This window comes from Chlorocebus sabaeus, chromosome 2 (assembly GCF_047675955.1).
Source record: "Chlorocebus sabaeus isolate Y175 chromosome 2, mChlSab1.0.hap1, whole genome shotgun sequence".
Lineage (NCBI taxonomy): Eukaryota > Metazoa > Chordata > Mammalia > Primates > Cercopithecidae > Chlorocebus > Chlorocebus sabaeus.
The window spans coordinates 4147795-4724510 of NC_132905.1; the positions used below are offsets into that span (position 1 = coordinate 4147795).

Here is a 576716-nt window from a genome sequence, read left to right on the forward strand (position 1 = left end):
ATTATCACACTATGCAAAGCAATCTACAGATTCAATGCAATCCCTATCAAAACACCAATGATATTCTTCACAGAAATAAAAAATATATATATTAAAATTTGCATGGAACCATAGAAGGCCCTGAAGAGCCAAAACAATTCTGAGCACAAAAGACAAAGCTACAAGCATCACACTATCAGACTTCAAAATATACTATATAACTATAATAACTGAAACTGCATGGTACTATAAAAACAGACATATCAATAAATGAAACAGAATACAGACTCAAGCAATTAATACATATATCTTTAGCCAACTGATTTTTTACAAAAAGACCAGGAACATTCATTGAGGAAAAGACAGCCTTTCCAACAAATGGTGCTGGGGAAAGTAGGTATCTATATGCAGAAGAATGAAACTAGACTCCCCTCTCTCACCCTATACAAAAATCAACTCAAAATGGATCAAAGACCTAAATGTGAGACCCAAAACTATAAGACTATTGGAAGAAAACTTGGGGAAAATGCTTCAGGAAATTGGTCTTAGAAAAAAAATTTATGAATAAGACCTCAAAAGCATAGGCAACAAAAGCAAAAATAAACAAATAGGATTATATCAAATGAAAAAAGTTTCTGCACAGCAAAGGAAACTACAGAGTGAAAAGTCAACTTACAGAATGGGAGAAAATATCTACAAACTATTTATCCAACAAGGGGTTATTATCTGGAATACACGAGGAGCTCAAATATCTCAAAAGCAAAATTAAAATAATCCAATTTTAAAATGGGTAAATGATCTGAACAGATGTTTCTCAAAAGACATAAAATAGCCAAAAAATATATGAAAAAATGCTTAACATCATGAATGGTCAGGGAAAGGCACATCGAACCCACAATGAGGTATTATCTCATCCCAGTTAGGATGGCTACTATCAAAGAGTCAAAAATAGCAAATGCTGGGCCAGATGCAGTGGCTTACACCTGTAATCCCAGCACTTTGGTAGGCTGAGGTGGGCAGATCACCCGAGGTCAGTAGTTCGAGACCAGCCTGGCCAACATGGCAAAACCCCATCTCTACTAAAAATACAAAAAATTAGCTGGGCGTGGTGACTCGTGCCTGTAGTCCCAGCTACTTGGGAGGCTGAGACAGGAGAATTGCTTGAACCCAGAAAGTGGAAAGGTTGCAGTGAGCTGAGATTGCACTACTGCACTCCAGCCTGGGCAACAAAGTGAGACTGTCTCAAAAAAAAAAAAATTAAATTAAATAAAGAAAGCAAATGCTGGTGAGGATGCTGAGTAAAGGGAACCCATACACTGTTGGTAGGAATGTAAATTACTACAGACACTTTGGAGAAGCGTGTGGAGGTTCCTGAAAAACTCTACAAATAGAACTACAATATAATTCAAAAATCCCACTACTGGGCATTTGTCCAGAGGAAAAGAAATCTGTATTTTGAAGACACATCTGCATCTCATGTTTATTACACCACTATTCACAATAGCCAAGATGTGGAATCAACCTAGCTGTCCAACAGCAGATGAATTCATGAAGAAAGTATGGTATACATACACAATGAAATATTATTCAGCCACTAAAATAAAAAAATTCTGTCATTTATGGCAACATGGATGAAGTGGGAAGACATTATGTTAAGAGAAATAAGCCAGCAGCAGAAAGTTGAAAACCACATGTCCTCACGCATATGTGGAAGCTAAAAACAAGTTTATCTCAGAAGTAGAAGGTAGAACAGAGGATACAGCAGCTGGGAAGGGTAGGGGTAAAGAGGGATAGGGAGAGATTTATTAAAGGATACAAAATTACAGCAAATTATTCCTAGGAAGAATACGTTCTAGCACTCTATAGTATTATGGGATGACTATAGTTAACAATAATACATAGTTTTAGATAGCTAGAAGGGGGATGAATACTGAATGCCACATCCTAATACAAAGAAATGAAAAACGTTTGAGCCAATGATTATGCTAATTACCCTGATTTGATCCCTGTAAATGTATTGAAACATGATTATGTACCCCATGAATATGTACAATTATTATATGTCAATTATTTAAAATAAAATAATAAAGTTTTAAAACCTGAGAGAATTTTTTAAAAATCTACAGGGAACAGAATGAAAGAGGTAAGTATAAGAAGGCAATTGAATAATGTGTTTATTTTGTTTCGTTGTCCAAACACATATATTTTTCTTAAAAAAAAAATGACTTTTATCCTGAATTACTCAGAAAATGTCCTGGACTGTCCTCTGAGTCATGCTAGGATCAATATAGCTGTTCTACACATTCAAGCGTCCCATTCAGACATTCCAGCGCTTTAAATGTGGTTTTTCTTCTTTTTCAGCTTTCCAAAGCAGAGAAAGAGCGAGGTAACCAGGTAAGAAAGTCCAGATCTCTTTAAAAGAATTATTTGCACAGCTTCTTCAAAAAGAAGGAGAACGTTTTAACTGTGAGCTGGAACTCACTGTTTAACATAATACTTCGTTGATTCAACAGCAAACATGTTTCTACTGATTTATTTCAGGGCGTGAGAGAGAACATTTGCTCATTAATCACATAAAAATTTTATATGGCTGTAGACTTTTAGATATTCAATATGTGCATTAAAGTGGCCTAATAGCATTTTAAACTTTGCTTAGTCAGTCTCTTATCTATTACTCAGACTAGAAAACTGACTATTTTAGGGCATACGTCTCCCTATTAAGATTTTTAAAAGAAACCATTTCCTCCCCTGAAACTGACATTAGCAGTAAGTGGACAAGTAAAAACCAATTAAATTTTGTGCTTTTGTTTAAAGATAAAATCTAATCAGAACTTTTTCATTCAAAGGCTCCTAAACTCTTTTACTTATGTAACACATACAAGTTAAATTATGTCAGCTCTTCATTTTTTAAAGAGTATACTGTTTATAAATCTTTCAGCATACTCATTTCTCTCAAGATACCATATTTTATCTATTTATCTAATCAAAAAGTGAATAGGGATCAATGCTTTTTTAAAAAAAATCACTTCAAATACTGATTACAAATGTTATAGAAAACATTTCTCTATTTACCTAAGTTTTCCCTTACAAGGAAGCAGAATCATAATCATAGAAATGTAAATAATGTTTTAAAATCTATTTTTATTTTTCTTCAGTATTACCTGCTGTTCCCAAGTGGCTGGGTAATCGATGGGTTATATTTTCATTTACCCTCAAAGTTAGGCTGCCAGTGGTAGCTAAGAATAACACAATTAAATTCAAGTTTCTCTAGAAAATATGACAAATCAAGTTTTAAAAAAGCACAACTTGTGGTTTTGCTTTGGTTCAAGATGGCTGGTCTCAGAATATCAAAGCATTTAATTCAAACTAATAGTGTGTCCTCATCTAGGACTAGAAGGTGATTTTTTTTTTAAGGAGGGAAAAGAAGAGCAGAGGGGAAAAATCCATGAATAGTGATTCCCCTCCATGAATTATTTCAATTCTCCAAAATACACATTTTTTTAGGAAGGACCACCTGACTCTGAATATATTTCCTCCAACAGAGTCGCTTTTGAACCCAGAGAGTCCAGCAAATCAGGCGGCAGTTCGTGTTCCAAGCTGGCCAGAGAGCTGAGGGATGAGGCCCCTCCACACTCCCCCTCCTGGCTGTAGACGTGAGGTAGGTAGCCGGGGTCATCTTCCAGCACGTCGGCAACATGGAGTTTCTGGGGAAAAGTTGGGGAAAGAGAAGGTAAATGCCATGTGCTTCCATACCCAGCTCATTTCTCTAGGTTTGATTCGAGGAACACCTCAGTGCAGTAGGAACGGCACTCAGGCCCCATGTCCTCAGCTGACACAGGAGTTCGTACAGTCCCAGAAGTGGCAGTCAGGCTAAGGGGAGACATCACACTTTAGAGTCTGAGAGGGAACTGTGACACACTGGTGGCCGCCCCAGGACTATGACAGGAGCCCTCAGGAGGACCTCCCACCCACTCCCACCCTCTTGCAGATTCATTTCTTCAGGCTAGCCCCTCCCTGTCCTGTGCTCCGGACACCTCCCCTTCCGTGACCCCCCAGACCTTCGTTTGGACAAGTGTCCCCTCTCTCTTCATCTTTTCCTGGCCTCTTGCTGTGGGTTCCTTTCTTCCAACCCACAGATGTGCTCAGGTCTGTCCTTCAATCCGCTCATACCTCACAGCCTCCCTCCAAAAAAGGGCAGCCACTGCTTCCTGCCACCCCTGTCTCACCCACATGGCTCCTCAAACCACTGCCCTCCAGTCTCCCCGTTCACGCTCAGGCCATGGCTTCATCCATCCCTAACCAATGGTGATGTCCCAATCACCATCTCTGTCTGTGACACTCCCTGTGGTCACATCCAGAGCCAGAATTCCAACCAAACAGCTCCACGAGGACGTCCACAGAGACCTCAGACTCAACACCCTGGAAACCACTGTGGTTCTGCCCACAACCTGCATCTCCTCCTCCCTCAGCCCCTCCCTCAATGCTTGCCAAGTGCAGTGTGCACCCCCTGTTACAGGGGCTAGCTGGCTAAAACCCAGGGGATAATGCCCCACACTACCTATTGTTGTAAATTAAGTTCTACTGGAGCACAGCCAAGGCCTTTTATTTGTGTATCATCTGTGGCTGCTTTCACAGAACAGCAGGGCTGAGCTGTGGGAACTGGCCTTCAAATCCTACAAGATTTACTCTCTGGCCCTTTATAAGAAGTTCACTGACCCCTGCAGCATTAGATGATTTCAGCGGTATCAGAACACATATTTATTTGAGTCAATGGCCATTTTATCGTATATTTCAAAACATAATAACAAGCACACCAACTCCATGATTTCACAAATACCATTACATAGCTGATTGTAAAGCCAAAAGCTAATTAACATGTGAGCTGCTTTACAGAAATGCATTAAATACATAATAGTGAGTGGGTTAAACACAAGTGTGACAGTCGTGTGAGAATAACCAAAGTTCATGAAACTCTAGCCTGGCTTAAGTCAGGACATCCCCAACAGCCCAGCTGCTCAACTTTGAAACCTAGAGTCATCGCCACCTCTCCCCTGCCCCATCCTCTCAAATGCTCGGCCATATTCCTAGTTCTGTCCCCTCTCCTCCAGCCCCATGACCAACGCCTGAGGATAGGTCCCTGTCTCCATTCACTGGGGCAAGAGTGGCAAGGAGTTCACTAAACTCATTTCTTGTTCTTCTGGTCACCCAGCAAGATCACATTTCCTGCCTCTCTGCTAGATGTGGCTACGTGACTGATGAAATAGGGATGTCAGGAACACATACCTGGCTGTGAAAACTTCCCCAAGAGCCTCCATTCTCGCTCTTTCTGTCCTCTAGCCTCATTTCCAGTTCTGAGTGGTGGCAAAGCCACAGGGTGGGAGGACCCTGGGCAGGCTCCGGCTCGACACCCACCCTGATCTCTGACGTGGGCCAGAGGTACCTGCTCTGCGCATGAAGTCGCCCTGCTGTAGGGTTGTCATGGCTTTCTCCCTCCCAACAGCCGTCTTCTCACCATCTCTTCCTCTCTCCAGCCTCTCCTGCCTCAGGTCCACCCTCTGCACAAACCCCAGAAACATTTCCTAGGCTTCGTATCTGCTCATTCCTCTCTGCCTAGAACCCTAGACAGTCCTCCTCTGCCAATCTGCACCCAGCAAATTCCAGCTCAGCATTCAGGACCCAAGTCATCTCTCTGTGAAGACTTTCCTGGCCTGAGTGATACAATAAATAGGGGACAGGAAGGGAGGGGAGAGGAGGGGAGGAGGGTTTTAGCTTGTTTCCCTTCTAATACCTGTAGAGAGTGCTATCTGAACCCAGAGCCAGTTCCACAGACCTTGGCAGGAATGGGTTTAGTGGGAGCCTGTCTAACCCGTCACTACTGATAGCAATTCTGAGAGGGTAAGCTCACGTAGAGCATGAAAACAGTCGGAGTCCTAGGGCTCAAGCCAAAGGTGGGAGGTGGGGAGGGCCTGGAAAGGGCAGCTCTGGGACCCCAGGGACCCCATGCATGTCCCCATTCTGATGGGACCCCTGGGCTTCCAAGCTCTTAACTATGCCCCCCGCCCTGGCCCGCCCAGTGACTGTAACAAGCTGTCTCCAGCTTCCTCTGATTCTCAAGAGCCCTGCCTGGGCCCTTGTTCAGTGGGAAATGCTGTCTCCCCACCCCAGTCTACTGCTATGTCAGGCTTGGTGCCCACCGGAAGCATGGGAACGCTCACCTGCACATCTGGTCCATTAACTGGGTCTGCTTATTCAGGGACTGTGGTCGCTGTCTGACCATATGGCATGGGGGAGCTGGGGGCAGCGGGAGGAAAGAAAGTTTTTACAGCAAAACCAGCAGATACACAAGCTCCAGCCTAGGTGTTAGGAGTCTGTTCACGTCCTTGCAGTGAAGCTGAATAGACAATTAGCGACGGACATGGTGTGTGCAGAGCAAGACAGAATCTGCAGTGGGGGCTGCACTGGGTGGATTCAACTTCAAAACCCCCAGGCTGACAGCAGAACAGCGGGTGTCTGCACCCTGATTCAGCAATTTTGGAAGCCTCATCAGATCAATAATTCATCATACACCACCATCCAAGTTAGAGGGCTCACGAGGAAAGAACAGGGCCCTCTAATCTGGTGTTCCCTCCTCTCACACCACCAAGCAGAGCTTTGAGCTTCTATTGAATTAAGCTGCCTCCCTCCCTGCAGAGGAGGAGGGGGGCCCGCAGCTGGAACACATCCCCCTCCTGCTCAGCCAGGCAGGACCTGCGATACTGTCCACATGGTCCACTTGGCATGAGCGGTACGTGTGCATGGACACGCATTCACGTGTGTGTGCACAAATGTGAAAATGGGTAAGCTGGATACTATGTCATGATCACCACAACCTACGTTTTATGTAGAGACATGATCTCGTCTGCACAAAGCTTCACCCGAGAGTGTAGCAGAGCCGCCCCAACTCTACTTTGTAGATGAGAAATTAAGGCTCAGAGAGGAGACTTCCCTGACGCTGCTCAATGATCAGGTGGGCCTGTCTGTAGTCGGCCACTCTGCGCCCCATTTCTGGCTCTGTCCTTCATGCCTTTACCATTGGAGCAACTTGTCTGAGCCTCCGTTTTTGGATTCATCTACCACACCGGGTTATAGTGAAAATGGTTCTTTCATTGGTTCTTCAGTGACCCCTGTGTCATCACCAGTAATGACACAGCCTGGCCCTCAGGGAGGTTACAGTCAGCTCGGGAGAGACACACGGAAATTTCCCCGCAGCTTATCCTTCATCTTCCTCACCAGCAGTCAGGGCCTGGGGAAGTGCCCTGCAGCCCTGACTCTGTGGGTACACAGCCCCCTTCTGCAGGGGCCTGGTTTGCCTGGCTTTAGACAAAGCTTCTAGGCTCAGAGAAGATGTCTGTGTTCTCTTGAAGCAGGTGCCAGACAGCACCCACTGTGCAGGGCTAAGGAGTGGGAGTGAGAAGGGGCCAAGCCTATAGCATCTTTGGGGCTGTCACTGGGTCACAGAGCTGGAGCTCCCACCTGTGGACTGTGACAGGAACCAGAGGAAGCTGACACTGGGGAGACCCCAGGCAGTGACTCTACATCCAGACACAGTCTGGGCTCACTTCCTCAGGCCACAGTGTTCACAGCCCTGTCTGTCATCCACTCTGACAAGCACAGCAGGAGATGTCCAGGCTCACCAATGTGTTTCACAAAACAGGATCCCAGGACCTCAAGTCAGAGGCTCAGATGTGCACCCCAGACCCACTACAGCAGGGTCCACTGAGTTGGTGCTGGGGACTGCTGCCTTTTAATGAGCCCCCCCAGTGGCTAGACCCTGGAGCCCAGTTGCCTGTATCTGAGCTTTCTATGGCTGTGACCTTGGACACATCACCCAACTTCTTTGTTCCTGGGTTTCTTCATGTTATAAAAAGGTGTATGACAGCACCTCCCCCAATAGGCTGATGTGCAGACTGAGAGTTAACATCTTTCAAGTCCTCAGAACAGAGTCTAGAACAAAGTGAGTATCATACATGTGTTTGTCAAAAAAATAAGTCTAGCCTGACGGAGACTGTCTACATTTATGTCTTCCTTTGTGCTGATGATTCCACAGGCCTGAGTTCCCACTGCCCTACAACAGGAGGAGCTGCTTAGAGTCAGAACAGCCCGGGCAGCTTCTCGGTACATCCTTCCCCAAGCAGGGGTCATGCAGAGCCTCCATGACATGAGCATGTGGGCTGGCTCTGCCCTATCTGTGTAAACCTGCCCATGGGTTTGCCCAGCTCCCAAGCTGCTTTCCAATCTTCCCAGGACTACACAGTGGCTGTGCTGAGGGACCTTCCAGGATATGCCTAAAATCAGAATCTCACCCAATAGACCCCTTCAGAGCAGTCAAACTACTTCTTTCACAATTTTGCAGGAAAAGACCCTTCATTCTGAGGTAGGAGGCCAGCAGGCCTTGTTTTCTGGTCACAACCCTGCTGACCAAAACAGGATCTGGTCCAGATGGGATGAAGTTAAAAAAACAAAAACAAACAAACAAACACACAAAAAAACAAAAAACAGCAGAAACCAGCAGATGAGACGAAAGTGATCCCTGGTTGCCCTCATTGCTCATTGGTGCAAGACACTCACACCAGTGCCAAGACAGCTTACCAATGCCATGGCAGTGACCCAGAAGTTACCACCCCTTTCCTAGAAAGTTCTAAATAACCAGCCCCTCAGTTTGTATCAACCTGCCACTTAATTTGCATGTAATTGAAAGTGGGTTTTAGTGAGTATAAATACAGTTGCCAACATCCCATACATTTCCGACTCTGAGTATACTGCCTACGAGTTAGCCCTGCCTTGCAAGGAGCAGTAATGTTCAATAAAAGACTGCTATCTAACACCACCACCTCACCTTTGAACTCTTTCCAAAAACCTTCCTGGGCTAATCCCCAGTTTGGGGGCTTGCCTGTCCTGTGTCAATTCTGTCTTCAGTTGGGTTCTGCAAAGCAGCACTGGATGGAGGATTCCCATGAAAGTGATTGCTATGGACTTAAATGTGTTCCCTCTCCAAATTCTTATGTTCAGGCCCTAACCCCAGTGTGATGACATTTGAAGATGGAGCCTTTGGGAGACAATTAGGTTTAGATGAGCTCATGAGGGTAGAGTCCTCATGATGGAACTGGTTCCCTAATAAGAAGAGATGCCAGGGAGCTTGGTATCTCTCTCTCCATCCCATGTGAGAACACGGCTGGAAGGTGGCCGCCTGCAAGCTAGCAAGAGAGCCCTCACCAGAACCCAACCATGCTAGAACCCTGACCTTAGACTTCTAGCCTGCAGAAACATGAGGCAATACATTTCTGTTATTTAAGCCACCAGGCAGACTATGGTATTTTATTATGGCAGCCTTAGCTGACTAACACAGTGATTTAGGAGGAAGTGTCCCCAAATCAAGCCTGGAGCACAGTGGGGATGCAGAACCCATAGCCAGTGCACAGGACAAGGGGAGCCCTCCCTACCTGATTCAATGTCTCTGCCATCCTTCCTTCCACCAGAGCCAGGAGTTGTCTGTGCACTGTGGCATCTGGGTAAGCCTGCAAGCAAACCAGTAGAGTTTCACACCACAGCAGAGCCCTTGTCCTACCCTGCAACCTCTGTGTGTCAGTGGCCCCAGCACAGATGGGGCATACTCAGCACAGTTCTTTTGGAGGTAAAGAGCCAGGCCCAGGGCAGTTTGCTCACGTTTCCTCTCTTTGTGTTGGGGCAGAGAGGGAGGCCCCGCAATCTCTCATGGCTAGACCTTCCAGTGCCTGGGCTGAAACACAGTTTCAGTGAGGAAGGAACCTGAGTGAGCCCAGCCAGGAGGGTTTGCTCCTGCTGACAGCCTCATTCATGCTTTTCTCCCCCTCAATTACACTGTCCCTCCTTGCTCATTTTAGTTTCTCTTCCTCTGAACCTTGCCCACTGTTCCCCATGATGGGCTACTGGCAGTCACCTGCTCATCTGGTCCATGTCTGTGGATCTGGGTCTCTGTGCTATCTAAGGGCAGAGGGTACAGTGGTAGGAAACAGGCTTGGCATCTATCAGGAGGAGTGGCTACCTGGGGACTCGCAAATCCCACCACGAAATCATGTGAGTCAGGCTGGCCTGGAGGCAAGCAAAGCACCCGGGGCCTCACTGCCGGGCTCACGCAGGTGCAAGGCCAGCACCCAAGAGTGGCGGTAAATGTAAGACTGATCACCAAGGGAAGATCAAAATTTTCTTGATACTTTAAAAACCAATTTATAATAATGTGAGGCAATGAATTAAGTGCTAAGTTAACATAATTTTGCAAACTATATATACAACATTCAACCTCCTTTTGTTTACATCAGAATCATTATTTTATTGGTAATAGGTATCTGTTATTAATGTCAATGCATACAAAATTAGTACTTAGATGTTTTATTTACAATGGAGTTATTTGTAGGATCTCATTTGAAAAGAAGAATTCTGCTGCAAAACATGTTTAGAAAAAAAAAAATTGATTAGATGATTTCTAAGACCCCCTTAGCTTAAAATTTCTATAGGTCTGTGACAAAGCACAGCAGAAAACTCAGCCTATGATTGAGATCTTAGCAACTCAACAGCAAAAGAAATTTGCCAGGGACTGAAAAGCTCTTATGCTCTCAAGTCACGGGATAAATGCGCTTTAACTACTTCCAACCTCTCTTCACATTCGCTTCTCCTTCAGTTTGTTTAGATGTTGGGCATATTTTTTTTTATCACCTCTTTCCTTCCAAATTTCCAACTTTCAGGGCTTTCCACAGCTTTTAGACAGAACAATAAGGTAAATTTTTTCACAGTAACACCTACATCTGTACTTACAGGAGTAGAGTATAGGTTTTTCGCACCTCTTGACTCAAAGAGCTCGCCATAACCCTTAAATTAAAGAAAGATGAAAGAAATATTTTCTGATTTCAAATAAATCACCAAAGGATGCAAATACATAACTAGAAATTCTTGCAGTCATATTGCCTTTCATTTTTGTACTAAAGATATAGTAATTCTAAAGACTATAGATATTCATAGCAGAAATTCATGAATAAGTTTCATAGTTGCTTTGTGAAGAAGGAACATGAGAATATTAGATTTGCAAGCTCTGTCTTGGGTCCATGAACACCCAGTAAGATTTCCTGCGTGCCATGGCCATGCCCTGAATACAAACAAATGACACACATCCACTCCTAGGACCCAGACCCAGCTGCACAACTCTCAGGGCTCAGTGCAAGATGAAAGTTGGGGGCCCTTTGTTTAAAATTAAGAATTTCAAGATGGTGACAGTAGAATATTAAACCAAGGAGGGGTTCTTTAGAGTGGGAGGCCCTGTGCCATGGTGTGGGTTCCACGTCCATGCAGCTGGACACACCAGGACCAAAAGGGTCAGCTGCATGGACATGGAACTCAACATTCATCAATGCAGGAGCCCTTCAGTGACGGATTTGTGGCACCATCTTTGTGCAAAGAAGAACAGCATGTTTTCATCTTTGCTCAGATACTGCCTGTGCAAAGATATGAAATTATAGAGATCTTGAATTTATTTTAGAAGCTCTCTCTCATAAAAATTGGATATGATTCTATGGCTCTTTAGACCCTGAATACCTCTTTTAAATTCGATATTGGAAAAGTAAATTTCTGTTAAATAATGGCTAGTTAAACTGGTGAGGTCCAAATAAGGTCTGTGATTGAGAACTGTATTCATAGTGTTGTGCCAAAGTCCATTTTCTGATTTGATCACGGAGTAGGGTTACATAAGATGGTATCTTTGGGGGACCCCCAAGAGCTCTCTGTACTACTTTTGCAACTTCTAGTTAGTCGAAAATTATTTCAGAAAACGTCATTTCACAAAGCAATAGTCCTAGAATTTGTATGTAGCATACATGAAGACACAACACACAGGGGAAGTCAGACCTCCCTTTCGCTGGAAGCATGCAGTCACTGGGCTGGAATTTAGTCAGAGTCAAAGTCCTGTGCTCTTAATATTATACATTATCTCCGGTGCCCTTAGAAGGACATAAGAAAATGTATCTATTTGCGGATGTTTTAAAAAGTGTCATATTTGATCAGGATTATCAAACAACTCTAAAAACAACAGCCGCCACCAATGATCGTAATACCTAGTTCTGTAGATGGAAATAGAGTTGCGTGGGAAAAGCCCAACTTCTCAGATTTTCATTGACTATGTGTTTTTTTCTGAAAGTATCACAAAATCTTCTACAAGGGCCCCCTCTCAGGGGAACCAACTGTTAGTCACTAGTGAGATGGCCGCAGCAGGGAGCAACCTTCTGGAACTCACCCAACTCCCCAGAGCAGAGCGTGCTTGGGCTGCCCTGCTCGCTGCAGATGGAGGCACTTCCTTGAGATCCTAGGGGGAAAATGCTGATTTACTCAAAGGAGAATGGATTTCTCTCCAGCTGGAAACAAAGTGGGCATGTGTGACCTCCCACCACTTCCCCTTGCTCATGTACTCATAGGCAAACACGAATTAACACGATAAGAGGGAGGGCGCAGTGGGGGGGAAAGGAAAAGGAAGAGAGGCAGGGAATAAAAGGGCAGGTGCAATGGAACCACGTGGCAGGAGGAGGCTTGAACCTGAAGACGCTAATGTGCTTTCCATGACACAGACACCTGCAAACTGCATAGACACACAGACGAGATCTAGAAGGTGACACTCACAGGTGAAACTGTTTAGATTTAGGGATGGGATTGTGGGCATTTTCTGCTTTGGGTTTCTATTATTTTAATAGCGACGCTTCAATAATGAAGTTAAATTTCAAAGAAAATAAAGCAGGCAATGGACCTTGACAATGGTCTCATTGACGTTATTTCATGCTATATGCAGCAGATTTTAAAATATCAGGTTACCCATCAATCATAAGTGATGGCTTCACTTCGAGAAAGTCTGTGAATGGCAGTTCATTTAAGCAGTCACCACAGATGTACTTACTAGAATATTCCCAGGACACTGAAGGGAACCCAGAGATACACCAAAACCTAGATGGTGGAGGCTTTGGTTTCCTCCCCTGTACAAAGGGAAGCAAGATTGCCCCCACCACACACACACCCCTATGGGTTCTGGTGAAAATTCAATGAGATGGGGCATGCAAAGTGCATAGGGTGCCCTTCAGGGCAACACGTAGGCCTCTAGAAGTTTGCAGACTGGCTCAGAGGAAGGAAAGAGAAGGCTCCTGCCAGCCCAGGAGGCAAGTTTGTAGGAACTAGAAAAGGGAAGCCCTTCCCCCAGGAGCACGGGTTAATGGTCAGAATGCACAGCGAACCCAGCCCTGTTCACTGCCCTGGCCAGGCACGCACTCATTTATGGCAATCCTGGGTCAACTCTGTTTTCAAAGTAGGGGACACCTACTACTTATGGAATGGAAGATTTAGCTACTTGGGAAACAATTTTAAATAACACTGATTTGCATGGTGAGAAAATTATTCCCTTTCTAATTCTGTTTCCACACCCTAATGACATCCAGGAGGAAGTGTCACTCTGGTGCTAGCCTGGCTTCCATGCTCTGCCTTCCTTGTAGAGGGGCCCCGGGCCTTTGGCAGTGACATCGTCCACCCAGTCATTGTGCCCTACTTCTTTCATGGCTATTTTCACACTTGCCTGCTCTTTATACAAGTAAAACTGTGTTTTCATTTACAGTTGAAATATAAAGTTTCCTACTTAAATAAATGTACTTAATGTGGACACAAGCCCATTTTAAGAAAAAAGTGTCTTAAGAAATAAATAGTCCAAGTGCCATATGCATATGGCAAAAAATCACCATATGGCACTGGACACAGTGATATCTGGAAGCACTGGGTCATCTGACACCATAGCAAAGATGAAGGAACTTGGCCACAGAAAGGCAAGGGTGTGTTAGGCTAAGGGAACCATGGGGCTTTGCAAGTGGGGGCTGGGGTTGCTGACTTGCAGAAGGACCTCCCTGGATGTGGCAGTGGGAGGAGCATCCCAGGTGTTCCTTGTGAGGGAAACCGTCAGGAAAGTCACTTCTTTGCAATCCAGAAGCAAGTAAGGAGCACGTTACCTTAGCTCCCTGCTTGGGTCCTGCTGCAGCTATGCAGACGAGCAGAGCCGGCCTCTGGCCTTCAACATCTGACCATGTCTGTAGAACACAGAGAAAGAAATATGACAAGGGCTGAAATCACAGATAGCAGAAATAAAAACAGAAGGAAAAGAATGACATTTTCTCCAAAACACGTTGTATCTATGCCATCACAGAAGTCCAGACTGTAAAAAATACACCTCTCCTATAAATCTGGATGACTTATATGGGAAAAGAATGTTATTTCTGTTTGCCTTTTGTAATTGCTCGCTGGGAGGTTGAGCTTCTCGTGGTTCAGTGCTCCATGTAAACTGATGGTAAAAGGCTCGTTTCAGGAGCCCTCAGAATTGAAAAGCTTGTCTTTTTCTAGGGCTCATAGTGATGGCTCTTGCGGTCACCACTGTTGCATGGTATTCTGTGCATTGTCCTATTCATTTACCAACCAACATATATGTTCACTGAGGGACTCAGGTTGATGGACGCTGCATTTCTGTTGGCCAAGGGCTCTTAGCTTCCCCACACGCAGGGAAGGCATCTATGCAGTTCCACAGATCATCACCATCAGACAGCATCCCTATAGTTTAGCAGCAGAATGTGACAACATGTGTGCACCTAGTGATGATGTCTTGCATGGAGTTTTCCCAAGAGCACACAATGTTCCTGGTGAGTGGATGTGCAATGTAGGCTGGTATCTTTGTGTAAGATGGATAGAGGGATAAGTGCACCTAGAGATGGCCTTATTTACCAAGGTTACAAAGACATAATCAGTAATTACTGCTAATAACGCTAATATTGGCAGCCACCCTTTATTGCATGACTGTTAGTGCTGAAAATTTGACATGTGTTATTTGATTAAAGTGTCCAACAAACTTAGGAGACAGAAGACTATCAAGTTCACTTTGTATATGAAAGTCAGAATCAGTTAGATTACGTAACTGATCAATCACAGATTTGGAATCTACACTCAGGTCTGTTGAATCCCACTTCTCAGAGCCCTAAGATACTGAAGCAGGAATGGAGATGCGCCTTTAGTTGTGAATGGGAAACAAGAGGAAGATTTGTTGGTACAAGAAGAGAACAGAGCCCCTTGCCCAGCATGAGGTTCTCCTGTCCCTCTGGCATAGCTGGTCTTTGACCAGTGCCACCATGTCATTAAGCCCCCTCCAACCCTCCCGGTCTTAGCATCACAAGGGCCAAGGTTCCTTTCCACCCACACTGCTTCTACAGCTGCTTCCCCTTTTCCAAGACACAATCACAAAGCTGCTGGGAAAGAAGGGTAACCAGGGCATCCTCACTGTCCCTTCCATCTCAGCTACAACCTGAACCAATGCTCAGGAAGTGCGACATTCCTGCCAGTCTCCTCCAAGCTCAGCAGCTTTCACTCTTTCCTGCCAAGCAGGAGACTGAGGCACAGCCCCTGGGCCTGGGAACCATTTCTGTTTCCCTTCATGGTTGAGCCTCTGAGCCACTGGAACTGTCCAAGGCAAGAAATTCTACTGTTACACAAAGACTGCTGTTTGCCCAGATGGTTTTCTTCTTAAAATTACACAACAAATCAAGTTTGCTGCTGCTCTCACATTTGGGATGGGGAGATTCCTTCCAGGGGACTTCACAATCTGGAGAGTTTGGACCTTGCTCCTGTTTCCTTACCCAGGAAGGGCTCACAGGAGGGTGCACAGGCACGTACCTGCCAGAGGAGCCTAACCTCCCTTCCCTCCCTCACACCGCAGGGAAGACAAAATGCAAAGAACCCTGGGAGCCTCAGGCAAACACCAGCTTCTTCAATCACATATTTTTGAGAAACTCTCTAATTACATGAGCATCACATCAAAGTTCATTGGAATATCTTTTCCCTAAAGTGTCTCACTTCATTCAACAAGTCTCTCCCTTCCAGGAAAAAAACCACTAGTGGAGGTGTAAGATGGGGTGACCGAATCCTCTGTGTGTGTTTCCTTTTGACATTTGTGTTCATTTTCTAAATCAACCACTTAATTCTAGATGAAGACAAACAGGAGAGCTCACAATGCTTTCATCTCTTTGTCTGTCTAATCCCAGCCCAGAGTTGCTGCAAGGGTGACTAAGATAACGTAGGGCCCATTTCAGAAGCAGCCGGTTTGAAAAACCAGTGGCCATTGGCCAGTTACTTTATATGGTTCTGCCTTGTGTTAGTTGCCTTCATGTGTTAGGTGCCTTCAAAGAGGATGTGTTAGACATCCTCTTTGATCCACAACCTATCTGAGAATTTGACTTTATCATCCCAGTTCACAGATGAGGATGTAGGGTTAAATGATGAAGCTAATGAGATGCGAAGGCAGAAACAGAGCCCAGGCCTTGTACCTCCAAGGGCAGTGAGCTTTCTGGTTGGCCTCTGCCGGACAATGGTAGAAGAGGAGGTTCTGCCATGATCTACGGAAAGCCATGGCCAAGAAGCCAGCTCAGACTCATTTAACCAGTGAGCCTAACACAATCCCATTTAGGGAACGTCTACCTAATAAAAATTACTTTTTCCCTAAGCACAGTTTCTCAAACTTAGCACTTAGGGGACTGGGGCAGATAATTCTCTGTGGTAGAGACTGTCTTGTGTGTTGTAGGATATTTAGCAGCATCTCTGACCTCAACCCACCAGACACCAGTAGCACTCCTAACTGTGACCATCAAAACTGTCTCCAGGCATTGACGAATATCCCCTGTGGGGCAAAATTGCTCATGGTTGAGAACCATTGATCTAAAACAATAAATTCATTTATCTGAGTTAGTTTTTGCAAGAATTTTTTCCCACTTGCTACTGAAACATGGGTAAGAGTGAAGAATTAAGAGGTGGTACAGTGGGTGAAAAAACACATGCTATATGTCTGTGTATTATTGAATTCCTTGCCATAAGACACAAAGCATGACATTCCACTACCTGGGCTGAAGTGGCTTTGCTCTCCTCATTATACATGACCAGTGTTTGGTGGCCTTCATCATTGGATATAGAGCATCCATGCCTCTTAGGTTCAAGCACAAAATAGCGTCGCAACAGGAAAAGCAGAGCCACTGTGATAAGACAAAGGGGAAAAACAGATTAGACAAGCTCACCCATATCAGAGGTTTCATGAGGATCTTGTTCTGTTCATTTATAACTCAGTCATGAACTGGCAAGGTCAAACTGCATCTTCGTCATCTGTGTAGCTCTAAAGTTTAGCACAGTTCCGGGATATAACTAGATGCTACGTACTGTTTGTTGAATTAATCAATAATACTATCTGGCCAGTAATATTGTATCATTTCTTGGAAAAGCTGCTTTCTCATTAGCCTTGCCAAGTCCAGAAGCCTGGACATCTGTACATTACTGTCTCCATGGTTACTACAAAGGACCACTCCTTGACTATGTTTACCAATGGATTCCATTGTGAGTACAGGCTGCTTTTGCTGGCCAGGGATCTTGCCTGGCCAACATGGCAACCTCTGATCTGCATCTAGGAGCGTGAGTACACCCAGAAGTCATTCTCAAAGCCATTCCACCAATCCTGCCATCGGCTGTCCCCTACCCCAGCAAACCCCATACCCTTGGCCTATTGCCTGGGGAGAGGAGCCATAGTCCCAGGACACCCCTACAGACCACTGACCTGCCAGAGCCACGAATGCTGCACAGACAGGGGACAGGGTCCCCACAAGAAGCCCCACTCCTGCATCTGCATGCTCCACACACGTGAACCCACTGGCACAGGGGCAGATCCTTACACGGACAGTTTGCTTCTGGGAAAGTCCCTGTTTGTCTCCAATGAAGAGTGGCACCAAGTAATTACCACGTGGCAGGCTTCTCAAGGTTAAAAGTTCAACTGACTGACCTGCAAAGGGAAAAAGAACATGGTATGCATTGACTCACTCATCTGCTCATCTGCTCAATGCACGCTTACTAAATGCCCTGCACAGGCCAAGCTCTGTATGAATGTAAGCCAACTGCAGAGTTAGAGGGAGGGGTCCCCAAGGGCACCCTCACTTCTGACACCAACTGCAAGTTCATGGATTCCCAAGACTACCCTCAGGTTCAACAATTCTCTAGAAAGACTCACAGAACACACTGAAAGTTGTTACAGCGATGGTGCCGTTTTTTACAAGGAAAAGATACAGATGAAAATCAGACAAGGAAAGAGGCACCTAGGGCAGAGTCCAGAAAAGCACCAATGTCAGAGCTTCTCATCATCCTCTCCTGAGAAGCCAGGTCAGCATCAGTGAGGGACAGCACACATGGGATGCTGCAGTCAGGGACGTTCACCTGAGCCTCAGGCTCCAGTGTCCTCCTGGGGCTTGGTCAGGCAACCTGGTGGGCCTCCCAGGTGGGCGGCCTCAGTCTCCAACTTCTCTGGTAGTCGACTGACACTATGTGACTTGAAGTCCCCAATCTAAATCACATTGCTCCTGTCTGGCTCAGCTCAAGACACCCAGGTAAAGAGACACTGGTATCAGACATGATATCCCAATAGAGATCACCCAGACCCCAAGGACAAAGACCAGACCTCTCTTTGGGCAAGGCGAAGTTCTTTACCATACACTCCAGGTCTGAGAACTACCAACATGAGCACACAGTTTCAGCTGAAACCGTGCCACAGTCTACAGATGCCATGGCTAGAGGCACAGAGGAGAGTGTTGACAGAGGGTGCCAGTTGCTTTTAACCTGCTCAGCAGGTTCATCTTCTGATAACAGTGCCCCAGTGTTTCTTTAGGGAAGCCCACACTTCCCGAATTCTCCATATGAATCAGGAGAGGCTGAGCCCAGATCCCAACAAGGTCCAGGTGTGGGCTGGGAACCAGTCAATCAGCACATCTGCCCTCCTAAGTCCCACCTACAGTGATTGACAGGGCAGCTGACCCAGGTCAAACTGTGACATCAATCCTGGAGCTTCCTGGGAAACACCCTTCTTGCCAGATGTTAGGATATGTCTCAGGTACTCCCAGCAGCCTCCTACCCCCTGATGAGGAGAGGTTCCTAAAAATGAAGGAACCCAGAGAAAAGCAGACCGTGCGTGGAAGGTGGCTTCCAGGGATATCCTTTGAGCACCTAGAGCCAGCTCTGCCAGAACACAGACTTCTCTGGCTTTTTAAGCTAATGAAGTCCTTTTTTGCCTAAAACTGTTTGAAGTGCATGTCTGTCATTTTCCACTCTTTGCCCGTGACCAGTACAAAAACTCACCCCAATTTTTCCCCAACTTCCATGTGTCCTCTGCGTTTCCCAGGGTGTTGTCCAATTCAAATGTAAATGGATCAGAGAAGGGCTCCAGGTCCGGATCCTCTGCCTCAATGTGGAGGGGCTGATGCACGGCAGACTCACAGACCTCCACATAGCGGGAATGTGGCCGGAGAGCCGGGGCGTTGTCATTGATGTCAGACAGGAAGAGCATTAGGGTCCCTGTAGCAGTCTGCGGGGGGAAGCCTTGTACGGGGAGGAAGTTTCAGGAGTTGGTTATCTCGTGCACACAGAGCCCTGGAGAATGAGCACTCTCCGTCTCTCAGAAAACAAATATTCCTGAAATACTAGAACTGTTTCCCTTTCAAATCATAACTCTCCTGGCATGCATGTGATGATCTGTTTTCCTGCTTTTATGAACATTCAGAATATCTGGGTAAGGTAAGCTAATAAAGCACTTACCACCTCAAATCATTTGTAGAACAAGGTAGAATGTGGCATCATTAAACAAACAAAAGGTCGATCAATGGTGCCAGGCGTTAAGGATGGGTGGGATGGAGGAAAATGGGTGTGACTAAAGAAGGGCCCCATGGGAATCCCTGAGGAGAGGCAAATGCGCTGCATCTCCGCGTTGATGTCCTGGTTACGAGATTACACTGTAGTCCTGCAAGGTGTTGCCCCTGGGGGAGACTGGCAAAGGATACGCAGGATCCACTAGATTATTTCTTAAAACTGCAAGTGAATCTACAATTATCTAAAAGGACTTTTTCTAATTAAAAATGTGGCAATCATCAATTAACAACTGCAAATATATGGAGCCAACCTAAGTGCCCATTGACCAATGAGTGGATAAAGACAATGTGGCATATGTATACTATGGAATACTACTCAGCCATAAAAAAGAATGAAATAATGTTTTTTTGCAGCAACTTGGATAGAGCTGGAGGCCATTCTTCTAAGTGAATGACTCAGGAATAGAAAACCAAATACTGTATGTTCTCACTTGTAAGTGGGAGCTAAGTGAGTGATATAAGGAACTCTGGAGACTCAGAAGCAGGGGAGGAGGGAGCCAAGGGATAAGAAACCTCACACTGGATACAAAGTACACTACTCAGGTGACCAGTGCACTAAAATCTTAGACTTCACCACTGCATAATTCATCTACGTAACCAAAAACCACTTGTACCCCAAAAGCTTTTGAAATACGAAAAGCAAAAAATAAACAGAAAAAAAAAAGAGTACCTATCATAAAATCATCCATAACAGAATGAGGGAGCCCTGAAACACTGGCCCCACTTTTTCTCCTCCCTTAATACTGATTAGGAACCCCTATTTCCTATCTCCATTGCCCCCCAACCCCCAACATTCCGCTAGTTAATTACAGAGTGGAACGTACAGCGACATATCACTTGGAGCTTGGGTTTTAGTTCACAGACTTTCTTAAATACAATGTTAAAGTTATCGGAACATTTTTATTTCTTCAACTTTGTTTTGGTGTGTTTAAAGATTCAGCCGTAGGAGAGCGTAGAGAAAAGTGCTGAAACATATGCTCATAAACCCGCCCATCCTGGTTTATGGCAGATGTGTCCCTTACAGTCCCATTTACCTGAGTTCGTACGCCATCCCAAGCACAGGGAGGCTGTGCTAAATATTTATCACACACCATCGGCTCTGACAAAGCGCTAAAGAGTTAGCTCATGAACAGATGAAAAAGATGTTGGGTTTGATTGCAGCCTCCTTGCTGGTTTAATTGTCTCTTCTGAATGAATACTGCCCTCTTTCGATGGTATTGGTCCCTTGTTTACCATTTCAAGAATTACTACAAAAAATAATCACCAGCATGGATGCAGAGTGATAACAAGGTTTATTTTATCCTTTTCTCAGCTGTGCTGAAAGACTCTCACCAGGATTATTTTCCCGCAGGAAGCAAGAATGAGCATTTTATTTTTCCAATTTTGGGTAAACACTCACCATCATCAACAGCGTGAACGATGATTATATAAAAACTGTCATTGACATGAGGGGATTCTCGGTCAATTGGCTCCACGGTGGTGACCACTCCGGAGTTTTCATCTACGCTGACCCAGTTTGCTGGGTCATGAACCCGTTTATATCTTGTAGAAGGAAAATGGACAGCAATTTTTAAAATTAAAAACTTACATCAAAAGATGTAAAAAGTTACATGAAAAAAACAAAATATGTCATAGAAACACTATTTCTACCACAAGTAATTTGAGAAATTCTAAGAGAAATTAAACTATGAGAGTGTTAAATCCACAAACGGAATGGAGGCGCAGGGAGGACAGCCTAAAGACGCTCCTAAGTCTGTGGAATCGACATTCACCGGAACACCAACTGTCCCCCTCCTTGTTGGACTGAACATAGTTTTGTCTGCCTTGGGGAAATGTTTCATCCTGGAAAGGAACCCATCTTCAGTTGCCTGTAGATGATGGTAGCTTAGTGTGAAAAACCAAACTGCCCTTGCAACAGAAGCCTAGGACTTTACCCCCGGTGTGTTCCCTTTGCAGAAGAGCCCCAGCGGTTCACAGGTGGGTAACCCTGTTCCTCAAAGTGGTCTTCTACATCCCCGTCACCTATGTGAACCTGACACCGCTTTAAGGGGTGGGCCATGCCAAACCCTCCAGGATTCCTAAGAGCTGTCAGCCATCGTATGGCATCCCTTGCAACCTTGCCAGGTTGCCAACCACAGCTACCTGCTGCAGTCCCACAGCAGGAACATCCTGGGCTCAGGCAAACAACAACAACAAGTGCAGGTCCCAGAAAGGTGCGGAGAGGGGCAGTTTCTCCTTACGCTTTTCCTTCATCCTCTGGGCAAATGCTTTTCAAAGGGGCAGCAAGGATGCCTCTCTCATGTTGGGTGGGTCACAGTTTTTAAAGGGATTGAAGCTTTTTGTGCACTGCTTCACCTCTTAGGAAAAGTTCCAGAAGTTCCTTAGAAGCACTGTGATTTTGCAATGTTTACAAACGAGGGGAAGAAACTCAGTTCCTCTGTGGATTATCTCAGGCCAAAAGGCAGCTCCCTCAGCTAATGCAGATGAAGTAGAACTAGAGGAAACCAGAGCTACCCCACCCAGATCATGCCTCCGCCCTGTCACAAAAGACACTCGCCCTGCCTCCTGGACAAAGCCATATTGAGGCTATAACGATGGACTGTTTAGTTCTTGATTTCAGCACAACCCAAACATTTACTGAGACCTACATATGAGCCAACCATCCCCAAGAGACAGGAAGACAGCAGCGAATTAGGAAAGGCTCCTATCGGTGGTACCAAAGGGAGCCCCAACCAGCATCATGGGCATCCCTGGGAGCTTCTTAGAAATGTAAATCTCAGTCCTGGCCCCAGATCTCTCAATCAAATTCTAGGGGTGGGTTGGAAACCAGCCTGGCCAACATGGTGAAACCCCGTCTCTATTAAAAATTCAAAAATTAGCCAGACATGGCAGCACATGCCTGTAGTCCCAGCTACTCAGGAGACTGAGGCAGGAGAATCACGAGAACCTGGAAGGTGGAGGTTGAAGTGAGTCGAGATTATGCCACTGCACTCTAGCCTGGGTGACAGAGAAAGACACTGTCTCAAAAAAAAGAAAAGAAATTCTAGGGGTGGGGCCAGCAATCTGCATTTTAACAAATTCCCCCAGAGATTGATACACACTATAGTTTGACAGCTACTTCTTAAGAGCCATGCTAACTCAAAGTGCACCATTGAGCACCAGAAGGGGTCTGTGAGCTGTTGGTTGGCTGCTCATAATGAGATAACTGCAAAAATGAAGGGCAAGTGTTGAGAAGCTCTTAGAGTTGTCAGCATTGCTGTGCCCCCCTAGTGCATGATAATTTTTCTAGTAATTCAATTTCATTATATTTTGCAAACTGATCAATCCATAATGAATTGTAAATTTAAAAAAAAAAAAAAAAACTAGCCTTTCCCAACAGATAATTTGAGAAGGGTTGCTGTAAGGGGAGGAATCTCACACTGAAGTGTGGACAGGGGCCACGCAAGCATGAGAAATGAGTGAAGCTGGTGGAATGGAGTCTGGGGTCAACTGCTGAGCTGGACCTGGAGAGAGAAGGGGCATGACTCATGATCCCATTCTGCCCCCATGATCATGCTCTCATGGAACACAGACCCAAAAATGCCAAATTATTTCATTCCTTCAAGAACATCAGGAGATTCAGGCCATAGGCTGCCCAAGTGCCCGTTGATGGATGAGCGGATAAGCAAAAATGTGTCAATACCACACATGCTTACTCAGCATCAAAAAGGAAGGCCATTCCAATACACACTAAACATGCATGAACTTTGAGGACATTATACAGAGTGAAATAAGTCAGTCACCTAAAGACAAATATCGTATGATTCTACTTTGACGACCTGGAGTCGTCAAATTCAGAGAGACAAAAAGTCGAATGGTGGGGGCCAGGGCTGGAGAAGGGGGATGAGGAATGAGTGGTTAATGGAGACAGAGCTTCTGCTTTGCCTGATGAGAAGAGTTCTGGAGATGGATGGAGGCGATGACTACACAACGTTGTGAACGCACTTAATGCCAAGACCCGTACCTTACAAATGGATAAAATGGTAAGTTTGATGTACATTTTACCACAATTTACAAAACAAAACAAAACAAACAAACAAACAAAAATCTTACTTTTGTTGCCCAGAAGCAAGAGAGGTGCTGGTTTATAACTTCTGGTACAGAGCAGGGAGATAGAAAAAGATAACGAATTATTCTAACACAAAGGAAGGAATACAAAAGGAACACATGGAAAATGCAAAGGAAAACCAACAAGTGAGTTCTCCTGGTGGGGTCAGAGAAAGCTATGGATGGAAGACGACCTTTAACCCAGGCCAGTGGTCATGCACTGTGGCTTCTTGTATTTTCATCACCGAGACTGAGGCAACCTCGTGAACACGTCCAAGGAGTTGGTTTTCTAACAGGAGCCCTCTTGGTTATGTGGCTATTTCTACTTAACCGCCCTTCTTGGCCCTCTCTTCTCACCTTATCTGGCTGTCTGGATCCGTGGCATTAAAAGTTCCCAACAGGGTCCCAGGCCCGGCACCCTCCTTTTTACTGACAATGAAGCTCTGGGGGTGAAAGGTTGGTGGGTCGTTGGCGTCTGTCACCTGCACACTCACAGTGGCGCTTGCTGCTGCCTTCCTTGGTGGCTGAAGTTTTCCTCTCTCGCAGAAGAAGAGCCTCTCCTCATTCTCCACGGCAATGACGAGGCTTCGCGCTGGGCGAGTCTCATAATCCAAAGGCTGGAACCCCAGAGAGAGGATATCATTAGCACCTGCTGCTCCTCTGGCCAGAGGAAGCCCAGCGCCAAGTCATCATTGCGAACTCAGAGCTTGTGGCTTTTGCACTTCATTTATTATTTACGTTGTCTTTGATAATGATCAAAAGACAGTCTTCAGCTCATTTTCAAATCATTTATGGAGTTCTTTTCTCTTTTATTTTCCCCTCCTCCTCTGCTGGTTGAAAAGAGCCACCATCCTTCAGAGGGTAATGAAAAATGCAACAAAAACCATAGCCTAATGAAACATTAATGAGACAACCATGCTGCAAAAAAAAAAAAAAAAAAAAAAAAAAAAAAATCAGGGGAACTTAGGGAAATATAGATATTAATGATCATAGTTATTCAGGGTACAAAGTGGTCAGTTGACTTAAAAGGATTAAAAGGCTGGGAATGTTTTGAAAATTCAACCCCAGGCATCTGGTGCAACGTCTACAGAGCCTTGCTATTCATAGCATGGTCCGCAGGCCATCAGCACCCCCTGGGAGTTGGTCAAATGGGCAGGTGAATCTTGGGCCCTGCGCCAGACCTGCTGACTCAGGTCTGCCTTGTGCCCAGGTGACTCACCTGCACTGCACTGCACTAGAGGCCCTGGTCACTCTAGGTCTGGTTGTGAGCAATGAAGACTAGAGGCACTGGGGTCAGACTATGCCAGTGGGATCCTCCACTCCACCACTCAAGCTGTGTGGCTTTGTGTAAAGGACCTAACCCCTCTGGGCTTTGGTTTCCTAATCAGTAAATGAGATGGTAATATTAATACTTTCTTCTAGGCCAGCTTCTTCATTAGACACAGTGCTAGAGGCTCTCCATACTCTTAGGGGCCACATAGATGCACTCCCATTTGTTTTAAGCTTTAAAAGTCTTAAACATTGAAAATTCAGATGAAAAGAAAGAACTTTTAGTGTCAAAGAAAATAGTTTCATTTTTTAAATCACATCTGAAAAAGAATAATCATTTTAAGGCCTATGTAAATCTATTATGTTACACCTACAACAACAAAAAATTAAATGGTGAAGTATTAAGTCATATCAGAATAAGTTTTATTATTGATATTATTTTGGTAGGAGGAGTCCTCAGCCCATACACAGAAGTGGCACTGAAACCCCACCTTCCTTGCCTGGTGACACATGGTACGTAATGGTCTCAGCACCCAGCATCCACGGGTGTTAGCTCCTAGTTCATTCTGAGTGATCCTACAGCAGAGGCCTCAGCATCTGCCACCACCTGGTTGGTACATCACTAGTATGGTGTTACCTTGATAACATTTAATATCCCTTCATTGGTCTCAGGGTCAGTCGAAATGTCAAAATGTCCTTCTTCGTTGCCATGCAATATGTTGAATTTTGCTCTCCAAGCTGATGTAAATGGAGAATCTCGATCTTGAACCAGGAGACGCACCACGCCCTTGCTGACTCGGCCTTCAGGAATCTGAATCTTATACTGAAAGAGGCAATCACCATGTGCATGTCATGGAGACAAAAACACGATTGAAAAGGCAAGCAGAGAGGAAGAAGGGAGAGACGCAGAGAGCGAGCGAGAGAGAGAAGGAGAAAGAAAATTTCCTCATCACAATGTCCTGGATATTCCTCATGCTGCTGAACCTGCACAATACCCTGGATATTCCTCATGCTGCTAAACCTGCCCTAAGGGATTTGCAACCTGCCTGTTACAGCAGAAGGTGCATCCGTTGGAATATCTGCCCCTCCTACCTGTGACTTGCTAAATAATTTTTAAAGTACTCTTAAATCCAACTCAATGCCCTATTTTTTTTCTAAGAATTTTAAAAATAACAATACGCAATCCTAGTTTATGCTCTCTAAAAATCCTAGCTCTTCCCCTAAAATAGGACACTTGCAGTTATTCAGATTAATATAATCGTTTTTCTAACACATGTAGATCTTCGAAATAGCTTGTTATTCAATATTTTTGGAGACAATGTTTCTAGACAAGCACTTCAAAATAACAGGGTATATTTTTTCCCAGCGTATTTTTAGAGCATTGGTTTTTACCAAGCCAGGAAAAGATTTTGAAACAAGGTTCAAGCATAATATTATTTTGTAGTTATTATATACTTCTGGTGAGGTGCTTTGGTTTGCAAACATTTCACTTTGGTTTATACAGGTTTTTTTTTTTTCTAATTAAATGACACCTTTTAAAAAATAATTGTTTGCATCATTTATTCAACAACAGCTTCTGTGTGCCACATTCCATTTCAGATGCTGTGAATAAGACGGGCAAAAATTCCATCCTTGATGGAGCTGAGAGCTGAGTGTCTGTGTGTGTGTGTGTGTGTGTGTGTGTGTGTGTGTGTAGGAGGACTTATAAAATAAATAAAGCTAATTGATTAAGTAGAACACTACTAAGCAGAAGAAAGCACAAAAGGGCTAGAGTGTGTCCCAGGAAAGAAGTGGAAGGGTTTTAACTCAGTAGTCAAGAAAGGGCTCACTGAGAGAGTCAGGAGAAAAAAGGAAATATGGTGGATATTTACTTTTTTAAAAATACATATGGAATAGTAAAGAATAAAATATTGGAAATAGATCTTGAGTGATTCTTATTTTATCTCTTAGCCATCTCACATGCCTTAGGTGGAGCATCTATCCCAAATCATCTTACACAATGGGTTTCAACACTTTCTTAGAGGCTGGGAGGCTTGCAGCCTGGGAAATCCCACGTGGACCCTGACATACAACGTTTTTAAAGGGTCACTGCAGTTACTTCTGTACTTGGATAAGGTAAGATGAGGAGGGTGAGGCCAAAGCCTACCTGCTCACCTTCTCTCTAGAATCCTGAACGTGGTGTGAAAACCTTGGGTGCAGACTTCTTACCCAAAGGTGATTCTTCTCCCGAGGGACATTTGGCAATGTCTGGTGACACTTTTGGTTGTCACAGCTGAGGGGCGCTACTGACATCTACTGGGCAGAGGCCAGGGATGCTGGTGAATATCCCGCAGCATACAGAGTAGCCCCCACTCCAAATAATCATCTGGCCCAGTGTCAATTGGGCTGAGCATAGGAACCCCTGACTCCAAGTAAACAGGAATGCCCTGTCTTCCCCTAGACCTCAGTTTTCCCATCTGTAAAACAGAAATCATGTCGTAGTTTCAATAATCAAAAATGAAAAAAATGCATGTAAAAGTTCTTAGCACAGTTTCTGGCATACAGCAGTCAAAAATGTAAGCTCATGTGACCATTATGAAGTGCTTCTATGTCAATATGATTTGACTTCTTGATTCCAGCTTAAGTCACTTTGGAGAACTGCACATGTCTTGGGTGACTCCCCGATATAGTTTGGAGATTTGTCCCCACCCAAATCTCATGTTGAAATGTGATCCCCAGTGTTGGAGGTGGGGCCTGGTGGGAAGTGTTTGGATCATGCGGGCAGATCCTTCATAAATAGCTCTGGCCATCCCCTTGGTGATAAGGAAGCTCTGGCCCTGAGTTCACATGGGATCTGGTCATTTAAAAGCATGCAGGCCCTCTTACCTCTCTCGTTCCTCATTCTCCCCCACCCACGCCCCGTATCTTGCATGCTCTTGCTGTCACCAAGCGACATGCCTGCTCCCCCTTGTCCTTCCGCCATGATCATAGACTTCCTGAGGCCTCCCTAGAAGCTTCCTGTAAAGCCTATAGAACCATGAGCCAATTAAACCTCTTTTCTTTTTAAATTACCCAGTCTCAGGTATGTCTTCACAGCAATATAATAACAGCCTAACACCCTCCCCAAGAAAAACTGAGCCTAGGACCCAGGGGCTACTTGTTTTGGGGCTTAGACGTCGGGGCGGCCCCGGTGGCTCACGTTCTCCTGGGTAAATATGGGCCTGTGGTTGTTGCCTTCTTGCACATCCATGTGTACGGTGGCCGTGGATGACAGTGACGGTTCTCCACAGTCCCTGGCTCTGATTAGCAGTGTAAACTGAGGAGCAGTCTATGTGGGGAGGAAAAGGAAAGTTAAGCCCCTCAAATATGGGAAAGGAAAACATTAATAAAGACATATTCTGTTTTAGCAATTTCAATAGCAAATCTAGCCACAGAGGGTTCCCCACTACAAATGTAGAATCTAAGCCTGGGGCTCAAGGATGGGCCACACATTTCATTTTAAAAAATAATAAAATCCACATAACCTCATAATCTAAGCACCCGGAGAGTCGTATTTCTCCACTAATGCGATCAACCTGGAAACCACTTTCTTTCAGTAATGGTGTTTGAGAAATGAGGAAGTAAAGGACTTGAGAATTTGGAGTGTTTTCTTCGTCCAAATCGACTGCTAACATCTGAAAAATAGGTTGACCTAGAAAGAATTTTTAAAAACTGTTACTATCGGATAAAGGTAGCCTATCAAACCAGTAAGAGGATGAATTATTTGCTAAATGGCATTGGGGCATACACCAAAATGAGTGAAATGTTTAAATATAAAATAAACTGTGGACATACTAGAAAAGATAAGGATGAATATTTAATCAGCTATAAGATCAAGAACTTTCTAATCATGACTGCCAATGCAGAAGACTTACAAGACAAAACTGGCAGATCAGATTACATTTTTAAATTTCTGGCAAAAAACTATGGACAAAATTTAAAAGAAAATGATAAAGCAGGAAAATATATTTGAAACATACATGGCAAGCAGATATTCTTAATATAGACTGCAGAGGTTAAAATCAAGAAAAATGACAAACACACTAACAGAAAAATGAAGAAAAGAAAGGAACTGATAGAACACGGAAATGGCCAAGAAATGGAGCAAAATGTTCAAGCACATGGTTATCAAAGACCAACAACACACCAGGCACCTTCACGGATTGCAGGCAGGTGAGCAAATGAGGACGCTTACGTTGTATGTGCAGGGCGAAGCAGCAAGTCTGCATCTCTGAATTCATGCTAAGTAAACAATGCTTGATTGGGACACATATTTAGCTTAAATTTTATCATTGAAATATATTTTATAAAAATAACAGAAAGTGGCAAAAAAACATAAATGTTCAACAATAGGAGATTGGTCAAATACTTTAAGGCATATCCATAAAATATTACACAACAGGGTATTTTAGAAAAATATGAGGTTACAAACAGTAAAATTGCACCTTTAGAGAGGAAATTTATAAATATGCACATGTGAAAAAGCACACCAAATAGGTGTAAATATTTACTATATACACATATACAATGCGTACTATGATAAAGATGAAAAAATGTATGTATATACAAATACACATTTGTAATCATATATAAAAATGTGTGAATGTATACACATATATAATTTTAACATACAGCATGTGTACACACAGACAGAAAATGCAAAGAAAAATGCTGAAAGAATACAAACTAAAACCTTAATGGTTGTTATTTCTCATGGATAGCATTAAAGATGCTTTCTTTTTCAGTCTTTTCATTTCTCGGAATTTTTCAGAGAGATGATTATACAAAAGAAATGGTTTTTGTTATTAAAATAAATCCACATTCTAGTAAGAATAGGTTGGGTTTAAGAATGCACAGTGTCTGTAACTAGGAGGCTTTAGATGTGATCGTGTTGCCATTTTACAGACAAAAAATTTGCAGAGATATGCAGAAGCTCATCATCCAGCTCTTTTCCCCTCACTGCATGTGGCTTTCTTTTTAGAATGGCATTTACATATCAGCCCTTCCCACTGATGTAATTCCCACATCATTTTATTGCCGATACAAAACGAGGCTTACAGACCTCAAAGCATTTCGCTCAGATCCAAGTCCTGCGACCTTTGAGATGTGAACAGTAAAAACTCTCCCTGAAGATGACTAGGATCAAGCTCCTCATCAATATTAATGAAAAGGAACAGAGCAGAGACAGAAGGAAGCACAGCAGCCCCCCAACCGCACAAACCTGCAGTTTGGTTTTCTTGCACAGTGATGTTAAATTCTTTCTCTGGAAACTGGGGTGCATGATCATTCACATCACTGATCCTAATATTGAAAAGCAAGGATTTATCCACAATTTTTCCTGTTGAGCGCTCCACAACATCAAAATAAACCTAGGAAGCAGAGAGCTGTAAAAATCCTGCAGAACAATTTATTTGATAACACTCTAATAAAATAACTGTTATCCTAATTATAGGTTTACATCTATCTCCTCCTCTAGACTGAGAGTTCCAAAGGGCAGGAAACAGACTGCCCTCATTCACCATGTACCCCAGAGACCAAACACAGTACTGGCACAGACTAGGTGCTCAGCAAATGTGTAGAACAAGCCAATGCTCTGGCTTGGAAAAAAATGATGAGTTATTATCAAGTTCAAATCTCAGTCTCTCTACTGGGTAAACACAGGCAGGTTGCCAGTGAGCCTCCGTTTCTACAACCTATCAGTATTGTCATGAGAAATAAATATATTAATTGAATATTACTGAAACATCACAGAGGGCAGACACTTAAAAATTTGGGGAAAGTGAACATTTATAGTAACTAGCACAGCTACTGACATGCTATGTTTTTAAATGGCCACTGTACTTCTGCACTTCTGTACTTAGATAAGAAAAGTCAGTCCGTGTCAAATGTGCATATGTGTAGTCTTTCACTTCAAAAGGTCTCAAATCAATTGTTTAAGCTTCTGCCTTAAGAAGTTTTAAAAAGAAATCATAATAAACCCAAACAGAAAGCGACAGTAAAGGTAAGAGCATATATCAATAAAATGGAAAACAACAAACCAATAGAGAAAGTCATGTAACCAAAAGCGATTCTTGGAAATGATCCATAAAATGAACAAACCTCTAAGAGGACTGATGAGGGAAAACAAGGAAGTGGGGAGAATTATCAATAACAAGAATGAAACAAAGGATATCACTAGAGATTCTATATATATTAGAAGAATAATAAGGACTAGTATGACTAAGTTTATGCCAACGAATACAGCAACTTAAATGAAAAGGACCAAATTCTTAATAAAGAAAAACTACCAAAACTTTCTCAAGAAGAAACAGAAAACCTGAATAGTCCTATATATTTTTTTAAAGTGAAATCTGTAGTTTAAAATCTTTCAAGAAGTAAAAACAAAAAATCCCAGGCCCAGATGACTTCAATGGTAAATTCTAGCAAAACGTGAAAGAAGAAAGACCAATTCAACAGTCTCTTCAAAAAATATAAAAGGTAGAAAAACTTCTCAACTGATTATATTTTGTAAATTTTGTAAATTACAGGGAAAACTACAGAACAATATCCCTCATGAATCTAGAGTTAAAAGTTCTCAACAAAATACTAACAACTAGTACCCAGAAATATATTAAGAGGATAGTACATTATGACCAAATGAGGTTTATCCAGAGAATTTTAGGCTGATTCAACTTTTGAAAATTAATTGCAGCAATGTCACAAGATGTAAAGTTAATCTACAAAAATCAACTACATTTCTATAAACTAGCAATGAATACTTAGAAATAAATATTTAAAAATAGCCCCATTTATGAATCTAAAATATGTACAGGATCTATTTAGTGAAAATGTTATAACACTGATAAAAGAAATCAAAGAAGACCTAATTGAATGAAAAGATATACTGTGTTTACAGACTGAAAGACTCAGTATTGCCAAGATGACAGTTCTTTCCAAATTGACCTATAAAGTCAGCATGATCTCAATCAAAAGACTAGCAGAATATTTTAGAGATTATCAACAAGCTGATCTGAAAATTATATGGAAAGGCAAAGAAATTTGAATACCCAAAATCATTTTGAAAAAGAAACACAAGGTTAGCAGACTCACACTATATAATTTCAAGATTTATTATAAAAATACAGTAATCCAGAGAGTACAGTATTGATGAAAAGATAAATATATACATCATTGAAACAGACTAGAGTTTAGAAATAGGCCCACACAAGTATGGTTGATTGATTTTTGAGAATAGTACAAAGGCTAGCCTTTTCAGCACATAATTCTGAAACAATTAGATGTCCATATGCAAAAAAAAAAATGAACCTGGGTCTATATCTCACACTTTAGACAAAAATTAACTCAAAATGGATCACAGACCTACACGTAAAAAATAAAACTATAAAACTTTTAGTTAAAAAAAAAAAAGAGGAGGAAATCTTGATGACAATGTGTTAGATACAACACCAAAAACATGATCCAGAAGAGAAAATATTGATGAATTGGATTTTATCAAAATGTAATAACTTTTGCTCGGTAAGAAACGTTGTTAAAAGAATGAAAAGACAAAGGAAAAGAATGAGAAGACAAAAATGAAAAGACAATTGCCTGAGAGAAAATACTTGCATTTCATATGCTGACAAAGGATTTGTATTCAAAACTCAATAAGAAAACAAACAATACATGGCAGGTGGCTCAGGCCTGTAAACCCAGCACTTTGGGAGGCCAAGCCGGGTGGATCACCTGAGGTCAGGAGTTTAAGACCAGCCTGGCCAATATGGCAAAAGCCAGTCTTTACTAAAAAAGTACAAAAATTAGCCAGGCATGGTGGCAGGCACCTGTAATCCCAGCTACTCGGGAGACTGAGGCAGGATAATTACTTGAACCCAGGAGGTGGAGGTTGCAGTGAGCTGAGATTGCACCATTGCACTCCAGCCCAGGAGACAAGAAGGAAACTCGTCTCAAAAAAAAAAAAAAAAAAAAAAAAGACAACAAACAATACAATTTTTAAATGGGCAAAGGGTTTGAACACACTTCTCCAAAAAAAGAGATGCGGATGTTAAATAAGTCATCATTTTTCACTAGGGAAATCCACATTAAAACTGCAATGAGCTATCACTACACACCTTTTAGAACAGTTAAACTGAAAAAAACCTGACAATACCAAGTTCAGCCAAAGATTCAGAGCAATCAGAATTCTTATACATTTCTAATGAGAATACAAAATTATTCAGTTATTCTGAGAAATCATTCGGGAATTGCTTATCAAATTAAACATACACTTACGCAATCCATCTAAGCCACTCCTAGGTATCTACCTACAATAAATGAAAACTGACATTCACATAAAAACCACATGTGGGCTGGGTACGGTGGCTCACACCTGTAATCCCAGCACTTTGAGAGGCTGAGGCAGGTGCATCACCTGAGGTCAGGAGTTCAAGACCAGCCTGGCCAACACGGTGAAACCCAGTCTCTACTAAAAACATAAAAATTAGCCAGGTGTGGTGGTGGGTGCCTGTAATCCCAGCTACTTGGGAGACTAAGGTAAGAGAATCACTTGAACCCAGGAGGCCGAGGGTGCAGTGAGCAGAGATCACACCATTGCACTCCAGCCTGGGCAACAAGAGTGAAACTCCATCTCAAAAAAAAAAAAAGTGCATAGCAGCTTTAATCATCACTAAAATCAAAAAGAATCCAAGCATCCCTTAGTTTTATAAAGTGAGAAGCGAGATACTACTCAGCAATAAAACAGAACAAACTCAGCCAGTGTGGGGGCTCATACCTGTAATCCCAGCACTTTGGGAGGCCCAGGTGAGCAGATCACAAGGTCAGGAGATCGAGGCCATTCTGACCAACATGGTGAAACCCCATCTCTACTAAAACACAAAAAATTAGCCTTGTGTGGTGGCGGGTGCCTGTAGTACCAGTTACTCAGGAGGCTGAGGCAGGAGAATTGCTTGAACCTGGGAGGCAGAGGTTGCAGTGAGCCAAGATCACACCACTGCATTCCAGCCTGGTGACAGAAAGAACAATACTCCATCTCAAAAAAAAAAAAAAAAAAAAAAAGAACAAACTCTTGATGCACACAACATGGATGAATATAAGATTCATTACGCAAAGTGAAAAAACTCTAGACTTAAAAAGCCTTGTATTGTGTGATTCTGTCTCTATGATGTTCGAAACAAGGTAAATTTATTGGGAGGGAAAAGAAATGAGTGGTTTCCAGGGGTTAAGGGTTGAAGGAGGGTTTGTCAAAACTCTTAGAACTATACATCAAGAGATACAAATTTTACTGTACATAAGTTTTTAAAATAAATTTTTAAAAGGAAAATACATACACATTTGGAAGGAATAAAGGCAGTTAAGGGTTCTCAGGTCATTATATTGTCAAAGAAGTTATTAAGAACTTTATATCAAATCTAATAAGTGAAGAATGAATGTTGTAATTCCTCTGTAATTATTTTTTCCTTCTGTGGAATTAGACCAGAGGGGAAAGTTGTGGGTGGGATGAGATTTTTCATATATTGTATAAAATTTCATAAGAAGCCCTTATTAATTTTATATGTAAAAAGTAAATATGAGGTTGAGCGTGGTGGCTCACACTATAATCCCAGTACTTTGGGAGGCCAAGGTGGGGGGACCACCTGAGGTCAGGAGTTCAAGATCAGCCTGGCCAACATGGTGAAACCCCATCTCTACAAAAATACAAAAATTAGCCGGGCATGATGGTGGGTGCCTGTGATCCCACTACTCGGGCGGCTGAGGTGGGAGAATCACTTGAACCCCGGGGGCAGAGGTTGCAGTGAGCTGAGATCATGCCATTGCACTCCAGCCTGGGCGACAGAGCAAGACTTCATCTCAAAACAAACAAACAAGTAAAAAGTGAGTATAAAGAACAGGAACTCTCATTTATTGCTGGTGAGAATGCAAAATGGTGCAGCCGCTTTGGGAGACAGTTTGGCAGTTTCTTACAAAACTAAATGTACTCTTGCTACACAATCCAGCAGTCACCCTTCCAAATGTGTTGAACATGTATGTGCACCCGACAACCTGCACACACGCGTTTACAGCAGCTTTGTTCATGATTGTCAAACTCTGGAAGCTACCAAGACGTTTCTCAGTAGGTGAATAGGTAAATAAGCTGTGTCTATCCATGCAATAGAATATTATACAATGAGAAAAAGGCATAGAGGAACTTTAAATGGATGTTGCCAAGTGAAAGAAGCCAGTCTGAAAAGGGTACATAGTGTATGATTCCAACTGTATAACCTTCTGGAAAAGGCCAAAGTGAGGAGACAGTAAAAAGACCAGTGGTTGCCAGGGGTTCTGGGGGTCGGGAGGAGCGAATGGGCAGAGCCCAGAGAATGTTTAGAGCAGTGGAACTATTCCCTATGACCCTGTCATGATGGACACATTTGTCGAAACCCATAAAAGGTAAGATGCCAAGAATGAACCCTAATGTAAACTCTGGGTTTTGGTTAACAGTAATGTAAAATACTGGCTCAACAATTATAGCAAATGTAGCACATAAATTATAGCAAATGCAGCGCACTACTGCAAAATGTTCATAATAGGGGAATCTGAAGGGAGGGGGTAAGGGGAGGGTAGGATGGGAACTGTGTGCTTTCTATTCTGTGCTTCTGTCAATCTAAAACTGCTCTAAAAAATGAAGTCCATTAATTTGAAAAACATGATGTCCCTACTTACAAAATAAATATATATATCTTAATAAAATATAATAAATATGAACTATAATAAAATACAAACTGGTGTATTTTAAATAAATGTACATATTTTTTACTCCTGAATCTCTCATTGCTCTAGTATAAACGGTGCTTTTGTTTGTTGAAGGCTGAAAAGGCTGTGAGGAAAGGCAGGAGTTCAGAGTCGCAGAAAAGAGAGCAGGAAAGGGCATGAATCGTGGCACGAGGGTGGTCCAGGCAGGTGCCTGTTCTGCATCGAGACCACTGGATTCTCAAGGACCAACTGGTCGCCAGGTACAGTATCCTGCTTGGGGTAAAAAGGTTTATTGCAGAAGCGTGGCCGCCAGCTTCAGCCAGGCCCAGGGCGGACTCACCAGCACCAGTCCTTCACGTAGATGGTCTCCCTTCATCCTCGCGGAAGCCCTCCTTGCTGTCTAGCTCTGCACCGTGGAGAGACTAAGTGACTATTTCACCTTCTGCTTGGAAGCAGAGCAGCCCAGATCCAAGTCCAGTCAGGGATCAAGACTGCACCTTCCGCCGATTCTTCCCCATTTCACTCTACAGGCTACTCAGTGCCCAGAGTCAGTGGCCCTCCCAGAGGGCCTCTCAGGGCCTTGAAAGCTTTAGGCAATGCTGTCTCCATATCCTTCCTCAGGGGCCTAAAGGTCTTTCCCTCTGTTTTGTTTCGCGTGGCTGCTTGAGCCCGCTTTCCCTGCAGACTTGCGGCTCACTCCTCAGCTCCATCACCGCGGTCCCACCAGGTATCCTAGATCAGCAGCCCCCACGTCTAGCGCAGGTCAGCGCTCCTCCTCCTCCACAGTAGGACTGAGGGAGCCTTCAGGGCCTCTACTACTGAGCTAGTCCGCTTCAGGGACTTCAGGGACTCTAGCATACATTTTTAAATTTTTGTGCAAATAAATTGGCTTTCTCACACACCATCTCTACATTCTCCTCCATAATTTATGACTGTGCTGGCAACTCTTTGCTCCTTAATCACCCTGACTTCTGGCTGTAAAACCGTGCCAACCGTACTCCTTCCATTTAAAAAAAGAACCACTTGTGTGTTTCATGTTTATTATTTTATATTTCATTTATTATCCTAAAGCTACATATGAGACCTTTAGTTCCATAAGACGCCTGAGAAACACGAGTGCTGTTTATTCTTTGGCAAGATGCTAAGAATTTCTAGGATTTCGGATTACAATGGTGAAAAGAAATGTCATGGACATTTTCTGCACTTGGAAAGTGTTTCCAGCCTTTTGTTACAGCCTCAAGATTTATACCTTTGGATAAACAAACCATAGTGCGTTAACTGGATGCATCACCATATGCCTATTTGAAATTACAGGCACAAGATCTATGGCCTTACACACAAATGAGCACATGGAAACACCTTCAGGACCAAATGCAGAATACCAAATTGCGAATGCATAGGTTAGACTGTGTGGTGATAAAAATTAACACATAATTATTCTGAGAAATATAAAAGGATGGCTTTGGGGGTAGCTTTGTATTCTACAAAAATGAGCATATTTTGGTATAAATAGATAAGGTCCATACACAGAAAAAAATTAAAACTTTTCCTGTTGCTGTCTCTGTCTTAAATCTTACAGTAATTCTCAACTAGTGTTACTGCTTTCTTGTAGACGCATGGAGTTAATAAAAAGTTAGCCTCCCCTACACACTCCCTGAGCACAATTTTGCTTTTGGTTGGTTTTAGAGACCCTATCAGGATGCTCAAGAGTAAAGAAGTGCTACTAGAATGTCTTTTTGCTGCTACATTAGGCTTACTTGATTTTTAATAATGTACTATGTTGATGGACTGCCAAAGCCAATAATAATTGTTCTCTTACAGGAGCAGATGGTTAAGCTAGGATGCTCAATTTGTGTAGTGTTTAGGACATGTCCTCATTTATAGGACATGGCTTATGCCACCCTTCCTGGTTGGTAATCCTTCTCATTGGACCATTTCATATGCTCCTAAATAGTGTGTAAGCCCCTGGCTGTTAGTTTCCTGTGGCTGTTGTAACAAAATACCACAGACTCCATGGCTTACACTAGAAACTTATTCTCTTACAGTTCTGGAGGCTAGAGCTGAAATGGAGGAGTCAGCAGGGTTGGTTCTTCTGGAAGCTCTGAGGGAGAGACTATTCCCTGCCTCTCCTGGCTTCAGGTGGTTGCTAGCAAGCCTCGATATTCCTTGGCATCACTCTAATCTCTGCCTCCACCTTCACCTGGCATTCTCCTCTGCATCTGTCTCTGTGTCAAAGATTCCCTCTTGTTCTAAAGATACTGGTCACTGGGTTATGGCCCACCCTAATCCATTATGGCCTCATTTTAACTTGATGGCACCTATAAAGACCCTATATCCAAATAAGGTCACAGGCGTGGGTACCATGAGTTAGGACTTGAACATCTCTTTTTGGGAGGCACAGTTCAACTCACAACACCCAGCAAGGCTGAGGCTACATTTTACTGTGCTCACTCATTCATTTACTCCTTCATCTAACATGATTAAGGGAGAATCTACTACGTGAGGAGCCCTGATCTTGACCCTGGGGCAATGGCAGACTTTCCCCAAAGTCAAGAATAAGGCAGAGTCTCTCTGCATTCTAATGGACCAGCATTCTAATGGAGGAGATCAACTATCAACAGAGAATTAAACACAAAGTTCACATTTCAGGTGATGAGTGGTGCTGAGGAGAAAATTTAAAACAGGGTCATGAGATGGAGAGTGACAGGCAAGGTTGGGACATGCCTCAGAATCTCCACCTTGTATCTTTCCCTGTGGAAGTTCGTAGTTAAATGAGAGGGCCACGGATCAAATAAGTACATAAATCAATATTAAAAGACAACTGTGGTCAATGTTTGGGGAATCAGAACAGGGATTTGGCCTAGCCAGGGAGCTCCAAGCATAGGGCCCTGAAGACCTGACATAACAGAACTCGGGGATGCCATGTGTTTCCCCCAACCCCACACTGTCACTCTTTGCTCTAAATGGTCCCTGGGATCTATCTGTGATGTGCCAAGCATTTCCAACTCAACTTTGAGTTTCAGGAAATGCTCTTAGATATTTGGCTTTAGCATTATCAGCTTTTAGACACAAAGTCCCATATTAGACATTATGAATGCCAACCCTTAATACATCATTTAAAATGTTAAAAGCATCATTCGCAAAAATGTTCTCCCATTCTGTAGGTTGTCTGTTTACTCTGTTGATAGTTTCTTTTGCATCTGAAAAAGATCAAATATCTAGCATCTATAAGGAACTTAAACAAAATTACAAGAAAAAAAACCATTAAAAAGTGGACAAAAGACATAAACAGACACTTTTCAAAAGAAGATATACTTGTGGCCAGTAAGCTTATGAAAAAAAGCTCAACATCACTGATTATTAGAGAAATGAAAATTAAAACCACAAAACCACAATGGGATACCATCTCACACCAGTCAGAATGGCCATTATTAAAAAGTCAAAAAACAACAGATGCTGGTGAGGTTGCAGACAAAAAAAACCAAAAGGAGCATGTATATACTCTTGGTGGGAGTGTAAATTACTTCAACCATTGTGGAAGACAGTGTGGTGATTCCTCAAAGAGCTAAAAACAGAAATATTATTCAACCCAGCAATCCTATTACTGGGTATATACCCAAAGGAATATAAATCATTCTACCATAAAGACATATGCATGAGTATGTTCACTGCAGCAGGATTCACAGTAGCGAAGACATGAAATCAACCCAAATGCCTATCAATGGTAGAATGGATAAAGAAAATATGGTACATATATGCCATGGAATACTATGCAGCCATAAAAAAGAATGAGACTGTGTCCTTTGCAGGAACATGGATGGAGCTGGAGGCCATTATCCTTAGCAAACTAACACAGGAACAGAAAACCAATACTGCATGTTCTCACTTATAAATAGGAGCTAAATGATGAGAACACATGGAGGGACACTGGGAACGGACACTGGAATCTCTCAGAGGGTGAAGGGTGGGAAGAGGGAGAGGATCAGGAAAACTAACTAGTGGGTACTAGGCTTAATACCTGGATGATGAAATAATCTGTACACCAAACCCTCATTATACCCGTTTACCTATATAACAAACCTGTACATGAACTTAAAATGAAAATTAAAAATAATAATAATAATAAAATGAAAGGAAAAAATAAAATATTAAAAGCAAACAAGCAACAACAACAAGTGAGCACTGAATGTGTGGCTCCATCCTTGCACAGATCATGACCATCACTACGTCCTCCCTACTCAATGTATGGAAGCCTGAGGACAGCAGCATGAGCATCACCTGGAGCTTGCTAGACATGCAGGCTCTCAGGCTTCACCCTGACCTCCTAAAACAGAATCTGCATTTCTACCAAGATCCCTAAGTGATCTGTTTGCTCATTAAAGATTGAGAAGTGCTATCTCAGTGTCTCCTTGTGACTACTCTCTACTCCTTTTTAACAGACACTGCGAAGTCTGCACAGAAGGGAGGCATGCATTCATATGGATAAGGAAGACCTAGAGAGTCATCTTTGCATGTTCATTGGAGTTTTAGGAGAATTTTCACCTATTTAAAAATTAGAGAGTCAGAGCCTATTAGTGAGTTAAGGGTTTATCTTTCATTGTGTATATCCGTACATTGAGATCACTAGAGAAAAGCTTCATATATTACTTTTCTTGAATGTTAATCAACATCTTTCCACCCTGAAAAAGTTAATGAACAAATATACAGCCAAGCAGGCCTGAGAACCAAGCCCAGTTCCCAACAGCTCCAGTCCGCTGAAGTCAAAATGGAACACATTTTGACTACCTAAGGACTCCCTATTATGTTAGAAGGGTAACGTGATACATGGTTTAGGGCTTTTTTCTTTATGATTTCTTTTCCTAGTTTAGAACCTGAATTTCAGCTTCATAGTAAACCACAGTGTTGCAGTGATGAAATCGTAAAGAAAACCTGCACTCACAATAAGACATCGTCAACAGGTATGCAATTGCTCATGCACCAGTTATTGGGCCACCCACTGGGTCTGTTATGGCTTGTCTCCATATTTCAGAAGTCACTCATAAAAAAATAAATTAGGCCAGGCGCGGTGGCTCACACATGTAATCCCAGCACTTTGAGAGGCCAAGGTGGGGGGATCACAAGGTCAGGAGATTGAGACCATCCTGGCTAACATAGTGAAATCCCGTCTCTACTAAAAATACAAATTAGCTGGGCGTGGTGGCGGGCGCCAGTAGTCCCAACTACTCCGGAGGCTGAGGCAGGAAGATGGCATGAACCGAGGAGAAGGCAGAGCTTGCAGTGAGCCAAGATCGCACCACTGCACTCCAGCCTGGGTGACAGGGCAAGACTCCATCTCAAAAATAAATAAATAAATAAATAAATAAATAAATAAATAAAGCCCATTGTATAAACATTCTGTGACCCTATCCCCAAGTGCTTTCAGATATCCCAATCATGCTAGGACACTGGTCATTAGAATAAAGACTTACAGCAGCTCACATCGATTGCAGAAATCATTACAAAGCCAAAGCCCACAACTCTAAAAGAAGATTACAAAAGTCTCAGGCATACTCGTAAAGCTTGTCACAAGGCATAATTTCTCAGTCTCCCGGAACCTCGCACATAGTCAGCTTAAATAATGCTTACCAAATACAACAGTCTTGCAAGAGCTTTTAAATCCAAGCTTAGAATATATCAAATTTTAGATACCGTGAAAGACGGTGTCATTTCTCGATCAACAGGGCGGTGAACATATATCCTTCCGTTCTCATGATCTTCAAGAGAAAACAAACCAATCTCTGGATATTCATCCACACCAGGTCCACTGAGTAGATACATTAGCGACATGTTATCAGACATATTATTGAACAGCTAGAAGGAGGAAAAATGAAAAGGAGGATGAGAATAAGCCACTATGATAATCAAGTATCAAGGCTAAGAATCAATGGCATCTTTAAGAAATTATACCCAGCAATGGCACATCTGCCAAAGAAATAAACAGATGGGCAGAGATGCAGGAGCAATGGTGTTGAACTGTTGGCTGCAGTTTGGTCTGTAATAGTGACAATTTGGAAATAGCATAAATGTTCATCAACCTGAAAAAAATAATATAGTGATACTTCCTTCACATAGCATGGGATACTCTGTAGCCTTCAAAGATGTATTTACACTGCCATGGAAAGACGGAAAGATGAGCAGGACACATCGCTCAACAAGAAAGGCAAGCAGAACAACACACCAAGTGTGATCTTATTTCTTTGACGCAGATTCACATCAGAAAATCTGTAAAGAAATATCTGGAACCACACATACCAATTTATTTAATATTGATTATCCCTTGAAGGAAAGAGAAGTAGTGATCACACAACTAACATTTAGAAAGAGTTTAGAATGAGTGGGCCTACAATATGCCTTGCTTGCCTTAACCTATTCAATCTTTAAAACATCTCTGAAATGTAGGCAATATCATCGACTCCATTGTACAGACACATTAAGAATCTCTAACTTACCCAGCAAGGACGTGGTGCAGTAGGAATATGAACCCACTCACTCCCCCTGACTCTTAGGAGTATATACTTTTAACCACTGAGACTTGAAAACTTTCTGTACTCTTTATATTTGTTTTTTAACAGTAGGCATGTACTGTTTCCTTTTTCTAAGAATCACAGAATGTCACAGAATGTCAGAGCTTAATCAGTACATAATTCAAAGGGCCATTGGTACCAGGAAGGTAGTGGAAATAAACAACATGAGCCTGGTGGAAAGATTCTACCATTCCAATACCATGTGACTTTTTCAAGGCGGTGCTTGCCCTTCAAATAGGGAGTGGTGGAAACTGTGGTATTCGGAGTAACTCAAGCCCCACCTAACTGTTGTCATGTGGGAATGTGGGTTCCATGTGGCCAGAACTTTCCACTTTTAAAAAGTCTCTAGAAGGGCAAAAATTTTAAGACAGTGTCCCTATTTATTATTTATTTATTATTTATTATTATTATTATTATTTTTGAGATGGAGTCTCACTCTGTCACCCAGGCTGGAGTGCAGTGGTGCAATCTTGGCTCACTGCAAGCTCTGCCTCCCGGGTTCATGCCATTCTCCTGCCTCAGCCTCCGGAGCAGCTGGGATCACAGGCGCCTGCCACCATGCCCGGCTAATTTTTTGTATTTTTAATAGAGATGGGATTTCACCATGTTGGCCAGGATGGTCTCGGTGTCCTGATCTCATGATCCGCCCTCCTCTGCCTCCCAAAGTGCTGGGATTACAGGTATGAGCCACTGCGCCCAGTCGACAATCTCCCTATTTTTAAATAATATTAAAAACAAACAAACAAAAACAAAACAAAACAAAACCTCTGCATGGGCCAAATAAAGCAGACCTGTCAGTTGGAATTAACCACCCTGTTGCTGTATGAGATTCTCATCAGACACTCACACGGAGAAGTGACTCACTCAAAGTCACATACCCAGGTAGAAGTAGAGTGAGTTCTAGAACGCAGGCATCCTGAACCCCAGGCCAGTGCTCTTTATGCTCTACTTCACTCCCTGGCCTCACTAGCACAAAACCTTTCAAGACTTCATCTTCCTGGCCAAAGGGGCATGCTGACTCAGAGGCCATGATGGGGTCATTCCTTAAGAGTAGGCACCTCACCTCACCAATCAGTTTGGGAAAGGGTCCCGGGTCTTCCTCCTCCAGCTCCAAGGTGGTGATAACCCATCTTCTCTTGGATCGCCGTAGAGGCTGGTAGCTCTTTCCCTGGAAATTATAGTGACAATGATGACAATAAGGATGGCAGTGATGCTCACAGCCAGGATTTATCACACCCTTGCTTCATGTAAAGGCCCTGTGCTGACACTTGGCCTGCATTCTCTCATCCCCACAACAGTCACCTAAGCTTGGAAAATCCAAGTGCCTGTCTTCTTAAGAAGCTTAAGAGTCATATTCAGCTAGTACCAATGGCCCTTTGAATTATGTACTGATTAAGCTCTGGTATAGCTGTGACACTCTGTGATTCTTAGAAAAAAGAAACAGTACACGCCTATTGTTAAAAACAAACATAAAAAGTACAAGAAGCTTAAGAGTCAAGCTTCTTAAGAAGCTGTAGAGTCATCTCTAACCATGGGGCAGATGCCACCCAATGATTTTGACATGGTTCTTGAGATAATTTTAGGAGCTATCCAGACATAGCATTAAAGATGACTGCTTGCTGTGTGCCAATGGCTGTCCTACAGCAGACATACAAACCGTTGTTGAGAAAGTTTTCCCACTTCCATTTATCTCTCAATCTTCCTGAAATTATTGATGATTAGGTGCTGATAGAGCTTTCATGCCTCTCTGTCTACGAATACCCCTTTTAACAAATGTGCAGACATGTACACAAACAGAAAGAGAGTGACTTCGACTCAGATCTTGGGCTCAGATATTTGTCAGGTAAGGGAATACACGAAATTTAAAGCATTGTTTTGTTTGCATTATATATTTTCACAGTTGCCATCTATTATAAGTGAAGCTGGTTTCTAGCCACATTAATTTGATCAACAAAAATGCAAGTCCTTTTTTAAAAAAAATTGCTTAATGATAAAGTGAATTGACCAAGAGAACAATACCAAGTAAATAATCACAACGTGGCACGAGGAGGATATGGCAACACCTCACAGTGGTAGGTGCATGACTGGTGCAATGGAAAATACTAAGTCCAATATATTCTAATTCCATAAAGAAGAAAGTGATGTGAACAACCCTCTAAGCTTGTGGTGTACAGTTGAATTTTGATGTTCGCAGGCTGCTCATATTCTAATTAGACATAAAAGCATCATCTGCGACTCTCTGGAAGTCCCTCAAGATTCTAAAAGGCCACACATGGTTACTATTTTCTTTTCTGCAAACCAAACATTGGTAGGCACTAAAGCCCTCCAAACTGCAATTCTGTCTCTAAGTCAGGTGTAGAGACTGATTTTATCTATTAAGAAACTGATTTCCAAACCTCACCTTTGTTTGCTTAGTAAGATCATCTGTTTCCTGTTGGACACTGTCAACGATACTGACCTTAAAAATAAATATAATGTTAATTAGTAGAGAATATACTTATCAGAATCACATGGAAACTGCCTGGAGTTGCACAAATCTAGAATTAGAAATGACAGAAAAAGAACTTCTGTATTTAGTTTTGGTAAATAGAATTTCTTACCTCTACATCTTAATTCATGATTACCACTTCTCTAACTACGGGAGAAATAACGAAAAGAATTCTGATTTATTATTACCAATGGTGGGGAGACATTTAAAATCATAAAATACTACAGTTAATTAACAAAGCAGGCAGCAGAACTTGTTTATTCAGGATGAGCATAGAAGTATTTATATGTACACATGTAAAATAACACCAAATATTAATTGGTGATGAGCTTTAAGTGGGTTTTTCTTTTCTTTTTTTTTTGCCCCTTTTTTTCTAGACATTATTTACAATAATTAATAATATAACAGACATGGCACTTTACATTTACATAATAACTTAGAGTGATAATACTTATTTATAATTTATATCTCAACAATCCTTTCCCTTCCTCCAAAAAATACATGTGCAATACTGTTGAAATAGAAAGAGATAAGTTGGCCAGGCATGGTGGCTCACACTTGTAATCCCAGCATTTTGGGAGGCCAAGGCAGGTGGATCACCTGAGGTCAGGAGTTCGAGACCAACCTGACCAATATGAAACCCCGTCTCTACTGAAAATACAAAAATTAGCCAGCCGTGGTGGCACGCGCCTGTAATCCCAAGTACTCGGGAGGCTGAGACAGGAGAATCGCCTGAACCTGGGAGGCGGAGGTTGCAGTGAGATTTGATCGCACCACTGCACTGCAGCCTGGGCAACAGAGCGAGACTTCATCTGAAAAGACAGAGAGAAGGAGGGAAGGAAGGAAGGAGGGAGGGAGGGATGTAGGATGGGGAAAGGCCCTGCAATGTATGGTTAGAACCAGCAGCAGACGAAAGTGTGAGAGTGGGGAGGGAGAGAGACAGTGTGCAAGCAGGATGACTAGAATAAAGCAAATGGGGCAAAAAGTATAAACAACTGGTGAATTTTCACACAGGGTATTTTGAAATTCTTGGTATTTTCCTTAAATCTTACAAGTTTTATACCAAAACAAAAAGTTATCAAAAAAGACAATTTCATGAACTAAGATTGGGTATTCAATTTAGCACTAAGATTCTTGCCAATTATAATAAAAAGGGAAAGTCTGTCTTTAAAAAAATGAAACATTTCTAATAAAACTTTTTCTTGTTATACAGTCTTCCTATTTAAAAGAAAATTTGATAGCAAAATGCTTTAAACATACAGAAAGAAATAGAGAATGGCATAATGATGCCCATCACCTAGTTCTATTAAACCTTAATACTTTTACCCTATTTGCTTCGAAGTGTTGAGATGTAAATTGTTACAGATAAAATGGAAACTTCCTGTGTAACCCTCCCTCATCTCACTTTTTCCTCAGAAGTAACTCTCACCCTAAATTATATTTAGCATTTCAATGCATGTTTTTAAACCTTCATTATATGTATCTGTGTGCATAGATATAGCTATATATTCATAACAGTGTGTAATTTTTATGGTTTTGGATTGGACTTTTAAATAATGGTTCACAGTAAGCATCATCCCATAACTTATTTTGTTTTTTTACTTATCATGGATTTTTCATTTTGGGGGAGGATATGTGTGTTAACACCTACAGTTCTAGTTCATTCATTTTCATTGCTGTAGAGCATTTCACCATATGAATAGGCAATAATCTATTTATCTATTCTCCTAGTGATGGTCATTTAGGTTGGTTCCAGTTCATTATCAAAAATGCTATGGTAATAAACATGCATGTATATGTGAAAAGTTTCTCTGTAGCAGTAATTTTCAAAGTATGGTTTCCACATCCCTGCAAGAGAGTCCACAAGGCCTAACGCTTTCCTAAGAACACTAAGGCATTGTTTGCCTATTTCGCTGACTGACATTTGCACTGATGGTGCAAAACAATAACATTGGTGGGTAAAATTGCTGATGCCTCAACACAAATGAAGGCAGTGGTACCAAACTCCCAGTAATTTACTCAATTACTATAATTGCTTGAGAACTGATGAAGTAGTAAAAACAATATTAATTGTTCTAGGCCTGGCGCGCTGGCTCACACCTGTAATCCCAGCACCTTGGGAGGCCGAGCGGGTGCATCATGAGATCAGGAGATCAAGACCATCCTGGCTAACACGGTGAAACCCCATCTCTACTAAAAGATGCAAAAAATTAGCTGGGCAAGGTGGCGGGCGCCTGTAGACCCAGCTACTCGGGAGGCTGAGGCAGGAGAATGGCCTGAATCCGGTAGGCAGAGTTTACAGTGAGCCCAGATCATGCCACTGCACTCCAGCCTGGGTGACAGAGTGAGACTCCATCTCAGAAAATAATAAATAACTAAATAAATTGTTTTAAATTGCAACACTTGAGTGTACATCTTTTAAATACTCTTTGTGAGTGGATGGGAAGTATGTACAAAGCACTGCTGCTGCACATCAAGGCAGAAGGTTTATCTCAAAGAAAAGTACTTGCGTGGTTGCTTGAGTTTCCAGCTGAACAGGCCACTTTTTTTTTTTTTTTTTAAATGGAACACCATTTTACTTGAAAGAACAACCAATAAACTGATGATTCATGCCAGAGTATTTGATACATGGCTCCTTGATGATGAGCAACGTGAGGCTTTCACTTCAAGAAAATCAATCAATGCACAGTATCTGCTCCCACTGACAAATGTAAGCTTTCAAGCAAAAATCAGAATTTTAGAGAACTTGTGTCTGCCAATATGAGCATGAAAGTTTCCTAATATTAAAGATTTTTATTATAATAGCAATTTTTTTTTAATTTTATAGGCTGAAATATGTCCACATAGGAAATATCTGCATAACTCAATAGCCACTAGCTTCCTAATGATCAACACATCATGTTCTAAAATCACACACAGGTAAAAGAGTCATCCAGAGTGCAAGAGAGACCAGTGGATTTTAATGGAACAGAGTAGGGAAAATTCATTGATATGGTTTCAGATTCTACACAGTAAATAACTGTTAAGACATTACAGTGTATTGAGTTTTGGTGCAATATCAAAGAATAATATCCACAATTATCTGTTCCAGGTTATTAAAATATTCCTCTCTTTTCAAATATCTGCGTGAGGCCAGAATTTCTTCATATACTCCAACCAAACAAATTCACAACAGACTGAATGCAGAAGCAGAGAGGAGACTCCTGCTGTCTTCTTTAAAGCTGGACATTCAAAATATTTGCAAAAATATATAGATAGTGCCACTTTTTCCACTAAATGGAATTTATGGAAAAATATGGATATTTTCCAAAATATTTATTACCATAGAATGAGTTTATTATGGTTATGTCCAATGAATTGAGAAATATGTTTAAAATTTCCCTGTTTTAATATCTACCATGGTATCAGGAAATATAACCTACATAAGCTAAATCTCTAGGACTGATACCTAAATCACCAGGGACAGAGCCTCCACCCTGGTTGCCTCGTCCACATCAGAATCTATCCTTATTTATCCCTATTCACATTACAATACAAGAGGCCATGGTGGGTGGTGGGCAGGTGATGTTATTGGGCTGTATTGTTAGCATCAGGGCTAGTGATAATATTTGTTTCCTGGCCAGGTTATATTTCTATGTATTTACCTGAAGGAAAAGAATGTTTAAACTCTTTGAGTTCTGAAATCTCAAACTGATTTTTTAGACAATGAATGCTTCTTGATTAATGTCAGCAGTTTTAAATTAAGGGCCTACCCAGGTGTATAATTTTTAAATGGAGAAAACTGTAGTTCTTGCAAAAGATAAAGAAATTAATTCTGTTTCTGAAACAGGTGTATTTCCAGGTGGCCAAAGTTATTAACAAGGAATGTATTGAGGTTTCTTGTTCCCTCTGGGCCTCAGTTTCCCCTTCTGTAAATTGAGGGTATGAGACAAGGTGTCTTTAAGGGCTCTCTCAACACTAAAGTTCTGTAAATTCATTTTATTGTGATAACACATAAACGGCACAGTTGACAGTCATGTAAGAGCTGGCTGAAGTGTTCAAAAAGAGGTTTGAAATGGTGGATGCTTATACTTTGCCAGAGATGCCTTAAATTTCACATCGTTGTGTGTGTTTCATTTCTCCTCTCTTTATGCAAGCCTTAGAAATTAACCTGAGATCTCTCATCTGGGTGATGCAGGAAGATGGAAATTGTTATATTTTCTGTAATGATTTTGTAAGTGCTCTTATTATATTTCTCATCCGTGCCAATTTTAGGCAGTCTGTCCACAGAGAAAATCTTTCAGAAGATTTGCATAATGCTTGCTAGAATGCGGTGCGGTGGGCCTGGGGTGGGGTGGGGGGCGGTTCTTTCTAGATGCTTGTTCCCTCAGCTACCATGTCCACCAAACCATGTTATCAGAGGCGGCCAGGCAGACATACGATTGCATGGTCCACCCTGCACGTAATTTGACAGATGGCTCTGGACCAGGGGCATGTAACCAACATCATTCAGGCTGGCCTGGCTGAGCAGCCATGGCATCTTTTGGGAGAAAATTCTCTGAATGAATGAAGATGTAATCTGTAACTATACAGGATACTAAAGAGCTAAGAGGTCTAGATAGAAATCATTCTTTCCCAAAATGCTTGGAAATATTTCATTTTTAAATGCAAGCTTTTATTTAAGCAGAATTCGGGTCCTAAAAATCAGCAGAATTTGGATCCAGGACTCTGTTCTGCAGGTTTATGTCTTTGTCCCAGATTCAGTGACAAGTAATGAGAAGCCATAGGAAAGGAGTCTTTCTTCCCTCTTTGGTCATTTCCAGTCCTGACAGCTGATGAGTCCTCAGCTTGGGGCTGGGGCAGGCTTGAAAGACCAGAGAGGAGAGAGGTTTTAAAAGAATGAAATTGGACAGTTAGGAAAGTCTCTTTTTTGTTTGTTTGTTTTTGGACAATGAGGAAAGCCTCTAAAGCTTTCATTCAGGGAGAATTTGGATCCTAGAAATCACAGAATTTCCTATGAGAGATTCCTCTAGAGATTCTTTTAATCCGTACCCAATATCTCTATTCTGGGCTCTAGAGCAGAGCAGTCCTGGGAAAATCTCTGTGAATATGAGAATGTCCCTGCTGTACTGGCCAGTGTGGTAGATGCTAGCCACATGTGGCTATTTGGGCCCCTAAAATGTGGCTAGTGCTAGTGTAGAACTGAATTTTAAATTTTGCTTAATTTTAATTAACTTAAATTGCCATATGTGACTAGAGGCCAATGCAGATAGTATAAAGTATTGGTTAAGCACGTGGATTTGTGAGTTTAGAAGACCTGAGTTTAAATCCTGTTCTATGGGCAACATGGCAAAACACTGTCTCTACAAAATATATAAAAATTAGCCGGGCATGGTGGCCCGTGATGTAGTTCCAGCTACTTGGGAGGCTGAGGTGGAAGGATCGCATGAGTCCAGGAGGTAGCGGTTGCAGTGAGTGGAGATCATGCCACTGCACTCCAGCCTGGGTGGCAGAGTGAGACCCTCCCCCCGCCAAAAAAAAATCCTATCTACCCCTCACCAGCTATGTGGTTTTGGGCAGGTAATTTATCCTCTGGAGTCTGCATTTCCTCATCTGTGCACATACATGCACACCCCCTACATATGTAAATGTATAAGTGAATGTATGTATTTGATCCTCACAACAGCCCAATCATGAAGGTACTATTATTATTCCTTTTAACGTACAACACTCACATGCAAAGTGCTCAGGATGGCAAGGGCTACGTAACTATCTCCTCTTTTTCCTATTCAAGTCTCTAGGCAACATTTCCACTGGCATCTCCCACAAACAACTCAAATCCTACATGTTCCAGACTGATAGCATACTTGTATTCTCACAAACCTGCCCATCTTAGGGGCTCTCTAACCACAAAAGACACTTACCTACTCATTCCAAAGATCATCCTTGATGCCTCTGCTTCTTTCATCCCCACCTCCAAGTTCTGTCAAGTTCACTTCCTAAGGCCAGCTCTTCTCTGTCTCCACCCCAAACAGCTAAAGTTTCCACCACCTTGAGAACCCACAGGACTGGTCTCTCCCGTTCATTCCATCCTTCTGTGGTGGGTTGAATTGTGTCCCTAAAAGCATATATTGAAGACCTAATCCCCAGTACCTGTGAACGGGACCTTATTTGGAAACGGGCTATTTGCAGATGTAATTCTTAACTGAATTACAGTTAAGATGAAGTCACACTGGGTTAGAGTGGGCCCTAATCTAGTGGGCAGTGTCTTGATAGGAAAACACAGACACAAAAAGAGGATGCCATGTCATGACAGGGGCAGAGACTAGAGTGAAGTAGCTGCAAGCCAAGAAATGGCTGGGATTGCCAGCAGCCCACCAGAAGCTGGGGAGAGGCCAGGGAGTGTCCTCCCAGTTTCAAACAGAGTTTGGCCCTGCTCACACCTTGATTTCAGACTTCCGGCCTCCAGAACGGCAAAAGAGTACATTTATCCTATTTTAAGCCAATGTACCAGTTTGTGGTTCATTGTTTCAGCAGTCTGAGGACACTAATGCACGTTCCTAACACATTCTCTGCACAGAGGCTTGAGTGATCTTTAAAAGCACAGATCTCACACCCCTTTTCCCCCAAGGTTTTTACTTCTCTTAGGACAGAATCCAACCTGCTCTGTCCCCTGCTGACCCTCTCAGCTTCACCTCTGACCACACTATCCTCACCTTCTGCAACCCCTCACTCTGTTGGCCTTAAATGAAGGGCCAAAAGAATAACTCAGTAAAAGCATAAATGCTAACAATTTATTAAAATGTAACTCAATTCAGAATTTCCCAGATTGGTAACAATGCCACCACCACCACCAACAAAAAATTGCAAGTGGCTTTTCTCATTGTACAGTTTCATTCTCTTAAAACTTCCCTCCTCTCTGGTCTTTGAAGCCTGCCACAGCCCAAAAGTGAGGACATATGAGCTCTCAGGCCTGGAAATGACGAAAGAGGAATAAACTCCTCTTCCTTGGCTTGCCATTACTTGTCACTGAACCTGGAACAAAGACATAAGCCAGCAGAACAGAATCCTGACTTGGTGATTTGGCTTCATGTCCAAATGACAAAGAAAGGGTGTGGGGATTTCAGAGGAAAACTGCCGTGGACACAATAGCGCTCCAGCAGAAATGGTATCAGCTTGTAAACATGGAGAGCTGAACAGGGGGACGTAGGTATCTCTTATCGATGTCACAGATGGCAATAAGCCAATTCGAGGGGCAGGGATGTAAAGGAATGGAATGGAATGTTACTTATAGCCAATTGGACAGTTATTGAGCCCCTGCCAGGTGTAAAGCTCTTTGCGAGTTAAAGGTCCAGCATTTGGATTGCTAAAAACTTCTTATATCTATTGAATCATGTTCTCTTTATCTGCCTTGATTCCCGGGAATCCACATAAAGCCGCTGCCATCAGTAACTGAAGTACAGTCCACAGTCCCATCACACTGCCCACCCCACCTGACAACCCTCAGAAGGCAATTCATTTGCTTTGGCGCTGCACTCATATGCCAGAGGGAAGAGAATTCAGGTCTGTTTCCTGATCAGACTCATTGTGGGTAGGAGCAGGAGCGAGGGAAGGATGGGGACAGGATTTGATTTGGACAATATTCCAATCCATGCAAACATGGGCTATTAAAAAGGACTTCTACAAAGTATTGGAGATCAAATTAATGTGCTGTCTGACTAAGGAAACTCTTAGCTCTTGACATGGCAAAATGTGACCAAGAAAATTCTCCAAACCTCAAGCAACTGGTATCAAACAAGTTATCCACTTTCAGACAGGGTTTTCCCCCTATTTTGTTTATTGGTGTATTCCCAGTGCCTGGCCCGAAGCAGGTATCCAGTAAATAGTTTTAGCATGAGCTCTCAGTGAATATAGCCAACCATTTTCACTGTGATGAGAAAAACAGAAAGACATAGACATAAGAGCATATTGACTGGGCCCTTACTGAACTGTGAACCTAATAGTAGAGAGAGATTCTCTAAGAGAAGATGACGTTTATCTGGGAAAGGACATTGCCATGGGAATATGTGTGCCATGGGAAACGATGTGCAGAGTCAGGGAGGTAAAGGAAGATAAAGGTTTTCAAAGGAAAAAATTAAAAGGATTATATCATTGTTTTGAAATAATTGTCATTGGCTACAAAGATCAATAGCAAGGGTGACACCGGTCTGAGTTTGCACAAAAAAGTTGCCGAGAATATTTCTTCAAAAAAGTGTTTTTTGTGTAAGGTTTTAATGGCCTTTGCGCAAAGTTGTTATTTTTGCAGTTTTTGTGATAGTTTTAGTTATTAAGCCTACAAACGTGAGAACCCCCTTTGCATAACCTTCTTTGTGTCTATATATCAGGCTTTGTGCCTGTGTGTGTGTGTGTGTTTTAATATAAGGAACTCCATTTTAATTCTGACAACTTTCGCAGTACCAAGGGCTTTTACGCATTTCCTCATTCATTGTCACAACCACTGGCTCAGATAAATTCAATTATTAGCTCTATTTTCAGGTGAAGAGAAATAGACTTAACAAGGTTATGTTAAAAATCCTGACACCCAGCGCACTCCCAGATCAGCTCAACCTGAACCTTTGGGGACAAAACCCAGGCACTGAGATCCCTTGAAGCTCCATAGGTGAGTTGAACTTGATCCAAGGTAAGGACCAAAGTGAAGTTGGCCTAGGTCCCCAGCTGGCTGGGAAGGAGCCTAGGTCAGGACGCCAAGCAGCCCCGTCCAGAGCTCACAGTTACCAACCACTGTGCTGCTTCCCGCCCTCGGCTGATATTCAAAGGAAGAAATGATTCCCTCTCCCTAGCTGCAGAAAGCCAATGAAGCAGATCCTAACCAGCAAGCACATGTCCACTCTAAGTACAAACAGAGCAAGCCCATAGGTTTCGAATCCTGACTCCAGTAGCTTGTATTCCCATTAAACAGTGGCAACTGGGGGCAGTGGATTTAGCCCTCCCATCCCCGTGGGTTTGCTCAAATTGCCTTGGATCCAGACAACTGAGATTTCCACAATCTTATGTAAAGTGTGAACAGACGTATCATTATAAAAATTGGCAGGGCACAGTGTCTCACTCCTGTCATCCTAGCACTTTGGGAGGCTGAGGTGGGCAGATCACCTGAGGTCAGGAGTTTAAGACCAGCCTGGTCAACATGGTGAAACCCTGTCTCTAATAAAAATACAAAAACTAGCCGGGCATGGTGGCGTGCGCCTGTAGTCCCAGCTACTTGGGAGGCTGAGCCAGGAGGATTGCTTGAACCTGGCAGGAAGAGGTTGCAGTGCACTGAGATGTCACCACGCACTGTAGCCTGGATGACGAGACTCTGTCTCAAAAAAAAAAAAAAAAAAAAAAAAATTGTGTGTTGAGTGGGTGAGGTGGCTCATGCCTATAATCCTAGTACTTTGGAAGGCCAAGGCGAATGAATCATTTGAGCTTAGGAGTTCAAGACCAGCCTAGGCAACATGGTGAAAATCCATCTCTATAAAAAATATAGAAATTAGCCAGGCATGGTGGTGAGTGACTGTAGTCCCAGCTACTCGTGAGGCTGAGGTGGAAGGACCACCTGAGCCTGGGAGGTTAAGGCTGCAGTGAGCCTTGATTATGCCACCGCACTCCAGCCTGTATGATGAAGCCAGACCCTGTGTCAACAAAAGGAGAAAGAAACAAAGAAAGAACTTGTGTGTGTTGATGTAATATCTCACTAAAAATAGTGTGAGCTATATAAATTAGTTTTAAACAAGTCCCTTCTCCTGCTCCCACTGTTGCCCCAAACAGCCTAGGACCCTTAACTTCCCTTTATATAAATCCAGAGCCCCTGCTACATAAGCCATTCTCAAGACAGCCAGCCCTGGGTCCCAGCAGGTCACACTCAGTCCCTCTCACCTCCCTTCTAGAAGGGGCAGGGCCAGCTTGCACTTCGCTTTCAGTTCCCTGCACCTGAGCACTAGGCTCCAGGCTCAGCTCACCAGTTTACCTGCAGCAGCCACAGCAGCAGCGCTAGAAGCAGCAGCAGCGAGGGGTGCCTCCCGGATCTCATGGCCATATGGGAATACCCAAGACAGACTCAGAACATGCAGCTGCTAACCAGTCCTCCAAGCTGGGGATCCTGCCGGAGCCACACACCTCCTTCTCAGTCAGCAGCTTCTTCTTCAGTGGTTTCCAGGTCACTTTGGCCCAGACACTTTCATCCCAACTTGCTCCTCCCTTCTCAGCTTTTCTTGCATTTATCAGAGTGGGGAGGGTGGACTTGTAAGCTTGAACATCCGTTTGCCACAAGTAGAGTTCCTAGGAAGGGTGGGGTAGGAACTGAAGCCACCATGGTCCTGCACGTACACAAAAGACTGCCTGGGGTCTGACCTCAGGAACAGCCAGGGGAAGTGAAACCAGCACCTATTGGAAGGTAGAATTATTTATTTCTTTGTTTCCTTGTTTGTTCTAGTTTCTAAGTAGAAGGCCCAATCATCTCTTTCTATAGGAGGATATGTTAGTGACTCTTTTCTATAACCCCCATCCTCTTGAAACAAACAAACAAAAAAACTAGAAAATGACTGCAAGAATGATAACTTTATTAAGGGGAAGGGATGGGGAAGAATGAAAGAAAAGAAAAAAACAACTTTTACTTTCCAAAGCACTAAAAATCGTTATTCCAACAATATCCCAGGGCTCTGGGGTTTGCAAATTATTTCTACTAAAACCTCTTTTAAGCTTAGATTAATCTGCCTTTTTGAGTTTGGAATTAAAGTGGGAGGGAGGAGAGATGGGAAAGAGCCTCCCTGTGGGCAGGGATCTCTGTGGCAACCTGGGAGTCTTTGCATTAGAATTCTGAAAAAGACAATTTGAGATTCTATTATACCAATACTTAAGGTTGCAATAAGCAAGTTTTAAAACACAATCTGTGATACATTAACCCTGATTACCTTAACATGACCTTTCTATCACATTACCTTGTTTAAAGTAGTAAACAGATAAAATAAAAGGTAAACTTTCTTTGCTTATTCTAGATATTGGCTTAGGCAAGGATTTCATGACTAAGAACCAAAAAACAAATGCAATAAAAACAAAGATAAATAGCTGGGACCTAATTAAACTAAAGAGCTTTTGCACTGCAAAAGGAATAGTCAGCAGAGTAAACAGACAATCCACAGAGCAGGAGAAAATCTTCACAAGGCGGGGTGCAGTGGCTCACGCCTGTAATCCCAGCACTTTGGGAGGCCGAGGCGGATGGATCACAAGGTTAGGAGATCAAGACCATCCTGGCTAACAAGGTGAAACCCCGTCTCTACTAAAAATACAAAAAAAATTAGCCGGACCTGGTGGCAGGTGCCTGTAGTCCCAGCTACTCGGGAGGCTGAGGCAGGAGAATGGCGTGAACCCGGGAGGCGGAGGTTGCAGTGAGCGGAGATCGCGCCACTGCACTCCAGCCTGGGCGATGGTGCGAGACTCTATCTCAAAAAAAAAAAAAAAAGAAAATCTTCACAATCTATACATCTGATAAAGGATGAATATCCAGAATCTACAATGAACTCAAATAAATCAGTAAGAAAAAAACAGTCCCATCAAAAAGTGGGCCAAGGACATGCATAGACAATTCTCAAAAGAAGATATACAAATGGCCAAGAAACATATGAAAAAATGCTCACCATCACTAATGATCCGCGAAATGCAAATCAAAACCACAATGCGATACCACCGTACTCCTGCAAGAATGACCATAATTAAAAAAACAGCAGTTGTTGGTGTGGATGTGACAATCAGGGAACACTTCTACATTGCTGGTGGGAATGTAAACTAGTACAGCTGCTATGGAAAACAGTGTGGAGATTCCTTAAAGAACTAAAAGTAGATCTACCATTTGATCCAGCAATCCCACTACTGGGTATCTTCCCAGAGGAAAAGAAGTCATTATTCAAAAAAGATACTTGCACACACATGTTTATAGCAGCAAAATTCACAATTGCAAAATTGTGGAACCAACCCAAATGCCCATCAATCAACTAGTGGATAAAGAAAATGTGTATATACATATATATACGATGGAATACTACTTAGCCATAAAAAGGAATGAATTAACAGCATTTGCAGTGACCTGGATGAGATTGGAGACTATTATTCTAAATGAAGTAACTCAGGAATGGAAAACCAAACATCATATATTCTCACTGATTTGTGGGAGCTAAGCTATGAGGACATGAAGGCGTAAGAATAATACAATGGACTTTGGGGACTTGGGGGGAAGAATGGGAGGAGGATGAGCGATAAAAGACAACAAACATGGTGCAGTGTATACTGCTTGGGTGATGGGTGCCCCAGGATCTCACAAATCACCACTAAAGAACTTACTCATGTAACCAAATGCCACCTGTACCCCAATAACTTATGGAAAAATAAAATTAAAAATTAAAAAATTAAAAAACACATCAAAAATAAAATATAAAATAAAAATCTCCCAATTAAAAAAAAAAACTTTCTTTGCTTAACTGAACATTCATATCTCTGAGATGCTGCTGAGTATTTTAATTTGAATAGTTTATTTTCATTGACATTAATAGCTTATTATTGAAAAGAGTAATAAATATAACTTTAAAGTCTATAGATATTTCCTATACATAAAGAGAAACTGAATACCTTGTGCCTATTTTCAAAGTGGATATTTCTATAATGATAGCTTATTTTTAAAAAACTGATTAGGTCAGAATCACTAATTTAGAATATATAAGTCAGGTTACCTAAACCATGTTAAATATTTGGGAAAAAACCACGCCAGTTGAGCACCCCCTGCTGCTAGAATAGCTCTGGGGACTGAAACATTCTTTCTAGAAAGGCGTTAGCCTCACAAAGGTCTAGTCTGGGAGGAGCTGGCGGACAACAGTGAAGGATTCCACTTTCACATTCATTTTAACTTCAAAAATAATTGGTATTTTAAAATTAGCCGGGCGTGGTGACAGGCACCTGTAATCCCAGCTACTCGGGAGTCTGAGGCAGGGGAATCCCTTGAACCCGAGAGGCGGAAGTTGCAGTGAGCCAAGATCACATCACTGCACTCCAGCCTAGGCAACAAGAGTGAAACTCCATCTCAAAAAAAAAAAAACAAAAAAACAAAAAAAACACCATAGCAATTGGTATTTTAATATATTAGAAACAACCAAGTTTTCAACATTCTCAAGCATTTAAAATAACTGAGCAGAATGCCAGTTTCCCACACGGCAACCCTTCTTGGGTAGGCCATGGGGCCTGGAACTCAGCTGGTGATTCTGGGCATCACCTGCCACACGTCTTGGGTGAGCCTGAGCTAGAAGATGTCCCCGTTCCCTTTCTATTCTGAGCATGTGATCGTAGTGACAATAGTCTAGCGCTCCTTTCTGTGTACTTGGAAGTACAGTAATATTTTATGGCCACATGGTGGCAGCTCCCAGCTCCCTGTAAGCTGACAGGTGAAGAATTGAGATTGCTCATGAGATAAAAGTTACTTATGATTGCAAGGGAGGTGTGAGCTACAATTACCTACCCAGGGTCAACCTTCTTATCTTTTTGAGGGGTGCCTCCAGCCACCTCCAGTTCTCACTGTTCTTTTTTTAACAATGATGATTACATCATGAGGACATCTCCACCCGGCTTGGATTTCTGTGTGGACAGTGGTCTGGCTGGCCAGGCCGTATGCCCAGCTGAAAGGAAGGGAACTGAGGTGGACAAGTGGGACTGAGGGAAGATAGCAAATGCACCTGACTCTGCCTACGTTTGGCATTTTCCATATGGATCAAGTAAACACCAGAGAAGTAAAGCGCTGGGCTTGAGCCTTCTTTCCTGGCTGGGGAGGCGAGAAGGCTGGCATTCGATCCCACCTCCGCAGAGGTGAGCCAGCCGCAGCGAAAGGCCGCGAGAGTGGCCTGTTACAGAGGACAGGCCTTAGGCTCTCCCTTTAGTCTGTCTTTCTGTCACCAACGCTGGGGGAGGCAGAGCCTGGAAGAGGGAGGGAGCAGAGGTGTCCTGATGGCAAAGCACCACCATGCTCTAGCATCTCAGTGCTGGGTTGGAAGGTTAGGAGGGGCTGCCCAAGCCTCCCCTGCCAACACACCCACCCGGGAGTCCAGCCCACCCAGGGCAGACGGAAAAGATTAGATTTCCATCAAGGCTGACACTGAAGTTTTAAGCTGGACTGGTTTTACTGACTGACGTGACTGGGTAATGATGAACCCCAGTTGTAACTGAGGGATTGAAATGGTTTGGGTGAAGGCTCAGATTAAGGAAGAATAAAACGGTTCATGCTTATATGTCCCCTGAGTCAAGACCTTTCTACGTTCACTAACACAAAAATCATTTTCCAGCCAAATACTTCTGAATTCAAGGTCGTGTTTCTTCATAGTCACAAGAAAAGTTTAATTTCTCAGAACACTCTTGAGAAGGGTTTTTTAAATAATCAGGGAAGAGTTCTGCTTCCAGTAGTGGTGAAGTAGCTTCAACTCTGCTGTACACGTAACAGCTATTAACAAAATATAAAACAGGGCCGGGCGTGGTGGCTCATGCCTGTAATCCCAGCACTTTGGGAGGCCGAGGCAGGTGGATCACCTGAATTCAGGAGTTCGAGACCAGCCTGGCCAACATGGTGAACCCCTGCCACTACTAAAAATACAAAAAAATTAGCCAGGTGTGGTGACACATGGCCAGCTATGTGGGAGGCTGAGGTAGGAGAATCGCTTGAACCCAGGAGGTGGTGGTTGCAGTGAGCTGAGATCAAGCCATTGCACTCCATCCTGGGCAACAAGAGCAAAACTGTCTCAAATAATAATAATAATAATAATAAAATATAAAACAGCTACCCAGAGTGGAGGCCCTGGAGGGTGAGCACGGCAGGCAGAAGCTGGAGGGATTCCGATGCCTGGAATAGGCCATAGCTGGGACTGCTAGGTGGCTAGAGGGATGGATGGAGCAGACAGAGCTAGGTGGCAACTGTCTGGTTGTGAGAGTAGGCATGTGAAGCTGTGAAGCTCTCTCCACTTTCCTGTATGCTTGAATTTTTTTTTTTTTTTTTTTTTTTTGAGACAGAATCTCACTCTGCACCCAGGCTGGAGTGCAATGGCGTAATCTCGGCTCACTGTAACCTTTGCCTTCCGGGTTCAAGCGATTCTCCTGCCTCAACCTCCTGAGTCGCTGGGATTACAGGCGTGTGCTGTCAGGCCCTGCTGATTTTTGTATTTTTAGTAGAGACGGGGTTTCACCGTGTTGGCTTGGCTGGTCTCAAACTCTTGACCTCAGGTGATCCACCTGTCTCGGCCTCCTAAAGTGCTGGGATTATAGGTGTAAGCCACTCCGCCTGGCCTGAAAAATTTTATAATGCCATATTGGGAAAAAACCAGAAAGGTGAATTTGACTCCATCAAGGAAAACTCCACCAGCACTTTACTTCTCTGGGGTTTACTTGAACCATACGGGAAATGCCAAATGCAGGTAGAGTTGGGTGTGTTTGTCATCTTCCCTGAGTCCTGCTGTCCACCTCGGTTCCCTTCCTTTCAGCTGGGCATGGGGCCTGACCAGCCAGACCACTGTCCAATAGAAGCCCAAGCCAGGTAGGGATGCCCTTATGAAGCATTCATCATTATCAAGCGAGCTACACTACACTTATTTTTAAGTGCAGTTATTTTAAGTAAGCAAAACTACACTTATTTTTAAGTGTAGTTTTACCCAATACCTGATAGTGTATCTCTAGTTGTACCCCAATAGCTTGTCACATATATTAAGAGCTGAAGTTCATTAGACTTCACATTAGAATAAAATAATCTATCATTTGTGTTTCTGGGTTTTTTTTTTTTCAAGGACTAAGAATTTTGTTTTTCAATTCTGATTACTAATCACATGGGTTGATTTGAGAGTGCAGTTTCTTAGGTTTTAGTATGTTGTCAGTCACTGAGAGCTGGCCAGAAAATTACCTTGGAGAGATTTTAATCTCTTACCCCAATTTTTTCAACTAATATGTAGTTGCAGATATGCAATTAGAAAAACAAACAAAAACACTGCCAGATATAACATATTGAAGGCGTTTTCACTTTTTGCAAGTATATTCCAGGGCTAATCATACCAATGGTATGAATCGCAGGCTCTTTCTTCTATCATTTATGTTTGTAAATCAAGCTTGTTCAACCTGTGGCCCAGGATAGCTTTAAAAGTGGCCCAACACAAATTCATAAAATGTCTTAATACACTATAAATTTTTTTTGCATTTTTTTTTAGCTCAATAGCTATTGTTAGTGTTAGTGTACTTTATGTGTGGCCCAGAACAATTATTCTTCCAGTATGGCCTAGAGAAGTCAAAAGAATAGACACCCCTGACATAAATTGTTTATGCTTCTTTAGGAAAGGAGAAAAAGAAGGGAAGGAAAAAAAAGGGGAAGATTTAAACAGCTGTTTTTATCTTCCTGCATCAAAAACTGTTCTGTTAAGGTGAAAATACATACTTTAAAAAATCAGAACATCTTCAATTAAACTTGTTAAGCTATTTCAATATTACATAAATTCTACAAATAAAAAGCACTTCATTCCAGCATTTAGAAAACCGAAAACACCACACGAGAAAAGCAAAGCCTTCTTTTTCTTTCTCCTTACTTTATTTAGGCAGAGTATCTCAAGAGATAGGTTTAGAGGAAAAGCTTGCCGACAAATGGTGAACACTCTTCTAATCCTGGACAAAATGACCAAGTGAGTGAAAGGAAGGGGACAAGGGAAGGTAGAGTGAATGTTCCACAGCTGGAGTTCAAAAATCTAAGAGTCTGAATATAAGGAAAATGGAATGAGGTGGTTAGGTGACCTAAGAAGCCCGAACGCTTATATTTTAAGTCTTTGATCCATCCTGAGTTGGTTTTTGTATAAGGTAACAGATAGGGATCCAGTTTCGTTCCTCTACATGTGGCTTGCCAGTTTCCTGAAACAATGAAAATTCTAGAAGACAACACTGGAAAAATTCTTCTAGATGTTGGCCTAGGCAAAGAATTCATGACTGAGACCCAAAAAGCAAATGCAACAAAAATAAAAATAAATAAATGGAACCTAATTGAACTAAAAAGCTTATGCACGGCAAAATAATCAGCAGAGTAAACAGACAACCCCAGAATGGGAGGAAATATTTGCAAACTACACATCTGACAAAAGGAATAGTATGTAGAATCTACCAGTAACGCAAACAAATCAGCAAGAAAAAACTAAATAATCTCATTAAGAAGTAGGCAAAGGACATGAGTAGACAGTTCTCAAAAGAAGATATACAAATGGCCAACAAAAATGTGCAAAAAGTGCTGAAGATCACCAATCATCAGGGAAATGCAAATTAAAACCACAGTGAGATACCACCTTACTCCTGTAAAACTGGCCATTATTAAAAACTCAAGAAACAATAGATATTGGCATGGATGTGGGGAAAAAAGAATGCTTGTACACTGCAGATGGGAATGTAAATTAGTACAACCTGTATGGAAAACATATGGAGATTCCTTAAGGAGCTAAAAGTGGATCTACTATTTGATCCAGCAATCCCAGTACTGGGTATCTACCCTGATACAGTTTGGCTGTGCCCCCACCCAAATCTCATCTTGAATTATAGTCCCCATAATCCCCACGTCATGGGAGGGACCTCTTGGGATGTGATTAGATTATGGGTGTGGTTCGCATGCTGTTCTCCTGATAGTGAGTGAGTTCTCATGAGATCTGATGGTTTTATAAGGGGCTTCCCCCTTCACTCAGCTCTCATTCTCCCTCCTGCCTCCCTGTGAAGAGGTGCCTTCCGCCATAATTGTAAGATCCCTGAGGCCTCCTCAGCCATGTGGAACTGTGAGTCAGTTAAACCTCCTTTCTTTATAAATTACCCAGTCTTGGGTATTTATTCATAGTAGCATGAGAACAGACTAACACATACTGAAAGGAAAAAGAAGTCATTATATGAAAAAGACAATTGCACACGTATATTTATAGCAGCACAATTCACAATTGTAAAGATGTGGAATCAACCAAAGTGCCCATCAATTGAGTGGATAAAGAAAAAGTGATATATATGTACACACACTCACACACACATATATATATAAAGTATACCATGGAATACTACTCAGCCATTAAAGGGAGCTAAACATTGTCTTTTGCAAAACCTTGGATGGAGCTGGAGGTCATTATTGTTTTTTTTTTTTTTTTTGAGACAGAGTCTTGCTCTGTCACCCAGGCTGGAGTGCAGTGGCATGATCTTGGCTCACTGCAGCCTCTGCGTCCCGGGTTCCCGGATTCTCCTGCCTCAGCCTCCTGGGTAGCTGGGATTACAGGCACATGCTACCACGCCTGGCTAATTATTGCATTTTTAGTAGAGACAGGGTTTCACCATGTTGGCCAGGCTTGTCTGGAACTCCTGACCTCATAATTCTAGCTGAAGTAACATAGGAGTGGTAAACCCAAATCTTTATGTTTTCACTTAGAAGTTGGAGCTAAGCTATGAATATGCAAGGGCATATAGAGTGACATATGGACTTTAGAGACTCAAGAGGGGAAAGTTGGGAGGGAGGTTAGCAATAAAAAACTGCACATTAGGTACAATGTACACTACTCGGATGACAGGTGCACTAAAATCTCTAATTCATCTCTATATAATTTATCCATGTAACAAAAAACCACTTGTACCCCAAAAGCTATTGAAATTTAAAAAAAAAGAAAAAAGAAACTTTAACTCCTTAATTTTCACTCGTGGAGCAGATTTTATCAGAGGCCGTAAATCACTCATTCAGGCAACCTCTTAGGTAAACAGCCGGCCCAGTGCCTTTAAACTATGGAGAAAATAGGGCTAGATAAGCAAATGGCTTGCTTGAGGGGAGACAGGGCCTGCCAACTACTCACGTACCATAAAGGCAGTCACTCAAACTTGCAGACTTAAGTACCAGGAAAGCAGGTTTCTCAAACTTTAATGTGCCAAGGATTTTGTTAAAATGCAGACTTTGACTCAGTAGGTCTAGGGAGGAGCTCGCAATTTGAGTAGCAAGGCATGAAATTGTCCTCGCTTAATGTAATCTAAAGTTAAATATGTGTTGTTCGCTTTAAAATCTCATTTAAGCTAGGGCAATTAGATTTATGACTATCCCATTTTTAATTCTATATATATTTTTCCAGTATTATTACAGTAATTCCTTATATATTAAATTGGTGAAGACAAAAATATTCAAATTGTATTTTATGAAACACGGATCTCTGTACAGATTTTTATTAATTGATGATTTATGTTACTTCATTGAGCACAATTCTTTGCTGGATACAGTGTTGTATGATGTGAGAATGTTCAATGAATCAAAGAGAATCCTTCACAGCACGTAACTGCACATAATAAACCACTGTATTCTCTGATGGCAGAGTGAAGTTAAATAAAGAACATGCTTTGGGCCTGAAGTCATATAGTCTTTTTCTCTACATTTCTTTTTGATTCCAGTGAAAACCTTTTTATTTGACTAGAAGGCACTCAGGCCAAATTCTCTGCTATCTGAAAGGGTTTAGTCGCCACCTTGTGGATAATAAAACAACAACATCCCCAAATAATACATTTCCTGTACAAAAAAAAAAAAAATTTTTTTTTAAACCTCCAGCATGGTTAATTTTCCAAACAAATCCAAAAACTTACTTTTTGAGCCACTGAACATTACTGTTACAATTTGGTAGACTCAAAAGAATGCACCCTATTGTCAGAGTGAAGTTAGAAGAGCAACGGGCCTTTCAGAATGTTTGCAGCTGGAGCTGCTCAAAACTGCCATCTCCTAACCAGGCCACTTCCTTGAAAGAGACCTTACTCATTTCCGGATATGTACATAAAGATGCAAGTTCATTACATCACAGGTTACCTTAATTTATGCTTACTGTATTTGCATCCTGCTCCCCTAATTAATCCTCAACACTTTTTGTGGGGTAATAAGTGGAAGAGCGACTCAAGAAATGTACTGCAATGCCTCTCAAATATATCCGGTAATGTTAACCTGTGCTTTGGCCACCCATGTTGCTTAGTGTTAAGACAGGAGTGGGAACAGCATTTCATCCTGGGCAATTCTTTTAAATAACCAGGGAGAAAATAAAGGCAAGCTTCATAAGAGAACTGCATGAAAAGCAAAACAAAACAATACCAGAAAAATCCAGACAACATTTTTCTGCTGTTTAATTGATCTCAAGGAAGGAGAAATTCAAGTCCACAAAAACTTACATGAATTCTGTTTATCACATACAAAACTAAATATACAATATAACAGCAAATAACAAACATGCTGAATATTTTCAGGCCATTTTGAATGGTGTCCTGTACATGTACACACATAAATAATAAATACTGCTTCTGAATTACCTTAAAATACAGTACCACCAAGAGTTTTACATTTCTATGTGACTACTCCGTAAATGAGCATAAAGGAATGAGGAAGTAGACAATATCCATATCAGATAAAGTAGAAAGTCTTATGTCCTTCTGAAAAGCAACACAATAGGCCCAAGAACAACTACATACCATTTTCCTTTTAGCTAGTAGGTATATGGCAAGACCAATGATATTCTCTTCCCCATCCTTTTTGTCACAGGGTATGAAGTCTACCCTATTCAAGTTAGTTACAAGTCTTCAGCCCATTTAGTTATTTAAGTTGAGAAAGTCTAAACCTAAATAATCATAGCAAATACTGCAAGTACTGATATCTTTTTAGTCCGTTTTTGTACTTTTTTACATTTTTTCCATTAGATAATTCTAAGCCTGAATTTTTTTTTTTTTTCCGGTTCTTTAAAAAAAAAAACAAACTTGGCTTGTTTTAATTAGTTTAAATGCAGGGTATATGTAAACAACTCCCCAGAAATGAGAGGCACTTCTTGGAAATACAATGACCCATGTCACTAGACTAGCAAAACACTCAGTGCTTTTGATTTGATGAACTGAATGAGTTCATGATTCAACTTTCCAATGTTGTCTACTTGAAAAATAGCAAGATTCTTATCTGCAACATTTAGTGCATTAAGATGTATTAGATAGGTGTATCAGATATCATAAAATTAAAATTGTGCTTATGTTAATTCTGTAATAGACCTAACTTTAAAACACTTCATGTTATTTACTAGGAGCTATGATCTAGTCGTGATAATATTGGTTAAAAGAGTCAATCTGAGGCAGAAAGTAAACAAGCAAAGTCACTTTTGCAGGCTTTTAAAACTGTTTAACACATGAAATTCTGACTATTCCCCAGATTACGCAACCAGCTTAATTTAAAAAGTTGAGAAATTTAGAAGTATGAGGCATTACTTCTAAATTTCTTTTTTTTGAAATGGAGTTTCACTCTTTTTGCCCAGGCTGGAGTGCAATGGCGCGATCTTAGCTCACCACAACGTCCGCCACCCGGGGTCAAGTGATTCTCCTGCCTCAGCCTCCCGAGTAGCTGGGATTACAGGCAAGTGCCACCATGCCTGGCTAATTTTGTATTTTTAGTAGAGATGGGGTTTCTCCATGTTGGTCAGGCTGGTCTCGAACTCCCAACCTCAGGTGATCCACCCGCCTCGGCCTCCCAAAGTGCTGGGATTACAGGCATGAGCCACCATGCCCAGCCACCTCTAAATTTCTTAATCATGATTGTCTTCAGCTCAGACATACACAAGGCAAGTAGAATTACTAATAAATCACTTTACCCTCAACCATTCAAGGTCTCTAAGAGCATGCACATGGATACATTACAGAGAAAGGCAGCAACTCAGCATAAACCCTTTAGTGTTAATATAAGGAGTATATATACATATACACTTATGTATAGAATATCATGCTTTTCAATATCTATTGGCCATGAAACTTCATAGAGAGCTGCATAAACATCTAGCAGAGAAAGGATCGTAAGTGAAATGCCAGCCATGGATAACTGAATAATCTGTGCTCACAAAATAGGGCAGGCAAGGAACACACAGTCATCACTCAGGAACTACACAAAAACTAAGAGTAGTGATGTTTTCCAAATATAAAACACATACTAAGTACAAAAGTTATAGTATATTTGAGGACTACGGAAGTAATGCTTACCATATGTACATCTTTTGTTCACATAAAAAGCTTAAAGTAAGATCTGAGTGTAAAAGTAAGCTTTCTCTAGTAGGATGGTGTGAGAGGGAAAGAATGTAAGAAGGAACTTGTACAAGTCTGAAAATTAAGTCCTAAAAGAAAAGGCCTCCCATAAAAAATTTTATGTCATTTGGTATGATTAAAATCAGATTTTGAAAGACCTTAAAACGTAACCTTTGCACATTGCTTTTTATAATTATATACATATAATTATAGCTACATAATCTTGTCTTTATGCTGTTTTTGATATTTTTTCAGACATTTACTGCTGTCTGAAAAGTTTACAAGCTATTATATATTCCCAAATGAAAAATGCCAAGTTTTTCATTTGCCCCAAAGGTGAAAAAATTGAAACTTCTATGTCAAAAACAAATAATTGTTTAAAGGGATAAAATCAACTATAACGACATGGGCAGTATTAAAATACACTGCACAAATATAAACGGAAAGCTCACAGCACAACTATAGGAACAAGAAGATGTTATTCAACTGCAGTTAAATAAGAAGGGTTGGAGAGAGTCGGGAAGCCTGAAGACCAGATAAGGGAGTTTAGAATTCATTCAGCAACCTTATTCATATTCTACTCTCCGCCCCTCACCCCAAGCAAAATAATAAAATCCTGCTCTTGCAAAATGAAACAGATCATTATTTTTGACTAAGGACCACAGGGTGTGGAACCCAAATCAGTAACTTTGTAACTATTACATTGAATGTAGTTCCATATGTTTTGATCCTTTTATGGCCCTTCCTTTACAAATTGTTAAGAGTCATTTCCCTGTGGTGCCTCTCTGGAGAAGCCTTACATGCCAGCAATTCCAGAGTGTCAAATATTTCATTCTCAGCCCCACCAAACAGCAGTAATCATGCTAAGCCCATTGACTTTGGAAAATTCTGCAAATTATTTTAACTTCAGTTCGGAGAACTCAAAAGTGGGTTTTACTACCACCTCTAAGTTTAAAATGCCACCCTCACCAAAACAAACAAACAAACAAAAACAGAGAAAATGTATTAAAGTACTAGATTCCACTGTCTCTAAAGAGCAACCAGCTTAGTGATAAATTACTACTCAAAATACAAACTCACTACTCCCTGACTTGAGGAAGAACTAAAGTTTCTCCTAAGGGTAAAATGAACAGAAATTTTGCTTGAGGAGTTTATAAAAAAAGTAAGAGAGGGAGTGGGCAAGAAGGGCCTTATTTTAAACATTTAGGATTCTACACCATTTGAAACAGTCTGCACTCTTTTATATACTTATGTGCGTGTGAAAATGGAGAGAGAACACCACTATCTGCTCTACACAGGCCGGCTACTGTAGCCCAGGTTTCACCGATACTTTCCCTGGAGAGGTGCCATTTTATTCCTTTATATGGCACATGTTTTAGGTAATTTTTATCTAAAGGGCTCTCATTTGCCTAAGACTGACAACACAAAGAAAGGCTTATTGAAAGACACCTCTCTTTGAAAATATCCCCACTAGGGGTAGAAATAAAGGTGGACAAAAGTGCCAATCAACTACTTAAATGTCAGTAATTGTAAAATTCCTTAAAATTCACAGTATTTTTACTTTTGGAAGAACTCGAATATTGAGGTACCTGCAGGTCTTGGCAATTCATCATTGTAGGTATTTATTTTAGTTTATATGTGTTTTGCTTTACTCCATTTGTTTTCAGTTTTTTCTCACTCGATACAGTGGCATGACCACAGCTCTCTGCCTTTCCCTTTTTCCTAGGATGTGCATGTGCTTGTGTTTTGGAGGCTTTACAGGAGTCTGCTGAGTCCAGAATCACAGCTGCCTGTTTGGGAATTCGAATGTTACCGTTGGTTTCCACCTTAGAGCCGCTTTCACTGCAGGACAGATCCCAACGTTGCAGCTTCGTACTCTTACTGGATTTCTTTTTCTTTTCTTCTGTCCTCATTTCAAGGGTTTGCCTCTGAGAACAAAACCTGGTACCACCAAGCACATCAATGGGTCTGGGGGCAGTCTCAAATGCATAATGTGATGGGTGGATTTCTTCATGGTGAAAAGCTTTCTTTCGGGAAGGGCCTGACTTTGAAGCCCCTTCCTGGTGAGGTAGTGGCTTGGACAGAGCACTAGCAATTAGCTTACTTCTCCCAGGGCTTTTCAGTGCTCCTGAGGTCCCAGGGGCAGTGAGGGGCCTTGCTTTGGCCCCCTTTGCTTTTTCACACTGTACAGTCTGGACCTGCAGCCACTCAAGCTGAATAAGTCTATCAATATACTTCCCAAGAAGTCCTCCCACTCGGGGCACAGCTTCCATTTTGTTCTCTGCGTTCAGAAGCAGGGCCATATCTCGTAAGTCCCAGGAGCTGAAAGGGGGTGGAAGGAAATCAGGATAATAGTACTCAGGCTTTGTATGGCCCTGACCAGGGTGAAGATCAAAGTAAACGGGATCAATTTCTTCAGCTCGAAGATTGAGATCTGGAGGTGTGAGGGGAGAAGGAGGAATGGGAATTCTTTCCGAATCAGAGAGATCACTTGCACTGTCCTCATCAGCATCCTCTTTAATAATTTTCATTGACTGAAAATCAAGAAACAATTTATTCCCTGAGGCCCCCTGACACCTGGAACCGAGTGGATTCCTTTTGCGTCTTGCTTCCGGGGCAATGCTTTCTTTAAGTTTTTCTTCGGTTGGCTGGGTGACAGCTGTGAGGCTGCTTCTCAGCTGAGAAGAAGCGTGGGGTACTTGGGATTTACTCTGCCTTTTTCCTGAAGAATTCTTTGAATGTTGCACTTTATTCCAAGATGGGCCAGCATTCATATTGCTATGAGAAAACAAAACTGCACTTCTTACCACATATGAAAAAAATGGTCTGGCTATAATTAAACAAACAAAAATAATCTTCTAGTTGTACTTTTTTGTCTCAGCTATTACTAGGCATTAGAAAATGTCAGCTTCCAAACTCCTTACAGCATAATTTTACAGAACATTTTTCCATATAATACTCTATTTGAGATACATTATATAATGCATGTGACAAAAGAGAACGCACAGTTTCCATTTTATATCAAATATTAGCATTTAGGAAAAACATTTCTCAAAGTGCTTGTTTCATACTTTGAGTGCAATCGTGTGTACTTTAAAAAAAAACCTTAGTTCGGAAAAAAATCAGTCGTAGACTCTGGAATTGTTACAATCAAAAGCATTTAATAACATTCAGAAGTAAAAACAGTTTTATTTTATATACCTATTTTAAATTAAGTATAAATATGATATAACATGCAAGTTTTGCAGTTTAATCACTCCTGATTAGTGGTGATTCTGAGCTGAGGGAAATTTTAATATATAAAAGTATTGCACATACAAACCTGTACCTGAAATCAAAAGCTTGTTAAAATGTTTTCAAACAGAAAACACATTTGGGAAAATTGTGTTTAAAGAACAGAAATAAAATCATATGGTGCCTTGTAACACATATTAATGAAAACACAGGGTCTTAGTGCTACCTTGTGAATAGCAGGTAAAGGGAATAATGAATACTGTGTGCATTATGAGTATAGCAACTAATTCTCTCTGGCATAATTTATTCTGAGGCCGAATCTCACATCGGGGTTGAAGATATCCTCTTTTCAATTTATTTACCAAGAATGTGTCATTTAAGATTAATAATACTTCTCTGTAATATAAGTCAGATAGAATGAACAGAAATGGGTGGTAAACATGCTTTCTGGAAACCTCAGAGGTTCATTTGCCCAATGGTTTCAGATAAACTAAGCAACTATTTGAATACGTGCTACATTTTAATTAATAAATATGGAGGATATTAAATCATTGCCAATAGTACAATGTGTGCTCAATAAATGTTGAATAAATGAAAAAATGAAGGAATCTCCATTATTCAGAATTCATAACACTGTTAAAACATTGTTTCTGCTTGTCAGTATGCATCCATAAAAATTAATTATTGTCTGTATCCTTTTATATAAAAGGAAACTAACATAGAAAAGCATTAAAGGATTTATTCAAAATTATAATTCTGCTAACAACTGCCAGAATTATGACCACTGGAATCCTTATCCACTATTATGCTTAAACCACTTTTCCACTTATTTCTGCTAGAAAAAAATATATAAATGTATATTTCTTATCTATAGACTTACTTTTATTCCCCACTCCACATATTCAATCTGGACAAGAGAGATAATGAGCCTTTTGCAAGATAAAACAATTATACTAAAACTATTTACCTGCTTTTCTGATGAGATTCATTCACCCTATTCCTCTTCTTGAAAAAATCACATGGCTGATCATCATATAGGGTTTGATGGACTGTCTAAAAAACAGGGATGCAGTAATAAATACTGTGAACATGTACACAAGAAACAAGCAAGCAAACAAACAAAAATCCCAGAATAAATCTAAGTAAGATTTTTCTTCTAAATTTACATTACCTTTCCTGTAGTGCTCAAAATATTCTTGCTCAATCTGCTGGAAGATGATGACAGCTGGGGAGGTGACTTCTTTATTCCTCTTATATTTGGAAAGGTCTCCTCACCATCGGAACTAGAAGCAACAGAATATTGTCAGTAACTACTGATTGCAAATGGTCCTAACACCAGTATTGGTTGGTTTTTCACTTGTTTGTTTGTTAATACTTGTATAATATTGAAATATTAGGGCTGTGATCATATAGCGGTTGAGTTGTTAAATACTGGGGAAGGGAGACATTGTCTTATGCTTACAGCTTTGTCTTTTCTGTTTATTACAGTAGATATCAGAGACAGGATCACAGGATCACACTACTATAAATACTGTGAGTGGATTCCATCTCTCTCTCTCTCCCTATTCACACACAGGTATAATCTTCCCTGGAAATAACATGTTGAAGAAATTTGGAAGGCCAATAAGGTCAGGTCTTATTCCAGTGTTCAATCATTGTATTGCCCAATCATTCATTCATTCAACAAATAATTACAGGAGTACCCAGAAAAATGGTAGTGATTATGCATGTCCCTGTTCTGAAAGAGCTTAAACTCTAGGAGGAATGTTCCCATTCAATTTTTCGGCCTTCTCTATCACATCAATCCATTATAAGATTTTCCATATATTCATATATATTACATATTATATCTCTTTGTGAAACACTGTTGACCCATACCACATATTGCTGTTATTCCCCTCTCATTTTGAGTGGCCTATTAAAAGTGCACTGAATGGAAACTGGATACTTCTCTTTTCCATGTCACCTGTCTCTGTAAAATAAGAGATGTGATTACAGAAAATTTTTATTTTCTTCCTGAAACTTTCCTGTATTTTTTCCACAATAATCATGTAAGCCTTTTTAGTTAGCTTACATCCAATGATAAATAAAATCACTATCTCACATTTAATGAATTATACCACAATCAACAGCCTTGACTCATTTTAGACGTAGAAAATGTTCTTCAATCAACCCCCTTTCATTAGTCTGGTTTTTTTCTGCTTTGTCCCTCTGGACAGTAAAAAGGAACCTTCTTAATGGAATGCCTTGCCCCAAACTGCTCTCTGGAAAGTGCACTTGCATCTTTTCCACTTCATTTCACCTGGTAAGCTTTACACCAAAGGCTGTGGGGTTTTGTGCTCAAAGCTACCGGGTGAGAGACACGAATGCTTGCAGGGTTCTAAAGAGGCAGAAAACAAGCTCCAGGCCTTGTTGGTGTTTCTGGCTTGCTTGGAAACAAAGCTAAAAGATTTGTTTCGGAGATTCTGGCTACAAATATGCTTCCCAAGCGCCAGAGGCTGATTAGGGGCAGCTGCAGAAGTCATCACCGGGTAATAACTCTTGTTCCCCGTCTTCCTCTCTGGCGCTGAGTCCAGGAAGACAACAGCAGCACCTCCCCACCCCACCCTCAGGGGAATCTGCTGGCCATTTGGTGCGGCAAAGCATTCTGGGTGATGTGGACATGACGCTGCTCCTCTACGCAGCGAGGCTCCCTCGGTTTGGCCAAGGGTCCAGGGTGCAGTGAACCTGTCCAAAGTGTGGGCTGGCCTCGATGTTTAAAATTAGCCTGCGACCATATCCCGGCAAGGCCGGTTTTTGCACCACCACTCCTCCCATCCATAACCCAGAAATCTAAGGACACGCAGCATGCATTTTCCTTGTCCTCCGTTTGTGCAAAGTCTATAATCGATAGGCGCGCAGTCCAGGCAGACGTAAACAGAAATTGATCAGACCTGTTTCGCGACTGCAGCGGACACGTGACGAGGCTGCCAGCCTTCCTTCCTCTCCGGCGCCCGCGCGGGGAGGCCCGGCTGCGGCGCGCTGCGGCAGGGCAGCTGGAGGCGGCGGCGCGCAGCTCAGCGGAGCTCCCGGGCTGAGCTGGGGCAGGCGGGGGCCCGCCTGCAGGCGGCGTCACGAGGGGCGGGGCGGAGGCTCGCTAGGAAGTTGCACCCGGTCAAGTTGCAGCCTTGTAAGTAACGCTGCGGACCGGGAAAGTGGGAGGGGCCGCTCCCGGAACGCAGCCTTCTTGTAAGAACCTCCAAGAAAGCAAGAAAAAAAAAAAAAACAGAGACGCTACCCTGCGCTCCCGGGAGGCCTCTGAAAGCTTCAACTAAAGCAGCACCCCCTCTCTTACAATTTCTTTAACTGCAAGAAGCGGAGGACCTGGACAAGGACTCGAGGGGCAAGGTGGCGAACCAAGGGTAGGGCGTACCGGGCCCGAGAGGTCTCCCGCAGGTTGCAGATACGGAGAACTCTCAGCGGCTTCTGAGCACGGAGGGAGCTGTCGCGGGGTCGGGAGGCCGTCCCTCATCCCTGTCTTCCCATCTTCCGACGGCCGGCGGGACCATGTCCAGAGGCCCGAGCTCCGCGGTCCTGCCCAGCGCCCTGGGATCCCGGAAGCTCACCCCCCGGAGCCTCAGCTGCTTGTCGGACCTGGACGGCGGCGCGGCCCTGGAGCCGCGGCCCTGTAGGCCCCCGGGGAGCCCGGGCCGCGCGCCGCCGCCAGCGCCAGCGCCGTCCGGCTGCGACCCCCGCCTGCGGCCCATCATCCTGCGGCGGGCGCGATCACTGCCCAGCTCCCCCGAGCGCCGCCAGAAGGCCGCGGGCGCGCCGGGCGCTGCATGTCGGCCGGGCTGCAACCGGCAGCTCCGCGTGCGCTTCGCCGACGCCCTGGGCTTGGAGCTGGCGCAAGTCAAGGTGTTCAACGCAGGAGACGACCCGTCGGTGCCGCTGCACGTGCTGTCGCGGCTCGCCATCAACTCTGACCTGTGCTGCAGCAGCCAGGACGTGGAGTTCACCCTGCAGTGCCTGGTGCCCGATTTCCCGCCGCCCGTCGAGGCCACCGACTTTGGCGAGCGCCTGCAGCGCCAGCTCGTGTGCCTGGAGCGTGTCACTTGCTCGGACCTTGGCATCAGCGGTACGGTGCGCGTGTGCAACGTGGCCTTCGAGAAGCAGGTGGCTGTGCGCTACACTTTCTCGGGCTGGCGCAGTACCCACGAGGCGGTGGCGCGGTGGCGCGGGCCCGCAGGCCCCGAGGGCAAGGAGGACGTCTTCACCTTCGGCTTCCCAGTGCCACCCTTCCTGCTGGAGCTCGGCTCCTGCGTGCACTTCGCGGTGCGCTACCGAGTGGCGGGTGCCGAGTACTGGGACAACAACGACCGCCGAGACTACAGCCTCACGTGTCGCAACCACGCGCTGCACATGCCTCGCGGGGAGTGCGAAGAGAGCTGGATCCACTTCATCTGAGTCACGCGGGGACAGGCCACGTGGAGCCTCCACACCTAAGCTGCGCCTCCTGTCATTTCCCTGCTGGGCTCTCACATCTATCCGGTTGTTCTTCGCCACCCTGCAAGTCCTCTGACCTAATTTTCTGTAGCAAGGTCCCCTGGCAGCAGCCCATCCTGTCTTCTACTTGAAACGTCTGAGACACCTGTCTAAAAAGTAGCCTCAGGTGGCCAGAAGGCCGAGTTGTGTAATGAGTTGGGTGTGGGTGGTGGGGTAGGTGCATGGGAGGGTGGGCCCTCTGGGGAGGCCCAAGCAGCGTGTTTTGCAAAGGCCCAAGTCCTCCTGCTAGGAGAAGCTTTTGCATGTGCCCTGAATGTGTCTCTGTAAACACAGCTGTTATTTATTATTGTGATGTTGGGACCGTTAGCCCATAGCGGATGCCTCCTCAGGAATATTCTCGATTTAATAAGCTAAAAAAAAAGTTCTGTTGTGTGTTTGTGCCCACAGTAAACAGAATGTACAGTGTGACCACATCGTAGTCCCTCCAGGCATTCCTGCCCCAGGACAAGGAAAACCTGAGACTGCATCTGATTGCCAATGGCTGTCGCCTTCTAACGGTGGGAAACTATTAATAGGCAAGAAATTTCTGCTTTATCAGTCATCACACAACCATTCCTGGGCATTGAGACTGTCCTGGTTAGGCTGTGTGTCTCCTACATTAACAGCTAGGGAGGAGGGAAAAGCTTCAAACTTTTAAACTAGCAAAACAGTTATTTCTCTGCATTCACAATTCTGATTTCATGTATTTCTCTGTACATGTTTGATCATTATCAGGCCATTCTGTTTAAGTTTTAACCTTCCTAAATATTTTAAGAAATCTTGCCTCAGTTGTTTCAGTTTTCAGGTAACTAGAGAATTTCAGGCAACAGTGCCCTTTGCAATTACCTTTTTGATGGTTAAGGTGACTTTTTATTTCTTGTTAAGCATCAGAAGATGTCAGCATTCATCTTTTGGGAGTCCAGTTACAAGGTGGAACTAGAAGGTGTTTTCAGCAATAGCCAGAGCACTGGAGGAAAAATAATTGACAAATACTTATACTTTTAAATTGTTTTGAGTTGTATTTACATACATCATGTTTTATCAGGTACCCACCAACTTTATACTTTGTGCCTTCAGATAGAGTTTCTAACATTTTCTAGTTTGTCAGTTTTAAAATATTAAATTCTTTTATGTTTTTAAACCATCAACCAGTAAGTCAAGACCACTGTCCCCTGCTGAGTTAGGCAATCGCTTAAAACTCCAGAGAACTCCGGGCTGAGGAGTTCTTTTGGTGCTCAACAGTGGTCCGACAACAGGTGCTAGAATTAAGGTGTAGGGAAAAAAAAGCCAAGAAGGACAAGATTTCCAATTTGTGAAGTTTGTTTATGATACAGTTGAAACAAGTCTGATCAGTTTTATCCCTGTCACCAGGAAATTAACTAAATTTTTGAATGCTTGTTGGCATCTGTCAAATCAATACTGAAAGGATGCATTTCGGCTTTTAACCAGTTGGTTCTGATCATTGCAACCTCTGTGCTCTTATAATTCAAAGAACAGGGATGGCTTTCTTTGGTATCTTTTGATCTAAGAACACTGAATTTTGACTTAAAATATTGTGACTAAATTGCACAATCTCTGGCTATTAGCACTGCTCACTACATTGACATGCAAGAGAGAGAGAAGCCTGGTTACATTTCCTGCTATTTAACAAACGGTCCAATTAGGTCAGCAAGCCTGTTAGGGCCTTGGCTGCTATGCCCCGGTCCCCCAACTGAGAGCAAGACAATTGTCCGGAGAATGTAGGTATGAGTTAAGAGCTGCCAGATTTATTTTATTTAAAGGCATGTAGAGAATCTCATAATCTATGTGAAAGTCACTTGCCAAAAAGGTTCTGGTCATGAAATATAAAGTAAATGTTACATATTTAATATTAAGTGAACCTCCTTGTGCCTTTTAAAAACTATCAACATTGTGAAATTTAAAAGCTTAAATGTATTTGCCTAGTTGATAAAGAAGCTGTGGAACAGCTGAAGGAGAACTTTCAGACCCTAAAACAGTTATACTGCTTAGATGGTAAAATTTTCTAGTGGACTGTGCAATTGCTGGGTTGTCTCCCCAAACATATTTTAATATGTTATTTAAAATGATTTTACCCAAGCCTAAATATTAAAGTATATATGCAAAAGTAGCTGTGAGCCATTCTATTATGCTGGAGTACGTTTTTCTTGTGGCCTAATTACAGAAAACCAAGCTTTAGAAACTTCTTGTTTAAATCATTTCACATGCAAGTCTTATCCTTTCTACAACACTGATAAATGTAGAGCCTTGGCAAAAATTAAATAAATTTTGTCATTGTGCCTCAGCTTCAGTAGCAGAGTTGTTGCATATGTCTTTTAGAAAAGGAAATACAATTTTATATGCCAGGTCAGCATGAGATATGAAGAAAGCTCTAGAGGAATGCAGGGAGTGATCACTAATGTACTTCTATTGCAACAGTTAATGACACGCTGTAGGCAGTAATGAGTGTGTGTCTGCCTTCCTTCCGGATGATGACCCTCACCTAAGTACAAAGTCTTGCACATGGAGGAAGAAAACTTACTTTTATTTTGTCTTGCCTTATTTCCTTGGCCACAATGCTAAGTGCTTTAAATATGTGATTTCATTTAATTCTGAATGTTATGCTACCTGGGAGACAATGTCCCCTTTTTCTTAGCTGAAAAGAATAAGGCTCAGAGAGGTTTAAGTACAGTCATAGGCCACATAACATTTCACTCATCAGGGGACTGTATATATGACAGTGGGTCCATGGAATTATACCAGTGTTTTCCTGTATCTTTTCTGTATATACACAAATACCTTTGTGTTACAGTTATCTACAGTATTCATTACAGTAACATACTGTACAAGTTTGCAGCCTTGAAGCAATAGACTACTATATATACCTGAGGTGTGTAGTACACTACACCACGTAGGTTTTTGTAAGTAAATGCTAAGATATTCACACAATAACAAAATTGCTTGAGGAGGACACCTTTCCCAGAACTTACCCCTATCATTAAGCAATGCATAACTGTAATTCACCTAAAGTCCCATAGCTGGTAAGCAACAAATTGAGCATTCAAATTTATTTCAAAGTCAGTGCTCTCTCTACCTGTTATATGACATGTAGAATATTCCAAATAAATGCTTGTTGATTCAGAAAGCTGAATTAATTGAAAGCCAAATTTTGATATTTCTCTTGAGATAAGGTCTTGTCCTGTCACCAACGTTGGAGTGCAATGGTGCAATCATAGCTCACTGCAGCCTCCAGCTCCCGGGCTCAAGTAAAATTCTCCCACCTCAGCCTCCGGCGTAGAGTAGCTAGGTGCACAGGCGCATGCCACCACGCCTGGCTAATTTTGTTTTTTGTAGAGATAGGCCCTAGCTATGTTGCCCAGGCTAGTCTCAAATTCCTGGCCTCAAGCAATCCCATCAACTCAGCTTCCCAAAGTGAAGGGATTATAGGTGTGAACCACTGCACATAGTTTCCAAATTTTGATTGTAATTGATACGGTTTTTCATGAAACGCCAGTCTAAAACCTAAAAAAAAAAATTAACAGTAAAATTAGCGATATCCTTTTTTTCTTCCATGTTGTGGTTTACTGATGTTTACTAAATAATCTGCAGGCTTCCTGAACACATGAAGCAATAAAAAAGGCTCTAACACTTTTCTTCAACTAAAAAGCAGCAAGGTAAAAAATCGTCACTATTAATTTTTGAAGTGTATTGGGAAAATTCCTGTGTGCAACTCCATCATGAAGGAACTTAAATCTATTGGCGGAAAACAAGGTGTGAAAATAATTATGCACAATTGTTGGGTCACAATTTTGAAACACTCTACCATCTTCTTACATTTTGTGTTATACATTATTAATACTTAAACATATGAAGAATTCAAAAGCATTGAAAGCTTTGAACATAAAAAATCCCCTCAAATCCCTGCGTACACCTGTGTACCTTAGATTGCATATGTAATCTATCAGCTCTGAATTAAAAAACTAAGACATCAAAATTAAGTTCAACAGGGGTAGTTACAAAGTTGTCAAGAAGTTGGTAATTCTAACTAAGCAGAATATTTAAAACACCTCTGAGAGCTTATTTAATGTGATTTGATCTGCTCTGGTCCACAGCTGAGTTTTGATTCTATTGCCTTGTGTTTATTTTTTTCAGGTGCTTTCCACCTCACATTTAAATCCTAATCACATATTTTTAAACAATTAGTGCCTTTTAGATAGAAAATTAAAATGTTATTAAAATATAATTTTAAATTTTTGAGGATACCTATAAAAAGTTTAACTACACATACAATTCAACTTTTAAAAATGTATCCGACACAAATGTTGATTAATCCAAAGGTGGTTTGCTGCCGTATTATTTGTAATACAAGTGTAGGCTCATCAGTGGAGGATTGAATTCCTCGGATGAAGTTAATCCACATGATTAAATCATTACGAAGCTGTTAAAAAGACCGAGCTGCATCTCAGTGCACGTGGAACAGTTTCCATCTCAGAACGGGAGCACGGGGAAAACACCCAGAAGACTGAGCACCGAACACCGACGCCCTCTGCGAGCCAAGGGGCAAGGGGCCCCTTTCCCGGCTGTGCCTGTCTCCAAAGGGCTTGCGTTTTTTTTACAGAAGCACCCGCTGGCTGCGTAAGTTAAACGGGTAGCTTAAATGGAAACGTCTGAAAGAGCCTAGGAATGCGCAGTTGGGTACCCAGCTCAGCACTGCGTCCTGGGACCTGCGGTCCCTCCCGCCCTCCGGCACCCGCCCCCAGGCGACCCTGCAGGCGACCCTGCGTCCCCTGCCGGCAGGAGCCAGGCCTCGCCCAGGAGTCGTCTGCCCGGCGTCCCGGTCCCCGGAGCCCTGGTCCCCGGTCTGGCTCGCCTCCGCAGGGCTGGCTGGAGCCCCGGGTCCCAGTGGCTCTGGGGACGCATAGCTCGGGGATGCGCTCCTCCTAGTCCTGCCCGCGCTTCCGTCCCTTCTATCCCTTCCTGCTCGCCTGTCCAGGGGCCAGGGCCCCAGTCAAGGCAGCCCGTCTCCTCGCTGGCGGGGGCGACTCCGCTCGCGGGGCGTTCATCAGGAGAGGGCAGCCAGGGAGGATGAGGCCGAAGCGCGGGGACAGCCCGGACCCACTAACCTGAGGGCCCGGCCTGAGTCGCGCCCCCCCGCGTCCCCCTTGGCTCAGGCCTCGGGCGATTCCGGCGAGCGTTGGGGGGGCGGGGCCTGGCTGGCGGCGACGCCGATTGGACGCACTAACGACCGCACCTGGCGGGGATTGGACGGGCGCTTCCCGCCTTCCGCCGGCCGCCTGAGGCGCTGCGGCGGTCCCTGAGGGGCAGAGTTGCGACGCAGGGCGGCATCGGGGGCGACTCCACCGACACTACGCGGAGGCCTCCTTCTGCCGACAGGTTGAGCAGAGTGTCTGGGTGGGCTTCCCCGACGGCGGGGCGCGGAGGGAGGGTGCGGCTTCGGCTTGGTCTTCCAAGCCCGGAGGCGAGAAGCTTCGGACGGTTGGGGTGGAGCCGTTGTGGAAGCTGCCGAGGGGGAGGGGGCGCGGTTCTGCGGCCACTGGGCGGAGGGGAGGCGCCGGGGCGTGGGCCGTGCAGAGTTCGCGGCGAGGGTGGCTCGCGTGGGCGCCGGCCCTGGGCGGGATCCCTTTGGTGCAGGCGCGAGGCTCCCCATCAGCACCTGCCTCGCCAGCCTCGGCCTCGGGGATGGGAAATGGGCGCTCGGAGCGGCCCCCGCGCGTTGGCGACTCTGTCGAGGTGGCTGAGGCGCGGGGCGGGGCGGTTGGCGAGCGGGGAGCAGGCCCGAGCGGCTGAGGGAGAAGCGGTGGCGCCGGGAGCCCCCTGGGGGCCGCTGCTCGCCTGTCTCCGGGCACCCGAGTTGGGGGGTGGCGCTGCGGCCTGGGGCGCGGCTCGGGGTGTGTGCTGTGTTGGTTCGGGGGAGACCCTCGGAAAAGGGGTCACCGTGCCGGCGATGGGAGCAGGCACTTAGCCTTCGGCCTCCTTGTTGCCACTGCCAGTTCCGCTTGGGGAAAAGGGGGTGCGCGCACGACGTCCCTCCTGCCCCGCGCCGTCAGCCCCTTCTCCTCCCGCCCGCCCGCCGCCTCCGCCTGCGGCCGCCGGCCCCTCCGCGCAGCTGGGCCTGGCGCAGTGCGTGACACGTGGCTCCACGTGCGGCCCCTCCTGGACTAGGCCCCAGGCTGGCCCAGCGTCCGCGAACGCGGTGACGTCTCCTTTTTTCTTGTTTTTGTTTGTTTGAGACGGAGTCTCGCCCTGTCGCCCAGGCTGGAGTGCGGTGTCGCGATCTCGGGTCAGTGCAGCCTCCGCCTCCCGGGTTCAAGCAGTTCTCCTGCTTCAGCCTCCGGAGTGACTGGGACTACTTGGCGCGCCACCACGCCCGGCTGCTTTTGTGTGTTTAGTAGAGACGGGGTTTCTCCATGTTGGCCCAGCTGGTCTCGAACTCCTGACCTCAGGTCATCCACCTGCCTCGGCCTCACAAAGTGCTGGGGTTACAGGTGTGAGCCATCTCGCCCGGCCTACATTTTTATTTTAGTCATGATGGGAGGAGGAGGACGCCTTCCCTCCCCTTCATTCGCCTTTAATGTCTTTTTGGACACCTTAGCTGTGTTGGTGACCATGGCAGAGGGGACTTTGAATAATCCACTCCTGCTTGCGTTCATTCAGCAATTTTTCCTTTGGGGGAAAATCTTTCCCTCCCCCATCTGCCAAATTGTTTTGTTTGTTAGTTTTTAACCGTAACCACTTTATCTGCCTGCAGATACACAGTTATCCTCTTACTAGTTCTCTGTGTTGCTCGCTAACCAATCCCCCAGTTCAGTAAACGGGGGCTCAAAACCTGCTTACTTGACACGTAAGTCCTCGCTTCTCTTGAAACATTATTATTCTGTTCTCGGTTTCCGAAGTCGTTCTGTTACATAGTAGTAGTTCCTAAAGATCTTTTAAATTGTTTCCTCATGACGCTGGAAAAATAAGTGTATAACTTTTATTTCTTTTTAGAGTTAGCTTTCTCTTAAATTTGCAAATGTTTACTTGTTTGATATTGTGGATAGTGCTGTGCTTTTAACACTATTGTGGCCTGTATACATTCAACTTTGAGGCGTGTGTGTGTGTGTAACTGGATTATTCAGTTTGCTTTCCTTGGTTTGTTTTTCCCCGACTGACTTCATGAAAAAGTAGATTAGAAACTAAAACCATCTTGTTAGCTTTATGTGCCTCTTTGGCTGTACTTTTTTCTGTGCTGTAATTAATGTCTCAGGGCACTTTGTAAAATACACTGCTTCAAATTGCTTTAGTTGTGAAAACAGATAAAGCATAAGCTAATGGGCAAGCCTGCCTCAATAGTTGCTGGCCCTAGGGAAAGAGTATAAATGGAGACAACACATTTTAAGTATTTAAAGTTTTAAATCAAGTTTTCAAATTGTAACATAAAATAGTCTCAAATTTCACAAACACACTTTCACTGCATCAAAATAGAAAAATACATGTGTGGCTATTATTATTATTGAGACTTGCTCTGTCGCCGAGGTGGGAATGCAGTAGCGTGAACATGGCTAACTGAAACCTGGGCCTCCCACTTCAGCCTCCTATTAGCTAGACCACAGCTGCGAGCCACCAGGCCAGGCTTTTATTTTTGTAGAAATAGGATCTCACCATGTTGCCCATGCTGGTTTGGAGCTCCTGGATTCAAGCAATCCTCTTACCTGGGCCTCCCACAGTGTTAGCCACCAACATTACAGTCATAAACCACCAGCCAAGGCTATTATTTTTATGACTGAATCCTGAAAAGTAGCAAAGATAACTGAATACATTTATTACGGATATCTGATGATGGACTGGTAATCTCTGAATAAGTGATAAAATACTCACATAATTCGTAAGTTACTATATATAGTTCATTTTTATTTTAAAAATCATAATGAAGATTTTTACTTATTTACTATTGACAGCTATGATCTAAGGGTTAAAACTGTAATTACTCAAAATGTGTTATACTCAAAATGTATCAAATTTGGGTTTATATCACAAAATAGGTATAAAAAGTATTTTTCTCTAAAAAAAATTCTTAAATATTAAAATTCTCATAGAATTGTAATGAATAGTTTCCTTAAAATTTTAACACTGGAATTGCTTATTTTTGAATAATTATATTAAATATTTTATAACAGTACATTTATTCACTATTTTAGCATTTGCTTACTGTCTACTGTAACGAATCCATACCATGTTCACGTAGTTTATGTCTAGATCTACATATATGTTAATATGGATTGCTTGCTACTACAAAATGTTCCTCAGCCACCGTGTGCTGCTGTTGCAAATACTGTACACTAATTTGCTAGTATTTCTAGAGTCACAAATTTGAATAAAAAGAGAAGGAAGAAGATGGGCATTTGGCACTGTTAAGAAGTAGTATCTTATGCAAGAATCAGCTGTATTCTTGCTTTGCAGGGGAAAGATTTGACAATATCTCTTTTCTCTTACCTAAGCACTTGCTCACATGCTATCTTTGTTCTGAAGCAGAGACTAAAATATTAGCATTAGCATAATCTGAAACCTTCTTTGTATTGTGGCTTCACACTGTCTGACTTCTTTAAGTATTGTTTTTTATGAAAAATTCGGACACATAAAGTAAGCAGAATAGTGTAATTAATTGCAGTCCCCTTCTTTCATAGGCATAAGGAAAGGAAGTGTTAGGGGCCTGAAGGATAGAGTTACGAGAATGAATAATGTGTTCATGGTTATAGACTTTCTGGGGGTGGGGCTGAGTCCTGGATTTTGAGCTCATAGAGATGCCTGTGTGCTCCATAATAAGAGAGAGAGTGAGAAAGAGATTGCACTATGTAGAGTGCATAGCAAGGGCCCCTTTTGCTTTGTCCTAATGGTAGTGGTGATTGAAAGGGTATGTATGAGTGTATGTTGAGCCTTAGGAAACAGAATTAAGTTAATTTAATCCATTGTATTCTCAGTCCAGACACCATGCTTTACTACAGTCCTCTAAATAAAAAATTAAACAATTAAAATTCTTTTTTTTTGTCTTTTGATCCATTTTATTCCCTATCCCTAGAGTTATTTTCTTTGCTTGTGCAAATCATCCAATGTTCATATACCCAGTATTTGTATCCTTCTTTAATAAAGTACCCTGTGGTCTTACACAGACACACACATATCAATAACAGTCATATGAGCCTTTATTAAGTATATTTTAGGTTTTACATAAATAATTTCTGTTATCTCACTCTGCATTTTTTTGTGTGTGTTATATTGTGTTTGAGATGCACCGTATTCTGAGATCTTCATTATATTCAGCTACTGAATTCAGTTGCATCACTCACCACATTTCATGTTTATTTACCTCCTCCCCCATCACACTGACAGGCAGTTTCAGTTTCTTGATATTGGAAGAAATGCTTCAGTAAATATTTTTATATTCCCTTTGTGCTTTTGAGTTTCTCTAAAGTGTAAAATTAGGAGTGGAACTACTGTGTTAATGTGGTATTCCAGTTTACATTTTTACGCAATGCTATCAAACTCTTTTTCAAAGTGCAGTTATTTACTTCCCACCAGGAGTACATACATGATTTCCAATTTCCTTTATTCCCACTGTGACTTGGTAGTATCAGTCTCTTTAGTTTTTTGCCAATCTGGTGGATGGTGGAGAGGGGACTGGTTGTTGTTTTACTTAGCATTCTGATTACCATGGAGGTAGCATTTTCATTTCTTTATTAGCCAGTTGAGTTTTATTTTCTGAATGACCTCTTATTTTCCATTTTTGCTGTTGGGTTATTGCTTTTTTCTCCTTGATTTGTTAAGTTCTTCATAATAATTCTTTTTATATTAATCCTTAGTCTCTTATTCCATTGCAAATGTCTTCCTACTATGCTGCCTTTCTTTTACAGTGATGCACAAAAAGTTAAAATCTATTACTTTTTATGTTTTGTGCATTTTGTTTTAAATTCTTTCATGTTGGAACATCTTAGTGATAGCCTCCTGTATTTTCTGCTAATAGTTTTTAAACATTTACTTTTTACATTTAGGTAGTTAATTTATCTAGACCTTATTTTTTTATGGCAAAGTAGATTTCTAATGTTATTTTTTCCACATGCCAATTCACTTTTTCCAGACCATTTATTGACCAGTTTACCTTTCCCTGATTTTCAAAACCATATGACTCAGATATGAACTTCCAACATATGCTTGACTGTGCATTTGAATTCTGTTTTGTTTTATTGATCCATTTGTTTTCCATTATTAATACTTCACTGTTTATAATTATTTCTTGTGATTTTGTAATATGTTTTAATATCAAATAAGGTGATCTTTCTTGCTATTTTAAAAGTTATTTTAGTATTAGAGCAGCATTGTTCCTCCATACACATTTTAAAAGAATTGGCCAAATCTGTCAAATTATTATTTTGTGTTTTTTACTGGAATTGCTTTGAAGTTTAGAAATTCAGATATTTATTTTAGTGAAGCATTGATGGTTTTATAATGTTAAGTCCTTCCGTTAATGAGTAGGAACGACTCCATGTATTCCTATCTCTTGTTAAGGTCTTTGGTATATTATCTTCATAAAGATCATATTTCCTTTTTTGTTAGATTTACTCATTTTAGTTTTCTATATTAAAAAATTCAATTGTCTGATTATTGCTAATATAAAAAGGAATACTATAGATATTTATGCTGAGCCTTGCTGGAATCTCTCAAAGGTCCTCTGACAAACAGCATTCCTCTTTCTTCCTGGGTTCTGACCAATTAGGAAAAAAAAGTAACCTTCATTAGTCCTATATTGGCTAGGTTCATGGGTGTGAGTTTAGGTTGTTGGTCTAGTGAATTTGCTGATACTGAGCTCCAGAATTAAGCAAACTTACTGCCCAAGGCACTGCAAGGTAATCAAGTTAGACCTTTCCAGCCCTGCATTTTTTACCTTCCACCCTGGAAGAGAAAGCTTACTGTATTGACTCCATAGAAAAAGGACGAGCAAAATGTCGACTTTCTCACAGGGGCAGAGCTTCCAGAAGGAACAAAACTGAAAACAACATGAAACTCCTCTTTCAGTTTTCATGTAAAAAAAAAAAAAAAAAAAAAAAAAAAAAAAAAAAAAAAAAGGGTGGAGTTGAGCTGAACCTGGCTCATTTTCTTTCCCAAAGTTACCAAATACTTCCAGCTCCTCTGTGGTGATGTAAGTTAAAGGAATAGAGAGAGGCCAATAGTATACTCAGCCTTTCTCACAGAAGCTGGGAGTAGGGAAAAGGTATTCTTCCTCTCTAACATTTCCTAGCTTTTTGTTCACTTAATTATTAACCTGTTTTTTGGAGATTTATCTGGATGGTTCTTTTCCTTTCTTCACGAGGCCATTACCTTCTTTTGGGTATTCTCTTTGGATTGTGGAAGAACTTTAGATGTTGACTGTGGAAGATTCTACTTTGGGGTTAGAACAGAAGATTAAAATTAAATTTTAATTTTAATCATAAATGAAAGGCAGAAATGTCATTATTATACTTCCCATTCCAAATTATCTCTAGATGTAGAGCCTTTGATGTACTGTACTGAATAAAGGTATTTGGCAATACATAAAGATGTTTCAGCAGTAAAATGCCAACAAATTTGAATATAAAGATCTTCTGTTTTGAACATCTCAGGGAACCTTAAGATTGAAAGATTAAAACCCTTTACAAGTTAAAGACCAGGGACTGAAAGATTTAAATGTTCAGAATCATTTTTTTGTGTGTGTGCTTCTGAATTTAAAAGTCTAAAGGCCAAAATTTTTAAGTTAAAGTCCCAAAGATGCATTCTCAACAAATCTTGTTATGTTCAGATGCAGTCAGATTCTTTGGTGGAGTTGGAGTTCTTTCATCAGCTGTAGCTTGAGCTGTCTTCCATGGAAAGGAAGTACCAGTTATATGTTCTCAGAAACTATATTAGTTCAATGCCAAAGTTCTGGTATACATTATCTTTTAAAGCATTCAAAAATTAGTAGTACATTATGCTTAGCACATTACTGGACCTGTGTCAACATAGAAAAATTGCCAATGCTTGGTCCCTGTTGCAGTAATTTCAGAAAATAAAAAATTTCTATTACCTAGTACTTAGCACTGCCAAAGATCGATTGAGCAGTCCCAGTGGTATGGGGGCAGGGGAAGAGAGTAGCCTGAGATGATGGTCTTCTTTTCTTAAAACTTTCCAGTAGACCAATCTCTGTTGGTTATCCAGAATCTGACTTGCTTCACTTTAATTGAAATGGAGAAAATATTTCAGCAAGAGGCTAATTTTGGCACTACATTTGAGGAATGTTTCTATGATTATGTCACCCTGTGATGGCATTGCTGCCTTATGTGCAGGGGTAACCTGGTCTGCCCTGGTTACTAGCTCTTATTTGACATGTTTTCCTTCCCCATCCAGTACATTCAAAACCTCAACTTTTATTTCTCCTTTGATTCCCATGTTTTTGGCATTCCAATACTGAACTAAGTTTGGGCTTTATGTAGTGACTGTTATGGGTTGAATTGTGTTCCCCTAAAAAGATATGTGAGATTCTAATTCCCAGTATCTCAGAATGGAACCTTTTCTGGAAATAGAGTCTTTGCATTTAACCGAGTTAAGTTATTAACTTGTTATTTAAGTTATTAGAGTGGACCCTAATCCGATATATATTTATAAAAAAGGGAAATTTGAATACAGATATGCATAGAAGACAAGGTGAAAATTAAAAGGAAGAATACCATGTGATAAAGGAGGCAGAGACTGGATTTATGCTGCCACAAGTCAAGGAATGTTGGCAGCTACCAGAAGCTTAAGGAGACAGGAAAGATCCTTCCTCTAGCACTTTCAGAGGCAGTATGATCCGACTGACCCCTTTATTTCATACATCTTGTCTCTACACTGAGATAATTTCTGCTGTTCTAAGCCATCCAGTTTGTGGCACTTTGTTAAGGCAACCCTGGAAATTAATACAGTGACATGGAGTCCACACATAGCTGTGAGCAAACCTTTTTCTTGTTGTTACAGAAGCAGTTGGCAAAATTCCATCCCTTAATGGAATTTCTCAGATTTATGAAACCTGTCTTACAGGAGAAGGGTCCTCCTTCAATCCATATTTGTTTTGGCTGCAGACTCTATCCCAATAGATTCCTGAATGGAAGCTGCTTTTGTTGCTTCTGAAGTTTGTTTCCTTAATACTAGGAGGCGGTCTATAGACAAACATAAATTCAGAGCTATTATTTCCACAGTTCTCCGTGAGGTTTTGACAAACTAGTGAAGTTTTAAAGCAGGCATATTGTGTGCTTCACATAATCTAAATGAACACTCATGAACTTCCGGTTTTCTTAAAAAATGAACTCTAACAGATTGATAATCAATTATAATACCTACATGTATTTGGGAGAAGTAGTAGTCCCAGTAATCCTCTGTTTGATGGAGAAATCTTACCTGTATTTAAAACATTTAGGAATCAAAGATGTTAATTATAACCTTGTTACCAGGGCAATACATTAACAAGTGAGGCAACTAGTCAGAGTTATAGACTCTTGAAGGTGGAAGGTCAGAGGCTATGACATTAAATAGGCTGTGGTGCCAAAATAGGATCCTTTTGTTCAGTTCATATTTCCAAGAGTATGTTTACATTAACTGATAACCAAATAACTTAGTAACTGTTGTGAATATTCACACAAGTGAATAATATATGAGAGATAAATATTTTCATTTCTGTGGCCTACCTTGTTCTCTAAATGATGTTTTCCAACAGAGTACTTTCTTTTGTTAAATCCCATGCTCATGGATTGAGAAAATCAATAGGTTATTTTATTTTAAGTTCTGGGCTACATGTGCAAGATGTGCAGGTTTGTTCCACAGGAAAATGTTTGTCATGGTGGTTTGCTTCACCTATCAACCTGTAAATGTTAAACTCAGCATGCCTTAACTGTTTTTCCTTATGCTCTCCCTCCTGCCGCCCCACCAGGCCCCAGTATGTGGTGTTCCCCTCCCTGTATCCATATGTTCTCATTGAACAATAGTTTCTAATTTTAAGGTTGTCCAACTTAGCAGTTGTCTTTTATGGTTAGAGTTTTTTTATAATCTTGCTTATTGCTTATTTCTTATTGCATGGTCATGAAGATGTTCTAATATATTATGTTCTAGAAACTTAATTGTTTTCAATTTTCGTTCCACCTTGAAATGGTGTTTGCGTATGGTATGAGATGGTTAGTATGAAGTAGTGAGGTTTTGTTGTATTTCTTATGAACATCCAGTTGAACAGTATAGATTAATTGTAAAGATTATCTTCCCCTTTCCTTACTGCTTTGTGTTCTACCTTTATTATAAATCAGGTCATGTGTATAGGTCTGTTTCTGGATTCTCTTTTCAGTTCCATCTGTGTTGGACTTTTGTGTTAAATCCAACGGTAATAGAGTTATATTAGCTTTCTTTTGGTTAATGTTTGTGTGGTAGATATCTTTTCTTTTTATTTCCAACTTTTTTATAGCCCTTTAAGGTATATCTCTTAAAAGTATAATATTTTTGGACAGTATATAGTTTTAAAAATGATTAACCTACCCGACAGTTCAATTTTTTCTTTTTAATTTTTGTGGGTACATAGTAGGTGTCAATACAGTATGTGAGACGTTTTGATACAGGCATGCAATGTTAAATGAGCACATTATGGAGAATGGGGTGTCCATCCCTCAAGCATTGATCCTTTGAGGACAATCTGACTTTTAATTGGAGTTGTAGGGGAGGCCAAACTATACCTCTTCCCTTTTAGAGTTAAATTGACATAGATCAACTGGAGAAAAGCACACAAATTTCTTTAATACAAGTTGTACATGACACAGGACCCCTCATAAGAAAATGAAGACCCAAAGAAGTAGTTAGGGTCAGTCAGTTATATACTGAATTGGACAAAGAACAGTTAAGTTGTGAAATAAGATGAGGCAAAGAGGCTTTAGGCTAGGGTAGTTAATTGGGTGGAGAAATGACTAGGAAGATAAGGGTTGGTTTAACAAAGTTTGGTTGTACAGATTTTCTTGATTTTTAACTTTCCCCCCTTGATTATAAGATTACTTCCCTTTTTGGTATAGGGAGGACATCTTTCACATGGGAATTTCATTTCCTGCATTTAGGAAACAGAATGAAGGTCAGAGTGATCTTGTACCTGCTGTTTTTTTGTTAAGTGCCCTTGATTTAAAATAGTCAATATGTCAGAGCAGCATATTGGGAGGGTGACATATTCTTACCTCTTTAGAGTATTTAATATATTTCACTTTCAATGTAATTATTGATATGTAACTTTTAATCTATCACCTTACTTTGTGTTTTCTGTTTTTCCTTCTTGTTCTGGGTCTCTCTTTCTGTCTCTCTCTCTGGATTGATTAAAATGAAAACATTACAGCCTCCCTCCCCCACTTAGCTTAGTAGTTATATATTCTTTCACTGCTCATTTAGTGGTTACCTTGGAAATGATGACGTGCATTCTTTTTGTGTATTTTGGAGACAGAGTCTCCCTCTCTTGCCCAGGCTAGAGTATGGTGTTGTGGCCGTAGCTCACTGTAACCTCCAACTTCTAGGCTCAAGCAATTTCTCACCCCACAGGCACACACCACCATACCCAGCTAATTTAAAAAAATTTTTTTTGTAGACATGGAGTCTTGTAACATACAATATTTTTAAAAAACATTTCCATAATTATTAAAATGAGATGGTAAAAACATCATCAGACTTTATTATTTATAAATGAATAATACTATCAGGCACATGGTTCCTCTCAGAATGACCTTTAGTACTTTGCTCCAAAAAAGGCAGGCAAATAATTACGTATATTCTACAAAGCAAAATAGGGATACAGAGCTTTGAGGATGACTACAGCAATGATTTGCATTTTCTTGACCAAAATAATATTAATTCCTTAGGTGTTCATGGCAGGGAGAATAAATGACCTTTATCTTCGATCCTTGTCAGAAACACACTAGATAGGATTGTTTGAAGTGATTTAATCTATTTTTGGTCCTGTTTTCATAAGCATGGAATCTCTCTTGAGAACCTGGTGGATACTTTGTTAGCCATATTGCAATGTATTAATTTGTGGCAGTTATTTATATTTGCACCCCATGGTCTTTAAGGATCCAGATAACTTTGGGGAAGTGAGGTCCTCACCTTAATTTCAATTAAAGAAAGAAATTGGGGGTTCTTTCTTTCCTGAACACTCTCGTGGACATATGAAATGTGTTTGGGTTATCTTTTCCTCACTCCTTTCTTTCATATTTTGATACTGTTCATTGTTAGCATATCTGCATATTCCTTCTTGAATATTAATAGTCCAAATTTCATGTACACATTAATTCAAGAGTTTTTTTTTTCCTTGTTCTCAAAGATGGAACAAGTATAGCAGAGAATCACTGGAATGGGAGATCCAGGTTATTCTTTTACTAGCTTTCTGACCTTTTGGCAGGATATTTGATATTAATTTAAGTAATCTATAAAAAGGAAGAGCTTGAGTAAATGATCTTCAGGCTTTTCTCTGGAAAATTCTTTGATCATATTCAAATGTGTAATTTTATAAATAGGTAAATGTTTAGTGAGGAAGTTAAACAATTTGCCTTTGGTATAAATAACAAATGCTTATTTATGTGTGTAAGATATTTAAACTGTTAAACACATGAAACAGATTGTGAGATACAGAAAATATGTTTTCTTTTATAGGTGTTTATTTTGTCTTGCTTTTTTTTTTAATGAAGTCAAAATGCCAATAAGACCAGATCTCCAGGTATGTAGTCCTAGACCAAAAGTATTTTAATTCTGAAAATCACCTTTTGTTTACTTATAGGTATTCAGTGTTATGTTTTTAGCAATGACAAAGCTTACATGTTTTTATGAAATGGTCAAGAATAGTTTAAAGTGTCCATTGATTCATGTGTAATTTATGCTTGGATATTTTTGTATTAAGTTTTGGAAATTAAGATATTGTATATTTAGGTAAAGTGTGAGTGTTAATAATCTATTCAATATGTATGTAGTTCACAGCCAAACCTGTTTAGTGATCAGGTTGTAGTGTGAACATTTGTTATTAATGAAGTTGTACTTTAATAGCAAGGATGGCAGATTTTATTAAGGTTATAAATATTATATAAGGGTAATGCTTAAGTTATGTTAGCATGATTTCTAAAAGGTGCTTTTGCCTGTCTTTATGCATTTTTTTCTTTACTGTTTAAACCCTGTTAAGAGATTCGTAGTCAGGTATACTAGGCTTTTATTCATTGTATTAAGTATTAGTTACTTTAAAGTTTTTTTGATTTTTTTTTTCATCAAGTTTCTGTTGAGTTTGACATAAAGGTGACTTTGGTAATAAAAGATATGAATTGGAAATATTAGTAAAATATTTTTTAATCAGTCTTATTATCAAAGAAATGTAATTTCTAATTCAGTTGTTCCAAATTTAACAGTGGCCATATTTTTTAAAAATAAGTGAATTAATAGTTTGAGTTCATTTGAGAGTTTTCATGTGGAAACAGTTCTCAAATTACTAGATTGCATAGGTAATTAATTTTGGTTTTGATACAATATGTGCCATTAAATATATTTCTCTAGCACTTGGAAAAATGCGTTGATGATGCTTTAAGAAAAAATGATTTCAAACCTTTGAAAACACTTTTGCAAATTGATGTTTGTGAAGATGTGAAGATTAAATGCAGCAAACAGTTTTTCCACAAGGTGGACAACCTTATATGCAGGGTAAATATTCATTTTTGCTCAATGGTTGTTACAATTATTAGATAGAACTCTAGTTTTAGAAGGAAGTACTCCATTAGAAAAAAATGAATAGAAAGGCTTGGGCAAGCTCAGTTATGATTACATAAATAAATGCTTATTTCACCATTTGCTTATTTTTTTTTGTTTGTTTGAGGAATTTCAACACATTGGAATGTCATTTCCCAAATAAAAAATACAAAAATATGTGTTCACATGGGGTTTACTATCAACTGTGGCTGAAATTGGGGAAAAAATACTTCAGCTCTTTGAAGTTTGAACAAGTTGATAGATTTTTAAAAACACCTATCAGTGTATACTTGATGTTACATAGACAATGCCTACTTCTGTCAAAACTAAAACATAAAAATCACCCCAAACTTTAAATTTAATTGATCATATTTAAGGCATTTTCATACATGATAAAAGGTGATTATTGATAATCCCCCCAGTATCTGAGATTCTTTATGAATTCAAGAAATTGAATAAAAATTTCTTGTTTCTTTTAAATACATGGAGCTTTTTAGAATGGAAAGTAGCTGGTTCATTGTATCATAGTATAAAGTTTCTTGGATTTATACAGATTTCCATTTTTGTCCTGAGTTTGTCATTCCCTGACTGTATGACTTTGGGCAGGTCGCATTCTTAAACCACATTTTCATGTGTTGCAATATAGAGATGATTAGAATGACCATCTTTCAGGATTTGTGAAGATTAAAATATGTGTGCAATACTCCTTGTACAATGTCTGTTTCATACTGTTTTGTGTTTACAGAAATTTAAATGTATAGCTTTTATTTCAGGAACTTAATAAAGAGGATATCCACAATGTTTCGGCCATTTTGGTTTCTGTTGGAAGATGTGGCAAAAATATCAGTGTATTGGGGCAAGCTGGACTTCTAACAATGATAAAACAAGGACTAATACAAAAGATAAGTATAGAATATGTAACATATTCATGTGAATGAAATATTAGATACGCTTTCAAATAAGAAATCCAAATTGTTGAAAATAAATTTAGGAACTTTATGTACAATTTTGGGAATAAAACATTTCTATAACTTGTGATATATGTTACAAATACAAAGATCACAAGAAAACTGTACAGACTCCTTGATAATCATGTGAGTTTAAGCTCCTTAAGGCCTTTACTTGCTTTATTGACTCTTTAACTCTTCTTATTCTCTAACTTCATTTTTTGTTTTTATATTGTTTATCTGTCTCCCATGCTAGAATGCAGGATATTGATTTTTGTCTGTTTTGTTCATTGCTACATTATTGGCACCTAGAATAGTATCTGAGATGTATGTACTCAAATATCTGAATTGATTAGGATAAAATAATATGAAAACTTTTCATATAGTAACAATATCAAAAATTGTCTAAATTGTGATGATAATTTACTTCTTTCTATTATAATAAATGTACCCTAACTAGGAATTTGAAGGGGAAATAAGGATCTGCTACATGGAATGAAGATTAACTCCATCTATTCCCATTTTAAACAATGGGAAAAGATAGTTTAAAAAAAAAAGATCTTTAAAAACATGAATTTATTTTGATACAATACTAAAATTTTAGTTTCAGTGTGTCTTTATTCCTAGGCTTACTGTTTATACAAAGACAAGTACATTCTTAAAATTATTAAAATGAAACTCAAAGTAATAAGTTCATTCCTCTTTTTACATGGTTGCCTGGTTTGAAAAATCCAAGGAGATTATTCAGAGTCAAGGAAATTCAAAAGATGAAGCTGTTCTAAATATGATAGAAGACTTAGTTGATCTTCTGCTGGTAAAAATCACATTGATTACACTGATGTTTATAAAGCATGTGTTTATTTAAAAAACAATTTGTGATCTCTGTGCCCTGAGCCTAAAAGTCACTAACAGATTGGTTGGTGCCTTGGTTGGATTGGTCTGCTCAGATTGTATAAAGCATTTATTCTGGTAAATATAATTAAATGGTTAGTTAATAAAAAATAAATATGCTATGAGTTAAAATGTAATCTGTCATTTCAGTACCATTTGTAATGGTTTATAATATTGTAATGGTTTGTAATATATAGTAACTTGTAAATTAAATATTATTCACTTTTTTTTCAGGTCATACATGATGTCAGTGATGAAGGTATAATAAACACTTATTTTCTATTGGAATAATAAATTACCGTTAGAGCTTTAGTATAATTTTACAATTCCCATAGTATTGTCCTAGTATTAAGAACCCATTATCTGATTCAAGGATCAACAAACTTTTCCTGTAAAGGGCCAGATAGAAATATTTTAGACTTTGTAGTCCAAGAGAAAAACAATTAAGAATATTATGTAGGTACTTGTATAACAAGAAAGAAAAACAAATTTCTACAAATAATTTATTGATGCCATTGAAAATATAATAGTTGTACAATTTTTTTGTAATATAGGTCTACTAATAAGGAAACTTGCATTCTTTTTGTGAGAGAATAACATTTCACTTAATTAGGGTTCAGAGTTAGTGTTTTGTTTGCAAAATTGATTGTAAATGTTCATTTGTTAATCCCTATCTATAATGAGGTTTTATGTATGTCACATTAGAAAATGGCTTTTCATGCAGACAATGCCAAATACTGGTATCACTGCATAAACATGCTTTTAATTGAGCGTGTTCATCACTTGAAAGGCATTAATAGAACTGTTAGGTTCTTAACATTTGCATTTTAGAATGTCATTGCATTGCAGATTGATCACTTCCAATTGAAGGTTATGTGGAAGCTTCCCAATTGCACAATTAAATGAATTTTGAAATGTGGAAATTTCCTTAGTACTTAAAACAAATCCCAGAAACACTGCTAGACCTGTAGTTGGAGTTTTGAAAAAATATATCACCTGCAAATTTGTGTGGTAATGGAGATGTTGCTTCCTGTTTTAACTTTTGACAGCCTGTGAAGTGTATAAAGCAGCATAGCATTACTTGCCTTTCAGATCACCTTAGTTATCAGAATGACTTCATTGCAGTGTTAAGTTCATGATACAAGCATTATTTTTTCTTGTAATTTTGTGCCTAGTTCATTTAGAAACATTGTCAACTCTGCAGCCAGTGCTAATTACCAAAACCATTCAGTATTCAACAATAAGGGTTGAGGATAGTTCTTGTTCAGAAAAATTTCGGTCTTGGTGCTGGATATCAAAAAGTCACAATAAAACCCCACTGCCATTGGACTGCTGTGTGGTAGGGAAAGTCGGAATACTCAGCTTCTGCTTCTGACAAAAATTCAAATAACTGACCATAGCTAAATTGACGAGAGTGAGTGATGTTCACCTTTGACAGTACTGTTTTAATAAAACATGATAGATTCAAATAGTTTTCACAGAGCACTTGCTGGTGAGTAATACAGTCATGCAAAAACAGGCAGTGAGTTACATTTAGTTTGTGGGCCATAGTTTGCCAACCTTTGATCTAATGGAACAATTTTTCAATAGTAAATTGAGAATAAAGAATATGTTACTACTCATTCTTTGACTTGTGGCCTGCTTGTGCCAAACAATCAGATCCAAGTTATTTTAGCTCTGTGTTGACTGAAGAAGACTTACCTAGGATTGGTCAGTGAGGGTGGTGAATTATTTATAGATAAAGTACTTGCTGCCTTCAGAGCCAAAAAGTTTTAAACAGATTGCCGTTGATTTAAATAATAATCCTACCTCTTCATTGATTTTGCTACATAACAATGTTGTTTAAATTTTTAAGTTTTTAGGGAAAAACAGTCCTAAACACCAGCAATTAATTATAAAGTGATCCACCTGATTTTTAAAGTAAATAATTGTATCTTTTCATCTAAGTACTTTTTTTCTTTTTATGTAGTCACTTTGGAAAATTGTACATTTGTTGTTACAGTATTTCCATTGTTTAAAGTTATTTTTAGAATTTGCATTATGAAACAGCATGTACACATTCCTCTGAATATACTCAGTATTGATAAAGCCTCATCTTTCAAAAATGTGTTAACCTAAAAGTGGCTCACATCATTTAGAACTTCATTGGGGTTAAGATGTGTTGGTCTTAATGGGTATAAAAATTTTTGATGTTTAACTAAAAATTAATGAGGTCAGTTTTGGTAAAAGCCTCAGATTTGAACTTTTCAATTTTGAACTATATTTACTTAATCTAAAAAGAAAATACCTCCTTATATGCCTGCAGTTAGAAACTAGATCTGGAGTTGTCCCTTGACAGTATTAAAATCAGTCACATTTGTTGAATGGTGTTTTTTGCAAGGCCAAATAGAATTAGGACTTAATTTCATTCTTTCTCATCCCAAGCCCTAGTGGGCATTCTTCTGAACTGCAGTAGTATATCCTTTCCACTAACTCTTATTTATTTTTATTTTTTGAGACAGGGTCTCACTCTGTCACCCAGGCTGGAGTACGGTGGCACAATCATGGCTCACTGCAGCCTTGACCTCCTGTGCTCAGGTGATTGTCCCACCTCAGCTTCCCGGGTAGCTGGGATTACAGGTGCCTGGCTAATTTTTGTACAGACAGGATTTTGCCATGTTGCCCAGACTGGTCTCGAACTCCTGGGCTCAAGCAGTCTACCCACCTGGGCCTTCCAAAGTGCTAGGATTATAGGCCTGAGTTACCATGCCTGGCCCCTTTCTGCTAACTCTTATAAGAAAAGACTGACAGTTGAGAGGATTTGAAATGAACATTTATCAATAATTTAACACTTTTATTCAGGTAAAAAACAAGTAGTGGAAAGTTTCGTACCTCGCATTTGTTCCCTGGTTATTGACTCAAGAGTGAATATTTGTATTCAGCAAGAGGTAAAGTCATTTATTTGTTTGTGTTTTAAAAACTAAAAATGAGAAAGTGAAGAAAATCAATAGCAATTAAATTGAAAATTTATTTCATCTAGGACTAAATTACTTACCTTGGAGTATATTTCTATCATCTTAACAATCTATTGCCTGACATATTTCCTAAATAGTTACTGAAAATTTATAACCATATGGGTTTATATATGCATATAGCGCAAATGGAAATAAATTATACCACCCAGATTTTTGGGGTGCTTAAGTAGTTAAATGCTAAAAATAATCTGTATTAGTATATTTATGTGTGTACATATACTATCATCATAAGAACAAAGTAACATTTTTGGCTTCCTCAGATCTTCTAATGGAGTTAAAATAAATATAACTTTTATTGCAAAAAGTACAAGTGCTTTAAGTACAGGAGTCATGTTATATTCTATTTTTGATATTCTATAGTTAATGTTTTTATATTCATTATTTTACACTTTATTATTTTTATTTTTTTGAGAGAGTCTTGCTCTATCTGCCCAGGCTGGAGTGCAGTGGCGCAATCTCAGCTCACTGCAACCTCTGCCTCCCAGGTTCAAGTGCTTCTCCTGCCTCCCTCCTGAGTAACTTGGATTACAGGTGCGCGTTACCACGCCCATCTAATTTTTGTATTTTTGGTAGAGACAGGGTTTCACTATGTTGGCCAGGCTGATCTCGAACTCCTGACATCAAGTGATCCGCCCAGCTCGGCCACCCATAAGCGCTGGTATTATAGGCGTGAGCCACCATGCCTGGCCTGTTTTATACTTTATATATTCTTTCCTCCATCCTACTCCATTCCTATAATAAAACTCTGATTAAGAAAAAATTAGGCTTCTAAGTTTATGTGCTTAGAGTATTTCTCTAAATAGTGTTTCACTGAATATAAAGTTAATGCATTATCTTTTTTTCTTTTCTAGATAATTAAAAAAATGAATGCTATGCTTGACAAAATGCCTCAAGATGCCCGGAAAATACTCTATAACCAAGAAATGTTAATTCTCATGTAATAATCTGTACTATATTGTTTTTATTCTTTTTTTTTTTTTTTTTTTTTCTGAGATGGAGTCTCGCTCTGTCACCCAGGCTGGAGTGCAGTGGCGCGATCTCGGCTCACTGCAAGCTCCGCCTCCCAGGTTCATGCCATTCTCCTGCCTCAGCCTCCTGAGTAGCTGGGACTACAGGTGGCCGCCACCACACCCGGCTAATTTTTTGTATTTTTAGTAGAGACAGGGTTTCACCGTGGTCTTGATCTGACCTCTTGATCCGCCCGCCTTGGCCTCCCAGATTGCTGGGATTACAGGCGTGAGCCACCACGCCCGGCTGTTTTTATTCTTAAAATCAATAATTTAAAAATGTTTTATAAGACAGTAAGACAACCATGAGTTTGCATTAATAATGAAACTGATAAACTGTTGCAGCTTTTTAATATAATTTAGTATATGTATATAATTTCTGCAAAAGTCAGTGATATTAGCCAATTGTAAATTTTAGTGAAGTTTCTTTTCCTCCTAAACATGTGGACTTCCTATTTTAATTGATACTGGTCCGTTTTATAATCTGTTATTTTGATTCACAGGAGTAGTATGGGAGAAAGGATTTTAGATGCTGGAGGTAAGTATGTCTTTTCAAAATCTAAAATTTTTCCATATTTATGAATAGCAGATAGTATTTTTTAGTTAAAATATTAGCATAGCAATGTGAGACTGAGGTAATTATAAACTTTAGGTACAATTAAGCAATTTTTAATAAATATAAGTAAAATTTATCTTTGGGACAAAAATAATTTATGACAGTAGGCATTAGATACATACAATTTGTACCTAATGGTAGACTTATGAATAATATAATAGCTTAAGATAATAGCTTAAATTAATAGCTTAATTTAATAGCTTAATATAATAGCTTAATTAAAACTTAATAGCTTAACATAATAGCGTAATATAATATCTTAATTTTTCAATAGACCTGAACTACTTGTGCTAAGAAATTCCTCAGACAGTATTTTATGAAATTAGGATGTCTAATATTCTTGGTATTGATGTATTTGTTTTTAAACAATGTGTTTATTAAAATAACTTAAAATTTATTTTCTAAGCTTTTTGTGAATGAATTGTAATATGGTGATTTACATGTAGAATAAATCATGGTTTAAAGTACTGTGGGATAACTAAACATGTTACATGAGAGGAAAACAGAATTTGTAACTTACAACTGTATGGGTTACTTCGCATTTTATGGCAGTGTCTTTGAATATTTAGAAGTCTCAAATTTTTAAAAAATTTTACTTATTTCTTCTGTTAGCACACTTGTTATTTGGGCTGTGTTAATTCTTCAAATGATGAGATTTCTAATCCATATGAAGAAAATATTAATAAATTAATAAATTACACTAATATATTCTTCTCTTGTTTATTCTAATACCTTATAAAACATCTGGTCTTTTATGAACTTAATTTTCATAATTGTAAATCAAACATTAACTATTTTTTTAATAGATTATGACTTACAGGTAGGCATTGTAGAAGCTTTATGTAGAATGACCACAGAAAAACAAAGGCAAGAACTGGCACATCAGTGGTTTTCAATGGATTTTATTGCTAAGGCATTTAAAAGAATTAAGGACTCTGAATTTGAAACAGTAAGTTGTGTAACAATAACAGAAATTTGTGAATTTTTAAAAATTATTTTAATTTTTTAAAAGTATTTCTCTTTAAAATTAGGATTGCAGGATATTTCTCAACCTTGTAAATGGCATGCTTGGAGACAAAAGAAGGTAAACTTAATGCAAGATACAACCATTTACTGACAAAGAACTAGAGCTCAAGAGTGAGCACCCAGTGTTGCATCTTTATACATTTAACTTTATTTGTTCTTGTATGTTGTAGTGTAAAATGTTCTTAGATAATTTAAAACAATAACATGATTTTAGCAAATTACTACACCAGTAATCTGAAATAATTCTGCACTGGCCTTGTTTTATTTTGTACTTTTTAGAGGGAAAAGTTCATTTCTGTTTAATTCATATTAATTAATAACTTTGGATATATTTGAGTTGCATATCCATTATTATTTAATGTTTGAGGGATAATAAAAATCTAGACATATTTATTACTTGAATCGCCTCCTTCATCCATATGCTAGAATGTAAATATATAGGAAACAAATCATCTTCCTTTATAATTAACATACAGTAAGTAGGATCTTTCTGAGGGGCATGAAAGGATATGTAATGTAAATTTTAATCATTTTTTTATAACGACCGAAAAACAGAATTTGCAATGCCTGGCACTTTATAGATGTTCAACACAATTATTGGATGAATGAGTTCACATTTACTGTACTTACTAAAGAAATTAAAAGTATTGTCAGGGTTGTGCAAGAAGTCATATTACCTGGATTTGAATCTATAAGTTCCTCTCTTCCTGTTCTAATATTGGGCAAATTATTTAACTTACATGCCTCAGTTTCCTTAGCTGTTATATAATATTAATAACTACCTCATATGTTTGTGGTATAGATTAAATGAGATATAATATGCTAAATATTTAAAATAGTATCTAAGAAAGCATTCTGTAAATTTAACCATTTTTAACATAATTATTCACTTGTATTCTTTTCTGATTTAGGTTCTGTGAAAACGTATATTAATAAGCTAAATCAGGAAACTGCTTATATTTGATAGTACACTGTATTAGTCTGTTTTCATACTGCTGATAAAGACATACCGGAGACTGAGAAATTTACAAAAGAAAAAGATGTAATTGAACTTAAAGTTCCACGTAACTGGGGAAGCCTCAAAATCATAGTGGAAGGCGAGGAGGAGGAGCAAGTCACATCTTACATGGATAGCAGCAGGCAAAGAGAGAATGAGGAAGATGCAAAAGCAGAAACCCCTGATAAAACCGTCAGATCTCATGAGACTTACTCACTACCATGAGAACAGTATGGGAGAAAATGCCCCCATGATTCAGTTATCTCCCACCTGGTCCCTCACGTGGGAATTATGATAGTACCATTCAAGATGAGATTTGGGTGGGGACACAGAACCAACCCATATCACACACACAAACATTTGGTGCAATCATTTTAGTCAAAATGGTAGATTGAATAGTATCCTCAAAGTAATATGGTTTTCTCTACATAAATGTCCACTGAACATGTATTTTGGAAAGTATTAAAGAGGGAAATATTATTTTATTTCAATTATTATGACCACTGCCTGATTTCCTTTTGATTCTAGGCATGATTTCTATTGCTGGACAAGATATGCTGTGAAAGCTTATTTATTTTTTTCTTAAACTACTTTTTATTTCAGGGTCTTTACATTTCCTTGTTTATCAGCATTTCTTGATAAATATGAGGTAAAATTTTAACTTAACACATTATTTTAGTTACTGTATGAATTTTGATAGTCAATTGAATTATGAGTTAAAAATGAATAAGAACATTAAAAATAGTTGTAATTAGATCATGAATATAGCTGATCTAGTATTCTGTATCTGACAGTGATACCAGGAGAAATTTTATGGAACAGCATATTCATTGCCAAGAATAACTGAAAAATAAAGGCTGTAGTCCACATTTTCTCCTGTTTCCTTAAGACCATTATTGATTTATCATGTCTGAACCTATTCAAACTAGTACTTTCAACCTTTATTAGCACTTGGAATATTCATGATTTCTTGGAGCTAGTTGATTTTTTATAAAATATTAAAGTAGCATTTTATTTTATTGTTTTTAAATTTATCTAAATATTATACTTGTCTATTCTTTCTCTTCTCTCCCCTTCTAGCTTTGTTTTCTTGCTTTAGCCATGAATATAACATCGTAATTTTCTGTTATTTTTAAATCATTGTATATGCCAGTTTTGTATGTTTATTTTATTAGCTGCAAATACCATCAGATGAAAAACTTGAGGAATTTTGGATTGATTTTAATCTTGGGAGTCAGACTCTCTCATTCTACATTGCTGGAGATAATGATGTAAGTTTTATTTCCTTGGTATTATTCTTTATGTATATGTATATATAAGATTTTTACTCACTATAAGAATGTGGATTTATTTTTATGTTTTAGCCAGTCTTTACATAGATTTTAACATTAGCTCTAGTAATTTGATTAGCATAGCGACCTACCAAGCTAATTATAAATGAAAATTACTTCTGATGTTTTATTGTATGAGAAAAAATAATGCTAAATTTTAATACTAATTTTTTTAACATAAGCTTTTCAAAAATAAATGTTAATTCATGACAGATTCAATTTTATATTCACATAAACAAAGTGAACTGACTTTAGAAAAGGGAACAGTTACTCAAATACAGAGGCACTCTATTGAAAACATTAACAGATAGTGACAAGTGGTCCTAACTTAATCATTCATAAAATCTTCTCTTTGGAAATAGGACTTGATTGGGAGTTAATTTTAGTTTTTTTTCTTCCTATGCTTTATCATAGCTGTGCTCAGATCTTCCAAATAGGTGTCATATTTTCTGCTGACCTGAATATGTTTTACCTAAGGAAAATCCTTGAGCCATTATTTCATAATAGCTACCACCTCATATTTGATACACTTGCATACATTTAGCTTAAATTGTGTAGTCTATTTGCCAAAATCTGAGTAAGAGTTGATCAGCAATTTACTAATCCGGTTGTGGCTGGTGATATTATAATAAGGCTTTAGTCTTTTTAGTCTGTTTCTTATAGAATCCTGCTATTTATTCCAGGTAAACATTTTATAGATGAACATTAACCAAATGCTTTTTAGGATTTCCACATGCCTTTATTGCTTTTCATTTTAAAGTACCTTCTTAGAATGCTTAAAAATTGAGTTCCAATGACTAGCACTGCTTCTTAGGGAGCACTGACAGTTTCCATTAGTGTATTTCTCCTGCAGGTTTGTAGGAGTGTTTTAAGCTGATTGTTTTTCGAGGAGCTACTTAGGCAGGTGCAAAAGTAATTGCGGTTCTTTTACTTTCAGTGGCAGAAACCATTACTTTCAATGGCAGAAACTGCAATTACTTTTGCACCAGTCTAGTAGTATTTCATTTTGGGAGAAAAGTATTGTTATTAGATGGCAGTAACTACTATAAAGGAAATAAATACGGCAGTGTTCCTTCATTCAGCTTGGTCTAATGGATTATTGAAATAAAAAAATAAGCAATTAAATACCATGAAACCCCACCTCTACTAAAAATACAAAAATTAGCCGGGTGTGGTGGCAGGCACCTGTAGTCCCAGCTACTCGGGAGGCTGAGGCAGGAGAATGGCATGAACCCGGGAGGCGGAGCTTGCAGTGAGCCCAGATTGGGCCACTGCATTCCAGCCTGGGCGACAGTGTGAGACTCAGGAAAAAAAAAAAAAAAAAAAAAAAAAAAATCAATTACACTGTAGCAGTATACATGATAGGGAAAGTATAAAATGCATATATAAGTATTTAATACCTACTGTGTTCCAGACACTGATCAAGATACTGGGGGACTCTTCTTTCCAAAACTATAGTTAGAATCCTCTCTCCCCTGAATTTCCATAGTTGTAATATGTTATTCCTTTATTCTCTCTTGCTCTCCATAAAAGCCATTCTCCACAGTGGCTCCTTGAATCCTCCTTCTGTCTCTCTGACATGGCATACAAGGCTTTTTGTGGCCTGGTCTCTGGCTGTTTCTCTGATATTTCATGTATTTTCTATGATGACTGTGTTCCAGTCACATTTGTTTTTCTATTTCTCTAACACAGATTATGCTAATCTTAGGTCTTTCTACTACTTAGTTCTTCTGCATAGACCACTGCCTGCAGGTCCTTGCATCTTAGTCCTTCCTGATTAGATTTAAGCACAAATGTTGCCTTCTCATAGAGTATTCTCAGGTTACTCAATGTAAAGCAGCCTCACAGCCACATTATTCCACATTGTCTTATTTCCTTTATAGTAGTTATTATTTAAAATCATTTTGTTTATTTGTTGTTTGTTGTCTACTTTCCTGCATAGAGTGTAAGATTAATAAGATCAGGGACTTTTTTTTTTTGTTTATAGCTGTTCAGTGGCTTATGTTTGTTGCAAGAATGAGTAAACAGAACATTGAAAGAATTGAAAGATATATAGAGGGCATAGGGGATTGGAAAAATATAGGAAGTGTGGAGCCAAAGGAGAATTTTAAGTAAGAGGTAACATCAGTTCAATGAATATCTATTGAGAACTATGTGTCACGTATGTACTAGGCACTGGAGAACACATTTGTGTAAAAGATGCCCCGTGGTAGGGGAAATGGACAAAAATAGACTGGGGAGAATGGATTACAAAGGAACAAGACTAGGGGCAGTTAGGAGGCTTTTGCAATAATCCAGGTGAGAAATAATTGTGGGATGGTTTTGAGATATAACAATGGGCATGGATGGAAATTGATAGAATCCAGAAAGACTTGAGAGGAGATAGAACTGAGCAAACTTGGTGATTTGTTTGTAATTTTTTTAAAAAGAAGAAGGATTACTAAAATTTGGGTAGCTAGATGGAAATTGAGTCATAAGTAGAGATATAGAAGCTATCTGTATATGAATGACAGAACCATGGTTTTTAATGAGTGCCTACATGAAAGAACTATGAAAAACCAGTTTCTACAGGATAAGTAAAAGAGATTTTAGCTATAAGGATACTTGAAGAATCGGCCAAAAGGGAACAAATTAAAAGGGTATAGTGTTATGGACGACAAAGGAAAGGAGGTTTTATGAGAGGAAATGATCAACACAGTGAGATATTCCTGAGAGGTGAGGTTAAATACAAACTTGTAACCCATGAAAGAGCAGTTTCACTCACGCGATGAAGAGTTTAGGCATTCCTAGAAAGTTAAAATATTTGCTAAGGAAGTAAAGACATCAAGTTAAGGAAAGAGATAGTATGAGATGTGGACTCAAAGTAGGGGTTTTTATTAGGTATTTTAATGATAAGAGCTTTCATAAATTGATGGTGAAGGGCAGATAGGGAGAGGTTGAAGGAAAAAATTGAGGTCAAGAGGAGGAAGGAGTATAATGGTGGGAGAGTAGGAGGTGAAAATGGAACAAAATTGCTATAACATATTGATAACTGTTGAAGCTGGGTGAGGGCATATTTTGGGTTTATAATACTATGATTTCTGATTTAAAATAATCTGTTTGAAAATTGCCATTATGTGTGTTTTTTAAAAAGTGAACTAAGTGCCTTGATATATAAGGAAGAATCAGTTTTAAGTTGGTAGATGATAGCAATTATTGGGAATAGAGTATGCCAGCTGAGATATTCCTCAAAAGAGCAAGTTTTTTACACACAGAGAAATATGAGGCTGCTCAAAGCTTTGGGGAAAAATTAGAATACCACCCGTTTCCTCCTGATCCTGAGGTTTTGAGGTAATGGATAAAGGTAGAGAAGAGAAAGGAATTAGTGAAAATAATAAGGATTTAGAGGAATTTCTCAGGAATGGGTTGTCCTTAAATAACAAAAGTATTTAATTTTTTGGCTTTTTTGTTTGTTTTTGTTTTTGTTTTTTTGAGAGGGAGTCTCGCTCTGTCGCCCAGGCTGGAGTGCAGTGGCACCATCTCGGCTCACTGCAAGTTCCGCCTCCTGGGTTCACGCCATTCTCCTGCCTCAGCCTCCCGAGTAGCTGGAACTACAGGCACCCGCCACCACGCCCGGCTAATTTTTTTTTGTATTTTTAGTAGAGATGGGGTTTCACTGTGTTAGCCAGGATGGTTTCGATCTCCTGACCTCGTGATGCACCTGCCTTGGCCCCCCAAAGTGCTGGGATTACAGGCGTGAGCCACCGCGCCCAGCCAGGAATGGTATTTAATTTTTACTGTAACTTTGTGAATTCAGTATCATTCAGTTATACAAATTTTCAATGAAAATACTTGGAGCAAACATTTTAGGTTATTATCATGCACATTCATGTTTAAATCAAAGGACAATCTGTTAATGAGTATTGTGGTTACAGGACCTGGAATAGGTAGTAGGAGTAGGAATTGAGGAATGAGTATGACTTCATAAAATACTTCAAAGAAAACATAAAAAGACTTGGTAACATTTTTAAAAAGGGTATCCTCTAATAAATATTAACAGTCATTCCTTTTTTGGTTAAGGATAGTAAATTGTCAAAAACATTTTGTTTTAAGAATGAACAAATACATTAAATGTAATATATAATATGTAGTTAATTGGTGGAGCAAGAAAGGTGTTATATAAACTAGTTAGTGACCAGTAAAAAAATATTGATAGTTCATGGAACTTAAAATTTGATATTTAAAGAAACTGTAAATCAGAAATAAATTATTTATGGCCAAAACCTGTTTTTAAATTTAAGGATCATCAATGGGAAGCAGTTACTGTGCCAGAGGAAAAAGTACAAATATACAGCATTGAAGGTATTAAACTTGTTTTTTTTTGTGTAAAAATAATTTTCTTAATTCTTACCATATGGAACAAATATTACATCCTTTCTGGGTTAACAAAACAGACTAATGAAAGCAAAATCAGCATTTTCAGATGTTCACATTCAGAAATTCATCAAATTCCTTGATCCCGTGTTTCCCTACTAATCTCCCAACTCTACACCTGTACTTACTTCCTTCCCTTTCTAGTCTAGAAACAGTGATCCAGTTTGTCATTCTTGTTTCTATGTTCAAGGCTCCTGACCTTCCATCCCATTTGCTTGATTAAATCTGAATATCTGGTTTCTCCAATCCTGTAACTGGAACTGCATAACACTAGTGGACAAAATCAGACTAGTACTATTATAAATTTAGATATTAAGATATATTTTAGTCATTTCAATAGACATAAAATATCTCATTATGATTTTTATTTGCATTTTTCTAACGACCAGTGATACTGAGCACTTTTTCATGTGCTTTTTGGACATTCATATATCTTCCTTTGTGAAGTATATATTTTAAATATTTTGTTCATGTTTTATTGGACTATCTAGTTCTTAGGTATCCTAGATTCTAATCCTTTGACAGATATATGTTCTATATTTTCTCCAAAACTGTATCTTGCTTATTCATTTTCTTATTGATATCTGGCGAGCAGTTTTAAATTTTGAAATCTACTTGATCTATTTTTATGGTTATTGCTTTCTGTGACCCAAGAAATTTTTGTCTAGTCTTAAATCACTAAGATGTTCCGTTATTTTTCCACAAAAATTTTATAGTTTTAGCTTTTATGTTTAGGAGTATTATAATCTCAAATTAATATTTGATTAAGGTGTGATGTAGAGATTGGAGGTTCATTTTTTCATATGGATATGCAGTTATTCCAGGATTATTTGCTGTAAAGGCTTTTCTTTTCTATTGGATTTCTTGGGTTTCTTTGTTGAAAATCATGACTCTGTAATAGCGTGTCTATTTCTTGGTCCTCCGATCTGTTCTATTTATCATAGGTCTACTTACTATTCTTTATGTCAGTACCACACTGTTTTGATTATGGTAGATTTGTGGTTAGTCTTGAAGTCAGTATAAGTCTTCCAACATTGTGATTTTTAAAAATATTCTTTTGGAAATTATAGGCCTTTTGAGCTTCTATATAAATTTTAGAATAGGTTTATCGATTGCTTGTTGGAATTATGATTCAGGTTTTAGATCAATATGGGGAGAAATAACTTGTTAACAGTAGTAACTAGTTTATAAACATGGTGTATCTCTCCATTTGTTTGGTCTTTGATTTCTCTCAACAGTGTTTCACAGTTTTCACTGTATAAGTCTTTTGATGAATTTGTTCCCAAGTGTTCAGTCTAATGTTTATAAATAGAATGGATCTTTAATTTTACCAGTCATGGGATCTACAAAAGAGGTAGTTTTACTGTTTCCTTTCTGATCCTTATGCACTTCCTCCCTCGTTTCCTTTTGTTGCTTTATTGCAATGGATAGAACCTCCAGTGCAATATTGTATAGAAGTGATAAAAGTGGACTTCTCGGCCTACTTCCCAATCTTTGCTTAGGAAAGAGCATTCAGTATTTTACCATTAAGCATGATGTTTTCCAAAAGTCTTTTGTAGATAACCTTCATCAGGTTAAGGATGTTGATAACTCTTCATATTTGTCTCTGCACGTGAAACCATCATGGCAATCAAGTTAATAAACATATCACCCCCAAAATTTCTTTGTACTTCTTTTAATCCATCCTTCTACCCCCAGGCAATTACTGATGTTTTCTTTATCTTTGATACTTTTACATTTTCTAGAGTTTATATAAATGGAATCATACAGTATGTAGCAATTTTTGTCCAGCTTCTTTCTTTTAGAACACTTTAAAAAAAATGATTCAAGCATGTTGCATGTATCAGTAGTTTATTCTTTTTTTTGCTGGGTGTTATTCCATTGTATAGATATACTTCATTTGGTTTCTATAGTCACCTGTTGATGAGCATTTGTAATGTTCCCAGTTTTTAGCTATTATGAAATGTTGCTGTAAATATTCATGTATAATTAATTACTTCTGAAAATATGTCTTTAGTTCTCTTAGGCAAATACCGAGGAGTTCAGTGGTTAGTTCAGACCCACAGGCATATGATTAACTTTTGAAGAAACTTCTAAAATGTTGTCCAAAGTGATTTTACCGTTTTACATTTTCACTATCAGTGTTTAAGAGTTCCATTTGTTCTACATCCTTCCTAACACTTTTACGGTCAGTCCCTCCTACCATCTTGCCTTGTACTGGCTGTATAATCTTCAGTACAATGTTAGTAGAAATTATAAGAGCAGACATAATTGCCTAGTTTATGATGTTAGTGTTGAGGGTGAAGGGGATTATTTTTTCTTCTATAATTATTTCATGTTTACAATTTCTCTGTTAATTCAAGTAAACTAGTTGTTTAATTAGAGTATCGCACTTTCCCATCTCTCTCTTGCTTCCTCGCTTGCCATGTGACACACCCACTCTCCTTTTGCCTTCTACAATGATTAAAGCTTCCTGAGTCCCTCATCAGAGGCAAATACTGGCACCATGCTTCCTGTACAGCCTGCAGAACCATGAGCCAAATAAATCTTTTTTTGTAAGTTGCCCATCCTCAGGTGTTCCATTATAGCAGACTAATATAGTCTTCTTCTAAAAAGATCTGTTGTTTCCTCTCTTGATCAGTCATGTGTTGTTGTCTCTATGCATGTCAAGTAATTTTATGATAGATAATGCATATACAGGAATGATAGATGCTCCAGATAGTCCTTCCACCAGAAGAGTTTATTTCTTCTTAGGCGGAGGGGCTGAAGGCCTAATCCAATCATGGATGTTTGTCTGTGTTTAGTTCTAGTTTTAAATTTACTCTTTGTCTTGTTTGCCTCTATTACTCAGGTGTGGCCATCCCAGTCTGTTGATGATGAGCCTATTAGATTTTTGTCTTCTGAACCTGAGAGACTATGGGAGATACAGTTCTGCCTCTTAGAGGTTTCCAGCTCAGCTCTCCAGCCGTTCACTCTACTCAGTCCAAAGGCAAATATTTTGAGCGGGACACTGAGTATATGCCTGAAGATGATACATGTATCAGGCAGTACATTGATTCCAAGCCCGTGAGACTATTAGAGAGTTAACTCTGCCTTTTATCAGGTTTGGTCCAGCTCCTTGTGCTGCCCCAGAATGAAGAGAAAATTAGTTATGCCTTTAAAGCTTTTAAGTGTCCTATTTGTTACTCCAGGCACTACTGCTCACTAAATACTTGCTTGTCTTCTTTTCTCCAGCAGAGGTTTTCTTCTTAAGCCTACAAACAGAATTAGCAAATTTCCTTAGAGAAAAAAAGGCCAGAGATCTTGTTACATGTACAGCTCTCTGACACCTTTAAACATATGATATTTTAATCTTTCTGATTTTTTAAAACAGGATATTAGCCTGCCACAATATCCTACATTTTCCCCAGAAGTGGAAGTCTCCAACTTCCAGCTTTGGACTCTCACTGCTACTTGGCAGTCTTCCATGTCCATAGTTGCCATCCCTCTCCAGTCCTCCAACAGCTACTATTTAAATTTTTAAGTTATTCTTAAGAACCTTGCCTTTTTTGCTTTCACTATGATGTGGTAATTCAGAAGAACATGAATTTTTCAGGTAAGAATCCCTATACATTTTGGCCCTGCAGACCCTCCATCTCCAAACATCTTTGCATCTGTATCCTCCTTTATCTCTCCTGTAAAGAGAAGATATGTATCTACTCTTGTTGAAAGGTAATCTCTCCGAGTTCTCCATACATATTCTCCAAGTCTTTGCTCCATCAATTCATATTTCTTGTATCTTCTTCCTCTCAGTACCTCTTTTCTCTCAGTTATATCAATGGGCTCAAATGTCTGTCATAAAACAAAAAGCTTACTTTTATCCTATGTCTTCCTGAAGCTATATTTTTCTCCCCATTCATAGCAAATTTTGAGAGAATAGTTTTTACTCTTTCCTTCTTTCTATTTATTCTTATGTTATAAAATCTTGATATATTGATATCCATAAATACTTGCATTTTATAGCAAGCAACACAGCAATGTTTTCTTGTATCCTAGTAACACTGCTAACTAATTAAAAGGGAAACCAAGCCATTATATAGTCCAGACAGAGCAAATATCAGGAATTTCAACAAAGCAATCATTAAAATATAACAAATATTCATAAATTTCTATGTAAGTAGCCATAACATAGGTAGACACATTTTTGTACAAATAGGCACAAAGCATTCAGCGAAATAGTAAATTTGAAGTAATTCTAATACCATGTACAAGCAAGGAGTTAAAGCAAATATTATATTTAATATAATTTACAGTAAGCTATAGAAAAAAAGTCAGATGCATATCAGAGGAATAAAACAATCAGCAGAAATAGACCTAAAAATTACAAATGTTTTAATTTTCATCAAAACACGAAAAATTATCTTTAAAGCCACCTAAATTTTCATCTCTGAAACCTGAAAACTTGTCACTGTTTAACTTTTAAAAACTACTAGCACTCTGTGAGTTTGAAACTATGGTTACCACTTTCAAGCAATTGCTAATTCTTAGTACTTTCAAAGTTTCATGAGCATATTTTTGCAAAAGCAAATAAAACATTTTCTGCTTGGGCAGGCCTCATAAGAATCAGGACATTTCATAGCCTGTAGGACATTTGTGCCGTAGGCCACATCATGGTGTAGCCTGCAGAGCTTTTTCAGATGTAGAGATAAATTTCCTTATTTTGTGTGATCCTGCTCCCTCAGAGTTTTTCTCCTGCAGGCAGGGTTGGAGACTTCTCATCCAGCAATAGAATTCCTGCCACAAGTAGAACAGGAGCATGGTGGCCTCTGATCTGTAATACACGTCCTTTTATTAGGTGCCAGGTAATTTTTTGGTAACTTTTGTAGGGAGGGAGAGTGTGACTATTTCCTATAAACTGGTACTTGCTGTGTTCTCTGTTTACTGGATTGGTAAGTTCATTGAGGCCAAGTGCTAGATCCTTCTCACCTCACAATTTCCTGAAACTTAATTTTTATCAAGTGTTGTTTATTGTCAGCATGTTATAACAACTGTGGATTTAATAGAAATGTTTATATGCATATGTCTAGAAACATGGTAATTATATGGAATTAAAGTTGTTTTTGTTTGCCTTTGTTTAAGTTAAGAAAATAGTATTCTCAGATGTGTTCAAGGAATATTTTATTAAGAATTTGTTAGGGTCCAGAATGTATTTGGGACTCTATCTTATCAGGTATAGCTATATCCCATATTTTATAGATAAGAATACTGAGGCTAGGAAAGCTAAATTGACTTGATTTATTTACCTAGGTAAGTAGTGCCAGAATTGATTAATTTAAACACTGTTCAATATTGAGAATTTGAATTTTGATTCAATTAATATGCTACATCCATGTCTTATTCATAGTATACTTGCAGAGTAGTATCATAGAAACAAACTAATCAGTGTTATTTGTTTGTATACAGTGAGAGAATCAAAGAAGCTACTAACGATAATTCTGAAAAATATAGTAAAAATTAGCAAAAGAGAAGGGAAAGAATTGCTTTTGTATTTTGATGCATCACTAGAAATCACTAATGTGACTCAAAAAATTTTTGGTGCAAATAAACATAGGGTAAGTCTTTAAACTTAATAAATATTTACTGTTTTCATAATTCTGGAAACACTCAGTTTGGGGTTATAAGTTTTATTGCTTTTTTTCCTTTCTAGTATTCTTAAAATGTAGATTTTAGTTCTTTAAATTTGTACTGGTGAAGAGTCATCAGCTTGTTAGTCATATCCATTGAGATACCCATTAGAAAGTATCTGATGACAAAATTAGCAGCAGCTGCTCAAAACATTTAATGAATTTCTGCCAGGTGTTTAAAAAGTAAAATGAGAGAAAGCACTGTTTTCAAGATTTTAAACATCATGAAAATTACACACATGATACATAAGAAGTAGTAAATAATGGCATAGGGAACAAGAGTTGTAGATATTGAAGAAAGAGAAGGCTCATAAAGAGGTTTGGAGATAGGCATTATTATGGATATGGGACTTGAAATGGCCTTCGAAGTTGAAGGAAAGGATTTAGATAAAATACTTTCCAGGCATATAGAAATTACGAGCCAAATATTGTTTAACTGAGAATTTAAGGTGACAATTCATGTGATGTGTTGGGGAGATATTCAATGGACAAATTTGAATAGTGCAAAAGATTTGTGTTGCAGAATATATATTTGCGTTGCAGACAAGCTAAGGTGACTGGTTAATGGGGAGTGATTGAAGTGTTCTGAGAAAGTATTCATATATACAAAGTAATTATTTTGGGATATTTGGCGATTTTGGAGGAAAACAGGTAGAAAATAATTACATTATTTTATAAAGTACATTATTTTATAAAATAAAATATAAAATGACATATAAAAAATGGAAAGAAAATGTGATCACTGTGAATTGATTTAATTTTAGGAATCTATCAGAAAACAAGGTATTTCAGTTGCCAAAACATCGCTGCATATACTTTTTGATGCAAGTGGATCACAGGTATGTCTCAGACTGACTTGATTTTTATCACTGGGCTAAGTTTAACCATAACTAATAGAACAGTAATAAAGGTGGTGTTGGACGGTGAATATATAGAAAACAAATGGTCTCAATATAAACAGTACCCTGATAAAATGTATATGATGTTTAAATGATGTTATAAATGATATACATGTTATAAATGATAATTTTAGTGTAAAGTGTGGGGTTATTAATAAATATCAGTTTAGTAACTTTAAAACTTTAATAAAGCAGTAAATGTCCTTACATTAATGCCAAGCTTGTTTTATGTCTATTAGTGTTTGAAAACATGGATACTTTTTATTGGATCACTTTGTAAAAATTGTAACAGCACATAGATAGAAAAGGGAAACAATTGATAATTTGAATATGAGATGAGTATGAGCTTTATTAAGACATCCAGTGATTGTTGATTACTTTCTGTGGTTTGCAGTTTTTAATACTTTTTTTTTCATGTTCTCCAACAGATTCTAGTGCCAGAAAGTCAAATCTCACCAGTCAGAGAAGAACTCGTTAGTTTAAAGGAAAAATCAAAGTCCCCAAAGGAATTTGCTAAACCTTCAAAATATATCAAAAACAGTAACAAAGGGAATAGAAATGATAGTCAGCTTGAGGTAAAGATGGTGTCAAAATACTGGCTTATAAAACTACCATTGATCGAATCATTGCTATATATGAGTACAGAAAGAAGCATCTATAATTTATACATTATTGGCTTTCATTAATCACATTTCACAGTTTTTCTCCTACCTTTGACAAATGCAAACAAAAGATAGTGTGTGTCTTAGCAAATTGTGTACATGTTATGGGGTTAGAACAAGATATACTTTACACTTGTAAATTACAAATTAGAGATAAGATAACCTGCTTCTTGCATTTATCCTTTTTGTTCTATCATTGCATTTGGCTATAATGTAGAATAGTAATGTATAATGTTCTGTTTATTTGCATGAGAAAAAAAAGAGTATGCGGTTCTTTCTTTTACTCCTTTTCTTCCTCTTCCATTGAAGGACCTCCTCTAGGTCACATCCAGGAGAACCATTTCTCATAATTGGAACCCCTACCACCATACCTTGCTGTGACACTTGACATTGTTGATAGCCCTCTGTTTCTTAAGGTCCTCTCCTTCAGCTTCCATTGTATACCACAGTTCCCTTTCTGCTTCTCAGAAAAACTTTCTCTCTATACCTCTTTGTAGGTTAACTCTAAACCCAAAACCTTGATATCCAGCTGTTGGAACATCTTGTTGCCTTCTTTCTTAGAGAGCTTCTTTCATATTCATGATGTGAGCTCTTAAAATGTAGCAGACTTTTCTTCAAAATTCTATAGCTGCATCTCTACTTTTTTTTTTTGTATTTCCATTTGTATGTCTCTTCAAGACCTTTCCTGAAGTCTAAGCTCAAACATTTTATCTTTTGCCTAAAATCTGCATCTGTATTTCAGTACAAAAAAATCTGCCTAATTTTTTTGGCAACATGCTGGATTCCAGCCTCTTCTCCCCTTATATCTGGAACCAAGGTGCTTGTGATTATTCTTTCATAGTATCTATCTCTCACATCCATTCTTTCTTATTTCTTCTACCATTACTCATCTCAGCACACTTAGGTTAATACAGTAGCCCCCTTGTACGACTTTGTCACCACCGTTTTATCCTATGAGATACCCCCTATAATCAGCGATTTTCCTTAAATATCAGTATCTTGATAGCATTCTTCTACTCCAAAAGCTTTGTGATTTCTGTGTTTATCCCACTGACTGAATAAATTTTGGCTCAGTTCTGAGACTTTGTATAATTTAATTTTACCTTTTCTATTAAAACTGTAATATGTATTCTCCCCTTTTGTAAGGTAATTTGCTTTACTGTCTCTTTGCATGCCATGTTCATTCATGCCTCTAGGTCTTCATTCACATTATTTCTTTTTTTGCCTTTACCCATCTAAAGCATACTTACATTTGCAAGTCTTGTTCATTTTCACTTTCTCTTTTTTTGCTTTCCTTTTAAAACATTTTACAAATCTTTTTTTTGTAGGAAGTCTTTTATTATACTTTAAGTTCTGGGATACATGTGCAGAACGTGCAGGTTTGTTACATAGGTATATATGTGCCATGGTGGTTTACTGCACCCATCAACCTGTCATCTACATTAGGTATTTCTCCTAATGTTATCCCTCCCCTAGTCCCCCACCCTGCAACAGGCCCCAGTGTGTGATGTTCCCCTCCCTGTGTTCATGTGTTCTTAACTCCCACTTATGAGTGAGAACATGGGGTGTTTGATTTTCTGTTCTTGTGTTAGTTTGCTGAGAATGATGGTTTCCAGCTTCATCCATGTGCCAGCAAAGGACATGAACTCATCCTTTTTTATGGCTGCATAGTATTCCATGGTGTATATATGCCACATTTTCTTTATCCAGTCTATCATTGATGGGCATTTGGTTTGGTTCCAAGTCTTTGCTATTGTGAATAGTGCCGCAATAAACACGTGTGGGTGTGTCTTTATAGTAGAATGATTTATAATCCTTTGGGTATATACCCAGTAATGGGATTGCTGGGTCAAATGGTATTTCTGGTTCTAGATCCTTGAGGAATCACCACACTGTCTTCCACTTTCTTTCTTTTATTTAGTTTTTGAGATGGAGTCTTGTTCTGTCACACAGGCTGAAGTGCAGTGGTGCAATCTCTGCTCACTGCAACCTCCGCCTCCCAGAACCTCTGCTTCCTGGGTTCAAGTGATTCTCCTGCCTCAGATTCCCAAGGAGCTGGGATTATAGGCATCTGCCACCACACCTGGCTAATTTTTGTTTTTTGTTTGTTGGTTTGTTTTACTAGAGACAGGGTCTCCCTTGTTGGCCAGGCTGGTCTCGAACTCCTGACCTCAGATGATCTGCCCTCCTCGGCCTCCCAAAGTGCTGGGATTACAGGCATGAGCCACTGCGCCCAGCCCATTTTTTGCTTTCTTCATGGAGCTTTGCCTGATTATTTCAGTTGTTACTAATCTCTCACCTTTAGGTAACTATAACTCTCACAGGCACTTCCATATGTTTTGGCATGTTTATGTTACTATTTTGTTTTTTAGTCTTTTGTTCTCAATTAAATTAAAAGTATCATTTATTTCCTCTAGACAAATTAGCACATGAAAGCTATTTTTGGTGTCTATATCAGAATCATGTTGGGTGCTTATTAACAATGCTGATTCTTAGCCCCACCTTAAATCTGTTGAACCATAAACTCTTGGAAAGGTCTTAAGCACACCGAAGTTTTGAAAAACACCAGACTACTGTTAAATACCTGTGCTCTGTTTTCAATGAGGATGAACTGTTTGAGGCATTTATATGAATAAGTAACTTTTCAGGTCCCATTCACTATGCCACTAAAAACTTAATTTCTCTAAGAAAAATCTATTGGCTCAGAAGCTTGTTTTCTAGTTAATCTTATAATTTTCTTTTCTGTTATCCTTTCCATCCTTCCCTCACATTTCATATACATACTCACAACTACATCATTTTTTCCCCTGTTCTAGGGACAGGTGCCTTAAAACCAGCTCTTTTATGCCTCTATGCAGTATGTCACCATCTACTTCTTAACATGGCATCCTCTGAAACTCCTGTCTCCTGTAGTCCCTGCCTCTACTTATCTACTTCTGTCCCTCTTATAAATCAGTGTGAGATGATATGGGAGAAAATAAATCTTTATTGGAACCACTAGATTATGTGCCACTGAATCTATGAATTCCTGCAGCTACTTCTCCAGTTTAGCCTTCACTGATTATTAGTACAATTTTCAAAAATGTGTGAATATTTTGAAGAAAGCTTAATATGAAAGCACTCAAAATAATTTTATATAAAGATGTAATCCAAACATTATCCTCATGATATAGAATAGGAAATTGCAAGCTATGGTTAACTAGATAAGCTCAATATTGATAAAATATTTTCAGCTAGCATATAAAGGTACTGTACTTCATAGGTATGGATATTCTATAAATATTCTTTAAAACAGTGTTCCTTACTTGTTTTGGCTACTTAATACCAAACATGAAGATGAACCTTTCATATCAGCCTAAAACATGGAAATTTATGGATATTGTGTTGTCTGTTTAAAAAAACATATATCTTTGGCATGTATCAAGGCAAAATGTTATAAGTAAAATTGTAGGATATTTAATTTCCAAAAGACTGTGTTTACAGTGGTTGTTTTTCATCATGGTTTCAGATAATTACTCCTAGCAAAAGAAAAATGTCTGAAGCATCAATGATTGTTTCTGGGGCAGATAGATACACTGTGAGAAGTCCAGTACTTTTCAGCAACACATGTAAGTTTTATAGTTTTAAAAGATTTCTAACAATTATTTTAAAGGGGGCATTTTTTAATTTAAGGAAATCTGAGCATAATTTACATAAAGGATAAGTTTGGTGTATAAAAATTGATAAAATATGAACCACAAATGTCTTCTAATGGGAGGAAAAGTATAATGCTAACATATGAACAGAACAATGTTCAAAATACTAATATTTGACAATAATTTGTTATAATTTAAGCAAGACACAGCGTATCTTACTGGTTAAAACACTGAATTAACCAGGCCAGGCGGACTGAGCTCCCCACTTCCAGCTGTGTACTTTGTACAGGTTATCCTCTAGCTAAATTTAGAACCAGTTTTTTTTCTATAAGTGGCACTTAAGTATCTCATCAAGTTGTTTAGAGGACTAAATAAAAATTACTCATTTAATAAGGAATCTAGTGAAACTTTAAACAGTGCCTGATACATACTAAGAGCTAAATAAAAGTTTTTAAAAATCTGATACTGTGTACTAGTTTCTTTAAAGTCTTAGTCTATATGACAACTTAACATTGACCTTCTGTTCTAAAAATCTAATTGCCTACTGGCCAATTGCCTAGTATCTGACAGGCTCCTCAAACTTAATAGGTCCAAAGTTAAATTAATCTTTCCACCCTCCCTGCAAATTTTTCCTTCACTTCTTATCTTGGTAAATGACATCTATATTCACTTATTTATCTAAGCCAGAAACCTGGGAACCATCTAAGAATGTTCATTTCTTACCTTCCTCATCTGAAAAGTACCTCAACAATAGCAAAAGGTAAAAAAAAAAAGAAAAAGAAATCTGCAATCCTTGTCCTCCTTTTTAGCAATACCACCACAAAGAAGAAGAATTAAACCACCACTGCAAATGACGAGTTCTGCAGAGAAACCTAGTGTTTCTCAGACATCAGAAAATGGAGTGGATAATGCTGCATCACTGAAATCTAGACCATCAGAAGAAAGACATAAGAGAGATAATACAGACAAAGTAACTTTACCTTGAAAGTATTTTTAAAAATTTTTTTCAAGTAATTGTGGAAATATGCATTGAACTAACTTCTTTTGCAAGCTGCAAATGTCTCATTTTGTTTAAGGCATTACCTTTTTTTCCCCTAAGTATCATTTATTGCTCTTGAAAGTAGAGTCCTTCTGGCATATATGACTCATTTACTGTGCTTACAATAAAACTTATGAATATTCACTATAACTTGATTTACACATTTGGGAGCATAAATGAACTTGCCATAATTATGTAATTTATTATACAAATTAGTGACTGCTATAGGGAAGGCTGTGGTATAGGAATGTGAGATACAAGTGGACTGTGTCCTTAAGTTTTTCAAAATCTAGCATGAAAATTAGATAATAAGTTATAAAAAAAAGCATTCTCAGATGTACACATATAGGAACCAAGTAGAGGGTCAAGTGCCTAACCCTGTAGCTAGATGTGAGGGTGAAGATCAGGAGATGCTTTTTAAGAAAATATGGAGAGAGAATTGACTTTTGAAAGGTCAATAAAGAGTCAAATGGATATTGAGGAGAAGGGCATTTGTTCCAGGTAGTTGAAAAGACAGAGCAGGAAAGGATAAGAGAGAATAGTTTCTTCAAGAAACAGGAGGCAATCAGAGTTGCAGATAAGCTTGTAAAGGAGGAACATCTAATAGCTTTTGTTTTTTCTGAAGTGTGAAGATGGTGAGTTTCTCCTAGAGATCTGTTGAAGTACAGGATTCAGGGACATGTAAAGCTATGTGCAAGGTAACGGAGAGGCCTAAGAATAACTGTTAGATAATGTTGAGGACCCAGTTTAAATATGACTTTTATAGCATAAATATGTTTATAAATATGTACAATTTTCTCAAAGCTTAGTAGCCTTGGTGTTGATAGTAAGATGAGAACAGATGATGGATTCTTAAAATGTAAATGGGTATGTGGCAGAAAGATAAAGCGTATGAAAGTTGAAGATATTACAAGAAAATAGTCAAAGTAATGGTTCAAGTTGTCTTAAGTGTTTCTTAATAAGGGGATTATTTTTCAGTTGTGCGACATGGTCCTAAATGTTGTAGGATGATAAACATCCTAGCTAGGATCGTGCTTACCTATTGTCAGGAGAAACCCTCTGTCGTTGTAACAACCCAAACCACACCTGCGTATTTCCGTAACGTTCCCCTCCCAGTGTGGAGAATCACTGGCTAGAGTAAGAAGGAGAGGCAGCTAGGATGAGGCAAAATATTTTAGACTAATGGGAATATTTTTCTGACAATAGTGGCAGATTTGTATTTGATCTGGATTAAGTGTGTATCTTTGGCTATGGAAATAGGGAAGCTCGCTGTAGGAAAGAAGTTACCTGGGCAATGCAGTAGATATTGTTATAAATAAAAAACTTACTAAACAAAAATCATCCTCTTCAATATCTGATGATAATTCTGAAAAAACAGGAAAAGTGAAATATAAGAAAGAGTGGACCATATCAAAATCGACAAAGCAGGCTATGTAATCAATAGCAGCAGGAGAGATTTCTCATGGAGAGTACAGAAATTGTCAGTTACAGATGAAAATTGAATTATTCTAGCTGTGGATGTGATCAGAAAATTTATGCAATATTCTGCCTCATCTGCAGTGATAGTTTTCTTCTTGTGTTTTAGGATAGGGAGCATTCAGAAATGGGCATAACGTTTATGAAATATATAAAAATAGTATCCAACTTTTCATATCAAGGCAGATTTAAAAGACTCAAACCTTAATACTCTAACGTTTAAGTTGTTTTCCTATAACATCTTAAGTTTACGTTAACATGTTTCCCATGTTTACAGCACATCAAAACTGCTAAGTGTGTAGAAAACACAGAAAATATGAACGTTGAATTCCCAAACCAAAATTTTAGTAAGTATCTTGTGGTTTAATTTTAGTCATTTTTTTTTTGGAAAACATACTTCTCCCTGTATTTTCCTTTAACTCCACTGGCTTTCATTGATTTGAAAAAGATTTACAAAGAATTTGTTTGACTTTGTGCAAGGAATTTTTGAGGTTACAAAGAAATATACAACCTTTGTTCCCCAGAAGTTTGGATCTAAGAGGACGCAAAATCGATCAATCCATTCATCCTAATACGTGAACCTTTATACGTTTCTATACTAACTCCCCATCCCACTGCCAACTGCATGAAAAAAATGAAAATATAATAGTATTTGTTTTATTTAGATGAACTCCAGGATGTTATACCTGATTCACAGGCAGTGGAAAAAAGAGATCATACTGTGTAAGTATGAGAAAATCATCAAATCATTTAGTCTATACTATTGCTGTTTTTAGTGAATACAACAGATTTGGAGGAAAAGGACTTTATATGATTAGAATGTAGCATTAATAATCTCTTAAGTGTTATGACAGCACAATGGGGAATGATGTATATGGCTTTCCCCCCCATATGGATCAATATAACTCTTTTCAAGTGGAGAGACTTAAAATGAATGAGATTTTAAAAATGTATAAACAATGAATGTGTAGAAATTTAACTTAGTTTACAGTAGAACATGTAAGATAAGATATATTTACATATTATTTACACACATGTAATACATTGCTTTCAGTAAACTTTGACTACATTAAAAATCAAGGTCTTAAAGTCATAGGCTAATTTTTTATAACATAGTAAACAAATTATTTTCTAGATTACCTGGTGTTTTAGACAACATCTCTGGAAATAAAATGCACAGCAAATGGGCATGTTGGACACCTGTAACAAACATTGAACTATGTAATAACCAAAGAGCAAGTACTTCATCAGGAGACACATTTAATCAAGGTGAAACTGAATTTTATCTATATATAATAGTTCAGTGTTAATTTCCTCAAATGTCTAACAAGCATTAAAACAAATTTAACAAATTTTACATATTGTCAACTTATTAATTTAAAAAATTAATTTCTCATTTTCCTCAATAGATATTGTTATAAATAAAAAACTTACTAAACAAAAATCATCCTCTTCAATATCTGATCATAATTCTGAAGAAACAGGAAAAGTGAAATATAAGAAAGAACGAACCGATCATCTCAAAAGAGATAAAGCAGAAGTAGAAGTTTGCAAGAAACACAATCAACAACAAAATCATCCTAAATATCCAGGGCAGAAAAGTACTGAAAACGCCAAGCAGAGTGATTGGCCTGTTGAATCTGAAACTACTTTTAAATCAGTTCTCCTAAATAAGACAATTGAAGAATCGCTGATTTATAGGAAGAAATACGTATTGTCAAAAGATGTGAATACTGCTACTTGCGATAAAAATCCTTCTGCTAGCAAAAATATGCAAAGTCATAGAAAAGCAGGGAAAGAATTGACTTCTGAGCTTAATTCCTGGGATTTGAAACAAAAAAAAATGGTGAGCTTTCAATGTGTTTTGATTTTTGCATATCCATAAGATGCCTACTTGATAACATAAGAAAGAAGCTTGATTAATTGCTACACATTTAACATGTGTAGTACCTTGTTTAATTCAGTGCCCAGACTCTGAGAATTCCTTCTTAAACTCCTCACTCACCTCTCTCGTCCTAGCTCTGACAGTAGTAGGCACATATCAGACATGTAAATATGTATAGAATTAATGAACTATGCAGTTCCTATCTCTTCTTTTTGGGTTCCTCCCACTCTTTCCTTTTGACTTGCATATAGAACTGTTTGTACATTTCTTATAATTCTTACCTTTCTTTTTAATAAACGGTTATTTTTTTTCTCTCTACGACTATAACCATAGACTCTGTTTTATTCAACATTTGTTTTCCTGCATGTCCTAGCACAGCCTTGTACACAGTAACATCTCAAATATTTTTTGGATGAATGCTTTTAACCTTGAGAAGGTTTTGCAAGAAAGTATGTAAATGGGTTGGAAGAGACTGTCTTCTATTGTAACTGTTACTCATTATTAGAGCTCCCACTTTCTTTTTCAGATTAATCATCTCTGGAGAACATATCTAAGACATTTTTAGCTACTTTGCCACCAGACTTCCAGGGAAGAAAATTTTACTTTTTTGTAACAGTATGGGTAAATCATTTTTTCTTAACTATCAAAATGCAGATTAAGAAAAAAAAATTTTAATTAGAATACATTTCCACTGCAAGTAATGCAATCAGCTTTTTGATATTTCTAAAATAATCCAGGTTTTGTAGGCTTTTATTTTCATTTATCTTCAGTAGTAATGCTGATACCTGCGTAGCCAGATTTCTAGAGTCCATGTAAAATGTTCACACAATGTAACATCTCAATGTGCAAATTACATTTAAAAGATAATTTGCAACTGTATATAATTAGGCATTATTTTTCTCGACCAGTCTCCTTTAAAATATTTTCTACACCTGCAGCTCACTTTTTGTGCCTAATTTGGCTGTTTTCTTTAATCATATTCTTTTGGGTCCCTTTATTTCTTGGATCCTAATATGTTATTTTCTCTTTCTCAGCTGCTATTTACTTCCCTCGGTCCCAGGGGAAATAAGGTTCTTTTTGTCCAAACAAAGATCTGTCTTTAAATTTAAATTTTAAATTGCTTTCTTTGGTATTTAGAATAATTTCACATAATTTCCCTGAGCTAGTCATTTTTTTTTCTGGGAGCACAAAACCTAATAATCTTTTCTAAGCTGTGCTCTGATTTTAAAAAAATCAACTTCCTGTTTTCAGAAATTGCCTTCAGTCCTTCATAGAGTCACTACCTGTATCCTATTTAGGATTTCCCACCAGTTCCATGAATCACTGTCTACCTACCTACCTACCTACCTATTCATTTATTATAGTTTAAGTTCTGGGGTACATGTGCAGAACGTGCAGTTTTATTACGTAAGTATACATGTGCCATGGTGGTTTGCAGCACCCATCAACCCATCATCTACATTAGGTATTTCTCCTAATGCTATCCCTCCCCTAGCCCCTCACCCCCCAACAGGTCCCAGTGTGTGATGTTCTCCTCCCTGTGTTCATGTGTTCTTAACTCCCACTTATGAGTGAGAACATGGGGTGTTTGATTTTCTGTTCTTATGTTAGTTTGCTGAGAATGATGGTTTCCAGCTTCATCCATGTGCCAGCAAAGGACATGAACTCATCCTTTTTTATGGCTGCATAGTATTCCCTGGTATATATATGCCACATTTTCTTTATCCAGTCTATCATTGATGGGCATTTGGGTTGGTTCCAAGTATTTGCTGTTATGAATAGTGCCACAATAAACATACATGAGCATGTGTCTTTATAGTAGAATGATTTATAATCCTTTGGGTATATACCCAGTAATGGGATTGCTGGGTCAAATGGTATTTCTGGTTCTAGATCCTTGAGGAATCACCACACTGTCTTCCACAATGGTTGAACTAATTTACACTCCCAACAGTGTAAAAGCATTCCTATTTCTCCACATCCTCTCCAGCATCTGTTGTTTCCTGACTTTTTAATGATCATCATTCTAATGGGTGTGAGATGATCACTGTCTTCTAAGGTAGCCATCTGTCTGATACTGTCTTTCTACTTATTGGATCACCCCAGAGCAACCTATGTTCTTAAATGGCACAGATTTCCCAGGCTGGCTCCAATTATACTGGAATTTCTGAAATCATACAGTATTTTAGAGAAGGTTCATTTTGGTACATTTCTATCAAGACAAATAAACCATATTTGCAATCTGATAATCTTAAGGGAACATTAATAACTTAGTACCTATTATATATAAGAACATATGGACTTCAAAATGGTTAAAATAGTAAATTCTGTGTTTACTAGAGTTTTGTGTATATCACTATAATTTAAAAACCTATATGCCTATAACCAGAGAAAAGTAAATATAAACTCAGGAGCCCTCATGTCTTTAAGAATACTACTGTAGTTTATTAAAACTAAGTTATCTAAATTATGCTGAGAATAATTCTTATTTTGTAGTCCTTTTACTTTTAAAAATTTATTTTTGGAGCAATTTTAGTTCCAAAAGTGAGTAGAAAGTATAGAGATTCCTCATATACCCATTTACCCATTCCCCTGTTGTTAACATCTTGCATCACTGTGGTACATTTGGTAGAATTGATGAATCATTATTGATACATAATGATTATTAACTCAAATGCTTAGTTTACATTAGGTTTCATGCTTTGTTATACATTCTGTGTGTTTTGACAAATATGTAGTGAAGTGACATATCTACCATTACAGTATTACACAGAATAGCTTCAGTGCCCTACCATTCCCCTGTGTTCCACTTGTTTGTACTTTCGACTAGGAATGTGTTAAATCTATAGATCAAGTTAGATAGAACTGACATCTTGACAGTATTGAGCTTTCTATCCATATATGTGGAATATCTCTTCATTTATTTAGATCTCCTTTGATTTCTTTCATCAGACTTTTGTAGTTTTTCTCTTGTACATGTTTTGTTAGATTCACATTTAAGTATTTCTTTTGGCAGTGCTAATGTAAATTATATTATGTTTTTGATTACAAACTCCACTTGTTCATTGCTGGTTTATAAGAAAGTGGTTGACTTTTGTATATTAACCTTGAAATTTGCAATCTTGCTACAATTGCTTATTACTTCCAGTAGTTTTGTTGCTAATTCTTTGAGATTTTCTACATAGACAGTGAGGTCATTTGTGAACAAAGACAGTTTTATTTCTTCTTTCCTAATCAATATACCTGTTATTTCCTTTTTCTGCTTATTGCCTTAGCTAAGAATTCCAGAACAGTGTTAGAAAGAAGCAATGAGAGGGGACATTTTTGCCTTGTTTCTGATTTTAATAGGAAAAGCATCTTGTTTCTCACCCTTAAGTGTGATGTTAGCTGTAACTGTTTTTGTAGATATTCTTTATCAAGCTGAGAAAGTTTCCATTTATTCCTAGTTTGCTAAGAGTTTTTTATCATGAGTTTGTGTTGGATTTTGTCAGATGCTTTTTGTGTATCAATTTATATTGATTATTTTAAATTAGCCTGTTGATATGATGGAGTACATTAATTTTCAAATGTCAAATCAGTCTTGCATGCCTAGAATAAATTCCACTTGGTAATAGGTGCGTAATTCTTTTTATAGGTTGTAGGATTTGATTTGCTGATACTGCTGATGTTACAGATTTTTGCATATGTGTTTATGGGAGATATTGGTTTGTACTTCTACTTGTTTGTAATGTCTTTGGTTTTGGTATTAAGGGGATATTGGCCTCATAGACCAAGTTAGGAAGTAGTTCCTACTCTTCTATCTTCTAGAAGATTATGGAGAATTGGCATAATTTCTTCCTTAAATGTTTGATAGAGTTCACCAGTGAACTCTTTCTGGTGTTTTGTTTTGGTAGGATATCAAGTATTCATCCCATTTCTTTAATAGACATAGGCCTAGTCAGATGATCTGTTTCTGTTTACATAAGTTTTGGTAGATTATGTCTTTCAAGGAATTGGTCCATTTCATCTAGCCTATCACATTTGTGGGCATGGAGTTCGTAATATTGACTTATTATTTTAATGTCTATGTGATCAGCAGTGATGGTCCTTCTTTCATTTCTGATAGTAATTTGTTTTTTTTCTCTTCTTTGTTAATCTGACTAAAGGTTTATCAATTTTATTGATCTTTTCAAAGAAATGGCTTCTCCTTTTTTCAGTTTTTTATTCTCACGGGTAGAAACATTTTTAAAAATGTCTACAAAGCACTCTGTAAAGTTCTGTTAAAATATTTATCTTGAGTTATTTCAATGCCTAACAAAGCTCAAACTTATTAAATAATTGACTCTATTTCTCTTTACAGGTATAAATAGAACCAGATTTATCTTAAAAGTTTTTTTCAGCCTTTATTTTCCTTTGAAGATTAACTGGTAGAGTTTAAAAGTAACTTACAAATTTTTCAGAGAGAAAAGTCAAAAGGGAAAGAATTTACCCATGCAGCAGAATCCTTGATAAGCCAAATCAATAAAAGATACAAAACAAAAGATGACATCAAGTCTACAAGAAAATTAAAGGAGTCTTTGATTAACAGGTATGTTCTTAAATTTCAGATATGAATATTTTTCTGACCGATACAACTATATTACACAATTTAAAAAAGGTTAATTTTAAACATAGGTTCAGATAATGTAACTTTTCAGTAGAAAACACATGGTTACTTAATACTTTTATAAATAGTAGATGTTTAAATTACACAGGAAGGGAACTAAATTTGAAATTTGTCATTCTATTGTCTAGTTACATTTTATATAGGATCAAACACATATCAACACAACATACCATTTTAAAAATAAATCTTTAAGATGTAGACATTGTACTTACTGAATCTAGTAATGAATAAACTAAATATATTTAAATACATTGCTTAATGAAATACAAAATTTAACCAGATATGAGAGGTTTTTTGTAGTAAATAGTACATTCTTTGCAGTCTTTCCAAAGATTGTGTTTATTACAGAATGTCCATTTATAGTCTGTCAGGTTGTTAATTCAAGTTTACGTTAATTCTGGCCTTACTATAGATCATGAATAAATGACTCTTAAGGCAGAATCATTCATTTTAAATTCACACTTTCTGCTGCATTAATGATTCAGCTTTGAATGCTCTATTGTAAGTGCTATTTACTGTGAGTGAAGTAGCAAAAATATCAGACTATTACTGTTACATTTTGGTTATTTTTAACATACTGAATATAGATTTAGTGATATAAATATGGTTTATCTTAAAATGACTTTTATGAAAAATATTCTATTGATACTTAATTGCTTTTTCAATTTTGACAAAATCTTTTTTTTACAGTGGTTTTTCAAACAAATCTGTTGTACAACTCGGTAAGGTAGGTGTTATTTACTTCACCAAATGTGTAGTCAAACTCAGTATTTGACCATAAACACTAAAATAACATAGTGGTAAAATGGAATTTGATAATGATGTTTTTGGCATATTGCTAAATGAATGATAACCACTGACAGGTTTAGTAGCAAGTACTCAGAATAGCCCTCCAACCTTCTGTTTTTCAAATAAAATGCTTCTATTAGATATATGAGCATAATATTTTTACTTTTTGGTATATGATTCAGTATATCCTTTTCACTGTGTGTGTGTGTGTGTGTGTGTGTTAATAGCCGACCCCATCTCTCCTAACAATTAGATCCTACTGAAGTTCCAATTTTGTTTTAAAAAACCTTTACTCTTTATCCAGGCTTATAATATAAATTATCTTTTTTCTAATTCCTCACAGTTGCTCTCTGTGTCCACTTAATATTTCAAGTTTTGAAGTTCCCCCTCTGTAAGTTCTTCTTGAATGTTTTCTCCCCTGTCTAGGCCAACTCCTATTAGCCCAGTTTTGGTTCTGATTTCTAATCTCTGGATTGTTACAATAGGCTTTATGTATTAATAATTTTCTTTGCCTCTAGCATTTCTCTGTGTCAATCCATACATTACATTCACTACCAGCTTTTTTTCTTTCCAAAGCACACAGCTCCAATCATGCCACTTTCTTGTTCAGAAACCTTTTTTTGGTTCCTGTTGCTTATTGAATTAAATGGAAACATAGACTGGCTCACTTGTCCCTTTAAAAGATTATCTTGTTTCTTAATTTTCTAGGCATATCATGTTTAACTGAAACATGATAACTTGAGGTTTCCTGAAGTAAGTCTTTTCTAAGTATTTATTCTTTTTCTCTTTGCAATGAACTTTGAACTTAGTCAGCAGGCTCTCTCACCCTCTTATCTGATTATTAAAATATTTATCTTTGCAAGTCTTGCTTTGTACCTTCCTTATGAAAACTTTCCAAGATGCCCTGACTCAGAAACCCATTTGGCAATAATTCTGAATCTGTACAATAGAGTGTTTTGGTACCTTTTACATTTTTATTTATTTTTGCTATTTTACTCATGGGGTTTTTTTTCTTCTTCTATTTTTTCACTACACTTTATTCTGAATCATCTTTGTATTTTCTGTAACATTTTTGTGCTCACCTTTGTATCCTCTATAATACCATTGATACCTTTGGCTTATCTTCTTTAACATCTTTGCTCATTTTTACATATTCTGTAACAGCACACAAAAGATGCAACAGATGAATGAACACGTGTATGCGAGCACTGGTAAAAACAATACTGGGAAGGATAAGTCAGATAAATGATCAGAGGAGTAATATATTGAGAGAACCTTTTTAAAATAATGCAAATACTTCTATATAAAATAGCCGAGAGAAATAAATTGAAGATGAGTCACAAAATAAAATTAATATTTTAGGTTTTAATATTTCTAATTTACTAGATAGTCTAACTATTTCTGATCAGTAATCATTAATACAACATATTACAATTAATAATTTATTAAATGTTATTTTATTTAACTTCTTTTCTGCCCTCACTACTTTGAGATCTGGTTGTATATCTTTTTAGTTGTAGACTGTATGAATAATCTAACACATTTTTTTCCTAACAATACTAGTTAATTGATAGCTTTTTGACTCTCTTATATGAGATTTTACTTAAACCTTAGCCTCTCAAAGTTTTCTATTTAAGAGTTTAAAGCAAATGAAAATCCAAAACAAAGTAGAAGCATGCTTGGTTTGTGATCATGGCATCACCAAAATTTAGCTTGTAGAATTCCAGTAAGGAGGTCATTTATCTACATACAACAATGTCAGTAAGTATTAAGGTTAAAGGATTTTATTAGATTTACAATATTTTCTATTATATTTTTACTATTTGTCTTCAATATTTTTAAAAAGTAGTTTTATTGTATATATTTAAGGTGTATAACATGATATACATAGTGAAATGGTTACTATAATCAAATTAATGTATTCATTCATCTTTGTGTGTATGTGGCAAGGACACATAAAATCTACTCTTGGCAAATATCCCAAATATAATAGGTTGGTACAACAACCTATTATATAATACTGTATTATATAAAGTTGGTGTATTATACAATACTATTAATAGTCCTTATGTTCTGCATTATATCTTTAGACTTACTCATCCTACATATCTGCAACTTTGTATCCTTTGATCTCCCTTTTTCCTTCCCCCCGCCATCCTCTGGTGACCACTGTTTTATTCTCTTATTTCTATAGATTTGACTTTTTTTTTTCTTTTTTTTAAGATTCCACATATAAGGGAGATCATGCAGTATTTTCTTTCTGTCTGGTTATTTCGCTTAGCATAATGTCCTCTTGTCTTGGTTCATCCATGTTATAGCAAATTTCAGGATATACTATTTTTAAGGCTGAATAATATTTCTTCATGTAAATATACACGCACCACAATTCATTCATATGCCAATGAATACTTACTTTGTTTCCGTGTTTTGATTATTATAAATACCACTGCAATGAACATAGGAATGCAGATTTTTTTTTTTTTTTTTTTGAGACATAGAGTCTTGCTCTGTTCCCCAGGCTGGAGTGCAGTGGTGTGATCTTGGTTCACTGCAACCTCTGCCTCCCAGGTTCAAGCAATTCACCTGTCTCAGCCTCTTGAGTAGCTCGGACTACAGGCGCATGCCACCATGCCCAGCTTATTTTTATATTTTCAGTAGAGACAGGGTTTCACCATATTGGTCAGGCTGGTGTTGAACTCCTGACCTCAGGTGACCCACCCACCTTGGCCTCCCAAAGTGCTGGGGTTACAGGTGTAAGCCACTGCACCTGGCCCTAGGAGTGCAATTATACTTATGGGTGGTGATTTAATTTATTTTGCATATATTTTTATTCAGTTTAAGGAGAATGTTACAAATGTCAGATTTATATTAGTGAAAGCACAACTAGAAAAATATTTAAAAATTAATTGCACATTATTTGGCACATAGAGTAATGTACAAGTTTTTTGTTGAGGTAAAATATATATATAAAATTTACCATCTTTATCATTTTTAAGTGTGCATTTCACTGGTTATATATATAAATATAAATATATAATATATAAATATATATAATATTACATATTATATATATTTTATATATATATATATTTAATCCCTTAGTTCCCCCCCTACTCCTTCCTACTCTTCCTGGCCTCTGATAATCACTGTTCTATGCTGTATCTCCATAAGATTCACTTTTCTAGCTCCCACTTATGACTGAGAACATGCGATATTTATCTTTCTGTGTTTGGCTCATTTCACTTTACTTTGGCCTCCAGTTACATCCATGTTCCTACAAGTGACAGGATTTCATTCTTTTTTTATTGCTGAATAATATTCCATTGTATATACACAGACCACATTTTCTTTATGCATTTATCCATTGATGGACACTTAGGTTTCAATAATGCTGCAGTAAACATGGGTGTGCAGATACTTCTTTGGTATATTGATTTCCTTTCTTTTGGATATATACTCAGTAACTTGCTGGATCATACTATAGTTCTATTTTTAGTTTTTTGAGGAATCTTCACACTGTTGTTCACGGTGGTTGTACCACCATTTGCATTCCACCAACAGTGTATGAGACCCACATCCTCACTAGCATCTGTTATTGCCTGTCTTTTTGGTACAAGCCATTTTAACTGAGGTGAGATGACATCTCAGTTTTTGATTTGCATTTCTCTGATGATTAGTGCTGTTGAGCATTTTTTCATATACCTGTTATCCATTTAATGATTTTTTTTATAACCCTCTTTTGTATTTAGGAAAAAGTTCAGAAAAAAAGCTACAGAAAACTGAAGACTACTTTTGTCAATGTTACTTCTGAGTGCCCATTGTAAGTATTTTTTGTAAATATTTTTCATTTTCTTCATATTTGAAGAGACTACACGTATTTAAGTGGAGCTAATATTTCTCTTCATTTTCACAGGAATGATGTTTACAATTTTAATTTGAACGGAGCAGATGACCCTATCATAAAACTTGGAGTAAGCTAAAAATCAATAGATACTTTGTATTTACTGAGAAGTTACATTGTATTTACCGTGCGGTTATTAGGTAGTATGTTTTTAATGTGCATCATCTTACATGCTTTAAATTTTTTAAGAAATAGGTAATAATATTTTGGATAACCAGCCTATGTATATTTAGGTGTCTTTTTTTTCAATTTTTTTTTTTTTGGAATAAGATAGAGAAAAACAAGCAATTGTGGGGTAGAAAGCCTTCACTACCAAGAAAATCACCTTTCTTATTGATGAAAAGTAAAACTTATTTATTTTTATTGTATGTTTTCTTTTCAAACATAAATATTGTAGTAAAGTTAATTTTATGTCAAATCTTATTATTTTGTGAAGCAAAACTAGATGTTTATTCCTTTTAATTCGTGTTTGACATTGACAACTCTTTTTTTAATGTTTATTTACAATGTAGATCCAAGAGTTTAAAGCTGCAGCTAAAGAAGCCTGTGCGGATAAGTCGATTAGATTGTAGGTACTTTTATTCGATTAAAATATTCTGATCTTTTTTTTCCTCTTAAATATCTCTTCCCAGTCTTAGAGTTTAACAAATGAGAAGAGTGAATTAAAAATGGCAGTTATTATTACTCCCATTATGATTCTGTTACTTCAGCATTTACTCTAAATTAATATGCAAATTATCATCCCTTTGAATATTAGTTGTATATCCTAGATCATGAAGCTGAAAAGACTTAGTAGTACTTTAATCTAACATAGTTATTTTATAACTGAGGTCAGAGAGGATAAGTGGCTTGGCCAGAATAATATAGCTAATTAGTGAAAGAGTTAAGACTGAAAACTCAGGTCTAATTGTCCATTGTGTGTTACCTTAAGAAAACAAGTATGAAGGGTATTTTTTAATTAATACATATTTTTATTTAAGGGTAGGTCCAAGGAATCATGATGAACTTAAATCTTCTGTCAAAACAAAAGATAAAAATGTAAGTTATATCTCAATATGTCTATTAGAAATAGTATTTCTCTTAATTTTTAATGTTAAAGATTATCAAAAACAAGAAAAAAATATTTTGATTGTTTTATTTATGCAACTATCCACATTCCTATTATGAATTTTCTTATTGTCTTTCAGCTGTTTGTAATCATCTAATAAAAGAAATGACAAGTTTAGTTTTTTTTCTATATGTACTATTAGGTTATATCTCTCTGGAAATAAGTTGTTTTAACTTTGAATTAACAACATCAACACCAAAATGCAAATATCACTATCTGATCTGGTTTTCCAAGTGACTTTCTTGGATAGGTTATTAATGCCATCCTAAATTAGGATATTGTTTTTTGTTGTTGTTGTTTTGGTTTAACTTACCTTGCATGATATAATGAGATGTAGTATTTCTTCATGCATTTCAAACTTTTTTTTATAGATTATAACAAATCATCAAAAGAAAAATCTATTTAGTGATACTGAAACAGAGTACAGATGTGATGACAGCAAGACTGATATTAGCTGGCTAAGAGAACCCAAATCAAAACCACAGCTAATAGACTATAGCAGAAATAAAAATGTGAAGAATCATAAAAGTGGAAAATCAAGTAAGAAATTATCTTTTGGAGAAATGTTGCAAATGATTTTACAATTTATTTCAATTATTTAAAATGCTTTATATAAGCTTATTTTATTTAGACTTCATTACTACATACTTTCATGGATAGGACAAAACACTACAATTTTTATGTTTTTTGTTATTTTGGTAATATGGTTATATTTAAATTTTATTTTTAATAGGACCTTAGGAATACAAATTATGATTTATCATAATCCTTGGCTCATGATTCTCATCACTTGTCTACTCATGGCCCAGTATTATCCAGTTATTTAGCTAATTATTGTGAATAATATACCAACTACTCATGAACTCAACACCTTTAAGATCAAGGCTTGAACTTTGACACTAACCTATATATATTTACATGTATTTACATTTATGTGTTTGTGTATAAAATATCTATATGTGTATATATATTTTTTTTACTAAATATCCCATCTTCTTGCTGCACCCAACATGCATCCTTTTTAAGGAATTTATATAGACACAAAAAATATATCAAAAGGCAAACAATTTTCTTCCAGATTTTTTTTTTTTTTTTTGCCTAAGTTTTCCACAAAGTATTTTCCTAGAAAGTGGTTTCTGCTTTCTCTTTGTGATAGTGAATCTCTTGAAGTAGTTGGTATGAGTTTCAGGTATAAGTTTTGGCTAGAGAGAATTACCATTTTCACAGCTGAACATCAATTTCAATGTTTGCTAAAACAAAGATTTTATATGTTGCATTTTTAAAAGAAGACTTAACTCTGTGATTTTCAATTAAATGTATATTTATTTTAAAGGCATCAGCCTTTATTTTATTCCAGGATTAAAAATAACCAATAGTTACTTAAAAGTAAAAGTGAATTTTGGCATGTGTTTAGAAATGAAGCTGAATCTTGAAATTTAGGTGAGGGGTCACCAGATACATGAGGAAGTAAAGCAGCAGAATTATCATATATAAAAGGGAGAGAAGTATTGAATTAGCATAGTATAATCAGGGAATGCAGTATTAAGGTATTTGGTACATAGATCATATTTGTGGGAAAATGGTGAAAGATGAGGCTAGATTGCATCATAGTCTGAACCTTGAAGCAGCCAAAGAGAAATATAAGAAGACTCACATGCCCTCAGGGACCATACAGTCTAGTGGGAAGATGTACAAATAAAAACATTTATAACATAAAGTAGAAGATGAGAGATCTCAGGAAGACGTTAGAGGTTAGAATACTGTCATCACTAAATATTTATGAAATTGAAATTCTGTATGAATTCTTTTGTTTAAATTATTGAACGACTACAAGTTAATGTGTTTGAGTTGACTTATTGCCAAGATTAGAGGACCTTTCTTCCAAAACAGCTTTGCTTCCTTTGCTTGGATAATCTCATTTCTTAGGTTTCAGAGACTATTTGGAAAGATATTTGAAAGGCAAAAAAGGGAAGTGGGACTAAAGCTGCTATCAATAATATGGATAAATCTTATTAACATAGTGATGTATGGAAAATAAATCATAGGATATTATACAGGACGTGATATTTTATAAATCTCATTATATTGTTTAGAGATATATATCTGTGTAATAACACTTGTTTTTAAAGCAAGTAACTAAGACCTGCAGATTTCAGGACAGTAATTACCTTTTAGCAGAAGGGACACAGAGGATGGTATAAGAGAGCATATGTAAGTAGATTCAGCATTATCCACAATCTGGTTCTTAAATTGAGTGGTAGATTTATAGGTGTTAACTTTATAACTTATGTTGACATATTCTCTTGTATGTTTAAAAAGTTCTATAAAATAAAGGAGTGGGAGGAAAACTGGCAATTCATATCATACCAAACACTATACAGTAAAAGTTATCAATTCTTGAAAATTACATTTTTGGATGAGTTTAAAGATGGTGCCAATCAGAGATGTGGTGCAGTTGGGCTACTAAAAAGTTCTGGGAAAGGAAAAGCTTCCAAAGTAGTGTATCATTGTGAGGCCAGATTCTTCAGCAGAAGGGGTGAGGAGAAGATTATGGTGAGGAGAAGATTATGGTGTCAGGAGGGCTGGTATCCTGGTGGCCTGAAGCCACATGGAGGTTCATTTATTAAATGCTAACAAATGCTTTAAAAACTTACTGTTTTTATTATTTTAATTTAAATATGCTGAAATGATGTTCTCATAAATTTAATGCCCATTCTTATCTACTGTGAAAATTTAACCTTATTTTTCTGAATTGCAGGATCATCCTTGGAAAAGGGACAACCAAGCTCTAAAATGGTAAGCCAAGAAATTTGTGTTCAAACATCCCTTTACAATTACTTTTTCTTGTCATATGAAAATAATTCATTATCTCATAATTTTATTCTTATCAGTTATGTGTTTTATGTACTTGTTCCTCCTTTTGCACACTTTCTCCTGACTTGTTTCTTTTTAAATCACTTTGGCTTTATTTGACTCCATTTTATTCTGTGCTTTTAGATATTTTTTAAAATCTCTTTTACTTCAGTTAGATAGTATATATCAGGCTTCTCAGGGATTTAATGGTAGGGATACAGAGCATGGTAAAGAAGGTAACTGGAATGGGAAGATAAAATCCATTAATTTAAAGTATGTTAATCAAAAATCATTCTTACAAATATTTTACGTAAAGCTTGTCACAGTGCCAATTTTATAGCAAATTGCTTGTATTTCTTGTGCCTCAGATATTGATCTAATAATATTCAGGAATTTTTTTCCTAAAGATACCCAGTAAAAATATCACCAAAAAGATGGACAAGACAGTTCCGGAAGGAAGGATCAGACTTCCACGAAAAGCAACCAAAACAAAAAAAAATTATAAAGATCTCTCAAATTCAGAATCAGAGTGTGAACAAGAATTTTCACATTCATTTAAAGAGAACTTGCTAGTAAAGGTAAATACAGTTCAGATTAATTTCTAAAAGCCTCTTAAAATATTAAACATATCTTTTTGTAAAAAATGTCAAATTTATCTTGTTACTTCTTAAGAGTTAACTTCCTATGTGACAAAATTTAATAATTCTAGAAATTTGCCCTTAGGCAATAGTTGGCATTTTTGTTATAAAACAGATGTCTGCATCTAGTGAAATTATAACCTTATGATATTATCTTTGAAATGGAGAAGTACTTAATCTTCTAAAATTAGGCTTTAATAAAGTATAGCCTGGAGAAGTTGTCCATCTGTTGAGTGAAAGCAAAATATTGGTGTCTGAGGTTCTTCTCACACACCGGCTCACCTGTCACCATCCCTGACTTCTTTCTTATGTCTCATAATGTCCAGACACTTTCCCAGTCACCTGTTCTTGAAAGCAAAGTTATTTATTTGTCTGGCAGTCCATCATCTATAGAAGTAATGAGATGTCAGTATAATTTCATTTTTTCGTCAATATTCAATAGTTTTCTGTAACTCCAATTATGGGAAAAATATATATACTTACATATATCACTATATATAGTAACCACTGTACATATACACATATAGTGTATGTGTATAGTATATAAATATATATAGTGCTTACAATGTGCCAGCTGCTATATTAAGTTCTTTACAGATTTAATGTCTTAAAATCTCATAGGTACTATAGGTAATTAGTACTATTACTGTCATCCCATTTTACAACTGAGGAAATTGAGGCTCAGAGAGAAGGAGCTTGCTCAAGGTCACACAGCTAGGAAGTGGTAGATCTAGGATTTGAAACCAGAGAGTCTGGCACTAAAGATAGGTTTCTGACCAGTACAGTGTGCTGATTTAGCATCATAAACTTCCATCTCTTCTTGTTCGCAATCTTGTTATCTCTTACCCAAAAGACTTTAAAGATTTCCTAATTTTCTATCACTTTTTTTTTTTTTTTTTTTTTTTTTTTTTTTTTTTTTTTTTGAGACACAACCTCGCTCTGTCACTGGGCTGGAGTGCAGTGGTGTGATCTTGGCTCACTGCAACCTCTGCCTCCAGTGTTCAAGTGATTCTCCTGCCTCAGTCTGCCTAGTAACTGGGCTAATCTTCTTTGAACCCTCAAAGAAGGCTATTTGTATCTCTTAAGATATTTATTATAGTAAATTATATTCTCCTGGGAATTCGTCTTATGGCTTCTAGTATATTAGAAAGTCTTTCACTACTCATATCTAGGTCCTTGTTATACCTGTATGTGGTAATATACAACCTTTAATAAATAATTGAATATAATTTGTTTTATGTGTCCAAGTGTAAATATTTGTACTTGAGTATAATTTGAAAGTTATTGATACATTTAGGAGGAGAATATCCGTTCCAGAATGAAAACCGTAAAGCTACCAAAGAAACAACAGAAAGTCTTCCGTGCTGAAACAGAAAAGGAACTATCAAAACACTGGAAAAACTCATGTCTACTAAAAGATACTATACGAGATAATTGCCTTGACTTATCTCCTAGATCTTTATCTGGCAGTCCATCATCTATAGAAGTAACGAGAGGTCAGTAATAACTTTAATTATAGGAAAATACAATTTTGAGGGGCATTTGTGATTATAGTACTTAAACTTCATTGTTAAGCTAGTTAATACTAGTAACTTGACTTTTGATAACATGGGAACAATGCTACTAGGATACTGAAGTTTTTCATGTTAGGAAGTTAAAGATCAAATGCTTTAATGTGGAAAATATTTAGTCACAAATTATAACTTGAAATCTTAAATACTTAATTTTAATGTGCTTTTTTAGCTCAATATATATTTAATAACATGAGAATTTATGGATAATTCTGTTTTTTCTATTTATATTTCATTGACAAAAGTCCAAGGAATATCTTGGACCCACAGTGGATTAATACTGTATACAGTTGAGGTTTTGCTTTTACTTTTAAATAATTGGCAAAGAAAAATTCATATTCTTTGGAGCTCTGGTATATGTGTATGCCTACTAGTATAGAAAGTATAACCTTGCCCTTTTTAACCATTTTTGTTTCCTTGCAAGGACATTTTAAAGCATTTCTAAATGCTAATCATTTCAGTTAAAATGCAAGACTTAAATCAGTTAGTATACTTCTGCTTCCGCTAAAGTAGCTATTGTGTTCTCAGTACTAAGGACCACTATAAAATTTCACATAAGCACATACTTAGAAGACAGATGTACATGCCCTGATTTGATCTGAAAATTGTCTGAGGATTTATTTATATTAATTTTTATGTGAAAGATGTAGAGCAGATGATTTCTTTTTCAATGATAAAATTTTGTTACATTAATATACAACACTGTCAGCTATGATGTCAAAATACTCAAGATAATAATTAGGTTGATCCTTATATTTCAGGTCATACTGTAGATATTTTTATTGGAAAATGTTTTGAAAGTTCTTGTGGTTACAAGTATATTTTAAATTCAGCCATTATTGTTTTTCAGTCTTATAAATATTTGAAATATAACTTGGTTTTTTTTTAAAGGTATCCTTTTTTATAGCCAAGATTTGAAGATTTGACAAATCTTTATATTCTTAGAATTTAAATTGATCATGCTATTTCTAAAGCAGACATCAATGATAGCGCTTGCCATCTGTTTTCTTGTGTTTTTTGATGCAATGTAGGTGTAGAGAAAATAACGGAAAAGGATTTTACTCAGGATTATGACTGCATAACAAAATCTATATCACCTTATCCAAAAACTTCATCACTTGAATCCTTAAATAGTAACAGTGGAGTTGGAGGTACAATAAAGTCACCCAAAAACAATGAGAAAAACTTCCTGTGTGCAAGTGAAAGTTGTTCACCAATTCCACGACCACTGTTTTTGGTGAGAATGTATATATATTTTTTTCTTTATCAGATATATCTGAAGGTAGTAAGTCATTTTCCCTATCTTAATCGGATACACATTGCTTGTCTATTTAAGGTTTTGGGTTTGGTCTAGGGTCTTGGGGGAGAGGGACATAATAACAAGAGAGAGAGAGTTGCCAGTCTTGATGAACCTAACAAAAAATAAATATGTAGCTATACAGGAGGAAGAATGTGGTAGCAGGAGAGTACAGTAGTTTCTTATTATCTGTGGTTTCACTTTTTGAGGTTTCAGTTACCTACAGTCAACTGTGGTCTGATAATATTAAATAAGAAATTGCAGAAATAAACAATTTATATGTTTAACATTGTGTGCCATTCTGAATAGGGTGATGAAATCTTGAGCCATCCATTCTGTCCCTCCTGGGACGTGAATCAACCCTTTGTCCAGTGTATCCATGCTGTATACCCTACCTGCCTGTTAGTCACATAGTAGCCATCTTGGTGATCAGATCAAATGTAGATGTATTGCAGTGCTTGTGTTAAAGTAACCCTTATTTTACTTAACAATACCGCCAAAGGGCAAGAGTATTGATGCTGACAATTCAGATGGGCCAAAGAAAAGCCATAAAATATTCCTTTAAGTGAAACGGTGAATAGTCTGTGCTTAATAAGGAACCAAAAATAAGGTATGTCGAAGTTGCTAAGATCTATGGTAAGAATGAATCTTCTTTCTATGAAATTAGGAAAAAGAAATTTGTGCATAGTATAATAGGGTTACGTACTATCCATGGTTTCAGAAGGGTCTACTATATTTTAAGAAGAAATAGTACATATAATTTGATACATAGATGAGGAAGAATGAAGAAATTTTTTCAACATATATTTACTTTTTATATTCCTGCCATTTACCTGTTAAACTTCCTTATAAACACCTAAACCAAATATTGTAATTACACTGTTTTCAACTAAATTGTCCATTTACTTTGTCAACATGTAATTTTTGTAACTAAAGGTTATTAAAGGCCATAGACTTTATGGTGAAATCTGAAAGAAGTGCCTGCATTGCAGGAATAAGCATATTCAGATCTAGAAAATGTGTGTAGTTCTAATGTGTAGAACAATTAGTAGTATCTCTTAGGAAGTGATCATTCCTACTACAAAACTCTTATCTGTATTCTGTATAGTAATCACCCCTTATTCTCAGGGAATACGTTCCAAGACCCCCCTCCCCCAATGGATGCCTGAAATGGAGGATAGTACTGAACCCTATATATGCTATCTTTTTTTCCTATACATACATACCTATGATTGTTTAATTTATACATTAACTTATAAATATGCAATTTATAAGTTATTACAATGACAAAACAGAACAACTATAACAATACAGCATCACTACTCTTGCTTTTGGGGGCCATTATTTAGTAAAATAAGGGTTACTTGAGCACTGCAATATCTCTAGTCAATCTGATAACTGAGATGGCTATTACTTGACTAACAGGCAGGTAGCATATACAGCATAGATATGCTGGACAAAGTGATGATTTTCATATCCCAGGCAGGACAGCAGGACGGCCAGAGATTTCATGGCACCACACAGAATGGTGCACAATTTGAAACTTATAAATGATTTCTGGAATTTTTCATTTAATATTTTTGGGCTACGGTTGAGCATGAGTTATTGAAACCATGGAAAGCAAAACTGCAGCTAAGGGGGACCATTGTGTGCCAGACAGATAAAAGTGGAACTATGCTGTTTAAAGTCGAGGTAGGAGATCTAAACGCTAGATCTACCTAGTCTCCCTCACCTCCTTCCCTCAAATAATCCCCAAGGCATATTTTCAAAACTGAGTTTCTACAGACCACAATTTGAAACCCATTTTCACACTAGTGAAATTCACACAAATTCTCCTGTGATCCTTTATCAATATAGTCGGCCCTCCATATCTGTGGGTTCCACATCTGTGGATTTTCAACCACAGACAACACTATATATTTTTAACTGTGTCTGTATTGAACACGTACAGACTATTTTTCTTGTCACCATTTCCTAAACAATACATATAACAACTATTTAAGAGTATTTACATTGCATTAGGGTAGCATAAGTAATTTAGAGATTACTTATGTATATGGGAGGATGTGTATAGGTTATATGCAAATACTGAACCATTTTGTATCACAGATTTGAACATCTTCTGATTTTGATATCCACAGGAGGTCCTAGAACCAATCCCAGTGTTTCTGTCATTCTCATTTGCCCCACATCCTTTAATCCTGTCAGTGTGCCACCTTGCAAAATCTCCAAACCTAGGTAATCCCCACCCATCATCTTTGATGCTACTCTGCATTAGATGGAATTTTAATAGTTATATTCATTGGCTGGACACTCATGAGACATTCCCCCCATGCTTCCCCTTTACTGTCAACTCTTAATAAGGTGTTGGAAATTTGCTTTATGCAGTAGTTGAACCTGCTTACACTCTCAACACTATGAGATAGTGCTCATTTCTCTACAGTTTTAACTAACTAGGTGTTATCAGATGTTTCTGTTTTTGCCAGTCTGGTAAGCATAAAGTTATGTCTTTAATTGGCATTTTCCTGACTCATGGCATCAATGAGTATTTTCACATGATTTTGGCCATTTTGTGAATTCCCTGTTTTCTTATTTTTAAATTGCACTGTTTGATTTTTCTTACAAATTTGTATGAGTTCTTAATATATTCTGGATATTCTTTATTTGTTGTATATGATGTAAACATTCTTTTCACTTAATTACACAACTTCCCTATGACAAAAGATAGGATATAATCAAATTTACCAATCTTTTGGGTTGTTCAAGAAATCTTCCCCTAAGCTATTGTCACAAAATATTTTCTTATAAAAATATTAGTTTTGATTTTTAAATTTTAGGTTTGAGTCTCTCCAGGCTTTCTTTTTCATATGGATATCAAATTAGTGCAACATCAGGAGTGGAATAATCTTAATTTAGTCATAGGCCGGTGATCACATGGGCCTGGATTTGGCACTATTAGATTTTACTGTTTACTGGCCTGTTTATCTGTCTCTGTGCTAATGCCACCATTGCTTTAATTAGGGTCATTTTACATTTATAGGGTGTCACATACCCCCTGCCCCACCATTCTTCAGAATTCTTTTGGCCCTTTACTGATTCATATACATTTTAGAATTCATTTGTCTAAGGGAAGAATTGCCATTTTTCAATATTGATGTTGATCTTTCTTAGCTAAACATCATTTATCTCTCCAGTTTTTCATCTTATTTCCTACAAAGTTGGGCAAAGTCTTCTACAAAGGAAATTATGCACCTTGTTGGATTAATTCTTAAGTATCTTATGGGTCTTCTTTTTGCTGTATTTAAAAAAATCAGACCGTTTTTTAAAATTATATTTTCTGAGTTTTAAAATTTTTATATAGAAAAACTATTGGTTGTTTTATCTCCAACAACCTTGCTGAATTTTATCATAATTGCCTAGATTCTCTTGGCTTTTCTGTATAGACAGCCATATAAACTGTTACACATGAAGACTGGAACAGAAAATGCAAAAAAAAAATTCTTATTCATGTTCTTGTTAAGGTGACTTTGACCTCTGGAGCATAGAAACTGTACTAGCAGGGATCCTTATCTACAGGTTTTGGTCATCAAAGTAATAATCTACTTGCCTAAGGATTTTTTATTTTTAGTTATGAATTGAAATTGAATTTTTGCAGGGAATTAGGTAGTTTTGAAGTTTTGCTTTAATGTTTTTTATTATGTTTATGTTCAACTCTTTTTGAGGGGGGGCTTTGAACAATTTTGTAACTACTTTTGGGTTTTTGTATGTCTTCATTCATAGCCCAGACATACTCCAACTAAGAGTAATACTATTGTAAATAGAAAAAAAAAAAGTTCTCTGGTACTTACACAAGAAACACAAAACCATAACAGCTATTCAGATGTAAGCAGTTATAGTTCAGAAAAACGGTTTATGGAAATTGAATCTCCAAATATCAATGAAAATTATATACAAAGCAAAAGAGAGGTAAGTATGGTACTATAACTTATAAATTTTCCTTAAACTACAGTGGTTCTTGTAAGACTCAGATTACTGACCTTTAGTGGTAATTATAATATTTTAATGCCTTTCAACTGTTATTACCTGCAAATCTGATTTTCAAAGTATATAGAATGGCTTGATCATAGAAAAATATTTTTTGATAGAAGAAAGTTGAAACTTTTAAAATGGGAGTAGTAAGGTCTTAAATAGTGAGGATATCACTGCTTAACTCCGGATTGCATATTTATAATTGGCACTTTCTGGTTTCATGAATATATAGGTATTTGGTTGAACTTCCTGCCACCATAAAAGCCCATCCATCCATCAATAAAAATATTTTAAAAACCTGTAAAATACAGAAAATCAAGACAGAATTTTACAACTTGGAGAGGGCTGGGATTTGAGGTAGACCTAAGTGGATGGGTAGGTATATGTAGATTAAGTGAAGAAAAATCAGTAACCTATGTAAAGGTTACAAAGTAAAAAAAAAACCTGTATATTTAAATAGTATAACATAAGGTTAGATGTGAAAGATGTGGTTTGAAAGAATAGTTTAAACTTTAGTTTTCTGTGGCTCCTCATTTCCTGACTCAACGAAATGAAAAGCAGGAATAGAAAAAAAAGTAGCTTACATCACAGCTATTACAAGAAGATTGAGGTCAACTTAGAATCAAGGTTAACACATGGTAAATATTAGAGATGAAAAGGAAGGGATAGAAACAATCTGAGAAATAATTGACAGTATTTAAAATTATTGGCTTTTGGGTTTGAGAAAGATGATGAAATGTGAATCGAAACATATTTACAGAATTATTTTCTAATTTCTAATACATATTTTAGGAAAGTCATTCAGCATCTTCATTATCCAAGTCTAGTGAAGGAAGAGAGAAAATGTGGTTTGACATGCCCTGTGATGCTACTCATGTATCAGGTTTGTAGTCGTAGTCTTGCTTTTTAAAAAATGATTACTGAAATGCTGCATGACATTTCATCTAAAGAAATTTTGTATTTTTAAGTCATACCATTATTCAACTTAATGGAAAAAGAAAATAAGTAAACTAGGTAGAATTGAATGCATAATTACCTAAAACATAATAAAAATACTTAGTGGAAACAAAGGCTTTTTAAAATAAAAGCAAGAAAATATTAGGTATTTTTAATGAAAATTGTAGCACTTTTAACTTTCTTTAACTGTTCCTAAGGCCCCACTCAACATCTTAGTCGCAAACGGATATACATAGAAGATAATCTGAGTAATTCCAATGAAGTAGAAATGGAAGAGAAAGGAGAAAGGAGAGCAAACTTACTTCCCAAAAAACTGTGTAAAATTGAAGATGCAGATCATCATATCCACAAAAGTAGGTAGATCAGTAGCCTGTATCAAAATGCAGTTATTTGGAAGGTGGTTCTTATATTTTGAATGAGTCTATTTACAAAACAAATTTGTAAAGACAACTTCAGATATGTCCAAGATGGATGATGCTTTATTGCAAAGTTCACATTTATATGAATAATTGTTGTAGTAAGGGTCTTATATACCCATGGATCTCCCTCATCATTCTCACTTATCACATTTAGGTTTTACTAGAGTATGAATTTACTGATGTGCTAGTACCTCATTAAATACTTAACAATAATGTGGAACTAGTTAAAAAGCAGTTAAAAAATAATCCATAAATGTTCCAGCTTAAAGTAGTCATTTCTGCTGTAATCAAGCCATACCAAAAAGTTTGTTTTATAAATCAGAATAATCTCCTTTTTAAATTAAAAAAACAGAAGGAACTCTTCTGCCTTTGATTTCATAATCTGTAGGTTTCACATAGATTCAGAAAATAAGATAGATTTTGTTCTTAGCCTAATTACAAGGCTAAATTTACAGTAATGCATATTTTAACTTCAGCAGATTGTTTTTATTTTTTAGTGTCTGAAAGTATATCTTCATTATCAACAAATGACTTTTCTATTCCTTGGGAGACCTGGCAAAATGAATTTGCAGGTATAGAGATGACTTATGAGACTTATGAGAGGCTCAATTCAGAATTTAAGAGAAGGAATAATGTGAGTTATTCTTTAAATTATGATTTATACCCAATAATATAATAATATGCCACACTTTCAACTAGACCATTGGCTTGTTGGATCCTTTGGCAACAAAATATCCATTCATGAAACCAACTTTCCTTATACGTGAATAATTGGAATAAAATCTGTATATTATCCATATTCTTTCTTTTGCTACTACTTTTTTCTCTTTTGTCCTATTTTCCTTTTCAATTTAATGTTTTGGCTTTTCTATGATTTTTCTTTTTTTACTGGACAGTTTTCTTTTCATGCCACTTTTCAAGACATTTTTTATCTCATGGAGGTGACCATTAATGAAGGTAGTATAGTGTAGTATAAAGAATGAGCAGCTGCAGTCAGAGAAATACCATCTCACTTCATTTTACTAGTTCTGTATTATACTTATGTAGTGTTAGTTTTTGAGGTTCCAGTGAGATAATGCAAAAATGCTTTTTAAAACAATTTTTAATTATTGGTAATATTTTTCCACCTATCTCTTTCACATGCCTCTATTTGAAATCGATAGCTTTTTATGCCCTCCTTTGAATAAAAGATTTTTATGGCACAGGTTATCAACCCCAACCCCCTCGCCCCTGCAATCTTGCTTTCCTTTCTTCTATATTCAGGGTTAAAATTAGAATTTGCTTGTTTTTTCTTTTCTTTTTTTTTTTTTTCCTTGCCCAAGGTCAACCTAATCTGAATAGAGAAGCTTTGACTTATATATTCAAATGTAGCTACAGACACATATTAGAATATATGTTTTTGTGAAAAAAAATGGTTTTAAAAAATTCTAAGTGTGACTTTTAGGCTGTGTCTTTGAAGAGAATTATGACCATCAGCATTTTGGTAAATACTGTAGAGTATGGTGTTCTTATGAAAACAGTTGAGGAGTAATTCAACCCTTAGTCAAAGACCTACTGATGGAGTTAAGTAAGTTCACTCAGAGCAGTGTCTATTAACACTTCAGTTTAAATAACTGTGTTTTTAAATTTTTCACTTTTTCAAGTCCTTAGTAATTTACATTTCATGGAAAATGATTTGCTCTTACTGTACTCTTGGTTATATTGTTATTTTGTAAAGATATTTTAAGTTTAAAATGAGTATTTTTCAGATCCGACATAAAATGTTGAGTTATTTTACTACGCAGTCTTGGAAAACAGCCCAACAACATCTGAGAACAATGAATCATCAAAGTCAGGACTCTAGGTCTGTAATACAAATCTGTTCTGAAAACTTTTGAATGCTACATATTCTGAATGCTACAGTTTTTAAAATTAATCTCATTTTGTTTCTGTAATAGGATTAAAAAACTTGATAAATTCCAATTCATTATCATAGAGGAGCTGGAGAATTTTGAAAAAGATTCACAGTCTTTAAAAGATTTGGAAAAGGAATTTGTGGTTTGTTACTTTTAAAAATTTTTAAATAAGTTTAAAACCTTGTTTGTAAAGAGCTATACTTGGAAAAACTTTCTTTTTTGGGAGCACATCCTAAAGCTTTTTGTTCAGAAAATAATTTAGTTTTATCTTAGTTTTGAAGTACAAACTTAAATTTATGATTAATATCTTTGATAATAAATGAGAAATCTTGAGAGATTTTACTTTCAAGTTTATTTTAACTTGAAAGAGCGTGTGACATCTGGAATATTCTTAACATGTAGCCATACTGTTTGTTTAAATTTGTAATAATAGAAATAGAGTAATTCTACTGTTGGATTTTAATTTTTAATAATATTAAAGTTTAACTGGATTTTATACCTTACAATGTAGGACTTTTGGGAAAAGATATTTCAGAAGTTCAGTGTATATCAAAAAAGTGAACAACAGAGGTTAGTATGACATTCTTAATGACTATAATCTATGAAATTAGATTTTTAAATTAATACATTTCTATTTGAAAACTTATGAATACTATATTATAGCACTCTAATTTTAATTATTGATAAATACAAAGTTAACTCTCATTATTTTACTTGTTAGGCTTCATCTTTTGAAAACTTCATTGGCTAAAAGTGTCTTCTGTACTACTGATAATGAAGAAACTATTTTTACATCTGAGGTATACATTTTATGCTTTTTATAGGTAACCTTTCTTGATTACAAAAAGAATTTGTTAATCTAACTTTGTCTTTGCTGTGAAAACTTTATGGTAAATTTCCTGGGTGAAATATATTTACTTTTTTACAGATGTGTTTGATGAAAGAAGATATGAAAGTGCTGCAAGACAGGCTTCTTAAGGACATGGTAAGTCAACTAAGTTTGAAAATGAAATAATCATACTTTAATGACTTTTGTTTTTGATTTTTTTTGTTTCTGCTTTTATGTCTTTTTCTTTTTGGGTTGAGAGAAGATGGTTTTAGCCCAATTACTTTTAGTTCTTTAAATAATGGGAGCATATTTATATGAAAGAATAGGCGTAATTTAAACAGGCCCTCCTAAGGAATAAAAGAGAATATCAATTTGCAAATTGAAAAATTGGCTGAAAGAATGACTCGTTTGCAGTTTCTAAACACTGTGTACTGCAGCAGGCCTCTGTCCTGCTCTGTCTTCTGAAGGAGAAAATATGGCAGGACAAAACTCCCAAAAAGTCTATAGTTTAGTAGAAGAATTATTGTCTCTTTGGACAAGATGTCATTTACTTAGATTTGAGGATAAAATTAGTTTACTTTCCAATGGCCTAGCAGACCAGCAGCTGCATTCTGGGGTGGAAACATGGACCTGGGAAATGGACTAAAGGTACTGCTTTAAGTGATAATGTCTTTGGAGTTTTCTCAAAGATGTAAGGCATTTTTAAGTACACTGATCTTTGTATACACAGTATATTAATGTACTTACAAAGTTTTAATAGAACCTCAATATGCTGACATAGTACGGGATCAAGATGTTGTGGCTAAGCTAGTTTAGCTTCAAGCAAAAAAGAAACTACTTAACTAGGTTGATCTTTGTTGAAATTGTTTTCTAGACTTTTTATTTTACTCTCTTCCTTTAAAAATTGAATCTAAGTTTCATTAATTTGGGGCTTTAAAAGATTAGAGCCTTCTCTCAACTGATTGTCTCGAATATCAGTAATCACAGAATTCTGTAGATATCGAGATATAGATCTGTTAGAATGCAATATCTTCATGAAAGAAGTTGTTTTATAACAGCTTGAATTTTTTTCTAAGTGTGATTTTTTTTTTCTTGGCCATAGCTAGAAGAGGAGCTTCTTAATGTACGCAGAGAACTGATGTCAGTATTCATGTCTCATGAAAAAAATGTTAATGTGTGAAATCTAGTTTAATCAACATATTTTATCTAATTATTCTTATCTGTGTATAACTGAGGAAATAAGAGTAGTCCTACAAAGAGAAAAATATACATGTTACCCAAGCAAGTGTACCCTTTATAGGAACCCTCAAAATAAAAAAAAAGTCTTTTAATGGATGAGAAAGACCCACTATAACATGACTCCAAGCCCAGAAAACTTCTGTCTATACACTATTATTTTTTAATTTTGGAGATGAAAGCTTCAAGAAACTTTTTGAGTTAATTATGCTCATAAAATGAGTTTAATTAAATTTTATTGTGTAAAATGTATTATTACATAAAATGTGTTTTTGAATCAATGCAGTTTGGGGATGAATATAATTAAAATGTTTAATAGCTTAGAATTCAACTAATAAAAATTTAGCCACACTTACAAGGGGGAGGAAGTCCCTAATTTAAAATGTATACCTGAGTGGTAGATCAGTACTTTCAGCACACTGTTAGAAACATTTATTCGGTTATGGCTCTGGCCTAAAAAAGCTACTACGTTGCCTAAATATGTTAATTCAATATAGAAGTCCTATTTCATAAGCAGGCTGTTTGACAAATACTTTTAATCTAGTAGTCGTTGTAATATCTTGCTAGATTAATTTATAAAAATGAGTACACGTTTGATTTGCTTTTAATGAAGTTGAAATAAAAGCTTATGTCACTTGAATAAATATAAATCATTATATTCCTATTTTGTGAACATTGGGTATCTGAAGAAGGATATTTATTTGATCCAAAGTGTAATACTAAGTAGCCTTACTATCCCTTGTCTACTTAATGGTAGCAGAGTATTATTCAAAAATAATACCAGTAATTAAATACAGTGGGAAACCTGGCCTCTTAAAACCCTCTCATTTTAGTCAGCTTTATGCAATTATTAGCATCAGCTAAGATTTATTGATAGGGCAGTGGGGTTGCTATTTTAAGAGAGTGACAGCTGTTATAATATTAAATACCACTCAGGACTTGCAAATCCATGTTGCCCTGTGAGACTAATTCCATCATGTCTTATCACCCTGTTTACCTCATCGTCAGCCAAATTTCCAAGACTCCTAAATCATACCTCATACTTATTTCAATACTGTACTATATGTGTAATCCATCCCAGGTTCTTTATTCTTTCCAACTCTTCTAAAATCCTGTCATTACCAGCAATTGTGCCCCTCTAAATCTCAATTTCCAACATTCTTATCACTCCAGCCTATCTTTCCAACTTGCTTTGTATAGTAGTCTCAAGCTATTTATACTTTTTCCCTATGCCTGTTACCTTCTTGTCTGTCCTTCCTTCCTTACCCATTCTAGATGCCATAGTTCAAAATAATACTCTTGCCCTTTCTCTTCCTGTCAACCTTATCCACTAATTCTTAGCTGTCATTCTACCAATTGAACAGCACAGGAGAAGAGAATACAATCAGGCTTTACATTTATGGCCACGTACTTCAAATTGGGTACTCAACAATCTTTGCTCTCTTTAATTGACTTTACCACATTTCCAGAGTACTATTGCATATAAATATCTCTTTCCTTGATTCTTTACCTTTGAGCTGATTGTCTCACCTCATTTTCTCATCTTTACCCTAAAATCTAACATGTTTCCTGCATCAATACCAGCATTTTCTGATTTCTCTTTCAGTCCAATAGCAAATTTGTTTATTTAAGAACAATCACCCTACTAGTGCTTTGAATCCCACTATCTTTGATTTTTCCTCTCCTGATTTTTACAGTCCGTGTTAAGGCCTTCCATTGACATCAAGTTCTCCTGAAACCACTGCCCTACCCATATAATTATCTATTCATTTTTACAGAGAACATATCAGAGTAATCTTCTCAGGTTACTATCTCAACTTCTTTGCTTTGTTTCCTCAATGCAGCTCTGCGCATACTATTTCATCAAAACTACTTTTATAATCAACAGTCATTTATGTTGCCAAATCTAATCTCTTTTTACTTAGCCTCTCAGTGGCATTTCACACTTAAAACCCTCTGTTGGCACGTATTTGCTACTCTTCTATGTCTTTTCCTTGGGTTCGTTCCTAGTCTCTTTCTTTTCCTCAGTCAGTGCTTTCACCTTCAGTAATTTCATCTAGTCCCATATAATAACTATTTCTGTGTTGATCTCAAATTTATAAAAGTTCTGACCTTCACTTTGGACATCAGAACATTATAAATACTGCTGTATTGACACTTCGAATAAGAATCTAAACTCTCAAAACAACTCGATTTGTCTCACCATTCTTTCTCTTCATCAAAGAAAAAGTAAACTTTGTCTTCCTATCTCAATAAAATTACTTTTAACTACCCAACTATTCAAACCAAAACATAACAAACAGTAAATTGATCAACAATTCCTATAGATTTTACTGCCAGAATGTGACCCACATGTGAATACTTTCTGCCACTTCCACTGTCTCTGTGACAATGTCGATATCATTTCTCACATAGACAATTTCAACAGCCACTTAAATGGCTTTTCAGCATTTATACTTTCCCATCCATACTTTTTTCACTTAGCAGCCAACATTGTCTTGCTAAAGCATAAATCATACCATGTCACTCCCTTACCTAAAACTCTCCAGTGACACACACTCTCAACCAGTGGGTCAAGGGACAACTCATAAGGGAAATTAGAAAATACTTTGGCAAATGAAAATGCAACATACCAAAACATGTGATCCGTTGAAAGCAGTGCTCAGAGGGATGTTTATAGCTGTAAGCACCTACAATAAACAGGAAAAAAGGTATCAAATCAATAACTTTATACCTTAAAGAACTAGAAAAATTTAAAGCTGTCAGAATCGATGAAATAATGAAGACTAAATCAGAGATAAACAGAATAGAAAAACACAGAAAATCAATAAAAACAAAATTTGGTCCTCTGAAAAGATCAAGAAAATAAACCTTTAGCAGACTAAGTTAAACAGAAGACTCAAATTTCTAATATGATAAATGAAAGGGACATGACTACTGAAATTTCAGAAATAAAAAGGATTCTAGAATACTATGAACAATTATATGCCAATAAATTTTAACCTAGATGACATCGATAAATTCCTAAAAACAAATTACCAACACTGACTCAAGAAGAAATAAAAATTATCAACAGACCAATAACATGTAAAGAGGTTGAATTAGTCATTGAAAACCTTCCAACAAAGAATTCTATAATTTAAATAATGCCAGTTATTTTTTTTTTTTTTTTTAGAGACAGAGTCCCACTCTGTCACCCAGACTGGAATACGGTGGTCTGATCTTAGCTCACTGTAACCTCAAACTCCTGGGCTCAAGTGATCTTCCTGCCTCAGCCTCCTAAGTAAGCTTAGGACTCTAGGAATGTGCCACTATGCTCAGCTATTTAATATTTTGTAGAGAACGGGGTCTTGCTGTGTGTATCCTATGCTGGCCTCAAGCAGTCCTCCTGCTTTGGCTTCCCAACTGGAATTACAGGTATGAGTCACCATGCCCTGCCCAGTCCTTCTTAAATTCTTTCAGAAAACAGAAGAAGAGAGGACATTCCAAACTCATTTTATGAGGCCACTATCACCTTGTAATATCAAACCATACAATGGTGTCATTACACAAATATTCTCTATGAATATAGATGCATAAACCCTCAACAAACCAAATCTAGCTGCACATTAAAAGCATTCCATACCATGACCAAATGGATTTATCCCAGCCAAGCAAGGGTGGCTCAACATATGAAGATGAATGTAATATACCATATCAATAGAATGAGAGACGAAAAAGAAACATTCTTATTGGAACTGATGCACAAAAAGCATTTGACAAAATCCAATATCCTTTTATAATAACACTCAAAAAACTGGAAATAGAAGGGAAATGCCAAAACATGATAGAGTATAAATGAAAACCATATAGCTTACATAATACTCAATGGGGAAAGACTAAAAGCCCCCCTGCCCTGCCAAGACCAGGAACAAGACAGGGATGCCTGCTTTCACTGCTTGTATTCAATATTGTACTAGAAGTTCTAGCTAGATCTAGAAATTATGCAAGAAAAAGAAAAAGATATCCAAGTGGGAATGGGAGAAACAAAACTATTTCTTCTCACAGGTGATTTGATCTTATGTATAAGAAATCCTACAGAATCAAGAAAATCATTAGAGGCTAATACAAATTCAGCAAAGTTGCAAGATACAAGATCAACAGAAAAATCAGTTGTATTTCTATATAATAGAAATTAACAATACAAAAGTGAAATTAAGAAAACAATGTCCTTTATAGTAGCATCAAAAAGATTAAAATTTTTAGGAATAAATTTAACCAAGGGGAGGTATAAGACTGAAAACTACAAACATGGTTGCAAGAAATTAAAGATGGCCTAAATAAGTGGAAAGGTAATCCATGGTCATGGATTGGAAGATTTGATATGTTAAAATGGCAGTACTCCCTGAAGTAGACTACAGATTTAATACAATCCATATCAAAATCCTAATGGCCTTCTTGCAGAAATGGAAAAGCTAACCCTAAAAATCATATGAAAATGGAAGAGACCCAGCATTACCAAAAAAATTTAATGAATAAAGTTAGAGAACTCATAATTCCCAAATTCAAAATTTATGACAAACCTACATTATCGAAATCATGTGGTACTAGCATAATGATAGACATATAGACCAACAGAATGTAATCGTGTGTCTAGAAATAAATCCACCCATCTATGGTCACCTGAGTTTCATCAAGGGTATAAGACCATTCCATGGGGGAAAGTATAGTTTCTTAAATTGTTCTGGGACAATTGGATAAACACATGCAATATAATGAGGATGGAACCTTCATATCATATACAAAAATTAATGGATTGGAGACCTACATGGAAGAGCTAAAACTCTGAAACTCAGGAAAAAATGCAGAAGTCAATCTTGATGACCTTGGATCTTGCAGTGCATTCTTAAATATGATAGATATAAGCAATGGAAGAAACACTAGATAAATTGGACTGCAGCACAATTCAAAACTTTTGTGCATCAAAGGACACTCCCAAAAAGTGGAAAGACACCCTACAGAATGGGAGAAAATATTTGCAAATATCTTTGAGAGTCTACTATTCAAAATATATAAAGAAGTGTTACAACCAAACAACAAAACACAACCCAAATACAAACGGCCAAAGGACTTGAATAAGCATTTTTTTCAGAGAAGACCTACAAATGGCCAGTAAGCACATAGAAAGATACTCAGCATGATTAGTCATTAGGGAATGTAAATCAATACCATAATGAAATGCCACTTTATCCCCACTTGGATCCCTAGAATCAAAAAAAAACAATAAATGTTGGTGAGGATGTGGAGAAATTGGAACTCTTGGACATTTCTAGGGCAATGTAAAAGAATGCAGCCACAGTGGAAAACAGTTTGGTTGGTTCCTCAAAAAGTTAAACATAAGAGTTACCGTATGACCCAGCAGTTCTATTAGGTATATGCCAAAATGAATTTGTATTAGTCTGCTTTTGCATTGCTGTAAAATACCTGATACAGCATAATTTATACATAATAGATGCTTAATTGGCTTGTAGTTCTGCAGGCTTTATGGGAAGCATGGTGCTGACATCTGCTTACCTTCAAGGGAGGCCTCACAGAGCTTATGGGGAAAAGTGAAGAGGAGGCAGGCATGTTATATGGTGAAAGCAAGAGAAGAGAGACAAGGAGAGAGGAGGAGGTGCCTCACACTTTTAATGACCAGATCTCATGAGAGCTCACTCACTATTTTGAAGACGCATCAAGCAATGAGGGATCATCCCCTACCCAAACACCTCCCACCAGGCCCTGCCTCCCACATTGGGGATGATAATTCAACATGAGATTTGATGGGATCAAATATTTGAACTACATCATTCTACTTCTGGCTCCTCCCAAATCTCATATCCGTCTCACGTTGTAATATACAACCATGCCTTCCCAAGAGTCGCCCAAAGTCTTAATTCATTCCAGCATCAACTCAAAAGTACCAGGTCCAAAGTCTCATCTGAGACAAGGTAAATAAATCCCTTCCGCCCATGAGCCTGTAACATCAAAGGCAAGTTATTTACTTCCAAGATACAATGAGAGTATAGGCATTGGGTAAATACTACCATTCCAAAAGGGAGAAATCAGCCAAAAGAAAGGGGCAACAGGCACCATGCAAGTCCCAAACCCAGCAGGGTAGTCATTAAATCTTAAAGCTCTAAAATAATTCTTAACTCCATGTCCCACTTCTCATACATCTTCTGAAATCTAGATGGAGGGTACCAAGCCTCATTCACTCTTGCACTCTGTGTACCTGTAGGCTTAACACTATGTGGAAACCACCAAGGTTTATGGTGACTTGTGCTCTCCAGAGTGGTGGCATAAGCAGTATCTGGGGCCCTTCGAGCTGAGGTTGGAACTGGAGGCAGGGATGTAAGGAACAGTGTCCTGAGGCTGCACAGGACAGTGGGTCCTGGGCCTGGCCCACACACCATTCTTCCGTCCTAGGCCGCTGGGCCCCTGGTGGTAGGGGCTGCAATGAAAGTTCTCTGAAATGCCTTCGAGGCCTTTTCCCCATTGTCTTGATAGTAGCACTTGGTTCCCTTTTAGTTATGCCAGTATCTCTAGTAAGTGGTTGCTCCACAGCCTGCTTGAATTCCTCTTCCAAAATAGCTTTTTCTTTCTCTGCCACACAGCCAGGCTGCGAATTTTCAAAACTTTTACTCTCCATTTTCTGTTTAAATATAATTTCCAATGTTGAGTCATTTCTTTCTCCCATACGGGAACATAGGCTGTTAGAAGCAGCCACGTCATTTCTTGAACACTTTGCTGCTTAGAAATTTCTTCAACCAGATACCTTAGGTCATCATTCTCAAGCCCAAACTTCCGCAGATCCCTAGGGCAAGAACAGAATGCATCCAAGTTCTTCACTAAGGCATAACATGTGTGACCTCTGCTCCAGTTCCTTGTAAGTTCCTCGTTTCCATCTGAGACCTCTTCAGCCGAGACTTCACTGTCCATATCACTATCAGCATTGTGGTAGCAACCACTTAACCAGTCTCTAAGAAGCTGTAAGCTTTCCCTTATCTTTCTTTTTCTGAGCACTGCCCACTCTTCTAATCTCTTAACTAGTTCCAAACCTTCCACGTTTTCAGGTACCTTTATAGCAATGTCCCACTCCTCCGTACCAACTTTCTGTATTAGTCCATTCTTACATTGATATAAAGAAATATCTGAGACTGGGTAATTTATAAATAAGAGAGATTTAATTGGCTCACAGTTCTGCAGGCTTTACAGGAAGCAAGGTGCTGGCACCTGCTTGGCTTCTAGGGAGGCCTCAGGAAGCTTACAGTCATGGTGGAAGGTAAAGAGGAAGCAGGCAAGTCACATGGCAAAAGCAGGAGCAAGCAAGAGAGTGAGTTGCAGGGGCAGGTGCCACACAGTTTTAAATGACCAGATCTTGTGAGAACTCACTATTGTGAAGGCAGCACTAAACCATGAGGGATCCACTCCCATGACCCAGACAAATCCTACCAGGCCCCACCTCCAGCATTGGGTATTACAATTCAACATGAGATTTGGGCAGGGATAAATATCTAAAATATAGCAGAATTGAAAACAGATTGAACAAACACTTGGATGAGAATGTTCACAACAATACTATTCACAATAATCAAAAGGTGGAAACAACACAAATGGCTGTCAACTGATGATGAATAAACAAAATGTGGTATATATCCATACAGTGGAATATTATTCAGCTATAAAAGGAAAGGAGTATATATTCATGCTACAATGGGGATGAACCTCAAAAACATTCTAAGAACGAGACACACAAGGTCATATATTTTAGGATTTCATTTATATGAAATGCCCAGAACAGGCAAATCCACAGGGAAAGAAAGCAGATTAGTGGTTGCCAGGGGATGAGGGAAAGGAAGAATGGGGAGTGACTGCTTAAAAGTTATGTTGTGATGAAATGTTTTGGAACTAGATAGAGGTGAGGTGGTAGTTACATAACATTGTGAATGTACTAAATGCCACAGAATTATGCTACTTTAAATGCCTTATTAATCTGCATTTCATCTAGTTATTAAAACTTACTAAAACCCATCCTTTCTATCAAGGCCTAGAAGGCCCCACATGAGCTGACCTCTGCCTCTTTCTACCCTTATTTTTCACTCCTTTCCCCCTTGTTGAGTATGCCTCAAACATTACTTGAACAATCTTACTTTTTTCTAAATCTTTGGTTTTGAGATTCCATTTTCCTGGGAACTCTTGCTGTTTTTCACATATCCATTTAAGTGGTAATTATTTAGAGAGCACTTCCCTCACCATCCAATTAATGTTACTATTTCTATCATATAGCAGTTTTTGGTGTCTGAAATTTATTTCTGCCTTCCCTCCACAAACTCCACTCCTGTAAATTCTGTGGGGGTAGGAAACTTGTATGTCTTATTCATCACAATTTTCAGAACTTAAAAGAGTGTCTGGAAAAGTAGGCTTACAACAATGTGAATGAACAAACTAATGAATATGGCAGTTTTAAGTAGGAATTTACTAAGTTCAAAGAGAACTAATGTGTCTGCTAAAATTTTTAAGCTCTTTGTGGTGTCAGCATTTTCATTGTAATTGAAAAAGTATTAACCAGCCATTTGAACATCTATTATATGATATGCACTGAGCTCAGGTCTAGATACAGAAATGAGTAATAAATGAACCCTTCCATGGTGTTACAGCTCTTTTAGAATATGTCTAGCAGGTTTTTCAGTTTTCACCAGAACGCCCAACTCAAAACAGAGATGAACTCCCTTCTTAAAAATGAGGATATATGTGCTTTTGAAGTCATGCAGAATCATACTTATTTCCATTTCATTGGACCCTTAGAGGAATCATATAGGCAAATCAAATATACATAGACTTCATTGTTAAGACAATATATTTGTAATGGTTAGCTTTAGTTTTTCTATTTAAATAAAGGTACATGAAGATATTCTGAATTGACATCTACAGGAGAACAACATTTTAGGAATACAGATGTGTTGAGTGAGAGCAATATGTTATACCATCTTGAATTTTAAATAATGTTCTTTTAGCTTATATTGTGATAGCAACAATTTTAAATAAAAGGAACTTGGAGGAGTGGAAGTCACATTAATGAAACACTTGGCTTTAATAACGATGAGGCTTTATTTACCTACTTTGATGTACGTTTTGTACAAGTCAAATACAAAGACAATTGGGTTTATAATGAGTGTTGAAATTTGGAATAGATTTGAAGTTAAAAGGGTTTAAGCTTATTTAAAAACAATTTAGCTATTTGACTACTATGTAATTCATTTCTAAAATGTTCTATTATATGTTTATTTAAATTTTTTAAGTTCAGAGCAAGATCTAGCAAAGTTTGTCCTGAAGGGCTATACAGAAAATGTTGTAGGCTTTGTGGGCCAGAAGGCAAATTTCAGAGTATCATGTTAGTGCTTATTATAATCATTTCAATTGTAACCATTTAAATATATAAAAACCATTCTTAGCTTACTGGCCACTAAAAGGGCAGTGGTGGGGGGGTGAGTGGGGCTGGCTAGATTTGGTCTGTGGGCTGTAGTTTGCAGACTTCAAGTTCAGAAGGGAAATCTTATAGATCAGAACTCTGTTCTTATAAAATTTTTCCTTAGTTTATCTTACTGTTTCACAGAAATAGTAATTTAAATCAATTTTGCATAGCAGAGGCTAATGAGTATATTAATTAATATAGCTAAAATTATTGATTGTTCTATTTTAAACATATTAAAAATAAATGATCATTGTAGCTAATGACTTAAATTTCTTACCTGGATTGTAATCTAACACCCTGGTGTAGGTTTACTGCGTGTCCTCAACCAAATAGAGCTGTAAGGTGGTAACTGTCCCAGTAGTACACATGGAAAAGGATATGGAAGAGAAGAAATTTTACATTAGTATAGCTAGGCAGAAACCTAAATACTAAACTGTAGCTACAGCCATTACTATAGTGATCTCATTGCCACCAAATCGTATCATGGATGGCCAACACCAACTTAAAAGGCCAGTAGATCCTTTAAATGAATAATAGATGGAGTGGTTTTCATATAGCATTTAATTCAACATGAAATTTGTAGTCTACAGTGACAAATTCTGCCAACTCTGAGCTCAGTGCTTAGTGTGGAGCTTCACAGTTGCTGGGGTTCTTTAACCATTCTGTTATCACCTATTAACAGTTAAACCAGATACAGTTAGTGTATAAGTTCCTTATCTAATTAAAACTTAAAGTATGGAAGAATCATATATGCTATGAATAAACAAGTAGAATTTTGAGCAAAATACCAGCAAATAGTATCAACAAACAAATCTAACTTGGAATGTAAAGATTGAAGCAAGATGATAGGTGGTTCTGGAGATGTGCTTTCTGCCACATCAGGTGTCACCATTATAATTAAGAAGTAGGCTGTCTGGAAAGCAGAGAATGGACTGGTGGTGTAGACCAGTCTTTTAGGGAACACAGCTGAATTGTAGTAATATATTCGGTATATGTATTTTTGAGAAGGGATAATAAACTGCATTTAGAAAGGAATAATATACATATATAACATGTTTGCAACTTGAAACATTAAATTATTGCCATATATACCATATATCCAGATTTCTTTCCTCCCATTGCTTATTAAGAAAACTGAATTTTTTAGAATTTCCCCATTTATATCTTTAAGATTTACAGTTGAGATTAAAAACTTTGAAAAGGTTTTTAAAATTTTTATTACTTTAAAAATACTGCTCTATTTTCATAGAACTATGGAACTGCTAACCAGTACTTTCTGTTGTTCATTCTAACATTTTTTGAATATGAACTAGTAGTATGTTCCTAGTATCATCACTGTAAATAAATTTGCAGATAAATAAGCAAATGGGATTTATAGAAATCTACTGTTTGAAAATAATATATTCAGTTTCATATGTTCATTTGCTTACAAATATCTTCTGAGATGTTTTCATATGAAAAATGGACAAAAAGGTCTCTGAAAAAAACTAGACAAATGGGTATTGGAAGCAGATAGTAACAGCAGTTTTAATAGTACAGCTAGGGTTTTGCATTTCTGAGCTTGAGTTTGTTGAAGGACTGTAGATACACTAGCTGAAAACTTTGACTTTACTTCCAATGTATAATAAAATGTAGGCCTGTAATTACCATATCTTTCCACAAGGTGGATATTTTGATGTTAGGTTCTTCCCCCCACCCCCTGCCCCCACCACCATTTCAATTGTCAGAAAATTACTTAGGTGATATGATTTCAAAGTCTCTTTATTTTTATATTTTTTGAGACAGGGTCTTGCTCTATTGTCCCGGTTGGGGTGCGGTGGGGGCCAAGGTGGTTTCTAAACAGTAGCACCTTTTCCTTCTCTTTGTTTCTTAGTAAGTATATTAATATTTCTATGTGAGGGAAATTGAAATCTTAGTTTTACATAATTTGGGCTCCCATTAATATTTTAAATTGAAAAATACAGAGAGCTTCTAATATGTTGCTTAAAATAGAAAAAAGGTAAAGTTTTTGGTAGTTGGTTGGCTACAAATAATGGGTTATGAACAGCATAATGTGTATGTGTGTGTGTATATATATGTATAATATATATACATCTTAAATCCTTTAACTGACTTCTAATTAGAAAGGATTTAGATACATTTCACAAATGAAGAAATTGAGGCTCAGAGAAGTCAACTGATTCACAGAAGGTTACAGAGCAACTAAGAGGTAGAGCTGGAATTTTTCTACCATAACAATGTATTTAAAAAAAAAAAAAAAAACTATAATTCAATGAATAGTGTGTTTTGCCAGTCTCTAGGACTGATCAGAAGTCACTTTGGACAAAGTGCTAACATAAAGGCTCAGTAGTTTCTGTGGGCATCTGACCCAGTAGCAGTCTTAAGTAGAAAAGGAAAGATAGTGGAAGTCAATGAGGTAGCATGTGTGGCAAGAAGTCACAGAGGACACTCAGTTGCTCCAGGTGCTACCTGATAACCCTATCATCAGTAGCTAACATTTATTGGATTCCCAGAATGTCCTCAGCACTGTGCCAGCACTTTAGTTACTTTCTCTTATTTAGATACTACAGCAATGTTGTGTGCGAGAGATACAACCATCCTATAGAGAAAATAAGTAACTTGCTGAATAGCACAGAGCTTGGATTTGTGCACAAGTTCTGCAAGCTCTGAAAGTCATGCTCCAAGTTACTGTGCTTCCTGCCTCACCAGTATACCAGGAGGGAAGGCTTATCTCTGTAAGGACACTTATTTGAAAGCCAATTAAAAATATTTTTCAGGGAACATTTATTGTTTCCCCCTTTGTGCCAGGTTAAATTTCCTTTCTTTATAATCTCCTTCATCTAAAACTTTGTCTAACAACATTTGCAGAGGTGAGCTTAAAAATACTCTTAAAGAGGGGGATACTTTTCATTTTGATAGAAGTTTTCAACAAATTATTGCTTATTTCTTGGTTAAATGCACTCATTTTGATTTTCTAAGGCACAAACCACATATATAAACAAAACTTACCAAACACATAAAAAGTTGGAATTCTCATTCATGTGTTTGGATTCTGATGGCTCAAAAGTAAAAATTGACTTGTTTCACAGATCCCTGTTCTAAAGTACCACTCATCCCAACCCCAAGAAAATGTAAAGCCTGGGTTAATTTCCTGCAATAAGTAGTCATTTAATTAAAGAACAAAATTAACAGGAATCAAAATGTTGCAGCTGTATTTTTTGTTAGACATTATATAAAAAAGGAAAAGTATAATACAGTAAATCATTTTGTATAACATGAACTTAAAGAGTTTTCAAATTAATAATGATCAGGATAAAAATGTCTTTTAAACATAATACTGAATGACATTGTCACATGTCCCTCATGTCAGAGGCCTGGGAGTGGTGAGCCTGCACATGCACGTTGCCCGTCCTCCATTACACTGCAGAACTGTAAAACAAGGTTGAAAGGCAAACAACAGTTTTCTTCTGATAGAGTTATGTTGGGTCTTAACTGACCCCAACAGTTCACACTCCTCAGACACCAAAGAAGGAAGGAAGTGTGTCCTCTGGTTACTCCTCTTGCAGGTAAGTGTGGTCAAGATTGCACCTGTGTGTGTGATCCTGCTCTTCTCACAAACACAGCAGGTAGTCTTGAGCTGAACTTCAGGAAAGTTCCCTGATGAATGTTCAGTGTTGGTATCAAAAAATTAAACACAAATTCTTCTCAGAAGAAAATCTCTATGGCCTGTGGAATCTAGATATTATAAAAAAGACAAAGAATTTAAGGTTATACATTTCTAGCAGTTAAAATAGCCAAAGACCTTCTACAAAGTTTTTGCTGCTATTTGCTACAAGGTTAAATTTGCTGCTATTAAAAAGCTTCTCAGAAGTCCCATATGTAAAACATGAGGATGGAGCTACTCTAGTTAAAATAGGGTAGAGTCTCAGAGGGCTCCCTACTCTAAGGCCCCTATTATATGCTGAATTCTTAGGACTACCTAGAACTTAGTTTTAAAACAGTGAGGTAAGCCCTTGAAGTACACAGAAAGGCCAGGGCTTTGCTAAATCAGTAGAAATAATGTATTCGTTAATAAATTATTGGAAATTATGGTAGAGTTATGACTTTTTATAGAGTATTATGTTCATAGTAATTTTAAAACACTTAAAATCTCATAACTAAAAATACTGTTCTGACTCTTAAATTCATATGAATTGTTAAAATGTGGTATAAAGATCTTATTTCCTTATGTTCAAGTATTAGAGTCATTATTTTAGAAAGTTATCAACTTAGGACAATGAACATCTTTACTAAACATTTTAATGTGTAATCAGAAAATGTACAAAATTGAGATTATGATATATAGAATACGTAGTCATTCTGTTTAAGACAGAATGAGCATTAAATGTAATTGTTCATTATTTACTGGAACTGTCTTTCCTAAACATTCATATGACCTATTTCTTCCCAAAAGTATGTTAGTCATGGGAGGTAACCTTAAAAAACAAACTATTTGCATAATTTTCTCCTATTCATCCAACTTTCCCTTCCTTGATACATTCACCCCAAAACCATGGGTTAAGATGGAATTCCATTTACTTAGTTTCTATTCTATAGCCATATTAATCTTACAGAGTAAATCTTTCAGATAACAATTGCAGTGGCCACTTTGTAACAAACAGAAAACTAAAACTATTATTTTAGTTTAAGGCAGTATCTACATGCAGGATTTCCTTTCTCTTTGTATGTGGGCCTTGAGCATGAGCATCTTCAGATAAAAGGAGAGAGAACAAAGCAACTGATTCAGTTGAAGGCTTGTTGCATCACAGTCATCTGCTTTAGAATCAGAGATAATCTGAGGACTTCACATAATTACTACTGGTCATGGCCATAGAAAAGAAGTGGGGGAAAATACTGAAAGAATATTCAGTTCAATAAGTAAAGAGAGTTAAATCTTTTCCCAACTTTGTCATCACCAAGAAGCCCAGTGTCATCCCTTGCATATGGTAGCATAGACAGAGAATATATTCATCTTAATGGGAAAAGTCTTGATTATGGAAGAATCAGCCAATATATTCCCAATGGAACATAAACTCCATGAAGATGGGAGCCTCCTTTATCATATTCACTATTGCATTCTCAGCACTTACTCAAATATTTGCTGAGGAAACAAATACTCAGCTTTAGGAGAACACCAGCTGTGTTAAAGATGTGACTAATAATTTAAGGTAGGAAAAAGTAAATGAGGGTGGGGAGTGACTAATTTCACAGCAATTTATAAGTGTAAATATTTCTATAAATTGGAGGAATTCTGAATATTAGAGGGGAATTAAATACACAGAAAAATTACTTTCATTGCCTTGAGGCTTATTTTTGTTAAATATGCATTAACTACTTAAATAAACCAATATTGTTACCATACATATCACCTTTCACCAAGTCCTAAAGGAAATAATGGGAGCAGGCAGTATTCTTAATTGAAGTACATTCTATTTGTTCAATACAGTTCTCTGGAAAAATGCTGAATTTGTATAGCCGGATACATGGTTTGTGGCAGCGGGGTGGTGTGTGTTTCAAAAATAAATATAAGTACCATGAAATGCATACAAACAAATCTGACCTTGTCAAGTGCTTGCTTGATGCATGTACCTCCATTTCATTACTTTTGTACTCATTTAATTCTTTACGAATTGCTGCCTGAAATTTAAAAACAAGACATTGTTTTTCAGGATATTAAAAAATTGGGAAATTAGCATCATGTTTATAAATTAACCATTCCTAATACTTGTTGACTCGATTATGTAATACACAGAAAAAAATAAACAATTTTTGGTTCATCATTAAAACTGCCATACTCATTATTATAGTCCTACCAAGCTAGTATGTAGCTAATATTCTGGAAGTCTTTGTAAAACATTTTATTGATACATAATATTTGTACGTATATACAGGGTACATGTGATATGTTTTATGCATAGACTACGTGATGATCAAGTATTTGGGATGTCCATCACCTCAAGTATTTATCATTTCTATGTGTTGGGAACATTTCAAGTCCTCTCTTCTAGCTGTTTTGAAATATACACAACATTGTTGTTCACTATATTCACCCTACTCTGCTATAGAACATCAGAACTTATTCTTTCTATCTAACTGTATGTTACTACCCGTTAACCAACCTCTCTTTCTCTCCCCAAACCCTGCCACCCTTCCCAGGCTTTGGTGTCTATCATTCTACTGTCTACCTCCATTACATCAACTTTTTTGATCCCACATGAGTGAGAACATGTGATATTTGTTTTTCTGTGCCTGGCTTATTTCATTTAACATAATAACATCCAGTTCCATACATGTTGTCAAAAATGACTGGATTTTCTTAAGGTGGAATATCCATTTTGTGTGCGTGCACTGTATTCACATATGCATATATACACGCATTACATTTTCCACTCATTATTGATGGACACTTAGATAATCTTGGCTATTGTTAATGCTGCAGTGAACAGGGGAGTGCAGCTATCTCTTCAGTGTACTGATTTGATTTCCTTTGGCTCTATACTTAGAAGTGGCATTTCTGGATCATATATAGTAGTTTTTTAAAAATATTTTGAGGAGTCTCTATACTGTTTTCCATAATGGCTGCATTAATTTACATCCCTATCAACAGTATATAAAAGTTCACTTTTCTCCTAATCCTTTCCAGCATTTTTTTTAAATAACTATTCTATCTGGAATAAGATGATATCTCATTGTAGTTTTGATTTGCATTTCCCTGTTGATTAATGAATGATGTTGAGCATTTTTTCATATACCTGTTGGCAATTTGTATGTCATCTTTTGAGAAATGTCTATTCATGTCCGTTGTCTACTTTCTAATGGGATTTTTTTTTTACTGTTATTCGAGTTCCTTGTATATTCTGGATATTAGTCCCTTGTTGGATGAATAGTTTATAGATATTAATATTTTCTTATATTCCCTGTTGTCTCTTTACTCTGTTGATTTGTTGTGTAGAAGCTTTATAGTTTAATATAGTCTCATTTGTTTATTTTTGTTATCTGTGCTTTTGAGGTCTGAGCCGTAAAATGTTTGCCTAGACCAATGTCCTGGACTGTTTGTTCTGTGTTTTCTTTTAGTGGTTTTATAGTTTTGGGTCTTACATTTAAGTCTTTGTTCTTCAAGTTGATTTTTGTATATAGTAAGAAATAGGGGTGCAGTTTCATTCTTTTGCCATATGGATATCCAATTCTCCCAGCACCATTTATTGAGGAGTGTCCTTTCCCTAGCTTATGTTCTTGGCACCTTTGTCAAAAATCAGTTGGCTGTAAACATGTGAATTTTTTTCTGGGTTTTCTATTCTTTTCCATTGGTCTATGTGTCTTTTATACCAATAACTGTGCTGGTAGTATAACCTTATACTATATTTTGAAGTTAGTGTGATGCCTCCAGCTTTGTTCTTTTTGTTAAGGATTACTTTGGCCATTCAGGTTTCTTTGGGGTTTCACATGAATTTTAGGATGGCTTTTACTATTGTTGTGAAAAATGACATTGGTATTTTAATAGCGATTGCATTGAGTCTATAGATTGCTTTGGGCAGTATGGTCATTTTAGCAGTATTAGTCCTTTCTATCCATGAGTGTGAGATGTCTTTCCATTTATGTGTGGCCTCTTCAATTTCTTTCATCATTGTTTTGTAGTTTTCCTTGTACAGATCTTTCACCTCCTTGGTTAAATTCATTTCCAGGTATTTTTGACACCTATTTTAAATAAGATTGCCTTCTTGATTTCTTTCTCAGCTAGTCCATTATTAGTTTATAGAAATGCTACTAATTTTTGTATCCTACAACTTCAGTGAATTTATCAGATCTAAGTTTTTTGGTGGAGTCTTTAGGTTTCTCTAGGTATAAGATCATATTGTCTGTAATGAGAGATAACTTGACTTCCTCTTTTCCAGTTTGGATGCCCTTTCTTTCTGTTGCTCGATTGCTCTGGCGAAGACTAGTATTATATGAGTCTTCCATGAATTAATTTGCTGGACTGAAGTGGGAAGACAATCCTTCCCCCAACCCCACTCACTCCATACCTAAACAGACCAAGCACATGCTTAGGGCACTAATGAAACAGGAACACCAAGATAATGAGTAAACTGCAGCTTTCAGTGAACTTGGAATTTTATAATCAGAGATAATCTAGAAATAAGCCTTTCTAAGAGAAACTTCAGCATATATTAATATTTTGGCTTCCCCAGGCCCACTTGCATCATGTACTTCTTTCTCAGATAAACACTCGAGGGACCCAATGAGACTAAAACATCAAACATAGCCTCTGGGACAAGGAAAGTCTTTAAGAACTTTAGGGGTATATTATTCTCATACTCAAACACATCTGCAGACTACCAAAGATACTTCTCCTTGTATCACTGTGATCCTCTGAGCACATCAATCACAAAGAACTAGGCAAGTTAGTCCAACATGTTCGCATTTCTCCAAGTTGATGCAATATCTGTGTACATACTCATACTCGGCATATGAAGAATGAAGAACAGTTAGCAAATTTCTTTGCCTGAATGTATAATTTTTCTCTTCCTAAAGGCTTTAAGTCTTCTGAAAATTAATAGAAGCAAGAAGGTAACAAAAAGACTCTATAGACATTCGTGGGCTTAAATCTTGCCAGTCAAGTGTTTGATCACAGACAAGAACTTACCCTCTCTGTGCTCAGCAAATGTCAGGCAGAGACTCTATGACCTGCTTCCTCCTTCTCTAACCATTCAGTTCAGACTCCTCAGGAGGTTCTCAGAGATACTTCAAACTGCACAAGTCCAGGGAGAGAATCTAGAACCTCTTCTATACTGTAGAGGCTTTCTTGAATTCCTCTTTATCCCCACTGTAGCTCTTCTTGTTTAAACTTGTCAGTTGATCTCTTATGGCAGCCTTGCCCACCTTTGATTTATCCCTTATACCAAGGTTTCTCAATTTCCACAGTCTTGACATTTGGGACTAGAAAATCCTTTGTTGTGGGACCTGTTATGTGCATTGTGAGATGCTTAGCAGCATCCCTGGCCTCTACCAGTAGCATCCCGAGTTGTGACAATCAAAAATGTCTCTGGACATTGCCAGATGTCCCTCGGGGCAAAACTGTGCCCTAGCTGAGAACCATTTCTCAATCTGACCCTGAATTGTCTTTGAGAAACCAATATTTACTGCAGGTGTACCCTTAATTTAAATAGTTGAAGACTCCCATTATCTATGAATAAACTCCCTGGCATGACATATTTTGCCCTTATTATAACATCCAACAACCCCCCCAGCACAGGCAGTTATGTACCTTATCTGCTGCTGACAGTCTCGTCCAGGGTTTGTCTGCCCTCCTGTCATAGTCCTGCGCTTTTGCTACTTCCACGTAATCACTGAATCGTATCAGAATTTTTCTGTCTCTTAATTCATCAACGGTGGGTCTCTGATTAAGCTAAAATCAAAGATCATCATAGTTAAATATCACATGCTAAACTAGCTTTTTTGAAGCACTCTGAACAAACAGCATCTTTCTAAAAAAATAAAAATAAAACTGAAACTGTGATATATAACCTGAATACAAGCAATCTCTAATGTGAAGGGCTTAAATTATATACTGTACCCTTAAGTCACAATCCCCCTTCCTCCAAAACATTTTATCAGAAGGAACATCCCCAGTAGTACATAGCACCAGCTCAAGGAATAGTTAGTGATTTAACTTAGAGTTTATGGCATCAATGGCTTCAGGTACAATTAGATAAGCTTTTTCAAAGTGCTAATAAAGTTATTATATGTCCAGCTTAGGAAGGATATTCTGTTAATTCCAAGAGAATTATTATGGAGCAGCACAACAAAGAAGGGGAATCCAGAACACTTGAATTTAGAAATGGTCAGGGCTTTAAAAGTAGATTAAGGTGTATAGAGTTGCTACCTGTATTGGCCCTAGTAAATGTTAACTATTTGAGTCACAGATAAGCTTTCTGCAACTGAGGAACTTCTAGACATATTGGAGGTGAACAAAAGCGATGAGTGCAAAATGTAACTAAAACACTGATACCCAGGTATGCTTTTCCTAGACACTGTAAATTAAGAAAATGCCAATCAACTTCTGGCTTCCACCTGAACATAAGTAAAAAATGTCATGTGCGTTGTGCACCTCTCCAAGTGCTACTGTGCTGGGGAAGGACTTCGTCCATAGGGAATGTCAGAGGGAGTTAATTCATTGTCGTTGAGCAAATATCCTGATTTAACTGATGCCATGTTGTCCAGGAAAACATTATTCATGATCACAGAGTGATACCTAGATTACTCATCCCACCTGCTACCGAAGCAGCTGTTCTCTAGACCACCTTTATTATTCAGGCAATAAAATGCTTATAGTACCTTTCTTGTCAATCTTTGCTTGATTTCTCTTCTTTCTTCCTGCTCTGTCTGATCATTCCTTTCTGTGAAAGATGAAAATAGGGGAAAAAATAACAAAGAGAAACAGGTTGAAACGTTCTTCTCTTTAGCAGGAAGGTGTACCCAAGATATCCGTATTTCTGGGAGCTGAAGGTAAGATATTAAAGAGATCTTTTTCCACATCACTCTTTGTGGGTTTTTTTTTTCCCCCACTTTGTCAATCACTGTTCAGGAGATCATGGTCTCATCACAGAAATACTTGTACTAAGCGAAGCTTTGCTGTCATCCCAACCTGGTCTCCTCAGCCCTTCTGTGCATTAGAAACAACCACAGATATGGCTGCTGTTTAAGGAAGTAGACATCTCTGTGTCTGTCTTTCTCACTGATTTTCTTTCTCCCCAAATATCTTTATATTTACATCTAGCACTTAGATGCCACATTAAAAATATCTGTAGTAGACTAAGTAAATAAATGTGTATGTACACTTCAATATAAATAGCACTGCCACTACTTTTTTTTTTCCGTAATAAGCATACAGACTTTTTAACCAACATAAAACATGGAACACCTTCTTCAGCTCCTGGGCAGCATATGCTTGCTTGAAATTTATATGTTCAGACTATATTTCAAATCTTAACATATCTATGAACCTAGCTGACTCTCCATTGCTGAAGCGTGAACACTGTTATATGACAGTGCCTTGTAAAGGAGCCCAAGTCCCTCAGCAAAATTAGCTTTGCTTGGTAAGTTGTGACTATTAACATTCAAGCTGTGCTCTCACCTATACTTGGAAGCTAAAAATAGACCAAAGTGCTGAGATATAGTACAAAATGTAAGCGTCCCCCTGGGATACAAGATAATGGCTGTCCTATTTCTGGTGTTCTGCGTTGCTAAATAAAGCCTTAGGTCCCTGACCTGAACATAGCTCCATTCCTAGGAAAGAGATTTCAACAATCAGCATTCCTAGAAACACTGCTAGGTTTTGGTAAGGGAAATCCTGCCACTTGCAGTTAACACAATTTCACATTATCTGCCTTTATTTAAAAGATGCATTTCAAGTATTTATACCTTTGTGGGATTGGTTATATGAGAGTTTAATATATTGTGCTTTCCAGTAATTTTTTTAAGTGAGTCATCTTGGACTAGGGTGTTTTAGAAAAGGTAATTAAATCCTATTTGTGCTTAATTCTTTATACAAGTGAGAAACCAGAAGAAACCATACTTTTAAGGTATCATCAGAAAGCTGATACAATTAGAGAAACATTGTGAAAGTGTCCAGATAAGGCCAGCCATGAGGGATTTACGTGACATAAAATTTTTCAGATTTCTTTAAAATAGGCCGTGGGCAACTCCCATGTGAAAAGATTGAAACAAGTCAGATCTTTGTTTTGTTTTTTTTTTTTTAATCTTGAAAAATGTCATAACTACAAAGGTCACTAGCAGGGTCTTCGGAGAATTGATCTTTCAAAGTTCCTGTCAGAGTGCTTCTTCGTGCCAGGCGCTCTGTTGGATACTTCCTCCAAGAAGGTCCTCCCTGTTAGTCTAAGCCCACAGACCTCCCCTTCTCAGCTCCCCTTAGTGATATGTTTGTGGATCTCATTTCCAGACCCAGAAAATCCTGTGCATTATACAAAGCAAGGGACCCATAATCAGGACTGCTACACCCATATTTTCTGGAAATAGCTCCAGCAGCTTGGACAGTTATATACATGAGTCTTCCATGAATGTCCAAAACGTATTACTGCTTCTGATGCAGTAGTTAAGAAAATGGGCAGTGGAGTTAGGCAGACCTGGGGTTGAACTCTAGTGCTATCCTTGTTCCAATATTCATTTGTTAAAAAGTGCAAACCTCACAAATATGTTGCAGTGATTAAATGAGGGAATCTATACCAAGTACTGAATACAGTCCATGGCACAGACTGGGCCTAATAAAGAATTACCATCAGCATAGAAAGGGGCCACTGCTCTCCTGCTTTTCTATCCATGTTATAGTGTTACATGGGCAGAGTTTTGAGTGCTCCTCAGATATAATTGCAATTAGTCATGAGTTCCCCCTTGAAGCAAACACAAAAGTAATATTCTAAGGATTGATTACAAGAAGAAAATGCAATATAGTGTAAGTGCTTGAAGTCCTGTGTATCAGGAGCCTATGAGTATGATGTTAGGCTATATATAGTTACCCTATTCTCATCTCCACAGAACAAAAGAAAAACCAAACACCCACCACAAACCTAGCAGTAAAAGTCTCAGGTCCTCCCACTCAGGACACCAGAGAGGGCTTCCAAGCTAAGGACAAACCTACATCCACTAATGAAGGCACAGTTTATGGCGGGATTGCCATGGCCACCGCAGAGGAAACTCATTTTCCGTTCTGTGCACTGAAGGTCAGTGCAGTCAGTTTCAGTTATGCACTTGTTAGCTCCCTGTCACCAAAGACAGTTCTATTTCTAAGGCTCTGATATTTATTTCCAAAGAATAACACAATTAGAAGCACTTGCTGGTGGGAAGACCTAGGAAGGAAGAGGCTGCTACTGAAAGAAGACATGGTTTCTGGGTTAAAAGTCTGGGCTGTAGTACTCTTCCTGTTCCAAGGCTACTTGGAATGTGGTGCTTCCTGTGTCTTGAACTTGCCTGGTTCAAGTCTGGACTGCTACTTTTAGTAGCATCTGCAACTTACAAGCTTTACAAATAAGTGACTTAATTTTTAAAACTTCAAATATTTGGCAACTGAAACAGCTTGACTTTTCTGTCTGCCTACTTAATTAAGCATGTTATCAATGAAAAGCTTTTCTTTAAATCCTCAGAGATGGTATAGTTAACACAGAACCGTAGTCACTATATCTTAAGTTTAAAAAGTCAAATGAAGAAGTCTTTATCTGAGGGTTATTTTCAACAATCTATAAAGGAGGGGATTGTTTTAGGCAGTTAATGAAGGCACTGAGGCAAAGAAAGGAGAGAGGAATCAATTCAAGTTCAGTACCCAGACCAACAAGGGGCTCTGCAGTATTTTCTGACAGAAAGTCAGCTTGGTACCATCATAACTTCGTAAAAAGAAAACAAACTCAGAGAAAGTCTGCAGTATTCATCACATAAAGAGAAAAAAAAGTCCTTTAAAAATCCAAGCCATTAGAAGATACTTTCTGTAGAAAATGTTTTAAAAACTGAAAATGACTAAAGAACTATTTGAGAAACACTTTTTCAAGAGGTTTGGCCACCCTTAAATCGCTAACTTTATGGAATAGTTAATGGAATATAGTGCCCTAGAGCATGGAGGTTACTCATGAACACCTGTGCTCAGCATATCCTATAACTGTCCACCTAACAGGAAATGGCAAGGGGGCGCAAGGCTGGGAGCGACAGAGGGTCCTGGAACCTCAAAGTCCTCAGCCACATGAAAGCTTCCCCTGGCTTCACTGTTTCCCTGAGCTGACTGCTTTATTCCTCCCAAGTATAACAGGCAAGGGGCGTGTCCTTCTCTAGTGAGATTTATGATGCAGTTCATGCTTTGTGATTTCTGTAGCCAAGAAGAACCCCGACCCAAACTGCCAGGAAGACCTGCTTAAAACCTAATGTGCTTAGACATACGGAACTAACCTGAAAATAAAAACATCTTTATGCTAAGAGGAGAGGAGTTTTTTTAAATTAAAAAAAAAAGAATGTTTCTAGATATATCAGCTTTCCTTTGGGGCTTGCTTTCAGAATTCCTCAGCAGCTCAGGTTTACTGGGAGCATAGAGCATTCCGCTTGCAGAGAAGGGCTGGGTTATGGGAACTCAGAATTTGTGCAACAGCCTCACCACACGTGAAGGAAAACCTCTAGAGGAATCACCAGCTACTCACGTTTCAAGATATTTCTTCTCTCCAGCTCTTCCACGGCAGGTCTTTGGCTCAGCCGTCTGCGGAAAAACACTAGAATTACATTTTGCACCATAGTGGCTGCCTGCAAATTCCACCTGGGGTCTGCAAGGATGAGAGGTGGCTGGCACACCCCTATAGATCGCCTCCCAAAATGGGGAGGAGAGAAAGTGAACCTTTGGTTGTTGCCTCTTGCTGGCAAAATCAAGTCAGACTTCCAAGTGAGAGTGAAAGCTGCCCCGTCACAGAGCTAATACTAGGGTAGTCCTTGTTCCAACTCCGCATGTGCAGGTCTTCATTTTTCTGATCTGTCGCCCAAATCTTGCCTGGTCTGGACTGTTCACCAGAGCAGTGTATTTAAGCATCAAGGAGATCTGTTCAGGAAATTCTTTTTCCTGCCCATTGGCTTAGGGAGGGGTGGGTAGCACCACCTGTTTTCAGGCTTCTAGATCCAGAGATGCTGGGAGATCCATGCTTCCCAGCACTGCCTCCGTTGTCAGCAGAGGAGACACCAGCCGTGGGAGCACTGATCTCTCCTTCCGGCTTTCTGCCTGCTGAACGGCTGAGTAGAGCCGCCTGTGCCCAGCCCAGCACAGGGGGAGTGTCTAAAGATGTCTAAGGGGCCTCCCGCCTCTTGTCAGCAAGCATAAAGCTCAGCTCGAGCGCTGAATAAAAACTGGGAATCTCTTCCAGCCAGCACAGCTAACAGAGCTGAGCCCACCCACACACATTCCCCTCCCACCATCAGCGCAGACGGAGTGTGCGATAGGAAGACAAATTATTATTTCTTTTTCAAGTGGTCTCTCATTGAAGAAGTTGGAGGATGCAGCCAACAACAGTCACCACCAAAAAACATAAAGGGCTTGTCAGGAGAAGGAGGCATCATTATCCGAAATTAATGCCAAGCTCTGATTATTTTTGTGACTACAATAATATTGTACTTGGGCCAGAGCCAGAAACCCTCCCACTTCCAGATCCTCTAACCACAGCAGGGAGACAACAGGGCCCAGTATTTGAACGCCCAGAATTTAGGGCCATAATATTTTGCCCCGGCGAGGATGTAGGCTCCATTTAAAAATTATTTATCTCCTATTTATAATCCTTGTCCCAGCAGAAAGCCTAGGACGTTGCAGGACTCAGCCACTCCTCCCTCCCCACTAGAACACAACCCTTTGTGGTTCTGCTCCCCCGGGGGCTTTGTCTTCTGGCTCTGTGGGTGGTTGCTTCCACATCATATCTCGATGTTCAGTGAGACTTGAACCTCCCCTCTGACAATTCCTGGCTGGAATCCTCCCCAATCCCAAACAATGCGTGCAAAGCCTAGCTCACTAAGTGTTGCTTCTGCAGTCTGGTCAAAACACCCCAAAGACCATTCATTCTAGCACTCAGGAAATGACTGAAATATTTGCTCTGTGCCAGGCACTGTTCCAAGCCCCCAGAGCACAGTGCTGAATATGGGAAGACTCCCCTGCCCTTGGGAAGCTCATAGTCTACAGCAGGCTTGTCTAACCCGTGGCCTGCAGGCTACATGCAGCTCAGGACAGCTTTGAAGGAGGCCCAATACAAATTCATAAACTTCCTAAAAACATACATTATGAGGTTTTTTGGCAATTATTTTTAGCTCATCACCTATCAGTGTACTTTATATGTGGCCCAGGGAAGCTGAAAGATTGGACACCCCTGGTCTAGAGGTAAAGGCAGACAAATGAACAAAATCATCTCAGAGAATGGTCAGTGCCGTGGAGGAAATGGGGGATATGGTGGGTGAGGGGTTGGGCAGGGGCAGATACATTCAGAATCTGGCAGAGAGAACATTTTGCTGAGACCCAAATGAAGAGAAGCAGCCAGTGTGAGAAGACCACAGCTCTCTTCACAGCGTCTCTTAACTGTTCACTCACGGGGCTTAACCATTGAGGGAGTGAGGACGGGGGCGGGGCAGGGGGGTAATCAAGACAGGCTTCATGGAAGAGGAAGCTTCTGAGAGAGTTATACAGAATCCACTTGGTACAGCAGTGTCTGCAAGGGTCTTGAAGAAGGAATTAGGTTAAGGAAGAGAAATCATCAGGAAATTGGAATTGTCTGCGGTCTCCCCTTAGAGCTGGGCACCCAGCGTTAGCTCGCTTCTCAACGTATCTGAGTCTCTGTGAACAGGGAATGGCAAGAGAACCTGACAGCCACTTTGTCTGGATAAAGATGGGGCAGGCCACCATAGGAAAAGCAGGAACAAGCCAGATCCCTGGCCCCAGTGCCGCCCACAGAAGGGCTCGGAAGCATGAAGGAGATGGGATGCAGGGCGAAGGCACACAGGCACTTTTAGAGCAATAGAAATGAAAAATCCCTGAAGCCCAGCAAGAGTGGGTGCACCATGTCTTTTACCCGTGAAAAGGTACTTCCTTTGTGCAGCTCCTCTGGCTAAGAGGGAGAGGCTGTGTGTAGGAATGGGATTCTGGGAAGTAAAATGTGGAGTCCTAATAAGTAAGCAACAATGAGGAAGGGGTCCTAGTTGGGGGAGAATAATTGTTCTGAGAGCTGGCTAATCACAGACAACCCACTGGCATGACATCCTATTTCCAAATATCTTGTTCCACTCGAGGCCTCAGCAGCACGACCTTATCTGCACATAAGGCCCTCTGGCACAACGCTATAAAACTTCCTTCCAGCCCCTGCCTCTTTGCAGGCAGCCCCTTCTCTGCTGTGCTGCCCATTGCACCCTTGCAACGGATCTTCATACTTTCTCTAATAAATTTGCCTTTCTTTACCTACAATTGCCTTGATAAACTCTTTCACTGTCCGCGATGCTGGCCCCAGCCATTTGTATTTAATGTGTGGCTCAAGACAATTCTTGAGCCAGCTGCCCAGCCAGGAACACCCATAGGGACACCTGAGGAGTGAGGCTGTGCATTTCCTCAAATCTGAGAAGTACCCCGAATGTCCCTGGAGGCTGGTGTCCACTGGCATGGCCCCCAAACAAGGCTTTTCCCTCCTCTTTGTTGGAACCTTATCTTTCTCATCTAAAATGAAAATTAGTACTAGACCCTCTCAATGAGAATTAAATGAGATAATGCACAAAAATGTTTGTGACAATGCATGCTTGGGATATAGTAATTTCTCAAGAAAACCCAACCTGTGACTTGCCAGCTGGTCGTGGACCATGTTCCCAGAAAGGCATTTCATCCAATTGATACATCTCAGGAAAGCATGGACATCAAACCAGCAAAAACTGCGCAGTTGGTCCCAAGGCGCAGAGGCAGTCTGGTGGTTCAGTCGCTCACTGTAGGGCTTCATCTAGCTGCCAAGCTTCTCACTGAAGGTCACCAGGGCACCCCTGAATGGTCTAGAATATGCAGTCCTCTGGATGGACACAGCCCCGGAGGCACAGGGTTGTCAACAGAGCAAAAGGGTGCTCAGGCCAGGACCCCACTGGCTTGTCACCAACCCGCCTCTCTACCCACAGAGTGCCAGGACCCCACAGCTGGAAGGGTGGATGCAGAGCCCCAGACAGCACTGTGGGCCCCAAGACCCTCCCTGTGGTTCTCACCAGCAGAGGGGATTGAGGTGAGCAAGAAGACCCCTGATTGCCAGGTGAGGGTGCTGAGCAGGGTCTTAGGGTGGTGCTGCCAACCCATCAAGGCCAGGCCACTGTTGAGACTAGGCTGTAACCTGGACATGAATGTCTTTGCAGAAGGTGATACTTTAGTTGGGATCCAGAGGATGATTGGGGATCGCTAGGTGAGGAGAGGACATGTGCAAAGGTCCTGAGGTGGGGTCGTTTAGATTGCATGGAGGTGTGTGTGTACCTAGTCTGAGCAGGGGCAGGATGCACACAGCCTGGCATCCCTGGAGAGGGAGTCTGGATTCACTCCTGGAACCCCAGAGCAGCACTGAAGGATTTAAAGCAGACCTGGGTGAGACGGGGTATGAGTGTGCCAGGACTAGATTTGCATTTGGAAACACTCTCTGGAGACTCTTCCAGATTTCTGTCCAACAAAGACAGAGACGAACCCACTAGCAAGAGATACGGACCTGCCCAGACTCCCACCAGATACCAAGGACAAAGTGTGCTGCAGGCCTGTGAGGGGCCCCTGAAATGTCCAAGACTTGGGGAAGAAGTTAGCCATACGGCAAAAACACCCCACACTCCAAATTAATACTTGTTACCCTAAGTATATATAAAAGATACCCTTTTGTCCACCTGCTACCTGAAGCTATGCTAACTCTTCATGCAGAGTCAGGGCTTCCAAAAGGAAAAATGGTGACGAGCCTGATGCCAAGGACAGACCATTACTTTGCCAACATTACAGGTGAGACCCTTGAGGCTCAGAGAGAGACGAATGTGATCAGCAGCTACTACGGCTGGAATCAGAACCCACAGCAAGTTCCAGATGCGAGGAGGACCGCGGCAGGGAGGAACCCCAGCAGCACCAGCTGGCAGGGACACAGCTGGGACGAGGCCCAGGAAGGATTCTCCCAGCACAGAGAGTCGGGTTCAGGCAGAGGCATGCATCACAGGTCACCAGCCCTGCCCCTCAGCATGCTGACCCCGACCTGACACACAGTCACCACTCAGGCCAGGGTGGCCCAGGATATTTTCTGGGCAGAACCATGGCCAGGAAAAGGGCAGTCAGGTTGAACGAGTCATGAAGCTCTGCGAGAGCAGACCCCTAGAGCCGGTGCAGGGAAGGGCAGCGGCCTGTGTCGAGGAGCAAAGGAATGGGCGCCGGTTCCTCCCCCTCACTACATAAGCCTGCTTGGACCTGCCTGGGGCAGGGATGCCGCCAGGGCTTCCTGGGCTTTGAGCTTCAGGATCAAGGTGCTCTCCGAGGAGCCACAAGAGACGTGGCCGGAGCACAGCTGCGCTTTGGCAGCTGCAGAAGGCCTTGTGGAGGGGTGGGGCAGGGCAGGTGGGAGTGCAGAACCCCTGTGGGATTCCCCAACCCTCCCGACCCTCTGCAGCCGCTCAAGACTCCTGATTCAGAAATGGGGTGACGTCCTGGTGCTGCCTGGAGCTGGGGAAGCCACAGTCTATTTCTGACTCTCCCCACTGAGAAAGCCTGAGTGTGGCAGTTAATTAAAGCGTCGCGTGGGTGTGGGAGCGACACTAAGTAAAGAAACTCCGGAGACAGAGCAGCATCTGCCGGTCTCCCCACCTGGCCCCTGCTTGTGCACACACAAGAGGTGGGGATGACAGGGAGTCTGGAAGGACGAGGCTGGGCTGGGAAACCAGGCAGAGGCTGAGCAGGCCCTGGAATGCAGACAGGAGTTAAAGGTATCGAGTGCGCCACACCCTGAAAACTGTATGTTCAAGTGTGGATGTGAGTCATTTATGGGGGCCCTGGGGGCCAAGGGGGCACCAGCCAAACAGGTGACCCCACAGGCACTTTCTGGTTCCGAGTGTCTCTCACAAGACAGATCTGTGGCAGTCACCTATGACACACCTGGCCCTGTGCTGTGAGTACTAGAGGAGACAGAGCAGGGGACAAACGATGGGGACGAAGGGGCCTAGAGGTGGAGCCAATGAGACCATCGACAGTCTAGACAGTCAGAATACATGGAGGGGCTCCGGGAGTCATGATGCAGCTGTGCCACCCACATTTCCAGGTCTGTGGAGGCTGTCAGCCATCTATTCCACAGTCAGCACTGGGGCCCCAGCACTGGCACAGAGCTAGGATTCCAGTTCCCGCTCTGACCCCTGCCAGCTGGGTGATGGGGTCACGCCCTCCCTTACTTGAGCCTCTGATTCTTCAGGTGAACACCTGCCAACCAAACCCACAGGGATGCTGGGAGAGTTGAGAACACTAAATACAGGAGGAGGTTGGCACACAAATAGGTGGCATTATCATTACTACTATAGCACTGATATTATTCACCTGGCATGCTAAGCCCAGGTCTCTTCCAGCTTCATCCAGCAGAACTGCAGGCTCCATCCTGCCCAGAGCCTCTTTGCAGGCCTGGATCCCCAGGAAACACTCCTCCTTCAGACACTCACAGCCTCCTCCATCAGACAGATGCTCACACCCTCTTCCATCATCTACTCGTTCACACCTCCATCAGATGCTCACATCTTCCTCCATCAGATGCTCACACATTCCTCCATCAGACACTCACAGCCTCTTTATCACTGACGCCCTCTCCAGACGTTCACATCATCTCCATCAGACACACCCTCCTCCATCAAACACACCTTCTTTCATCATCTACTCACACTCTCCACTCACCCTCTTCCATCACACACTCATACCCTCTTCCATCAGACATGCACATGCTTCTATGTCTGTCATAGCCTCTTTCATCAGATGCCCCCTCTTCCCCCATCAGACGCTGTCTCAGTGCCAAGCTTGCACCAGTTTCTGAATCGTCCTCTGCACACACTGCTCAGCTGACTGCCTTCCTGCACGATGAGCATAACAGCAGGGGCTGCCGGTAATTTCAGGAAGTGGAAGGACACAGGGTCAGGAGAAGTATAGTTCCAGCTCCCCAAGCTTTGCCTCCCTGATGAAGCCCCAGCCAGCCAGACTGCCCCACTAAATACACATCCCCCAAGTCTTGCTCTCACCCCAGCACAGATGTCACAGAAGAGGTTTGAATGAACATCTAAAGTCACCTCAATGTGGAGCAGAGATTGAGAAGCAATTCCTTCCATACAAGGCAGAATGCCTTCCTAGAGAGAACAGACAGCACTACACCCACAGGGGACGCCTGCGCTATTTTGGGAGGCTCCTTTCTGGGAATGCCAATCCTGCCCCACAGCCGCCTTGAGTCACTGAGAAAAGCTGGCAGCCCCCGCCTGGAGATGGGATTCCCCAGTAAGACAGTGTCTCCACACACCATTCACACGATGCATTGATGCATCGTCAGACATGTGATGGCGAATGGGGCAGATATCCCCTCTCCTTGCCCCCAGGCGCTCACCATCAGGGTGCATGGATGACAGGCACGTTGATCGTATGTCTCAGAGCATCAGAGCAACGTGGGTGTGTCTGGAGAGAAGTTCAGGAAGAGAAGAGGACTCTCCAAAGCCATAAGATGAGGCCTGGATGATGAAAGACACAGCCCAGAGAAAGACCCGGGATGGGTGTCTAGGCAGAGGGGATGGAGTGTGTCCACACTAGGAAACAGTAAGCAGGGATGCTCTGCCTACTGAAAGCTCAGCTGGGAGGTGGTGGCTGCTGGTCCACAAGCCCAGGCAAGCGCCATTCCAGCACCCAGCAGTCCTGACTTCCAGGATGCCAGGGAGGATGTGACCCCAGGCACTTTGAGTCCAAAGCCAACCTTTTCACACCCTGTTCCCCACCTCCTCACACCTGCTCAGTGCCCAGCATGCTGGGTTCAGAGGTCCCCACCTCCTCACACCTGCTCAGTGCCCAGCATCCTGGGCTCAGAGGCTGGCTCCAGCCACCACCCAGGCACTCACCAGACCCCTGGGAGATCTGGCTCCTCTTACTCCCCATGTCCAGCACCCCAGGGAGCTCCAAGTCTGCTGAGTTCTGCTTGTATCCATCCATCCGTCTGTCCATCCATCCGTCTGTCCATCCATCTGCCTCTCTCCATCTCCTATGCCGCTTCCCTGATCCAGGCCACAAGCCTCGGCCCTGGATGATGGAGACTTCTACAGTGTCCACCTCCCTGCCCACAGCAGCATAACTCTAACTCCCACTCCCACGATGAGCTCAAGCCTGGGTTCCCACCATCCTCAGGACAACCTCCAAGGCCTTCAGCAAAGCCTTTCAGTCCACACTGACCCCTCCAGCAGTGCTTCCTACTCCCACCCCTCCCAAAACTCTGTGCCCGGTGACGGCCCCACGCCGAGCTGTGTTTACCGATAGGTGGCTGTTCACACTGTCCCTGTCCAGCAAGGATGTCCTTCTCCTCACACAGAGGTCCCCAGCCCCACTGGACCCCACACCCCCCCCCATTATAACAATTGTTCTGTCTTGTCCCTTTTCCTCCAAATCCCTCATACACATAACCAAAAAACAACGTAATACCCTATCAGCAATATAAAGGAGGAAAAAGGAAATTAAGTTTTAATCAAATAACGCATATTCCAATAGGTAAGTACCAGGCATGGCTGGATTAGGTAACACAACGCACACTGCCAATGCTGCCCCTACAGAAAAATCACCATCACAGTGCCAGCCACAAATGCAGACAGACCCACAGCTGCCACACTGGTCACTCCATGCCCTGAGAGATACTGGCGGAGGAATGCTTCTTGGTGAAGTTCTGGACAAAGCAAAGTTCCCTCCCCCATCTATGGGAGAGAGTTCTGGCATTTGCATTCCAGGAGACGTCACCTATAATACAACTCCACCAAAATACCTCCTGTGTGTGTCCACAATGCACTTAGGCTGAGGCTCAGGTCATCATAAACGGGCTTTGGACTCTCACGAGTGTCCCAGGGACATTCAGAAGTCAAGTGGAATGGGGGGCCAGTCTTCATTGCTAAGGAAGTGCCCCATGGCTGCAGAACGCTGCCTCCTGGGACCATCCTGAAAATACAGCAGGAGCCCCAGTTGCTGTGACAATCCACAGAGCTGCCCTGAGTTTCTAAAAGGCCACAGAGAACGGCTGGCCTGCCTCCTATGTCCTGAGGGCATAGGAAGCAGGGCAACTTCAACTCCAGAAAGCCCCGCCAAGCTTGGTGCGGTGGGGGGCTTCTGATGTCAGGAAGATGTCCCATGCCTCTTAATGCCCACAGTGGCATGCCTTCAGGCCAAAGGCTCCTGCCTACTCTGTCCTCCCAACCCCACCCTGCAGGAGAAATATGTCCCCTGGAGCCTGGGCTCCCTCCCAGGGCAGCGCAGGAAAGAACTCCAGGTATGTGGAGTTGGCCCCCCAGACTCTCCAGTGTGTCTTGTCCTCCACCTCCTGGGTGCAGCCAGTCCCCTCTCCGCACCTCCATGGTCTCACCTGGTGAGACTGAAAGGAGAGAGCCATATGTGAGGGGGCTAGCCAGGCCGCCGTGCCCTGGGCTCTGCAAGCTGCGCACTGCACTGTCTCCATCACTGTTGCTATTTGTTTTGTCAGCCTGGCTCTGTGACCCACCCTAAACCAAAAAGGGACTCTAGACTGCTCCACCCAGGGATGAGTTAGTGCCCCTGGGCTACAGATGAGTCCCTCACCCTCTGCACCAGGAACAGCCCCGTTGGAGCTGGGGAGGGGTCTCACCCAGGAACAGCCCCGTTGGAGCTGGGGAGGGGTCTCGCCGCCAATCAGCCGCCTGGAGCCCGGTGTTCTAAGGCCTCAGGTGAGGCACAAAGTTCACTTCCATCCCCGCCCATGAAGGCCAGCTGGTCACCAGCACCAGTCTCTCTGAATGGTTCCCTGGCTGCCCCAAGAGGCTTCCCCAACTCCACCGTGGACACGCCCCTTCCACCTCCTCTTCCAGGTGCTAAAGACAGCAACACGGACACCAAGGGATACCCAAGTCACCTTCCATTTAGGGACTCTCAGAGGTGCTGAAGAATCACCTGGTGCCTGAGAACTATGGGAGGGAGGGAAGAAGAAAAGGGAGGGGAGCGGGGAGAGGGAAGGATTTGAATCCTGCGGAGGAAAACCAGGCCCTTGACTTTCAGGACCAAACTCGCATCTACCCATAGAGAGGCACCTTCTGTTCTCACAGTCAAGGTAACGCAGAGAACGTCATTCACAGTGACACCCAGCCCTGCCAATGCTATCTTTGAAAGGAGGAAAGTGGAGTGAGGAAGAAAGGCCAAGAACATGTGTGCAAAGAGGAGGGAGAGAGGCAGCCTGCAGGGAAGGACGTGAGAGAGGGAAGCAGAGGGAAGCAGAGAGACAGCAGGCATAAGAGGCAGGGCCAGGACGGTGTGTGCAGAGCGGGCATAAGAGACAGGGCAAGGACAGAGTGTGTGGGAGAGCGGGTGTGAGAGGCAGAGTGAGGACAGTGTGTGTAGAGAGCGCAGGTGTGAGAGGCGGGGCCAGCAGGGTGTGTGCAGAGAGCGCAGGTGTGAGAGGCGGGGCCAGCAGGGTGTGTGCAGAAGAGCAGGTGTGAGAGGCGGGGCCAGGAGGGTGTGTGCAGAGAGAGCAGGTGTGAGAGGCGGGGCCAGGAGGGTGTGTGCAGAGAGAGCAGGTGTGAGAGGCGGGGCCAGGAGGGTGTGTGGAGAGAGAGCAGGTGTGAGAGGCGGGGCCAGGAGGGTGTGTGCAGAGGGAGCAGGTGTGAGAGGTGGGGCCAGGAGGGTGTGTGGAGAGAGCGCAGGTATGAGAGGCGGGGCCAGCAGGGTGTGTGCAGAAGAGCAGGTGTGAGAGGCGGGGCCAGGAGGGTGTGTGCAGAGAGAGCAGGTGTGAGAGGCGGGGCCAGGAGGGTGTGTGCAGAGAGAGCAGGTGTGAGAGGCGGGGCCAGCAGGGTGTGTGCAGAAGAGCAAGTGTGAGAGGCGGGGCCAGGAGGGTGTGTGCAGAAGAGCAGGCGTGAGAGGCAGGGTGAGGACAATGTGTGCAGTGTAATACCAGGTGTAAGGCTGGGGCAGGGGGTTGCACTGGAAGGAATGTGCCCCACGTCCCACTGGGCCCCACCACCCTGCCTGACCTCCTCAGGTCCCAGCCAAGGGTAAGCCAAGTCCAGGCTGAGTCAGTCAGGAAGAACCAAGACACTGGCCCGGGCCAGGGACACTCAGTGAAGATGTGTGTTCATCCACCAGGACCCAGAGGCCCCAGCCCATGGCAGGGAATTCCTGGAGGGAGACAACCTGCTGAAGAGCAGAGCTCCAGCCTCCCCGAAGCCACTGAGCACCCCTCCCCTCCCCCACCCCGCTCCTCTCCCTCCTCCCCATACCTTGTCTTCCTTTGGTCCAGCCCTTGCCCAGCGGGGCTGCTACAACACAGTCCCCTAAACTCAGTGTCTTATAAACAACAAAAATCCATTTCTCCCAGTTCTGGAATCTGGGAAGTCCAAGGTCAAGGTGCCAGCAGTTTCGGCCTCTGGGGAGCACCCACTTTCCCAGAGACAGTATCTTCTCCCTGTGTCCTCACACGATGGAGGGAGCAATGCAGCCCTCAGGGTTCCCTTTTATGAGGGCGCTGATCCCGCTCAAGAGCACTGCACGCTCGTGACCTAATCACCTCCCAAAGGCCCCATCTACAACCACCATCATACTGGGGGTGACACATGAATTTGGGGAGGACACAAACATTCAGACCACGGCACATGCCAAGCTGATTCCCACCCAGTGCCTCTGCCTGGGCCCTTCCCTCTGCTAAGAAGGTTGTTACCCAGATCTCCCCATGGTTCAGCTTAAACCTCTTCTTCTAGAAAGCCAACCCCCACTCCTCCAGCTGAAGTAACTGGTTCCTTTCTGCACAGGTTGCTCCCCAGTGCATTTGTGTATTTTGTGGCCTTCATGGCCAAAATTGATTATTTATGTTTTGAGTACCTTAATGGTAAGAACTGCATCAGTAGTACCCAATGCTGTGTACTCAGGGCTCTGGAACCAAGCCTAGCCCATGATAAGTGATCAATGAACCAGTGACTGAATGAATGAATGGAATGACTGAATGAATGAATGAATGGAGTGAATGAATGAATAAATGAGTGACTGGATGAATGAGTGAATGAATGAATGAACAAACAAGTGACTGAATGAATGAGTGAATGAATGAATGAGTGAATGAGTAGATACATGAATGGGACATCAAGGCAAGGCCAGGTTTACACTGAGAAACTTTAGCCCAAAGGCTGGTTTTGACAGCAACAAGGCAACCTTGGGCAGGCCCCCGTCCAAGCCTGTGAAAGACATACCACAGTCTCACGCTTGCACAGCTGCCACCAGAGTGCAAAAGGCAGTATGTGTGCTAACCCAGGACAAGCCACCACGCCGGCCAGTTAGGGACTCAGGACCCCTCCAAGGGCAGAGACTTTGTCTACCTGGTCACTGCTGAATCCCCAGCCCCTGCACAGCCTCTCAAGCTGGCACAGCAAAATGAGCAGAGAAGCCACTGGCGATGCAGGGATCCCACTGCAGGGTGCATGGTTCTGGGCTTGTGGGACACAGCTCAGCCTTACTGGTGGAACTGGGCTTCAGTTGTGGGGCAAGTCCAAAGCTCATCGTTATTCACAGGCCTCCACGGAAATAACAACCACATGGAGTGTGTGGTTGTGCCAAACAGCACGCCACTGTGCCACCTCCAGATCAGCAGAGGGCAGAAAGCTGGAAAGTCCACAATGGTGACAGGAGTGTAGACAGAGCCCCTCCCCCACCAATGGTGGGGCTGTCAGTCAGGGGCATTCCCTGGTGATCAGTGCTCAGGTCAAAAATGACAGATGCATATATTCTCTAACCTGCCAGGTCTAGTTCCAAGATCTCTGACGTGTGTGAACATCCTTCCACATGGGCCTCTTACAGACACACGTATGAGGATGTTCATGAGAGCCAACCACGGGGCAGAGCCTCAATGCCCATTAGAGCCTAAAGGACCTGTGTTCAACCCCACGGTGGAATTCAATGCCATTACAGAAAGGAACCGGGTGCTGCTCCATTAGCCCTTATGTGGAAGGCTCTCCCGGCCAGACTCTGGGGAAGATAAAATGGAATAAACGTGAGTATAGAAACTGCAAAACCACATCATCAAGAGTCTAAGCTTTGAACTTGCCCTTTGCTTGAATACTGGCTTCTCTACAAATCACCTGCGGAGCGAGGCTGTGAGTGAGAGACTGAGTACACTCTTAGATCTGCTCACGAGCTTCTTGCCAACTTTGAATCTGTGAGGGTCAATTTGATGTGTCAACCTGAAGGGTGTGAGGGGTGGGGTCACAGTCCCCAGTTACTCAACCAAACACTCATCTAGGTGCCGCTGTGACGGTGTCTGGTAGATGTGATCAAGGGCCACCATCAGCTGACTTTAAGGCAAGGAGAGTGTCCTGGCTGAACTGGGTAGATCTGATCTGATCAGCGGAAAGGCCTTAGAGACAGGCTGAGGCTTCTTGAAGCAGAAATCCTTCCTGTGGACAGTGGCCCCAGTCATGCTGGGAGTCCCGTCCTGACTTCGTGGCCTCCCTACAGATTTCAGACCTGCCTGGCCACACCAGCTGAGCTGTGCATGGATCAGGAACTGGTAGCTTTTGTTCCCAAACCTATTGGCACCAGGTGTACTTGTTTCTGTAATTAGGTAATTTAATTAAGCTTTTAATGCATATTGATTGAATGATCTCACACAGATGTAAAATGAAAATGTAACTTCTATGAAAACTGAGCTTTGGAGTCGGTAGAGGCAAGTTGCTAAAAATACCACTGTGCAGTTTGCGTGGGAGAGAGGAGTGAGCTCTGGGGAGGCGGGGCCTTACAACTCGGGAAGGATTCTGCACTCAGATTGCTTCCAAGTGTCTTTAAATACTCACTCCTCTCCGAAGAAACTGACAGTGGAACTTGTAGGAGACGCATCCAGCCTTTGTTTAGAGCAAAAATAACTTAAGTTGGTAGATTCTTCCTCAAAGAAATGTCCTTGGATTCTGCCTCAAAGTGATGGCTAAGCAAGTGACATCTGTATGATTTACTTTAAAATAGTGTTTAAAGCATGAACAAATCATGCTTATGATCTCTTCTTTCCAACGGCTTTTTGAGTAGTCACCTGAGGCTGAGCACTGAGGACAGGTCTTTACTCCGCCTCCCTCCAGAGACTGATGCCGAGTGAAGGACCTACCACAGGTGCCAGCTCAGGCCTGAGCCGGGCATAGCACATGGGGGGTAATATCTGCAGATTACTGTTCTGGGCGTTAGGACTCCTACAAAGACCCACTTCTGAATGGTCACACATGGTCTCAGGGACAGTGGCTGACTCCGGACAGATGGATGAGGTGGGAGTGAGAAGTACCGTTTTATTTTTTACCATGTATATAAGTCCCTTCTTCAAATTTTGAAAATGGAAAGAATACGTAATGCTCCCCACTGCCTGCTCCCAGGGCTAAGATCCTTTCGGGTCCATTCCACAGGCACCAGTGGAGCATCTGCCAGGTACCAGGGCCGCCTTGCCCTCCAGCTCCTTCTGCTTTCCTCCTTGGATGCTGAGCATTGCCTGTCTCTGATCTTTCGCTCAGGCAGGGCCCCTGCCAGCCCTTCCCCTCCCCATCTCCATCTCTGGGCTTCCAGGGTCACTCCCATGCGCTCCTTCTTCCTGTGGCTTCCCAGGGTCCCCATCCCAGCCCACCCCTCTCCAGGGTTCACCTGCCCTGGCGGCTGTTCCACTGTGCATGTCCTGTGGCTCCCATCCCTCCCTCCTAGTGAGGCTGGGAGCTGGAGGCAGGGCCTTGCCCAGCACAGGGCCTGAGGCACACGGTAGGTGCCCGTCAGGCTGACTGAACCAGCCGAGTCAGAGAAACCAAATCCACCTGAAAGTGTCCTCGATTTAAGAAAAGACAGGTGCACCTCATTTGCAGACCACACCATTTCCACAGGACCCAGACCTTCCTCAGCAATGGCACTGACATGCACCAGCGCCCACCAGCCCAGGAGGGGAAGCTGGGAGCCAACTGCATGGAACATGGTCACTCTGCCCTGCAGCCCTTCCTCTGTCCAGTCATAGCCACGTATTTCACATGTACCACACACATGTTCACTTGACCTCCCCTCCCCCATGCTTGCTGGTGGAATGGAAGCTTCGGAAGGCAGCCCCCGCATCTGCTTTGTTCGTTCCCCCCATCCTAGGCCCAGTGCAGAGAGTGGTACATAGAGGCTGTTCAGGAAACATCTGCTGCGGAACTAAAACGTCAGAGAGAGGGTGGGATCGCTGTGGCGGGGGTGGGATCGCTGTGGCGGGGGTGGGATCGCTGTGGAGGGGGTGGGATCGCTGTGGAGGGGGTGGGATCGCTGTGGAGGGGGTGGGATTGCTGGGGACGGGGTAGCGTGTTTTTCCACATCACTCTCGAGGCCCCTCAGGGTTCCCCTTTCCCTCCTCCTCCTCAACTTCCGGCCAGCAGCTCCCTCCCTGGCCCAGCATGGGAGGGTCAGGAATGGGGCATTTGTAAATTCCCGGGCGCCACTCTCCAAGCCCACAGGGCTCCACGTGCACTCCTCAAACCAGGCAGCTCCAGACATCATTTAGAAATCATTGCTACCTAACAGACAGAATGCTTTCCATTCACTCCTCCATCTCTTCATTGGTTGCTTCTTTTCTTCCTTTAACATAACAAAATTAACTTGAACACCTAAAGCAGCAGAAGCCGCGAGTTTCCTACCCCATCTCCCTTCTCCCCTTCTTAGGCCTCAATGCGGGTCCTATTCAGAGCTGTCTCTTTTCCAGCTGACCACGGCCACATGAGGAGGGGCCAACCAAGGAGCAGTAGGTAGATGTGGAGGAGTTTCTGGGAGGAGCCCTCTGGAAGAGCTGACTCAGCTGAGATGCATGCCCCTTTGGGATTTGAATGTGATGTCTGGTGCCTTTGCAGCCACCCTGGACCATGGAGGATCAACACCAGCATGAGGGTAAATAGCAGGAAGATAAGAGGAATCTGAATCCTTGTTGATTTTGGAACAACCATGCCAGTCCTGACTGCCTAGGCAACTATCCCAGAGAGTGGGGTGGCTCTAACATGGTATCTGGAGTCAGCCCGCCTGGGTCACATCTCAGCTCCACTAGCTCACCAGCTGTGTGACTTAGCATCTTAACTAATCTCTCTGGGCCTCCATTTCCTTAGCTGCTAAGAACATCCAATAATAGCATTTACATCTTATGTTGAAATGAATGCAGGCAAACACCACTCCTCATACGTAACACGGGTTTCGTACATGTTAATGAGCTATGGTTGTGCTGTTATTCCTATGACTTCTACTCACACACGCTGAGCCCCGATCCTGGGTGAAGCAGGGCTGTGTGGTATTTAGTCCCTGCAAGCATCTGAGCAGGCAGACATCACACACCCATTTCAAGGCTGGGACACATCAAGTGACTTCCCTGGGCTCACTTAGCCCATGGCTCTCAGCCAGGCCTGCAAGCCCACCACGCCACCTGCTCCCTGGTTTGGGAATCATGTTTTATTGATACTGAATGGGGCTTGATGTTGTTTTGCATTTTCTTACAAAACATGCTGTACCATCCTCTGCAGATTCCCAAGCAACCAAGGAAAACAAACAGCAGCTGACCCTCTCTGGAGGCCTCAGCAGGGACAGGGCCACTTCACACTGACACTAAACAGAAGGCGCCTGAGCCTCTCCCCTGCACAGGATGGGACTCGGGGTCCCACTCCCTGGACCCTGCATACCACACACAGATGGGATCTCCCTCCCTGTACATGGGGACTTCCACCCAAGACGACGAAGCCTCATATTTATATCCTCTCGGGCTGAGATTTGCCAGTTTAAACTTGTCCAGATTTGGAAGCTGTGTGTTCTGTTGCTTAGCTACCTTCATCTAAAAGCAGAATGTACAAGATCCATACATGATAGCCACTGCTTTGCCTGATCCATGCTGGCCTTGCCTGCCCCAGCCTTTGCAGGACCACCAGCACCCTCCCTTTAGGACTGAGGTTGATTTCTCCCCACAACATCCCACAGAGCCTGTTCACAGCGCTGCCTCATGAGCTCCTTTGCATTTTTGCAACAAATCTTTGAAAGTGCCCTCATGAATCTGGGTGGTCTTCTTGACCTTGGAGGCTCTGCAGTGTTCACAGGCAGACCCCTCACCACAGCGGTGAAGCAGGAGGTGGTGCTCAGGAAGAGCATCTGTGTAGAACAGACCTGATCTCCGCTTGCCCTGAGATTTCTAAACAAAAAGAGACTGGAAGCCCCAGCAACGGTACCCCTGGAGGGCTGGGAAAGTCAGTCGGATAAATGTGCAGCATCAAAAAAAGGAAGAAAATCATATAAATTGCTAAATGCCAACAGCCTCTGTTATTGGGATCTCAGAATCCAAAGAAGGCTATAGATGGCACAGTCCTGAATGCCTCAGCTGACGGGTGGCCAGTACCGGGACAGCACCGGCCCAACCAGGTGCCTCAGTTGATGGATGGCCAGTACCGGGACAGCACCGGCCCAACCAAACCACACACAGGGGTGGCAACCCGAGCTGGACCTGTGGGATCTGCAGTGTCCCAGCTCAGACTCACCTTCCCACCATTTTGTTTTCTTTTTTTTTTTTTCCTAATGACAGAGTCTCATTCTGTTGCCCAGGCTGGAGTGCAATGGCACCATCATAGCTCACTGCAGCCTCTAACTGGCTCAAACCATCCTCCCTCCCTCCTGAGCCTCCCAAGTAGCTGAGATCACAGGTATGCACCACCATGCCTAGCTGTTTTAAAATTTTTATTTTTTGTACAGATGGAATCTGGCTGTGTTGCCCAGGCTGATCTGGAAAATAGCAGGAAGATAAGAGGGAGGTGCCTCAGTCCTGTGGTCACTTGGTAACTCAGGCACCTCCCTCTTACCTGCCTGTGGGCACCCAGGTCTGGTGACCAGCCTGGGCAACATAGCAAGAGATCCTGGACTCAAGCGATTCTCCTGCCTCGGCTTTCCAAAGTTCTGGGATTGCGGGCTTGATCCACTGCGCCCAACCCCCACCATTCTCAAGAGTTCTCTTCTCTCCAGGCACAATCAGGCTCAGCAGAGGCTCCAGAACCTGCTTTACATGTGGGCTTCATTCCCCTCACAGGCCAAGCCCCCAGACGTCAAGGGGATTGAGAGCCCAAGTTCCCCGAGTGTCTCCTAAGGAGCAAAGATGGGGCAAATTCGTGATTATGGAAAGGATGAAAATGATGATGAGGATAAAAATATTGACAAAGTTGTTGCTAAAGATGATGGAAAGATAACGAGAAAGAAAAAGATGAAAATGACAAAGATGATGATAAACAAGTGGTGAAGGTGATGATGGTGATGAAGATAAAATGATGACAATGAAAAGATGCTGAAGAAGAAGAAAAGGATCTGATGAAGATAAAGTTGGTGAAGCAAAGGGAATGGTGACGCCAATACCTGGTCATGTTTAGGAGACGCCTTCCCATGTAGTTTCCCCTTCAGCCCCGCAGCAGTAGCTGCAAAATCACTGAGTACCCACAGGACTCAGCGCCATTCTAGGGACTGGAGATACCGCTGAGGGGGAGAAGCTTTTTTCTGGAGTAAGGAAAATATCTTAAAATCAATTGTGCTGATAGAAATACAACTCTATGAATATGTTGGAAGCCCTGAATTGGACGCTTAAAGTGCGTGAAGCGTATGGTGTGTGAATTACGTCTCAACAAAGCTGTTAAAACTGAAAGAGACAAATTCCCTATCCTCGTGGAGCTCAGATTTCTTCCTTTTCTTCCCGGAGAGCTTCCTGTCTGCCAGGCATGATTCCAGGCATTCTACATGTGATGCCTCATTGCATCCTTCCCATGGCCCCACAAGACAGGCTCTGTTGTAATCACACCCCTTTCACCGAGTAGGAAAGTAAGGCGTACGTCAGGAGATGACTTCCCCATGCCCACATGCTGGAAAACTGCAGAGCTGGCTGGGAACCAAGGCAGTCTGTCCATCCTGGCTTCTCAGCGGCGCACTGTGCTGCCTTCCTCAGAGCAAGGGTGGAGCTGAGAGGGCCGCACACAGGGGCAGCCCCCTCACATGTGGGAGGAAGGAGACGGGTTCACAGGGGCTCCCTAGGATACTGACAGTGGTAGCCCTGGGGGGGCTCAATTTACATCAGTTTACAGGATGACCCATTTATTTTCCCCACTAACTCAAGAGTTGAAAATCCCCTTAACCTCAGTGTAAACAAACATGTACTTCTCCAAAGACAAGTGCATAGGTGACTTCCTATCAGAGGTGGCCAGTGGGTGCTCCCGGGCCAAATATGGTCCATAGATATGTTTTCTGGGTGCACACGTTGCTTTTAAAAATCTGAAGAGGCTCTCAACATTTACATGAAGGCTATTTCACCAAAAAATCAAATCTTCAGTTTCTCTTGGAAATTCTGGCCACAATGGCCAGGGGTGATGGCCCATAGGACGTGAGTGACAGCTGCCCTCTTTTGCAGGAGTGCACACCCCCCAGGATGCCACAGCCCTGCCTGGCCCAGGCCACTTACGGAGCATTTGGGTCTGTGACTTCCACTTTGTTGAATGAGCTGTGAAGATGCCATCCCCCACCTGTCTCCTGTGGCGAGTCATGGGTTAGTATTATTGGTCTTATTCATTCCGATAAAGCTTTCTCCCTATTCCTCCTGACAAGTGCTCAGAAAGCTTTAGGAGTAGCTTGTTGTCCACCAGGGACTTCCTTCCAGTGCGGGTGAAGTGGGGGCTTCTGGAGTATCCCCACTTGAGGGCCTAAGGACCTACAGCCCAGAAACAGCCCAGGCTGGTCAGCAGCCAGAGAGCAGTGGTGTCGCCAGAAATGTATGCAGACCCTGGCCTGGATACACAGCACAGAACCAGTCTCCAAGACTGGCAATGGCAACTGAGGACCTGAGGGCTCACACTATTCACAAATACACTTCTGAATATGTTGCTTATAATCAATGTAGTAAATGGAATCATTGCTTAAATGTACCCGAAGAGCCCACTACACAAAGACAGACATTCATTCAATAAACATTTATTGTACTGAACTAAACTCTCAGGGAATTGCATCTAACCCAGTGCGCCTGCTGAGACAGTTGCATGGACGGATGGACAGATATTAGGGTACATCAAGCACAGTGAATAGGATGCCATTTAGTAAGAATTTAGTTCAACAGTGTCTCCATCCACCTCCTCATCTATCTAACTACACAACATCCAACCACTTATCCACCCATCTATCCATTCATCCAGCTGTCTCTCCATCTACCTACTCATGCATCTCATAATGCAATTACCCCACTAGCCATTCATCCGTTCAATCATCCCTCCATCCAGGTGGCCATCCATCTAACTACCCAAACACCCATCTATCCAATCATACAATCATCCATCTATCCATCTAACCAACCATCCATTCACCAGTAATTAGCTGAGAGCCTATTGTATACCAGGCATTGAGGATACAGCATTGAAGAAGTTCCTTCCTTCCTTAAAGGAAAGTCTACTGCTTAGGTAGAGGATAATTTGAACCAGAGGATGGCCATGGATGAGTTCCAGGGATTTGTGAAATAGGCTAAGGAAAAGGACTTTGAGCTGGAGAGGCTCAGGTTCATGTCCTCACTCAGCTACTCACTGACAATTCTGAGCTTCCGTTTCCTCATGTGCAAAGTGGAGACTGTGAGACCTGTCACACAGGAAGGAAATGCTGTAATGGACCCAGAGTCCCCAGCACATGCAGACTGCTCTAGAACAGGGGTTCCCAACCCCAGTACCCATCTGGGGGAACCTAGCCTGTTAGGAACCTGGCTACATAGCAGGAGGTGAGCAGTGGCAAGCAAGCATTACTGCCTTAGCTCCACCTCCTGTCAGATCAGCAGCAGCACTGGATTCTCAGCCGAGGGTGAGCTGCACCTGTGAGGGATCTGGGTTGCACACCCCTTATGAGAATCTAATGCCTGATGATCTGTCACCATTTTCCATCACCTCCTGATGGGACCAGGTAGTTGCAGGAAAACAAGCTCAGGCTCCCACTGATTCTATATTATGGTGAGTTGTATAATAATTTCATTATCTATTACAATGTAATAATAATAGACATAAACTGCACAATAAATGTAATGTGCTTGAATCATCCCCAAACCATCCTCCTCCATGGTCCATGGAAAAACTGTCTTCCATGAAACTGGTTCCCGGTACAAAAATGGTTGGGGACTGTTGCTCTAGACAATGGTGGCTATGCAAGGAGAAATTCCTGGAACCACAGGAGATGTTTGTACACCTGACATGCTTAAAACTCTCATCCAGTTCGCCAACCCATGATCCCAAAAGGTAAATGATCACAAGCCTCATCACCTGTTTTACAACCTTGGGGTTCACTATAAAACAGGAAACCCAGGCCGGGCACGGTGGCTCACGCCTGTAGTCCCAGCACTTTGGGAGGCTGAGGCAGGCGGATCACGAGGTCAAGAGATCAAGACCATCCTGGCCAACATGGTGAAACACTGTCTCTACTGAAAATACAAAAGTTAGCTGGGCGTGGTGGTACATGCCTGTAGTCCCAGCTACTCGGGAGGCTGAGGCAGAAGAATCGCTTGAACTTGGGAGGTGGAGGTTGCAGTGAGCTGAGATCATGCCACTGCAGTCCAGCCTGGAGACAGAGTGAGACTCCGTCTCAAAACAAACAAACAAAAAACCGGGAACCCAAGTACAGCTGAGTCTTTCCTGCCATAACTGCATTTCTTTCGTCTGAAGATGCCCAGCCGTTGGCATTTTGATCAAGAACGATCCTGGGCATGATGAGTTCCTTGCTCGTCTCTGCGTTTGCCTTCTCTCTGGTGACCCTTTGGAAATTGTCCCACTGGTAATCTCAGAGACTGAGCAGACAAACGTGCTTTTGAATACCAGGAAGCCAAATTCCCCCCGATGAGGCCCCTCCTCACGTGTGCACCAAACTGGGAGAACAGTCTGGGCTTTGCTCCTTGAAGACGGTTCATTAACAAGGGCCCTCTTCAAGTCGAGGGTTCTCTGGACGTCCCAGTCCAGCTTGGGTCCACAGGGACAGTCCCCAGGTCCGGCTCGTGAGACCTCGCCTCTGAAGCCGGGGAACTCAGCCCCCAGCTCCCTTCTCAGCAACGCGAGGGGATCTCACCTTCCGCTCACCTCCTGTTTTATCCAAACAGAAGCCCTTTGCCCTTGATGTGCCCAACCTAAAACCCCAAATTATTCAGCAAGGTGCAATAGCTGAGGCCCCACAGGCTTCAGAACAAGAAAAATGGGTTTCAAGCCCCCATTGTCTTCAGATGGTGCTTTTAAAAAAAGCTTAACACTGCTCCATCACCGAGAGATGGATAGGGCTAATTTCACTGGAACACACAGAAGCCTGTTCTGGTTCCTGGTGGTCAGTGAAAAACAACTCACCATTCTCTTCTGTACAAGTGTGTGAAGCTGGAAGGAAGATAGTGTAGAAGGAAATGGACCAAGGATAACAGGAAATTCAGGACCATATAGGGCTCTGAATACCCTTGACCTCAGCTAAGATCAGTGAGTCCAGCGTGGACCGGGCAGTCTCCCCTTCCAGCCCATGTGTTCCTTGGGCAATCTCAACTGCACAATCGGATATAACCACTGCCAAAAACCCCAGGGACCTGACGGCCCAGGTACTCTGTGGAAACATAACCTTGTTCCTGTGTCTGCCTTCCTTATTCTGGATTCCCTCATCACCATTGTAGACCCGCCCACCCCCAGGCTGGCAGCCCCTCCTCCCTCGCCCCCAGGCCTGCCGTTCATCCTCACTAGCTCTGCCGTCCTCTTTGCAGCCCCGCAGCCCCAGGATGGTGCTGGCTCCTGGGCCTGTCGCACGTGAGAGACCCTTGTCTGCCCACCTACCTCTGGCCTTGCTCTCCCAAACCTGCCCCACACTGCGGCAGACGGGCGTTTTCCAGACATGCCCTTGCTCCTGACCCCTCAGGGAGCCCTGGCTGCTTCTCGGGAAAGCCAGGCCTCCTCATCTGCCATTTCCCACCAGCTTTGCCGGCGCCTCCTTGGTGAGCAGGGTCCTCCCAGAACAGTATGGCAGGGCCCCATCATGCCAGTGGGCACACCCTGAAGAGGCGAACAGAACACATGAGTAAATGGCACTTTCAGTAACTGTGCAAGTGACTAAGAACACAGCAGTGGACGATGTGACACAGGGTAACAGCGAGGCTGTGCCACTGGGGGACGGTCAGGAAGGTAACATCTGAGCTGAGCCCAGGATGACAAGAGGAGTTCTGTGTGGATTGGGAACCCATAGCGGGTAGCACAGGAACCCCCACCACCTGGCCCTGCGGCCCCTCCAGCCTTCTCCCTCTGCCCTGCCACCATCACCCAGCTCTGAACCTTCTCAGCCCCCAGGGTGGTCCTGGGAAAGCGGTGCTGCTTCCAGCCTTTGAGCTCTCGCTGGCTGGTCTACCTGGGACACCCTCACCCTCCCTCCTGAAGCTGGTCCACACATCTGTGTACATCTTTTACCATACACAATGACTTATCACCTGTGAGCACATCTTTTCATCCCTGCACCCCAGCGCCTAGCACGTGCACGCTACATGAATTCGAAATCTCTGTAATTGGGGGTAAGCACCCCAAGAGATGGGCAACAACATTGGATGTGGCATGATCACCTGGGTCCATTCTGCAGGTGCAGCCTTCCCCTGCAGGTAATTTCCAGTGCTACCATCCATCCCAGCAGCCATGGATTAACCCTGAGGCAGAAGGCAAACTTTGCAACCACTTTTCAGGATGGCAATGATAACCGTGACAACAGAAACCCTCAGTGCTCGCAGCGGCTCAGCCCTGCTCTGGGAGTGACCCACGTCAGGTGTGTTCACTCCTCAGTGAAGGTCTCAGGGGATGTAGTAAGATCCTTCGCACACCATACCGAACACAGAGCTTCAGGGTTGCAGACGTCAGCGGGCAAGGGACTCAGTCCAGTGAACGTGGACCATAACCACCTCATTAATACAAACATTCACTGGAAACTGGCCTTTAGCTGTAGTATATCATCAGCTTCCTGGCCCTGTCCACAAGGTGTCAGCCAGATGCTTGGCCTCAGGCAGCAAGGTTCAGTGGTTAGGAGCAAGGGCCCTAGAGGTCACAGCCTCGCTGTTCATGAATTGTAAGACCCGGGGGCACTGCTTAGCCTCTCTGCCCGGTCTCCTCATCTGCAGAGCAGGGATGATGGTCCCTGCCCACCATTACAGGCAATCAGCACTGCGTCTACCCAGCGTCAGGACAGACCCTCTCAGATGCTGCTATTAGTGGTGTCATTATAAAGGCCGGCATTGGAAGCTGATTCTTCCCCCTTCCACGTGTCTGAAATTTACCAAAGACCATTTCTGTGGAAGTGAAAATTTCTGTCCATGCAGTTTCAGGTAAAAGCTCACAGCAGAATGAAGGCCCCAGTGAGACAGGCTGGTCCCCTGGCTGACCAGGCACGGTTTCCATCTTGCAGCCCAAACCACAGCTTCTGCGGGGACACTGTCTGTCTCCACATCTCTGTGCGTTCTGTCTCCAGGACCAAAAATAGGCCTGCCTTGCCCAAAGCACATCTAGAGGAGGAAGCATCTAAACTCGCTGCACGCTGTGTCCTGCTCCTGCAGACAGAGTGGGAGGCCACAGCCCAGGAGGACACCTGAGGGTGTAGTGTGTTCTGGAGGCCACAGAACAAAACGTACAGAGAAGCTGCTCAGAGATCCGCTAACTGCTGTGTGAACACGCTAAGTACCCCCTCCTGAAAGATGCTATTGAGCATTAATCAGCTTCTCACACACATTCCTGGGAGCAAAGAATGCCCCAAGGGGAGCGACAATAGAAGGTTTGTGCATGACTTAGGAGATGCCTAACCTATTCCTCGCTCTTCGGGCAAAATTACACAACAGTCACGAATGGGAATGACACTCACGCCCCATGAACAGCAACGCACCTGCACTCCCCGGCCCACTAGCATCGTGACCGCTGTTCATGCAGCAGCACTCACTTCATCCCGCCCCAAGGCCTGCCGCTGGCCTCTGCTCGCCCAGGAGTGCATCCAGCCCCGACTGTGACAGCAGCAGCTCTGGACCCCAGCACCCCTGCTGAAAAAGTGCTTTTACGACTTTCTTCAGGGACCAACATGGAATCTTCCAGCAGGCCCTGAGGCGGGTACTGCCACCATCCCCATTTCACAAACAAGGAGAGAGATTTTGAGACACTGGTGCTGGCCTATCTCACGCAGCCGAGACAGGGACAGCTGGGGTTCTAGCCCACCTGCTGCGCTGCTCCAGAGCCCTTGCTGGGCAGCGTCTCTTTCTATGTGTTCCCCCTGAGGATGTCCAACTCCCTACTGCTCCATGCTGGGTTGACATTCTGCACTGCTTCCCCCCGCTCCAGAGACAGAGTCTTGCTCTGTCATCCAGGCTGGAGTACAATGGCACGATCTTGGCTCACTGCAAACTCCACCTCCTGGGTTCAAGCAATTCTCCTGCCTCAGGAGAATTTTCACCCCTCTCTGTGTAGGAGCTCAGCTTACATTTAAAACTCATGTAGATGCTTGGACTACAGGCACCTGCCACCACACCTGGCTAATTGTTGTATTTTTAGTAGAGACAGGGTTTCACCATATTGGCCAGGCTAGTCTTGAACTCCTGACCTCAAGTGATCTGCCTGCCTCGGCCTCCCAAAGTGCTGGGATGACAGGCGTGAGCCACTGTGCCCGGCCAACATTCTGCACTGCTTTAGAGCAAATGTGAAGTCCTTTGCCTGAGAAGCTTGGGATGTTGCCTGGTTGCCAGCAGATACCCTGATCAAAGCCAAACCAATATATGAAAATTCAAAGCCACGTCTAAGATAAACAGGGAGCCACAGTGCTTTTGTGTCTAGAATGCTTCTCCCGGGCCCAGGCCTGGGGCTCTAACAAACGGCCCATCACACCGCACAGCAGCTTCTGCAAAGCTGCGTGGCCCCGGGCCAGTTCCCTTCTCACTAAGTCTTAATTTTTTCATCTGTAAAATGGGGATGATAGTAACACCTGCTTGACTGGGTTACTGTGAAGATGATGTAAATGAAAGAAAGGAAGGCAGCACACGATCGGCACCCATGCTGAAAGCCGGCAGCAGGTCCTTCCCACTGCTCTGAGATGGTGGCTGTAGACAGGATGGAGGCAACAGAGCCCGTGCGTCTGTGCCTAATTTCCAGGGCACACCTACCGTGCAGGAACTGTGGGCCTCCATACTCTGCTGATGCATCTACACAAGTTTTAAAGGTAAGCTGAGCTCCTACACAGAGAGGGGTGAAAATCAGCATATTGCTTCACTCTTTCAAACGGGACCCTGACTTTCCTGGGGATCCCAGACCAAGCACACGGATGTGTTCTGGGGTAGCCGTGGGGAACAGTGACTGCTTCACCAGGAAAAGGCCCCAGAGCACTCAGAAGATAAAATATGAAGGTTCTGGAAATTAAAAAAAAGGAAATGGCAAATGTTCTTTGGGATACAGTAGACGGCACGTTGCCATGGCAACCAGAGGCTGAATTACTTAGCAAGAGACGGTGGAGGAATCTCTGAAAGGAGGCAGAGCAGAGACAAAGGAGACCAATTAAGCCACTGCTGTAGGGAAAACAAACGGAGCCTCCAGGAAGCCGTGTCTGACCTCCTGGGAGGCAACTCCTCTGCTGCTGTTTTCTCTGTGTCTAATTCCGGGTTTTTAAACATGGTGACAAGTATCCAGGGAGCTACTACATTCCAGTCCAAGGTTTAAAATTCGTTCCAGATTCAGTAAGTAGTGAAGTAAAAACAAGCCACAGGGCCCATGGCTTTGGTACTCCTTACGTAGGGGGGCGTTTGGGGTATCCCCAGCAGCCCAACCTTCTCCCAACCTCCCTCTCCACCTTCACAGTCGGGGTGGGGACCCCAGGCTTCTCTCATTCCAAGCACCACCATAATTTTTGTTGGTTTTTGAATCACATGTACTATCATCCATTACTTACCTTTTTTTTTGTTTAGGTCAATTCACTTAATATTTTAATTTGAAAGAACTTGGTTTGATTATCAAATAGAAAACCATTATTAACTGGCACAGGTAAAGGCAACCACAGATAACAGAAGTGAATAAAATTCTATTGACCTCCAGGCTGGGAAGGATTTTTAAACACGGTACAAACAGTGCGAACCATAAAGCACATCAGGGGTCAGCAAAGCGCCAGTTGGACCCAATGGACTGCTGGCTATTTTTGTAAATAAAGTTTTATTGACACACAGACGTGCCCCTTCAGCCTCAGATTGTCTACAGCTGCTCATTACCACAGCGGCCGAACTGAGTAGGGGTGGCGGAGACAGCCTGAGTCATAAACCTCAAAATTCTGACAACTTGGTCTTCACAGAAAAAGGCTGTGAACTCTTGAAGTTTATGATTGGCAATCTGACAGCCTTAAAAATCAAAACTTCTGTACCTCAAAGAAAAGTATTTTAAAACTGAAATACAAGCCCCAAACAGAGAAAAGAATCATGTAACTCAAAACGGGGAAGGATTAGAAGCCACAGCTTCAAACGTAAACTCCTAAAAATCATTAAGATCACGAGGTCAGGAGTTCGAGACCATCCTGGCTAACATGGTGAAACCCCGTCTCTACTAAAATCACAAAAAATTAGCCGGGCGTGGTGGCGTGCGCCTGTAGTCCCAGCTACTTGGGAAACTGAGGCAGGAGAATGGCGTGAACCCGGGAGGCGGAGCGGAGCTTGCAGTGAGCCGAGATTGTGCCACTGCACTCCAGCCTGGGTGACAGAGCGAGACTCCGTCTCAAAAAAAAAAAAAAAAAAAAAAAAAAGAAAAGAAAAAGAAAACTTCAGGCAAAGTCCATAAATCAAAGAAGAAACCAAAAAAGCTGATAAATGCTGAAAATAATGCTCAAACTCACTGGAATTCAGAGAAACGGAAAACCAAGCCTTGGGAACACACGTCCCATCACTGAGACTCGCCGAAATGAAAGCCTGGTATGACCACACCGTGGTGCAGAGGCCAAGCAGCACGGCTTTCCCAGCCGCTGGTAGAAATGCAGCCTGCACCGGCGCCCCAAGCACAACTCCGCCGCACCTGGAAGGGAAGGACCTCGTGCTCTACGCACAGCCCCGCCCCGGGCCGGCCTCACCTGCTCACGTTCACAGCCCTCCACTGTGAAAACACTCAAGTAAGGATTTTGGTGGGAGTTGGGAACATTGGGGCCCAAGCTCCCCAGCGGAGACCAGAAACAACCCTTCCTAGAAATGAAGAGCCCCATTGCTCAGAGGAAAATCTGCCCAGAGCGGGAGTCCAACCTTCAGATCATGGATTCTCACCCAGGGACCATTCTGTTGTCTCTGGCCTCAGGGGACGTTGGGCGGTGTCTGGGACACATTTGGTGGTCAGAAGTGGAGGGTGTACTACGAGTATCTAGTGGAAGGTGGGAGGAATGCTGCTCACACACTACACACACGGGACGGCCCCTCCACGGAGAACCATCTGGGCCCAAACGTCAAGGGTTCCCAGGCTGGAGACCCTGCTGCAGACCCTCGCTTCTCAAAGTGTGACCTGCGGCCCAGCAGCCAGCAGCGTCAGCAGCCCCAGAAGCTTGCTAGAAATGCAGACTCTCAGACCTCCCTACACCCGCACCATCAGAACCTGCATTTTCCCAGGGTCTCCAGTGACTCGGGGCATGGGGACAGCAAGGGTGAAGAGCAAATCAACAGAGGCAGTGGCGCTCCCAGAACTGATTCCCCTCACCCCTGGGGCACTGTCTCTCCCTCCAGGGAAGGGTCGGCTTTTGAGGTTTAAAGAGGGAAGGAGCGGACTAGGGGCTGTCCAGGGTACTGTCTGCCAGGCCCAACCCTGCACAGACCGGCTCACACCTCACAAGGATGGGCAGGAGATGCAGACTGTGGCTGCTGGGATGGTGTGCACGAGCTTTATCAGAATTTCCTCTCCTACCTCACACGGGACAGGTTAGCCTGCCATCTGGCCCGGTGAAAGAGGAAACAGAGGCCCACTCTGCCAGAATGGAATGACTTTCCTCTGAAAGCCCACCGATGCCTGCTCAGTGGCTCTTGGCACCTTTGGGCAGTGTCAATGGGTGCAAACTGGGGTACGCAGCAAGCTCTGAGGGGTTCTGAACTCCAGTGGCTCTGGAATGTGGAAAGCAACTAGGCAGGTGCCCAACCCTGGAACGCCACAAAGGTCAGCTCCACCTGGCTCATGGCAGCCTTGCCTTCCAAAAGAAGGTCCCCATTCTGTCTCAGGGGCATGACTGGATCCCTACAGACCTCAACCAGCAAGACGCAGCAGCTCCACTCTGTCCTGCCCCATGAGACAGTCCATCTCCAGCCCAGCAGACCACAGGGACCACCCAGGGAACCCTTCAGGGGTGCAACACAGAAGGTGCCCACCCGTGGCTCTGGGTCACAGCCAGATGGCAGATGGGTGGACTTGGTGCACACATTGTCCAGAAAATGATGTGTATGTAGATAGACAAGTATGTGTATATATGCAGACATGCACCTCATGACATTTCAATGATATACGACATCTACGACACACATACAACAGTTGTCCCAGAAGATGAAAAAATGGAGCTGTAAAATTCCTAATGCCTAGTGACATTGGTGCTGTCATATAACACCTTGGGGTAACGCGTTCCTAACATGTCTGTGGCGATGCTGGTGTAAAAAACCCTACCACGCTGCCAAGTCCTCTAAAAGTCTAGTGCGTGTAACCATGCAGTACATCACACTTGATCATGATATTCAGTGACTGTGTTACTGCTTTATGTATTCACTATAATTTTAATGAATATTTTAGAGTGTACTCCTTCTACTTATTAAAAAAAAGTTAACTGTAAAGCAGCCTCCAGCAGGTCCCTCAGAAGGAATCCGGAAGGCACGGTTCTCATAGGAGATGACAGCCCTATGCACGTTATTGCCCCTGAAGACCTTTCAGGGGGATGAGCTGTGGAGGAGGAAGACGACAGTGATATTGATGGTTCTGACCCTGTGCAGGCCTAGGCTAATGTGGCATTTGTGTTTTAAATTTTTTTTTTTTTTTTGAGACGGAGTCTCGCTCTGTCGCCCAGGCTGGAGTGCAGTGGCCGGATCTCAGCTCACTGCAAGCTCCGCCTCCCGGGTTTACACCATTCTCCTGCCTCAGCCTCCGGAGCAGCTGGGACTACAGGCGCCCGTCACCTCGCCTGGCAATTTTTTGTATTTTTTAGTAGAGACGGGGTTTCACCGTGTTAGCCAGGATGGTCTCGATCTCTTGACCTCGTGATCCGCCCGTCTCGGCCGCCCAAAGTGCTGGGATTACAGGCTTGAGCCACCGTGCCCGGCCTTGTGTTTTAATTTTTAATGAAACATTTAAAAAGTAAAACATAAAATCGAAAAGTATAAAAAGCTTATAGAATAAGGGTAAGGAGAAATTATTTTTATGCAGCTATATAATTTGTGTTTTGTGCTAAGTGCTGTTATAAGAGTCCAAAAGTTAAAAGTTGTTCCAGTAAAAAGTTACAGTAAGCTAAGGTTAACTTATTATTGAAGAAAATATGTTTCTATAAATGTAGCATAGCCTAAGTGTGCAGTGATTCTGAAGTCTGCAGTGGTGCACAGTCACGCGCTAGCCTTTCCGTTGGCTCACCACTCACTCGGGACTCACCCAGAGCAACTTCCAGGCCTGCAAGCTCCATTCATGGTAAGTGCTCTATACAGAGGGAACTTTTTAGTATTTTGTATGTCATATTTTAATGTACGTTTTCTGTGAGAAATGTTTCGATACGATGATGTGCTAGAATTGCCTGCAGTATTCAGTAGAGTCATGTGCTGTACGGGTTTGGAGCCCCGGAACCATCAGCTACAGCACGTAGTCAGATGTGCAGCAGACCGCACCCTCTGGGTTTGTGTAGTGCGCTCTGTGATGTTCCCACGACAACAAAATCTCCTAATGACGCATTTCTGAGGATGTATCCTGTCATTAAATGACACGTGACTGCATAACTGCGTGTGTGTGGGTGGGAGGGGAAGGGAGATAGCTTTACTTGACAAACTTAGAAGATCTGGCAACACTGGATCCACCTTCTTGCAGGAAAATGATCAGATAGAGGTGAACAGAGACGTCCCCGGTCTCTAACACTGACAAGCCATGTCCTCATCAGTTTGGCCCAGTCCTTGCCTGGCTCCTACAGGCCAGTGGAGCAGTTCACCCTCCAGGAGGCATTTGATGATGTCCAGGGACAGTTTTGGTTGTCACAGGAAGTGTCGTGTGTAGAGGCCAAGAATGATGCTAAACATCTGAGCGTGCACGGGACAGCCCCCACAGGAAAGGGCCCCCACATGGCCCCTAACGTCAACGGTGGCGGGGTCAAGAGACCTGCTACAGACGGTGGGTTGTGCGCCCCGGCCTGGCACACCCAGCATGCGGGATCTCAGAGGGGCTCAGCCTGCAAGGCCAGAGCACAGGCCCGACTGTGCCCGCACGCTGCCACTTACTTGGAGAGCTTCATCTCGATCTGCTGCCGGATCTCCTGTCTTTCTTCATCAGTCCTTCGGGGGAAAATGTTCCGGTCTTCCAGTTCCTGTTTGCTTGGCCGGTTCCTTAGCTTCACGGCCAGGAGCTCCTTCTTGCATTTCCGTGGCAGTGTTCCTAAGAGCCCCATCCAGGGCAAGAGGAGAGAAGGAAACAAAGGAGACAGGTCTCAATGGAGGGCTGGCTTGTCAATGGAGCTGCCCACCTGCCAGAGGAAGGACTCCGGACCAGGGCGATGGTGGCTAGAACCGAGAGGACACACGCTCACCAGCTTGCGGCACTTTCCAGTGGAACGGTGGGCAACACAGGGGCAAGGTGATGCCACCATCTCTGTCCACTAAGCCGCCTAACTCATGGGTTTCCAGGTACAGTCCAGGTTGACACCTGCTGTCCCAGATGATTACTAATAGCAGTCACGTTTTTCTTTCAAAAATATCTGAGTTTGGCCCAAAAATGACACAGTGACTTTCCCCATGGTGGCCGCTGCCCCCACCCAGCTCCACATGGTCTCTGCACTTTCTCCCTGTCCGCTGTCCCCCCAGCCACATGGCTCTTCCTTCAGTTTCTAGATGTCCCACCTTAGGGTCTCCGTGTCATCTCCTTCCTCTGCCTGCCACACGGCTGTGCCGGGACCATCCAGGGCTGGACCCAGCTTCTCAGAAACCCCCTGAGCCTCCAATCACCACCACTCCACTTATCTTAATCCCCCCAACCAACTGGTGTCTTTCCAGTTTGCTTATCATCTGTCTCCTGCACAGACTTTAAGCGACAGCCTTTCCCCCGCCACCACGTCCTAACAGGGTGTGGAGACGGTGGATCATCGGTGAACACTGCTGCGTGAACCGAAGGGTGGGCTGACTCCAGGTCTGCTGGGCCAGCCTTTGTGTTCTATTCTATGTGTGTCTGAAATCAGCTGAGTGAAGTTAACAGCATGAGAGGAAGGTATTAGGGAATGGAATATTCATATTTACTCAGGAGTAGAGATGGGGTTTAGCTCTTTCACAGGCAGAGAGGGTCATTCCTTAGCGTACTAGGAAATGTGGGTGCCGGTTAATTGAGCTTTCCCAACAACACAGTCCCCACCTGCCCTGCCACTGCAGGTGCTGCTGCCTGCAAGTAACTCCAAAGTATCACATACAATGTAGGTTGCAGTTTTGCAGTTTGTGCTTTTGCAGTTTTCTTGGGCCAGGATTTAATTCCTGGGGGCTGAAGTCATTATCCAACAGGGTCGCTTCCATAGATGAAGGCAGGTTTTACTTCTTAAGAAACATGGTACACAAAAGGAAGTCAACTCCTAGTGTGCAGACGGGAACGCAAAGCAAGAAAGTCAGTTGAACAACATGGTCGTTTCACAGAAGTTTGGGATACAAAAAGTGGAACTCAGCCAAGTCTTGAATTTCTAACATGCCATTGTTTGCCATGTGTTTTAGAGAGAAAATAACAACTCTGAAAATCATTTCAGCAAGGGCTCTGGCCCCACTTTGTTTTAATAGCTTTATAAATGACTGCAGTCTTGTATTTATAGTCTCCTCAGGAGCCTGGAGGAGTCACAGGCATTTTTCAGTTGGCCTTTACCGCATGTTATGAGAGACACTGGATGCTACGGTGACATTCATGAATGCAGAACTCTCAAAGGTCTCGGGACAGATTCCTTCATAATGCAGAGGGTCTAATACAGGAAAAAGGAACTGCCGTTTTCAGAGAACTATAATATGCTTAAACATAAAACCATACTGAATGTGGTTTAATCTTTTCAGTTTTTGATGAAGCAAGTCCCTAAGCCCACTGCAAATGTCTCAGGCTTATCATCACATACTTTTAATCATATTTGTTCTTAACTGAGAAAAAGTTCCCTTCTTTGCAGATTTCTAGACATAAATGAAAACTCACTCTGTGTGAAATCTGTGCTAGGAGCAAGTCATTCTCATTGACTTATTAATCCAGCCTCTATGAACACAGCAAGGACACACAGTAGGACCACAACAAAAACTTATTGATCTGACTGATCCTCACCAAGGTATCAGAAGGTTACCAGGTTTTGCTACTTAAAAGCCAAAAGAGGAAATTTCCAAAAGACATAGCTTAAAATGAGGACTTTTCCTGGATTTGAATGACCCTTCTACCCACTGATTGAATTAATCTAAATAAGCATGTCTTCCCCAAGCAGGCTCCCTAGCACGGAGCAAGAGGTAGAAGCTGAGAAACAGGTGCAGGGATGGAGGAAGACCTTTCAGTCTAGATTGTGGGACAGACATCACCCTCCCCAAACGCCCCCAAACACACTTGCTTTCTCCTATCCTTTGATCTGGAAATCCCACTTCTAGGAGTCGTCTCCTAAAATGATTGGGACAAGCACACAAAAAGTACATAAAAGGGCCGGGCACGGTGGCTCACACCTGTACTCCCAGCATGTTGGGAGGCCGAGGCGGGCGGATCACCTGAGGTTGGGAGTTTGAGATCAACCTGACCAACATGGAGAAACCCCGTCTCTACTAAAAATATAAAAAATTAGCCAGGCATGGTGGCGCATGCCTGTAATCCCAGCTACTCAGGAGGCTGAGGCAAGAGAATCGCTTGAACCTGGGAGGTAGAGGTTGCAGTGAGCCAAGATCGTACCATTGCACTTCAGCCTGGGCAACAAGAGCAAAACTCTGTCTCAAAAAAAAAAAAAAAAAAAAAAAAAAAAGGACATAAAAGGATGTTCATCCCGGACTTCTTCATAAAAGAAATTGAACACAACGTAAACATCCAGTAAGAGGATATATGTTAAATTACGATGCATCTGTTTCATCTGAATATTGTGTGCCTATTAAAAATGGCAGTGTATATGTTACAGAATGACAAAAGATAGCTACTATATATTGCTAAGGAAAGCAAATGACAGAAAGTATGCATATTATATGTAGAAATATTTGTGTGTATGTGTCCAAGTTTGTAAATATATGTTATAATAAATTGGCATATAAAAGCCAAGAATTGATCATTTTATTTAATTTTGGTTACTGTATTTTATTTTTTTAAATACAGTTTCCTTATTAAAAAAAGAAGTCACTGCTTAGAAAGAACAATGTTAAATAACATCACAGAAAATGGCAAAAAAAAAAAAATCCTTTGTAAACACAAAAAGAAAACTGGCAAAAAAGATTGCAGTCAACTTTTTCACAACTCTGGAAATTAAGCACACATGTTTACAGCATAACAAGGAATGTTTATTCCAGAAAAATTGGCTGAATTTTGAAAAAAATGTTTCACCTTTTCCAGTCCTGTGCCCCATTATTCAGCTCTGCAATAGCCTTGCCATGTGACAGTCTGCACTTGTGGTAGAGACCAGCTGCCTGGCAGCCACCGAGGGAAAAGAAAGGGGCTAGAGCTCTTCAAAGACTCATTCCCCACCACCCCCCCACAAACTGTCATCATTTGACCCATCTTGTGTTTCCTGGAATACCACTTCTGTAAGGGTGTCTGTACTGGACTCGATCCAGAGCTTACCCAGTGCAAAAAGCCTTTTTCTCAGGGGGGTTTGAAAATAATACAGCATTGTCTTTCCAAGTACACAGTTTTCATTTATCTTCACACCAGACCTGTTCAGTAATACCCTATGGAGCTCTTTATTAGCAAAACTCAATAAAAATCCATGCATTGTGCAAGAAATTAAACTAAAAAGTAAAACCCTGATATTACCAGCTCTAGGCCAACTCCAGCAAATGTGGTGGGCGGGGGCATCTTTCCAATTCACAACTGATAGGGTTTAGGAGGAAGGATGGGCAAATGCTGGCTCCTTCTCTCCAGGTACCAGAGGAGCACAGATAGCTGCTAAGTGGCACCGCTCTCAGCTCCACCTCACCAAGCAGGAGCTACCTTCCACACTCCCCGCACACAGACACAAACACATGTGGGGCTCAGGATATTCCCCTAGCCCCGATCTCATCAGGTCCCATCTTCCATCCCAGTGGAGCAAAGGATGCTCAGGAGAATCCCACACTCTGTACTCAAGCATACAGAAGCATGGACACTGTCGGTCACTCCCTTCTTTGTGAAAGGCTCTCTTCTCTCTCCTTCCAGGTCTCTGCCCTAGCCTGCTATCCTCCTGCTTCAATGATCATGTCTCAGTTTACTTTGCTGGCTTTTCATCATCTCCCCCACCTCCAGATGTGGGTGTGCCCAGGACCCAATCCTCAAACCCCTTCACTCTCTGTCCACATTTGCTTCCTATATGACCTCCTGTGTCCCATGACACTAAGAACCAACTGCTACTGGCTATAGATTTCCATCCCCGGACACCACCTCCCTCCTGAACTCCAGGCTTGCACATTCAGCTTTCTTCACCATGCCTTCCCCAGATCTCTAGCAGGCATCTCAAACTTAGCATGTACAAAACTAAGCAGGACCTCCCGCTCTCCTGTTGAAGCACACAGTGGTTAAGAGGCAGAACCAGGATGTAAACCAAGGCCTGACCCCAGCGACCACACTCCCAACCTGACATTCATGGATCTGCTCAGTTCAATGAGGCACCTGTCCATAATGGACCTCTCCCATACCTGGCACCAAAGAGCAAAGATGAGGAAGACGCCGCATACGCCCCCTGAGCTTGGTCAGGTGAGGGAAGGAAAGGTAAAACCGGCATTTATCATGTTCTTAAGCACATTATGTGTGTTTCTATTTGTGCACTGTCACAACATATTCTAATTATTTGTGTGGCTCTTTCCCTAACCATAGTCATTATATGAGCTTAAAACATTTTCACTCCATGGAGAAGAACAAATATGGTGAGTTTATCTACAGCAAGGATTATACCTTGTTCACTGTTGCCATATACAAACTCAAAAGCTGTGGAATGATCTGGTGCAAGAGAAAACAAATAAGCCACATGAGGAAGGTAGTGTGCCAGAAAGGGATTTCTGAAGGAAGTAGCCTCTAAGCTGAAGCCTCAAAGGTAAGTGGGGTTCCCATCTAGGGACACCCAATAGCAGAGCCTAACTTTGTTCTCTAGAAGGAATGTGCTGTGAAAACTTGTCTCAGTCTTCAAAGTAAAAAGGTATGATATTAACTTCTGCTTCTGACCAAGGCAGAAAAACATGGACTGAACTGTCTTTCTCACTCAAACCTCAAACACGAAGTCAAAATATATAAAACAGTAGTTTTCAATGTGGTAGAAATCAGCAACAAAAGACAGTGATCCTTGAGAAATGAGAATCAAATGGAGTAGCCCCATGACTGGCCAGCTACTGCCTCTAGAGGGTTGCCAGGCCACAATCTAGGGAGGGGGAACCCACAAAGAACCTGGAAAATTCTCAGAGTTGAGAAGATGAACCTGAGATGCCAAGGGGATCAGGGCAGCCAGAGTTAGCATGAAAGGGACCTGGAGAGGAGAGAGTTGCATAGAAAGAAGACCCAAAGATCTGCAGAGGGTCCCTTGAACCTTCAGTGGATTAATATGTGCCTCTGAGAAAAGAATCCTCTGAAATGATGAGGTAGCAGTGCCCAGTGAACACATGGCACTGGACAGAGGGCCGGTTCCCATCAGCCAGACAGAAAACTTCATGATGTATGGACATTGAATAGAGTACACCGGGGGTTCTGCCTCTGGAATGGGAGTTAGCCATTGAGCTAACTCAATAATTGAGCACAGCTCTGGTTCTATCTAACAAATGTTAAAGTAAAACCTGGGAGGAATTAGACTATTTTCAAGTAACTTAACTGCTTCCCAAAACAAAACTCAAGAGTATTTATAGGAATACAGAAAACATCCAACACCCAAGAAGGTAAAATTCACATGTGTCATCCAATAAAAAATTACCATGCCTGCAAAGAAGCAGGAAAAGGCTCAGTGAACTTTATGCATGAAACATAAAGAAAACTGTGTCTGGGCCATGGTAATCAAAATCTATAACCATGAGAAAATATTAAAAGTGTACAGAAATAAAAAGACATTTTCTGTATTCTCTGTATAGAGTAACAAAGAGAATGACAGCAGATGTCTCGAGAAACAATGCAGATGACAAGACAGTGGAGCAACAATTACAAAGTAATGAAAGAAAAAAAACCTAGACAACTGGGAATTCCAGACTTGGAAAAACTATCTTTCAAAATAAAGACAAAATAAGTACCTTCTTGGACATAAAAAAGCTGAAATATTTCATTACCAGCAGACCTGCATTATAAGAAATGACAAAGGAAATCCTTTAGGCAGAAGGAACATGATAGTCAATAGAAATCTGAATCTATACAAAGGAAAGAAGAGTAATAGAAATGGTAACTACAAGTATAAATATATAATTATTTTCTTATTATTTATCTTTAAAAGAAAACTGATGCTGATAATAAAAATAAAGTAGTATGAGGTTTATAACATGAGTGAAATGGACAACAATAGAACAAATGTTGGGAAAGGAGAATAGAAGTATTCTCTGGTGAGATCATGAGACTAAAAATGACTTAGCATACTATCACTTGAGGTAGGCAGATAGAGAGGTATGCTATAACACTAAAGCAACCATTATACTATGGAAGTAGTTAAAGAGGTATATAGCTAATAAGCCAACAGAGGAGATAAAGTGGAATAAAAGAATCACTCCAATCAATCCAAAAGAAAGCGGAAAGATAGAAAAGATGGAAGAAACTAGACGGAACAAATAGAAAATAAATTGCCAGATGGTAGATTTAAACCTAATAAAGTAATCATTAAGTGCAAATGGTTAGAATACCCTAATTAATGGCAAAAATTTTCAGAATGGATTAAAACATGAGACAAAGCTATATGCTGTGGAACATAAAGAACAATAAAACTTTATATATAAAGATACAAATAGATTAAAAATAAAATCTTAAAAAAGATGTACCATTCTGACACTAATCAAACAGAGCTGAAATGGGCATATTAATGTGAAGCAAGGTAGAATTCAGAGCAAGAAACCTCATCAGGTTCTTTGAAAAGGGTCATCTTATAATGATAAAGACGTAACTTCATCAGGAGAGCATAATGATACTAAATATTGACAAACCTATGTGAGCTTTAAAATACATAAAGCAAAAAGTGATAGAACTGAGGCAAGAAATAAATAAATCCATACATTATTACTTGGAGATTTCAAAACCCCGCTCTAAATAATTCATAGAATAAACAGAAAACCTGTAAGGCTACTGAAGACATGAATGACATTATCAACCAATTTGATCTAACACTTACAAAGCATTATACCAAACAACAGAAGAGCACACGTTCTTTTCAAGTACACACACAACATTTACCAGGATAGGACATTCTGGACCAGAAATAAGCTTCAATAAATTTCAAAGGACTCAGTCATACCAAGTATGTTCTCTGACCAGAGTGGAAATAAATTGGCAATCAATTAAAAATACCTCTAGAAGGCCGGGCGTGGTGGCTCAAGCCTGTAAACCCAGCACTTTGGGAGGCCGAGACAGACGGATCACAAGGTCAGGAGATAGAGACCATCCTGGCTAACATGGTGAAACCCCGTCTCTACTAAAAAATACAAAAAACTAGCTGGGCAAGGTGGTGGGCGCCTATAGTCCCAGCTACTCAGGAGGCTGAGGCAGGAGAATGGCATAAACCCGGGAGGCAGAGCTTGCAGTGAGCTGAGATCCGGCCACTGCACCCCAGCCTGGGCAACAGAATGAGACTCCATCACAAAAAAAAAAAAAAAAACCTCTAGAAAAATACCCACATATTTGGAAACTAAATTACGGAATAATTCATAGCTCCAATAAGAAATCAAAAGGGAAATGTGAAAGTGTTTTGAAACAAATGAAAATACAATATATCAAAATAATGGTATCATTTAATGACATTAAATGTCAATATTAAAAAAGAAGAAAAGCCTCAAATCAATGATATCAGGTTCCATCTTAGGAACCTAGAAAAAGAAGAACAAAATAAACCACAGGAGTAGAAGAAAAAGATAATAAGGATCAAATCAGAAACCAATGAAATAAAAAATAATAATAAAGAAAATAATTCATCAGGAAGAAGAATTAAAAAGAGACGGTGAGGGAACACACAAATTACCTATATCAGAAACTGGAGAGGTGACACTGACATCATTTAATTCTACAAATGTTAAGAAGATACAAGAAAATATAACCAATCACTTCATGCTAATAAATTTAACAATTGATATAAAATGAACAAATTCCTTGAAAAAACACAAACTACCAAACCTCACTGAAGAAGAAATATGTAACCAGAACGGACCTGTATTTATTAAAAATTAGAATTCTAATTAAAAATCTTCATGCACATACACACTGCAGTCTCAGACACATGCACTGATGAGTTCTACAAAACATTTAGGGAATAATAGTAATTTTATATAAATTATTTCAAAAAAGTGAAAGGAAGTTGTTATGGTTTGAATGTTTGTGTCCCTTCCAAAATTCATGTTGAAACTTAATCTCCAATGTAATAGTATTAAGAGGCAGGGATTTTTGGAAGTGATTAGGTCAGGAGGTCTTCTCCATCATGAATGGCTTAAGGGCTCCTCCATAATGAATGGATTTAAGGCCCTTATAAAAAGGGCTTCACAATAGTTCATATCTTTTTGTCCTTCCATCTCTTGTCATGTGAGGACACCTAGATAGTGCCATCTATGAATAATGTGTTCTCACCAGATATTAAACCTGCCAGTATCTTCAACTCCTAACCTCCAGAACTGGGAAAAATAAATTTGTGTTATTTATTACCACCTTGTCTGTGGTATTTTGTTATAGCAGCATGAATAAACTAAGACAGAGAGACTACAAATCATTCTGTGAAATCAGAATTTACTCTGACAAAGTAAAACTAGAAAATATTTCAAGAAAAGAAAATGAAAGGCCAATATTCCTGAAAAACACTGATGTAAAACTCTAAAAAATTAGCAAATCAAACCCAATAGTTTATAAAAATTGTGATACACCATGACCAAGTGGAGCTTTTATTTCAGGAAGGCAAGATTAGTTTATCACTCATAAAACAACAATGTAATTTACCAAAATTGACAAACTGAAAAAAGAAAAGCACATAATTACCTCAATGTACATAGAAAAAGTATTTTGAAGCCAATGAGGAAACTAATACTATAGCTTGCTACCACTATTGCCACAGACTTCTGTAGACTAGGCAACAGAGGCACTCACAGGCACTGCTGACATTGATTACAGCTGAAAAACCTGCACAGAGACTATACTACTGCACCCACCTGGAACCAAGAGCAATGCACTCTACCTTACTGACACCTTAGGACCCATCTACAGGTAAAAGTTTTTCCCAAAATATGCCACTCTATAAAATTAGAAGAAGTGACTGTACCACAATATGTGCAGATATCAATGCAGTGACACAATAAACAAGAAAGCAAGGAAACATGATGCTGCCAAAGAAACAATAATTCTCCAACAACTGACCCTAAAGAAATAAAACTTTATGAATTGCATGAAAAGAAATTCAAAATAATGATCTTAAGAAACCTTAGTAAGATACAAGAGAATACAGTAGAAAATTCAATGAAATCAGGAAAACAATTTATGATCTGAATAAGAAAGGCAACAAAGAGGCATCATTTAAAAAGGAACAAACAGAAATCTTATAGCTGAAGAATTCAATAAATAATTTTTTTAATTGAGAGCTTCAACAACAGACTAGATCAAGCAAAATGAACTTCTGAACTCAAAATAACCTATGGGAAAGGAGAGAGAGAGAAAAGGATTAAAAAATGAAGAAAGCCTGTGGGACTTATGAGACACCATTAAGTAAACAAATGTTTGCATTATGAAATTTTCAGAGTAAGAAGAGACAGATAAAAACACAGAAACCTTATTTAACAAAATTACAGGTGAAAAATTCCTGTGTGCTGGAAGAGATACGGACATCCAGGTCCATGAAACTCAAACATCCCCAAATAACTCAAAGTCCTCTCTCAGATACATCATAATCAAACCACCAAAAGGTGAAAACAAGAAGAGATTCTAAAAGCAGAAGGAAAGAAAAATAACAAAGTCACATATAAGGGAATCCCCAATAGTCTATGAGCAAAACTTCTCAGCAGAAACCTCTCAGGCCTGGAGAGAATGGGATAAGAGACGGGGAACAAAAGCCCTACTAACCAGGAATACCATATCCAGCAAAGCTATCCTTGAGAAACAGAGGAAATACAATCTTTCCCAGGCAAGAATAACTGAGGAAATTCATTACCACTACATTGCCTTTACAAGAAATGCTTAAGAGAGTACTTCAACCAGAAGTGAAAGGACAATAATTACTATCATGAAAACATGGGGAAGTATAAAACTCACTAGTAGAGGCAAATTCATAATCAACATCAGAATCTACATTATGATAATGGTATAGGTAAATCTTTCAAATCTCTAGTATGAATATTAAAAAATCAAAATGGTCAAAAGCAACTATAGCTACAATAAGTTGTTAAGAAACACATGAAATTAAAAAGATGTAAATTAAGGCAGTAAAATTATAAATTGTGGGGGTGGGGTAAGGTAAAAGTCTATACAGTATTTGTATGTGACCACAGTCATGTTGTTTTCAACTTAAAATAGTGTATTATAACTTTATATTTTTTATATAATCTCATGGTAACAAAAAAATTATAGCAGATACACAAATGAGAACAAGGAAAGAATCAAAGCTTAGCACTACAAAAAACCATCAAACCACAAAGGTAAACAACAACAGAGGAAAAGAGGAACAAAAGATCTATAAAATAACCAGAAAACAAGCAACAAAATGGCAGGAGTCTTTACGTAACATCAACACTAATTTTGAATATAAATGAATAAAGTCTCCAGCTAACATAGAGTGGCTAAATCGATTTTTAAAAACAAGACCTAATTGTATGCTGCCTACAAGAGATTCACTTCACCTCTAAGGACATAGACTGAAAGCAAAGGGAAGGAAAAATATACTCCATGCAAACTAAAACCCAAAGAAAAGCATGAGTAGCTATGCTTATATCTGATAAAATAGAGTTTAAGTCAAAACCTGTAAAAGGTCATTATACAATGATGAAATCAATTCAACAAGAGGATATTACCATTGTAAAAATATATGCATACAAATTTGTACCTAAATATATAAAGGGCATATAATTAGATCTAAATAAAGACATAAATTGCAATACAATAATAGCAGGGGATGTCAACACCTTACTTCAGCAATGTTCAGATCATCCAGACAAAAAATGATCAGAGAAATATTGGATTTAAAGTGTACTCTACACAAAACAGACATAATGTACATTTACAGAACATTCTATCCAGCAGCTGCAGAATACACATTCTTCTCAATTGCACATGGAATATCTCCAAGATAGATTATATATTAGGCCAGAAAACAAGTCTTAACAAATTTAAGAAGACCAAAATCATATGAGGTATCTTCTTTGACAACAAAGCTATAAAACCAAAAATTAATAAAAGGAGGAACTTCAGAAACTTTACCAATATGAGGAAATAAAACATCATGCTCCTGAATAACCAAGGAGTCAACAAAGAAATTAAAAGGGAAATTAGAAAGTATCTTGAGACAAACAAAAATAAAAACAAAACATACCAAACCCTATGAGATACAGCAAAAACAGTTGTAACAAGGAAGTATATAACAATAATTGCCTACATCAAAAAATAAGATGTGAAATAAACAACCTAACACTGTACCTCAAGAAACCAGGAAAAGAACAAACTCAACCCAAAATTAGAAGGAAAAAAAATAAAGGTTAGAGCAGAAATAAAATAAAGACTGGAAAATACAAAAGATTAACAAAATGAGGTTTTTTTTGAAAAGATAAAGCTGACAAATCTTTTTTTTTTTTTTTTTTTTTTTTTGAGACGGAGTCTCGCTCTGTCGCCCAGGCTGGAGTGCAGTGGCCAGATCTCAGCTCACTGCAAGCTCCGCCTCCCGGGTTCACGCCATTCTCCTGCCTCAGCCTCCCGAGTAGCTGGGACTACAGGCGCCCGCCACCGTGCCCGGCTAGTTTTTTGTATTTTTAGTAGAGACGGGGTTTCACCGTGTTAGCCAGGATGGTCTCGATCTCCTGACCTCGTGATCCGCCCATCTCGGCCTCCCAAAGTGCTGGGATTACAGGCTTGAGCCACCGCACCCGGCCAAAGCTGACAAATCTTTAGCTAGACTAAGAAATGAAAGAAAATCAGAGATGAAAAATGGAACATTACAACTGATACCACAGAAAGAATCATAAGACACTATTATAAACAATTACATGTTTATATGTAAACAAATTCCATGAAGTTGCAGGATACAAACCTCAACATACAAAAATCCCTACTGTTTCTGTACAGCAATAGCAAACTATCTGAAAAAGAAATCAAGAAAATAATCCCATTCACAATAGCTACAAAAAAATAAAATGGGAACAATTACATGCACAGTATGAACAATTGGATAACCTAGAAGAAATGGATCATTTACTGGACACGTACAGCCTACCAAGATTTAATTATGAAGAAATAGAAAATGAGAACAGACCAACAATGAGTAAGGAGATTGAGTCAGTACTAAAAAGTCTCCCACCAAAGAAAAGTCCAGGACCTGATGGCTTTACTTCTGAATTCCACCAAACATTTAAGGAACTAATATCAGTTCTTCTTAAACTATTCTAAAATATTGAAATGGAAGTATTTCCAAACTATTCTACAAGGCCAGCATTACCTGTTACTAAATCCAGACAAGGACACAACAAAAAAGTAAACTATAGTCCAGCATCCCTGAACATACATACAAAAATCCTCAACAAAATAATAGCAAACTAAATTCAACAACACATTTAAAAAGATCCTTCAACATGATCAGGTGGGATTTATCCCAGGGATGCAAGGATGGTTCAATATATGCAAATTAATATGTTACATCATACATGCAGAAAAAGCATTTGACAGAATTCAACATCACTTCATAACAAAAGCTCTTAATGAAGTTAGTTTAGAAGAAATGTAACTCAATATAATAAAGGCCATATATAACAAATCCATAGTTAACATCATTTTGAAGAAGGAAAATTGAAAGCCTTTCCTTCAGGATCTGAAACAAGACAAGGATGACTAGTCTTTTTTTTTTTTTTTGAGATAGAGTCTTGCTCTGTTGCCCAGGCTGGAGTGCAGTGGCACAATCCTGGCTCACTGCAACCTCTGCCTCCCAGGTTCAAGTGATTCTCCTGCCTCAGCCTCCCAAGTAGCTGGGATTACAGGTGGGCACCACAAAACCTGGCTAATTTTTTTTGTATTTTTAGTAGAAATGTGGTTTCATTGTGTTGGCCAGGCTAGTCTCGAACTCTTTACCCTCAATCTACCCACCTCAGCCTCCTAAAGTGCTGGGATTAGAGGCATGAGCCCCTACACCCAGCTAAGGATGCCCACTTTTACCACTTTCATTCAACACAATACTAGAAGTCTTAGCCAGAGCAATTAGGCTACAGAAAAAAAAAAAAAAAAAAAAAAAAAAGACATCCAAATTAGAAAGGAAAAGCTAAATTGTTCCTGTTTGCAGATGACATGAACTTCTATATAGAAAACCCTAAAGACCTCACCACCAAAAAAACAAATTCCATAAAGTTGCAGGATACAAAAATCAACATACAAAAATCCCTACTGTTTCTGAACAGCAATAGCAAACTATCGGAAAAGGAAATCAAGAAAATAATCCCATTCACAATAACTACAAAAAAATAAAATGGGAATAAATACAACCAAGGAGATAAAAGATCTGTATTCTGAAAATTATGAATCACTGAAAGAAACTGAAGATGACATAAGTAAATGAAAAAATATCCTTTGTCCATGGCTTGGAAGAATAAACATTATTAAAATGCCTGTATTATCCAAAGTGATATACAGATTCAATGCAATCTTTTTCAAAATACCAGTGACATTATTCATAAAAACAGGAAAAAAATGAATCTAAACTTGGTATGGAGCCACAAAAGACACTGAATATTTACAACAATCTTGAGCAAGAACAAAGCTGGAGGCACGACACCACCTGACTTCAAGATATATTACTACAGGCTGGGTGCAGTGGCTCACACCTGTAATCCCAGCATTTTGAGAGGCCAAGGTGGGAGAATTGCTTGAGCTCAAGAGTTCAAGAGCACCCTGGAAAACATAGTGAGACCTCATCTGTACAAAAAAATGTAAAAATTAACTGGGTGTGGTGGCATATGTCTATAGTCTCAGCTACTTGGAAAGCCAAAGTGTGAGGATCGCTTGAGCCCAAGAGGTCAAGGCTTCAGTGACCTGTGGTCATACCACTGCATTCCAGCCTGGACAACAGAGTGAGACCCTGTCCTTAAAATAAAATAAATTTAAAAAAGATATTCTACAAAGCTATAGTAACCAAAACAGCATGGTACTAAACAATATTTTGGTATAATAACTAAAACGGCATAAAAACAGACACATTGACCGGTGAAACTCAAACATAAAAGTCAATTGACCTAATTTTGAAAAATGAGCAGAAGATTTTAATAGATATTTTCCCAACGAAGATATGGTGATAAGTATATGAAAAAATGCTCATCATTAATTATTAGAAAAATGCAAATTAAAACCCTAATAAGACAGCACAACACACTCACTAGAATTAAAAATTAAATTCTAACTCTCTGCTAAGTCTGTGGAATTCTGCATATAGGCATAGCCCAGCCTTTGGCCAACTGGATCTGCACAGAGTTCTTTACATGAAATTAAAATGACTGACCACATCAAGCATTGGAGAGGATGTGGAGGAACTGAAACTCTAATACCTTGATGGTGAGAATGTATTAGAGGACCACTCTAAGTGGCAGGATCACTTTACATTTTTCCGGTTATTAAAAAGTTAAACACCTTCCACATGACTCAGCCATTCCGCTTCTAGCTCTTTATCCTAGATAAGTGAAAGCATATGTCCACACAAAGACCTGTACACAAATGCTGATCACAGATGTATTTGTAATAGCTAAAAACAACCCATATGTCCATCAACAGATGAGACCTGGTTGATGCTTCCAAGGCCCCTCATTTGTTCCCAGCTGTTCCCGACAGCCCTACTCCATGAAGACCACACATGGCACTTTGATCCCATTAACAGCTGCCCTCTCTGGAGTGAAGAGAGGTGCCTGGCTGTAAGACTAGCAACAGAATCCTCCCTTCTAGTCCTAGGTGAGTAGGGAGACAGGAAAGGGACAAGGAGGAGGAGGCGGATCTCACATTAATCTTCTCCCTGATACCTAATCTCCAAGATGGAAAAGCTTAATATACATTAATACATCTGTGCTTGTATAAGCATAAAACAGCACCAACGGGACAGATAAGAAACCAGTAGCATTGGGGCCCCTTTGAGGAAGGAATCTGGTGGTTGAGAGGTTGAAGTAGGAGAGACTTTTCATAGCACAGTCTTTAGTTCCCTTGTAATGTCTACTGAGTATACCACCTCTTTGCAAAAATAAATAGAAATACAATCAGTATGAAAAGTGCTTACATGCTTCTCCAGAGTGACCTTCTAGCCACTCCTCTGGGCAATGCTCCTTGAGGTCAGGGCTTCCCAGAGGACAAGGTTGTAGGGTGATTTGCTTCCCAATGGGGAGTTCCAGTCAGAGCCACCCTTCAACCTACCAGGGAGCTTGCTCTGACCATCAGAATTAGAGCTCATCTTAGTTTGTTATGTGCTTCTATAGCAGAATACCCAAGACTGGGTAATTTACATTGAACAGAAATTTATTGGCTCACAGTTTTGGAGGCTGGGAAGTCCAAGAGCAAGGTACCAGCATAACAAGAGGCCTTCTTGTTATGTCATAACATAACAGAAGGGCAAAGAGAGGCTGAGAGAGGGCCAGACTTTTTTATACCAGCATTAATACCACCCATGATGGCGGAGCTCTCCTGGCCCAATCACCTCTTGGAAGTCCCACCTCTTATTACTGCTATAATGGCAATTAAATTTCAACATGAGTTTTGGAGGGGATAAACATTCATACCATGTTGGAGCTGAAAGGTGCTCACCAGGCTCTCCTCCTACCCTCGCCTCGCTGGTGAATTAATGAAAAGAACACCAAAGTTCATGGAGATATGAGTTGTCTCAGGTCACAGCTGAGACCAGAGAGCTGACTGCCTCCCAGCTCAGCTCAAAGAACTATGTTCTCTTCCTCAGCTACAAAAATAATGTATGCTCACTGCAAACAACTTAAGCCTAACAGTAGTATTAAGGAAAAATAGTCTCCCTTTCTCTGCCCACATCTCACCTCTAAAAAAAGCTACTGCTAACATTTTGCAGTATCTACTTCCAGACCTATTTCTATACCATTAACAATTTACAGACTCTTACTTAATTCTGATGTTTTACAAAAGTGGGATCATACCATACACAGTACTTTGCAATATGCTGTTTCCTCCACACCACAGCTGGTCCTGGTTCCAAAGCAGGGTGTTTTAATCCAGCTCTTTCCTTTTAATAGCTGTTAATAATCCCACAGCGTGAACATCACATAATCCCATCATTTACTGGTCCAGCTCACCATGAATGGACACTTAGGTTAGTGTTTGTTTTTGTACTTCTAACCGAAGCTGCAGAAAATGTCCTCATTACTGCATTTCTCTGCATGCATATGAATATTTCTGTCAGCTTGATCCCTAGAAAGGGCGGAATTTCTGAGTCAAAGTTTCTGATTACTGTAGGTTTTGACAGGAGTTCTTTTGGCTATTTCTCCCTGTATCACTTGGCTGGCTACTGCTTTTCGAACCAGTCTCAGGTACTCTCCAGAGAAGAAAAAGGATGCCAATGTGGTGGGAGAAGGGAGAGGATCTGGGAAAATAACGAATGGATACTAAGATTAATACCTGGGTGATGAAATAATCTGACCACAAACCCTCATCACACAAGTTTATCTATATAACAAACCTGCACATGTACCCCTGAACTTTAAAGCTAAATTTTATAAAAGAGAAAAAAAGGAAATGTATATAAATAAGAACATAAGGCAAAGAGGCTTTGGAGTTAAAATAAACTCACCATGAAATGTCTTTTTCTCAATTAGCCTGCACGTTGGAATTTATCCTAAGGACATAATTGCAGAGATGCACAAAGTCTTCGTTACAAGGAAGTATGTCTCCACATTGCTAATGCAGCCATTTCCCAGCACAAACTGCAGGCCAGGATTGGCAGTCCTGGATCCTGGTGGGCTCAGGCTGCATGAACTGATGTGCATGAGACTTTGGCATTTCAGTAGAGGGAGTAATGAATCCCTGGAGAGAGGAGGGTGGCAGGGATTCCCCAGCTCCTCCCAGCCTGGCCTATGTCCTGGCTTTATACGTCCCTGTGTGAGAACAGTCCTGGAGTCTGCCTTGCACAAGCAGTGACATTTTCAGATATTGTACCTTTTAATTCTAGAACTTCCATTTGATTTTCTTTTAGTTTCTGTTTCTCTGCTAAGATTCTCCATCTGGTCATTCATTATGATCATTTTGTTGACACTCTAAGACCTCTAACATATTTGTAATAACTGCAGGCCCATTTTGGTTTTGATCAAAGTCTTAAGGTAGGCCCCTTACTCCCAAGTCTTGGTCTTTGTGGGATTTCAACAGTCTATTGCATTCATTGAGGTCTCTTCACTCTGTTTGAGCTGAACTCCTAACATCTCCCAGCACACCCTGACCTTCAGTTCTCATACCCACAGGCAATCTCTGCTAAGTCTGTAAAATTCTGCACATAGGCATAGCCCAGGCTACGGCCAACTGGATCTGCACAGAACCCACTGCATAGCTCCTTCCTGTCCTACAAACTCCAGCTGTTTCAGTAGCCCAGACTCCGGTCTCTGCCTCCTTATCTCAGTGAGATCACCACTCTGCTCAGAGGCCACTTCCCTGCACCCTGCAGGAAGATGCCTCCCCCAGAAACCAGGGAGATCAATTATGAGCTAACCCAGGGGTTTCCTCTCTCTCAAGGATGACAGGCATGTACTGTTGCTGTTCAATGCCTCAAAACAGTCCTCTCATTCATTTTGTCCAGTTTCTCATTTGATTTTAGTGGGAGGGCGGCTACCATTGCTTTGTCATGGCCAGAGGCAGAAGTGCCTGACGTTTTCTGAAACAACAGTGACACTGTTAGAGACGCTGACACCAGACTCCGGGGGTCTTGAGGGCAGACTCTCCCTGCCACGCCTGACACATACATCATGGCACATCTTTTATGAATGCGTGAGGCCGTGATGTTGGAGGAGGGGACTGGCTGGGCTTTGATGTGGAAACATGGAGATGACATTAGCTGAGTATGAGGATCTGGGAAGTTGAGCGGGTTTCCTGGGAAAGAGGGCAAGGTTAGCCTTGGCTCTGCTGAGTTCAGGGTGCATCAGGGCCTCTACAGGGACTGTGGACAAATGGACATGTGGGGCTTCAGCATCAGAAATATCTGGAGCCAGGGATGGAGATTTGTGACGATCCACTGATGGGGACAGATATGAGGCTGAGCCTCAAGAGAGAGCACGGAGCCAGCAAAGGAAGGAGCCAGGAAGCTTGGGCCTGCTCACCTTTAGGGGCAGGTCAGGGAAGAGGGGCCGGGATGGCAGGAAGAAAGGCAGGGATGGTGTCCTGGGAGCCAGGGAGAGAGCAGGGTTGGAGCTTAGTGAGAGGAGGGAGCCAAGAACGGGGAAGGAGTGGCTGCCAGGTGTGGGGGGCATCCAGACCCTGCAGTGGGTGCCTGAGGGTAAGGGGAGTGCCCAGACAGGCCTTCTGGGCTGATGAACTTTCTCTAGAGAAAAAAGCATCTGTGCAATGACCTGGATGAGACCGGAGGCTATTATTCTAAGTGAAGTAATTCAGGAATGGAAAATCAAACATCGTATGTTCTCACTTATGTGTGGGAGCTAAGCTATGAGGACGCAAAGGCATAAGAATGATACAATGGACTTTGGGGACTTGGGGAAAAGAGTGGGAGGGGGGCGAGGGATAAAAGACAGCAAATAAGGTGCAGTGTATACTGCTTGGGTGATAGGTGCACCAGGATCTCACAAATCACCACTAAAGAACTTACTCATGTAACCAAATGCCACCTGTACCCCAATAACTTATGGAAAAAATAAAATAAAATGGAAAACAGTGCATCTGTGGGTGTGTATTTCAGATGGGAGCTAGTGCTGCACCTTCACTACAGAGTCCCGTGGATCTCACCATTCCACAGCTCCAGAGTGCTACAAAGCCTAGTTTCTGTAAAAAGCATCACTACCTGTCACAAAGAGGAAAGTGAGGGTGCTTTGCTTTACACAGCAGCTGTAAACCAGTAGGAAGTGGGTGTGGAAAAGTCAGGCTCTGTCTGAAAGCCTGAGTTCTAGCCCAGGGGGCCCGACTAAGAATTGGTGCTGGAGACTCTCCTCTCCAGCTCCTGGCTGGGGGGCTGACTAAGGAGTGGGACTGGGGATTCTCTTCTCCTCCTCGGCTCCTGCTGGGCAAAAGTTTTTGTGTGTGCCACGGTTGTTGGCAGAACAACAGACCCAAAGATGTCCCCCTACCTCTTGTGCATTTTCTTTAGATAAAGAGTGAGATCACTGGCATAGTAGACAAGGCTGCACATGGCCAGGCCCCTGCTGGCTTCTCCAGAAAGATCTCTGCCTGTCTTCTTCCCTTTCGTCCCCGCAAAGGCTGGGCTTCCTTCCACCCTGGAGCTTCTGAGCCTGTGAGACCCTCCCACCTCTGCTCCTCTGGATCTCAGCTCAGTGTCCTTCCCAGCCCTGCCCTGGAAGCCAGTGCACTTGCCAGGGCACTGCAGTTCCATCACAGGCCTGCGTGGGGCATCCTCTGTGAGAGCGCCTGTGCCCATGGATGTAATTTACATACTCATCGAGAAATTAACATCAACTCTTCATAGCAGGTCAAGTGCAAGGAGACCACTATTCTCCAATCTTTCTACAAGAAGGTGGTGTCTATTTTCCTACCCCCCGTGTCTAGGCCAGCACTGGGACATGGTTTTGCAACAGAATAGGGCACAAGTGACAGAGTTTCCTCTTGCTTCCACTCTGCATGATTTCCCTTACTCTGACACCCTGCCATCATAGCCATGAAATTTAAAATAACACACGCACGTCAGATTATAAAAGTCCTGCATACTTCCTGAAAAAAGAGAGTGATTAGTGAAGATCCCCATTGTTAAGGACTTCTACAAGCAGCAGAGAGAGAGACTTCTGCAAATACTTGTTAACTGCACAAAGAGTGCTCCATGGACACCTGTCAACTACACAGAGAGCTCCATGGACACCTGTCAACTGCACAGACAGAGACTTCTGTAAATACCTGTCAACTGCACAGAGAGAGCTCCATGGACACCCATCAACTGCACAGAGTGTTTCATGGACACCCATCAACTGCACAGACAGAGTTCCATGGACACCCGTCAACTGCACAGATGTTCCATGGACACCCATCAACTGCACAGAGAGAGCTCCATGGACACCCATCAACTGCACAGAGAGCTCCATGGACACCCATCAACTGCACAGAGAGTGTTCCATGGACACCCGTCAACTGCACAGAGAGCTCCATGGACACTCATCAACTGCACAGAGAGTGTTCCATGGACACCTGTCAACTGCACAGATAGAGCTCCATGGACACCCGTCAACTGCACAGAGAGCTCCATGGACACTCATCAACTGCACAGAGAGTGTTCCATGGACACCTGTCAACTGCAGAGAGAGCTCCATGGACACCCATCAACTGCAGAGAGTGCTCCATGAACACCTGTCAACTGCACAGACAGTGTTCCATGGACACCCGTCAACTGCACAGAGAGAGCTCCATGGACACCTGTCAACTGCACGGAGAGCACTCCATGGACACCCGTCAACTGCACAGAGAGTGTTCCATGGACACCCGTCAACTGCACAGAGAGCACTCCATGGACACCCGTCAACTGCACAGAGAGAGCTCCATGGACACCCGTCAACTGCACAGAGAGTGTTCCATGGACACCCGTCAACTGCACAGAGAGAGCTCCATGGACACCCGTCAACTGCACGGAGAGAGCTCCATGGACACCCGTCAACTGCACTGAGAGAGCTCCATGGACACCTGTCAACTGCACAGAGAGAGCTCCATGGACACCTGTCAACTACACACAGAGAGTTCCCCGGAAACCTGTCAAATGCACAGAGAGAGCTCTGTGGAGACCTGTCAACTGCACAGAGAGCTCCATGGACACTTGTCAATGGCACAGAGAGCTCCATGGATACCTGTCAACTGCAGAGAGGGCCCTCCATATGCCCCTTTAACTGCTCAGCTGTGCTAAGTACCATGCCATGCACAATGGCCACCCTGACCTGTTGAACTTTCAGGATGGCTCCACCAGGTCCTTGATGGCTCTGCCCCTAGGGCTGCTCCCTGGGCTGCTGCGGATGGACCTGTTCATCCTAAGGAGAGAGAAGCAGGAGGCTACAGCAGCCCTCGCTGTCCCCCACACGAAGGGCCTTGGAGCAGGCAATCTCACATCATTGAGTTGTCAGGTTCTCAAATTAATTCTCAGAGGGGTCACCATGACCTTTGTTGAAGGGAAATTGAACCTCCAGCAGATGCCAGCCCCGCAGACTGGGACCCAAGTGGGCAAAATGAATGGCCACACAGAGCTCAGAGCCCAGCCAAGGGCCCCAGACACCAGGCTAGTCTGCACTCCCTGGGAGGACACACACTCAAGCTGGGGAGTGAGCAGGGCAAAGGGGAGGCCAGCCCCAGGCCTCCTGCCACGGAGGGGCTCAGTTGAGGAGGGAGCCGGCAAAACACTGAATTGACTTTTAGAAGTTTGAGCATCACAGGGGAAGGATATTCTGACCTCTGAATCCAAATAGTGTTTATGACTCAGACTGAGTGGCTGTTCACTAGCTACAAATAAACAGAAAAGTCTAGTGCTACGTGGGTTCCACCAGAAGCAGGGGCTGCAGAGGGCTGTTGGAAAACAAAATGAAGCAGCTTTGAGGATCAGACCACAGGTCAGTGGCTGTGCTGGTGCAACACGCCAGGGGCATGCCCACCGGGCAGATGCTGGTGCTGCTGACCACGGCCTTCCTCTGTGGATGTGACTTGGCTTTCCTCACAGTGCATGCAGGAGGTGCTCAATAAATGCTCTTGAATGACTATATGGTCCCTGTCAATGTGGAGCTGGGCAGGGCCCCTCTAGTGAATTGAGGTCGCTGGTAAAACGTCTCCCGCTTCCTCCCCTCTGCGCTTCTCTTTCAGCCAGGGGCCCGCAGCTCCAAGAATGGCGTCCGCAGCACCATCCCCCACTCCCCAGCTCCTGCCAACTTCTCTTCTCTGCCTCAGTCTCCCATATTATGATCCAACTGTGTACCACCGCTCTGCCCCACAATTCACAAGGTGAAGCTTTGACCCACAATGTGGCTGTGTTTGTGGGTAGGGCCTATAAGGAGGTGACTAAGATTAAAGGAGGTCGCAAAAGCGGGGCCCTGATCTAATGGAACTGGTGTCGTTGTAGAGGAAACAGAGGCCAGAGCGCTCATCCCCCACTCTCCCCAACCAGCACATAGGGGAACTGCCCTGTAAGGACACAGAGAGAGGCCTCACTGGAAATCGACTCCGCCAACACCTTGTTCTTGGACTTTCAGCCTCGAGAATGGTAAGAAAATAAACCTCTGTTGTTTCAGGCACCCACTCTGTGGTATCCTGTTCTGGCAGCTGGAGCTGGCTCTGACACTCCCTGCAGACCCCATTCCCTCCTGCCGGGGCCAGGCCTGGGCCCCCTCATGGCCCCTCCCTGTCTTTCCTCTGGAGCCCACCCTCTCACCCTCAGAAAGTCCTGGGGCTCTTTCCAAGGGCTGAATCATGACAGCATCAGGTCTGTGCTCCAGAAAGATCAGTTCAGCTGCAGGAGATCCTGCACCGCTTCCCACCAATGGCAGCAAGAGCAGCCAAGATTGAATGAGCCCGTGCCGTATGCCAGGCCCAGAGGTAGCCTTGAATGCGTTTTCCAAGTCATCTCCCGGCAGCCCTATGAGGTAGGTGCTAGGATTTAGTTTTCCTCTTTTGCAGATGACAATGTCCCACAGTGTGGCCCAAGGCCACATAGCCAGGAGGTGAGTGACTTGGGACAACCCTCAGAGGCTTCACACTTTGGCGTCTTTTAAATTCCAGCTTTCTTTACAGGGTGAATAAAGGTCTCTCTCCCTGGCCAGTCCCTAGGTCTCACACTGGCCTCTGTAACAACCATGCTACCCGTGCACCTCTCGCGTCTCACCTCCACACCCAGGCTCAAGCCGTCCCTATGTGGAAAACCTTTACCTTGATGCCCAGGACTCCTCATTTTAAAGCTTTGGTTCTCCATCCTGGCAGCTCTTGAGAGTCACCTGGTGTTTGGGTCAGGGCTCTCCAGAGACAGAGAAGCAATGGGACAGACACTCACCACACACACACATACATATGCGTACATATATATGTATGTACATACACATTCTATATATATACACATATATATGTGCATATGTGTATTAAGAAATTTATTTTAAGGAATTGACTCATGCAATTGTGGGGGCTGTAAAGTCCTGGATTTGGAGGGCAGGCCAGTGGCTGGAGTGGATGCCACAGTCTTGAGGCAAGATGTCCTCTTCTCTGGGAAACTCCGATTTGTTCTCAATCCTTTAACTGACTGGAGAGGGCCACTCAAAGCCCCTTAAAGTCACCAACTACAGGTGACAACCACATCTACAAAATACCTTCACAGCAACACGCAGACTAGCATTTCAATAACTGGGAGGAACAGCCCAGCCAGGAGGACACACAAGATTGACCTTCACCTTTGCAGAGCCTTCAAAGTGCAGAGGCCCAGGCCCCAGGGAGACCGATGCAGTTCCTACCAATGCTTTTAAAAGCACACAGCTGGCCCAGAACGGCTGCTTTCGGATGCTCAAATCACAGAGTATTCTTTGCCTGTGTCCACCTGGTGCTCATCCCCTAATCTTGAAATCGCCTCCTGGGGGTCCCGCCTCCCCCTTGCTGCAGGCACCTGCAGGCTGGGGCCCTGGCTTATATCACTGTGTCCACAGCACCCAGGGCGGTGCCTGGCACCTATGATGTGCTCACGCGTTGGACGAACAGTGGGCTACAGTCATGGTCTGTGGAGCTGGAAAGCCTTGAATTCAAAATGGGCAAGTTTCATCCCCTCTCTTTGCCTCGTTTTCCTCAACTGTTAACAACGACAACAAAAAATGGAGCACTAATAGCTGTCTCATCGCCTTGTCAAGGGACTTAGGCAATACAATGCATGAAAAGTGCTTATCAAGGTACTTGCTGGGAAGTAACAGCTCAAAAAAAAAAAAAAAAGAGGGGGGCAGCCCTGTTTCCACTGATTGTCACTGGGGCTGTGCATTCCCCCTCTGAGAGCTCTGCTGCTTAGTGCTCAGCCACAACCACCCAGGGCCAGACCTGCCTCTGCAGCAAGAAGCCCGCCAGGTCGCCCTGAGACCAGGTTCTCCCAAGCATCCTGCATCCTGGCGAGCATCTCCAGCACCACCTGGTGTCTGTGCAGGGAGTGGCTGGGTTTCCACAGCCTTTCAAATCTCTAGCCCGAACTTGCAAGAAAAGGCAGGGGTTGCCTGCTGTTCTGTGAAGTCACCATGGAGACGACTGGGGGAGGGGGGAGTCCTCACTCGCTGCAGGTGGCTCTTCACTTTACAGAAGGATACACTGCACAAAGTCTTTCAAGTACATCCTCTCCACACTTAAAATGGCATTCAAATAACACGTTAGCATTCACTTTGTACAAGTATGTCTGCTGGGGAAAGGATCCTGGAGCCTGCAAAGAGGGCTTTCTTTACATGTAGACAATACCAGGGACTCCCGAGTGTCGCCTCTCTCCGTGTAACGTTCTCCATGTCATCAAATGCCCGTGTCACCACATTCTTGGTGTCACACATTTGTCTTAGGATTTTGACATGGTTTGGCTGTGTCCCCACCCAAATCTCATCTTGAATTGTAGCTCCCATAATTCCCAAGTGTTGTGGGAGGGACCCAATGGGAGATCATTGAACCATGGAGGTGGTTTCCCCCATACTGCTCTCGTGGTAGTGAATAAGTCTCATGAGATCTGGTGGTTTTATGAAGGGAAACTCCTTTTGCTTGGTTCTCATCCTGTCTTGCCTGCCACCATGTGAGACATGCCTTTCACTTTCCACCATGATTGTGAAGCCTCCCCAGGCATGTGGAACTGTGAGTCTATTAAACCTCTTTTTCTCTCTGGGTGCGGTGGCTCATTCCTGTAATCTCAGCACTTTGAGAGGCCGAGGTGAGTAGATCACCTGAGGTCAGGAGTTCAAGACCAGCCTGGCCAACATGGTGACACCCTGTCTTTACTAAAAATACAAAAATTAGCCGGGTGTGGTGGTGTGCACCTGTTTTTCCCGGCTACTTGGGAGGCTGAGGCAGGAGAATTGCTTGAACCCAGAAGGTGGAGGTTGCAGTGAGCCAAGATTGCGCCACTGCACTCCAGCCTGAGCAACAGAGCAAGGCTCAGTCTTCGGGGGGGGGGGGGGGGGCAATGAAAAAAACCACCTCTTTTTCCTTATAAATTACCCAGTCTCAGGTATGTTCTTATCAGGAGTGTGAAAATTGACTAATACAGATTTCACCTCCCAACCCAGCCCTCTTTTACATTGTTGAGTTTATGGTGAACATCAGCTTTTAAGGTCAGTCATGAGCTACTATAGGGTTGGAGACGACTGTGTCTAGTTTCTCCTTAGAATCCTGAGGCCTAGATTGGGACATACAGTACTTGTTGAATACATAGCACGGGTGTTTCTTAAGAAGCTTAAAAAAAAATCTATAAAGCCGGGAAATCCCACACGTCTCTTTACTCCTGTACAGCCTAGCTGGTTGGAATTGACTCATGGGATTGTGGGGGCTAGGATTTACTTTCCACTCCTGCACCAGCACTAGAACCCCCGCTGTGCTGGCTGAAATGTACTTCCTAGCACCTCACTCCTAGGACACAGTGGAGCAGGCTGTGCTAGAACATATTAATATGTACATAGTCACTCTCCCGGGTCACCATTTATTACTATCTTGCATGTATATTTTATAAAGTACTCAGTATATTAGTATGGTACCTCTAATGTATAGTTTATAAATAAATAACGTACAAATATTAGACTTTTTTTCTTGTGCTCCTGGGACACACCCTCAGAAAACCTTGGTGGCAGGGCTACCACGTGAGCACCATGTGCACCACACAGACGAGGCACTCTATGAGCCTTGTCTTATCCGCCCCCCAGGACAACCTGACGAGAGGGTCAGTGGCATCACCTGTGAGCTACCGACAGGCAGCCAGGGACCGGATGTGCCACCACCTGCCCACGGTCCACCCAGTGGGCAGAGTGATCTGAGGCTGGGCACCGTGGGTTACCCAACCTGGTCTGGGACAGGTGACTCATAGCAGGTGCCATCGAGAGGCCTTCTTGAGGCTTGTTTCTCCTGACCAACCCAAAGGTCCCCACCAGCCTGTCCTGGCACGTGGACCCCAGCGATTAATTCTCCTTGCCCTTGTTCCTTGCTAAGCAGGCAAGCGAAACCACACCCAGTTACACAAACACATCAGCTGCACATCTGGATGGAGAACAGATGTACCTATGCAGCGGCAGGGACATCAACACTCTGACGAGTTGGCCAAGGAATGAGGAATAGCACAAATCAGCTATGGAACATTGACAAACTGGGAGCCAAACTTTGCTTCATGCCTGTGAGGCGGTATTTTCATGAGCGGTGGATGCCCAGTTCTTCCCTGTTCCCGCTCGCTCGTCAACCACAGTGATGATGACAGCGCTGATTACCATGGCAACCAGAACGCTTACTGAGCACAACGAGACAAAGCTATACTTCGGTGACCACCCCTGTTTACCTTCATAAGAACTTTGTCATCACCCCCATTTACAAGGGGTATGACTGAAGCACAGAGAGATTGAGAAACTTTTCCAACGTCACAGAGCTAGAAAGAAACATGTCGAGGCAAGTGGGGTGGTCAAACCCTGCAGTGTCTCTCTATGCAGTAAGCCCCAGAGACGGGGGCCCACCTGACTGCACAGACATTCCCAATGCCAGGGGCCAAATGTTTGTGTCCCTCAACATTCCTATGTTGAAGCCTAACCCCAATGTGATGGTATTTGGGGGTTGGGTCTTGGAAGGTGACTAGGTCATTAGGTGGAACCCTCATCAAGGGGATTGGTGCCCTTAGAAAAGGGACCCCAGAGAGCTCTGTGGCCCCTTCTGCCATGTGAGGACACATAGAAGGCACCATCTATGAGAAAGTGGGGCCTCTCCAGACCCCACGTGTCAGAACCTTGATCTCGGGCTTCCCTGTCTCTGGAACTTTGAGGAATGAATTTCTGTTGTTTATAAGACACCCAGTCTAGAGATTTTGTTATGACAGCTCAAAGGGACTAAGACTCCAGCATGGATGAAGAGGAGGGCCTGCTCCCTCCTTACATGGGCTCAGCTGAGAACAGTGGTGAGTCCCAGCCTGCAGCCTTGCTGTCATGAACACCTGGGAGAAGCTGTCTGCAGGAGGAGCAGCACATGCCGCTGGGGGCTCTTGAGAAGTCAGCTTTCTTGCATCAGCAGGTTCTTCCCTTGCAGTCCTGATTCCCACAGCAGCCCCTCAGTCCCTCACTCCCCCTCATCATGCATTCCTACTGGGCCCAGAGCCGGGACACTGTGACAAACCAGACAGGTGTGGTCATGACTCTTCAGTTCAGCACAGAGAAAAAACAAAACACAAACATCTTTTTCTCGACAGGTTTTAAAACTTAAATCTTGGGGCAGTGACAATACAAAGACTGTTTCTCATAAAATTCACTTTTGATGACTGGAGAATGTGCTCAAGGCCCTGCTCACCCACCGCTGACCAGGCACACCCACGAAGGCACACCGCACACGAGCCTGTGTGCGGGCACATGGGCATGTGGGCATGTTTGCAGGGGGTGTGCCTGCCTCTGATAGGGCCTCCACCATTTCCAAAAATTAAATTCTGATGCAGATGCATTCTCCATTCTAATAGAGAATTGAAGTGCACAAAAATGATAACAAAAATTTTCTTTTTCACATGGGGTAAGACGATGTCTGCCAAGGCTCCATCAACAGGAGAAAGAGAGGGAGAGAGGGAGAGAGGGAGATGGAGAGGGAGAGAGAATAAATGGATAAATAAATGAATAAAATAGTAGTTGTTGTGATTAATAATTGATGTATTTACTGCCTGGTGCTTTTCTGCTTCCACACCATGGAGATCTGAAAATAACGTAGCAGGTGAGACGATGGGAATGGGGTTTGAACTCAACATACTGCAGACAGAAGCAAATAACAACCACTTTTCACCATTGTCTGCACCAGGCAAAGCAAAACACTCTTACAGGCCTCTCCTACTGTGAGTAATTTTCCCCCCAAAAAGCAACATTTATAGACTTTCTCTATGACCAATATTGAATTTTCCCACAGCATTTTATCTCAGAGATTTATCACTTCGGGAGCACTGGGGACACAGCTGAGAATGTGACAAAAGCAAAGCACTGCTTTCTGCACTTGATTTCAGGGCTTCAGGGACCCTAGACCGTGTATCCTGGGACCAGCACACAGAAGCCTCAATTTGCAAATGGCTGGAGGCTGTACCCCAGACATACCTGCCAGTCTGTGCAATGGGCCCAGCCCTCAACGAGGAGTTTCTCAGGGTCAGACAGGAACCCTGACCTTGACCCACAAAAGGGCCATGGAGGAAAGGGGGCCTCACCCAGGATTTGCAGATGACACCCCACATAACACGTCATACAGTGCACCACAGCGCTGGGCCTGGGCCACGCTCACGACAGCAGTTTCCAGGATGAGTTTCTACAATGAGAGCTACCTTCCCCCCTCTCAGACCCCAGCTCAAACTCCACGTTCACTTGTGGACACCAGGTTTCAAGCACAAATAACAAGAGGCTCAGGTCTGAGCCACGCCCTGGGAGAAACAGTACAGGGATGAGGGCTCCCTGGACCTGGCACCTGTTAGTACTTTACAGGCACTGGCTCCTCTAATCCCCCATTGGCCCATTCTGGCTCATTCATTTAACTGATACTTATTTTGCACTTAGCACTCATGAGCTGTGCACACAGTAAGAACTACAGAGATGAAGGCTTGGTCCCTCGGAGCCCACGTGCTGGCAGAGAGGCTGTATGGGCAAAGCCAGTGGTATTGGGGTCAGGGACTCTGCCACAGGGAAAGTAAGGTTGGGTGAGAAGAAGGGGCCATGTGTTACCACACAGCGGCCAGGTGGCTTCCTGCACAGGGCGATGTTTTAAACACGGTGGAGCCATGCACACCTCCAGGGGCAGCAAGAGTCTCAGGGGCTGTGGTTGGGGTGTGGGGACTATCAAGGAGGCCCATGGGCTGGGTCCAAGGGAGAGGCGAGCCGGGGGAGGGAGGCAGGCCACAAGGGGTGGGGCTGCAGGCACTAGGGAGGATGTGGCATTCAATGCCTCAGGGAGCCACTGGAGGGATATGAGCAAGAGGTGACATTATCCAACTTCCATGGGACCCTGGTCCTGTGGCCACCTGTGTGGAGAATGAACTGGAAATGGGGCAATGGTGGCACAGAGAGACTGCCTGGAGGCCAAGTCCAGGTAGGAGAGCACAGCGAACCACTGCCGGAGAAGAGGGGGTTGGCTGGACCCCAGAACTGCTCCAAGGGGAGCAGAGAAGACTTCAAGGTCATCTGGACATCAGCACAGAGCCAAAAGCTTCGCAGGAGGCTTAGACGTATTGACTGAAATGAGGGAGAGTCCCAGTCCGGGGCACAGATGGGAACCGAAATCTGGAGATGTAAGCTGTGCAATGCGCACCAGCCCCCACATGGATGCACAGAGTCCACAGAGACACCCTAGAGCTCAGGGGCCAGCCATCAGCTGGAGGGACAAACCAGAGATTCATCAGGGTCACAGATGTGTTTAAAGCCACACATCCAACAGGTGCTCACTGACTCTTAGAACCAGGTTTCGTGGGACGATGGGCACACCATAGGGCACAGACAGATACCAGCATGATCCCCCACACAGACAAAATTAGACAGTCAACAATAAGTAATTGATGGGTAGCAGAGAGAGAATAGAGAATGACAAGAATTAGTGTGAATCCGCAACTGTGTCCCAGCCAGGAAGGAAGGTTCAGTGTTGTCATAGGAGCCAACAATGAGGGACTTTGATCTGACAACAAGGAAATGGGGCAGGGACAGGGGAGGGACCTGCCCAGGGCCAAGTCCAAGTTTCACAGCACATTCTGTTGGAGGCCATGGACTGGCCCAGCCACAGAGATCCCGGGGATGGAGGGGGATTTGTGGGTCAAAGCCCGGAGCCTAGCTTTGGCTCAATGAGAAGAGGAACGAGTTAACCAAGAGGAGTGGAATCAGGGGGTTGAAAGGGGGTTCTCTAAAAGATGTGCCCAAGTCCAAATCCCCAGAATCTGTGAAAGTGACCTTATTTGGAAAGTGGATCTTTGCAGAAGTAATTAAGTTAATCTCTAGATGAGGAGATCATCCAGGATTATCCAGACAGGCCCTGCCTGCAGTGACTACTATCCTTATACGAAGGGGAGAGGAAGGAGGGAGGAGGAGGAAGTCACGTGCCCACAGAGGCAGGGCTGGGAGTTTCAGGCCAAGGAACACAGGAACCACCAGAAACTGGAAGAGAATGGCTCCTGCTTGGAGCACTCGCAGGGAGCACAACCCTACCTACACTTTGATTTTGAATTTCTAGCTCCCAGAACTGCAAGACAGAAAATTTTGTGGTCAGAAGCCACCCAGCAGGTGATAAGGTGTTACAACAGGCACAAGAGGCCAACACAGCTGGCCATGACCAGGCCACTTTGGCTGAGCAGGAGGCGTCCCTGTGCACAGCACTCAGAGGAGGAGGGCGCTGGGCAGGAGGGACGGAGGCGGGAGCCAAGTGTGCTGCTAGATGTGCTTTGACGCCAGTTCCAGTGCAGAAACTCTGCATCTCAACCACGCTGCCACAGTGTTTTGAGGGCACATCCGGGCCAGGCCTGAGGCTCCTGAGAGGTGAAACGCAGATTCCCATCCTCTTCCGTGTTTAAATAAAATGACTGCATTATACCTTTAATCCTTTAATGCCGGGCACGAGGACACTGCATCTGGACGGCCTAATGATGCCCTGAAGGAAAGTCAAGCTGCGAGAGCCTTCTGGGCCAGGAGCTCTCCTCTCCTCCCCAGGAGCTCTCCTCCCCAGGAGCTCTCCCCGCCATGTGGATGGTGAGGACAGGAAGAAGTGCTCTCTGAGGTGCACCTGGCTTGAGCCAGGGCCTGTGCCAAGGGCTGATGTGGATTAATCCACTCATCCTCAGAGAGGGTCTAGCACAGAGCAGAAAGTTGGAGCTGGCAGCCTGGGTTCAAGTCTCAGCCTGGCACCAATGAGCTGCATGGCCATGGCCTGTTACATGGCCTCCCCATGCCTCAGTTTACATATCTGTAAAATAAGGATTATGATGTCATTAGCCTCATGGGGCTCCTGTCTTGTCATAACCTTAGACCAGCATCCCAGACACAAGAAGCACCCGGTAAAGGGCCCTGGCTGTTGACATTGTCAATGTCAAGAGGAAGCAGTTCCCATCTCCCTCTCACCAATGAAAGCATTGTGTCCTGGAGTGGACAAGGGCCTTATGGAAGGGCACCCCCAAACCAGGGGCACAGACTATGCCAGTGATTCTCAACTGGGGGTGATTCTGCCCCCAGGGACATCTGGCCAAGTCTGGAGATGTTTTAGTTTGTCTCCACTGGGGGCATCCAGTGTGGAGAGGCCAGGGATGCTGCAGAATATCCTACTGTGTCCAGGACAGCCCCCTGCCAAGCAGAGAATCGCCTGGCCCCATGCCACTAGTGCTGAGGGACCCTGCTCTAGCCCTTGACCATCCCAACACCAGCTCTTCTCCAAAGTGCACCCACATAGCACCCTTCTGCTGGAGGTTCACAGGTGTTTAAGGGCAAGGATTCCAGGGTCTAATGGGTTTGGGGAACACCACAGGCTCCAGTCTCTTCAGAGACATTGGTGCCCTCAGACCAGTGACCAGTCCCAAGTTCCTGCCACAAAGACACTGGTCCCACGGTGGAAGTCAGCCTCCTCCAAACACAGGGGTAACAGCACCCCCCAACCCTTTCATGTTTTGCAGCCACATATTCCGAGTTGCTTCCTCAGACCTGGTGGAAAGGCTCCGAAGCAGCAGGAAAGGGGAGGCTATGGAGCCCTAGGCTGCTGGTCTGTCCACCCATCACAGTACCAACCGCATGCTTCAGTACCAGCCAGGGTCAGCACTGATGTCTGCTGCCCTTTCCCGCTCCCCACAGGAAGACATGGCCGGAGTTCTGCCCACGCCCACAACAGTCACCATGAAATGCTTCCAGGAAGAACAGCAATGAACACTCCTGATTCTTCCTTTGCAGGCCAAACACCACGGCCACCCTGGACCCTCCTGGAAGTGACCAGAGGGCCCCGCACAGCCGGTACCAGCTGGGAGGGAAACCCCCTCAGCGCTTCCTCCTCCTAGCCTGAGCCTCCTTCTCCCTTCATTGCAGGGTGGTCTGCAGGCCTCTATCGTCCCGAGCCCCGGAATCCTCAAGGGTAGGATGGAGCAATTACTCTGACCCCGAGAATGCACCGTGAGGACAAACACAGAGCTGGCTTCCCAGGACCCTGTGAGCACCTGCTCCCAAACAAGTATCCGCTGCCTGTCCCATTCACACCACTTCTGAGACGGCCATTTGGGATCAATGGAGCAATCTCTCTCCCTCCCTCTTCCTCCGCTTCCATCTCATCTTGCTTTACTTGTTTTTTTGTTTTTGTTTTGTTTTGCTTTTTGTTTTTTTTTTCGCTATAACTTCTAAACACCGAGCATCTGTACACCACCTGTATACTGTTCGCCACACCATCCTCAGGGGTGGCGCTCTCAAAGTCACTTGCTACACTACTTTCATGTTTTTGGTTTTTTTTCCATGTATACATAAAAACTAATATGCAACTCTCAAAACAACTTTGCCGGGGTATTTTCTAATTCCTTGCTCCAAGCCTGGCTGTGCACCCCCATCCCAGCTTGTTTCAGGAGAGGTTCATTTCCAGAAGACACAACCTCCTCCTGTTTCTCCCCAGGTGCAGCCCCTCGACCTGTTCCTCCCCCAGGCATGAGCTCTGTCCCCGACCCCCTGGTGACAGGAGACCTCTGGCCGAGATCCCCACACTTAATGGGCCATCCTTTCCTCACCAGAAATAATGGAGTCGTTCAGCGCCTCCTCGTCCTGATACAAAAGCAAGTCGTCCTTGAGTTCAGAATTCATGATCAGGTTCTCCTTGTTCTCCTCAGATTCCTTAGCGGCAGTTCGCTTGTTCTCCAAGGCCCCGTCAAAGCTCCAAGCCTCCTCCCTCTCCTTGCCCCGCTCCACACTGGACGTTCTCGACAGACGGACATCCACCCGCTTCTTTGGAGACCCTTTACTTTCCCTTCCTTGAAAACTAAATCAGAAAGATGGTTCAGGTTACAGGTTGCCCCCTTCACCCAGAAATCCAGCACGATTGATTTTGGAGCTTATAATTAATATCACAGAGGCAGCACCAAAATGCAGGCAGCCTCTCAGCTTTTATCCTGGACGCACCAGAAGGAGCATGAGGCTTTGAGTTCAAGGCAAATGGCTGTTTACAACATGCTGTTTTGAAAAGCTTGAACATGCAAGTAATAAAACCTGCCAAAACATAGGGCAATCAATGTTCAGGGAGAGGACATCACAAAAACTGAGAAGGACATTTTGTCAGTCGAATATTCCTCCAAACCATCCTGTCTCCCATTACCTATTTTACCTCTAACAATTCATTATTTCTTACACAGATGTAGCCTCTAGTCTTTCACAGTCCGTGAGACACATGTGATCCAAAATAAGAGTAAGCTGCAGACACAGGTTGCCTTACACCCTTGCCCAGTGAAAACGATGAAGCCCTCAGTGTCCTGGGACAAAGTGGAACAGCCATTTCTCTCTAAGTCATTCTCTGCTGCCAAGCTCCCACCCCACCCTGGGTCCTGAGGGGCTCACGCAGGGGACTTTGTGGCCAGGTTCCCACAGTGCACATTCACTGTGCACCCCCTCCCAGAATGTGGGAACCAAGGTCAGCTATGTAATTTGCAGACCGAGGTGCAAAATGAAAATGTGGGTTCCTTGTTCAGAAGTTATCAGGAATTTCAAGACGGGGACTGTAGAACGGGAGACCCAGCCAGGGCCCTGGGCACAGCACGAGCTGCACAGCCTGAGGTTGACCAGGCGGGCATTCTGGCGGCACACATCTCCCTCATGGGGCAGGGCCTCACCTGTCCTGGCGGTGCTTTGTGGCCAGCGCCCTGTGCAGCTCCTCAATGACGCGGCTTGGGGGAAGAGGCCGGTGGACCGTGGTGAGATGCGGAGACCCCGTGGGTGTGGAGAGCTGGCCCCGGAGGGGAGGGTCGGCACTCTTCATGCTGGAGGCTTGGAAAAGTGCAGCTTGGCCTGGGGTGTGGGAGGAAGCAGCAAGAACATTAGTCTTCAGGGGCTGGGACCAAGGGTCTTGCTGAGACTGGAGACCGTGAGCAGAGAGGACGCTTCCCTGCACCTCCGGGAGGCAGCCCCAACTAATGCCAAGATGCTGGACCACGATCCCTGCTCCCAAAGCTGGAGGCCAGGGTGCATCTCTGTCCAGTTCTGCTCCATCTGTAGGGCACACCCTGCTAGCGGCTGAGCCCTGCAGACACCAGCACCGGCATCCTCCCTGAAGGGAGTCCGGCTTAGAAAAGCTTCCTTCCTGCTTCTCTGCTATGAATTCAGCTTCCTGGAGCTGCTTCTTGTTCTCGGGAAGAAACTGTGCAGCCTGGACGAATGCCATGGTCTGCTCTGCCCTCCCCACAGCGTCTGTTGCAGCACCTTGGGCTTGTACTTCCAGCCCTCAGAACAGTAAGGAATACATTTCTGGGCTCCAACCCTCTCCCTGTATCTCTGCCAGGAGCATCACCCCAGAAGGTGAATTGGATCGCTCTTCCATTTTCCTTAGGACATGATTCAAACTCATGGCCCAGTCTCAAGGCCCCTGGGGGTGGCCCCACTCGGCTCCCCAGCTGCATCTCCACCTCACTCTCTTCCCTCCAGCATGTGAAGATCTCTCTCCTGTCTTTGAAGGCACCACGCTCCCTTCAATCTGAGTTTTTGCATGGGCTGTTCTTTCTGCCTGAAATGCTTCCCCACTCCTCTGCTAGAATATCATTTCCTCAGAGAGGCCTTGATCAGATGCCCGTCACCTGCCCCTGGGACCTGAGCCTGCCCTGACACTTTTCCTCTTACTTGGAGTGAATCACGTTGCCTGGTCTGTTTCTTGCTCCCGGGCAGGCCTGTGTCCACTTTCCTTCCTACAATTTCCCCAGGCCTGGCACTAAAAACATGTGTAATAAACACTTGTTTACATGAAATGACTTTGAAGATGATTCTAAACAGACTCGCTCAATCAAGTCTAAATGAGTGGGACACCCCCTCCTTCCTTCGCCTATGGTCTCCTGCATGTGCTCCAGGCCAGCAGGGGGCGTCAGGTGCCCCGAGGAGCAGAGAGCCTGGGCTTTGTCTTCTGCAGATTTGGCCTCTGGTCTTGATCTGCCACTTCCCAATGTGCAAGACTCTGGGAAAGTCACCGAAGCTCTCCAAGGCTTAGCCTCCCTGCCTGTAAAATGAGTCCATCAGCTCCTTTTCAGGAGCCCAGCAGCCGGCACAGGCCCAGCAGCTCTTAGGTGTTCAGCACAAACTCTCATTCCAAAAGTATCCTGGCAGGACTGATACAAACACCAGCTCCCCTTAATCCCACCAGGAAAACAACCAGATCTAAACTACCCCCTTCCCTAAAAGCCAGAAACAAACTCTTTCAATATAATCCTAGGATGTGGCCAGCACCAATAAAAAGTATTCCTCAAAACCCAAAAGGAAACTGTAAACCTCGTGAAGGATTTTAGTTATTTCACTTTCTCTACAAGCACCTGCTTGGCCAGACAAGGCCAGGCCACAGGGAAATGGCCCAGGCCCTGCCCTAGACTGGTGGAGCCAGACAGAAGCCAGGCAGACAGAAAGAGAGCAAACAATTGTAGAAGAGAGAAGGAGACAGAAGGAGAGGGAGAGAAAGGGGCTGGGAGAGAGGAAGGGGAGGGGGACAAGAGGGCACCACGCAGATGGGCTGAGAGTACTGGGCTGGTCTGGGGGAGGTGGTGGCTGGTTTGAGAGAGGGAGGTCAGGCAAGGCTTCTCTGCAGAGGGGATCTTTGAGCTGAGACCTGAGAAATGACAAGGAGCCAGCCATGCAAGAAGTGGCCAGGCAGGGCAGGGGCTGCAGGGAGACCCATCCCAGCTTCTGCACACTGTGCTGTCCTCTCCCCACTGGCCTCAGCCTCCCCAGGCTGCTCTTGCTCAGAAGAGTGTCCCGCTCCTGAGCACAGGCAGGTGACACTCAGCATCCCCCAGCCCCTCTGTCTCTAACCATCACTGCCTCTACTCCTCACCCCAGCCCCATGAGGAAGGAATCACTAGCCCTGTTGTACAAATAGGGAAACTGAGGCAGCATGGTTTGCCTGCTCTCGCTCAGCTTGGTGGAGCTGGGATCCCACCCAGGTCTCTGCCCCACTGTCAATCCCAGATGTGACAACCAGCACTGACCCCACGGCCCCCATAGAGCTTTGCCTGGCTCGCCCCACCCAGCCTGTGCAGGGGACTCCTTGTCACTCCCATTTCACAGATGAGGAAGCTGAGGTTCAGAAGCCACCTCAGGGGCAGGCCACCAGGAGAAGGCGGGAGCTGAGATAAGCACATCGCACCCAGCTCCACTTACACTTGGCAGAGGCTGTGGGACTCCCATCCCTCAGAGTGGAGTGTCACCAACTGGACCAGGTGACAGCAAGGGTAAAGGAGAGGGGTAAAGGAGAGGTCAAAGGGAGAGGGGTAAACACATCTCCAGGGACCAGGCAGGTGAAACCCGGGAATGCAAGGGACCTCCTGCAATTTCTCCATGAGGGGAGGGTAGGGACCACAGCACACAGAGAGAACCCGCCCACCTTAATGTGACTCAGAGGGTGATCCGAGATGAAGACTTTTCAAGAAAGTCCAGGAATTTGGCCTATGAACCAGGAAGCAAGCTCTCATCAGAGACACCAAATCTGCCAGCATCTTGGTCTTGGACTTCCAGGCTCCAGAAGAGTGAGGAATAAGTTTCTGTGGTTTATAAGTAACTCAGATGAACTAAGACACCTGCGGTCCTGCCTTGGGTGGAGACTCAGTTGGGCCACGGTCCCTCCTGCAGCCAGGGAAGCCCAGGTAAGGGAACTTTCTTCTTTGCTGCCATCTAGTGTTCACATGCCGAAGCACATGAACCTTTTCCCAAAGGAAAAGGGAAAAGAGGAACTGAGAAAATTAAATCAAAGTCACCAAAATGTAGTCTCTGCAGTAAGAAGCCAGACCAGGGCCCATAGCTTGGAACCACCTTCCTCCGCCTCCCAGTCTCAATTTAGTCCCCTTGGAAATGCGTAAGTGTCAGAGTATCCCCCGATGTCCTTGCAGCTGAGGGCAATGTGGAAGCCAGAAGTGTCTGCAGACTTGGGACAGAATGCCAGAATTTAGGGCGTGTGGAGTCAGAGTGAAGACCTGTGCCTTCTGAGGCTCGACCTTCCCAAGCTCGGGAGAGGCAGGAAACTCTCTGGGTTACCAAGTTATTGAGGGCCAGGAACAAATTATACATTAGCCAGAATAAAATGAGGTGAATGGTGATTAATTGAATGGACTTTCAATGGTTTTAGGTTTCAATGGAGGAAAAAGGGAGCTATTGCAAGGACAATAACAGAATGCAACATAGCACAGTTTTGCCTCCAACTTTGTACTGTAATTTATATGGCCATATCACACAAAGACCGAATATTTGGGTTCATCTACAGAGAGGTAGAAAGATGCAGAAAGCAGACAGACAGGGTTCAGAACATGCATCCATTCATTCACCATTCATTCATCCATGCAACTGTCATCTGCACTTGCTGAGTGCCTGCTGTATGCCCTGTACTATGCCTGCACTTGGATTTGATGGTGAACACCAAGGTGTGGCTAGTTCTCAGGGGCTACTGTCTGGGGAGCAGGTGGTTAGAGAGAGGCAAACCATACAACATGTATGGCTCCTTGGGCAGCCTAAAGCAACAGAACAACTCTCATGGTTTTGGAGACCAGAAGCCTGAAATTGAGAGGCTGGCAGGGTTGGTTCCTTCTGAGGCTGTGAGGGAAATGCCGTCCCAGGCCTCTCTCCCTGGAAAATGCTTGGCGTTCTGTGGATGCATCACTCCCATCCTCACGTGGACGCTGTCATTAGATTCGGGACCTGCCCTAATCCAGCATGAGCTCAGCTTGATCTTTAACTTACTGACAGTTGAGAGACGCTTATTCCAAACAAGGTCATGTTCTGAGGTTCCAGGTGGATGGGGATTTTGGGAGGACACCATTCAACCCACTAAACAAGGTGGGGCAATGCAGTAAATGCTGGAAGATGGGGCACATGGTGCTATGAGGTCAGGGGTCAGGGCTGGCTCCCCTGAAGGAGAGACAGCTTGAGCTGTGGTCCCAAGCATGCAAAGGTATTGACCGGGCAAAGCAGGAAGGGAGAATGTTCCGGCAGGGAGAACAGCCGGGGCCAAGTCTCAGGGTGGTGGGGTGGAGGGGACGCCCCCTCACTCATCCCTCCACCCACCCAGCAGCACATCTTCCCACATACCAACCCTACTCGGGCAACCACAGGGCACACAGCCCCACATCTATCCCATCCAGAACATCTGCAGTACCAGCTAAAGAGGCCCCCTGTGGGATGCATCGCACCTCCTCTGGTTCTGTGGTGTCTGGTTGAGAATCATCAGTTAGATTGAAGTACTTAATTCATGTTAGGCATACAAGGAAAATGCCCCACTGAAAGCATTTTCCACCCAAGAGTCGCCTCCAGGTTGAGCGTTCACCCCATAAGCGGCAGTAAGGTCCTCAGAAAAGAGCCAGGGGCTGGGACCCAGCCCTCCCAAGCTCATGCCCGGGCTCTCTCTGTCCCAGCAGCTGACACCTCTTCCAAAAGGTGACAGTTCTCTCTTCCATGAAAGCTGGGAAGAAGCACAATGAGGATTAGGTGAGATCACAGAGGGGAGGGCACCAGCCCCTGGCCACACATGTAGTAGCAACAAGCTTTGGGCCCAAAACTGGGTTCAAAAGTTTCAATCATTTCCAGGACCTGGGACAAGTTACTGGAGTTTCCTGAGCCTGTTTTGTCAACTACAAATGGGGCACCTGGTGCCTACCCAACAAATGGCAATTATTGATGGTGGTTAATCAGAGGTTAGGTGATTGTAACAAAATTGTCAAACTCTGCTTTGTGTCATGTTTGACACTTACAGCCTTCAAAGACAGCATGCAAGCTTTTACTCTGAAAAGTCATTATCTCTTGATAAACAGCCTACTTTTTCCCTGAGACCATCAATGTGTCCTGTTTGCAGCAGTAAATTCCAGACAAAAAATACCTAAATTTGCAAAGTAATTATATCTCTACTTGCTAGGATTATTCTGCCAGTGTGACAAAAGCTACATAAGTGTCTGACTGTGGGGGCCTCTGTCCAGCTGTGCACCTCCATCTGACCACCAATGTCTGCTGTTTACTCCTGGCTCTGCCTTGCTGGACAGAACTTATCGGAAAGTGAAACAGCAAAACAGAGACCAGCAGAGACAGGGAGGGAGGAAGGGAGAGAGACTGACTGAAAGAGATTGAGATTCAGAGAGAAGCACAAAGAGAAAGACAGACACATGAACATCCAGAAAGAACAGAACAGGACAGAAAGGAAAGGAAAAGAAAAAAGAAAAAGAAAAGCCAAGCCAAGCTAAAGCCAAGTCCCGTCCTGGGAACGGGCTGCATCTCTTGCATTCAAGTCCCAGAAGATGCCCCCTTTGACTCCTGCAAAGACACTCCCGTGTTTGCTTGAGGGAGACTAAGCAGTCTGCTCCTGACAACCACAGTTTCCTTGGTAAGATCTACTCCTCTGGGCCTGCCCTGAACCCCAGGCACAGTAGCTAATGATGAGAACCTTCCCATAGTGGGTGCCCAATCAAGACTGGCTGAAGGTATGGATGGATGGATGGGTGGATGGATGGACAGATGGATGGATGAGTAAATGGGTGAATAAATAGATGATGGATGGGTGGATGAATGTATAATGGATGGATGGATGGATGGATGGACAGATGGATGGATGAGTGAATGGGTGAATAGATGATGGATGGGTGGATGAATGTATGATGGGTGGATGGATGGATGGATGGATGGATGGGTGGATGGGTGGATGAATGTATGATGGATGGATGGATGGATGGGTGGATGGATGGACAGATGGATGGATGAGTGAATGGGTGAATAGATGATGGATGGGTGGATGAATGTATGATGGATGGATGGATGGATGATGGATGGGTGGATGAATGTATGATGGATGGATGGATGGATGGGTGGATGAATGTATGATGGATGGATGGATGGATGGATGGATGGGTGGATGAATGTATGATGGATGGATGGATGGATGGATGGATGGGTGGATGGATGGACAGATGGATGGATGAGTGAATGGGTGAATAGATGATGGATGGGTGGATGAATGTATGATGGATGGATGGATGGATGGATGGATGATGGATGGGTGGATGAATGTATGATGGATGGATGAATGTATGATGGATGGATGGATGGATGGATGGGTGGATGAATGTATGATGGATGAATGTATGATGGATGGATGGATGGATGGGTGGATGAATGTATGATGGATGGATGGATGGATGGATGGATGGGTGGATGGGTGGATGAATGTATGATGGATGAATGTATGATGGATGAATGTATGATGGATGGATGAATGATGGATGGATGGATGGATGGGTGGGTGGATGGATGGATGGGTGGGTGGATGGGTGGATGAATGTATAATGGATGAATGTATGATGGATGGATGGATGGATGGGTGGATGAATGTATGATGGATGAATGTATGATGGATGGATGGATGGGTGGATGGGGCAGAGAAAGGAAAGAGGATGGACAGGATGCATGTGGACCCACCTGTGACATTTTTTGTGGTTTTGGAGCTTGCCTTGGGTGGCGGAGTGGGCAGCAGTGGGGGGCTGGGGAGCTGGCCCACAGATCTCTCCAGAGGTCTGGGAGGACTGTCCAGGGAGTCAGACCCAGCTAAGGCTTGGGAGAGCTCATCGGTGGTGGGCAGGAGGCTGCCAGCGTCTGCTTCTTCACCACTGGATGCAGATGGCATCTTGGCTGGTTCAAAGGCAAAGCAGAGAGTTCAAAAACATGTTTCCTCTGACAGCAATGGAAGTAAGAGAGCAAAGCAAGAGGGTTTGGTGGGATGGGATCGTGAAGAGCATACAGAGCAGTCACCTCACACAGGCACTTAACTTCCTGCAAGTTCAACTCTCAATAGAACCATCAGAAGCAGAGAGGGGAGGATGCAGAGAGGGAAGTCATTTCAATAGCATGAGGGATTCCATTCTTTGTTCCACGAGAGGTGCATGCCATAGCTCTCACCTCACCTAGGAGCAGTGTTCACCATGCCAGATTTTGGAGTCAGACACACCCAGGCTCAAGTGGTCTCTGAACTTACTATTGGACCTTAAGTTACTAAATCTCTCCAAAACTCAATTTACTCAGGCATGGCATTGTGTTACCAACAGCCCCTCACAGGATTGTTTCTCAGTTTAAGCAAGAAGTGGCCATGACACAGTGTAACCCTCCAGTCCAGCAGCTCTCATTCTTATTTGTCTGTTTGCAGCAGCCCTAACGTCTGGTATGCCAGCCTAGGGTGGGAGTGACGACAGGAAAGATCGACTTGGAGGAAGGGTTCGGCCATCCCAGAACCCTCATCCCTCCCTTCCTAGCTGCTCATTCAGGCTACATCCACCTCCTTCACCACCACCCTCAGCCTGCCCATCCCCAGCTTTCCCTCAACCCATCAACCCTTCCCTTTCTTATTTCTCTTTTTACCTGGCTTGGGTTCCATCATCCACTATTTCAACAACAATCTGACCAACAGTCCCTAAGTTCTTTGCCTTGATTCCTTTCCATTCAACTCTCTGGAAAAGTTTCATCTGGGGATGAAGCTGCCACTTGTCTGCTCCTGTCCTCGCCTAGTATTGCAGGAGGAAGAACTCATGGAGTCCACTTCAGGAAGAACTGTTGCTCTGCATGACCCGTGGCCAGGAGCTTCCTCCTGCAGGTGCTCTGCATGACTGCTCAAGCCCTTTCTGTCCCTTCCCCACCTCCAGCTTCCCACCTTTGCCTGCTCCTACCACACAGCTTCACCTGCAGCTTTACAGGTAAAACTGAGGTCATCGGACCAGAGCTCCTCTTGGATTTCTGACTCAAATGCAAACTGCTGTCCCCAACATCTCTGTTCTTCCTTAACCAGCACTCCCTCACTTCCTGCCCTCTCAGCACACTCTTGAGTGCTAAGGCCCATGGAAGGTACCTGGCACACGTCATCTTATTCAGTTTTTACAACTACCCAATGAAGAAGACACAAACACTCTCCCCATTGTATGTCTGAGGGAAAAGCCTGGTGGAGCTGGAGCTTGTCCTTGGGTCACTGTGTTACCTCCTGTGGGGTTCATTCATCTATCAGCTGCTGTTTCTGGCAGTACCCAGGAGCTGTTTGTGCTGTCCATGGTGCTGAAAACACAGTGGTCGGGGGAGGCAATGTTAAAACAGGCCTAATTCCTGCCCGCAGAGAGCCTCCAGCTAAACACCAGATGGAAATATTGCATGCCCCTTGTATCCCATTAGCTATCATTAGTTTCTGTTCCTTTATTGCCCATGTTGGACGTTTTAAACTCTCATTCCCAGCCCTTTCTTAACATTGTCATGTTAAGTTCATGACAATGGAGTCATTATCTCAGAAGGGCCAGCCCTCCTAATGCCTGGAGAACAAAATCTCTGAAACCAGAGATGGAGTATGTGTTGTTCTCACCCAACAACACATACTCCAGCTGCAGAGGGCAGACTCAGCTCTGTGTTATGAAGTTGGCCTGAACTGAGAAGAACCATAATTACAGTTGGCTCTATACTCTTTTGTTCTGCATGGATACCCACAGGAAAGTGCTGTTTTCATTTTATTTTTCTTATTGCTATCAAACTGTCTTTAAAAGTGTTACTTGCTCAAAGGGTTTAAGACTCCTATGCTCTGAGACTGTCATTATGTCATCTGACTTGTAACCTATAATGTCTGAGAGTCTACAACTCTGATTAGTTGTTTCACTTAGTAAGTTTTGCCCTGATAATAACTTCAAAGTAAATATTTTGTGCTTTCTAGGTAAAAATAGTTATGAGGTTTCCTTGTTAAGTCACAGGTAAGCATAGAAATGCCCATTTTCTCTATGTAGGCTCCAGTTATAACTTGGTGGAGTTTTCTGTCTTGTGTAAATCAGCACAGGCAAGTGGACACCCTCATTCTTGGGACACCACACTTCAGAGTCCATTTCCTCGGCAGCCAAGCTCATGGCCAAGACCACCAGGCATGGGGTGAGCTTTCAGTAGCCAGCCCAGGCCTAGTTTTCTCCCAGGAAGTTTCCTCCTGGGGGGTCCAACCTCTTTTCAGATATTCACACATCTATTATTCTGAAGCCCTTTAATGTGGTCCTTGCATCCACACCCTGCTTTGATTGTTTGGGTTTACAGGACTTCTTGATCCGGATTGCTTCTTTGTGAATGGGTCATGCTCTCAGGGGACTGGTCACCCAGCACATTTCCAAAGTCCTGCTTTTGGGAGACAGAGATGTCATGGAAACGGCTCACCTCGCCTCAATTACACCAGAATCCAGCATCCCCCTCCTTCCTCCATGTGTTTGACCTATTTACAGATGAGTGACCTTGGTCTCCACCTTGCTTAGTGAGTCTCAGTCTCCTCATCTGTACAAATATCTGTATAAAATACCCGACCCTGCCCACTACAAGGATGGAAAGGCCAACATGAGACCATGGCAGGGAAGGTTTGTCTAGAGCTACTCAGCACTCCTCTGACTCATCTCCTCCAGGACAATGTCGCCAGCATCTGAACTGGGCTCCAAGGGTCTGCTAAGAGGTACCACCAAAGGAAGCATTACCAGGGAGGCAGAGCAGCCTGGGGTCAGTGTCCCCACTCCTGGGTCAGCCCCAGCCAATCACCTGGATCTATCTTCTATGTCTGATCTCCACGTAAGACTTCACTAGATAAGCACTGACTTGGGTCAGTTCCACATCCCTCTGAGCTATTGACAGGTTGTCCCCCTTGGCCTGCATCACTGACTTATCCTTCTTTTTAGGATCCCAACAAGATCTAAAATATTCTACCCAAAACCAAACCAAACAATCTTGACCTCGTCTACACTCCCAGCTTAGTTACAATTACCTGTTCCTTTGCAAAATAAACTTATGAAAGATGACCTTTAACACTGCATCTCCACCCAGCAAGCCCTGGCCCCCTCACTGAGCCAGGGCCACCCCACTCAGCCATCCACCATCTTTAACACTTTCCCCTCTGGCTTCCTGACACACACTCTCCTGGTTCTCCCCTGGAGCCCTGGCCACCTCTGCACAGCCTCTCTGGCAGGTCCCACCTCCTGCATATGAATGTCCACCTGGGCTGCCCCAGGATGCAGGCCTAGGTCCTCTTCCCTGTCTACCCCTCTCACAGGTCATTCTCATCCACTCCTCTGGCTTCAGAACTGATTCCATTTCTCTGTCAACTGTGGACCGTTTCTCTGAGCTCCAGACTTCCATGTTACCGGTTGGCCACATGGGCATCTCCATCTGGAGGCCAATCACATCCAAACTTGAATCTTGGTCCCCACAACAAATTCTCCTGAGCCTTCCCTTCCCTCTCACTCATTCGACCATCAACCCATCTTGCAAATGTTATTGAACAACCATGGGCTCCAGGCACTATTCTAGAAGCTGTGGACATGGCACTAATCCAGCCAGATCCCTACTGCATTAGTCTCTTCTTACACTGCTAAAAATAACTGCTTGAGACTGGGTAACATACAAAGAAAAGTGGTTTAATTGACTCACAGTTCAGCATGCCTGGGGAGGCCTCAGGAAACTTACAATCACAGCAGAAGGCAAAGGGGAAGCAAGCACCTTCTTCACAATACGACAGGAAGGAGATGTACCAAGTGAAGGGGGAAGAGTCCCTTATAAAACCATCAGATCTTGTGAGAACTCACTCAGTATCATGAGAACAGCATGGGGAAAACTGCCCCCTGTGATTCAATTGCTTGCACCTGGCCTCTCCATTGACACGTGGAGATTATGGGGATTGTAGAAATTATAATTCAAGATGAGATTTTGGGTGGGGATATAGCCACACCATATCATCCACTTTCACCAGGTTCAGTGCTCCATGCCCCACCGGCTGTCCAGCCAGACCAGATGCCCCACACCACCCTTTTCTTGCCCTCTCCACCCCCGTACCCACCCCTTATATCTAATTCACAGACAAGTCTCATGAACTCTACTTCCAAATAATTTCTCAGAAATATCCACTTGTCTCCCAGTGTGAGCTATCAGAACTTCTGCCTGGGCCTCCTCTCCAGCCTCTCAAGCTCCTGACAATGCTTCCCACCCCAGTGGAAACCCATTCTCCAAATCAGAGTTTGTCAGGCCTTTCCTGCAGAGGGTCAGGTAGAAAATATTTCCAGCTTGGGCCATGTGGTCTTTGTTGCTATTACAGTCTCTGTTAGTACGGAGAACTCTGGAAGGCTGGCCAATCCAAACTACATCTCTCCTTGTTCCACACCAAAATGGATGTGAAGCCACCCTGACCCTCAGTACTACCCAGTAGCACTTTCTGAGATGATGGACACACTTATTCCTTGTCCGTATGGTGGCCACTAGACCCTCATGACCACTGAACACTGGACAAGTGGCTGGAGTGACAAACAAGCTTAAATTTTAATTATTTCAAACAGCCACGTGGCTAGTGACTACTGCACCAGACAGGGGAGCTCTGGATTTCCCAGGACTGAGCCAATGGTCACAGTGCCACTACCTTAAGCCACAGAGTAAAGGGTAAGCCTCTGAGGTCCCCTCATTCCACCTGCCCAAGGTGGGACTCTGGGTTCCCCACCCTTCACCCTGATGGCCATGAGACTCACCACACCAGCTAGGCTCACCAAAACCCTCCTCCTGAGTCTCCCCCAAAACATCCATCCTCACCACACACTGAACCTTCACATCCTTGGCCTGCCTGGTGGCTTTAAGGACAGGAGATGGTTTTCAGCATCTCCTCTCTCCCTCCCTCCTCCCCATCTTCCCTCTCCTCTGACACCGCCCTCTGCATCTCATGTGAGTGTGCACCACTGTTGTATCTTGGAGTCTTGTCAAAACTGAAATTTCACATCTGTTAACATCTCAAATGCTGAATCAATTTTTGAAAAAGTGGAAGAAGACACTGGCTCTGCATGTCCTCTGCATTTGAGGGACCCATCCCTTGGGGCTGGACAAGCAGAGGCTCCTTTTTACCAAATGAAGTCTCAACCAGAGGCTCCTACACTGTACAAACCCCATTGCAGGGATCAGGGCTAGGAATGGAAATACCTGAAGCTCAACCACAGTGCCACAAGTTCATGGCTTACTGGTACCTCTTTGCTAAGCACGTTCCACTGACACCCTTCTGTGTAATCCTCACTTATTTTCCAGAGCAGGGGCTGATAAACCTTTTCTATTCAGATGCAGACAATAAACATCTTTGGCTTTCCAGGCTAAGAGGCAAAATCAAGAATATTATGTAGGAACTTAACAGGACGAAAAACTCTGCCCTGCCACTTGCCTCGAGAGGGCTACCGGGGCAGGGGGCACATTTTGCAGCCAGTTACCACCCACTGAAGACATTCTGGAGTTCAAGGGTGGCCAGCCCAAGGATGGACGTGGAGAGCCATGGTCACTTGTATTCCACCCCCATACACCCAGCACATCCTTGGTCTCAGCTTGGGCAGCTGGCTGTGGGCCAGGTGGCTCACCAACTCCCAGATGAGGTTCCTCCAGTCAGTGCCCAGCAGTTGACCAGAGCCCATGCCCCAGGAGTAGTTGGTATCAGCATAGGCCCCAGGCAGTGGTGAAGGGCAGCCACCAGTTGGGGAGACAAGTGTAGGGCTCAGGGAGGGAGGCACCTCACCGTGGTCTCCTGGCTCCCAGGACCAGCCCACTAGAGCAGTGCTCCACGGCCATGCAGACACACACATGGGCATTATCTGACCTGCAGTCTGCAATTTGACAGTTCCTGTTCTAGACTCACATTCCAGAACATTCCAGAAGCAGAACAAATGTTTATCTCCTGTTTGGCTCTAGAGTTTAGGCTGTAGAGTGTTATGGTGAAGATCAAACCCAGTCCTGCCACTGGGTTTGATCTATTTTTATGCTCTATGCCCTGGGAAAGTGACTTAACCTCTCTGGGCTCTGTTTTCTCATCCAAAAATATGGGGCTGTTATAAGATAATAGTGTGCACACAGAACATGATCCCTGAGTGTCACTCTCCTTTTTAATTAGTGCCCTCGTGGGAAGGCCAGAACTCAGCCCCTGTCCCACAACAGAAACGCTGAACAGGACCCTGTTCCCATTTGTGTCAAAACACCAGATCCTTCTGGGCTTTGTAGGGAATTCTCTGTTGCTGGTGTGGCACTTATTAGGCTATTTTCATGCTGCTGATAAAGACATACCTGAGACTGAGTAATTTATAAAGAAAAAGAAGTTTAATGGACTCACAGTTCCATACAGCCAGGGAGGCCTCACAATCATGGCAGAAGGCGAAAGGCACATCTTACATGGTGGCAGACAAGAGAGAATGAGAATGAAACAAAAGGGGTTTTCCCTTATAAAACCATCAGATCTCATGAGGCTTATTCACTACCATGAGAACAGTACTGGGGAAATTGCCCCCATGATTCAATGATCTCCCACCAGGTCCCTCCCACAACGGGTGGGAATTATGGGAGCTATAATTCAAAATGAGATTTGGGTGGGGACATCGCCAAACCATATCAAGCACCATCCAAACAAAACCAGGAAAAGCAAAATCACCCCAAACACAAAAGCCCAAAGTCAACCCAAGTCGCCAAACCAAAGGCTCAAGGAAAATAATGGTCAAAATCATTGACAGTGTCCTCCTCCTGAGATTTGCAATATTCAGAGGTACCCCCTGCCACCCACACTCATCATGGTTGGGGCATGGGGAAGCAGCAACTCCAGTCCTGGATGTTGACATCTGGATGCCAGGAGTGACCTAGGACAGACAGCCCCTTGTGCTTTTTGATGACCACTCTCGCCCACCCCCAGCAAAGTTCATGGGAGGTTTTCTTTTGAAGAGAAAGCACCTGACCTTTCAGGACAGCAGTGAGCACCACTGCAGAGACCCCAGGGGCTCCTGTAGGTGTAGACCATCACCCACGGGACACCGCGTTCTGGGCCCCCGTGAGGTTTCCCTGAACTTGTTCAAGGTCAAGGAGAGAAGCAGGGCCCAGGCTCTAGCACTCACATGACACATTTGCCACTCAAGAATATGGCTTTGTTGGCCATTAGATAACATCTGTCTGTCATGGAATTATCCACAACACAGAGCGACTGCACCCAGATGTGGACAGCTCCCTTGGGTGCTGAGGTGCAGAATGTGGGAAGAGAACAGACAGCATCAGACACAAAGCATCAAACAGCGGGTCCCCTTGGGCTCTGCAGTAGAAACCGGAGACCTAGGACCATGTTGCCTCACGGGGGCCTCAGGCTCTAACTCCTTCTATCACAAAACACTGAGGCCCAAAGCAGAAAATTAAGTCAGTAACACAGGGGTTGGCTCTGAAGACCAGGCTCTTCACCTTCGTGGAAGGGATTGCAAACTCCAACACCCAAAGCGCCAGGCCCATCTACAGGGACAGACTCTGTTCAGCTCCAGTGACCCTGGCTGTGTGACAGCAGGGATCCAGGGGGCCTGAACTTTGACAACTGAAAAGAAACTGCACATCTGGATTTCTGTGAACACTCCTGATTTTTAAACATTGGCTTGCAAATTTTTTAGCCAGTACATTTAATGTCCCTGTGTTAAGTTACACCCAGTTTATAGGGGTGTTGCTCATGGCCAAGCTTCTGAACATTGACCTGGTGTTGTGGTGAACAATGTCCCTAGTGCAGGATCCCAGGTCTGTAGGGCTGGATGAGGCCTCGGGGTTGTCCCAGCCATCGCAAACTGCAGGTGACCCCACGTCCCAAAACAACGTGCTGCTAGAGAGACGGCCTCTCTGGGAGCATCTGTAGGCAGCTAAATACTGTGTGTTAGCACGTCCCTTTCCAAGGGTTGTTTTTGACAATGAAGACGACAGATGACAATGATGGTGACAGATGACAATGATGACAGATGACAATGACGATGACAGATGACAATGACGACAGATGACAATGATGGTGACAGATGACAATGATGGTGACAGATGACAATGATGACAGATGACAATGACGACAGATGACAATGATGATGACAGATGATGGTGACAGATGACGACAGATGACGATGGTGACAGATGATGATGATGACGACAGATGACAATGATGGTGACAGATGACGATGATGGCGACAATGATGATGGTGAGAGTAACAGTGATGCTACAGTAGCAGCAGTAAACACTTTCCAAGTGCTCGGGTGTGGGTTAAGATGGAGATAACTCTTTCCTGGAGATCACTTAATTTAATTTTAGCGACCCTGGGAGGTCAGTGTGACTACTATCCTCATTTTACAGTTGATCAAACAGGATCAGAGAGGTTAAGTCACTTGCCCATGGCCCCACAGCTCAGTAAGGAGCTCAGGCATGTGTCTCAAACCCAGGTCACCTGATGTCAAAGATGTCCTCTGTTTCCAGTTATTTGGACCAGTTGTTTGACTTGTGTGCCAGCATCTCATCACGGACATGAGATCTCTGGGGGCTGCTTCCAGGGCTAAGTAAGCTAATGAATGTGCAGTCATTAGCAGAGCACTCTCCCCCACCCTGCATGCAGGCAGCCACCTGTGTTAGCTCTTGTTATCCCCGGCGTGATGACAAATGTGACTAACTGCTAATAAGCCAGCTGCATCCCTAAGGAATGGAATGGTCTTTCTTAAACCAGACTTGTGGCTCCGGCTTTAGACATTTTGGACATTCCTCTGTACTTTCTATACTTCTGTTTGCTAGATTTTACTTTAAGTGAATTCACATTTATGTCTCTGTTTGTAAGAAAAAGCAAATCTCTGTAATTGCCCAAAATGAGAAGTCAGTACTTCTTGCCCTAATTATTTTCATTATTAATGTTTAAACACTTTCATTATTAATTAAATGTTAATAATGTTTTCTCATTGTCTGTCCACATGCCATTCACAAGAAGTCATCTCACAAACCCCAGGGGCACAAGACCCACACTGGGGAAGCCGGGAATGAGACAAGTCCCCGGGGAACCATGCACGTCTCCAGTCTCCCTGCCCCCGGGTCTTGCCAGGTCACCAGCAGAGCGCTTCCTACAAGGCAAATCCCATTGTCGCTCCATCCCTGGGGGTTCCAGCTGCCCTCAGGGAAAACCTGCCAGGCCAACTCTCTCCAATCTGTGGGCTGTTTTTTATTTTAAATTTTTTTGAAACAGGGTCTGGTTCTGTCACCCAGACTGGAGCCGTGGTGTGATCACGGCTCACTACAGCCTTGACCTCCCGGTCAACCAAAAACAAAACACAAAACTTTTTTGTAGAGATGGGGTCATGCAATGCTGTCCAGGCTGACTTTGAACTCCTAGGTTCAAGTGATTCTCCTGTCTTGGCTTCCCAAAGTGCTGGAATGATAGGTGTGACCCACCTCACCAAGCCCTGGGTTGTTTTTAATCATTACAGTTCCACTGACAAGAGCCGCACCCTTTCACCATCGACGCTGCTTTTGTGCTATGAGGGTAGAGGCAAGTGACTGCGTCAGACACCTCCAGCCTGCAGCGCTGATGCTCTTTCCTCTCTGGCCCTTTACAGAAAAGGTGTGTGTTCCTGTCCCCTGTCTTTGCATGTTATGCCCCTTTCTGGGATGCTCTGCACCTCACTCTCTGCCTGGCTGATTCCCACTCCTCCCTCAGGCCTCACTCAGGAGAGGGTCCTTGATACATATGTGTAATCTCAACAGACCCAGTCTGCTCTCAGGAACCCATCCCCACACCCAGCATCTGGAGAGAGAGCGAGACCCTGTGTCTGAGGTCAGAAGAGGGCGCTGAGGGGAGCAGGCACAGGCCCTGAGCTGAGCTACAGAAACCACTGCCAAGGAGAAGCGTGAGCCCCGGCGGGGGCTGGGAGCGGCAGCCCTGCCTCCCTCGGGGAGGCTCATGGGCCACACACAAGGGCTGGGCTGCGAGGACCACACCATGGCAGGAAGGCCAGGCTCTGCTCAGCCGTAAGAACCATGCCAGCCCCAAAGTCAGATACCTGGGGCACACAGAGACCTGTGTGTGTGGAGGGGGCCTCTGCGTGAGAGCTGGGACCCTCCAGGGGTCACAACTCTCAGACCCCAAATTCCAAGCCAGGTGAAACTGGAGAAACACAGCCACCCCCAAGGAGGGCCAAGCATGCCTCTAGGCAGGTGCCTGCTAGCGCTGCAGGGGTGCTGTGGACAAGCGGTCTGCGAGGCTGTGGGTGTCACCCTTCTGTGGCAGAAGGAAGTCCCAGGCATAGTGCACCCGCTCTGAAGCAGAGGCCTAGCAGGCTGTCCTGGGGCCTGGATTTCCAATTTCCCACACTCATGGAGAGGTGCGTTCACCTTCCCACCCCCAAACTGTGTGAGACGTGTTTATAGCCTGAAATTCTATGAGACAACAGGATTCCAAGTCCACAGTGAAGCTCCAAAAGAATTGCTCTGCCAGGTGGGAGAGGAGGAGGAGCTGGTGAAGCGCCTGCAGGTTTCTGTGGCCAGTTCCTGCTTTCCTCCCTTCTATCCTTCCTTCCTTCTCCCCTATCCTTGGGAGGTGCCCTGGTCTATCCAATTAAAATAAAAACCACCACCACCACCCAAAGCCCCTACTGCCTTCGATAGTAGTCGCTCTACACAGCAGACACTGTGCTAAGTTCCTTCCACCCTCCAAACAACCCTGATGTAGGTCCATTACTTTTCCCATTTAACAGAGGGAAACTGAGGCTTGGAGCAAAGCACCAAGCCCGCCTCCCCTCGAGAAGCAGCGGAAGAGCCCTGCACAGGCCGCAGCACGCTGAGCCTGCATCAGCACCAACCAGCTCCCAGGCATGCACACAAGCAGGGACTTAAGCATCTTTTAGGCCAAGAGGACCCCTGTGGCAGGATTTCGGCCACAGGAAAGTCCCTCAACCCCACATCCTACCCCTTTTCGGGTCACTAAAATCCCCCCACTGGGCACTTGCTCCTCCAGAGAGCACTTTCCTGCCTAGAAGCTCCCAGAGAATCCCAAAGATGCCCTGGGACGGGGGAAGGTGTGCCAGGGAGATGAACATCATTAAGTGCCTTCCCTTATTGGCTGTGCCAGACTTGGAAAGAGACAGTAGAGAAAAGTGCCCCAGCAAACCCTTCAACCCAGCCAGGCAGCACAGCATGGCAGCGCATCGAGCACGGGCCTGGCTCTCTTGAGAACAATGTTCTACGAGGGCCGTTGCCTAAGCTACAGCCAGGGACACCAGTAGGGACGTATGGCCATTCTAGGAGAAGCTCAACTTAGCGCGGCCTCCAGTCAGTACCTGCATCGTCCAAGTGGGCGACTGAGGACAGTGGCTTGTCCAGGGAGACCTGGTCCGTCCCAGTGGCCAAGGGGCTTCCAGGCTGGGCGTCTTCTGAAGTCAGCATCTCCGACTTGGGAGTAGGCGGTTCACTCTGCACAGATCGGGGTCCTCCATCGGGGTTGCACGTTTTGCTTTCAGCATCTACAAGGAAATGCAGCTGTCAGCCAGGCCTGCGCCTCTCTTCCTTCATCCCTTCCATCATCCCAAAAGCCTTCCTGAGAAGCAAGGTGGAGGTTAATAAGATACAGTCCTTGCCGCCAGGGGGCTCAGCTCACACTCTAAGGAAGCCACGCAGATGACCACACATGGTACTGTGAACCCAGAACGGGAGCACACCCATGGATGGAGGGGACACAGAGCTGGGGGTCCCTAGGTCTGACAGGCAGCCTTCCCAGAAGCGGAGGCACTGGCAGGGCATAAGGAAGGACTTGGTGCTTCCCCTCTTTTGAAGCTTGGCTGCTGCAGCCTCTGAGGGTCCAGCCCTTCACTTGTCATCCGTGGGGTTGCACCTTAATGGTGAGGGGCTCAGCACTCGGAGAGCAAAATAAATGGCCCAGTTACCCAACTGTAGGATGGCAGGGCCCTCGGCCAGCAAGTCACAGTCACGTCACTGAGATGCACGTTACAGCTCCATGCACAAAGCCCCCACATGGCCCTGCAGGACTCCTCTCAATCTCTACAGCGGTTCCTGGAGGCCTGGTGCAGAGGGCAGTGTGACCTGCACATGTTGACACAGCCATGAGGTGGCCATTTGGGGATGCCAGCCTGCCCTGACCTCCTTCCACATGCTTCCCATCCTGGCAGTGGAAGGAAGAGGCAACATTTACTTTAGGGTCGGGGTCCATAGAACCTGGTCAGTCCTCATTCCTACCTGCCATCCCTGTGTCCTTCAACAGTGTCCCTTTCACTCCTAAAAGTGTCCTGTTTGGACAACAGTATACAGTCACCCTATCATGTGTCCCACCACCTGCAAATGGCATTTTGGGCCCAAATAGCAAATTCCTCTGGATCTCAATTTCCTTACTTATAAAACGGGGATAATATTTCTGCTTGCTTCATGGCAACATTGCGAGAATTAATGGAGCTAAGGCATGGAATGAGTCTGGCATAAGGTGTGCACTTTACATATGCTTTCTGTCATGTTGTTGGTGATGGTTTCTGACCACGAGAAGAGGAGGGTGACAAGAGTGATCTGGCCCTTGGTCTGCACCTTTGGGCCCATCTGCTAACAGCAAGCTTAGGACAGAACCATTTCTCCCTCCACAGAGTCCTCACCACACCCAGGACTCACGCCAGACCCATTTCCTGCCTGGGGCCCTGGAAGAGATTTGAGCTGTCATCACTGCCGATCGGACTCCCTCTGCTGCGCATGTCTCCTCCGGGGAAAATGAAAAGGTCAGCCACGCCGGAAGTCTGGAGATTTGGGGCCGGACGATCTCATCCATGCAGATGCGTCAGTTGCCCAGAGGTCCAGGCAAGGCTGACAGGCTCTTCCCATAAGGCGCAGATGGCGAATGTGCCAGGCTCTGTGGGCCACGTGCCGTATGCCCCGTGCTGCAACTCTTCCTTGATTTTTTGTTTAATTTTTATGAAAGTCTTTCCTATTTAAAAAGCATTCTTAGCTCAAAGGCCACATAAAAACAGGTCCTGAGCCAGATTTGACCCTTACCTATAACAGCCCACCAACCCAGATACAAGCCAAGAGAGCTCACCAAGTAGACAAAATCAGATGTCACAAAGCTCAAAACTGAAATCAGCCCCTTCTCATGACTGGTTTCCTCGTACTTGACATGCAACTGTGACAGCACAGCTTACCTGGCCCCTGGCCACACACAGGGAATGTGAGAGCTGGCGTGAGGGAGCACAGGGCTCTGCCAGCTTGAGCTTCACACCTACCCTGTGTGACAGGCAAGGCTGCCACCCACCACTGGCAGTTATGGACACCAAACCTTAAAATGCACAGGTCTTTTGCTGCCACGCCTGTCACTGCTGTTAATAAGGATGCTTCCATCATCAGCAGCAGTAGCAGCATCAAAATCATCACAACCACCACCATAAAAAGGTCAGAACATTGAACCTGGAAGGCCCAGAGGTCTCCAGACTCAAAAAAGCACCACACCCCTCCATAGCCTGAAACTTCCCCTGCTTTTGCAGCTGAGCAGCCCTTGCAGGACTTCTCTGGGCTGCGGTCAGCGCTCCAGCTCATAATCATGTTCAATGAAAAGTTTCAGTTCCCAAAATAGCCCTGGTGGCAGGGCTGTTGCTAAGAAACGCGGGTTGGGGAGGGGTGGGGGGAGTGGTGGGAGCCCAGGCCCTGCTCCTCTGGCTGGAAGGTCAGCCTCCCTCGGCCACTCTCCTTCGAGGGCTGCAGAGGGAGCGCAGAGCAGTGCGCCTGAGCAGCCACAGTGAGAGGGAACGTGCTGCAGACATGCACACGCACTCAGATACGCATGCAGGCACACACGTGTACAGTCATGGCACATGTATGTGCACGGTGCAAGCACACGTGGGTGCACATGTGTGCACGTGCATGTGTGCACACATGCAGACATGTGTCCCCCGGCGTTCCTACCACATGGAAACCAGATTTGTCACTGTCCAATTCCCTGAGGAAAGAATGCCTAGTCAATCTCAGGTCACTGAACACAGCAGAGTAACAAACTCTCTTCTTTTATACCCAATGACAGGGTAGGAAATTCCTTAAATTATTTAAGAAAATGCCAAGTCAACGCATACAGGGAGATGGAGGAAAGTCACTCAGAACATAAACAGTGTCTGGCACAGAGAAACGTGGGCTGGGCGAGGGGGCTGGGGAAGGGGACCCCTTGTGCTAGATTTGGTCTGGCCTCGCTTGGTCACGGATATCACAGAGGAGGGCGGAAGGAGCACTGAAGACAGCAGAGGGGTCCCCTCTCCCCTCCCCGGGACACAACTGGCCCCACTGCACACATCTAGTAACGTTATAATGCCACCAGCAGGGTCCTGCCTAGGTCCAAGCTGATGACTGGCGTCACAGAACAGGAGGGGATGGGGTCCGAATGGTTCATAAAACGGACCATCGATCATAAAATAACACCCCAGGGGGAGCAAACTCATGCCCTGGACGCTGCCTCAACCCCCGGTTGCTGGCGGGCTCTTTTCTGCCAGCCGTTCCCGGAGGCCAGCTCCCTCCACCAGGCTGCCCACCTGCTTCAGGGCAAGCTCCAGGGTGTCCGACGTGCATGCACACGCGTGTGTGCATACGTGCGCGTGTGCAGGGCAGAGGGCAATCCTGGGGTTTGTACTGGCCAAGGAAGTTCAAATGTGAGTTTTGAGGGGGTTCAAATGAGGCTCCGGAGTCCCTGACAATCCACTCGCGCAGCTTCACAGGGCCTGTCCCGCATGAAGTCCCGGCCACCTTGCAGGGAGGCTCATGAGCCTGGCCGGCCACAGGGGGGCGCCCCCGGCTGCAGATGCGTCCCTGCCGGCGGTGGAAGGCGGTGGCTGAAGCTGGTTCCTTAACCCCAAAGCCAGGAAAGCGCTTCTGCTCCTCACCCCGGAGAGTCCTCACACCCACAGCAGAGGCGGCACTGCGTACCTACCCCGGAGCGGCAGCCCTCACGCCAGGTCCAACCTTGAGCCGGAGAGGGCAAGTGCACAGCCACCGTCAACAATTCCAGTCATCCTGCAAGAGGGTCTGACCTCAGGTCGACCCAGTGAGAAAAGGCATTTTTGAAGCCAGTGCAGGACGGAAACCGCGGTGCAGGGAAGGATTTAGCCCGGAGCCTGTGGCCAAGCATCTGCGTGGATCCTGTTATTACTGCACGTTGATTACAGGTTGATTACAGGTGGCACGCAGTAAAGGATTCAAGCAGCACAGAAGAGTCGACTGTGAACAGCAAGTCCAAGTCCCCTCCCAGAGCAACCCCTGCTGCCCCGTCCCTGATATTTCCCTGCAGAGACACTCGGGCTCCTGGAAGACCCCACCCACTCGCGCTGTGGCTGCCCCAGCTCCCGCAGCAGCGTGGTTATGCCTCTGCCACCCCAGCCGGTGTGTGGGCAGGGAAGATGGGAGGCGTCTTGACCCAAGCCCCTCTCGCGCTTTCTCCTTTCCTCCAGCCCAACCCACCATCTCAAGGTCCCTTCCACTGCGGGGACTTGCTCTTGCTGCTCCTGGGGGCTGGAAGTCACTCCCTGCTTCCCTGTCTCTTGGCTTTTCAACCTTCCTGCATCAAAGTTGGAATCAGCTGTGGAGGATGAGGAAGCGCTGCTGCCTGGGTCCCACGCCCAGAGCATCTAATTTAACTGCTGCCTGAGCGGTGGAGGGTTTTTTAAAGCTCTCCAGGTGATCCTAATATGTAACAAACTCTGAGAACCAGGCTAGGTCCTCCTGCCCACCTTTGGACCCCACTCAGACATCTCCCGGCACCGGAGGACCAGGTCAGGTCCTGTCTCGTGTTCTTAGGGTGCCATGTCCTTCACCACACTCATCGCCATCGTGAGTAGCTGACTCTATGTGGGATTATCTAATGGTCCCACTGGATGTGCGTTCAGAACAGTATTTTGCTCACCTGTGTCCTCAGCAGCTAGCACAGACCCTGGCACATAGTGGGCCCTCAATAAAATGTCATGGCATCAATTTAGGAGCGCATTTGCCCTCTCAAGGAAAGAGATTGTGTTTCAGGTCACTCTAGTCCCTGGTCCATAACCATTTAGCAAGACAGACAGTATGGAAGGTAGAGATGAGCAAACCACAACATGGAGGCCACTCCAGTCCCCGCACCTGGATTTGACATCTTTAAATGGTTGACAAAATTATATAAACTTCAAAGGCCAGTGGCCATAAGTAAAGTTTTCTTGGGACACAGCCACGCCCTCTCATGCATGATTTGTCTCTGGCTGCCTTTGGGCTACAAAAGCAGAGACAAGTAGTTGCAACAGAGACTGCACAGCCCCCTAAAATATGCACTATGTGACCCTCTCCAGAAAAGGTTTGCCGACCCTGATCTAAAGTGATTCTGTAAGACCGCGGGTGTGTGATGTCGCCGTCAGAGGCACAGAAGCCAGAGACGAGGCTCCCACGGCAGCAGGGTGAAAGCCATGCTGTCAGCCTGGCCGCAGCCAAGCATGCGTCTCCAGCCTCTGTTCCGACTTCATCAGACAAAATCATCTTGCAAAAATTCAGAGTGGAAAAAAGCCAATGCTCCTAGAAGTTTTCCCCTTTAATTATTCAAACTATAGCTTCATTTTTGAGAGGAATCAAGTCTATATACTTACTCTTTCCTCAACAAAAGTAATATGTTTTTAGAATAGATGAAAAAAGGCCCTAGCATTGTTTTCATCTTCCTTTCTCCTTCCCTAAGATCCAAAGTCATGCCTGTTGGCAACATATTCAAAATGCTGAAGTTTGGCACTTTTTTGTCCCATCCAAATTAAAATCCTCCAGATTTCTAGCTCAGCAACCGCATTCCACCAAATCTGAGTATCACAACACAGCGTTAAACATCTGAGTGCCACGGGACTTGACACCAAGCTTTCCTCGCACATGTAAGGTTTTATTATCACTATTAAGCAATTTCCCATGTAGATTTCCCCTAAAAATAGCATCATCAAAATACTTCACTCTGAGTCTAAAGAAAGGAAATGATGACAAAGGCTTGGGCCCACAATCGGGTTTGTGCGCTGACAGGCCCTGCTGCATAAAATCTGGATTCATTTATTTCACGAGCTTCCTTCCTAATTCCTGATATTTGGGCCAAATTACAAAGACACTAGTAATATTTTAAGGCTGAAGCAGGGAGAGAGGAATTCAATATATTCATGCAAGCCTCAGGAAATTGGCTGTGCATGGCCAGATTCCTTAAATCAGGAGGCCAGAGCTTGGTCCAGCTCCAGACAGTCTTCCAGAGGCATTGAGGTTTTATGAAACCTCCTAACCAAGATTTAGCCTCTCAGGGAACCGGAAAGCACCAAGGGCTAGTGTCAGCATCCAAGTCCTGGGCCTCACACCTCCAGGAATCCATCACAAAGAGAAAGACTTAGGGATTAAAGAACTCTGTTCAGTTAATTGCATGAGCGATAATAACTGGCCTTTCTGAAAGACGGAAACAAAGACGATTATGTAGACACCACTGAGATTAAACTCTCTAGACCAGAGACCAAGAGATGAGGATTTGTTCTGCGTCTCTGTTCTCAGGCTGCAATGACTTAGGGCAGTCACCACCCAGACCCTCACACTCCTCATCTGCAAATGGGATAACCACTGCCCCCTTCCTCAGTGATGCTGGGAAGACGAATGAGAAGGGCATGCGGAATACCCCACCCAGTCCCAGCATGTCCTGAATGCTTCCTACATGGTGGTAGTAGGAGTAGGTAATAGTGGAATTAAAAATTATTTGCGCAAATGGAGAATTGAAATGTGAATATGAAAAAAAAAAAGTTAATGCTGAAAAAACCATTGCTGCCACTTTAAAGGAATCGGGATAAACCACCAACTTTTTCATGCACAGCCAGCTCTGTTAGACATTCCCCAGGGAGTCGTGTCATTAGGGGGAGCTCTTCAGCTCCGTAATGGGGTCTCCCATACCCCCCCGGGGGCTGGACCAATGGAATGGCTCCTGACATAAGGCATTTCTCCAACCTTGCAGGCTTCATCTGGACACGGCCCTCTTCTGATTCTACTCCATTTCTGATGGGCTTCCTGGATTCATGTGAGACTTTTCATTCCGCATTCCCAGCACCGTGCCCTTCCAAGCCAGGGGTGGGTCCCACTTACCCTGCTCCATCATCTCCAGCAGCCCCTTCTTGATGAGCTCCTCTCGGCCTTGCCTGCCGGCCATCTTCTTCTCCAGCGCTGCCCAACACACAAACACACAGTGAGTCTTGGGCAAAGGTGTCAATGGGCCCAAGCCACAGCCAATGCCAGGCTCAAGTTTACAGCCCAAAAACAGTGAGCTAGCAGGCGCCTCGGGCTTAGGGGCCTGGTCCACTGGCAAGGCCCAACTTTCTTATGCAGCACTCTGCTAAGCAATGTACATAAACCACAGCTAAAGCGCAGTGCACGCCATGGATATTCTACAGCAGTTGTTTCTGTGATGTATCTGGAAAGCCCCTCCACATATCACGCCCCTAAGTCAGCTCCCACCAGCCATTCCTGTCCTTTACCAAATGCTGCTTAACTTACCAACCAAGGAAAGAGTCCTCCCTCTGCCCCCAACACCTCAGGCTCCTTTCTGTGGTTCCTGTTAGCTTTTGCTAAGTGCCTCCTGGTCCCTGTTAACATCCACTTACAGATGAGATTCTTCTGTGCGGCTCTCCCACCAGAGCTTCTTCCAATAAACACAGGTTAAAAGCTTCCAGTCTACCAGATGGACAGAAAGGGAGGAGGCCAGCCCTCAGTCCCCTTCCACCAAGCCTAATTTGCCACATCTTTGTCAATTCCACCTTCAGAAGAGCCTTTCCTGCCTCCCCTTCCCGGAGCAAAACACTTGAGCGACGCCCCCCGCCTTCTCCCATTCTCCCTCCGCTCGCAGGCAGGCCTCAGGCTGCTCGACAGTCATCATCTTCCTTCCATCAGGAAACCTGTTTGCCTACAGGTGAGCCCCAATTTCCAAATACAAGACTACATAACCACCTCAACCCTTTCTTTGAAAGAGGCACCTTTGCGAGGGCTGTTTCCCCTGCTGTGATGCTTTTCCCTGCCTTTTCCAATGAACCAATTACATCTCAGCTCAATGCAGCTCAATGCAGCATTCACACCTGGGTCTCCTCGGACCACTGGGCCCAAAGCAGTGCTCGCCCTGCTCATTTCCACCCCAGGGCCTGCCCAGTGATCCTGCCACTAAGCCTGGATCACAGAGAGTCCATCAGTGTTCTGTGTGTGGAAGGGGCCCTGCCAGATGCCGGGGAACAGACAGAGTCAGCCCACTTGGCTGAGCTTAATGTCTAGGTGGGGAGGCAGATGACAGACAGGCACTGGCAATGGAATTATTTCACCTGTTCAAAAGTATTTCCTGAGCATCTGCTATGTGCCAAGGGCTGAGCTGGGTGCTGGGGAGTCACGGAGAGCAGAACCCCTGCAGCCTCACGGTCACAGGTGTGGGCTCCACTGGGGAAACAGGCCATGGTGACCAGGTGTTCAATCGATCGAAACCCCTTACACATTTACTGAGCACCTACTGTGTGCCAGGCACCGTGTCAGGCACAGGAGATTCTGCCGTGAGCCAGATAGGCACAGCCTCTGCCTGAGGCCAGCACAGGTGGGAGGACAGATGGCAAGTGTCTAGAAATGGGCGAGGAGGGATAAGTCAAGCCCGGGGCGGGGGACTGGTTGGGGGGAAGTTGTCTGGGGAAACCCATCCCACCCTTGACCTCCGGGGTGACTTCTCTGAGGATATTTACCCTAAAGCCAAAGGATGAAAAGGGAAACCCAAACACAGCAGGGTGGGGACATTTCTGGGCAGAGAAAACAGGATTTCCTTTCTGTGGTCCCAATTTCCAAGCCAATTTCCAGGTGCCAGAATTGTGGATAAAATTGACAAAGTGAATGCTGACCTTGGGAGGTGTCAGCAAGAGGCTGCAACTAGGTTCACAAAGCAGATGAGAAGAACAGAGGTGGAGGCCTCGAGCTCTGAGTGGACCCTGTCCCCAGGCCAACACCAGGTGGTGCTCATGGTGATTAGCCTCAGACATCACAGGTCTTTGCTTGCACTGACTCGAGGACTTCCCAGTGACCCAAAGACGCAGCTGCGAGGATCTACTCTCCCCCTCTCGGGGATGGGGACATCAGTGGTGGTGCAGCTTGTAAAGGTGGTATAGCATGTAAATGGCTGAGTGGATCTGAGCCACCTGGACTGAGAGGCTGCTCCACCCTGTAGCCCGTGAGAGCCATCTTTAGCGTGTTCCCCCAGCCTCGCCTGCCAAAACCACTGTTCACTACATATTTCTCTTTCAATCATCTTTGTATTCACTTCAGCTCATCCTAACCCGTGATGCCCGTGAAATCAGGAATTTGATATGCTGAAACAAATAACAGCCCCCGCTTTAAGGGAAAACAGTGGTTTGGAATAAGTACACAAAATGCAGCACTGTTCCTCGAATTTCCAAATGCCCGAATGACGGTCCTGAAGGTGGAGATGCTGCAGGTAATAACCTCGAGACCTCCAATGCCCTAGGAGGGTCCCCAGAGCATCTTGCTGGTGAACTCACACAGCACAGCTTGGAGTAGGCCAAAGAACCCAAAGTCCTCAGAAGATAAGCCTTCCAGTCCCACCGCTGGGGGCAGCAGGCCTGGAGAATGTCACAGACCCACCTGAGGTCACGGAGGTCGCTCTGCTCCAGTCCCCCGGCCTTTCACTGCTGCACAGACAGCCTTCCCCAGCTCAGTGCCTTAGCAAGGGCTGTTCCCACTGCTGCGATGCTTTTCCCTGCCTTTCTCAACGAACCAATGACATCTCAGCTCAATGCAGCCTCCTAATCTGGGTCTTCTGAGACCACTGGGCCCAAAGCAGTGTCCGCCCTGCTCATTTCCACCCCCAGGGCCTGTTCATTGATCCTGCCATTAAGCGTGTGTGTGCAAGGGGCCCTGCCAGGTGCAGGGGAACACATGGACCCCGCCCACCTGGCTGAGCTTAACATCCAGTGAGGGGCCTCATCGGAGTCTGGAATCGACTCGCGTGCTGGTTCACTTGGTGGCTTCCACACATTGTCACTCTGCAGAAAGCTCTGGGTGGGCAGGGCCTGGGCCCCTCCTGTTGGCACTGGGCACACAGGAGGTGCTCAAGATCTGCTGAATGGTGACGCTTGTTCTGTTTTCATTTCAACAAGAATTCATCTATCAACTTCTTGGTAAAAAAATAATAATAATTTTGTAAAGCATGCACAAAAGCGTGAGTGGAGGGCCTGCTGTTGGTGTTGACTGCCGCTCCTGCCATGGGCCTGGGCGCTGTAACACCTGGCCTTCATCTCTACCATCCTCAAAGCCTGAAACCTGTGCCTCTTCAGAGCTGGAAAGGAAATGGGACCCCAGGGACCACCCGAGGCAACAGCCTGAGACGGGCACTCGCCAGGGCTGGTTCCTGAGGCCCAGGACTGATTCTACGTCAGCAACTCCCTCACTCATTGTTTTTAGGTGTCGCTCACAGGTGTGTGGCTTGGAGGCGCGGCCCTGGGGTGGAGATGCGGCCTCCTCCTCCGGGCTCTGCTTCTCAGAACACTGCCATCCACAGAGCCCAGGCTGAGGAGCTACCACACCTGGCTGCCAGGGTCCAAGCCTCAGCCCCGCCATGTGCTGGCTGTGTGACCCTGGGTGAGTGACTTCCCTCTCTGGGCCTGTTCTCCATCCCTACGACGGGGCAGGGTCCTGCGGGAGTGCTGGCCTAGCAGGAGGTTCTGAGGGTTGAGTTGGCTCCTCCATGCCAAATGCTGGAGGCCGTGCTCTGCTGTTATGTGCCTTATGGCTGCTTGTCCCGTCATCACTGCCTGTGTCCACCCTGTCCGTGGTTCAGCCTCATGGCTGCAGTTCCCAGGGTGGATTCTGAGGAGGCAGGGGCAACAGGACCATCCATCACAATCCCACTTCCCACAGAGCCAGGGCTGGCAGGGTGTGAGGGTGCAGCGGGAGGTGAGTGGAGGAACGTTCTGGATGCTTTGGTGGGAGGGTGTAGGGAAGGCATGCTGAGAGAGCTTAGCAGCTGGGGAGCAGCCTCTGTCTTTCAGGAAGAAGAGAGGCCCAGAGGTAACAAAGCCAAACCCAGGGCCTCGACCCTATGAGTCACCCAGGGGGCTCTTGGCCAATGAAACCCGCATCTGTGGGGGCAGGCCCCAGGCCCCAGCATCCTCCGAGTGAGACTGCAGGTACGGGAGGTGAGGTGATGCGGGAGTCGCGTGGGCCGGGGGCTCACCACCCAAGTGAAGCCAGCAAGTGAGACCTTGCTCCAAAGCCAGTGTCTTGGCCCAGCCCGGCCCTAAATGAGTCAGAGGCTTCGTTTTTAACAAGGTCCCAGTGGACTTGTGGGCACCTTAGGGTCTGGGCAGAGCGTCCCACATGGGGTGCCCAGTGCCGACCCCACCCCAGGGCTTCAGGGAGGCCAGGTGGGCCCTGGAGGGGCCAGCGGGGTAACTTGCATGGATCCTGTGGCCATCGCAGGCCATGAAGCGCAATGTGCCCCTCCTGTGTGGGGGCCGGGAAGTCACAGGTCAGCAGTGGTGGCGGCACCATGACAAGGATGCTGGTCCCAGCCAGAGCCTGCCCGCGCCTGCACCAGGCCCTTACCTGACGTCGTCTGCTTCAGTTTTTCGTTTTTCTTTTTCCTCCATTTCCAGGGTTTGAAGATCCTGCCCAGGGTGGCCAGTTTGCTGTTCCTCCTCACAGGGGGAGTTCGAATCCCTGAGACCAGATATTCAGGACGCGCCGGGGGCGCTTGGTCCATCTCATCTGGAAGATGAAAACCAAGGGGGGACCTCAAGTGACCACCAAACCTATGTGACTCCTGGAGGCCCAAGACGACGACCTCTCTCACCCTCATGGGTCACCAGTGATCCCCCAGAGCCTGGACCCCAGAAGGGTTGTCAAGCAGTGTGCCCACAGTGGCCACGGCCGCTCAGCAGCGTACGCTGAATTTCCCTCTGTGAGACCCTCCCTCCTGTGCCCCACTCATGGCCACCAGAAACCCTCGCCTTCCGCCACGCGAAGCACCACGTGTGAAGACATTCCTAATTCCAGGACGAAACGCTGCCTGCCCCGGACCCTTGCTCATGTTCTGCCCTCCATCCACACTGCTCTCCCTCCCAGCCACTTCTCTGCCTCATAAATTTCAGCTCCTCCATTGAATAGGACTTTGTCCAGAGTCTTTATCTTCCTCTTGTCCCAGACAGGGTCACTCCCTTGTCTTATGCCCATGAAGCTACCTATGTTGGCACCAAGCAGCTGCAAAGGCCTCTGGCTGCCAGCCCTCCACCAGGCTGCCATCGCTCCTGGGGCAGAGGCCAGGCCTGGGGCAGCCTCGGACCCCAGCGCAGAGCCAGGCCAGTGAGATTCTGAGCGAACGGCTGCAGAGTGAGCACGTCTGTGAGCGGCAGAGGAAGCAGTGCTCCTAGGACCCCTTCCTTGTCCATGAAACGGCCATGTTTGTAGACTCTGGGACGCATGAAGATGAATGTCCCAGGAAGCTCATGGCAGTGCTGTTTGTTGTAAAAGAGACTGGTAGCGACCTACATGCCTCTCCACAGGCGACTGGGTAAGTCATCGTCTGTCCTGTCAACGGCCTGTGTGCAGACACAGAAAGAAAAAGTGGATCTCCATGCACGGACAGGAAACTGATCTGAGATAAACAGGCCAAAGAAAACCCCAGCTCACAAATTCACACATACACGCCACCAGTGTGTGAGCAGAGGGGGTATACAGGCGCACACTGGTGTGTGGAGAGAAAATGTCTGTGGGCCCCCCAAAGAAACGGGGAACCCTGGGGCTGGGCACAGTGGCTCACGCCTGTAATCCCAGCATTTTGGGAGGCCAAGGCAGGCAGATCACAAAGTCAGGAGTTCGAGACCAGCCTAACCAACATGGTGAAACCCCCATCTCTACTAAAAACACAAAAATTAGCCGAGTATGGTGGCAGGTGCCTGATATTCCAGCTACTCTGGAGGCTGAGATAGGAGAATCATCTGAACCTGGGAGGCAGAGGTTGCAGTGAGCCAAGATCACACCATTGCACTCCGGCTGTTGGCAGGCAGGAGAGAGAGGGAGATGTGCTTCACAGGCTGTTTTTGTGTCCCTTAGTAAGAAAGATTAGTTCGAATGAAACAAAATGCAACTAACAAAATGGTAAAGTTAGAGGAGCTCACGAAGTAAGCCTGCGTCACCTCCATCCCACGGTCACAATGTAGACCAGAGTTCAGGCTGTCACCCAGGCAGGACTGAGAATAAATGAGCACATTGCCCCAGGTGCCTCCTGGAACAGGGAAGGGACATTTCTTCTGGCAGCAACAAGGACCTGAGTCCCATCCAGACTCCGATTTAACCTCTCAGTGTCACCGGGGAGGAAGATCGCAGACCCGCAGGGTGCTCCCCAGCACGGCTACTGCCACAGGAGCCCAGACCTCTGCCAGGACCCCTCGCCCTGCGAGCATACACACTCCCCCACCGTCGGCTCAGCCTCCCATGGTCAGCGTGCGGTCAGTTCCATAGCCAGCAGGTGAATTTGCCTTGTTGCCTATAGAAGGGGCCAGGAGCCCTGAGCTGATGCAGACCTCAGAGCCCCAGGAAGCATGGACATGCTGGGAGAAGGACTGGAGGGCGTGGCTAACACAAGGGCTCACCTGAGGAAGGAGGTCACCTTTGTCAGAGAGGACAGGGAGGGAGGCCACCAGTGTTGAGAGGGGAAGGGGCATCACCAGTGTCCAAGGGGCTGGGGGTTATAATGGGCCAGGCCCCTCAGACCCAGGGAAGGGTCACACTCCCACCTTTCCCACCTAAGGCACCCCATGCATGCCACCAGCTGTCCCAAGGAGGCCCAGGATGGTCTGCTCTGAATCCAGGCTCTGCAGTGCTCAGCCTGGACAAGAGTCATATGAGTCAGCACCCAAGGGCCCAAGGCCCCACATGGCAGTGACCTCTGTGCCCCCAGTGACAGGCGGCCTGCCTGGCAGCCTCTAGAGCTTCCACAGGGTCTGGCTTCCAAAGGGCTCCACCTGTCTCTAGCCCAGGGCCTTTGAGTAAGCCACCCAGCCCCTTGGAGCCTCGGTTTCCACATCTGTTAAAAAAAAAAAAAAAAAGATACCATGATAATCATCCCTGATAGGTAAGGTTGAGAGGAGGACTCAATGTGGTCATAAATTCTGGAAAGGCCAGTGCAGTGACTCATACCTGTAATTGTAACGCTTTGGGATGCCAAGGCTAGAGGATCACTTGATCCCAAGAGTTTGAGACCAGCCTGGGCAACATAGAGAGACTCCACCTCTACAAAAAACTATGCTTGAAAATTACCCAGGCATGGTGGTGCATGCTACTTAAGAGTCTGAGACAGGAGGATCACTTGAGCCTAGGAGGTCAAGACTGCAGTGAGCTATGATTTGCAACTGTACTCCAGCCTGGGCTACAGAGAACGACCCTGTCTCTAAAAATAATTAAAATGGAAAGCAATCTGGAAACAAAGATAAATATCCACAATACACAGTTTATTAATCGTTTATGTTATCATCCATGTAAAATAATATTATCTGTGTGTCTAGACTTTATAGTCACTGATTAACATACCATGCCAGTGTGGGTAACTTTTGGTAAAAATTTCTATTATAATAATTTCTATTATATAAGCAATAGAATAATTATGATGGGGTAAACGTTGGTCACTGCCTGTGCAGGGCCAGGAACTATCCTAAGGCATTGTCCTATTTTACCTTCACAATAAATCTATGAGCTAGAGATCATTCAGTTTTATATCCATTTTACAGATGAATAAACTGAGGATCAAAGCCCTGAGCCATTTTGTTGTTGGTCTCAGAGCTGGGAAATGCTGTGGCAGGGCAGGACCTTGAGCACCCTGACTCCAGAGACCCCTCTCACCTTCCAAAGCTGCATCGAGGGGACCCAAAGCAGAACATGGAAGGATGGGACACCAAAACAAGAGGATAAACCAGGCCTGCCCCAGGTGGGTTGGGGCACAAGGCCATTGTCTCCAGGCATTACTAATAGAGTGCTGAGATGGTTAGGCTTTGTGTCCCCACCCAAATCTCATCTTGAATTATAATCCCCATAATCCCCATGTGTCAAGAGAAAGACCAGGTGGAGGTGATTGGATCAGGGAGGTGGTTTCCCCCATGCTGTCCTCGTGATGTTGAGTGAGTTCTCATGAGGCTCCCTTCGCCCTGCACTTCTCCTTCCTGCTGCCTTGTGAAGAAGGTGCCTTGCTTCCCCTTCACCTTCTGCCATGATTGTAAGTTTCCTGAGGCTTCCCCAACCATGCTGAACTGTGAGTCAATTAAACTTCTTTCCTTTATAAATCATCCAGTCTTGGGCAGTTCTTTTTTGTTTTATTGGGAGCACTTCTTTGTAGCAGTATGAAAATGGACTAACACAGTGTTAACTGTGCTAGGTGCTGTGTCCACAGATGCTCCACAAAGCAGCCCCATGGGGAAAGACAAGCCCAGGAATGTCTTGTTTGACATTCTGGGCTCTGCAAACCATTAAGGAAGCTACAGCAATGGCATCCTCCACCATGATTTTGGGGTGACCCCAGCACTTCTTGCTGTGGCTCTGTGACTGCTTCCACTGGTGGAAGGTGGGCAGGAGGGGCAGTGGCTTCTCCTCCCTACCACCATCACTGCCAGGACCACTGTCACCATCTTCACTATTTTAATCAGCTGCCTCCCCCTACTTCTGCCCTAGCAGCTGGAGCAGGTTCTGGGGTTCCCACCCCGTCTCTGACACACAGTGGTCCTCACAGCAGAGCTGAGGGCTGGGGAGGGAGCACTTTGGCCCCAGAGAAGACTGCACTCCTCCCTCCCTTTAAGAATTCACTCACTCACTCACTCATTCATTCACTTACTCACTCACCCACTCATTCACTTACTCGCTCACTCATTTACTCATTCACTCACGCACTCACTCATTCACTCACTCACTCATTCACTCACTCATTCACTCACTCACTCATTCACTCATTCACTCACTCACTCATTCACTCACTCATTCACTTACTCACCCACTCATTCACTCACTCACTCATTCATTCATTCACTCACTCACTTACTCATTCACTCACTCATTCACTCACTCATTCACTCATTCACTCACTCACTCATTTACTCACTCACTCACTCACTCGAACTTTCAACAAATACATACTGACACCAACCATGTGCCATGTATCCTAATAGGCACAGGATGTGCAGAGGTGAACAAAAGAGACAATGCCTGCCTTTGTGGGGCTGTACTCGCCTGTGGGAGATGAACAATGAATAAAGGTGTGAATTTAAACAGTCCTGGCTCACCCCATGTGGGATAGCACTCATCACTATTTCTTGCCTTACACTTTATTTTCTCATCACAGGTATCAGCTGGTGTGCATGCACACACACACACACGCACACATACAGACACACATGCACACACACACACGCACATGCACGCACACATTTATTTGTTTGCCTGTTTGTAGTTGTCTCCACTCCTCCTGCCCATGCCCTGAGCTGAAGCTCCTGACTGCAGGCCCTGAATGGATGTTTGCAGCTGTATCTCCAGTGCCAACAACAGCTCAGGCATGTGCCAGGGGGACATAGAGAGCCCTGAACCAGGATCCCTACAGACGCAAGGAAGGACAGGACCCAGGGCCTACTCGGGGAGCCTCGAGGGCAGGTGCCGACTGACCGACTGTGACAGGGAGTGCTCCCGAGGGCCGCCCCAGTGGGGAACAGGACGGGCGCTGTGATGGGAAAGGGGCAGGCTGTCCCAGACAGGAGGGAACAGTGGCTGAGAGCCATGGATATACTGGGGAGGCAGGCAGGGTCGTAGTCAGGGACTTTAACCTGATTCAGAATTCAGCAGGGAGCCACTAGAGGGTCTTCAGCTCAAAAGACAAAAGACCCTTTGCTCCTAAACCAAAAATCCAATGCATTGACCAGGACAGATGCCTTAGTCCGAGCAGCTCCTGAAGGGGCTCAGGTGTCATCAGGGGAGTGAAGACCCCATGCCCAGGGGCCTGGGGTAGAGGCTGCGCTGCTCTGCATCCCCCTTGGGAGGAAGTTCCCTCTCCCCTCTGTCTTCCCTGGGGCGGCTCAAGCCCAGGACTGTGCCAGGGGAGGGCTTGTGAGAGCTATGACTCTCCGCCCTAGAAGAGAAACTTCAAAAAAGTGCTGCTCAGAGGAGAAAACTACTTACAAAACCCCCAAGGGCAGAGGACATGAGCGCATCACTGAGGTGTACAGTGGGGCAGATGTGGTCATCCACGGCACAGTGTGGCCCGTGGATGCTGGTGGGCAGGTGTGCACAGGGCGGGTAGGTGTGTACCTCTGAGGTGGGCGGGGGAACACCTGCAGAGCCAGTGTGCATGGGCATGGGTGGGTGTGCACCTGCATGGGTGGGATGCCATCTGTGGGTGGGTGCATGTGGCCCATGCACACCTGTCCACAGAGGGAAGGGACAGATGGGGAACACCTCCCCCTACTCCAGGAATTCTCTCGGCATCTCTCCCCGCAGTTCCTGAGGAGCTGCCTTCTCACCTTGGGGAGACTCTGGAAGGTGCAAACACATTAGCAGCCACCGCCCAGCCTCTCAATAACAGCAGCGCCAAGTTCCACCGCACCTCTGCCACCTCCGAGGCATTAGAGGTTAATTAATGGGAAGTGTTTCTCACACCTGGCATCTGTGTGAGGAAGTGCCACACACAGCCTCAGTTCTCAGATGATGGATGGGGCAGCTGGACCTGCCTTGCTGATATCACACACTTGCAACTCAAGGGGCAGGCTCCAGCCTCTTTGGCAACTCCAGCCAGCCCTCTCCCAGGCCTCAGGCTCACAGTAGCTGGTATACTTGTCCCTGGGTAACTGACTCCATCCCTTTCCCCCATCAACAGCCACACAGAGCTACGAGGCAAGAACTGTTCTAGGACTGACGGAGCTTACAGGCTAATTTCCATGCCTGGCACAGGGCCAATCCCTCTATTCACATTTCCTTCCATCCTAGCTCTGATCACTCTCAAATTGTGTCCTGGGATTCACTGTTCATTGACTGTCATCTGCATTTCCCACGGGAACAAACATAAGCTCCATGACAACGAGAACCGTCACTCTCGTGTTTGTTGCTGAGTCTCTGGCATCTTTGCTGGTTCCTGGCACCCGGGGGTGCTCAAATAAACACCTGCTCGACCTGTGAATCCAGAGTGCAGGGCTGCCAAATGCTGGAGCCAGGATCTGCTCCTCGTCCATCTGACTTTGATGTCCACCCTTTAGTGACATCAGGCATTTTTTCATCCTCATCTTTTATCCACTAAGATATCTTATCTTATCCTTCCACTTCACAGAATTCCCCAAAAACATATTGGAAGGAAGGCCCCATATCTGTGGGGGAGTGAGGTCAGGTACCCAGTGCCGTGTGCTGCACGGCTGACTTCTTAGAGAAGAAAGGTGCCATCTCTATCCGACAACATTAGAAAATGATTTTTTCCTTGTTTGTTTCATTCATTCACTCACAAACCCATTCATCACATCGGCCTGCTGTGTGTCAGGACGCTCTGAGTTTCGACAGAGCAGTAAATTGCATCAACATGCCCGCTGTTTCCCGCTGCGTGAAGCTCATGTATTTATAGAGGAGAAAAGAAGAAACACAGAAAGTGTAAGGCAGTCTCATAATGTGACATGAGCCACAAGAGAAGCAAAGAAGAAGCTGAGCTATGGCCTCTATTTCTTCTTTGAGTCCTTACCTGTATCATCAATACATAGTAGCCATTGTCTTTGAACAAAGCACAGTGTTAGGCCTGAGGGACAAGGTGGTGCTAGGCACCCTCTCTCCCGGGGGACTCAGTGACCACAGAGAAAACTAAGGTGCGCGGAACTACCAGGAAGAATCGAGAAAGAGGATTATAACAGCAGAGGAAGCAACTTTTCCTGCTTGAGGGTGGGATAACTCTAAGAAGGCTACTAGAAGCTAGAGGAGGTAGTGGGTAGTGATAATTGAGTTGGTATTGGAGGTTGAGTAGGATTTTAGCAAAAAGTGCAAATTCATAAATGCATGGCAGTACATGGTGTCTGGGGAACGGGGGGTCATTTGGGGAAGCTAGGTCTGAGGTCCCCAGTCTCTAAGGCTCAGAAACCCAGTAAAATTTCCACATATAAAATTGAGATCCACACAGATATGCTAATGTCCATTATGTCAATAATGACGAATACACACACACGCGCACACGGACACTACACAAAGCAATCATCTATGAGCATCACCACTTACTACACATAATAAGAAAAATATAGTCTCAAAAAAAACCCAAAAAACAGAATTTTTAGGCCTGGGCACAGTGGCTTGAGAAGCCAGTGCAGGAAGGCTGCTTGAGGGCATGAGTTCAAGCCCAGCCTGGGCAACATACTGAGACCCTGTCTCTATAAAAACTAAGGAAAAAATTAGCTGGGTATGGTTATGCACACCCGTAGTCCTAACAACTCAGGAGGCTGAGGCAGGAGGATTGCTTAAGCTCAGGAGTTTCAGGTTACCGTGAACTACGATTGCACCACTGTGCTCCAACCTGGGCAACATAGCAAGATCTTGTCTCTTTAAAAAAATTAATTGACTATACATTTGTAAACGAAAAACTAACTGCATCGTTCTTAGTGTTCTTAATTTGCTGGCATGGGTATGTGCACTGGAACTTGAGAACGCTTAGGCTGGAGCTTACGGTCCATGGAACAGAGTTGACAGAAGTGAGCTTGGGAAGGCATGTGGGGACCTGACCAAGAAGAGCTGTGTGTGGCTATAATAAGAGTCCTGGGGGCCATGTGGAGTTATTGAGGGACCTGGAGCAAGTTCAGCCTTGTGAAAAGACCACATGGAATCTCGGTGAGGATGGCAGACTGTAGGGGGAACAAGGCTGAAGGCAGGAAGGCAGGGCATGGGGGCACCCAAACATATGGAAGAGCCAAGGAATACGAAGGTTTGTTTTTGTCATCACCATCATCAGCAACAGCAGCATCTACTGAGCATTTGCTGGGCAACAGGCTCAGTGCTGAGCACCTGGCATGAATTTGCTCGTTGTATTCCATCATAACCCTAGCAAGCAGAGAACTATTTTCATCACCTACATTACAGATGAGGACAATGAAGGCACACAGATGTGAAATAATTTCCCCAGGCACATGCTAGTTAGTGACAGAGTGGGGCTTAGAACTCAGGTCCTCTGCTGTAAGAGATCTTAACCCCACAGACTCTTTGACAACTCCGCCCCTCTCCCAGTCCTGCGCTAGATGACACAGAGCAGATGATAACACTGCTGTCTAAGATCTGGGAGGAGGAAGGAGAAACAGGGCTAGGAAGAAGTTAACCATTAAAGCAACATACAATAACCTCACGCGGAAGCACTGAGCACTGAAAAACCAATTGCTTGTGGCCAGGCTGTGAGAGATGTGGCTTGACAGCCATCTACAGAAAAAGTGCTGGGCATTTTCAGAGAGTGACCACCAGAATGGAGCTGAACCTCCAAAATCAAGTTTTAAAAATAGAGTTCAATCTCCCAAATGTAAAAGTTCTTGGTTTGACCTCCTCCACCCCTAGAAAATTCCTAAGTAATGACTGAAGAGCATGATATTTTGGGTGTGCTGATCAATAAAAACAAAACAAGGGTCACACCATCCAAGGACAAAGTGAGACCATTTGACAAGCGTCCTATAGTCACACTGCTTATAATGGAGGAATAAACTGCTTGCTGGTCGTGGGTGGAGGGCACAGAGGGATGCAAAAAAAAGGAGTGAATTTATTCAAAAAGAGGGAAGAAAATACTGCTAAATGCCCATGGCTGTATTCCCTAAACCTTGTAGGCTTTTTCCTACAGCCCTGCAAGTTCATTCATCAGAATCTGTAATCTGATTACAGCCTTTTTTTGATGGAATAACTGCTGACTTTTCCAGTATGGGGGAAACAGAGACCTCAATAACTGCACAGTGCAATTCCTAGATTTAAGGCCCGCTCCCTCCTTTGGCACCCAGCACAGTGCCTGGCAGGTGGGTTGAATGAATGAGTGAGCAAGTGAATAAATGAATGAATGGATTGATCCCATGGTACAAAAATGGAAGCAGAATCAAATGCAGGCCAATGATTATTAGCAATGACCTGGAGCTGTCCCACTGCCTCCTGACAGTGGAAGGTAACTACAGTTCCTGAGCCACCTCCAGACCTCATGCTGGCCATGGCTTCTTCTAGCTGCCTCCTCAGCAGCCCTTAACTCAAAGGACATCTCCTTTCTCTCCTTTGCTGGTTAGTGGAGGTGCTAAGAAGCACGGAGAAGAAAAGCTTCAGAGTGAATAATTGGTGCCTAGAAAACTGTGAATTGAATAAATACTTAAATTTAGGATAACTTATATTTTAATGCCCAAAGGGAGGCCACCAAAATATTTTGCATGTTCATTCCAGGCAAACAACCCTAACAGGCAGGGCCTATGTTTTCAGCTCTACTTTACGTTTAAAAAGTAGAGGTTCAGGGCAGGAAAGCATTCGTTCAAGGTCACACAGCTGGTAAATGGCAGGTCTGTCCAGGCTCTCTGATCCTCAATTTACCATCTAGGCATGACACCAGTGTTTCCCAAAGTGTTTTCCATGGAACTCTAGCATAGGGAGATGCTGGGAGGATTAAAGTAGTTAAAAAATGCTGTCTGTACTAAAAGCCTCTTCATGAGAGCCCCAGTCCATATTAGCATAATATCGTATTCAGTTGTTTTCCTAGATTTTCCTAAACACATCTATCAGACAACCCCTATTTACACCTTGCTGCCTAGACTGCAATAACCCCACAAAAGCTATCAAATAGTTTGAGCACTAAACCCAGGACTAAGCACTTTGAATGTATTCCTGATAAATAGTGTTAATAATTTATTTTTGGACTATACAAGTATTTTTTCCACTATCTGTATTCCAAAGATAACAGGATTCTCTAAAATCTAGGCAGAAGTTGGGCCTCAAAATTTCCCAAGTCACTAAGCTTCTTCTAGCTGTCTAAGGCACCCTGCACAACAAGGATGCTGAAATTAATACTACATAAATGGGCATCACCAATGCCTCTGACACCAGTGGAAAAATCAAGACATTATTAAAGTGGCTTCTTTTCTTCCTCATATGTATTGTGGAAAAAACAGCACATCTAACTAGAAAGCCCATCTGTTTAGTATCAACCCCATAGCTCTGCCAATGGTCGCTGGTGCCTGCCAGACATATGGTCAGTTTTCCAAGTGAAATTCAGCTCAAATCTGTAAATCAAGTGGATCTGAAAATGCTCTATAGAATTTGGCAGCACAAATTCAAACATGAAGAGGATGGGGAAGGAGAAAGGTGGAATCTGGAAAATTGGCTTTGTTGTTGTCATCATTGTGATTATTTTTTGTTATGTGGCTTAGTAGGATGCGTCTGCATTTGCAATGAACAAACTCTTCTAAAAATTCTTGTACAAGAAGCCCACCTTTATCTTTGCAAAGGCTAAAAGCTAGTTTTAGAAACTTCTTCCTAGAGATTATATTTTACAGAAAAGAGGGGAAATGAGCATTTCAGAGAAAGGACGAAAAGTGAAATAACACATCAGGAGACTTTAGTATTGTAGTAGAAATTTAGAGAAATAATATCACACAACATCTTCAAAGTCTGAGTTCCAACCCTGACTTTCTAAACCTAAAGCATAAGGTGAGTTTCTCATATATAATATCAGCAAAAGCTTAAAGAAAAACAAAAGTCAATTTTGAAAACATGTATACTTTAGCATTTTTCAGAGGAATTAAACACGTTTAAGTGCTAGGAAGACTTTACGCCAACAGATTTGCGTTTTGAAAATGTGCCCCTCACTCACTTTGCTTAGGTCAGGAATTGGCAAATGTCTTCTGTAAGGGGCCAAATAATAAAACTCTGAGGCTTTGCGGGCCGCACAGTCTCTGCTGCCACCACTCAGCTCTGCTGCTGTAGTGTGAAGCAGCCACAGATGAGACATAAATTAATGCGCATGGCTATGTTGCCATAAAATTTTATTTGCAAAAACTAGCAGCAAGTGAATTTGGTTTGTGGGTTTGACAGTTCCTGCCTTAAGAGATCCTTTAAGAAATGTCTTCTGGGAAAAAAATACTACTGGGTGTCCCAAGAAGAAAAAGGGAGAGAAGAAATGGTTTTGGATCCTGATCTCTTATCTTCATTTCACTTCCAGCCCCTGGGGGGCAGTCCAGCATCGCTTTCACCTGTACAACTCTGCAGCCTCTGCCCTGGTTTCCCACTTCAACTCCTGCCTACCCCACAAGCAAGCAAGCAAACGGGGCCCTGTATTGCTCACCCTCATGACATCACAGTGGCTCTTAGGATGAAATATAAAACCCCCACTGTAACCTCAGAGCCCTGACCTCCATTTCTTAAGCTTTTCTACCACCATGCCCCTCCTCACTCATTAAGTGCTTTCCCCTCATAGGGCTGCCTCCTGTGCCATTCCCTCTGCAGGCAACATTTTTCTCTGATGAACTCCTACTCATCCCTCATGGTCTCATCCTTCCTACCTGCCTGTTAGGTTTCCTGTTATTTTTCCACCATGGCCTTCAGCATAATTTTTAATTAGCTCTTGATGTATGTGTTCATTAGTTTTATGTTTATCCTGGCTATCTGACCATGAGAGCAGAGACCAAGTGTGACCTGTACAGCAGCCTCTGCAGGCCCTGAAACAGAGCCCATGAGGGCCTAGCCAGGGCTCAGCAAGTATATGAGAACCAAAAGGAGATGGGCTGAAGATCCTTCTATGCTCTAGTGCACAGGCCCTACCTGTGCAAACCAGTCTAGGCCCATCTGAAGCTTAAAATCCTGCAGAACAGAGCGTGCTTCTGAAGATTTACCAGGTCCGGGTCCAACGTGAATTCAATGACTTTCCCGGCCACACTGAAGAGGACTTTCACCTGAGAGCCAAGGACATCATGCTTGAATGTCTGGAACTGTCTGCATTTCTGATGTCATCAGGGCTGCTCACGTCACCACAGGCCCCTGCCCAGGCCTGGTTCCTCTGGTGATTGTCGTGGAAGTGACCGAGCAAGATGGAACCATTCCCACAAACCAGCAAGTCATGTAGTGCAGGCGTTCCGGGAGCAGCTGCCAGCAGTTGGCAGAGCCAGTCCCTCTGGGACCCTTCTCCTGAGATGGCACCATCTGTGGGCATCCTTAAAGGTCACTCATGGCTGTTAAGGTACCACTTTCTCTGTGTCCCACATGGAGGGCCAACCTGGCTAGCAGATGCATCCCTAACTCCCCTGGCTCTGGCCCACCGCTCTTCATCATCCTGGGACACTAAGGTGTCTCTGGTCTCCAGTGAGTGATCTGGGCCATGTAGTTTCTTTGCCCACTGCCCCCTCACTCTGCACACTGCACTGGATCACTGGTGCCCTGGTCTACTTTTCCTTTTCTGAGCATCTACTCTGGGCCTGAGACCCAGTGTCTGCCCTCAGTCCTGAGGCCTGGGAGCAGGGACAGCCAAGTGAACGGTCAGTCAGGACAATGTGATTTTGCTATATCCGCCCTGCCCTGACTCCCCTGGCCCAGGTCTCCCTCATCACTCCCAGGCTCCCATAATGCCCCGCCTTCGGGTCACATCGCATACACCCCTGACCCTACCTTACCCTGACTCAATCCCTCCAGTGACTTCCACAGGAGTTAGGCCTCCTTTGCCCCTCAAAGCCCAGTGACCTCTCCCTGAGTAGCTCCAACCTCATAGTTTTCTGCAGCTTCCCCAAGCTCATCCCACCTCCGGACCCTAGTAAGCAGCCCCTCAACGGAGGCTGTCCTCCACCTTTGCAAAGCTGCCTCCATATCACTTGGGTTTCATTGCAAACATCTCCTCCTGGTCCATCAGAGCAACAGTGAGACAGCCAAGCACCCTCCCACCCAACCTAAAATTCTCTGCGTGGCACACACTGCATGGCACACACTCCCTCGATGGTGCTGTTATTTCAGCTGACTTGGTGTTGTCGGTCCCTCCCCACTGGAGTGACCTTGTCTATAACAGGCACCCAAAATACTTTGGAAGGAATCAGGGAATGAATTAATGAATGGAAGAGGCATGACAGAGATTAAGACAAGGTTCTGTGGTCAGAAAAAGGAATGGTCTCCAGACTCAGGTAAGACTCTTTGTGGAAAAGAGATGACAGCTGAGGTCAGTCTTGAACAAATCAATAGGAGTTAAGAAAGTTATAATAATAGTAATAACAAAAGGTAATCGTCCATTGTATGGAAATTGTTAACCCATCGATCGATGGCCATTTAGATTGTCTCCACATACCGGCTGTTGTGAACAACAGTGCTGCTACTGAACATTCATGTGCAGGTGTTTTTTTCCCCTAATGCCTGTTTCCAGTTATTTTAGTTAGATACCCAGAAGTGAAGCTGCTAGCTCATACGTAATCCTATGTTTCACATTCTGAGGAACCACCCAATTGTTTTCCACAATGACTGGACCACGTTACGCTCGTACCAGGAAGAAAACACCAACACCCACTGCAGCATGCATGAACCCCAGATCATGGTGCTAAATGAAAGGAGCCAGTCACAAAAGACCACTCAACAAGGCAGACTGGTGGCTGCCAGGGGATAGCGGAGGGCAGAATGGGCATGGGCTCTCCTTTGGGTGTGACATGAAAATGTTCAGGAGCTGGACACGTGTGGCAGATGCCAATATCGTGAATGTACTAAACGCCACTGAATTGTACGCTTTAAAAGGGTTAATTTTGTGTTACATGAATTTTACCTCAACAACAATAACAACAACAAAATAAACAAAATCCCCTATCCATTGGGTATTTGATGCCAGACGATTTTGTGCTGGGCCCTTTTCATGTCTCATTGCATGTCATCATCACACCACTAAGGAGGCGGGCATTGCAACTACAGTATTCTTGATCCGAAATGCTTGGGACCAGAAGTGTTTCGGATTTCAGATTTCTTCTGATTTGGGAATACTTGCATTACCAGGGGAGCATCCAAAAACTTGAAATCCAAAATGTTCTGATGAGTATTTTCTTTGAGCATCATGTCAGCACTCAAAAAGTTTCAAATTTCAGAGTATTTCAGACTTAAAATGTTTGAGTTAGGTTATTCAGCTTTATAAGTACCTCATTTAACAGGTGAGAAAAGCAAGACTCAGAGGGAGAGGTGACTTGCCCAAGGTCACATGGCATCAAGTGGCACAGTCAGGCCTCAAACCCAGGGACCTCGAATTCTCAAGATTCAAACCTGCCCAACAGAGCCACTTCTCCTCCAGGAGACAGAAAGTCTCTGAGGGTCAAGAACGGCGCCTCTGACAACCCAATAAGTCCCTCATTCCTCCTCTAAGCTGTGGCACGGTGGCGCTAACTACAGTCCTTATACGTGACTGGCACTTTTACATCAGGCAGAAAGTATGACCTAAAGCAAAAACAGTCCAAATGTCCATCAGCTGACACATGGACACATCAAGTATGGTCTATCCAGACCATGAAAGATTCCATAGTCATAAAAGGGAATGAGGCCTGGACACCTGCTATAGCACGGAGGGACCCTGATAACATCATGCTGCACGGGAGAAGCCGGCCACAAAAGTCCATATAGCGTCCATACAGCATATGATTCCATTTACATGAAACGTTCAGCACAGACCAGTTCATAGAGATGGAAAGTAGATGCGTAGTTATCGGGGGCTTGGAGGAGGGGAGAATGAGGAGTATCACACAATATTCTTGTAGGTGATGAAGAGGTTCTGGAATCAGACAGCAGTGATGGTTTTGCAACAATGTGACTGCACTCACTGTGCAGAGCACTGAATTCTACTCTTTAGTTATTTAAATTAAGAATTTAATCAAAAACACTGTAAAATGAAAAGACAAAAGACAGTGCAGGAAAAGACGTTTCTAACATATTTAAGGGACATAGTCCAGTTTCTAGAATATCAGAAGAACTCCCACAAATGAACAAAGTCAAATAACCCAATGGAAAATATGCAAAGTCCCGGAACACCTTCCAAAAGGAGGTATCGAAACCATCAACAGCATATAAAAAACATGTTCCCCCTAATTAATATTCAGGAAAATGCAAATTATATCTAGCATGATTGGCACACATGAATCGTACCCTTTAAAATGGTTGAAATGGTAAATCTGATGTTACATGTAGTTTAGTGCAAAGAAAAACACAAAAAGCGTGTCCTCATCCTGTGGAACTACCTGCCAAGTCAAGAAGCTGGGGCTGGACCAACACAGCCAACCTATAAGAGCAGGGGTTTCCGGAGAGGCAGGAGGAGCAAACAGTTCTGCGTTTTTCCGTTTGCCTGCATCTTGAGTCTGGCTTGACCTGTGCTAAGGAGGCCCAATGTCATGGGAAATAAGTGATGCAATTATTCCAGCAGCAGCAGCTCTGCACGAGCAAAGCACTTCCCATTGACTTAGTGCTGGTGGCTTCTGGGCCTGGCATTCTGGTCACACACACCAGGCCAGCCCTTAGCAGAAGTAGGATTCGGAGGCCAACAAAAGCTGGCCAGGACACCAAGTGACAACCCAAACATGCAGCATGACTGTGATTTATGCCGATTTCAAAGAGCAGTAAAGTCTCATGCAATATGCAAACTTAAAATTACCCTAAATTAAAAATTTGTCAAGGATCACATATTTCAAAGCATCTGGCTGTGGGGATTGTTAACTGGGCTCGTGCTATCGACCCTGGAGGCACTGCTATAGCTGACATCAGAAGCATGTCTCCCTCGTGCTGGAGCACATGGTACACCCTGTTCTGGAAGGCCTGTCGGAGAAGATCGGGGTAGAACATTGGATCCACGAGGCCTGACCCCAAGCGGATACTGTCAGTGTTCTGCCCACCCCTCTAGTCCAAGGCTGTGGAGCCTCCCAGCTCCCATGTGCTTCCGTCCCTAAAGGCACCTCTACAGGCCAACTCCCAGGCTCTCAGCCTGTCTGCCCTCCTGCACAGAGCCGAGAGCCCATGACCGGTGGTGGCAAGAATGTAGCCTAGCCTCTGGACTCAGCAGGGACAAACTCTGACACACTCACACTCAGAGTCCCCTCAGGGTCAGGCCCCAGCTACCCCTGCACAGCTGTGCCTGATACGACCCCTCCTTGGCCTCCCTGTGCCACTTTCCCAGCACTGGTGCCAGCTTCTCCAGGCAGAGCTTTCTTATAAATTACTTGCTCTCGAATCCTCATCCCAGGATCACGTCCCCAAACCCAAATCAAGACAATCATCTGCTCTGAGCCAGGTACTGGGGTGATACCCATGAGCAAAACCAGGTGTGGTGTCTGTCCCCACAGAGCTCACAGCCACCTGGGCTCACAGCCTCACTAAGGCACACAGCCCACCTGTCCTCACAGAGCTCACAGCCCACGTGGGCTCACAGCCTCAACAAGGCACACAGCCCACCTGAGCTCATACCCACCTACACTCATACCAACCTGGGCTCACAGCCTCGGTGGGCACACAGCGCACCTGGACTCACTGAGCTCACAGCACACCTGGGCTCACAGCCGCCTGCGCTCACAACCTCACTGAACTCACATCCACCTGGGCTCACAGCTGCCTGAGCACACAGCACACCTGGGCTCACAGCTGCCTGAGCACACAGCACACCTGGGCTCACAGCCTCACTGACCTCTCTACATACCTGGGCTCAAACCCACCTGGGCTCACGGCCGCACTGACCTCTCAGCACACCTGGGCTCAAACCCACCTGGGCTCACGGCCTCACGGAGCACACAGCACACCTGAGCACACACCTACCCGGCAGCCACCTGGGCTCACAGACATCAATTAGTGAACGTTGCGCATCATAACTGCATCGTGAAAATGCAGGTAAGCATTTTGAGGAGATGGAGAGAGTCACTTGAGAGCATGTATTGGAACTGGAGAAACTTCCTGGAAGAGATGCCTCAAACTGAGGTGAAAAGGATGAGCTAACTGCAAAAGGCTCACTGACTAGCCCAGCATCACACAGCGTTGGGTGACAGCCCTGGTTATGTGCACTAGGCTTCAAATCTCCCCAGGTGAAAAGGACTCCTGCAGGTCCCTGCTGGCCACACACCCCTGAGGGTGCCCAGACCATAGTATTACAAAGCATGGAACTCGTTCAGTTGCTTCTTGCAAACTTCAAAGACAAAGAGACTGTGGACCTCACAATGATCCTATTCCTCCCCATGCAGATACCTTTTTAAAAATCATTACTCTCAAACTGCCTTTATGAACATGAAATATTGGAAGATCTTTGATCACAGTTCCCAGTCTAGCAACCAACCCCCCACATGGTGGTTTAAATACACTGTTGAAATGGAGTCCTTGGGGACCACTCCGGTCTTGGCCTCAGAAATCATTTCCTGCCTCATGCATTAAGTAAATGAAATTAAAGCCTGGAAGCCCAAGTCCTTTTGGGGGTTGAAATGAACAAGGGCAGGAACAGACTGAGCGAAGCTCTGCTCTATATCACATCCTGACCCCAAGGGTGCACGTTGGCTGGCCCAGGCACCATCTCTCGTGGCCAGGGATGTGCTGGCCCTATGGCCAGGCAGCTGCTCAGGTCAGATGTGACTATGTCAAAGGTGTTCAGGCTCAATAAAAGGTATAGACAAGGCGGTGAGAAATCAGAGCCTTCACACACAGTGGGGAGGATGTAGACCAGGCAGCCAACACGGAAGGAGTCTGGCAACTCCTCAAATAATTCAACATCGAGTCACCATACAATGATTCTACTCCTGAGCAGACATCGAGGACCAAGTCACCATGAGGATTTACTCCTGACCACACCCCAAAGACCGAGTCACCATATGACCATTCTTACTCCTTACCATTTCCCGAAGACCGAGTCACCATATGACCATTCTTACTCCATATGACCATTCTTACTCCTTACCATTTCCCGAAGACTGAGTCACCATAGGACCATTCTTACTCCTTACCATTTCCCGAAGACCGAGTCGCCATATGACCATTCTTACTCCATATGACCATTCTTACTCCTTACCATTTCCCGAAGACTGAGTCACCATAGGACCATTCTTACTCCTTACCATTTCCCGAAGACTGAGTCACCATAGGACCATTCTTACTCCTTACCATTTCCCGAAGACTGAGTCACCATATGACCATTCTTACTCCATATGACCATTCTTACTCCTTACCATTTCCCGAAGACTGAGTCACCATAGGACCATTCTTACTCCTTACCATTTCCCGAAGACTGAGTCACCATATGACCATTCTTACTCCTTACCATTTCCCGTAGACCGAGTCGCCATATGACCATTCTTACTCCTTACCATTTCCCAAAGACCGAGTCGCCACATGACCATTCTTACTCCATATGACCATTCTTACTCCTTACCATTTCCCGAAGACTGAGTCACCATATGACCATTCTTACTCCTTACCATTTCCCGAAGACCGAGTCACCATATGACCATTCTTACTCCATATGACCATTCTTACTCCTTACCATTTCCCGAAGACCGAGTCACCATATGACCATTCTTACTCCTTACCATTTCCCGAAGACCAAGTCGCCATATGACCATTCTTACTCCATATGACCATTCTTACTCCTTACCATTTCCCGAAGACTGAGTCACCATATGACCATTCTTACTCCTTACCATTTCCCGAAGACCGAGTCACCATATGACCATTCTTACTCCTTACCATTTCCCGAAGACTGAGTCACCATATGACCATTCTTACTCCTTACCATTTCCCGTAGACCGAGTCGCCATATGACCATTCTTACTCCTTACCATTTCCCAAAGACCGAGTCGCCACATGACCATTCTTACTCCATATGACCATTCTTACTCCTTACCATATCCCGAAGACTGAGTCACCATATGACCATTCTTACTCCTTACCATTTCCCGAAGACCGAGTCACCATATGACCATTCTTACTCCATATGACCATTCTTACTCCTTACCATTTCCCGAAGACCGAGTCACCATATGACCATTCTTACTCCTTACCATTTCCCGAAGACCAAGTCGCCATATGACCATTCTTACTCCATATGACCATTCTTACTCCTTACCATTTCCCGAAGACTGAGTCACCATATGACCATTCTTACTCCTTACCATTTCCCGAAGACCGAGTCACCATATGACCATTCTTACTCCTTACCATTTCCCGAAGACTGAGTCACCATATGACCATTCTTACTCCTTACCATTTCCCGTAGACCAAGTCGCCATATGACCATTCTTACTCCTTACCATTTCCCGAAGACCGAGTCGCCATATGACCATTCTTACTCCATATGACCATTCTTACTCCTTACCATTTCCCGAAGACCGAGTCACCATATGACCATTCTTACTCCTTACCATTTCCCGAAGACCGAGTCACCATATGACCATTCTTACTCCTTACCATTTCCCGAAGACCGAGTCGCCATATTACCATTCTTACTCCATATGACCATTCTTACTCCTTACCATTTCCTGAAGACCGAGTCGCCATATGACCATTTGACTCCTCAGTAGACCCCAGTGACCGAGTCAACGTACGATGATTCTGCTCCTGAGCTTGCCCCAAAGACTGGGTCACCATATGACCACCCGACTCCTGAGCAGATCCCATAGAACTGAAAACAGGTATTCACACAAAAATGTGCACATGAATATACACAGCAGCTCTACTCATAATAGACACAAAGTGGGAAAATAACCCAAATGCCCATCAACAGATGAATGGATAAAGAGAACATGGTCTATGTACAATGGAATAGTATCAGCCCTAAAGAGGAGTGACATGCTGGCAATGCCGCAATGCCGGTGAACTTGAAAACATGGTGCTAGGTGAAACAACCCTGTCACAGCAGACCCCACACTGTACGATCCTATTTGTATGAAGTGTCCAGAGAGACAGAAAGTAGATTCGCAGTTGCCAGGGGTAGGGAAAGGGGAAGTGGGGAGTGAGTGCTTAATGGACGTGGGGTTTCCTCTTGGGATGATGAAAGTGTTTTAAAATTAGACTGTGGTGCAGTTGCACAAACCCGTGAATGTAGTAAAAACCACAGAACTGTGAACTGTATAAGGGTGAATTGTATAATATGTGAATTATAGTTCAGTAAAGCCGGAAAAAAAAGAAAGAAAAGAAAAGAAAAAGAAAAAAAAGAAAGAAAACCAAGATCATCAGGGCCTGCCCACATCCTCTCTCAGGGCCATAGGCTGAGCTGAGAGCCCCAGGGCATCTTTCCCAACATGCCATATAGGAGTCCATCTGATAGCACGTGGCACCCAGCAGCCAGGCCTGCCTCTCACAAGCTGCGGTCCTTACCGCCACCCCCACGCCCTGACCCCAGCAGAGGCTCCTCCCAAAACAAGCATGAGTATTTGCTAACCTCTCCCAAACCTCTGTGGGCTCCTCTCCCGCCATGGCTGCCCCCCAAGCCCATTCCCCATCATGTGTGGCACGCACGATGGCAAGAGTGTTCCCCTCATCCCCTGCCCATCCCAGCTGCCATTCTGGCCACTTCCCGGTCCACGGACCACATGGAAGCAAAGAGATCCCCAGCAATGCACAGCAGGCCTTGCCATCCCGTGCTGAAACCCTCCAGTGCATCTGCCCACTCCTGCATTAAGGATCCAATCCAAACCCCCTGAGGAGCCTCTGGCCTCACTTGGTGCCTTCTCCATCATGCTCCCTCCATTCCAGCCACGCTGACTGCACAGGGCAGTCCCTGACCATGCCCTGTTTGTTGCTGCCTCAGGGCCTTCCAATCAGCCACCCTCTCTTCCAGGAATACCTTCTCCCAACACTGCCACAGTGCTGACTCCTCACCCCTGAATGCCCACTGCACAGAGGTGCCAACCCTGCCCACCACATCACTGCAGTGGCTTCCTGTACCTTCCTCAGTTCAATCTGAGGTGCCACCTTGTTTTACTTTTGAGAAGGAGTCTTTCTCTGTCACCCAGGCTGGAGTGCAGTGGCAAGTTCTCGGCTCACTGCAAGCTCCGCCTCCTGGGTTCATGCCATTCTCCTGCCTCAGCCTCCTGAGTAGTTGGGACTACAGGCGCCCGCCACCACGCCCAGCTAATTTTTTGTATTTTTTAGTAGAGACAGGGTTTCACCGTGTTAGCCAGGATGGTCTCGATCTCCTGACCTCATGATCTACCTGCCTCGGCCTCCCGAAGTGCTGGAATTACAGGTGTGAGCCACCGCGCCTGGCCCCTTGTTTTCTTTGGGCCACTTGTCACTCTTTGACGTCGTCTTGTGTATTTCTTTTCTTTTCTGTTGGAATACAAGCTCCTTGAGAATGGGGACTTTGTCTTTTTGTCCAACTATTGTATGTCCACAGAGCAGCAGGGGCTCAATACATTTCAGCTGATAGCAAGTAACTCCTGTGTTCAAGTTCCTCCATCCTCAGGATGGGAAGTCCCCAAGCAGCTGTGTCCTCCTCACGCAATCTGGTCCTTGTCACTCTCCAGCCTCCCGACTCATCACCCTTTGCTCCAACCAGACTGGCCTCATCTAGATTCCTCAGGTATCTCTAGTTTCAAGAACTTTACATGCACTTTGCCTTCTAGAATCCCCTTCCCAACTCCTGGCCTGGCCGTCTTCTACTCTGGGTAACAACTTATACTTTTCTTCCCTCAAAAGACTGTTCCCGACATCAGTGGACGAAGCTGCTTTGTGCTGCCACATCCCCCACCATCGCCCCATCATCTTGTCTCACGCAGAGCTGGGAGTCACTGGTTTCATCAGGTTTCTTGCTGGACTGACTTCTTCCAGGGGGAGGGACAGGCGTGTCTTGCCCTGCCACCTAGCAGACAGAATCTCCACAAAGTCAGTCCTAGGAAGGACCTTTGGAGAGAAGAATGGTCACTGCAGATGCATCCTACACAGCCTGGGGCAGCACAGCAAGGCTTGGGCCCCACAAGCCAGAATGGACTGGGTTTGAAGGCAAGCTCTTATTAAATGTTCAAGCTTGGACAAGTTACATAACCTCTCTGAGCTTCCGTTTCCTGTCATGTCCTGTAAGAATTAAATGAGCTAACGCATAGGAAAGGGTTGACATGGTGCCTGGCAATAGCAATGTTAATAAATGTTAGCCAGCCACATCACCATCTCCATCATCCATTTTTCTAAGCACCATGGTGTACCACGGTCCGTGACACCCAGTACAGAAATCCTGGGTGAAAGTCATTCGCTTTTCAAGGACACCACAAAAAGCAAACATTTTTCAGTCTTTAATTTTCAACACAATAGATGTTCTCTTCCGAAAGCAAACGACTGAAGATGAATTAAAAAATCAGCAGTTCCTTCTGGAATCTGCGAGGACTGGGTTAGATGTTTTTAGGAGAAGTGGCCACTTTGGCAAGATTCTTAAATCCTTTTTAAGTATATGGGAAAAAAATGCACAGCAAACAAAATTTGAAAGAGCTGATGTACTTGGATCAAAGGAGACGTAGGGGATTGTGTGCACCTCTGGCTTTCCCTTTAAGTGGACTTTGGCAGGAGGCCTCGGGCTGCATGAAGGAGACCAGCCCTGAGTGCGCATACTCAGACGGTAGAGTCAAGCACAGCGTTGTGCTTAGTAGGTGCCACGTTGCACTTAGTACGTGCCATGGTCTCTGGTGGGGCACTGTGAGATAAAATTATTGGACTACCCCCAGTAAGTGCCCCCCAGTATGCAAAGGGGATAGGAATTAAGAGATAGAAGAGCCCGTGGCCTCTGCCTCAGTTTCCCACACCCGTCTGGGTGAACACCTGGATTCATTGATGGGTGGCTTCTGTGTTTGTTGATCATGTATTGTGGACACAACATGGGCCTGCAGAGCCCAGGAGACCACCCTGTGAGATACGGACCATTTTGTACAGGCCCACCCAAAGAAACGGCGACTTTTCGGACCAGATATGCCAGCCTCTCAAGAGATGTTTTGGTCTTCAAGAGAGGACCGTGCCCCACTGCAAGGTAATTGGTCACGTCGCTCTTTCCTCGTTTTAGGTCTGCCCAGCACAGATGCCTGTTCCTGTACTCATCACAGGCCTCCTATGAGCGAGCTGGAAGGGCAGGAAAACCAAGAAATGGAAACACAGGCCCCACTTTCTGGCATCTACAATATCATCTGGAAAAACAAAATGCAACCAGCAGGCATTTTGAAAACACAGAGAAAGCCTGGGCTTCAGAATGAGGAGATGCAGGCCCTCGGGCAGGCTCCATTTCTTCCTGGCCTGTGACCTTAGGCAGCCCCAGGGCCCTCCAAGCCTTTCCAGGGTCCTCATTTGTAAAACAGGACGACGATAATGTTAACATCAGTCACACCAGTGATGAAACTGGAAGAAGAAGGGGTCACTAAAACCAATTAGTTTGGGAAGCCGAACTAATTCCCCTGAATCTTTCAAATTCCCCAATCCTTGCAGATTCCAGAAGGAACTGCTGATTTTTTTCAAGTCCAATCTTTCAAGTCAGCTAGAGATTGCACGTTCAATGCTACCATTGCCCTGGGGGAAGGTGGGCTAAAGGGCTACTGAGGCATCCTTTTGGCTGAAAGCATAACAACCCTTCAGACTCTGGCAAATTGGAAACTCTCTCAGGAAGAAAAATAAAAGGTAGGAAATTCCCTTTAAGAATAAGCTAAGAGGCTGGGAGCGGTGGCTCACACCTCTAATCCCAACACTTTGGGAGGCCGAGGTGGGTGGATCACAAGGTCAGCAGTTCAAGACCAGCCTGGCCAAGATGGTGAAACCCTGTCTCCACTAAAATTACAAAAATTAGCCGGGTGTGGTGGCAGGTGCCTGTAATCCCAGCTACTCAGGAGGCTGAGGCAGAGAATTGCTTGAACCCGGGAGGGGGAGGTTACAGTGAGCTGAGATCGTACCACTGCACTCCAGTTAGGGGGACAGAGTAAGATTCTGTCTCAAAAAAAATTAAAAAAAAAAAAAAAAAGAATAAGCTAAGAATAAGAGAAAAGGAATTTTGCCCCAGTGTGCAGTTTAGCAGCCTGAGAGCCCTGGGGGAGGTGGATTCTTAATTCATTCATCTGGTGTTAGCAAGGGCTGCAGACTAATTTATTTAAAAAAAAAAAAAAAAACACAAAAATCTTCATGGAACTGTACACTTTCGCACATTAAATTTTCATAAGATCTGATGGGTTCTTGTCTGGATGAGGAATGGCTGTCAGGAGGGGCCTGCCACCACTTGAAGGAGCAGAGACGCTTTCTGGTGACAACACACCCATGCGTAGGCCAAGCAAAACGACGCAACCATTCACAGCTGCTTGCAACACAGGACAGACATATGCCGCCATCTCCACAAGGCTGAAATATGTTGACACCCTTTTTAAAACAGAGTCATGTAAAGTGAAAAGTTGTATATTCCTCAAGGTTTTAATTTAACTTGCATTAGTCTGAACCATTTAAAACTGCCAATATTCAGCTGTCATCGACCCACAAAATTGGCAATTTCAAACAGGTCACCTTAATATAAGTCAAAAGCAGATCTCATTCTATAATGAAATATAAACAAAGAGAGGAAAATGATTAAAATTATTTTGGAGGTTTTTTTTTTTTTTTCCTATATCATCAAAAGGGGCCTTTCACGATGCTGTACCTGCAAGTCTCTTTCCTCCAATTCCAGGCACTGCACACACTGGATTTGACCCTTGTAGATGGTCCAGGTGGGTGAAACCACTGGTACTGGGGCCGGAGACCGTGGAGGGGTCTTGCTGGAGCCCAGCCACAGATACTGCATTGGCATTTCCCTCCGCATTTTCCTCCTCCCCAACAGGACCAGATGGAAATGTTGGGCTGGGCAGCAGGATGCCTCATGATTCAGGGTTATTCTCAGCCACACAGCAACCAGGAGAGGAATCGGGGGCCCTGGGTGCTGTGTGGCTGAGAATGACAACTTAAGAAGTTGTCTTTCCCCGAGCAGGGCAGAGCAAGCAGCGTGAGAGGTGGGCACCCACAGTGACACAGCTGCCCAGGACCCAGGCCTGGGGGAGCCATTTCAAATTTTCCATGTGACAAGGTTTGGGGAAGAAAGACAGACAAGGGAGAATCTTTTTGCCCTTGACCACCTAATTTCTGGGTTTCCCCAGCCCCTAGCTTCTAAGAATATGTGAGGAAACTACAAACCCAAGCTTCCTTCCACTTGGGACCTTTTCCAGCCTCTTAGCTGTATCTGTGAACCTGGACAGGAGGTCCACTCCAGGACATGCAGCTACCACCACAAAGGACATAAATCTGTCTACAATGAAACTGAAAGACTGTGGATGATAAATGAATACATTTGAGTGCTTCATCAGAGATTTAAGTGCCTTGAATTTTTGCAGAGGTTTTCTTAGACTTCAGACTTCTTAAAAATGCCATTCTGGAGGAATAGTCAAAAAAACCACACCTTTATATAGCAAAGTCATTTTTGTTAAGCAAGTAATTTTCTTCTTTAGAGATCTGTAACAAGGAACAGATCTCTCTATCATGGTTTATGCCAGCCCCAGGAAGAACACAGACTGGAGGGGGGTTTCCGGTGGGGATTCCAGCTTTACCTCGAGCATGTGCGAGGCTGTGAGTGAGCTGCTCCGCCTCTCTGAGCACGAGTGTCCCAGGCCCTACAACCTGAGTGATAATGCTATCCCCCTTACAGGGCTGTTGTCACAATTAAATGAGATAAAGCACTCAGGACAGTGCGGCAAATGTGAATTAAGTTAGCCAATGGGATAAGTTCAGTGGATTTCATCTGTGTCAGTATCCCAGTTAGGTGTGTATATTCTAGTTTAGCATTGGGGGAAAATTGAGTAAAGGGTACACAAGATGTCTCCCTGCCATTTCTCCTAGCTGCATGCACATCTACAATTATCTCAACAAAAATTCCAATTTCAAAAAGTCACCCAGTGCTGTTTTCATTATTAAGATCATTAATTCTGCCAAAAAGGATACACTAAATGAATACTCAAGGGCCCTTTCAATTTTTCATGAATTCAAGAAATTATTTTTATGTACTGTTTGTGTTGGAAACAAAATGAATGTAGGAATAAAACAACTTCTTAAAACACTCTTAATGCAGTAAATCTATTTAATTTTTGTGTTTCTTTATGAGCATAATAAATTTCAATTGCACTTCATCCATCCATTAATTCACTTTCATTCATTCATTCATATATTTTACCAACACTAAGAGAGCACCCAGTGCTGGGCATGGGGACCCATAGGGGAGCATGATAGACTCAGCCTTTGTCTACACTTGTGTTTTTTGCCTATTAATGGCCTTCTGGAACCCTTTAGAAAGGAAGGAAAGCAATGTACATTTATTGAGCACCTACTGTGTGCCTGCTCTTGCACTGGGCACAAGAGTATCATTGGTGAGTAGAAGAGTTGTAAATTTTTTCATCATGAAGCCCGCAATTTGGTGGCAACAAACGACATTAAAACAAAAATAATCACACAGATAAATGTGTGAATTATGAACATGTAAATGCTAGGAGAGAAGAGCATGGGGGCTCTGAGCCTAGGGGACTGGAGAATCTCCTGTAGCCCAGGGGACCAAGAAAGTCCTCTCTAAAGAAGTGACATTAATAATGAGCAGTACTCTCAGATGAAGAGTGAAGGGAAGAGGGCTGGGTGCAGTGGATCACACCTGTAACCTGGGGGCTGAGGTGTGTGAATCATCTGAGGTTGGGAGTTCAAGACCAGCCTGGGCAACATGGTGAAACCCCGTCTCTACTAAAAATACGAAAACTAGCCAGGTGTGGTGGCACACACCTATAATTCTAGCTTCTTGGGAGGCTGAGGCACAAGAATCACTTGAACCAGGGAGGCAGAGGTTGCAGTGAGTTGAGATCAAGATTGCACCACTGCACTCCAGCCTGGGTAACAGAACGAGACTCTGTCACACACACATACACACACACACACACACGCGTGCGCGGTGAAGGGAAGAGCAAAGCAGGGGCAGGGAACCTCATTGCAGAAGGTCCTGAAGCAATGCTGGGTGGGGTACATTCAGGAGACTGAAAACATGGGGTGGAGTCCTGGAGTGGAGTGAGCACTGTGAGCCACAGGAGGGGCAGGGCCAGCACACAGGGACCCAGAGCTCACAGCCAGGTGCACGGACACACACTCTCAAACTGGAATAGAAAACACTCCTTGGTCCAGAATGTGAACTCCTAGAAGGAAGGCATGTGTGTTTCCTTAACGGCTGCAGTGTCTGGTGTGCTACAAACATTTAAGATACTTTTTTGCTGAATAAATAAATATACAAATGAATCATTCTCACTAGGAGAAAATATGGACAGGCACCTCTGCTTCTACCTTTAACATTTTTTTCTTAATTTGCAACCTTATGTAAAGGATGTCACCTCTTCTAAACATTTGAGTATCTGCTGAAGGATGTACGGGCCCCACAGTAAATTCCTCCAAGCTCTCAAGGAAGAAATAATACCAGTCTTAAACAAGTCTCGGAGAGAATAAAAAACATGAGGGAATCAATTTTAAGAGGCCAGCATAATCTTAATACCAAAGCCAGAAAAAGGCATCACTAGAAATGAAAAAGACAGGCCTATCTTTCATGACCATAGATACAGAAATCCTACAGAAAACATTAGTAAACCAGAGGCAGAGAAATGCAGAAAGACAAAACATGGAAAACAAGTTAGGTTTATTCTCAAAATGCAAGATTAGCTTGACATTTAAAAATAATCAGTGGAAATCACCACATTAACAGAATAAATTAGAAGTAAAGTTATATGATCACTTCCACAAATATAGAGATAGCATTTGATAAAACTCCTAACCCATTTATGATTAGAAACTGCCAGCAGATTAGGAATAAAAGGAAATGTCTTTAATTTCATGAGGAATATATACAAAAAACCTATTGCAAACCCATACTTAAGGATGAAATATTCAAATCTTTCCCTCCAAGATTGGGAATGAGACAAGAATGTCTTTATTTAAAATTGTATTAGAGATTTTAACCAGTACAACAAGGACTAAAATGTTTAAGGATTGGAAAGGAAAAAATGAAGCTTTCCTTTTTTTCTCCAGAGAAATGTTTTTAGAAAATCCAAAATAATCTTAATTAGAATAATTTAGCAAGTTTCTTACATAGGAAGTCCATATACAAAAATAAATTGTATTTCTATATGCCAGAACCAAAGAATTAGAAAATTATATTTAAACGAGATAACTTAAATGTCATTAAAGCAGCATAAAATACTCCAGAATAAATCTAGCAAAAGATGTGCATAAGGCCTATACATAGAATGCATTATTGAGAAAAAAGAAAAATAGCCTAAATACAAGGTGGGATATACCACGTTCACAGAACAAATTACTGAATGTTTTAAATATTTTATTTGTTCCTAAATTGACCCACAAGTTCAATGTAATTCCAATCCAAATTACGAAAGTTTATGTGTATGTGTATAAATTAATTCAAATTTTTATATAGAAATGTCTAGAACCAAGAATGATTAAGATGATCTTGAAGAAAAAAACAAAGCAGTAGGATTTCTATTATCAGATATCATGACTGATTTTAAATCTCCAACAACTATGATGATGTGCTATTGGTGCAAGGGTAGACAGGCTGATGGGACAGAACATGGAGCCCAGAAATAGACCCACACAGTTGTACTGACTGATTTATAAGAAAGGGAACACAGCTGTGCAGTAGGAAAAGAATGGTCCTTTCACCAAATGGTGGAGGATCAATGGGATATCCATATGGGAAAATTGATTCCTGATCCCTCCCTCATACCATACATAAAATTGATTCTGATTCCAAATTTCAGAGCAAAACCAATAACACTTCTAGAAGAAAACAGGAGAAAAACTGTATGGTTTGTGGGTAGGCAAATACTCCTTACATAAGATACAAAAAGGAAAAAAGATTGCTAAATGGACCTACATTAAAATTAAATATTTCTTTTCCTGAAAAGATATAATTAAGTGAATGTAAAGGCAAAGCACATTGAGGAACTTCAACCAAAGACTCATATCCAGAATATATATTTTTTAAATTTCTAGAATTCAATTTTTAAAACTTTCAAAAAACTGAACAGGTACTTCATAAAGAAGACATACAAATAGCCACGAAAAAATAAAAACGAGCTCAGCCTCATTCGTTTTCAAGGAAATACCAATTAAACCACAATGCAATATTTCCATACAAGTACCATGATGGCTAAAATGTTTAGAAAAAGCTGACAGTATCAAGGGTGGGGGAGATTAAAGAGCAACTAGAACTTCCATGCTGCTGTAGGAGTTGACCCTGGTTCAAACATTTTGGAATACTGTTTGACAGTATCTACTAATGCCAAACATATGTAAGCCATGTGACCCAGCAATTCTTTACCAAAAAAGGAGGAAAAAAAAAGAGCGAAAGATAAAAACAAGCTCAAGAAGGTTACCAGAGGTATCACTCATAACAGCCAAATACTAGAAATAACAAAAATGTTATTAACAGTAGAATGGATAAATTGAGAATATATTCACACAATGGAATACTATAAAGCAAAGAAAATGATGAAATATTGTCACACTTGGTAACATGGACCAACCTTAGAAATGTAATGTTGAACAAAAGAAAACAGATACAAAACATTACATATCATTCAGATCCAATTGTGTAAGACTCAAAAACAAGTAAAACTAATCAAGACGATATAAATTAAGACAGTGGTTCTCTTTGGGGATACCTGGGTGGGGGTACACAAGAGGACTACTGGGCTGTTTTGTTATGTGAGGGTCATAATCAATAAATTTTTTTACATTAAAAGAAATCTGTCTATTGAACACTTGCTCTGTGCAAAGTAATGTCCTATGCCTAGTAGAAAACACAAGAAGTATCAGATACATCCAGGAATCAACTTAAGTGTTAAAATGTAGATAGAAAAACAAACTCAAGTGGTTGGAATTTCTCTGGGCCTCTGTAGACCCTCATGAATGTAAACAGATGCCCCAAAAGGCACACATTCAATAGGCACCCAGGAGAGCTGTTTTCCCACCTCCACCCTGATTCAAAATGAGAACTCAGACCCTAGACCCTAGACTGTTGTGAGAAACGGAACAACCTCACTTTGTTCATCCAAGGTCTCCTTCCAGGCTGATCCAATATTATTTTATATCTCAACAGAATGTTTTGGGTTGAAAATAGAAATGAGAGAATACAGAAATTAGAATGATAATGTTTTTGGTTTGAAATCAAAAGTAAATCATTTTTCAAGAGTAAATATAAATGAGCTACTGGAAAAAAAGTCTTCATTAATGTACTAAATGTCTGGTAATTACAAACAACACTGAAAGTTAAATTAACTTGGGTTGAAGCTGAGAAATACAAGCCAATTAAATACAGCATATATTTCTTTCCTAAATTTAACCAAATAATACACCTGATTATAGGTTGTCTAAAAATACAAGTCACCCAGAAAATGACCAGAAAGAAATTATCAACATAACAAATGTGTTTTCAGTGAATTCTATCTAGTCAATGCTATGATGGGCTATGCTACGAGGAATGTGTAGTTGATTAGGACAACTTGAGTCCTGTCCTCAAGAAGCTCACAGTAAGCTGAAGAGTTAAAGGTGTTTGCAACAGTAACTGGAACCCTTGAGAGTGTGCAAAGTTTTCACTGAGAGGGGACCATAGTATAAAAAAATGACAAGGAAAAGTATCTAACAGACCTGAAAATGTATCTCAAAGCTATAATAACCAAAACTGCATGGCCATGGTGGAAGTGTCATTACTCAGATCATGGGGTGCATCTACATGAAATATGGGATAGGTTAAGTCAAGATGAACAAAAGCACCATAAACTAATGGGAAAAACGTTTCTCAACAATGCGATGCATAGCAGAATCATAATCAGATATTTGGGGAAAAGTCACATTGGAAATATTTCATACTTCCACTAAGATAGATTTCTTTTTAATTTGAAAAATACAATTGTAGAAAATCTAGGGAAAAAAACTGATTCAGAGTTAAGATAAAATTTTTAAGCTTAAAGGAAATAGAACCAATCAAGAACAAAAGAATGGCTAGTCCAAATTACATAAGAATTTTAAAAACTTTTCATTCAAAATCCATATAAAAAAGTCAAACAATTAACTCTGGAATATATTCCCAATCAATGAAAAAAACAAAGTCCTTAATATATAAAGACCTCTTTAAAATGAGCAAGAAACACAAAAGCCTCCTCTTCCCTTACCCCCACTGAAAAGAGTACAAATGTTTTCAATAGTTTTCAGAAGGAAAAACATAGCAGTAAACAACTGAAAAAAGAAAATTAAACTCTACATGTTACCCCAAAAGAAACAAATTAAATACAGACTATCCCTGACTCACAATGGTTCTATGTAACACTTTTCAACTTTACAATGGTGTGAAACCATTGCAATTTTGACAGAGTAAATAGTATCTAATAAATTATATGAGATATTCAATAGTTTATTATAAAATAGGCTGTGGTAGATGATTTTTGCCTAACTGTAAGCTAACATAAGTGTGCTGAGCACATTTATCATAGGCGAGGGTATGATGGTCAGTAGATTAGGTATATTAAATGCATTTTTGACATGATACTGTCAACTTAAGATGAGTTTATCAGGACAAAACCCCACTGTAAGTTGAGGGGAATCTGTAATGAGTTTCTATTTTTGCCAAACTGGTAGTTGATTTCTTAAAACTCAACTCATCAGATTGGAAAAGATTTGGAAAGATAAGCTTACAGTACATATGGGAGTGAAAACAAATACCACCTTCCTGAGAAAACGTTTGGCAATGTGTGTTAAGAGCTTAAAAGAGTTTACACTGTTCAAAAATACTTATATTTATACATATATAATCAGAGATAGAGACAAAGCCTTATGCACAAGAAAACAATGTAAGCAACCAAACAGTAAGAGGAATGTTTACATAATTGTAGAAGAGAGGTAGAACAGAATTTCAAGTATCCAGTGAAAATTATGTATTTGAAAAACATTTAATGATACCAAAAAATTTTCAAGACGCACACTATATTTAAAATTGGGATATGTAATTATATATACGATATGGTATCAGTATTATAAATATTTTCTGTATGTATGTATACATGAAAAAAGATGAATGGAAATATGCAAATATTCGTAGTGATTAACTCTGGCTGATACGACTGGGAAAGACTTTTATTTTATTTATAAATATTCTATAATGAGTATGCAATACTCTCAGACTCAAAAAGAAAAAAGACTTTATTTTTTTCCCAAAAAATCTTTCTAAAGGTGTAGCATTTGAACCGGACACTGAGGGGTGGGTAGGATCCTGACAGGTGGAAAAGAGCATTCCCATAAAGGAAGGTATGATGCAGAAACAGCAAGAAGTGGGTGAGGGGGTGAGGGAAAGCCATGGTAAGAGAGGTGAGGAAGAAAAGGGAGGAGGAGGCCTGGAAGAAGCTTGAACGCCAAGGTAAAGGCTAGTGAAGATGAAGAAGATGCAGTTGGAAGTTAAGGAGTCATTGATGCTGCTGTTCATTAAAATGGCAGAAGGGAAGGCTCTGTAGAAAGAGGTCAAGTGTCTCCAGGAACCACACATGAATTTAAAAGCAAGCAAGCTGGTTAAAAATAGTGGGAAATCTGAAAGTGTGTCCTGCCTTTTAAACGGCATAGCCAGTGAACTCAGCAGCTGTGGTCCCCATTTTGGTGGTTACGATGACGCTTTGAGCCCCAGCTTGACCTTATCTCTGCCTCCCAAGAAACAAAACAAGCTTCAAAAACCAGAACCCAGTTACAATCCAATGAGGATCATTAACATTTCATGTCTGACAGCCCCATCCTTCCTCAGGTCTGCTTAGAGCTTGGGAGACTCCTGGTGTGGGATAAAAAGTAGGAGAATGGGATGAGTAAATGAGGCCACATCTATCTTTTCCATTCTTGTTTACAATACCTGAATAAATGGGGCTTTCTGTGCTTGTTAAGATAAGCCTTTTGATTCAAGAACTATAGGGGTGAAGTAGAGAGGATTTAAATAAATCTTTCCAGAAACGAATCTGCAAAAATAGAAAGAAGAAAAGACCTCAAGTCAGGAAGACCTGAGCAACAACCCTGACTTTGCCACTCACCAACACCTTCCCTGAGACCCAATTTCTTCCTCTGCGAACTCGGGAATGTTAGAACACAACAGGTCCTGCAAAAGGACCAGATGACACAATATACATGACCCCATAAATGGCCATGTCCCATATCGCTACAAGTAGCCCATAAGCTGCACTTCAGAGATGCCAAGGGATGGTTTTATCTAATCAAGGAAGGCACCGAGACTGACTCAGCAGTATAGAAAGTGCCGAGTCAATCTCAAGAAACTAGTATTCCACCGGCACCAACTCCCCCAACACCACCCAGGATTCCCATCAGGTCCTTCATGCGCCCTGGACAAAGGGGAGGCTCAAGGCATGATAAATCTAATTTCTTCCTAAAACATCCTAAGGACAATTCCTACTCCCAAGTAGGTGCTAACTCTCACATTGGAAGTCACCAAATTTCCCTTCCTAAGATGAAGGTAACAAACTACTCTCTTTATTCTGTAATACAACCAGTACTTCTTGGAAAGTGCCTATGCAGATAACAGGGTTTGGCAAAAATAAAAGAGAATTCAGAACTTCAAGGTTTTGTAAGATTGGAAAACCCCCCTGGCTTCTTAGAACCAATGAGAAAAGCAACAAAAGAAAGCCAAAAAGTCCTTAAGTGGCAAAGGGTGGTTTAGAATTGGTCTGCTGTCACACCTATGGTTAAAAATCCCAAGTGGATTGATGTGGTGTTAGCAAACTAGGACAAAATTCATCAGCAAAGGGGCCATGGTTATAGCTCTTCTACGGGAGCCTGACAAGATCTTAGATCTACGGAAAGGGTACATCTCAAAAAAAACAAAAAATTATACATGTGGTTTTGGCAGATGAAGTCAACTGGGACCAAAAAAGTTTTGAGAGATTTATATTGTCCAAGCCATCATCAGACTGAATAAGAGAGACTGAGTGTTGTAGAAAATAATCCTTGGATCTCCATTTTTCTAGGCTGAGACATCTGCTCATACTCTATGGAGAGCATGTCTTCCAATATCTTCTTTTGATTCAGCCAGCAAGGATAACCAAAAAGGGAAGACTTCAGAAAGGTGGCACTAAAGCCAATGAAGAAGGCCAATGAAGACTGGAAGGTAGTCCCACAGAGCCAAATCAGGCCTAATCAAGGAACTCTCTTTCCCCTAAAGAAGGGAATGTCACTGTATCTTCATGTGAGAACTTCAGGGTGGTAATCATTTGGCAGTCCATCGTCCCTTTTCTGAACATTTACTGCAGTTATCCTATCCCTGTTTCACCACTAAATCTTAGGTGTTTGATAGTGGGGGGCAGATCACTTGTCATAAGTCTCTGAATCAAGAAGAGCCATGTCCAACCATGATGTAAAGATAATGATTCATCACTCAAAGATCCTAGACAATGAGCTGTGAGTAGTGACTGAGTGGGACTTTGGGGCTGTCTCCCGTGAAGTAGGACCTAAATATCTGGGGACCAGCAGGGCAACAGAAAGCAGACTCTATTGACTCACAAATGCTCTATGCCTCTCAGCGGGAGGGAATTACACATCCCCACCTGCAGAACCCAGGCCTGCACATGGGACTTATTCTGGCCAACTGAATAGGAGTGGAAGTGGCATCTGCCCCTTCTGGGTGGATGCTTTCCCAGCCAGGGCACAGTTCTCCACGATCCCCCTTCCTGCCTCTGTGATTGTGGAGGATATGTCGACGTGGTGCCTCGGTCCAGCTGGTGTCCAGAGAACTTCCATAAGCAGCATCCCTTTGCTATCCCATGATCAATATGTCGAATTAGAGACACAGGCACCATGGTTGTGAGCCCCTCAAAAGTCCAGATCACTAGAGCAGCATGTGCCCAGCTTATCCTGATGAACTCCCCGCTCCCCATCTGCCGCCCATTGACTTGGACGGAGCTGACTCTCCCATCAGCCACCCTGGTGACCCAGCTGTACAGACAGACCCAGGCCTGGCCAATCAAATCAGAGCATCACATGTCACTGATTGGTTTGAGAATCGATTCCAGGACTTTTTATGGAACTGTCAGGAAAATTTTTAAAATGTGTTTTCCCAGGTTAGTCCATTCCACATTGTTAAAAAGGAACACCTGAGAATGGGTGGGTAATTTACAAAGAAAAGAGGTTTAGTTGGCTCACGGTTCTGCAGCTTGCACTGATGTCTGCTTCGGGTAAGGGCCTCAGGAAGTTCAACTCATGGTGGAAGGTGAAGGGGGAGCAGGCACATTCGATGGCAAGAGTGAGAGCAAGAGCCGGGCAAGGTGGCTCACGCCTGTAATCCCAGCACTTTGAAAGGCCGAGGTGGGAAGATCGCTTTTTGCTCAGGAGTTCAAGACCAGCCTGGGCAACATGGTGAAACCGTGTCTCTACTAAAAATACAAAATTAGCCAGGCATGGTAGCATGCACCTGTAGTCCCAGCCGCTCAGGAGGCTGAAGCAGGAGAATTACTTGAACCCAGGAGGCAGGGGTTGCAGTGAGCCGAGATTGTGCCACTGCACTCCAACCTGGGTGACAGAGAGAGACTCCATCCAAAAAAAAAAAAAAAAAAAAGTGGGAGCAAGAGAGAGAGAGAAGAAGGGAGGCCCCAGACTCTAGCTACCAACTGTCAGGAACTCACCACCACGGGGGGGGCCCCAAGCCACTAGGCCCCACCTTTAACACTGGGGATTACAAATCAACAGGAGATTTAGAGCGGACAAACCTCCGAACTGCATCACCAAGTAAGGATTGCAAAGCTTTAAGAATATGAGCCAGGGGCTCTAGACAGTCATTTCCTCCCTTGTGGGGAGAACACGCTGGGGGATGAAGCCAAATCAGATGGACACAGAGTCAGGCACAAGAGAGCAGAGCCCTACTGGCATGGTCCACACCACCCACCAAATGCAGCCGCCTGCCTGAGGCCCTCAGCTTTTCAGTAACCAATCAATACCTCTCTTCATTTACGCCAGTTCAAGTCAGACTTTTTATTTTTTTCCTGTACTTTTTACTAAAAGATTCTTTATGCTAACAGATTTCATATTCTCTTTGTTTCATATTCTCTAACAATTCTTTCTATTGTTAGAAAACAATAAGACATTTCTAGAGAAGCACTGAGAATAAAGTCCACAGATGATGTGAGGACTTGAGAGGTAGAGGGTGTTTTAAACCCAGGAGAGAAAGCAGGTTGCCTCCTCCTCAATCGCAAAGGAAAGAACCAAGAGCCCAGACCCCAGGGAACCAGGCTGGGCATGGTTTCCCTGCTGTGTGTCTAGTCTGGGTGCTCAAACAGAAGGTCCTCTGGTTGTTCTGGCTTTTCATGTATGTGTGTGACCATGTGTGTTAATATTCTAAGCAAAACCACAAGATTGGAACAAGCAAAGCAGAACAAAATCCCTCCTTTCCCCAGTTAACAGCTCTTGGGGAGAGGACTCAATTATCTTTACAGGCATAAGCTTAACGACCATGAACACTAATGTGATCCAGGCAGGAACCCGGAGCAGCACTGGCTCCTAGGAGCTGGGTGGGTTGATGAGCAGCCTCCAGGCCCACCCACCTAGATGGGGTCACGGTGCCATGTGTCCCTATTCCCACCTTTGCAAAAGTCTCCAGAAAACACTGGCCACATTGAATCAGACAGACACAGAAAGGAACACACAGTTGAAACGTGCTGTGGTTTTGGTACCTCTCTGTCATTTCCTAATTTGTTTATGCAGCGTCCTAGACCTCACTTGCCCTCTGAGTGGCCTTACCAGACTCTTCTCATTAACTAGGACAGAGTCCCACAGTCTGAAATTCCGAAATCAACCCTATTGTCCTTTGCAGAAATCCAAATACTGCAAGCCAGTATGGGAAAAGTTCGAGTTGGTCAAGGAATTCAGAGGAGGCCAGTGGGGTCTCACTGTCACTGTTTTCATCTAGAGGCCATTAAGTTAATTATGTGAGAAACTTGGTTGCACAATAAAAGTGAAAGCCTATTGCACAATTCTTCTGGAAGGTCACCTGTTGACTTGGAATTGGTGCTTTGGAAGGTCACGTGGGCTCCTTCTGCTCACTGGAGCTCTGACCTCTGAGTCAACCACACCCCCAAGGTCTTCATCCACCACTTGGCTCAAAAAGTAACTGGACACCCAAGGAAGATCCTCATCCCTCCTCAGGCTCAAAGGCCAAGCATGAGGGGGCCACCACCAACTCCTCTCACAGCAAAGCAGAAAGACCAGGATTCCAGCAGCCCTTTATTATTAGGCCCACAGCCTGCAGGAAGGGAAAGGACAGTGAGAGGTTCAACAGACAAGCCTTCTCCACAGAGAGAGGGCAGTCCTGCCCTTGAACCAGGAGTGTCTTGGCTCAGGGGCACTGTGAGCCCCATGGAAACATTTCACAGGAAGCATCCCTTTCATTTTTCACCCTTTGAGCAGCTGATGAACCAATCTACACTCAGAGAACTGAAGAGAACCAACTTGAAAACTATTTTAAATACTAAGAGAGTATTTAACATAAATATTAAATAATAAGTAATAAGATAAATACTAAGAGAGTAAGATGAATCACTCTTTTAAGGTTACAAAATGAATGAATCCAAATTAGTATTTCTTTTTAATGTTAGCAAAATCACCAGATTATTTAACAGGAAAACAAAAATCTCATCTGCAGTAACAAATGCAAAATATTAACATATAGAAATAAAACTCACGATAAATTGTTGGGCTCCCTGAGAAGAAACCATAACAGTTAAACTTAGAATTATATTGACTTTAAAATTCTCAAATACTGGCCAGCAGCAGTGGCTCATGCCTGTAATTCCAGCACTTTGGGAGGCTGAAGCGGGTGGATAACTTTTTGCTCAGGAATTGGAGACCAGCATGGGCAACATGGCAAAACTCTGTCTCTACCAAAACTACAAAAAGTAGCTGGCATGGTAGTACACACCTGTAATCCCAGCTATTCGGGTGATTGAGGCAGGAGATTTATTTGAACCCAGGAAATGGAGGTTGCAGTGAGCCCAGATGGCACCACTGCACTCCATCCTGGGCAACAGAGTGAGACCCTGTCTCAAAAAAAAAAAAGTCTTACATACTAGGACAGACATATACTAGGTTTTTGAATGGGATTACTCAATTTGGTAAAAATATCAGTTCTCCAAAATGATTTTATAACTTTTATGGAATTCTCACTGTATTTTATAATCTGATCTAACTCATAATATTCTTCTTGTAGCATATATATAATAAAATGGCTCCCAAAATTGAAAAAATATATAATGAAGGAGGTGTTTGGCTGGATATCAGAATATATAATACAGCTATAGTTGTCAAAACAGTTCATATGAAGACATGACAGATCCAGACAAATAAAATAAAAAGTCCAAAAAGAGAATTTAGTATAATGTAAAAAATGGGAATACTATAAGATGTGCATTTCCAATCAGTGGCAAAAAAAAAAAAAAAAAGAAAAAAGGACTATTCCCAGGATAGTGCTTAGTCACTGGGCTACCCAGAACGGTCAGGAAGCTACACCTCACATTCAAATGCATGTCCCATGAGCTGAAGTGGAAAGAAAAGGAACCTACAAGAAAGCCAATAGAAAATAATGGGTAACTAACTTGGTGATGGAGACCTTCTTAAGTATAGGAGCAATTAATGAAGCCTTGAAGCAAAAATACTAAATTTCACCTAACAATGTTTCAAACTTCTGAACATGAAAACATACCATAGCAAAATCAGAATGCTACTAAGAAACCAGGGACAACATATCTAATGTAGACAACAAAAATACATCATTACAAGAGGACCCTTAAAGCCACTCTTAATGGGAACATAAAATGAGAGGTCATTTTATTCCTTGCTGATGGGAAGGCCACTTGGCCCCTTCTCTCTTGAGGGTTACTTAGCAAAAGTGTATGGAAGTCTTTAAAGTGTTCAGGCCCTTTAACCCAAGAATTTCACTGCTAAAGATTTTTTGTAAAGAAATGAATGAAGATGGTTTCAAAGACTCCAGTGCGAAGGGGCTTTCCAACACGACTTTTCATACCATGAAAAAACAGCCCACTATTTAGAAATCCAGTGTTCACAGAAAAAATTAAGAATGAGAAATTGCTGGTGGGACACAAAATCAAATACAGAGAACTATTCAAACTTTGAAATATGTGACACACATATACTTAACTTTCATTCAGTCAGTAAATTGGCACTGAGTGTCTTCTCAGGAGTACTCTGTATAGAGCAATAAGCACGACAGACAAGAACTCTGACCGCTTTGAGTTTTCAGTCTGATGAAATTACACACACACACACACACCCCCAAGGAAATACACCAAAATATTAATGATATCTGGAGTAACTATGGGTAAAAATTATTTTATTTCTTGTACTGGTCTGAAAATGTTTATCATGCACATGTCTTATTTTCATAATTGGAATAAAACTTTGGTTTAAAATCTCACCGTTTTCTACCCAGAATACAAACCTTCCCCCTATAAAATTATACAATGATCTCACTAGTGTGCCTATAAAGCCATGTTTCCCCTGGGTCTGGTTGTGCATTATCTGAAGATGCTTTCCTTGAAAATAATTTCCTTTGTTAAAAGCAAACAAAAATGGGCAAGGAGAAAGAATATGAGACAATGATACGACTACTATATTTGAAAAATCTAAATGACCTTTCAAAAGACTTAGACTTAAAATAAATGCATGACTCAGGAACAAGTGATCCCAATGACTAAACGTCCTCATAAAAATACCTTTAAAACATCCCTAACTGTAGATAATTCACCATACCAAAAAAAAAAAAAAAAAAAAAAAAAAAAAGGCTACTCATGCTTGGAAATACTGACAACAAAATGGGAATTATGTCGGCAAGTTTCAGGACCTGTTCAAAACTAACATATTTATGATGCTTATCTGTGCCTCAGGAATAGAGAATGACAGAATCAACATAAACACCTTTCAAAGGCTATAATAGATGAAGAGGAAGGGAGAGAAGTAGCATTTAAAAGAGGATCTCTTTGAAATTGATTCTTGCAACAACATGCTTGTTTAGAATGATACAACACTGTCAGCTCCATCTTGGACTCCATAGGGAGGGCCATGTAAACAAAACTTGAGCAAAAGCTACAAGAACACACACCATGGTCCCACCCAGGTCCAAAATACAGGCTGCCAGAGACATAACCCTCATCACTGGAGATGTGCTTTTCCTGGTTTCTTCTCTCTTTTCATGGATGAATGCAATCTGTGTAGATGGAAAGCCATCAACTTGAAAAGCACCGGAGTAGTCAGACTAATCAATCCATCATTTACTTACCCAGCAAATATTCTGTGAGGTCCCAGGCACTGTTCTAGGGCTAGGATACAGCCAGGGATAAGCCAGATGTGGTCCCTCCCTCTGTGGAGCTGACATTCCAGAGGTGGGGGACAGACGATGGCCAACTAAACAGACAAGGTCATTTCAGAGAGTGAAAAGTGCAAGAAAGGAAATCCCAAGAGGAGGCTGTGAGGCGCATTTGCCTGGCAGCAGGCAACCCTTTCAGTAAGGGGTCAGGGAGGACTTCTTAGAGGATGTGACATTTCAGCTGAGATCTGGACAGTGAGAAAACTTGGGGTGAGAGTCTTCTGAATAAAAAGAAGAAGAAAGGATGAAGGTGCAGGATCCAACATGGTGTACGAAAGAACAGGAAGGGGGCTGGAGCGTCCGCAGAGTAAGGAAAGAAGATGGAGTGGGAGAGGAGGCCAGACAGGGAGGTGATGATGGTGGGTCCAGGCCATTTGGGTCCAGGTCAGGAGCACATCTGAATGACCTGCTAAGAGCAATGAGATTCACGTACAAAACCATTTGGAAAATATTGAAAAATGACCATACGCCAAAAACTGGGATGAAGCCAAGATGTCCTTCCACAGGTAAACGGGTAAACAAACTGTGGTACACCCTGACAATGGAATATTAAGCAGCAATAAAAAGAAATGAGCTATCAAGACAGGAAAGACATGGAGGAACCTTAAAGGCATCTCACTTAGTCAAAGAATGCAGTCCGAGAAGTCCATATACTGCATGATTCAATCTGCGTGACATCTTGGAAAAGGCAAAACCATAGTGACACTAAAAAGATCTGTGGCTGCCAGGGGTTCTGCAGAGGCAGAGCACAGGGGATTGGGGGGTCAGTGAAACCATCCTCTATGATACTGTCATGGTGAATACATCCCATTATGTATTTCTCAAAACCTGTAGAATATAAACAGCAAGTGTAAGCCCTGATGTAAACTGTGGACTTGAGTTAATAATTCATCAACATTGGTTGATCAGTTGTAACAAATGTGCACACAATGCAACACGTTAATAATAGGAGAAACTGGGAAGGGGAGAAGAGGTATATGGGAACTCTTACTTTTTGTACAATTTTTGTATACATTTAAAACTGCTCTAAAAAATAAAATCTATTTTTTAAAAAGAGTTGCTGGTATAATGTTCATAGAATGCCTTTATTTCTGTCCAGGTCTTTCCCATCTTACTGGAGCCTATCTGGTAGCTAGACTGTCAGAGTAACTAGTGTCCCCAGAGCCTGGCAGACAGATGGTAGCCAGAGAGGCAGCAGCCACGCAAAGTCATGGTCAGGCAGAAGCAGTGTATTGCTTTGCGAGAAGTCTGCATTCCCTGGTTCTGCTACCTACTTAATCTCCCTGGACCTCTGTTTTCTCATCTGTGAGACAGAAATAAAAACACTGATCTCAGCCTCACAAGGATGCTGTGCAGAGTAAGGAGACACGGGCCAGGCACTCAGCCTGTCATGAGCACAGGAGGAGTTTTTGCTAAATACAAGGAGAAAACAACTCACGATGATTTATTGTCCACATTTTTATTATGTGAGTCAGATCTGTTTCATATATGGCTTGGACATTTCTGTTATAAAAAGGAAAAGGAGCTGGACACAGTGGTACACACATGTAATTGCAGCATTTTGGGAGGCTAAGGCAGGAGGATCACTTGAGCCCAGGAGTTTGAGACCAGCCTGGGCAACACAGTGAGACCCCCATCGCCACAAAAAAATTTTAAAACATTAGCCAGGCGCAGTGTGGTGCAATTGTAATCGTAGCTACTTGGGAGGCTGAGGCAGGAGGATTCCTTGAGCCCAGGAGGTCGAGGCTGCAATGAGCCATAATTGTGCCAGTGCACTCCTGCCTAAATGACAGAGCAAGACCCTGTCTCAAAAAAAAAAAAAAAAAAAAAAAAAAAGAATAATAAAGAAATGTAAGCATCTACAAAAGTACAGAGCATGGAAATGTGAACTACCATGTACTCATCGTTCAGCTTCACTTCAACAACTACCAAAGAATGCTGATCTCTTTCCCTATATGCCCCTACCTGCTCACTCTCACCCCAACTGGATTATGTTGAAGTGAATGTAAGATATCATACCATTTCAAGTGTAAACATGGCTTGAACCTAAACCAAAAATGACGTTTTTAAGCACTACCCTTGTAGATCCATCTTTTAGAATTGTCAATGACCTAGCTTGGTGAGGGCATTGAAAAACAGTGCTGCCATTAATTTTTCTGTGTTTATAAGCTGATATAGTATCTTTGCAGACCAATGCTTTACATCTAGACAAACTTAAAATGCACATGTAATTTGGTCTAGCAATTGCAATCATCAGAACATATGTTACAAATAAACTCAAACCTGAAAATAAAGATGCATACATGGTTAAAAGATTATTCGAGGTAGCACTGATTCATCGATGAATGTTTGGAAACAATCCCGGTGTCAACCAATAGGGCAGTGGAGAAGAATGTTTTCCACAGATTATCAGGCAACACATAAAAGACTGAGAAAGAACAACATCCACCTCCATGAAATGATCTCCAAGAAATATCACAAAGTAAGAAAAGGTACAGAACAGTATGTGTAGATTGCCATCATTCATGTGACAAAAACACACATATGATGAATGACATGGGAGGTGATGACATGAATAAATCCACAAGAAATCACAAAAAAAGAAACTTGTAACAGTGGTTGCCTCAGGGAAGGAGAACTGGTCAACCAGAGAGTAAGTTTTTTTTTGTTTTTTTTTTTTTTAATTTATTTATTATTATTAAACTTCAAGTTGTAGGGTACATGTGCACAACGTGCAGGTTTGCTACATATGTATACTTGTGCCATGTTGGTGTGCTGCACCCATCAACTCGTCATTTACATCAGGTATAACTCCCAATGCCATCCCTCCCCCCTCCCCCCTCCCCATGATAGGCCCCGGTGTGTGATGTTCCCCTTCCCGAGTCCAGTGATCTCATTGTTCAGTTCCCACCTACGAGTGAGAACATGCGGTGTTTGGTTTTCTGTTCTTGTGATAGTTTGCTAAGAATGATGGTTTCCAGCTGCATCCATGTCCCTACAAAGGACACAAACTCATCCTTTTTTATGGCTGCATAGTATTCCATGGTGTATATGTGCCACATTTTCTTAATCCAATCTGTCACTGATGGACATTTGGGTTGATTCCAAGTCTTTGCTATTGTGAATAGTGCTGCAATAAACATACGTGTGCATGTGTCCTTATAGCAGCATAATTTATAATCCTTTGGGTATATACCCAGTAATGGGATGGCTGGGTCATATGGTACATCTAGTTCTAGATCCTTGAGGAATCGCCATACTGTTTTCCATAATGGTTGAACTAGTTTACAATCCCACCAACAGTGTAAAAGTGTTCCTATTTCTCCACATCCTCTCCAGCACCTGTTGTTTCCTGGCTTTTGAATGATCGCCATTCTAACTGGTGTGAGATGGTATCTCATTGTGGTTTTGATTTGCATTTCTCTGATGGCCAGTGATGATGAGCATTTTTTCATGTGTCTGTTGGCTGTATGAATGTCTTCTTTTGAGAAATGTCTGTTCATATCCTTTGCCCACTTTCTCTTCTCTTCTCTTCTCTTCTCTTCTCTTCTCTTCTCTTCTCTTCTCTTCTCTTTTCTTCTTTGACAGAGTTTTGCTCTGTTGCCAGGCTGGAGTGCAGTGGCTCACTGCAACCTCCAACCCCCAGGTTCAAATGATTCTTCTGCCTCAGCCTCCTGTGTAGCTGGGATTACAGATGCCTGCCACCACAGCCAGCTAATTTTTGTGTTTTTAGTAGAGATGGGGTTTCACCATGCTGACCAGGCTGGTCTTGATCTCTTGACCTCATGATCCACCCGCCTCAGCCTCCCAAAGTGCTTGGATTACAGGTGTGAGCCACCGTGCCCCATTGCAAACTTTTCACTATCTAATAAAGGTGATGACGATGATGATAAGAATATTCATGATAGCAATGTGTACCTTTTCATGCTGCTTAATGTTGTAACTATATACATATATCGCCTATTAAAATATTTTTACAATAAATGTAAGGAGAAAGTGGGGAGAAAGAAAACCATTTGTCAGGCCAAATATAATCTCTAGCCTCTAAGGAGATTCAAGGGGAATGACAACATCTAGGAGACTGAAGTAAACAAAACTAGGAGCCTTCTTTTAATAGCATAAAAATGTATGTCAGGGGCTTAGCAGTCATGAGGGGTAAATGAGGCATCGGCATATTCCTCAAGGATGAATGACTTAAAGATTTGAAGTTTTTGGTTTGGGGCCATGTTTTCTGTAGCTCTGGGCCTCCAATCTAGGAAATGTCATATCTGTCTCAGCCCAAGACTAAAACAAGAAAGGAAGCATAGCTGTCTCCTTGCAAACAACATTACCAACTCCTGGGGTTTCAAAGCAGATAACGGCAGTCACCAATGGGCTCAGCACTTACGTCCTTTTCTGGCTTGGTTTTAGATATTTTCCCTGTTCTTGGAATCTTCTGTGCTGATAAAAAATAAGAAGCAACAATACTCCTTTCCAGTTAATACTCCATAAATTTGTTGATGTTTTCATAACTGACATGGCCTTGGGATTTGAGATCAGCAGAAACACTGGAATATCTGGGGGAACTTGTGTTTCTGAATGTACTTACCAGGCAGCACTGATCTTCCTTCAACATCCTGCGGCTCATCTGGGCCAGAGGATGGCAAGCTGAATTCTTATCAGACTGAGAGAAAAAGTCATCAAAGATAAACTTACTAAACTGAGGATTTATTTGTGTGCCTGATCGAGAACTAGTACCATGGACAGTTCTGTGGGCCATGAACATGGTAGGTAATTAATAAATGTTTGCTGCAAAAAGCAAGAAAAGAAAATTGCTTTACGGAGCAAAGTCAAATCATACCTTGACCTTAAAATAAAAATCATTAGGTATCCAAACTTTTCACCTTCCCTTCTATGCTCCTTAAATAAATCTCTTGTTTTAACAATTATTTCTCCAATTTCTTTGAGTAACAGAAGAAAACCTAAAAGCACAGGGAGCCATATATCAAATGCACAAAACTGGAGGTTACTGAAGCTGTCATCTGGTGTGTGTTTATATGTATAACTATTATAATACATGATAAAGCATTCCTGATAAAGGTGAAATCCTTTTTTTCTCATTCAACACTCCCAGAAGAAACAATTATCAGAGATTTGGTATGTGTCTTTTTAGACTGATACGCACAGCTCTCACATTCTCTTGCTTGCTGTCTCTGTCTTTGTCTCTCAATCTCCCTGCCCCTCTCTCTCCATCCAGTCTTTTTTTCACTTCACATTGACATGCTGTATATGATATTATTTTGTTGGGGTAGGTAGGTTTACAAACATGATATTATACTGTCCACTTCATTTCTCTCCCATAGAAATTTAGTTCATTGCTTTTAACTATTGCTAAGTATCCCATGGTAAGAATATGCCACATTTGATGTATCCAGTCCCCTATTAATGGTCATTTAGGATTTTTTCCCAGTTTTTCATAATTACACACAATGTTGATATTGTAATGAACATCCTGGTTCAAGTCTCCTTAGCTAGAAATAGTCACAGGGAGTCAAAGCATTTGCTTTTCCAATTTTACTTGATATTGCCAAACTGTGTCTGCAAGATGGCCATACCAATTTATATCTGAGATGTATAAAAGAGCTGTTTCCCCATGTGTTTGCCAACACTTGATATTGTCAGTGAGAAAATACTCACAAAATAATGTGAGTTTAAAAAAAAAAAAAACACAGGATACAGCATAAATGGTTGCATTAGTTCATTCTTGCATTGCTGTAAAGAACTACCCGAGACTGGGTAATTTATTGATTAAATTAAATTTTTTGGGTCAATCTCTTAGGTGAAAAATGTCCTGCTTGTTCTTTTTTCTTCTTTTCTCCTTCTAATGTCTGCTCCTTTCTTAGCTTGTGCACTGCCTAGAACATGATACATGATGACTATTTCCTTGGTCTCATGGGTAACAAATAGCAATAGCAGCTATTTGAGGTTCAGGAAGGTTCAATGAGTTACCAATGGTCTCATGGCTAAGAAGTGGTAGAGGAGATCTAGAGCCAAGTCTCCTAGCTTCCAAAGTCCCCTCAGTCATCCTTTGATATTTGTTAGGGGCCTCTGCCTGCAAGGACGGGGATAAAGAAGTAAGTCTGAGCCACCATGAAAAATACTTTTTGTTTTTCTATTTCCATAAAGTCATGATATAGATCTGTAAGGCCTCTGAATTCGGTCTTCCAGCAGCAATCAATACATATGATGCAACCATATGCTCAGAAGAAAGCAGGCAGAAGATACCTCCTGAGATAGGCACATGCCTGCACTGTTTGTCAGCAGGCTCTCGGGAAGGGCTGCTGGGCTCCTGGTCAAACCCGGGAGATTTATTTCCACCTTCTGAGCCTTCTGAGCCTTTGTTTCATATCCTCGTATGTGGGGTAGTCCTTACCTCATAGAGTCCTAGGGAGAATTAAAGGGGCCAATGCTTGTAGGGCTTCCTATCACATCATTATTTCATTCTGTTTCACAGCCTGTCTCTCTCCCTCTGCCTGAATATTTGGGGTGAATCCCAGCACCCTCTGCTGAACTCTGAGACCCTTTATTGGATCATCACCAATAGATTCAGTCTCCATCACCTGGGCAAGGCAGAGCCTCCACAATAGGAAAGCGTGGTCTGTCTGAAAGCCCCAGCAGCAATCCAGGTAAACCAAGAGTGGGGCTGGGGAGGAAATGCATCGGCCTTCAAGGTCCCCCAAAAGCAGAGCCGAGGCCCTGAGGGGCCACCCAGGGTTCCTTCAGCCTCAAATGGTCAAATGCTGGCCTGGCTCTCCTCAAAGGTTGCTGGCTTGTGTTCTCCGTGGACAGCTGCCCAGAGAGCCTGGTGTGGACAGAGCCAGCAGGGACTGCTCCTTAGTATGCACCAAGCTGCTCCCCGGCCTTCTCAGCAATGCTGGCTGGAATACAAACAGCCCAGGTCTGAATGTGCAAACCCTGCTTAGGTGTGAAGAGCATCCCAGCGAGACCAGGGAGAAAAACCCCGTGTCCTGAGGCACAGCCCCAACATGCTCAGACACTCAGGGATGACACAGGTCCTTCCTTCTGCCATGGGTCAACCACATGAAAAGTATCTTCCCGATGGGCCTGAGATGGTCACTCATGGCCCCACTCTCCATCACTGCCACCCTTCAGACACTCTCAGTAAAGCGCTGAAAGAGCCTGGCCATCCACTGCCCAGTACTAATTAATGCTGTACTTCATCTTGGAGGCAGTGTCATTGTACTATTGCTGTCCTTTATAACCATCCACTGCTGTTCTGGATGCTTCGGGAATCCGTAAGTGCTCTCTGTTTGACCTCCATTTAATTTTATTGTGTGCTAGCACCAAAGCACGCAGAGCACTTCTCTCTAAGCAAACCCTGGAACTATGTTCACTCTTCCTAAATAAAGGATATATAGAAAAGCTTACAGTGGATGTTATGGAACTGGGCTAAGGATATTAACTTATTTAACCCTCCCCAGATCAAAACAAAATAGTCCAGGCGCGGTGGCTCACATCTGTAATCCTAGCACTTTGGGAGGCGGAGGTGGGTGGATCACTTGAGATCAGGAGTTTGAGACCAGCCTGGCCAACATGGTGAAACCCTGGATCTACTAAAATTACAAAAATAAGCTGGGTGTGGTGAGGTGAGCCTGTAGTCCTAGCTACTCAGGAGGCTGAGGCAGGAGAATTGCTTGAAACCGAGAGGTGGACATTGCAGTGAGCCAATATTGTGCCTCTGCACTCCAGCCTGGGTGACAGAGTGAGACTCCATCTCAAATTAAAAAAAAAAACAAAAACAGACAACTTCTATGAGAGAGATACTCTTACTCTCCCCATTTTCTAAACAGAAATTGAGTGTCTAAGAGGTGAAGAGAAAAATGACTGACCCCAAAATTCTCAGTCAATGAGAAAATACTCACAAAATAATGTGAATTTTTAAAACCCAAGATACAGCGTAAGTGGTTGTATTAGTCCATTCTTGGATTGCTATAAAGAACTACCTGAGACTGGGTAATTTATAAAGACAAAAAGATTTAGTTGACTCACAGTTCCACAGGCTGTACAGAAAGCATGACTGTAGAGACCTCAGGAAACTTATAATTGTGGCAGAAGGCAAAGGGGAAGCAGGCACATCTCACATGACATAGCCGGAGAAGGAGGAAGAGAACAAAGTGGGAGGTGCTACCCAGATCTCATAAGAACACACTCACTATCATGAGAACAGCAAGGGGAAATCCACCCCCAGAATCCAATCGCCTCCCACCAGGTCCCTCCTCCAACACCAGGGATTACAATTTGACATGAGAATAGGATGAGGACACAAATCCAAACCATATCAGTGGTACAATTCCAATTTTGTCTACAGTTTCTATATTTATATAGGTACCCATAGGAAAAATTATGGTAATAAACTCAGCCAGGATGTCAACCAGATTAATCTCTGGGTGGTGGGATTTTGTGTGACTGCGAGTTTATTTTTACCTGTCCACATCCTTGGGGGAGTTATGAAAATGCATACTACAGCATCTAGCTTGCAGAGAGTTCACAGTCCACTTGTCCTGAAGTTTCTGGAAACCTGGCCAATTGCTGCTCAAAGTTATGCCTAGAAGAATCACTGAATGGCAGAGCACCCAGCAATCACTGGGCTGCTTCTTTCTCTCCATATCCCTCTGAGCACTTGCACAATCTCCTTGGACCCACAGCATTTCCCCCTGTCCCTGCTGCTGTGTCTTCCATGCTGAGGGTCCCAGTGCCTTCATCAGCTGCAACTAGAATAACAACTACAGCAGCCATCAGTGATGGGCAGTATTCTAAAAGCTTCTATGTATTATTTCATTATAAGCCAGGTAAGTGCTACTATTACTCCATCATACAGACGCAGTCAGTGAGGTTCAGAAAGGCCAGTGCCTTGCCCCAAACCTAGCTTGTTGAAGAATAACTTAAATTCCTTCTATCTCTTCACCTCTTTCTTTTGCAATCTTTACCTCCAGTGTCTTTCTTTCCTTCTTCTATCCAGGCTTTGTCTCATTTCCTTCCTATTTAGATGCCTAACTTCATAACTCACTCACTCCCTTCCTGCCTTTCCACCTTCTTTCATCCTATATTTGTGGTGACTTACTAGGTGCCAACGATATAATAGTTAGTCAAGGAGATTCCTGTCTTCCTGGAGCTTACAGTTTGGGAAGAGAAGCAAACAAGTTCACTTCCACCTGTGTATGTGATCCATGTGTGACAAGCAGAGGGAGACAGAAGCCAAAACAATGGTCTGTGGGTCCCTGAGGAGCCTCTCACCTGAAGGATTGAAAAGGACGCTCATTTCAGGAATTTTCTGGCCTTTTCATGACAAGGTAGACAGCCCACAACAGAAAGACAGAGTCTGCATCTCTGCAAAGTCCAGCTGGGGGACACATTTCTATAAAGTCATATATGACACAAAACACAGGGCCAGTCAGCCTCTATGTGGTCAGCGAGGCAAACTGCAAAAATGGCCACATTTCTTCATCTCCCCAGACTAGGCCCCTCTGTAGTGATATCTGTTCTTCCCATCAAGAGAAGATGTGTGCCTCCTTCCTTTGAATCTGGGCTGGACTGGGACTTATGTTGCCAATTGCAGGTAGAAGAGATGGTGGGCCTGATTTGAGCCTAGGACTAATGGGGCTTTGCACATTTCCCTCTTGCCTGGGGTTCTGCCTCCACCATGTGAACAGGCCCAAGATAAAGAGTACAGAACAGAGTTGAGTCACCCCAGTTATCCCAGCTGACACCAAAATCACAGTGTTATACCCAGCCTGCAGTTGAATACAGATGCATGCAGGGGCCCAGCCAAGACCAGAAGAACCACCCAGCTAAGCCCAGCCTAATTGTCAACAAAATCACAAGCTAAATTCTGGAATAATTTGTTGCCAGAAATAGGTAACTGATACACCAGGGTACCATCTCAGTCTCAGAAGCAGTGAAGCTACAGACAGGGCTGGTGCCTCCCCTAAGAGCCTATTGAGTCTATATAAATGGTTCTTTGTCATTTCTGATAGTTGGGAGAATGAAAACATCACATTCACAGAGCTCAGTGAGAGCACATGAATAGATGTGAAGTCAAACAGCACTGTCCCAGTGTCTTAGAAACCTAATGTTTACCCCAAATGAAACAGACTACCCTAAAAGTAGGTGATGATTCCAAAACCGACCCAAAACTCAACAAGTGTTTTTAAAGATTCCCAGAACAGGCCGAGCGCTGTGGCTCATGCTTGTAATCCCAGCACTTTGGGAGGCCAAGGCAGGCGGATCACGAGGTCAGGAGATCGAGACCACGGTGAAACCCCGTCTCTACTAAAAATAAAAAAAAATAGCTGGGTGTGGTGGCGGGCACCTGTAGTCCCAGCTACTCAGGAGGCTGAGGCAGGAGAATGGCGTGAACCTGGGAGGCGGAGCTTGCAGTGAGCCGAGTCAAGATCGCGCTACTGCACTCCAGCCTGGGCTACAGAGCGAGACTCTGTCTCAAAAAAAAAAAAAAAAAAAAAAGATTTCCAGAACAAAGAGAAGAGAAGGGAGATGGGGACGGAGTGTGGGCTAAGTCAAGCACATAGGTGAAACAAGTCACAGGATCTTGGAGGATAAGGATGTCTGTGCCAGACGCCGATGCTTATTCTCTAAGCATCTCTCATTTGATCATCACACAACCCTGAGCCAGCCACTATCAGGACCCCCACTTTAGAGTGGAGGCAACTGCAGCATATAGGGGTTAAGGAATCTGCTCAAGGTCATACAGGTGGTCATGACGGTGACATGAACCCAACAAATCCTCAAACCGAACCAAACCAAAAGAGAAGACAACCACACACCATATATAATGATGCTTTCATTTTATAAGTGAAAAACCTAAGGCTTAGAAACATTAAACAAGTTATAAAAACCATTACCTTTTTTCATTGAGTACTTACCTGGTGCCAGACAATGTCCTAAAAGTTTTATATACATTTTGTCATTTAATCCTAACACCCTATAATTGACATATGTTATTCTAGTTAAAAGGCGAAAATACAGATGTGGAGATTCATAAGTTGCCCAAGGTCATAAGGGATGGTGTTGATATTTTAACCAAGGCTCCCTGGTTCCGACTACTGCCATAGAGCTCCAGCCAAGAGGAGGCAAGGTCTAGCAGGGCACCAGGCTCTCTGTGTTCACACTGGCTCTGCGTTCACCTTTTTAGTGCTCAGTTTCCTCACCTGCCTCAAAGCGTTGTTTGAGGACTGAAGGGTTAACTCATGGAGAGTACAGAGAATGGTATCAGGCACATTGTCCAAAAATGTTCATTGCTTGCATCACCAGAAGCATCCATCATCTTCCTTCCTCCTTCTCTGAGGTCACAGAGACCATGACAGACTCACAACCAAACCACAAGCCCAGGCCCTGGCAAGGGACGGTCAAAATCATCACTGGGCAATTGGCCTGAGACTATTTATAAGTTGACGGTAACTCAAAGTGAGTACAAACAAGGACACCTCCGGAGCTGAACCACGGGTGACCTTCAGGGTTGTCACCCAATTCTATTTATTACCATTCTAGGCCAGTGGCCCTGTTGGGTACAGGCTTGTAGGGTTTTTGTTCTTGAGACTAGATTTCACACCACTCACTTCCTTATCAAACACTGTGCCCTGGGTACTTGTAAGGTTTTCCCCACAAGATCAATGAAGCCAACCCCTCTGAAAGAACTTCCTTCCAACTTTGACCATGGAGACAAAGGAGTGGTGTTGGCTACATTGCGGCCTATCTCAGAAGGCTAAGAGATAAATGGAAATAAAAGTTGAATTCCTTAGCTTTGTCCTTTCTCCTAAAAGCAACATAGCAGAAGGAGGTGCTTGGATTCAAAAGGTCAGATTTAAACCGTAGCGGTCCACTAAGCTAAATATTAAGTTCTTTCTGGGTACCTAAAAACATGCAGGGTCAAAAGCTGGAGGCTTGGTGGGGCGAGTGGATCTGGAGGTGGGTTCAGGGTTGGGGATTCCCTGGTTTCTCACTGCCATAAACTCACAGCATCACTTTGATAAAATCATATCCTCTCCAGAAAATGAGAGAGTTAGAAACCTCCTCAGCATCCTTCCAGGATTAAAATTCTATATTTCTTACACAACAAAAATCCTGCTAAAGTTATCAGATATTTAAAAGACATACAGTAAATAAGATAAAATTTATATAAAAAATAAGAAGTAGAAAAAGCTGCAAGAGGAATAAGGTATGAGGGAAAGAAATTTCTGTTATTAAAACATATAATATGGTGATAATAATTAAAACAATGTGGCTTTGTTGCAGGGATAGACAGAATTCAATGGGACAAAATGAAAAGTCCAAAAATAGACACAAAATTGTATGGAATTTAATATATTTATAAAGAAGGCAAGAAAATCAGAGTAAAGCAATTATCATTCAATAAACGGAGTTGGGACAATTGATGGCAATCTAAAATAGAAAACTAGGTTGGCTCTGTCCCTCACATTTTATATCAAAAGAAATTCTAGACTGATCAAAGTTTTAAACATGAAAGATGAAAGCATAAAGAGTAAAATAAAATCACCCCTGTTGACAATCAGAGGAAGCTTCTGACAGGAGAACCAAGGTCTCCACCAGGACACCTGAGGCCATATAGAAGCTACAAATGTGACTGACGTCCCCTCTACGTGCAGGGATCCTGCTCTTACCCAGCCTCAACTAGTTCCTCCAACCTCCTGAACAAAGACCACTGAGATATCCTATAGTGGGAGGCCTCTTTCTTGATAGTATCAGATAGAGCTGGTCCTTGCTTCTTTCATTTCTTCTAGAATCATCCAGTTCATATGTCAAGCCCTGTAAAAAATCCCTCCCGGTCCTGCATATTGGGATGCTGTCATGGCCCTCAATGCTGTGTTACCCTGTTATGCAGGAAGCTCCATAAATCTAATCTTATTTGATCCCAGGAATGTCTCTCGTGGCCATTGGCAGGGAGGTTTTGTAATATGAACAGGTAGCAACTCATTAGTTAAATGTTCATTATTAGTAGCATAAGCACCAGAGACCTCCCAGGAAAGAGAAGGGGATGGTGAACTGGAGGTGAATCCCTTTCCTGGGAACCCTGGATCTGAAACTCTTCCACCATGAGATGCTTCATCCACCCAGTGAGGAGGAAGAATTTACTAGGAGGAAGAAGAGGAGGAGAAGGAAGATATTCCCTGCTTTGGAGCATGAAACCACTTCTCAATAATACAGTCTCCCCACAAAACTAAAGTCTCCTTCCATTCTGCACCCACCTCCTGTGCCCAAAGAAGCACCATGCTGAAGGCCGGGGACGCAGGCTAATGCTAAATGTGACTTTGGCTCTCAGGAAGCTGACAACCGAGTGGGGGAAGAGACAGAGCAAGCCAGACAACTAAGACAGTGGGGATGGGGTCTGAGGGCCCCGAAGGATTAGCCCAGAATGCCAAAGGGCATCAGGAAGGATGACATGATGGACCCTGGTGAAATTGGAAGGGGCCTTCTTGCAGAAGTGATGCTGAGGCTAGGATGGGAGGGTGAGCTGGAGTCAGCCAGCAAACATCTGTGTTTGTGCATGGCAGGGGGCAGTGTGGGTTAGAGTTCTGGCACAGCTCAGACCACGTGCCCAGGTGTCCAGACTCAAAGAATCATGCCATCATAAGGCCAGAGGTGCAGGATGGGGCTTGGTGAGGAATTTGGGTGTTTTGTTTTGTTTGATTTTACAAGCCATGAGCAACCACTGAAAGATCTGAAACAAGATGGGAACATGGAGGAAGGGGTGTAACCTGTCATAATGAGATTTGAAGTTTCAAATGATCACTCCCATTGCCCAGCAGAAACCCAATTAGATGGGCCTAATAGAGGAAGCTGGAAGGCTCAGGATACATCTGTATCCTCCCAGCGCAGAGACAAGGGGGGCCTGGACCTTCGTGGTGTGGCTGGGGGTAATGAGAAGCAGATGAATTGGAGAGGTGCTGAAGGCTGGAGATGCCAGGAGGCAGGGAAGTGGCAGGGATGAGGATGAGGAGGAAAATAGAAGGGGCAGGTGAATGCCCAGGTTTCTGGCTTCAGTAGCTAGGTGGAGGGTGGTGCCCTCCACTGGAACTTTGCAAGAGGATGAGGGATTACCACTTTGGGATCCCTGGCAAGGTCTCAGTTTCCTTTAGTGCCAAATGAGGGGCTGGACTACTGCAGAGGGTTCAAAATTGTTTCACTGGCTATGTCTGGACTCCAGGCGAATCCACGCAACATCCTAGTATCCAAACCAATCAGATGGGAAGGGACAGTGGATGGCACCTGTAACCCAGTCAGCCTGGTTTGCTCCTCAATAGGCAGACCCTGCGGCACCTCTACAAAACTCCTCAAGATCCCCACACAAGTGTGAAAAAACGCAGGACTCAACAACTCCCCAGCCCCTGCCATCTCTGTCCCACTCTACATTTGAGACACCATCTTCCCGCTTCTGGGTCACCCCACTACCCGACCTCAGACCTACCCCACAGTCCATTTGGCCTTCTGGCCAACCTGGAACTGAGTTCTGCCCCGCTTGGAGACTGACCCTTCCTCCAAGGCCACCCCACCAAGAGCTGAAAGGACAGTGGGTCCTACCCATTGAGCTGATGCTGCCCGTGCCTTGTTTCTGCCCTCAGCCCCTGCAAATCCACATGGCAACTCTCCTGGCATCATGAAAAGCCTGCACACAGCAGAGAAGTTGGCTCTCAAGACACGCATTTAAAAATATCCATGAGATAGTGTGGGTATCTGGAGAAAGAATGAAGCCAGGCACCTCGGCCCACACAGGATGCAAATATGTGCCTTGGAGGAATCTATGTTGTTTCTCAAACAGAGGCCTGAGATATGAGCACCACCAAATAACAGAAATTAGCGTTCCCAACAACCACAGCATCGCCCAGCCCAAGCCCGCGAGAACAAAGCTTACTTCCTACAACACTCTTGGCCTCTTTGTCCTGATCACATTAAAATAACTCTAACAATGGAGCGGCCCTAATCTCCCAGTTTGAGGAAAAAGTTTCGTCATTATTTATTTATTCAGCATTTATGAATTACCCCCACTGTGTTCCAAACAATGATGTAAGACAGCTTACAAAAATGAAACTGCAGTTAAGAAAAACAAGACAAAATCAAAAAAATGGCCAGGGAGAAAATAAATGAAGGAGGAAAAATACATGATTCCATGGCTTCAATACACAAAACACATACTGTAGGGTTCTGTGCAGGGATTGGAGGGTGGAACTGAAATTGGATGCTGGACTTCCTAGCAACCCCAGTGAAGAGAGAAACATGATCACTGACAACATTCTCAGAATCCGGAAGATAAAGCCAACTAGGCTTTTCCAGTACTACCAACAATATGGTCCTGTGGTTTCCCATAAAGCAGATGTTTGGGATGAAGGAGAGGATGTCCTTAATGCTAGTCCACCAGGGATAAGGGGGAGGGGCTTACATGGTCCCAAATGACCCCAAACATCCATTTGGTCTATTCTCGCTCCTCTATCCTGCCTTCCACTAGAGTCCTCTACAAATTTGCCTTGTACCACTTTCATGATTTTGGTCATATATGCACACGTAGCTGCATGATAATGTACATTATGTTTTAAGGCAACTCACTTTTTGCACCTAAATAATCTATTAAAGAAACTTTACATCTTGGCTCTAATAGGAAAATCAGAATAAATATCCAAAAATACTAAGTGGCCACAAAATAAATTGCAATGGAAACAAGTCAGTGTAATTCCATTCTGGCAAGACATTGTGCCCATCAAGGGTTCTGTGCCTGAAGCTGGGCTCTGCTTGTTAGAAAAGAGAAATCATCCAATATCACCAGTCAGTGACGCATGAGCCACAAACTACAACTCTCTCCTCCATATACAACCACACAACTGAAAGATAATTCACAGGGGAGCATCCAGCAGACCACAGGATTCTGTGAAATTCAAAGCCCCACGTGATGTGATTTTCTTCTGAAACAGCGCTACTCAAAGCGTGTCCTAGCAGTGTCCTTCTACAGTGCCCATCTGGAAAGTGTTTCTTGCTGGCAGCTACAAGATAAGTATCTGTTCCAGGTACCAGTCCACAAACCTTCTTCTCTTAGGGGTGAAGTGTAAAAATGTTTCTCTACACATTAATGAAATTATCAGTTTGCAACAGATTGAAAATTTTTTAAATGGGCCCTATTTTACAGAGGGTGTGAAAAGCACTACTCCAAAATCATCTCTGACACCTCCTGGAGGCTTCAGTCCACACTCTGGGAAATCATGATCCTCTCATCAGCTTCAGTAAATTTTGGTTTCGGTAAAGTTCATGAGTCTGCTGCATTCAACTGATACTGGAATAAGCTGGATTCTTCCATTTGCTAGCAAACACTTCCTGTGCCCTACCTTTCTTCTTATTAACTCAGTAGTGTTCTCTTTAATTCCATTCTATTCCACTTTTTGAAATCTACTACAAGGTAACAACATCACCCTCATCACCACAATCATCACCATCACAATCACCACCACTATCATCATCACCATCACCACCATGATCATCATCACCACTATCACCACCATCACCACTATCACCACCATCATCACCACTATCACCACCATCATCACAATCATCACCATCATCACCACCACTATCATCACCACCATCACCACCATGATCATCATCACCACTATCACCACCATCACCACTATCACCACCATCATCACCACTATCACCACCATCATCACAATCATCACCATCATCACCACCACTATCATCACCACCATCACCACCATGATCATCATCACCACTATCACCACCATCACCACTATCACCACCATCATCACCACTATCACCACCATCATCACAATCATCACCATCATCACCACCACTATCATCATCACCATCACCACCATGATCATCATCACCACTATCACCATCATCACCACTATCACCACCATCATCACCACTATCACCACCATCATCACAATCACCACCATCCTCACCACCATCATCACCACCACCATCATCACCACCAGCACCATGATCATCATCACCACTATCACCATCATCACCACTATCACCACCATCATCACCACTATCACCACCATCACCACTATCACCACCATCATCACCACCACCATCATCATCACCACCAGCACCATGATCATCATCACCACTATCACCATCATCACCACTATCACCACCATCATCACCACTATCACCACCATCACCACTATCACCACCATCATCACCACCACCATCATCATCACCACCAGCACCATGATCATCATCACCACTATCACCATCATCACCACTATCACCACCATCATCACCACTAGCACCACCATCATCACCACCATCATCATCACCACCAGCACCATGATCATCATCACCACTATCACCATCATCACCACTATCACCACCATCATCACCACTAGCACCACCATCATCACCACTAGCACCACCAACGTCACAATCACTACCATCATCACCACCATCATCATCACCACCATCACCATGATCATCATCATCACTATCACCATCACCACTAGCACCACCATCATCACCACTATCACCACCATCATCACTACCATCATCACCATCATCACCATCACCACCATCATCACCATCACCACCATCATCACCACCATCACCACCATGATCATCATCACCACTATCACCATCATCACCACTATCACCAGCATCATCACCACTAGCACCACCATCATCACAATCACCACCATCATCACCACCACTATCATCATCACCATCACCACCATGATCATCATCACCGCTATCACCATCATCACCACTATCACCACCATCATCACCACTATCACCACCATCATCACAATCACCACCATCCTCACCACCATCATCACCACCACCATCATCACCACCATCACCATGATCATCATCACCACTATCACCATCATTACCACTATCACCACCATCATCATAATCACCACTATCATCATCATCATCATCACCATCACTACCACCATCATCAAAATCACCACCATCATCACCACCATTATCACAATCACCACCATCATCACAATCACCATCATCATCACCATCACCACAATCACCATCATCATCACCATCACCACCATCATCACAATCACCACCATCATCATCACCATCATCATCACCATCACCATCACAATTACCACCATCATCATCACCATCATCAAGGCAGTTCACATTTACGTAGAAATGTAATGTGGTGGGCATTGGCACTGTTCCAGGACTTTAAACATAACTGAGTTATTTAATCCTCCCTCTAACTCTAGAAAAGGTTTTATTATTACTCCCATTGTATAGTTGAGGAGACTGAGGTATTGTGGCATAAAATGAAGTTGGCCAAGGACACTTGGCTAATAAATACTAGGGGCCAAGACCACATGTGTGCAGTTAGGCCCCAGCTCCATGCTCTTGGCCACTCTTCTCATTCCCTTTCAGTCTCACTCAATAACCAACAAAATGCTGTGTCCTAGGAACAGGATACCTTGCAGGGTCTATTAAAAGACATGAGCTGAATTCCTGTCTTTAAGGTGGGCACCTTATAAATTCAGAAGGAAAACCCCCACACAGGAAAAGTTAGGTATGGGGTGGAGCTCACCCCCATGCCACATGAATGAAAGAGTCCCTCATATCATGGTTCAGCATCTTTGCATTATTTATGCCTCATTCCTGCATTCATTCAGCCAACTGGCAGTTACCAAGGGCCTCTGGTCCAGGCAGTGTTGATGCAGTGCAGGGGACAACAGGCAAGGCTGCCCCCTCGTGATGGGCAAGTTCTGGCTGGGCGAAGCAGAACCCACCAGCAGACACTATCAGGCCAGACTGTGATGGGGAATGTGAGGTGGGGAAGCCACTCTAAAAGGACAGTCAGAGAGGGCTGCTCTCAGCAGGTGACATTCAACCTGAGCCCCAAAAGATAATGGGCTGAGCAAATGGTAAGGCAGGGGACAAGTGTCCTGAGACGGCATGGCAGAGGCAATGACCTTGAGGTGGGAGATGCTCTGACGAGTTCCAGCAACGTGAGCAGAGGCCAGAGTGGCCCGAACTCCGGGATCAACAGGAAAATGGCAATGGTGGCAGTGAACCCTCCTGGAGGATTCACCAGCCTTGTGCTGGGCGGTATTCTCAGCACCTGAATATCTCAATGTTCAGAACAACCCTACCAGGCAGGTCCTTTCACCACCACCATCTTACAGATGGGGAAAATGAGGAACCAAGTCACAAAGCAAGCGTGCGGTAGAGCCAGGGTTCAAACCCAGGCTGGTAGGGTCTCCCAAGTCCATGCTGCCAGCCACCTGGCTATGTGGCCACTGTTCCCCAGGAATGAAAGACAAGATGAGGAAGGCAGGCAGGATCTCAGAGGCTGTGGTCCAGGAGCAATGGGAGGCAGGGACAGGGCAAGGACTGATATGCATTTCAGGATGCCTTCCCAGCTGCTGGACAGGAAGGGGGCCACAGCACTGTAGGGCAGAATCAGGGACCCAGCAGGAGGGGGGTGCAAGGTCCCAAGAGCAGGACAGTGGCAGAGTAGCCAGAGGTGGGTGAAGTGGGGAAAGAGGTGGAAGTGGTGAGTCAAGGTTTCATGAAAGAGGGGGCCCTGGAGGCACAAGTAGAATTCAGAGAACTCAGGAAGAGTGGGGAGGACACGCCAGACCAAGGGACCTGCAGAAGCAAAGGAGTGAGAGCTGAGCTACGGAACATGCTGAGCCATGGGACATGCTGAGCCATGGGACATGCTGGGCCATGGAATGAGTCAGGCTCAGTAGCCTGGAGCCCAGCAGTTTGTGTTCAGCAGCAGATTCTTTCATCCTCAGAGCCCTTCATCTGGCATTTTCAGAGCATCTCCCAAATGCCTGTGCAATTGTGGGCACGATGTCGTAAAAGCACCACAGATCCTCCTCTTCAGGGGCTCCCAGCCCAGGGAAGGCATCAGACACTTCTGGATTCCTGCGGATGAGGTTGTGGAGGGAAACTGGAAACTCACAGTAGGAAGGACCTCAGAGATCCAAAATCCCTTCTCGTGCTGAGAGAAGCCTGAGTCTGTTTACATGCTTCCTGTGACAGCAGACTCCCTCCCTCACCATCATCCTAGGGTAGATAGCAGATAACATGGACAACTCCTATCTCCAGGCAAAAAGTACAGGAGTATCATTGCCTGTCTGTAGACCAGCCACAAAGAGAAGGTTCTGCAAAGGCCCCTCAGCACCAAGGCCACCTCCAGGCCTGGGCAAGCTGAAGCAAAACCCACCAGCTGAAACACACCGTGAGCACACACCAGCTCTTTGCTGCTTCATTCGCAATGAACAAGGTCGATCCTGGCTCACCAGGCATTTGAGGAGAGCCTGTAATGTCAAAAAGGGACCCCAACATATAAACTGAAAAAAGAAACAGCCCCAAAGAAAGATATTATTCAGGAGCAGACTACTTAATTTAAAAAATATGACCCCTAATGAGAATTCTCAGAGACAAAGCCTGTGCCCAGAGGGAAGTGAAACCAACCCACTGGTATCCTTTTTATCCCTCCCAGGTGGCTGCAGGGCCACATCCTAGAATCATGCAGGAAAAATCCCACCCTTTCTTTCAGGGTTGTCATCCCCCAAGTCTGTTCTAGAATAAATAGCCATTGCCCCCCTATGCGTTCTTGCAAATTGCAGTTTGCCTTTCAGAAAACACATGGTCCTAAAGCAAACCCAACCTCCAGCAGAGGGTCAAGCTGGACCCCAAGCTTCCTTCTTTTATCCACTATAACGGCTGCTCAGCTCATCATCTCCCCAAGGGCCAGGCACATAAGAGGGTAAGAAGGTGACTTCAAGGGATTCATGGACCCAGGAAAAAGCAACAGAAGCTAATTTCTTGTCAATTTCCCTCCCATCTTCCAAGAACTTCAAGAGGAGAGTCTTAGTTTGGCATTATGATGGCCCTGGCATCTGACACTTGCTGATCTCTGTGTTTGGATAATACAGAGGACCCTCTGGCTCGAAATCCTTAGTGAGAGACTATGCCTAACTTGAACTAAATGGTGTTTTGTTGTCATTGTTTTATTTCACGGTTACCTTTTATCAAAGGTAAGCAATATTGGATTTCTACTCAAAAGTGCAACATAGAGATAATTACTTTAAATTAAAAAAAAAAAAAAGACCTGGTTTAAAAGAAAGTATTTGGCAAATTAGACCACAGGTGGCAGACAAATGAGTAAGTTAGGGAGGGAGCGCATTAGCTCACATTCAGCTTCTACTCAGCTGCGGCCTCCCAAATGCACAGCTCCAGCCCAAACCTCTCTCCCAAGCACAGAGTTGTGCAGTCAATTGCCAATTTGTCATCTTTGCATGGATGTCAAATAGATGCTCCAAATTCACTGTAGCCAAAATTGAACTACTCTCTCCCTGAAACCTGCTCCACCATGGCCTTCCCCTCATAGGCCAGGACCAGCGCTCTATCCTTCTGGTACTCAGGACAGAACCTGAGAGTCCTCCCTTGAAACTTCACTGTCCCTGTTTCCCCATCTACTCCCTCAGCCAACTACATCGTTCCACCTTCTAGAAGTGCCCATGTCCACACCCTCACTGTGGCCAGTTAGCATCATCTCCCGCCTACATTGCAGCAATGACTGCTAGGCTGGTCAGCCCCCTGGGCACTAGTCAGTTCTCAAGTTATCTGATGAATCATAATTAAATCTCAAACCTTCCAATATCCCCCCACCCCCACCATCACACTCGGAGCAAAACCCCAAAGGCTGACAGAGGCCCCTCCCTACGATGTCCCTACTTCTCTCCCGTCTCCCTCCCCAGCAATCTCATGTGACTCCAGCCACCACAGGCTCCTCCTCCCTGTTCCTGGAACCCACCAGGTAGGCTCTTACTCAGGGCATCTTCACTGAAGGTTCTCTTTGCCCCGAAGGCTCTTGCCTCAGATAGCCACATGGCTCACTTCCTCACCGCCTTCACGGCTTTGCTCAAATGTCACCTCTGTAATGATGCCAATCCTGACACTCCATGTAATACTCAATTGTCTACCGCCCACCACATTTATACCTTCTCTTCCCTCACCCTACTTCTCCTGTTCATTTCCCACAACACTTATTATTAACATGCAGGACAATCCCCTACTGGTTATAGGTGCCATTCATTGTCCTCCCCCACTAGCACGCAAGTTCCAGGAGGCTTTGCACACTGATATTCTAGTGACTGGAACAGTTTGCACACACTCTAGGGACCCCACAGACTTTGGTTCCATTAAGAGGCCTGATTTCTTTTCCTTTTTTTGAAACTCTGTTGCCCAGGCTGGAGTGCAGTGTCATGATCTTGGCTCACAGCAACCTCTGCCTCCTGGGTTTGAGCGATTCTCCTGCTTCAGCCTCTTGAGCAGCTGGGACTACAGGTGCGCGCCACCACACCCAGCTAATTTTTGTATTTTTAGTAGAGACGCAGTTTCACCATGTTGGCCAGGCTGGCCTCGAACTCCTGGCCTCAAGTGATCTGCCTGCCTTGGTCTCCCAAAGTGCTGGGATTACAGGCATGAGCCACCGTGTCTGGCCAAGAGGCCTGATTCTTTTTTTTCTTGTTTTTTTTTTTCTTTTCTTTTTTTTGAGACGGTGTTTCATTCTTATTGCCCAGGCTGGAGTACAATGGCATGATCTCTGCTCACCGCAACCTCTGTCTGCCCCCTGGGTTCAAATGATTCTCCTGCCTCAGCCTCCCGAGTAGCTGAGATTAAAGGCATGTGCCACCACTCGCAGCTAATTTTGTATTTTCACTAGAGATAGGGTTTCACCATGTTGATCAGGCTGGTCTTGAACTCCTGACCTCAGACGATCCGCCCGCCTCGGCCTCCCAAAGTGCTAAGATTACAAAGGTGAGCCACCATGCCCAGCCCAGAGGCCTGATTTCTATCAGAGTCTGCTCCCTGCAGGACCTGGGCAAAGATGTTTGTAAATCAGAGCTGCATGCCTGAAGCTTATGAACATTAAACTTCTCCTTGTTGTCCAGCCTCCCTAACAGTCTGTTATCTGTTTGGCTCTTGAGTATATGGGATGCTTTGTTAATGCTTTTATTGATTTGTGTCATCTACCCATTCGATTAACCTGCCAAGTGGGTGAGGCAAACGGTGAAGACTCAGAACCTGGGACGGAGCCCTGTGGCATTCCTTTAGAGACCCTGGAGTGGTCACTGCCACAGTCATCAAAATGTTTTACAAATTTTTTGGACATGTGAAAAAGTAGGAAAATATAGTATAATGAACAATCACATGTACTCTAGACTCCACAACTCTTAACAACTTGCTGCATGTCTTTAGTATGAGTATGTATGTATGCACATGTGCACATGTGTGTATGTGTGGACTCTCCAAGACAGCCAGCCCACAGAAACAAATTAGGATGGGCAAACTTTTTCTGCAACGGGCCAGAAGTAAATATTTTCAGTTGTGTGAACCTATGGTCTCTGCCTCAGTTACTCTGTTGGAAAACAGCCAGAGAAGTGTGTAAGTAAATGGGTGTGTGTTCCAATAAAACTTTATTTAAAAAACAAGGTGGCAGCCTGAAAACCCTGGGAAAATGATAACTAGCACATGATTCAACTTTTTCCTGGGCAGAAGCCACAGCATCCTGTAGGGTAAACACACCTGACATCAATATTTTAAGCACACCCTTAGAATGACATTGTATGACAGATGCACCTGAATGTGTGTTCCAAACTAGGGAATCCGGGAGTGGTCCATCCAGAGATCTGTTCCTATCTATGATGAACATCTGAGCCTCCATCCTGTCCTGTGGAACACGGGCCATACAGGGGATTGAGGCCCTGAGGTTTGGGTTACTATCAGGAGTGTCCAATCTTTTGGCTTCCTTGGGCCACATTAGAAAAAGAAGAATTGTCTTGGGCCATACATAAAATACACTAACACTAATGACAGATGATTAGCTAACAAAAAAAAAAAATCTCATAACACTTTAAGAAAGTTTACAAATTTGTGTTGGGCCGCATTCAAAGCCATCCTGGGCTGCGTGAGACCCACAGGCCTCGCGCTGGACAAGCTTGGGTTACATGAAGGTTGCCAGGTGGAGGTTGTTAGGGGTGGGTGCTAAGTGAAAATGCTGTATGCACTGCATGATGTTTCTTGCCCTGTCTGCTGCCACCAGACTGTAGGAAGGTGGATATGTTGTTCAATCTGCTGCCGCTGGACCATTTCTGAACGTTAAAGCAGTTCTGTCCAGCCTGCCACCACTGGATTGTTTCTGAACATTAAGGCAGTTCTCCTGTCCAGCCTGCCACCACTGGACCGTTTCTGAACATTAAGGCAGTTCTCCTGTCCAGCCTGCCACCACTGGACCGTTTCTGTATGTTAAGACAGTTGTCTCTATCCCGCCACCACTGGACTCTCTCTCCTGCATGTAAGTCCCTAATAAAACTGTACGTCTGGTTTGCTGGCTCCAGGTCTCTTCTTTGGCCTCTTGAACCTGGTACCTTCCCTACTGAGGTTAATGGGGTTCAGCACAACACATCCCCACACAGAACCCTTCTGGACCAGAGTCCTCTGACCCAGAAACACCAGAAGATAGGAGGTGGGGACACGAAGAAGGAAGGAGGGAGGGAGAGCAGAAGAGAGGGAAACCAGGAAGGAGGGAGTGAAAGAGAAGGGAAGGGAAAGGAGGAAAGAACAAGGAGATAAAGGATCAGGGAGAATGGAAGGAAATGAGAACTCCCAAAAGCAATGCGTGTGCCTGTTATGGTTTGGCTGTGTCCCCACCCAAATCTCTTCTTGAATTGTAGCTCCCATAGTTCCCACATGTTGTGGGAGGGACCCAGCAGGAGGTAATGGAATCATGGGGGCAGTCTCCCTCATACTATTCTTGTGGTAGTGAATAAGTCTCATGAGATCTGATGGTTTTATAAGGGGAAACCCCTTTCGCTTTGTCCTCATTCTCTTGTCTGCTGCCACGTAAGACATGCCTTTCACCTTCTGCCATGATTGTGAGGGCTCCCCAGAGGCTTAATGTGAGTCCATTAAGCCTCTTTTTCTTTATACATTACCCAGTCTTGGGTATGTCTTTATCAGCAGTGTGAAAATGGACTAATATAGTGCCAGTGCCCACGCCACCCAGAGCAACACAGCTGTGAACATGTGGGTGATCTTGATTTACTCACTATCATGCACACACACAAGAAAAGCTGTCCTAAGCCCTATTATTGTGTTTACCATGTTAATATGATGTTTATTATACAGAAAAGTATTAGAAATAGAAATAGTATGAATTTAGAATAGTATGAACACCCGTTGTTCCAGCAATTAATATTTTGCTGAGTTTCGTGTGCGTGCATGCACATGCACTTCACTTATGTCTGTGTGTGCTGTTGGCCATCTCAAAGTAAGTTGTCTGAGTCGTGATGCTTCATCCTCCCTAAATAACATCACAGCATCGGACACTGTCAGGAGCCATCCTCTCAGTCAGCTAATTTTATTTCAACTTTAATTTCTTTTTCAATCAAGTCCATCTTCAACCGCGTGGACAGGATACACAACAACTGAAAATCTCCTGCTCCACCATCTGTATATTTCTTAAATTGGCTCTCTGGACGTAGGCATCGTCCACCCCCTAAATATTTACCAACCCTCCGCCATGATCTCCATCTGTGATTCAAAGTGCAGTGCTGGACCGGCGTCAGCATCACCTGGGAACTTGTGAGAGATGCAGATTACTTGCCCCCCACCTCCCTCCGCCACACCCACCCAGACCTGCTAACTCAGAAACTCTGCCAGTGGGGCTGCAATCAATCGCCTTTGTAACAGCCCCTCCAGGTGCTTCTGATACAGGTTCCCAAGATGTGAGAGTCACTGCTTGCTGCCTTCTGGTCCAGCAGGAGGAGGAGCAGTGCCTACCCTCCAGGTGCTCCCGGCCAGGAAATTAGCAGTAGAAAGAAAATCAAAGGATCGATTGTGTTCTGCATCTTTTAAAGTTAATTGATAGTATCATAACTTTCCCCGAATAACAACGATATAATATGCTCCAGCAAGGAGCATATTTCTGCCCCACAAAACACAGATTACAAAACACAGTAAGCGCCGCAAATAGATGAGATTCAGCTGCGACATGTCGAATTATGTCAAGATGCAAGGAAGAAAGGAAGCTAAAAATAGCAGCACAGGCTAAGCACCAAGAGCTCTGGATCATCAACCTCAGGACTGGAGAGAAACTGCCTCCAGCCATTCCTCAGGTCCTAAGAGGCCCTAGACAGGAGGAACGCGCTCCCGTCCATATGTCATGTGCCTTCATGCCAACAACTCCACGGTGCAAAGCGTGTGGCTCCCGGGGAGGCAGGAGTGAGCAGGCTGCTCTGAAGAGTGGTATTTTATACTTTAAAAATAGAATTTCTGAGCATACACGATATGAACAGTCACCCCACAAGCAAAACTACTGTATTATATAACAACGACGTGTTGAAGCCCTGTAAGCCACAGCCTGAAGGTGTATAATATAGACTCAGGGCTTAACAGCTTGGCAACCAAAGAGTTAAAACCCGAAACATACAGGAAAAAATCATCTGTATCTATTTCGTGTAGACAGAGAATTGCAAACTGCCAAGCTACCTAGGGGCTTGGCTCAGGAACGGAAGAAGATGTATGGGAAAGAAAGAGCGCATTTTCATACTGGCCTATTATTTCAGCTTGTGGTGTAAAAGTTGTGAGATTAAACAGCAGTAAATTTGCAGAACATCTTAGTGGGAATGCTTACTTCTGCTGAGAGTTGCACCTAGGTGACAGCCGAAATGGTGGCTCCGGGACTGCGTTCCTCTGATCCTCTCCTTAGTTAAACAATACACTCTTGATTATTTCTGAATGAACCTCACCATGGATTTTTCTGATTTGTTATTCTTAGATTGTGTATGTGGTTACCATCGTTATGCACGTGCCTAATTCCGTAATTCCTCCTCAAAGAACAACACGCAAACCACACTCCACAAAAGGACTTAATTTCCCATATTTCCTGTCCTCTAAAAAGAAAGCAAGCATTTCAGGGAAGGGGGTTTAACATTCAGACAACCTCTCCTGAAGTCCTTGGGATCCTGAATTGCCATTTTCTACTGGGTCAAAAAATAAAATAAAACCTTGCAGCTTAAAAACACAGCAGGCACCTTTGGAAACCAATGTTGCTTCCAAGAGCTTAACCATGACCCATATTAACACTTAGAATTCACTTCTCCGTCTCCTTCTTGGGCCCCCAACTCCAGACATCCAACTGTACTGGCAAACCATTTTTCAGAACCAAAAGTCCACAAATGATACTAAATGTACAACCACACAAAAGCCAAGTGTGCCCTCTCCCTCACCCACACCCATACTCCCACCCAGAGTTCAGTGGTGGCAATCCCGGAAGGACAATGACTTCTGATAGTGGAGCATATGTTACTGACAGTAAATGAAGGCATCAACCTCCATCGTGGGAAACCGCCTCTACTTTGAATTTTTACAAAACCTGGCTTAGGAATAGGACACCATGCAGTCAAAATGCACATCAATGACAATCTATTATTTCCTGGAAACGATCTTACAATCTAGAGACAAAAAGGCATCCGAGTGGAATTTTTATTTTTAGCCCAGAAGTAATAGGTTAAAATAACATTCACATGCAAACAAAAGGCCTTGGTGGCTCTTTCTGGACTCTGGCAGAAACCCAGGGCTGATCCTGGTCTGACGCCTTAGACACATAAAAATGACCCATCTGTGGCTCTAAGAGGGGCAGCCCCCACCCCTCACCCCAGACTCCAAATGCAGTCATCTGATTCAAGAAAAAAAAAAAAAAAAAAGTCATTCTCCTAGGGCCCTGCTGCTGCTAGAATTTGCAAACCCTTTGCCTTTAAGAAGCCTGCTCCCTAAACAGAGTCCCTGCCCTCTGCCTCACCAGAGACGTGGGGCAAAGCAACTCACCTTATGGTCACAGAGGGATCCTGGACGAAGGGCTTCTTCGTCTTCCCCAGAACCCCCGCTCTCCCCGCGGGCTTCTGGAGTCTTTCTCTCAAACCTCCCTGAAAGGTCAAGATTGGCAAAGAGCCCCCACAGCCCTGGCGCTCTCACTTGCTCCTGGGGACCAGCTCCGCTCCCTGAGAAAATCTCCAACCCAGCACAGCACTGCAATTGTCAGGAAGCTCCTGTCTGCGTTTTGGGGCTGAACACCATTATTATCTGTAAACATTTTTAAATATAGATGTGCAGGAGGCAGAGTTGGGGCAGGGGTGGGGGTGAGGAGGGCAGCCCAGGGTCTGAGTGTCTGGCTCAGTAGATCAAGTGCTGGCCCCCAACAAGCCTCCCCTCTGTTCAGGGACAGGTGCGTGCTCCTCTCCGTGCCCGAGATGTGTCACTCAGCACTGCCAGAACACTGCCTAGGCTGGCATCTGGCCAGAGCCTGGCAGAAACCACCTGAACCAAAGCCCTAAATCCCATATACAGAACCCACAATGGCAGCAACTTTTCCTGGCCTTAGGCAAGTTCCAGGAACTAGCGGGACTGGAGTTTTTGTCAGGGCCCTCTCTTCTCCTTCCCCTGCTTCCACTGCTACCACGATGACCTTGGTGACATGGGGCAGAGGGGACCTTGGCCATGAGAGTCCTGAGGCAGCTGCTAAAGTCTTAGATCAGGGAGGCTGCCTGGAGCCAAGCCCCAAGGAACCTCAGGAGACAAGGAGTCTGATATGCAACCTGAAAACAAAAAGTGCTGAAGCCAGGGACCCTTGGTGCACCTTTTTTCCAGGCCCAAGCCCAGGTGGCAGACAGATGGGGAGGTCGAGGACCTAGGCTCACCTGTAGCCCCAGCGCCGGCTGCTGCAGGTATGTCTGTTGCTGGCTTAGGTGCAGGAACACAGGGTCAGCTGGGGAGGGGCCCGGAGCAGGGCCAGCGACATTCGGGACCACACAATTCTCTGTGGTGGGGGCTGTGCTGTGCATGGTAAGAGGCTTCGCCACATCCCTGAGAGCTACATGCTAGAGGCCAGAAGCACCCTCCAGCCCAGTTACAACAACCAGAATGTCTCCAGGCACTGCAGCGTCCTCTGGGGGGAAACTCACCCCAAAGAGAGAAGTGCTGCTGGCAAGAAAGACAGCCGTAGGTCTGAACCAGGACCACCACTCCATAACCATCTGAATTCAGGCCAGGGACTTCACCTCTCTGACCCTCAGAGACAGGGGTAATAGCCCAGAGCCAGGAACTGAACGAATGAAGCTTTGCTATGAAGAGGCAGTTGCCCCCTGACACCACAGGAGCCCAGATCCTTCCTGCAGGGGATGGGGGAGCTGGACTCAGATCCAAATTCTGCTCCCAACACATTGTAGTGGGGGCATCTCTCCCTTCTTCTGTGTACCCACCTGTACAATGGGGTACCCTTCCCCAGGGATGGTGTGACATGAGCTAAGAGAGCTACCCAAAGTGCCTATCACAAGGTACAGTCTCAATACGGTTAGCTGGGAAGAGGGAGCAGGACAGGGAGGAAGAGGGGTAAGTTGAGAGAAGGAGGGGGAAGGGAAGAGGGAAAAGAGTAGGAAGGGGAAGAACAGAGAGGGGGAGGAGGAGGAACAGAGAAGGGGAGGAGGAGGAACAGACAGGAGAAAGGGGAGGAACAGAAGGGGGAACAGGAGAAGGGGAGAACAGAAGGGGAGGAACAGGAGAAGGGGGAAGAACAGAAGTGGGGGGACAGTAGAAGCGGGGACAGAAGGCAGGAATAGGAGAAGTTGGGGGACAGGAGAAAGGGGAACAGGAGAAGCAGGGACAGGAGAAGGGGAACAGGAGAAGGCGGGAAGACGAGAAGGGGGAAACAGAAGGAGGGGGAACAGGAGAAGGAGGGAACCGGAGAAGTGGGGAACAGGAGAAGGCAGGAAGAGGAGAAGGGGGAAACAGAAGGAGGGGGAACAGGAGAAGGAGGGAACCGGAGAAGTGGGGAACAGGAGAAGGCGGGAAGAGGAGAGGGGGGAAACAGAAGGAGGGGGAACAGGAGAAGGAGGGAACTGGAGAAGGGGGGAACAGGAGAGGGGTGAACAGGAGAAGGGTAGAACAGCAGAACGGGGGACAGGAGAAGGCAGGAACAGGAGAAGGTGGGAAGAGAAGAAGGGGGGAACAGGAGAAGGGAGAGGAACAGAAGAAGGGGGGACAGGAGAAGGTGGGAACAGGAGAAGGTGGGAACAGGAGAAGGGGGGACAGAAGAGTGGGGGACAGGAGGAGGAGGAACAGGAGGAGGGGGATGAAAAGAAGGGGGAATAGGAGAAGGGGGTACAGGAGAAGGGGAAGGAACAGGAGAAGGGGGGACAGGAGAAGGGGAAGGAAGAGGAGAAGGGGGGACAGGAGAAGGGGAAGGAAGAGGAGAAGGGGGGACAGGAGAAGGGGAAGGAACAGGAGAAGGCGGGACAGGAGAAGAGGAATGAACAGGAGAAGGCGGGACAGGGGAAGGGGAAGGAAGAGGAGAAGGGGGGACAGGAGAAGGGGAATGAACAGGAGAAGGTGGGACAGGAGAAGGGGAAGGAACAGGAGAAGGCGGGACAGGAGAAGGGGGGACAGGAGAAGGGGGGACAGAAGAAGGGGGCACAGGAGAAGGGGAAGGAACAGGAGAAGGGGGGACAGGAGAAGGGGAAGAGGGCAGAGGGGGGCAAACCCAAGGGCAAGAGTCAGAGCCATGCCCCCCACCCCAGCACTGCCTGGGGAAGCACATTACTTCTGAACATTCTGGGGGCATTAGTCCACATTTAGGGTCTCTGGGTCTCTAAACGCAGCAGCCACAGACTGTCTCGACAAATTGTTTCCACCTGTTAGAAGAGGTCTTGCCCTTGCTAATGACACCTTTAAGCGGGAGGTGGGAGGGAGCTGGCCCAGGACATTGACAGCTGAGGCTGGCTCCTGATTCCTGCCCCTTGTCAGGGTACAGAGAATAAAAAACCGAAATCTCAGCTGAATTTCGCCAGAAGCTCAACTCATGGGGCAGGCGGGTCTGGAGACCAGCTTGGGATTTCCTGGCCTTCCCAAGCTTCAGGGCTGCTCTGCCAGGGGCTGCACTGAAGTCCTAGCAGCTTGATCCGGCCTCCCTGTCAGGCTCTTCTCCTATTCCACTGTGCAGGTCAGGTGAGGAAACCAAGGCTCAGAGAGGCAGACTGAGCTGCACAAAGCTACCCAGTTCAGACACAGTTGGGAGGGCTGTAGATACCACTTGGTCCACCCCAGGCCTGGCTCTGACCTGCAGCTCTGAGGCACTGACATCCAAGGGCCCTGAGCTCACTGTCCCAGCCCAGAGACAGTCCCAAGACAACACCAAGCAAGCCTGGATACAAATCAGAATCCTGGGGCCTCCACAGGATAGCAGGGTCCCCAGGGTCACCATCCCAGCTGCCTGTGTTCCCTTGTGTCTGGGAGCCCTAGGTGTCACCAGGCCAACTCCCAACCACCTGAGCACTGGCCACATTCAGGGCCCCAGAAGCCCAGGCTGTGAGCAGGTCTAAGAGAATCCAAGGCCTGCCTCTTGCCGTGCTGCTGACCTGGACGGGGCGAACCGCAGACACCCCACTTAGCACTACGCCGCTCCGCCATCAGGAGGAGATCCTGCGTCTGGTGCCCAACGCCTGTGCTTCATGAGCTCCTCGCTTTGATGGGGGCTTCCAATACCAGGTCTTACTGAAAACTTAAAACAACAGGCCACAGGGTGAAGGATTCTATTCCCATTCTACAGATGAGGAGACTGAGACCCAAAGAGACTCAGCCAGGAAGAGAGGGCTGAACCCAGTCTGGGGTCATTCCTGCCACGCCCACACATAAACTCTGAGAAGACGCCAAATAAACTGAGGTTGTCCCAGGAAGATGCCCCAAAAGCTCCAAGTCTATTCAAATCCACAAACTACACAGCCTCACGCACTGGAGAGACGCTGAGGGAAGTGAGGCACCCTCCTGCCTCAGACTGTTTGCAGCTCACCGTCACAGACACATCCAAACCGCAGGCATCTCCTCTGGGCTCTACGTCCAGGGCCTCTCTCCAATTCCTCCCCTCCTCACCAACCCCACCACCGCAGCCTAGGCCAAGCCCCACTCACCTCTCTTGCCTGGAAGGCCCCAGGGGTCTTCCTACCCTGGAGTCCATGCACCAAAGGGCAACCACAGGCAACTTCCTAAAACTTTGCTGGGGTGTGTGGGGTCAAGGGGGAGGATTAACCCGACTCGTGGATGAGGAGAGAGACAGTGGAGGGGAGGAGGCTGCGAGCTGGGGGTCGGGCACGCCGTGGTGTCTCAGGAGACCCCGGAACCACACTGCTGAGTCAGGATGGCGTTGCTCATGCACGTTCATCAGGTTCCACGTGCCGAGTGCAGACATTAAACCACTTAGTCCTCACATCCTTAGAGGCTGCCCTATTCCTCTCTTGATGCCCACATGAGGAAACTGAGGCTCAGCAGGGTAAATGACCCACCCATGGTCACACAGGTGGATTCCACAGCCCAGATCTTAGACCCCATGGCTAGGGCCTCTCCAAACATCAGAGCTGCAACTCTGACCACTGAGTGTGATTCTACATGCAGGCCATGGCATTTCCTCCCCATCTAGCTGAGAGAGGCGCGTGTGAGGATCACGCCACTTTAGAGACGGGAAACTCAGGCTTGGGGAGGCAGGAAGGTCAAAGGCAGGGGCAGCATTGAGACAGGGACTCAGGGCACTGTGACTCCAGCGCAGGGATCCTCAGCCTCAGCAATGCTGACATTTGAAGCTAAATGATGCTTTGTGGCGGGGGCCGTCCTGGGCCCTGTGGGGTGTTTAGCAGCGTCCCTGGCCTCTGCCCACGAGATGCCAGTGGCACCATGCCTCCCCGCTGCGACAACCGAAAATGTCTCCAGACAGTGCCCAAACTGCCCACATTTGAGAACTGCTTCTGAAAGCTGTGGTTACAACCAGGGGACTCCAGACCTCCTCGGGCCAGAATCTCTAGCTGCAGCCTGTTGGGCCACATTTCAGAATAAAGGAGGATCCCTTTCAGCACGTTCATCGTACCTACAGTAACTCCCAAGGACCAGACGCAGATGTCCCAGAGAGGCCAGGCTGGATACACAGGTGAGTAGGTAACGTGAATCAGGTGTGGATTCTCCATGTAGGTGGTCAAGGGTGTGGCCTAACGGGAGAAGGCAGGTCCTGCCTAAAGCAGACAGCAACCACACAGCCTGGCAAGAGCCATGGCCAGTCCGTTCCTTCATTAAGTGGATGGACCTCACCTGCCAGGCACGGTGCAGGCCCCAGAGACAGCCAATATCACAGCTGGACAATTCTGTCCTCATGAACCTTCTAGGCCGGCAATAGCCAGCAGTACCCGAGCTCTGAGTGTTTCAAGCCAAGCCAGAAAGAAAATCCAGATGTTGGTGTGAAATCTCCCTACTTTTAAATGTTGGTTCAATGAAACACACAAACACTGTGTTCAAACCAACCAAGTCCGCAGGCTGACCTGGGCCCACGGGCCACCTGTTTTTGACCTCAGGTTTCTACCCTTCCTTTCCACCAACTAAAGCAGAGGAGGGCTAAGCCACCTCCCAGCACTGCCTTTGAACTCTGTGGCTTCCAAGCCAGACCCATAAGAGAAAGAACGCATCATCGCTTTGGAGAACCCAACTCTTACTCTAACCCTTCCCCGGCAAGGAGAGAGGAGGCTCACCCAGCATGGAGTGCACCCCCAGCCTTTTTGTCAATGCACAGATGGTCACAGCCCCACTTGCCCAGGCCAAGGAAGCCACTTCACCAAGGCCCAAGGAAGGCCAAATATTCTGGAAATCCCCCTTCAGTTGGCTCCTGTGATTTTCCATGACGGGAACTGATGCTAAATGAAGAAAAAAAGCTCAGAATAAACAGAAGGAGAACCACATGGCTCTCTCTGAAACCAAATGCTCTCTCCCATTGGACCAGGGAGGAGCTGAGGAGGGGGTGGGGCAGCCTCACAAGGTTGCCGAGAAAGCATGAGCACATAGCGCAGAAAGCATGCCTCCAGCCCTTGGTCTGGGAGCAGAAAGTACGAGATTGCAGAGGAGAAGTGGAAAGAACATTTAAGGTGCTGATGAGCAACGCCCAGGAGACGGCAGCGAGAGTGGGAATAAGTGCCGGATTGGGGAGGCGTTCTGGAGACAGAAACCACAGGACCATCTGGGTCTATGGACCTGTAAGCAGCCAAGTGCAGTAGAAGATGGAGCACGGAGCAGGCTATAAACACAAGCACCACGTGCTGTCACAGGCCCAACAAACACAAGCTTGAATGCTCCCTCTAGGAGACCTTAACGGTAGAAAAGCCTGGCATCTTCCCGGACCTGCCAGGATGGAAACAGTAAAAGTGCCTGCCCCCCAGCAGATGCCTGTCCTCACTGACCCTCCAGAGAAGGTCAAAGGCAGAGAGAACACGGAGGCTTCAATGTAATTGAGAATGCAGGCTGGTGGACGTGCGTCCACACCCTGGCCATTCACATGAGCTTGTTCAGGGCAGGAGACAACTGCACCCTGGGAGGCCAAGTGAGGCTTCACAAGGACAAAAGAGAGGTTTCTGCCTCAAAAGGTGGCCCCATCTCCAGCCCTTCAGAGGTTCGTCACAATCCACCCATTTCTGAACTTGACCCAGACCAGTGAAATCCACGGCTCTCCGCCCATTGCCCTCCCCAGAGAGACACCTTCCTGGTGCCCACATCTGAAACAGCACCCATCACTCCTTCTTCCCTGTAGCCAGATCCATTTCCCACCACATGCATCATCACCGATGTCATGGTATGTATTAATAGCTATTTGCTGTTGGTCATCCGCTAGAGATCAGAAGAAAGAACAGCGTCTAAATGACCCCCACTAGAATGGGACCTTCCGTGATGGCAGAAGTCTTATCTGCCTAGTTTACAGATTCATCAAAATGCCTTGCACAGCACCCCAGACTTACTAGGCACTCGATAGATATTCACTGGGCACACGAAGAGATGAATTAATGAACTCTACAATTGATAAGCAGACAGTTATATCAAAACAAGAACGTTGTGAAAGGCAATTTAGGTTAAAACAATTAATAGAAACAACACAAATGTCCCTCAACTGAAGAATGGGTAAACAAAGTGTGGTGTATCCAGACAGTGGAATATCATTCTGTCATAAAAAGGAATGGAGGGCTGACACGTGCTGCAACACGGATGGGCTTCGAAAACATGATGCCAAACGAAGGAAGCCAGTCATAACTGCCACATATCGTGTGGTTCCATTTCTATGAAATGTCCAGAATAGGCAAATCTAAAGGAACAGAAAGCGGATTAGAGGTGGCCAGGGCCTGGGGGAAAGGAAAATGGAAGTGATTCCTAGTGGACACAGGGTTCTCTTTAGAGGAGAAGAAACTGTTCTACATTTCACCACAGTGATGGTTGCAAAACACTGCTCATATACTCAAAACCATTGAACAGCACACTGCCAACGGGTGAGCTGCATGATACGTGAATTCTCTCTCAATACAGCTGTTACCAAAAGAATTAAAAGAAAACTTTCAAGGCAGCTTGGCCACGGATCAGATTCTCCTCATATGGAGGCCACTTCCTGAGTATAAGAAATTAGGCAATGAGGAAAAGCAGCACTGATTATTTTAAGTCCCCAGGGGTAGTAATTGACCCCATCTTCAGTAGTCAACACAGTCTCGAGACAGGGAATGCTGAGAAAACTCCTCAGTGCTGAACCCCTCCCTACTCCACACCGGGGGTCACACTGAGGGCTCTCCCTCCAACCCTAGGGAGTAGAGACAGTCCTGGTCCCCATTTTACAGCTGCAGAAACTGAGGCTCAGAGAGGTTGAGCTGCCAGCCTGAAGTCACACAGCGTGCAAATGGCAGAGGCGGCATCTGAAGACACATCAGTCTTATATTAAAACTTAGGCTTTGGGCCGGGCGCAGTGGCTCACGCCTGTAATCCCAACACTTTGGGAGGTCAAGGTGGGAGGATCCTTTAAGGTCAGGAGTTCAAGACCAGCCTGGCCAACACGGTGAAACCCTGTCTGTACTAAAAATACAAAAAAAAACAAAAAAAAAAACAACAAAAAAAAAACAATTAGCAATTAGCTGTGTGTGGTGACGGGCACCTGTTAATTCCCACTACTTGGGAGGCTGAGGCAGGAGAACCGCTTGATCCCAGGAGGCGGAGTTGCAGTGAGCCAAGATTGCACCATTGCACTCCAGCCTGGGCAACAAGAAACTCCAGCTCATAAATAAATACATAAATAATAAAAAAAAATAGGCATTGAATTGTTCTGTTGAATTGTCATCTAAGGCACATGTCATTTCCTGAACTGCCTGATTGGAAGGAGGTTTGAGGACCTGGCCTAATATGGACAAAGGGTCCTATAGAGAAAAAAAGATGTATCTTTAATGGGGGAGAGCTTTGTTCCCAGGAAACAAATTGAAATGACATCTGAGCAAGGAGTCGTATCTGCACAGCCCTGCAAACCGTGAGAAAGACCAATGACCAAATGAGGCAGCTCATTGTTGCAGGAAGAAGAGCCTGGAGCCTGTGTACAGGCGTACGTGCCCACCTCTAACCCCGTACAGGCGTGCGTGCCCACCTCTACCTATGTACAGGCGTGCGTGCCCACCTCTAACCCCATACAGGTGTACGTGCCCACCTCTACCCGTGTACAGGCATACGTGACCACCTCTAACCCCGTACAGGCGTGCGTGCCCACCTCTAACCCCATACAGGTATATGTGCCCACCTCTAATCCTGTACAGGCGTATGTGCCCACCTCTACCCCTGTACAGGTATATGTGCCCACCTCTACCCGTGCACAGGTGTATACACCCACCTCTAGAAAACTAGCAAAACCAACTGTGATTCTAGGAAGGACAGCAACTTTCCTAGCACTGCCCTTGTGGCTTGCCCTGCGGAATTCACTGCTTATTTCCAGCCAGTGATTAAGTAGGAGATCTTAACTCGGAAGCAGACGCAGTGCCTGAATGACCATCACACACACCTGCCCCTCCTCGTGACACACATCTGCTTAGACAGAAAGGCCATCCACAGCACAAGAGAAAGGAAGCAGGACAGGAAGCCTTTCAGGACTTCCTTGGCAATGGAGCCACCTCTGTATTTCCACCCCCTCTCTGGTCTGAAACTTAAGCCCTGGAGGCAGGCTGGCCTGGAAGGAAAATCTGGTAAGTTGTGATGAAATCAGGATTCTGCATGAATTTCTGGAGACAGAGGAATGTCAGAAAATCCCTTCTGTCTTGTAATCAGAAATGTTGAATTTACGTGGCGAGGGTGCCCCTGCTTTGTTTCCTGTGATGTTTAGGGGCCTCTATTACAAGGCCTCACATGTTCAGGATTCACAGCTTAGACCAAGGGTCTTCAAGTCACATGCATAAAAAGGCAAGTGGGAGGAGTCGATGAAGGAGACAATGCGATGGGCTAGTTGGGAGGCAGAGCACACTGGAGCACACGCCCTGGCAGGGCCTGCTGCTTATACTCCCACTGTGGGAGCCCCACAGGTCACCGGGCTAGCCACGCCCACTGGGCTAGAGGGTTGGTTGGTTTTTTACTTCTACTTCTGACGTTATTACCTCAACCTCCCCTGCCTCATGCTCTGCGATCACCTCATCTCACCGTTAACCCATCCCAAGACAGAAGAGAGAGGTTTAAATGACAACCTGGGGACTTACAATAGAATATCAAAACCCTGAGCAACGGAGGCACCTCCAGGCTGAGACCTCCAGGTGGTCTGCATCCCATGTTATTTGTCAGCACTGCTGTGCCTCGGCTGGGCACGTTGGACGTTGCTCCCCAAGCATGGGTCTCTTTGTTGGTCAATAAATGACCCTCAAAGGTAATGAAAGGGAAGTAGTGCTGCAGTTTCATGTGATAATAATAAGATTTACTGTTTTAAAGATTACACCATAGGGACCAGAAGCCCATTCAGACCAGTTTGATCAGAAGGGGCGTGATGGGACTTCTCTGGATCTCAGGGGACCTGGACCGCCAGCCTGCCCTGCATGTCCCCTTCGTCTCCGGGAGTGGGAGCCACCCCTGCTTCAGTCTGCATGTGGGAATCAGGTCTCTCTCCCTCTCTCTGTCCCTGTCTTTCTCTCTCTGTCTTTCTAAATGTCTCTATCTCTCTCTCTCCCTCTTTCTCTATCTCTCTGTCTTCGTCTCTCTCCCTCTTTCTTTGTCTGTCTCTGTCTCTCTCTCCATCTTTCTGTTTCTCTTTCTTTCTTACTCTCTCTCCCTGTCTCTCTGTCTCTGTCTCTCTTTGTCTCTCTCTCTACCTCTGTCTCTGTCTCTCTCTTCCTCTGAAATTGAGCTCCTTCTGCTCCAACTGCCCATAGCTCAACGTGCCCACAGCTCAGCTGTCACAGAATGGTAGCCCCAGGCCCTGAATTCACCTGACATTCCAGCCCTGTGCCTTTCAAGCGACCCCTGATGCTATGTCTAACCCTATCTTCCTGTAAAATAGACCAGTGGCCTGGTTTAGGTAGGGTGGGAGAGCGCAGACTCGCAGGGCGTGTGGGGCTGTGACTTGCATAGAGTTTAACAGGAGATGTGGGTCAGGGAAGAGATGGCAGGACACAATGCCTAGGTCTGCCTGGAGCTAACCCCATGGGGTGCCTTCACACACCAGCACATTGATGTCCATCTCTTTTATTTCCACCTCAGCCACAGAAAGTCCAAGTAAGGAGAAGGCTCAGGCCGCCATGCCTCCCTGCAAGGGACCTCCAGCAGGCAGATGGAAGTGGGACAGACCTTCACAGCCCCCTCCATCCCTAAGTCCCAGTCCCTGGGCCCCAGCCCTCTCCGGTCTCTTCCTCCTCACTCAAACCACCTCTGTCGAGCCTTCCAAGCTCTTCTTGATTGTCTCACTGGGCCCTAGGAACCTCCAAGCTACTATTGACAAACTCCCTTGTGTCCAGGTCCTCTCTACCACCTGTGCACTTGAACTGCAATCGGATTTTCCTCCTTTTATGGTGGATCTGGAGCCAGGACGGACTGACTGGCCTCATCTTTGTGTCCTCTGCTCGGTCGACCCCACGTCTCTCTGCTGCTGTCCAGCAGCCCCTCTTTCTCAGAAGCTCAGAACCTGTCATCCCCAGCTCTGTCCTTCACTCGTCCTCATCCTGGCTACCCCCTGTGGCCACTGGCGCCCAGCAGCTGGCTTCAGTCTCCTTAGCCATCTCCTGGGTTGCCCAATGCCCACAGAGGGGGACCCTTGCAGCCCCCTGGCATCATGAAACCTTGATGTCCTCAACACCAACCCCACTCCTGATAACCACAACCATGGCCAACATAGAGTTAGCCTGTGGCAGGTTCTGCACTCCCCACACATAAGAATGTAAGCCTCTGAGTCCCACCCTGCACTCAATCTTCCCGCCCTTCATCTCCTGAGCCTCCAGTCCACGCAGGCGCTCCCTCCCCTCTCAGCCCCTCTGCAGGCTTCTCCAAGTGTTGTTTCCATCCAATTCAACCCAGACCCCCACGGGCAGTACTTCCAACCAGCACCTAAGGTTCAATCACTCCCTCGAACTCCAACACAGCCTCACTGCCCCTACCATCTGCTTTCTCTTATTTCTGCCCCCAAGTATATAGCTTAAAATCTGCTGGGAAAAAAAATCATAATATGACAAACTCATTTTACTTGGCTTGAGCAAGGTGCTAAGGACCTTCGGGTTCTTTAATTATCCCCAGATGAATTTCTGTCCCATTTCCCAATTCTCATAGAGGTGCAGTGAAATCAAACACCTTTGAGTATTGCTGGTAGCATCACAAGTCACCATGGCCCTTCCGAATGGCAATCCTGCATCATTTCTCAAAAAGCACAGGGCATTTAACCACAGACATTCGTGTCTGAGAATCTATCCTGAAGAAAGAGTCCTAGGTAGAGAGAAAGCCACATACTTGAAGGATTTCCTGCTATATTAGTAATCACACTGAAAATGGTGAAGCCTTGAAAATCTGCAACACAAGGGGAACCATTAAGGAAGTTTTACTACAGTGGGTATTCTACTGAAAGACTGCTTATGTCTGTAGTTTTGAAAATAAAACTTCAATTTAGATCACTTGGAATAAATCATTTGATTTGATTATAAAATAAAACCAAGTAAATCAGGCGCAAAGTAAGCATATTATACTATTAGGGAAGGAGACAAGAGCAAGTGCCTAATTCCTGTGAGAGGGTTGAGATCACAGAAGGGGCCAGGAGAATCCTGCACCCAGCCCACAATGGATACCGCACGGACATTCGCTCTCCTCTGATGAATCAGACAGAAGGCTTCACAGACAAGGTCAGATTTCAGGGCCTGACTTGTGAAAGGTGGCATCTGGCAGGTCGGCAGAAGACGTATGGTGCCCCCAGTGAGGGGTGGAGGTGAGACTTGAACCAAGGTCTTAACAACTTTGCCACACTGAGATACACAAAAGGATTGGCAAGCAGCCCTTTGGCTTTTGCCAAGGCTGTGGAAAATGTATTGAAGCCTGGTTATGTGATTTCTGCCAGCAGGGAGGCACTGGCTTCCCGGGATCAGGAGGGGGATGTCTGGAGTTGGGAAAGGGGCCATAGGAGAAGGTCAAGGCTGCGGTCCAATGGGGAGTGAAGCCAAGTATGATCCTGGGGACCCAGACAGGGTCAGCATGTGGTTGAAGCCACACCAGGAAAGGGCTATGAGAAGCAGCCCTGGAGGAGCCTCCAGGAGGGTGGGAGGACAAGGTCACAAGGAGGCGGTGGCAGGCAGGACTGCAACGTGAGTAGTCTGCCCAAGGTTCACTCTGGAGGCAGAGCCATTCTGCTTGATCCAAGGAACAAGGATATGGCCATGGAGGTGGGTTGCTGGGGGAATTTGGAAACAGAAAGAGAACAACTATGTCTCCAATGTCTCTCAAAATTAAAAGGTCCTTATAATCACTCCTTTTGTGGATTGCTCAGTGCCTCGTCTCCTTCCTGGGGGGAAGCCTACTGTTTTTCTTACCCATTTGTTAATTACTTATCCATCTACCACCACTTTCCCAGTCTACTAAATAAAGACTAACCTTAGTAAGTAAGAACCTACAGTTAAGTGTGGTTTTCTCCCCTAAGTGTTTAGGAAAATGGGAGAACCACAAGAAAACAAGCAGTTGTCAATAATTTATGCTAAAGAGGAATGTGGACGTTTCAATATGCATCAAAATCTTGGACACTCTTGTTGATGTGTTTGGTAGAATATACAATATAATCTTTATACATAGCGCCTTCAGTAAAAGTAAACAAGCAGGCTAAACAGACTGGTTCTTTGCCAAGCATGTGCAACCATGCTATGAGTCTTTCCACAGCCTTGTTCCCAAGTGTTTTCATCTCTGTTGCACAAGGAAATAACTTCAGCTCAGAGAAGCCCAGAGCCCTCCTCGAGGCCACCACACAGAAAGTGTGAGCACTGGGATGACAGCCCAGGTTAGCCGGCCCCAGAGCCAGGGAACCACCTGCACGCGGCATCACCGGTCAGCCTACTCTGCATGAGGGCCCAGTGTCGACACGCCATAAAAAGCACACAGCCCTTACTAACCTGAGTCACTGTCGCTGGGCTACATGTCCGCTTCACAAGAACAGCTTTCACTAAGTAAGACAGAACTGAAACATTTTCAGTCTCATTTGTTAAAAACAGACAAAAAACCTGAAAAGACCCGGAAGCTTCACTAGGTCTGGTCACCTCACTTACTCACACATCCGTGTGTGTTTCTGGTTCAGTGGCCCTGATGTCCTTCTGCTGGCGTCGGTCTGTCCTCCACGTCTCCACCCAGTTGCTACAGCCACCCGGAGCCATCCTTAGCAAGTCTGCCTCCCTCTCTGTAGCAGGTTGAATAGATCCCCCCTGCCAAGATTCATGTCTACCCAGAACCTTGCCTAGAAGTAGGATTTCTGCAGATGTCATGAGTTAAAATGAGACCATGCTAGCCTATGGTGGGTCCTAAACCCAATGACTGTGTCATTCTAAGAGGAGGAGAGGATGTGCAGAGACATACACAGTAAAGGCCAAGTGAAGGCGCCCAGAGGCTGCGGTGACACAGCTGTAGCCCAGCAGGGCTTGCAGCCCCCAGACGCGAGAGAGGCCCGGGGGCATCCTGCCCCAGAAACTTTTGAGGGCAGGTTTCAGCCCTACTGATGCCTTGACTTCAGACCTCTGGCCTGCAGAGCTGCGAATGGGGAGGGAACACATCTCTGTGGTTTTAAGCCCCCAGTTTGTGGTTATTTGTTATAGCAGCCCTAGGAGGCTCACATACTCTCCTTCACTCTCCCTGTGAAGTCCGTCACCAAGTGGAATGAATGTCACCTCATGCATCATTCTGGGTTAGTCCAGTCCCTAACCCACTCCTCGTTTCCAGCCCAGGACTGGCCCCCAGCACCTCCTGCCTCAGTGACTGCAGAAATGGCCACCCTGCCCTGCACCCCCTGCCCCCTCCAGCCCCTTTTCCTCCAGAGGGCTCTCTTTAAAAAGCAATAGAATCATGTCACTCCCTACTGAACAGTTCCAACTTCTTCCCTTTTGTTTTAAGGATAAAATCCCAGTTTCTTCACAAAGCTACAAAGCCTCCAGGATGCAGCCTCTGAGACGTGCTCTCTCCATTAGCAACATGCATGCTTCCCCCTTCCCCACCTTCCAGACTCATAGGCCTTTCATTGGTCCATACATCCTGCTCTCTCCTGCTCAGGACCTCTGTCTAAAACACCATCCTGCTCCACGTTCCTCTCCACCTCTCATTCTTCATCTAGGGAACACTCCCCCACTGCAGGTCTCAGGGTAACGGCTGCTTCCTCATAGAATCTGCCTCCGTGTCCCCCACCCCACCCCAAGCTAGGTCAAATCTCCCTGCTAAATGCCTCCACCATATCCTAAGCATCTTCACAAACACCCATGTGTCATTTCTTGCCTAGTGTCTGTCTCTCTCAAACTATATGCCCTTGAGGGTGAGACTAGCCTCTTGTTCACCACCACAATCCTAGTGCCATGTGCGGTGCCTGGAACATAGCAGATGCAGACAGATTTGGGGTAAGAGAATAAATGAAGGAATGAATGAATGGTCTGTCGCTGCACAAAGAGTGCCCTTCAAGCACAAAGACCATGTCTCTAAATGGTCTCCTGTGCAGCATCGAATACAATATTCCACCGTGAGTTCCTTTCACAGGGGCCAGGAGAAACTGATCCAATTCAAGGCATCCCACAAGGAGATCAGGAGCCGCAGCAAGCAGCCCTGCCACTAGCGGTCACCCTGTGGACAAGAGAAACCAGTAGAAATTTCATTTTTCGCACCACCTAACTGCCAAAGCCAGTCGTGCATACAGATCAGGTTTCCATCTGATTTGACTTCCTGAGAACTCCCACCGAGAGGCAGGTCTGTCGCTGCATGGCCAACCTGGAGTCCAAGGAGCCAAGGCCACACACATGCAGAAAACCACATGTATTGGCATCTCTGGCCACAGAAAGAAGCCCAGTGGAAGTCCAAGTTGGACAATTTTGAACCTCGTTTAAGAGGACCTGGCCAAATCCTTTTTCTGGTACACATTGTACCGTGGGAGCTGAAGAACAAAGTCCTAAAAAGGGGGTCCTGTCCATTGTCCATTGAGTTTTAGGATGAACTCAGCCACTCCGTCTGGTTCTCACAACAGAGAACTACATTCCTAACGGCACAGCCATCAACAAGCAGCCCAGTCCAGCAGGAAAAAGTGCTTTCTCTTGTTCAAACTTCCTTAATTCAGAAAAAAGTCATGCTACCTGGGCGTGCCCTTCTGCTAATCATGCCTCTAGAATCGAATCCAATTTTCCTTTTCCTATAAGGTAACAGGAGTGTCTAGAAACTGGCATAACCCACTGTCCACTTTAAAATTCTGAAACAGACATTAGGAAAATGAGAATCATAGTGTGAAGAGATACAGTCAAACAGACATTCAGGCTGCCACATTCTTTTCCTTGTCCATCAGAATTATGGAAAAAAAAGGAACAAAAGTAAGGACAAATAGAAAGTGTTTCCCACAGATGAAGTAACAGTCTCCTGATTTTCCTTCTTTATAATTTTCATAGGCAAAGGCAATGACTATTGTATAATTTCCCTATTTTTAGAAAATTGACTAAATTAGAAATGTTTCATAAAACAACTCACTTTCTGGCTCTCCAAGAGAATGATGTTCTTGCTGTAGATACTCAGTGTTTATATATGACTAACTTTTGTATGAAATCCAGATTATGGAGATGAAGTGATAGAAAACACTATTTAAGGCATTTGCCAGCTGACTGCTTTCGCCCCTGACAGTAGTGCAATAACAGGGACTTGCCATAGATTGGAGGAAGCTTGCTGATACTTTAATGACATTCTGATGGCCAGATGACAGATTAGAATGTGAAGAAGCCCAAGCCACAGAGTGAGTTTTTAATCACTGGCTACTGTTTTGTACAGGTCTTCCTGGGAGTAAAGTAAGAAACCTGCAAGAACCCCGGAGATATTGGGGCCTCACCTAAGTAAAAGGCAGCTGCCCTCTGAAAGTCGGGGGCTAAGGAGGAAACTCAAGAGAAATCTATCCTGGGAACTCTGGACATTCAATGATTGAAGGCTGGGGGCAGGGAAGACAGCTGGGAAAAACCTGGGAGAAACCAGGGCATTGCAAGTCTTTACTGAGGGTAGGATAGATGCCCTACAAAGTCTGAGTAGCAGGGCAGAGGGAGCTCTCTAGTGGGACTAGAAAACAAAGGTAGCTCTCTGTGACCCCTGTATCTGCTGGCCAGGCTGTAGCATGGTCAAAGCACTCCAAGGTTCAGAAAGCTAGTACTGCAGATATAAAGTACAAAGAAACCTCTCAGTGCTCAGAGCCTAAGCTTTGGCAAGGGAAAAATCCTGACCCTTCCCTCTAAGCACTTGAAGCTGGTAATAAATGGAATCAAACTAAAGCTACAAAAAGCTCCAGACCTGGCCAGGTGCAGTGGCTCATGCCTGTAATCCTAGCACTTTGGGAGGCCGAGGCAGGCAAATCATGAGGTCAAGAGATCAAGACCATCCTGGCCAATATGGTGAAACCCTGTCTCTACTAAAAATACAAAAATTAGCTGGGCATGGTGGTGAGTGCCTGTAATCCCAGCTACTTGGGAAGCTGAGGCAGGAGAACTGCTTGAACCGAGGAGGCAGAGGTTGTAGTGAGCTATGATCACACCACTGGACTCCAGCCTGGCGACAGAGCAAGACTCTGTCTCAAAAAAAAAAAAAAAAAAAAAAGTCCCAGACCCAACTGATCTACAGGTAAGATTGACTCAGTGCTCCAACTCTCATAAATGGAAAGAAAAAGAATATGCTGTTATTTGACACAGAATGCCTGACATGTAGTATAAACTATGATGCCTGAAGAAGCAAGAACATTTGATTCATGATCAAAAAGAGGAAACAGACAATAGAAGAAGATTCAAAAATGGCCCAGCTATTGAAATTATCAGACATAACTTTGAAATAACCATGATAGCAGTTTTTAAAAATAGTGTGTGAAAGGTAAACATGTATGAAGAGGTTTTTAAAATGAACCACATAGAAACTGTAATAAACATCCAAATGGAAATGCTATAATGAAAAAGATATTATCATTTAAAACATTCATTATATGGTCTTAATGACGTAATAGGCAGAGAAACAACAACAACAACAACAAAAACAAGCAAGCATGAAAACAGGTATAGAAGGCTGATAGCTCCATGATGGCAACAAGCTACATTGTAGGCCAGATAGTTTATCAGAGAGGATCAGAGAAAGACAACTAAGAAGAGCCCTCCTGGCCAAACCCCAAAGACTAACCTCAAAAAATACCTTTGCAAAGGGGTTCAAATTTAATTGGATCAGGTTGTAGAGGAATGTATGTGCCCTGGACATTGTCAAAAATAATGGAGCAATAATTTGGCAGTTAGTGGAGCCTAATAGCTTGGTATGATACCAACAGATGCAGACAGATTAACAGGGAGATTAGGGGAGGAAGCAGAGAAGAGAAGTCAAAGAGACACCTGCTAAAACTACTATCATCTCAAGGTGACTGTGCACACTCCCAAGGCTGCAGCACCAGAAAAGCAACACCAAAGGCTCCACGCTATGGGAAGAAGTAAACACTAAAATAGCCTATCCCTGTGACAAAACACATAAACAAGCAAACAACAATGGCAAACTCAGAAGAAAAGAAAACAAGTACCCAGAGTTGCTAAAATATATTATCTACTAAAAAGTCCAGCTTTGAAAAAAATCTAGTATGTATAAAAACAGAGGAAAGTGCAACCAATACATAAGAAAAAAAAGCATTCAAAAGAAGCTGCCTGTGAAAGGGCCCAGGTGTCAGACTTAGCAGTCAAAGAGTTCAAAGTAACTGTTATAAATATGTCCAAAATATTACAAATATTTACACTGTTAAAGAGGAAAGAGAAGGTACGTTGGCAAATAGATAATGTCAATAAAGAGATAGAAATTATTTAAAAGAATCTAATATAAGTTATAGAATAGAAAATTACAATAATTAAAGTTCAAAATTCACTAGAGGGGATCAACAGTAGCTTTGTTGAATTGGTAGAAAAAAGAATCATTGAACTTGAAGGCAGTCAGAGATTACTCAATCTCTGACTTGCAAGAGCAGAGGGATTTTTCCCTTACCACAGCTTAGGCTCTGAGCACTGAGAGGTTTCTTTGTACTTTATATCTGCAGTACTAGCTTTCTGAACCTTGGAGTGCTTTGACCATGCTACAGCCTGGCCAGCAGATACAGGGGTCACAGAGAGCTACCTTTGTTTTCTAGTCCCACTAGAGAGCTCCCTCTGCCCTGCTACTCAGACTTTGTAGGGCATCTATCCTGCCCTCAGTAAAGACCTGCAATGCCCTGGAGAGGTTTCTCCCAGCAATCTCGGACTCTGAAGAGCAGAGGGAAAGAATGAAGTAAAATGAACATATGCTTAGCAAATTGTAGACACCATTAAGTGGACCAACATATGTATAATGGGAGTACCAGAACAAGAGAAGAGTGAAAAAGAAGCAGAAAACATTTTCAAGGAAATAATGGCTAAAGCCTACCAAATTTAGTCGGAAAAACCCTAATCTATACATCCCAGGTACTCAATGAATTCTAAATAATATAAATGCAAAGAGACCCATACCCAGGCACATCAAAATCAAAATGTTGAAAAACAACAAAGAGAAAAATCATGAAAATAGCAAGAGAAAACTGACTAGTCACTGCAAGGATACCTCAATAAGATTAACAGCTGACTTCTATCAGAAATAATGGAGTCCAAAAGGCAGTGGGATGACATATATTCAAGGTGCTGAAGGAGAAAATAAAACAACTGTTAACCAAGAATGTTATAACCAGCAAAAGTACCTTCAAAAATGAAAGTGAATTGAAGACATTTATAGATTAATAAAATATAATTTATTGCTAAAATATTTGCCATATAAGAAAAGCTAGGAAAGTTCTGAGGCTGAAATCAAGTGACACCAAACAGTAATTCAAATCTACACACACAAAAAACAAGGAGCTCCAGTAAAGGTAATGATGTAATTATAAAAGACAGCCTGAATGCATGTTTCTTCTGCTTTATTCTGTTCGCTGATTTAAAAAACAATTACATAAAATAACACACACACACACACACACACACAATACACTTCTATCATTGTGCCTATAATATACAGAAATGTAAAATGTTTGACAATAACAACACAAAGGAAGTATATGGGAGCAACGATGAATCGGAGTAAGGAAATGACACAAGACAGTAACTTGAAACCACAGGAACAAATGAAGAGAAACAGAAATGGTAAATTAAAAGGTTAAGATAACAGACTCTGCAAATGAGTACTTGCTCTTCTTTATTCTCTCAGCTTCCTTGAAAGACATAAATTCATATAAATAATTAATTGTAACAATGTATTGTAAAGTTTGTAGCATATAGATGTAATATGTATAAAATTATAGCACAAAAAGGAGGCAGAAGAAAAAACCTGCTATTCAGGAGTAATGTGTCTATATCTAGCTGAAATTAAGTTAGTATGAATCTGAAGAATTCTGATAAGTTAAAATGTATATGGTAATCCCCACAGCAACCACTAAGAAAATAAATTTTTAAAAAATTATTAAAGAAATTAAAAGGTTACACTAAAAATACTCATTTAAGGTCAAGTAAAGCAGTAAAGGAAAAATAGAGGAACAAAAAAGGCATGAGAGATATAGAAAATGAAAGGTAAAATGGTAGATGTAAATCTAACTATATCCATTACAGCAATAAATGTGAATGGATTAGACAATCCAACAAAAGGTAGAGACTGTCAGACTGAAAAAAAATCTGATACAACTATATGCTAGCTACAAGAGACACATTTTAGATTCAAAGATACAAACAGGTTGAAGTAAAAGAATGGAAAAAGATATAGCATGCAAACAGCAATCATATGAAAGCTAGAGTGGCTATTCCAATATCAGATAAAGCTACTCTAAAACTAGAGATATAGAGAGATGATGATGAAACAATGATGAAAGAGTCAATCCATCAAGGAAGCATAAAAATGATAAATATATACGTATCTAATATAAGACCCCCAAAATATATGAATCAAATATTGATAGAGCTAAACGGAAAATAACTCAATAATAAAAATTGGAGACTTCAACATCCCACTTTCACTCATGAATAGAGTAAGTGGGCAGAAGATTAAGAAGAAAAAAGAAAAGACGAACAACACTATAAATGAACTATATCATATACCATATGACAGACATCTACAGAACACTTTAGCCAGAAACAGCAGAATACACATTCCTCTCAAATGCGCATGGGACGTTCTCCAGGACAGATCATAGGCTGAGCCATAAAACAAACCACAATAAAATCAAAACAATTGAAATAATAAAAAGTGTAATTTCTGACCACAATGGAATGAAATTAGAAAGCAATAACAGAAAGAAACTTAGGGAATTCACAAACATATGGAAATTAAACAATATGCCCCTAAATAATCAATGAGTCAAAGAATAAATCATAAGGGAGATTAGAAAGTACTTTGAGATGAATGAAAATGAAGAAATGATGAACCAAAATTTATGAAACAGAACTAAAGAAATGCTTAAATAGAAGCTTATAGCTCTAGATTCCTATATTTAAAAGAAAAATCTCAAAATAAAAGCCAAATCCTCCACCTGAAGAGAGTAGAAAAAGAAGAACAAACTAAGCCTGAAGCACTCAGAAGGAATTAAAGGCTAGGGCAGAAATTAATAAAATAGAGAATAGAAAAACAACAGAGAAAATCAATAAAATCAAGAGTTGGTTCTTTGAAGTATCAATAAATTTATAAAGCTTTAGCTAGACTGGTAAAGAAAAAAGAGAGAAGACTCAAATTACTAAAATCAGGAGTGTAGAAGGGGCCAACACTACCAATAAATTATAAGGGAATACCATAAATAACTGTATGCCAATAAATTAGTAACTCAGATGAAATGGACAAACTCCTAGAAAGTCAAAGACGACAAATTGTGATGATAGTTGCACAACTCTGTAAAGATATTTAAAACAATTAAAGTTTACATTTCAAAAGTGTGAAGTGTATGGTATGTGAATTGTATCTCAATAAAGCTACACATAAAAAATAAATTTAAAAAAATCATAATGAGATACCATTTCATATCAGCCTGACTGGTAAAATTAAATGAAAGCCAACACTCACTTTGGAAAAAGATGTGAAGCAACTAGAAACTCATGCCATTTACAACTATCTGGAAGTTCTTTATAATGTTAAACATAAACCTACCCTATGTTCCAGCAATTTCAGTTTTATAATTTACACAAGAAAAATAAAAACATAGATCCACAGAAGGACTTGTACAAGAATCCTCACAGAAGCTTTATTTACATCAGCCAGAAAATGGAAAAAACACAAATATGCAACAATGAGAGACTAGCAAATTATGGGATATTCATGCAATGAAGTACTAAATAAAAAAAAAAAAAAGAAACCAACACATGCATGCACACACACACACACACACACACACTGAATGAATTTCTAAAATATTATGTTCAATGAAGGAATCCAGACACACGCACACAAATGCCAACTGTATGACTCCACTTATGTGATAATCTATGGTGACAGATCTATGGAAAGTAATTGTCTCTATGAGCTAAGGAGGAATTGGCTCGAAGAGGAAACTGGGAAAATTTCTAGAGTGATGTGACTTTTTCATATTTTATTTGAGAAGTTGGTCAATTTGTTAACACATTCCTTTAGCCCCCATATTTCCTGAAAACCAGTAGTAAAATTTAAAAGCTTGGTCATATTCAGGCTTAATTTTTTAGGCAAGAATCCTTTACAAGAAGTAGTGTATATTTCCAATTGCATATCAGGAGGCATATAACGTCTGGTTGTCTTACTTTTAGAGAGGTAAAATGAGATCAGTACATTCAGGTTATATTGACCTGATTTATCCATTATAAAATTTCCCATTGATAGTGACCTAATGATGTTAACACCTACTGATAATAATTGCCTACACCTGTTATTTCATTCGGGTTGTCAAATGGTAATTTTCTCATTCTTTCCTTTTGCATTTATTAATTAAAATTTTTCTATAAAGAAGACTTTCAATCATCAGCTATTTGGTTACCCTGAAATATAAATAAAACAGGAAGGCAGAATAAAAGCTTGTTTCTTATTCCTTTTTCTGCAACTTTCAGAATAGAGAGCTGGTGTTCTAGCAATACACAATGGTGACCAATTATTTTTTGAAGTACCATCTGAAGGCACAGATTTTTATAATTCTGATGTGTTTCAATCAATTCTCATCATTATCTTGTTGGAAATGTATTAAGTATTTCCTCTTTGCCAGCAGAAGACCATTCAATTCTTTTGCAATAATCCCATTAACCTTTGATAGCTTATTTGCTTTCTAGCATAATAAAGTATCCTAGACCAGGAAGCAGTCATTTCTCCAAGATACTCTGCTTCCTTTTAACGGGGAATGGTATTTAGTACACAAAATCTGGGTGTAGAAAGTGTTCATTGCTATAGGGTTTTCATTGCTTTTAGGTTTTTTCAGTAGACAGAGTTATGAAATAGATATTTTAAGAGCAAAGAATATCATGAATATTAATATTTCTAATTTAAATTTAAGATTTTAGGATTTCAGGTAACTTTTAAAAATATTATACCTTATCTCTTTTATAATAAGAATCTTGATTCATAACAACATTAACATATTGCTTAATTGCTTTCTCCAAGTTAATCCTATAATTTCAAAATAATAATATCCATATTACAGCTAATAATACTAATCATGACATATATGATTCTTTTTATTTACTTATGCTAGCATCCTTAAATTCCACCCCACTACGGATATACAGTTAAAATACTGGCTTTTAATGTTACTTAAAGAAGTTACTTTCTCAGGGCCGGGTGCAGTGGCTCATGTCTGTAATCCTAGCACCTTTGGGAGGCTGAGGCAGGTGGATCACGGGGTCAGGAGCTCAAGACCAGCCTGACAAACATGGTGAACCCCCATCTGTATTAAAAATACAAAAATTAGCCAGGCATGGTGGCAGGCACCTCTAATCCCAGCTACTCACAAGGCTGAGACAGGAGAATCGCTTGAACCCAGGAGGCAAAGGTTGCAGTGAGTGGAGATGGTGCCACTGCACTCCAGCCTGGGTGCCAGAGCAAGACTCCATCTCAAAAAAAAAAAATTACTTTCTCAGGTTAAGCTACCAACTTGATATACAGTTAGGTTCAATTATTTCCATCTGTCTTCAATTATGAGACTATTTTTCCCTTTTAAATTTTTGAATATGTAAAAATATTTACACACTTTAAAATTCAGAATCATATAACAAAGTGCACTCATGGAAGTCTCACTTCTATATCTGCCATCCCCTGTTACTTCCTCCATTATAGGCAACTGTTATAGTGCTCGCTTTTTACTCCCAGCATTTATTTTGAACAATCTAAGTACACACACACACGAAAATGCACATGTGAACACATCTCCTTCTTACATGAAAGGCAGTATTCTATAAAAATATCCAGATTTTTTTTCACTCAATGATTATGATGTTAATTTTATGTGTCAATCTGGCCACGGGTTTCCAGATTAAATCATATTATGGATTGTGGATGTGTCTATGAGGGTATTTTCAGATCTTAAAAACTGCTAATCTCCATGAAAATATGTACATTCTTAAAGAAGAAAGAGAAGGTATGATGACAGATAATGTCAATAAAGAGATAGAAATTTTGATGGGTGCAGCACACCAACATGGCACAAGTATACATATGTAGCAAACCTGCACGTTGTGCACATGTACCCTACAACTTGAAGTTTAATAATAATAAATAAATTTTAAAAAAAAAAAAAAAAACCTGAGCAAGAAACAGAAGAGGCTGAATAAAAATTATCTAATATTATTTTCAAGTTTCAACCAGAAATAATAAAATAAATAACAAAACTCTAAACTTGAAAAAAAAAAAAAAAGATAGAAATTATCTAATTATTTAAAAGAATCTAATATAAATTATAGAGTAGATAGATTAGCATTTTTTATTTTAAGAGAAAAGGTCTCACTCTGTTGCCCAGGCTGGAGTGCAGTGGCACAAAGTGCAATCATACCTCACTACAGCCTTGAACTTTTGGGCTCAAAGGATCCTCCTGCCTCAGCCTCCTGAGTAGCTAGCACTACAGACAGGTGTGTGCCACCAGGCCCAGCTAATTTTTTATTTTTGTCTTTCAGAGATGGGGTCTTGTTATATTGCCCAGGCTAGTCTGGAACTCCTGGCCTCAAGTGATCCTCCCTCCTAGGCACCCCCACCCCAAAGTGCTGGGATTACAGGTGTGAGGCACCACATCTCTCAGAGACTAGCATTTGAATTGATGGACTCAGTAAAGCACATGACCTTCCCCCATATGAGTGGGCAACATTCGACCTGATAGGGGCCTGAATAGAACAAAAAGGTGGATGAAGGAGGAAGTCAGCCTTTATCCCTTCCTGCCTGCCTGCTTGAGCTGGGATAGGGACCTTCTCCTGCCCTTAGACTGGAAGTTACATTACCAGTTCCCCTGGTTCTCAGGCCTTCAAACTCAGACTAGAATTACACCATCAGTTTTCCTGGGGCTCCATCTTGCAGACAGCAGATTGTAGGACTTCTCAGCCTTCATAATCACATGAGTCAATTCCTCATAATAAATCTCCTTTTATATCTGTATGTATCTCCATATCTATCTGTCTGTCTGTCTATCTATTTCTCTATCTACCTACCTACCTACCTACCTTCCTACCTACCTACAAAGAGATCCTGTTGATTGGGTTTCTCTCGAAAACTCTGACTAATAAACACCGTGATATATCCTGGAGATGACTTCCATGTGAGGAGAGAGAACACACTCATTTCTTTTATTGTCTTCCAATACCCCTTTGTCTGGATAAACCATTATTTATCCAGCCAGTCCACTCTTCATGATATGTGCATTGTTTCCAACACTTTGCTATAATGAATAATGACAAAACAAATACCATTGCCTGTGTGCTATTTTACCATTTGCCAAGATATTTTGGGATAGATTCCTAGAAGTGGGATTACTGGTCCAAAGGGGGACTACTTATGTAATTTTGCTAAACATAGCCAGATTTCCTTCCATAAGGTTTACATGGCTAGCTGGTAATGGCAATATGACATGATGCTTTAATTTTTAAATGTTCTACTTTTATATTTTATATTAATTAATAGACACTGGCAGGCCATTTTGGCAACCAACTATAGAGGCAATAGTTCATAATTTACTACATGATTCAGTGACTTAATTTATTCTAGTTTCTGACATGAAAAGTTACGCTACTTTAGAAAATGTAATCCAATGGGAGGATGTATTTATTCATTTATGTTTTTTATTTTAGACAAGGTCTCACTCTCACCCAGGCTGAAGAGCAGTGGTGCAATCACAGCTCACTGCAGCCTCGAACTCCTGGATTCAAACCATTCTCCCACCTTGGCCTCCTAAAGTGCTGGGATTACAGGTGCACACCACCATGCTCAGCCCAGAGATGATATTTGTTTTTAACAGTTTCAACACACGCACACACACACACAACATTCATGCATTCAACAGCCAGGATTAACAAAGATTAACATCTTGACATACTTGCTTAAATCAGGTTTTCTTTTTGTTAAAAGACACAAGAAAAAACAAAACATTATAGATCAAATGTAAGCCCCCACCGTCACCTCAGAAGCTCTATCACAGCCCCCAACCCTGCAGAGGCAACAACTAGGCAATTTCCATGTAGATCCTTCTTGTTCATGACTTCTCATCCCGCTGTCAATGGTCTGTCCCACCACCCCCAACCCCTATCACTTTTTTTCTTTTTTTTTTTTTGCTATCAAACAATGTGTTGGAAAACATTCCTGGATAATTCTCTTGCCACTCACAAATGTGATTTTCTCCAGGGCAAAGGCCTGGAGAAGCATTGCTGAGTCATAGTGTCCCCAGCTCAAGGGGATAGGTCATATTGCTCTCCAAAGCGGTCACATCCATTTACACTAACGTCAGCCAGTCTCCATCCTTTGGCAGCACTTGCCATTGTTATATGCTTTGATTTTTGCTAGTCTGACGGGTAGACATAGTAGTTCATTGTTTTAATTTGTATTGAATAAGATGATGTTTGAAAGCAATAGTGCCTTCCTTTGATGGGAAAATTTAATTTCACTTGGCTTTTTAAAATTAACTCCGTCCCCCCAACAAGAACAATCAACATAATGCAAAAGACAGGGTATAGCTATATATATTTATTCTCATAACTATGAATTTAGAATCTTTGTATCTGCAACCTTTTATGTGAATCATAGGTATATGCAGATATATACACACATACCTTATTAATTTTAGAGAAAAATGCAAGCATCAACATCACACCCATCTGGAATTTTCTCTGAATTTTTGAATTTATAGTTCTGCTGATGTATAAATATTTCTTCGTGTTATGTGTTTCATAGTAGAAACACAGATTTCTAAGAAACCTGTCTTAGAAAATATGACCAAAAATGACTGCACATTTTGTATTGCATTGTGAATATTATTCTATACCCAGAACCTAGTATTTCATTCCTTATAGTTTAATTTTTTTGCTCATTTGCCAAAAGAAATTCTTCCAGCATCCCTTTATATCTATTCCTATACTTATAAAAATAAAACAGATGTACATCTATAAATTATTCACCTATATTTTGACAAATGTGCCGAATTTACCTTTGGACCTTCAGGGCAAAAACCAGGAACCTATATAACCACATTATGAGGTCTTAGTTTCTTATTTTTAACATGTAAAGTAAACATTGATTGAGTGCTTAGGGACAATTTGTATCTTATATGGAAGGCATACTCCCAGCTTATCAGTGATACTTTTAAACTATGGAAAATACACCACTGAATATTAACTGAGTCATGAACTGAAAAAAGTCTTCAAAATAATCAGTCTGTATTGGCATCTGAGTTCTTAATTGGAATTTCTGTGACTCTAACAGAATGATGCTTTTTGATAGTCTGAGGTATGGAGAAGCTCTTCAAAACCAAATAAAAGTAAATACTCAATAAAAATACAACTGTCCTTTACATTACCACAAAATCCACCTAGTATAATTTAGCCCCCAAGTTACAACATGAAATATACACAATATTTAAAGAAAGAAAACATGTTGCTGCTACTTATAATTAACTCTTTGTTGAATTTACTTCATTAATAGATGCGCCTGTGTATGACAGCATTAAATTAAGACACATGCTTTAAAGAAATATTTTTAAGAAAAATACACATATCTTGGCTGGAATCTCCATAAGCATCAAGCATTTAATAGAGTTGTTGTGCCCTATAACCATTACCATAATAACTTTTCTTATAACAATTTCATAGATGGGTTATTTGCTATTTGCTTTTCAATATGCTTACCATAAAATCTAACTCTCATTAGCCTCTTCTTTTATATTAGGCCAAGTCATAGAAAAAAAATTTCAGTAATTAGCTCAAGTAAATAAACAATTGCCCAGCATGGAAACTCTGGGGGGAAATCATCCAACTCTTTACCATACGCATTCATCAACAACGCTGATCTAGGTGGAGCAAAGGAAACTGAAGCTTCAATGCCTATACTCCCAGTCTCACCACGTAAACACAGACATTCCCAAGCAGGAACAACAGGTCTCTTTCTTCCTAGCAGGTGTTCTGGGGGAGGTGGTTGCAGAGCCGTCTCAGCCCCTCCTATGGGGGACGCAGGCTGCCTGTGGCTACTCCCAGGTGGTTTCTCTAAGGGCGAGCTTGTCACTCATTCACTCCACCTCACATCGAATCACATCAACCCAATCCATCATTTTCCTAATCCAAGTGTGTCCTCTTAATTAGTGCCAAAAGGACATGGCAGTGATGGATGTTGCTGAGCAGAGGAAAGGACAGGCCCTGCCTTGAGTACCAAGGTCAGTGCAAGCCTGGACTGGGAAGAAAAAACAAATGTTATCATCAGCCAAGGAAGGTCAACCCCTCCCTGACCCTCCATCCCTGGCCTCTGGGATAAACAGATTCGGCCACCCTCTTGCTAATTAAGAAATCACGAGGAGATTTTAAAGACCTTTTTTGAAGACTCTGAGATGGACTTTTTTTTTCCTACCCAATTGCCATCACAACCTTTTCTGGTTACAACACCTCAATTTCCCTCAAGGGACCTACCCCTTGCCCAATCCGGTCATACGATTTGAAAGAAGCTGACCACCTCCAGGCCATTAAGATATGATTCCTAGAGCTTTGGTATTCTTCACTAATAGGAAAGAGAAACTCTCCTCCTTCCTCAAAATGGCTGGAGCCTGGGGGAACGGAGGAGAAGGAAACGTGGCCTCACAGCAGGCCAGCAGAGAACCAGGCAGTGAGAGGGACGAGAATAAATGGTGAACAATATAATTAGACCCTGTGGTCAATGGGCCTGAAGCCATACTCTCCCTGGACTAATCACAAAATGGTGTCAGTCAATAAATACCTTTGATGGTGAAGCCAGTCTGGTTAGGTCTCTCAATGGCAACTAAAGCCATGTGCAACTAAAGAATCTTCACTAATAAGATGAGGAACCTCCTGGAGGGAAGGCACCTAGCCTACAACAGCCATCCATTAACCAAAAGGATGCTTTCCTACACCCATAGTCTAGATGAAGTAAAGTCCTATGGAAAGTTTCAAGGCTGGCAGAAAGTAGAAAAATAAAACAGTGCAAAATCTCCCATTTCCCAGATGAGGAAACGCAGCCAGGAAAGGCCAAGTACCTCACTGAGATTCGCAAGCACATCAGGGGTGGGACTGAGACCTGAATCCAGGCACCCTAATTCTGATTTAGGCAACCAGGTTACAGAGTTGGGCGTTGTGGGAGATGAGTTTCTACAGGGTGTGTGTGTGGCTGCATGTGATAATAATAGCATTCATTTCTTTCAGGAGGTGTGGAGCTTGTGGACCAAAAGAACACAGGAAACTAGTGGGGAAAGAGATGGAAAGGGATCAACAGAAAATATGTGAATAAGAATGAAGAAGACTGTATCCCCACCTGCATGTCACTCCATCACCCTGCTGCTCAGTCCTGCCAATGGACCCCCAAGGGCCTGGTTGCCACCTGATGCCCTGCCCCATCCTCCCCAACCTCAGGGGGCCTCCCACCTGGTACCCTCAACTCCACACTGGCCTCTCCATGCTAGTTGATATGGTTTGGCTGTGTCCCCACCCAAATCTCACCTTGAATTGTAATAATCTCCACGTGTCAAGGGTGGGGCCAGATGGAGATGATTGAATCATGGGGTGGTTTCCCCCAGCCTGTCTTCATGGTAGTAAGTCTCACGATATTCGATGGTTTTATAAACGGGAGTTCCCCTGCACAAGCTCTCTCTTGCCTGCTGCCATGTAAGACATGCCTTTGCTTCTCCTTTGCCTTCCACCATGATTGTGAGGCCTCCCCAGCCATATGGAACTGTGAGTCCATTAAACTTCTCTCCTTTACAAATTACCCAGTCTTGGATATGTCTTTATTAGCAGCCTCAGAACAGACTAATACCCTAGTCATCAAATCTTTGCCAAGCTGATCTGCCCGACTCCAACCACCATGCTTAAAATCCTCAGAGACTTTCCTGGTGCTCTTCATTTAAAGACAAAAATCTCTTTAATGAGCCCTGCCTGGTCCCACCCTGGGCTTCCTCCCATAACACAGGCTTCTTTGTGCTCCACGAGGAAAAACCCTTTCAGAGTCACTCATACCTCCCCAAACACTCACACATTTTTCTGCCATAGAACACGTGTGCACACATGCATGCTGTCTGGTCTCCCTAGAATGTTCTTCCCAGCACCCTCCCCTCCTCACGCCCAATTAACTCCTATGCCTGGTCAGATTCCAGCTCCAAGTCATGTTCCCAGGGGATGCATGCTCCCCTCCAGGCCTGGACTGGTAGTTGTGGGGCCTGCACTGGGGAATTGTGTCTACTGAACAATCGGATTCACTCCCTGGGCTCCGGCTGTGCCTCCCAGGCACATTGGGCCCAGATTGAGAAAGTCAGCAGGAAGGACTGACAAACAAGCTTCATTTTCACATCGTTCGATGTAACTCTTATATTTCAGTAGATCACATGGTAAGGTACTTTCTTTTGACAGGGAAAAACTGATTTAAAAAAAAAGGCAACAATGACAACTCAGCGGAGAAAGAAAATTTAACTTGCTCCTATTGTAAAAGTCACTACAGGTCATTTTAAGAAAATGTAGTCTTCTTGGTGGTCTTTTAAAAAAATGTATTATCATATCCAGAACCAACCCAATTTTTTAAAACAGCCCCTGCTGAATAGCTAAACCTTGCCCTCAGGTACACACAGGAGGCCGGAGTGAGCCCAGCTCTGGCAGGACATTTACCCAGGGCTCCCAGTAATAAGCAGCGGCTGTGGATGACAGGAGCCGCCCACCTCGCGGGACTTGAGACTTACTTCCTCCCTCGGACATCCCCAGGGACTGGCTGGAAGATGGATGACTAACTGGTCCCCTCAGAATAGCAGGGGCTGGGGGTAAGATCCTAGAACTGCCCATGGGACTGGGCAGGAGCTTACAACCCTTGCCACCTGCCAACACTCCAGGCAGAACCGGGCCAGGGACCTCCTGAGTGGGGCTGCGTGAGGATAAGTGACCAGCAGAGGGCAGAGGCCCTAGGCTCAACAGCCTCATTAAAAATACAGGACGGGGAAGGGGAAAGAAACTCATTCATTAATTCTAGCCATATTTATTAAGCTTTCATGATGTGCCAGGCACTGAGCTAGATGCTGGGAGAGACTGTTTTCATTCCAGCGTCACGACATGAAACAGAAAGCTTTCTGTTTTCATTAAAACATGACGGTTTCATTAAAACATATTCTGGTGGTGTCAACAGGGATATGCACACACACACCACACACACACATATGTACATGTATATCATTATATAAATTTATGTTTTAAGTGTAATATAAGCAACATTTAATTGTGCATAAATAACATATGTCCAGATGGTGATAAGCATGCTCAGAATCAAATCAAGCAGGACTAGGAGAGGTCCAGGCTGGCAGGGGCCAGCGCTTTAGCCTCCGAGGCCAGGGAGGGCGGTGTGGGGCGGACACACACGTGATGAGAAAGGCGCCGCAGGCTGGGATCTGAAGGAGGCTGTTTCAGGCAGGAGAAAGAGCCAGGGCAGAGGTTTTCCCTCCTTCCTTCCTCCCTCCACCTCCCTCATGATTCCACAAGAGAACTTTTGTTCATTCTAAAAATACTGAGCACCTGTTCTCTGGGCCCAGGGAGGTTAACCCAGCCCTGCCTTTGGGGGACTCATCATGCATGGAGAATCAGACAGTGGGTAAAAAAAAAAGATCTGCTAACATAAAAAAGAACAAAATCATATCCTTTGCAGCAACATGGATGCAGCTGGAGGCCACTATCCTGAGTGAATTAACGCAGAAATAGAAAACCAAATACTGCCTATTCTCACTCATGAGTGGGAGCTAAATCTTGAGTACACACAAACATACAGAACAACAGACACAGGGGACTCCGAAAGAGAAAGGGAGGGAGGGAAGGAGGGGGACAAGGGCTGAAAAACGTGCTATCAGGCCCTATGTTTACTATCTGGGTGACAGAATCAACAGAAGCCCCAGCCTCAGTATCAGGCAATGTGCCCTGGTAACAAACCTGCACATGTACCCCCAGAACCTAAAATAAAAACTGAAATTTTTAAAAAAAGAGATCTTCTAAAAACACTGGCCAACAAATGAGTAGTGATGAGGTAGGGATGTGACACAAAGGGAAGGTGCAGGGTGCAGGAGCAGTGACAGAGAACCGCTAGGCTGGTGCAGGGAGGGCCCCCAGGAGGTGCAGCCTGAGCCTGGAGCAGTGTGGGGACACCAGGGCAAATGTGTCCTGGCCCCGTATGCTGGAAGTGCTCTGGCCACAGGCAGCACAAGACTACCAGCTTCTGTCTCATACCACCAAAGTGTACATTTGCCCATTCAACGCATACTTGCTACAGGCTGCTAAGCACCAGGCCAGCGCTAGACTCTAGAGTTCCAGCTGGGAGCAAAAACAAACTCAGTTCGCGCCCTCTGTTGGAGTTTACAATTCAGTAGTGGGGGAGGGGAATAAGGGAGGACAAGGACTAGGGAAACGGAAGATAGTGTTGAAACTGAACAACCAATGCCACAGTCAGTTTATTTCCTTTTATATCTTTTTATATCTGCTGTTTATATCACAACAAATAGAAGTTAATTCAAAACTGTTTTTCACTTCGAAATGAAACACACACACACACGTTTCCCTAGATATACAGCAAACATCACTCCCTTTTTACTATAACCTTGCTGGTGATGACTTGATTTGCGGCTGCCTTCTCCATCGCCATAGCTCTGTGAGGGAGGCTTCTGGTCATCAGGGCGCTGCAACCTCTAGCTCTGTGTTGCACACTGCAGGCATGCGATGGCCTTTGACTTCATAATGGAGCCTTTTCCTCCCCACTATACCAGAAGCCCTCCATTGCATCCATAACCTTTAGCAGCTGCTCCGTGTGGATTGGCAAGACGGATGGATGCAGGCAGGAGTTGCTCTGGAACTTTTCAGGTTTGCTGCTGCCCTTGAGAAGACGCCGCTTAAGCCCTGAACCCTCTGCTCCACCTCCTTCCCCAAACACAGCCAGAAATGTTCTCTAACAAGTTCACCAAACAACGCCAAGCAGGACCGTATACCTGCCTACGTGCTATTTTCACAGGATATCCAAACTGTGACCATGGCAGGCGTGGCAAAAGGCTTTCTATCCCCACCTCCCTTTTCACTTAGAATCCAATACTTTTAGACAAGTAAAGAGACTGCGTCACCAGCACCCGTGCACTTGCCCTGAAAACTCTGCGCGGAGGGCTGCCTCACTCCCTCTCAGCTTCTCGCCGCTCCATCAGGCGTGCACCCAAGTTCCCCTGCACTGCCAAGAAGGATTAATTCTCCCGCTGGGATTTTATTCAGATGCATTTTCACATGCAGTGTTTGCCTTCTAATTTTAGAGTCTAATTATCCTGTGAAGAGCGAGCAAATGTCTGTTCTCCTCCTGGAGCAAGGGCACCGTTTTGTGCAGAATTACTCAAAACTTGTTGCAAAATTTAGCAAAAGGCAAAGTTGGGGTGCTCACATGAAGACAAGCTGCTCAAAATCACAATAAAGACCAAGCGCTCTGTGTGTGTTGAGTTCCCCCAACACTACTTCCTGAAGGCCAATTTAAAGCAACAAGGAAATCAGGCACAAATGTAGTTCCCACAAATGGGAGAAAAAATACAAGTGAAGAAGTGGAATAGCACTCATTTAATGTGCGCTGTGTGCACTGATGCTGTGCAGGATACCTTCTTACCTTACTCTGATCCCCAACTTTTTTTTTTTTTTTTTTTTTGAGATGGAGTCTCGCTCTGTCGCCCAGGCTGGAGTGCGGTGGCGCCATCTCTGCTCACTGCAAGCTCCGCCTCCCGGGTTCCCGCCATTCTCCCGCGTCAGCCTCCCGAGTAGCTGGGACTACAGGCAGCCGCCACCACGCCCGGCTAATGTTTTATATGATCCCCAACTTTTAAAAGAAGAATCAGTCTGGGCACAGTGGCTCACGCCTGTAATGCCAGCACTTTGGGAGGCCTAGGCGGGCGGATCACGAGGTCAGGAGATCGAGACCACCCTAACACGGTGAAACCCCATCTCTACTAAAAATACAAAAAAATTAGCAGAGCATGGCGGCGGGCACCTGTAGTCCCAGCTGCTTGGGAAGCTGAGGCAGGAGAATGGCCTCCACCTGGGAAGTGGAGCTTGCAGTGAACCGAGATGGTGCCACTGCACTCCAGCCTGGGCAATAGAGTGAGACTGTCTCAAAACACACACACACACACACACACACACACACACACACACACGCACACACAAAAAAAACACAAAGAAGAAGAATTAAATTCTTAAAACCATTTGATTCAACCAGAGAGCTCTTTCTGAAAGCAAACACCCCAATGTTGGCAGGACAGCAAGTTGCTATCATGCACCAAGGGTTTCCAACCTTCATTCCTTCTGCCCTGGGTTCCTGCTTCTAGGAATTTAGCCTAAAGAAATAATCAGAGATGTACACAAAAAGACAGGCAGCCTTAAGTCTGTCCCAATTACTATAGCAAGAAAGAAGCAAACAAAAGCCTCAACCCAGACTCAGTTTCCAATGAAAGCAGAATGGGAAAATAAACAGTGACAAATTCCTATTCTGGAGCATTGGGTCCCAAGTATCCTAAGCAGTGTGGAGAAAAGCTTTCTGATGTATTCATTTAATAAAGGATGTAGACTGAACAATCCTTATATGGTAAAAATGTTTCTATAGGAAAAGTGCTGGAGGAACACATGCAAAAGTAGCCACAGGCGTTATCTCTGGAGTGGGGTTCGGGGGAGTTTGTGACTGCTTTTGATGTTCTTAATAATCTTCTATGTATTCTGAATTTTCAATAATAAATATAATTCTGTTCTAATCAGAAAAAAAGTCTAAAATAAATAAAAGTGAAGAGATATCAACCAAGCAAGTAGATAACTAATTATCCACTGAATCCCCTAAAAGTCCAGGAAACTAGAGGGAGAGCAAGCTGGGGCGGCACGCTTGTCTGTGTCTAATTCTTTTTTTTCCTCTCTAATCCTGACCACTTCTTTCCAAATTCTAACGCTCTGCAGAAAGGCTGCCTTCTCTACATCCAGACCTCCGCAGGCCATGCCACTGCCAAATACAAGACAACGATCACCCACAGACCCAGGAGTTCCAACACAGATGTTGTCTGCACCCTACCCAGGAGCTAGGACAGCCATGCGTCATCCACTCGGGATTCCTAAGTGACAGAGACTGATTTCCATGAGAGGTTCCTTCGTGAGAGGCCTTGGGAGGTTTAATTGACTTTAAACAGACTAACAGAAGAGCAATTAATAAAATGAGACTAGGGCATCATTGCTGCATAATTTATTTGTATATACAGAACCACTGAAAACCACCAGGTCACAATTAATCTGTGCCTCAAGGCTGTGAGACATCCTCAACAGGAAAATTATATATTCTACATACACAAATGTATATACACACACACATCTATAGAGATGCATGGGATGGTTCATTTAATGTGTCAACTTGACTGGGCCTCAGGGTGCCCACACATTTGGTGAAACATTATTTTGGGTGCCCATGAGGGAGTTTCTGGATGAGACTGACATTTGAATCAATAGGCTGGGTAAAGCAGATGGCCTTCCCTAGCGTGAGTGGGCCTCATCCAATCCATTGAGGGACTGAATAGAGCAGGAAGACAGAATAAGGAAGAATTCTATCTGTCTTCGAGCTGAATCATCAATCTTCTGCAGACTCAGACTGAAATTTACACCATTAGCTCTCCTGTTTCTCAGGCCTTCAAACTCGCACTGTAACTACACCATTGGCTCTCCCAGGTCTTCAGCTTGCTGACTGCTGGGACTTCTCAGACTCCACAACACACAGGCCAATTCCTTCTAACACATCTAGATAGATAGACAGACAATGGATAAATGGATGAAAATGATAGAGAGACATATATACATACATAAATACATATATGGATGGATGAATGGATAGATGATCGATAAGATAATGATGGACAGATGAACAGAGAAGGATGGATGAATGGATGGATGGACTGGTAGACAGATAAATAAACTGATGAATAGATAGGCAATAGATAAATCTCTATATCCTATTGATGGTGTTCCTCTGGAGAACCCAGACAAATACACATATATATATGCATATATTATCTCTATCTATATCTTCTCCCCATATATCTATGTATCTATATTTATATCGATGTGCATATAGAGAGAGAGAAACACAGTAAAAGAAATCTGTTACAATAATGGCATAAACTTGGTTATAAGTCCTACTCTGCTGCTTCATTTTTGGTCCATTTTTATAATTTAGAAGCCAAATGCTTGATTTTCAAAAACACATTTAAGATCTTTTTGTGATGATAATGGTATTTGTCAGTGTTCTTGGAGTTCATCACATTTGCAGCCTCCCTAATCTAAAATAGCACTGCCCTTCTCTGAGATGCAAGGTAAAATTTACAACACTCTGATCTCTCTAGAAACAAGACTTAGGTTCTCCCCATGATTGCCTTCTCTACTACTGGTCTGATGCATGGAAACCTACTCTTCCAAATTCTCTTGAAAACCAAAGAGCTGGCAGTCACTCACATTCTCATGTCATCACAATGAGCAGGGATGTGCAGCATCATCCTCTGCAGGCAGGGCAGGAGCACTTTAGGTTGCTACAGTCCCCACTCCTCCCCAGTGTCTCTGCACCCCAAAGTTGAGTTGAGCTGCTATTTCTCACCAAGACTGGTTGAAGACCGCCTGGCCCCAGGGGCATCTGCACTCTCCAGCCTTGCTCTATCCAGCTCACATCCAACCAGGTTGTTGGGGGAAATCTTTCTTCACTATCTTGTCCTCCAACCCTTCTGTGCACATGACCTAGCCCAACTAGAGAGAAAGTTCCTTGACAGTAGGATAGTAATTATAGCCAATGCAGGGATAGTTGACATGTCCTGAGTCCATGTGATGTGCTAAGCATTTCTACACTGACTGTACTTGATCCTATCAACCATCCAAGGTCAAGAATCTTTCCCAAGATTGCTCAACTGCTGAGGGCCTGACCCAGGGTCTGAGACCAAGTAGGTCTGAATCCAGATCACAGCTCATCAACCCGTCTGCTATGTTCTACTGTCCTGTTGCAAACCCCACAGCCTCAGCCCCAGCAGGCACAGGATGAAGAGTGCCTGTTTTTCACTATTCCATAGAGCTGTCTCTCACAATGCCAGAATTGGAACTAGGAAAGCCTCTGTTGGCCTAGGGCCATCATGGCCAGGTTTGCAAGGTTTTTTTCCTGCATTATCATGGAGAATATGGAGGAGGAAAGAGAAGAGGTTTCAAAAATTTATATCCCAGCACAGTCCATTTCTTCCACGAGTCTAAGAGAAAGGAAATGAAGATAGTAAAATAGAAAGTCAGATAAGGGGAATTAACACCTACTACTGCCTTCCATGCATGTGTATCCCCCTTCTCCTCTCCTCCCTCAGCAGTACCCAAGGTTGGCATCAGGTTGGGAACTGAGGCTCAGAGAGAGGGATTAACTTGCACAAAGCCACACAGCTAGTAAGCTATAGAACTGGGACTCAATGCCAACACTCTTTGTGCCTGCCTCCCAAGACTCCTCAAATTCAGCTTAATGAAGATCCTCTTTCAATTGGCCAGCCCAGAAGAGGCCCAAGATAGGAAGGTGGGGAGAAGATAAGAGAGTCAAGTTGGCTGGAGGTCACACCATGCTTGTTCCCTCTTGGAACTTTGTGTGGGCAGTAGAGCCTTCCCCTGACTGTAACCAGACCACTGCGGTGAGGTCCTCTTGGCCAAGAGAAAAGAACAGACAGGTGTGTAAAGCTCATCCTGCAGGTGTTCCTTTCTCCAGGAGCTAATGTCAGCAAATTGGGGGGTGTGCAGGTAATTCCCCCCCTCAAAAACTATGTCTTTGTTTCCTCTTCAGATGACTGTCCTTCCAGCTACCTGTCCTTACACCACTGTCTTTCCAGCTGCCTGGACTTCTACCCACTCATCCATCCATCCACCCACCCACTCATATATCTACCTAGCCATCATCAACCCATCCATCCATCTATCCATCCATCCATCCATCCATCTATCCATCTCCATTTATCCATCTGTCCATTTACCTACCCATCCATCCACCCACCTATCCACTGGTATAGCTACCTAGCCATCATTCATCAATCCATTCACCCACCCATCCACCCATTCTCCAATCCATCCACCTATCCATCTATCAATCTCCATCCATCCATCCATTCATCCATCCACCCACCTACCCACCTATCCACTCATATATCTATCTACCCAGCCATCATCCATCATCCATTCATCCACCCATCCACCCATCCATCCACCCAACACTTATTGAGACCCTACTGTGTATAAAGCATAGACAAGGGATGGAGAACAAACTGGATACTGTCCCCGTCCTCCCAAGGCTATGGCTTGCCCCACCTAACATAGCTACAACTACTAAGAACTTAAGTAGCAATTAAATGACAGTGTTTCTGAGTACTACAAAAGCACTTTCAACATGCTAAGACAGCTTATACCAGCGAACCCCACCTGGTTGGTAGGAGGAGGGGTAGTGGTGCAGGTGTCAAGGAACCCAGGCAGCATTTAATAGCCCCAGTGGATGCACTGGGGCTAAGACCTTGGGGCCAGAATCAAAACAGCCTGGATTCAGACCCTGGCCATATAGTTTTCTGTTCCCACACTTCCCTGGGCCTTAGTTTCCTCATGCTCAAAATGGGGATAATAATAATGGGAACCTCTTAGAGCTCTCATGAGGCTTCAGGAAGATAAAGTATGTAAAGAACTATGTGCTTGGCAGATAACAGCAGTCCCCCAAGAAAAATGGTAGCCGCCCTCATAGAACCACCACTGACCCTGTCTTCTAGCAACTTCTCAACAAGCAAAAAGAATGCACCCACATCAACCACAATAGGGAATAAAGTTTTGCCAAAAGAATGACTCCTCCCTCCCCGTTGTTTGTTGGTATTTTTTTTAAATGTTTTCTTTCTTTATTCTAGTACGTTGGTTGATTAAGGATCACTTCAAATTTGTTCACGTTGGGCAATGTTTGGGTTGAGGGTAGGGACAGGAATCAATGACAGGGTCATCCTTTTTAAGGAGTGAATTCCCAGGAGAAGTGCATCCATTATAGACATGAATTTCTATGGAGCATTTAATGTGTGGCATTTTTACCAGCAGTGAACTTGGAATTCACGTGAGCTAAGATGTTTTGGCCTGGCCAACTATGTAATCCCAAGAAAGGACAAACAGCAAGCATGGCTAGATTTAAAACACAGGTCACTAGAGGACACACTTACAGACCAAGCCACCTGCCCACATCGTGATGTCTTTAACCTACAGCAGAAGGGCCAGACCACAGGGCAATAGGGAAAAGGCATCTGCCAGAGACATGGCTCTAGCAGAGCTGGTCAGGAGCTGTGGGAGAACCCCGAGGACTCAGAGGCTCCAGCTCCAGCAGCCCTGAGTCCTGCTTCTGAACATAGAACAGACCCCATACAGGAAACAAAGGTGCTGCTCACCTTCAGACCCCGTACAGGAAACAAAGCCACACACCTGCAGAGGTGTGGCAAGCTGGGGCAGACAGCCCCACGGGGAGCCTGAGGAGTGGGTTGCTTTGGAAGCATGGCAATTTCCTTACCTAGATCATTCTAAAATTCTCCTGGTCACCTTGGATCAGAGTCTGTGTTGGTGAGATAACAGCCTGCACCCATCAAGGGCTCTCAATAGGGCCCTTGGCAAGCAAAGTCTTCTTTCCTTATGATGTTACTGAATGTAGAAATAACTACACTGTAACATATTAACAGAATAAATAATAGCAAACTCTCATGTAGCAACTATCTTCTAGACACTTTCTGTTTATCATCTTTGCTCTGTATTTTTCATCACTGTATTAATAATCATTGCTAATAGTACAGAAAACAGCCATCATTTATCAAGCATCGGTGAAGTATCTGAATTGTGCCAGGGCCTTCATATACATCTCCATTTCTCTTTACAACAACCTTGCAAGGTAAATATCCTGATATCCATTTGAGAGCTGAGGAAACTTAGGCCCTGAAAGGTCACATAACTTTGTCCAGAGCCTCACAGCCAATAAGCAGAGCCCAGTTCCAGATCAGGTCTTCCTGGCCATCTCCCACACCCTCCCCTCCCCATGCCTCCCATGGTGGGTTGACCAGGAGTGTGAGCTCAGGTGGCAACATGCTCTGTTCAAATCCAGACTATGTCCCTCACCCACCAGGACTTGAGAGAGTTCTAAGTTTCTTCACCTGTAAAATGGGGATAATAGCACCTGGCTCCTCAGGTGGTTATGAATATTGAATGAGCTAAAACATGCTAAGCTCATAGTAGGCCCTCATTAAATCAAAGCGCTATCAAAGTCTGCTATCTGCAGACCTGATCCATGCCCCTGCTAAACTGTCCAAAGACTCAAGAACTGGCTTATGACCACTGGCCACACCCAGAAACTAAAAGAAGCAAGAGAAATGACCAGAGATATTTCCAAGCAGTGACTTCTCGGAACATGTCTTTTTAAAAATAAATAAAAGTAATGAAAATATAGACAAGTAATTTTTCACCAGCAGATTGGCACAAGGAAGAAAGATGGACAAGATCCAGCATTAGCTAACGTGAAGGAGCAGCAGCTTCTAACATTTTCTGTAGAAACATACATTGATCAAAGTCTCTTAGGAGGACCTCATGGCCACTCTGGACAAACATGAAAAATACAGAAATACTTCACAGCAAGGACACTCTTCACTGAGCAGCTTAAAATAGTCCCCAACTGCGTGCAGCCCAGTGAGCTGCCCAGAGAGCCAGTGCACACTGAGCACCCTGCAGCCATTAATCAGGATAATATGAAGCTCTGTGTAGTCCCTGTTTCAGCAGAAAAGTGGCGGCACACCCCATGCAGACATTATGACTCCCCTCTTAGGCACCATACAAATATTTGAAAGTGACAGCAAATGTACTGCTCAAAATCCTTTATCTCTACAGCATGGGATTAAGACATCTTAACTTTTTTCTTCATGCTTGTATATGTTTACAAATAGTTCACACAAAAGAGTAAGTTCAATTTTTATATTTACAGATGCTTTGAATCAGCAAAAACATAATAAAGAGCAAGGAGCAGGCCAGGCGCGATGGCACATGCCTGTAATCCCAGCACTTTGGGAGGCTAAGGCAGATGGATCACCTGAGGTCAGGAGTTCGCGACCAGTCTGATTAACATGGAGAAACCCCATCTCTACTAAAAACAAAAAATTAGTCAGTCATGGTGGCACATGCCTGTAATCCCAACTGCTTGGGAGGCTGAGACAGAAGAATCGCTTGTACCTGGGAGGCAGAGGTTGCAGTGAGCTGAGATCGTGCCATTGCATTCCAGCCTGGGCAACAAGAGTGAAACTCTGTTTCAAAAAAAAAAAAAAGAAAAAAGAAAAGAATAGAAAAAGAAAATGCAAGGAGCAGCCTTCTCCCTTTCTTTTATTTCAGCCAAAGCCGGCGCCCTCCACCCGGCACTCTGAAAGGATTCTAGAATGGGGTTGACTGGTTCTCTACTCTGAGCTGGTGTGGTGTCACTGCACTGCCCGATATGGTCACCATTAGCCACAGGTGGCTATTTAAATTTAAATCAATTACAGCTAAGTAAAATTTTAAAATTCCATTCTGAAGTTGCAGGAGCCACATCTCGAGTGTTCAGCAACCATTTGCAGCCAGTGGCGCAATCCCGGGCAGCATGGCACAGACCTAGAACATTTCCATCATCACAGGCCGTTCTGCTGGACGGCACTCACCTATAATGAGGCCTCTGACAGGAGACCCGAGAAGATAAAAGCACAAGAGGCTGCCTGGAGGGCAGGGAGCAGTGATTTTTGTTTTCTATGAAGGGCCAGAGAGTAAACAGTTTAGACTGGGAACATTTTCTGGGAAAATGCTCAATTCTGTTGCTGCGGTGTGAAAACAACCACAGGCCCTTCATCCACAAAGCAGCGGCCAGCCAGGGTGAGGGCTTGCTCCTCCTTGTCCCAGCGGCTGTGATTAGATGACCATCACCATTCACAGCCAACACTCCTAACCTGTTACTCTGTGGTGGGCACCACATGAAGTGTTTTACCTGCATTTTCTCATTGAGTCTTCACTGCAATGCAACCAGGTGAATACCACTAGTGCGCCCATTTTATGAAGGAGGGAACTGAGTTGGAGACGTGATGTAACCAACCTAAATGGAGAGGCTGGGATTCACACCCAGCTCTGCCTGATTTCAGAGGCTGCACCTGCAACCATAACACTTCGTCCCTCGTGAGAATTAAAACATTACCTGAAATATTTCTGGCCCCTAGAGCATTAAGATACGGCTTTGCATTACAAACCCTTCCAGGGCTCATAAAGTCTGAATCCATTATATCTACCTCCCAGGCGATAAGGTGAAGACCGAAAGCTGGGCGCTGAACGGTGATGGAGTAAGCAGAACATCAGTATTTAAACTGAGCAGAGGAATCATGTGAAAATTTGACATTTCCCAATAATGTTATACAGTTGAGTGGTTTGGGAGAAAATATTCTTCGGAAAAATCAAAATGATAATGAAGTTAGGAACCTATTAGTTAATCTGTTACAAAGTCTTTGGCTTTGTAAGAACCTCCTAAATAATTAATCGTGTTATCCATTAACCTCCGCCCTATTACACCACTCAAGGAACCAGAGTCTAGAGCCACAGGAGGTAATAAATTGTGGGCATGGGGTGACTCATTATTAAAATTAAATATGTCATTAGCAGCTCCTGAGAATACCTTTCCATGACTTACAGAGTCCTCCACAACACAAAAACCCAGGCCATATTAAAGTGTCCAGGCAAGTGAGCTTCTATTTTTTTTTTTTATTTCCTCTAAAAAAAAACCAAAACCAAACAAACAAACAAACAAACGGGAGACACATGCAGAACGTGCAGGTTTGTTATACAGGTATACATGCGTCATGGTGGTTGGCTGAACCCATTGACCTGTCCTCTAAGTTCCCTCCCCTCACCCCCCTACCCCTCAACAGGCCCTGGTGTGGGTTGTTCCCCTCTCTGTGTCCATGTGTTCTCAATGTTCAGCTCCGACTTATAAGTGAGAACATGTGGTATTTGGTGGTCTGTTCCTGTGTTAGTTTGCTGAGGATGATGGCTTCCAGCTTCATCCGTGTCCCTGCAAATGACATGATCTCATTCCCTTTTATGGCTGCATAGTATTCCATGGTGTATATGTGCCACCTTTGCTTTATCCAATCTATCATTGATGGGCATTTGGGTTGTTTCCCTGTCTTTGCTATCGTAAACAGTGCTGCAATAAATGTACATGTGCACGAGTCTTTATAGCAGAATGATTTATATTTCAAAACCCTACTTTCACGAAAAAAAAGCCTAATCTCTAGGCCGCTCTATGTCACTGGGAGTGTGACAGGACCCCCCAGAAGCAGAGGCTATGGGTAAATTTCTCCTCTCATCTCCCCATCAACTCCCACAATCCTCCCCTTCCTGCCCCCATGCACCCCAGGATGAAGGTGGGGGACAGAGTGCAAAAGCAAGAGCACTGCAGGTCAGTGTTTCTCAGCCCCTGGCTGACCGCCCGCCTGGGAAGTACTGGGATACTCCACTTTGAAGCAGCTTCGGGAAATTTCGGTTAGGCAGAATCCCCAAAGAGTGATGGGGAAGATGGGTCTCCCTGGGACTGGGCATGCGCTTAAAGCAGGCAAGGGAGAGTGATGTGAGGGGAAGTAGGGGGGCATTTGGATTCCAGCCTGCGCACTTTCATGAGCCCTGTGATCTGGGCAAAGCCACTTCCTTCCTCTAAGTCCCTGTAATAATCAGAAATGGCAGAACCCCAATCAAAGCCGCTGAAGCCTGAAAGGGAGGAAGTGTTTAACTGAGAAGCCTGGGGGTGCATCAGCTTCACACACGCTGGATCCAGGGATGCAGATAATGCCATAGGGAAATCAACCCTCAAAATGTCTTTGCTCAGCTTTCCTTTGGGCTGGTTCCAGTCTCAGGCAGGCTCCACCTGGGTTGGAGAAAATGGCCACCAGCACTCCAAGCCCACATCCGACCAGCTCTGTGACTTCTTGTGGAGGGAAAACAACTCGTTCCAAAAGCTTCAACTGAAGTCCTAGAACAGATTCTCATTTATGAAGCCTGAGTCATGAGCCCACCTAAGAACCAATTTCCAGGGGCAGAGACCGTGGAGGATGATGGTCAATTCCACGTGGATACAGATGGAGGAGGTGCGCCTTCTCCCAGCCAGATGCAAGGGGCCTGAGGGACAGGAGTAGACTACCAGGACCTCCCCTGGCTTTGCTGTTCAACCCCAGCACATCCCAGGATGTGACCATCTCGGGAACCCGGATCGGTGGTAGAACAGAGTCAGCACTGCCCATGGCTCATCATGGCCTATGAAGGGCATGTGGTAGCATTAGATGAGAGGCCACCAGCCACAGCCCAGATGATACAGTCCCCGTACATCCCACACACCGCAGGGTGAGGACGATGGGGAAGCAGGTTCAGAAGCAGGGACACTCCAGGTCAGTGTTTGCTCAGGCCCTGGCAACCTCCCTCCTGGGAAAGGACAGAGGCTACCACAGGCCGGGACCAGATGCCACTCCACAGGGGCTTCTGGGAACACAGACCTCAGCTCTGAGGACCACAGGCATTCCCGTTCATACAGCCAGAGCCCCAAGCCTCAGCCCAATCATCCATGCCAGCCTGGGGTGACGTTTCCCAAGTCCCTTCAAAAGTGAGGACGACACAGTGAGGCATTTTGGGGGCTGGCTCTGTGTCCTTGAAAAGACTGTCCTCTGTTGGAGTATAAGGCCTTCCTGACTCTTTGGATTTGAAATTCCATTTCTTTTAGGAAATACTGGTGATAACAGTGTTATTATTATACTATTGCAAAACCAAGGATGTTGGGGTTTTTCTTCATTGTTGTTCTTAAACAACGCTAGTTGACCAAAATATAAAAGTTGGCAACTCCTGCCCACCCCTTCTGCCTGTGTCAAGCCCCCTATAAACTGCACCAAGACAAAGTCCTACCTCTCTCCTCCCTCCATAACTACCCAAAAACTGTCACTGCAAACAAACCTCCCTCCTATGTCCCTGCAGAAAGGCAGGTACTAAGTGTCTGCTGTTGCTGAGGGCTAGGGGAGAGAAGAGTGGGGCATCTGAGCAGCAGAATCCCCCAGAAGCTCTTAAAAATGCACAGTCTCAGGCCCACTCAATGGATCAGAATCCACATTTTAACCAGATTCCCAGTGACGTGTATGCACACAGAAGTTTCAGAGGCGCCGGACCAGACTTTATCAAAGGACCTCGTCTTGATCATTATGGCAACCAAGGGCCCCTAAGATGGGCATCTGCCTCTTACTTTTAGCCCCTGGGCATTCTTCCCTGAGCATGGCTTCTCTCCCAGTATGGGAGGTCTACACCTCTTTCAGCCCTGCTAAACCCACACTTCGACTTCCATTCCATGATGACAGCTAACAGTCATGAAGCTGGTTCCACATGCCAGCATCCCTGGTGGTGGTCACTTCAACTCCAGAAGCCCCACAGGCCCATCCCTTCTTCACGAACGTTTTACCAAATCCCTCCAACCACCCCTGTCTACCCTGCATATGTAACTTTCCTCCTCGAATCCCCTAGAACACCGAGAACCCTCGAGCTTCCTTGATAAGCCTAAGGACCCTCTGCCCCTGAGTCAACATTTCTCATGCCTCCCTCCCCACTTCGACAGTACAAGCTTCTTGAGGGTGGCCGGGACTGGACCCCGCCTCTGTGCAAGGACCCCCACCCCAGGGGCACTTCCTGTAGATGGTGCTGGGTAACCGCCCACCCCAGGGGCACTTCCTGTAGATGGTGCTGGGAAACCGCCCACCCAAGGGGCACTTCCTATAGATGGTGCTGGGTAACCGCCCACCCCAGGGGCACTTCCTGTAGATGGTGCTGGGTAACCGCCCACCCCAGGGGCACTTCCTGTAGATGGTGCTGGGTAACCGCCCACCCCAGGGGCACTTCCTGTAGATGGTGCTGGGTAACCGCCCACCCCAGGGGCACTTCCTGTAGATGGTGCTGGGTAACCGCCCACCCCAGGGGCACTTCCTGTAGATGGTGCTGGGTAACCGCCCACCCCAGGGGCACTTCCTGTAGATGGTGCTGGGTAACCGCCCACCCCAGGGGCACTTCCTGTAGATGGTGCTGGGTAACTGCACCACCCGGTGTCTCCCCAACTTCACTCTCGCGTCACCACTCTCACCACTCTTATGGATGTTGCTCTAATAGAACCACTTGGTCGAAAATGAATATAAAGTTTTCTTAAGAAAGTTTAAAATGAAAACTTGACATCTACTTTAATGGAAATGCAAAATTTTTCTAATGAAAAATTGAACAGGCTGGGCATGGTGGCTCAAGCCTGTAATCCCAGCACTTTGGGAGGCCTAGGCGGGCAGATCACCCTAGGTTAGGAGTTTAAGACCAGCCTAGCCAACCCCATCTCTACTAAAAATACAAAAATTAGCCAGGTGTGGTGGTGGGCACCTGTCATCCCAGCTACTCGGGAGGCTGAGGCAGGAGAATTGCTTGAACCTGGGAGGCAGAGATTGCAGTGAGCCAAGACCACACCACTGCACTCCAGCCTGGGCAACAGAGTGAGACTCCATCTCAAAAAAAGAAAAAAGAAAAATTAAACAGACATATATCTGATATGAACGTTCTTTATAAAATTAATAGTTCATTTACTGCCTAAAATCATCTCCCACACTGCCGGGAAATCAGTGTCATGATTGACACTAATGAGTTGATTGGACAGTGGCGACCACCAGGACACACTCACCCACGGGCTGGGCTTTAGGACCTGGCCCTGTATTCATGCATTCTGCAGGAGTGTTTCTTCTTTCCTTTGGCTGCATGGAACCCCCGGTCTACAGCCACACCCGCGGGTGTCACTTAATGCCATCATGGGGAGTTGGGTGCTTCCTTCTAGTGACTTGCCATCAGTCACAGTGGGAAGACAGAAGGCCACAGTGGCAGTCTTGACAAGCAGGACACTCATTCAGTGCCACCCACTGCAATTGTGTTGAGGACAATTGTGAGATTAAGAGAATTCTATTTCATGAGCACTAAGCTCCAATTCCAGAGAGGCAACCATTGTTTATTCTGCTCCATTGTCTGACAAGGAGCAGAAGACGGAAGCCTCCAGATCTTCTGGGGACAGGCATGGAGCTCACGCCCTGGAAGGGCAGGATGATCATGTGAAGAGAACCAGGAAGAAGGCGACCACTCACGGCCACAGAGAAAGTCCTGGGACAGATCCTGCCCTCATGGCCCTCAGAAGGAGCTCGCCCTGCTGACACCTTGATTTCAGACCTCCAGCCTCCAACACTGCGAGAGAGTAGGTTTCCACTGTGGAATTCCCCAGTCTGCAGCACGTGCTAGGGCAACCACAGGAGATGGGCTCAGCCAGAACAGGGGAGGGAGAAGGGGAAGGCTGGGCCTTCTCGGGCAGCCAGGACCTTCCTGGGAAGAAGGGAGATGGGGCAAAGGCTTGAGCCTCCACAGGCACCAGAGAAGCAGAGGCCTGGGGACCAGGAGGAGGCTGCCCCTGCCACCAGAGCATGGTGGGGGCATGACATAGAAAAAAGGAACCAGGTGGGCAAAGGCTGCCCCCGAGCCAGCATCCACGCACATCGCCCATGCCACCTCAGGAACCAAGGGGCCTGGCACCTCATTATTTAAAAGTTAAGTCTCACCGGGTTGTTGTGAATCTATAGATGTGGTAAAATTTCATACAATTATTCACTGAAAAAAAAACAGCAAAAGTGCTTGTAAAACCTGGTAGAATTCGCTAAGGCCTCTGGTTTAGTTAACATCACTGTACCGACGTCCACCTCCTGGTGCCAATCAGTGAACCACGGAAAGGTGGATGCTGCCATTGAGGGAAGCTCTGCAACCCCCATGTGAGTCTAAAATTATTTCAAAAAAGTTTAGAAAGTGTAAACAATTGTACTAAAAATAAAAACAAACAAAGAAACCAAAAACAAGGTCTAACCTCTGTGGCTCTTCCTGGCACAGGGCTGCGGCTTCTCAGTCCTTTTCCCAGCCTTCCAGGGTCCCGCAAATCCATCCTCCTCTGACCCACCTAGTAGGTGCTGTGGGGAATCTTCCAGAGCACAGGCAACAGGAGAGGTCTCGAGACCAACCAGGAGCCAGGAGAATGAACTGATCCTCTCCCCCACTTTGTGTTTCTTTGTGTTTTTGTGAATTTTGTCAAACAGAACTCAGGGAAAGAACAGGACTCGCCTCTCTCCCCGGGAGCCAGGAGCCAGAAATGCCTGCACGTGGCCCCATGCACGGCTGCACTCCGAGGGCCAAAGCCTCCATTCATGCACAGGCTGCGGGGACAGCACAGCGCTTGCTCTCTGTGAAATGCCCGATTTCAGCCTGCAGCCATCACTAGCTTGCACAGCATCCCTGGCCTGCCTCAATGGCAACCCTTGTCCCTGAGAAGCACAAAGCCGCCTCTGCTCGGGAGCCAGGGCTGCAGCTGGGGGGCGTCTCCACCCCATGACTGGGCCCATTCTTCCCCAGCACACAGGCGACCCTGCCAGGGAACACGCATGGCTCGGAGCTCCCAAGTACTCTCTCCTGGCAAGTGAGGAGTGTAAATAAATCTTGGGAGGAGGACATGAGAGAGAAACACAGTCCCCGGAGGACAGTATTCTGGAGTGGCCACATGAGTTGGAAACTTCTACGCTGAAGCCTTAAGAGGTTGGTGAGTTTCCTGTCACTGAAGGCATTCGAGCAGGGACAAGAATTTTCCTGGGCAGGGATAGGCTAAGGAAGGGGTGGAAGGAAGCAAGCACGGCCTGGATAGGTGGATGGATGGAGAGAGAGATAGATACACAGATTGATAGATAATGGTAGATGATCGATTAGCAGATAGATGATAGATTATAGATATATTGAAAAATAGATGATAGATCTATTGATACATAAATAAAAATAGATAAATGATAGATTGATGGCTAGATGCTAGAATATAGATACATTTATAAATAGATGATAGATACATTGAGAGATAAATAAAAAATAGAGATAAATGATAAATATATGGATGACAGACACATACACAGATACACAGAGGCTTCCTAAGCAGGAGGGCATCACTGAGTCACAGATGCAGGTGGGCACCTGAGGTAATCAGTGTTGTCCAGTCCCAGATATCTCTATCCAACCACACACCTCTCCCCATCGCCAGGTACAATTTCCACCTGGGGATCTGATAGGTCTCTCAAACAGAACCTGTCCAAAGCTGAACAGAGCATTGATTTGCCCAGCCCCCATCCTGCTCATCTCAATGGCTCCTCCCCATTGCTGCCAGAGCCTCTCCATCCTTCCAGCTGCTCAGGCTGGAACCCTTCGAGTCATCCAGGACTCTTCTCTCTCACGCCAGCCACCTGATGCCTCTCACACCACACCCAGCTCTACCACCATCTTAAGTGGATTCTCCGAAAAGCAGAGCTGCAGGCAGGCTTAGGTGCAGGTAGCTTATTTGGGAGATGTCTCAGGAAGCAGAAGCAAGGGAGCAAGGAGAGTGAGGGAGGGAGGAGGGGCAAACCCACACACAGGTGCATTTCCCAGGTCACAGCTGTAGGCAGCAAGGCTGCATTCTGTGAAAGCTCCAAGAAGCACCCACCTAAAGGATGCATGCCCAGGATGTTTACTCCCATTCCGTCAGCTGAGGATTGTCCTTCAGACATTAGATCCCCTAATGTTCTGGCTGCACTTTGATGCTTGGGAGAATATCCACAGCACCGGGCTAATGGCTGTGCTGTGCTGGAAAATGTTTGAGTGTTGTAAGGGAGATGATATGTACATTTGCCAATTGCCATGGTGTAAATATTTCCCCCTGTGGCCAGCTTGCATCATTCATGAAAATGTAACCACCTGTTCCAACACAGCGCTCATCACCCAACATGCTTGTTGATTGAAGCCACAGCTGAAGACCAAGGCAGAGTTGGTCCAAGGAGCTGTGATGCAGGCACCAAAAACAGCTACTGTGAACAAACTGCTCCAAACCACCAGTATCTCTGACTAAATGACCTTCGAATCCTCCCTTGCCCAGCACATCTCACACTGCAGCCATTCAAATCTCCTTCAACGGGCAGCTCTGAAAATAAAGCCCAGGTCTTCCCCCAGGCCTTGGCACCTCCCCAGGATCCTCCCCTGGCCACCTCTTGGCATTGTAGGCATCAAAAACTTGCCCTTCTCCATCACTCACTCAGATTCCCTGGTCTCCTTGTTCCTCCCACACCCAAGCACATGCCTGCTGCAGGGCCATTGCACCTGCTGTTCCTGCTGCCCTAGTGCTCTTCTCAAGGGTAGTCACATGACCAGCTCCCTCACTTTGCCTGGTCTCTGCACAGATGCCCTGCTCTGAGGTCCTCTCTGACCAACGATCACAGACAGTCGGGCTCTCCTCCCTGCCAGTCTCATTCCTCCAGTCTCACTTGATCATCATTCAAGGCATCTATAACCACCTAGAGTCCTATCACACATCTATTTCTATGCTGTCTGTTTCCCCTCATCCCACGAGACTACTCACTCCATGAAGGCAGAGACATCAGTCATCACCACAACCTGCCACATATAGCTATATGCAAACTCCAAAACCAGTGACAGACTTAAAACAGGTGTCCAGTAAATATTTATTGAATGGCTGGTGACCATGAATTCTGGACGGAGAGTTCAGATTGGTTTCATTTTTAAATTCCCTGCAGAGTTTTGCAAATAATATGTCTGGCTCTCAACTCCTGGGTCAGATGCCCTCTACAGTTTGGTCCAGCCCTGGTACCCCAAGGTGGGTTGGCCTCTCCCCAGCACAACGGAAGCACTGAGATTTCTTGCAGCACAGGAATCTCCACACCCCTCACCGCAAACCCTGAGGTATGCGGCCATAGATATAAGCGGTGAACCCTCCAAATGCCTCCCAGACCCAGAAACAGCCAGAAACGAACAGAGAAGTCTCATCTCAAAGTCAGTCCCTGCCTAGGAGCTCTCGGCCAAGAACCCCAGCGTAACAAGGGTGAGAAACAGCCCCAGGCTGTCACACAAGACAGAGACGGTGCATGCAGAGGAAAAGCCTGCATGCATCCATGGTGAGGATGTGCCCACTCTGACATTGGGGTGAGAGGAGGAAAACTGGGCTCAGAGGGGGAAAGCTGGGCTCAGATGGGCAACGGGAGTCGGGCAAGTTCCTAAGCAAGAGAAGAAGCCAAAGGCGGCCAGGGAGACATCAACGCGTTCCTCCCGCACAGCCATGACATCCTACAAATGATCTCTCTTAATTTTAACATCAGCTTTGGGAGAGGGCCATGAATAGATTTCTAAATATATTCCAGAGCAGAATTAAGTGGGATCTTCCAGTTTCTGAAAGTGACTCGCGGAGAGTGCATCAGATGGGATGAGAACATGACATCAGCCACAAAGGCAGCCATACTGGGCAGCTGCCTGCCAGGCAAGCCCTGTGCCCGCAGAGACCATTCTCAACCACTCCTCCCAACCACACCAGCTCCACACACCTTCTCTAACAGGAATGGGGCTTGCCTCAGGGTCAACTGAGGCCTCTAGCTATCAGATTCCAGAGATCTCTGCAGACCCTGGCTCTAGGCAGAATTTACAAAGAAAACAAATGAGAATCTATTCCATGACTCAAGATGCCCTCCAAGCAGATAAGGAATGTAAAAAGAAGTTCTGGATTGAAGGACATTCTACAGAACACCCTACAGGTGCTCCTCAAAACCGCTAAGGTCACCAAGAACAAGCAAAGTCAGAAAAGGTGTCACAGCAAGAGAACCCAAAGGTACATGATGGCCAGATGTCATGTGGGATCTGGATGGGATCCTGAGATGGAAAAAGGGCATTAGAAAAATACCAAGGATGTTGGAATAAAGTATGAACTTGAGTTAATAATAATGTTTCAAGAGTGGTTCATTAGTGATACAAATCTACTATAAGAATGAAAGGGAATCAGGGTGTGGGGTTTACGTAAAGTCTTTGTACTAGCTTCACAATTTTTCTATAAAATTTAAATTACTCTAACATTAAAAGTTTTTTTAAAAATCTTCTTTCTATCAGACTGAGTTGGGGGCTCCAGCAGGTCAGCTCCAGCCCCTGGAATATGTTCCTTGGGTAGGCCCACAGAATGGCACTTGAGGTGCCAGAGACCACTCGCATAGGGACTGAGGCGGCTGCGCTGGACCAGCCTGCACACCCGGCTGCCAGGAGGTGCCTCCCACAGGCTACACAGGAGCAGTGTGGGAGGGAGACCAGGCCGGAGACATTTCTAGTCTCCAGAGCAGGGTGTCCTCAGATCAGCAGCATCAGCGGCACCTGAGATCTTGCTAGGAATGCATGTTCATGCTGGCTTCATGGCAGATGCGTCAAGTCAGGAACTCTGGGAAGGGACCCAGCATGCCGCGTAGACAAGACCCCAGGCGAGTCTCATATACCCTAAAGCTTGAAACCCCCGCTCTAGAAGATCACCCAGGAGGACAGGGACCCCAACAGGGAGCAGGTGTGGAGCAGTCTGCCAGTGCATCAGGGGCTGTGGGATGCAGCCATGTAGGAGTTGGTGCATGCTGTACTTGGCTTGAAAGATGACCTGGGATCAAAATATTCAGACACCCATGAGAGCACCAAAAGAGAGGCAATTTTCACCAACTTCCAGGCCCAGATCAAAGAAAGCCACCCTCTAGAGACACTGCCCCAACCATTTCCCACTCTTTTTTTTTTTTGAGATGGAGTCTCACTCTGTCACCCAGGCTGGAGGGCTATGGCTGGATCTCAGCTCACTGCAAGCTCTGCCTCCCGCGTTTACGCCATTCTCCTGCCTCAGCCTCCCGAGTAGCTGGGACTACAAGCACCCGCCACCTTGCCCAGCTAGTTTTTTGTATTTTTTTAGTAGAGACGGGGTTTCACCGTGTTAGCCAGGATGGTCTCGATCTCCTGACCTCGTGATCCGCCCGTCTCGGCCTCCCAAAGTGCTGGGATTACAGGCTTGAGCCACCGCGCCCGGCCCCATTTCCCACTCTTATGTCCCCACCCTCCAAATCGAGAGGCGACACACCAGCAGCTCCCATCCACTTTCCACCGCTTCTCCTGCCAGTGGGTCCAGTTTCCCTCTTAGGAAACCAAAATAGGACACCCCCTCTACACAATACCCAGGGGTGCCAAAGCAGAAGTGGGGTGACCTTTCTGAGTCCCAGATCAGCGGGTCACCCTCTACTCCATCAGTGTCAGGAGCTCTCCATCACTCCACAGGATACAGACAAAACCCCTCAACCTGGTCTTCTCTGTCCTGCGTGGCAGACCCGAGCCACCTCCCCATTCCCACGCACCAGCTGTTCAACCCATGCTCACACAGTGCCCTTCCCACCACAGGGCCACCACATCCACTGTTCCTCTGCCAGGGACAGTGGTCACCATCCCCACCCCACCTTCATCTGGTCCATTCCCACATACCCTTCAAACTTCGTATCTGTATGCACCAGATACAGTTTTAAGAGGAAAAAGCCAGGCACAGAACAGGGGCTAGCGTATGTTTCCCTTCATGTTAAAAACAAAAGAAGAAGAAAAAAATGTGTAGAAATCTCCTGAAAGCGTACATAAGAAACCCATCAGCAGCTGTCTCGGAACAAGTGATGGGTGCACAGCCAGACAGACCTAGTTTTCACTAATGAAAAAGATAGTCAATATTTGTTGAATACATACATATAATATATACATACATACATATAATAGGCACGTGACAGATCATACCATTTAACCCCCGCAACAACTGCATGGTGCGGACAATACTATAATTCCCATTTTGTAGATGAGGAAACTGAGGCCAAAGAGGAGAAGCAGACAGCTGGCAGGTCGTAACATGGGCTGGACCAAGTCTGATCCATGTGGAGCTGGCATACCTGCCCCACCCCATCCTATCTCCAGCCGCCCTGGAATTTTTCAACATGCGCGTGTTCTACTTTTCCAGTTTTAAAAAGCCTGTTGAGTTTTTTTTCCATAATACTCCTGCCTCCCACAAAAAGCATTTATTTTCCCTTCCCTGCCTATATTTCCAAGGGGTGGGGGAGTGTTTTTGAAAGCTATACAGCATACAGGAACCATGGTTCTGAGGGTTTGCTGAAGATTTTTTTTTTTTGGTCAAAGCTGCTGTAAAATTAGAATCCTTGTAGAAGCCCTCCTCAAAATACATTTCACAATGGGATTACATATTAGCCCAGGGGTTGTGCTCCAACAGGATAAGCCCAGGCACTCTGGATAGCAGTTCACAGCTTTCAAGCAGGATGTGCATCTCCTGGTGGGTGCCAGGAATCATCAGCCCTGGCCAGAGCTGGCTCCCCCAGTAGCCAAGGGCAGATGGACAGATGGGAGCTGGTGTCCAGCTCAGGTCCCGAGACGTCTCTAACCCCTGGTCTCCCTCATTCCCAGTGTGGAGCTGAAGGGTCAAGAGACACACATGGCCTCTCTGTGTGCAGCAAGGTACTGGGACAATCTCTGGGCCTCCGCAGCAAACAGGGACACCCCTTGCAGCAGTCGCACAGCAGCCTCCTCCTGAGACAGTGACCACTGCAAACCAGGAGATGGCTGCTGCGTCAGCAGGTCCAGCACTTTCTACTCTGCTAACTGACATGAACAGAGCATTTACCAGAAGGTAAATTACAGTTATGTTACTGTAATGTCGAAACCCTGCAAAGGTCACGTGCCTCATCTGGAACTCATACCCACCCCAGGAGTAGGAACTAGCATTGTCCCCAATTTATAGAGGAGGATCCCGAAGCATGGCCTGATGAAGGGACTGACAGAGGTTGGCCAGGCACAGTCAGTAGGGCTGAGGCTGAAGCCTGACCCAAAGGCCAGCTTTCAGGCACCCGGGCGCACTGGCTCCAGCTCTCTGCAGGAGGGATGCACTATGGCCCTGACCCTGAGTCCCTTTCAGCCTTTCAAAAAAAATGAGGAGAAGTTATCACAAAAGAATCAGGGGACATATGCACACGTGCACACCTGCACAAACACTTGTACAGGCACATACACACATGTACAAACACACACGCATACACACGCAATGACTCATTCTCCCAATGACTTTCGACAAAAATAAGCAGAAAAAGCTATAGTGAAGGTTATCGCCTAAAAGACAGATGGCAAAGTTGACCTTAAAAGATCTGCTTGTGAGTCTCAGCGGCTGTGCCTTCTCCCAGGAGCTGCCTCTGCTCTCTGGGAAGAAAGGAGGGGAGTGGGTAAGGAAGAGGTAAGACAAATTAAGCGCCACGTGATTCTGCAAAGGTGACCTCTCTTCCTTTGTCCTCTGCAACCCCAAACTCTTTTCCAGCTTGGCACACAGTATGTGGCGGATGTGGCTCACTGTGCCCCCCACACCTCCCCAGGGGCTGGTGGCCTGTGCTTCCTGTCACCTGTGTACAGCTCCTGCGGGGAAGGCCACTGAAGCAGGCAGGAAGGCTAGATTGCCACTGCCAGCCAGTACCTACCAGGGAAAGGCCACTGGAAAATCTACAAAGGGTTCTGGGCTACCCATGAGGGCAAGAAAGACAGGAAAGAGGCAAAGATCTTATCATGCACCAGAAATATGCCTGAACCCCAGAAGAAAGAGAGAAACGGGGCATGTTACGTGTGCCAAGACCATGCTCCCAGCTCTGACACCATGGATGGTTCCCAAGATGTGCCAGGCTGACATGGGCTGCCCAGCATGGCCCCACCTAATCCCTGTGTGGGATCCGACTCATAGGTCCTTCCACAGGGCAAGAGCAGGAGACTGGGCAAGCCCCAACTCTGCCACCTGCTCCCTGGGGAACCCGGCTACATCACAGTCTTTGTGCACCGGGTGCTCACCTACAAATAACCGACCTGCACAGGGGTCTGCAAGGATGAGGAGGAAGCAGGCGTGGGAGCCCACAGCCCCTGAGAGCACCCTCCCAAATTCTACACAGCAAGCACCTCAGCAGAGGCGAGGACCTGGAGGCCTGGAGCATCTTACGCTGCCAGAAAGCAAGAAAGAGCTCAGACAATGATGGGAGCACTCCACTGGCACAGACGCCAACTCGAAGGAGCTCCCAGTGGCCATGTCTGGGACAGTTCCAGCAACAAGAAGATGACAGCAGCGGACTCTGCTCCACAGGATCAACATACACGCAGGCGTCCACACTAGCATAAGTAAACAGGTGAATAAAGGCAGGGGAGCGTGGGGGAAGCTTTCCTTTATTAGTGAGTAATGGAACTCACTAATACATTTAAGAGAAATGACGGAAAGAGAGCCACCCCTGAACACGCACCATGGTGACAACTGGCAGGCGAGGATTCCCAGGGCGGGAAAATATACGATGAGAAACAATGTCTGACAGTCTCAAGGTCGTTTCCCACAAAATGCTGACGAATTACAAAGAGGAAGAAAGTGTTAACTTTAGAGCAGACACCTGGCTGAGCAACCAGTCAACATCACCAGGATCGGTACAACTGACCTAGGGGTCTCCAGCGACATCACTTATGGGGGATTTGTGCCAATAACGCATAAATTGGATTTAATAAGAAGGAAACATCAGACAGCCCCTCATTTAGGGACAGTCTACAAACTAACTGAAAGTCCTCTTCAAAGGCATCAGGCTATGAAGACGCTAAGGAACTGTCCCACATTGGCGGACGCTAAGGAGACGTGCTGGCCGGATGCCACGTGGGATGCAGGGGGATCACAGGATAGAAAAGCATGTTGGCAGAAAAATGGACTCAATTCAGATAAGGTCAGTAGATGAGTTAATTGTATTGTACCAAAGCTAATTTCTTGGTTTTGATGACTTACTGTACTTAAGTGGGATGTTATTTGGGGAATATAGGTGAAAGGTATGCAGGAGTTATTTTTTACTATTTTGTGATATTTTTAGATGTCTAAAATATTTCAAAGTGAAAAGTTTAAAACTGTTCTAAAGGAAATTAGAAATACACATAAAAAGGAGTGAATATGGGGCCAGCTTGAGAGTCACACTAGTAAAGCCACCAGGTAACCATGGAAACACTCTGGGGTTAGGGTGAGTGTGAGGAGCCAGGGAGGGCCTCAGAGGGTTACCCCTTCAGGTCCTGTGTGCCCACAGGGAGGGTAACAACAGTCACAAGGGCCCTGACACTTTCACAGCTGGCACAGCCTCCAGGCCACTCCTCCTGCGACCTCAGGACAATGCCATGACCAGCCCATTTCACAGATCAGGAAACCAAGGCAGCACAGAGCAGAAGCATCAGAGTCTGGCCGCACAGCTTTGCATCTCAGCTCTGTCAGGGTAGCCAGGTGACCAGGATGATCCCTTCACCTCTCTGAACCTGAGGCTTTCCCCTGTAATATGGAAGCAATAAACTTCCCTCCCCGTATTAGTTTTCCATTGCTGCATAACACAAAACCATAAGCTTACGGGCTTAAAATAACACCCACTTATTAGCTCATAGTTCCATAAGTCAGAAGTCAGGACACAGCAGGACTGGGTCCTCTGTTTGGGGTCTCAAAGGCTGAAATCGGTGTGTCAGCCCAGGTGCCTTCTCATCAGCTCGGGGTCCGAAAGGCTGAAATCGGTGTGTCAGTGGGGTACCTTCTCATCTTCCCTCAAGGGGAGACTCTACTTCCGTGCTCACTCAGGCTGTTGGCAAGAGTCAGAACCCTGCAGCTATGGGACTGAGATCCCTATCTCTCTGTTGACCACCAGCAGGGGCCACTCTCAGCTCCTAGAGGTCACTCACATTCCCTGCCACATAGTCCCCTCCATCTTCAAACCAGCATCCCCCGCTTCCATCCTGTGCTTCCAGTCTCAACCTCCAGGAAGAACTTTGTCCACGTTAAGGCTCCCTTGATTAGGGCAGGCCCGCCAAGGCTCATACTTTAAGTCACCTGTGCCTGTAACATAGCCTAGGCATGGGGGCGAAACCGGTCACAGTCGCCGGTCCCTGCCAAACTCAGGGGAGGGGGCTACACAGGATATGGGTCATGGAGGGTCTTCATTTGCTCACAGTAGGAGAAGCACACAGGAGGTAGTGAGCATCCACCCCTGCCAGCAGCCCTGCTCCATGGTGCCAGGAAAAGAAACTTTGCCCAAGGAATCCACATGCAACTCCCATTTTCCAGCTTCTTATGTATGAGGAAGAAAACACAGTCCATCCTAGGGCACCCCAGGCAATGTGTCCGAGTATCCCGCACTACCCCAGACTCTCTCCAAACAGGTCCAGGCTCTCAGCCCTGCTCAGGTTGAGAGAGCAACTCTCGCACAGGCTTCAGGGCTCCTGCATGAGGGTCCTGGGCAGAGCATTTGGCTGCACCATGGGGTGCCCAGACACCACATAGGTGCCTCATGGCACATGCCCTCCCCTTCCCTCTCTGGCCCTTCCCTTCCAAGCTGAGATCGAGCCTCTTCTCCTGCACAGATCCTACTCCGGACAATGTAGGCCCAGCCCCTTTTCTGAATGAGCTCTGCAAACCCCAGCCCAGGTCCCACCATCTGTCGCTGCCACACCCTCTTCCCTGGTCTCACTCTGCTGCCTTCCTGGGACCCATTTCTGCCTGGGATGGCCAGCCAGAGTGATGGCTTGGAAACGTGCCTGATCACACTGTCTCTTGGTCTCTGTCACACACACTCACACACGCACACACTGACACCCCTCTCTTCAGACATCCCATGGTTCCTTCATGGCAGATAAGCTCCTCCCCAGTCCAGGAGGCCCCAGCCGGCTGGCTCCCAGCTCCCCTGCATCCCCATCCCGCCATACTCCTGCTTCTCTCTTGCCTCTGACCCCAGCCGAAGCTGCCCCCACCACCTGGCCTTTGCACTGCCAGTCTCTCGGCCTAGCACATCTTTCCCTTCCCTGCTGGGCTAGTTAATTCCAAGCCACCTTTTGGCTCTAACTCAAGTTGACCTCCCCTGGACCCTTCCCTCAGATCTCCAGACATGCCAACCCCCCTACAAGCCCGCAGGGCTCCAGGGCAGCCTCCCCACAGCTGGATGGAGCATTTGCCTGTGAGCTGATATGACCCAAGCCCATCACCCACCAGACTATCTACCCACGGGGATGAGGCAACAGGTTTGCTTGCTGTGCTATTCCCCAAGCCCAGCCTCACCCCTGACATTATCACAGGCACTAAATTTGCTGGAAGGGAAGGAGAAAGAAGAAGGACAGAGAGAGGGATGGAAGGAGGGACGAAGGGAGAAATGACATGTGCCATGAGCTATGCCTCTTTTTTCTACTCAGGCTCTCATTTGTGGAAAGAAGCTGCTTAATTTCCCTTCCCCACCTAGCACAGGCACCCAGAATGTCAGCCCCATGAAACATTAGCTGAGCCCCTGGGTGCTAAAGTGAACAACTTCTACCTCCTCCCTGCTAAAGATTTCACCAGGCAAGATGCAACCATCAGTTCAACAAAACAGAAAAAAAAAAAAAAAACGACTGGAATCCCTCTTTTCCTGTAAGAAAATAGCTGCTCTACGCTAATATCCTCTGGAATAAATTGTTATTAGTTAATTTTGTAACACCACATAGGGACCAATTGTTAACAAATGTGTGGGCTCACTTTCAGTGATGCATATTCCTGAGAAGTCACACTCAGGCTGCGCCTACTGGCTTGCTCATTTGCTCCAGGAATTCCCACCAGGGTGAGACTATTTAACCTGAAGCCATCATGGAACTCTTTGTTTGTTGTTGTTGTTTGGGTTTTTCCCCCTCGATTTTAATTTTTTTATGGGAACATGGGAATAGGTCTGAGGAGGGGTGCTAGGCATCACTATCATGTACCCAAGAGTCAATCAATGTTTACCATGCACCTACGATGAGCATAGCTCTATTCTACAGCCCAGGATGGAGCTGGAACAACACAAATACCCAAAGAAAAAGGATACAAATATAGTCCCCAAGTGGAAAAGGGCTGGAAAAATATTACAGGAAAATAATCACATTAAAATGTCAACACTGTTTGAAGTAATGATCTTAAGGAAAAAACAGGCTGTATTAGACTCCCAGTGGGGAAGCAAGCGGAGAAAGCCAGCCCAGGTGAATGAGAGCACAGGCGACACTCTGAGCTTACCCCACATGGCATGGTATGAAATTTGCTCCAAAACTCACCCTTCTCATTTAAAAAAAAAAAATGAGCTAAATTATAAATTTTCCCTAAATCTTTTATTTCACATCAAAGCAGAACCAGCTACTTCCAAGGATTAGGGGAAAGAACCAACCAAAGCAAACAGCTGGTGCTCCCTTAGCTCAGTGTCCACATGCAGGTTCCTTCCTGAGCCCAAAGGCAACCCTAAGGAGCCCAGGGGCTCGTGGTCAGCTCAGCGTGGCCACAGCCTCACGTCCCAGCTAGAATGAGACTCAATCTTTGACCCTGGGTCTTTCACCCAACTCAGCGTTCTGACTGCCTCAAGCCAGCTCCCCCACTAGGAAATCAGGGTGGTGTAACACCTTGAAAGGAGCTTCCCGGCACATGTCAACAGTCTCCTGAACCAGCTCCAGGGCAGTACAGGGTGATGGGAGGAAGTTCTAGAGGGATGCCCGATTTCACCCAGCAGCTCAGGCCAGGAAAACCCTCCCTCCTGCATCTTGAGGACCAAAGGGAGACAAGGGCATTTGGGAGCCTCAAAACTGCACCAGATCAGAGCCTCCTGCTCTCATCCACCAAGACACGGCCTTTGGTGAAAGCTTCTCCATAGTGATAGGAGGAGGCGAATGCTAGCTCATGGTGACCAGGATCATCCTGTGTCCCAGGAACTGAGCTAAATGCTTTACAGAAATCATCTCCTCTCAGAATCATGACTGCCCGTCTAAGGGGGTGTTAATATAAGTAAAGTAATCCTCACTCTGCAGATGGGAAAACTGTGGATCAGAGATGTTAGGTAGATCTTCCAAAGCCACACAGCGAACCCAGGCAGTCTGACACCAGAGTCCACGTATCTGCAAGCACCCCACAGACCTTGTCTGTTGGCATCCAATGTCAAGGCATCACCCTATCAGAGGTGGCAGGAGATTCCAAGATGATTCTGACTCCAGGAGCCCACAGACTACATAGGGAAATAAGTCTAACGTGTGGATTACCAGACTGGCCCCAATTTTCCACCTCTCCTGTGTCTACATATGACTTTTCTGCTCCTCCAAACAAAGGGGTCAAGTGTTTTTCCCTCCCTTTGACCTGAAGTTGGCCAATAGGCTAACGGAATCAGCATGAGTGAAGGTTTCCAGCCTAGGCCCTAAGAGGTCCCACGTATCTTCACCACTACACAAGACTAACATGGCTGCTTTAGAACGCAGGTCCAAGAAGGATAACAGATGCACAGAGAAGAGCCAGCCTGGACTTTCAACCCTGCCAACCTTCAGAAACGCAAGGACTGAAAGCTCAATGCTGTAGGGCCACTGAGGTCTGGAGACAACTTTTGCAGAGGCCTGTGACACTTGCCAGAGAATGAATGGGATACAGCACAGAAAGGGACAAGTTGAAGAGGCCTGGCACTTATTACATATGTGTCCTGTCATTTTACTTGTCAAAATGTTATGCCCCTAGCCAGACCATGAGCCTCTCGGACGCACGATGCCTCTTTACATCGCCCTCACACCATGCTCCGTGCACACAGTAGCGTTTAATGCGTCAGCAAATAGGTAAGTAATCGTGGTGGGGCCACAAGACCAAGATGAAAATTTACAACAGCATTTCCCCATTTCACTGAAACCTGTACACCAGGTTTGTGGTTTTTGGCATGCCTGTGTCTTCCAAGCACTACCTGCATGGTTTCTTCACATATTTCTGTGTATTACCACCAGTACATTATTACTATTTTTAAGTCATGTTCTTTTTTATGTAAATAAGCTTGATTGGAAAGAACACTCCTATAGGACCCCTCTCGATGGAAAACCTGTATCTCCGGTTGTACGTAGAGACTAACAGGAAAATAAAGAATGTGGGGCAGGAGCCAGGCAGACCCCCGAAAAACAGGTGACAAGACAGTCCTGACTCCGTGGAGGTCATCAGATCTCAGAAGCATTGCACAAAAAACCCAGCCAATAAATGTGCCAAAGTCAGCAACCACTCGACCTATGTGACTCAAGAAATGCAGCCACCCCAGGAGTAACGCTGCCTAAGACAATGTCTTCCTGCCAAAGGGAAGCAGAAAGATCATTTCTGGCATAGCTTCCTGACTTCATTGAAACCCCAGAGCTAGTGATCACAATAAGGCAACAATTTTTTCTATATATGGATACAAACTTTCAAGAGATAATTGAACCAAAAAGTAATGCCAAAACAATACAACTCATTAGGAAGAGTATTGCAAGACCAGTGGTGACTTTTTAAAAGGGTTGTATTACAAACAGGAGCATAATACATATAATAAATACACTTCTTAAGTAATATAACCACAGCTCCCGTTTTCTCAGTGCAGGGCAGATCCATTTCGTGGCTGCCAACTAATCAATGTCAAAGTCTACAGATGTCGTGCCCATTAGATAAGGTGCGTTGCCAAGCTACCCATCCAACCGACTTGCTTTAACAAACAGGAACACAAGCCCCAGCCCATTAAAGACGGGACCTTCAACGACTCTGCAGACAGCTGATTCTCTGCCATTACCTTGCCTGACTTTCAATAAATAAATCTTGTCCCAGTGGCCATTCTGGTTAAATGAACTGGGAAATGAAAGAGTACATCTGCCTCTGTGTGCTTTTGTGACTACAGGTATGTATACATCTGTCAGCTAGATGGCTGGAGCCAGGAATGGGGGTGAAACACATATATCTATTCCATGTAAAGGACCGAGGACCACTTTCCAGTAAGATGCAGGATGAGGGAGGCAGAAGCTGGGTGGTGCAGATAGGGATGGGCCAGGCCTCAGACTCACTTGGATTCAAGATCCTCTTTAAGCCACTCCTTTATATAAATGTGACCATGGGCTGGTTACTCAGCCTCCCTAGCTTTCTGGCCCTACCTCAGGGGTTTAGAGGAATATTCAATAAAAGGAAGTATGATGGTTCCTTTTATAACAAGAGTTGACACTAAGCACATTTTCACTCCAGCCATTGATCACTGACCAGATAATTGGCTCTATGAGCAACAGTGACCCTGCCTATCTTGTTCCCTGGACATTGTTAAATAAAATTTGAATGGACATAATGTTTAGGCTTGGATCACACATCTTAGCCCGACCTTTAATGTTTTAGTAATGGCACAAAACATAAAAACTGCTTCAATCTTCCCATGAGATTCTTTCTATCTGAGGTTTGAAGGGGCAACTGCAGGCCACATGCAGTTCCCAGACACGTTTTGTTTTGGTCACACGGTGCTTTTATAAAGTTGATAGGGCAGAGACTGTAGTTCACTACCTGATAGTCATTCACACCCTCCCCTTCCTCTGAACCTGCTCTTGTTAGGGGTAGCAATACACCTATCTTAAACAAACAAACAAACAAAAAGTTACACTTCCCAGGCTCCCTGGCAGCTGGGAGTAGCCATTTGATGCCCTCAGGCCAAAGAGGTATAAGTGGGTGTCACTGGGCAGGGCTCCCAAGAAGGCAATGGCAAACTTGGCAGGTGGACACCCCTGTGCCTCTCACTATCCTCTTTGTCCTGCCTAGAAAATGTACTTGTTGCTGGAGGTGAAGCAACCATGTTACAACCAGAATTCAGTATGAAATTCACTGAGCATCTCACCCTGCGACAGGGACACCATTATGCTGTCTGGACTTCTCGTGGAAGGAAAACCTTTATCTTCTTTAAGCCAGTGTTCTTTAGGTTTTCTATTACATAAAGTCAACCCAATCCCTAATAGATAAACTTGCCAATATTTAAAAATCACATCTGATAGGGTTTGAATGTTTGTCCCCTCCAAATCTCATGTTGAAATGGAATCCCTAAGGTTGGAGGTGGGGCTGGGTGGGAGGTGTTTGAATCATGGGGGCAGATTCCTCATGAATGGCTTGGTGCTGAGGGAGTTCTCGTTCTGATAGTTCATAAAAGATCTGGTTGTTTAAAAAAGCAGGGCACCTCCCTTCCTCGTCCCTCTCTTGCTTCCACCATTACTGTGTGATGTGCTGGCTCCCGCTTTGCCTTTTGCCATAATTGGAAGCCTCCTGAGGCCTGACCAGGAGCAGATGCTGGCACCATGCTTCCTGCACAGCCCTCAGAACTGTGAGCCAATTAAACCTCTTTTCTTTATAAATTACCCAGTGTCAGGTATTTCTTTATAGCAACACAAACACCTAACACAACATCTCATATGAAAATCTGGATTCCCAGTGTCGCTCTTAAAACAGGATGGTCAGCCAGGCATAGTGGCTTACACCTGTAATCCCAGCACTTTGGGAGGCCGAAGTGGGCAGATCACGAGGTCAAGAGTTCAAGACCAGCCTGGTCAGCATGGTGAATCCCCATCTTTACTAAATGTACAAAAAATTAGTCGGGCATGGTGGCATGCACCTGTAGTCCCAGCCACTCGGGAGGCTGAGGCAGGAGAACTGCTTGAACCCAGCAGGCAAGAATTATTTGAACCAAGCAGGCAGAGGTTATTGTAGGCCGAGATGGTGCCACTGCACTCCAGCCTGGGTGACAGAGTAAGACTCTGTCTCAGAAAAAAAAAAAAAAAAAACAGTCTCGCCAGCCTGGGCCCACATTTCTGCGTGGCAAGAAGCAGCTCTGCCCCAGCAGGCATGTACCCCGACCCTCCCACGGCGGGAGTCCTGGCCCTGCAGACACTGCAGTGTGGTACCCTATGTTAAAGAGTTTTCTAGTACATGGAATAGAACCCAACTCTCAAATTCAATAAGAAAAGGTCTCAAACTAATATACTCGTGTTTTTTCAAACTTTTTCTTTTTACCTCTGTTCCTGTGACATTTCGTATCTTCCCATAAATGCTGCCCTGGCTAAACCTCTGGGGAGGGCCCAGGACACACCCACTATCCGCACCATCCCCTCCGGCATGCTTTGGCCATGCCACAGGACTAGCATCAACAAGGCTCACCTGTGTCATTCCAGACAGACACCCTCCCCTATAAAGCACCTTCCCTGAAGATATGCTTGCAAAGGAAACAAACTCATCAGAGTAAAACAATCCCCACAAAACACACATTCAAATCCCATTTCAAGACAACCAGTGTGTTATCCCCAAATTACCAGAGCAGAGGGAACAGTGTGCGAAGGTGAGGGGACTCTAGGCGATTTCCAGTCATGAGGTGGGGAGCCAGGAAGGGAGCTGGGGAGCAGCATCTGAGCTGGGTGGACCTGGGGTCGGAGAGGCAGGCAGGGGTAGGGGAGGCACAGCCTCCAAAAAGGTGAGAATGGGAAAGTGTAAGGGAGGAGCCTTTTAGAGCCAGGGGCCCAAAATCCAGAATCCGAGCAGGAACCACATCCTCCTCCTCCTCTTTCCTCCCCGATTCGCTGAGAATGACCCTGGTGCCTGAAGCTGTTCTGCGTCACTGAGGGACACGGTCCCATGACTCCTTCCTGGCCCCTAGCCAGATCAGTCCTGCTCTTACTCACATTTCACAGAGCTCAGAGAGGCTCACCAGCTCAGCCAGGCACAGAGCAGGGCTGGGGTCGACCCGCAGGCTGCTCCTCCTCCCATTGCCTGCTGTATGCATCACTGTGGTCACTGCCGCCATGACTTTGTTAACAAAAGATGGAATTACCTCAAGGGGATTGGAGAATGTCTGGGGAGGTATCTGCCTCCTAAGGCTGCATCTCAAAATTTACTCATTGTTAAAGACAACAGCTCAGTTATCCTCACTCACTCTGAACTTAAGGACAATAATGCCTGCCATTTTACATTAAAGGAAATTGAGATTCAGAGAGGTAAAGTGACTTGCCCAAAGTCACACAGCTTGTCCCTGACTGAGCCAGGACTTGGACACATTTATTTAGCTCCAGGGAAAGAATCGCTTTGCATCTCATTGTTCTCTTGTCCAAAGAGGCCCTTCTGGCAAGGCCCAAGTGTGCCGCATTGCAGGTTCTCTGGGAAAACTCACTGAATTGAAATAAATGAGACCTGTGTGGATGGGAAATTATCTCTGCTATTTACCCTCCCTTTTAGAGGATGAGATGATGAGACTAGGGAGGCTGAGGGTCCCTTCCTGCAGAAGAGTTCAAGACCACACCAATCACTCTGACACATCCATTCCATCAGCATTCATTGGGGAACTACCAGGTGTTAGCACAGTGCTAGCACTGGTGACACAGCCAAGACGACCACAGACAAGGCCCTGCCCTCAGGGAGCTTACAGTCCAAGCAGCACTGTCCAACAAAGCTGTCCATAAGGATGGAATGTTCTAGATCTGCACTATCCAGTATGGCAGCCACAGCTGCATGTGGCTCCCGCACACTTGAAATGTGGCTACAACTGAGGAAACAGAATCTTAATTTATTTTATTTTATTGAGATTTAAATTGCCACATGTAGCTAGTGGCTACTGTATTCGACCATAAACAAGTTTGTCTAATAAACAAATGAGATCACCTCCAGGAGTGCCAAGTGAGGTACTGAAAACAGGCTCCTATGACCATGAGGAAGGCAGGTGAGGCTGGAGAGTGCCCCTGGGCCTGACTTCCTCACGTCTGCTGTTCCAGTGCTAACAGCTTCGCCTCGTACCTGGCAGGTCCTAAAGACAAAGGGGTTCATTGTCATTGGCTTCTGTGTGGTGTTAGGGTGGGAAGGGGGCAGAGAACAGGATATTTTTTCCTTTGGAGACAGGGTCTACCTCTGTTACCCAGGCTAGAGTGCAGAGGCATGATGTCGGCTCCCTGCAACCTCTGCTTCCCCAGCTCAGGTGATCCTCCTGGCTCAACCCCCCAAGTAGCTGGGACTACAGGAGCACACCACCATACCCAGCTAACTTTTTGTATTTTTTACAGAGACAGGGTTTCACTATGTTGCCTAGGCTGGTCTCAAACTCCTGGGCTGAAGCAATCTGCCCACCTAGGCCTCTCAAAGTGCTGGGGTTACAGGTGTGAGCCAACATGCCCAGTTGGGAAAAGGAATTTTAAAGCATCCATTTTCTATAATGAACAGGCAATGTTTTCATAATCCAAAAAAAAAAAAAAAAACCTCTAAGTTCTCAAACTCAGTATTTTTTAAGCATCTAGCTTTTATGTTTTTAATAACCCTGAAGAAGCTGACAAGGTAATTACTGCATAGTTCTACTACTAATTAAGCCATGTAGACACTCTACAAGGGACCAGAGGGAGATCCTCAGAACCCAGGACTCCAGAATAAGAGAACATTCGAGGAAGAAAGCTAGAAAGAGCCACAGTACAGACAAAAGAGGCTCCTGCCTCCCCCCTCTCCCACGCCCAGGCAGGGGGCAACATTAGAGGGTTTGAGGCAAAGGAGAGACTAGACCAGATTTGCATTTTGGAAACTTCCGGTTCTACAGGAAAACCGATAAGAGGAAGAGAACCAAGACTCAGTGTTGAGGTTGTCCAGGAAAGGGAAGGTAGGAGCTAAACCCGGGTGGGGGTGAGGGTGGGGATGGGGGTGGGGGTGGGAGACCTGAAACAAGTGGGTGGGCTCCAGGAGGCCAGTGTCCAGCGGACCTGCAACCGTGGGAGAGGGAGGTGTCAAGAACAGAGCCTGGTGTTGAAGGTGTGTGGCTGATAAGGGTGCGCAGGTGATGAAGGAAGTGGCCATCAGCACAAGCCCACACCTGTCTGCCAGCAGAGTGGCATGAAGGAGGAAGGGGCCAGCATGGGATGCCCTGAGCCCAGGGCCTGCGGAATGTGTCTGTGCATCTGTCTGTAGCTCACGATAGGGGAGGATGCTCTGAGAGGCTTCCCCCTCTCCAGGTAGTAAAGCAGACCTGGATCTGGCCCTGCAGAAGGATGTGGCTGCTGGCTCCTCCTTGCTCGCCCTTCAAGCACTCTCTGGCCCCATCTAGCTGGCAGGAGTGACCAGTTGCCTGGTCAGGCACTGCCACATAGGTTGAGACACCAGCACCTGGGGCTTGTGCCCATTCGTCCTACAAATGCTTACTGAAAGTCTCCTGCATCTGAGCTCTGTGCTGAGCTCAGGGGTGCAGCACTTCAGGTGACAGTCAAGCTCCCTGTCCTCAAGAGGCTCCCAGTCTAGAAGAGACACTCCACAGAGAATGAAACTGATAAGAACCCCAGGTGTTGAAGAATGCTAGGTGCAAATCAGAAATTAGATCAGAGTTCACTGGGGTGGGGCACAGGTCTGAAGGACTGGAAGGACCCAGCAGGACACAAAGGTCTGGAGCTCAGAGCCAGGGAGTTGGAGAAAGGAGCTGGAGAGGCATGGAGCCAGGACAGAGCAAGGCAGTGACAGCCGAGGGACAGGGGATGGCTGGTGAGGAGCAGTGATGGAATCATGTTGAGGAAGGCCCAAGAGGCAGCCTGGGACCCAACAAGGAGGAGGCCACCATTGTGCTGAAGCCAATGCCAGGGCTGGCCCGAGGATGTGGAGGGGGCAGAAGCCTAGTCCCAGAGCCTGAGAGCAGATGGAAGAAAAGGAAGCAAAACTCCTCATGACCACGAGCTCCTTCAAAGGAGGAAAGATTAGGGGATGCTTCCTTACCTTTGAGTAAATTTCTATTTTGGAAGAACACCTAACCATGCTCATGGGTGTGGAGCACAGATTTATAGAGAGGCACATTGTGAAGTTGCAGACAGGCCCATTAACGAAGCAGTGGTGAGAGCGGCAGGAAGGTCAGGCCTAGGGGAAATATTTCATCCCCGCCACACAGTCTATGGCCACAGACCTGGCCACGGCAGATTTAATGCACTAATAAGGCCACAAAAAGACACTTATGTTCACTCTCAATCAGGGAACTGCAAATTAACACAATAAGAAACCATTTGTAACCCTTCGTGCTAGAGAAAAATAGATTGATGATCTCAGGTGTTGGCAAGGGTTTGGAGAAAGGTCACTCTTATAGATTATGGAAAGTGTGTATTCATACATTTTCTAGGAGGGTGCAATATCTTTAAAATAAAATATGTGGGTCCCCTATGTCCTCAACATCCCACCAGCTGGTGCACACACACCCCAGAGGAAATTCTCAGGTGAGTACAAGGTAGTTTGTGCCCAGGTAATTACAGCTATGTTGTCTGTAGTGGGTAAAACCTGGAAACAATACAAATATCCAATGGCTAAACCGAAAAATATGTTCCTTGGCATCCTGTGTGGGTGTTAAAAGGGAAAGGGAGATGGATATTTCAATGAGGCAAGATCTCCAAGACCCAGTGTGGAGCAGAACCACTCATGGAAGAGCCATGAGTCCAGCGCATTCCCGTGTGCCATTTTCCAAGCAACACAAGTATATAAAACATTAGGAAAATTCCCAAAGGATGCCGCTCAATTCCCAGAAGGGGAACCTCTAGAGAACGGGAGAAAGATGTGTCAAAACATAGCTCACCTTTCGAGGAATGCTTGGAGTCTTTGCGAAGGGAATATCGATGCATTAAAAATTCCTTTGCAGGGAAAGGGTGAACACAACCTTGGACTCTTTCATTAAATTATAGAATTTAGATGGGAGGAGACAGCTCTGCTTCTTTACTCTGTGTGAGGTTATTCCACAGCTGGAGTTCCACGTTCAATTTTCAGGAGTCTCACATTAGAGCAGCAGGTGGACAAATAAGGGAGGCCATCTAGGGAGAGCAGGTGAAGGGCCTAGACTTTTCAAGAAGTGATTGAGGTTGTTTCAATACCTAAAACCTCAGGCTCTCTCAAAGCCCAGAGTAACACGCAGCAGGAGAAGATCCCATCAGGACTGGTGAATACCAGACCCCTTGGAACCACTGGAAAAAGAATTCTTCAACAGATCTGCCCAAAGACAAGCATGCACTACATCAGGAAGAAGTGAGTCCATCAAAAGAGGTATGCAGGCACACAACAGGCCAGCCAGGCAAGGTGCTCACAGAAAATATTCCGAGTCTGCCCTTCCTCCATCAAGTTTCCAAGTTCCTTCCAACTTGATGATTCTGATTATCTTTCTGCTAGAACAGAAACACAATCCGCTTCACACAATCCATAAATACTTAATTGCTTGGTGCTTTTTAGTAAGGTTTTACTGCTCACAGAATTGCACATACTTTAGACTTTTCACCTGACACCTGCTCCCTGAGTCCCATTTTGACCAGCTGCACCAGAGGAGAGTTCAAGCCTGCGCCCTCCCACGTATAACTTAATCACAGGCATCCCAGCCCTTCCTCCTCCTTCCCTCATGGACCAGCACCACCTGCCCAACCCTCCGCTCCCACCCACAGAGGCATAAACTCACAGACAGCCAAAAAGCCAAGTCCTCCATTATTTCCATTTCAAGTTTGTTTCCTTTCACTGCCAGGGAGACAAAGGGAGCTGAGAAGGATTCTCACGAGGAGCCACTCAACTTCCATGATTGGAACAGTTGTGGATGCGCCTCTCCAACCCAGAGAAAGGCAATCCATCATGGAGTGCTGAAGGCTGAACCCCCTATTCCTAGTAAAAGGATTAATTAAAGCCTTAAGGGTCTGCTATGGCAGCCTCTGCTTGAAACTCTAAGGAAATTAACCTGCCCTCCCAGATAAAGAAAAGTCAGAGATTTATTCAGGCTGGTACCTTAGTTTGACCAAGTGACACAGTGTCAATAGTCTTAACAAAGAAATCTTCCAATACTTGCACGGGTTTATTGTTTAAATTTTCAAATGGCGGGGGGCGGGGGGGGCGCTCCAGTGCCCACACAGCTGCCTGTAATGGGTCCTCTAGGCAGTTTATCGGGAAGCTCTGACGTGTTCCAGTGAAGGAATCCCTCCCCACAAAACCAGTCTTCACCCGGGCCCCAGGGATTCTCTCTACTTTGATGCCCACCATTTAACATGATCAAGTCCCCATTTGGGGTGGTTGCATTTAGAGAGAATAAGTCCTCAAAGACAGGTGAAGCAACTTGTTATCAAAACAGAATCTACGAAGGAATTGTGCTTCTCTAAGACACAAAACTGAGTCCTGTGGCTTGATACCAAAACACCAGCTTTGATTCTTTTTTTGAACCCTACATTTCAGAAGCCCAGACTTCTCCCTGTGAAGTGAAAATTGCCTTCTGGTGGAGAGAGGTTTTAATGATCACTTTGCTTCCTGCGTCTCCATGGTGACAGGCGCACACAGCCCACCCCCCTCCTGCTTTATTAGGCCTTTCTTCCTCTCTGGAAAGTAATCAATCAAGCCCTATAGACGCCTTTGTGACCGGTTTTTCACCTAAACAATCAACGCTGCCATGGGGGTGGAAGAGTGGACGGAGTCCACACACTGTCACGAAACCGGGCTCTGTCCTGGCGCACGCCCTTCCTCTCCCTGCCGGCGGCTCTGCCCAGCACACCTGTCCGGGGGCTGGCGCGCCCAGGTGCGCCAGGCCCCGCTGGAGTCAGGCGCCCGGTGGAAGCCCTCAGCGCGGTGGCCTCAGCTGCGGAGCGCTGCCCTCCAGGAGCGGATGCCCAAGCGGGAACGTCCGGAGCTGGGGCCCGGCCGTGGGGAGGGAGGGAAGGGCCCAGAACCCGCGCTGGGCGGAGGCGGCCACGGTTCTGCCTATCTTCCCCCAGCCGGTCAGCACCCGAGGAAGGGAAGCCCCTTCGAGGGGCCGGCAGAGCTCACCAAACGGAAAGGAGGGGAGGCTGCAGCGCCCGGCTCTACCCAGGAAATCAGCGCTTTTATGGACAAAGGGCTCCGAGGCGTCCCAGCCCTGCGAGACTGGGGATAGGAACCTCGGGCCGAGAGCCGGTTCCTGCTGCGGCTCCCCGAATGCAGGCGGGGCGCGGAGCCGCGCGGGGTCCTGCTCCCAGGGCCACCTGCCTCGGGCCTCCCCGACCCCGCCCGCCGCCCCCCGCCCAGCCCGTTACCTGGGTTTTCCCCGGCGTCCGCGGAGGAGGTGGCCGAGGAGTCGGTGAGGACGCTGGGGTCACTCTGCGAGCGGCCCCGCGACACGAGGCAGCCGCTCCCGTCCTCCGACGCGGCCATGGGCCCGGCCGGCGCGGGGGCAAGTTAGAGCGAGCCGCGTGGAATCAGAGCATCCGAGGCGGCCAAGGTCACCGGCGAGGGGGCTGGAGGGGGCGTCTTTTTAAAAAAGAAAATTAAAAAAAAAAAAAAAAAAAAAAAGAGGGCCAGGAAAGGAAAAGAGCTGGAGAAAGACGCCGGGGCTGGCTTCAGGGCGGGGAGACAATAGCCTCGCTGGCTGCAGCCAGGCGCATCCCGGCGTGCGCGGCCTCGCTTTGTTATTTATTCGTGTTTATTCCCATTCTTCAGTCTATATATTCCAGGAAAAAAAAAGTTGAACCAGGAAATAAAAACTTTTTCTTGTCAGTGTTTATTGCGTGCTTGGGGCAGGGGGTGATGTCCTGGAACGTCTGGGGGCGCTCCCTCCCCCCACCCCACCCCCCACCCCCCCAGAAAAAAAAGGGGAAAAGAAGAATCTTTGCTCTTGCAATTGCTTTAATCTGAAAGCTGTTCTTGGAGCATCTGTTGGAAAACATTAGGATTCTCCCATCATGCCGCGCGAGAGGAGCATGACGTCACGGGAGAGGGGCGTGAGAAGGCGCGTGGCCACAGGGAGGGGTCGCACATACCTGGACCGCGCGCCGGGGTGGGGGAGGCGGGGCTGGACCCCGGGTTAGGAGCCGCCCACCCCACCAACCTGTGCTCTAGAAACAAGAAAGCTTCCTAGTTCCGCTTCCTCCCCCACCCCCGGACAAAAGGGAACCCTGAGGGCCCCTAAATTCCCCAGCAGCTGCAGGCAGCTGGTTTCCCTGGTCCTTCCTCTCCTGGGACGCGGAGGCCAGAGGGTCCCGACGCGCCCACCCCGGCACTGGAGGGGAGCGACCTGAGGCTTCTTCTCCGCAACCACCTGGCCTGGGCCTGCTAGGGAACCCCCACACGACACTCCGAACCCTCGCTCTGAACCCTCCACCCTGCTGGGGAGGGAGAGGGAGGAGGGCACGGGCGCTTTCCAATAAGGCTTTTCCTCAGACGCCCTTAGGAACCGGAGGGACCAGGCACGGGAGGCGACACCACCTACGGCTGCCACTCAGAGATCTCACAGAGGTGTCCTCCAGGGTGCTAAGGAGCGAATCTCACAACCCCGGCGGTGGTGTGGGGTGAACACAGGCAGGCAGCTGCTGCTTCCCCAGCCAGGGCAGGGAAGGAAGAAAGTCCAGGAAAGGGTAGAGAGGGGGCTGGAATGGCGCTGTCACCTGGCCTGGTCCTGGAAGTTGCCCAGAGGAGGAGGCATTTCAACAGACATCAGGATTCAAGGGCCAGAGAGACACCTGGGGGAAGACACCCCCATTTCAGTTTCTCAAACAACCCCATGGGGCAGCCCCGATCCAAGTCCCCTTTGCAGGTGCTGGAACTGGGGCGGGGGGGGGGGGGGTGTGGGGGGAGCGGGGAGAGTTGTTCACCAAGGGTCCTCCTGCTGGGGACAGAGCCCTCCCTGAGGCTGCCCCCATTAGATTAGCACCTACAGCAGGGCCTAGGAGTGCAGTGTGAGCGCTGGCAGTGTGGACAAAATCCCGGTTAAGTGCCAAGGACAGAACTGAGCGGAATGGTGGTGGGGAGGAGGAATAAAGTGGATGTTCACTCCATACAGAGCTTTGGGCTCTTAGCAGCAGCTACTTCAGCAGCATCGGTCACCTCTAAAGAAAGGACTCATTCATTCATTCAGACTATGTGCAGAGTCAAGTGTGTGCCAGGCACCACACCAGGCATTAGCGACCTAGCAGTGCACAAACACAGAGACGCCCCAGCTCCTTGAGTCTTCTGGGAAAGGGGGAGGGTGAAGCCAAGAATGGTCACCAACACACTAATAAGATGCCCAAATAATCATTTAATTACAGTTGGCAATTAAGACCAGGAAACAAAGAGGAAACTGGTGGGAAACTGCTAGGAATAGATAACGTTTTAGCCACATAAAAATGTGCTGGCTGGATGGTGACGTGGCCTGCCAGCCTTGGACTGAGCATTTTGCATGGGGACCTCATTCCTTCCTACAACTGCCCTGGTAGGTGAGAGCTTCTGTGGTCTCGTTTTGAGATGAGGGCAACTTCGAGAGGTGAGCACTCTTGCCCAGGTCACAAGCCAGCACATGGAAGAGCTGGACCACAGCCAATGCTCCGGGCCCAGGGTCTCTCCAAGTAGGTACTCAACACCTCCCACTCCAAGTCCCCAGGGGCTCTCCTGACACACTGAGTACCGGCCCCACGGGAAGGTTTCTGAATCCTTGCCCCCCAACCATGCCTTGGGCCCCTTCTGAGTCTGAGTGAGTGAACACCTGAGACAGTTCAGTTCCATTGGAAGGAAGCCTGCAGCTGACCCAGCCGTGGCAGGTGCAGAGATGGTGGTGATGGGTAGGAAGGGATAGAGGCCAGAGACTGGCTATAGGTGGGGGAGAGGAGAAAGTTCATACCAGAGGTCTCCAGCTGTCTGTCATTTGCCAACCACCCCTACGTTTTTTAGCCTTCCCTATTTAAAATCTATCCTTCCATTAAGATCTGTCTTTAAATCAACTCTTTGCACCTAAACACATTTTTCTTTTCTTTCTCTCACTCTCTTTTCTTGTTGTTCCTTTCTTTCTTTCTTTCTTTCTTTCTTTCTTTCTTTCTTTCTTTCTTTCTTTCTTTCTTTCTTTCTTTCTTTCTTTCTTTCTTTCTTTCTTCTTTGTTTTTTAGAGTTTTGTTCTGTTGTTCAGACTGGAGTGCAGTGGCTATTCACAGGGGCAATCACAGTGCACTACAGCCTCGAACTCCTGGGCTCAAACAATCCTCCCACCTCAGCCTTCCGAGTACTTGGGAGTACAGGTGTGCACCTCCACACCGGGCCGACATGCATGTTAAAGGAAGCCTTCAATAGGACTAATGGAGCACAGCCCCGTTGACTGGCATTGGTGGGAAGGACCACAGCACTAACTCAATACCTGAGTCCACTCTTGGCCTGAGCTGGCTCCTGTGTGGTTAAAAAGGCCCCAAGGGTGAGAGAGGAGGTCAGCCAGGCAGGCACCGAATAGAGATATCCTCCTTAATGTTACCAGAAGGAATTTTCTATCTAAGCCAATGTTACTGCCTTGTCCGTGCGCCACCAGAAATTATCCCTAGTCCCTTCAGATGGTTTACACTGCAGCACCCATTCACCTACTCCACCAAACTGTGTATGGATGAGGGTTAAAAACATGTAAAAGGGTAAGACTCGGCATTTGAGCTCAGGAGCCCACATGGAGTGGGGAAGCGGAAGATGAGATGCAACCAGGTTTTATTTCTTAGAAGTATATATTTTAGCAAAGCACTGTGGTTTGTTAAAGGTAGGTAGAGATGGAGCTGTTCATTATATTATTCTTTGGCTTTGAGGTGTTCCATACTAAAAATAGTTTTAAATTTTAAAAAGTTAGCAATCCCACCTCTACTGATCAATGGAAAATAATAAGGTCTCCAGGTAAATTGCCTGCAGGAGAGACTTTGGCCTTCAAAGTCGGTCATCTCCAGACCATGACTGGCTTGAACCCTGTGAGGATCTGGCCCCCATGGTGTGCGAAAGGCACCTGTTTGGAGGAGGGTTTCCAGCCTTGAGGGCCCTCAAGAGGTTTTTGTGAAAGTCACCAACTGTCCCTCCTCAACAAGATCCCTGGTAAGGGACGGATTTGGAAGGCCACTGTAGAAATTCTATTGGAATGAACAACGCTTCGCAATGGCCAAAAAATTATGAAGAACCCAAATGTCCATGGACTGATAAATGAGTAAATAAAATGTGGTCCATTCTTACTGTAGGACAATATGCAGCCATGAAAAGGAGAGACGAGCTGACACGTGCCACAATGCAGATGAACCTGGAAAACATTACACAAGTAAAAGAAGCCAGTGACAAAAGGCCACATGCCACATGAACCCAGTTATATGCAATGTCCATCAAATCAGAAAGCAGATCTGTGGATGCTGAGGATAGGGAGTGGGGGAAGAGAAGGGCTGACTGCTAATGGCTACAGAGTTCCTTTTTTGAGTGCTAGAAATGTTCCAAATGTTCTAAAATTAGATTATGGTGATGGTTTTATAACTCTGTAAATATACTAAAAACCACTGAATTTTATACTTTAAATGCATGAACTTAATGGTATGTAAATTCTTTCAATAAAGCTTTAAAAAAAAAAAAAAGCACATAGAGGCACTAGGCTGAGCTTTGAATTTGGAGGATTGGGTTCCGCTTCTTGCCCTGGTGGGCATAATCACAATGAAACCCTCCGTCTCCATCCAGATTCCAGATCAGATAGAAGCTCATCGAGGGGCCCTCCTTCTGCTCCTTGATCGCCTTGGTCAGAAAATCCAAAGCCATTTCCTGACTTAGGGCAGCCCTGATAAGCCAACACCACTCCCTGAAGAACCACAAAGGTGGGACAAAGTCAGTCCAATTTGCCCAAGTCCCCTTCAAAACTCACAAAACTGCAAAGGCAAAGATAGTTTCCTCTGCCCAGGGGCAGCCAGGGAGCACATCACTGCAAAGATGGCTCAGGGATGGCAGACTCCCTCCAACACACAGTGCATGTATGAGGTACCCCCGCTCATTAGGGAGTGGTGAGGAATGGTACCCCAAGACCAACTCCACCCCCACACACCTCCCAAGTTGGTCTTATTCTTAAAGCAGGTAGAGACCAATGGATGCATCCAACCATCCAACATTTCCTAAGCATCTATTCTGTGCCCAAACAGGCACTTTGCCAGGAACACCATCATGAACGAGACATGATTGCACATTGGCTTTGTGGAGCTTGAGGTCTAGCACAGAAGACAAGATTGACTAATATGAATCAATGGATCAATCAATTTCAATGAGTACAGAGTGCAGGATAACTCATCTGGAGCAGAGAGGGAGCCTGTTTTGAAGAAGCGATGCTCTGGAAGTGTGACGGCCAATGGAAGCCAACTGGACATGCAAGTGAGGAAGGGTGCCCCGGGGAAGGGGGAACAGCCTGAGCAAAGACCATGAGGTGGGAGCAGCATGGAGCCCTGAAGTTCCTGCAAAGAGGCCAGAGCAAGGGTCTGCAGCCACAGAGAGGTGATGACCCAGACCACGCAACATCTCATGAACCTCAGGAAGAACCTGATTTTGTTCCAAGGATGGTAGAAAGCCACTGAGGCAGTGGTGGGTCTCCAGAGCATCCTTCTGGCTGCTGTTAGAGCAGGGACACATGGGGCAAGGGAGGAAGCAGCAGGATGGACTAGGAGGCTGGAAATCATCCTGGTGGGTGATGGCAGCAGCCTGGCCCAGCAAGGATAGTCAAAGGCGCCTAACAGGCTGGACTCAGTGTCCTCTGAAGGTGGCTCCCACAGGTTTGCGATGGATGAGCTATGGGGGACTAGAGAGAGAAGCCAAGAATACCTCCAGGGTTTTTTTGTTTGTTTGTTTGTTTGTTTGTTTGTTTTTGCTGTCTAATTAACCATTTATAAGGGGGTAGAACTGAGGTAACCAACAAGTCTGATATTGACAACAGGGTGGGTGTGACGCTATTTCCTGGGTGGGAAGGATCAGATTAGGGAGGGATGAGGCAGAAAAGAGGAGGAGCCCCATTTGACAAGCAGCCTTTGGGGTGATGTAGAAGAGTCTGCTGCCCTGGTTCAACAACCATCGATACTCACAGGCACCATCTACTTGATCAGGGCAGGCAATGGAAGGTCATATGCTTATACCAGTTGCAAATGAGCATGGTCACAGTTCCATCGTGGCCTTTCCATGGCTCAAAGGGCAGCTGTTAAACCAACTGTGGTGGTGGTTCTCCTGAGACCCATCCACCGTGGGTCTTCAGCTCCAGGTAAACCCAACTTCTGAAGGGCCATTCCAATCCAACTGAACACACTTTTAAGGCATCCAGAGTGTTGCAATGGGGTTGTAAATTGAAACCAACCACTGGCCTGAGGCTACTTCTTGCAGGCACTTAGACGGTTAGCTCAATTCTGCAGTTTTCTTAAGCTAACAACTGCTTTCCTAGGGCCCTGGCAGCCTTGAAGGCCCCTGGAGGAGCTGAGGGGCCAAGGACCTGGATGGTGGCAATGTCAGCTCCACAGGCACAGGGATTTTTGTTGTGTTTGTTCACCCAAGAATGTGCCTGGGAGGTCGTAGTCTCCCAGTACATAAATATCCATTGATGCATAAATGAATGAATGTGCATGGCGGAGCCTATCCAGGCAGCTGCCCTGCTCCAGGAGTGAAGGCTCAGCCTCCCCACGGTCCAAGCTGGCTCCAGGCTTTGTGGGACTGAGGGGCTCACCCTCCCTCTGCTGCCTCAGTCCCCCAGGACAATCTGGTTTCTTCTCTGGGGCTCCAGGGAACTCTTCTTCACCCTTAATGTAAAAATAACTCATTCAGCAAACTTCAGATGCTTAAGAAGAACTGCTCAATCCACCATCTCAGGCTAAACTCATAGGGAACCATCTAAAGACAAACAAGAAGGCAAAACACCAGTGTGGGAGTTCCAGGACCCAAGAAAAGATGAAGGCAAAACAACCACGCTGGCGGAGGCCAGGTTCGTTAGGTGGGCAGCTGCGCCCTCTGCTGGGCACCTGGGAAAACAACATCTGAAGTAGTGGCGGGTGGGAATGGTCATTGGACCTGGCTTGACGACATAACCTTGAACTTCACTTCCTGCACCTTTGACCACATCCTTGAGGGACTCTCTACCTAGAGCTGTGACCACAGACTACCCAGAGTGGTGCTCAATGCAATGCCATCCAAGGCTTTTTAAAAACAACACACCCAGCTCTTCTAGAACCAAATCCCTGATTTTGCCATTCCTGGCCTCGGCCCTGAAAGGCATTGGCAGCCAGAGTTGCCCTCAAAAAATGTGGTGTGGGCTCCCATGGCTTCCTGGAGATGTGCCCAGCCCTCCTTAGGGTCAAGTCCACTCAAGCTGTCTAGGGCAGGAGCCACAGAGCCAGGCACAAGATCGGGTCCCAACATTTTCTGACTGTGCGGCCGCGCTGAGCCTTGGGGTGTAAGTGAGAAGAAGAGAACCTACCTTACAGGGTTTGGGCATTTGACACAGCACACAGAAGCCCTCAATATGCTTTCACCATTAGCAGAACAAAAAGTTCCTTGTGCGAGACCATCTGCCCTTTGATATTCTCCTTCTGTGCCCTCAGCACATCCAGGTGACTGGGAGAGGGTCCTATGAGGCAGCAGAGATAGAAGACAGAACCCGGAGCAGAGAAACACCACCCGGGGCTGGGAGGCTTTTGACAGGGAAGGCGGGAAGCAGTCGCACTGGCCCCTGCACTCTTGTGTCATGGGCCACTGACCCACCTTGTATGTTGACGGCACACAGCTATAGACCTCCAGGTGACTTTTCCTCCATCCTGGGTCCCCCCATGCAGTGACAGACACTGCATGCTCCGACTCTAGCTAATGAAAGGAGAAGAACAGGCTTCTGGGGCCTCTGGGAAAGATTGCTGATAGAGAGAGCCACTTACAGAAAAGGCATTTGTCACCATTGCAGGTGCAGTTTGCAGTCCTGACTGCATTCCTGCTTCCTGCCCTGGAGTGCCCCGTGGGGCCTGGAACTGCAGCAGCCAGCCTGTGACCCTGTAGTGACACACACGAGGATGAAACGCTAACAGCAGAGGAAGACCTTCACCTGTCTCCTCCCTGATCTCTTGTAAAGGGGCCAAACATCCTGCTGGCATAGGCCTCTGATGGTTGGGTTTTCATTTACTTAACACTTAGCTCTTACCATGTGCCAGTCATTGTTCTAAAAACTTTACAATGATTGACTTGGCTAATGCTGAAACTACCCAAATCAGGTAGAACTATGATTGTCCCATTTAGCAAATGAGAAAAATGAGAGGCAAAGTTCTTAAGTACCTGCCCCAGGTCACAAACCTGCAAAGCCAGGACTGGATCCCATGCCGTCAGCTCCAGCACTCAGGCTGTTATTGCATCAAATATACCCCAACTCACACAGGCAAGAACCTCATGCTTTTGTTGGGTTCCCCGAAAAGTCACTGACTTGATGATGATAAAGGCGGAGGAAGTATGAAAGGAAGAGGAGGAGGTAACAAGATTACTGATGACAGCATTTTTGTAGAGCCTAGAGCTTACCAAGGACCTCGCATGCATTGATTTATAATCTTGTGAGGTTGGACTAATCATCCTCTTTTTGCAAACAATGAAGTTGAGGCTCAGACAGGGTTTTTAACAAGGGTTAGCAACAGGACAGAAAAGGACTCCTACATTCTTTCCATAACAGCAGCTCCAGCTCATCCCTCTGGCCTCCCTAACCCACCAAAATCTCTACCAGCAACCCTGGCTTACAAAGCAGACATTTGCTCAACAGACATGCACCAAACACTGAAACCACGCCAGGTCCTGTCCTGTGTGCTGCCAGGCACAGGATGGCCTGGCCCAGTCTGCATGGTGAAGGGGTAAGGCATGCCTGACACCATCACAGCATGGAGAGGTAGGAGTGTGTAGAGCCACTGGCCAGGCTGGGAAGCTCAGGGAAGCTCCAGGAAATGGCCTTGCATTGGTACCTGCACGTGACCTATATTTGTTGAGTATCTGCTATGCACCAGGCACTGGCAATCAAGCAGTACACAAAACAGATGCAACAATACACCCCCGCCCTGCTGTGCAGACCTCGGAAGGACACAGAGGAATTTGCTTAGCAGATGCACAAACTATGCATGCCAGTGTCCAGAGGTGTCACATGCAGAATAACTCATCCAAATCAAAGATAATTATCAGACAATAAAACGTTTTTGAAATTTTTAACCTAAGAATTTGAACAGGCATTAAATTGTGCTATATTCGCAAAATGAAATACCATACAACAGTGAAATTAGCCAGACAAAAACCTGGGTATCACAATATTCCGTTAAAGAAGACTATGCTCTATTTTATTCCATTTACAGAAGGTTCAACACCAGGGCCAGGCATGGTGGCTCCTGCCTGTAACCCAGCACTTTGGAAGGCCAAGGTGGACAGATCTCTTGAGGTCTGAAGTTCAAGACCAGCCTGGTCAACATGATGAAACCCTGTCTCCACTAAAAATATACACACAAAAAAATTAGCCAGGCATGGTACTGTGTGACTGTAGTCCCAATTACTCAGGAGACTGAGCCAGGAGAATCGCTTGAATCTAGGAGGTGGAGGTTGCAGTGAGCCAAGATCATGCCACTGCACTCCAGCCTGGGCAACAGAGTGAGCTCTGTCTGAAAAAAGAAAACAAAGAAAAATAAAAACCAGACAACACTACTTGATGGTGTTAGACTGCAGAGAATAGCTACCCATGGAGGAGGGATTTTGTTAAGAGGGGACACAGGGGGCTCTGGGATCCAGGTTATGTTCTGTTTCTTGAACTGGGTTCTGCCTACAGAGGTGTGTTCACTTGGTGAAAATTCATCAAGATGAATGCTTATGGTATGTGCACTTTTCAACATGAATCTTACAATTAAGAGTAAAAATTAAAAGTAAAGTAAAGAAGAAAGGCAGAGCAGACTTCAGGGCAAGAGAAGCTACCAGGGACAACAAAGGGCATTACATAATGATAAAGGAGTCAATTCTCCAAAAAGACATAACAATCCTTAACACGTACGCACCTAATGACAGACGTCAAAATCCATGAGGCAAAAATGGACAGAACTTCAAAGAAAAAAATAGATGAAAGCATGATTAAAGTTGTTGATGGCAACACCCCTCTATCATAAACGAACAGACCCACAAGCAGAAAATCAGTAACAACAGAGTTGAACTCAACAGCACCATCAATCAACTGGATGTAACAGACATCTATAAACCACTTCATCCAACAACAGTGGAATACCCATTCTTCTCAAGCTCATATGAAATATTCACCAGGATAGACCACATTCTGGGACACAAAATCCGCATTAACAAATTTATTATTTTTATTTTTGAGAGGCTGGAGTGCGGCAGCATTATCTCAGCTCACTACAACCTCCGCCTCCCAGGTTCAAGCCATTCTCCTGCCTCAACCACCTGAGTAGCTGGGACTACAGGCGCCTACCACCACGACCAGTAAGTTTTGTATTTTTTCAGTAGAGACGGGGTTTCACCATATTGGACAGGCTGGTCTCGAACTCCTGACCTCATGATCTGCCCACCTTGGTCTCTCAAAGTGCTGGTATTACAGGTGTGAGCCACCATGCCCGGCACGTTAATAAATGTAAAAGAAATCACACAATATCTGCTCTCGGGCCACAGTGAAATTAAACTAGAAATCAATAACAAAAAGATAACTGGAAAATCTCAAAACATGGAGACTGAACAACACACCTCATGCCCCACACAGGTTAAAGAAGAAATCTCGAATGAAATTTAAAAATATTTTGGACTAAACAAAAATAAAATACAACTTATGAAAATTTGTGAGTGCAGTGAGAGCAATGTTTAGAGTGAAATTTGTAACATTGAATGTATATACTAGAAAAGAAAAAGATCTAAAATCGGTTATCTAAGGTCCTACCTTAGTAAACTAGAAAAAGAAGAGCAAATTAAATCCAAAGCATGGAGATACAAAACTAATAAAAATTACAGCATAAATCAAGGAAATTCAAAATAGAAAATCAATAAAGAAAATCAATGAAACCAAAAACTGATACTTTGAAAAAAATCAATAAAATTGTTAAGTTTGTAGCTAGACTAGAACATAAGTGAGAGGACACAAGTTACTAATATCAGAAATGAAAGAGGGAACACACATTGCAGAGCCCATGAACATTAAAAGGATAATGATGGAATACTCTGAACAATTCTATGTCCACAAATTTGACGGCCTAGATGAAATGACCCAACTCCTTGAAAGACACAATCTGACAAAACTCAGACAGGTTTTCAACATTGTGTGTCTGTTCAACATTGTTCAAGTTCAACTAATGCCATAAGACAGGAAAAGGAAAAAAAAAAAAAAAGTACCTAGATTAGGAAGGAAGAAATAAAACTGTCTTTGTTCACAAATGACATGAAAATCTATGTAGAAAATTAACAAAAAAAAAAACTCTACCAAAAAGCCCCGTGAAACTAATAAAATTATTATAGCAAGGTTGTAAGATACAAGGATAACATACAGAAGTTAATCTCTTTCTATAAACCAGCAATGAGCAAGTCACCCCCCAAAATAAAATACCTAGGTATACATCTAACAAAATATGTATAAGATTTGAGGAAAATTACAAAACTGTGATGAAAGAAATCAAAGTACCACATAAGTGGGGAGAGAATCCATGTTCATGGATGGGAAGTCTGCTCAATACTGTCAAGATGTCAGTTCTTCTCTATTTGATCCATAAATTCAATGCAATCTCAGTCAAGATCAGTTGTGACTATTCACAAACTGAACCTAAGGTTTATATGGAGAGGCAAAAGGCCTAGAATACCCAACACATTGTTGAAGGAGAAGAACAAAGTTGGAGGACTGGCATTCCTGACTTTAAGACTTACTATAAAGCTACATTAATCAAGATAGTGTGATATTGGCAGAAAAACAGACAAATAAATCAGTGGAACTGAATAGGGAGCTCAGGAATTGATCCACGTAAATATAGTCAACTGATTTTTGACAAAGGATCCAAGATGATATAATGGAGAAAAGAAAGTCTTTTCAACAAATGTTCTCAAACAGGTGGACATCCACATGCAAAAAATAACTGAATAGGCCTTATACCCTTCACAAAAATTAATTCAAAATATATCATAGAACTAAATGTAAAACAAAAAATGTAAAACTCCTAGAAGGAACACAGGAGAAAAGTCTACAAAACCTTGTTTTGTGAGGACCTTTTAGATACAATATTATGGCATCATCCTTGAAAGAAAGAATTGATATACTGGACTTCATTAAAATAAAAAAATGTCTACTTTGTACAGGCACTGTCAAGAGATTGAAAAGAGAAGCTGAAGACTGGGAGAAAATATTTGTAAAAGACATATCTAATAAAGGACTGTTATCCAAAATATACAAAGAACTCTTGAAACTCAACAAGAGAATGAACAATTTGATTTAAAAATGGGCCAAAAGCCTGAACAGACCATCTCACCAAAATAACCTACAGATGCTAAATAGTACATGAGAAGATGCTCCAAACCTTATGCCATTAGAGAAACTCAAACTGAAACCACAACGAGAGACCATTGCACACCCGTCAGAATGGCCAAGATCCAGAACACTGACAATACCAAATGCTAGCGAGAATGTGGAGCAACAGGAACTCTCATTCACATTCACTGCTCCTGAGAATACCAAATGGTGCAGCTACTTTGGAAGACAGCTTGGTGGTTTCCTACAAAACTAAAAATCCTCTTACCACTCGATCCAGAAATCGCCTTCCTTGGTATTTACACAAAGAAGTCGAAAACTCGTATCTACACAAAAACCTGTACATGGATTTTTTATAGCAACGTTATTCATAATTGTCAAAATTCGGAAGCAACCAAGATGGCCTTCAGCAGGTGAGTAGACAAACTATGGTAGATCCAGACATTGGAATATTATTCAGTACAAAAAAAATGAGCTATAAAGCCATGAAATGATACGGAGGAAATGTAAATGCACATTCAGAAGCCGATCTGAAAAGGCCACACACTGTATGATTCCCACTCTATGCTATTCTTGAAAAAGGCAAGATTATGGAGTCAATAAAAAGATGAGTGGATGCCAGGGGTTGCAGAGAAGGAAGAGAGGAATGAATAGGCAGAGCACAGAGGAGTTTTAGGGCAGTATCTGTATGATACTATAATGAGGGGTAGGTGTCATTATAAATTTGTCTGAAAATTGACTGATTTTGTCTTAAAAAAATGAACAAACTGGTCTAAAGAATGAGTGAATGTACATCACCAAGAACACACCCTAATGTAACCATGGACTACGGGTGATGTTCCTGAGTCCATGTAGGTGCTCTGGTGGGGTATGTTGATAATGTGTGGGGCTATGCATGTGGGCACGGGGGTCTATGGAGTATCACTGTACCTTCCTCTCGGTTTTGCTGTGAACCTAACACTGGTCTTAGAAAGAAACAAGGGTCGTGGTTTAGAAATACTGGTGCAAAGGCTTGAGCGGAATAAGGGAATCAGCCCTAGGCACAGGGCTCTCTAAGGAAAGGGCATGCCAGGCATGGGGAACAGAACACACAAACGCCCTGAGATGGGATCTGCTTGGAAGACATCTGTAGGCTCACATACAGCAACTGCTGTGATATACTGTTAAAAGAACTATCAAGGTGTGCGGGAGCATACACAGAATGGGAATGTTGTGTCTGTGTGTATATATGTGTATTTCAATAGCTGTGCACAAAAGTTTTGTGTAGACCTTCCAGAAGGATTCAGAGGCAACACTGGTGACTTTTTAGAGTGACAGCACTTCTCTGGGAGCAGCCAGAGAAGACCCAGAGGCCTGGAGAGTTGAGGGGGGAGAGAAGCTGATTTTTGCCATATATCCTACTGTATTCTTTATATTTTTACCATATACATCTATCACTTTATAGAAAAACAACACAAAATAAAGTAACAGAGGCCTTGGCCCTGCTGCAGGGAGCCACGTGGTTTCTGCAGTGACACCTTCAGCCCTTTAACATTCACAGTTCTCCTGACGCCATGGGCGAAGGGTCTGGAGAGCTTTGCAGAAATGGAGTCACAGTGGATCTCAATGGGTCTCAATGGGTGAGATCAGCCATGAGCTCTCCCCCAACGGCCCTGCACTGTGGGAAAAAGAAGGCAGAATCCCCTAAAGAAAGGAATTCGCCCTGGCTCCCGTGATGAGGAGCTGGAGTTGCTGGTGCCCCAATGTGGTCCCTGGTCCACTTTACCCAAAAACACTGCAGCGGTCTTCCTGAAGCCTCAGCTTTCTCATCTGTACCCTAAAATACCCATCAAGTACCCTGCATGGTGTCACTCAGGAAGATGTGGAGGCCAAGACCAGAGCCGGTGCAGGGAGATGAGTGAGGAGCCTTGCCCGGGTGGAGACCTGTGAAATGGATGCTGACGGGAGCCACCAGAAGTGGGGAACTGAAGCACTGGGGCCCTGTGGGAGGGACTGTGATGGCTCAGCCTGGAGGGAGGAGCAGGGGCCTTCGGAGAGGATGAGATGTGTCCATGCGAGGGACAAGAATGGCCAGAGCCCTGTCAAGGGCAGGCTGGGGCTAGTGCAAGTTGCTGGGGAGGCTGCCTCATCCCTGGCACTGCACTATGCACTAGAATGTTCTACGAGAATGAAGATGCTGTATGTGGCACTGCCCATCATGGAAGCCACAAGTGTTGAGAGTGCTTAAAATGTGGTGCGTGCTGCAAATGACCTGAATTTTTAATTTCATTTCATTTTAGTTCATTTAACATTAAAATAAATTTCAACAGCCACATATGGGACATGGGTCCTGCACAGGACAGTGCAGCGCTCAGAGATGACGGTGATTAGGTCATGAGGGCCCCACCCTCATCAATGATGAGTGCCTTATAAAAGAGGGTCCAGGCAGCCCTGTGTACATCTTTCTCTTGTGAAGATGTAGCAGCAAGGAACCATCTCTGAGGAACCGGCACTCACAGGACAGCAAATCTACCGGCACCTTGATCTTGGACTTCACAGCCTGCAGAACAGTGAGCAATAAATTTCTGCTGTTTCTAAATTATCCATCTAAGATATTTTGTTGTTGCAGCCCAAAAAGTCTAAGACAGGAACCAGTAGAGCTCCTGGAGGCCACAGATCCAGGGAGCAGGAGGGCTGGCATGGATCTGTCCCCTCAGGCCTCCTTCTTAACCACCAGGCTCTATCCCCTGTCCCCAAGGAAGGAAAGAATAAACAAACAAACAGGCAAAGTTGAAAGCCTAACACCGGCCAGGCGCGGTGGCTCAAGCCTGTAATCCCAGCACTTTGGGAGGCTGAGGCGGGCGGATCACGAGGTCAGGAGATCGAAACCATCCTTGCTAACCTGGTGAAACCCCGTCTCTACTAAAAAATACAAAAAAAACTAGCCGGGCGAGGTGGCGGGCGCCTGTAGTCCCAGCTGCTCAGGAGGCTAAAGCAGGATAATGGTGTGAACCCGGGAGGCGGAGCTTGCAGTGAGCTGAGATCCGGCCACTGCACTCCAGCCTGGGCGACAGAGCGAGACTCCGTCTCAAAAAAAAAAAAAAAAGAAAGTCTAACACCAAATGCCGGTGAAGAGGTGGTGAAACAGGCACCGCAAAGGCAGGGTGGGACTGAAACCAGCAACCAGGACGACTGGCTACATCTGCCCAAATAGAAAATGTCCTGTCCCAGCTCATCCAGTTCTTGTCATCTACTCCAGAGAAACCCCAAACACAGGAAGGTGTGCATGAGGCCGATCAAGTAGAAACAACCTAATTGTCCCTCACAGCAGAATGGCTGCCCTATGGCATATCCACACTAGCGAATACCACTCAGCAGCTTCTTTTTACTGCAAAAGATTTTCGTAGTCTAACATCATTGGAGCTCTTATTTCCTGGGCTAGTACACGACAGAATAACATAACAATGCCATAATCACTCATGGTGAACACAATCGCACGCACACACGTGCACACATGAGTGCATATACGCTCACCAGTACCATATATTTCCCATAGACACATATGACTACGGAAGCACAGGGCAGATATTCTGGGCATCTCTGTCCTCCGTGGTAAAACAGCTGCCTACAGAAGTGGAGAGAAGGGCCTGGACTCCACGATGGCAACTGTCCGAGCTCCCTGTGCCCCTACTCAAAATGCTTTCATTTTTGCCAGGAGGAGGAGCTCATGAGATATTTATATAATTAGAATGTGAATAATAAATAAAAGAGCAAATCTATAACCCTCTTCTAGAATTAGCATTGTTATACACACTATTAGGTGTTTTCTTCTTTAACTTTTAAAGGAAGATCGTTCATGTTGAAATAATGCCCTTTGTCACCCAAACATGTTCTCCTTCTGCCAAGTCAATGTGTACATTTCCTATGTTTACTGGATTTATATACTTAAGAGAGTTGTTTCTTTTCCCAGCAGAGTCCATGGAGCTTGTGGACTCACCACAGCGCAGATTCATGCAACCAGCACCCCATCGCAGCAACTCTAGATTAAGTACTTTACAGAGTAACAATTCAAAAGCAGCCTCGTAGCCTGAGCTATAAATTACAGAAAATCCATAGCACTAGGCTTACAGGTAGTGCTTTAAATATAGATCATACTTTCTACAGCCGTAGCAATGATGATCCGAAGAATCAACCTGTACAAACCTATAAATAGTGACGGCTGTCTGTGTTTGCACAGAAGCTGTGATCTCTCTTGGCGCCCACCATTCATTAAAACCGATGTGCACACTGAAGCTGGTGGGTCCATCGGGATTTCGCGTTTGGGGAAAGCAATTATGTAGGCAATTAAATTCTGGCGCCCTCACCAGCCTTCACTCTGAGATATTAATAATAGTGCAAGGGTTTTCCAAAGCCTACAGGGGAATAACATTCACTTCTCTATTTGGCAGGGGGCTCTGCCGTCCCACAGCTTGGGGTGCGACAAAGATTACACCTGGTACTTCAAGCTGCAGTTGAGGGTCACAGACCCTGCTAGTTCTTTTCAATTGCTACTTGGGGCGGGGGCGGATCTGTGAGTCTACACACTGCGGCATAAAGGGAGCCTCCCTGTTCCTGGGGATGGGCCCTGGAGGGCCATCAGCAGCTGGGAGTGAAGGTGCAGGCATTAGAACAAGGTAGGCAGGTTCTGCTCCCATGGAAACCTGGGACTCACAGCAAAGATGGGAAATGGAGCCTTCATTCGGCAATGGGCCTGAAGACCGCAGACTCGCCAGGCGGGAGGAGTGTCCCTGAGACACAGGTCCTGCTTTATATTTGATCATTTGAGTCTCTCATTCATCGATTCATGTGCTCACTCATTCAACCAGTAATCACTGAGCACAGGGCCTGTGCCAGGCATGGGGGCCAGGCCACGGGGGTGGGGAGTGGTAGGGGCAAGACTAGCAAGCACAGGGCAGTTGGAGGGGCTGAGAAGCAGCCAGGGGTGTGGGGTGGGGCAGTACTGGGAGATGACGGGAAGCTGAGGATGGGGACAGGCCTCAGGACTCAAAGGACTTGACCTTTGGACCTTTGATCTCAGGACTTGACCCAGCATGAGTGGAAGTATGGATTTTCTCCTGGGAGAAACAGGAAACCTGAGAGGGTCTCCAGGCAGGAAGAGCTGAGAGCAGATTAACCTCTCCTGGAAGGGCACTGGGGCCACCAGATAGAGGATAAAGTGGGCAACAGCAGAGACGGCCCCGGGGACCAGGGGTGCGGGGCTGCTGCATCGGACAGGGAGAGATGGGGCAGCCTGGACTGGGACAGGGGTGACAGAAATGCTGAGCGAGGGGGCGGATCCCAGATCTGCTTTAACTATATTCACTTTAACAATATTCAACCAAGTCTTTTTATCAACAGCCCCCTGCAGCTAAATCTGTAATGAATGAAAGAACTTCCTGTGCACTATTAGTGCTACAAATCAGACTCTCACATAGGAGTTTATGTGCTGTGTAAGTGAGAGGTTGTCTCCAAGCAGCCCTCAGCCACTGTGAGGTTCCTTCAAGCAGCCCTCAGCCACATACCCACAGTATGGACAGCAGAATTTGAGAGCCATTCATTCCCTCAGGACTCCCGACCCCCAGTGACCTGATCAAACACAATGTAGGCACCAATGTGAAGGCCTTTGCAGCTGGGATCAGGGTTATAATCAGGAGACCTGAAGATATGGAGATGAACCTGGAAGACCCGATGGGCCTCATGGAATCACTTAGGAAGAAGAGGGGAAGGCAGGAGTGGACAGGGTGGAAGGGAGGGAGGAGAGATTTGAAGACTGAGAGGATTCAGCCACCCTCGCTGGCCTTGAAGGAGGACATGAGTCAGGGAAGGCGGCAGCCTCTAGAGCTGAGAACCAAATTGACCTGGGCCCCAACCCCAGCCCCAGCCCCAGCCCCAGCTCCAGCAGACAACCAGCAAGAAAACAGGCACCTCAGTCCTACAGCCCCAAGGAACTGAATTCTGACAACCACCAGAATGAGCAGGAAGTGAATTCTCTCCCAGAGCGTCTGGCAAACAGCACAGCGCTGCGGACACCCAGAGAGGGAAGCAGGCAAGCCTACCTGTACCCCTGACCCACAGGCCGTGTGTAACAATAAATCAGTGTTGCTTTAGCTGCTGAGTTGGTGGTAAATTGTTCTGGCAGTGATAGACATCTCTCCTGTGATCCTCCTGTCCAGCTGTGAACACTGGTTTGGGAATCACATTCCATCCACCAGGAAAGTCAGGCTCAGAGAAGGGTGAACATGTACAAGGTCACACTGGGACCCAGGGCAGAGTTGGGGACACCCCACACCTGCCCCCTGGCCCCAAGGGTCCTTTTTCCACCTCTGTGTAACCTGCATCTCCTCCACCCTGCTTAGACCATCCTCAGAAGAAAGGTGTGCTCATATCCAACATCAACAAAAGACTCCAACAAAGGGAACAAGCTACAGATGAGGACAGGTGGAGAGAACCACCCCAGTGTCCACCTGTAGGGCACGTGGGGTCCCACCTGTGGGGCACCACATCCCATCTGCAGAGAAAGGCTCTTTTCAGTCAGCAGCCTGCTCATTTCCAAGACAGGCACCCCACAGGGACAGCCAGAGTTGGGGCATCTTTTAAGGGCTTCCAAAGCAGGCAGTAACAACAAGCATTGACCTGCTGTCAGACACTTTCCAGAAACAAAGGGATATAATATAAATCCAGGTTCATGACAGACATGATCACGAAACGACCAAGAATCCAGCAGACTGTCCAGGCTCAAATTCAGCTCACCAGCTATAACCTTGGGCACGTTACTCCATCCCTTTCAACCTTGGTTTTCCTTACCTGTCAAATGGGGTCACACCAGATAGAGCCCACCTCCCACAGAGATATGTAAATGAGTGAGCAGGACTGAGGACAGGTCCTGGCTAGTGTGGCTATCACTGTCCCTGCACAGTGACTGCAGGGTGGCTGCTCTCCAATCGCCCACTGCAGTGACTCCCAAGCAAACAACGCAAATGATCAGTGTACAACACTCTGCACTGTCACCCGTGACCACAATACTCTAGGTTGGAAATCACATTAATCTACAAATAAGAGGAATATTTCCTTATTTTTTATTATCGCAATGTTTAACCAAACAGTAAAAAAATAATGGAGTTAATTTATCATGATTTCTCATGGATTATTATAGGAAAAGGCACAGACAGCAAAGCCATTAAAATCAAAATCGAAACATGCACCAAGCCTCGAGTGCAGGAGCGTCTTGGTTACCAGAATTAGAGTGAATTAGGGTTGTTAAGAGGATTTAGTCATGGAAGATGGATAATGTGCAGTTCATACAGCTGTTTCGGACACTCGTAAGTGGAGAGACACAGTCCTTAGCTTGTATTAGAAACCTCATGCAGTGAAGAGAGTCTATTTTTAGTGTTTGCCCTCTGGGTGAGTGGCAATGAACTTAGGTCCAAATGTGCAATGTGCGGGAGGCAGGAAGTCTGTGCCGGCCTCCAGGAGGCAGATTGGCCACAGAGCAGGGCAGGCCACCTGGATGGAGGCTCAGATGAAGAAGGGCTACCAAGGGCACCTGTCAGGCGACAGCACGAACACACAGGATGGGTACTGGAGAAGACGTCCAGGCAGGCCTGCACATTCCCATCTCCAGGTCTGCTTGTAGAAAAGGTGTGTAAATCATCCAAGACGGTCTAAAAATATGAAATGTTTTCGGGAGGAAGCGCCAGCTTCCACCGCTGAGAGACTCACGCAAAGAGGCCACATGCCCACTTCCTGTAACTTGAGAGAGATCATGTTGCTAAATTAGGAGATTCTTTTTGCTAAATGGCTCTCGTTTAGGGAGAAGTGAAAAGCTCAATGTCAGAGCGACACTACTTGAAGAAACTACTGTGAGCCACAAGAAGGGCCTCTGCACAGGGATGAGGAGAGGAGGCCTCCCTGGCACCAACCCCACCTCCCCACCATCGCCTCCCCATCACGCTCTCCGTTGGACACAGAGCTTACAGCACACCTGCTAGGTGCTGGGCATGGGGTGCGTGCCCTGCACACAAAAATGAGCCAGTCACTGCTGCCCTGGGTTTACCTTTGGTGGAGAAGATGGATCATTAACGAGAGAGTGATCAGGATGATTATTGTGCTGAGGGCCCCATGACCACCCCCAGGTTGAGTGATTCACTAGAGGACTCACAGGACTCGGCTGCAGCTGTACTCACAACTGCGATTTATAGCAGCAGCAGGCAAAGCACACCCAGCGAAGAAAAACGGGCCTGGGGCGAAATCTGCCAGCAACCAGGCACAAGCATCTGAGGGTCCCTCCCAATGCGGTCACATTTTTGGGAATTTTCCCCAAAAATGGCCACACCACCACCTCCAACCTCATGTGTTCTTCTCGCAGTGTGGCTTTGCAGCCTCCCGCTGAGAGGTGGGTTCATGCCAACCTCACCCCGAGTCAGGGAGGGCCGACTCTGAGGCAGGAGTGAGACTGATCCAAAGCCAGATCAGAAGCGGTGACAGAACTTGAGTCTGTTTCTCGCGGGTTGTTCACTTCTGCACCTCACGCTGCCTCTGCAAAAGCCAGAGTGGAAAGGACCCGAGGTCCAGCTCATGGCCCTAGCCGAGTTTCCAGCTGTCAGGGGCTGAACTGTATTCCCCCTAATATGTACATGTTGAAGTTTTGATCCCCAGTGACACAGAATGCAATATTTGGAGAAGGCGTTTTTTAAAGGGGTGATTACATTAAAATGAGGCTGCTGAGGGGGTGGGGGTGCCGATCCGATCTGACTGGTATCCTTAGATGAAGAAGAGATTTGGACAGTAAGAGTTTACTGGGGGAAAAGATCACCCCAGAATGGGGGGTGAGAGGTTTCACAGACGAGGTCTCACCGCTGGGCCTTGACAGATGGGTACACTCCACAGGAGGCCAGGAGCCTTCCGGCAGGCGGAGCAGCACGGGGGAAGGCCAGGGAGTGAAGGTGGAGGACTGGCTTAGATGGAGGGTTAAGGGCTGGGGGCTGGAGGACCTCCTAAGCCTCTGGTCAGAGCAGGGCTGTGCTGAGGCTGGCACACTAGGTTGAGAGAGATAGCATCCATATATGCATGCACACATACACTCATGCACACACACACGCATGCACACATACACTCATGCACACACACACACACATGCACACATACACTCATGCACGCACACACGCATGCACACACTCACGCACGCACACACGCATGCACACACTTGCTCATGCACACACTTGTGCACGTAATACTCATGCACAACTTCACACACTCATGCACAGCTTCACACCCTCACACACATGCATACACACAGGCATGCACACTCCTGCACAGCTTCAACCAACCCTCACACACACACACAAACATACACAGGCACGTGAACTCATCACAGCTTCACACCCTCAGTCATTCACACACAGGCACATACACACTCTTGCACAGCCTCACACACACATGCATACACACACAATCAGGCACACACAGGCACGCGCACTCATGTACAGCCTCACACTCTCATGCATGTTCACACACACTTGTCCTTAAGAGCACCACCCAAGGCACTGAGGCACTGAGTCAGGGCTGCCCTGTTGCACACAGGGGCACCAGCACGACACCTTCTTGCCCACTCGCTCACTTGTGTTTCCTTTGGCCCACACAGTTTGTGACTAAAATGCCTGGCCCAGGAACCTTCCATAGAGAGCCCTCCGGTCTGGCCCACTTCGCAGTGTGAGGCCCAAGAGCTGCTGAATTCCCTCCAGGAAAGGCCTTCCACAGGTCCACGCGGGAACCCTCCCTGGTGACTGGTGCACCTAAGTAGCTTTCCTGAAAATACCATAATCACACAAAATCGACATTGCTCCAGGTAATCTAGGCCACAAGGTCACCAGCGTCCAAAGGGCAACTCCCCCTGCCCAACACAAAGCCCACAACGCAGACCCGGGCCAGCCCAGAGAAGGCCAGACCCCCAGTCTTCTCATCCCCACATCCCAGCCAGCCCCGGCCCAGGCCAGGAGTCCTATGCAAGGGATGTATATTGCCGTTTTTCCTTAAAATAAACCGCTACCGAAGCCTGGTATAAATCCCGAATCAGAGGAGGGTTCTGGGAAAGCCAGCGCCCTGGGCTTGTTGAGAGTCAGTCTGAGGCTGCTCGTGTAGGCAGGCACGCAGGGAGCCTCCCTCCTGGGGCTGGCCCTGGGAAAGCAGCCAGGCTGCGAGAAGGAGCATCCAAATTGCTCCACACAGCTGATCCCTGCTTGGAAAATTGTCAACCTAGGACTCACAGCAACGATGGGAAAGCCAGTTGTCAATCATATCAACAAAACCTACGCTACCAGATCAGACCCATTCTTGCCCAAAACCTGCTCTGAGTTTTGGTTTGGAAGCCATGGTCCACTTCACAGTCAGGGGTAAAGTAAATTGAATGGACCTGCCCCCACCCCCGGACCACCTTTCCTCCCTCTACTCAACTCACTCAGGGCTAGGAATCCCCGCCAGAATCAACAGATCCCTGGGTTAAACCCAGTGACTCCTGTAATCCTTATTAAAACCCTGTATTCAACCTCATACTATTCATTTATACATGTTATAGTAGATAAGAAAAATAAATGCAAAGAAAAAGCTCTATAAGACTCAAAAGGAAACGTGGAGGGATGTGTTTTTGAGTAGCCATCCTGGTATGCCCCGGGCTGAGGACTTCTCGGGGTGCAGGACTTTCAGAGCTAAAACCAGGACCCTCCCTGCTACACTGAGAAAAGCTGTTCACTCTAAACTTGAGGCAGAAAAAGGTTTCTTAAGACACAAAAAGCAAAAACAAAGAAAAAGCTAGATACATTTTACCACATCAGAACTAAAAGCTTCTATTCAACCAAGAACACCATAAACAAAGTGAAAAGACACATAACAGACAGGACATGAATATTTGCAGCTGGCAGAGGATTGAGTTCCAGACCAGATCAACAGCGCTCACAAACCACTCGGAAAAACACGAATGACCCCTGGAAAAAGAGGGTAAAGTAAATGAAGAGGCAACGCTCAGAGAGTGAAATCCAAATGGCCAAGTCACATAAGAAAAACTCTCAAGCAATCAAGGCAATGCAAATTAAACAATGTAATTTTCACTTCTCTGGAGGATTGGCAAAATTTCAGAATGTGAATGTATCAAGTGCTGGTGAGAGAAACGGGTACCTCCGACACTGCTGTTGGGAGTGACACAGCCACTGTGGGAAACAGTCTGGCAATAGCAGGCTAAATTTAAAATGCATTCATCCTAAGCCCCAGGAGTTTCATTCTTAGGACGTGTCTTACCGAGAAATGCTTGTACAGATGCGTCCAGCGCCTCATGCAGGTTGGCCCCTGCAGCACAGCCTGTGACAGGATCTGAGAAGGTCCTCCATGGCCATCGATAGCAGAAAGGCGAAAACAGCCATGGAATATTCTAAAGCAATTAGACAGAACCTATGAAGCCAGATAAATCTCCAAGACACACTGCAGAATGAAAACAGCTTCACAACGAGAAGTGCTGTGTGATGCCTTTTCTTTAAAAAGCACACGCTTATGTCAAGAAAGTCTGGTGGGAAATGCCATGAATGGTAACAGTGGCTTCCCTGGGGAAGGGCGAAGGATCGGGGGGATTCATGTTCCAGAGAGATTTGAGCCTTATTTGCAATGTTTTCAATTTCTCACTTGGAGAATGTATTCATGATGTACTAGTGTAATTAAATATATACGTGTATGTGTTTGAGTAATTTTTTTCCAGAAAAACTTATCCCCTGAGTTGGAGACCACATTATTCATTCATCCAATAAAATATTTATGGAGTCTCAAGTACAGGGTAGGCCTTTTTTTTTTTTTTTTTTTTTTTTTTCCCCCAGACAGAGTCTCGCTCTGTCACCCAGCCTGGAGTGCAGTGGTGCGATCTCAGCTCACTGCAAATTCCGCCTCCTGGGTTCATGCCATTCTCCTGCCTCAGCCTCCCGAGTAGCCGGGACTACAGGCGCTTGCCACCACACCCAGCTAATGTTTTTTGCATGTTTAGTAGAGACGGGGTTTCACTATGTTAGCCAGGATGGTCTCGATCTCCTGACCTCATGATCTGCCCACCTCAGCCTCCTAAAGTGCTGGGATTACAGGTGTGAGCCACTGCGCCCGGCCGTAGGCCATTTCGAAAGATTGGGGATCACTCCTTTCCCTTCAAACAAAAACAGAGCAATCAGCTTGGTCATCGGCAAAGTTCACCAGCAGACAGCAGTCTGGTAATGGGGTGACAGCTGCGTGGGGATTTGGGATAAGTGGTGAGAAAATGTGAGATTCGGAGCAGGTGAAGGAGAAGCAGACTTGAGGGGCCACTGGCTGTGGGGAGGTTCTTGGCTCTCACAGGTGTGCCCTGAGCACCCTGCGGGGAAAAGAGAGAAAGGAAGATGTGTACCTGGGTCACCCTCTCCTAGGGCCTTCTCGAGTTGCCAGGACATCATGACTCTGCCTTTTGCCTCCAAGCACCCACTGGCCACATGAAAGAAAACTGAAGGCTCCAGGGTGACTTGTGATGCACGGCGGGTTCTGCAGGTCAGGTGAGCCTTGCACTGCCATGCTGGAGTTTGTGATCCCAGCACCCACCTCCTTCTGTGATCCTCCTGATTTCCTGCTGGAAGTCTCAGGCTGGTTATGGCAGGGATGCCAGCTCCATTTCTGGACTGGAGGAGACAGTGAGCTAGGTCTCAGCCGTCCAGTCCTCCCTACTCCCTCACTCCAGTAAGTGGTTCAAGGGTCAGTGACATGACCCAGCCTGAGTCCGGGACAGACAAGGAGAGGCTAGCTGGAGCTACAGACGCCCAGTTTCCTGAATTAACAGATGGCCCTTTGCTTCTGTGTGTCTAGTCCATTTCAGTCACTTGCTACCAGAAAAGCCTGCTAAGTCCAGCTGGTTGTCATTAAGATTTCAAAAGAATTGGGCAACTCCAGACCCAATCTGGGTCTTCAGAGTTATTGCCTTCAGGGAGCCTTGCCCAGCCCCAACTCTGAGCTGAGCCAGGGAAACAAGGCATTAAATTTCAAACTGTATTTTGCAGCCCCTAAAGCCACAACTTTTAATGAGCCTCAGCTGGGACATGTCATGATATCATCGATCACGCCTTTCCTTTCAAAAAAAAATGTTTAATAGGAAAAAAAAATCCCATTTAGTGCAGAAATAACCCACTACGAGTCAGCGCTTCGAAATCAGACTTCGAAGTCTGGAAGAATGAGTGGTTAATTTGTTCCTAAAGTAATGCAGCCCTGGCCCCAGAAATAGCACTTTACCCCTTTAAGGGTGAGAGTTAAGATTCCTAAGCAAGCTCCAGGAAGTAGCCACACAAATCAGGGAAGCCGAGCTTCAGGTGGCAGCTGGACAGATCCTCCTGGTTCCAAAAGGAACGAAGGCAAAGGGACCTTCTCGAGGTCTGGCATCAGAGTGCCCAAAGAGTTGTGGGCACACAGCCTCGTTCTTCCCTGGGTGCCGGGACCCTTGCTCCAAACCAAAACGTGGCGTTTGGACTGGGGTCCTATCTGACTCAACATTGACATGCAATGTTGAAACCAAGAAACCCAGCCACTCCCTCTGCCTCAGCCCCTCCCAAGTGACCTCCTTTAAGTGCCAGTCCCGTTCTGATGAATCTCAGATTGGAGCTTCCAGACCAACCACCGACCCAAGCTCCAGACTCAGACGTGCAATGGCCCAGGGTACACGGCCCCTCCAAATTAGCATGGTCGGTACGGAATGCGTGCTTCCTCTCCCAGACCTCCCCTCTCCACAGAAAGTGAAGGAATGCACTGCAGAAGCCCCCCACCAGTCTCCCTCCTCCCCCACCAAGCCTTCCACACCTCCATAAACAGCACCACCATCCACCCGGTGCTCAGACCCCAGACCTGCATGGCATCCTGGACTTAGGGTACCCAAGTCATGAGCGGGTCCTATCAGCCCTGCCACTGAAATGCCCCAGTGCTTCCCACTTTCTCCATCTCTGAGGTACCCTCCTGTCCTCCAAGCAGCTGGCAACTCCCCTGCTGCCACAACCTCCAAATAAACCTGTAGCCACACAGCAGCCATGAGGAGCTTTCTCTCAGACACTGAGGGACATGCAATTCCTCAGCCTAGAACCTGCCAGTGGCCTCAGGTTGCACATGTAAAACCCCTAGGGGCTTATGATGGAGGCCAAGGCCCATGGGCCACCCCCCCAAACTCAGCTCCTTCCAGTCCCCTAGCTCATGGGCTTCCAGCCTCAACCACCCTCCTGTTCCTCAGTGCCACCAAGTGAATTCTCACCTCGAGGCCTCCCTGCTCCCCGCAGCATCCCAGCATCTAGATCAGCGTCTGAAGCATTTTCAATGATGAATAATCATTTGCTGACCCACTGACAAAACATTCTGTTTTCTCCTTGGGGAAAGTGGGTCAGCAGAGGCTGAGCCCTGCCATCCATCCATCAAGGCCTAGACAGAGGCCGCAGAACTATTTTAAAAATGCCCAACAACTGAGGAGCACAAGGAACAGGTGAGGAGTTGCGTAATTACTGCAGGCAGAACATGGGCTCCTGGCGGCCCTGAACACACTGCCAAGCTGCTGAAGGTTAGGACTGGGAACGCCCTTTCCCAAAATCCAACCCAGAATACGCTTAGTACTCAACCCAGAATACGCTTAGTACTCACTGTGCTTAGTACTCACTGTGCTTAGTACTCATGCATTGCCAAAAACAGGGATGCTTTAGGGGAGGACACTTTCACTCGTGGGCACCTACTCTGTGCAGGCACTGGGGGAGGGACTTCTGCCCCATTAGAGGGGGACACCCTAGAGGGGCCTCATCTCCCTCTCTTTCCCAACTCCACCCTGGGAGCTCAGCACAGGGACTGGCACTCAGTAGGTGCTCAATATTCCTGATGAGTGGATTCAGCTGCCCATCCTCTTTGCCTGGGCTAAGCTTCTGCCACGAGCTTCTCCTCCAAGGGCACCACAGAAGGCCTGGCAGATAGTGGGCTCTCAAGTGTCCCTCAAATCCCCATGTCCCCCCTTCTTGACTTTGTGACTCCACGTATCCCTGTATCTCAGGGTTTAACAACCCCAGCACTAGTCTGTGGACTACACCATTATTGCCTTGAGGGGAAGGAGGGCTCCTGGCAGTGCAGGATGCTTAGCAGTGTCCCTGACTTCTGCCCACTGGGTGCCAGTGGCATTCCCCCAGGTGTGACAACCAGAAATGTCTTCAAGGGAAAGCAGGATCAACCCGTTTCAAGGCACTGAAAAGAACCACTGATGGATCTAAACCAGAGTTTCCCGAATGGCCTGATCCCAGAGTTTCCTGGTGCTTTGGTTAAAAACACAGATTCTCCCAGGAGATTGTAAGGGGTAGACCTGGGTGGGGCCCCTGGAACAATCTGTAATAAGTGCCCCCGGTATCCTCACCAAGGGCAGAAACACTGACCTAGCTCTCCTCCACCCCACTCTGGGTTCTGCCTGCTGGACACCTGGTACTCATGCACCCATGGTCACTGAGCACAGGCAACACTCTAGCCTTGTCGCCAGGAGGCCTGAGGCCCCTCCCCATCCTCAACTCCTCTTTCCTGGCCCAGCTGGGGCCCTGGCCATTTTCTGGATTCCTCAGGCCCCTCTTCCTAGATCCCATCTGTTGAACTGCAGCTGGACCCTCTCCGAGGCCTGGTGTCTGCCCAGCAGGGGGCCAGGGGCCAACCCACATAGGTGGAGGCCCATGGCCCTCCCTGGGGAAGAAGAGCGAACAAGCACAGAGCCCTCCCTTGAGTGACTAGCGCTGTCCATATGATCCCAACTGCTGACCCCAAGACGCAGGTATTGGATCACCCCCATTTTACAGATGCAGAAACTGAGGCGCATTAAGGTCAAATGCCATGCGCACAGGCTCCTGCAACTGGCAGAGGGGAATTCCAAACCCCAGACTGCCTAACCCAACGCCAGCACTTCTGAGCCTGCGGGCACTGCCCTTGTTTAGGGAGAGACTCTGGCGACTTTGCTGCAGCGGGGAAGCCCGAGACCCGAGGCGCCCACCTCTGTGGCTGGGGGCGCAGCGGGCATCCTGGCCACCCGCAACGGCCAAGGGCAAGGGATCCAGGAGGGGTCGTCCCCCAGCGCCTCGTGCCCGACCGGGACCCCGGTCCCCGCGTCCCGCGTCCCGCGTCCCCTCCCCGCTGCGCGCGCTTACCTTGCGCAGGGCCTCGGGCGGTGGCAACGGCGTCCCGGGCCCCGAAGGCGCTCAGCAGCGAGCGCAGGGGTGTAGGACAGCGGGCGCGCCCCCCGCCACGGCCGCGCATCCCGCCGGAGGGCCGCAGAGCGGAGCGGGGGCCGCGGGGAGGCGCCGGCGGGGCGGGACCGGGACCAGGGCCGGGGGCGGTGCCGCCACGCGAGGCCGGCCCCTCCGCCGGGCGGGGGCTCCGAGGGGCGCCGCTGTGACCTTGACCCGCCCGGAGCCGCAGCCTGGCCCGGGCGAGCGGCAGCGGGAGTGGAGACCTCAGCGCCGCGCCCGGGGCCTTCCAGGGACGCCCTAGAAACGTTAAAGGGACAGCCGGGCGGGAGGTGTAGCCGCCGGTTCCCCGTGCTGTAAACAGACAGCAGCGCTGGAGCCGCTGTGGGGCGGCGGGCGAGTCGCTTGGCCTCTCTGAGCCTCAGTGGTCTGGTGTGTAAAATGGGCTGGGGCTGAAGTGGGATGGGCCGAGACTGAGCGGGGTCTGGCGCTCCCTAAATTGGAGACTCCTTGGCTGCCTGTAATGTAAGGGCGGTGGGATGCAGGAACCACGGCTGCCTTTCGAATAAACCCCATATATTTACCTTTTTTGCTATGAAACAAAACATTCTTATTTAGCTTAATGAGTGCTGCTTGGGGGACACCTTTGTAACCACCAACCAGTTCCAGAACTAGAACTGTGCCGGCCCTGTCCCCTGACCCTCCCAGCGCTCTCTCACAAAACGCCCTGTCCACCCACCAGCACCTGGGCATGAAGGGGTGGGGGTGACTCTCCGGAGGCCTCAGCAGCCTCTACTGACTTTGGGGTTTTTGCAGCCATAGCCCTGCCCTCGAGGCAGGATCCTGGCCTGAGATGGACTCAGGGTCCCCATCAGCACCCACACAGTCAGGTCCCCCCAGCAGAGTTCCGGGTAAACCTCCTTCTGACACTCAGGTCCTCAGAGCCCCAAAGGAACACCACTCCCCTCCTCCACCACTGAAGACTTTCAAAGTGCACTCTGCTAAGGGACTAGGAACCCCGGTTCCATCCCCCAGCGGCTCCCCCAGCAGGTGCAGTCAGTGGGCCACACAGCTGCCAGTGCAGTGCTGGGACTGGGATGTAGCCAGGCCTCCCAGCCACCTGCCTCCTCGCTGGCAGCCTGCCTGCTTCCCGCATCTCCCGCCCAGACTTCTCAGCCTCATCTTCAGAACTGCTGAACGGTGGTAACAGTTGGCAGCCAGCACCCCGTGGCACTGCGCTAAGCATACATTCCCTGAACCTTGAGAAAACTCACTGAGGAGGGCGCTGTTACTGTGCCCACTTTACGGATGAGAAAAGGCAAGCTCCGTGAAAGCTGGGACTTAGTCCACCTATCCAGTCCCCCTCCTACTTCATCCTGTTTGCTCCTCCATCAGCTCCTGGAGAGAGGCACTATCATCAGGCCCTCCTTTCTAGAGGAGGAAACTGAGGCTCAGAGAAGTGAAGTTACCTGCCTAGAAAGTGAGAAAGGTGCAGTGTCCGGATTCAACGCCTGGCCAGTGTTGCAGTGCTTCCTTGCTCTGTGCCCAGCTCATTGGTTTGCCCTGGTGAATTCCTACCCAACCTTCAAGACCTGGCTTAAGTGTTTGCCTCTTTTCTGAAGACTTTAATCCTTCAGCCTCCCTGCCTGTCTTCCCCAGGTCTTTGGATCTCCCTTCCGCAGGCTCCCAGCACTGTGGGCACACTCTACTGGGCGTGCACCGCATCCCATTGAGATGATTTGTCCACCCATCTGCCCTGCCCTCCCTGGGCTGGAATGTGACAGGACAGGCATTGGCCCTGGTCACTCGGGGACCATGTGTTTTGCAGCCTTTGTCCCACTCTGCTGGGAATAGCATTTCCATTTCCTGCTGGAAACCTCCTTCCCCAGTCTGTGGACCCAGGGCCCCTCCCTAATTCCAGGGGAGGGCTCATGACCTAGTCCAACCAACCAACATGGATCATCCACCTGACCTCAGAGACTGGGCCAGAAAAGTTGGTTCACAGAGGCACACATTTGGGACTTTGCTGGACTGGGAGAGAGAAGCACATGTTATCCACTAGTCCTGAGAAGGACGGTCTGAACATCCAGGGCCATTACATGGCTCAGAATCAAAACAACACAGAAGAGGGAGGAGCCTGGACAGGCATGTATCAGGGGCTACTGGCATTGTCCATGTGAGCAGCTGGTTCCAGCTGTGCCTGAAGGCAGCCCTATGGAGGATTGGAATTTTCAGTCCCACCCTCCTTTCCATTTCCTTTTCTCCCTAGCCTTGGTGGGGAAGAGGTCACTGAAGGAGAGAGTTAGGAGACGGAAATGTTAGCATGAAGGTAAATCCAAGGTGTGCTAGGAAAAGTCTCTCTCTTTCTCCTGGCCCTGCTGCCTGTCCACAGGCCAGAGCCTTCATGGCCCCTGATCTGTTTGCACATGGACCTAATGGTGACCTACAGAGCGGGCCTTCACATGGCAGGTCTACACAGCCCTCTCAAGCACACACTGCCAAGAAGGACGCTGACTAGCCCTGTCTGAGACCAGCAGACACTGTTGGCCTCCTTAGGTGTGGCCTGGGTTGGGATCCCTGGACCCTTTGAACTCTGAGCAGGTTTCTTGAGAAGAGGATGCAGAGGGGAAAATGAAGACTCATCATTCATACTCACTGAACGCTTGTGACACGCCAGGCCCTGCACTATCCACTCCATCTGCGTTATCCCAGTTCATCTTCACAAACATCGAAAGACAGTGTTATTCATGATCCCCATTTACAATAAGAAAACTGAAGCTCTCAGAGGCTCCCTGAGGCCCTGCTGCTAATATTAGGACAAGCCAAGCTCCAGGCCTGGAAACTGGACTCCAGGACCTGTGCAGTTCGCCAGAGCCATATCACCCCTGGGTGCTTCTAGGGCAGAGGACAGACTGGCGAGGCCCAGCCCCTGCAAGGAATCCAGGAGGGCCGAAGGCCACCCCATCAGCTGCTCCCTTGGGCCAAGCAGGACCCTCGGGGCCAGCCCTATGGGTAACATCCCTTCTTTGTGAGGACCCTCCACGGTGTCCTGAATGTCCAGGGGTTGGTCTGGGTTGTGGGAACACAGGCCAGCAGGAGCCCTGCTGAGAGGTTCCCCCTCGGCTGTAGGGACACAGCAAGGGCCATGAGGGACAAGGGGTATTGGTCTTTCCTGCAGCCACGTGCAGTGGGGCATCCGCTTGGCTAAGCCACCTAGCCCCACGTTTGAGCCCCACTCACTCCAGGGACTCTTTCACTTCCAATGGGCTGAAATCCAAGTCCTTCTGGCTGGAACAGAAAAGCTACCTCTGCACCCCTGGAGAGACCAGGAGGAGGGGTGGTGACAGACATGGCTGAATCCAAGGGTTCTACTACCAAAGCTTCAAGGGACTACCTCCTGCCTTGGAGCTCCAGAGAAAGCCCCAAGCCGAGTGTGCTTGGACCTCCTCATAGCACCTCTCCCCAACCCTGAACTGGGCCTCATCACTAAGGGATGGGAGCTTCGGGTTAGCCAGGTTGGTGGTGCAGGGGAGGATGGAAGTGGGGTAGGATCAGGTCACCTGAACCTCCTCTGCTGAGGCCTGGGGAGAGGAGGTTCTCCAAAAGCAGCTGTGGTGCAGCCACCTAGAGACAGGGAGAACTTGGGGCAGAGCAGACACCAGGCTCTCCACGACACTGCACTTCCAGGCCAGGCCAGCTCCTCATGCAGAGCCCAAGTTGGGGGAAATGGCCAGAATGACTACGATGACAGTCGCCTGGGCAGGCACAGGGTCCCAGGCTCCAAAGGGCCCAGGCTTGGTTTCCTGCCGTACTGCCACCACCTCGCGGCTCTTCGTAATTTTTAAATAAGGGAACTGTACTTTCATTTACATTAGACCCCTGGCAAATTCCGTAGCAGGTCACGGCTGTGAGTGACCTCCCTGGATACACACACCAACCCAACAGCAGTGACTTGCCAAGTTCACTGTTTCTGTCTATGCTGGGAGTTCCTTCAGCATCCTTATGGCCCACAGGAACCAGCTGGGATACCTTCACAACATTTTCCCTGCAGGCATGGAGTCAGGACTAGGGGTGATTTCCTGTAAGCCTATGAAACCCGGTTGCCCTGCAACTTGTGGACAAGTAAGACTTGAGTTCATGAAACCCAGTATATGTGTATATGATACAGACCTCTGTGTGTACAACATCACAGCTCGGAATGGCCCAAAGCTTTCTTTCTCAGTGTTGGTTGGCAGTGCATCTGAGCTCCACAGGGTCACTAGGCTGCCTCAAGGATCAGTAAGAGTGCTGCAATTGATTGGCAATGTCTGATAATGGCAAGGGCTGGCAGAGTGGGGCATGTGTGCTACAGAGTAACCAATCTTTCTGCTGTCTGGGAGGAAATGAGGACTCTGCTTATAAGAGCTAAAACACTTAAAGAACATGTTGGGGTAAAGGCTGGCTATCACTGAGGGCAGAGACTGTGTGTCATCACCATTGGAAATCCCCAGTACCACACAGGCTTTGGTTCATGGTAGATGCTCAAATAATTAATAACGAAAGATCTAAAAGGCACCACGAAGATGAGGTTTTACGGTGAGATGATGAAAATGGTTTGGAACAGGTAGAAGTAGTGGGCGCACAACATTGTGAATGTCCTAAATGCCACTGAATTGTTCACTTTAAAAGGGCTAATTTGGTATTACACAAATATCACCACCTCAAATAATTTTTTTTTAAGGAAAGGGTGGCTCATGCCTATAATCCTACCTGCTCAGGAGGCTGAGGTAGGAGGTTCGCTTGAAGCCAGGAGTTTAAGACCAGCCTGGGCAACATAGCCAGACCTCATCTCTACAAAAAATGTAAAAAGTAGTTGGGTTTGGTGGCACAAGCCTGTGGTCCCAGCTACTCAGGAGGATTGCTTGAGCCCAGGAGTTTGAGGCTGCAGTGAGCCATGACGTGCCACTGCACTCCAGCCTGGGAAACAGAGTAAAACCCCATCACTAAAAATCATAAACACATAATTAAAAAAAAAAAAGTAAATGAATGAATGAAATTCTTTTTAAAAAAAAAAGCCACTGTAAGTTACTCAGAGTGACTGGAATGATCCCATCTTCCTCATCATAATCACTCCAGCACAGTGCAGTACAGTCTTCTCTTTTATCATAAAAATCCATGACACGTTTGCATTCTCTCCATACCCACACCTTTTCCCTCCAAATCTTTCAGGGGCACTGACCGTAGAGGAGAAGACACTCAGCCCCTCTAGCAGCCCCTGGGCTGCACCCTGGGGGCCCCAGGACACAAGCTGCCCAGAGCTGGACCTGACCCCAGAAGAATTCTCCGTGAGCGGCCTGTTTCCCCTCACCCCAGGCTCCATCCCGCGTCTCTGCTCTTGTTCCTTTCTCCCTGCATCATCCCCGTCTCTCTGGGTCCCCGAGGCCCCAGCTGCTGCTGAATTTTGTGAATCGCTCTAAACTGCCTCAAATCCTCTTTGAGTCACGTGGCAGATATCCAGGAGCGACCGCTGTTATTTCTGGGGCAGGCGCTGTGGGCTGTGGGCTGTGGGCTGGGCTTATCCTAGCAGCGTTTCCACACTGCCTCAGGGACCCCTAACCCTGGGCTTCTCAGCATTTTGTAGAAGGGGACATAGGTCCTGGTCCCCCGGGCTGGGGGAGACGCCTTGCAAGGCCAGACCCTCGGCTGAGTTCTGCCTTCAGCTGTAGGATTCTCAACCGCTCTCTCTTTCGCCAGCGTGCCGACTGAGGTTAGGAGTCTGAGCGATCCACTTCCCCCTGGGAAGCCCGGAATGGGTTTCTGGATCAGCTCTGCCGGCAGCACTGGGGAGAAACGCGCAGAAACCTTGGGTATTTATTTCCTGGAATCTGCAACCCAGGGAGGATCCAGGCGCCCCCTAGTGGCCACTAGGACGGGTGCAGGCGAGCCTGCCCAATTCTTCCCAATTCTGGTGGGCGGGAGGTGCCCCTGCTAGGGGTTCTCTGATGTTGAGGCTGTGGTGAAAGGAGCCTGCAGCGGAGGGGATGCAGGTGCTGGATCCCTCTGAGGTTTCTAAAATGCATCCAGTGTTTCATTCTAGTCAACATGTGTCTATATTCTTTTCATACACATCAGTTTCTCACCAAATATTTAAATAAAAAATCAATGCTCTGGAAGATGCACAGTGTGTACCCAGGGGCTTCAAGGGCCACTTCCGAGCACCCCGGGTACCCACCCTGCAGCACGGCCCAGAGCCTCCTGTGAAGAGCTGTGGCCTGTGCCGGGCAGGACTCTGCTCTGCCCCCTCTCTGGTCCTGTCCCAATTCTCCATCCTTGCCCTGATGCCTCTCATTTCTCTGACAGTCCCCTGCTGAATTCAGGAGTGGGTGTAAGCTGCTTTGAGCCCTCTTTGACACATTGTGGGACTATCTATAAATTGTTAAAAACAAATCGTCAGCATGTAAAATGGTGCAGCTGCCTTGGGAAACAGTCTAGCAATTCCTCGAAAAGCTAAACATCAAGTCTCCATATGACCAAGCAATTCCACTTCCAGGTATGTGCCCAAGAGAACTGGAAACATTTTTCCCCAGAAAAGCAAGTACATTGCTGTTCATAGCAGCATTCACCATAATAGTCAAAAAGTGGAAGCAACTCAAATATCTGTCAACTGATGAAAAAGTCAGAGGTAGTACCGTAGTCCCTCAGTATCTATGGGGGGTTGATTACAGAACCCCCAGGGATACCAAAATTCACAGATGCTCAATTTCTTTATATGAAATAGTGTACTATTTGCTTATAAGCTACATACATTCTCTTGTATTCATTAAATCAGGGATATCCAATCTTTTGGCTTCCCTGGACCACATTGGAAGAAGAATTGTCTTGGGCCACACATAAAATACACTAACGATAGCTGATGAGCTAAAAAGAAATAGAAAAAAAACCTCTCATAATGTTTTAAGGAAGTTTATGAATTTGTGTTGGGCTGCATTCAAAGCCATCCTGGGTCACATGCGGCCCACAGGCTGCCCTTTGGATGAGCTTGCTTTAAATCATCTCTAGATTACTCATAATACCTGATACAATGTAAATGCTATGTAAATAGTCGTTATGCTGTATTGTTTATAAAATAATGACAAGAAAAAGGTCTGTACGTGTTCAGTACAGACACTCCATCCTTTTCTTTCAAAAGTATTTTCAGTCTGCAGTTGGTTGAATCCATGGATGTGGAATCTGCAAATTTGGAGGGCCAGATGTATACCCATACAATGGAATATTATTTGACAATGAAAAGGAATGAGGTATCGATCCACACTACAACACAGATGAACCTTGGAAAGGTTGTGCTAAGTGAAAAAAACCAACCATAAAAGTCTACATCATGTATGACTCCACTTACATGAAATGTGCAGAAAGGGCCAAAGAAACATAAAGTAACTTAATAGTTGCCAAGGCCTGGGGAAGGGGAAGATGGGGAGTGACTGCTTAATGGGTTTCTTTATGGGGTGGTGAAAATGCTGTGGAATCAGATAGTAATGAGAGTTACACAGCCTTGTGAATATACTAAAAACCACTGAATTGTACATTTTAAAATGGTGAATTTAGACTACATAAATTATATCTCAAATATTTTTTTAAAAAATCATCAATACAGCCACCTGGTGGAGGGTCTACCATGTGCCAGATGCTTAGAAGAAATCTGTCAACCCTCCCCACCCCAGCCAGCAACCTGGCAGTTTTACAAGAAGAACACTGAGTCAAGAACATTGAACATTTTACAAGAAGAACACTGAGTCAAGAAAGCTGCAGTGTTTGGTTTGGGAACAGGCTCCACACCTTACAACTTGTGTGGGAAGGAGGCAGGGATGGGATAGGGAAAGAAACAGGAGGTCATGGGGCCTCAGAAGCCAATGCTGTGGACAACTAAGTCCCTTATAACTGATACAGCAAGATAAGGGTGCTTGCTGGAATCTGCCCATCATCCATCCATCATCCATTTCCCATCCATTATCCATCCATCCATCCAGCATCCTTTCAGCCATCATCCATTCATCCTTGATCTATCCATCCTCCATCCATCATCCATCCATCCATCCACTTACCCACCCATCTACTCATCCATCCATCTTCCATCCAACCATCATCCATTCATCCCTGATCCATCCATCCTCCATCCATCATCCATCCATCCATCCATCCATCCATCCATCCATCCATCCACCCACCTGTCCATCCATTTTCTCTCTCTTTTTCTCTCCCCACTCCCTCTCTCCTGCTGCCTTTGTGTTTCCATCAGCTTTCATTTCTCTTTCTGACTTTCTCTGTTCTCTCCTCTCTCTGTTTCTGTTCCAGTTCTCCCTCAGTGTATCCCTCTTACTCTCCCCACTGCAGCTGCAGTGGTCAGAGGGTGCTTCCCTGCCCCACGAATGGAGTCTTTCATGGCAAAGTGCAGGTGGAAGAAATGGTCCAGGTAGTGCAGTGCTTCTCTCGCGGCCTTTCTTCCCCTGTTTTACCTAGATGCCTTTCCTTCTATTTCCTTCCCCACTTTATCTGCCACTGACAAGGAGGCTGTACAGGATTTGGGCTGAGCAGCAACAGAGGGGCAGGAATTCTTTCTGGGATTTCCCCAAATCTTGGAATTCAGTCGTTTCTACTGGAGACCCTCTGCCTGTGCCACCCCCTGCCTGGACTGCCCATGGCTCCCTCCCCTGCCGATTCTTCCCCCAAATCTCCTTACACATCTGCTCCTCAGAAAGCCCATCACCAGCAGACTGGGCCAATTATTCTCCCATGATTTCTGCATCACAGCTCCCTGTGGGTGTCCTTCCATGAGTTGAAACTAGTCTGTCCTTAGAATCCAAACATGCTTGTGACACTCTCGTTCCTCACACCTTCAAAGATTCTGGCCTCAGTTCCCCAGAAACAGAGCCTGAGGCCCAGGGACAGGTGATCCTTTTGGGTTAGGGAGTGTGGGCCAGGAGCCAGAGGAAGGGAGGGAAGAGGCAGCCACCACTTCATGGCAAACCAGTTGCTGGATGTCAGGCACCCAGGAGGCTGAGGGTGCAGGATGAACGCATCCTTCATCTCATCATCTGGGACACTCGCTGTTAATGACACCGAGGTGACAGGTATAACCTGGGATTATCCCAGGCAAACTGAGACATGAGCCACCCTGTGTATAGTGACTCCCTGAGGATGGCCCATCTGGAGGTGGGAAAGGAGGAGGATTTGATGGGAGGAGGCATCCTCCTGTCTCCTGTTGGATGAAGATTTACCCCAGTGGGCCCTGACTTCCCTGACCCCCCTCCACCTGGGCACAGAGCAGGGTCCACAGCAGTTCCTCTGGGATACCTGGGCAGCAGGGAGTGGCAAGGCACTTCAGGTGGGGGCTGAGCCCCCATAGAGCTCAAAGTCACAGGGGAGGCCAAGACGACAGGCATGAGGCAGAGAGACTCCAAAAGCTCAGTGAGGAGCCATGGCAGGCCCCACCCACCTGCCCAGCCTCGGGTGTGCTGTGCCTTCCCCACAGATGCTGTATCCCTCCTCCCCCTCCCTGGGTCCTCTCATTCTGGAGCTTTCAGCCCCACCCCCGCTCTACACACACACACACACACACACACTCTCACACTCACATGCACACACACAGGCACAGTCTCACTCTCACACATGCTCACACTCACACAGGCACAGTCTCACACACTCATACACATACACTCTCACACAGTCACACACTCACATGCACACACACACACACTCACTCTCATACTCACACACTCACTCTCACACTCACACACACTCTCTCACACACACGCAGCCACTGGCTTACCTGCCTCTGCCGGTAGACTCGGATCTTCAGGAGGAGAGTGGCTGCCTCTCATCCCCACTGAGCCCCCGAGCCCAGCAGGGCACCTGGCACACAGCAGGCGCTCAACTATGTTTGTCAAATGAATGTTGACAGCCAAGTGGCCCTGGTGAGGCATTAATCCAAAGAAGCAGGACACAGAGATGAGATTGGGCAGGGAAGCTGTGGGGAGGGGATGGCAGAGAAGTAGAGACCCTGGAGAGCTGACCCAGTGATGAGGGCTGGGACCCCCGGCCCGGGCAGAGTGAGAGCAGTTAGGGCTCAGAGACCCTGCAGACAGGGGAGACCTGCCCGAGGGGCTCGGCGAGAAATCTGGGGCTTGGATCCTCAGAGCCGCTGGGCCTCCTTTTGGGCCAGGACCCTTGCTGCACAGACAGGAGAGGGTGCCCGGGACCCAAGTCCCCTGGGCCAGAAACACACATGGTTTTCAGAATACCTGCTGCACGCCACCCGAGCCCAGCCCGGGGTGTTTCTGCAGTGGGTCCCCATTGCTGACACCAGCCTGAGACCTGTCACAAAAGATCACAGCTGAGGAATGAGTCCTGATAGCAAATGGGCCCCTCCTCTTAGGCAGGTTCCCACCAAGGAGCCACACTGCCCTGGGAGCGTGGAGAAGGTGCGATGGATTGGTGAGTTTGGCCAGGGCAGGCTGGTCAGAGTCGCACCAGCCCCTCATCCAGGCAGGGGGAGGACGCTGTTCATTAGCATCTGGTTCATGCGTGGGTGGCAAACTTGTCCTATAAAGACCACATAGCAAATATTTCAGGTTTTGCAGGCCACGAGGCCTCTGCCCCTACAGTGCCAAAGCAGCCGCAGATAATATGTAAACAAATGGGCGTGGCTGTGTTCCAATAAAACTTCATAAGACGGGTGACTGGACTTGGCCCACGGGTCACAGTTCTGACCCCTGACCTAAAACACAACATCAGTCTTGTGTCAGTTCCATGGTAGCCGGGAGACAAAAGGTTGAGTCAAGTGGATCTGACGAATGCGTGTTGAGGGCCTAGGACAGTCAGTGCTGGGGTGCAGCAGGGAGGAGGGGACAGAGTCCCCGACAGTGGCAAAGACCTCATCACGCTCACCTCTGACACTGACAGCAATACAACAGGGAATCACTGTTCTCTTCTACAATTTATGTTGCTCTTTAAATGGAATATGTGACTCATGGCATTGATCAGGTGTCCGTCTGCGGCTGCCAGGAAAGTTACAGGAGTTTGAGGTGTCTCTGCCAGGGGCTTCTAGACTCAGGAGGAAGATGGAAGAAACTGCCCTCGGATGGACCACAGGGCAGCTTGAAGCAGTGGGAAGCAAAGATGGAATGTCTCAAATTTCTTGTGTCATCTTTTAAGGTCATGAGAGTGTTGCACTCTGCCCTCTTTGTATTCATCTTTAAACAACCCAAGTTAAAAATTATCACGTCCCCTGCTGAGCAGCTGTGTCCCTCAGGGATGGTCAGCATGGCCAGTGTGACCGATAGCAGCCCACCAAGCCAGGGCCCGCCATGCTTGGACTCCTGTGACGGGACCCACTTTGGAACAGGGACAGTCGCCAGCCCTGGGACCGCACTTCCCAGTTCGCTGGGACAGCCCCTTTGCCTGCTTGCTGTACAGGGAGGATTCTTAATCACATTCCTTTCCCTCTCTAAAGTATCCTGGTTTGGGTGATCAAGTCTCCCTGGGTGTAAGTGAATGGCTACAGCAAATCGCCAAGGGAAGGTCTTAGTCATTCAGAGCCTCTTTCCAGCCTGCACATGTGCCCAGCACTGAGCTGGACACAGGACCACAGCCCGGCACCAACCTCACGCAGACCCTACGCGGGGATGCAGCCCATTGAGGAGGGCAGGAGGCTCCATCAGTCACCAGCCTGGCCCGGCCCCATGGCATGGGACGTGGACAATCACGTGACAGGTGGCCCTTGCTGGGCGAGCAGGTTTCTCTCATTTGTTGTCTCTCCTTGTCTATCTCTCTGTCTTTAAGTCTTTGCCTCTTGCTTTGTCTCTCTGTAAGTATCTGTGTCTCTCCAAACTTTGCTTCATATTTCCTCTCCTCTCTCTCCCTCTCTCTCTGCAGATCTCTGCATCTCTCTAGACTTTGTTCCATACATCTCTGTCTCTGTGTCTGTGAGTCTCTCTCTGGACTTTGTTCCATATCTCACTGTCTCTGTTTTTCCCTCTCTCTATGTCTCTGTCTCTCTGGACTTTGCTCCATGTCTCTCTGCGTCTGTGTCTCTGTCCCTCTGAATGTCTCTGACTCTCTCTCTGTCTCTCTTTGGCCATTGTTCCATGTGTCTCTGTCTCTGTGTCTCCAGCTCTCTCTGTATGACTCTGTCTCTCTGGACTTTGTTCTATATCTCTCTGTCCCTATGTCTCAGTCCCTCTGAATGTCTCAGTCTCTGTATCTTTGTCCCTCTGCATGTCTCTGTCTGCATCTTTGCAGACTTTGTTCCTTGTCTGTTTTTGTTTCTGTTTGTGTCTGTCTGTCTGTCTCAGCCTGTCTGTCTGTCTCTCTATCTGACTCTGTCTCTGTCTCTCTGTCTCTGTCTGTCTCTGTCTGTCTCAGCCTCTCTGTCTCTGTCTCTCTGTCTCTGTCTCTCTGTCTGTCTCTGTCTCTCTGGCATGTCAGATCATGCTCTATATTCTCTGTGTCTCGCTGCATCCCCCTCCCTGTCTGCCCTTTTCTCTCCATGGCTGCCGTAAGAGGCCGTGATTCCACATGCTGCATCAGGGCAGGCAGGGAATGCTGGCTCTGCCCTTGGCCTGGGGGCAGATGCTGCTTTCCCCCCACACCCAGGATGTTCCTTGGATTCACCCTCTTCCTGAGTGGTGGCTGAAGTCCAGAGCTGTGAGCCTGGGCAGAGGACAGAGGGAAGGAGGCATCTGCATTTTCTCTTGGTACCATGGACCCTGTCTGGCCCCAGCCCATGGCAGTCTCCTCCGGGCCCAGCCCAGCTCTCCAGCTTCCTGGGACCAGGGAACTCAAGCACACCCTGACTCCAACCATCTCCTCAACAGGTGGATCAGCTCCCTCATAGGTCTGCAGATAGGTCATAGTGTGAACTTGTCATTTTTCATCAAATTATTTGTGAAGACAGAAGCTGAAACTCTGCCTCCCCCATCCATGTCACTCCTGGGGTCATCATCTGAATGGGGTGAAGTCGTCCCAGGTTCTGAAGACCTTGGTGGATCTCAGCATGTGTGTGAATCTTCCAGTCTATTCTATTCTCCATCCTTTAAGATTCTGCTAATGTGAAATCTTTTTAAAAGGTAAAATGATGAGTTTCAAACATATATAAAATGAACAGGTGTCAAAGTTTTTTTTTTTTTTTTTGTACTCACTAACTAATGAGGAATCCAGTAAAGTGTTAAAAACCAGCTCAAAGAAGAATCCAAAGGGCAGCCAATCAGGAATGCCGACATGAATTCTCTCAGTGAAGGTGCAAACTGGGCTTCCGGAGAAGGACCCATTGTACCTCCACCAGCCAAGACTCATCCGCCTTTCTATGGACCCAGGATAATTTGCACTCCATCCATTTCTACAATGTACAGAGCTGCAAAATAACTCAGATACAGTGAAAGGCATGAAAACTCCACAGAATCAGATAACCCAGATGCAGGAGTAGAACCCTAGTTTTCCACTGAAATCATACCCAGTAAGTCTTCCACAGCTTTTCCTAACAGCTTTAACATTTAAAAAACCTGATTTCTTTCATTCCTTATCCTCACAGATGCTCTCTTTCATTCCAGGGCCTCCTGGACCTGCAGAATCCTTGCTCTTGAGAGCAGCCATACAACAGAAGGGGCAGCTTCTGCATGGCCAAGTTCACCTTCGCCCTCAGCCTCTGCAGACATCGCTAATCAACCAGAGCCTGGGTCCCAGTGAGCACTGATGCTGGGTTACAATATTGATGCTGCCATCAATATCGATGGCAATATTGATGGGGGCTTCCCGTGATGGGGGAGCCAAGATGGGGGCTTCCCCTGGCATGAGGGGTGGTCAGCACCCTGTCCCACTCACCTGCTTTCTATGGTCTGTCCCACCCTGGGTTTCCCTTCCTTCGCCTCCTCCTTCATCTCTCCTCCTCCTCTTCATCTTCTTCTGGTTTACTTTTTAAAAATGTGGTGAAATGCACATAAAGTTTACCATCTTAACCATTTTTAGGAATATAGTTCAGCAGTGGTAAGAATATTTACATCATGCGACCATCACCACCATCATTTCCAGAACTCTCTTCGTCTTGCAAAACGGAAACTCTACCCACCATTCTCCCTGCTCCCAGCCCCTGGCCACCACCCTGGAACTTCCTGTCTCTATGATAATTGGACTATGCGAGGGACTTCTTGTGAGTGGAATCATACAGTATTCGTCCTTTCGTGTCTGGCTTATTTTACTCAGCGTAATGTCCTCAAGGTTCACCCACAGTGTAGCCTGTGTCACAATGCCCTTCCGTTTTAAAGCTGAATCGTATTCCGTTCTGTGTACAGGCCACATTTTCTCTGTCCATCCATCCATAGACTCTTGGGTTGCCTCCACCTTTGGGCTGTTGTGAATAATGCTGCTATGAACATGTGGGTACAAATGCCTGTTGGAGTCTCTGCCTTCAGTTCTTTCAGGTATGCACCCAGAGGCAGAATTGCTGGAGCCTATGGTAATTCTATTTCTAGTTCTTTTCAGGATGCACCATACCATTTTTCATAGCGACAGCACAATTTTACGTTCCCACCAACAGTGCACAAGGGTTCCCATTTCTCCACATCCTTGCTAGCACTTATTTTGTTCTGTCTTGTTTTTATCATAGCCATCCTAATGGGTGTGAGGTGGTTATGTTTTTAATTTTTTTTCTTTCTTTTCTGAATTTTTTTGCGGTAAAATTTATACAACATAAAATGTGCTATTTCAACCATTTTAAGAGTACAATGCAGGCCATTAAGTACATTTGCAATGTTGTGCAACCATCCCCATTATCCACCAGAACGTTTTCATCAGCCCTTCATCATTAAGCAATAACTCCTTGTTCCCACCTGCCCGGCCCCCGGAACCTCTCCTCCACTTTCTGTCTTCTACTGCCTGTAGTGGCTGCTGCTGGAGATGCTGGTTTCCCCACAGCATCCTGGGGTCTCTGATGGACAAGTGCTGAGTAGCAGCTATGGTGATTCCCATCCCTGGACTGCAGCATGGGTGCTAGAGGTAAACGATGCCAGTGGGAACCTCCTGGCACTGCCTTTTCTTGCTTGAGGCAGAGGTGGGACAATTTCAGCCTGGGGGACAACTTCTGAGCTGTCCTTCTAGAGTCTCCTCCTCCAGCCCTTCCAGTACTTCTGTGGGCACCTAAGCCCCTGTAGTAAATCCCATTCTGTGCAGAACTGGGACATGGTTTCTATTTCTTGCAAGTGAATCTTGCTTGACACCATCGATTCTGTTTGGGATGAACACTTTTGGTGAGTCACGTCTGCCAGGATGGCACCATCCCTATTGTAAACCTGCCTCAAGGCTCACTAGGACCCAGGCTCTGATTGATTAGTGATGTCTGCAAAGGCTGAGGGCAAAGGTGAACTTGGCCATACCGGAACTGCCTCTTCTGTTGCATGGCAGTCCTCAAGAGCATGGATTCCACAGGCAGGCTTCTTGGTTCAAATCCTAGCTCTGCTTCTGACAAGTTGTGCAACTGCAGTTCAGCCACTTAACCTCTCTGAACTTCGGATTTCCCAGTTATAAAATGAGCACACTTGAAAGAGATGAGGCATGTGTACTGGCTCCAGGGCACTGTGTCCTCATGCCCTTTCTTGTCTCCCCTGTTCTGTTCTGGATGGCAAGGGGGCGGGGCTGCCTTTCCTGCATCAGCTGTTCCTGAAGGCCCTGGCAGGAGGCCGGGATGTTTCCCCACAACCCTTGTTCTGCCCTACACAGCATCTTCAGCAGTGCAGGAAGCAGCCTTCATCCAGTGACCTGGCCCCAGGTTCCCACCACCCCACCTCCACCCTCTGTCCCTCCAGCCGAGATGTGGCAGCTTGCTGCTCCTCTGAGTCCCTGGGTTTGGCTCACAGCCATACACCCCCACTAGCCAGTCCCCTGCCTTAAATGCCCTGTGGGGTAAACACTTGGCCCAGGTACTGTTTCCTGATGGATACCACAGGCTGATCCGATAGCCCCTCGCCTGACACACGGCGAAAGCTCACAAAATGGCAGCCCTTGTCATTATGGAGCAAGCAGCCCGCTGCTGGGCCAGGAATTGCTGGGCCAGGGGGTCTCAGAGTGGGACCTAAGTAGCTACGCAGCAGGGATATTTGTATGGGTTAAACAAAGGACACAGAATTGAGAGTAGCTGAAGGGGAAGGAGGGGGAGAAGAAAGACACCAAGGAAGAGAAAGACAATAACATTTATCGGAAAAGAAACGACAACACGATAGTAGCATGTGAATTACTTGTACTACTCTGAAAAGACGTTTCTCTTTTTCATGGTGGGGAAGCTGTGAACTGTGAAGTCTGTAAGTCTCCCTCTAGTGGCCACCCCAAGTGTTTCAACTGAGAATCTCAGATATTCCCCGAAGGTCGAAGAGAACTACCGACGCCTGGGATACAGGTGAGGAGTGTGATAAAACTATTTTATAAATTGCCTTATATTTTAAATTTTACTTTAATTTCATATATTCATCCAAAATATAACCATATTTTCAAAAGTATGAAACACCATTTTGTTTCACTCTCTACAGGAATAAAACGCCCCACGTTGCTCCTGAGCCCCTCAGGGGCCCTTTGGTGACATTCTGGAGTCTGGCCAGGAGGTTCTGAGAGCGCAGTTCCTGGCCCTCTCTAAGGAAGTGGAGAGGACTTCATTGTGTAGGGTCACCAGGTAAGATGCAGGGCACCCAGTGAAATCTGAACTTTAGGTACCTAATAAATAATTTTTCAGCGTATATCCCATGCAAATATTTGCACTGAATTATACTAAAAAATGCTCATTCTTTATCTGAACTTCAAATTTAACTGGGTGCCCTATATTTTTATTTGCTACATATGGAAGCTTCATGTTGTGAGTCCTGGGGGGCCAATGCCACACCCCCATCCTCTCTTTCCCTTCCTTGGCCTCACCTTTCCCTCTCACCTAAAATTTCTCCCGCTTTGCTGTGTTCTACCTGTCACTGAAAGGCAACTGCATTCCACCTTGGGAAACAATGGGGTGGGGTCCGAACGAACCCACAGTGAGGGTGATGGCCGTGATGGCTCCTTGGGCCAACTCTAGCAAGGGGTTTCATGCTCAGGCCAACCCCAGGCCTCCCTAAGCCAAGGGGTCAAAGAGCTAAGGTCATGACCCAGCTCGGGGAAAGGAGGGAACAAGAGCCTCAGTGGATACGAACCTCAGTTCACAAACCAGATATACAAGAAAAAGGACGTGGTTATCATGAATCAAGATTGCTTTTCTTCCAAGTTCCTTTCCCGCTGGGAGGGCCGAGACAGAATCTCACACCTCCAGGTCATGTCTATTTGGGGTATTTGCAGAGCCGAGGCATCCAGGATGGCCCTCGCATCCTCCACCTCATCCAGTCTCCAAACTGCCTTCCGGGATGTACGTGCCAGATACAAGGCTCTGCTGCTGCTTCCCATCCATCCCAAGCTTTGGGGAAAACAGCTGCTTCTGGGCCTTGGACTCTCTGTCCTGAGTGCTGACAGTCACACCACGCGCCTTCTCCCCGGGGCTTAGGCCATCCCAGGGCTCTGCGCAGGAACGGAGTGCAGCCCCCTTCCCTTGCACCACTGCACTCCTCCCACGGCAGGCCCCTTCTTTCTGAGGGCTGACCTGGTACAGGCTGGACCTGGGACAAGGGTCCAATAGAGGCCCGCATACCGGAGTCTGCATGTTACTTCTAAATCTGACTCACACACAGCCAAATGCCATATGTTCTGTCCTCCTCCTTTGACCCACTTACCCTCCTGACAACCTGCCAGGCCACGCTGGCCTTTACAGTTCTCAGAGACCTCGCAGTTCCCTGCCAGGACATGGTGGCCCAGGCCAGCCCAGCCTTGTCCCTGCCCCACGCCCTTCCAGATCTCATCCCGTGCACACCGCGGGGCTTTGTGCACATATCTGTGGACACTTCAGGCCACGGCTTCACTCTCTGCTCACGTCCTTCCTGCAGCTAATAGCCAGCACGCTTAAAAATTTAATCACAACACTTTGGGAGTAATAGAAAATGCTTGTTTCATACATGAGGAGAAGAAAGGAGGTGAGCATGTATTTATTCTGTGTATGGATATAAAAATGATGTTTGTAGGCTGGTTGTGGTGGCTCACACCTATAATCCTAGCACTTTTGGAGACCGAGGTGGGTAGATCATGAAATGAAGAGATTGAAGACCATCCTGGCTAACATGGTGAAACCCTGTCTCTATTAAAAAAAAAAAAAATACAAAAATTAGCTGGGCATGGTGGCACACACCTGTAGTCCCAGCTCCTCAGGAGACTGAGGTAGGAGAATCGCTTGAACCTGGGAGGCGGAGGTTGCAGTGAGCTGAGATCGTGCCACTGCATTTCCAGCCTGGGTGACAGAGTGAGACTCTGTCTCAAAAAACAAAGATTGTATATGGAAAAGATTCAAAGCAACATTAAAAACTGAAGTAAGTATTCATGGTAGAATGTTTTCCTTTTCTTATTTTTCTTTCCAATTTTTGTTTTAGGTTCAGGGGGTACGTGTGTAGGTTTGTTACATGGGTGAATTGTGTGACACAGGGGTTTGGGGTATGGATTATTTCATCACCCAGGTAATACCCGATAGGTAGTTTTTTGATCCTCACCCTCCTCCCCTCTTCCGCCCTCCAGTAGGCCCCAGTGTCTATTGTTCCTCTCTGTGTCCACGTGTAGTCAATGTTTAGCTCCCACTTATAAGTGAGAACATGCAGTATTTGGTTTTCTGTTCCTGTGTTAATTCACTTAGGATAATGGCCGTCACCTCCATTCATGTTGCTGCAAAGGACATGATTTCATTCTTTTCCTGGCTGTATAGTATTCCATGGTGCATTGCTTAGGATTTTTTTGGTTATTTGGGCTCATTTTGGTTCCATGTGAATTTTAGGATAGTTTTTTTCTAATTCTGTAAAAAATGCCACCAGTCGTTTGATAGAACTAGCGTTGAATATGTAAATTGCTTTGGGCCACATGACCATTTTAACAATATTAATTCTTCCAGTCCTTGAGGCATGGAATATTTTTCCATTTGTTTGTGTCATTGCTGATTTCTTTGCAGTGTTTGCATTCCATTCTCTTTCACCTCCCTAGTTAGCTGTAATCCTAGGTATTTTATTCTTTGGGGGACTATTGTGAATGGGATTGCATTCTTGATTTGGCTCTCAGCTTGGACATTATTCATATATAGAAATGCCACTGATTTTTATGCATTGATTTTATATCCTAAAACTTTGCCGAAGTTGTTTATCATATCTACGATTCTTTGGGCAGAGACTATGGGGTTTTCTAGGTATAGAATCATATCATCTGTGAAGAGAGACAGTTTGACTCCCTCTCCTCCTATTTGGATGCCTTTTTGTTTTTTTTCTTGCTTGATTACAATGGCTAGGACTTCCAGTACTGCACTGAATAGCAGTGATGTGAGTGGGCATCCTTGTCTTGTTCTGGTTCTCAAAGAGAATGCTTCCATCTTTTGCCCGTTCAGTGTGATGTTGACCATGGGTTTGGCATAGATGGCTCTTATTGTTATTTTGAGGTATGTTCCTTCAATACCTAGTTTGTTGAGGGTTTTTAACATGAAGGGATGTTTAATTTAATTGAAAGCCCTTTCTGCATCTACTGAAATGATCATAAGGCTGCTGCTTTTAGTTCTGTTTATGTGATTGATCACATTTATTGACTGATTTGTGTATGTCGAACCAAACTTGCATGCCAGAAATAAAGCCTACTTGATTGTGGTGGATCAGCTTTTTGATGTACTGCTGGATTTGGTTTGCTAGTATTTGTTGAGGATTTTTGCATCTCTGTTAATCAGGGATGTTGGCCTGAAGTTTTCTTTTTTGTTGTGCCATTGCCATGTTTTGGTATCAAAATGATGCTGGCCTCATAAAATGAGTTAGGGAGGAATCCCTCCTCCTCAATTTTTCAGAATACTTTCAGTAGGATTGGTACCAGGTCTTCTTTATACATCTGGTAGAATTCAGCTGTGAATCCATCTGGTCCAGGGCTTTTTCTGGTTGGTAGATATTTTTTTAATACTGATTCAATTTTACTCTTTTTTTTTTCTCTTTCCTGTTTTTTTTTTTTTTTTATTTAAGACAGGGACTTGCTCTGTTACCCAGGCTGGAGTGCAATGGCACAATCTCAGCTCACTGCAAGTTCAAGTGATTTTCCTGCCTCAGTCTCCCAAGTAACTGAGACTACAGGTGTGTGCCACCATGCCTGGCTAATTGTATTTTTGGTAGAGATGGGGTTTCACCATGTTGGCCAGGTTGGTCTCAAACTCCTGACCTCAAGTGATCTGCCCTCCTTGGCCTCTCAAAGTGCTGATTCAATTTTAGAATTCAATACTGGTCTGTTCAGGGCTTTAATTTCTTCCTGGTTCAATCTCGGAAGGTTGTATGTTGCTAGGAATTTATTTAATTCTTCTAGGTTTTCAGATTTGTGTGCATGGAAGTGTTCAGAATAGTTTCTAAGAGTCTTTGGTATTTCTGTGGGGTTGGTGGTCATGTCTGCTTTGTCATTTCTGATTACGTTTGTTTGGAGCATCTCTCTTTTTTCTACATTAGTCTAGCCAGCAGTGAATCAATCTTATTTATCTTTCAAAAAACCAACCTTTGGATTTGTTGATCTTTTGTATGATTTTTGCATATCAAAAGCAGAGCAGAGCTGTGGCACCGTGTGGTCCATGTGCCCACATTGGTGGCCGTGGAATGGTGTGGTCCATGCGTAAGCACTTCAGCAAAGCAGTTGGGGGAGGCTGTGGGTGAGTGTGCCCTGACAAAGCAGTGGGGAGGGCTGCAGGTTGCTGCACGCTGGCAGTGGCCTGTTTGTAGAAGTTCTCTGATTGTTAGGTGGGGTCTGCGGGTAAAGGAGCTGTGGCAGTAGCCAGTGGGAAGTGCACTGATTAGGCATCTCAGGCTGTGCTAGATGCAGATGCAGCCAGGCAGGGACTCTGGAGAGGCTGGCAGGCAAAGGGGTGCTCAGATCAGACTGGCCCTGTCCCACTGGAAAGATATTCTGTCCAGGTCTGACAATCGACAAAGACCCAAGCCAGCTAGAGAAGCATGGTGAGCCTTCCAGAATGCACACTTCTGGGCTTGCTCCACTGCAGACACTCCCGTGCCAAACCCTCTGGACTTCACACAGGCTGAAGTGCTGTTCCTAGCAACTCTCCAAGCAGCTCTCCTTGCCAGCTGTAATGTCCATGTAGGTCATGGGTTCTCCTGCAAGTAGGATTCTGGAGGTCTGTGGCAGGAGTGGACCACTTGATGCCTATTTAACTTGCCCCTTCCCCAGGAGCTGCTCGGGGCTAGGAACTAGTCCTGGTGGTTGGCAGCCCCATGCAAGGTTTGCAGTTTCCTTCCCATTCAGCCCAGAGGCTGTGTCCTCCCTCCGTCCACTCTCAATGCCTTCCTTCCAAAGATCTGCTTAGAGCGTGGCCGTCTTCTTGATGATCTGGTCTCTCCATGGAATAAGCTTTTCCTGGCTGTACCTAGTCAGCCATCTTGACTCTTCCCACCATTTTTCTTATATGTATTCAAATATTTACACGATTCTTGTAAATGAGAAAAAGAAAGCATAAAAGGTTAAGAATGTGTCCCCAGAATCTGTGGCATCCTTTGCTGATCTGTCAAGCATTTATCATTCATGATGTTTTTAAACTAAGTATATTTTCGGCCAGTATCACCTGCTGAAAAAATTGTACCTCCTTTATTTGTACTAAAAAAAAAGAAAAAAAAACACACAGCTACTTTCAGGCCTCGGGATATTATTACTCATTACTTTTGTATATTGTGATCAGCAGGATAATCCCCCTGCAAGGAAGATATCCACATCCTAATCCTAAGAAGGTGTGAATAGTTAAGGAGAATGCCAAGGAGAATTAAGGCTGCAGATAGAATTAAGGTCTCTGATCAGCCAACCTTAAACTGAGGAGAATGTCCTGGATTATCTGCATTGGCCCAGTGTAATCAAAAGTAGAAGAGAGAGGCAGGAGAGGTGAGGGTGAGACCATGTGAGATCTCAACCTGTGCTGCTAGCCAAAGATGGCCAAGGGGCCATGAGCCAAGGTGCAGAGGCAGCCTCTGGAAACTAAAAAATTCAGGAAAAAATGTTCTTCTGAGCCTCCAGAAGGAAGCAGCCCTGCTGATACCTTGATTTTAGCCTCATGAGACCCATACCATGCTCCTCTCCTACAGAACTCAAAGACAATATATTTTTATTGTGGTTAAGCCATTAATTTTTGGGTAATTTGGCAGCCACAGGAAACTACTACATGTACCAGGATTGAATGGAGTCTGGATTTTTCCTGATCATAACATCCATAGTTTTACAGATTCCACCTTATTCTCTTAACCTGTGCAGACTAAAGAGCCCAACTGTTTTTAAGTAGTCTTCTATAATATTCCCTAAATGGTCACAGCTCTTTGTCCTTGGGTCTTCCTTGCCTTCTTTGTCCCTGAATGTAGGGTGATGGGAAGCATATGCAGAACTTAGCATTCAGCTGTATCATGGTTTTATACAAGCTTATATTTCTCACTTTGTTTCTAAAATTGACTTCATTATGGTGCTTGGCCAGATGTTGTTGGCTTTTTTCAGTTGTGGCAGCAGATCAAGCCAATGTCTGTGGGAACAATATGCAATGGCTCTCTATTGTTTTGTTACTGATTGCTCATAGTTATCATTGAATACGTAGAGTTAGGATTACTTACTTTCTTAATGCAGAAATGTAACCAAGGCTCCCCTGCCATCTTTTAATTGGTTTACAGCAGAATTACCTCACAGAATTGCATGCATTTTGCCACCTGGAAGAAATCTGCATCATCTGTGAAGTTGGATATTTTATCAAGACACTCTCTCTTTAGCCACACTGTACATTCAATTTTTAACAGACAACAGCCCTTCCACTTAACTTTTTTTTTAAATCGAAGACAAAATCAGCTTATATCTAATGAGGTATCTGGCCCTAATCCAGCTCCTTTTTGTGACAAAGCACTTGCCCCTTTCCCGTCTGTTCAACAATACCCCACCCACTCATCCGCAATGAGGTAACTTTGTGATAACTTCCCTGGGGAACCTTGCAAGAGCTTTTCGTTTTGCATGTTTTGAAGCTATATCATTAGGCACATGAACATTTCATGTTATTATACCTTCCTGGTAGATTTACCCTATTGACATCATGAAATGATCCTTTACCTGTAGTAATGTATCATAATTTAAAGTGTACTCTGTCTGATATACAGTAAGTATAAATAAGCCAACTTTCTTTCAGTTAATATTTGGTCTATCTTTTCCTTTTTTTTTTTTTTTTTTTTTTTTTTTGACAGAGTCTGGCTCTGTCGCCCAGGCTGGAGGGCAGTGGCGCGATCTAGGCTCACTGCAACCTCCACCTACCGGGTTCACGCCATTCTCCTGCCTCAGCCTCCCAAGTAGCTGGGACTACAGGTGCCCACCACCACGCCCGGCTAATTTTTTAGTAGAGACAGGGTTTCACCGTGTTAGCCAGGATGGTCTCGATCTCCTGACCTTGTGATCTGCCTTCTTTGGTCTCCGAAAGTGCTGGGATTACAGGCCTGAGCCACAGCGCCCAGCTCGTTGGTCTATCTCTTCCAACAGTTCACATTCATTCTTTCCTAATGAACCTTGAAAGCAGAAAACATTTTGTTTAGTTTTATGTTGGTTTATTTCTTTTGATCCAGTCTACCATGTTTGGCTTTTAACTGGATCATTTATCTATTTATATTAAATATATTTTGATATGTATTTGGGTTTATTTTTATCATCTTACCATTGGTTTCCCTCTCGCCCTACTTTCATTATCTTTATTCTTGTCATTTAAAAAACTAATCAAGAATTTTATGTATTTCATTTTGCTCCTCTAATACCTTGGTGGTTGAAAATTATTTTACTATTATTTTAAGCTAAAATAGAACAGTTCATATAAAACCTGAAAAAATTAATATGCACATCCTGGAACACAACAAAATCCAAATAGGGTAAACACAAGATGATCCAAATCCACACACTTTATCATCAAAATGTCGAATAAAGACCAAAACAAATGGTAAAAGTAGTGGGGAGAAAAGGCTCTTCACATACAAGGACCCCCAGTAAGGATAACAGTGGAATTCCCATCAGAACAAGAACATCAATGCCGGAAGGAAGTGGAATAACAAATTCAAAATGCTAGGGGGGGTGGAAAAGTTGTCAACAAAAAAAATCACATTTGGAAAAATCTCTCTGAAATAAAAATAAATGTATTCTAAGACAAACACTAAGATAATTTCCTCCTAGCAGACTTGCCATAAGAAAATACTAAAATATATTCTTCAGACTAAAAGCAAGTGAGACCATTAAGAAAACAAGAGCACTGATTAAGGTAATTATGTAGGTAATTGTACAAGACAGTGTAATTGCATATTTCTTCTCCTTTTTTCACTTGACTGATTTCGCAAGCCATCATATAGAACAATATGCATCTAATTACACTTTAGGTTCATCGTATATAAAAATGTAATCTATGTGACAATAACAACACAAAGGAGGAGACGGAAAACAAAGCTGTCTAGAGTAATGATGCCGTAGAGAAGCTTGAATCCACAGGGGAAATGAAGAGAATCCAAAACGGCCAATAAGAAGAAGAATAGAGCAAACTCTATAAAGATATACTAGCTCTCCTCTCTTCTCTGAGATTCTTTAAAGGACATGAAATTGTAAAAGTAATGACAACAATGCATTGTTGAGTTTGTAACACCTTTAGAAATAATATACATAACAAAGTAACACAAAACTTGGGTGAGGGAATTGAACTATAGAGGAGTAAATTTTCTATATCCCACTGGAATTATGTTAGTGTAAATCTATGCTGACAAGTTAAGATGTACGTTGCAGACCCTAGAGCGACTACTAAAAAAGTAGCTAAATCATGAAAGAAATTAAAATGTTACACTAGAAAATATTCACTTAATGCAAAAGGAGAATATATATAGGAACAAGTAAGCTGAGGAAGAGAGAAAGAACAGAAAGTAAAATAGCAGATGGAAATCCAACTCTATCAGTAATAACATTAAATGTGAATAGATTTAACAGTCCAACCAAAAGCCAGAGGTTGTTGGACTGGATTAAAAATAAGATTCAACTTGTCAAAAGACAAAATTACAAATTTAAAAGTTTTTTTTTTTTCAATTCATAAATAAGGGCAGCCTCCATTCTACAAAATAGAATCAAAGCTCCCACTGGGCAATAGGTGGGAACAAGGAAACAGAACAATAGAGGGAAAAAGAAGCTGATTGGCTAATGTCAGGTTACTTCAACTTACTTTTTTTGGTAAGGGTTAAAGGAGAAGTGACTTCTTTATTACGCTGACTGAGGTAGACCAGAAGCTCCTGTTTTTAGGAAAAAGTGATCTGAGGCTCTATAATACCTGCTGCCTCGAAGCGTCATTTTGATCATGTGTCATTCAGCATGAGTGACTCTGTTTTGGTTTGATTTGGTCTGGTCTATTGGGGTCTAGTGCAGGAGCTCAGTCCAAAACAATTGGCTCCCATAATCTTTGTTTAACACATTTTATGGTGTGTATAAAAAACATATTTTTATCTCAAAATATAGGTTGAAAGTTAAGAATGGAAAAAGATATACTGTGCAAACAACAGTGGTAATAGAGCTTGAGTGGCTATATTAATATTAGACAAAAGAGACTGAAACAGAAACCATTATTTACTTGAAATAACTGTGAAAAACTATAGTACAATATCACAACCAGGATAGCGACATTGACACAGTCCTCCAATCCCATTCAGACTTTACCAGTTTTACCTGTACTTCTTTGTATGTGTGGGTGTGTATATTTAGTTCTATGCAATTTTATCACACTTGTAGGGCTGTGTATATTCACTACCACAACAGTTCCATGACTGCAAGAATTTCTCATGTTTCTCTTTATAACCACCCCTCATTGTTATCCCTGGCAACCAATAATCTGGTTCTCTATGTCTAGCATTTTCTCATTTCAAGAATATTATACGAATGGAGTCACACAGTATTGCTACAGTTTGGATATTGGTTCCCTCCAAACCTCATATGGAAATTTGTTGCCCAATGTTGGAGGTGGGGCCTAATAGGGGGTATTTGGGTCATGGGGGTGGACTTCTCGTGAATAAATTAATGCCTTCCCTTAAGGCTCTATTAGCTCCTTTGAGAGCTTGTTGTTATGAAGAGCCTGGACCTTCCACCTCTCTCTTGCTTCCTCTCTCCCCATGTGATCTCTGCACATACCAGCTCCCCTTCACCACCTGCCATGAGTGGAAGCAACCTGAGGCCCTCATCTTGTACAGCCTGCAGAACCATGAATCAAATAAACCTCCTTTCTTTATAAATTACCCAGCCTCATGTATTCCTTTATTGCAGTGCAAAACGACTAAGTCAAGCATGTATTCTTTTGGTACTGGCCTTTTGCACTCAGCATAATTCTCGTGAACCTAATGCAAATTGCTGCGTGAATCAACAGTTCGTTCCTTCCTTGTTAATACTAAGAAGTATTTCATGGCATGGGTACGCTGCAATTTGCTGAATCATTCACCTATTGAATAACATCTGAGTTGTTTCCAGTTTTGGGCCATTATGAATAAAGTTCTTGTGAACATTTGTGTACAGGTTTTTGCATGAAAGTAAGTGTCCTTTTCCCTGAGTTAAATAACCAGGAATGTAAATAGTGGGTCTTATGGAAATTGTATCTTTAGTTTTATGAAAAATAGCTAAACTATTTTTCAGTGAGTTTCATTTTAAATTTCCACCAGTAACATATGAGTGATCCAGTTTCTCTGCATCCTGGCCAGTATTTGGTGTTCTCACTATTTTTAAATTTTAGCCAGTCTGATAAGTGTATAGTGATAACTCATTGTGATTTTAATTTGCATTTCCCTAACAGCTAAGAAAGTTGAACATTGTTTCATGTGCTTATTTGCCACTTTTATATCCCTTAAGTAAAATATCTGTTTGTGTTTTTTGGCCGTTAATTTTTTTTTTACTTTGATGATTGTATGGATTTTCTTTGCCCATTTTTAAATTGAGTTGTTTGCCTTTTTACTTTTGAGTTTTAGGGGTTCTTTATATATTTTAGATACTTGCCTTTTGTCACATATGTGGTTTACAGATAGTTTTCTTATAATTTGTAGCTTGTCTCTTCACCCTTTTTACGTGAGTTTTGCAGAGCAAATTTTTCTCACTTTGGTGAGTTCCAATGTATTATTTCTTTTTTCCTTTTATGGGTTTTGCTTTTGGTGTCAAGTCTAGGAACTCTTTGCCTAACCCAGTATTTCAATTATTTTTCTCCTATGTCTCTTTTCTTCCCTAAAAGCGTTAGGGTTTCTGCATGGAAGACTGTAATCTGTTTTGAATTAATTTTTGCATAACGTGTGAGGTTTAAGTCAAGATTAATTTGTTTTGTAGTAGTTCAATGGCTCCAGTACTATTTGTTGAAAAGACAATTCTTTCCTGATTGACTTGCTTTTGTACCTTTGTTGGAAATCAGTGGAGCCTATTTGCATGTGTCTCTACCTCTGGGATTTCTGTTCTAGTCCATTGGTCTATGTATCTCTCCTTTCTAAATATCACACCATCATGATTACTGTAGCTATATCACAAGCCTTAATAGCTGCCAGAGTGACTCTTTGCACTTTATTTTTATTCAAGATTGTTTTAGCTGTTTGAGAGCTTGTGCTTTTCCATATAAGTTTTAGAATTGGTTCTATCTTATAGATCCCTGTGTTGTGGTGATATCCTCTTTCATGTCATTATCTTTCTTGTTTCTATCAATCATAATTATTTTGAAGTCCATGTCTGATAAATTAAATACCAGGATTTTCTTTGACTATGGTTTTATTGTCTCTATGTTTTTTGTCATGCGCATCTGTGTGAAGAGACCACCAAACAGGCTTTGTGTGAGCAACATGGCTGTTTATTTCACCTGGGTGCAGGCGGTCTGAGTCCGAAAAGAGAGTCAGCCAAGGGAGATAAGGGTGGGGCCGTTTTATAGGATTTGGGTAGGTAAAGGAAAATTATAGTCAAAGGGGGGTTGTTCTCTAGCGGGCAGGAGTAGGGGTCACAAGCTGCTCAGTGGGGGAGCTTTTTGAGCCAGGATGAGCCAGGAAAAGGAATTTCACAAGATAGTATCATCGCTTAAGGCAAGGACTGGATATTTTCACTTCTTTTGTGGTGGAATGTCATCGGTTAAGGTGAGGCAGGGCATTTGCACTTCTTTTGTGATTCTTCAGTTATTTCAGGCCATCTGGGCGTATATGTGCAAGTCACAGGGGATGCGATGGTTTGGCTTGGGCTCAGAGGCCTGACATTTTTGATCCTGATTCTTGGTATGCCTGTTAATTTTTTACTCAATGTTGAACATTGTGTATGCAGCTATAGCAACTCTGGATAACATTATCTTCCTCCAGAGAGGGCTCAACCTAGCCCTCTGGTAGGTAAATAGGATAGGAGCTTTAATTTAACAAAAGACTGAAGTGATTTCCGTTTGGGTAGTCATTGTTATATGACTCCGTCTACCGCTGAATTACTCCCACTCCTAGGACTCAGTTCCCTAGAGCTCAGAGGGAAATACTGGGGTATTTTCTTAGGCCTCCTCCTTCTTGGCGGGTCCTGGATTCTATTTTATTTTTCTCCACAGTGTCAGGCCTCTGAGCCCAAGCCAAGCCATCGCATCCCCTGTGACTTGCACATATATGCCCAGATGGCCTGAAGTAACTGAAGAATCACAAAAGAAGTGCAAATGCCCTGCCTCACCTTAACCGATGACATTCCACCACAAAAGAAGTGAAAATGGCCGGTCCTTGCCTTAAGCGATGATATTATCTTGTGAAATTCCTTTTCCTGGCTCATCCTGGCTCAAAAAGCTCCCCCACTGAGCACCTTGTAACCCCCACTCCTGCCCGCCAGAGAACAACCCCCCTTTGACTGTAATTTTCCTTTACCTACCCAAATCCTATAAAACGGCCCCACCCTTATCTCCCTTGGCTGACTCTCTTTTCGAACTCAGACCGCCTGCACCCAGGTGAAATAAACAGCCATGCTGCTCACACAAAGCCTGTTTGGTGGTCTCTTCACATGGACGTGCATGACACTCAGTACCATTAGATTGTCTGTGGTAGGCAGATTTTTAAGATGACTCCCAAGATTCCCACTGACTGGTGTATCTGCCTTGTCTAATCCCCTTCCCTTTCATGTAGGAAGAACTTGTGTGAATATAATGTGTTATCACTTCCACAACTAGGTTGATAATCAGTTGACTTCGTGTTAATCAAAAGGAAGATGAACCAGGTAGGCATGACCTAGTCACTTGAGCTCCTGAAAAAGACTCAGTCCTTTCTTAATTCAAAGCGATTCCAAGCAAAGGGAATGATCTGTTTCTGCCTTTGGAGACACAAGGGGCCACATGGCATGGACTTGAGAGCAGTTTCTAGAAGCTTGAAGTAATCCCCCAAAAGACTACCAGGACCACAGTCCTAAAATGGCAAGGAACTGAATTCTGCCAACCCTCTGAATAAGTCTGAAGGAGGACCCCAAACTCCAGATGAGGATACAGCCCCCTACCCTTTGATTTCAGCCTGGTGACCTTGAGCACAGAACCTAGCCATGCCATGCCTGGACTCCTAACCCACAGAAAATGTGTTTTTGCAGGTTTCTAAACCATTATATATGTGACAATTTGTTATGCAGCATTAAAAATAGATACACTGGCCAGGTGTGGTGGCTCATACCTGTAATTCCAGCACTTTGGGAGGCCGAGGCAGGTGGATCACCTGAGGTCAGGAGTTCCAGACCAGCCTGGCCAACATGGAGAAACCTCGTCTCCACTAAAAATACAGAAAAAAATAAATAAATAAATAAACAACTTGGCTAGGTATGGTGGCGTGCACCTGTAGTCCTAGCTACTTGGGAGGCTGAGACAGGAGAATCGTTTGAACCCAGGAGGCAGAGGTTGCAGTGAGCCAAGATCGTGCCACTGCACTCTAGCCTGGGCAACAGAGTGAGACTTTGTCTTAAAAAGAAAAAAAAAAAAGATACACTGCCTAAAATTCTCTGTTTTGGATAAAATTCTCTTTGTTTTTCTGTTTAGTTTCTTTGCCTTATGCCTGCATATCTTAAAAATTTAGTAACTTCTCTGTCATTTCTCGCCAGCATCTGGGTCCTTTAGACCTGCCTGACTTGGCAGTCCCAAATGTCAACATATGTCTCTCCAGCCAAATGAGACGTCTGCTAGCCTTTCTGGGGGCATAGGCTCTTCGTCTCCCCCTCGCTTTAAGAACCAGCAGACATCTGGAGGGAAGAATGGCTGCAGACTGTTGGCTCATTTTCTGTTCCCTTTTCTTTGAGATCTTAACCCCTGAAGACTAGGCCACCTTAGCATCTCTCCAGCTTATCACATAATTTTTTTTTTTCTAATTGTTCTCAGGCAAAGTATCATCAGAACCAGAAAAAGGTATCTCCCAGATCTTTTACTCTGAGCCTCATGCCATACCATCTCCTGAATAAGTATAGGACTTCCAATTCCACAATGGCAGCATAAACACAAGATGCTTTCACTCAACCCCCCTCCCACAGAAAACCAAAACCAAATATATAGCAGTGAGAGATGATCGCCAGCAATATCTCAGAACTCAGATATTAGGATGAGACAGTTCATAGTAGCCTTGGTTCATCTCACTAATGGTCTACCACAGGGAAGTGAAAAAAATACAAGTAGATGGTAAGAGAATCAGATTGTCATAACCACAACACTCCTCCCCACAAACTGTTTTGCACCAAGCTCATAAAAAAATTTCCCCCAACTCAATGTCTTTTCTTTTTTTTTTTATATCAATAGGTTTTGGGGGAACAGGTGGTATTGGGGTACATGTAAGTTATTTAGTGGTGATTTATGAGGATTTGTTTGACCCATCACCCAGGCAGTGTACACCATACCCAACGTGTAGTCTTTTACCCCTCACCCCCCTCCCACCCTTTCCCCGAGCCCCAAAGCCCATTGTGTAATTCTTATGCCTTTGCATCCTCATAGCTTAGCTTCCACTTGTGATTGAGAACATATGATGCTTGGTTTTCCGTTCCTGAGTTACTTCACTTAGAATAATGGTTTCAAATTCCATCCAGGTTGCTGCAATGCCATTATTTTATTCTGGTATTATTTTATTATTTTATTCTGTCTTATAGCTGAGTAGTATTCCCTGGTGTGTGTGTATGTGTGTATGTGTGCATGCGTATGTGTATATATATGTGTGTGTGTATATACGTATATATATACACATATATACACACATATATAGTATTATATATTTTATATATATAGTGTGTGTATATATATATGCACACATATATACATATATATATTACAATTTCTTCATCCACTTATTGATTGATGGGCATTTGGGCTGGTTCCATATTTTTGCAATTGTGAATTGTGCTGCTATAAACATGCATGTGCAAATATCTTTTTATATAATAACTTCTTTTCCTCTGGGTAGATATTCAGTAGTAAGACTGCTGGTTCAAATGGTAGTCCTACTTTTAGTTATTTAGGAACTCTCTAAGCTGTTTGCCATAGTGGTTATACTAGTTTACATTCCCATTAGCAGTGTAAAAGTGTTGCCTTTTCACCTCATCCATGCCAACATCTATTATTTTTTTATTTTGTGATTATGGCCACTCTCACAGGAGTGAGGTGGTGTTACATTTTGGTTTTGATTTGCATTTCCCTGATCATTAGTGATGCTGAACATTTTTTCATGTTTGTTGTCCATTTGTATATCTTCTCTTGAGAATTCTCTATTCATGTCATTAGACCACTTTTTGATGGGACTGTTTATTTTTTTCTTGCTAATTTGTGTGAGTTCGTTGTAGATTCTGGATATTAGTCCTTTGTCGAATGTATAGATTGCGAACATTTTCTCCCACTCTGTGGGTTGTCTATTTACTCTGCTGATTGTTTCTTTTGCTTTGTAGAAGCTTTTTAGTTTAATTAAATCCCATCTATTTATTTTTGTTTTTGCTGCATTTGCTTTTGGGTTCTTGGAAGTCTGCCTAAGTCAATGTCTAGAAGGGTTTTTCCAATGTTATCATCTAGAATTGTTATGGTTTCAGGTCTTACATTTAAGTCTTTGCTCCATCTTGAGTTAATTTTTGTATAAGGTGAGAGATGAGGATCCAGTTTCATTCTTTTACATGTGGCTTGTCAATCATCCCAGCAACATTTGTTCAATAAGGTGTCCTTTCCACAAGGTATGTTTCGTTTGCTTTGTCAAATATCAGTTGGCTGTAAATATTTGGTTTTATTTCTGGGCTCCCTGTCTGTTCCATTGGTCTATGTGCCTGTTTTTATACCCACACCATGCTTTTTTGGTGACTATGGCCTTATAGTATAGTTTTAAGTTGGGTAATGTGATGCCTCCAGATTTGTTCTTTTTGCTTTGTCTTGTTTTGGCTATGTGGGCTCTTTTTCTATTCCATATGAAATTTAAGATATCTTTTCTAGTTCTGTGAATAATGATGGTGGTATTTTTATGGGAATTGCATTGAATTTATAGATTGTTTTTGGCAGTGTGGTCATTTTCACGATACTGATTCTACCCATCCATGAGCATGGGATGCATTTCTATTTGTTTGTGTCATCTATGATTTCTTTCAGCAGTGTTTTGTAGCTTTTCTTGTAGAGGTCTTTCCCCTCCTTAGTTAACTATATTCCTAAATATTTTATTTTTTGCAGCCATTGTAAAAGGGGTTGAGTTCTTGATTAGATTCTTGGCTTGGTTGGTGGTGGTGTATAGCAGACCTTCTGATTTGTGTATGTTAATTTTGTATCCTGGAAGTTTGCTGAATTCATGTATCAGTTCTAGGAGCTTTTTGGTGGAGTCTTTAGGATTTTCTAGGTATACAATCATATCATCAGCAAACAGCGACAGTTTGCTTCCTCTTTACCAATTTGGATGCCCTTTACTTCTTTCTCTTGTCTGATTGCTCTGGCTAAGACTTCCAGTACTATGTTGAACAGAAGTGTTCAACATCCTCCTGCATCTGTTGCATCTATGTTGAACAGAAGTGTTCAACGTCCTTGTCTTTTTCCAGTTCTCAGGGGGAATGCTTTAAACTTTTCAATGTTGGTTGTGGGTTTGTCATAGATGGCTTTCATTACCTTAAGTATGTCCCTTCTATGCCAATTTTGCTGAGGGTTTTAATCATAAAGGGATGCTGGATTTTGTCAAATGCTTTTTCTGCATCCATTGAGATGATTATGTGATTTTTTGTTTTAAATTATGTTTATGTGGTGTATCACATTTATAGACTTGCATATGTTAAACCATCCCTGCATCCCTGGTATGAAACCCACTTGATCATGGTGGATTATCTTTTTGATATGCTGTTAGAGTTGGTTAGCTAGTATTTTCTTAAGGGTTTTTGCATCTGTGTTCATCAGAGATATCGGTCTGCGGATTTCTTGTTTTGTTATGTCCTTTCCTGGTTTTGGTAGTAGGGTGATACTGGCTTTATAGAATGATTTAGGGAGGATTTTCTCTTTCTCTATCGTGTGGAATAATGTCAATAGGATTGCTACCAATTCTCTTTGAATGTCTGATAAAATTTAGCCATGAATCTGTCTGGTCCTGGACATTTTTTTGTTGGCAACTTTTTAAATTCCCATTTCAATCCCACTGCTTGTTATCGGTCTGTTCACAGCTTCTATTTCTTCCTGGTTTAACCTAGGAGGGTTGTATATTTCCAGAAATTTATCCATCTCCTCTAGGGTTTCTAGTTTATGTGCATAAAGGTGTTCATAGTAGCCTTGAATGATCTTTTATATTTCTGTAGGGTTGGTGGTCATATCTCCCATTTTGTTTTTCATTGAGCTTATTTGGATCTTCTTTCTTCTTTTCTTGGTTAATCTAGCTAATGGTCTATCAATTGTATTTATCTTTTCAAAGAACCAGCTTTTTGTTTCATTTATCTTTTTTTTTGTTTTGTTTCAATTTCATTTAGTTCTGCTCTGATCTTGGTTATTTCTTTTCTTCACTGGGTTTGGGTTTCGATTGTTCTTGTTTCTCGAGTGCCTTGAGGTATGTCTTTAGATTGTCTCTCTGTGCTCTTTCAGGCCTTTTGATGTAGGCATTTAATGCTATGAACTTTCCTCTTAGCACCACCTTTGCTGTATCCCAGAGGTTTTGATAGATTGTGTCACTATTATTGTTTAGTTTAAAGAAATTTTTAATTTCCATCTTGATATCATTGTTGACCCAACGATCATTCAGGAGCAGGTTATTTAATTTCCATGCATTTGTGTGGTTTTGAGGGTGACTTTTAGAGTTTATTTCCAATTTTATCCCACTGTGGTCTGAGAGAGTATTTGATATAATTTCAATTTTCTTAAATTTATTAAGACTTGCTTTGTGGCCTATCATATGGTCTATCTTGGAGAATGTGTGCTGATGAAGAGAATGTATATTCTACAGTTGTTGGGTAGAATGTTCTGTAAATATCTGTTAAGTCCATTTGTTTTGAGGTATAGTTTAACTCCGTTGCTTCTTTGGTGACTTTCTGTCTTGATGACCTGTCCAGTGCTGTCAGTGGAGTATTAAATTTCCCCACCATTATTGTGTTGCTGTCTATCTCATTTCTCAGGTCTATTAGTAATTGTTTTATAATTTTGGATCCAGTGTTAGGTGCATATATATTTAGGATTGTGATACTTTCCTGTTGGATAAGTCTTTTTTATCATTATATAATGTCCCTCTTTGTCTTTTTAACTGCTGTTGCTTTAAAGTTTGTTTTGCCTGATACAAAAATAGCTGCTCGCTTTTGGTGTCCATTTGCATGAAATATCTTTTTCCACCCTTTTACCTTAAGTAAAGGGACTTAAGGACCTTATGTGTTAGGTGAGTCTCTTGTCAGCAGATACTTGGTTGGTGAATTCTTATTAATTCTGCCATTCTGCACCTTTTAAGTGGCGCATATAGGCCATTTACGTTCAACGTTAGTATTGAGATGTAAGATACTATTCTACACATTGTGCTATTTGTTGCCTGAGTACCTTGGTTTTTTTTTTTTTTTTTTTCACTGTGATTTTCTTTTATAGGTCCTGTGAAATTTATGCTTTAAGGAAGCTCCATTTTGGTGTATTTTGAGGATTTGTTTCAAGACTTAGAGCTCCTTTTAGTAGTTCTTACAGTGCTGGCTTCACAGTGGTTAACTGTCTCAGCATTTGTTTGTCTGAAAAAAAACTGTATTTTTCCTTCATTTGTGAAGCTTAGTTTCACTGGATACAAAATTATTGGCTGATAATTATTTTGTTTAAGGAGGCTAAAGATAGGGCCTCAATCTCTTCTAGCTTGTAGAAGTTTCTGCTGAGAAATTTGCTGTTAATCTGATAGGTTTTCCTTTATAGGTTAACCAATACTTTTACCCCATAGCTGTTAAGATTCTTTCCTTCGTCTTGACTTTAAATAACCTGATAATTATGTGCCTAGGTGATGATACTTTTGCAATAAATTTCCCGGGTGTTCTTTGAGCTTCTTGTATTTGGATGTCCCGATCTCCAGCAAGGCCAAGGAAATTTCCCTCAATTATTCCCTCAAATATGTTTTGCAAACTTTTAGATGTCTCTTCTTACTCAGGAACACCAGTTGTTCTTAGGTTTTGTCATTTAATGTAATCCCAAACTTTATGGAGCCTTTGTTCATTTAAACAAAAATTTTTTGTCTTTGTTAGATTGGGTTAATTTGAAAGCCTTGTCTCTGAGCTCTAATGTTCTTTCTTCTATTTGTTTGATTCTGAGACTTTCAGTGTATTTTGCATTTCTCTAAGTGTGTTCTTCATTTCCAGAAGTTGTGATGGTTTTTATTGATGCTATTTCACTGAAGATTTTTCCCTTCATATCTTGTATCTTTTTAAAAAAATTTTTATGAAGTTGGACTTCACCTTTCTCTGCTGCCTCCTTGGTTACCTTAATAATTGACCTTCGAATTATTTTTCTGGCAATTCAGAGATTTCTTCTTGGTTTGTATCCATTGCTGGTGAGCTAGTTTGATCTTTCAGGGGTGGTAAAGAACTTTGTTTTGTCATATTACCAGAATTGTTTTTCTAGTTCCTTCTCATTTGGATAGACTATGTCAGAGGGAAGATCTGGAGCTCAAGGGCTGCTGTTCAGATTCTTTTGTCTGATGGGGTGCTCCCTTGATGTAGTGCTCTTCCCTTTCCCCTGGGGATGTGGCTTCCTGAGAGCTCAGCTGCAGTGATTGTTGTTTCTCTTCTGGATTTAGCCACCCAGTGGAACTACCAGGCTCTGGGCTGCTACTGGGGAATGTCTGCACAGAGTCCTGTGATGTGAACCGTCTTCAGGTGTCTCAGCCCTGGACACCTGCTCCAGTGGAGGTGGCAGGGCAGTGAAGTGGACTCTGTGAGGGTCCTGGGTTGCAGTTTTGTTTATAGGGCTAGTTTTGTGTTGGTTGGCCTCCAGCCAGGAAGTGGCACTCTCAAGAGAGCATCAGCTGCAGTAGTAGTATATGGAGGATTAGGTGGTGGGTGGGGCCATAGAGCTCCTGAGAGATTACATCCTTTGTCTTCCGTTACCGCTACCGCAGTGGGTAGAGAAAGACCATCAGGTGGGGACAGGGCTAGGTGCCTCTGAGCTGACTCTCCCTGGGCAGGGCTAGGTGCCTCTGAGCTGACTCTCCCTGGGCAGGGCTAGGTGCCTCTGAGCTGACTCTCCCTGGGCAGGGCTAGGTGCCTCTGAGCTGTCTCTCCCTGGGCAGGGCTAGGTGCATCTGAACTCAGACCCTCCTTGCACAGGTCTTGCTGCAGCTGCTGCAGAAGATGGGCATGTGGCTCTCAGGTCTATGGAATTATGTTCCCAGGGGGATTATGGCTGCCTCTGCCGCATCATGCAAATTGCCAGAGAAGTGAGGGAAAGCTGGCAGTTACAGGCCTCACCCAGCTTCCACACAGCCCAAAAGGCCAGTCTAACTCCCACAGTGCCCTGCCAACAGCACTGTTTATTTCCAGACAGTGGGTGAGCAGGCCTGAGAACTTTCCCCAAGCTACCAGTCTCCGGCTGAGAAGGCAAACAAGGGCTTTTAGGTTTCACACCTCATCACCTGCTGCAGCTTCTGTGCGGTGTCTGCACTCCCAATTCACTCCCTCTCCCAGCATCTTTCCAGGAAACTTCGTGTTCAGTCGAAATTGTTACAAAGTTCACCTGGAAGTTTTCTTCTCCCCGTGATCTCTTCCCAGTTCCTCTGACAGCCCTCCCCAAGAATCTCTGTGAGACAAAGTCAGAAATGGCTTCCCTGGGGACCAAGGGTGTCCACAGAACTTTCTGTTGCTTCTTCTACCCCTGTATTTCACTTGACTGTCTAAATTTGTCTCAGTTCCAAGTAAGGTCAAATCCTTCTCCCATGATCTGGACCTTCAGGTTCCCCAGTGAGGGTGTGTATTCAAGAGGGAAGGTCCCCCTTTTACGCTTTTGCACTTTGGGCGCTTGCAGCTTTTTGGCTGTCTCGCAGGGCCTACAGAAGCAATCCACTTTCTTCAAAGCATCTGTGACTTCTCTTGGCTTCCCTGGTATGCTCCTATGATAGTTCTTAGAGCAAAAGTTCACAATGTGAGCCTCCACATACTGCTCTGTCCATCGAGTGGGAGCTACAAGTAAGGCCTGCCTCCTATCCGCCATTTTTCCTCTTCATCATATATCCAACTCAGTTTCTACATTGGAAAACGTGAAATCAAAGTGCGCAACCAGCTTCCCCCCAACCTTCGCTCTCCTGGCAGAAGACCTGTCCCTGCCTCATTCCACAGAATGTATCATAAGTACAAAAGGGAAAAACATCCCTGAGGACAGTCAGAGACAAGGGGAGACAGCGAGACTCCCATTCCCAGTCCTGGCAACTCTGCTCTGTAGCTTGGACAATGGCGATCCTAAATCAGAGTGGCTGTTCAGCAACATCATACTGTAGAAAGTGCCTCCCACAGGACCCTAGGGCATGAACTCTCCCAGACCACTGGTATATCTTCTTTGTGACCTTTCTTATTTGAGATGGGCAACATCAAAGTGTGCTGGCTTTTACTAACGTCATGACAAACCTGGTCTTTAGGTGCATTCTAATGCCAAAAAGGAGACAGCATCTTAGTGAGGAAGAAAAAAGAAATAATTATAAATTCCAAAGAATATTTCAGCAAACATATTCAATAAAAAACAAAGCAAGCCAGACAGAGAAGACTGGAATAAATAATTAATCCTTCAATGCAAAGACATTGGCATTCATCCGCAAGAAACAACAGCGAGCATGGAAATATGACCTCCCCAAACAGACAAAGCAAAGAACTAGTGATTGACCCTAGCTAGATGAAAATATGCGAGCTCCCTGACCAATAATTCAAAATAGAAGTCTTAAAGAAACTCTGTGATCTCCAACATGACACAGAAAAGCAACTTAGAGATTTATAATATACGTTTAATAAAGATATTGAAATTTTTAAAAACACAGACATCATGGAACTGAGAAATACGTTTGCCTAACTGAAAATTCAGAACAAATCAAGCAGAGGAAATAATAAGTGAGCTCAAAGACAGGCTACTTGAAAATACACAGTCAGAAGAGAAAAAAGAAAAATGACAGAAAAGGAATGAAGATCATCTACAAGATATTGAAAATTGCTTCAAAAAAATCACACCTAACAATTATTAGTGTTCAAGAGAGAGTTGATCAAGAGCAAGCAGTGGAAAGCTGATTCAAAGAAATAACAGAAAACGTCTCAAAACTTGAGAAGGAGATAAATATCTAGGTACAGGAAGGGCAGGTTTGACTCAAATAAGACCAAGCCAAGGCATATAATAATCAACTTCTCAAAGGTTAAGGTCAAAGAAAGGATCCTAGAAGCAGCAAGAGATACAAACCAAATAACATAAGGAGGAGCTCCAATTTATCTGACAAAAGACTTCTCAATGGAAATCATATGGACTGGGAGGAAGCAGGATAACATTTTCAAGGTGTTGAAAGAAAAAAAGATAAGAACAGAAAAGAAAGGAAAAGAAAAGAAAAGAAAAGAAAAGAAAAGAAAAGAATCTGTGATCCAGGAATACTACATCTAGCAAAGTTATCCTTCAAATATTAAAGAGAGATAAAGTATACTCCAGATTAACCAAAGCTGAGAAAGCTCACCATTACCAGATCTGTCTTAGAAGAAATGCTAAAAAAAGTTCTTCAATATGAAAGAAGAAAAATACTGAAGTGCAAAAAAGTATATATATATATTTGCAGATATAAAACCTACTGGTAAAATTAAGTGCACAGACAACCCCAGAGTAATACTGTAATTGAGGTATATAACCCACTCATAATTCTAGTATGAAGCCAAGAGACAAATCTATCAAAAATAATATAGCTACATCAACCTATATATATCTCAAATATTTATATTGAGACAACAAAAAGTTTAAATATTGGGGCAAAGGGGTGGAATTAAAGTGTAGAGGTTTTTAAACTTTTTTATTTGTTTTTATTCTTTGTGATCTATGATAAGTTGTCATCTCTTTAAAATGAATTGCTATAAGATCTGTTTTGTACAGCATGGTACTGGTACCAAAACAGGGATATAGACCTGGAATAGAACAGAGAATAGAACAGAATGGAATAGAACAGAGTCCTCAGAAATAATACCACACATCTACAGCCATCTGATCTTTGACAAACCTGAGAAAAACAAGAAATGGGGAAAGGATTCCCTATTTAATAAATGGTGCTGGGAAAATTGGCTAGCCATAAGTAGAAAGCTGAAACTGGATCCTTTCCTTACTCCTTATACGAAAATTAATTCAAGATGGATTAGAGACTTAAATGTTAGACCTAATACCATAAAAACCCTAGAAGAAAACCTAGGTAATACCATTCAGGACATAGGCATGGGCAAGGACTTCATGTCTAAAACACCAAAAGCAACGGCAACAAAAGCCAAAATTGACAAATGGGATCTAATTAAACTAAAGAGCTTCTGCATAGCAAAAGAAACTACCATCAGAGCGAACAGGCAACCTACAGAATGGGAGAAAATTTTTGCAATCCACTCATCTGACAAAGGGCTAATATCCAGAACCTACAAAGAACTCAAACAAATGTACAAGAAAAAAACAAACAACCCCATCAAAAAGTGGGCAAAGGATATGAACAGACATTTCTCAAAAGAAGACATTCATACAGCCAACAGACACATGAAAAAATGCTCATCATCACTGGTCATCAGAGAAATGCAAATCAAAACCACAATGAGATACCATCTCACACCAGTTAGAATGGCGATCATTAAAAAGTCAGGAAACAACAGGTTCTGGAGAGGATGTGGAGAAATAGGAACACTTTTACACTGTTGGTGGGATTGTAAACTAGTTCAACCATTATGGAAAACAGTATGGCGATTCCTCAAGGATCTAGAACTAGATGTACCATATGATCCAGCCATCCCATTACTGGGTATATACCCAAAGGATTATAAATCATGCTGCTATAAAGACACATGCACATGTATGTTTATTGTGGCACGATTCACAATAGCAAAGACTTGGAATCAACCCAAATGTCCATCAGTGACAGACTGGATTAAGAAAATGTGGCACATATACGCCATGGAATACTATGCAGCCATAAAAAAGGATGAGTTTGTGTCCTTTGTAGGGACATGGATGCAGCTGGAAACCATCATTCTCAGCAAACTATCGCAAGAACAGAAAACCAAACACCGCATGTTCTCACTCATAGGTGGGAACTGAACAATGAGATCACTTGGACTCGGGAAGGGGAACATCACACACCGGGGCCTATCATGTGGAGGGGGGAGGGGGGAGGGATTGTGTTGGGAGTTATACCTGATGTAAATGACGAGTTGATGGGTGCTGACGAGTTGATGGGTGCAGCACACCAACATAGCACAAGTATACATATGTAACAAACCTGCACGTTATGCACATGAACCCTAGAACTTAAAGTATAATAATAATAAATAAATTTTAAAAAAAAGATCTGTTTTGTAATAGATATACTAACAATAAAAAGCAACAAGTTAAAACATACTCATTAAAACACTTAACAACAAAGGAAGGGAGTACAAAAATGAAGAGTTACAAAACAATGAGGAAACAGGCAACAAAATGGCAGTAGTACATCCTTACTTATCAATAATAACACTGAATATAAATGAACTCAACCTTCCAATTAAAAAACATCATATGGCTGAATGGGTCAAGAAACAAGACCTAACTATATGCTGCCTACAAGAACCCACTCAGTTATACAGACACGCGTAGTTTGAACATGAAGGGATGGAAAAAGATATTCCATGAATGGAAATCAAAAAAGAACTGGAGTAGCTATGCTTATATCAGATTTAATGGACTACAAGTCAACAACTTTAAAGAGGGACAAAGAAGGTCACTATATAATGATAAAAGAGTAAGCTCAGCAAGGGAATATAATAATTATAAATACCTATGCACCCAACACTGGAGCTCTCAAGTATATGAAGCAAACATTACTAAATCTAAAGGGAGAGATAGACTGCAATACACTAATAGTAGGGGACTGCAATATCTGACTCTGAGTAATGGACAGATCATCCAGACAGAAAATCAACAAAGAAACATTGAAGGTAAACTATGCAGTAGATCAAACAGGCCTAACTAACATTTGCAGAACATTTCACTCAACTGCTGTGGGATACATATTCCTTTCCTCAGCACATGAAACATTCTCCAAAATAAACCATATCTTAGGCAACAAAACAAATATCAACAAATTCAGAAAAGTTGAATCCATATCAAGTATCTTTTGAGACCACAGTGGAATAAAGCTAGAAATCAATAAGAAGAAGAACCTTGAAAAATGTACAAACACATGGAAACTAGACAACATCCTCTGGAATAACCAATGGGTCAATAAAAAAAAGAAGAAACTTTAGAAATATTTTGAAACAAATGAAAATGGAAACACAACATACCAAAACCTATGGGATGCAGCAAAAACAGCACTAAGATGCAAGTTTATAGCAATAAATGTCTATAGCACAACCAAAATACTTCAAATAAACAGGCTAATGATGTACTAAAAAAAAACTAGAAAATCAAGAACAAACCAAACAAAATGAGTAGAAAGAAAGAACTAATAAAGATCAGAGCAAAATTAAATGAAATTGACACTAAAATAACCATACAGAAGATCAACAAAAGAAAAGTTGGTTTTTGCAAAGAAAAACAAAATCAAGAAACCTAGTCTTTTGCCCAATTAACTAAGAAAAAAAGAGAGGAGACCCAACTAAATAAGAAACAAGAAATGAGACATAACAACTGAGCCACAGAAATACAAAGAATCATTAGAGACTATTATGAACAACGAAACACCAACAATTTGGAAAACCTATAAGAAATGGATCAATTCCTGGGCACATGCAACCTACAAAGACTGAGGCATGAAGAAATAGAAAACCTCAACAAATCAATAACAAGTAACATGACTGAAGCTGTATAAAAAGTTTCCCATCAAATAAAAGCCTGGATCCTGAGGGCTTCCCTGATGACTTCTACCAAACATTTAATAAAGAATTGGTACCACTTCTACTCAAACTCTCCAAAAGCACTGACGATGAGGAAATGCTTCTAAACTCATTCTATGAGGCCAACCTTACCCTGATACCAAAATCAGACAAGGACACGGTGATAACAAAAAAGAAAACTACAGGCCAATATCATTGATAAATATAGCTGCAAAAATCTTCAACAAAATACTAGCAAACCGAATCCAACGACACATTAAAAAGATCAATTACCTTGATCAAGTTGGACTCATCCCAGGCTCAAGAATGGTTCAACATACAAAAGTTAATAAACATGACAAATCACATTAATAGAACCAAGAACAAAAATCGTATGATTATTTCAATAGATGCAGAAAAAGCAGTTGATAAAATTCAATGCTCCTTTATGATTTAAAGAAACCCTAAAAAAAACTGGGCATAGGAGGAACATACCTCAAAATGGGAAAAGCCATACATGACAAGCCCACAGCCAACATCATATTGAACAGGTGAAAATTGGAAGCCTTTTCTTTAAGATCTGGAACAAGACAAGGATGCCCACTTTCACCACTGTTATTTAACATAATACTGGAAGTCCTGGACAGAGAAATCAGGCAAAAGAAAAAAATAAAGGGCATCCAAATGGACAGGAAGAAGTAAGATTAGCTTTGTTTGCAGATGGCGTGATCTTGTATTTAAAAAAACATAAAGACTCACCAAAAGACTATTAGTGCTGATAAACAAGTCCAGTAAAGTTGCAGAATACAAAATCAACATACAAAAATCAGTAGTATATATAGACCAATAGCAAAAATCTTAAAAGGAAATCAAGAAAGCAATCCCACTTATCATAGCTCTAAAGAAAATAAAATGACTAGGAATCAACTTAACCAAAGAACTGAAAGATCTAAACAAGGAAAACTATAAAACTCTAATGAAAGAAAATGAAGAGGACACAAAAAATGGAAAGATATTCCATGCTCAGGGGTTGGAAGAACTGATATTGTTAAAATGACAATACAAGTTTGATGCAATCTTTATCGATATGCCAATGACCTTCTTCACAGAAATAGGAAAAAAAATCTTAAAATATATATGGAATCACAAACTACCCTGAGCATCCAAAGCAATTCTGAGCAAAAAGAACAAAGCCAGATGCATCACATTACCTGACTTCAAAATATACTACAAAGCTATAGTAACCAAATTAGCATGGTACTGGCATTAAAACAGACAAATAGACTAATAGGACAAAATTAATAACCCAGATACAAATCCATGTAACAGCCAACTTATGTTTGACAAGTATGCCAAGAACATGCAATGGGGAAAAGACAGTCTCTTCAACAAATGGTGCTGGGAAAACTGAATATCCATATGTAGAAGGATAAAACTAGACTCCAACCTCTCACCATATACAAAAATCAAATGAAAATGGACTAAATACTTAAATGTAAGACCTATATGTAAGTCCTATAAAAAGAGATAAAACTTAACAGATTCCTGTGGCAAGAAAGGTAAGTAGTTATATATTAATATGATGCAACATTATAATCAAATATTAATAATGCAACAAATAATATTTTGGTACCACTTTTTTTGATACAGGATATCACTCTGTTGCCAGGCTGGAGTGCACTAACACGATCACAGCTTACTGAAGCCTCAACCTCCTGGGCTCAGGTGATCTTCCCACCTCAGCCCACTGTGTAGCTGGCGCTACTAGTAGTGCACCACCAAAACTGACTAAAGTTTCGTATTTTTTGTTGGAGATGGGGTTTTACCATGTTGCCCAGGCTAGCCTTGAACTCCTGGGCTAAGCGATCTGCCTGCCTTAGCCTCCCAAAGTGCTGGGATTACATGCACAAGCCACCGGACCTAGCCGGTACCACTTATTCTTTTAAAAATTTTGTCATCTACTCAATATCTCTGTTCTTGTTTTAGTATAGAAATAATCAAACATACTCCTAAAATCTGCGGGAAAGTATGGTTTCCTTTGTCTTTTTAAAGACTACTTCTTGAGCAGTTTTAGGTTCACAGCAAAATTGAGCAGAAGGCACAGAAATATTCCAGATGTCCCCTGCCCCATACATGCAGCCTCCCCCATTATCAATATCCCCCACCAGAGGGGAACATTTGTTAAAACTGACCCATGATTATCACCCAAAGCCCACAGTCTACATTAGGATTTCCTCTTGGTGTTGTACCTCTGTGGGTTTGGACAAATGTTTAATGACATGTATCCACCATTACAGTATCATGTAGAATATTTTCACTGCCTTAGAAACCCTCTGTGCTCTGTCTATTCATCAGAATTTTTTTTTGTATATTTTGGTTGATGGTCCTTTATATGTCTTTTGCAACTATTTTGCCCCAGTCTGTAGCTTGTCTTTTCATTCTCTTGATAATGTGTTTCACAGAAGTTTCTAATTTTAATAAAGTCCAGAATATCAATTTTTCTTCCAACCCTTTGCCTCCACTGATCTTTATAGTTTATGATAAAAAGCTCTCAATTAATTGGGCATAGAACATTCTCACTAAACTGAAGATAATCTAGATTTTTGACTCTACCATCATCCAGGAGTGTTATAGTTTTGCATTTTACATTGAAATCTGTAACCTATTTTGAGTTAATTGTTATGAAAGGTATAAAAGTCTCCATAGTTTTATCTTGTCCAGAATGTCAGAATGTTGGACTTATACAGTATCTAGCCTTTTCAGATTTCCTCCTTCCACTTAGTAATATGCATGTAAGATTCCTCCATGTGTTTTCATGGCTAAATAGTTCCATTTATTTTTAGCCCTGAATAAGATTCCATCGTCTGGATGTACTACAGTTTATCTACTGCAGAACAGCTTGGTTGCTTTCCAGTTTTAGCACTTATGAATAAAGCCATAATAAACATCTATGTGCAGGGTTTTTTTTTTCTGTAAAAATATGTATTTAACTCCTTTGAGTACATGCCCAAGAGCGTGATTGCTGGATCATACGGTAAGGGTTTATGCAGTTTAGTAAGAAATCACCAAACTGTCTTCCAAAGTGGCTGCACCATTTTGCATTTCCAGCAGCAATGAATGAGAGTTCCTGGTGCTCCTTATTTTTGCCAGTATGTAGTGGTGTCCATTTTCTGGACTTTGGCAATTCTAGAAGGTGTGTAGTGGTATCTCATTGTGGCTTTAATTTCTTTTCCCTGATGACATATGATGCGGATGATCTTTTCATATCCTTGTCTACGATCTGTAGATCTTCTTTGGTGAGGTGTCTGTTAAGGTCTTTAGCTTTTTTAAAAAAGCAACAAACAAACAAACAAAAACAGGTTGTTTTTTTCCTCGTTGTTGAGGTTTGAGAATTTTTTTGTATATTTTGGTTGACGGTCCTTTATATGTCTTTTGGAACTATTTTGCCCCAGTCTGTGGCTTGTCTTTTCATTCTTTTGACAATGTGTTTCACAGAAGTTTTTAATTTAATAAAGTCCAGAATATCAACTTTTCTTGCATAGATCATGCCTTTGGTGTTACAGCTAAAAAAGTTCTTGCCAAACTCAAGATAATCTAGATTTTTGCCAATACTATCATCTAGGAGTTTTATAGTTTCGTATTTTACATTTAAGTCTGTAATGCATTTTGAGTTAATTTTTGTTGAAAGGTCTGTGTCTAGATTTATTTTTAATATGTGGATGTCCAGTTGTTCCAGCACCTTATTGAAAAAGAGTATCTTGACTGGGTGCGGTGGCTCACACCTGTAATCCCAACACTTTGGGAGATCGAGGTGGGTGGATCACCTGAGGTCAGGAGTTTGAAACCATCCTGGCCAACATGGTGAAACCCCATCTCTACTAAAAATACGAAAAAATTAGGCAGGCATGGTGGTGGGTGCCTGTAATCCCAGCACTTTGGGAGATCGAGGTGGGTGGATCACCTGAGGTCAGGAGTTTGAAACCATCCTGGCCAACATGGTGAAACCCTGTCTCTACTAAAAATATGAAAGAATTAGCCAGGCATGGTGGTGGGTGCCTGTAATCCCAGCACTTTGGGAGGCTGAGGCAGGAGAATCACTTGAATGCAGGAGGTGGAGGTTGCAGTGAGCCGAGATCACGCCACAGCACTCCAGCCTGGGCAACAAGAGCGAAACTCTGTCTCAAGAAAAAAAAAAAAAAAGACTATCTATTTTATTGCCTTTTCTCCTTCATCAAAGATCAGTTGACAATATTTTTGTTTATACATTTCTGGGCTCTCTATTCTGCTCCATTTGTCTATCTGCTTATTCTTTTGCCACTACTGCACTGTCTTGGTTACTGTAGCTTTATATCCTATCTTGAAGTTAGGCAGTGTCAGGTCAACTTTGTCCTTCCAAAATATTATGTTAGGTATTGTAGTCCTTTGCCTCTTTAGAATCAATTGGCCATTGTCTTCAAAATAACTAGCTGTGCTTTTGACTGCCATTGCAATGAATCTATAGACCAACGCAGGAAAAACTCACATCCTGACACCATCAAGTCTTCCTACCCATAAACATGAAATATCTCTCCATTTGTTTAATTCCTCTTTGATTTCTTTTAACACAGTTTTATCATTTTCCTCACACAGAGCTTGTATATATTTTGTTAGATTTATACCTAGGTATTTAGAAAAGGAATTGCCTTTTTTCGTTTGTTTGTTTGCTTTACATTAACCTGGAATCCTGTAACTGCTATAATGGCTTATTCATTGCAGAATATTTTTATAGACTCTTGTATATTCTCCAAGGACAATAATGTCATCTACAAACAGACATAGTTTTATTTCTTTCTCCCCAATTAGTGTACTTTCTATTTTCTTGTATGGCTATATTGCATTAGCTAGAGCTTCCAGTACAATGTTAAAAAAAAGGGGTGGTGAGAAAACATTCTTGCTTTATTTTTTACCTTCTCATGAAACTTCCAGTTTTTCACCATTAGCTATGATATAAGCTATAATTGTTTATGGCTATAATTTTTCAAATTGAGGAGGAAGTCCTCTATTCCTGGTGTGCTGGGAATTCTTTTTATTATTATGAATAGATGTTGGATTTTGTCCAGTGCTTTCTTCCTGCATTTATTGATATGATCATGTGATTTTTCTTCATTAACCTTTTGGTGTGATAGATTACATCACGATTTTTGAAAGTTGAACCAGTCTTGCATCCCTGGGATAAATTCCACATGGTTGTGGTATATCATTCTTTTCTTTATTCTTTTTCAGTTTAGATGCTGACTGCTATAAACTTGTCTTAGTACTGCTTTTGTTGCAGTTTTGGTATGTTGTGTTTCTATTTAAATTTGTATTTCTCTACTTTGTAGTTCTTTGAAGCTGAGCCTCTTTTATATGATTATGGGCCATTCGTATTTCATTTTCTCTGAATTCTTTGTTTATATCTTTTACTTGATTTGAAAAATTTGGTTTTTACTTGAATTCTTCTTTGATTTTAGCCATTCTCTATATATTACAGACATAATGATTTTGAGATTGTTTCATGTTGCACGTATTAACATGTTTAAAAATTTTTTATAGCTGAGTAGATTGAGACATGCCACAATTTGTTTGCTCGCTAATGGATGGAGATTTGAATTGCTTCCAGTTTGGGGCTGTTAGGAATAATGCTGAACATAAAGAATTTGTATGCCCTTGTAAGAGTATGTGTATCTGTGTGTGCGTCTATGTATGTCTTCATGTCTCCTGGGTAAGCACCTAGTGAAATGGGGAAAAGTTCCCTTATCCCCCTCACAGGGCGTGCGATGGGGGTATGGCTCACTTCTTCAGTGCCCCCTGCTCAAACCTCCAGGGGGAACTTGTGTTAGTCCGCTCAATTCGCTCAATTCCTTCTGCCTTATCACAAGAACAGAGGGCTTTCTGTATCCTGGGGTTCTTGCCTTGGTGTACCAGAAGAATCGGAGGACACGCGGGCTTGGAGAATGAGTGAAAGGTTTCATTGAGTGGAAGTAGCTCCCAGCAGGTGGGGGAGCCAGAAGGGAGTGGTTTTCCCCCAGGAGTTGGGCCACTCAGCGGCCTGGGCTGTCCTCTGACCACCCTGGCCAAACCCCGCATCATTCCACCGGTGGATGCCCTGCCAGCCTGCCTGGGTCTGTCAGTGTGCTTTTCCCCCACATGCTCCCCTCGACAGCCTCTTGACATCCAACCACTTGTGTGTTCTTCCACCAATGTGTTCCTCTCGACGTCCAGCCACTTGTGTGTTCTTCCTCCAATGTGTTCCTCTTGACGTCCAGCCACTTGTGTGTTCTTCCACCAATGTGTTCCTCTTGATTTCCAGCCGCTTGTGTGTTCTTCCACCAATGTGTTCCTCTTGATCTCCAGCCACTTGTGTATTCTTCCACCAATGCGTTCCTCTTGATTTCCAGCCACTTGTGTGTTCTTCCACCAATGTGTTCCTCTTGATTTCCAGCCACTTGTGTGTCTGCCTGCTAAGGTCTTGGGGTTTTTATAGGCACAGGATAGGGGTGTAATGGGCCAGCGTGGTTTTGGGAAATGCAGCATTTGAGCGTGAAGGCAGGAGGGCCTGTCCTCACCTAGGTCTGGGAACACAGGCCCAGGGGTGGAACTTTAGCCAGGGACCATGCCCTTCCCTTCCCAGCACTGCCCTGCCCCCCTTCCATATCACTAGCTGTAGATTCCACTGGATCACCCACTGGGTGGGTGACCAGTGCATGTCTGACAGTAAAATGTGATCGATGCCTGTCCGACTGTATAAGGCAATCAATTCATATCTGGCTGTATAAGGTGCTGCCACGCTATTTCCAAGGGACTGCACCATTTTGCATTCTCATCAGCAATGTAATGGGTCTATTATTAATTTTCGAAGAATAATACAAACATATCTGGAAATTAAGTTTTGATTTCCAACACAATATAATATCTACAGTATATAAGCACATATGTATAAGCACTATCTATCTACAGCATATAAGCACATATGTACCTCCTTCTTAAACCAAAGCTTTTGTGGATCCTCAACACATTTGAAGAGTGCAAAGTGCTCACAAGACCCCACTGTTAGACCCCACTGTTTCAGAGCAGCATTTAGAAATGAAAGGTGTCTGTTTTCCAGCAGCCACAAGGGGGAAGCCGTGATCTCTTCTGTGTTTCTCTGAACAGATTCATTTTAAAAGACTCAAATCCACAAAGACCTCCTGAACATGTCCCAGCCCACTCATTGAAACACATCAAGCTGAGAATATAAAATTCTGGACTATGAAAAATCTATTTTAATGGTGCATTAGCATTGAAATAGCAGGGTTTTGTCATTAGGCAGCTAAAGCTGTTGTTAATGTTGATTGTTTTACCTTTTTCATCAAAAGATGCAAAAGTGAAACTTTTCCACACCCTTCCCATTCCCAGCACTCTCGCTGTCCCCAGTGGATGTGAAAATGCAAATTACGGAAATGCTGAGTTGCGCAATTCAGTATCCATAAGATCAAAACAGACTGATTGCTCTGCAGCAACCAGCCTGTCTACACCAGATGCAGGCCACAGCTCTCAATTCTGATGCTCGGCAGGCAGCCCCTCCGTGGAGGCAGGACGCTAGGAGGGGTCCTGGGACCTCCACCTGCAGCCCATGCTCTCATCCCCCACTGGGCAGACCCCAGGGTGGACCCCACTTGAATGAGGACAACTCCTGAGGTGTGTAGCCTGGGTCCTCCCTGCGCACCTGTGTGCTCTTGCAAATGGAGACGGTGGCTCTGCCTGCAGCATGGGCGCCATCCTGGGAGAAGGCCAGGGTGTGCATACCTGGACTCAGGTAAGGCCTGAAGGGCTTGGGTATCTATTCACACCCAGAAGCTTTAGATGCTTGTCCAGGCTCCTTTCTTCTCACAGAGGGCGACAAGGGATCAAAACGGCACATAAACTACAACACGTGTGTACAGCCATGCAGTAACGGGGCTGGACGTGGGTGAGGGGTGTCTCGGCAGGAAGCGGCCCCTGCCAGGCTGGAGCGATGTTAGCCCATGGTCCCGGCTCCACCCAGGTGGGCGTTGCAGGCTCTGGGCCCTGGCTCAGTCCGAGGGTCACTCACCCACCTTGGGGGACTGGGCTGGACCCAGGTGACAGGAGACTTAGTGCACACCTGGTGCATTGTTTTACCTGGAACATTTGAATATTTCAATATCCATTTCTTTTTAAAACAAGCCTCCCCCTCTGTCAGCCATTAATATAGAATCACTATGGAGCGATGAATATGTAAAATTTCCATGACTTTCGGAAAGTTTTCATGAGTTTGGAAAGAGCCACCAAAAGACTCTCCTCTCCTGCATCCGCAGCCCACGCCTTCTGCCGGGAGGCGGGCGCATTTCTTCCAGAGAATACGGATCCGAATTACTACAGCGGAGCCTCGGCCGCAGTCTCTCCAGTCGCCGCTAGAGGGAAACCTGATCCCGTGCAAATTTCCCAGGGGCTCCCAGAGCAAGCACTGCCTGCTGGTTCTGGGAATGGGTGAGCTTTGGGAAAGCAGAGAAAAAAAGTGATCCTCATGCGTCCTCCTCAAGCTCCAACAGTGCTCAGCATTTGGCCAACCTACTTTAAAACCATCCCCCTATAGCCCGCTTATTTTTTTTTTTTTTTTTTTTTTTTTTGAGACGGAGTCTTGCTCTGTAGCCCGGGCTGGAGTGCAGTGGCCGGATCTCAGCTCACTGCAAGCTCCGCCTCCCGGGTTCCCGCCATTCTCCTGCCTCAGCCTCCGGAGTAGCTGGGACTACAGGCGCCCGCCACCTCGCCCGGCTAGTTTTTTTGTATTTTTAGTAGAGACGGGGTTTCACCGTGTTCGCCAGGATGGTCTCGATCTCCTGACCTCGTGATCCGCCCGTCTCGGCCTCCCTAAGTGCTGGGATTACAGGCTTGAGCCACCGCGCCCGGCCAGCCCGCTTATTTTCTTAAAGTATCTTCAAGCAAATCCCAGACTTTGCATGGCTTCACTTGCAAATAATTCATATCTCCCCTCCAGAAAGTGCTTCTTCAATACATTAAGTAACAGCTGTACCATCCTCACACCTCACAAGCTTGCCGTCAATCCCCTGCTATCATATGATGACAGTTTTCAGCTTTTACGGCTTCTTGGAGATCTCATAAATGCCTCTTGGGAATCCCAAAAGGGGAAGAAATAGAAAAAGGAAGAGAAGAAACATTGGAAACAATTATAACTGTGGATTTCCCCAAATTAATGTCAGACATGAAACCACAGGTCCAAGCTCAGAGAGCACCAGGTAGGATAAATGCCAAAAACAAGATAAGATCACACCCAGGCCCATGTTTTTCAAATTACAGAAATGTTGAGTGACTCAGGAATGGTAGAAATGGGTGGGTATGATATTTAAAATAAAAAATGATAACTAGTTTTTCTCAACATGTTTGCTTTTTCCTCATCACCCTGCGTCTTTCACCATCCACTATAGTTGGGGCATATGTTATTTTCCTTCGTAACATTTTTTTTCCTGAACAGAAAAATAACTGTGACACTGAGATTCCGTTTAGATTTACATCTATACATGTCATTTTGGGGGTGCTAATAAACACAGTATTGTGTTTTTAATTTCAGATTCCACTTGTTCAGTGCAACTGTGAAGGAAAATTATTGACTTCTGTATGTTAACCTCGTATCCTACAACCTAGCTAGGATCACTTATTAGTTCCAGAAAACTTTATGTTGAGTCTTATGAATTTTCTACATAGACAAGTCATCTGCAAACAGTTTTATTTCTTCCTTATTAACCAGTACACATTTTTTCTTATCTTATTGTATTCTTTATTACTTCCAGTGCAATATTGATAAGGCGTGTTGAGAGAGGACATCCATGCCTTGTTCCAGATCCTAGTGGGAAAGTTTCAAGTTTCTCATTATTATAGATGATGTTAGCTGTAGGGCTTTTTTTTTTTTTGAGACAGAGTCTCGTTCTGTTACGCAGGCTGGAGTGCAGTGGTGCGGTCTTGGCTCACTGCCAGCTCCGCCTCTCAGGTTCACACCATTCTCCTGCCTCAGCCTCTGAAGTTGCTGGGACTACAAGTGCCCACCACCACACCTGGCTAATTTTTTGTAGTTTTAGTAGAGACGGGGTTTCACTGTATTAGCCAGGATGGTCTCGATCTCCTGACCTTGTGATCCGCCCGCCTCGGCCTCCTAAAGTGCTGGGATTACAGGTATGAGCCACTGCACCCGGCCAGCTGTAGGGTTTTTTTGTAGATATATGTATCAAGTTGAGGAAGTTTTCCTATATTCCTAGTTTACTGCGAGATTTTTTAACCATAAATTGGATTTTGTCAAATGCATTGTCTGCATCTATTGATAGGATCGTGTGATTTCTTTCTCTTTCTTTTTTTTTACTACCTTCATTATGTAATGGATTACATCAATTGATTTTCTAATACCAAACCAGCCTTGTGTATTTGGCATAAATCCCCCTTGGTCATGGTATAAAATTATTTTTATGCATGTTGGATTCAATTTGCTGATTTTTTTGAAAATGTTTACATCCATGTTCATGAGAGATTGTGGTCTGTAGTTTTCTTATCGTGTCTGGTTTTGGTTTTAGGGTGATGTTGGCTTCATAGAATGACTTAGGAAATATTCCCTCCCCCTTCTATCTTCTGGAAGAAACTGTGGAGAACTGGTGTAATTTCTTCTCTAAATGTTTGGTAGAATTCACCAGTGAATTTATCTCAGCCTGCTGCTTTCTGTTTTGGAAAGTTATTAACTATTTACTCAATTTCTTTAATAGATATAAAGCTATTCCAATTGTCTGTTTCTTGTGTGAGTCTTGGCATATTTTCCTTTCAAGTAATTGGTGTGTTTCATCCAGGTTTTAAGTTTTTAGGCCTAGAGTTATTCATTGCATGCCTTGATTATCCTTTTAATGTCCATGGGCACTTAGGATGTTCCCGCTTTCATTTCTGATATTAGTCATTTGTCCTCTCTATTTTTTTCTTAGTTACACTGGCCAGAGGCTTATTGATTTTATTGATCTTTACAAAGAATTGGTGTTTGGTTTCATTGATTCTCTCTATTGACTTCCTGTTTCCAGGATTTATTGATTTCTGCTCTAATTTTTATTAGACCTTTTCTTCTGCTTACTTTGGATTTAATTTGCTCTTCTTTTTCTAGCTTCCTAAGGTGGAACTTTGATAACTGGTTTTAGACCTTTCTTTTTTCTTTTTTTTTTTTATCAGACGGAGTCTCACTTCATCACCAGGCTGGAGTGCAGTGGCATGATCTCGGCTCACTGCAACCTCCACCTCCCAGATTCAAGCGATTCTCCTGCCTCAGCCTCCCGAGTAGCTGGGATTACAGGCCTGTGCCGCCGTGCCCGGCTAATTTTTTGTATTTTCAGTAGAGACAGGGTTTCACCGTGTTATCCAGGATGGTCTCGATCTCCTGACCTCGTGATCCGCCCACCTCAGCCTCCCAAAGTGCTGGGATTACAGGCATGAGCCACCGCGCCCAGCCTAGACCTTTCTTTTTTCTAACAAACACATTCAGTTTTATAAATTTCCCTTTAATCACTGCTGTCACTGAATCTCACACATTTTCATAAGTAGTGTTTTCATTTTAATTTCTTTCAAAATATCATTAAGTTTCTCTTCAAATGTTTCTTTTGACCCATGTATTGTTTAGAAGTGTGTTGCTTAATCTCTATAGATTTTGATATTTTCCAGTTTTCTTTCTGTCATGGTTTTAGTTTAATTGGGATCTGAGAGAAGACATTATATGATTTCTATTCTTTTATGTACCTCAAGGTAAATTTTACCATCCCAGAATGCAGCCAATCTTGGTGAATGTTTCATATAAACTTGAGAAACGTGTGTGTATTCTGCTGTGGTTGAAGCAGTCTATAGATGACAGTTTTAGGCAGTATAGACAGTGGTATTGAGTTCAACTATATCCTTTCTGATTTTCTGCCTCTATTTCAAAAGAGGGGTGTTGAAGTCTCCAACTAAAAAAATTGATTCATCTATTTCTCCTTGCAGTTCTATCACTTTTTGCCTTATGTAATTTGACACGCTATTTTCAGCACACACACTTTAAAAATTATGTCTTCTTGCAGAATTGACCCCTTATTATTATACAATGCTCTTCTATATCCCTAATACATTTCCTTGCTTTGAAGTCACCTTTGGCTGAAATTAACATACCTACTTCTAGTTCACGTTGATTAGCATTAGCGTGGTATATCTTTCTCGATCCATTTACTTTTAACTTACATGCATCTTTATTTTTAAGGTGGGTCTCTTGGAGGCAACATATAGTTGGCTCTCATTTTTTGATCCACTCTGAAAATTCTGGGCTTTTACTTGGTGCATTTAGACCATGGATGTTCAAATGATTATTTATAGAGATAGATTAAATTCTTCCATATTTGTTGTGGTTTCTCCATTTGTAGCCCTTGTGTTTTGTTTCTGTTGTGTCTTCCACCCCTTTTCAGCCATTTATGATTTTATCATTTAATATTATTTTATTCTCCCTCATGTCTTAGCATACCAGTTATACTTTTTAATTTAACTTTTTTTTTTTTTAATACAAACAATCCCACAGCATTTATTGCCATCTTGTATAACACAAGGGTAATCAAAACAATATGAATAAATGTTCATATTAGACAAAGGACATCTAAAAACAAACTGTATTCTTCTCAACAATTTCTCACTTCATTGATCATTTCTAGTTGGAGACACTTTGTAGCAGAGTAATATTATCTCCTTTCAGCATGATCCGACCCAGTTGTTTTCTTGACTTTGTTTTAGAATGAATCTCTTCTGCATCATCTAATACAAGGTTCATATATTCATCAAAACCAATGATACAGCCTTCTATCCGCATATTCACTTGCTCGTAGAGCCACACCTGAATCCGCGATCTATTTTGTAAGTATCTGAAGATGAGGTTGATGGGCTGCACCATAACCTTCTGCACTTTCTGGCCCTGGCCACGGTACGCCATGGTGAAATTTCACAAAGAGCACAACCTCACGCTGCCTCTGAGAGCAATTTCCGGAATAAAATAATTTAACTTTTAAAAAGTGGTTGCCCTAGAGTTTGCAGTGTACATTTACAATTAACCCAAGCCCACTTTCTTTTATCTTTTTTTTTTTTTAGACAGAATCTACCTCTGTTACCCAGGCTGGAGTGCAATGGCACAATCTTGGCTTACTGTAACATCCGCCCCTCAGGCTCAAGTAATTTTCATGCCTCAGCCTCCTGAGTAGCTGAGATTACAAGCATGTGCCACCATTCCTGGCTAATTTTTTGTATTTTTAGTGGAGACAGGGTTTCACCATGTTGGCCGGGCTGGTCTTAAGCTCCTGGCCTGAAGTGATCTGCCCACCTCGGCCTCCCAAACCTGGGGTTACAGGTGTAAGCCACCACACCCAGCCTTCTTTCTTTCTCTCTTTCTCACTTCTTTTCTTTCTCTTTTTCTTTCTTTTCTTTTTTTTTTCAGACGGAGTTTCACTCTTGTTGTCCAGGCTGGAGTGCAATGGTGCAGTCTCAGCTCACGACATGCAAACTCCGCCTCCCAGGTTCAAGCAATTCTCCTGCCTCAGCCTCTCAAGTAGCTGGGATTACAGGTGCCCACCACCATGCCTGGCTAATTTTTTTTTTAGTCTCACTCTGTCACCCAGGCTAGAGTGCAGTGACATGATCTCGGCTCACTGCAACCTCTGCCTCCCGAGTTCAAGTGATTCTTCTGCCTCAGCCTCCCGCGTAGCTGGTACTACAGGCGCATGTCACCAGGCCCAGCTAATTTTTTGTATTTTTAGTAGAGACGGGGTTTCACTGTGTTAACCAGGATGGTCTCAATCTCCTGACCTCGTGATCCGCCTACCTCAGCCTCTCAAAGTGTTGGGATTACAGGCATGAGCCACCGTGCCCAGCCAAATTTTTGTATTTTTTGTAGAGACGAGGTTTTACCATGTTGACCAGGCTGGTCTCGAACTCCTGACCTCAGATGATCTGCCCTCCTTGGCCTCCCAATACAGGCATGAGCCACCACACCTGGGCCCACTTTCCTTTTATATTCTGCTTTATGAAGGTTTGATTCAAATAGAAATTGTATGTATTCATGGCGTACAAGGTGGTGTATTGATACATGCACACATGCACACATTATGTGATTAAATTAGGCTAATTAACACATCCATCACCTTGCATACTTATTTTTGTGTGTGGTGACCTTAAGATCTGCTCTCTTGGCAATTTTAAGTATGCATTACATCTTATTAACAGTAGTTAGTATGCTGTGCAACAGATCTCCAGATATTAATTCTGCTGTTTAAAGGTTTGTATCCTTTGACTAACATCTCCCCATTGCCCTCTACCCTGCCCCTGGATACCCCCATTTCTACTCTCTGCTTCTATGACCTCAGCATTTTTTATTTTATTTTTTGACGGAGTTGTGCTCTCTCGCCAGACTGGAGTGCAGTGGCGCTATCTTGACTCACTGCAACCTCCGCCTCCCAGGTTCAAGTGATTCTCCTGCCTCAGCCTCCCAAACCACTGGAACTACAAGTGCCCGCCACCACGCCTGGCTAATTTTTTTGTATTTTTAGTAGAGACGGGGTTTCACCATGTTGGCCAGGATGGTCTTGATCTCCTGGCCTTGTGATCCACCTGCCTCTGGCTCCCAAAGCGCTGGGATTACAGGTGTGAGCCACCATGCCTGGTCCAACTTCAGCAGTTTTACATTCCACATGTAAGGAAGAATGTGCAGTATTTTTCTCCCTTTACCTGGCTTATTTCACTTAGTATAATGTCTTCTAAGTTCATCCACATTATTGCAAAGGTCAGGATGTCTTTCTTTATTAGGTTTGAATAGTATTCCATGTCATCTATGTCTACCGCATTTTCTTGACCCACTCATCAGTGGATGAACATGTGGGCTCTTTTCATGTGTTGGCTGTTGTGAATAATGGTGCAATCAACATGGGAGTGCAGATATCTCTTTCACATTCTGACTTCATTTCCTTTGGATATATACCAGAAGGAGGATTGCTGAATCATATGGTAGTTCTGGTTTTAATTTTTTGAGGAAAATCCATAAATATTTTCCATAGTAGCTATACCAGTTTACATTCTCACTAGCAGAGTCCAAGGGTTCCATTTTTACCATATCATCATCAACACTTATCTGATGTCTTTTTGATCATAGCCATTCTAACAGGGAAAATCAGGCAGGATCTGGAAGTGGGGCAAGGGCTCAGGCGAGCACACACCTGCTCCCAGCTCAGCTGTATCCTTTCCAGGCCAGCCTCTGTCATCACAGGGTCCTGAGCTGAGGGCTGGGTGTTAGTGCAGCTCTCACATAAAAATCATACATTTTCCTAGGACATTTTACTAGATTTTAGGGAGAAATTGATTGCTTTTATATTAAAACAAAAGCTGAGAATTGAGCCCAAGGCAAAACACAAATGCTTCATCATTTTTATGAGTTTACAAGGGGCACCATCAGTGATGAAGAGGCTTGCACCATCAATATTCTGCTGGCCAAGCCTCTCTTGTCCCCTGCACAGCCCTTCAGGGAACCTGCTGCAGGTTCTTCTCCCTTTAAGAGCCTTGGGTGTAAAAGCAGAAGCCCTGCAATTCTTCTGGTAACCACCAGAGGGACACACAGCAATTTGAGAAGCCAGGACTGAGCCTTGGGTCAGAGCTGAAACACCTGTGTGTGAGTTTCTCTGGCGCTCCTTGCCCTGAGCTGGCTCTTGCCTCAGTCACACCTGTGTTTCCAGGGAGACAAGCCCTGGAGTGTAAAATCACATCCAGGTGTCTAGGTGCAAGAGAGCAAAAGGGTTCATTAAGATGCCATCTCTAATCCATTGCAGAGCAACTTGGAAGGTCATGAGTCCTCCCAAGGGCTCTGGGGAGAGAGGTTGGAGGTGGTTTGGTGATGCTGTGAGATGAGCGTGAGGGAGGGCTCAGATGCACCTGGGGCTGAGGTGTCCAGGGCTGCTGGACAGTGCGCTGGGCAGAGCTCTGGGAGCTGAGACTGCATAGCCCGTGGATTTGGCTGAGCAGTGGCCTCACACACATGCTGGTTGTTGGATGGTGAGCTTCAGGGTAGAATGAGGGCCTGAGGGTCAAGGCAGATGCATTGTGTCGATTCTAGAACACAGCAGGACAATGCCAGTGATGACAGCTAGCTGTGACGGAGACCCGTGATAAGAATGTCAATTACAGTCACAATCCAGCAGGAATTGTGGCTGTCCTGGGCAGCACTGTTGCTTATCTTTCATGACTCTCATGGGCATTGAAAATTTTCTAAATTATATTTTCCCTCGGCACTTGCTGGACGAAACGTCCTCCAGATCTCTCCAACACTGGGACACAATCCCACTGAGAACGGGGGCGGCCAGTGAGGACGCTGCAGCGGAGGAGGAGGGCAGCCCCCTGTGCGGTGCAATCCAACATCTATCCACGGTCCTTTGCTTCCCCTTAAAAGTGGAGTTTCACATTTTCTTCTCAACTGCGTGGATGTGGATTTGGGTAGAACAATGGTGTTCCAATTATTTTCCTACAAGTGAGGAGAGCCCAAGGTTCATCCTTGGCCTCACAGGTGGCCAGCACCCAGCCAAGGGCCCAGGTGGCAACAGCCCAATCAGAGGTACTGGGACTTAGGGACCCAAAAGAGGGCCTGGGGCTGGGGCTGGCAGGCCGTGCAGCAGCCTCACGCCTGGGACCCCTTCCTGTCTAGATTCTTGTTTTGCTCTCTGTGTCTCCCCTGTCTCACCTACTGCAAATCTGTGTTCTGCTGCTCAAATTCAGGGACCATGGTGAGGCTCTGAAGCCTTTTCTGTGCAGGAAGGAGTTTGAGTGAGTGTGTAACAATGGCGATCTGATTAATGTATGATCATCGGTTTGTAGCGGTCTGTTCTCTGCCAGGTGCTTCAGGCTGGGGGTGCCTCACTGTCTCTATTCCACCCTCACTGAACCCACAGATCTGGACCAGGTCTCCTGGAAGAAAGGGCTGATTCCACTCTGGGGCAGTAAATGCGTAAGCTAAGCCAGGAGCTTGTCAGCCAGGAGGCAAGGACATTCTCCACTTTGGGGTGCTAGCCTAAGGGCGCAGGAGCTGACCTGGAGAGGCTCCCATGGCCTGGGTGAAGACATGGACTGTCCAGAAGAATGACGGTGGCAGGTGACTGAAACACATCAATTTTAGAAAAGAATGTGAGTTTGTCATTTTAAGAAAGATTTTCGAAATGCTCGAACACCACCTCTTTATGATGTAACTTGAAGGAATGAAAAGCATTGATCCCGCCTTTCCTATCCAAACCATATACCAGAAAAACCAAATACTGATGAGAAAACGTTCTTCTAATTCTTACATATAGAAGAATCTGGCTTATAAATGCTGAAGGAATGATACAAATAGAATGTCACCATTTTGCAATTTCTTGTGAAAGGAAGGAACTTGGCAACGTTCATGAATGGCTGCTGACCCCATGAGCAGCGACGTGGACGGTGAACAGATGATGAAGGATCCAACTGCATTGACAATCACAACAGCCCAGAAACAGACACAGCCTGACCCTCCTGCCTCTGGGTGGAGCAACCGGAATGCATCCCTGATCCATCTGCAGGCTTTCCCGGAGGACCCAACCTGGTGTTGCGAGGACGGGTTCCCAGGAATACAGGGGTGTTGGGGCGGTTATCTCACACCCAGACGCCCTCTAACATAAGCATGAAATGTGCTCACCAAATAAATGTCACACAGAAAACAAAACAACACAGAAAACCCAACAGCTGACACATGAGCAAACAATGAAGAAAAGAAGGGGCAAGGCGCAGTGGCCCATGCCTGTGTTTCCAGCACTTTGGGAGGCTGAGGCGAGTGGATCCCTTGAGCCCAGGAGTTCAAGACCAGCCTGGGCAACATGGTTAACCCCTGTCTCTACAAGAACTACTAAAATTAGCCATGCATGTTGGCATGTGCCTGTAGTCCCAGCTATTGGGGAGGTTACGGTGGAAGGATCACTTGAGCCTGGGAGGCGGAGGTTGCAGCAAGCTGAGATCGCACCACCACATACCAGCCTGGGAGCCTGGGGAACACAGGAAGACCCTGTCAGAAAGAGAGAAAGAGGAAGGAAGAAGGAAGGAAGGAAGGAAGGAAGGAAGGAAGGAAGGAAGGAAGGAAGGAAGGAAGGAAGGAAGGAAGGAGAGAGAGAAGAAGAAAGGAGCCCCACATGTAAACAGACACTTTAGAAACATATTATCCAACAAATATAAATGTATGGGTCTGAAGGCGACCCGATAGTCCCATAGACAGTTGTGTTTTTTTGTTTTTGTTTTTGTTTTTGTTTTTGTTTGAGATGGAGTCTCGCTCTGTCACCCAGGCTGGAGTGCAGTAGTGCAATCTTGGCTCACTGCAAGCTCTGCCTCACAGGTTCACGCCATTCTCCTGCCTCAGCCTGCCGAGTAGCCGGGACTACAGGCGTCCGCCACCACGCCTGGCTAATTTTTTGTATTTTTTTTTTAGTAGAGACAGGGTTTCACCGTGTTAGCCAGGATGGTCTCAATCTCCTGACCTCCTGATCCATCTGCCTCGGCCTCCCAAAGTGTTGGGATTACAGGCGTGAGCCACCGCACCTGGCCCATAGACAGTTATATATATATGTGTGTGTGTATATATATGTGTGTGTATATATGTGTACATATATTTAATATTTATATATACACATATACATATATATTTAATATTTTATATATACATATACATACATATACATATATATATTAAAAAATTGACCCTTCTGGTCTTAAAGCTTGAAACTTACATTTGTTTTATCTGAGTTCCTTCCTCAGTAAAGGACTCCAGGCCTCTCAAAAAGTGTTATAGAACTGAAACTCGCCAGATCACCATGTCCATAGGAGGAGATGCCAGGCACCTCATTTATCATGATTGCTTCCTGTCTCCTTCTGAGTTCCTGTTTTCCCACACATTGTTACATTTCTTCCCTACAATATAAACCCCTAATTTTAGTCTGTCGGGAAGATGGACTTGAGACTGAGCGCCCATCTCCTTACCTATCACACCTGCTTAAAGCCTTCTTCCCTGGCAATACCCATGGTCTCAGCCATTGGCTTCCTGTGCCCTGAGCAGCAGGCCCTGGTGTTTTGGTAACCGGTCTCGTCTGGAAATGAGTTTGAGCAAGTCGGTTGCCAGGAGGCATTTATGAGATCTCCAAGAAGCCGTAAAAGTTGAAAACTGGTCATCATATGACAGCAGGGGATTGACGGGAATTTTGTGAGGCGTGAGGATGACACAGTTGTTTACGTAAAGTATTTAAGAAGTCTTTTCTTGAGGGGAGATATATTGAATTATTTACAAGTGAAGCCAAAGTCCTGGATTTGCTTGAAGATTCTTTAAGAAAAAAAAGCAGGCTATAGGGGGACAGTTTTAAACCAGATTGACCGTATGCTGAGCACTGGTGGAGCTGGAGGAGGACGCATGGAGAATTACTTTCTATTCTCTTTGCTTTCCCAAGGCTCACCCATCCCAGAACTAGCAGGCAGAAGCACAGCCTGGGGCTTCTCTGGGAGCCCCTAGGAATCCTGCAAGGGATCAGGTTTCCCTCTGGCGGCGGCTGGAGAGACTGCGGCCGAGGCTCCGCTGTAATAATTTGGATCCGTATTCTCTGGAAGAAATGCGCCAGCCGCCCGGCAGAAGGCGCGGGCTGCGGACGTGAGAGAGGAGGTTCCCTGGGTGGCTCTTTCCAAACTCATGGAAACTTTCTAAAAGTCATGGAAATTTTACGTAGTCATCGCTCCATAGTGATTCTATATTAATGACTGACAGAGGGGGATGCTTGTTTTAAAAAAATAGAAATGGATATTGAAATGTTCAAATGTTTCAGGTTGACCAGGCACCAGGTGTACACCCAGCTTCCTGTTACCCGGGGCCGGTCCAGTTCCCCGAGGTGGGTGAGTGACCCTCGGACTGAGCCAGGGCTTAGAGCCTGCAGCGCCCACCCCGGTGGAGCCGGGACCATGGGTGACCTGCGCTCCAGCCTGGCGGGGTCAACTTCCTGCCCAGATCCCCCTCACCCACCATGCAGCCCCACTGCACTGCACCTCTCTGCACCCCTGCCCTAGTGTATGTGCCGTTCTGAACTTCTGTCGCCCTCTATCCAACAAAGGTAGCCTGGACAAGCGCCTAAAGCTACTGAGTATGAATGTGATATAGGAGGCGGGACTGGACTCCCAACCAGAGCGAAGACTGGCTGAAACATGGAATAGGCAGGAGCTCATCTGCATGAGACACGCCCACCAGTTCAATGACAGTTTATCGTTGTCATGGTAACACCTGGAAGTTACCCCCCTTTTTTTAGAAATTTCTGAATAACCCGCCCCTTACTTTCCTTGTAATTAAAAGTGGGTATAAATATGGTGGCAGCACTGCCCCACAGCTGCTGCTCTCCACACACTGCCTGGTGGGTAGCCCTGCTCTGTATGAGCAGTCACAGAGCTTACCACTATGCCTCCAGCTCAGCCCTGAATTATTTCCTGGGTAAAGCCAAGAACCTTTTCAGGCTAAACCCCAATTTGGGGGTTTGCCTGCCCTGCAGCCCATATACTTCAGGTCCTCACCTGCTTTGAGGATTCCCCACTGTGCAGACCCTGGCCCTGGCCCTGGCCTTGGATGGCACCCGCGCTGCAGGCAGAGCCGCCCTCTTCATCTGCAAGGGTACAGGTGCACGGGGAGGGCCCAGGCCGCACAGCTCAGGAGCTGCCCTCATCCAGGTGGAGTCCTGCCTTGGGTCCGCCCAGCTGGGGACGAGCACATAGCACATGGGCTGCAGAGAGAGGTCCCCGGGCCTCTTCTAGTGCCCTCCCTCCATGGAGGGGCTGCCTGCCACACAGCAGGGTTGAGAGCTGTGACCCGTAGCAAGTATACACAGGCTGTGTTGCTCCAGAACAATTAGTCTGTTTTTACCTTATGGATGTTGAATTGTGCAACTTCGCATTTTTGAAATTTGCATTTTCACATCCATTGGGGACATGGGGGAATACTGGGGATAGGAGGGACAGTAGAAAATTTTTACTTTTGCAGTTTGTGATGAAAAATACAAAACAGCAACAATAAAAATCAGCTTTAGGCCAGGCGTGGTGGCTCACGCCTGTAATCCCAATGCTTTGGGAGGCCAAGGCGGGCAGATCACCTGAGGTCAGGAGTTAGAGACCAGCCTGACCAACATGGTAAAACCCCATCTCTATCAGAAAAAAAAAATACAAAATTAGCCGGGTGTGGTGGCACAAGCCTGTAATTCCAGCTACTTGGGAGGCTGAGGCAGGAGAATTGCTCGAACCCGGGAGGCAGAGGTTGCAGTGAGTCGAGATTGCGCCATTGCACCCCAGCCTGGGCAACAAGAGTGAAACTCCGTCTCAAAAGCAAACAAACAAACAAAAAACACAAACAGCTTTAGCACCTAATGACAAAACCCTGCTGCCGCAGTGCTAATGCACCATGAAAGAGATTTTTATAGTCCAGAATTTTATATTATTGAATTGGTGCTTTTCAGGTGGTGCCCTGGGTCATGTTCTGGGGGTCTTTGAGGATGTGTGTCCTTTAAAATGAACTTTGCTCAGTTAGAGAAACACAGAAGTGATCACGGGTACCCCTTGCGGCTGCTGGAAAACAGACACCTTCCATCTCTAAATGCTGCTCTGAAACAGTAGTTCCTAATAGTGGGGTTTGTGACCGCTTTGCACCCTTCAAATGGGTTGAGGATCGAGAAAAGCTTTGGTTTATGCAGGAGATACATATGTGCTTATATGCTGTAGATAGATCGAGATATTCTACTGTGTGGGAAATCAAAACTTAATTTGTAAATATGTTTGTGTTACTCTTTGAAAATTAATAATAGATCCATTACATTGTTGATGAGAATGCAAAATGGTGTAGCCCCTTGGAAATAGCATGGCAGTAACTTGTACAGTCAAACAGGCATTGATCACCTTCTACAGTCAGACATGCATTAGTCACCCACCCCATGATTCTGCTGCTAGGTGCTTACCCAGGAGAAATGAAGATTACATACACACACATACACACACACACATACACACTTACAAGGGTATATGAATTATTTATGTTCAGAACTATTCCTAATAGCCCCAAATTGGAAGCAGTTCAAATCTTCAACTATTAGCAACAAACAAATTGTGGCATGTCCAAATCTACTCAGCTATAAAAATAAAGAAAATGTTAATATATAAAACATGGAACAATCTCAAAATCATTATATCTGTATTGGACAGAAAACAGTCATAAGTAAAGAAGAATTCGAGCAAACATCAAATTTTTCAAATCAAGCAAAAGATATAAACAAAGAATCCACAAGAAATGTAAATGACCCTCAATTGTATGAAAAGATGCTCATCTTTATTAATAATATGAGAAATACAACTTAAAATGGCCACTTATTCAACTGAAAAAAGCTCATTCCTTGGATTGCACACTCTGGTGATAATACTGTGTAGAAACAGTCAGTCTTTTATCTGTCTGGTGAGAATGCAAATCCCTAAGAGAGTGGAACTTGGCAACTCACCAGAAAATTCCATGTGCATTTATTCTTTGCCAATTGATCTTACTTCTAAGACTCTCCGCAAAGAAACACTGGAAAAAATATTTAAAAATCATGCAAAAGAGAAATATGAATGGATTTACTTAGTCCCTTGCATCATGAAATAAGCAATGGAAAGACCAGCCAAAATCTAGTAAATGGTGAATCGTGGCAGAGAGATGGATTGGAGTGGAGGAGACAGGGAGGATGCAAACTTCTCTGAATGTAATTTTTATATAATGTTGGTTTTGGAACCATGTACATGTTTTTGCATAACTACAAAACAATATTAAATATGAGTAGAAAAGCAATCTGAAATTTGAAAACAAAAAGAAACAAATGAATCTAAAATTCTATCAGATTGGTGGCAGCAGCACCACATGGAGAGTATCATGGGTTCAACTGACTTTAAAACACAGTTTTGGTGAGATATGCCTAATAGGATGTATTCTAAAAAGGAAAACACCTAAAATTTTAAAAATGAGTTATGAGTGGCATGGTTATTTTGAAACAGTTATAGGATCAAGCAAGTGATTATGTTAATATTGTTAGGAACCAAAATTTTCAGCCTAAAGAGAAAAGAAGTGAAAATGTTAAAGAAATTGAGGAATACCTTATAATCTTACAGTTGAATTTGCAAGTATCAATTAATATCAACATATCAATATTTCTAAAAATAGAAATATTTTTAAAGAAATATTATGAGGTTAAATTGATATTTTTTGATATTTTCTTCATTCTCTGTCTACTAAAATGCTTTAGAAGAATACAACTTGGCAGTACTTTAAAACGAGCACACACCTAACAGCCAGATTTTACCCTCTAAATACGACCCTTCGTTGCATCATTCTGAAAAACGATAAATAACAAGAAAGAATAAGAGAGTTCTCTGGACATTCCTATATGAAAGTCTCAGGGTGACCAAACTGGTGGTAAGAGAGAATGCTGGCTAATAATTTCAAAGGGAGTGACAGCTCTAGGTAAGAGTTATCAATGGATGCTCAACTGTGGAAGTGAAATATTGGTGGGACTATGACACTGGCTCTGTCAGGCCCAGGCCACCAATGGGCGAACCAGCTGCCCATGTTCAGCATCGCTGAATGTGAAATGATGTAGCCACACGCCCTGCGGGGCAAAGCCCACCTAGGAAAGATGCCCTACAAAGTTGCACGGATGCGGTGAACAGGGAACACGTCTACACTGCTGGCGGGAGAGTAAACTAGCACAACCACTATGGAAAACAATGTGGAGGTTCCTTAAAGAACCGGAAGTAGAACTCCCATTTGATCCAGCAATCCCACTACTGGGCATCTGCCCGGAGGAAAACAAGTCATTACACAAAAAAGATACCTGCACACGCATGTTTATAGCAGCCCAATTCGCAATTGCAAAAACATGTAACCCACCCAAATGCCTATCAACCAACAAGTGGATAAACTTTGATATGTTTTTATATATATATAAAACTTTGATATATATGTGTGTGTGTATATATGTGTATACACATATATACACACATATATACACACATATATATAAAATGGAATACTACTCAGCTATCAAAAGGAATGAATTAATGGCATTTACAGCGACCTTGATAAGACTGGAGACTATTATTCTGTGTGAAGTAACTCAGGGATGGAAAACCAAATATTGTTTGTTCTCACTCATAAGTGGGAGCTAAACTATGAGGAAGCAAAGGCATAAGAATGACACAATGGACTTGGAGGACTCAGGGGGAAAGGGTGGAAAGGGGGTGAGGGATTAAAGACTACAAATAGGGTGCAGGGTGCAGCGTATACTGCTGGGGTGATGGGTGCACCAAAGTCTCACAAATCACCACTAAAGAACTTACTTATATAATCAAACACCACCTTTTCCCCAATAACGTATGGAAATTAAAATAATAATAATTAAAAAATAAACAGATGCGGTAATAATCACTAATATTTAATGATTAGAGAAAATTAGTTCTTCACACTTCAAGATTTATGAATGGCAACTTTTTATAAACGTGGAAAATTGAAAAATGGCATTAAAATGACCTATAAAATAATATGAATTAAATAAATGCTATCACTGTGCCTCAGACTTTAAAAAAAAAAAAAAAAAAACCAAAGTGAGCTGCCTCTAGTGAACTTCTGAACTACGTATCTCTACAAGCTGCAGAATATACAGGGAAGGTTTAAGGTGTAGCCCAAGGAAGCAACTCCCCGAATCCAGCATGTGAGTCTCCCAATAGCTAGATGGCAGGTCTGCACTGGGGGTGAAATAGTCTATGCCTGGGAGAAGGGTGACTCTCAGACAACAGAAGGAGCTTAAGAATAGGGCACCAAAAATTGCAAATGGCCCTCAATAAACAAAATGAGGTCCAAGCTTGCTCAAAATAAGAGAAATCCTGATTAAAATTAATTAATAAACAATTTCTCTTTAGTCCATTTGTCTCATATCTAAAAGGTGGACTTCATTCTCTGTTGACAACACTGTGAAATAGGCATTTCTATACATCGCTGGTGGGAAAGAAAAATATAATGAGAAAGCATTTCTATTCTTTTTTTTTTTTTTTTTTTTTGAAACATCGTCTTGCTCTGTCACCCAGGTTGGAGTGCCATGCACAATTATGGCTCACTGCAGCCTCAACCTCCTAGGCTCAAGTGATCCTCCCACCTCAGCCTCCTGAGTAGCTGGTACTACAGGTACACGCCACCACGCTCCACTAATTTTTTATTATTTTTGTAGAGACAGGGTTTCCCTATGTTGCCCAGGCTGGTGTTGAACTCCTGGCTTCAAGTGATCCTCCTGCCTTGGCCTCCCAAAGTGCTGGGCTTACAGGTGTAAGCCACTGCACCCTGCCGACATTTCTTTTTAAAGAAAAAATGGTATATGCATTTTATCCTTTAACCTAACAATCCTACTTCTAAGAGTTCATTCTAAAGATTCATGGGCAAAAATATAAAAATAAAAAGGTATTTGTATAAGGCTAATCACTGCAGCTTTTTTTTTTTTTTTTTTTTTTTTTTTTTGGCAATACCTGGAAACAATTTAAATGCCCATGAAGAGGGGACTGGTTGAATATACTATGGTACACCCACACAATGGAGGATCATTCAGCAGAAAAAGGAATAAGAAGTATTTTTACCTATTGCTATGGAGTGACTCTAGTGTTATTAATTGAAAAATGCCAAGTGGGAGATAATATGTATGGTAGTTTTTTTTTGTTTGTTTTGTTTTTTTTTGTTTTTTTTTTGAGACTGAGTTTTACTCTTGTTGCCTAGGCTGGAGAGTAATGGTAAGACTGTGGTTCACTGCAACCTCTGCCTTCCGAGTTCAAGGGATTCTCTTGCCTCAGCCTCCCAAGGAGCTGGGGATTACAGGCATGCGCCACCATGCCCAGCTAATTTTTGTATTTTTAGTAGAGACAGGGTTTCACCATGTTGGTCAGGCTGGTCTTGAACTCCTGACCTCAGGTGATCCACCTGCCTCAGCCTCTCAAAGTGCTGAGATTACAAGCATGAGCCACCGCACCCGGCTGTATGACATTCTATTTATCTAAGAAGGTGGGATATAAGTGTGTGTGTGTGTGTGTGTGTGTGTGTTTGTGCTGCTACAGACTGAAGTTTCTGCCACTCTAAACTTTCTGTTTAAAACCTAATCTCCAATGTGATTGTATTTGGAAGTGGGAGATGATGAGGCCATGAGGGCAGATCCCTCATGTATGAAATTGGTGCCCTTAGAAAAGAGACCCCAGAGAGCTCCTTTGCCGCTTTCACCCGTGAGAAGACAGCCATCTACGAATGAGGAAGTTGCCCTCTTCAGACCCTGAGTCTGCCAGTGCCTTGACCTCAGACTTCCCAGCTCAGTACTCTGAGAAATACATTTCTGCTGTTTATAAGCCACCTAGTCTACAATATTCTGTGATAGCAGGCTGAACAGACTAAGACAGAAACACACTTGACTATCTTTTTTTTTTTGAGACGGAGTCTCGCTCTGTCACCCGGGCTGGAGTGCAGTGGCGCGATCTCGGCTCACTGCAGCGCCACCTCCCAGGTTCATGCCATTCTCCTGCCTCAGCCTCCTGAGCAGCTGGGACTACAGGCGCCCGCCGCCACCATGCCCGGCTAATTTTTTTGTATTTTTAGTAGAGACAGGGTTTCACCGTGTTAGCCAGGATGGTCTCGATTTCCTGACCTCGTGATCTGCCTGCCTTGGCCTCCCAAAGTGCTGGGATTACAGGCGTGAGCCACCGCGCCTGGCCTATCTTTTGAAAAGGAAGAATAAACCAAAAATGTTAAAAATATATCTACTTGCAGAAAGAGTCAAGGACCAGGGTAGAAGGGGCAGGAATGGGAGTTGGATGGCTCAGGGTATATCCTGTCAGTAAACATGACTCTAGAGCCGTGCAAATATTTTGACATAATTATGTAAAGTCAGTTATAATTATGTAAGATTAATTCATAAGTAGTAATAAAATTATATATAATTTTTTTTAAAAAAAGCAATCCCTAATAATTGCAGTCAAGCTGAAACAGCTAAACTTAACACTATATCAAGTTGGTAGAATGGCCAGACATAGGGACTCTCTTGGCTGACTTTAAAACACAGATATTTGACTGTATGTCCCTAGTAAGTTACATCAAAAAAAAAAAAAAAAAAGAATACACACACACACACACAAACCTAACCTGATTGTAGTGACACTAATTTTGCTGGTAATGCTGTGTTCCATTCTGGCAGTGTCTTGGGCAGACTGCAAGAGAAAGCAAAGTAATGGGATAATTACTTTGCCACTGGCCGCTGGAGTCTTTAGAATAGGAGGAAGAAGGTGCAGATGTGAGATCAATGAGGTTCAGTAAGATCCCAAGAATTCTGAATCTAATTATAAAGGATCAGCATAAACTCAGGATCTATTTTAACATATATACACATGTGTGTGTGTGTGTGTGTGTGTGTATATATATATATATATATTCCCAGTTTTATCCTCTGAAAAGGCCTAGAAACAATGACCACTGCAGTGGCAATGCATACTCCCAGCACATAGATTGTGGTCGCTACTTCATTTTTCTCTAAAAGGAACCAGGATTCCTTGGAGAAATAACTGATTATTTGTCTCAGGCAAGAAATGTTCCAGATAATCTTGGAGCATTTTATCATAATGGGAAGTGAGGACATTATCAAAGCCTACTAAGGTGGTATCTAAGAGACCCAGGTGTCAACTTGAATAAATCCCACCAAAGATGGGCTAAAGTAAACATCACTAACAGTGATAACTGCTGTGAATGGAGACACACAAACAATGCTTAAATTAAAAAAAAAAAATTTAAATTAATTTTACTAAACAAAACCTCATTGATCATGTTTTAAGGATCCAACTCAATATTTTGGAAATTGGTTTAAAAAAAAAAAGGTTCAATCATTTTCCTGCCTTTCTTATACAAACTATGCCACATGATAACCAAGCAGTGAAGAAAATTTTAACTTTATAAAAGCATTATAGCTCCAAGTAATAAATGAAGAATTGATAGAATTACAATGTTGCTATGTTGGGACCCCTGATTAAGTAACAGATTTAGGCAGTAGCTGTACGTGGCTCCAAACATCAGAAAAGGAGAAACAGGCACGATATGCTCCCAATGGGTGCAGATCACTCGTCCTAGGAAGTACTTTTGTTTCCCACTTCAAAAAAAAAATGAATCAAACTCGAACAAACTCTAGCCTCTGGGCATAGCTATCCATTTACAGGAAATATGGAAATGCATTTATTTAAAAGTCAGCCAGGCGCGGTGGCTTACACCTGTAATCCCAGCACTTTGGGAGGCCGAGGCAGGCGGATCACTTGAGGTCAGGAGTTTGAGACCAGCCTGGCCGATATGGTGAAACCCTGTCTCTACTAAAAATACAAAAATTAGCTGGGCATGGTGGTGCGTGCCTGTAATCCCAGCTACTCAGGAGGCTGAGGCAGGAGAATTGCTGGAACCTGGGAGGCGGAGGCTGCAGTGAGCCAGGATCGTGCCACTACACTCCAGCCTGGGCAACAGAGTGAGACTTTGTCGGAAAAAAAAGAAGAGGAAGAGAAGGAAAGTATGTGTTTAAAAACCACATGGGGGGCGCCGGGTACAGTGGCTCATGCCTGTAATCCCAGCATGTTGGGAGGCCAAGGTGGGTGGATCACTTGCAGTCAGGAGTTCAAGACCAGCCTGGCCAACATGGTGAAAATTCGTCTCTACAAAAAATACAAAAATTAGCCGGGCGTGGTAGCACATGCCTGTAATCCCAGCTACTTGGGAGGCTGAGGCAGGAGAATTGGCAAGGAACCCAGGAGGTGGAGGCTGCAGTGAGCCAGAATCACGCCACTGCACTCTGGCCTGGGCAACAGAGTGAGACTTTATCCAAAAAAAAAAAAAAAAGAAGAAGAAGAAGAAGAAGAAGTAGCAGCAGTAGTGTGTGTTTAAAAACCACACGGGAGCTCCAGGCACGGTGGCTCATGCCTGTAATCCCAGCACTTTGGGAGGCCAAGGTGGGTGGATCACTTGAGGTCAGGAGTTTGAGACCAGCCTGACCAACACGATGAAACCCTGTCCTACTAAAAATACACACGCACACACACAAAAGAGCCAGGTGTGGTGGCGGTAATCCTAGCTACTTGGGAGGCTGAGACAGGAGAATCGCTTGAACCTGGGAGGCGGAGGTTGCAGTGAGCCGAGATCACACCATTGCACTCCAGCCTGGGCAACAAGAGGGAAACTCCATCTCAAACACAAACAAACAAACAAACAAACACAAAAACCACACAGGGTGTGGGTAGCAAAGTCCAGATGTGGGAAACTTTCTGGACAAATGATCTGAATTTGTTAAAATCAAGTGTGAACAAATGTGAACCTGAAAGAGTCAGTCCTTCAAGAGGATCCTGAGTGGCTCACTGGGCCTACATTTCAAATAGAGACAGGCAGTCATTTGCTCAGTAGAGGCCACGCACACATTCTTAAGTTCCCCCAAAACCCACACCGCTGTTTCACTTTGCGACTTTCAGAGCTAACACCAGCCAACTAATCAGAGCCCACCTGGCTTGATCAATCAGGACTCAGTTATATTGGCCAATCAGAACTCAGCTGTGTTGGCTAATCGGAACTAAGCTTGTTTGAATCCTTTTTTTTACATAAATGCACCTGTCTGAGAACTTTCTCTATAAAAGCCAAACCCTTCCTGTGTTCTCTGTAAAGCATCTTTCATTTTACACCGAAGGCTGTGACTCTCTGGTTTGCAAACTATTCACTAAAATAAAGTCTCTTTCCTCCAAATTCTTTTTCAGAGAACTTTTGTTCACAATATATTGAAAGGGATTATTGATTACAGATTAAGAGACTGTAGAAACATATCAACAAATTGGGATGAAAGCTTATCTGGGTCCTGATTTGAAAATAAAAAAAAAAAATCACTTGGAGCCATCAGAGGAACGCAGCATTAACTGGATATTGATGTTATTAAGGAATCATTGGCTATATTAAGGTTGAGAACTCCTAGTATTCAAAAAGGGCGACAATATAATTTATAGACATTTTGGAGAAGTGAGGTGCTACTAATGATTATGCTGGGACAACAGGCATAAAGCTGCAGGCCAAGCCCTCTGGGGGCAGGGGTTGTGCAGTGAAAGGGGGATGAGTACATTCTTTATCCAGGTGTGGGGTGCTGTAGAAGGCACCCCAAAAGTCCATGTTCTAATCTCTGAAATACTTGAGTATGTTCAGTTACATAGCAAAGGGGAATTAATTAAGCCTTAAGACAGGAGAAGTATCCTGGATTATCAAGTGGGTCAATGTAGTCAGTCACAAGGGTCTTTAAAAGTGAAGAGAGAGACAGAAGAGGCAGCAACGTCAGAGTGATGTGATGTGATTTGAGGAAGACATGGCCTGCCATTGCCAGCTGTGAAGATGGAGGAAGGGGCCATGAGCCTAGGACTGTGAGGAGCCCTCAGGAGCTGGAAAAAGCAAGAAAATAGGTTCTCCTCTAGGACCTCCAGAAAGGACTACAGCTCTGCCAACACATTGATTTTAGCCCTTTGAGGCCCATTTCAAGCTTCTGAACTCCAGAACTGTAAGATAATACATGTGTATTGTTTAAGCACTCAGTTTGCAGTAATTTGTTATAGCAATAATGGGAAACTAATACAAATTTCAACAGATTTCATCTCAGAGGCCACGCTTAGCTTGTGGCCATAGCTTCCTGGACTGGAGTGCTAAAGACTGCAGGGCCTCCTCCTGTCCTAGGTGATGACATTCATTACTGTATCCATATAGTATGCTGTATAACAAATTGCCCAAATCTCACAGCTTAAAACAACACTCATTTATTATCTCACAGATTCCATGGGTCAGGGGTCTGGGCACAACTTCATTGGGTTCTCTGGGTCTCACCCGAACGCAACCAAGGCCTCACTGGACTGAGTTCTCAACTGGAGACTCGACTGGGGCAGAACCCACTTCCAAGCTCACTGACCTGATGGTTAGCAGAATTTATGTCCCTTTGGTTGTGTGGCTAAGGACTCCAGTAGCTCACAGGTGCTCAGCCCTCAGGTGCCTAGAGGTGCCTGCAGCCCTCTGACCTGTGACTTGTTTGGGAGGCAGCTCAAAAAATGGCTGCTTGCTTCTTCAAGGCTAGCTGGGGATTCTCTCTGCCACCTGAAGATAATGTAACCTTATGAAGGGAATGACAGCCCATCACCTTTGCCATGTCCTGTTGGCCAGAAGCAAGTCACCAGTTCTTCCCAGACTGAAGGGAAGGAGATTATTCAAGGTGTAACACCAAGGGACAGAGATCATGAGACTCATCTTAGAATTCTGCCAATCACAGTGATTGATTAGGGATGTCTGTCTTGCAAGAGGGAGGTGGTACACAAGCTGCTTATTGGGTCTGTGTTGCTCTGGGATAATATTTCATGACCCGAGCTATAAAACAGAATCAATTGGGTAGATTTTTTAAAAGTCTATGCCAGTTAACACCAGCACAATTAAATAAGAATAGCTAGGGAGGGGTTCTAAGTATCAACATATTTTAAAAGCACCCCCTGCACACACCATATAATTCAGACACACCACCATGGTTGCATTATTATTTTCTAGAGGAAAGAACCATTGTTTGTCTCCTAGAGGCTGGAACACAGCCAGGGGTGGTAAGGGTTAGGGCACAAAATGGCATCAAAACTGTGGAGTGGATGAGAAGAAGAAAGAGGGGCACAATAACAGAGATGACAAGCTGGTACAGAAATAAGCAGGAAGGGGAATGCTTCTCACCAGTTGTTTTCACTTCTAGGCACTGACTCCTCCAGTGAGCATACCCCAAGAAGCATGGTCACCATCGAATCCCCCCAAGTTCCCCCAGAGACCTTCTAAGGGGGACAGAGGAAACCTACCAGGAACTCTCAGAGGCCTGGTTCACAGGATCAAGGTTAGCATGCAAGCATCAGGTTTCTTAGAATTGTGCTTCTTGTGCCTTAAGTTGTAAGGGGTTCTAATATTTTACTTCCTATTAAACACCTGCTACTTTGAATACAAAAACTGATATATGGGTATAGATGATATTTATTCATGTATACATTTTTAAGTTTAGGAACTTTGAGGTATAAGGTACATCAGGACTGTCTTATAACTTTACATAAGCCCAGAACGTGGCCAAGCACCCCCAGGACATGCTTGGATGTGTGCACAGCATCCAAGGCAGGAGCTTGGAGCCCAGGCAGCCCAGCCCCTCTGGTGAGTACTCAGGGCTGCACAGTGGACGTTCTGTACCCCAGCCTCACCTCCGGTCCATTTCATGGAAAACCTGACCCTGGTTTTCATTCCCTTTGTCTCTCCTTTCTCACTCTTTCCAAATCTCTATTGTGCTGTTCTAATATATGTGCTACTGTGTGTCTGAACCCTCTTTGAATGAAGAGTGAGCCTAAAACATGCAAAACAAAGGTGATCTGATTAAACATGAGCTTGCACTTGTACAGGGGCTATTATGTGCCAGGGACTGCCAGAAGTCTTCTCGTGCTCCTGTTAGATCTTGACCAATAATAGGAGTGTTTCTTTTGTTTGATAAAAGACACAGAGGTCTGGAAAGGTTCATTAATTTATACAAATCACACACCTGTGCTATGAAATGTTTGATCAGATCATACCAGATAGGAGCATGAGAATAGAAGAGCATCGTCTAGCTTTGGAGGACAAATAGGTCATTGAGAGTACAAGCTTGGAGGTCAGGACTCTGCCCAGTGGGTGGGAAGATGATGATTGATCATATCACTGATGAGGGCCAGAAAGGAGAGAAGTGTGGAAGGAGGTCACATCAACAGCCTCTGCTCTAAGTGGACAGACACTGTCCTGCCATTAGGACAAAGCAGAGCAAGGGTGTGACCTGGGACAAATAGAGAAAATAACAGCAGTAATAATACCGTAAAAGTAAGGATGCTGATGTGGGGAGTTTGTGCTTCTAAACATTTGTTTGCTTATTGAAAAATAAGCAAACAATCTTATCTTACTTGAATCTCTTATCTCAGTATTTTATTTTTATTGTTTGTAGAGGTAGAGTTTCCCCATGTTGCCCCATCTAGTCTCGAACTCCTGGGCTCAAGTGATCCGCCCACCTTGGCCTCCCAAAGCACTGGGATTACAGGTCTGAACCACTGTGCCTGGCCATATATCTTAGAATTTCTTCATAGGAGTCTGCAGACCCTTGGAAACGCACCATGTAGCCATTCCACAAGAAAATGTTTAAAACTTATATTGCAATGTAAAATGTAAAACTCCATTGCGATGAAAAATCACAATTGAAAGACTACTTTTGACCCTAAAACTTTAGAGTTTATCATTGGAATTGCTTTGAATTCTTCACGCTTTGCTCCAGAAGTCTTCCTGAAGGCCCAGAAGGCTGCATCTTCTCTCAGGGAGCCTGAGGTGAGTAAGACTGGATCCTTGGTGTTCCTAGATTTCTTGCTTTCTCCTAAGGGGACGTCCATAATTTCTCTTAAAAATGCCATCAGATTTGTATTCTATGAAACGATACATTTATTTTAACATTTATGCATTTAACATTGAAAATACCACCTTTCTACATATTTTAACAAAAAAAGAAGGGCAGTGTAGCCCTGTCTAGCGGTTACAGCCCTGTAGCTCTGTCTTCCTGGCGATTTGGGCTCATTCCTTAACTTTGTTGTGCTGCAGTCTCGTCATCTGTAAAACTGTAGTTAATAGGATTGAACACACAGGATTGTTTTGAAGATGAAATGAGGAAATTCAAGCAAAGGACATAATAATAGCTGGCACAGTGCAAGGACACCAGAAATACCTGCTATAATTATTATCCTGAAGAAAGTTGCCCTAGTGTTCTTCCAAAACTTCACATAATCCCTTGATGTCACATAGGGCCCTGGGCTGGTGGGAAATTCTCGGTTGTGGAGGAGAGAGTTGAGACAGAAATGGGTGGCAGGGACAGCGTGCATCAGCCACGTGGTTGGATTTGCCTTTACACGACTCAAAACATTTTGGATTTGTCCATTTCTCCTTTCAATTCTGTCAATTTTGGCCTTCTGTAATTGGAAGCCTTTTTATTTGGTGTATACAGATTTAGGATTGTTATATCTTCTTGATGAATTGCCCCCTTTAGCATTTACCATGTCCCTTTTTGTCCCTGATGTTCTTTGTTCTGAAATCTACACTGTTTGATGTCAATATAGTCAGTCCTGCTTTCTTTTGAGTAATGTTCTCACGGTAGGTCTTTTTTCATCCTTTTACTTTTAACAGTTCTATAGCTAAAGTAAATTTCTTGTAGAGAGAAAATAGTTGAGTCTTGCTTTTTGCCTTTTAATTGGAGTATTTAGGTTATTGTCATTTAATGTATTATCAATGTGGTGGGATTTATGTCTCTTCTCTTCTAAAAAATGTTCTATTTGAAGTCATCAACTACATCTCACTGTTTCAATTTGTAGTGGTTACCCTAGGGCTTATAATATACGTTTTTAACTTACCATGGCCTGCCTTCAAATAATGTTATACCACTTTCCAGATGGGGTAAGAGGCTTTACCACATTGTATGTACATTCCCTCCCATTTTTTGTGCTGCCTTTCCTTTGTTCTAAACTTTATTTCTATGTATGTTATAAGCCACACAATATTTTTACTATTTTTGCTTTAGACAGTCAAATATTTTCTACTTCTCCATACCTTTTAGAGGTATTTTATATGTTTACTGTATCATTTAAGCTTTTTTCGTTTGTCTGTGTAGATACAAATTTCCAACTCATGTTATTTTCCTTCTTCCTGGGGAACATGCATATTTCTTTAGTGCAGGATACAGGTTGCATTTTTCCTAAGCTTTCATTTGTCTGAAAAAGTCTATTTCATTTTCATTATTGAAAGATATTTTCACTGAATGTAGAATTCTATACTGATAGGGGTTTTTCTTTCTTTCAGTATTAAAAATATTGTTCCATTGTCTTGGGCTCACATAGCTTCTGATGAGAAGTCTGTTGTAATTGACATCTTTGTCTTTCTGTATGTAATGTTTCTTCATTCTCTGGATGTCTTTAAGATCTCCTTATCTTCACTTCTTATAAGCTTGACTGTGATACGTCAAGGCTTTTGTTGTTGTTGTTGTTGTTTGTTTGTTTTTTTTTGCATATATCCTGCTTTGTGTTCTCTGACTTTTTGGGATTTGCAGTTTGTTGTATTTTATTAATGCTGAAGAGGTCATTGCTGAGAAGTTTCTAAATATATCTTCTTCCTTGTTCTCTCTCTCTTCCCTTTCCTGGACTCCAGTTACAGGTATTTTAGATCATTGGATATTGCCTTGGAGTTCTTGAATGCTCTTTTATGTTTTTTGTTTGTTTTTTTATTTCTTCTTTATGTTTCAGTTGGAAATGTTCCATTGACCTATTTTTCCACACTCCCCTCTCCCCTCAAGGGAATAGATCTTTGCTTTAGAACAGTGAGTAGGGAGCTTTCCAGCTCTTCCGCATCTTGAGGCTATAGTGTCATGAGAGAGGAGAGTTGGGGAAACACAGGGGCTTTGTTCCTGCGGCTCTTCATAAGGCTCTCTGTTTCCTGCCCTGCTCTTGATCTTTCTCACCAGCATCTAGCACAGATCCAGGGAAAAGAGCTAACAAGGGAGTGTGGAACCCCTTGTGTCTAGGCTTCCTTGGTGTTCCAAACTGTCATGCTAGCCTGTGTCAGCAGCCTTTAAGAGTTGTTACAATTTCACCTGTTTTCCCCTAGCACTTTTAGGGTGATCACCTATTCCTTCCATCTCTGCCCAAGGTGAGAGAGTTTGTATGTACCCTGTCTTCAGAGGGTCTTGTCACTTCCTGGAATCTACTTTACCAGGTTGCCTTGTAGCCTCCGCTTTCAGATGGGCTCAAAACACTTACAGTCTCATAGATTATTCCTGTTAAGGTGGGAGCAACAATCCCTTGTGACTTTCTACAGCCTAAGCAGGAGCAGAGCTTCTTGGTATTGGATATTTTTAAAGACTGCCTCGCTAATTGTAAAGTGTAGACAAGCAGGAAATGGTACCCAATCCAGTTGAACTAAAAAGGAAATAACAATAGTAGCAATATTAACAATTAAAATGTAAACAAGGATGGTTTTGCTGCTGGACAATCACTTTGTTTTTAACTCAGAGACAATTGTCAGTCATGGGAAGCAACTGCATTTCTCTCTGGAAGATGCTACAAAGATGACAGCCCAACTTTTCCAGTTCTTTGTCTATCACATTTATTGGAAGAGATGCTCTGGGTCCCTGCAGAGGTCAGGCTCTTAAGATTAAGGGATTTGGTCCATTGCTTAAATGTCTTTGAATTATATTGCTTTATCTTTCAAAATCCTTATATTTTAGTTTCCCTAAGTTAGACATATTTGTGATGAGTAAAATGATGATGTATTTAATTGTCTAATTGTAAGATATAAGAAACACCAAGTGTGTCCTTAAACTTCACATAGTTCCAGCACATGGACAAGGACCCCTGAGGGTGAGCAACTCTCAGCCAGGGCTTTAGCCCAAGAGGCAGCCCTTCTGCATGTGTCCAGGTCAGGGGCAGGCGGTCCATGCTCCAGGCTCACCCCAGCCCATTTCACGTCCCAACACATGCACTTTTCTGTTGTTCTGCTCTGCTCTGTGTGTCACTGCGACCCACAAAAGTCTCATGGAGACTAGAAGGTGCGTGAATACATACTCAACAACGGTGATCTGATTAAATAGGAGCTCCCATTAATTGGGGGGCCATTGTGGGCACTTCACATGCTCTCTTACACTCAGTCCTGCAAGGTACATGCTAACATTCTCATTTTTTGGAGACAGTTTCACTCTTATTGCCCAAGCTGGAGTGAAATGGCGTAGTCAGCTCACTGCAACCCCCGCCTCCCAGGTTCAAGTGATCCTCCTGCCTCAGCCTCCCAAGTAGCTGGGATTACAGGCACCTGCCACCATGCCTGGCTAATTTTTGTATTTTTAGTAGAGCTAGGGTTTCACCATTTTGGCCAGGCTGGTCTCGAACTTCTGGCCTTAGGTGATTTGCCCACCTCAGCCTCTCAACGTGCTGGGATTATAGGCATGAGCCACCATGCCCGGCCTATTCTTATCTGATTGAGGACATTGCAGCCAGAAAGTGTAATTAATTGATGAGTGGTCATGCAGCTGTCCCGCGTCATTGCTCCAGCATGGTCTGACTCCAGGTCAGATTATATCTGGGGCAGAGGTCTGAAAGACACTCACTCCCATCTCACATGCCAACCCTGAAAGCCCCTACTTCCCCAAGCCCAGGCAAATAACTGATGTAGTAGGTTTGAACAGCAACCTTTTACTGAGAAGTCCTGTGGTTCTCTGTGGCAAGCATTTCCCTCACCACAATGAGTAACTCATTCAACAATGGGTGTGTCCCTGAGGATCTGTGGCTGGAGGATGTGGACACAGGCTTCGGTGGCCTGTACTAAATGGTCACCCACAGCCCGGACTTGAGGATGACAGAGGCTGAGGCCACAGGCACCAGGGCAGCTGGGTCTGTGGCAGTACCAAAGGGGTTCAGACATGACACTGCAAGCAATGGCAATATTAATAAAAACAAAAGTAGCAAGCATAGAGAAGTTGCACCTTTCTTAAAACTTTCTTTTACTCTACAGACACAGTAAAACTTGTCTCAAGGATGTTCAATATAGAATTCTTTTGCAGTGAGTTGAATTGTGGTCCCCCAAAATTTCTGTGTCAAAGTTCTGAAACACAAGTACCTTAGAAAGTGACCTTATTTGGAAATAGAACCTTAGGAGATGCAATTAGGCAAGGTGAGGTCATACCAGAGATCAGGTCCCTAATCCATATGACTGGTGTCCTTATAAAAGGGGGAAACTTGGATGCAGACACATGGAGAGAAGATATTGTACAGAATCAGAGCGAATGCCATGGGAACATGGGGATGACTATCACAAGCCAGGGGACACCTGGGGACACCAGATGCTGGAGAAGCTGGAACAGACCCTTCCTCCAGGCCTCAGAAGGTGCCAACTATGCCGACACCTTGATTCTACACTGCCAGCCTCTGGCACTGTGGGACCATGGATTTCCGCTGTTCTATGCTACCTGGTTCGTGGTGCTTTGTTACGGCAGCTCCGGCAAACTAACCCACCTTCAGATCCAAGACGGTATACACAGCACTCTGGCGGAAAATTCCCAACAAGTCACGTATTTTTTAAAATTCATATCAATGAGAAGTTGTACATTATCTTACCAAATATAAAAGCGCAGTCATCCTGCAAAATCCAAACGGAAAGACATCTTCCTGATTTAACGATCGTGATTCTTAAATCCGAGTCTTCTACACTGGGATCTTCACACCTGTCCTGAGGGTTTGAGCGCTGTGTCCATGAGAAAATGATGTTGCTCAAGTTTGAGGAGCTGCATTGCCACTCTGTGTCTGCCAAGGCGGTCAGAGCTGAGCAGAAACTCAGGGTGAGTGCCGGATCCCATAGCCCAGGTTCCATCCCAGCCCCAGCACGGAGTGGGTGACTTCACCTGTCTGTGCCTCAGTTATCCCATCTGTAATATGGGGCCATTATTAGGAGCTTACCTAATAGAGTGCTGTGGATTTTGTCAACATATGTGTGGTTGGCTGAATAATAACACCCGCCACCAAAAGATACTCATGTTCTAATCTCTGGAAACTGTAAATGTGAACTCACAGGGAAAAAGCAACTTTGCAGGTGGGATGAAGTGAAGATCTGAAAGAGGAAAGATTATCCCTGGGCCGGGATGCGGCCGTGGGTATCCTTATCCGAGGGAGGCAGAGGGAGACTTGGCACACACAGAAGAGTGGGTGAAGCCGAAGCAGAGACAGACCTGAAGATGTGGGTCCTGGAGACTGGAGTGAGGACAGCACCCCTGAGGAACCCGGCAGCTGGCAGAAGTGGGAGCAGCAAGGGACAGCTTCTCCAATGGCGCCACCAGAGGGAGCACGGACCTTGATTTCAGACTTTGATTTCAGACTTCTAGAAGGGAGAGAGTACTTCTCTGTTGCTTTCAAGCACCCAGTGTGTGGTCGTTCCACCAGCCACAGGAAGAGCTCCTCAGCCTCGACAATATTGTGGTGGGGGTCACCTCATGCATTGCAGGGTGTTTCACAGTACTCCATCGCCACTCGATAGATACCAGAGGCGCGCCCACCTTGTGTGATAATCAAAAATGTCTCCAGACACTGCCAGTTGTCCCCTGGGGGGACAGAATCACCCTGAGTTGAGAAGTGAGAGTGAGGACAGCCCTGGCACTTGGTGAGACGCAGTGTAACCAGGGGGTGGTTTTCATCATTGCCCTTTCTCTTAGTGCCGAGACAAAGCTGAACACTGTTCCTTCATACATCGCCCCCAAAGACCTCCTGGGTTAGAGGGGACTGAGGGGTTCCCACCTGTGAGGACATCATGGGCAGGGAAAAGGGGAGAGACGGAGGTGGCCTGAATGCAAACACCAGTTCCTCTGGAATACTCTTTTCCCTAAGAAAAATGCTTTTGAATTTGGTACTCTACAAAAATGTTACAGCTGTATTTGCACGAGGATGCAAAGTATTCCTTTAAGTCCTTGGATCATGTCGACTCCATGACACTGCCACCCGGTGTAGCACCTTGGTGTGCGAGCTCAGTCCCCTCTTGGGCACCACGGGACACAGGGCTGCTGTGTGGTTGGAGCAGGAGGTCAGGAACAGCGCAGGAACTCAGCAGGCCTCCAACACCAGAAGCAGCCGCCATCATCCACACTGAGGAAGATGCAGGGTTTTTTTTTTTTTTTTTTTTTTTTTTTTTTTTTTTTTTGAGACGGAGTTTCGCTCTGTCACCGAGGCTGGAGTGCAGTGGCCGGATCTCAGCTCACTGCAAGCTCTGCCTCCCGGGTTCACGCCATTCTCCTGCCTCAGTCTCCCGAGTAGCTGGGACCACAGGCACCTGCCACTTTGCCCGGCTAGTTTTTGTATTTTTTAGTAGAGACGGGGTTTCACCGTGTTAGCCAGGATGGTCTCGATCTCCTGACCTCGTGATCCGCCCATCTCGGCCTCCCAAAGTGCTGGGATTACAGGCTTGAGCCACTGCGCCCGGCCTAAGATGCAGTTTTAACCCAAAGACTAAACCACAGGGCCATGTGATACCGGGAAATGCGAAACACTTCTTTTTTTTTTCTTTGGAGACTGAGTCTTGATATGTTGCCCAGGCTGGAGTGCAGTGGCACAATCTCAGCTCACTGCAACCTGCACCTCCCAGCTTCAGGCGATTCTCCTGCTTCAGCCTCCCGAGCAGCTGGGATTACGGGCATGTGCCACCACACCCGACTAATTTTTGTATTTTTAGTACAGATGGGGTTTCACCATGTTGACCAGGCTGGTCTCGAACTCCTGACCTCAAGTGATCCATCTGCCTCAGCCTCCCAAAGTGCTGGGATCACAGGTGTGAGCCTCCACACCCGGCCACTCCTCTTCTTTAGAATCCAGCTGGCAGCGCTCCCCAGCAGAGCCAGAGTTCCCAGAGGAGAAAAGGATTGTATGTTTTGAGGAGAGAGAGTCATGCCTGTCTAAATGAGGTCAGGAAGTGATTGAGGGAGAGGAATGTTCGTGTACACAGAGGACACGCATGCATCCACGACCTGCATGCTGGATTTGGAGACAGCAGTCCCCTCCAAAGGCCTAGTGTCCCTGCAGCTGCCCAGACTGGTAGGTGAGCAGGGGTGCGCAATGCTCCCCCCATACCCCAAGCACCTCCAGGTCATGATCCCTCACCCTCTGTGTGTCGAGGGACACAGCAATTGGGGAGCACTGGGTTCTTGGGGGTTCAAGATCTCAGTGCAGGTAATTTTTAAAAATTCTCCTTTTATGCTTTCCTATCTCCATGCCTTGTCCTATAAAATGTGAGTAAGGGGCCTCACCTCTGTGCTTCTAGAGACACGTACACACAGTGGTGTCTGAAGGCTGTCACACACCAGTGTCATGACAGATTGGTCCGTTATTTGAACAGTGTCTCATCCCATTTGTGGGCATATCTTTACCCCAACACAGGACTCGGACAAAGGGGGAGCCCATATGTGAAAGCTGAGGGCCTAAAGAGGATGGATGCAAAGAAAGTGGCATTTAAAGAAGCTGGGAGAAAGTTCTAAAGTTTCTGAATGAGGAGGAGAATTGCTGTTTGGTTGGAGGTAGCCAGGTGGAGGGTAAGCATTTGAGAGGAAAGCCCCCAGGCCTCTTCCCCAGGAGCAAGAGAAACTGCTTCTGCATGGTGGTGCTGAGGGCTCTGAGCTGTTTCCCCCAGGGGAGGGCTTGCCCTGGGCTGGGTTTCTCAGTCCCTGAGAGCCAGAGCCTGGTTGAAGAGGTGTCCCAGGAGCTGCCTGGATGAGACCTGTCTGTCCCCGTGGTCCCCAATCTCCAAGCCCCTCTCTCAGTCATTAGAAACATCATCAATCTCCAATCTTCCCAGGACAAGGTATCCTCAGGATGACGCTCACTTTGTGTCTTATCTAGATTTCCAGAGGGAAGAAGACAAATTCCCCAAACTTAACATACGAGAGCTTAAGACACCACTCTCTGGATATTTGAGTATAGGAGACAGTAGCCTTGTATCAGACTTTGTCTAGTCCAGATTTCGGTTCATGGATGACCATATCTGAACTGGCAAATAATTCGTCAAGGGTGGGGCGTGGTCAGCCCATCCCACAGTGCACGGGAACCTGGTGGCACCGGTTGCCACAGCACAGCATTAACCCTAAAGCCCTTCATTCTGGTAGAGAGAGATCTCCTGGAGGGGTGGCGGGTCCACCTGCAATTCCGTCCACACACAGGGGTCTTGGACAGCAGCTTTTTAACAGGCTGTACATCAGAACCACCTGCAGATCTTTAAATAATCCTGATGCTCAGCCCTATTCCATTCACTTAGGTCAGGATCTCTGGGAACATGAGTGTATTCTCAAACACACCCCACGTGAGGTTCATGAGTGGCCAGATCGGAGAACCACTGGTCTAATGAGACAGCCTCCCCTGGGATAGGACACAGCAGAATCATGGAATTTCAGAGGCTAGAATATGGGAGGGAGCGAGGGAAGAAGGCAGGCAAGGCGCTGGCATGGAGCAGCATGGAGCTGGTTTGAGAACAAGAAGGAGAATATCAACAGCAATGATACTAACATCCAGAAATGTCTAGAATAGTCGTGCTGTCATGTAATTGCTTTGCACTGTGAATTGTGGATGTGATTATGTTTCTTTTGTTTTGTTTTGTTTTGTTTTTTAGATAGAGTCTTGCTTGCTCTGTCACCCAGGCTGGAGTGCAGCAGTGTGATCTCGGCTCACTGCAATCTCCGCCTCCCAGTTTCAAGCAATTCTCGTGCCTCCGCCTCCCAAGTAGCTGGGACTACAGGTGCACACCACCATGTCTGGCTAATTTGTTTTTGAATTTTTAGTGGAGACTATTTTTTGTATTTTTAGTGACCATGTTGGCCAGGCTGGTCTCAAACCCCTGACCTCAGGTGATCTGCTCGTCTCGGCCTCCCAAAGTGCTGGGATTACAGGCATGAGCCACACACCCGGCCGTGGATGTGATTATGTTTCTAACCGCTGAGAGAGAGGCTACAGCAAGTCTTCACGAATTTTTCTATCACATTCTTGCTGAGTTGAACAAATAGAAGGTCACCATGTATGTACCCTGCTGAGTCTGGAGTGACAGGATGAAAGCATTTAATTTCTATCATTTCTTTTTCCTTCTTGAGCTTTAAAGTTAATTAAAATTTGATGTTTTTCTCCATATTTTTGCGTGTCTTTTGGGGTATAAAATAATGGTCTTTTTAAAATTTTCTAAGTTTTCCAGGTAGAACATGTGCCAGGGGCTTTATATTATCCCAGTCCACAGCCAGGTAGCCGAGGGTGATCGGGCCCCTTCTCTGGAAAGCACAGGCTCAGAGCCCAGTGTGAGGTCCACCCACCTCTGGCAGGGACCTGGGATGACAGGACCCAGGGAGGAAAGAGGGTGATCTGTGCTCTTGCCTCTTCCCAAGCTGCTTGGGTTCCTCACCCTTGAGTTCATTCCTGTTGTCTCACTTTCTCACTCACCCCATCTTTTGAGTTTATGTCCGAGGCAACCCTCTGAGCCCCTCTCTGATTGGAGGGAGAGAATGTAACAAACCATCACAATAGCAATTTGATGAAACAGGAGCTCCTGTGTATAAGGGACCATCATAGGCAGGGGCAGTGTGAGGGTTGAACCCACCCAACAACACCCACTGTGGGTGTCCATCTCCCTCTAAGAGGAAATGGACAGCAGAAAGATCCATTCATAGCCAGGAGCTCCCATGGCTGGCTGAGTTGCACTTGGTCCAGACACCTTCGCCAGCAGGCCAGACAGAGACCAGGGTGGAAATCTGAGTCCTTTGTGTAGTTGGGGAGGAAAACAGGCTCTATCTACAAAGAGAACACAATGGAGTTGGTGGGGTTTCCTTCAGGTCTGCTGGGTAGATGGGCTGGGGAGACGGAGAGGGAGTGGCTGTGTTGGGACCATGTCCCGCTCTAGATAGACAATGCCATCCAGTCCATTCGGACTTCCAGAGAGGGCAGTGCAATGGGCACTGGAGAGTTGCCGGCTGAAGAGGTGAACAGAGGCAGCCTTGACTAGGGCCAGCATGGCTATCCTCCTGAGCAATAGTTTTGCTTTATCCTGAAGAACACCACCCATCAGCCATCTCAGTGTGGTTGGTGACTGCAGACCCACAGGGGTGCGTGCGGAATCTGGGCCAGAGCTTTCTTTCATGATATGTTTTCTCATTTTCTGGGTTCTTTTCGGTGGTAATTTTTCAAAAGTTGTTGTTTTGTTTTGACTTTAACAAGTTGAAAGATAAATCCGCTCTGTTGAATTATTAATTTAAAATTGAGGCCAGGTGCAGTGGCTCAGGCCTGTAATCCCAGCACTTTGGGAGGCCGAGGTGGGCTGATCACGAGGTCAGGAGATCGAGACCATCTTGGCTAACACGGCGAAACCCCATCTCTACTAAAAATAAAATAAATAAATAAATGAATAAATAAATAAATAAATAAATAAATAAATAAATAAGCCAGGCGTGGTGGTGGGCGCCTGTAGTTCCAGCTACTTGGGAGGCTGAGGCAGGAGAATGGCATGAACCCGGGAGGCAGAGCTTGCAGTGAGCCGAGATTGCACCAGTGCACTCCAGACTGGGCAACAGAGCAAGACTCCCTCTCAAAAATAAAATAAAATAAAACAAAATAAAATAAATAAAATAAAATTGAAAGATATTTTCATCCTCTAAAACTTGAGATTCTTAAATCAGCAGTTTTCAGCCTACAGGGTCCTCAGACTTAGAGCTCTTTGCAGCTTCTTTTTCTCTAAAAGAAAATCTGTTCAAGTTGGGGAAATGCTGACAGAATGGATCAGATTGTGCCATAATGGCTGAAAGAAAACGGACAGCTTTCTCATCCACATTCTCCACCTCCGTGTCCCAGAAGTACAGGGAAAAAAGCAGAGCTCCTGCGAGAAGTCTGGGCTGCGCAGAGGGAACGCACCACAGGGTGGTGCAAAGTCCCAACATTTTCATTCTTTCTTCAAAATGCATTCAGAGCTTGTATCCCACTAAACAGCATGACTGCATTTATCTAAACAGAACATTTGTTTTTTGTAAGACTTCATGTAAAACAAGCTCTCGAAGAAATTCTGGCAGCACAGCAGTGTATGTATAGATTAAGAGCCCTGGTTTAGGAGATGCACTTCCAGAGTTCAAGCCCTGGCTCTGTGTTTCATTAGTTCCATTTTTTAAAGCCATAAGGAAGAGTCCTTAACCTCATTGTGCCTCAGTCTACCTACCCTGGTAACATCAGGATAATAGCCGTATCTATACCATGACCTGGGGTTCCCTACAGGACAAACTCCAGATTGACAAGAATGAGTTTAGAAGCAAAGCAGTGGTTGCTTCTAGCAAGTATGTATTTCTCATTTGTGGTTTCTGTTTATGGTACTGTCTATTTTTTTCCTTTGCTTCATTTTTAATTTTTTATCCTCACCTCTAATTTTGTTCTGTTGCTGTATTATATATTTTCCTATGATTCCTTTTTAGCTGACTTTATTTATTTATTTATTTTTTATTTTTTGAAACGGGATTTCACTCTCGTTGCCCAGGCTGGAGTGCAGTGGTGCAATCTTGGCTCACTGCAACCTCTGCCTCCCGGGTTCAAGTGATTCTCTTGCCTCAGCCCCTGAGAAGCTGGGACTACAGGTGTGCGCTACTACATCTGGCTAATTTTTGTATTTTTAGTAGAGACGGCATTTCACCATGTTGGCCAGGGTGGTCTCGAACTCCTGACCTCAGGTGATCCCCCCACCTTGGCTTCCCAATGTTCTGGGATTACAGGCTTGAGCCACTGTGCCTGGCCTTTAGCTAGCTTTAAAACAATCACAGCTTGCCTTTATTGAAGGTCTACCCGGCATTGTGCTAGGTACATTCCATTCATTCCATCACAGATCTGACACGAGAGCCTTATGTAGAAGTCACTGCCCTTATTTTATAACAGTGATCAGAACGGCCCAAAGCATTTATGTAATCTACCCACAGTCATACCAGTGATAAGTCGTAGCAGTAAAAAGTCAGAAAAAATCTATTAAATAGCATTTAAAAACCAAAATATTGTGAATTAGGACCTAGAGAAATAGCAGACATCAGGCATCAACCAGAGAGAGAAAGCACAAATATCAGGAATAAAAATTAGAACATTTTTATCATACAGATATTAAAAAGATGACAGGATATTATGAAAAACTTTCTGCTAAGAAGTTTGAACACTTGGATAATGAACAATTTTTTAAATACACATATGTTATTAAAATGGACTCAAGAAGAATGACAAATGTGAATACTCCTACACTCTTTCTAAAAAGAAAATCCTAGCCCCAGGTGGCATTACTAATGAAGTTTACCAAGTTCAGCAAGAGGAGATAATGCCAATATTGCATACACCTTTGAAGAGAATTAAAAAGGACTGTTTCCTGCCGTGGTTGATGAGGTCAGCATAACATGGGCACTAAAGGCTGACATAGACCTTCAAGATGGGGGAATCTCACTTAGCAACAGAGATACCAAAACCCACATACAATAACCTGAATTCAGTGATATATGAGAGTATCACACCGTGTGGAAAAGTCAACACAGCAGGCCTATATGACTGTGCTTGAAAAGGCCCGCTTGCAAGGTAGGCCCTTGGCTGGTACCTGGGGACTTGGATTTCAGGAGAGTCCCCACTATTAACTGCTAAGAGTGGCTCACTCCACCCAACTTCTTTATGCAAACAGTATGGTATATGCTGGATACCTGCTTTTCTCCTGGGACTCGGAAATGCGGTATATGCTAAGAGCATGCCTACAGCACCAGCCCCCAACAAAACCCAGACTTTACTTCATGCACCTTTTCCCTTTGCTGATTGCGCTCTGCATCCTTTTGCTGTAATAAATGTATATATAGCTGTGAGTACCACTGTATGCTGAGTAGATCCCTAGCAAATCGCCAAACCTTGAGGTGGTCTTGGGGACCAACTACATACACACCTGTTGGTTTATTCCAGGAATACAAGGCTGGCGTATCATCTGAAAATTAAATTCATGGACGTCACCACATTTTCAGGAGCAGGGGGCGGGGCGGGAATCACATGATTCTTTCAATAAAGTAGAAAAACTTTTGATACAAATCGAAATTTGGTCATCATAAAAATCTTAGAAAACTAAGAATAGAAAGAAATCTTTATGTAATAAAGAGTGGACACACACACACACACACACACACACAGAAACAACCTTACAGCAATCACTGCATTTGTGCATGAAATATTTGAAAGCTTTCCTTTTGATATTGGGACTGAGACAACAATGCCCAAATTATCACCATTCTGTTCAACACTCTCCTGGTGCTAGCCAGGGAACAAACACACGGTAAATGAATACGGAATAAGAAAAGATAGAAATAAAGACCATTTTTCGCCAGCAACATGATCATGGGCAAGCTGACTCCAATATATGGCGTGCAGAGAACAATGAGTGGTCAAATCTTTTATGAAAAAGAACAATCAGGGAAGAGAGCTGCTGTGCTGGACCTTGAGACTAATGATAAGGCTACAGGAATTCAGACAGTGTCATATTGATGTGAGGAGACGTGAACGGGTCCATGGAAGAAAAGAGAGAAACCAGAAATAAACCCACACATATATGGACACATGATTTATAATAAGAGTGATACTGAAAGCTGCCAGTAATGATCTTCTCCATAAATGATGCCACACCAATTGGATATTCACATTAAAAGGAAAAACAAATCTCGAGCACTGCTTCACACCACAGGCGAACATCAATTCCAGCAAAAATGTGTGGACAAGTGCACCAAGAGACACGCTCTGTAAGCTAAAACAAAGTTTCCAAAAGCTAATATAGGAGGCATTCTTCATGACCTTGAAGTAGGAAAGGGTTTCTAAAAGTCAGAATGAAAAACGCACTAAGCAGAGAAGAAAGAGATTGATAAAGTTTTCTACGTGAATTAGGAACTTCTGATCATTCACAGGAAGCATCGGGAGAGTACAATGTGAGGTCTAGAGTGACAGAAGATACTTGGAACACATGTAAATGATGACAGACTCGCACTCAAAATGTACAATGACTACTATAAACCATTAAGTAAAAAATAACAGAGCAGATGGGCGCAGTGGCTCACACCTGTAATCCCAGCACTTTGGGAGGCCGAGGTGGGCTGATCATGAGATCAGGAGATCGAGGTCATCCTGGCCAACATGGTGAAACCTCGTCTCTACTAAAAATAAATGAATAAATAACAGAGCTAAAAAACACGGGGGGTGAGGAGGCTTTGCTGGAGACTTGACCAGGTGATTTATAAAAGATCTCTCAGGAGCCAATGCACTTATGTAAATATACTTAACCTTATTACTAATCAGAGAAATGCAAATTAAAACCAGAATGAGATAATAAACGTTATATACCCATTAGCAATATTGAAATTGAAAATACGACAGGCCATGAGTTGGTAAGGGTATGGAGCAACTGGAATTCTGATACACACAGGTGGGAGCATGAATTGCTATAAACATGTCAGGAGACTGTGTGGCCTTATCCACTAAAAGTGGAGATACCATAACCTCACCATCCAGCAGTTTTATCCCTAGGTATGTACCCAACAGACACACACAACAGTATACCAAGAGACGTGCTCCGTGCTGCCCGTAACAGCGTTTTTCATAACAGCCAAATCTGCCAACAGCCCCAATATCCTTCAACAGTAGAATAAATTTGTATATTCATAAAATGGAAATATAACATGATAATGAATCAACTAGAGCAGGAAGTCAACACACGCTATAGCCTGGGGCCTGTTTTTGCATAGCTTTCAAACTAAGGATGGTTAAAGGATTATAAAAGCAAAAAAAGAAAGAAAGAAAACTGTGCAGCAGAGGTGACAGGTGGCTTACAAAGCCTCAAAGTTTATTTGCCATCTGGCCCTCTACCAAAAAGGTCTGCCAAGCCATGCTCTAGAACAGGCGCACCATGAATGAATCTCACATCACAGTGTTAACTGCATCCCAAACAGTCACATCCCATTTATATAAAGTTTAAAAGTAACAGGCAAAACTAGGCTGAATGTTTGAGGATGCAGATGAACCAGCCCTGATGTGTGCAAACGTTTGTCCAGGCACAGGTATCTCACACTCGGTCAATCATCAGACTCACCTGAGGTTTCAAATCGCCCTCGAGCACAGGTTCATCCCCATCCAATGACATCCAAATCCCTGGCGGTGGCTCCTGGGCAGCAGCGTGTCCTCAGAGCATCCCAGGAAGTTCCAACAAGCAGTCAGGTGTGGGACCATTGGTGAGAGAAGCGGTAGCCCTTCTCGAGGGGAGCAAGTCCTGGGGGCTATCATTTCAGAGCCCCTAAAATACGGTGGATACAGCAAATTGGTGGAACTGAGGAGCAAGAAGACAATTACAACGATATTAATTTTTTCTTAAAGATAACCAGAAATTGGCCAGGCGCAGTGGTTCATGCCTATAATCCCAGCACTTTGGGAGACCAATGTGGGCAGATTACCTGAGGTCAGGAGTTCAAGACCACCCTGACCAACATGGTGAAACCCTGTCTCTACTAAAAATACAAAAATTAGCCAGGTGTGGTGGTGGGCACCTGTAACCCCAGCTACTTGGGAGGCTGAGGCAGGAGAATCACTTGAACCCAGGAGGTGGAGGTTGCAGTGAGTCCAGATCATGCCATTGCACTCCAGCCTGGGCAACAGAGTGAGACTCCATCTCAAAAAAAAAAAAAAAAAAGAGAACCAGAAATTATTCAGCATATGAGCAGCTGCTGTGCTTCTCCTCCCAGCCATGGTGAAGCTCAGAAATGATGGCGTCTCCTTCTAGTGGCTGCTAGCGGATTACAAGGGGTTTCAGGGGGTCCATGCACAGTCTTGTAAGATGGGCAGAGGAAGCGGCCTGGAGCCGGGCACAGCAACAGGTCCTGAGTGCAGGGCAAACGCCTGTCAGAGGGGTTCGTCTGTTTCTTTTTCATTCTTTTGCTGAATTTATCTTTTGTGAACAAATCACATAGTAAATGCTGATAGTTTAAAATACATATGTGTGCATGTGGGGTTAATAAATTTTCAAAAGTTAAATTGTCAAATAATATTGTTTTTATTAAGTACAACGAGTTTGTTCATAAAACGAGTAATCATAACACTGTCCTTTGGCAAAGATTTTTTTTTTTTTTCATTCTTTAGAGAAAGATGCCAGTATTAGTGGACACTTGGAGATTGGTTAAGCATTTTCCTAGGATTGAAATACATGTATTTTATTTTCTCCTTCACTTAAAAAAAAAGGAGATTTAAAACTGCATTCCCCAATATGAGACTGCTTCTTTCAAAATTAGAGAACCAGTGTTTTTCTTTTCCAAATTTTTAAGTGGGAAGACACACCAGCTGTGCTAGCTTCCGCCCTCCACACATGGCTGAGTGCCCCGTGGGTGAGCGACCTCTGTCCAGGAGGTCTCGACAAGGCAAGAATTGCCGCTTGTCCCACTGATCCCAGACCACGGTCATGCCAGTTCCCTGCTCACTCTGAGGCCTCACCCAGATCCCCCAGATGGAAGAGAACATGCCTGGGACTGGGCAATACATTCACCCTGCCTTGGGTCTGGGACGTGAGTGAGCCCCACAGGGTGGGTGAACACACAGGCCTGGAGGGGTAATCACCAGCCTCACCCCAGAGGCCCATCTACCCAGGGCTACCTGACATGGGGCAGACAATGAGCCTCATCCAGGACACCGGTGGTCAACTGGTGACATCTGACAAGAGCCAGGAGCAGTGGCCCAGCAGCCACTCCTTCCTACACTTCCACTTAGGAAATTGATTCTCTGGCTGCAGAGAAGCTTTTTTTTTTTTTTTTTTTTGAGACAGAGTCTCACTCGGTCTCCAGGCTGGAGTGCAGTGGCATGATCTTGGCTCACTATAACCTCCACCTCCCAGGTTCAAGCGATTCTCCTGCCTCAGCCTCCCAAGTAGATGGGTCTACAGGCACGCACCACAACACCCAGCTAATTTATTTATTTATTTTTTGTATTTTTAGTAGAAACGGGGTTTCACCATGTTGGCCAGAGTGGTCTCAATCTCTTGAGCTCATGATTCACCCACTTCGGCCTCTCAAAGTGCTGGGATTACAGGTGTGAACCATCGCGCCCAGTTGAGAAGCACATTTTTTAAAGTGAAAAAGCAGCCCAGGCCCTTCTGTAGAGCTGTTAAATCAGGCTCCCTAGGTTCAGTGCCAAAGCACCTATGTTTCCAGAACCTTCCTGGTTAGTTCTCTGGCACAGTCAGGACTGAGAACTCTGGGCCTTAGGGGCAGCCCTGCTCCCTCAGAAGACGGCGTGTGTGTGTGTCTCACAAGCACGGTGACCACCCTCCAAGCTTGCCCAGGACTGAGGGTGTCCTGGGACAAGACTTTCCGACGGAAACTGGGGAAGTCCTGGGCAGACCAGGACGAGTTGGTCACCCTACTTACAGCACAGTGGCACTATTGCAGGGGCGATCACCTAGAAGGGCACCACGGCCACCAGCTCTCCTCGGTTAATATCTGCCACCTTAACAATTGTTACACGCACAATTCCGTGGTGTTAAGTCCACGCATGCATCACCACCCTCCAGCTCCAGAACCTTTTCATCTTGCAAAACTGAAAGTCTGTCCCCATTGAACACGTTAATAACTCCCCCTTCCCATTTTTTCCCCAGCCCCTGGAACCCCCTTTCCACTTTTTGTTCCTGAACTGACTGCTCTAGGTACATCATAGAAGTGGATTCATACAGTCTTGGGTTTTTGTGATTGGTATATTTTACTAGCATAATGTCCTCAAGGTTGCATCTTTTAATATAAATATGTTTTTCATATCCAGATCCTTAATTAAGAGATGCCCTGGTTTGTCCTGTGGTTTTACATAATGCCCAGCACACAGACTCGGATCCCTGGGTGTCAGTGGCCCAGGTGCAGGCTCCAGGCCCAGCGTGTGTCCTGTACCCTTGGGCACATCCCAACCTGGGGGGTGACGTCCTGTGCACCAGCCCCACCTGGGCCCTGCTCCTGTTCTCACTTCCTGTTCATTTCCCAGCCTGTCCTTTTATTTCCTGCTCCAAACTGCAGTCCTGGTCCCGCCACTCTAACTGATGAGCCATTGTGAGCCCAAGGAACCCTCTTTGAAATGAGAAGAGTATGTGAATAAACCCATGACAATAGGGCTTTGATTAAAACACGAGCTCCCAGTTATCAAGGCTCTTTTTATGTGCCTCGTGAGGGACTGCATACACCCTCCCACTCCATCTCACGCCAACGCACAAAGTGAAGGTTTATTACTCTCACTTGATAGAGGACATTGTGGTCCAAAAAGGTTAATTAATTTCACAAGGGCACACTACTGGGTTGAGATGAATCATCCTGGCCCTATCTGGGGTGGAAAGACACAGGCATCCTCCAGGTTTGGGTGTAAATCATCTCCCCAGCCCCTGGCGCACTTGTCAATTGGCCACGGCGGGACGAGAGTTGCATCCTGCTTCAGGCTACGCTTTAATAAGCCTTCAGGACCCTAGTGGGGTGACCAGCCACGCTGGTTTGCCCAGGACTGAGGGGCTTCTTGGGTGTAGCTAGTGCCCCTAGATGTCCTCATTCTAATCCCCAGAACCTGTGAATGTGTGACGTTATATGGCAAAAGTGACTTTGCAGATGGGATTGCCTCAATGGTCATGAGATGGGGAGGTTACTCTGTGATTCAGTTTATAATCACAAGGATCCCTGCAAGAGCTAGCAGGAGTGCCAGAGTCAGAGAGGGACTGGAAGATGCTACGTCACTGGCTTTGAGGATGGAGGAAGAGGCCCAGACCCCAGGAAACCAGGAGGTTTCCAGAAACTAGAAAAGGCAAGGAAGCAAATTCTCCTCTAAAGCTTTCAGATGAAATGTAGCCCTCTGACACCATGATTTAAGCCTGATTTGAGCACTTCTGAAGTCCAGAACCACAAGAGGATGAATCTGTGTTGTTTGAAGCTACTATATTTATTAACAGCAACAGTAAGGAACAAACAGAGTGAAACCTGGGACAGTCAGTGCTAAAGCCGGGAAAGTACCAGGAAAACTGGGACCAGTGGCCAGCCTCGACCCCAGGGACCCTCTGTGAGCTGAGTCTGATCTACAGGAAGGACAACTGTTGTCCTTTCCGGGTGGTTTCGGGGGAGGGTGCATATGCGGGCTGGAGCAGGGAAGGGTGGGTGCAGCACAGCAGTGATGGTGACAATGCTGGGAACAGTATGGAATCTGAAGCGCTGCCCCTCCCTCCTTTTCCTGAGCCTGTGTTGACCTCATGCCCATTGTAAACCACGTGGTTTGGTGTTGCCCACACCGGCCAGTTGGACCCCTGAGGATGGGTAGGCTTTTCTGGAGGGAGTGACTATGAGCTATTTAATCTGTGGGCTTCTTTGCTGTGGTCATATCTTTTAAAAGGGTTGCAGAAAACCTCTGTCGTGGTATTCATTCACAATGGAAACCCTTTGCAATCTCAGCTTTAGATTCTGAAATCAGTGTTTTTTAAGCCAAGTCCTCTAAGGACTCATGTGCTAACCATCCTAAATAACCAGTTTCCTGCAGGTACAGTTGGCGCATGTTTACGAAACACAGATGTAGCTACTCAGGTTCCCCCGTGGCCGCCACAAACCACAGGGCTGTGCTTTTCCACATTTTCTCCTATTCCTTCCCAGAGACACTCAAAGCTGAGGACTTCCTGTGAGCCCTGGCGAGGTTGGGGTGGTAACGTGCTGGTGAATGTCAACAGCTGGCTTTTCAGAAAATAAAAATATGCGCACATATGCATACACATGTGTGCTTGGTCTACATACCACTGATATGAAGGGTGTGTAGCACAGAACCCATAGACAGTAAGAATCTATTGTAAGTTTCACACACCTATAACTTCAGCATAACTCTATTTCTTGCAAAATCCATTATCAGCTCTTAAAATTCTATCACCAAAATAGAGTCACATTATCAGGCTGTGAACAAATGCTTCAATGATATCCAATTCAGCAAACGATCTGGCTTGTATTATTGACAATTATAGTTACAACCTGAACATTTGGTTGATATTTTCATATCTGTCAACTACTAAGACAAAAGTGAAATAACAAAGACATGTCTCAACTTCACTCATTTGATAATCATGGGAGCAATTGTCTTGCGGAATTGACAAGTTTTCAAATACTAGAAGAATATTTCTTCAATTTTTTTGATACTATTCACAATACAACGGCCACAGACAGAACACGCATTTAAGGTAATCTGCATTATTAGCATTTGCCATCACTATTGTGATGAAAAAATCACAAAAAGTCTAGATGATCAACACAACTATGTATCAAGGACTGATTTCCATAGCGTAAAGCCCCCTGCACAGCTGCCTGTAAGATCCTCATGTGACACTATCAAAAACAGTGTTGGTGGCCAGGTGCAGTGGCTCATGCCTGTAATCCCAGCACTTTGGGAGGCCGAGGTGGGTGGATCACCTGAGGTCAGGAGTTCAAGACCAGCCTGACCAACATGATGAAACCCCATCTCTACTACAAATACAACAATTAGCTGGGCATGGTGGCATTTGTCTAGTGGTGTTTGCCTGTAGTCCCAGCTACTCAGGAGGCTGAGACAGGAGAATTGCTTGAACCCAAGAGGCAGAGGTTGTAGTGAACCCAGATCACGCCACTGCACTCCAACCTGGGTGACAGAGACTCCGTCAAAAGAAAGAAAGAGAAAGAGAAGAAAAGAGAAGAGAAAAGGAAAAGAAAAGGAAAGAGAAGAACATTGGGGAGAGGTGAGCACAGCATCTCACAGAATTCTCACCAAGCCAATGCAGTAGGCACAGACAACAAGAAGAGATCACAGTAAAATGTAGTTAAGTAATTAGGAAGTGATGACTTTTAAGTAATTATTTGCATTTTAAATATAATTTAACATAACTTTATTATCTAATGTGGTTAACAAGTTGCTTACAAAATTCCTGAAAATTTAACCATCAGCTCTGATAAGCCATTACAGTCAGGCATTTCTTCATGACAAGGATACATTCTGAGAAATGCACTGTTAGGTAATTTTGTCGTTGTGTGAGCATTGTAGAGCGTATTTACACAAACCTAGATAGTACAGCCTACTACACAGCTGGTCTGCATGGTAGAGCCATTGCTCTGAGACTACAAACCTGTACAGCATGGGACCATACTGAAAAAGGTAGGCAACTGTCAGACAGTGGTGAGTGTCTGTTATCTAGACATAATTCAACATAGAAAAGGTACAGTGGAAATACAGTATTATAATCTTATGGCACCATCATCATATGCTTGGTCCGTCATCAGCTAGAACTTCCCTGTGTGGTACGTGACTGTACTAACCAGCTCCTTAAAACACTAGATGAGATGGCCTTAAAGTAGTTTGACTTAAGCAATTTTTTGAAGTGCTTTGTTTTCCTGTAAAATACACTTAAGGTTTGTAACTATTAAATGATACAATCATTTGTTTTAATCAAAAGATGACATTTCTAAATTTTTGGTGAAATCGAACCTCAGTAAAATGGAGTAGCAAAGTATACTGGTGAAGAATACCATCTTAAGCTTCCACTTCTCAGAAGCTACAAAAATTAAAATTAAATCAAACCCACCACAATGAGACACACCTGTGCACCTGTTGGGGCGGCTATTATAAAAACAACAACAACGAAACAGAAAACGATTAGCAAGGATGCAGAGAAATTGGAACACTTGTGCATTGCAGAGAAATTGGAACGCTTGTGCATTGCTGGCAGGATACAAAATGGCGTCGCTGCTGTGGAAAATGAATGTGAGTCCTCAAAATATTAAACATAGAATGTTACCATATGATCTAGCAATTCCACTTTCGGATAGATACCCAAAAGAGGTGAAAGCAAGGACTTGAGTAGATATTTGCACACCCGTGTTCATAGCAGCATCATTCATAACAGTGAAAATGTGGAAACAGCCCACGTGTCCATTAACGACTGAATGAATAATCACATTGTGGCATCTACTCAGACTTCATAAAAATGGAAGCTCTGACACATGCTACATGGATGAACCTTGAAGATGTTCGGCTTAAGTGAAATAAGCCAGTCACAAGAGAACAAATGCTATAGTATTCTATTCATATGAAGTCCCTAATGTAGTCAGACTCAGGAGAATGGTGGTTGCCAGGGGTCGTGAGGAGGGAAAATGGGAAGTTATTGTTTAATGTGGACAGCGTCTCAGTTGGGGAAGATGAAAAAGTTCTAGAGGTGGATGGTGGGGCTAACTGCACTCTAGCAGGAATGTACTTAGTGCCACAGCTGTGCAGCTTACTACCAGAGTCACACACTTAAAAACAGTTAACGTCCATTTTACTAAAACAAATAAGTTAAACCCAAAGTAAGTAAATGGAAAGAAATAATAACAATAACAGTGGAAATTAAGAAAAATAGAAAACCTAAAAAAAAGAGAAACCAATTAACCAAAAAATAGTTATTTGAAAAGATCAGTAAAGGTGGTAAATCTTTAGCTATTTACAGACTGACCATGAAAAAGATAACACACCAATTACCTGTATCAGGAATGAAAAAGAGACAGCATCGCAGATGTCATAGACATCAGAGATGGCCAGGAAACGCGGAAACAATTGCACGTCAATACATTTGAAAAATTAGATGAAATGAAGAAATTCCTTGAAAGGCAAAAAGTTACCAACACTGATTTAAAGGAAAATAGAGATCAATAGGTTTGTATCATCTAAGAAATTGAATTCATAGTTGGAAACCAGACCACCACGAAGGTAACATGATTGGTGTATGTTAGAAAACTCCAGGGAATCAGAGGCTCTATTATATTTCGAGAAAAACTCCATATCAGTTTTAGTAACTAATAATAAATCTATCACCATGGCTATATTTTTTTACCAAAAAAGTCTACTGGAACTTTTGATTGGGAATAGAATGGGAGGCAGTTCCCACCTTGACTTTTCCCTTGGGCTCAGCAATTTTGGGGTACAGAGATTTATTTTCTTTTCACAATAGATTAAAGACTTGATGTTTATCTGTAGATTTAAAGCAACCCCAATCCAAACCTCAGCAGACTCTTTTTATAAATGTAATATGCTAAGTTTAAAATTTATGTGGAAATACAAAGGACCTAGAATAGGCAAAACAACTTTGAAACACAAAAACAAATTGGTGGACTTAAACTACCTGACTTCACAAGTTTTTAAAAAGCAGTGATCAAGACAATGTGGTATTGCAATGAAGACAAATAGATCAAAGGAATAGAAGTGTGAGCTCAGAATTAGATCCTTACATACTTGGTCAACTGATTTTTTGTAAGGAGCAAAGGGAATTCCATAGGGAAGGATAATCTTATAGAAAATTGGAGCTGGAAAAACTGAATATTCATATAAAAAAATGGAACCTTGGCCTCTTACCATAAAATCTATGGAGAAATAAACTCAAATTTGACCATAGACCTAAACATAAAAGTTGATGTTATCAAGTGTCTAAAAGAAACCAAGGGCCAGGCGCAATGGCTCTCGCCTATAATCCCAACACTTTGGGAGGCCGAGGTGGGTGGATTGCTTGAGGCTAGGAGTTCAAGACCAGCCTGGCCAACCTGGTGAAACCCTGTCTCTACTAAAAATACAAAACAACAACAACAACAACAAAAATTAGCCAGGCCTGGTGGCACACACCCATGGATCCCAGCTACTCGGGAGGCTGAGACATGAGAATCGTTTGAGCCCAGGAAGTGGAGGTTGCGGTGAGTTGAGATCACGCCACTGCAGCTGCGTGGTGACAGAGCGAGACCCTGTCTCAAAATAAACAAATAAATAAAAGAAATCAAGGAGAAAATCTTTACCTCTGTTCAAGCAAACTAAATATGGCCTGAGAAGGGCTTTGTATTTCTATATTTGAGTCCTTGTGGGTGAACTGTAACCCAGCTTATTTGTCAGACAAGATTGACAACCTAACTTAAGGAGTATGCGCCTGTAACAATAACTGAGTCTTGGCCAATCCCGGGGGCCATACTTCAACCACTCACAGACTGCTGAGTGTTCCAACTGTGTTCAAATAAGGTAAATGCCAACCTGTAACCAACCCAGCTGTTTCTGTACCTCAGTGCCGATTTCTGTATGTCATTTCCCTTTTTCTGTCTATAAATCTTCTTCTACCACCTGGCTGCGTTGGAGTCTGTGTGAATCAGCTGTGATTCTGGAGGCTGCCTGATTCACAAATCGTTCATTGCTCAATTAAACTCTTTTAAATTTAATTCAGCTGAAGTTTTTCTTGATCCCCCCCCCCTCTTTAGCATAGGTCTTAGATCTGATCCAAAATACATGGACCAGAAATAAAAAATGAATACGCTTTTAATTTCCATGAGGTTTCATTTAGGTGTTGTCACAAGAAAAATGAAGCATAAGTCAACAAAAAAGATAAGTGGCCGGGCGCAGTGGCTCACGCCTGTCATCCCAGCACTTTGGGAGGCTGAGGTGGGTGGATTACTAGGTCAGGAGATCGAGACCATCCTGGCTAACATGGTGAAATCCCGTCTCTACTAAAAATACAAAAAATCAGCCAGCCGTGGTAGCGGGCGCCTGTGGCCCCGGCTACTCGGGAGACTGAGGCAGGAGAATGGAGTGAACCTGGGAGGCAGAAGGTGCAGTGAGCCAAGATCATGCCACTGCACTCCAGTCCAGGTGACAGGATAAGACTCTGTCTCAAAAAAAAACAAAAAACAAAAAACATAAGCACATGAATGTTCACAGCAACTTTATAATAGCCCAAACCGGAAACAACTTAAAGGAAAGTAGAGCTCAAACGTTTTGTATCAACTAAGAAATTGAATTCATAGTTGAAAACTAGACCATCAACAGATGAATGAGTAAGTAGCCGTATCTCCATATAGTAGAATACAGCTCAGCAATAAAAAATCTAACCAGTTACAGATACACTCAAAACATGAATGGATCTCAAAAACCACCTTTCAGGGTAAAAGAAGGCAGACACCAAAAAGTCCGTATGATTCCACTTGCGTGAAAAATCAAGAAAAAGCAAAATGGATCTATAGTGACCAAAAAATGTATCATCGTCTGCCTCAAAAAGGCAAGAGGAAATATTCTGGAGGATATGGAAATGTTTGTTCTTCTGACTGTGGTGGTGGTTATAGGTGCATTATTGTTACATAGGTGGGTACACGCATTACAACTCAGGGAACTGGACCCTGTAAACAGAGGCTCTCTGTCGTAAGGCACTTCCAGGCAAGGATAGAGACCCTCCATGGGCAGGGAGGGGGCAGTTAAGGGCTCTGCTCTTTCAGTGGAAAATCAAGCTTTTGCATACCATATGATTCCATTCATACGAAAAGTCCAGAATAAGTATCTATGGAGACAGAAGGTAGATTTGCAGTTGCTTAGGCCTGGCAGAGCATGGAGGAAGGAGTGACTCTAATACATGTGATTTCTTTCGGGGAAGAATAAAAATGTTCTAAAATTAAATTGTACGATGGCAACACAACTGTGAATATACTAGAAAACCCTGAATTGTACAGTTTAGGTGGGTGAATTGTATATGTGAATTATATTTCAATAAATATTTTAAGGGAAAACATCCCTCTTGCTCCATCTCACTGAGATACTGAATATACAAATGGACCACGGCCTGACCATATGTAAATACCAAACTCTGGCCCATAATCTGTGGCAACTGGTCCAGGAAGCCAGGCTGCTACATACAAGTCAGACTTGTAGGAAGTTGGATCGTTATCTCTAGCAGATAATCTAGGAAGTCAAACAATAACCCAGCTAACAATTAGTCCCCAACTGATTCTAGGACTTGACTAACAGCTGACAGCTTCCCTAATTTCTGTCCCCAGCCGCAACTTAGAACCACCCAGAGAAAGCCAAATATGCATCCCTAGTCAATCACAGGAGACACGCGGCTTTCTAGCTAGCTGTCTCAGCTTCCCTGTGCGCACAGCCTCCAATCAGGGCACACACTAAGCTTTCCCTTGTCTCCACTCCCCTGCCTGCCTTTGAGTCTCTGCCAAACCAACGTGCTTGTGGTGACCCCCTGGCTATAGCAAGCTCTGAATAAATTGCCTTAGCCTGTTCTCCTTTGATTGGTCTTTGTGTATCTCCACACCACTCAGGTAAAAGTAAACGTCTTTAGAGGGTCTACAAAGCTGTATATGATCTAATCCAAGGGTCCCCAACCCCCAGGTCACGTGTGGATTAGGAAACGGGACACACAGCCGAAGATGAGTGAGCATTACCGCCTGAGCTCAGCCTCCTGTCAGATCAGCAGTGGCATTAGATTCTCGCAGAAGCGTGAACCCTGTTGTGAACTGCACGTGCAAGGCGTCAGGCCTCTGAGCCCAAGCTAAGCCATATCCCCTGTGACCTGCATGTAGACATCCAGATGGCCTGAAGCAAGTGAAGAATCACAAAAGCAGTGAAAATGGTCAGTTCCTGCCTTAACTGATGACATTACCTTGTGAAATTCCTTCTCCTGGCTCAGAAGCTCCCCCACTGAGCACCTTGTGACCCCCTGCCCCTGCATGCCAGAGAACAACCCCCGTGGACTGTAATTTTCCACCACCTGCTCAAATCCTCTACAACGGCCCCACCCCTATCTCCCTTCGCTGACTCTGTTTTCGGACTCAGCCCACCTACACCCAGGTGATTAAAAAGCTTTATTACTCACACAAAGCCTGTTTGGAGGTCTCTTCACGCAGACGCGTGTGACACAAGGGATCTAGGTTGTGTGCTCCGTATAAGAATCTAATGCCTGATGATCTGAGGTGGAACAGTTTCATCCCAAAACCACCCCTGCATCCTCCCCATCCCACCTCCCGCTATCTATGGAAAAATTGTCTTTCAGGAGGCTGTTCCCTGGTGCTAAAAAGGTTGGGGACCACTGATCTAATGGCCTGCTAGCTGTCTGCCCTTAGTGAGGGAGGGATGAATGAAGGAAGAAAGGAAGGGAGGAAAGAATTCTGACTGTAGGTCAGACTGGATGTGGGTTGAAAATAGAAGGACATCATCTGAATTTGTGTGATGCCTTGCTGGTCCCTGGACTGTGGGATTGAGAGCTACAGGACTGCATCCAGGCTTAAGGGAAGACTGGTCGTGATTGATTCATTAGCAATGTTGGCAGGAGCAAGAGGCATGAGGGTGCAGCACACCTACTGTATCCGCCGACTGTTAGAGATCTTCACTCCGCACAAGAACACCTGCCAAGCGCTCATCCTGCCGTGGGTCTTGGGACTATGTCAGTGAACAAAACAAAGATCCCTCCCCTCGAGGAGTTGCCCGGGCTTGGTGTTGCATGGGCCAGAGTGACAGTGACAACAGCAGGAAAAACAGGAACAGTTTGGCTTTATAATAGGGACCCTGTGGCTCATTTGAATAGACGTTTCACAAAGGAGTCTTTACAGACATTTGGGGCTGCCTGGAAGTTTTCCAGGAGGATGGCAGGGAACAGCAGGTATTTTTAAATTTTCGATTTTAGTGTTCTCATTCACACAATAACCTTAAAAAACTGTTTTAATGACAAAGCTTCTCTATATTGATGTTAAACCATAATTGTAATAGTTTAATAGTCTAAAATTTCCCCTTTTGCTATATAGAATCCTCAGTCATGCTCTATGCATCTTTGAAAAACTTTTTCTTTTAACTGCAACGGGCTGGGTTTGAAGGCTGTGGGTGTAATTAATCAGATATCCCATGGTGTAGCAGTTTCAAATTCAGCTGCACATTTGAATCAATTGGGCAGCTTTTAACAAGCTGTACTCCCAAGATCAATGACATCAGAATCTCTCGGGAAATTTTGCAAAGCTTCCTGGTGGATTCTGATGTGTAGGTGGGGGGTCAAGAACCTCTGTCCTGTGGGGTGTGGGGTGGGAGAAAGGGATCTCACACTATCTCAGTGCCCGGAACAATGCCTGGCACAAAAAAAGGTGATTGGTAAGTTTCTGTTGACTGAAGAGTAATCAGGCTGGGAGGTAAATGATTTTATTTTAGAGACCCTAAACTCTTTTCAAAAAGATCACAAAGCCGGATCTGTTCTGCAGGAACAAGTGTTGTCATTAATTGGCTGTGCCTAGAAGGGAGCAGAAGACCATTATGGCATCTGCCCCCAGACCCATCTCCAGCTCAAGGTACCCTAAAGCCCCAAGCATTCATCCATTGGGCATCTCTCACAGGTGTTCAGAAGTGCTCTGGGGCTTGTGAATATCCTAGGTGTGTCCTCTCTCAGCCAGGAGCCCATGAACAGGTGAAGCCAACAAACACAATCAAAGAAGGGATTCCACTAACTCCCTGGGGCAGCCAGCTCAGGTGGGCTGTCCCCTGCCCCCTCCAACATGACAGTGCAGGGAATGGGCCCTCACTGCAGCTGCTGCTTCTAGGCACTCATGGGCACCCCCACCCCTGCACACTTGCACATCCCAACACACACCACCCCCCAGAGTGTTCCTGTCCCACAGTACATTTGCAAGGGCACTTTCTAGACCCCAGTGCACTCCTAACACCATGTCAGGAGAGATCAACCTCTGACCCTTGAACCAGACTCCTCTCCTTCCCTTCACCTCCCCCATTCAGTTCCCTTCTCTTTTTATCCCACAATAGCACTGAGTGTGGGCTAGGGATAGTTGGGCATCCTGGGGCCCAGACCCCGGCTGCACCTGCAGCACAGTTCTGTATTGATTACTCCTGTCCCTCAGATTGATGAGATGGTGGGGAGACATTTTACTTGTGCATTGAAAAGAAAAATCACGAGGTTGCCTGGTAGACCCGTTTGGGTACACAGTGCCGCCATGGGGATTGGAGGACAGAAGGGAGGCGCGTCAGTAAGGAGGCATGGTGGGGACTGGCACAGGACACACACAGGACCCGCACTCCAAGGCCAGGAGCACAGGGAGCCTGCTGGGGCCTGGAGGGACCTTCGTCCCAGTCTGGCGTGGCAGGAGTGTGCCCACAGGGCAAGATCCATCTAGCAGCCCACTAGGGATGGCCACCCTGTGCTATATAGGTAGGTTTGTGGTGAGCAGAACGGCCCCTTCGGGGTGCCACACCCTAATCCCCACAACCATGACTATGTTACCTTACTGGTGGCACAAGGGACTTTGCAGATGTGATTAGGGTTATTGCCATCACAAGAAAGGATTATCCTGGATTTTCTGTGTGGCCCAGTCTAATCCCATGAGCCCTTAAAAGCAGAAAACTTTCTCCAGCAGGAGGTGGAGGGATTCCAAGCGTGAGCCAAGGGCTTGACCCGCTGTTGCTGCAGGGGCCGTATGGAGAATTCAGGCAGAAACGCGGCAGGCCCCAGGAGCACAGAACAGCCAGGGCTCACGGCCATCGAGGAGTGGGGACCTCAGCCCTGTAAGCCCAAGGAACTGAATTCAGCGGACCATCAAATGAGCTGGGCAGGGTTCTGCCTCAGAGCCTCCAGGAAGGAGCTCCGCGCCGACACTGAACGCTCAACCTTGTGAGACACGAAGTTGGGACCTCCCTGCGCCCACCTGGACTCCTGGCTACAGCACTGTGAGATAATAAGGCCCTGTTGTTTGAAACGGCTAAGTTTATGGTGACTTGTTACCGCAGCAATGGAAGATACAAGGTGATGCCACAACACAAAAGAAGGGACAAAGTCAATACAAATAAAACAAAGAACCCAAGCAGAAGCGTAACCTTGCAACCAGGTGAGAGCTGCACCCGGAAGCGAGGATGGAACCGGAGCGGCCCCATTGGTCAATGACCTCCCGGTAGGCCCGGCCCTGTGCTCCACAGCGACCACCAGCGGCTGCTGCATTGGAAGGCGCTGGCATTCAGAGGGGAGGGTCCACGCGCCCTGCATGGGGCCTTCCAACAGCCTGCTGGGGAGGGGGCGCTCTCTACTCTCCCCTTTGTTTAGAATCCCCACTCCCGGCCCCGCATGGAGGCCTCTTTTCCCCAGTAAACCCAGGGCTGCAATCCTCAAAGAAAAATGGAAAGAAACGCATCTGCCCAGCAGGGCTAGAACTCCACGATGCAAGATTAAACACCTGGGCCTCTAGGTTACGGAGCGTCCCTGGGCTCCCACCTCACCTCCCTGTCAACCCGGGCCTGCTGGGCAGAGTTGCAGTCTCCCGGCCCCGCCACACACCATGGCTCCTAACGCTTCATCAAATGAACGAGAATACACCTTCAGCTGCTGGTGCTGGGGGCTGGGACCTCTGCCCTTGCATTGAGCAGATACAATCCAGGATGCTCAGTTCAGTTGGAATTTAAGATAATTGTTTTAATTTTAAGTATGTTCCAAGTAATATTTAGGGCATACTAAAGAAATTATTCTCTGTTCATTTGAAATTTAAGTTTACCTGGATACTCTGTATTTTATCCGACAACCATAGTCAAGGCCTCTCCCTGACTGCCTCCAGGGAGGACAGTAACCCTTTCCTGGATCACCCAGGGCCCCCTCCAGGGTGCGGCTGACCATGCAGATGCCTGCCACCTGCAGCACCCGCCCCACCCCAGACTTGCTGCTGAGGCCACTCTGGATCTCCCGAAGCCCAGGGTCCCAAATGTAGCCCCTGTGCTGTGAAATCACCTGGAAACTTAAAGATGTCCTGCCAACCTGGTGGGCACCACCCCAGGGACTCAGATTTCAGTGGCCTGGAGGCAGCCCCAGCACTGGAAATTTTAGAAGCTTCCCAGGGGCTCCAATGTGCAGTTAAGTTCCAGTCCCTGTCTCCGAAGAGGCTGCCCTGACTCAGACTGTCTAGGGAGAAAGCTTAAAGTGAGAAGAGAGTACCTTGTGGTTAGTGGGTTCCAGGATCTCTGAGCTTCAGTTCGAATCCTGCCTCTGTCGGTTGCTAGTTGTGTGGCCTCAGGCATGTTAGCTCCTGGCTCTGAGCTTTGGTCTCTTCCTCTGCCCTCAGAGAACTGCTGAGAACATCAATTGAGACAGAAGCGCTTCAGGTGTGGCCCCTGGACCAGCAGCATCAATCTCACCGGGGAACATGTTGGAAATGCAAGTTCTCCCCTTCCCCAGATCTCCTAAATCAGATCCTCAGGGTGAGGCCAGCAAGCTGTGTCGGAACAAGCCCTCCCACTGATTCAGAGGCATGCTCTGCCACAGGCACAAGGTGACAGGTGTGGAGGGAAGACAGAGAGACAGACGAAAGGGAACTACTGGCAGTACCAACAGCCGAGTCCTGGGGTTCTCTCCTCCTGCCTCTGGGAGCCCTGATTTTCCCTTCCCTGCCTCCCTGCAGAAGTTCAAGGCTGTTCTTTACGAAAGAACTTACAGGTGGCCTCAGGCCCCCTGTTGAAGATCATGGTATCTTCCCTCGGGACCTTTCCCAGTCCAGGAGCACTTGGCCATGACCCCCGAGAGCCATGCCCTGTCAAGCGCCTGCCTCTCAGCCTCTCTCCAGGCTGATAACTGCTGCAGTGCCAAGGAGGGCCCTGCCCTCTGCCCCCATGGCCAGAGTTTCCTGTTCAGCTGTGAAGGGCTCCCTTAATTGCTCCAGAGTCTGGATTTGGGGAGCACCTCAAGGAGAAAGTTTTTAATTCACCTCCCAATTCTTTCAGCCCTGTGAACTGCCTACTGCTTGAAAAACAAAAAAACATAAAGTGATTGCTGATTATGGACTAGAACAGAAATCATGCAAATATTCTGACTTTGCTAAGTTAAAATAGATTCTATTTCAAAATAGATTCCAAGGCATAGGTTTTGGCATGGCAGAGGCCAGGGCCCTCCGTCCAGATTGGCTGTACCAGGTGACTTCCCTGAGCCCCCAATTTTCCCACTGAAAATAATAACAATTGCTGTTACTGTTATCAGTATAATAGCAGAATTTGTAAGCCCTTTGTCCTTCCAGCTTCTCTCAGACGTAGGGTGAGCAGCAGTTCTCCCACTGCTCATTAGAATCACCTGGGGAGGTTTTAAAATGCAGATTCCCAGGCTACACTGGGACAAAGAGAGCCCCAGGATGGCCCAGCCGTCTGTACTTTTTCAAGCCCTCCTCTGTCCTTGGGTGGGACTACTGCCCACTGGCCTATGGTCCCCTTCCTTGGTAATGGCCCCTCAGTTTTTTTTAAATGGGGACCCTACCCACTACCCACTTCCTTCAGACACACGCACCTCAGGGTGTGACACAAGCCAGGTGGTCGGAGTCAACTCCAGGGGCTTTCAGGACTTGGCCCTCACACTTGGGTTACCACTGCAAAGAATTTAACCAAGCCAACATATGGCAAATCGTAAAACTATTAACTTCATTTAAGGAAAAAACAGCAACAATAGAGCCAGGGTGTCATGAATTGGAAGCAGATGCTTGGGGCTCTTCGTAGACTGCCTGCTCCCAACAAGATGGCCCCTCTTCCTTCCCCATTCCCCTTCCCTGGCGCAAGCAGAGCTGCATCCTTAAGGAGACTGGGCTCAGCCTGCCAGAGGTGGAGAGCCCCTGGGCTCAGGAACCTCCGCCTTCCTCAATTTCCTCGTAATCATGGAACATCTGCTGCATGGAGCCTTCCCTGCATCCCTGGGGCTTGGCAGGGCCATTAGTTACCATCTCATCTGGCAATGTCACAAACATCCTCATTCTCACTGTTGCAGCTGGCATGAGGGGCTTGGGGACCTGGTGAGGGCCGGGTTGCAGCAGGGCCCCCTCCTGCCCCTGCAACCCAGTCGCATGGGCCTGAAGCTGCAACTCTGAGTGGTGACATTTTAGCACCGGCCAGGGCCAAAAGCGAGAGGACACTTTGGTGACAGAGGAAAGGTTATGGCTCTGATGCTGGCTTTTTGAATTTTCTTTCCGGGCTCTCTTAGCGCTTGTCTGGTTTCTGGCTTTGGCGATTGGTTCTTCATGAGGTCTCTGGAGATGGCTTCTCTCCCATCCCACATGGCCTGCAAAATAGGCCTGGGCAGCCTCTTCATCCGGAGACAAGGGTGGGAACCCAGCTGCTCCTGGCAAGGGGCCCCTTCCCCTCCTTTCCCTTGAGGTTGCCAGTCCTTACCCCCCAGGGGATGAGGCCTGCGGGCTGGGGGTGGGGTGGGCAGCCCTGTGGGTGTGCAGCCTGTTGTGCTCAGACGGCCCATGCTTAGTTTAATGCTCTGTTGTCCTATGTCACTATGAACTCCTAAATGTAAACATATTGGATGAGTTTTGACCCATTTCAGTGAATCCCTGACAATGTATAGACCTATTATAGATCCTCTTTCAAACATATAGATAAAATAACAATTCAAAATTTAAATACTGACTGGATATTTCATGATATTAGAGAATTTTTAATATTTTAACTGTTAATAGTAATATGTGTGGCCACCCCTATTTGGCAGATCTCTCATTTTTAGTGCCATGTATTGGAATATTTATGGGTTAAATAAAAATAGAAAACAAAACAACAACACATCTCCTGACCCCAGCCTTGGCCTCAGGAACCAGGTATTCTGGTGAGACATTGGCCTTGGCACAGGGAGGCCTTAAGATCCCTTCCTTGAAACCCTGGGGATTTGGGGGGCTTGTGACTTTTGAGCACTCAAGGCTCATCTCCTGCCAAAGCACAGGTGGGTGGGGGCTATAGAGGATGGGAGCCTGGGGGACACCGGGTCCCAGCACCCCTTTAGTGGCAGAGAAGAAGATGGGTGGGCCTTGCTGGCAGAGCAGATAAGAACCTTGAAGGCCCTGGGTTGGTCTCAAACTCCTGACCTCAAGTGATCCTCCTGCCTCGGCCTCCCAAAGTGCTGGGATTACAGACGTGAGCCACCACGGCTGGCCCAGATGGCATATTTGGCTACCTTTATCATTATCATTCATGATAAATCTTCAATCATTATCAGTTACAATGTCACGATGTCACTCTATATTTAGCTACATCTCTATGCACATCTCTAACTGCACCCATATCCATATCAGTGTCTGCATCTCTACACAGGTTCCTATGCATTTTGTGGGGGGTGGATGGTGGCCTCCCAAAAGATACATTCACATTTTGAGCCCTGGAACCTAGGAACACAGCCCACAGTGGTGAAGAAGATGCCTGGGCTTTGAAAAGCAGCGGCCTGTTCTCCCCCAGCCTGTGCCATCTCAGCACACTCAGTTCACTCACATTCCTCAGCACGGTACACAAAGCCTGGCCCACTGTGCCCTCCTGTTCATGCCTCAGCTTGTTCCCTCCTCACTGCCTTTGCACATGCTTTGCCCTCTGCCTGACAGGCTCCTCCCACGCCCTCATGAGGCACTCACTCTAGGGACTTGGGTCTCAGACCTTCTTTGATATGCACCCTCAGCTCCCTCCCAGAGATTTTTGATATCACATCAACTTGTTTTGTTATTTTTTTCAGAGCATGAACACTCTGGGGATGTCTCCTTCTTTGTTGTGGTATTGTCTCCCCATCTGCATGCCAGTGCTCCATGAGCAGTGACACCGTGGTCTTATTTCCCCGTTGTGGCCCAAGCTTCTGGCATGGAACCAAGCACCCAGTAGGTACTCAAGGAATATTCAAGATGCTGCCTGGCTGGAGTGGCTCCACTTCTAATTCCTTCATGTTTCCTTCTGTAGGATGGGGAAGCAAGAGCCCCTGCCACCTTGGCAGTGTGGGAAGGAAGGGAGATGGCAAAGGAGAAGGGCCTGGGGCGGTGTCTGACTCTGCTTGTGGGATGGTGCACTCTGTACCTCCCTGGGGACTGCATGTCTCTGGCTGATCGCAAACATTCGCCAGCAGTGCTGATCCACGTTTCCTGGGGCTCCCATCCGCTGTGCTTGCGTTTATCCCCCGTCGTTTCTTTTAATGAGCATCCTGCTTCAACTCACCTGTGCTGGGAGATGAAGTGGGCTCTGTGACTAAGAAATTGATTTGTGGGCCTTGCAGTAATAGCCAAAACTATTTTAAACATACATGAGGCATGGTTAGCTAGCTGGAAACTCTTAAGGCTCCCAGCAGGGGCTTGCGTTGAGCTTCCCATTGACGCATTTCGGTGTTAACGCAAAGTAGGCTCTCAGATGCCTGTGGGGGTGGAGGGCAGGCTGAAGCCCAGGCTCGAGGATCAGACACAGCCCACGACTGCAATGGGAGCCACAGATGCTGCCAGCTTTCAGGGGGCGGATGAAGAAAGTCCATGAGTTTGAGGGGGTCTGCATCCTGTTTCCCAGGAGCTGAGGCCAACGCCGACTCCAAGATGCTCTGAGAGTTTCAAAACCCAGCCCTCAGAGCCATGAGCCATACCGGCGCCTCCATATCTGTTCCCATCTCAGGGGAGGGTATCACCATCCCCCGAGTCACCCACATCACAAGCCCAGGCCCATCCCGGACCCTCCACCATGTTCTGCCAGTGTGGCGTCCACTGCTCTTCCTTCCCACCCCACTGCCTCATCTCAGATCTGGACGATGGCCATAGCCTGTTAGTTCTAAATGCCAGGGTCTTTCACTGCAGCCCAGCATCCACACCTCAGTCCAAGCTTTTGTTCTAAACCACAGATCAAAGCCTGTCACTACATTGCCTTCAGAACACAGCTGAAAAGCTCTGGACTCACACTGCCTGGCTATCCTGGCTCTGTCACTTTCTCGCTGTGTGACAGTGCATAGTTGCTTCACCTCTCTGTGCCTTAGCTTCCTCCTCTGCAAAACAGATATGACTGATACAGTGACTGTATCGATCACTGTATCAGCCAGGGCATGGGCAGGAGACTGTGAAAGCGGAGGGGAATTGAGAACAGGGACAGTTTATAAGGTGTGGGCTGAGGGGGTCACACTGGTCATGGGCAAGTTCGTGTGTGGCTTTTTCAGCGAGATCTCACACTCCATCATATTGGAGGAGCTGCCGTGCGTGGCCCACATCCTCGAGCTCTGCCAGGACATCTTCCTGGTGTGCAAGACCGGTGAGCTGGAGCTGGAGGAGGAGCTGTCTGCCAAGCTCATGTTACTCTACCGCTCACCCGAGGCCATGATCAAGTGGACTCATGAGGAGTAGGAGCTGCTGCTGGCACCCTAGAGGGAAGGAGCTGGCCTGCTGGGCAGCACGGCCATACGGGGGGCGGCACTCCTCGGGCCGGGGGAGCTACTGCCCCGTCCAAGGTCGCCAACTCTTGTGTGTCCTCCCAGCCTGCCTGAGCCCTGATGCTGCTGTCAGGGGACACTGTGTCCCCATGGCCTGATTGGTGCTGTCGTCCCCGCCCTCACGCATGCAAACTGTAGAGTTTTTAAAATTGCAAATGTTTTATTTATATAATTGGAAAGAAAAATAGTGTGGGCCCAGATCAGGTGGGAGGACACGACCACCTTTGTGCCAGATGGGGCAAAAGGAAGGATTGCTTACCGGAATCTGACGACAGCACCAGTGACCTGAGGGCTGGCAGAGGGGTGCCACTGACACTTAGCCCCTTATGTGGGGGACCAGGGGGATAAACAACCAATCTCAGTCTCTTCTCTCTGGCTGAGCTCCTGCCGAAGGTCTCTATAGGCTGAACCCAAGGAGAAGCCTGAGTGTAGGGGAGCTTGTGGTGAAGGTGAAGGTGAAGACACAAAGAAGCTGGAACAACAAGAAAGCAGGAAGCATGAGGCAGGGAGGAGAAGGACAAGGAGAAGATGAGAATCCAGGTGAGGCTGTGTGCGAGGAGGAAGGAGGTCCTGCAGCAGGGGCTGCGGCGTGCTTAGGCAGACATTAGTGTAAAGGGCCTCCACCACCTGCTGCCTCTACCCCTAAGTCCTCTCCTGTGATTCCTGCCCTTCCTAGAATCTGGTGATTGAGATTTTTCTTGGCTCCTGGGGCACACATTTTCGTGACAACCTCTGTATTGATGACGGCTCATCAGTTGCAAAGAAATCTACACTGGCTTGAGCCAAAGGAGGAATGATTGGCTCATGTAACTGAGAAATCAAAGCTTGCTGACTTTAGGCATGGCTGGATCTAGGTGGCTGAAATATGAGGAATCTGACATTCTCCACCTCTCAGTGCTGTATTCTGTGTTTGTGTCTGTATTTGCTACCTAATGCTTTGCAACAAATAACCACAAAATTAAGCTGCCTAAAACAACAATAAACGTATTATCTCACAGTGTTTGCGGGTCAGGAATTTAGAAGTGGTGTAGTGGTTTGAGGTTTCTTATGAGATTATAGTTAAGATAGTAGCTGGGGCTGCAGTTATCTAAAGGTTTTGCTGGAGCTGAAGAATCTGTTTCCAAAAGGGCTCACTCTCATGGCTATTGGCAGGAAGCCCCAGTTCCTTTCCATGTGGCTATCACCACACAGCTGCTTGAGTGACCTCCCAACATGGACACAGGCTTTCCCCAGACAGACAGAGAGACCCAACAGATCAGGGTGAAGGCTGCAATGTCTTTAATGAACTAGCCTGAAAGTCACACTCCATCATTCCTGCAACCTTCTATGGTAACGCAGGTCAGCCTCATCCAAGGTGGGAGGGGACTACATAAGGACATGAATACTAGGAGGTGAGACTCGTGAGGGGACATCTTGAAGACTAGAACCACAGCTTCTTTCTCAGGCCTTGCAGAAAAGCAGTTCCAGGCTACCATCCCAGCAGGAGAAAAGGAGAACCTTCCCAATAATCTCAGCAATATTCCCAGACCTGATCTCACTGGCCTGAATTTGGTCACATGCCCATCACTAACAAATGACTGTGACTCTGATTGGCCAGGCTGAGTCACATGCTTGCCCACTAGGTCAGGGAGGAGGAAGGGTAAATCCCATGGCAGCAGTGTGGACTGAGAGTGAGTGTGGGCTCCTCCCCGAGGTAGAATAAGTTGCTGCTACCAAAGAAAGGCGCCTAGATGCTGAGCAGACAAAGCAATAGACAGGTTTCTCCACAAATGAAAAAGCCTCTGTCCTCTGTGGAAGTGTCACTGGAGGAGTAGGCAGAGGACCTAAGATACGAAGGATGAAGGATGGGAGTCTAGAAAGAAGGACAGGATTCCCAGCAGACTCAGGGAAAGCAGTAAGCATTTGCATTTGGGGCTGGGTGCGGTGGCTCACAACTGTAATGCTAGCACTTTGGGAAGCCAAGGAGGGTAGATCATTTGAAGTCAGGAGTTTAAGACTAGCCTGGCCAACATGGTGAAACCCCATCTCTACTAAAAATACAAAAATTAGCCGGGCGTGGTGGTGGGTGCCTGTAATCCCTGCTACTCGGGAGGCTGAGGCAGGAGAATCGCTTGAACCCAGGAGGCAGAGGTTGCCGTGAGCCAAGATCATACCACTGCACTCCAGCCTAGGCGACAGAGAAAGATTCTGTTTCAGAACAAAAAAAAAAAAAAAAAAGGATGTGCATCTTGGGTTTTCTTACCACCTGTTCCGTGAGCCAATCACCTCCCAGAACCCCAGTCCCAGGCAATTACATGTGCAGCACGTCCCTTCTCTCAGAGCAGAGACCAGTGAAGAAATAGTGCCTTCTTAGCACCCTACTGCCCATCCTGAAGGAACAATCATTTAGAATTCATTTTCTGGCCAAAGCACATCCCTAAACAGAGGTCAGTCCATGCATGGTGATATTAATCCTGGTAACTGAGAGAGTGATGGCTAAGAGCTTAGGCTGTGGTGTTAGCAACCTTATGTCCTGGTCCTGCTACTCACCAGCTATGGAACCTTGGCATAGTCTTTCCCTCAGTTCCTCTTAGCCTCAGTTTCCTCATCTGTGAAAGGGGGATAATAATCGAACCAATCCCACAAAGGTGATGTGGGCTTTGAATGATCCAAGGGAAGTGCCTGGACGGAGCAGGTGCATTAGCTCTGATGCGGTCTCACACTTTCTATTTCTGGACAAAGGCAAACCTTTCCACAGTGCTGCCTCCTAGCTAAGAGTACGTGCTAACAGGCTTGTCAAGCCCTAGAAAACCATCTCTACCATTTCCAGCTAGCTAGATCTTTCTGTGCCTCAGTTTCTATATCTGTACAATGGGCGTAATACCACCTCCACTTGGTAGTGATGATTAGGAAAGATGATGCGTACAAACCATCTATCTCTGTGGTTAACTAACAACATAAGCCATTAAATAAACAGCAGTTGTAGTCACTAACTAAACTGCATAGAGGTTAGCCGCTGGGACTCTGGAGCTGGACTGCCTGAGTTCCAGTCCCAGCTGTGTGACTTCCCAGCTGTATGACTGCCCAGCTGTGTGACTTTGGCAAATTACCCACTCTTTCTGAACCTCAGTTTTCCAACCTGTGAGACAAACACATGTCAGGGCTGTTGTGAGCATCCTGGGAGCTGCCGGACAGCCTGGACGCAGGAGTCATGGCATTGTTCACCGCCCGTTGGGGGGTTATTGAGTTTGCCATTATACATGTTGATTGGGTGCTGGGTGGTGTAGTAGAGATGGAATCACCATAATTTTCATTCACAAAATTCAGGTAACTGCTTGAAATAGACTCCATTTAGGACTGGCCCTGGGATAATTATGTAACGTGCCACTTAATAGTAATCAGTGAAGAACTAATTAAAGCAGGAGTTTCTCTGACAGCCATCACAGATTGCTCAAGAGACCAGGTGAGAGCCAAGCCGGCCTGCTCCTGAAGCCCTCTCTGTGTTGTCAGCCTGCGGACTGCCAGGCTGGGAGTGGCTGGGAAGGGCTGCCAAGCTTTTGTTTTCTCCAACTTGCATCTCCAAGCTTCCATGGAGGCTGAGAAAAGGGGCCGTGAGGAGTAGCAGGTGTGGGGCCTGGAAGCCCCCAGGGTTCTGTTGGGCCATGGGAGGACTGGGTGAGAATATTGCTCTAGACTGGAGGGACATCCCCAGCAGGCCGGGCCCCTTCCCCTCTCCGAGCTGCATCTCTCAGGGTAGGTTGGCAATGAGAAGGGGAGCTCGCAGAGATGTCACAAGGCTGAATGGGACGACGCCCCGACCACAGGCGGGGGAAGCCCCCGAGACAGGACCACACAGACACTCGCGGGCAGTGTGAAGGGGCGTGTCAACATGGCAGGTACAGCCTGTGGGCTTGCTGGAGCCAGGTATGACCATGGATTGCTTTTTGAATGCCCCACCACGGCCCCTCAGGGGCTGAGGCTCCAGGGCCTCAGAGAGGCAGCTTGGCCTGCCTGAGACCACAGAGCTGGGAGCTGGGCAGGGGCAACACGGACCCACAGGCGAGTCGGGCCTTCTGGAATTTCCAAACCAAATAGCACGCAAGTTTCTGTAGTGGTGGTGGTGAAAGGTGCTGGGGAGAGGTCAGTGTGAGTGGGGGTTCCGTCACAGTTCCCGGACTGTAAAAGGCCGGGACCAACCAAAACTCGGATGTGTTGAGTAAGTGCTGTCCCCGAGGGTGGAGCTGGAGCTGGCAGCCGGCGCAGCTAAGCCTGAGAAGATGCCAGGGGGTACTGCAGGCTCCTCAGACACAGACACTTCCCTCCCCACTGTCCCCACTGCCAGCAGTTCAGAAGCAATGAAAGCTGGGAAGAATGAGGGGGAAGAAATGGATGCAATCACCCACAGATAAGAGGGGGGAAGCTGACGCCGCCTTTACCTCTTTGGATAAAGACCACACTCATTTACACCCCTGTTTACTTTTTGGGTGCAGGTTCCCTGAAGCCCCAGAGAAAATTCTAGAAGAAATGCTGCTTTCCGCCCACAGGGGGTGCTGTTGCCTCACAAATGAGCTACCCAAGGATTGGAAATTTCCTTGCTGTGATCCAAAGACCGAGAAGTTTCCATCCATAAACAGCCCTGAAATGGCCCGAATCCTGCCAAACCCTCGGCTTTTTTCCTGCTAGTACCCGTTTTCCACACTCCCACAGGTTGGGGTGAGGAGAGAGAATTATCAGAGCTGGGGAACATTGCTGATAACCCAATGGTCACAATGCCTCACTGCCCTGTAATACTTGCAGCTGTCTGAGGCCTGACCTTGTGCCAGCTACCATGTATCACAGCCAGCCCAGTGCACGGCGTGCCAAAGCCTCACCCTGTGCTAGTGCTTTGCACACATTTCCTCTGATCTCACAGTCACCCCTGGGGGAGATATGGTTGTCCACATGTTGCAGGACCCCAGTGCTGCCAGTCACTTGCCTAAGATCACAGGCAAACGACTGAAAGTCAGTCAGAAAGCTGTCATTTGGACCTGGGTCTACCTGGTTCCAGAACAAGTGCCCTTAACCACTTCACTGTTATTTGGGGGCTACACTGCAGATGGGCCCCAAGCTAGACAGTGGCATGTCTCCTCCCCAACTGCACACCTTGTTCTGTTCCAGGGTTCATGTGTCTGACTCCCGCAATCGGGGAGGTGATAGGCTGACACGGGCTGGATCTGTAAGTCGGGGCATGCTTTCAGTTGTTTCTGGTCTGCCTCTCGGGGCTGGGCTTTGAGGCTTTTCTCTCTGAAATGCCCTGGAGGGGTCTGCAGGAGAGGGAACCCTCGGAGAGGATTCCATTAAACAATGATCTCTGGCCAGATGCTCTGTTTTTATGCCACATTTTTCTTGTTCTTTTCTTTCTTTTCTTTTCTTTCTCTCTCTCTCTCTCTTTCTTTCTTTCTTTCTTTCTTTCTTTCTTTCTTTCTTTCTTTCTTTCTTTCTTTCTTTCTTTCTTTCTTTCTTTCTTTCTTTCTTTTCTTTCTCTCTCTCTCTCTCTCTCCCTCCCTCCCTCCCCCCCCCTCTCTCTCTCTCTCTCTCTCTCTTTCTTTCGAGACGGAGTCTCGCTCTGTCTCCCAGGCTGGAGTGCAGGTGGCGCCATCTCAGCTCACTGCAACCTCCACCTCCAGGTTCAATCAATTCTCCTGCCTCAGCCTCCCAGGTAGCTGGGATTATAGGCATGTACCACCATGCCCAACTAATTTTGTATTGTTAGTAGAGATGGGGTTTCACCATGTTGGCCCGGCTGGTCTCGAACTCCTGACCTCAGGTGATCCACCCACCCCGGCCTGCTGAAGTGCTGGGATTACAGACCTGAGCCACCGCACCAGGCCTAAGTCACATTTTTGATGACCTGTGGAGGCCCCTTTTCCCATTTTTAGGGAAAGGAAAAACGTTAGTGAGAAAACTTGATGTAGGCCACTGATTTACATTGCAGTCGTCCAAAGGAGGCCTTAAAAGAGAGACACTGAGAGATGGAAAGCAGACAAGGCGGCCGTGAGCACGACTCTTTGCAAGCCTGGGTTTATGGAAAGGCATGTGTCAATCAATGTTCACAAAAACAGACTTTTTTCCCCCACTGTGGGCTGCTCTGCCAGCTATCTAGTTCATTTCTTGGGGCTACTCTGAGTTCTTGTAAATGAAACCGGTGATGACCACGTGCAAAAATGAATATAATTAGGCAAAACATGCTGATTTGACACCAACTGGAATCATTTAAGCGTACTGAAATCCCAAGAGGCTTAAGATGCCTCTCAGGATGGAGTTTTTCTCAATGACTTGACGTCTGTCCAGCGGTGCTCCCTTAACCCCAAACAGGGTTGGTCATCAGGGAGCCTGAGGTCAACATCCTGGAGCCCAAGAAGGCAGGCAAAATGGCAGCTGGGACCTCAACACAGCGGGGCCTCTCTGCGACCCATAGGGCCTCTGCCGGCCTCTGCCCGGCACGTTTGAAATGTGTACAGGAAACACATCTGTTCTGGATCCTTCTCTTCACTTCATCGGTTTTTCTCGATGTTTCTTATTGCAGCTGCAGTGCCAGTCTGCATGGAGGAAAACTGTGCACAGGTGGTTTCCATTTCTACTCTCTGCTGGTGATGTTTCAAGTCCTCACCCTCCTCTGTCCCCAGGCCCGACAAGGGCTGTCTGGGAGCTCTTTACGCTGAGCTGCTGGCTTCAAGGGAGGGTGCTCATGCCGGGTCTGCTTGGGATTCCTAATCAGAAAAGGGACCCTCCATTCTTTTCTTGAGCAACAAGACAATAGTGTCTCTGAATCTTCATCCAGTGGTTCTCAACTGCGGGGTGATTCTGCCTTCCAGGATGCTACTAAATATCCTGCAATGCACAGGACAGGCCACACCACAGAGAATTCCCCACCCCGCAAATGTCAATAATGCCAGAGTTAAGAAGTCCTGCTGTGAGCTGTGCAACCCATTCCCTACTGATGGACATGACACAGGGTTTTCAATCTTCTACTTTATACACATTGCCGCAAAAACTAATTTTCAACCTAGATTGTCCTGCTGTGGGTAAAATGTACTCCAGTGTCTGCAGTGCGGTACCGCTGAGATGACCAGAAAGGAGCAGAACACAGTCACATACATAAGATGTCCCTGGAAGGGAATCCCGGGGGCAGTACCTTTAGGGCAGCAAACTAAGGTGGCAGTCACCTCCACCTTGGGCTCCCCAACTCACTAGGCTGGGCCCCCTTCAGTCCTTCTGACCCAGGGAGGACAAGGAGGGGTAAGATGGGAAACAGAGCAAAAGAGACTAGAGGATGACTCTGCCTGGCTTCTGAGGGCAGATGCACCTCCCCCGATGCTCGGGTGGCTCATGTGCTGCTTGGCACCCAGGCCACCTCCTGCAATCTGCAGAACCTTGCTGCATTGTTAGCCTGGCCAGGCTTTCCCACAAGGCTCCCCTACACCCACACCTCCTTCAGCTGCACCCTGCCCTCTGCTTCCTTTCAGGGTCTTCACTGCCCCACACCCCAGGCATGCCTGGCCCAGTGGTTCCCTCTGCCCTGACCGTACTCCACCTTTAGGGCTCAGCTCAAACACGGTTGCTTAAGGACCATGTTCTCAGACCCTTTAATGGGCCAAATATCCCTAACATAGGCCATCTTGGCACCGAGCCCCTCTTTTTGCCCACACCAATCTCATCATTTTCTACTTCTTTGTGTGATTCTTTTGGTAACAGCCATATCCCCCACTAGACTGTGAACTTCATGAGGGTAGTAGCCACGGATGTTCTTTTTAATCAATGTCGTTTTCAGAGTCTGACAGGGTGCCTGGTACAGATGGGGTGCTCAAAAACATGCCCTTGCAGGGGTGTTAACACGACTGTCCCCTCTCTCCCACCCCACAGCAGCTGGCCTTGACCACTCCCAGCTCTCTTGCCCAGTGCTCTGTGAAGCATCGCTGCTTTGCTCTCTTCCCAGCACTTAGCAAAGTCTGGAAAGGTTCTCTCTCCTCTTCAGTCTGTGAGTTGCACACGGGCGGACACAATCTCTCTTGTTTACAGCTCTGTGCCCAGTCACAGCATGGTGTCTGGTATAGGAACGGGAATTCATGATGGATGGATGGATGGATGGATGAGTGAACGAATAAGAAAGGGAGGCCTGGAGAGAGACAGGAAGGCTGGACACCATGCTAGGACATTGCATGTCCATGCTTTCATGTGATCTTGACACCACATGTAAACCGTGTTAATTCCTTCTATAAAGAGGAAAGTGAGGCCTCAAGATGGCTTAGCTTGCCCTCTGAATAATAGAGCCAATAAATAGTGGAGGCTTTTTCCAACTGGGGCATTCCAGCTTCACACCCAGCTGTCTTTTGGAAGCTTTTGAGGACCCGAGGGTGAATCTGGACATCCGCTTGAGGAGCCCGACGCTAATTGGCTATGTGCAAGTGTATCACATCTTGTATGAGCTAAAGTCATAAATCCATCCCCGGCTGAATGTTTGTTCCAACTCAGTCTGAGGATAACTATATCCTCGGGAGAGAAAGGAGATCCAAGTGTCTCCATGCCAAGAGGAATCATCATTTCCTATGAAATTTAAAAAACACTCAACTTCTCAGTGTCATTCCATCATCTGTCACCCTGTATCATGGCATAGCTTCTCCCATTCCCCAGCTGCCCCAGGGTCCACGTCTGTGGTGGGAAGACGTCAGTGTCTCATAAATAGGGACTGACAGGGACACTGTAACTATTAGCAGCTTTGTTGTGGTTGTTGTTTTAGAGGCAGTGGGTTTGTTTTATATTTCAGATATTGTCAACATTTTAAATCTTAGCTATGTCAGAGGGCAAATGACAAGTATGTGTTTGGGCTTTTATTGCTCAGGGAGAGAGAAGGTGGAGAGAGAGGGAAAAAAGCAATATCAGATATTCAGCTGAGCAGGTGTTGGAGGCGATGTCTGAGAAGCGCCTGAAGACTGAATCTGAGAGCAAGCTAATAGTCCTCTGTGCATACTGGTGGAAGAAACCTTTACTTAGCACTTACTTTTAAGAACCTGGATAATAAAACACTGTGTCTGACAACTGAGGTATCTATGGCCAGCTTTTTAATTTCACTTTGCCAGGTTACTCATTCTTCAAATGTGTGTTCTTTACACCCAGGGGAATATTTTCTATTTTCCAAACTTCAAGAAAGCTGTTTGAATAGAAAAACAGGGATCTTTGAGCCAGGCCAACAATAACTTTTTAAAATTAAAGCAGAAGCAGCAGCAGCAGCAGCAGCAAGGGGAAAGGGGATTGGAACATTTCCCAAGGCTACCTGTGGATGTGCTTGTACCTCATGATTACCTAGGGACTGCTGAAGATGCTCACACAATCTTTTTCCATATTAGTTCTTGGTTTCCAATGACACATATCAATGAGGAATGTATGCAGCCCGCCATGTGCTCCTCCATCAATGTATTCAGTGTGAATTGAAAAGTGTCATGTTCATTACGGGCAGCCACTCTATCCAGGGCGATAAAATGATTTTCCTATGACCTCCATCTCCACTATCAATGCTGGTCCTGCAGGGATTCTACCAATTCTTGCAGCTCATCCCCTGAGAAATCACACCAGGGCTTCCTCACCCTTCCCTTCATTTCCAGAAAGCCAATCCCAGAGGATGGAGAGAAGGGACTCCAGGCCCTCTCTTTCTTCCTGGGTTTCCTCCATGTAGAGAGGCCACATCCCCCCATCTCCACTTCCCGTGCTATTTCTCTGGATTTCCCAGATAGGGTGGGGTGAGAAATGCTGCTGATGGCGAGATGCCCCTTCCCTGCACCTCTCTTCTGTCACCTCTCATTAGAAGATGAGAGATGTGTGTTGACACGTGTCAAAGTCAGGAGATGAGGGAGTTTCATCTGGGCCAGTTTCATCTTAGCAACTGTCTCTTGCCAAAGCCTCTATCTGACTTCCAAGGCCTGGTCTCTGCCCTTTCTGGTCCGATTTTTGCCCCACCTGGAGTGAACACTCAAAAATAAAGAACAGCTCACATTCCACATGAGTTTATGGGCTTTGTTACCTGCTTGCTGCCTCCACACTGAAGCCTAAAGTCCCAGCATGGTTTCCAAGGCTCCTTGTGAGTTTGTCCCAGCTCTTCCGTCCTTCTGCTCCCACAAAGGGTTGACCTGCCATCCCTTCCCCACGCTCAATGTGGCCATGCCTCTGTGCTGCTTGCTCTTCCCAGAAGGGGCGACTTCTTCTCCATCCAATTAAAGCTTCTCCCCAGTTCTGAGTCTCTCCAAACCCCTTCCCCTACACCCAAAAGAACCCACCACCCATTCCTTTGTATTCCTCTGTTGACACATGGGCACTTCACTTCATCATCGTTCTCCTCCGCTATGCTGTGAGCTCTGAGAACGTCAAGGTGTCTCTCTCACAGGCACATCCCTGGAACTCAGCAAGGACTTGACACACAGCAGATGCTCAACACATGTTAGCTTCTAGGTGGATGGACAAGTGTTCTGCTATTTGTTTATTGCATGAATCCTCATAGATAAACATGTACATTGGACATCCATTTATCTAAGAGTAAAATCTCATTTGTCTCCGTGTTGTGGGTATTACATGCTGCTTTTTTTTTTTTTTTTTTTTTTTAGATGGAGTCTCGCTCTGTCACCAGACTGGAGTGCAATGGCATGATCTTGGCTCACTGCAACCTCATGCTCCTGGGTTCAAGTGATTCTCCTGCCTCAGCCTCCTAAGTAGCTGGGATTACAGGCATTCGCCACCAGGCCCAGCTAATTTTTGTATTTTTAGTAGAGACGGGGTTTCACCATATTGTCTAGGAGGGTCTCGATCTCCTGACCTTGTGATCCGCCCCCCTTGGCATCCCAAAGTGCTGGGATTACAGGCGTGAGCCACCACACCTGGCCCACATGTTGCTTTTAAAATGATATCACTGACTCCATTTTTTTAACGGCTTTGTTGTCCTTCAGGATTTATTTCAGGGAATTCCCAGGAAGTTCTATAAAGGTCCCATGCCTTTATAGACAAAATCTGAGTCCTTCTTGGAGGAAAAATAACAATCTGTTTTTCTCTTTTCTTTTCAAAAAAACATGAACATTAATGGTAAGAATGAGAATCATGTGTATAGCAGTTATGATGTGCTGGGCACTTCATGTTTATTCACATAATAGTCACTATCATCCTATGAGATTGATATGACTATTATCCTCATTTTATAAGCAAGATATCCGAGGCACAAAGAGGTTCAGTGACTTGTTTAAAGTCAAGTCACACAACTGGTACAGAGAGAGCTCTGTTTGCAACGTGCAAACACTTTACCTTTTGCTTTTACGTCTCCTATGTCCTTTGAATTCCTCAACAACTTAGAAAGCAGATAGAGCAGAAGTAATCATCTTCATTTCTGGGTTTTTTTTTTTTTTTTTTTTTTTTAGACAGGGGTCTCACTCTGTCGCCCAGGCTGGAGTATAGCAGTTCAATCACGGCTCACTGCAGCCTCGACCTCCTGGGGCTCAAGCAGTCCTCCTGCTGCAGCCTCCTGAGTAGTTGGGATCACAGGTTTGCACCACCCCATCTGGTTAATTTTGTTTTTTAACTTTTAGTAGAGATGGGGTCTCACTATATTGCCCAGGCTGGTCTTGAACTGGGCTCAAGCAATCTTCCCACCTCCGCCTCCCAAAGTGTTGGGATTACAGGCATGAGCCACCACACCCAGCCTGTCTTCATTTCATAGCTAAAGAAATGAAGGTTCAGAGAGATGCCATGACTTTGGACACAGTTACACAACTAGTTGATGGCAGAACTCAAACTCGAACCCAGGACTGTCTGCCTCTCTGTTACTATTCTCAACACATCACCAAGCTTACTCAGGACTCAAAGTCTCCCTGTGAGGGTACAGTCTGGGGTGGCGGGCGTGGGTTCATGTGTAACTCAACCCAGCCTTTCAAATGTTATATTTCTCACCCAAAGGGAGCCCTCTGTCTGCATGATGCTTCAGCAATTTCATCTGCAAGATGTTGCTGGCCTTGGACAATTTTATGTCATTTTAAAAAGCCTCTAGTACACCATTCAATACACATCAGACTCTCAGTCAATAAAATGTTGTTTCCCAACTGGCCGGAAGGCATTAAAGGAAAAAGCACAATAAATCACAAACAGATCTTGAAGAGTTAACAAAATTCTGACTTTTGGAATCTGGCATTCCAAGACATAGCATGTTCAAGCAGGCCCATTAACGCCCTGGGTCTTTTCTAACCCCCTTAAAGGCAGACTCTTAATTGAACTTTTAAAATACGAGGCTTATGCACTGTTTGACTCCTGTTTATATCTCTGAAGATAGGCTTTAATTGAGTCTATTACTTTTACTGTAAGTATTACTGTTTTCATTACTACATGTTCTAAAAATAATAGCACTGCTTTGTGAACTGAGCGTTTGAGTTGACTTCATTTTCTTCAATGTCAGAGTTCAGGGTTCAGACGATGGGGCTTCGGGGACTCTTTTGGCAGGAGCAGAACATTTTTATGAAGAGCAGGTGAAACGAGTGATCACAGTTGGAGGGCAATTTGGAGATCTTTAATTTCATGGTAACAGCGCACATTCTCAAGTCCAGAGTGTATTCAACTAAAGGACCCAGTGAGAAGGTGATGAAGACTAAACAGGGCATTTTTCAAATTTTTCTTCATTCAACTCACTTTCTCTGTAAATGCAGACTTTGATGATCTTTCAAGCAGAAAGGAAGCTGGAGATGAGGTGAGAGAGAGAGCAGGGTCTCTCCTCCAGCCTTTGGAAGACATTTGCTCCCATATCCTAGATACATATCTTTCTGGGCTTCTATTTTTCAGGTATTAGTATGTGTTCTCAGTTGCTACCTCATGCTGAAAACGAACTAGTGAGCACATAAGCCCCATGCTCCGTTTTCTTTTATTTCCTATCTCCTTTTTCTGGAAGTTAAGAGAGAAAGGGCTTTGGTGACGCCCTTCTATTATCCTTTTGTTTCTGTGATCTTTGTTGATGGCACTAGCCTTTTGGGACTCAGAATTCTATCATTCTCAACATTTGGCCAAGATGCAAAAAGAAAATAAATCAATATTGTCATGGAGACTATCATTTCTGAGGCAGACTTAATTATGAATTATTAAGAATAGTTCAGTAGAATTAAGGAATTAGGAGGGCTCCTCTGTTTCATGCAGGCTTTAGCGATGCATGCTAAGTAGCAACTAAGTTCATTACCAAAAGTTAGATTCATTAGCTTATATAATTTGCAAGTTTGTAGTCTTAATTTCTTCTAGCTAATTCCAATTATTTTCTTGAAATAGCATAATTAGTGGCAGGGGGAAAAAAAGCACATTAACATGACATGAAAATAACACATTTTTATTTTCATTTGGTTACAGAAACCTTTTGAAGGAGTTTTTGGCTTCTGTAGAATAGCACTTTTACACACAGACTCAGGCTGCAGCGTCCCCCATCTTCATACACGTAACCCACTCACCCACCTGCCTCAGTACATTTTCTCAGCAACAGGTAGTGCAGAAAAGCAATTTCATTTTAGCTTTTGGAAAAATCTGAGATTTGCATTTGCCTTTTTGTACCTAATTAACATTTTTCCAGAATTTCTTGGTGTCTTTTTCACCCTCTTTTCCTTTGATGAGAAAGTAAGTGAGGCTCCAGGGGAGCCTGGTGGACGTGACCTTTGAAAACATCCACGTTGTTGCATGTAGCGCCGGAAATTTTTAAAAGGGGGTGGAGGTTGGGTGTGAACAGAAAGAATGCAGAAGCTTTTGGACACAATTTTAAATTAGAGTTCCTAATAGGCAATTTTATGACTGGTTTGTCTTCTATATGCTCCTGTGGCTTTTCTGTATTTCTTATTATCTTGCGTGAGTAAGCACCCAGCTCAGGTAAGACATGCTTATTACAAAGCAGAGAGAAAAACTGACAATTAGCCAGTTGATTTCAGCTCTATAAACAAGTGGACTGGAATGTCCTGGCCAGAAAAGGAAGGAAAGAGGAAGAATTGGAGGGAGGGAGGAAAAAAAAAAGAAGGAAAAGAGAAGGAAAGAAGGAAAGAAGGAAGGAAAAAAGAAGGAAGGAAGGAGGGAAGGAAAGAGGGAGGGAGAGAGAAAGGAGGGAAGGAGGAAAAGAGAAGGAAGGGAGGAGGAAGGAAGGAAGGAAGGAAAGAAAGAAGGAAGGAAGGAAGGGAGGGAAGGAAAGGAAAGGAAAGGAAAATGAAAAAGAAAGGAGGAAAAGAGAAGGAAGAAAGGAAAGAAGGAAGGGAGAGAGGGAGGGAGGGAGGGAGAGAAGAAGGGAGGGAGGGAGGGAGGGAAAAAAATACCCTACAGACCTAGCAATCAATTGTTGGAGTCAAGACAAATGTAATCTTACCTTTGACAGACTTTCATGCGTTTGAATCAGGCACATTCTGAATGCTATCCCTGATCCCTATAGCCCATTTCTGACATTACGGGCTCTGGATCACAGTGATCAAGGGTAAAATCCCTGGGTTGTATTTATTTATCTGGGAATTCTTTCTTACTGGAGACATCATACATCTAAATAGCTTTGGCTCTTTGTCTGGAAATGGCTTTGTCACAAGTCATTTTCCCCTGGGATGCCATAGAGAACCCCTGCGTCTGTAATTCTGAGCCGGGGTGCTGCTACAGCTTCACCCAGACACGCAGCCTCCTTTGCCCACAGGAGATGGGAACAACTGTTAGGCTCTCTCCAAAGAAGCCAGAAATGAGTAATAAGAAGCGCCAAGAGTGTCTTCCCTCCACACTCAGAGAAGCAAGGGCATCTGTGTCCTGTAGATGGTCTCATCCTAATAGTATGCCTTGATTCATTTCAGAATCCTCTAAAAACTTCCCAACTGCAAGGAAAGGAAAGGATCTGGTTAGGAAACAGGCGAATTAAAAAGACTGCCTTCCCATGCATTCTTCCTACATTCCCAAATTCTCACGGCGCCTCCTCCTTCACACCATGCCCTGAGTCCATCCTCTGAGGCCCTACAATCTTCTCAGACCTCTGCTGAGTTAGTTACCCTGACAGTCACATGCCACCCTGTGCCTGGCTAAGCTGAAAAGCTCCTCATGAATCCCCTTCTCCAAATTATGGCAGCCTGGAGAATATTTCATTTACAATAAGAGGCGAATGAATGCTCATTAGGTTTCAACAAAATATCTGAGCTAAAGAGACACATGTTGAATTTAATTGTTTGATCCGTTAGAGGAGTGTCTGGAAGCACTTTTAATTGCCTTTTCCTTCTTGCAAAAAAACGACTGGTCAGCAGGGCAGAAGCGCATGGGGTGCAAGGAACTTCTCCTCCTGGGAACTTCTGTGTTTGCTCTCGAGGCCTCACCACCAGAGCCTCGCCACCCGCTCCAGGCCATCTCCTGCTTCCCTCTTTAAATCTGTATCCTACGCAGCCTTGAGAGCCCAAGGGGAAGATTTGCCATGAATCCCAGGTGATCAAGACTGGCATGCAAGTGGGGTTTCCTGTCTTTATTTCTGTGCTTATTTCCCTCATTTGCCAAAGAGTGTGCTGAACCATGGATGTTTCATCCTAATTAAACCTATGCAGACATATGTGAGCTGGGAAGCGAAGTAGAAACGGGTCCAAAAATGGAAAAAGTTTCACCCAAGGAGAAAAAGCAAGGTTATTTTATCATCTTCTAAATTTTATGATATTATATTCTACGTATTTCTTTCCCACAATTGGGAGGGAAAGTGATTGGCATGGGAATCTTCTTTAACCCTTATCTCTAGAATTTTTTTTTTCTAACATTCATTACATCTTATCAGCAGGACCATCAGAGTCCACTAGAATTCTGAGCTCTGGGGTCACCAACTGACCTACACTCTTACATTCTCAGCCTTGTTGCCTTCTGGAAAAAGACACAAAAGCTCTCTTGCAGCCTGTGTTGCTCTGAGCTGCCCAGTCCAGGGAGAAGGCTGAGTTTCCATAAAGAAAGCTGACCTCTCTACTTAGTATGAAACTCCCCCAAGTAGGAGTCAAGACAAGCCCAGCTCCCAAGAGGGGTCTTCCCACCCACACTCTCTTCCCTGAGGTGAAGACCAGAAACTGAAATGTCAATACCCATTGATGAGAAAGCTCCAGAAAAATACATGTGAAATAAACTCCCTCCAGGAAGGAGGACTGTTCTTCGAGGACTTTGCCTTTGAGCCCTATGGGAACCTTAGGCCAGTAATACTGTCATTAACAATAATGATAGCTAATGTGTATTAAGCGTTTACTCTGCACACTTAATTGTCACAGCAATGTTATAAGATTTATATTATTTTTCCCATTTTACAGAGGAGGAAATTGAGGCTTAGAGGTTAAATGAATTATCCAAAATCCACAGCCAATAAGTAGCAGGACTGGGATATTGAATTCAAATCCATCTGGACTCCCAACTCATGGTCTACCTACTGAGCCATTTCCAACACCACTTCCAATGTATCTGTGCTACCAGTGGGAAGCCAAGGGCAACCCAGACCTAATTCCGGCCTTTTACAAAGAAGAGTACACGCTGTAACATTCTTACTCTCCTAATCATTGTCAGATTTAATTTTGCTACTTCCAGGGCGTTGAGACATCTGAGGCTTTGGAGATGGATAAGCTGAAGCCAGAGGCTTCTCTCAGCTGTTCAGACACAGACACAAGCCTAGTGTATCATGAAAGGTAAGAGTAAGTCTTTCAATAGCTGGGCATGGTGACGCGCGCCTGTAGTCCCAGCTACTCGGGAGTCTGAGGCAGAAGAATGGCTTGAACCCAGGAGGCAGAGGTTACAGTGAGCCAAGATCGTGCCACTGCACTCCAGCCTGGTGACAGAGCAAGACTCCATCTCAAAAAAAAAAAAAAAAAAAAAAAAGAGTAAGTCTTCCAAAACGTTTCCTTTCTTTCTGGTCTGGCAAGAAAAGAAATCTTTTCAACTTCCCTGACCACCTTACCTTATTAGAAGGAAACACTTTGATTAATGAGAAAAGTATTGCATGTATAAGGCAAAAGTTTTAAATGGGAATCTTAAAGGGGAAGGTTGCATCAAGCCAAATGCAGTGTCTATTTAGGGACATTTAAATACCAAGGCTTTGCAAAACATATTGGTGAACTGGGCAATTGGGTATCTCTTTCCTGTTTCCAGACGGCCAAATGTTCTACCACAGCCTCATGCTGAATGAAAATATTTCTAATTAATGCAGCCCCCTTTGAGATGGATTGTTCCAGAACATGCAATGATACACTTTGTTAATGAGGCGACTTTCCATTGTGCTCTGTGCTGGCTGAAACCTTTGAGCTGTCATTTATCATGGCACAGCTAGTTGGGGACAAAACCAGATGGCTTCATTTCTTCCTGGGGAGGAGGTATCACTGCTATTTGAGGGACCTCAATAAACAGTGGAAGGAATGAAAATGTACCTCTGCCTGAAAAAAGGCAAAGCAAAATCAAGAACCTGGAGTGAGAGAGGTTCAAACAGAAATCAAATACCCTTTCCTTGCCTTTCAACAATAGAAGAATCGTGAAAACAAAGATACTAGAACTGTGTGGGGGAAGCTATGGGTGTCCACCCAAAGCCCCATTACGTGCCTGATACACTCGCTCCCACCCCACGACAACTCGTGGCTCACACAGGCACTGATCTTTGGAAGACTGCCACTGGCCAGTGGAAGCCGCCTCGCCTGGGGCTGCCTGAGAGGCTGTATCTCCTCCTCTACGGGCGGGGGGGAATATTGAGATATGGAATGAATGGATGAGCAGAATCAGTGACTGCCTGATGGGGTAGTCTACCAGCCTAGGTCTCTCGCCTCTGGGACTCAGAAGTGGAGAGACTTTGAGGAGCAACGGAGGTTCCAGACTTTGCTATGGGGTGGGGCTGAGTGGATTCTCCTGAATCCACCTCTTTGATTGGCTCTTTTTCCAGCCCTCTCTTTCATTCCCCTACAGGTGGCTCCTGAGAGCATGTCTTCATTAAACAAGAATCTCTGGCTCCTACTCTACTTCCAGGGACACTGAACCCTAAGGTGAACTCAGTGGCTCATCCAGGCTATCATTTACCCATGAGCACCTCACACTTGGCCAGCTTGGAGAACTTGACGGACAGTTAGGCGTCTCAACAGCATGGAATGAGTGGGTCGTGCTGTCGACAGCGTGGGATGAGTGGGTCATGCTGTCTTGCTCATGCTCTGATCTCTGCCCTCACCTCACACAAATAATGAGTGACCGAGAGAAGATATGGAAGGGGATGTATAGGGTGCTACAGGGCTACCCAGCCTTCTCATCTACAGGTGGCAAGGTGGAGGCACGGAAAGTCAAAGGCTCAAGGTCACACAGCAAGTTGTTGGTCAAGCCAGGACCAGAAACCAGGTGGGGAGAGAGGTAGAAGTCTGCAGATGGAACATTCCAGACTCACTGTTGACCTGCTCTGTGCAGCTGGGCATCCCAGTTTTGCGGCTGAAATCCAGCTGGAAGAAAATGCTGAAGAGGCGACCTGGAACCTGCTGGCCTGAGGGTGTCCCCTTCAGAGGAGGACTCTGCTCCATCTGCATTTTGGACCCTCCTCATGAAAAAGCATCTCCCAACATTTGGAGATGTTCTCCAGAGCCTCATCACCAACTCCCTCCCCTCTCCCTGAACAGCCTTTTCTGTCAAGCAGTTAATGATATGAAAATAGACTTTTCAATACTCTGGTTAACAGAAGTCATTTGGGTAACTCCTTTTGGGAGTCTACAATTCTTTTTTCACAAGTGAATAATCACTACCAAATTTACCCTGTTTTATAAGCCCTCTGTCCCTGGGTTGAGACTTAAATAGAAGGACTCGTGCAGTTCCGTGGAACTTTCTGCAGTGATGGAGATGGTCCATGTCAGCGCTAACCAGTATGGGAGCCATGGGCTTTGTGTGGCTTTTGAACACTTGAAATGTGGCTGTTGTGATGGAGGAATGGAATTTTAAATTAAATGTTAGTTCATTTACATGTAAGCAGCTCCTAGGGCTGGCAGTTACTGTGGGGACCACACAGCTGGGCACAATTGTGCACAACAGAGACAGACCCCTTCCTCGAGGTGTGATCTTCCAACTTCTTTGTGACTTAGTTTCCTCACAGCTTGAAGACCGCACACCCCCTGTTTTGCAGTGAGGATTCCCTAAGATACTCCTTGTGTGGTGCTCAGCAGCCATGCCCCCTGTCAACCTCAGCAATGCTTAGGGTGGCTCATGAAAATGCTGCCTTCTAGAAGTGGCCTGGTCAATACACAAGAGACTAGTGATTCTGAGGATGGAGAATGAGGGGTTATTCAAAGACCACAGTAATCACCAAGCAAACCAATTGCTTAAAAAGTTCACTCCATAGGCTTGCTCTGGAAACCTCACCACAAGCTGGAAAAGCAGCCATCGTTTTCTCCATTTAAAGTGAAGGCAAATAAATAGACTCCAAGAAGTTGAAGGAACCATAGTGAGAGAGGAAGGGAGACATGGTCTGGAGCCAGACTGCTGACCCCTGGGCCTTTCCCCACACCACCCATCTCTTCTGCGCTGGGCTCCCCCACCCCCAACTAGGTTGGGTCAGCCTGAATTTCCAAATGCATGCCCATGGAGGGTCTCCCTCCTGATTTGTGTCCAGGTCAAACTTTACAAACCACTATTCCCTCCCTTGTGTTTACAAATAAGACTGACCTTGGCATGGGGAATTGGAAGGCAAAGCCGCCTCACACAGTCAGTGTCACCTGGACATGGAATTATCAAGATTAGATTTTTTAAAAACCTACAAAGCAGCACTGCAGATTTTCAAAAATGTTCTGCCCTCCTCGACTTAATTGATTCAATTACTTCTGGATCCTGTCATTCTGGGCAGTTGCAGTCCTTCATTTAGGAACACCACCCCCCTCCAACCCATGTATACAGGCATGGATCCCCCTCCGAGCTGTCCCAGACTAAAGCTGCCCTAGTTCTCCTTGGTTTGACATTTTTCAAATTTCATCTAATTGTCTTCATTGTATGTTTCAGTTTCCACTTTACAAGTTCTGAAGAAAACATATTTCTGCATATGCTCTCTGGGATGACATTTTTGCTGTTTATGAAATCTGAATTCAATATATTGAATAAACTGTGGCTCCAGGGGCCTTTTTTTCCTCCCCCACCCCACCATCATTTTTTATTTTGTCACATCTTGAAACTTTCATTCTAAACGGGCCAAGTCTACAGAATTGTCCTAACATTACCCTCAGCCATGAAGTTACTTTTCTAGCATTTATTTACAAGCAGAACTTTGAAAGTGCAGTTTAATGTAGAAAAGATTTGGTACCAATTTCTCTCTCTCTCTCTCTCTCTCTCTCTCTCTCTCTCTCTCTCTGTGTGTGTGTGTGTATTTAAAGTGTTTTTATCTGTTATGTAAGTTTCAAGTCAAATACTTTTATTTATCATATAAGTTTCAAGTCAAATTGAAAGGGAGCAATTAACATTCTCTCTCCCTCTTTTTTAATCCCCACAGACCTCCTCTGAAATCAAGGCATCCTAAGTCATGCCAGTTCATAGGAAGATTGGCAATGAAGAGCTGTTTGGTTTTTCATTGTCTGTTTGCTTTGAACTTTTTTATTATTTCCCTGAGAAGTTTCCAGAGATGGCACTGATGGAGTTGGTGAAATCACAGCTGAGGCAAATGAAAGTCAATTTAAAAGACAAAATGCACAGCAGCTTTGACACAGCACAAAGCATTTACCTCCTCAGAAGCTAGAAATAATTGCACAAAAATCACATCTGCAACAAGAGGCAATTAAAACGCCATCCCAGAAGAGAAAAGACAGGGGCTTTGCCCCTCTGCCTCCTTGAAAGTGAGGGATCCATGCCTGGATACAGGGTTGTGGATCTGGAGCTGAGAGGAGAGTTGGGGGAGGGAGGGATTCTCCTTAGAAAATGACTTGGAGCAGGTGGCTTTCCAATGCATCGGGGGTGAGACGGCAGGAGGAATCACGCAACAGCATTTTCTGGTAACCTTTTCTGTATAGGAGATAAGGACCTCTCTCTTCCCTTTTATGTGCACTTGTGTCTTGCTTGTATTTAGTGGGGTAATTAATTCATGTCTAACATTCCTTGACTGTAAATCTGGTTTGAAGGTTAGGCAAGGGAAAGAGTCCCTGGGGCTTTCACAAAACTATTATTGAAGTTGGAGGAAAGATGGATGGGCTGTGTTTGCATTCAAGAGGCAGAAAGGCTCTTCAAAAGCAAAGCGAACCACTCCTCCAGTGACCCTTTGATGTGCCGGGCTCCCCAGGACCGCACTGTCACCACACCACAGACACACACGCACGGGCACACACAGGCACATGCACACACACGCACGGGCACAGACAGGCACAGGCACATGTGCACACACGCACGGGCACACAAGGCACAGGCACGTGCACACAGACACACACGCACAGGCACACACAGGCACAGGCACAGGCACGTGCACACAGACACACACACACAGGCACACACAGGCACAGGCACATGTGCACACACGCCCGGGCACACACAGGCACAGGCACGTGCACACAGACACGCACAGGCACACACAGGCACAGGCACATGTGCACACATGGGCACACACAGGCACAGGCACGTGCACACAGACACACATGCGTGGGCACACAGAGGCACAGGCACATGCACACACACGCATGGGCACACACAGGCATAGGCAGGTGTGCACACACGCACTGGCACACAGAGGCACAGGCACATGCGCACACACGCACGGGCACACACAGGCACAGGCAGGTGTGCACACACGCACTGGCACACAGAGGCACAGGCACGTGTGCACACACGCACGGGCACACACAGGTATGTGCGTGCACACACGCGGGCACACACAGGCACAGGCCCGTGCGCACAGACACACATGAACACAGAGATCATTTCCACTTGCATGTGTGCATTTTTCCTGAATAACAACAACAAAAAACAATATTTGGAGATGCCTTGTTTACAAATAAAATGGGTGTTTAAAAAATTCATGGAAAGGTCATGGGTATCCCCTCAGTTCTATGGAATTTACCATTGGCTTCAACCTAGCTCTTCTGTCATTGTGTACCAAACAGAAATTTCGAAGGCTGGTCCTGAGCCTCCTGCACTGCTACAATCTGGGTGATTAGCACAGTGCCTGAAACATAGTGCTTTGGAAGGAAGGAAGGAAGGAAGGAAGGAAGGAAGGAAGGAAGGAAGGAAGGAAGGAAGGAAGGAAGGAAGGAAGGAAGGAAGGAAGGGAGGGAGGGAGGGAGGGAGGGAGGGAGGGAGGGAGGGAGGGAGACGGGGGGGAGGGAGACGGGGGGGAGGGAGGGAGGGAGGCCAAATATTTCAAAAAGTAAATCCATTTTTAAGTGAGTAGCTTCGAAGAACAATATTAAGTAGATAATATTGGGCTAATAGTCCACTACAATTTATCTTCCCTTCCATACGAAGAGTGAGAGGCTGAAGCGGCGTTTCCTCCCTGCACTTGCACCCACAGGCTGAGGGCTGCCGGTTGAGTCGTTGCCACTCTCCACGCAGGGAACACCTAAAGCACTAGAGAGTTGATGCCACCAGGGTCAGCCTCAAGTGACCATGAGCAGAGGGTCGGTGGGCGATGTGGTCACCTCCTTTCCGGGGGGCTGACTTCAGGCCTGGTCTACCTGCCTCCTCCACGAGTTATGCTGGTGTGAACTCTGCTTGTACAAGGTGGCAACTTGCTTGAAAACGCACCTATTATGGGTTTTCTCCCTCCCTCTGTGTCATTCTCCATCCTCTCCTAGTGTTTTCTAGGATCATCTTCCAAACATACAGCTTACATTCACTTGCTAGCATCAACGTCAGCTTCTGCTGACACGAGACCAAGGGGAGACCACAGGGAGACCACATGGGCAGCAGGTGGCACCCAGCCGGGGCTGCCCCACCCCCTGTTCTGTGAATGTGGCCCTGTGAAGTGTGTCACTTCGAGGCTGAGGCATTTAAGAAGCAGGTGCATCTCTTTTCACATTCTCCACCCCTACCCCCATGGGCTGGCAGAGAAATGAGCAGGATACCCTTGGAACCCAAGCATTGCAGATGGCAGAGCCACCACCAGCCTGGAAATGAAACCATCTCACCAAACGATTCAGCTACACAGACCTGTTATTTGAGCAAGGAGAACATTTGTGGAGATTTACATCACTGCTCTATTGCTGGGTCTCTGGGAAGGTTGTTTTCCAGCAGCAGATGCCAAAAAGGAATGTGAAGTGGGAGATGATTATCCAGGATCAGCACTTGTTAAAGGAGGAGGGTGGCGGCAGCCTTGGGCAAAGGGAAGAGGTGAACTATGCAGGCCCCAAATACCCTGGAGCATCCAGCGAAGTGCGTGAGACACGGCATTGTGGTCAGGGTGGTCCTCATCAGTCTGACATGGCCAGGCCTCGCCTAGTCACCTCATGTCATTGGCCCCCAGAAGGGAGAGACTAGGCGGTGCAGCTCTCCACAGCTGAGGCTGACCCTGGAGGAAATGTCAGCTCAAGGCTCTCTATTGACTGCCCTGCTGGCAGCCAGGCAGTAAGGCCTCCCTCCAAGGGGGATCTAGGGGACTTCCATTAGAAAATGGAAGTGGCACAGCAGAAGCAGAGGCAAGGAGCTTTGAACCACCTGTGCCTGTGGCTTGCTGGTAGCCTCTGGTCCTGCCTGCACTTTTTCCTGTGCCACCTCCATTTTACGATGGACCATTGTCAAGAGGTAGAGAATTCCCCTGACTCAGAGATAAAGAACACTGAGATAACCACAGATGGGTGTTCAGGACTGTTAAACCTGCTATTTCTCTCTCTGCATGAAAGACAAATGAAATTGTTTGTGTGATTATCTCTGAAGAGGAAAAGGAAAATGAAAGCAAAACTTGACAACCAGAAGGCCTATAAAATTGGGTTCTAGCTACAGACATGTGCAGTACCGGCAATGAATCCCTCCACGGGAGCCCCTAATCTTTAGGTTGGCTGTTTAATTACAGAGCAGGGCTGCTGGAAGGCACAAGACAGTTCAGAGTGCTGGAAAACCAGCTCCCGGAATGACAGCTCACCCGCTCCATAGGTATTTGACAAAGCCTATTATTTAGGTAAACCAAGCGTCCTTACAGCTCTCTTTCTTAAACCAAGCCCTTCACTGCCTGAGGCAACATCCTCTCAATCTTATAATTAGGCAAGAGATAAGCACAGTGAAGATGACAGCTGGAGGTGGTTTTTTTTCTTTCCATTTTCCTGTGGAATTCCTTCTTACTCGTATAGCCCCCAAAGTCACAGGAGGAATTTTACTAGCGCTTCTCCACCCCACCCACTTTGAAAGCCGAGATAAATTTCTTTTTCCAGGCAAGCTTCTTAGGAAACTTCACATTTGCCAATATTAAAAGAAATGGAAATACACAAACATTTCATTTTCATTTAATTGTCTTATATCTGGATAAATGAAATTGCCTGGGTCGCCTGTCAAAGGCCCCAACAATGGCCCCGGCCAACAAAAGCCATGTTACCCGAACAAAGCTCCGTTCTGCACCAACTGGAAAATGACAAGCTTGGGGTCAGCTGTCTAATATCTCATCTACCTTGTCATCCCCACTCCCCTTCCCTTCATTTATATATCATTATATGTCAGAATCTATTACCACGCTCAACCGTTGCACTAAGCTGTTCTTTTTCCATTTAATTATCAAGCTCGAATTACTGACCCCTTGTCTGTTTTATTAAGATGTTGCAGCAATAATGAATCATTTGAGAGGAGAGAAATTCCAGTTTCCTGTTTAGCCGCCTCTAGATGAAATCTCTTCCAGGATGGTAACCAAATAGGCCTGTATCTTGTGCCCATCCGGTTTAATGGAATCACTCCAGGCTGAGCCTCACTCTTGTTTTGTCGGCTAAGATAGAACACCGCACTGGAAATACATTGATTATTTCTGTAAAAACTTTCAGGAAACAACTGAACCAAGTCACTACTATCAGGTCAAAAACCATCACACCAGCTCCCTGGAAAATGGAGCTGTCCCAGTCACATGCTTGGAAGTAGGAGTTACTGGGTCTGCCCAGTACCGGAAAGGAGCATTGTTCCTTCATGGACTCTCAGGAGAGCGTCTGTTTCAGGGCCTCTGCTCTTGGTAGGACCCAGGCTTCTGAAGTGAAGATTATGTTAGAACCACTCCAACCCCTTTCCCAACCACCAGACCAAAGGAAGGCACTCTAGACATTGTAAATATTATCAATATTATTGTAGGGATATCCCTCACCGGGCACTCAGCCTCCATTTTCACACTAATAATCTGATTATGAGAGGGGGCAGATGAGATGTGTTTCATGAGGTGAGCCTGCAATGGTCCATTTCGGCCAGGAATGATTGCATCTTCCCGTGCATCTTCAAATAGTTTACCAAAATGTATTCATTTCTACAGGAGGCAGGAGGCAGGCACGATTGCCTTTATGTCTCCAATTAAGAAACTGGAAGACCTGCTGCTGGGCTCTAGGGAGCTTGTGCATCAGAGACTTGTTTTCTTCTTGGTGCCAGTGTTTGGGAAAGCAGGTAGAAGGATGAAGGAATAGAAAGAAGGAAACCAAATAGACCCACTTCCGAATTCCAATGAAATTTCTACCACCAAGACTTCAGAGAATTTTCCCTAGGGCTTTGGAGTAGTTGTGCCTTGGGAGAAACCTGGTGTTCTTGGGGGCCAGGGCTCATGGAAGACCTTCCTGACCCTGCCTCTCCCTTTCTCTCCCTCCTCAGCTCCTCTGAGTCTCACCCCTATTAGCTCCTCGCTGGTCTCTGTCTGATGTTCTACTTTTTACCTGGTCTGAACCTCTTCTCTCCCAGTTACCCCCAACTTAACAGTAGCTCTGTGGTGGCTAACAGAGTAGACACTCAATAAAAATCCATCAAAGGCAGCTGAACTGTACAGGTGAGAAAAGTTAGCATCTTCTTCAGGCCAGCAGCTGGCCAGAGCAGGAAGAGCCTGTGCACGCCTAATCCTTATTTTGATACAGTTCGCCTAAGGTGAGGGTTTAAACTTTCATTAAAAAAAAAAATTGGTTGGTTGGTTGCCCAAAATAGACCCAAAAACTACTACCTAATGAACTCTCAGCAGGCATAACCCTTCCTCAGGCAAACAGGGACAAAACCAAGACATCCAGCTTCACTTATAGCAAATCCATACTTTTAATGCTAAGAATCCCTTCCCCAGCTTCTTCTATTTTTCTAGTGTGTTTTGTTTATTATGATCGATTGTGAAAAATTGTACTGGCTTAAAGCCATAGAGCAGCACTTCTTAGCCTGGGTCAGATCATTCTCTGTGGTGAAGGTCTGTGCATTGCAGGATGTATCGCAGCATCCCTGACCTCCATCCACTCAATGTCAGCAGCCTGCCCACCCCCTGTTTGCAACAACCAAAAACATCCCCAGACATTGTCCAATGTACCCACAGTGCAGCAGGGGGAGACCAAAATCACCCCAGATGAGAACCACTTTAACAGAGACAGCCACAAATGCCAAGAAATTAAACCTTCAAATTAATGTGGCCCATTCACTTAGACTTGAAAAATGCCTACAAATAGCAAAGCACATTTGTTGTGCTTCCGTTTGCATCTCGAGTCTCAGGACCAATTATCTGTTAATTAAAACCTTCTGTCTTCATCAGACTCTTTGGCGACACCGAGGTATCAACAAACCCTGACCACCTGGGAGGTGAGGCCCAGAGCGGGTGACGCTCTGTTGGGTGGTGAAGCTGTGCACAGAATTTCATTCACTAGGGGCTGTTTCACGACAGCAGGGACAGAAAGCTAAACAGAACCTCCATGTTTCCCAGCCTTTCTGGGGGTGTCAGAGCTGCTATGTTTGAGCAAAACCATCCAAGTTCTGGTTCTTGTTAAAAGAAATAAACAGCACCAGGTGGGGAAGGGGTGGGGATGAGGTCGGGGAGGAGGTGGGGAGGTGGGGAGGTGGGACCCCACCTTCAGCAAACACACACACCCGGCAAGTCCCTCCTCATCCCAGTGCTGTTTCCTTGTCCTCAGAATACTGACATCCCTACTATTATTTGGCCTATTTCATAGGTTATGACCGGGCTCTCTTAGTTTATATGAAAATGCCTTGAAAAATAAGAATTGTTTTAAAAGTTGAGCAAAGGAAAGGCCTTTTATTTTTTGTTTGGGTCCCATCCTTTGCAGACCCTGGAAGGATACCAGACTCTACAGATGGCATTTCCTGTTTAATCAGTGAAACTCTGTTTCAGACAGCTTAATGGTCTATTAGTAAAGAAGGTGTCGCATTGCAGAAGAGAGTTTATCATCTGCCACTATTGATATCTAACAGAGGAGTGATTCTAGTAACATCGCTGAGTACAGATCTCCATGGGTGGATTTGAAAGTGATTTGTACGCATTGGACTTATTGGTATGGTTTAGGGACAGGAAATATACAGTTTAAACTTCATATTTATTTCAATAACGCAATTCTTATGAAAATGACTTCACTTTGAGACTGTCGAAAGAAAGGAGCCAAAATGCTGGTTAAGGTCATGTTGGTTTTATGTAAGAACAAGGATATTTCTCCTTGGCCTAATTGCTTTAAAATGCAATTGAGCTGTGGTTCTCAAACTTGAGCATATATTAGAATTCTCTGGGAGGCTTGTCAAAATCCACATGGTTGGGCTTCTACCCTCACAGTTTCTACTTTGGTAGGTCTGGAGTGGGGCCTGTGAATTTGCGTTTCTAAACAAGTTCCCAGGTGATGCTGGTACTACCAGCCCAGATGCCACACTTGGAGAACTATGGTGATGGAGCTGAGATGAAGCGAGATTTTCAGTTTGCAGTTGCTGTTGCTGCCCCATCCGCATTCCCTTAGCACTCACCTCTACCCCGAAAGGCTGCTTCCAGCATTC

At 44.3% G+C, this 576716-nt stretch overlaps 6 protein-coding genes, 1 long non-coding RNA gene and 1 other non-coding gene across 18 annotated transcripts; 3 read left to right on the forward strand and 5 right to left on the reverse strand.

The window, feature by feature from the left end:
- Nucleotides 1-2135: 2135 nt before the first annotated feature.
- Nucleotides 2136-71293, reverse strand: CDH26 (cadherin 26). 6 transcript variants are annotated; one of them, XM_073005471.1, is made up of 20 exons: nt 71206-71293; nt 56567-56623; nt 55050-55211; nt 44829-44885; nt 43491-43595; nt 41553-41714; nt 30367-30514; nt 28631-28797; nt 28306-28434; nt 25765-25950; nt 24216-24475; nt 21172-21314; nt 19207-19446; nt 17642-17863; nt 16939-17069; nt 14016-14093; nt 12275-12343; nt 10807-10860; nt 9459-9533; nt 2136-3683 (listed from the first exon to the last, which is right to left on the reverse strand). In XM_073005471.1, exons 2-20 carry the CDS (start codon nt 56567-56569, stop codon nt 3480-3482), a joined length of 2595 nt encoding a protein of 864 aa, XP_072861572.1. In that variant the 5' UTR covers nt 56570-56623; nt 71206-71293; the 3' UTR covers nt 2136-3479. The 6 variants fall into 6 exon arrangements, with proteins under 6 accessions (XP_072861572.1, XP_072861579.1, XP_008010624.3 ...); XM_073005478.1 differs by lacking the exons at nt 55050-55211; nt 56567-56623; nt 71206-71293 and adding an exon at nt 68594-68700; XM_008012433.3 differs by lacking the exons at nt 56567-56623; nt 71206-71293 and having other exon boundaries at nt 54901-55211.
- Nucleotides 65058-71293, reverse strand: FAM217B (family with sequence similarity 217 member B). 2 transcript variants are annotated; one of them, XM_037982594.1, is made up of 2 exons: nt 71206-71293; nt 65058-69798 (listed from the first exon to the last, which is right to left on the reverse strand). In XM_037982594.1, the coding sequence occupies exons 1-2, from the start codon at nt 71225-71227 to the stop codon at nt 68627-68629; spliced, it is 1194 nt and encodes a 397-aa protein (XP_037838522.1). In that variant the 5' UTR covers nt 71228-71293; the 3' UTR covers nt 65058-68626. The 2 variants fall into 2 exon arrangements, with proteins under 2 accessions (XP_037838522.1, XP_037838524.1); XM_037982596.2 differs by having other exon boundaries at nt 65058-69782; nt 71206-71287.
- A 2107-nt stretch (nt 71294-73400) lies between these two features.
- PPP1R3D (protein phosphatase 1 regulatory subunit 3D) lies at nt 73401-77513 on the forward strand. The gene has a single exon (XM_008012378.3). The coding sequence runs from the start codon at nt 73785-73787 to the stop codon at nt 74682-74684; it is 900 nt and encodes a 299-aa protein (XP_008010569.1). The 5' UTR covers nt 73401-73784; the 3' UTR covers nt 74685-77513.
- Nucleotides 77514-94133: 16620 nt separating this feature from the next.
- On the forward strand, nt 94134-148865 carry SYCP2 (synaptonemal complex protein 2). 3 transcript variants are annotated; one of them, XM_008012286.3, is made up of 40 exons: nt 94134-94295; nt 94607-94631; nt 97214-97299; nt 98238-98323; nt 98897-98931; nt 99816-99958; nt 100041-100093; nt 101636-101681; nt 102208-102303; nt 106644-106704; nt 112219-112367; nt 113204-113278; nt 113767-113913; nt 117509-117608; nt 118445-118605; nt 120428-120497; nt 120816-120873; nt 121286-121419; nt 121560-121996; nt 126475-126602; nt 127371-127407; nt 131219-131289; nt 131383-131440; nt 131883-131938; nt 132351-132408; nt 132850-133018; nt 135237-135274; nt 135739-135909; nt 137267-137465; nt 138572-138777; nt 142618-142803; nt 143659-143749; nt 144021-144176; nt 144740-144876; nt 145991-146085; nt 146180-146279; nt 146649-146707; nt 146859-146937; nt 147066-147122; nt 148069-148865. In XM_008012286.3, the coding sequence occupies exons 1-40, from the start codon at nt 94191-94193 to the stop codon at nt 148144-148146; spliced, it is 4296 nt and encodes a 1431-aa protein (XP_008010477.3). In that variant the 5' UTR covers nt 94134-94190; the 3' UTR covers nt 148147-148865. The 3 variants fall into 3 exon arrangements, with proteins under 3 accessions (XP_008010477.3, XP_008010519.3, XP_072861599.1); XM_008012328.3 differs by lacking the exon at nt 135739-135909; XM_073005498.1 differs by lacking the exons at nt 144740-144876; nt 146180-146279; nt 146649-146707; ... (1 more) ...; nt 147066-147122; nt 148069-148865 and having other exon boundaries at nt 145991-146086.
- On the reverse strand, nt 118634-159002 carry LOC103243270 (uncharacterized). Its single transcript, XR_012088955.1, has 4 exons — nt 157973-159002; nt 150836-150892; nt 121291-121350; nt 118634-120040 (listed from the first exon to the last, which is right to left on the reverse strand). It is a non-coding gene; the product is annotated as an uncharacterized lncRNA (long non-coding RNA).
- On the forward strand, nt 156870-156931 carry LOC119618670 (U7 small nuclear RNA). Its single transcript, XR_005235040.1, has one exon. It is a non-coding gene; the product is annotated as a U7 small nuclear RNA (small nuclear RNA).
- A 1836-nt stretch (nt 159003-160838) lies between the features above and the next one.
- Nucleotides 160839-436563, reverse strand: PHACTR3 (phosphatase and actin regulator 3). Of its 3 annotated transcripts, none has more exons than XM_008012500.3 (13): nt 436454-436563; nt 267094-267255; nt 262597-262674; nt 255801-255983; nt 244137-244346; nt 237329-237503; nt 236237-236484; nt 202926-203079; nt 171924-171979; nt 168067-168128; nt 166997-167137; nt 163295-163371; nt 160839-161430 (listed from the first exon to the last, which is right to left on the reverse strand). In XM_008012500.3, the coding sequence occupies exons 1-13, from the start codon at nt 436560-436562 to the stop codon at nt 161415-161417; spliced, it is 1671 nt and encodes a 556-aa protein (XP_008010691.2). In that variant the 5' UTR covers nt 436563; the 3' UTR covers nt 160839-161414. The 3 variants fall into 3 exon arrangements, with proteins under 3 accessions (XP_008010691.2, XP_008010682.2, XP_008010720.2); XM_008012491.3 differs by lacking the exon at nt 436454-436563 and adding an exon at nt 408076-408671; XM_008012529.3 differs by lacking the exons at nt 244137-244346; nt 436454-436563 and adding an exon at nt 408076-408577.
- A 55216-nt stretch (nt 436564-491779) lies between these two features.
- Nucleotides 491780-492123, reverse strand: LOC140708737 (small nuclear ribonucleoprotein E). The gene has a single exon (XM_073005512.1). The coding sequence runs from the start codon at nt 492066-492068 to the stop codon at nt 491790-491792; it is 279 nt and encodes a 92-aa protein (XP_072861613.1). The 5' UTR covers nt 492069-492123; the 3' UTR covers nt 491780-491789.
- Nucleotides 492124-576716: the final 84593 nt, after the last annotated feature.

Excerpts from the sequence above, each read along its gene's own strand:
- CDH26 (XM_073005471.1), bottom strand. Across the intron at positions 24,476-25,764 it reads GGATATTAAATGTTATCAAG|CCTTTGGATTATGAGACTCG; the intron begins GTAACACCATAC and ends CTGGGGTTCCAG. Across the intron at positions 21,315-24,215 it reads GATCCAGACAGCCAGATAAG|ATATAAACGGGTTCATGACC; the intron begins GTGAGAAGAGAG and ends TCCTTCTACAAG.
- FAM217B (XM_037982594.1), bottom strand. The coding sequence starts at position 71,227 with ATGAATCTCATCAGAAAAGCAG. Across the intron at positions 69,799-71,205 it reads GAATCTCATCAGAAAAGCAG|TTTTGTTTTCTCATAGCAAT; the intron begins GTAAATAGTTTT and ends TAAGAAGTGCAG.
- PPP1R3D (XM_008012378.3), top strand. The coding sequence starts at position 73,785 with ATGTCCAGAGGCCCGAGCTCCGCGGTCCTGCCCAGCGCCCTGGGATCC.
- SYCP2 (XM_008012286.3), top strand. The coding sequence starts at position 94,191 with ATGGTTGCCTGGTTTGAAAAATCCAAGGAGATTATTCAGAGTCAAGGA. Across the intron at positions 144,177-144,739 it reads AGATCATCATATCCACAAAA|TGTCTGAAAGTATATCTTCA; the intron begins GTAGGTAGATCA and ends TTTATTTTTTAG. Across the intron at positions 147,123-148,068 it reads ACAGGCTTCTTAAGGACATG|CTAGAAGAGGAGCTTCTTAA; the intron begins GTAAGTCAACTA and ends TCTTGGCCATAG.
- PHACTR3 (XM_008012491.3), bottom strand. The coding sequence starts at position 408,193 with ATGGCCGCGTCGGAGGACGGGAGCGGCTGCCTCGTGTCGCGGGGCCGC. Across the intron at positions 236,485-237,328 it reads ACAAAGCACCGCCAGGACAG|TTTTCAAGGAAGGGAAAGTA; the intron begins GTGAGGCCCTGC and ends TTTCTGATTTAG. Across the intron at positions 168,129-171,923 it reads GAGAAGAAATATCTTGAAAC|AAAGGAATGATCAGACAGAG; the intron begins GTGAGTAGCTGG and ends CATCTTTCACAG.
- LOC140708737 (XM_073005512.1), bottom strand. The coding sequence starts at position 492,068 with ATGGCGTACCGTGGCCAGGGCCAGAAAGTGCAGAAGGTTATGGTGCAG.